The 576,716-nt window shown below is 44.5% G+C and overlaps 5 protein-coding genes across 25 annotated transcripts in view; 2 read left to right on the plus strand and 3 right to left on the minus strand.

Moving 5' to 3' along the window:
• Positions 1-116,460: 116,460 nt before the first annotated feature.
• On the minus strand, positions 116,461-136,799 carry SPP2 (secreted phosphoprotein 2). Its single transcript, XM_056536012.1, has 7 exons — positions 136,719-136,799; positions 136,418-136,474; positions 133,261-133,409; positions 130,979-131,107; positions 127,765-127,875; positions 120,940-120,991; positions 116,461-116,643 (listed from the first exon to the last, which is right to left on the minus strand). Exons 1-7 carry the CDS (start codon positions 136,762-136,764, stop codon positions 116,537-116,539), a joined length of 651 nt encoding a protein of 216 aa, XP_056391987.1. The 5' UTR covers positions 136,765-136,799; the 3' UTR covers positions 116,461-116,536.
• A 15,308-nt stretch (positions 136,800-152,107) lies between these two features.
• TRPM8 (transient receptor potential cation channel subfamily M member 8) lies at positions 152,108-425,545 on the minus strand. Of its 14 annotated transcripts, none has more exons than XM_056535991.1 (28): positions 425,434-425,545; positions 340,945-341,108; positions 340,303-340,449; positions 303,387-303,507; positions 303,233-303,306; positions 297,087-297,243; positions 278,957-279,134; positions 276,677-276,849; positions 276,407-276,581; positions 275,549-275,616; positions 271,981-272,181; positions 269,068-269,170; positions 265,267-265,385; positions 253,229-253,510; positions 241,200-241,295; positions 239,533-239,662; positions 235,214-235,359; positions 221,031-221,143; positions 220,721-220,937; positions 197,998-198,089; positions 196,335-196,476; positions 195,903-196,074; positions 195,634-195,811; positions 191,826-192,016; positions 173,933-174,029; positions 168,097-168,130; positions 167,915-167,991; positions 152,108-152,419 (listed from the first exon to the last, which is right to left on the minus strand). In XM_056535991.1, the coding sequence occupies exons 3-27, from the start codon at positions 340,416-340,418 to the stop codon at positions 167,941-167,943; spliced, it is 3,426 nt and encodes a 1,141-aa protein (XP_056391966.1). In that variant the 5' UTR covers positions 340,419-340,449; positions 340,945-341,108; positions 425,434-425,545; the 3' UTR covers positions 152,108-152,419; positions 167,915-167,940. The 14 variants fall into 14 exon arrangements, with proteins under 14 accessions (XP_056391966.1, XP_056391965.1, XP_056391967.1 ...); XM_056535990.1 differs by having other exon boundaries at positions 340,838-341,108; XM_056535992.1 differs by lacking the exon at positions 241,200-241,295 and having other exon boundaries at positions 340,838-341,108.
• Positions 422,602-425,285, minus strand: LOC130284981 (SRSF protein kinase 1-like). Its single transcript, XM_056536006.1, has one exon. The coding sequence runs from the start codon at positions 425,143-425,145 to the stop codon at positions 423,376-423,378; it is 1,770 nt and encodes a 589-aa protein (XP_056391981.1). The 5' UTR covers positions 425,146-425,285; the 3' UTR covers positions 422,602-423,375.
• On the plus strand, positions 425,479-449,975 carry TRUB2 (TruB pseudouridine synthase family member 2). 4 transcript variants are annotated; one of them, XM_056536009.1, is made up of 9 exons: positions 425,479-425,615; positions 432,772-432,905; positions 433,700-433,831; positions 433,919-433,993; positions 440,904-440,965; positions 441,085-441,166; positions 445,188-445,260; positions 445,922-446,058; positions 449,221-449,975. In XM_056536009.1, exons 2-9 carry the CDS (start codon positions 432,788-432,790, stop codon positions 449,508-449,510), a joined length of 969 nt encoding a protein of 322 aa, XP_056391984.1. In that variant the 5' UTR covers positions 425,479-425,615; positions 432,772-432,787; the 3' UTR covers positions 449,511-449,975. The 4 variants fall into 4 exon arrangements, with proteins under 4 accessions (XP_056391984.1, XP_056391983.1, XP_056391982.1 ...); XM_056536008.1 differs by having other exon boundaries at positions 425,552-425,689; XM_056536007.1 differs by having other exon boundaries at positions 425,583-425,722.
• Positions 449,976-487,738: 37,763 nt separating this feature from the next.
• AGAP1 (ArfGAP with GTPase domain, ankyrin repeat and PH domain 1) overlaps positions 487,739-576,716 on the plus strand; it is a 476,005-nt gene continuing 387,027 nt past the window's right edge. For 2 of the 5 annotated variants that reach the window (XM_056536384.1, XM_056536387.1), the window contains exons 1-2: positions 487,861-489,630; positions 490,059-490,256. In XM_056536384.1, coding sequence (XP_056392359.1) covers positions 490,094-490,256 — 163 coding nt within the window. In that variant the 5' untranslated portion in view covers positions 487,861-489,630; positions 490,059-490,093. The other 3 variants (XM_056536385.1, XM_056536386.1, XM_056536388.1) reach the window with 3 other exon arrangements.

A 576,716-nucleotide genomic window follows, 5' to 3' on the forward strand; every position in this document is an offset into this window, starting at 1 on the left:
GAGCACCCCCACCGTCAGAGACAGGCATGAGTGACGACCAGCTTAGCTTATCACCAGCTGAGGAGGGAGTCTCGTCTCAGACTAAAACATTTCACACAGATTATTGATTACAAAGAACTAAAACTATGCTAAACTATAATAAACAGTATATAGTCTGATAGGTTTACATGAAAGGGGTTAAATGTTTAAAGTCTGTGTCTGTGCTGCTTTTAAGAGCCTGTTTTATAGCACTGCTAAACTACTGACCCAAATCCTGACAAAAAAAAACTATGTGTGAACCCAGCCTTAACCCCTTGGGGACCGAGCCCATTTTGACCTTAAGGACCAGAGCATTTTTTGCAATTCTGACCACTGTCAGAACTCTGGGATACTTGTACTTATGAATTTGATTCCGAGATTGTTTTTTCGTGACATATTCTACTTTATGGTAGTGGTAAATTTTGGTCAATACTTGCATAATTTCTTGGTGAAAAAATAAAAAATTTCATGAAAGATTAGAAAATTTTGCATTTTTATAACTTTGAAGCTCTCTGCTTGTAGGAAAAATAGACATTCCAAATAAATTATATATTAATTCCCATATACAATATGTCTACTTTATGTTGACAAGTTTTTACTTTTTGAAGACATCAGAGGGCTTCAAAGTTCAGCAGCAATTTTCCAATTTTTCAAGTAAATTTCAAAATCAGAATTTTTCAGGGACCAGTTCAATTTTGAAGTGAATTTGAGGGTCTTTATGTTAGAAATACCCCATGATGGACCCCATTATTAAAACTGCACCCTTTAACATATTCAAAATGATACTCTGAAAGTTTGTGAACCCTTTAGGTGTTTCACAGGAATAGCAGCAAAGTGGAGGTGAAAATTCAAAATCTTCATTTTTTTACACTAACAAGTTGTAGACTTGTAGACCCATATTTTTTATTTTTACAAGGGGTAAAAGAAGAAAAAGCCCCCAAAATTTGTAACCCAATTTCTCTTGAGTAAGGAAATACCTCATATGTAGATGTAAAGTGCTCTGTGGGTGCACTAGAGGGATCAGAATAGAAGGAGCGACAATGGGATTTTGGAGAGCGAACTTTGCTGAAATGGTTTTTGCGGGGCATTTTGCATTTAGGAAACCCCCATGGTGCCAGAAAAGCAAAAAACACCTCACATGGCACACTATTTGGGAAACTACACCCCTCAAGGAACGTAACAAGGGGTCCAGTGAGCCTTAACACACCACAGGTATTTGACGACTTTGCTTTAAAGTTGGAAGTGAAAATGAAAAATTTTATTTTTTTTACTAAAATGCTGATGTTACCCCAAATTTTTCATTTTTACAAGGGGTAATAGGTGAAAATGTCCCCCAAAATTTGTAACCCCATTTCTCTCGAGTATGGAAATATCTCATATGGGGATGTAAAGTGTTCTGTAGGTGCACTACAATGCTCAGAAGGGAAGGAGCGACAATAGAATTTTGGAGAGAGTATTTGGTTGGAATAGAAGTCTGGGGCCATGTGTGTCTACAAAGCCCCCTGTGGTGCCAGAATAATGACCCCCCCCCCACCCACATGTGACCCCATTTCAGAAACTACACCCCTCACAGAATGTGATAAGCGGTGCAGTGAGCACTTACACCCCACTGGCGTTTGACTGATCTTTGTAACAGTGGGCTGTGCAAATGAAAAATACATACATACAAAAAATACATACAATCTGTTTGACACCTGTGCGGTGTAAATGCTCACAGTACCCCTTGTTATGTTCCGTGAGGGGTGTAGTTTCCGAAATGGGGTCACATGTGGGTATTTTTTTTTTGCGTTTATGTCAGAACCGCTGTAACCAGCAGCCATCCCTGTGCAAATCCCCAGTATAGGCCTCAAATGTACATAGTGCGCTCTCACTCCTGAGCCTTGTTGTGTGCCCGCAGAGCATTTTACGTCCACATACAGGGCTGCCATCAGAAATTTTGGGGCCCCTTATAGAGCTCAAGGCCTGCCCCCCACTCATCAATAAAAAAAAAAAATGTAAACCACTGGACAAGTAAAACAAGAGCCCTTTAGTTCAATGGGGAAGAAAGGAGGAATATTATCATCATACATACTGTATTGCTATCATGCTGTTACTAACCAAATCCTGTATACTGATACCAATACTACCAATATTACCAGTATACAAGGAGGAATATTATCACTATACATATTACCATCATACGGTTACTGACCAAATCCTGTATACTGAGACCAATATTCTCAGTATACAAGGAGGAAATATTCCCCCCATACAGTGACCATATTGTGATACATATCAGATCTACACAGGCTCTCCAGACCAGATAAGGGATTACGTAGTTACATCAATTACCATCTTCTCTGATCGGAGTCGTTCACTTTCCTTTTTCTCCTCCTTCTGGCCCAGATGACTTCTTCCTTTCACAACTCGTCTCCACAGAACCTGCCAGACAAATATTTTAGGTTCCGCACTTCTCCTGCACCTATAATGTTCCATACAGTAATAATAGAGTGGCTAGAAAAGTGGGTTGGGGAAGAGTAGGTAGGTCCATTCGCCACACATTAGGTAGTGAGCCTCCTCCAGAAAGTAGACAGGTCCCTTCACAGTTTCCCTAATTACACAGGTGCCCAGAGTAGGGAGGTACCACCTGTAGGTAGGTCCCTGTGTAGATAGCTGCCCCTTGTAGATAGTTACTCTCTGTATGCAGTAGCAGCCCCCTATAAGTAGGGTTTACTCCCTGGAGGTAGGTCCCCCTGTATATAGTTGCATCCCCCCATATACAGTAGTAATATGTAGCAGCCCCCATATACAGTAGTAATATGTAGCAGCCCCCATATGCAGTAGTAATATGTAGCAGCCCCCATAGGGAGGAATATGTAACAGCCCCCATAGGTAGTAATATGTAGAAGCCCCCATATACAGTAGTAATATGTAGCAGCCCCCGATAGGTAGGAATATGTAGCAGCCCCCCTTATGGTGTAATATCTAGCAGCCACCCATAGGTAGGAATACGTAGCAGCCCCCTTAGGTAGTAATATATAGCAGCCCTCATTAGGTAGGAATATGTAGCAGCCCCCCTTAGGTAGGAATATGTAGCCCCCTTAGGTAGGAATATGTAGCAGCCCCCCTTAGGTAGGAATATGTAGCCCCCCTTAGGTAGGAATATGTAGCAGCCCCCCTTAGGTAGTAATATGTAGCAGCCCCCTTTAGGTAGGAATATGTAGCCCCCTTAGGTAGGAATATGTAGCAACCCCCCTTAGGTAGTAATGTGTAGCAGCCCTCATTAGGTAGGAATATGTAACAGCCCCCATAGGTAGTAATATGTAGCAGCCCCCATATACAGTAGTAATATGTAGCAGCCCCTCATAGGTAGTAATATGTAGCAGCCCCCCTTAGGTAGTAATATGTAGCAGCCCCCCATAGGTAGGAATACGTAGCAGCCCCCTTAGGTAGGAATATGTAGCCCCCTTAGGTAGGAATATGTAACAACCCCCCATAGGTAGGAATACGTAGCAGCCCCCCTTAGGTAGCAATATGTAGCAGCCCCCCTTAGGTAGTAATATGTAGCCCCCTTAGGTAGGAATATGTAACAACCCCCTTAGGTAGTAATATGTAGCAGCCCTCATTAGGTAGGAATATGTAGCAGCCCCCTTAGGTAGTAATATGTAGCCCCCTTAGGTAGGAATATGTAACAACCCCCCTTAGGTAGTAATATGTAGCAGCCCTCATTAGGTAGGAATATGTAGCCCCCTTAGGTAGGAATATGTAGCAGCGCCCCTTAGGTAGGAATATGTAGCCCCCTTAGGTAACAATAGGAAAAAAAAACACAGCCTCTTCTCTTCCTTCTTCTTCTCTGGTCTGTGCTCCGGAGCATGATGATTAATTCATGTGCCGGAGCGCAGAGGACGGAAGCCCGGGCCTCTTGTCGGCGCCTGGATAATGTGGGTGGACCACGACAGTGATTGACAGGACGAGGAGCCAATGGCTCTTCGCTCTGTCAATCAGCCGAGCCCGAGCGCCACATTGAACTATAGGTGCGTCTGTAAGACTTGCTTATAGTTTAATGCATCCTGGACCGGCCATGGAAGCAGGAGACCGCTGTGTAGACAGCGGTCCCCTGCTTCTGTGCTGCGGCAGCTGCAGGGGGGTGCAGCGGGGGCCCAGGCCCCCCAGGAGCTTAGGCTCCTTACTGGAGAACTGGCTGTACCCCCCTGACGGCGGCCCTGTCCACATATGGGGTATTTCCGTACTTGGGAGAAAATTGTGTTACAAATTTTGGGGGTCTTAATTTCCTTTTACCTCTTATGCAAATTAGGGAAAATTAGGGAAAATGAAGTATGGGGCAACACCAGCATGTTAGTGTAAAAAATAAAAAAAATGTACGCTAACACGCTGGTGTAGACCCCAACTTTACCTTTTCATAAGGGGTAAAAGGAGGAAAAAGCCACCAAAAATATGTAGCGCAATTTCTCCCGAGTACAGAGATTCCCCATATGTGGCCCTAAACTGTTGCCTTGAAATACGACAGGAGCTCCGAAGTGAGAGAGCGCCATGCACATTTTTTGCCTAAATTAGGGATTTTCATAGGAATGTAAACGGATGCAAGCGTTACACTTGCCTCCTCCACCAAAAATACTGTACGTCAGTTTTCCCCAAACAGGGTGCCTCCAGGTGTTGCAAAACTCCCAACATGCTTGGTCAGTCAATGGCTGTCCGGCAATACTGGGAGTTGTTATTTTGCAACAGCTGGAGGCTCCATTTTGGAAAAACTGACGTACAAGATGTATTTTTATTGGGGGGGGGGGCGACAGTGTAAGGGTTTAGTGTATATGTAGTGTTCTACTCTTTATTTAGGGTTAGTTTAGTGTAGTGTTTTTAGGGTACATTCACACGGGCGGGGGGGTATAGTGAATTTCTTGCTGCAGCGAAAGATTTACAGAATCTCAAACTTGAAGCGGGAAACTTGCTGTAAACCCCCGCCTATGTGAATGTACCCAGTACATTCACATAGGGGCCGGTGCAAAACTACAACTCCCAGCATGCACTGACAGACCATGCATGCTGGGAGTTGAAGTTATGCAACAGCTAGAGGCACACTGGTTGGGATTGGGAAACACTGAGTTAGCTAACAGACTACCGCAGTGTATCCGCACTACTGTCTGTTTCCTAACTCAGTTTTTCCCAACCCATGTGCCTCCAGCTGTTGCAAAACTTCAACTCCCAGCATGCACGGTCTGTCAGTGCATGCTGGGAGTTGTAGGTTTGCAACAGCAGGAGACACACGGGTTGGGAAACACTGAGTTAGGAAACAGACAATGTTTCCCAACCAGTGTGCCTCCAGTTGTTGCAAAACTACAACTCCCAGCATGCACAGGCAGCAAAGAGCATGTTGGGAGTTGTAGTTATGCAACAACTGGAGGAGAACAGTTTGGAGACCACTGTGTAGTGGTCTCCAAACTGTAGCCCTCCAGATGTTGCAGAACTTTAACTCCAAGCATGCCCAGACTGCCCAGACATGCTGAGAGTTGTAGTTCGGCAACATCTGAAGGGCCAGATGTTGCTGAACTACAACTCCCAGCATGCCTGGACAGTCTTGGCATGCTTTGAATTGACATCCGGAGCGCTGCAGTTTGTATAGTGGTCTCCAAACAGTGCCCTTCCAGATGTTGCAAAACTGCAACTCCCAGCATGCTGAGACTGTCCAGGCATGCTGGGAGTAGTAATTCTGTCATCTGGAATGACACAGTTTGGAGACCACTGCACAGTTGTAGTTTTGAAACTCCTAGAAGCAGCAGTGAAGATCACTTTACAGTTATCTTCCCTGCTGCCCCTGACGCTGCCTCCACTTGCCTGCCGATCCTCTCCTGCTCCACTCGCCGTTCCGGGGTCCTCAGTCCCCACGTAACGAAGGTACCTGCCACCATCTTCCCCCGCTCTGTCCGCGGGGGATCTCAACTGTCACCCCCCGCCCCTGCCCTGCAATTCGCTGGTCAGTCGCACCCCTGCCACCTCGCTCCTATCCTTAAGGATGGTCAGAGCTGTCTCTGACAGCTCCGATTATTCCTATTTTCTGGGCTATCAGGTCACCAGAGACCCGATCAACCCGGAATCACCGCAAATCGCCAATCTGAAATGATCGGCGATTTGTGGCGGTCGCTGACATGGGGGGGACCCCAGGCATTGTCACGGGATGCCTGCTTAATGATTTCAGATGCATCCTGCTCCGGTCCCCGCCCAGCACGCGGCGGGAACCAAAATTCCCACGAGCGTACCTTGGTCCTTAAGTACCAGGGAGCAAGGGCGTACCTGTATGCCCTTGGTCCCCAACAGGTTAAAGGGTTACTCCGGTGAAAACTTTTTTTTCTTTTAAATCAATTGGTGCCAGAAAGTTAAACAGATTTGTAAATTACTTCTATTTAAAAATCTTAAGCCTTCCAGTACTTATCAGCTGCTGTATGATCTACAGGAAGTTCTTTTCTTTTTCAATTTCTTTTCTGTCTGACAACAGTGCTCAATGCTGACACCTCTGTCCATATCAGGAACTGTCCAGAGCTGGATAGGTTTACAATGGGGATTTGCTCCTACTCTGAACAGTTCTGACATGGACAGAGGTGTCAGCAGAGAGCACTGTGGTCAGACAGAAAATACATTTAAAAAGAAAAGAACTTCCTGTAGAGCATACAGCAACTGATAAGTACTGGAAGGATTAAGATTTTTAAACAGAAGTAATTTACAAATCTGTTTAACTTTTTTTTGCACCAGTTGATTTTAAAAAGAAGTACACCTTTAATGTAAGGCTAGGTTCATTGCTAGCAGTGTGACCTGTACTGTCATCCACCATTGTTGAAGAGGGTGCCATTGATGGTCTGGTACTCAAGACTTTCTACTACAAATTTTAACCCCTTAATAAATGTGCCAGTTTTTTAATTTTTTAATTTCTGGTTTTTCCTCTTTGGATTCTAATAGCCATCAGTATTTACATTTTCCATCTACAGGACATCACTCATTTTACCACAAAATCTATGGCAAAACCCTAAAAACTTATTTGTGGAATGAAATAGAAAGTATGTACACAGTGAACTTCACAACAAAAATGAAGTGTTTTCTTTGTTCAGTAGGTAAAATTTCAAAAATAAAATAAAAATTTTAAGCTTTGGACAATTCTGCACATGGCAATACCAAATATATTGCATCGGTTAGTAGTCCTGACTTCACAATCAGCTTCACACCCTCCTCTCAAAATGTACCTCCACCTACTCTACAGGCAAGGAAATACAGGACTCATGTTAATTAAGTGTGTCTGTAGGTCAGCATGGTGGTTCAGCGATTTGCACTGTCCACTTGAGGTTCTTGGTTTAAATTCAGCAGTAAAGTGGCTTAGGGTTAGCATTGTTTTTTAACCCCTTAAGGACCCAGCCCAAATATACCTTAAGGACCCGGCCATTTTTTGAACATCTGACCACTGTCACTTCAAGCATTAATAACTCCGGGATGCTTTTACCTTTCATTCTGATTCCGAGATTGTTTTTTCGTGACATATTCTACTTTATGTTAGTGGTAAAATTTTGTCGATACTTGCATCATTTCCTGGTGAAAAATTCCAAAATTTGATGAAAAAATTGAAAATTTTTTTACTTTGAAGCTCTCTGCTTTGGATATTCCAAATAAATTATACAATTATTCATATATACAATATGTCTACTTTATGTTTGCATCATAAAGTTTACATGTTTTTACTTTTGGAAGACATCAGAGGGCTTCAAAGTTCAGCAGCAACTTTCAAATTTTTCACAACATTTTCAAAATTGGAATTTTTCAGGGACCAGTTCAGTTTTGAAGTGGATTTGAAGGGCCTTCATATTAGAAATACCCCACAAATGACCCCATTATAAAAACTGCACCCCTCAAAGTATTCAAAATGATATTCAGTAAGTGTGTTAACCCTTTAGGTGTTTCACAGGAATAGCAGCAAAGTGAAGGAGAAAATTCAAAATCTTCATTTTTTACACTCGCATGTTCTTGTAGACCCAGTTTTTGAATTTTTACAAGTGGTAATAGGAGAAAAGCCCCCCAAATTTGTAACCCAATTTCTCTCGAGTAAGGAAATACCTCATATGTGTATGTCAAGTGTTCGGCGGGCGCAGTAGAGGGCACAGAAGGGAAGGAGCGACAATGGGATTTTGGAGAGTGAATTTTTCTGAAATGGTTTTTGGGGGGCATGTCACATTTAGAAAGCCCCTTTTGTGCCAGAACAGCAGAAAACACCACATGGCATACCATTTTGGAAACTAAACCCCTCAAGGCACGTAACAAGGGGTGCAGTTAGCCTTAACACCCCACAGGTGTTTGACAATTTTTCTTTAAAATCGGATGTGTAAATGGAAAAAAAAAATGTCACACTAAAGTGCAGTTTTTCCCCCAATTTTACCATTTTTACAAAGGGTAATGGGAGAAAATGCCCCTCCAAATTTGTAACCCCATCTCTTCTGAGTATGGAAATACCCCATGTTAGGATGTAAAATGCTTTGCAGGCGAACTACAATGCTCAGAAGAGAAGGAGTCACATTTGGCTTTTTGAAAGCAACTTTTGCTGAAATGTTTTTTTGGGGGCATGTCGCATTTAGGAAGCCCCTGTGGTGCCAGAACAGCAAAAAATACCCACATAGCATACTATTTTAGAAACTACACCCCTCAAGGAACGTAACAAGGGGTCCGCTGAGCCTTAACACCCCACAGGTGTTTGACGACTTTTCGTTAAATTTGGATGTGTAAATGAAAAAATTTTTTTTTTTTACTAAAATGCAGTTTTCCCCAAAATTTTACATTTTTACAAGGGGTAATAGGAGAAAATGACACCCAAAATTTGTAACCCCATTTCTTCTGAGTATGGAAATACCCCATGTTAGGACGTAAAATGCTCTGCTGGCGAACTACAATGCTTAGAAGAGGAGGAGCGCCATTGAGCTTTTGGAAAGAGAATTCATTTGGAATGGTAGTCAGGGGCCATGTGCGTTTACAAAGCCCCCTGTGGTGCCAGAACAGTGGACCCCCCACATGTGACCCCATTTTGGAAACTACACCCCTCACAGAATTTAATAAGGGGTGCAGTGAGTATTTACACCCCAAAGATCTTTGGAACAGTGGGCTGTGCAAATTAAAAATTAAATTTTTCATTTTTACGGACCACTGTTCCAAAAATCTGTCAGACACCTGTGGGGCGTAAATTCTCTTATTACATTACGTGAGGGGTGTAGTTTCCAAAATGGGGTCAGATGTGTCGGGGGTCCATTGTTCTGGCACTATGGGGGCTTTGTAAACACATGTGGCCTTTAATTCCGGACAAATTTTCTCTCTACAAAATCCCAATGGCACTCCTTCTCTTCTGAGCATTGTAGTTCGCCTGCAGAGCACTTTAAATTTACATATGGGGTATGTTCTTACTCAGAAGAGATGGGGTTACAAATTTGGGGGGGCTTTTTTCCTATTTTCCCTTGTGAAAATGAAAAATTTAGGGTTACACCAGCATTTTAGTGAAAAAATATAATTTTTTTCATTTTCCCATCCAACTTTAATGAAAATTCGTCAAACACCTGTGGGGTGTTCAGGCTCACTATACCCCTTGTCACGTTCCGTGAGGGGTGTAGTTTCCAAAATGGGGTCACATGTGGGTATTTATTTTTTTTGCGTTTGTCAGAACCACTGTAAAATCCGCCACCCCTGTGCAAATCACCAATTTAGGCCTCAAATGTACATGGTGCGCTCTCATTCCTGAGCCTTGTTGTGCGTCCGCAGAGCATTTTACGCCCACATCTGGGGTATTTCCGTACTCAGGAGAAATTGCGTTACAAATTTTGGGGGTCTTTTTTTCCTTTTACCGCTTGTGGAAATAAAAAGTATGGGGCAACACCAGCATGTTAGTGTAAACATTTTCATTTTTTTACACTAACAGGCTGGTGTAGCCCCCAACCTTTCCTTTTCACAAGCGGTAAAAGGAAAAAAAGACCCGCAAAATTTGTAGTGCAATTTCTCCCGAGTACGACGATACCCCATATATGGCCCTAAACTGTTTCCTTGAAATACGACAGGCCTCCTGAAGTGAGTGAGCGCCATGCGCATTTGAGGACTAATTTAGGGATTGCATAGGGGTGGACATAGGGGTATTCTACACCAGTGATTCACAAACAGGGTGCCTCCAGCTTTTGCTAAATTCCCAGCATGCCTGGACAGTCAGTGGCTGTCCAGAAATGCTGGGAGTTGTTGTTTTGCAACAGCTGGAGGCTCCGTTTTGGAAACCCTGCCGTACAAGACGTTTTTAATTTTTATTGGTGGTGAGTGTAAGGGGGTGTATATGTAGTGTTTTACCCTTTATTATGTGTTAGTGTAGTGTTTTTAGGGTACATTCGCACTGGCGGGTTACGGAGAATTTCCCGCTAGGAGTTTGCGCTGTGGCGAAAAATTTGCCGCAGCCCAAACTTGAAGCAGGAAATTTACTGTAAACCTGTCCGTGTGAATGTACCCTGTACATTCACATGGGGGGGCAAACCTCCAGCTGTTTCAAAACTACAACTCCCAGCATGTACTGACAGACCGTGCATGCTGGGAGTTGAACTTTTGCAACAGCTGGAGGCACATTGGTTGGAAAACCTTCAGTTAGGTTCTGTTACCTAACTCAGTATTTTCCAACCAGTGTGCCTCCAGCTGTTGCAAAACTACAACTCCCAGCATGTACTAATCACCGAAGGGCATGCTTGGAGATGTAGTTATGCAACAGCTGGAGGTACCCAACTACAACTCCCAGCATGCCGAGACAGCTGTTTGCTTTCTGGGCATGCTGGGATTTGCAGTTTTGCAACATCTGGAGAGCTACAGTTTTTAGACCAGTGCACAGTGATCTCCAAACTGTGGACCTCCAGATGTTGCAAAACTACAACTCCCAGCATGCCCAGACAACAAACAGCTATGTGGGCATGCTAGGAGTTGTAGTTTTTCAAGATCTGGAGGGATATAGTTTAGAGACCACTGTATGGTGGTCTCAAACTGCAGCCCTCCAGCTGTTGCAAAACTACATATTCCAGCATGCCCAAACAGCTCTCTGGGCATGCTGGGAGTTGTAGTTTTGCAACATCTGGAGGGCTACAGTTTAGAGACCACAGTCTCAGATTGTAGCCCTCCAGATCAACTTACCGGCTTCCGTAGGAACCCAGGAGCCGTCCTCTTATGACGCAGGTCACGCCGCCCGCCGATCACCGTCGCCGCAGCCTCCGGATTAGTAAGTGGATGTCGGCGCCCAGTCCCCTTCAGTTCCCCGTTCTGCCCCGCCTATTGTGGGTGGGCAGGACGGGGAAAACGAAAGTTAACCCCCCCGCCCCCGGTCTGCTATTGGTCGTCGCCTCTGATTGATATCAGCAGTCACCCCGGCCCGGTCCCCGCCCGGCGCGGCGGGGAACGAAATTCCCACGGGCATATGGATACGCCCTGGGTCCTTAAGTACCAGGACGTCAAGGCGTATCCATACGCCCTAGGTCCTTAAGTGGTTAAACTGTATTGTTGTCTTTTTATCAAAAATATAATGTAAAGTCAGGGAACCGTCTGCATGTAGATACTCAAAAGCACTGAAGTAGCCTCCCTCCTCTCCATATTACAGACAGAGGCAGCACAGTCCTGTAGATCTTTACAATACAGTAATAATTCCTTTATTTATATAGCACAAACCTACCTGCAGTGCTGTACAGAGATTATCACCACTCACATTGATCCCTGTCTCGAATGGGGCTCATAATCTAAACTCCAAATGGACCTATCAGTGGAATAAAACCCAAACAAACACTGGGAGAACATACAAACTCCTTGCAAGTGTTGGTATGTGATCCCAGGACTGCAGCACTGCACGTGCAACAGCGCTAACCACTGAGCCACCCACAAGGTAGTTATCAGCAGCTGGTCTTCTCCACATCATGCTGCGCTTACTGCTACAGTTTCCACTGGGCTCTCACGTTAGCGCTACCTTTAGGTGTCCTGCTAAAACCTATGTGGAATTCCAGCAGGGATACCTGCCCTACCCACCTGATGACTCAACTGGTGACATCACATTCACTAGAAGGAACATAAAGTCAGAGTGAAAATGACATCACAGTAAATAAAAAAAAGAACATACAACACCCACAAAAGTCATTGCAATGCTAGTTTATTGAAAAATCCCAGACAACCGATTTAACTTAAACAATGTAGGAAGCTCCCTGTGTAGATGTAGGACGTATTTATAGGATCCTTGTCAACCAACGAGAACAAAAAAAATGACCTAGAGGACAGCTGTAAAAAGCAGATATTCTTACACTAAGATCCTTTGGGTGACGGATGGCATTGTATATCACATCCATAATAGGCTTCCAATGGCAGCCGGTTAGCTCAATGCTTATCAAGCCTAATAGAGTGGTGTTTGTAAGGCCTACGGGTACATATCTCCAATTCACCTTTGACTATGCATAAAAATTCAACCATTATCATTATGATACAGAAAAACACTTTGAAGTGAAAGGCAACAGGATCCTGCTCAATAGAGCTGAAAATGAAACATACCAAAACCTTGACACATATGGTTGTTAATATTAGCCAGACTCTATGTGATGGCTGCTGTATGATCTCATCTTATCCTGCTGTGAATAAGTCAAGGTTTAGGGTTGAGTAATTTCTGATTACATTTGAAATGTTAATAACTAAATTAATTTCCTGGACATCTCTTTATACCACAGTGATAGTGGCAAAAAATTGGAAAAGGCTTGTTTACAGGAAAATGTACCCATACTGCTATGGTTGTGATCATTCAGCTTCACTGCAGTGTCACACATAGGTTTGCTTAACGTATGTGAATTGCCTTCACTGCCCCGCTCATGATAAACCACCCTCTGCCTTTATTTTTATTTTTTATTTTTCTACCTTGATATTGCTCTGTATTTTCTGCTCAGTCAGATTCACAGACTGGGAAGTGGCGTTCCCCAGCAGGTGTGACATCATCTGAAGTCATACAGGGGAGAACTTCCTCCCTCACTCTGATACACACAGCCCAGGGCAGTTCAGTGTGTGAGATGAGCTATGATTGGCTAAGGCTGCATACACCCCCTCAGCACTCCAGACTGCATTTCCTGATTTTAGACTTCTGCCAGGCCAGCAGGAGTCCAAAGTCTGTGCAAGAGATACGGGGAAATGTGCCCTGGACAAGTAGGAAGACACCTAGTGGCAGCTTTTTTTTAAACACAATTAAAACATAGAAAACGTAATAATAATAAAAAAAATAAAAAAAAGTACATAAGAAAGATTTTTCTATTTACCATAAGGAATGCAATAGCAAAAACTAGTTTTAATGAGAATGCCCATTTAATTCTCTATTTCAAAGTGACAAAGAGGTGTTCCCAAGCCCCTAAAGCGCTGTGGGCTAGAATTTCTCCTCTCTTCCTGCCCAGTGACTGCTTGATTGAGAGTCAGGGCTCAGCTTCTAGCATCTAGCCTTGTTTCCAAAATCTCGTTCCTGCATTGTACATGCAAATTGTGTGCAGGTGTAAGATTTTGAACCAGGGCTCGCTTCCAGCTGATTGTTAATCAAGCAGTGACACTAAGGGGGAGTAAGGAGGTGTTCCAGCCCTTTAGGGGCTTGGGAACGCCTTTTGACACATGGCACCAGAGAATAAATGCATTTTTTTTGTTATGGAGTCACAGACAGATATATGAAAAGTACGATGTGTCTCACTGCCTTAACAGCTATCTGACAGCATCAACAGTTTGAAATGAATTGCAGCTTGTAGATTCCCTTTAACATTGCCACTATGACTTTATAAAAGTTCCAGCTGGAATTTGCATTAAATTTTGCCTGCCGGAATACCCCTATGGCAGTGCCACAGTGCACCCCTGAATATTGCATAAGTGCCTCAAAATCAGAACCAAGGCTGAAATCAACAGAACCAATGGTAATCTGGGGGCCCCAAAGATGTCTGGGTAAACAAATGGTCCATTTGTCAAGCCAAGGGTGGGCTAATCAGGTACTCTATTGTGCCTGTGTAGTCTACCGGTCCACATGCATCTAGAGACACCGCTAAGGTGGCTGCACTGACAGCTATTCCTCCTCACCCATATGAATATAGATTTTTGACTTTCTTATTGAAGTTTACTGAAAAAATCTGCAACGTATCTACTCCAAAAGTACGTTCACACATACGATTTTGGCGTCAGATTTCACTGATTTACCTTGGCTTAAAGGGGTATTCAAGGACAAAACTTTTTTTTATATATCAACTGGCTCCGGAAAGTTAAACAGATTTGTAAATTACTTCTATTAAAAAATCTTAATCCTTCCAATAGTTATTAACTTCTGAAGTTGAGTTGTTGTTTTCTGTTTAACTGCTCTCTGATGACTCACGTCCCGGGAGCTGTGCAGTTCCTATGGGGATATTCTCCCATCATGCACAGCTCCCGGGATGTGACATCATCATTAAGCAGTTAGACAGAAAACTTCAGAAGCTAATAACTATTGGAAGGATTAAGATTTTTTAATAGAAGTAATTTACAAATCTGTTTAACTCTCTGGAGCCAGTTGATATATATATATATATATATAAAAAGGTTTTGCCTGGAATACCCCTTTAAAAGCAGCAGAAATCTGTAGCACAAAATCTGCTACAGGAAAACGGTGTAAACAGTGAATAGCTTGTCTGAGAGCCCCACAGTCCCCCACAGCCCCTTTAAGCAGCTGGTAAGTGTGGGTGCCAAAAATCAGCCCTACGCCAATTTCATTTTTATGTATTGGCCAGGGTAAAGGTTGGATCTCAAAAATGTGATCCTGAAAAAAAACTTTATTTCATTCATATACAGTTGGATTATTTGTAGTTTTTCTGCAATTTTCTGTAACATGTTAGCATAGCCTTAAGGTGCCCTTATACCTTACACCCAATACCCAACCCAAAAGTCGGCCAACTGTCTAAGGTGTATGGTGGCCTCTCAATCTGTACTGTGGGTAAAGATTATTGTAATGTGGTGATCACAATGGGGAAGATTTACTATAATAATTTTGGCGCATGTCAGGATACAAAACTGGCGTATTTGAACATGAGCCACTCTACATCAGATTACTTTCAAACTTCTTTTGTAAAGAAAACTACTTTAGTGTCCCTGTCATATCAAAACAGTTTTGATCAATCGGGATCTCAGTGCTAAGAACCCCACCAATCAGGAATACCCGAGCAGGTAGAAGTGTGGTGAGGTGTACTTCACTCCCCGGCTGGCATAGATCTACGTCCTAAAGCCCCATACACTTATGAGCATTCCTGTTGGACAATATGCAAAAACTGCACAAGCGTAATTTTCTCATTCAGATTTGGAATTTCTATTATTTGTATTTTATATATCAACTATAAGTATAACCATCCTTTTTTAATTTGTGAGGAGAGAGTACAAGTACATATGAGTCAGCACTCTTCATCATTTGGCTTTGTTGGGGGACACACCTCTGCCCTGTGGAATTGTGGGAGTGGTGCTTAGTAGGTATATTGTCCTCATAATTTGTAAGCATTTTCAGCTTAGCCAGTAAATAAAGGCGATCATTAGAATCACTGGATATCAGCCAACTAAATGCCTTAATGAGAACAAGCATTTCGTTTTTTTTCATGATTATTCTGTATGCAGGGCCGGCATTAGGGCGGGGCAACCCGGGCAATTGCCCAGGGCCCCCAACCCCCAGGGGGCCCCTGCGGGCTGCTCAGTCGTGGATCCAGGGGGGGGATCCGCCACTGAGCAGCCCGCAGGGGGCCCCGTCACATTTGGGACATCCCTGTGTCCGGAAAGATCTTTCTGCAGCCCCGCGTTAACTTTAAAAAATGCAGGGGCTGCCGGGAGGTAGCGCACACAGGGACGTCACTGATGTCCTGTGCGCTCATAGGAACGGAGGAGCGGAGCATCGCAGCATCGAGGAGGATGCGCGCTGGCCGGCATTGTAAGTTACCAGCACGTTAGCTTCGGTGCTCCGACCACCGCTTCTCCGGTCCTGGGACCCCGTACCGGAGGAGCGGAGGACGGAGCACTGAAGTGGGGCAATACACAGGCAAACAGCCTCCAGCAATACACTGTATATGGCTGAAGGCTGTATGTCTGTGGGGGAGCTATACTGCACCTAATGTGGGGGGAACTATACTGCACCTAATGTGGGGGAACTATACTGTACCTAATGTGGGGAACTATACTGCACCTAATGTGGGGGAGCTATAGTGCACCTAATGTGGGGGAGCTATACTGCACCTACTGTGGGGGAACTATACTGCACCTAATGTGGGGGAACTACACTGCACCTAATGTGGGGGAACTATACTGCACCTAATGTGGGGAACTAAACTGCACCTAATGTGGGGGAAACTATACTGCACCTAATGTTGGGGAACCATACTGCGCCTTATGTGGGGGAAACTATACTGCACCTAATGTGGGGCAACTATACTGCACCTAATGTGGGGGAACCATACTGCGCCTTATGTGGGGGGAACTATACTGCACCTAATGTGGGGCAACTATACTGCACCTAATGTGAGGGAACTATACTGCACCTAATGTGGGGGAACTATACTGTACCTAATGTGGGGGAACTACACTGCACCTAATGTGGGGAAACTAAACTGCACCTAATGTGGGGGGGAACTAAACTGCACCTAATGTGGGGGGAACTATACTGCACCTAATGTGGGGGGAACTATACTACACCTAATGTGGGGGGAACTATACTGCACCTAATGTGGGGAACTATACTGCACCTAATGTGGGGAACTATACTGCACCTAATGTGGGGGAACTATACTGCCAACCTAATGTGGGGGAACTGTGCTGCCAATCTAATGCGGGAGAACTACAACCTAATGTGGGGGAACTATATAAAAATATAAAATTGTACTATTCTGATCCCTATAACTCTATTATCTTTCTGTATATGGGGATGTATGAGGGTCATTTTTGCGATGTGATTTGTAGTTTTTATCGGTACCATTTTTGTTTTGATGGGACTTTTCAATTGCTTTTTAGATATTTTTTTTTATGGTATTTGAAGTGACCAAAAATGCGCAAATCTGGTCAGTGCACTATTATGACTTTTGGGGCCCCACTTTTGATTTTGCCCAGGGCCACATTAAGCCTAAAACCGGCCCTGTCTGTACGGCCAGTTCTGTTTTTTTTTTTTTAAGGTTAACGAGTAAAAACAGGTATTCACCTAAATTATTGTGTAATGATGATGGAAATGACAGGGAGAAGATGGCATCTGTCAGCAGGTCAGGCTCAGCATGGTCCAATGTTTACAATCCTGGGGAGTTTAAAAGCCCTTGTGTAAGTACTACAGTAGGTTATGTTTGTGTGTCTATAGTAGGTTGTATATGTGTGGAATTGTATAAGACTGATAGTTTATAAGCTGTGCCATGCTGGGAGTTGTATTATCCAAAGTACTTGAGAGCCACAGGTTGCAGATGTTGTAGACAGTTTTTATTGTTTTCTAATTGCTTACTGTAGTCACATATGTATATATTTTACAGTAGGGATCAAAAGTTTGGGCACCCCAAGTAAAAATTAGTATTAATGTGCATAAAGAAGCCAAGGAAAGATGGAAAAATCTCCAAAAGGCATCAAATTACAGATTAGACATTCTTATAATATGTCAACAAAAGTTAGATTTTATTTCCATTATTTACACTTTCAAAATAACAGAAAACGAAAAAATGGCGTCTGCAAAAGTTTGGGCACCCTGCAGAATTTATAGCATGCACTGCCCCCTTTGCAAAGCTGAGACCTGCCAGTGTCATGGATTGTTCTCAATCATCATCTGGGAAGGCCAGGTGATGTCAATCTCAAAGGTTTTAAATGCCCAGACTCATCTGACCTTGCCCCAACAATCAGCAACATGGGTTCTTCTAAGCAGTGGTCTAGAAATCTAAAACTGAAAATAGTTGACGCTCACAAAGTTGGAGAAGGCTATAAGAAGATAGCAAAACATTTTCAGATGTCAATATCCTCTGTTCAGAATGTAATTAAGAAATGGCAGTCATCAGGAACAGTGGAAGTTAAAGCACGATCTGGAAGACAAAGGAAAATATCGGACAGAACAGCTCGCAGGATTGTGAGAAAAACTATTCAAAACCCACGTTTGACTGCACAATCCCTCCAGAAAGATCTGGCAGACAGTGGAGTTGTGGTACACTATTCCACTATAAAGAGATACTTACATACAAATATGGTCTTCATGGAAGAGTCATCAGAAGAAAACCTCTTCTATGTCCTCACCACAAAAATCAGCGTTTGAACTTTGCAAATGAACATATAGACAAGCCTGATGCATTTTGGAAACAAGTTCTGTGGACCGATAAGGTTAAAATGGAACTTTTTGGCCGGAATGAGCAAAGGTACGTTTGGAGAAGAAGGGGAACAGAATTTAATGAAAAGAACCTCTGTCCAACTGTTAAGCATGGGGGTGGATCAATCATGCTTTGGGGTTGTATTGCAGCCAGTGGCACAGGGAACATCTCACTAGTAGAAGGAAAAATGATTCAATAAAAGATTCAATAAAATTTCAGCAAATTTTGGATGCTAACTTGATGCAATCTGTGAAAAAGCTGAAGTTAAAGAGAGGATGGCTTCTACAAATGGATAATGATCCTAAACACACCTCGAAATCCACAGGGGATTACATCAAGAGACGTAAACGGAAGGTTTTGCCATGGTCTTCACAATCTCCTGACCTCAACATAATTGAAAATCTATGGATAGACCTTAAAAGAGCAGTGCATGACAGACAGCCCAGAAATCTCAAAGAACTGGAAGACTTTTGTAAGGAAGAATGGGCAAAGATACCTCAAACAAGAATTGAAAGACTCTTGGCTGGCTACAAAAAGCGTTTACAAGCTGTGATACTTGGCAAAGGGGGCAGTACAAGATATTAACTCTGTAGGGTGCCCAAACTTTTGCAGATAAAATTTTTTTTGTTTTCTGCTATTCTGAAAGTGTAAATGATGGAAATAAAATCTAACTTTTGTTGACATATTATAAGAATGTCTAATCTGTAATTTGATGACTTTTGGAGATTTTTCCATCTTTCCTTGGCTTCTTTATGCACATTAATAGTGTTGCTCGCGAATATTCGCAATGCGAATTTTATTCGTGAATATGCACGAATGAATATTCACGAATATAGCACTATATATTTGTAATTACAAATATTCGTTTTTTTTTTTTTTTCTTCACAGTACACATCACAGTGATCACCCCTCTCTGCTTCCAGCTTGTGTGGTGTAAAGAAGGCTCTAATATTACTGTGTGAGACTGGCGTGCGAATTTCCGCATATGCTAATTTTTGCATATGCTAATTTTCGCATATACAAATTTTTGCATATGCAAATTTTCGCATATGCTAATTTTCGCATTCGCGAATTTTCGCATATGCAAAAACAAACCGCAAATATTACGAACATGCCATTTAGCGAATATGACGAATATTCGTCCATATATTCGCTCAACACTACACATTTGTCACGATCCCGGCTGGTAGGAGGTGGATCCTCTGTGCCAGAGAGGGATTGGCGAGGACCGTGCTAGTGGACCGGTTCTAAGTCACTACAGGTTTTCACCAGAGCCCGCCGCAAAGCGGGATGGTCTTGCTGCGGCGGTAGTGACCAGGTCGTATCCACTAGCAACGGCTCAACCTCTCTGACTGCTGAAGATAGGCGCGGTACAAGGGAGTAGGCAAAGGCAAGGTCGGACGTAGCAGAAGGTCGGGGCAGGCAGCAAGGATCGTAGTCAGGGGCAACGGCAGGAGGTCTGGAACACGGGCTAGGAACAAACAAGGGAACGCTTTCACTAGGCACAAGGGCAACAAGATCCGGCAAGGGAGTGCAAGGGAGGAGACTAGATATAAGCAGGGAACAGGTGGGAACCAATTAAGCTAATTGGGAAGATTGGGCCAGGCACCATCATTGGTGCACTGGCCCTTTAAATCGCAGAGACCCGGCGCGCGCGCGCCCTAGGGAGCGGGGCCGCGCGCGCCGGGACAGGACCGAGGGAGAGCGAGTCAGGTACGGGGGCCGGGGTGCGCATCGCGAGCGGGCGCTATCCGCATCGCGAATCGCATCCCGGCTGAAGGCGGACCCGCAGCGCACCCGGTCAGTGGATCTGACCGGGGCGCTGCAACAACGAAGATGAGGCGAGCGCTCCGGGGAGGAACGGGGACCCGGAGCGCTCGGCGTAACAGTACCCCCCCCCTTGGGTCTCCCCCTCTTCTTGGGGCCAAAGAACCTGAGGAAAAAAAAACTCAATTTTTCCGTGATGAGGTCCGATGCAAATTAGGAGGGGTTCTGTGTGGAAACGTACGAGACAGTCCAATCTTTTATTGTAAAAACAATAGATGTAGAGGGGTCTGGCGAGACTGGTCACAGGAACGTAGAACCTGTTGATGAGAGAGGCCAAAAAAAATTTTCCTGCAGATCCGGAATCCAAGAAGAGCATAGTAGAGAAGGAGAAGGTAGAGGCAGATATCCGCACAGGCACAGTAAGGCGTGGAGAAGCAGAGTTGACATCAAGAACTGTGTCACCTTTGTGCGGAGTCAGCGTACGTCTTTCCAGGCGGGGAGGACGGATAGGACAATCCTTCAGGAAGTGTTCGGTACCGGCATAGTACAGGCAAAGATTCTCCATGCGGCGTCGTGTCCTCTCTTGAGGTGTCAAGCGAGACCGGTCAACTTGCATAGCCTCCACGGCGGGAGGCACAGGAACGGTTTGCAGAGGACCAGAGGAGAGAGGAGCCGGGGAGAAAAAACGCCTCGTGCGAACAAAGTCCATATCCAGGCGGAGCTCCAGACGCCATCCGGAAAAACGCATGTCAATGCGAGTGGCAAGATGAATGAGTTCATGTAGGTTAGCAGGAGTCTCTCGTGCGGCCAGAACATCTATAATGTTGCTGGATAGGCCTTTTTTAAAGGTCGCGCAGAGAGCCTCACTATTCCAGGACAACTCGGAAGCAAGAGCACGGAACTGAATGGCGTACTCGCCAACGGAAGAAACACCCTGGGCCAGGTTCAGCAGGGCAGTCTCGGCAGAAGAAGCTCGGGCAGGCTCCTCGAAGACACCACGGACCTCAGCGAAGAAGGACTGGACTGTGGCTGTGGCAGGATCATTGCGGTCCCAGAGTGGTGTGGCCCCAGACAAGGCCTTTCCAGAAAGGAGACCACGGCAGAGTCTAGAGTCCTCATCAAATTTGTCCGGCAGAGACAAGCAGGGGTTAGGAGCGGCCGGTTGCTGCGGAGGAGTTGCAGGAGCCGGCGGAGGAGATGGTTGTTGCAGTTGCAGCTGCTGTAACTGTGACTCCAGTTGCTGTGTCACGGTGGACAAGTATGCCAGCTGGTGATTTTGTTGGGTGATCATCGTGGAAATGTCGGCAAGACTTGACAGCGGCACCTCAGCGGAATCCATGGCCGGACGCTGCGGAGGAGTTGCAGGAGACGGCGGAGGAGATGGTTGTTGCAGTTGCAGCTGCAGTGTCAGTGGCAGCAGCTGCTGTAACTGTGAGTTCAGTTGCTGTTCCACGGAGGACAAGTATGCCAGCTGGTGATTTTGTTGGGTGATCATCGTGAAAATGTCGGCAAGACTTGACAGCGGCACCTCAGCGGAATCCATGGCCGGATCTACTGTCACGATCCCGGCTGGTAGGAGGTGGATCCTCTGTGCCAGAGAGGGATTGGCGAGGACCGTGCTAGTGGACCGGTTCTAAGTCACTACAGGTTTTCACCAGAGCCCGCCGCAAAGCGGGATGGTCTTGCTGCGGCGGTAGTGACCAGGTCGTATCCACTAGCAACGGCTCAACCTCTCTGACTGCTGAAGATAGGCGCGGTACAAGGGAGTAGGCAAAGGCAAGGTCGGACGTAGCAGAAGGTCGGGGCAGGCAGCAAGGATCGTAGTCAGGGGCAACGGCAGGAGGTCTGGAACACGGGCTAGGAACAAACAAGGGAACGCTTTCACTAGGCACAAGGGCAACAAGATCCGGCAAGGGAGTGCAAGGGAGGAGACTAGATATAAGCAGGGAACAGGTGGGAACCAATTAAGCTAATTGGGAAGATTGGGCCAGGCACCATCATTGGTGCACTGGCCCTTTAAATCGCAGAGACCCGGCGCGCGCGCGCCCTAGGGAGCGGGGCCGCGCGCGCCGGGACAGGACCGAGGGAGAGCGAGTCAGGTACGGGGGCCGGGGTGCGCATCGCGAGCGGGCGCTATCCGCATCGCGAATCGCATCCCGGCTGAAGGCGGACCCGCAGCGCACCCGGTCAGTGGATCTGACCGGGGCGCTGCAACAACGAAGATGAGGCGAGCGCTCCGGGGAGGAACGGGGACCCGGAGCGCTCGGCGTAACAACATTATTACAAATTTTTACTTGGGGTGCACAAACTTTTGATCCCCACTGTAGTAGTGGCCACTTTAAGGGGTTCTCTGTCTTAATTGAAAACCACATTACACGTTTCTAGGGCTGTATAATAAGAAACTCTACTATACTCACCGCGCCTGGCCTAGTACCAGCACTTTGGTGCTTGTTTACTTACCCTGATGATACGTAATTCTTGCTCTCCTGATAATGTTCCAAAGCCATTGCAGTCTTGGTGATCATCTGGAGTGTGTTTAGAACATCATCAGCAAATGCGGGAGGGCACATCATAAGGGGATTTAACAAACAACAAGGTGCCGCCACTGGGCCAGTCGAGGTGAGTATTTATTTTGCAGCCCTAGAAAGCTGTAGTGTGGTTTCAAATAAATCAGAATGAAAACCCCTTTAAAGAGTACCTGTCATCAAACCATATTCTAAACTAACTCAGATTATATTCCCTAACTACTCATAACACCCCTTCTGCCCTCAAAATTTCTCGCTGAGCTTTAAAAAGCTCTGTATCATACCTTTTTCCCCTCACATTGTGTGAGCTCCCGGCAGGAGAAAGTGGGCGTTCCCCAGCAGATGCAACATCACTAAAACCTGCGAGAGCTGTGCGTCGCCATACCCTGCATGCACTTCCTGAATTTGGTCTCCTGCCAGGTCGGGAGAAGACGAAATTAACTGTTTGACTTGTGCAGGGAATAGAACAGAGCCATCTAGTTGCCGTTTTTTGAACCACATTAAAACATAAAGGTTGAGAATTTGAACAGCAAGTAAATAGCAAAGTGTCTTATAATTACATATATTAAAAGTTTAGTTTGGTGATAGGCACTGTTTAAATGGCCACTGTCACTTGCAAAAACTCATGGCATGAGACATGTCAAAAGTTTTGCTTGCTAAAGGTCTGAGTGTTCAGTCTGCGCTCAGCACGTTCTCTCCCATCTCTGTGTCAGGTGATCGAGTCACACTCTTAATGTAAGTCTATGAAGTGTGCCTCGATCACATGACACGCAGTAGGGAGAGGAGTGCTCGGTGACACAGACTTTTCCTGACTCATTCTTCTGATTGGTGGAGGTCTGAACTTTTCATGTGTCTCTAGGACAGTCATTCCCAATTGGCAACTCGACGTTTCTTTGTCGGAGCCACCGCGCACATAGAGGATGCCGACCAAGAAGTGTCAACATCACGGCAAGTACCACCCAAAACATTGGATGCTTCCCAGCCAGAGAGGACCCTTCGGGCTGCTGTAACCAGGCATTGGATGTCGGGAGAAAATAGATGCATGTGCGGAGTGGAGGATGGAAGCATTGAGAGAGTTTGAGAGTAAATTGTCTGCCTACACATGGGATATCCCAATCTCAGACATTCATGACATATCCACAGTACCTGCACCTATCTTAAGAAATAGGCCGTGCTGACACTACGGAATTTCAGAGCGGAATTCCGTTTTGACATTTCGCTTGGAAATTCCTGTGCAGCAGAGTCTCGTTGCTGCCACAGAATTCTGCTGTGTTTTCAAGGTGGAATTTCTGCATGGAAAATCCACTAGAAAAATTCTGCCAGAACATTAAACTGGTTCAATGCTCTGGCGGATCTCCGCTCCGCAGACATTGCCGTCTGATTCAGTCCACGCTAGTCGCTATTGTCTGCCCTCTGAATCCGGGCGGAGATTCCATAGTGTGAAGCCGGCTCAAGGTTGCTAAGATTCCGAAAACCAAGTGCACAGTTCTATGCAGTTTACATAGGCATAGAGGTTGATAGGAATTGCGCAAACAGCACAACATTATGATCTCAGAGGTGGGATCCACATCTAGTAGACATTTATGGCATATCCTGTTGACATGACATAAATGTTTAAGATAGGAATGTCCCTTTGAGGTATGTAGGCAGACAATTCATAACTGGAATATGGACAAGAACATCCTTAAAATACACTGCCTGATATTATCAATATTGTTAATAATAATAATATAATTACTGTGTGAGGTGAGATCTTGATAGATATTTATTATCCTAACCATGCAATATAATATAAAACTTCCTTGTTTACCTGTAAATGAATCATCTCCTTTTATCACGACAATGAAAACATTATTATAGAACTCTACTTACTAATTATCTATTTATACAATACACTTCTCCTTTTACACAGTGTACTACATAGGGAATGGCTGCATCATAGGTGGAGATGAAGGTCCATGGGGGAATTTATCATTGTAGGTGTAGGTGAAGCATTTTGGAACACTTTTTATGTGCTGCTAATGTAAATGTATTAAATGGCCGCAGGGCATTTGAGGAATTTTGTGCAGGTACACATTTACTGAAATGTTACTGTACATACACGCACACACAAAAAAAGCTAAAAGGCGCAGTTAATAAATTCATTACCACTGCAATAGACTAACCTTAACAGCTGGTCTGTACAGACTTTTTTTTTTTTAAGTGAACTGAAAAAGCACAAAAAAAGGAGCCCAAAACACTTGCAGCACCAACTGTGCAACAAATATGCACACAAGAGCAGCTCTAAAGACAATTATAAATTCCCCCCAATGTCCCTAACAATCATTATATGCCTTGTTCTGTATGGCTGGGTTCACACAGTGTTAGTATAGCATCAAAAAAGGTACTTTTTTTTTGTGTTTTGAGCGGTGCACTGCAGTGGACCCATTTAGTTTAGTGGACTTAACATAGTCATCAAGGGGTAAATTTATCAAAACCTGTACAGAGGAAGAGTTTCCTAGTTGCCCATTGTAAACAATCAGATTGCTTCCTTCATTTTACAGAGGCCTTGTTAAAATGAAAGAAGTGATCTGACTGATTGCTGTCACGATCACGACCCTATCGGTCCAGCCAAGACGCTAGAGAGAGTGTGATGGTGCAAGGGTTAAAGCCGCCAGACCTCTGGGTATCCAGTACTAGTCCCAGCAAGTCACCAAATTAACCCTTAGATACGTGTTTCCACCAGAGCTGCCTTCAGAAAGTTGAGCTCATATATTTAGAGATCAAAGACCAGAGCTGATTAATTAAACATTTAATCTGATAAAAGGTATCACAGTGATATGCATAAAAATAAACAAATGACATACAGTTATAAAAAATATATATAAGAGTTTAGCAAGACAAGTTCAGAAAGAAAAAATGAAGTTCTTACAGCACGATGATAATAGCAGTCTATGAGAGATAGTGAGGTTCCAGCTGTTCTTAGGATGGTCTTTTCAGCTTGTTCCACAGCATTGAACTCACAGAGTCTAGCATTGTTAAATATTATATATCTGCCTTTTTTGGAGGGAGACTCCATTCCCCCCTCCCCTCTGATCCCACCAGGGGGTCTTCTCTCTTCCTGGCCCTCTTTTCTGGTTGATTATATGATGGGACCAGAGTGCATGACTTCAAAGGAGATGTAAACACACAGCCAGACCCCCCCCCCCCCCCAATAAAACGCAATACACAAAAGGACACACTGTCTGAATGACCTCTCACCCATGTCCTGGACAATCCATCACACACAGTTATAATTATAATACACATATAGGATGTTAATAATCAGGCCTTGGGCCTGACAATTGCTATCAGGGCCAGCCCAAGAGATTGTGCTGCCTGGGTTCAAGAGTGAAATGCACATTAGATAGGTAGCATAGTTTCCCCACATTAGGTAGCATAGTTTCCCCGCATTAGATAGGTAGCATAGTTTACCCACATTAGATAGGTAGCATAGTTTCCCCCACATTAGGTAGCATAGTCACTTTAGCGATGTCCCTCATCAGTCCCAGGCTGGCCAACCGCAGACTCGCAGTCTAAAGTAGCCGCTGTGCACAAAAAAAAGAGGTCAACAAAGTGCTGACCCTGAAAAGTGCCGCCTGGGACCAATGGTCACACCCGGTCCCATGGTAGGGCCAACCCTGGTTGCTCTGGGCAGCTGGGCAACTTTTCCTCTGCACAGGTTTTGAGAAATCTCCCCCGATTTTATTTGGGCCACTCTCCATGTGTATATGTTTATTTATCTCAGTGTTTTCTAACCAGGGCGCCTCCAGCTGTAGCAAAACTACAACAGGCTGTCCGGGAATGCTGGGAGTTGTAGTTTTGCAATAGCTGGGGGCACACTGATTGGGAAACACTAATTTAGCTGGACTAAATAGCGCAGCAAGTGGCCCAAACATAGTCACTTGCTGACTACATTCAAGCCATTAACCCCTTCCCGACCCATGACATACATGTACGTCATGGGTCGGCTCCCATTCTATAATGTAGGGCCATGGCGTGGCCCCGCGTCATAGCGGGTCGGGCCCGGCACCTAGCAACGGATGGGATCCGTGGCTAATAGCGCGCGGCAGTGATCGCGGTGCCGCGCGCCATTATCCCTTTAGACGCGCCGTTGAAAGTTGAATGCCGTGTCTAAAGTGAAAGTAAACTAATGCCGGTTAGCCCAGAGAGCTGTTCGGGATCGCTGCGGCAAAATCGCGGCATCCCGAACAGCTTACATGCCGGAGGGTCCCTACCTGCCTCCATGCTGTCCGATCGCCGAATGACTGCTCAGTGCCAAGATCCAGGCATGAGCAGTCAAGCAACAGAATCATCGATCACTGGTTTCCTATGAGAAACCAGTGATCAATGTAAAAGATCAGTGTGTGCAGTGTTATAGCCCCCTATGGGATAACAATGATCAATGTAAAAGATCAGTGTGCAGTGTTATAGTCTCCTATGGGATAATAATGATCAATGTAAAAGATCAGTGTGTGCAATGTTATAGCCCCCTATGGGATAACAATGATCAATATAAAATATCAGTGTGTGCAGTGTTAAAGTCTCCTATGGGATAACAATGATCAGTATACGAGATAAGTGTGTGCAGTGTTATAGTCCCCTATGGGATAATAATGATCAGTATAAGAGATCAGTGTGTGCAGTGTTATAGTCTCCTATGGGATAACAATGATCAGTATAAGAGATCTGTGTGTGCAGTGTTATAGTCTCCTATGGGATAACAATGATCAGTATAAGAGATCAGTGTGTGCAGTGTTATAGTCTCCTATATATAACATTGCAAAAAAAAAGTTAAAAAAAGTGAATCACCCCCTTTTCCCATTAAAAAAAAACTATGTAAATAAAAATAAACATATGTGGTATCGTTGCGTGTGAAAATGTCCGAATTATAAAAATATATCATTAATTAAACCGCACAGTCAATGGCGTACATGCAAAAAAATTCCAAAGTCCAAAAAAGCGTATTTTGGTCACTTTCTATATCATGAAAAAATTTATATAAAGCGATCAAAAAGTCCAATCAATACAAAAATGGTACTGATAAAAACTTCAGATCACGACGCAAAAAATGAGCCCTCACACCGCCCCATACATAGAAAAATTTTATACGGGTCAGAAGATGACAATTTTAAACGTATAAATTTTCCTGCATGTAGTTATGATTTTTTCCAGAAGTACGACAAAATCAAACCTATATAAGTAGGGTATCATTTTAACCGTATGGACCTACAGAATAAAGAGAAGGTGTCATTTTTACCGAAAAATGTACTGCGTAGAAACAGAAGCCCCAAACAGTTACAAAATTTTGTTTTTTTCTTCAATTTTGTCGCACAATGATTTTATTTTCATTTCTTTGTAGATTTTTGGGTAAAATGATTGATGTCATTACAAAGTAGAATTGGTGGCGCAAAAAATAAGCCATCATATGAATTTTTAGGTGCAAAATTGAAAGAGTTATGGTTTTTTAAAGGTAAGGAGGAAAAAACGAAAGTGCAAAAACGGAAAAACCCTGGGTCATGAAAGGGTTAAAGTGAATGGGCCTGCTACAGTGTGTCACTGTATATGTTGGCATCCTTTTTTTGACAGGATGTTGAAATACAGCTTTAATTAACACAGTTTGAACTCAGTCTTACATTTTTTTTTTTTTTGTACAATGCTCAATGGTGCCCAAATGATAACAATATGCCAACAACTATTACTGATAACAACTAAATTAAACACAAAGCAGATTGATTTTTCCACATGTATCCACCCTTATAGTATATGCACCTTAGCTAGAAGCGGTCAGATAAAGGGAGGTAGGGAGTTACCTAGATTTGTAAATTAGTTCTATAAAAAAAAATCTTAATCCTTCCAGTACTTATTAGCTGCTGAATACTACAGAGGAAATAATTTTCTTTTTGGAATACAGTGCTCCCTGCTGACATCACGAGCCCAGTGCTCTCTGCTGACATCTCTGTCCATTTTAGGAACTGTCCAGAGCAGCTTATGCTTGCTATGGGGATTTTATCCTACTATGGACTGTTCTTAAAATGGACAGAGATGTCAGCAGAGAGCACTGTGCTCGTGATGTCAGGACTGTGTTCCAAAAAGATAATAATAAGTACTGGTCTGGAATGATTAAGATTTTTTTTAATAGAAGTAATTTACAAATCTGTTTAACTTTCTGGCACCAGTTGATTAAAAAATAAAAAATAAAAAATTCCACCGGAGTACCCCTTTAATAACAGCAATTAGTAAATTTACTAGATTTTTGTTTTAGCTTAGATGCATTGAATAAATATTTTTAAAAAATGTTTAAAAGTTTTATAATATCCTTGAGGTTTTCAGTACATCCACAGCGGTCATGACTTTTTTCATATTACAATAAAGAACATAAAACTTTCCTAACAGGTCAGCAATAAAATCCTCTAGCCCTGTAGATGAATATTGGTAAAAGCCTCCCCTTTACCTCCTCCTCTCCTATGAATCATCATCATCCCTCTGCATCCTGTCTGACTCAACGCCTGCTCCCTTTGCTTTCTGAAATTTAAGAAGGGGAGATTGTTTCTTGCGAAATCAGTGAGTAAAGATTCGAAACAAGAGGAAATTGTGGAAGAACAAAATTAAAGTGGCACTCCGGAGGAAAAAAATGTTTGCAAATCAACTCGTGACAGAAAGTTATACAGATTGTTTATTACTTCTATTTAGTAATCTTAAAGGGTACCTCTCATCAAAAAAACTTTTGATATATTATAGATTAATGTATGCAGAATAACTTTACAATTGCATGTTATTAAAAAATATGCTTCTTTCTATTTAATTTTCCACTTTGAAGAAATGACCACTAGGGGTCTCCCTACCAGTCCTGGCAGCAAGCATTTCAGACTCATGCTGGAGTCCTAAACACTACGAGCTGCCAGTCTGCTTTGTTCACAAAGGAGAACACTCAGAGCTGCCAGCCTGCTTTGTTCACAGCCTGTTTGGCTGTGAACAAAGCAGGCTGGCAGCTCTGAGTGTTTAGGACTCCAGCATGAGTCAGAAATGCTTGCTGACAGGACTGATCGGGAAAAATACAATAGAAAGAAGCATATTTTTCATTAACATGCTATTGGAAAGTTATTCAACATTCATTAATCTAAAATATATCAAAAGTTTATTTGATGAGAGGTACCCTTTAAGTTGCTGTATACTACAGAGAAAGTTGTGTAGTTCTTTCCAGTCTGACCACAGTGCTCTCTGCTGACACCTCTGTCCATGTCAGGAACTGTCTAGAACAGGAGTAAATAACTATAAAGAACCTCTCTTGTTCTGGACAGTTCCTGACTCAACCAGAGGTGTCAGCAGAGAGCACTGTGGTCAGACTGCAAAGAACTACACAACTTCCTCTGTAGTATAAAGCAGATGATCAGTACTGGAAGGATTAGGATTTTTAAATAGAAGTAATTTACAAATCTAAAAGGAGATTGGGGGGCTCACACTAATAGATGTGGAAAAAATATGTACTGAGGTTTCTGCGTTACACATAACCCACGTGTCAATTAGTGGAAGCAGTAAAAGAAATGGATGCAGACCTCAAGGTATATATTTGTATGTGAAATGTGGTGTGTAATTGTAAGAGTAGGAAATAGTTGGGATAGGACTGGTTGTATATATAACAGTATTTTATTAAATTACACAGAATAGTCCAAGCAGGGCCCTTGCTATGGACTAGACAACATACAAATTAATGCAATGATAATATACCATGATATTAGATAAAAAGTAGAAAAAAAAGTAGATTTTTTTTTAAATTAATAAATAAATAAATACATTAAAATAAAATAAAAAAATTATAGAAAATAATTAATAGTAAAAATAATTAGTCCATATAGCAGCCACCTATTGGATAGGAGTTATTAGTCTGTTGCTGACCGAATATCAGTAGACTTTGGCCATAGTTTTTGGCAGATTAGTATAGCGAGTGTTCTGATCGCAATGATTGTAACAGATGGTGTTAGAGTTAGTATCGTAAGTTGCAACAAAAGTTAATAGTTGTAGGCAGATAGATAGTTGTTGGTGCTTCTGCACCACTCACCGCTCTGTATCCCTGAGATGGTAGTCCCTGATGTGCTGGGCTCCGTGGCACGGACTGGCTCTGCTCGGCGGCTGGCCCGGTGCGTCTGTGCGGTAAAGTCTCAGGGTTCCTCCGATGGTGTGGAGAGTTTTGCAGCAAGCAGCTGTGGTGTTACGCAGGCAGTGATGATCCAAATACCGTGTATGGACGGCGTTCACTTGGTGGAGTGAGCACTTCTTGGTTCGTCTCAAACAGTGGTCCCTATTGCAGGGGGTTCCAGCTGTTGCAAGTCTGGATAACTTGAATTGGATCCTATAGGTGGTCAATATGGTAGGGTAGAGTGCTAGACACGTTTCGGGGAGATCCCTTTTTCAATAGCTATTCACATACAAATATATACCTTGAGGTCTGCATCCATTTCTTTTACTAATTTACAAATCTGTATAATTTTCTGACATCAGGTGATTTGAAAACATTTGTTTACTTCTGGAGTACACCTTTAAGAAAAAAAACTAAGAATTTGCCAATGTCTAGCTCTCAGTGTCGATCGTAGTTTTTCATCTTCTAATGTTTATTTTCTTGAAAACAGTTTTCTTTCATACTTAGACCTTTTACAATATAACAAAATTTTAATTTCCTTTTAAAAAATGTTTACAAAAGCTTGTTAACCTCTTGGGGACACAGGGCATACAGGTACGCCCTGCACCCCCGGTCCTCTAGGCGAGCGGCAGGGACATGACCGGGATCCCTGCTGAAATCATTCAGCAGCCATGCTGGCACATCGCCGAGAGGGGTCCTGAGACCCCCTATATCAATTCAGACCGGTGATCTGCGGCGATTCCAGGTCATTCGGGTCACATGTGAGCCGATGAAACAGAAAAGGAGAATGACCGCTCTTCTCACCACCATTTTGTGTCTGGTGGTGTGCAGGATGGAGCCCTGTGCTGCTTCTCCCCCCCCCCCCCCCCTCATTGTGAGAAAGTGTCCCCTGGCACCCTTTCTGTGGCCCTTGGCACATTAGATTGCAGGGACAGCTTCAGTTAGGCAGGGACAGTTGTTTAGCAGTAAAAAAAAGATTTTTTTTTTATTTCAGCATACCATCTGTAGGTGTCCGCGGGTCCGTAGCAACTTTAGCTGCGTGTCCCAGGCCCTACCTTTTTTGGGGCGCAGATCTTTTTTTTTTTGCTAACTGTGTGGCCGACCCTCTTTCATATAAAAGAGCAGCTGGCCACCGTTAGCCAATCGCCCACCCACCGCTGATCAGTCCCTTAGTACTGATCAGCATTTTCTTGTGGTGCATGCGCTTTTTAGCGGATTATAAGCTGCTTTTTTTTTTTTTTTGCACCTATAGTCTGTCCGTGCCACCAGCAGCAGGCCAGTGCTGTGTGGACAGACTGTATCTCTGTCTGCGGCATGCCCCACTGCTGTCAGTGATTTAGCACTGATTAGCTTTTTTTGGGTTCAGGCGGGTGCTTTTTTTTCGGGTTTTAGCATTTTTTTTTTCGGGTTTTTGTGTCGGGATCTGTGTACGTGCCACCAGCCACTGTTGTGGGCTAAGTGGCAGGACCCCCCCCCCACTGACTTCTGTGCCCCCTGTTGTCATCAAGCGCTAATCAGTGCACACACCCCTGATTAGATAAATGCTAATTAGATAAGGGCTTTTTTGCGCTAGAAGTCCTTTTTTTTTTTTCAAGAAAAAAAAATCTCTTTTTAGTTTAGTTTTATTTTATATTTTTGTTCTTAGGGTAGGTTAGGTAGTAGGTCAGAGCAGGTTAGAGCCGGTTAGGGTAGGAAGTATCGCAACACAGCACACACCAATAAAGTTTTCCCCCCACACATACATACACTACCCCCCATCCATTAGAGTAGGGAAATGGCCCGCAGGGCGTTTTGAGCGGAGGAGGCTTATGCCACACTTGCCTCCAACACTGAAAGCGCCACTGGGGATGAGGAAGACCCCACCTTCCTTATTTCTTCCTCGTCCTCTTCATCATCTAATTCTGATGGTGAGCCTCCATGTAAGGCCGCAAACCTCCTCTGCTCCTTACCCTGTGCCCCATGCTAGTATGAATCCTCCTGGCGCTCATACTAGTCAAACCCCCTAGCCAAGTTTACTGGTGCCTGGTACCGGTGAACTTGACCATGAGCTCGTGATTCCTGAGTTTGTTGGCCCTCATCTAATAAAAAAAAAAAAGGGCACGATCTGCCAATTCACAACATAGGAAAAGAAGAATGTCGTCAGAAGCCTTGAGACCTGCTATTGGTCTCTTTTGAATTACCAGCACAAACAAAAACCTGAAACCAAGTTCATATTTTTTTATTAACACCAAACCAATAACACAAATAATCAGGTTATTTTAAACATTGATTTTTATTACACACAATTCTCTTATACAAACCATCATAAAAGACCTATTGAAACCTTTTATGTCATGCCCCCTGGGTGGTCCCTGACCCTTTCCTTTGGCGTCTTTTTTCCCCCATTTTTTTCAGTATTTAACTGTAACCTGTATACCTATATGTAGACAGCTTTTTAACCTGCAATTGAGAAAGGGGTAACATAACCCCGAAAGGCGTCTTGCTTGTCGGTTCCTAAATGTATGCACAAATAAATGTGAATACTTTTACCATACCGGACTCTATCTGAAATTTGATCTTAGAAGAGCAGTGCCGCTGCAGAACATCTTTTTCCTTCTCCAGCAACGTTATCTCCTGCCAATCGCCACCTGAGGTGTTCGGCCAAGTTCCTACAGGCTGCAGCCCGAGATCTCCCGTCTGACCCAACCCGGAGGGGTGATACCCCTTTTCCAAAAGTCCCCTGGTGAGCACATATCACATGGGGGTAAAAGTGGGAATTATCCCCACGGAATCACACAAGGCGCTGTCCTCTCCTTGTCTTCTCTCTCCTTTATTTTACCTAGGAATCAAGATTGACATCATCGGGTTCACTGAAATTGACTTTTTTTTTTTTCAGTGACGACTTTGTCAATCTTATGGTTGAGCAGACAAATCTATACGCCAAACAGTTTGTCACCACAAACCCAGGCTCCTTTTTAGCTAGGCCCAGTGGCTGGGTCCCAGTCGATGCAGCTGAAATGAGGACCTTTTGGGGCCTCGTGCTGCATGTGGTTAAAAAACTAAAGGTCAGGCAGTACTGGAGTGGGGACGTGCTCTACCAGACCCTGCTCTACAGTATGACCATGACCCGTCCCCAATCAGAAATGTTTGCATTATGCTGATAATGCGGCATGAACCCCTCCCTTCCTGAAATTATCCCACATATGACCACCTGTATAAAATCAGGCCGGTCATCAATCACTTTGGGGCCAAATTTTGGGACGCCTATGTCCCTGGAAAGGAGGTCGCTATTGATGAGTCTCTCATCAGCTTTAAGGGAAGACTCAGCTTCCAGCAATACATCCCATCCAAGCACGTGAGGTATGGCGAGAAGATGTATAAACTTTGCGAGAGTACCTCAGGGTGTATGAGGGACAAGATTCCAATATTGAACCCCCAGAATGTCCCCCCACTCTTGGAGTTAGCGGGAAAATGATTTGGGGCCTTTCCCACCCATTTCTAAATAAGGGTTAATACCTTTACATGGATACATTTTATACTAGTATCCCTCTCTTCACATCCCTCACCACCAGATCCACGCTCGCTTGTGGGACAGTCCGGAAGAATCAAAGAGGCCTTCCGCCCCATCCCCTACATGCTCCTATCCCCCGGGGTGAGTGTGGTGCCCTTACCCATGAAACCCTGTTGCTGGTCAGGTATATGGACAAGTAGGATGTCCTTATGCTCACCAATATTCATGGGAACGGCAGCACCCATGTCCCTGTGCGAGATACCGTGGGACTGGTTATAAAGCCTAATTGTATTCTGGACTAGACATGTGCAATTCGGTTCGGCACGAATGTCTAATTTTCCGAATTTTACTGTTTTCAGGCATTAGGACTGATCCGAATGCACGAAAACATATTTTGAACATTCCCAAATAGCCACGATAATACGAATAGCAAAGTAACGAATGCATTCGTTATTTCCCGAACACATGAATACATTCGTTATCCGTAAACGAACGTAAAGAATTCATTCTTATAACAAAGATAATAAAAAGGATACAGATACAGTTTTTCGGATACATTCGGTATTCGGGTACATTCGGTAGATCTTTTTATTCTTTTTTGGACTTTAGCGATCCTAAAGAATTATGGAGATACCTTTTTTATTAAAATTTCGTAGGGTACCATAAAAAAATAATAATAAAAAAGAAACAGTGGTGATGGAAAAAATTGTATCTAACGAAATGTATCATTTTTATTATGAAATGTTTATTCATTTTTAAACAGGGATCAATTTATGTGAGCGGGTAAAGCACTAAAAATGTAGCCGACAATAATAAAAATGTAGTGTGTGCGTGATTTTCACTTTTTTTAAAAACATTTTTTAGGTAGTACTACTACTCCCAGCATGGAACACACTCTTCCATGATGGGAGTAGTAGTTACCTGTACTAATTGACAGATCGCAGGGGTCCCTTGCGATCCTCTTGTATAATGTACAGATGCGGCGGCCGCTCTTCTATGGTCCCCTGCACTCACGTATATATACACATATTCATATTTCCCACAGAGCTGTGATTGGCCAGATGGTTGCAGCCAATCACAGCTCTCTGTGTGAAATAGGAATATGTGTATATATACGGCCGTGCAGGGGACCATAGGAGAACGGCCGCCGCATCCATACATTATACAGGAGCATCACAGCGGGTGTCAGGAGGCATACCCGCAGCGATCTTTCCTTTACTACAAGTACTACTACTCCCAACATGGAGTACACTCTGCTCCATGCTGGGAGCTGTAGTACCTGCATTAATAGACAGATCTCAGTGGGTGTCAGAAGTTACACTCGCTGCGATATGTCTATTAATGCAGGTACTACAGCTCCCAGCATGGAGCAGAGTGTGCTCCATGTTGGGAGTATTAGTACCTGCAGTAAGGGACAGATCCCAGCAGATGTCACTCCTCCTGACACCCGCTGCGATCCTCCTGATGTGAATGTCGGTATCAGCTGTTCTCAGGGCTACAGAGCGGGAGAACAGCTGACGCTGAGCCGTAGGTATACATGGTATATCTACTGCCCAGCAAGAACTTACAGTGAGCCTGCAGTGTGTATACAGTATACACATTGCTGGCTCACTTAACCCCTTGCTGAGCTGTGCGCTATGAGCAAGCCCAGCAAGGGAACAGTTAACTTACACTGCTGGACAGTGTAGGTTAACCCTTTGGGCGGTATACACTATATACAGCTATCTATAGATAGCTGTATACAGTGTATACAGAAGACGAAGTCCAGCTTACTTCCCTCGAGTCCCGGGCAGGTCCGTGTAACTCCGCCCCCTAGTGATGATGTCATTAGGGGGCGGAGCTACAGAAGGGAACAAGGCTAGTTAATCTGAAGCTCTGTTCACATTGTCCGTTTTGTATAATGTGAACAGACCCTTCTGGCAGTGTCTACCCAGACAGGGAGACTCCAGCTGTTGCTAAACTATAACACCCAGCATGCCCAGACAGCCAAAGGCTGTCTGGGCATGCTGGGAGTTGTAGTTTTGCACCAATTGGTGGCTCCCTGTTTGGGTAGACATTGCATCATGGGTGCTCTCCCCAGCGGACAGCGCCAGAAATGTCATAACCAATTTTTTGTGTTTTTTTTCTTCTCGTTTCAGATCCGTGTATGCAGAGGATTACTGCGGATTCGATGGATTTTTTTCTTTTAATAAAATGGTTAACGAGGGCTGTGGGGGAGTGTTTTTTTTAAATAAAATAATTTTTCCAATGTGTTGTGTTTTTTTTAATTGAATTTTCAGGGTTAGTAGTGGAAACTGTCTTATTGACTGAATCCATTACTAAGCCAGGGCTTAGCGCTAGCCCCAAAAACAGCTAGCACTAACCCCCAATTATTACCCCGGTACCCACCGCCACAGGGGTGTCGGGAAGAGCCGGTACCAACAGGCCTGGAGAGTAAAAAATGGCGCTCCTGGACCTAGGCGGTAACAGGCTGGCGTTATTTAGGCTGGGGAGGGCCAGTAACAATGGTCCTTGCCCACCCTGGTAACGTCAGGCTGTTGCTGTTTGGTTGGTATTGTGCTGAGAATGCAAATACGGGGAACCCTATGCGTTTATTTTTTTATTTAAATAAAAAAAAAATGCATAGGGTTCCCCCACAGCCCTCGTTAACCATTTTATTAAAAGAAAAAAAAAATTAATCCGCTGTAGCCCTGAGAACAGCTGATCCCGACATTCACATCAGGAGGGTGTCAGGAGGAGTGACATCCCTGGGATCTGTCCCTTACTGCAGGTACTAATACTCCCAACATGGAGCACACTCTGCTCCATGCTGGGAGCTGTAGTACCTGCATTAATAGACATATCACAGCGAGTGTAACTTCTGACACCCACTGAGATCTGTCTATTAATGCAGGTACTACAGCTCCCAGCATGGAGCAGAGTGTACTCCATGTTGGGAGTAGTAGTACTTGTAGTAAAGGAAAGATCACTGCGGGTATCACTCCTGACACCCGCGGTGATGCTCCTGTATAATGTATGGATGCGGCGGCCGCTCTCCTATGGTCCCCTGCACGGCCGTATATATACACATATTCCTATTTCTCACAGAGAGCTGTGATTGGCTGGAACCATCTGGCCAATCACAGCTCTGCGGGAAATATGAATATGTGTATATATACGTGAGTGCAGGGGACCATAGAAGAGCGGCCGCCGCATCTATACATTATACAAGAGGATCACAAGGGACCCCGGTGATCTGTCAATTAGTACAGGTAACTACTACTCCCATCATGGAAGAGTGTGTTCCATGCTGGGAGTAGTAGTACTACCTAAAAAATGTTTTTAAAAAAAGTGAAAAACACGCACACACTACATTTTTATTATTGTCGGCTACATTTTTAGTGCTTTACCCGCTCACATAAATTGATCCCTGTTTAAAAATGAATAAACATTTCATAATAAAAAAGATACTTTTCGTTAGATACAATTTTTTCCATCACTACTGTATCTTTTTTATTATGATTTTTTTTATGGTACCCTACGAAATTTTAATAAAAAAGGTATCTCCATAATCCTTTAGGATTGCTAAAGTCCAAACAAAATAAAAAAATTTACCAAATGTACCCGAATACCGAATGTATCCGAAAAAAATCAACCCGAACACCCGAATACCGAATGTATCCAAAAAATCTAAACCGAAAATATTGCCGAACCGAAATTTTTTTCCAAAATGAAAAAACGAAACAAAATGAAACGAAAATTTTTCTAGTGCACAAGTCTATTCTGGACTACAATCGGTATATGGGGGGAGTTGATCTCTCTGATCAAGTCCTCAAGCCATATAATGCCATGTGGAAAACACGGTCATGGTACAAAAAAGTTGCGGTGTACATGGTACAGATTGCCATGTACAACTCTTTTGTACTATCCCAGTACGTTGGCAACACAGAGACATTCCTGCAGAGCACCTCTGCAACTGTGGTGTGTCACAGGAGGGGGATTTGGAAGCACACCACCACTCAATGCGACACTTGGCCTGCTTATCCGGGCCTCTACATTAAGGATTGCTTCAGGGAGCATCACACTTCAATGGAGCACAACATTTTTAATCCTTTTCCCTAATTCTAATTCCCCAGAATTCAACTCCAATGTACCAGTCCAGAGTACATTGTCTTTTTTATACCCCCACCTCCCAAAAAAAAAAAAAAATAACTCTTCCCCAATACCCCTGATAATATCTTTTTTTCCTCAAAAAAATGGGTCATGGGACACAGAGTCAACAGCATTGGGGGTTTTCAAGTTGCCTCAAATATACACCCCGCTCAGGTGGGGAGAGAGCGCTGCGCATTTGAGGCAACTTGAAAACCCCCAATGCTGGTGTCTCTGTGTCCCATAACCCATTTTTTTGGGGAAAAAAAGAACAGATAACAGAATAGGGACGGCCACACACATATCACATTCCCAGAATGATGATTCAGAGCATAGAGTTTGGGGCGGGCATCATTTTTAGTTCTGGCTATGCTCTGGGTCATCATTCTGGGAAAATAATTGTCATATCAGTAGTAAAATTGCAATTTTCATTTTTCCCAAACTACACTTCATCCATTCCTGGAAAATAAATTTAGGGAACACCCTTCTGTTCCAAATCTCCACTTCACCCTATAAACCTTTCCTAGGGGGTGTACTGTTTGTAATAGGTTCACATGTGGGTGTTCCTTTCTTGTATTTTCCTCTGAATGTATGTAACGGTCAGTTAGGTCCGTAAGAAACATCGGTCTCAAATGCGAAGAGTTCTCACTGAGCTCTGTCGTATTTCCAGGCGACAATTCGGAGTCACATGTTAGTTATTCCCAGAAAGATGAAGCAGAGTATAGGTTGAAAATTGCAATTTTCAAAAGCTACCCTTCATCCATTCCTGGAAAATAAATTTAGGAAACACCTGTGCGTTCAAAATGTCCTCTTTACCCCTATACCCATTCCTAAGGCGAGGTACTTTTTGTAATGGTGTCACATGTGGGTGTTTCATTTTTGTATTTTTCTCGGAATGTATGTAACCGTCAGCTACTGATATGCCATAGGCCTCAAATGCAAACTGATCTCTATGACTTCTGAGCCTTGTTGTGCTCCCGCCCAGCATGTTACCCCATATGTGGATGTGTTTCCATAGTCAGGGGAAAAATTCATCCAAAATTTGTAACCCAATTTCTCCCATTTCCCCCTGTGAAAATGTAAAATATTGGGTAACCCCAGCATTTTAGTGTAAAAAAAGAAACATTTGAAATTTACAGCCCACTGTTCAAAAACATGTGAGGTGTAAGTACTCACTGTACCCCTTGTTCTCTTCCTAGAAGGGTGTAGTTTCAAAATTGTGGTCACTTGCGGTTTTTTCTTTTTTTTAGATTTAATGTCAGAACCTCAACCATTGGAGTGCAAAGCACCACTTTAGGCCTCAAATCTCATCGGTGCTGTCTCACTCCTAAACCCTGTTTTGCACCTGCATAGTGCTTTACCGCCATATATATGGGGTATTTTCTTATTCTGGAGAAATTGGACTACAAATTTTCTGGAGCTTTTTTTCTCTTACTACTTGTGATACAAAAAAAATTCAGTGTTAAAATCTAATTTTTAACTTTTACCATCCACTGTTCAAAAAAAAAAAGTGAGGTGTAAGCACTCACTATAACCCTTGTTACGTTCCTTGCGTGGTTTCGTTTCCAAAATGCTGTCAGATGTGTGGGGTTTCTGCTGTTCTCGCACAATTGGGGCTTTGTAAATGCGCATGGCCCCCGACTTCAATTCCTAGAAACTTTTCAGTCCAAAAGCCCAATGGCGCTCCTTCTATTCTGAGCATTGCAGTGCGCCCACATTTCCACTACACATTTTGGGGGCTTTTCCCCCTATGACCCCATGTGAAAATGAAACATTTGGGGTAACACTATCAATATAGTGCGAAAAATCTAATTTTTCACTTTTACGACCCACTGTTCAAAAAACCTGTGAGGTGTAAGTACTCACAGTAACCCTTGTTTCCTTCCTGAAGGGGTGTAGTTTCCAAAATTGTGTCACATGTGGGGAATCTGTCATTCTGGCACCCTGGGAGATTTGTAAATGCACATGGCCCCGACTTCAATTCCAGCAAAATTCTCTCTCCAAAAGTCCAATGGTGCTCATTCTGTTCTGAGACCTGTAGTGCGCCAGCAAAGCACTTTATGTCCACATATGGGGTATTTCCATATGTGAAGAAATGGGGTTTTACATTTTAGGGGGCATTTTCTCCTATTACCCCTTGTGAAAAAGAAAAATTTGGAGTAACACCAGCATTTTAGTGTTAAAAATCTAATTTTCCATTTTCATGTCTTCAACGCAAAGTCGTCCAACACCTGTGAGGTGTTAAGGCTCACTATACCCCTTGTTACGTTCCTTGAGGGATGTTATTTCCCAAATTTGCCATGTGGAGTTTTTTTTTTTACTGTTCTGGCACCATGGGGGCTTCCTAAATGCAACATGGCCCCCAAAAACCATGACAGCAAAATTCGCTCTCCAAAATCCCACAGTTGCTCTCTCCCTCTTGAGCCATGATGTGAGCCAGAAGAGCACTTTATGTCAACATATGAGGTATTTCCATACTCAAGAGAAAATGGGCTACAAATTTTGGGGGGCATTTTCTAATTATACCACTTTTAAAAATGAAAAAAAAAATGGGGCTACAATAACGTTAGTGTAAAAAAAATGCAGATTTAGATTTTTCTCCTCCACTTTGCTGCTATTCTTGTGAAACACCTAAAGGATTAACAAACTTTCTGAATGTCATTTTGAATACTTTTAGGGGTGCAGTTTCTATAATGGGGTAATTTATGGGGTATTTCTCACAGAAAAGCCCCTCAAATTCACTTCAAACTTAACTGGTCCCTGAAAAATTCAGATTTTGACATTTTCGTGAACATTTTGAAAATTGCTACTATAATTTGAAGCCCTCTAATGTCTTCAAAAAGTGAAAACATGCCAACTTTATGATTTTAACATAAAGTAGACATATTGTATTTGTGAATCAATTTATAATTTATTTGAAATTTTGGGATTTTACACCAAGAAAGGATGCAAGCAATGACAAAAATTTACCACTATGTTAAAAAAGAATATGTCACGAAAAAACTATCTCGGAATCAGAATAATTGGTAAAAGCATTCCAGAGTTTTTAATGCATAAAGTGACAGTGGTCAGAATTGCAAAAAAGGGCTGAGTCCTTAAGGTGAAAATTAGCTGAGTCCCTAAGGGGTTAAAGAAAGCCTGCTTTATTTAAAAAAAAAAAAATACATAACACATTTGTGATAATATATTCCCCTAACAGTAGTTAACAAGGCATCTGCTCATATGTTTTCGCCAAAAGAAGGGACGGCTGTCACATTGTCACCAAACAGAAGAGCAATAATGAGCCTAACAGGGTAGAACGTACACATAGCAAAAGTAAAATAGTCTGTGACAATGCGTCTGTTTGTGTCATTAATACAGATACACATCTATTGATGAAAAGTGCATTGTGTACGTAACATACATACAGTTATAGGGGCATAAACACATGTTCTGCATACAGCATAATACAGCACAACTTCTTCATAAATAGTAGTCATCAGTAATGGTAATCAGAAATAATATTTAAAGGGATTGCCTACCATAAATATTGATGGTATATTGATTAAACTGTATATCCTATTATTACCTGATTTATATGGGACCATGATTTGGGCCATGATTCATTGAGTTTATTTCCCCAAACACCATGATTCGGGCCATGATTTATTGAGATTTTTCCCCAAACAGCAAGACACACAGCCTACCTCTGTGCTAGGAGTATGCACATTACTGGAAGCCTATTTCTTTCCCAGATTTCTGCATTGGGTGCAAAAAATACTTGAAGGGGTACTCCACTGGAAAACATATATATATATATATATATATATATATATATATATATATATATATATATATTTTTTATTTTTTATTTTTTTTTATTATTTTTTTTTTCCCCTAAATTAACTGGTGCCAGAAAGTTAAACAGATTTGTAAATTACTTCTTTTAAAAAATCTTAATCCTTCCAGTACTTATCAGCTGCTGTACACTACAGAGGAAGTTCTTTTCTTTTTGAAATTCCTTTCTGTCTGACCACAGTGCTCTCTGCTGACACCTCTGTCCGTATCAGAAACTGTCCAGAGATTGCTTTGGCGATTTGCTCCTGCTCTAGACAGTTTCTGATATGGACAGAGGTGTCAGCAGAGAGCACTGTGGTCAGGGTACCTGGACCAGGAGCGGATCCTGAGTCTAGTCTCAGGAGGGGCACAATCAGAGTATATTGTGGTGGTCAACATGCCCCCTCCCATAGACTTGCATTGAGGGGGTGTGGCATGATGTCACGTTCACACCCCTCTTGACATAACACCACACCCCCTCAATGCAATTCTATGGGAGGGGGCATGTCAACCTCACAGTCCGCACCCAGTGTTAGGAACAACATTTTCCAAATGCTGGGGCAGTGGAATACCCCTTCAAGTACACAGCATAGTTCCCCCCACATTAGGTTGGCAGCATAGTTCCCCCCACATTAGGTTGGCAGTATAGTTCGCCCACATTAGGTTGGCAGTATAGTTCCGCCACATTAGGTTGGCAGTATAGTTCCGCCAAATTAGGTTGGCAGTATAGTTCCGCCACATTAGTTTGGCAGTATAGTTCCACCATATTAGGTTGGCAGTATAGTTCCACCCACAATAGGTTGGCAGTATAGTCCCCCCACATTAGGTTGGCAGCATAGTTCTGCCACATTAGGTTGGCAGTATAGTTCCGCCACATTAGGTTGGCAGTATAGTTCCGCCACATTAGTTTGGCAGTATAGTTCCACCATATTAGGTTGGCAGTATAGTTCCCCCACATTAGGTTGGCAGTATAGTTCCCCCACATTAGGTTGGCAGTATAGTTCCCCCACAGGTGCGCAGTTTAGTTCCCCCACATTAGGTGCACAGTATAGTTTCCCCACATTAGGTAGGCAGTATAGTTCCCCCACATTAGGTAGGCTGTGTAGTTCCCCCACATTGAGTAGGCAGTGGCCCCCACAGACATACAGCCTCCAACCATATACAGTGTATGGCTGGAGGCTGGATGTCCTGTGTGTACTGCCCCATCACAGTGCTCCGACCATTGCTCCTCCTGTCCGGGGTCACGATCTACTGCTAAGGTCTATAGGCCATAGCAGCAGGTCCCGGGACATGAGGAGCGGTGGTCGGAGCACCGAAGCTGACGTGCCGCTGGTAACTTACCATGCTGGCCACTTTGATGCTCCGCTCCTATGGAGGCAATTAACGTCCCTGCCTGCACTTACTCCCAGTGGTCCCTGTGTTTTTAAAGTTAACACAGGGCTGCAGAGAGTTAACTGGGGCATCCTTGTGTCCAGAAAAGTTATTTCGGGACACAGGGATATCCTCAGTTCTAATGGAGGAAATGAATTGTGATTTACAAAGTACCGGCCTATAGGTAGCATGTTTGGGGAAGATGGGAGAATGGGGTTAGTGATGTACTGGATTTGCAAGATGTTATGTCAACAAAAGTAAAACAGCAACAGCATCACAGCAAAGCAGGTGTTATATCATATAAGCAGCTCTTGTCTAATCTGTGAACTGCTGCTGACGACAAGCTACACAAAGGACAGCTATCTAAGACTTTATGGGTGGTCATACATAAGAAGGAAGCCTTGATTTTGCCTTTCAGGCACAGCATGGACCCTCTGGAGGAGGCAGATGGGCTGAGGATGCCTTTACACCATCCAGGCTCAGATGAGCACAATTCGTGGGAAAGGTTAGTGTCCTTTAAACTGTCTTTTCTTTTCTCATATTATAGTCAGGTATGGTGTCCCAGTACAACTGTTCCAGCTACTATCCTAAAGACATTTTCGTGTGGCTGAGAGGTTTTTGTAAATGTATTTAGGTGCATTGCACCCCATTTATTGCAGATATAATGCTTTGGCCACATGATACTCCCAACCAATGGTTGCAGAAGTTCCCTGCCGCATCCTTTCAGGTATCGTGTTGTAGAACTTGAGTTGTGTAAATAAAGTCTACATATTGCACTACAATAATCCAACCTGTGAAGATCCTCATCAGTAGTTTCAGTAACTTTGGACTGGGAACATATTCAACTGTGAACATACCCATCTGCATTAGTCGTTAAAGGGGTACTTAGCCCCTAGACATCTTATCCCCTATCCAAAACATAGGGGATTAGATGCTTGACGGGGACGGAGTATCGTGACGTCATGGCTCTGCCCCCCTCGTGACATTATGCCTGCGCCCCCTCAATGCAAGTCTATGGGAGGGGCGTGGTGGCCGTCACGCCCCCTCCCATAGACTTGCATTGAGGGGGCGTGGCGTGACATCATGAGGGGCGGAGCCTCTACATTATGATACTTCGTCCCCTGCATCACCCGTCATCAGCCACAGAGCGATCCTTGCTCTGTGCAGCTGAAAAACGGGGGTGCTGCAGTAGAGAATTCGGGGGTCCCCAGCTTTGGATAGGGGATAAGATGTCTAGGGGCGGAGAAGCACCTCAATGTTGCTTAATTCAGTAAAGCTGCTAAAAAGTTATATTTAAAGGAACAGTGACTAAATATTTATTCATCTGGCTCAAAAGCTGTAGTATTCCAAGCAGGGCCAGCCCTACAGTGGGTTCCACTGGGTCCATTGGACCCAGGCGGCACCATCACAGGAGCAGCAAATTATCACCCCAAGAAAATTTTTTAACCCCTTTCCAACCCATGATGTACCAGAATATTAAGTAGGCCCACTGGTCGGGTCCGCGTCATAACCGGCAGATCCCCGCAGATCAGCCGCTGACATCTGCCGGTAATGACGGACATCGGAGCTGGCTCCTATGTCCGTAATTTAAATGGTTAAATGCTGTGATCAATAGCGATCACGGCATTTAAGCATTAAATGCAGGTAATCCCTGGGGTCTAGGGGACCCATCTGCAGCTCCGCGATGTAATCGGCGATGAGTTGCTGGAGAAGAACGGGGACTTACCTGTCCTTTCTGATGCTCCGAGGATCTTTAAAAAAGTTTTAAATAAAACACTGTAAAAAAAAAAACATGAAAAAATCATGTCCTAGAAAAAACTTTAAAAAAAAAAGTGATCAAAAAGTCATAACTAAGTGGTATTGTTATCACGTTAACGACCATGGACGTGTATACATGTCCAGGCAGGATAAACGTTCCCGTACCAGGACAAGTATACACGTTCATGGTTCTCATGGGTGCTGCCCAGTGCACCCACGAGATCGTGGCAGGGACTCGGCTGTAACACACAGCCAGGACACTGTCGGGACCAAAGTAAACTTCGGTCCCGGCAGTTTAACCCTTACAGCCGTGGTCGGAAATGACCGCGGGCTGTAAGTGTTTAGAAAGAGGGAGGAAGCTCCCTCTGTCTTCCCTGCAGCACCCCGCAGCATGATCGCGAGGTGCTGTGTTTGATCCCAGGCAGGCGGGGTGCTGTGTTTGAACTTCGGTCCTGGCAGATTAACCCTTACAGCGACCGCGAGCTGTAAGGAGTTTTGACAGAGGGAGGGAAGGGAGGAAAAGAAGAAAAAATGTCTGGCGCTCTCTGGTGTAGTAGGTTCTGTACCTCTTGATAGGAAATAGAGAGATAAAAAGGACCCCACCACCACACCTGTGCAGTGGTACTGACCTCTAAGAGCAGTGCGGCGTATATGGCGCGGCTCTGGAGTAGTGTGGGGTGGATCGTTACAGCTTGCTGCTTGGTACCCCCTTGTCCGTTGTGCCCAGGGCAGGGCAACGGAAATGGCTATATATGAAGGAAGTACAGAAAATATGGGGGTTCTGTATCCCAAGCGCTACTGTTGGATAGAATCGATAGGCCAATAGGTACACAGGATGCTTTTTATTTCATTCGTACATAAAAAGTACAACTGGACAACGCGTTTTGGCGTGCTCTCATGCCTTTCTCAGGTCCACAATATAAATGTTGTGGTGTCCTGTGAGTTGGTTCCTGTGTCCTGGCAGCAACCATTGGTTGCCGCCTGGACACAGGAACCCACTCACAGGACGTTGCCAGAATTACCGTTATTGGCAAAACGTTACAAGAGTTATTCTCTAATAAAGTCAGACATCCCCAATTTGAAAAAAAACAGGCCTGGTCTTTAAAGGGTAACTTTCATCAAAAAAACTGTTGATATATTATAGATTAATGTATGCAGAATAACTTTCCAATAGCATGTTATGAAAAAATATGCTTCTTTCTATTTAATTTTCCACTTTGAAAAAATGACCACTAGGGGTCTCCCTACCAGTAATTTTTTATAGATTTCAGACTCATGCTGGAGTCCTAAATCTCAGACTGCAGCAGGAACACAGACAAACGCCCTGGAGCAGTGCTGAGTTTGTCTGTGTCCCGGCAGCAGTCTGAGATTTAGGACTCCAGCATGAGTCTGAAATCTATAAAAAAGGACTGGTAGGGAGACCCCTAGTGGTCATTTTTTCAAAGTGGAAAATGTAATAGAAAGAAGCATATTTTTTAATAACATGCTATTGGAAAGTTATTCTGCATACATTAATCTATAATATATCAAAAGTTTTTTTTGATGAAAGGTACCCTTTAAGGGGCGTACAGACTTAATTGTCTTGGTCCTTAAGGGGTTAAAAACTACAGCTCATGGTGCAAAAAATTAAACCCTAACATAACTTCGTAGGTGAAAAAAAAAGAAAGGTTACAGGGGTCATAATATTGCATTGAAGAAACGTTTTTGTTTTCTCCAAGCTTTCTATTCTTTTTTTTTTTTTTTTACCTTAGAGCAAAACACAAATTATCCATGTTTGGTATCATTGGAATTGTACCGACCCATAGATTAAAGATAGCATGTCAGATTTACCGTATTTTACTCTTGGATCCAGGCAGCACAATGTCTTGGGCCAGCCCTGATTCCAAGCTTTACAAAAGCAAATGTATTGTCTTGGATTTGTACATAAAGTTCAGTAAAGTTTTTAAAGTTTTTTTTTTTCCAGAATCCTTGTGTCCAGAGGTCTTATTCCTGCACTTTCGACTTTGCACAGGAACAACTACCTTCACTAAGATAATAGTTGGGTCACAGGATATATTGGTATAGCTACACCACCCTGCCACATGACATATTAGTCGAAGGATAACTACACCCAACTGGCCTGCATTGCAGTTTTCCCTGTGTGTCTATACTTCACAGGCATCCCAAAAAAAAAGACTTTTTGATGACACTTGTGGTCGATGAGACATCTCAGACATCTGCTGTGCCACTATGTCATATGAGTCTGAGCGGAAACACATTACCAATATTATACAAGTCAGCTTGAAATAAAATGTTATATTACAGTGTACTCGCAGTGACATCTCAGAGGAATTTATCAGTGCAGGTGTAGGAGCTTGCCCCCTACTGGTCGCTTGGGGCACAATTACCTTTTTACTTTAGATATCTCCTCATTTCAAAAGATCAACAAGCTAATGTTGACAGTCCACCCTCCGTATTGTGCACTGAGCAGCAGGATTCCGCACGAGTGCAAAATCCTTAGGCCGTGTTCACACGATGGAATGTCCACACGGAAAATCTCTACATTCTGTACAGTGCAGGGAATCTACCGGCGCTAGGACCGCACGGAATGTGCCGTCTCATAGAGGGCTATGCATTGCGTGCGCAATGCGCACAAAGAATGTACACATTCATTTTTTGTGCAGACACAGAAAAAGTAATTTCCCTGCCGGAAACATCTGGCACGGAAATTCTGCCGTGCGCACAGAGCAGCATGAATTCAACGGGACTCTGCTGCAGCGGAAATTCCATGAGGACATTCCAAGTGGAATTTCTCACAGAATTGCCACTGTGTGAACGCGGCCTTAGTGTGCATGGGTCCTTATAATATTCTCTTTGTTGCCCAAAATGACAAATCAGAGCTCAGATTTCATTTCTCATATTTCTCTTATTGGTTGCAATTGGCAACAAGAATCTTGCTATAAGGGTGTGTTCACATGTGGCAGATTTATTGCAGAAATTTCTACAACTGTCCTATTGATCAGAAAGTCATATTTAGATGAATAGAACCATTTTTGAGATGAAGATATTTCTGCAGCAAAAAATCTTGATAAATCTCACGCTATTTTTTTTTTTATAAGAATTTTCAGATCATGACCACATTTACGATTGTTAAAGGTTTTTCTCTTTTTTCACCAAATTTACTAATTTGACACAAAATTGTGACACACCAAAAAAAAAAAAAAAAAAGGCACATTGCGCTCCAATCCAGTTAAAAGAAAACCATTAACCAAGAAATGATAATACAAACCACTGTCATTTTTCCACCTACACATTTCTGTTGGAATTTTCTGATCATTTTAGGATTTGTAAAAAAAACTAAAAACTCATTTTAGAAAGTTTCATTAACAAGTAGGGTTCGAGAAAAACCCATGGACAAAACCACTTTATTAGACTAAAAATGCAGTCTGCATGGTGTTCCAGGTTTCTTCTTGTAAAGTGTTGCAATTTGCTAAAATTGTGCCAAAATTGTGTCTCAAAAGCCAACACGTTTAGTATTGAGGCGGGAATCATAAATCTGGCCCTTTGAACCCAAGATCTTTGCGGAAAATTTTGGAGCAAAGTCAGCCATCCAAAAGGTGGCATAAAGTTAGACAAAAAGTGTCTTAAGATGGCGGATTTATTATACTGTGATAAATTAGGTACGTCTTCCGACTGCCGAGGCAAAGTTTATGCTAAGTATTTGACAGCTTTAATAATTGTGTCCCATTGTGTTTTTAAATTGTATTTTTATTGTTTGGGAGAAGTTGTTCAGGTGTTATTTTTCTTTTGACCTCAGGCAGATGGTTTGGATTGAACTTGACAGTGTGTTTTCATTTTTTGGGACAAATTAGTTTGACTTCTCTCCTACTTTAGCTGTGCAGTCTTGTTCCTTCCTCTCTCCCCAGGGCAGACGCTTCTCTGGGATCTTATCCCAGGTGGATTTTTGTCTTTTACCATAATCTGCCTATTCATATAGCAGCCTTCAGGAATTTTACAAGTTTACTTGCTAAAACACATGTACAATAAAAGGGCACTGTCATATGTAAAAACTTCCATTACGAGGACCAAAATTGTTCATATTTTTTATATGATTTATTAATCAAATATGTTTACAAATAATAAATTATGTACCGTATAATAGCAACCACTAGGGGTCCTCGTATATGGAAGACCCTAACATGCACCTGTATGACAGCAGTCTGTGTCTCGGCAATATGGCGAGCTGGGAAATAGTTCACAAAGTTCACATAGAGTAATGTGCACAGAATCTCTACTAGAGAAGATTTCCTGAAACTTTACTGAAAACACCTAGCCACTACGAGCATGGTTTATTATAGTTTAAGTATGCTACCTGTCCTGTTAGAGGAGAGAGTGAGGGCAAACGCACATTCCGCCTGCTCTCTAGTGGATAAAGGCATAAAAACTGCCAGAGATGATAACACCCCAGACATTCACTGTAAAGCAATGTGGAATATGATGGTGCTATGGAAATAAATGAAAATACATTTAAAAAAAAAAATCGAACTTATGCCAAGGCTGTTTTTTCATGAACTAAAGGGGTTTGTCCACAAATAAAATATATGGCTGTTCGGCCATCTTTAGCCTGTCTGAAGTGAAGGAGATGGTCGAGCAGGAAAAACAGGTGAGACAGTTTTGTTACGCATTTTGCATAACTCCAATTTACATTAATAGAAGGGGCTCAAATGGGGATAGCGATGCGAGCTATGCTATGTACCGTATTTCTGTTTGCGCATATTGCGTAACACCGCCATCTCGGCTGTTTTCGGCACCCGGCCATCTCTGTCAGCAGCAAACCGACTGGAGATCCGCGGAGAGCCATCTATTTCACTTGTGGGAAATCCCTTTAAAGATAGATAATTGTGAACATTTTAGTGGTAGTGCATTTTTGTGATATTTTGTTACTTTTATTTAGTTTCATTTTATGTTCATTTTTTTTTCAAGCCTCAGAGCATGCAACATTTTGGCTTCTAAATATTGTAGTGGGATTTTTTATATTTTGTATATCCATCAAGCTTTCTTTATTAGCGCGTGTAATATGTATCTAGGTGGGAATTTTGCCATCGCAATTTGCTTATGGGTGGTTGCCTAGTGTTTGTGACACTGCCGGGTTGCCAGAATATTAACGTTTTTTTTTGTTTTTTTTTAAGCAATTGTTTATTTTTGCTTTTTATATTTCAACATATGTTACAAACATGAAATGGAGAGATGGAAAATAAAATAAAATAAGGGTTACAATATAAATTCCGTACAGGAACGGTATCATAATTCCACATAGTTCAGAAGGAGCTTTTGTTCCAAAATTTTTGCTTGTGCCAGAACTTCTCCCTTTTCTATTCCACAGTGAAATACCTATGATTTGAGGTAGGTTTTATTTGATCAGAAGCCATTCCCTATACATGCTAGCACAAGTGTATATACATATTAAAGAGGAACTCCGGTGGAAAAAAAAATGTTTTTCAAATCAACTGGCTCCAGAAAGTTAAACAGATTTGTAAATTACTTCTATTTAAAAATATCAACCCTTCCAGTACTTATCAGCTGCTGTATACTACAGAGAAATTTGTGAAGTTCTTTCCAGTGTGCTCTCTGCTGACACCTCTGTCCGTGTAAGGAACTGTCCAGAGCAGGAGAGGTTTTCAATGGGGATTTGCTTTTAGGGTACATTCACACGGGCGGATTTATTTGCGGGTTTCCCACTGCATATTTGAAAGGGGGCGGGCTCTTCTCGGTTGTCCTCAGCAGATTTTCCGTAGCGGAATTTCCACTGCGGAACATCCGCCACAGACCCTACTGACTTCAATGGGGCTTGCTGCGGAAAATCTGCTGCAGACAGCCGAGAAGAGCCTGCCCCCTTTCAAATATGCAGCGGGAAACAGACGAATAAATCCGCCCGTGTGAACGTACCCATAGTCTGGACAGTTCCTGACATGGACAGAGGTGTCAGCAGAGAGCACTGTTGTCAGACTGGAAAGAACTTCACACATTTCTCTGTAGTATACAACAGCTGATAAGTACTGCAAGGCTTTAGATTTTTTTTAATGGAAGTATTTTACAAATCTGTTTACATTTCTGGCACCAGTTGATTTGAAAACATTTGTTTTCCACTTGTTTCCCCCAGAGTTCCCCTTTAATATACACTCCTCACTGAAATTAAAACACCAATAAAGAAAAGACAAATTTTCATCACCTAGGTCTGATCTAGATATGTGCAGAATCAAAAATTAGTTTTTTTTCGTTTTGTTCGTTTTCGTTTTTTACAAATTTTCGGTTCTGTACATATTCGGAATGCTGTGCATTCGTCATATTCGGTTTTCGGATGCATCCGTGAATTTTTTTTTCGTTTTCGGATGCATTCGTTTAAAAAACGGATGCATTCGTTAATTCTGATTTTTGGTTCTGCACGTCTAGTGGTAATTCGTATGTTGGTAAATCGTTATTGGTATGTTGAGGGATTCGTGCAATGTAAAAAAGTAAAGTCCTACTCACCTGTCCCCGCTGCTCCCGATGGTGTCCCCGGGCCTCCGCTGGGCTCTCCTAGTCCTCTTCGGTACTCCACTGGGCTCTCCTGGTCTTCTACGGTCCTCCGTTGTCTGCCGCAAGGCCTTACTGGGCCTCCGTAGCGACGTCATCACGTCGCTGTGCACGCCGTTCTTATTGGATGACAGGACGGCATGCGCGACGGCGTCATGACGACGTCAGAGGGAGACCCGTATGAAGTCCCCGGACCAGCCCAGGACCCACCGGAGGAAGGCCCGGAGCAGCACGGAAAGGTGAGTGAACCTGCCCGGGCTGCTTCAACTGCTATCCGGCAGCAGCTTAAGCATTATGCGCTACCGGATAGCAGTTGATGCATGGCCCCGACATTCGGTATACTGATAACGATACTGATATAACGGTATACTGAGAAAACGATATTCGTTGTTCATTAACATGCATATTCGTTATGCGTTAGTTAACGAATGCGTTCGTTAACTGTATATTGGTATGCTTTTTTGGGATTTTGTAATTTTTTTTGTGTGCATTCTTTTACTAACGAACATCCGAAAACGGGAAAATTTGTTTCGTTCCGTGTTCGTTATGAAACGAATTGCACATGTCTAGTCTGATCTGTTGCATGTAGAAGGGGTATAAAAGCCAGACCAAAAGCAAATATTTTCAGCCATATGAAACCTCAGAAATCAGATGACAGCACAGTGTCATGCCGCCTGTTCATGGATGTGCCTGTTATCATCACCCCTCACAAACTGAGAGGAACAGAATCCTTAAACTGAGAGACTTTGGTTTATCACTCCAGTAGATGTGTGTCCCTATGTGTGTAGGCCGAGATATCAGCACTGTTCCAAGTTGCATGTCCAAGTGGTTAGGAGACCACCAATGAACTAGAATGACAGTAACAGGAGCACAGGGGTTAACTTCTGCACAGATTGATCATCATCTTAGTAGAATGCTGTGTACTGCAAAAGAAATTCAACATCACATACCAAGCCTAAGGCGTCTAATAGTGTCTACACAATCAATCAGATGATGCTTGCACTGAACTATTAGATAGAACTCCAGCTACATGTGTTCCACGCGCCTTACACCACTGCTCTCAAAGGATATCATTCAGTCATGGAACCAGTGCTATGGACATTTCTCTGAAGTTTCCCAAGAGCTGTTTTTTAGCACAACACTAGACAACATTTAGCTCTTGCTATAGTGAACAGCCTGTGCAGCCTAAACTTCCATGTAGCGTCTCCCAATGAGCACACGGGGGAAAGTCATTGGTCAGCAATAGCAAAGGGAACTGCCAGCAGCAGATCTTAAAGGGGTTATTCATGAAAAAAACTTTTTTTATATATATATATATATATATATATATATCAACTGGCTCCAGAAAGTTAAACAGATTTGTAAATTACTTCTATTAAAAAATCTTAATTCTTTCAGTACTTATGAGCTTCTGAAGTTAAGGTTGTTCTTTTCTGTCTAAATCCTCTCTGATGACACTTGTCTCGGGAACCACCCAGTTTAGAAGCAAATCCCCATAGCAAATCTCTTCTAAACTGGGCGGTTCCCGAGACACGTGTCATCAGAGAGCACTTAGACAGAAAAGGACAACCTTAACTTCAGAAGCTATTGGTGATCTATTGGTCTAGGATCTGGTGACTGTGGAGACCAATAGAGTACAGTGAACTTATTGTCATCTTTTAGCAAGCAGTTTGAGATGATGTGAGCTATGTGACGTAATGCATTAGCCTGCTGAAAGTAGCCATCATGGGTTAACTGTGGTCATAAATGGATGGACCACAATACTCAGGTAGGCTGTTATGTATAAACAATACTCAATTCGTACTAAGGAGCCTAAAGTGTAAGAGGCCTAAAGTACGGCAAGAAAATGCCCCCTACACCATTACACCACCACCAGCAGCCTTATCCGTTGATGAAAAAATAGGATGCAACTGTTGCTTATGCCAAATTCTGACTCTGCCTTCTTAGTTTCCTGATCTTACCTAACAGAAATGACACTTGGTGCTGTCTTCATTTGAATTATTGTTGCCTCTCTGCCATCTTGAACCAGTCTGCCTATTCTCCTCCGACATCAAAAAGGCTTTTTTGTTTGCACAACTGCTGCTCACTGGATATTTTCTGCAAACCCTAGAGATAGTTGTGACTAAAAATCCCAGTCGATCATCAATTTCTCAACTACTCAGACCAGCTTATCTGCTACCAACAACCATGACATGATGAAAGTCACAGAAATCCTCATTCTGATGCTAAGTTTAAAGAGTAGCTCCCACCATGTAACAAAATAATGTTTCTGTCCCTGCCTATTGCCCATCTATCCCTAACCTCATCCCTGCCTGTAAATTTTTTTTAACCCCTTATAAATATATTTTTGTCTGACTGGTAGTGTGCTCACTTACCAGGCAGACTTCCCCAGCAGGCGCAGTGTCGCTGATGCCTGCTGGGGCGGCCAACTTCCGCCCTTAACTTATCTATGCTGCACGTCGGGAGCGCGCATAGATGAGCGACCAATAGCACGGCAGGCTGTTCCGGGGTCTCCTCCTCCCTGTTTAGCAGTGTAGTTGCATCAAGGGAGGAGGAGTATTGGAGCATCGCCCACCTGCCGTGCTGACCGCCGAGATCCGGGACCGAAACGAAGTACGGGTAAATGAAATAAGACATCACTTACTCATACAGGGCATGTACAGTCCTGGTGCATCAGCTCAGCACTGAGATTCAGTGCCGCGCTGCCTCCAGACTGTACATGCCATGGGCGGGCAGCCAATGAGGCAGCTGCGAGGCCAGGCAGCCAATGAGCTCAGCCCAGGCGTTAACAACGCTCGCTCCCGCCTGTCTGATTGACAGGCAGGGAGCGAGCACTGGCTGACTGAATTAGGACCGATTGTCCTGCCGGCATTGGCCCAAATTCAGTTGTGACGTCACGGCAGGGTGCTGCCGGCCACTAGGAGGGAGACCCCTAGTGGCCGGTTTTCAAATGTAAAATAAAATATTTTAAACCAAAAATAAATAACGGAAGTATATTAGTGATATGTTGTAGTACATAAGTACTACAACATATCAGGAAAAAAAGTTGATGACAGTGCCCATTTAAACTTATGCAAGTTGTCTTGACCACTTCTACATGCCTAAATGCATTGAGTTTCCACCATGTGATTGGCTGATGAGCTATTTGTGTTTACAAGCAATTATACAGGAGTATCTAATAAAGTGGCCAGTGAGTGTAAGCAAGCATGAATGAAACTAGAAATAATAACTCTAACCTTTCTAGGATAGTGTGTGCAGTCAGCTTTCTGGCATATTTATGGGCCCCTTTCATCCTTTAGGTGATACAGCAGTTTAGCCTGGGGGCCCTTATTGTTTTATAATATGGTGAAAAGTGACAAGTGATTGAAAGTCAGGAAATGTATTATTCACAAAGTATATGTACCGTAGTTCTGCATACAAATGATACACCATTAAGATGATGGGTTTGATGTATGAAAGACTTACTGAGCATATAAAGCCATAAGTAAACATTCTTTCAAGCCCTGTTGGTGTGAAGCAATAAAGCAGTGAATGATCCTATCATTAGTCACATTAGTAAGAGTCACAAGAACCAAGAAATGTGTTAATCTGTCAAAATAATTCTGTGCATAAGTTTTGTGACTCATCATTGTGGACACATAAAGGTTCAAAGAGAATCTGTCACATCAGAAAGACCTATCTCAATAAGCCTGAAACAGGCAGGATCTGCAATGTGAACAGATCGTGACCTAACAATCCCTTCTGCTCATTACTTTGCAGGATACATGGCATTTTGCTGCGGTTGGTTATTTTGTGACTCCCCATTGTCATACCAGATGTTCTTAACATGGAATATGTTCTGCCTAAAAGACTTCTGGGAATATGAACAATCATAGACATGTACGGTCACTAATTCATTTGGATTGAAGATGTGAAGTGTGAGGAATATACATCATCAATGTGTCTTATAGATTTAGGAACTAGCCAGAGAGGTAAAGATATCATCCGGGACAATTTGCTTTTCAATGGTCTACACACTTTTTGGTAATAGGCATATACAGATTGATATGACCTATGATCTAATATTCTTAGAGCAAAATGACCTGACCATTTTTCCTGCTTCCAACACATCAACTGCAAGAACTCCTGGTACCTAATATATCCCACCCTTGACAGGCATCATTGTCACAAGTTAAAAATAAGGTTATTTACTTTACCGATCAGTGGGTTTAACCTTTTCTGGCATGTGGAGGTAACTGTATGTTCATTTTTGCTGTACGTTCCATTACAGTTACATCCATTGCTGATACCAGTGTCAGTGATATCAGAGGCCGCAGTCAGCTGCCACGTGTGGCCAGACTCCCGCCACAACTGCCAGGAGTGAAACTGCACTCCAATCCTGTCAGCCTGACCATGGCACCTAACAGGTTGACAGAGTGAAGAAGCTTCCTCTGTTCTCCATTGGGTGTTAATGGTAGCCATGGCAACTTAGAATGGCCTCCGGTCTTCCTGCTACGTTCCAGTGTAACACTGACAGGCATAATGACAGGCAAAATACACAGATCTGCACTGCAGTGTATTATGCAAGATAACTCCTTTGTCAAGTGGGACAATAGAAAAAGGAATAAAAAAGTTTAAAAAAAACACGCAACCCCAACTTTATTATATATATATATATATATATAGATAGATAGATGGATACAAACAAGGATAAGTTAGCCAGCACTACTGACACCAAACTACTATATGGACCTGGTGTACAGGTAGGGTCCATCCCAATGAGGTCACCTTACCGTGATGGGATGGTCCAAGCAATTTGGCCACCAAATTGTGAGCTAAGTAACTCACTTTTTCATTTTTTTCATTTTTTGCACTATAGCTGTATAGCAGTTATGTTTTATCTGTATCTTTGTGCTAGCAGTGTGCTGCTGTATTCTTCTATTGCTGTATATTTAGCCTAGCAGCGTGCACCTGTACGCCAGGTCCATATAGTAGCTTGGTGTCAGTAGTGCTGGCTAACTTATCCTTGTTTGTGTTATACATACGGGGAAGTGGCTACCTCCATGTTGGCTCCTGCACCCCACCCACCTCTAGTAGGTGTATATAAGGTGCTTGGACATCTCAGACCTTGCAATGCCTGTTGAACTGATTACACAGAGGCATATTCCCAGTGAAGAGTCCGTCCCAATGAGGTCACCTTACCGTGGTCGGATGGTCCAAGCTATTTGGCCGCCAAATTGTGAGCTAAGTACCTCACTTTTTCATTTTTTGCACTATAGCTGTATAGCAGTTATGTTTTATCTGTATCTTTGTGCTAGCAGTGTGCTGCTGTATTCTTCTGTTGCTAGATAGATAGATATAGATATTTGGCTTTGCTGCATCCATAACAACCTAGGCTATAAAACCACAGTGAATGCCATAAAAATTTGCCAAAAATAATGCATTTTGCTAATAATTATTTTATGGTGTAAATGTTATAAACTATTTTAAAAAAAGTATACATTAGCTGTTGCTTAGATATCACCATAATCATGCCAATCAATAGTTAGCATTTACACTGCATGGACAATAATGCTGAAAAATAAAGACATATAAAACAACAGAAGAATAGATTTTTTCTTCATACCCTCTCATAATAAGCGATCAAAGTGTCACATGGTACCAATGAAGGAAACAACTTGTCTTGCGAAATGTTTTGGCACCCCAAGGCCTCTTCTACTTTATCCACAAAATATCCTAAATAAAAGGAACCCCCAAATTCCCTAGGTTCCCCTGTATGTCTATAGCCTGTGGTTGGGTCAAACAGTACATAGTAAATATTGAGTTGAGTGCCTCTAGCAATACCAGCGGTGTTACGTAAAAACAATTATTAAAATGTATTATTAAAATAAAAGAATGATTAAATTTTTTTACTAAATTTGAAAAAAAAATTATAAATTATTTCACCACCTTCCTTTAAAGACTAGGGTTTTTTTTTGCTTTTTTTAAAACTGCCACTTCAATTATTAAGCCAAAGTCAAAAGTGGATCCAGTAGGAAGGAGAAGATGAAGTCCTTCCTTTATATTTCTCATTCCTTTTGAATACACTTCTGGCTTTGGCTCAAAAACTGCATTGGCAGTATTTAAAAAAAAAAAAAAGTCAAAAAACAAAACTGTGTGAAAACCTAGCCTAAAGGGGAGAGGAAACATAATGTTTAGATATCCATTGGTACTAGAAAGTTATACAGATTCGTAAATAACTTCTATGTAAAAATCTTCATCCTTCCAGTACTTATCAGCTGCTGCATACTACAGAGGAAGTTGTGTAGTTCTTTCCAGTCTGACCATAGTGCTCTCTGCTGCCACCTCTATCTGCGTCAGGAACTGTCCAGAGCAGAAGAGGTTTGCTATGGGGATTTGCATGTTCTCTGGACAGTTCCTGACTAGTGTTGAGCGGGAATATTCTAAATGCAAATTTTTACTGCGAATATCAGCACTTCGCAATTTTGTGAATATTTAGAATATAGCGATATATATTCTTAATGATGAATATTGTTTTTTGTTTTTTTCGTCTTCACAGTACACATCACAACAAAGAATATTTCGTATATACGAATATGCAAATATTTGCAAATATTGGCACTTCCAGAGGACACTGATCTGTCCCTTCTTTTAAGTGAAAGATATAATCGTGCATGCGCACTATGCGAATTTCATTATGTATTTTCGCAAGGGAAAAAAAAGGGAACAAACATAGCAAATATGGGAATTTCGAGAACATAGAACGAATATTCATCCATATATTCGCTAAATATCGCAAATTCGAATATGGCCCCTGCCGCTCATCACTTTTCCTGACATGAACAGAGGTGCCAGCAGAGAGCACTGTGGTCAGACTGGAAAGAACTACACAACTTTCTCTGCAGTATACAGCAGCTGATAAGTACTGGAAGGAGTAAGATTTTATATAGAAGTTATTTTCTGGCATCAGTTGATTTGAAAATATTTTTTCTCTGGAGTACCCCTTTAATTTCTTTGAAATACCTAAAGGGTTAATAAATGTTCAAAATGTAATTTTCAGTACTTTGAGGGGGAGGAGTTAAAAAGGGGGATATATGGGGGTTTCTAGCATCCAGGCCCCTTAAATCTAATTCATAACTGAACTGGTTCCTTTGATTTTTAAATTATCTTAAAAATTCAGGGAATTGCTGCTAAACTTCTGAGCCTGTCCTAAAAAAGTAAAAGGACATTTACCAAATGTTGCCATTATAAAGACATACTGTTAATGTGAATGAGCATATCCCCATAGAATCCTCTCCTGCTCTGTACATTTTCTGACACGGACAGAGGTGTCAGTAGAGAGCACCGTGGTCAGACTGGAAAGAACTACACAACTTCCTCTGGAGCATACAGCAGCTGATAAGTACTGGAAGGATTAGGATGAAGAAATAGAAGTCATTTACAAAACATTTTTATTCCTTCGGAGTACTCCTTTAAGACCAAAACTTGCCCAATCCTGAATGGGTTTATGTTATGGCTGATTGGTGTAAACTTTGAGAACGCAACCCCTTTATCAAGACCAGATCTTTAGTCTTCCATATGTTGCATGCATAGTGGACCACTCGCATAGTAATTCACATTTCAACATTGTGTGGCCTTCTTAAAAAGGTATTACTGTGTATATGGATCGCAGGCAGCAGATGATTCCTGTACAAGGGCAGAATATCGGACTCGCAAACCTTTTTTTTGTTCAATTCAATAGATTGCTATAAAATAAGTATATTTCAAAATACATTCAATTATTTTTTTCATTAATTTAACTTAGAAATTGCTTGTATAAAAGTGGCCACTAGGGGTCCTCACAAAAGAGGCCCACAGAATATATATATATTCTCTGTTATATTATCCTCTTCTCCTCTTTCATGTTGCATAAGATATTGTGTGTAGGGGACTATAAATCCCAGCCAATCGTGCAATATGTAAGAGGATCAGAGGATGAGGAGATCCAGAGAGGAAAGGGTTACAGAGCAGCCTGTAGTGATTGGCTGGCTGCCTGCCAGGCTCGCTCCCTAGGCTCAGTGACACACAGTGAGGGAGGAAGTTCAGTCATGTAGAGTGAGGGCAGGAGAGGGACCCGCCCCCTGCCTGAGAGAAGATGAGAATCCAGACTGTAACTGATGTAAGCTGTTGTTATTAGAAATATAGTGGCTAAACACATAAAACATAGATGTACATGATCAGGGTGAGGCACTGAGTAATACATAACAGTTTTTTTTATTATTTGGGGGAGATGATAGGTATGCTTTAAGCTACATTTGGTCAGCAAAAAAAGGCAACAGTGCCTCCCCCTTATCTTTTGGGGGCCCATGTGCAACTTCACAGTTTGTACACATGGTTTGTCCATCGCTGATAGATATAACTATGTGTAGTTAGGTGAAAATAGCGCACATACAATAAAGTACTAAAAGAAGAGCAATAAGCAATAAACAGAAGGAAGTAACTATGTTAAATACAGTATGTAGGGTTTGTTGAGCAAACCAGTTTCCAAATTGCTGTATACATATTTTCTTCTGTGGCTCTGGAATGATCCCGGAGGCAGAGAAGAGGATTGTGGGAGGGAGATAGGTATTACGAGCTGGATTTGTTTGAACAAGCGAGATTTCTGAGCAATTATGTACTTAGTGCTACAGGAAGTCACAAAATGCTATTAAAACGCAGCCACCTCTTCTGCTAAATCATTTCTGCTTTATAAATACTGTTCTAGATACAGATGTTATTTGGAATGCTCTTGATGAGCAGAACCTTATTTCACAATCTCAAAGAAAAGTGGCATAAAACTGGCAAGAGAGTGGAGATAACCACCCTTGGGTAGACAGGAAGGAGACTAAGGCATGTTCACATTCCCGAACAGATAAAAGAACTGAATGGTGTTGTTTGCACAAGTTACAACACAGGACCTTTATATACTGTGTAGGAATGGTAAAGCTGGTCATACACATTCAGAAGTAAGCTGAGGGTTAAACACCTCTGGAACGCATGATTATCTGGCAAATTATTGTTTTGCAGATTTTAGTCCATTTTGGCAGTTACAATTGTTTAACCCCTAATGGACACAGCAGGTTTCGCACTAACAGACAATTTTTTTTCCTCCTCTCCTTCTGACATTTGAAACTCTTTTCTTTTTCTATCCACAGAGACGTATACAATATGTTAAATAACTCAGGTCCGTTGTGTGTTACTGTAGATAACTTATACTTAGAGAATGTTGAGTAAGATTTACTATTTATGTGGATAAATGTACTTGTGCATTTTCCGGTTATTTCTGTTGCGTTTCTTGAGCGTGTAATGATTGCGTCACTGGTGATGGATCCAGGAGGGAGCTGAATATCAAGAATATTGTGAGTTAAGGCGGGAGAATGCCCTGGCCAGTGGCGTCTCAACCGTACAGTTAACTCTCACTTTGCGGTAAACCCGGTGGTGTGGAATGTAAGTGGTGACGTCACTACTGATGCTGCGGAAAGTATTGTGGACTTCCGCAGCATCAGTAGTGACGTCACCACTTACATCCCACACCACCGGGAGCGATTGCTGTGAGGGGGGTGCGAAACCCACCTAGGTCCCGACCACCGGGAGTGATTGCTGTGAGGGGGTCCCGACCACCGGGTGCGGCGGGATGCCGCGAGTAGTGGCCAGTATCTGCATGACGTACATGTACGTCATAGGTCGGGAAAACCTTCCCGGTCATGACGTACATGTATGTCATAGGTCGGGAAGGGGTTAAATATATGTACATTACAGTAACAAAACCTGTTAATATAGCTAATCGCATATTGGAGTATGTATAATGAACATGTATCCACAAAAGTGCACATCTTCATACACACTCACTAATATAAATTATCTAGTGCCAACATACTGTATATATGCCGAGCTAGCAGACAACACCTTCCAATGTATCACAAGGATACAAAAAACATGTACCTATAGATATATATACATATATATGTGCGTCGTAGTGTCCACACCTACATATGTGTCCCTCTCAGTGTCCAGTACGTCCACCATATAACACAAAGGTAACCCTGCCACTGTGCTAATTTAAGAAATGAAGAGAGAAAAAAACGAAACCTTGTCTAGGCGCTGTCCGCAGATCCAGGTTAATGAAACACTAATATGTATGGAAAATGAAGTGCCCGGAGGCACTGTGTTTATTAATATTGGCAGATGCCAATCTGAGGAAGGAGGAAATACCCTCCGAAACGCGTCATTGGAAGCTCTATTAATAAACGCAGTGCCTCTGGGCACTTTACTTTCCATACATATTCGTGTTTCATTAACCTGGATTTGCGAACAGCGCCTAGACAAGGTTCCGTTTTTTTCTCTCTTCATTTATTCTTGATCATACGGGAGAAGATTTCATCCTCTCCTGTTGGACCCTGGGCCGTGCAGTTCGCTTCCACATGCTGAGTAACCCTAAGGGGTGATATGCCAATTTCTACATACTTCTGGTGAGCAGCCATTTTATAGATTCGCGGCTCCCCTAGTCCCTGATTGGGACACAGACACAGATGGGTAATACACAGGCGCAGCTCCTTTTTTCTTTTTCCACAGGACTGTGCTAATTTAGTCAGGTGAGTGTTGTCCATCCTCATAATCAATAGACCAAACATCTGTGCGACCGTGTCACTCCGCCGTAAACCCAATATCCACCATGTAACACCCTATGCCCTTTACTAAAGGTAGGTATTTTCTATACCACACACCCGCGTGACCGTGTCACGCCGCCGTATCTTAATAGAATAAAAGAAAATACAGCCTATAATAAAACACCAGTTCAAAAAAGTAGTTCAATTAAAACTCATGTGGGAAACAATTTTTATGGTATCCTAAAAAGCTTTCCATCTGCACGGTTGTCAATCGTACATCATTTATTTATACAAGATGTGCATTAAAGAAATATATTTATCTTGTTGTCACATAATAATATAAAGAAAACATCAAAGATACATCTAAGCAGAAGTACAACAACGAGGGGGAGCAATTAAATACCCACGCATAATAATAGAGTCCTGGTTGGCCATATCTAAAAGAACCCAGGGGAGAGAATTTTATATATGGTCTACAATAAAAATACAGTTAAAAAAATATACGATGGAGAGGTTATTTATGGATTCTCCTCCAAGCTTCCAACTTCAGGGTCAACACATCTCAATCAAGGCTTCTCATGAATAGTCCATCATTTAGGTAATGGGAAGAGCCCTCAAGCCACGTATAGGTCCAATAAAGTTTATTGTATAAGTTGTCTCCTTTTCTTTTCCATATAATATCCACCATAGTCATCATCTCAAGGTAGTATCACCAAAAGAAAAGGAGGAAATCAAACGGAGGAGGTCCAACTCAAGAAGAGTTTACATATCTTATAAGGCGTCATCCTCTATATACAGTATATGCCAGAAGAGAGAGGAAACTGGGAGATCAGACGATCAAAGAAGGGGAGCCCAGGCCAATGGTCCATCAAGAGGAGTTCACATGTCCTAGTGAGCATCATCATATATATGTGTGCCTATACAAGAGGAAAAATATAGGTTTTCAATATCATTGGCTCTCATAGATAAGTAAATATCTAAATGGTCCCCGAGATGACCAGGCCTGCATCATCACCAACACAACCAAACACTGCAAATAACACTGCAAATATACACCCCATACCCCTGTATATAGTGATAGTATAACATGTGATATTAATATATGTAGAATGTGACAACTATAAATAAAACTATATGTGTATACAATATAAAATGTGTGTTGAGTATATAAGGTGCAGTGTCATCCCCCTATGTGTAGATCAAAACTAAAGGTGTAATAAAACTAAAGAGTATAATGACTCTACGTCACACATGACAAGTAAGATGTCTTCCGGTAGTGTCAATTCCTGTGTCGTTTGTATTAAATGCATTGAGTCCTAAATGTGTGACGGCAAAGCCACTAAGCTTCCATCTGCAAGGTATGTTGGGTAGATTATGGAGTGTATATAAATTCTGGAGGGTAATTTATGAGCACAACACCCCTGAGGAAGTTGTCAGGTGGCGACAGAACACGTGGGGTTCTCTGTTTGTTAACAACTATCACGGACTCCTCCAGTCTGGGATGCTTTCCTCTTGCAGGGTTTAGTATTTGCCAGAACCATGTGGATTGAGTGATTACTTTTCTGACACTGCACTTTATATCGGGGGACTGTAATTCTTTTGTTTATATCCAATATATTATTCATATTATTATTATTTAGGGATATGTGCAATTATTGTGTTATTACTTGCACTGGTCACTTACCCCATTAGTGTATTATCTGCTCACTTATATCTGCTTGCCTACATGTATTTCTTTGTTTGGTCTATATACTGGCTGAAGTGTCTATATTTAAATGTATAGATCTTCTAAGGGTGGGTGCTCATCTTTAGGGCAGGGGGTTCATTGCCTCACTCCTGAGTTGTGCTTTGGCTCTCATGGGCCAGTTTTAACTGTTTTTTAATGCCCTCTGTGTTTGTGTTTATTGTGTGTGTATAAGAATTTTGTGCAATAAAGATCACTTGAATTATATATTATTACTGGTGTGCTATTATACTTCAATGTTGCTTTCTGTCCAAAGTTATGCACACTTCATACTTCTGTGACCTGATCTCCCAATACCACTGTCCGCACCTCACATTTACATCCCCAAGACTTCTACCGCTACCCCCCCCCCCCAATCCACTTGAAGTCGCTATCACAACATATGCGGCATTCACCCACCATCAAAACCTACAACCTGATAACCTCTCTCTTCGGGATAGCCTACAACCTGCAAGAACCACTGCCACTGTATTGCCTTATGAATGGCTGCTTCCTTACTTGCTCACAGATGACCAGCTGTCTTTCTCACATACTGTTTCCCTCCTCTCTTCTCCCCTTGTTGTTGTTAGCTCTTGTGGGAAGGGCACTTTTTTGTTATATCAGTGTGTCATTTACTGTTTTATGCTTATTGTACTTGCGTTTGTTGTGACAATATGTATTTTAACCCCTTACAATGTGTTCAGCTCCTTGGAACTAAGGGCGCTATAAAATAATAATATTAAGCTATAAATAGGCGTGTCACTGTTTCTGGAAGAAAGTAACCATAAGTTTTTGAATCTTGAACAATCCGATTAAGAAATTGACAGTAACCACTAAACTTTTCTCAAGTTCATAACTTTATCATTTATAAAGTTCCTGATAATGCGTTCCTATTAAGTTTATCCTCTAATTGTGTCTTTAGGGCCTTTGGGGTCCCATGAGATGTGTCCTCTTTAATGTAATGATTCTTCTCCTGCAGCTTTCTGAGATGAAAGAAATGGAAATTAATAACCCCCCTCCCTTCACCTCTTTCATAATCAGGCGAAAACTGAGTGTGAGGTAGAGATTGTGTTACTTTTATTTAGGGAATCATGACAATTCGTTTTCGTATCTTACATTTTGTTTACAGTTTATGTTAGGATCTTCTTGTTGCTGTAGAACAAAAAGATCCTATTTGATCGCTCAAATCCAGTATCCAATGCAGTTATAATACATTCAATATTGTGCAATGATTCACACAGTTCTCAAATGGTATATATAATTCCTCACTCATGAACGTTTGTTGCCACCTTGACAAAGTATCAGATCACCGGTCTGGTTTTAAAGGATGCCCTCTAATAACATTATGTCATGTGGAAAAAGTAAGCGTCATTACCTTTTGATGTTCCCTACTTGACAAATTGCTGAATTTATAACCAATTTAAAGGGATATTCCAGATAGATTATATTACAGCTAAATAAATAAACCAATGACATAAATTATTTAACCTCTTAATTACAGTGGCCATTAAAGAGAAGTAATCATCAAAAAATAACCCAATGTTTAACCTTTAATAGACCTATGATGTAAATGTATGCCCGGAGCCCCGGTACTTAGCACACCAGGACGTCATGAACATGGACGTAATTCATGCACCTCAGATCCTGGTTTCTATCAGCAGCCGAGACCTTGCCACCAATGGCGGACAACAAGAAGAAAAAACATGGTTTCAAAAAGCAGGAGGTGCTCAACCCCAAATGCAGTTGTGCATTTATGCTGGGGGAGCAGATCCTGTGCTTGTGGCCCGTTTCTAAGGGCAATCCCTTCATAAAATGCTTACAATGGGGGATCCCTGCAGCAGACTACAAGTGCCACAATGGCATCCTACACCAGATGAAAGGTGTGGATGTGTAACATATAGAATAATACATAAATTCAGGTGCACTACTGTGGTAGATGTAGACAGTAACATATGACTAACCCTCAAAATTATATTAAAATTGAGACATTATCCAGTATATCCTTATATGAAGGACATACCTGAGCCCCCACACCAACGCCAAGGTTTCTCAAGTGGCACAGGACCTAATACTAAACCTACCTGTGCTCAATGGGCAATACCAGGGGCCAGTGGGCAATTACAGCAGCATTAGGTCCGACTCACAGCCTGCTCCCAGTTACCTCCAGTCACTGTTACATCTACCACAGTAGTGCACCTAAATGTATGTATTACACTAATGGCGGACAGCCAATCGCACTGATGTCTGCCATTAACTCTTTAAATGCCACGATCAATACTGATCATGGCTCCTAAAGCAGTTGCAGACTTTGTGACGGGGAGAATTCAGGAAATATCTCAATAACTTTTTACAGCTATTCACCCACACTTTAACCCAGTATACTATTGAAATAAATCAGCATGACAGTCAGGCTCACGCTTTGACTACTAAGTGCAGAAAAGAAGCCGCTCCTGGTAGATTGACGCCTTACATGCTGCAGTGAAATTGTGACGAATGCATGTAAGGGGCTTGTGTGCACCACTTATTCCCTCTGCTTTCCAGAAACACAATCACCAGTGCCAATGGTTTTCTATTGCAGCAGAGGACACTGTGAAGGCCCCCCAGGCCTGCTATGGGTGTCTTAGTACCCAAATGTGTCTGCAGCACTGTTGAGTACATTCCTATATTGGTATTGGCACATCTGCAACAATCCAAACAATAAAATGATTTGTTTATTTCTTAGGCTCATAAAACATGTGTTTTATTAAGAGGCGTATGTGAATGATCTGAGCAGTCATTCTATTTTCTCCAGAAGCAATGTTTGGGGGGCTCTACATTGCATCCACATACCAGCTGATTTGGAATGCTGATCTACTGTGAAATTATGCTTACTAAAATATTGCCAGAACAATACTCCCACATAGACATCTAATGAATTGTTGTCTCAAGCGCTGCTGCTTATGATGGTTTATTGGTGTAAAAATATTGTTGCAGTAAATAGTATTAGAACATTTTTGTGTTGCAAGTCGAGAATCCAGTCATAGCACTGTTGGTAATTTAAAGGTAATAACAGACTTGTTTGTGAAAACATTGCTGTCAAGTATACACTGAATTGCATATTATGATCATTACTTAGTCTCTGTGGAAAACATATAAGCCTGCTGTGTGCGCCATTCTATACAGGCTGCACTGAAATGTATATGTAGTGAAATAAATAAATAAATAGTACATAGACAACTACATGATGATGCCTGATGCAGTTGTATATAGGTAATGGGTGAACAACTTTTAAATCAGAGGCATACCTCATAGTACTTGATATATCACAAATCATTGTAGCCATAATCTACCGTATTTTTCCCCGTATAAGACGCACCTTTTCTTCCCCAAAGGGGGGGGGGGGGGGGGGAGTTGGTGCATCTTATACGGTGAATACATACCTATCGCGGCAGTTCCTGCGGCCATCAACGGCCGGGACCCGCGGCTAATACAGGACATCACCGATCGCGGTGATGCCCTGTATTAACCCTTCAGACGCTGCGATCAAAGCTGACCGCCGCGTCTGAATCAAAAGTGACACTAACCCGGCTGCTCAGTCGGGCTGTTCGGGACCGCCACTGTGAAATCGTGGCGTCCTGAACAGCTTACAGGACACCGGAGCGACCTTACCTGCCTCCTCGGTGTCTGCTCCGTGCCGGGATCCCCTGCATGGCCGGCGCTCTCCTTCGCCGTCATCACGTCGTCGCGCACGCCATCCCGTCATCCAATAGGAGCGGAGTGCGTAGCGACGTGGTGACGGAGAGCGGGGATCCCGGGGAAGAAGACGTCCGGAGCGTCAGGGACACCACGGGGACGCGGCGACAGCGATGGAGCAACATTCAGGGCAGCGGTGACAAGCAATGACGGGTCCGGAGCGGCGGGGACACGTGAGTATTACCTCCTATACCAGTGGTCTTCAACCTGCAGACCTCCAGATTTTGCAAAACTACAACTCCCAGCATGCCCGGACAGCCGTTGGCTGTCCGGGCATTCTGGGAGTTGTAGTTTTGCAACATCTGGAGGTCCGCAGGTTGAAGATAACTGTTGGGTTCAGAATCTTTTTTTTCTAGATTTTGCACCTTTAAAATTTGGTGCGTCTTATATGCCGGTGCGTCCTATAGGGCGAAAAATACGGTAAATACTACAGGCTGTGCTTGGTATAAGCACACTATTCAGTATACAGTTACAGTGTACAGTGCAGCATGCGTTGCATTTCCTGATGGTGGCTGCACAGAAATCCTTTATTGGCCACTCTGCAACTGCACCTTAGGCAGAGAAGAAGAAATGTTTCCCCTATTAATTAATAAAACAAACTGTGATAACAAACTTCGTAATCTTTCGATAAAAATACTTCTCCACTCACTTCAGCCACTTGTCTTCCAGAACTGATCGCCGACTCACTGGTAAAGTTCATCTTCAAAGAGGCAGATATCACAGCTGCAGTCCATAGACATCTATAGAAGGGCAGAAGAGGAAGAGACACCCAAACACTGTTCTGCTCCTGGTATGGGTACGTCCACATGTCCGATTTTCTTGGTAAATTCACTTGGGTGATCTCAGCAACACAGCAACTTTTCTTCTGGGCAAGGTTTGATAAATCTCCCCAACTATCTTTACTGCAGGAATTAGCAAATCTTTTAGTGCACAGGGATGTGCAGAGAGTAACCAGGGGAGCCTGTCGCCTTGCTGACACTTGTAGTAGGTGAAATTGCAGATTAGTGATTATGGCAGCCCATGCTGGATTGAGGGACTTTGGGGGGTATTTATCAAAGGATTTATGTGTTTTTTTTCACGTAACTTTGGCGCAATACTTTGGCGCAGTATCTTTTTGTGCCAAAGTTTGGCGCATTTTCTCCACTGTCATTTTTACAACTTTCTCAAAATCACACGGTCCTGTGTGTGATTTTAACTTTAGTCAGTAATTCATCATTTGCACCAACCGATCTTTGGCTCAATTTTGCACCTTTAGGGTTTGTTTTTTTGGCGCAATTCACCGCCAAGAAATTTTGCACATGGAAAACACACTTAGCAATGTCAGAAAATGTAAAGGCGTCAAAATACATAAAAACATTTTTTTAGTGACAGCAGCGAGGCCTCCGGGGCTGCGCAATACTATCCTGCCACATAGTTGTCTCTGAGGAATCTTCACCCTCGGTTGAGCCAGCATTGGACATGGCCACACAGGTTCAGGAAAGGTAAGCACTAAAGTAACAAAAAAAAAACAAAAAAACTCAAAATCCATTTCACATGAATAAACCCCACAAAAGAAAATAACTCATGTCGCTTGCTGATAGACTGCAGGAGGGACTCCGAAATGGCTCCTCTACAGGGTAAAAGACGCGTCCTCTGTGGCGGTGAGTTCTGTGTAAAAGGCACTGTGAACAGCTGATTTCAACAGTTGAGCCAAAATTACTAACAACTTGCACCAAATGATAAATTTGGTGCATGTCCACGAAAACCAAAGTGAAAAAAAAGGGTAAAAAGAAACTGTCAACAGGCAAAATTGATAAATACCCGCCTTTGTGCTTACTGACTGTAGATTATTTTTCTCCCCAAGGACTCTGTGCTTACCGCCAGGCTTTGAATTTCATCTGTGCGCTGGGGTTTTCCAGTGATTGGCGTGGCTGAAGACTTTAGGCTTTTCTTCAGGTCTCCTCACTCTGTTCCTCAGCTATTCAACACCAAGATTCCTTTCGCTCTCCCCTCTCACCTTTAACTAGACTCTGAATAAGCCTCTGACTGAACAGCTCCCCCTCCCCGTACACTACAATAAAGGCCAATGTTGGGGGGCTCTTATTGGGGCGCCAGGGTCACCTGGTCACTTGGCAGCATTCCCTTAAGGGTACAGTACACAATTCAAGGATAATATAACACAGAAATACAACACAGAATAATAAATGAGACAACGGAGCAGTGGGCCCAACATAGAGAAAGCAGGGATGCCGAGGCAATCTTTAGCCCACAGGACAGCATTTGGTGCTGGGACACCACAAACTCCCCCTCTTAAGAACAGCCATCCTCGGCACCCAGTTCTCAAGGCTGGAGACTGACGAGGATAGAGAAATATAATAACACATTTTTTTCTTTAGTGCAAATACAAATTCCTGAGTTTAGGAATAGGTTGAAAGTTCCTCCACAAGGATAATGACTGGAAAGTTGGTGCCTTTGTTGAAAACCACAATTGTTATGGAAGAAGGGCCATTTTAAACTCCCTAAACTAAGCATTGTATAAAGTACTGCTCACAGTTTATACCACCAAAAATAATTTGAATAAGAGGGATGTACAAACACAAAAGAGAAACAAACAATAGGCGAAAAAACACATGAAACAAATCTTGAAGCTCTTCCTTCGGCTGTGTGCATTTTTACAAACAAATCAACTCGGAGATTCGGGCTCGAGCTGTCTGAGGCTTTCTTCTATCAGAGGCTTTCTACTACCGGTCATGTGCTATGGGGACCATTGGCATTCAGCATCTTTTCCCCGCAACTGAAGAGAGTTGAGATCAACTGTATGCAAAATTTATCTCCAGGGTATTCCCTTGAATGCATCCTGACTAAGACATTATATATTGGTCACATTCCTAACATAGAAGGCTTTATATATGGATGTTTTATCACATCCCTAACATAGATAGTATATAGACTAAAGACATTATTACATATTAAACAATACATTTTCTGAGAATACAGTTTCTGACTGGAAACACACTATTGACTGTCTGGCATAAAGCATTTTCACTAAGACAGTTCTGACTGAATTGTGACATTAAGGACTAAAAAACAAGACTGGCTAGGTTAAACATTTTCCTTGCACTAGACAATCCTGACTACTGACATTTATTTCTGACTAAACATTTTTAAGGCACTGTTTGAGAATTGACAGGAGGTCTTAAAGGGGTACTCCAGTGGCCAGTGTTCCGGCTGTGTTCGGAACATTTAGTACCGAATGCTGTGCGCGCGCTGTGAGGGTCGGCCATGCCCCCTCAATGCAAGTCTATGGGAGGGGGCGTGGCGGCCATCACGCCCCCTTCCATAGAATTTCGTCGAGGGGGCCTGGCCTGACATCATGAGGGGGTGCGGCCGACCCCTGCAGCGAGCACACAGCGTTCGGAACTAATTGTTCTGAATGCAGCCAGAACACTGGCCAGTGGAGTACCCCTTAATGAGAGTTCACAGTTTAAGTTGGGTTGACACTACGTTTTAAACAATATGGGACCGTATACGGCTGGGGGGGGCACAAAAACCGGGCGCTCCCGTATCCCAGCCCTATCTGGCCCGTATGTAATACATTTCAATGAGCTCACCAGAGTCAAATGCTGACTTCGGTCGGCTCATTTTTGTCCCGTATATGGTTTTCCTAACGGACCTAAAACTGTGGCACACCACAGTTTTAGGTCCGGCTAGAGAACCGTATATTGGGCAAAGTTGAGCCGACCGGAGTCAGCATTTGACTCTGGTCGGCTTATTGAAATGCATTACAGTACATACGGGCTGGATATGGGAGCACCCTGTTTTCACTCCCCCCAGACGTATACGGTTCTGTATTGCTTAAAACGTAGTGTGAACCCGGCCTTACACTGGCCAATATACACTTAGTGGTTACTTCTTGGCAAGAGGCCAGGCACATATCTTGAATGTTGCTAGTAAACTTATAACTGATGTTACGCCGAGCGCTCCGGGTCCCCGCTCCTCCCCGGAGCGCTCACAGCGTTCTCCTGTTCGCAGCGCCCCGGTCAGACCCGCTGACCGGGTGCGCTGCGATAATGTCCCTAGCCAGGATGCGATTCGCGATGCGGGACGCGCCCGCTCGCGGTGCGCATCCCGACCCGCTTACCAGACTCGCTCCCCGTCTGTGCTGCCCCGGCGTGCGCGGCCCCGCTCCCTAGGGCGCGTGCGCTCCGGTTCTTTGCGATTTAAAGGGCCGGTGCGCCACTGATTGGCGCATGGGTTTTAATTAGTGTCTTCACCTGTGCACTTCCCTATATTACCTCACTTCCCCTGCACTTCCTTGCCGGATCTTGTTGCCATTGTGCCAGTGAAAACGTTCCTTGTGTGTTCCTAGCCTGTGTTCCAGACCTCTTGCCGTTGCCCCTGACTACGATCCTTGCTGCCTGCCCTGACCTTCTGCTACGTCCGACCCTGCTCTTGTCTAATCCCTTGTACCGCGCCTATCTCAGCAGTCAGAGAGGTTGAGCCGTTGCCGGTGGATACGACCTGGTTGCTACCGCCGCTGCAAGTCCATCCCGCTTTGCAGCGGGCTCTGGTGAAAACCAGTAGCAACTTAGAACCGGTCCACCGACACGGTCCACGCCAATCCCTCTCTGACACAGAGGATCCACCTCCAGCCTGCCGAATCCTAACAACTGAAGAGTATTAACTGGAACTTGCTGGGCACTGGCTGTAATCTTAAGACTCTCTTGACCTTCCAAAGGTTTCACGGTTCTCCTCGCTGCTTGCACATGTTGAAAATATCAGATAAAACTTGGGAAACATCTTTTGAAGAGCTCAGCATTTCAGTAGTCCTGGCCATGCATGGAGCCAGAGAGGTCTTTTGAGCAGGACTGGAGGGTCCAGGCATCGCCACAGCAGGAGTCAGGGAGAGCCAAAACAGAAGATCCCACATCCGGAGTCAGCAGGGGCAGCTGAGGAAGTTCCGGACCAGCTGCAGTGGACTACCCAGAAGCAAAAGAGGTTGGTGTGGCCGCCGTGCTACCTGGCGGTAAAGATCCACTCTGGCACGTCTGCAACAGGGTGAAGTAGGCATTCAGGTTCCACTGTGGAGATGGAGGGCTAATGGTAGCCTTTCCTCTTGTTATTTTGGCGGTCTCCTGATTAACAGCACTAAGATGCAAGCATATGAGGATATGCAAGCCAGGAGCACATGTCCTCAAAACACTGTGTCAAGCCACACCCCCTTAAAAACCTTTTGACAGACACGTGTCAAAAGTTTAATCGGTTGATCAATGCTGTGACCCCCACCGAACATGCTATGCGATCTCCATTCAGTTGCACTAGATGGGCTGCATAGACTTAGCTTGATTGGTGCTACTGGAATGCAGAGAGCGAAGAAGTAAACACACAGATCCCAACCAATGAAAACATTTGATGTCTCGGTGACAAGTCACATCATACTGTTACTGTATCTTTGATAAAGATGTGCTTTGTTGTTTCTTTTATTAATATCATTGAGCTTGGTCTGAATAAAGTTTAAGGTTCCATGACATCTCAGATGTGATATAGACAGTGAATATACTAAGTATAAGTTTTACAGGCTTTGGGACTATCTGTAAAATGATAACTTTGAAGGGAAGCATGGTGGCTCTATATTAAACACTTCTACCACACTATGAAATATAACGATGTTTTAGAGATTAATGCAAAATAAAGTAAAAAAAAATTGCAAAGCTTTACAGAATTCTTGACCGCACGGCAGTGTCTAGCTGTCATCATGGCATAAAATAGGATACATTTTTAGACTACATGTATAAAAAGCTTTTGCTGAAATCAGCCGGTTTGGGTTTTTCGCTGTTAGTGCCGCCACTGTTTTGTATTTCAATCCTTGTCGCTCAGGGAAACAGATCCCAATGCTATTCATGTGCCTCTTTCCCAATGCGTGGTCAACGTCAGGCCTCACTACCCCTTTCTCAGCATTGCCATTTCTCTTCTCCTCACCGTCACCAAGGAAACAGCGGTGATTAGCATGCACCGGGAGCACCCAGACAACCAAGGCAAAGGGAGGGGGGCTGCTAACCTTATTCCTGCACCCATCCCCTAGTAAGTGCCACATGGATTTCAGCAAACACTGGTGTTAGATGTAATCTCTGGGTGATAAATCTTAGCTGTTTACAGTGATTTTACTAGTATTTCAATGCTGCATATATTCTGATTGTGTTGTCTTTTATTAGAAGACAAAGAAAACTATTTCACACTGTCTCTGGGAAGGCTCATTTAGAAACACGTTCGCATCTCTCGTAATATTGCCTGTCGGGTCCAAAAAATAAATTCTCACGTTGTCACGTTTCCGAGTGTGAACTCTGATGTGCGAATAGACACATAATATCATGAGGAAAATCTGCTCTCACATCATACTGAACAATCATCCATGTTGCTGCATCCATGACCCTTATTTCATGGAGATGGTAACATCTATTACATTCTCAGTGTCCTCCTTCTACATTATCTACCTGTCACTCATGAAGGGAAACTGATTTTTACACTGAAAAAGAATTGGAGTCATAGAATGCAGTCACAGAAAAAGCGAATCTAAAAAAGAAAGCTCATACCATATAAAAAAAGAGCAATTGTTGTATAATAATCTAAATACAGTTTAGAAAACTCAATGGGGGAGATTTATTATTTCCTTGCTGACATTTTATTGGCTGAAATTTGGCACAAAATTTTTGTGCAGTTAGTTTTTGCGAGGAAAACTTTGGAAAAAGTGACTGTAAAATGCAGTGCTTCATTCTTGACTATGCAGTGGATGAGGTTTATTAACTACGTCTTTTTTAAAAAGGCATAAAAGTAAAAAAAAAAAAGAAAGTACAAAAAAAAAAAAAAGAAAATTCATACCACCTCTGTCTTGCCTGAGAAAAATTACATCCTATAGCAAGTTCTGAGGTGATTTTTCATTTATGCAAAATTTATTAAAGTCTGTACGTCATTTTGATAAATTTGGCGCTAGTAAGCCAAAAACACAGCAAAAAAAAAAAAAGGCAGTGAAGTGGCTGCACACACATGGGGAGAGATTCATCAAAACCTGTGCAGAGGAAAAGTTGACCACTTGCCCATAGCAACCAATGAGATTGTGTCTTTCATTTTTATGAGGCCTTTTTAAAAATCAAAGAAGTGATCTTATTGGTTGCTATGGGCAACTGGTCAACTTTTCCTCTACACAGGTATTGATGAATCTCCCCCCAATGTGTGTATGTATGTGTATGTATATCTGTGTGTGTGTGTGTGTGTGTGTATGTTCCAGCATCACTTCCAAACAACTGGAGATAAAATTTGCTATGTATGTTACTTATATGTCAAATAAAAATAAAGAAAAGTTAAATTAACCCCATTTGCGAGGGTCAGGGTTTTTGTCTAAAGTCCCATGCAAGTCTATGGGACTTCTGGTACTTTACTCCACGAGCTCCGCTCTGCATCTCCTAGTGAGTGTGTTCATCCAGCTTGCAAGCCATGGCCCTTCTACTTCTGGCCCTTTCTTTGTTTCAGCTTAAGGCTGAAAATACAATTTTTGCCCGATATGCACCCACAATACAGGTCCTTCCAACCACAATCTCTTCATCACAGCTTAGCTCCACCTTACTCCACAAGCTCCAGGTGAATGTTTTCGTCTGACTTGCAGGCCATGCCCCCTCGTACAAGCCATGCCTCCTCAAAGCCATGCCCCTTCCATTTTCAGCCTACCACCTCTTTATAACTACTTAGCCTCACCTAAGTATGGGATATGAGGACAGGATATGAGGATGAGATATGATGACGGCATACGAGGTCAGAATTTGAGATCAGGATATGAGGATGGAATTAAGGACAGTATATAAGGACGGGATATAAGGGTCGAGATATGAGGTCGGGATATGAGGACAAGAGCGTCATTGTTACTTTTCCTCTCCCACAAGGTGTAAGTAGGAAGACCGGGCAACCCCATGTACTCTGCTAATAAAACATAAAAGTGACAGGCCCCAATCTCTGACAACTTCTCTAAATCATCGTCCAATTGATCTAGGGCCACAATAAAAATTCCTTTATTCAAGTAATGTTGTTACCATTTATATTACCACTAATACAGCATGTACCTATTTAGATTAAAATATAGTTTATCATATGTTAATTGTTATGATAATTTATCTTTACAATGGTTAGTGCTCTGTTTTTCTGTTATAGAGCCCCATATCGTCTGCATAAAGACAAAAACAGTTCCTGCTGTGTGGCGCCTCCGGGCTTGGGGATGTGATGTCATGTAGCCAAAACGTCACATTCTGCTTAGACAACTCCTTTAAAAGATAACATAAAAACTGTCGAAAAGCAAAACTTTATTGCTCATAGCAACGAATCAGATCTCAAAATGTATTTCTTATGGTACTTCTTAACCTCTTCCCACTATAGGACGTATGCATACATCCCAGCACGTGACATGTTCGCGCACTGGGACGTATGCATATGTCCTGACGATCTACTGCTCTGCTGAGTGCGTCAATCACAGCCAGGGTCCCGCCGCAGCTGCCGGGGCCACAATCGCGTTGGTCCTGGAAGCATTAACCCCATAGATGCCGTGATCAATCCTGATCACGGCAACTATGGTGTTGACAGGGGGAGGGCACAATAAGATCGTGGGTCGCCATTGGTTGCTATGGCAGCAGGAGGCCAGATAATGGCCTCCTGTCCGCCTGCTATGGAAGCCTGTGAGATCCAGCCAGAGGCTGGATGGCACAGGCTGTAGTGTCTGCAGATCATCATGTCATACTGTGCTGCAGTACAAATGTGCAGTACAAAAGAGCACAAAATTCGCCAATCTTGGTACAAATAGCGGAATAAAAAAAAATCAAAAGGTAGCAGGTATCGCAAAAATTATACCAATAAAAAGTACAGCTTGTCCAGCAAAAAATAAGCCTTCACTCAATGGCGTCAGACTAAAAATAAAGTAAAAAAAATTATTTTGCTCAAAAAAGAAAAACTGTTATGTTGCTCAGTACCTCATCCTGATTATGTAAATGTAATTTTTTATGTCTCTATCACCAAAATTTCACAAAAAATTGCATATTACAGCTGCCCAAGTCTTTTCCATTTTGTAAAAAGGAAGGGCGTGTCCTTCTCTTGTGCACTGTGATGACTCCTCCCCCTCCCTCACTCTGCTGACTCACTGCTCTTGGAGGAGCCTGGAAGCCCTGCTCTGTAACTTTTTCCTCTCTGGTTTCATGCTATACACACACACACACACACACACACACACAATTACACAATGATCATTGGGAATTGCCTGTACTCTATCAGACAATATGGTGAGTGTGTAACTTACATATTGCTATGTCATTCATGTGTGTCATCCTTAGGCAGTCCTGTAATACTGGGACTTGTAGTTTTTGAATAGTTGTAGGTACAGCGTTTGCAGCTGTGTTGCCTTCAGCTATGTGTCTACAGTTTTTTCAAAACTAAAACTCCCAACATGCCCAGACATCCTTTGACTGTCCAGGTATGCTTGGAGTTGTAGTTTTGCAACAGCTGGAGGTACATGTTTGGTAAAACTCTGTGTTACAGGAGTGTTGCTGCAGGCTGTGTTCCTCCTGCAGCCTTGTCAATCAGCCATTACCCTTGGACACACTCATGCTGCTGTGGGACTCATCAGTGTCCCAGGAGGTATGGGGACCCCTAGTGGTTGGATTTTCAAAGACAGTTTTCTTTAGTAAAAGTACACTTTTGGGTGTAATACACAGCCACTCCACTGCTGCATTGGGGTGTACAGCAACTCTAAAGCTTAAAGGGGACAGTCAGGTAGAGCAGTAAAAGAGCAGTAAAAGCCATTGTCACCTGCTCTTAGTGCCAAATAGTACTGTACTGGGCTTTACTACACAGCGATTCCAGTTAGGGCCAGTTAGGGTGGGCACAAAAAGCCATAGTCACAGTGCCTAATACAGATTGCGTAGCGGAGCTTATTGTCCTCTCATAAGTGTAACCTGTGCATAAGTTTTTTTTTTTTCATGAAAAACTAATTTTGGCCTAGTTACTGTGAACGGCCAGCCAAAGCTACACCCTTGTTTCTGTAGCCTTATACAGTTATAAGCTGAGAATATTGTCCAGCTCTCATAAGTGTAAACTGTAGGGACACCTATGTGTTTTTTTTCTCCTAAAAAACTAATTTGGGCCTAGTCTATGTGAAAGGCCAGCCAAAGCTACACCCTTGTTTTTGAAGCCTTATACAGTTTGTAATGGAGCATATTGTCCAGCTCTCATAAGTGTAAACTGTAGGTACACCTACGTGGTGTACATTTCTTTTCCTGAAAAACTGATTTGGGCCTAGTTACTGTGAAAGGCCAGGCAAAGCTACACACTTGTTTTTGTAGCCTTATACAGTTTGTAGTGGAGCGTATTGTCCACCTCTCATAAGTGTAAACTGTACATGTACCTACGTGATGTCCTTTATATATTTTCCTGTTAAACTAATTTGGGCCTAGTTACTGTGAAAGGCCAGCAAAAACTACACACTTGTTTCTGTAGTCTAGTACAGTTTTAAGGGTAGTTGAGTGTATTGTCCTCCTCTCATAAGTGTAGCACATACGCACTCAGCTGGTGTATAAGTATGCCAGGCAGAGAAGTGCCTGGACGTGCACAGAGGAGTGGCAGAGGCCTAAATTCATCAGGCAGAGGTCGCAGCAGACTAGGGGGCGAGTGGTAGCAGGATTCGCAGCGAGAGGCCTGAGCTCCCGGTATCAGCTAGCAGTCATGTCTCGACCAGCAACCCATCTGCCGTCATCGATTGGTTCACTCGGTCATCCACTTAATCACAAGTGACATCTGATACCACCAGTCAACATTCGGTGGGTTCCTGAGACACAACCCTCAGTTGGCATGCACCGTGAGCAGTCCTTGTCCTTCCATTGCCTCTGTCCTATGCTGTTCCCTCCCCCACAGAAGTATTGTATTCTGTGGGTTCAGCTCCACTATTTAGTGAGGACGATCTACTAGAGGACAGTCAGCAGCTACTGCCCAGTCAAGAAGTGGAGGAGACATCAATTGCTTCCTCCGCTAGGCGGGCAAGTAGTGATGATGAGAGTGACGTGGGAGGTGATGTTGCAAGCATTCAGGCTCCTGAAGCAGACACTGTTGAGGAACCTGAGGATGACATCAGTGACGTGCAGACACAACTCGATGATGATGAAGCCGATCACATTCATCATCATCAGGAGAAGAGTATTGCAGGTTGCCCATGGGGCAGCAGTTGAGCCAGCAAGGTGGTAGCATGGTTGGCAGTCAGCAGAGTGGCAGAAGTGGGAAGTCTGAAGCCAAACATGTGCCCAGGGTAGACAGCCTGCTTTGTGGCAGCCTACTTTCCCGGGAAGTAATGGAACAGGGATTCCTGGTGTCAGCGGCAGTAGCAGTCAATCAGTGTGGACTTTTGGGGGGAAAATCAGCTACTAGGCGGTGTGGCAGCTTTTCATCAAGCATCCGGAGGATATTAACCTGGCCACATACAAGATATGTCGGCAGAAGGTGAAGCCTGGCCAAAGTCCCAATGTTGGCACCACAGCCCTGCATCAACATATGCAGCGTCACCATAAAGTGGCCTGGGAGAACCGTGGCTCTGATGAGGTGATCCAGCCTGCTGCATCACCTAGTGTCACATCGCTCCCTGTTTCAGCCAGCCAAGGCTTCACTACCTCAGCTGAAGGGAGCTGTCTGTCATACCCATCTTTTGTCGCTCCAGATGCTCCTGCTCCTCCTATTTCAAGTCAGTCATTCCGCCAGCAATCCATGTCCAAAAGACATCAGCATGCGCCCACTCATCCAATGACCCAGAAGCTGAATGTGCTCCTGTCCAGGTTGCTGGTGCTACAGTCCCTCCCTTTTCAAGTGGGGGACTCTGCACCTTTCAGAGAACTGATGGCTTGTGCGAGCTGAGGTTAAGAGTCCCAAGCCGTCATTTCTTTGCGAAAAAGGCAGCACCAGCCCTGCACAATTTTGTGTAGCAGAAGGTGGGCCACTCCTTGAGCCTGTCTGTGTGCACCAAAGTGCCCGGTAGTGCCGTCATGTGGAGCTGTAATTACGGTCAGGGACAATTCATGTCCTTTATGGCCCACTGGGTAAATATGGTTCCTGCACAGCCACAACAGAAACTTGGACAGGTCACCCCTCTTCCGCCTCCACACACTCAGGCAATTGGTCCTGTGACAGTGTGCGATTTTGCCTCCTCATCCTCCACCTTGTCCTCAGCCTCCACTACAAGTCTCAGTGCCCCTCCAGCATACCATGTGTGAAGGGCACGGCGGTGTCACGCTGTTTTTCACATGGTTTGCCTTCGTGAATGGAGTCACACAGGGAAGGAACTGCTAAAAGTCATTCATCAAGAAATCGAATCATGGCTTACTCCACAAAAACTGGAAACGGGAAACATGGTGATCGACAACAGGAAGAACATCTTGTCTGTGCTGCGACAAGGAAGTCTGATGGCCCACATGTTCAATCTGGTTGTCAAGGGGTTCCTGAAGTGTTCTCCCCATCTGTAAGACATCCTAACAATGGTAAGGAAACTTTGCATGCACTTCAGCCACTCAGCTTCAGCATCAGAACGGTATCCCCCTGTCACGATTCGGCTGGCTGGAGGTGGATCCTCTGTGCCAGAGAGGGATTGGCGTGGACCGTGTTGGTGGACCGGTTCTAAGTTGCTACTGGTATTCACCAGAGCCCGCCGCAAAGCGGGATGGTCTTGCAGCGGCGGTAGCAACCAGGTCGTATCCACCAGCAACGGCTCAACCTCTCTGACTGCTGAAGATAGGCGCGGTACAAGGGAGTAGACAAGAGCAAGGTCGGACGTAGCAGAAGGTCAGGGCAGGCAGCAAGGATCGTAGTCAGGGGCAACGGCAGGAGGTCTGGAACACAGGCTAGGAACACACAAGGAAACGCTTTCACTGGCACAATGGCAACAAGATCCGGCGAGGGAGTGCAGGGGAAGTGAGGTATAAGTAGGGAGTGCACAGGTGAACATACTGATTAAGCCTGCTGCGCCCTTTAAATTGCAGAGACCCGGCGCGCGCGCCCTAAGGAGCGGGGCCGCGCGCGCCGGGACAAGACAGACGGGGAACGGGTCAGGTACGGGAGCCGGGATGCGCATCGCGAGCGGGCGCCTACCGCATCGCGAATCGCATCCCGGCTGAGAGTGATATTGCAGCGCACCCGGTCAGCAGGTCTGACTGGGGCGCTGCGAATGAGAGGATGCTGCGAGCGCTCCGGGGAGGAGCGGGGACCCGGAGCGCTCGGCGTAAGAGTACCCCCCTTGGGTCTCTTCTTGGAGCCTGAGAACCTGAGGATAAGACTTTTGTCTAGGATGTTGTCCTCAGGTTCCCAGGATCTCTCCTCTGGGCCACAGCCTTCCCAATCCACCCAAAAAAAATTTTTTCCCTCTGACAGTCTTGGAGGCCAGAATCTCCTTCACGGAGAAGACGTCAGAAGAACCGGAAACAGGAGTGGGAGAAACAAGTTTGGGAGAGAAGCGGTTAATGATGAGAGGTTTAAGGAGAGAGACATGGAAGGCATTGGGAATACGAAGAGAAGGAGGAAGAAGGAGTTTGTAAGAGACAGGGTTAATCTGGCACAAGACTTTGAAAGGGCCAAGATAGCGTGGTCCCAGTTTGTAACTGGGGACACGAAAGCGGACATATTTAGCGGAGAGCCATACCTTGTCTCCAGGGGCAAAAATGGGGGGAGTTCTTCTTTTCTTATCGGCAAATCTTTTCATCCGGGATGAAGCCTGTAAAAGAGAATTTTGGGTCTCTTTCCATATGGTGGAAAGATCACGAGTCATTTCATCCACAGCGGGCAAACCAGAGGGCAAGGGAGTAGGGAGGGGGGGAAGAGGGTGACGGCCGTACACCACGAAAAATGGGGATTTAGCAGAAGATTCGGAGACTCTGAAGTTGTATGAGAATTCGGCCCATGGTAGAAGATCAGCCCAGTCATCCTGGCGGGAGGAAACAAAATGCCGTAAATAGTCACCCAGGACCTGATTAATTCTTTCTACTTGCTCATTGGATTGGGGATGATAAGAAGAAGAGAAGTTTAATTTGATCTTGAGCTGTTTACAGAGGGCCCTCCAGAATTTAGACACGAATTGGACGCCTCTATCCGAGACGATATGCGTGGGCAAACGGTTAAGGCGAAAAATGTGTACAAAAAATTGTTTTGCCAACTGAGGCGCTGAAGGAAGACCGGGGAGAGGAATAAAATGTGCCATTTTGGAAAATCGATCAACGACCACCCAAACAACTGTGTTGCCACGGGATGAGGGCAAGTCCGTAATAAAGTCCATACCAATCTGTGACCAAGGCTGTTCAGGAACAGGCAGAGGATGAAGGAGACCAGCAGGCTTCTGGCGAGGAGTCTTATCCCGGGCACAGACAGTACAGGCCCGCACGAAATCAACAACATCAGTCTCCAGAGTCGGCCACCAATAAAAATGAGAGATGAGTTGCAAGGATTTTTTGATGCCCGCATGGCCTGCAAGGTGGGAGGAGTGTCCCCATTTGAGAATCCCGAGACGCTGGCGTGGAGAAACGAAGGTCTTCCATGGAGGAGTTTGCCTGATGGAGGCTGGAGAAGTGGAGATCAGACAGTCAGGAGGAATGATGTGTTGCGGAGAGACCTCTACTTCAGAGACATCAGAAGAACGAGATAGGGCATCGGCCCTAATGTTCTTGTCAGCAGGGCGAAAATGGATTTCAAAGTTAAAACGGGCAAAGAACAACGACCACTTAGCCTGGCGAGGGTTCAGCCGTTGGGCAGACTGGAGATAGGAGAGATTCTTGTGATCAGTGTATATGATAACTGGAAATTTTGATCCCTCCAGCAGGTGCCTCCATTCTTCAAGCGCCAATTTAATGGCCAGTAGTTCTCGATCACCAATGGAGTAGTTTCTCTCCGCCGGAGAGAAGGTCCTAGAAAAAAAACCACAAGTAACAGCATGCCCGGAAGAATTTTTTTGTAGAAGGACAGCTCCAGCTCCCACAGAAGAGGCATCTACCTCCAATAGAAAGGGTTTAGATGGGTCATGTCTGGAGAGCACGGGGGCAGAAGAAAAGGCAGACTTGAGATGTTTGAATGCGTCTTCCGCTTGGGGAGACCAGGACTTAGGATTGGCATTTTTCTTGGTTAAAGCCACGATAGGGGCCACCATAGTGGAAAAGTGTGGAATAAATTGTCTGTAATAATTGGCGAACCCCAAAAACCGTTGGATAGCACGGAGTCCAGAGGGGCGTGGCCAATCTAAGACGGCAGAAAGTTTATCCGGGTCCATTTGTAGTCCCTGGCCAGAGACCAGGTATCCTAGGAAAGGAAGAGATTGACATTCAAAGAGACATTTCTCCATTTTGGCATAAAGTTGATTGTCCCGAAGTCTCTGAAGAACCATGCGGATATGCCGGCGGTGTTCTTCTAAGTTGGCAGAAAAAATCAGAATATCGTCCAGATAAACCACAACACAGGAATATAGGAGATCACGAAAAATTTCATTAACAAAGTCTTGGAAGACCGCAGGGGCGTTGCACAGGCCAAAGAGCATGACCAGATACTCAAAGTGTCCATCTCTGGTGTTAAATGCAGTCTTCCATTCGTCCCCCTCCCTGATGCGGATGAGATTATAAGCACCTCTTAAGTCCAGTTTGGTAAAGATGTGGGCACCTTGTAGGCGATCAAAGAGTTCCGAGATAAGAGGTAAGGGGTAGCGGTTTTTTACCGTGATTTTATTAAGTCCGCGGTAATCAATGCAAGGGCGTAGGGAGCCATCTTTTTTGGACACAAAAAAAAATCCAGCTCCGGCAGGAGAGGAGGACTTGCGGATAAACCCCTTTTTTAAATTCTCCTGGATGTACTCCGACATGGCTAGAGTCTCTGGAGCGGACAGAGGATAGATTCTGCCCCGGGGTGGAGTAGTACCCGGGAGGAGGTCAATAGGACATAAGGCCTGTGAGGAGGTAAAGTCTCTGCTTGCTTTTTGCAAAAAACATCAGCATAGTCCATATAAGCCTTAGGAAGACCGGATACAGGGGAAACCACAGGGTCACGACAGGGAGTACTGGGAACCGGTTTAAGACAGTCTTTGTGACAAGAGGTACCCCAGTTCTTGATTTCTCCTGTGGACCAATCAAGGGTTGGGGAATGGCGTTGAAGCCACGGTAATCCAAGAAGAATCTCAGAAGTGCAGTTGGAGAGGACCAAAAATTAAATTTTTTCGTGATGAGGTCCGATGCACATTAGGAGAGGTTCTGGCGAGAGGTTCTTTCATTGTTAACAGAATTGATGTAGAGGGGTCTGGCGAGACTGGTCACCGGGATGTTGAACCTGTTGATGAGAGAGGCCAAAATAAAATTTCCTGCAGATCCGGAATCCAGGAAGGCCATAGCAGAGAAGGAGAAGGTAGAAGAAGATATCCGCACAGGCACAGTAAGGCGTGGAGAAGCAGAATTCACATCAAGAACTGTCTCACCTTTGTGCGGAGTCAGCGTACGTCTTTCCAGGCGAGGAGGACGGATAGGACAGTCCTTCAAGAAGTGTTCGGTACCGGCACAGTACAGGCAAAGGTTCTCCATGCGGCGTCGTGTCCTCTCTTGAGGTGTCACGCGAGACCGGTCAACTTGCATAGCCTCCACGGCGGAAGGCACAGGAACGGATTGCAGATGACCAGAGGAGAGAGGAGCCGGGGAGAGAAACCGCCTCGTGCGAACAAAGTCCATATCCTGGCGGAGCTCTTGACGCCTTTCGGAAAAACGCATGTCAATGCGGGTGGCAAGATGAATAAGTTCATGCAGGTTAGCAGGAATTTCTCGTGCGGCCAGCACATCTTTAATGTTGCTGGATAGGCCTTTTTTAAAGGTCGCGCAGAGGGCCTCATTATTCCAGGATAATTCGGAGGCAAGAGTACGGAATTGGATGGCGTACTCGCCAACGGAAGAATTACCCTGGACCAGGTTCAGCAGGGCAGTCTCAGCAGAAGAGGCTCGGGCAGGTTCCTCAAAGACACTTCGAATCTCCGTGAAGAAGGAGTGTACAGAGGCAGTGACAGGATCATTGCGGTCCCAGAGCGGTGTGGCCCATGACAGGGCTTTCCCAGACAGAAGGCTGACTACGAAAGCCACCTTAGACCTTAAATTTATCCGGCAAGGATAATCGTAGGCCGGAAGCGGCCACTCGCTGCGGAGGAGGTGCAGGAGCTGGCGGAGGAGATTGTTGCTGGAGCTGTGGTAATAGCTGCTGTAGCATCACGGTCAGTTGAGACAGCTGGTGGCCTTGTTGCGCTATCTGTTGCGACTGCTGGGCGACCACCTTGGTGAGGTCGGCGACAACTGGCAGTGGGACTTCAGCGGGATCCATGGCCGGATCTACTGTCACGATTCGGCTGGCTGGAGGTGGATCCTCTGTGCCAGAGAGGGATTGGCGTGGACCGTGTTGGTGGACCGGTTCTAAGTTGCTACTGGTATTCACCAGAGCCCGCCGCAAACCGGGATGGTCTTGCAGCGGCGGTAGCAACCAGGTCGTATCCACCAGCAACGGCTCAACCTCTCTGACTGCTGAAGATAGGCGCGGTACAAGGGAGTAGACAAGAGCAAGGTCGGACGTAGCAGAAGGTCAGGGCAGGCAGCAAGGGTCGTAGTCAGGGGCAACGGCAGGAGGTCTGGAACACAGGCTAGGAACACACAAGGAAACGCTTTCACTGGCACAATGACAACAAGATCCGGCGAGGGAGTGCAGGGGAAGTGAGGTATAAGTAAGGAGTGCACAGGTGAACATACTGATTAAGCCTGCTGCGCCAATCAGTGGCGCAGCGGCCCTTTAAATTGCAGAGACCCGGCGCGCGCGCGCCCTAAGGAGCCGCGCGTGCCGGGACAAGACAGACTGGGAACGGGTCAGGTACGGGAGCCGGGATGCGCATCGCGAGCGGGCGCCTACCGCATCGCGAATGGCATCCCGGCTGAGAGTGATATTGCAGCGCACCCGGTCAGCAGGTCTGACCGGGGCGCTGCGAATGAGAGGATGCTGCGAGCGCTCCGGGGAGGAGCGGGGACCCGGAGCGCTCGGCGTAACACCCCCAACATAGTCTGATTTGTGACCCTCCATATGTTGGATCGACTATATAAACAGAGAAAAGCCATCACTGATTTCTTGATGATCCAAGTGGATAGGGGTACTCCACTGTGTAAATTCAATGTCAACCAGTGGCAGCTCATACGTGACACCTGCCGTTTGCCCAGGCCCTTTGAGGAAGCCACATTATTAGTCAGTTGTCAGAATTACGGGATGAACAACGCCATTCCAATGTTTCATATCCTACAACACGTGTATGAAACGATGGCTGGTCAGGGCACTGGAGACATGGCGCTTACATCTCACGGCTACATGAGCCCTTTGGGGGCTGAACTGGAAGAGGAGGAGGGGGACAGTGGAGCACAGTTGAGATTTGGGCATTTTTTTATAGTCATCTGACAGGAGAGGAGGAGCAGGAGCATCCAGAGTAGCTAGAGGGTTATGAGAAAGACAGGGGACCCAGACACACCGTGGCAGTATGCAGTGGAGATGGAGGCAGGGAGTCCCTCCGAGTCATTTGCACAAATGGCACGATGTATGCTCACTTGCTTGCGTAGTGACTGCAGAATTGTCACCATTCGGCAGCGGTATGACTTCTGGCTGTAGTTGTAGTTTTGCTAATGCTAGGGGAGATGTGAGCAGACAGCATACTGAGGGAGGGGGCGGAGACCTGCACAGTGAGGCCACGCCTCCTCCCTTTGAGACTAGTGAGCTAAATTAAAAGTGTAATAAAAAAATAAATAAAGGTGCTAGACACATAAAAATTTGATCTACATGGTCAGGATTAGGTATTGAGTGATATATTTAAAAAACGTATTTGTTGGATCTGACGGGTACGCTTTAAGGTGCTGCTCCCCAGTTACAGACATTCCTCTGCTTTAGACCACAAGTAAGTATTGAGGATATGCATTTGCTAAAACTTAACTTTTCTTAAGATAAAATATATGGACCCCAATTTTTTTTTCATATCTAAGAAAAGGAAAGGTGTGCAAAAAACACTATGTGCCACCTACACCACCAAGTATTGATATGATGCAAAGACCTCTAAAAGGTCTGAAAGGCTGGTATAGAAGCATCTAATAAATCATATATATATTACAGTCCTTTTCCATTCAGAAATTTTCAGATCCGGTAGAAAATATTGCATAATGGTTAAGGGAGTATGTGGCAGCAATGCAGAATTAGCATTGTATGAGTGAATATGCAATAAAGACTAACATTTTAATTCAGCTTCTGTGAGTGGAGGGCATCTGGGTGGAAGATTAATACCCCATATTGAGAAGTATAATAGTAATTTAGAATCCTTTACTGCTGCCAAGCAACATTCAATCTGTACCCATGGTAATACCTAAGTTGTGTTCCAAAACCCTTTAAGATGGGAGATCAATATAGCAACATTTACTTCTTAAAAAAATAAAGGGAACACTAAGATAACACATCCCAGAACTGAATGAATGAACTAATCGTATAAAATACTTTCCTCTTTACATAGTTGAATGTGATGACAACAAAATCACACAAAAATGATCAATGGAAAATCAAATTTATCAACCCATGGAGTTCTGGATATGGAGTCACACTTAAAATCTAAGTGGAAAACCACACAAGAGGCTGATCCAACTTTGATATAATGTGCTTAAAACAATTCAAAATGAGGTTTAGTTGTGTGTGGCCTCCTCGTTCCCGTATGACCTCCCTACAATGCCTGGGCATGCTCCTGATGAGGTGGCGGATGGTCTCCTGAGGGATGTCCTCCCAGACCTGGACTAAAGCATCCGCCAACTCCTGGATAGTCTGTGGTGCAATGTGGCGTTGGTGGATGGAGCAAGACATGATGTCCCAGATGTGCTCAATCAGATTCAGGTCTGGGGAACGGGCGGGCCTTCCTCTTGCAGGCCTTCCTCGTGCAGGAACACATTCCAGCCACATGAGGTCTAGCATTGTCTTGCATTTGGAGGAACTCAGGGCCAACCGCACCAGCATATGCTCTCACAAGGGGTCTGAGGATCTCATCACGGTACGTAATGGCAGTCAGACTACCTCTGGCAAGTACATGGAGGGCTGTGCAGCCCCCCAAAGAAATGCCACCCCACACCATTACTGACCCACCGCCAAACTGGTCATGCTGGAGAATGTTGCAGGCAGAAGAATGTTCTCCACTGCGTCTCCAAACTCTGTCACGTCTGTCACACATGCTCAGGGGGAAACCTGCTTTCATCTGTGAAGAGCACAGAGCGCCAGTGGCAAATTTGCCAATCTTGGTGTTCTCTGGCAAATGCCAAACGTCCTGCAAGGTGTTGGGCTCTAAGCACAACCCCTACCTGTCGATGTCAGGCCCTCATGCCACCCTCACGGAGTCTGTTTCCGACCGTTTGAGTGGACACATGGACATTTGTGGCCTGCTGGAGGTCATTTTGCAGGGCTCTGGCAGTGCTCCTCCTGCTCTTCCTTGCACAAAAGCAGAGGTAGCGATCCTGCTACTGGGTTGTTGCCCTCCTATGGCCTCCTCCACGTCTCCTGGTAGCGCCTCCATGCTCTGGAGACTGCGGTGACAGACACAGCAAACCTTCTTGCCACAGCTTGCATTGATGTGCCATCCTGGATGAGCTGCTCTACCTGAGCCACTTGTGTGGGTTGTAGCATTCAAAAGTGACCAAAACATCAGCCAGGAAGCATAGAAAATGAGAAGTGGTCTGTGGTCACCCCCTGGAGAACCACTCCTTTATTGGGGGTGCCTTGCTAATTGCCTATAATTTCTACCTTTCTAGCATGTGAAATTGATTGTCAATCAGTGTTGCTTCCTGAGTGGACAGTGTGATTTCACAGAAGTGTGATTGACTTGGAGTTACAATGTGTTGTTTAAGTGTTCCCTTAATTTTTTTGAGCAGTGTACTATCTATAGATATGTGGGAGGCCCATTCCCCCTTTCAATTTATCTCTATAAAGTAAATCAATTGAGATCCTTGGTTTGTTACGCCCCCATACAAATTTAAGCAGCATTGTTTTAACCTGATTGAAAAATAATTTGGGGACCTGTATAGGTAGACAACGAAATAAGTACAATAATTTTGGTAAATGTGACATCTTGAAGGAGGAAATACGTCCCATCCAAGAAATGTCACACTTATTCAACTTCAATTCTCCTCTTAATTCCTGTAGTTTAGGCAGGTAGTTTTATTTGTTTAAATGAGATTGGAATCTTTAACCCTAGGTAGGTTAATGCATCTTCCCTCCAATCTAAGTGATAGCGGGGCTTCAAAAGATCACAGGTTGTTGGGGCAGGCAAACAGGCAATATCTGAGACTTCTGAAGATTTAACTTATAATATGAAATCCTCCTGAAATCCATCAATAAAGATAAAAATTAGGGCAAGGAGTGTTCCAGTTTTGTCAGGGTTAATATTATATTGTCTGCATAGAGTGAAATTAAGTGGCTCCTACCTTCTATTGTTGCACCCAAAATGTCTGCGTCCACACGTACTGCCTGTGCTAGGGGCTGTATGCAGAGCGTGAAGTTCAAGGGTGATAAAGGACACCCTTGTCGGGTCCCATTGCTAATTAAAAACTTCTGCGATAGGGTACCATTCGTGTAGACTAGTGTATATTGCTTTAATAGCATCCAAAAAACTCCCCTCTATACCCACTTGTCGGAGTGCCAAGAAGGCAAACGACCAGTTAATGCGGTCGAATGCCTTGTCGACATCCAGCGAAAAAACAGCGTAGATTTTTTTTACTGTTAGCGATGCTTCTGGCTTCATTCGTAACTGTACCGCAGTTCCCTGGACAACACATACTCAGGAGCACCACAGTACAGGAAAATAAGCTAAAGGGACTTTGGTACCTTCAATGTCATGGGTGATAGGGGTTCACATGAGTCCATACAAAGATTAGCTGCAGAGTTATACAACTCCCTTGACTCACACTGTATTGTCTCTTCTGCAGATTCTCCAGTGTGTTCTATGAAATGCAGACTGACACTGTACAAACTCAGGTTTTTTTTTTAGTTAAATCCTGCAGCCAATGGATTTTAAGAGTTTTTCTCCTTTTGCTGGCATAAGCTATAGTAAATCCACTAAGGCACGGAGGTCCCACTTCCTTTCACACAAAGCTCCACCCACATTTTAAGTGTCAAGCGAGACATAGGTAACTCAGAAAGTCAAATAACCATTTTGCCATTTTTAAATGCCAAAAGCATAAATTGTTTAAGAAATCCTGCCCTATGTGTTTACTAGATCCTGATTATAAAAATAGCTCTACTATGCTATTTCATACTTTATTATTATTATTTTTTTTCAGAGTAAACCCAGCTTTAGACACATTTCTGGATGCACCAAATTCAATATGCATCTACAGCTTCCTAGCTTCCTGCCATGTAGAGCAAAATGTGTTATTTGTCTTATCTGCCTAGGGCACCAAAATACCTTATCCAAGCCCTGAGAGTGTTGACTACAAAAATACAGGCTCTGTATGTACTATAAGTTTGCAACACTATATTGGACCCCACAGAACCTGGATTTTTTTTTTTAACAAGCACATTTCTATTGCTGCAAATTCCAAGAAGAGAAACATTAAGGGTCTATTCACACGGCGGAATTTCCGCCGGTGGAATTCTGCCTGAAATTAAAGCCCAATACACTTCTATGGGATTCCGCACTCCCATTGACACTTCGGAAATCCCGTTATTCCGCAAGCGCTATTCCGGGAGTGCGGAATCCCACTGAAGTGTATTGGGCCTTCATTTTAGGTGGAATTTTGATGGCAGAAATTCTGCAGGTGAATAGACACGAACACTGAATTCACCAAACTTGGGGTGCATTCACACCACATTTTTGCAATACACTTCCCGTATCAGGTATTTGATGAAAAACGGATTCCTCAAAATTGTACTAAACTGTAACAAAACGTGTGTACAAATTTTAACCCATATACGGTTTGAAAAATGATGCCCGATTTAATCCGTTTTTAAGAAAAAGAGGTATACGGTTTTTAACTTTTCACTCCATTATGAATAATGTTTGTTTGATTGAAATTCCAAGAAAAAAACTGTGGAAAACCGTATGGTGCAAACCGGATGGAACCGTACGCACATACTCTATGGTTCCCATTGACTCCCAAGAAGAAAAAAAAACTATATGTTTCAATACGGTTTTTCACCCGGACCAAAAACCGTGGTAGGCTACGGTTGTGGATATGGGCAAAAAATTGACAAAACCGTACAAGAGACAAAACGGATGCAACAGGATGCATCGTTTGCCATATGGTTTTCAATGGAGAGTCAATGCATACGGTTTTCAATATGGTTTCATATGGTTTTCAAATTGAAAACGTTTACGGGAACTGTATTGCAAAAACATGGTGTGAAGGCAGCCTCACTAATGTTATTAATGTGCCAAAAAATGCAATTTTTCTAGGAATTTTACATTTATAATGGTCCATGGCCATAAGAGAAAACAACTACTGGTGCACGATTTAAAGGCAGCAGCAGCAATTGTTAAAAACTCTACACCCTTGGTCAGTGCTCTGTAGCTTATGGCTATAGCTATAGATCCCATTATCATTATTGTATGCATTTCTGTTTTACATAATGTTATGTAGTTTGATGTTTTCTCTAACCAGCTTCATTCAGCAGGAGAAAACCAACGCAAGAGAAGACAAGCTTCGTAACATTATAAAGCCCTGCTGACCATAAATTCTCATAAATTGAAAACTTGACAACAAATGTCTATCGCTACATTAGTAGGAATAAGGTGCATAAGCCACATTTATGGAGCTTCTGGGATCCCTACCCCAATAATAAAATTTGGTACATATAATGCATTTTAAATGTCTTTACATCATTTGACTTGTTTTCACATTTTGCTATATTATTGTGGTCTTGTGCTAAAATAAAGAACAATTCAATCCCCCCCCCCCCTCCAATCATTCTGCACTCTATACCCTGTTATGAGAAAGTTAAAACAGATTGTTACAAATCTTTGCTAAAGGAAAAGCAAAAATATTGCATGGACATAAGTATTTACATTTTTTTATTTAAAGGTAAACTGTGATATGTTTCCCGCACTATCCACGGATCCGCTCCGCTGTTCGCCCGTTATAGCTGGTTTTCGGTATATTCAAATTAGCTGCTAACTGGCATGGGCAGGGTTACTGCCTTCAGCTAGCACTGTGATGTAACCGCCGCCCGGCCCGCAGCACCGCTGGCAAATGAATATTCATACGTTGTCTTACAGTCTCTGTCTCATCTCGGCCGAGTCCTGGACAATACTGCGCATGCACCCTTACTCCAGCGCTGCTCCGGACAAATGAAGCAATGCTGAAGACCGCTTCCGGGTATAGTAGGAAATCTCGCGCATGCACAGTATCGTCCAGGACTCGGCCGAGATGAGACAGAGCGTGTAAGACAACGTATGAATATTCATTAGCCAGCTGTGCTGCGGGCCGGGCGGCGGTTACGTCACAGTGCCAGTTGAAGGCAGTAACCCCGCCCGTGCCAGTTAGCAGCTAATTTGAATATACCAAAAACCAGCTATAACGGGCGAACGGCGCAGCGGATCCGGGCAAGGTAGGACTCAAAATGTTCAGCGTCTCCCGCACTATCCACAGGTACCCGTGGATAGTGCGGGACAAAACATATGACAGTTTCCTTTAAGCACCTTTACCAACAGTTCCAGCCTCCAGTCTTCTTGAGGTTGATATCACAAGGGTTTTACACTCCCTCTGTGAGGTTGAATGTGGACCATCGGTGGAAGCCCTTTTTAGGTCTCCCCACTGTTCATTGGATTCCAGTTAGGGTTCTCAAGCAGATTTACAAAATTCTTCCTAAGCCACCCCTGTGTTGTCTTGGTTGTGTCCTCATGGTCTTGTTAGAAGATGAATCTTAGGCCCAGTCTGTGGTCCAGAGCTCTCTGAATCAGGTTTTTATTTAGAATATCTCTGCACTTTGCTCCATTCAGCTTTTACTTAACCCTGAGCAGTCTCCCAACTGGTGGAAAAAACACAGCATGATACTGCCCCCACCATGCTTCACTGTAGGGGTGGTATAGGGCAGGTGATGAGCAGTGCCTGGTTTACTCCCGACATAACACTCCTCTTACCTAGATGAATACATACAGAAACAAACTGTATATGCACTTATATACATGACATTAAGGGTATGTTCACACTAAATAATTAGCACACTGAATTGTGGGTCGGAAATCCATGGTGTGAACTCCTAACATTAGTGTGAATCAGTCTTCCGCAGACCCGTTCACACTGCAGAATTTCAGTGGCGGACAATTCCGATGCTGAAATTGATCCGCGCAAAGAAAGAACATGTCCGCCAGCACTGCATAGCTGTCAATGAGTGTGAATGAGATTCCATTCACACCTAACATGACATTATATACATTAAAGGGGTATTTTGGGCAAAAACATCTAATGGATAGGGGATAAGATTTCTGATCGCGGAGGGCCTGCCGTGATCTCCCTGCAGCACCCGCATTCTATATGGGGCTGCGTCTCCAGTTTCAGGAACCTCCGGGACTGGAGACATGATGTAACGCCACGCCCCCTCGTGACGTTATGTCATGCCCCCTCCATTCATGTCTATGGGAGGGGGAATGATGGCGGTTACGCCCCCTCCATAGACATGAATGGAAGGAGCGTGGCGTGACGTCACAAGGGGGCGTGGCGTTACATCATGTCTCCAGTCCCGGAGGTTCCTGAAACTGGAGACGCAACCCCACATAGAATGTGGGTGCTGCATGGAGATCTCGGGGGGTCCCAGCGGCGTGCCCCCCATGATCACACATCTTATCACCTATCCTTTGAATAGGGGATAAGATGTTTTTGCCCAGAATACCCCTTTAACCCCTTCCCGACCCATGACATACACGTACTGATGAGCTATCCTTTAGAATTTCTGTCTCATATTGCAGGTATATTTCTTTCATCGAAAAATTACAGTATATCATCATGGATGGTAGAAAGAATTTACCAGGTGGCATCAGCAGCAACTCAAGTGGATTATCATGGAGAAAAACATCTTTCATTATTGATCAACAATATAAAATAGTTTTTTGAGTTTTGAGATTCATATAGATTTTTTATATAATAATAGTAACCAAACCCAGCGATGTAGTTTTGCTGTGAACAGTTATATTTATTTCTCATTACTGGTAGAAGTAGGATTATTGTTGATGTGTATTCCCAAGTTTAGTCATGTTGTATCATAACTAAAAGAACAATATTAAAATAAGACGTTATTACAGTTTTTACAATAAGGTGCTATAGTTTGACACAATGTCAAATCTCTGTCTGCAAAGAAAAAAAAACTGTTATGCAGCCTGGTAAATAACTGCGATTCCACAGAACATCAAAAGAAATGAATCTTCAGCAGTTTCTAAGCACTTGGTCTCGGGTCATAAATTATGTAAAATTGATTGTACAAAGATGAGGTTCATACAGAGTTCTCCTGCTGAAAATATTTATTGTGTTATTCTGCCACCTGCTGCTCACATAGGGTAACGCAGTGTTCAGACTGGTAAATACAGTTCAGCTCTAGGCCTGGATCATTTGTGAAATCTAATACTTCATTCACACGTTTGCTCATGTTGTCTTTATTCATTAAAATAACACAATGGCAGCTGTTCTCACATATCTGTGCATTTTGTTTACAAATACAGGAGCTAAATGTAATTAAAAAAGGCACTAAAGGCTCCTTTGTGTTTCCTCTTTTTATATGGGAATTTCTAGCCTGACCTATAGGAGAAAAATCTGTATTTGACAATCTGGTATTCTGTAATTTTACAATGTAGCTCAACTTTTTTGTAAGTCATTTAATACAATAAAAGGAAACGGTTTCCTATTGTTAAAGGGTACCTCTCATCAAATAAACTTTTGATATATTTTAGATTAATGAATGTTGAATAACTTTCCAATACCATGTTAATGAAAAATATGCTTCTTTCTATTGTATTTTTCCCGATCAGTCCTGTCAGCAAGCATTTCTGACTCATGCTGGAGTCCTAAACACTCAGAGCTGCCAGCCTGCTTTGTTCACAGCCAAACAGGCTGTGAACAAAGCAGGCTGGCAGCTCTGAGTGTTCTCCTTTGTGAACAAAGCAGACTGGCAGCTCGTAGTGTTTAGGACTCCAGCATGAGTCTGAAATGCTTGCTGCCAGGACTGGTAGGGAGACCCCTAGTGGTCATTTCTTCAAAGTGGAAAATTAAATAGAAAGAAGCATATTTTTTAATAACATGCAATTGTAAAGTTATTCTGCATACATTAATCTATAATATATCAAAAGTTTTTTTGATGAGAGGTACCCTTTAAGTGTTTCTATTTTATATTTTGCAAATGTAATTTTTTTCCAAACAGAGTTTTCTGGGTTCTTGGGAACTTGTTAGGGATTCACCCATAAAATTGCAGTAGAATGATGTCATCCTGCTCAGACATGGCGTACAGGGACAGGTAAAGGAGTCAACAAATTTCAGCCAGAATATAAAATTATAGAATATCTGACCTACTCCTAAGTAGTAGAAACATTTTTGGAAGTATCGCTATAGTAAAAAAAAAAAAATTGGTAATAATTGTAATAGATGAAAAGAACCTTTCATAAACATTATTATTATTATAATTTTTTTTTCATAATTACTGCTAATATTATTGCCATGATTATTTATAGGGGTCATCCAACCTTCCAAAATGTATGGTCTATATTGATCTTTCGCCTGGTGATTTTGTCTATACACGAGTTTATACTTCTAGTTTTGTCAATTGGATTATGGACCCATTAACCCATTGTCTGCTGATTCAGTATGCACATGTCCTTCTGGCTTCTGATCTCGGAACTGATACTGTTTATTCCTCCGCATTTCTGAATTTGTTCTGACAAGCTCTTCTGAGACTGACCCAGTTAGACAACCATTCTATAGCTACAAGAAACAAAAAAAGGGAAAGACTAGTAAATATGAGAACCTACATATCTTCAATATATAACAAATGTGGTCTTTATTTAATACACTTAAAACTAATCATGAAACAAAGTGAAGGAATATATATATATATATATATATATATATATATATATATATATTCAGCCTATTACACACTCTCCCCTATGGAATACCTGGATAATAAGCAAGTGGACCTCCAATAAATAATACATTATATAGTAACATAGTTCATAAGGTTGAAAAAAGACCAGAGTCCATCGAGTTCAACCTATATCTCTAATGAGTTCCTACTGAGTTGATCCAGAGAAAGGCAAAAAACTCTCATACTAGAGGTAAAAATTCCTTCCCGACTCCAAATATGGCAGTCAGAATAAATCCCTGGATCAACGTTCTGTCCATATAAATCTAGTATACATAACCAGCGATGTTATTATTCTCAAAAAATGCATCCAGACCCTTTTTGAACTCATATATAGAGTTCACCATGACCACCTCCTCCGGGAGAGAATTCCACAGTCTCACTTCTCTTACAGTAAAGAACCCCCGTCTGTGCTGGTGTAGAAACCTTCTTTCCTCTAGACGTAGAGGATGCCCCCTTGTTATAGATACAGTCCTGGGTATAAATAGATCATGGGAGAGATCTCTGTACTGCCCCCTGATATATTTATACATAGTTATTAGGTCTCCCCTAAGCCTAAACTAAATAACCCTAATTCTGATAATCTTTCTGGGTACTGTAGTCCTCCCATTCCCCGTATTACTCTGGTTGCCCGTCTTTGAACCCTCTCCATCTCCACTATATCTTTCTTGTACACTGGTGCCCAGTACTGTACACAGTATTCTATGTGTGGTCTGACTAGTCATTTGTACAGCGGTAGAATTATTTCCTTGTCATGGGCATCTATGCCCCTATTGATGCACCCCATGATTTTATCTGCGTTGGCTGCAGTTGCACGACACTGGTCACTACAGCTAAATTTACTGTTAACTCAGACTCCCAAGTCCTTTTCCATGTCAGTCGTCCCAATTGTTCTCCCATTTAATACATAATCCCAGCCCGGATTTTTCTTCCCCATGTGCATTACCTTACATTTATCAGTGCTGAACCTCATCTGCCACTTCTCAGCCCAAACCTCCAACCTATCCAGATCCATTTGTAACAGTGCACTGTCCTCTATTGTGTTTACCACTTTACAGAGTTTAGTATCATCTGCAAAGATTGCTACTTTACTATTCAACCCCTCTACAAGGTCATTAATGAATATATTAAATAGAACAGAACCCAAGACTGACCTCTGTGGAACCCCACTAGACACAGTCACCCAATCAGAATAAGTACCCAATAACCACCTTCTGCTTCTTATCACTGAGCCAGTTACTTACCCACTTACACACATTCTCCCCCAGCCCAATCCTTCTCATTTTATGCACCAACCTTTTATGTGGAACCATATCAAATGCATTGGGAAAAATCCAGATTGGGAAAAATCAAGATTCCCCCTTGGTCCAGTCTGGAGCTCACCTCCTCATAAAAGCTGATCAGGTTAGTTTGACAGGACCGATTCCTCATAAAGCCATACTGATATGGAGACATACATTTATTTTTATCAAGATACTGCAAAATAGCATCACTTAGCAAACCCTCAAATAATTTACATACAACGAGGGGTTAAACTAACAGGCCTATAATTCCCGGGGTCACCTTTTGACCCCTTTTTAAATACTGGCACCACATTTGTCATGCGCCAACCCTGGGGAACAGTCCCTGTCACCATAGAGTCCCTGAATATTAATACTACAGTCTATTACATTACGTAATTCCTTTAGAGCACGGGGGTGAATGCCATCTGGGCCTGGTAATTTGTCTATTTGGATTTTTTGTAGGCGGCACTGTACTTCTTCCTGGGTTAGACAGGTGACCTGTACACGGGAGTTTACCTTATCTCGCTGTATTTCACCTGGCATTTCATTTTCCTCAGTGAATACAGTGGAGAAGAATGTTATCCCCGTTTATAATTTCTTCCTCATCATTTTTTAAAGGGCCTACTCTTTCATTTTTGACCTTTTTGCTATGTATATAGAACATTTTGGGCTTAGTTTCACTCCCTTTGGCAATGAGTCTTTCTGTCTCTCTTTTGTGTAACAGCAGCTTTGGAGGATAAGAAATTATATTGCAGCAGAATAGTGGCTGCAGTTCTGGAGGTGACTGAAGCATAGGGGATGGTGTAACAGCAGAATAGTGAGTGCAACTCTAGAGTTGACAGGAGGATAAGACATGATGTAACAGCATAATATTAAGTGCAGCTCAAGAGGTGACAGGAGGATAAGACATGATGTAACAGCAGAATAGTAAGTGCAGCTCTGGAGGTGACAGGAGAATAAGAAATTATGTTACCACAGAATAGTAAGTGCAGTACTAGAGGTGACAGGAGGATAAGACATGATGTGACAGCAGGATAGTGGCTGCAGCTCTGGAGTTGACTGGAGGATAAGGCACAGTGTAACAGCAGAATAGTGGCTGCAGCTCTGTAGGTAACTGGAGGATAAGGCATGATGTAAAACAAAACAGGGTGTGCAGCTCTGGAGGTGACAGAAGGATAAGATATGGTGTAACTGCAGAATAGAAGGTACAGCTTTGGAGATGACTGGGGCATAAGACAGGGTGTAACAGCAGTGAATAGTAAATGCAGGCACAAACCTTACTTTTTCTCTCTGTATTCTTCCTTTGTGCAGTGAGGCTTAAGGACCCACAAACCATGTGACTCAGGTCCTTAACCCCTTAAGGACTCAGGGTTTTTCCGTTTTTGCACTTTCGTTTTTTCCTCCTTACCTTTTAAAAATCATAACCCTTTCAATTTTCCACCTAAAAATCCATATTATGGCGTATTTTTTGCGTCACCAATTCTACTTTGCAGTGACATCAGTCATTTTACCCAAAAATCCACGACGAAACGGTAAAAAAAAATAATTGTGCGACAAAATCGAAGAAAAAACGCCATTTTGTAACTTTTGGGGGCTTCCGTTTCTACGCAGTGCATATTTCGGTAAAAATGACACCTTATCATTATTCTGTAGGTCCATACGGTTAAAATGATACCCTACTTATATAAGTTTGATTTTGTCGTACTTCTGGAAAAAATCATAACTACATGCAGGAAAATTTATACGTTTAAAAATGTCCTCTTCTGACCCCTATAACTTTTTTATTTTTCCACGTACAGGGCGTTATGAGGGCCGTGATCTGAAGTTTTTATCGGTATGATTTTTGTTTTGATCGGACTTTTTGATCACTTTTTATTCATTTTTTAAAGGTACAAAAAGTGACCAAAATACGCTTTTTTTGAGTTTGGAATTTTTTTGCGCGTACGCCATTGACCGTGCGGTTTAATTAACAATATATTTTTATAGTTCGGACATTTACGCACGCGGCGATACCACATATGTTTATTTTTATTTACACAGTTTTATTTTTTTTATAGGAAAAGGGGGGTGATTCAAACTCTTATTAGGGAAGGGGTTAAATGACCTTTATTAACACTTTTTTTAAAACTTTTTTTTGCAGTGTTATAGGTCCCATAGGGACCTATAACACTGCACACACTGATCTCCTATGCTGATCACTGGCGTGGATTAACACGCCTGTGATCAGTTTTATCGGCGCTTGACTGCTCCTGCCTGGATCTCAGGCACGGAGCAGTCATTCGTCGATCGGACACCGAGGAGGCAGGTAAGGGCCCTCCCGGTGTCCTGTAAGCTGTTTGGGATGCCGCGATTTCACCGCGGTGGTCCCGAACAGCCCGACTGACTAGCTGGGATACTTTCACTTTCGCTTCTAAAGGGTTAATACCGCACATCGCCGCGATCGGCGATGTGTGGTATTAGCCGCGGGTCCCGGCCGTTGATGAGCGCCGGGACCGACGCGATGTGATGCGGGGTCGCAGCGCGACCCAGCTTCATATCGCGGGAGCCGGCGCAAGACGTAAATATACGTCCTGCGTCGTTAAAGGGTTAAAGGAAAACTGTCAGAATAGTCACCCGCACAAACCAGTGGTACTGCCTGGTAGTGCGGGTGACGCTGAGAAAAACTATGCTTACAATGCCTGGATCCGTTGCTCTGTTCGTCTGATATCTCCTTTATTCTGAATATGCAAATTAGCAGTAAGTGACATAGGCGGGTTTACGATTCAGCCTTCGGCACTGTGACGTCAGCGCTGTTTCTTCGGCTCTCGGCCCAGATAATCATTATTCTCTGCCTCCCTCCACCTCTCCCTCTCCTCCCCGCTCTGTAATCACGTTTACTGCGCATGTGCAGCCTCCTGACTACACCCAGAAGCGGCCTCAGAGCGGCTTCATAACCGGCTTCATAACCGTGCTGAGGTAAAAGCGATATATATATATATATATATATATATATATATATATATATATACACACACACACACAAAGAAAAAAGAGTGGAGGATGGCACTAAAGACTTCTGAACAATCAGGCTCCCCGGAGGTGCAGGTGCGATTCCCAGCAAGATCCACTCTCAGCGGTTCTCTAATCCAGATAGGTACCAGCAATACACAATAGTTCCAATAAGGAAGAAAGATGGATGGCATTCGCAGGTGGGATGCAAAAAACTTGAGTTTTATTCACTCACATAAGTCAGGTGGGTACAGTGGTATGGGAAGGAGCAGATAGAATGGAACATTCTAAACTCCATTTTACAGCGTTCCAGGCTGCAGGACACCTAAAATGGCGGATCCACATGTCAGTACACGGGACAGGGGTTGCTGGGAAGGCGGGAAGGGAGGTAGGCGGGATGACCCTGAATCACATGCAGGATGCAGCCTATCAGCATTCATTGACACCTGTGATGTCACCAGGGCTGCTATTAGAGATTTCAGGGCCCCTTACACAGGTTAAAGCCTGGGCCCCCTTCCCCCTAGTGGCCTGTCCCTGAGTCTACCCCCAAGGACACCTCCTCCCCCCCTCCCCCCATTTATTTTTTCTAATTATACATTTTTTATTAGATTACAGCAGAGGGCAGTGCAGTAAAACACTGTGCTGAAAAGTATGTAACTGTACCGCACTATGCTATAATCAAATATACCCCATTCTGGCTACTGTAAAACTGCCCTAAAAATTTGTGAATATTCCCACATACTGGGGGAGATTTATGAAAACCTGTGAGAGGAAAAGTGGAGAAGTTGTCCATAGCAACCAATCAGGTGGCTTCTTTAATTTTTAAGAAAGCCTTTGAAAAATAAATAGGAGCAATCTGATTGTTGCTATAGGCAACTGCATCACTTTTCCTCTCTACAGGTTGTGATAAATCTCCCCCACTGACCATACAGAGGTAGAATCCAGAAAGTGTCTGCTGACAGTATAGGTGATTACAATGACAGGACTCACAGGCGACGTCTTCTCTGATTGGAGTCGTTCAAGTTTCCTTTTCTTCTCCATCTGGCCTGGACCTCCATGAAGAGTTCTCCCAGCTCTGACTTGTCTCTGCAGAACCTGATGGACAAACAATTAAGGCTCTTTTCTAAAGCACCATCCCCACCTCTATACAAACTCTACATCAATATTGCCTCATAGTAATCGAGGGAGATTTATCAAATCCTGTGCAAAGGAAAAGTTACCCATAGCAACCAATCAGATCACTTCTTTCATTTTGCAGAGGTCTTGTTAAAAATGAAAGAAGCAAGCTGATTGGTTGCTATGGTCAACCGGGCAACTTTTCCTCTGGACAGGTTTTGATAAATCTCCCCCATAGTGTCCATTTTGTGCCCCCCATACACAGATACAGCCCCCACATGTGCGCACAGCCCCTACACACATCCCCTCCCACACACAGCCCCCATATGCACATACACAGCCCCCATATGCACATACACAGCCCCCATATACACATACACAGCCTACAATTCACGCATACACTGCCATTATGCACACATAGGGTTGCCACCTTTTTTCCCAAAAAAACCCATGGTAATTTGCATAATTAATTATATGTACGTGACATCACAGGAAGCTACGCACATGCCCATACATGTTGCGTCACGTTATGGCACAGAGGAATCAGAAGGGGATTAAAATGGCACCGGAGGGGGGATCAGAGGGGGCAATTGAAATGGCACAGGGTGGATCAGATGGGTGGACTGAAATGACACAGGGGGATCAGAGGGGGGGGGGGAATAAAAATATAGCACAGGAGGATCAGAGGGGGATAATTTCTGTCCCCTCCTGATCCTCCTGTGCCATCTTAATTGACACATTCCTGATTCAGGTCAATTAAAATGGCACAGAGGGATCAGGGGCTGCCTGTTCAGCATCTGGGGCTGCAGCCACTTAGTACAATGAGCAGCGGCGGCTGCTACTGCATCCGGGTCAGGGCTAATTTTATTCTGGCGGCAAATTAAAAATACCGTTTGGGTGGCAACCCTACATACACCGACCCCCCCCATACACACATACAAAGCCCCCACAAACACACACACAGCCCCTATATACATACACAGCCCCCCACACACAGTCCCCCCACACACAGCTCCCATACACAGTCCCATAACACATACACTGTGCCCATACACATACACAGCCCCCCCACACACACAGCCCCCCCCACACACACACAGCCCCGTCACACACACACACAGCCCCCCTGCACACACACAGCCCCCCGCACACGCACAGCCGCATACCATATACACAGCCCCACACACTGCCCCCATACACATACACAGCCCCATAACACATATACACATAAACAGCCCCCCCACACACAGCCCTTCCACAAACACACACAGCCCCCCCACACACAGCCCCCCCCCCCCCGCACACACACACAGCCCCATACCATATACACAGCCCATACACTGCCCCCATACACATATACAGCCCCATAACACATATACACATACACAGCCCCCCAGCGCCCCCCCCCCCCACACACAGCCCCATACCATATACACAGCCCCATACACATACACTTCCCCCATATACATACACTTCCCCATACACATACACTGCCCCTATATACACACACACGCAGAGCCATCAAACACACATACACTGCCCCCATATACACACATACACTGCCCCCATATACACACATACACTGCCCCCACATACAGCCCCCATATACACACATACACTGCCCCCATATACACACATACACTGCCCCCATATACAGCCCTCATATGCACACATACACTGCCCCCATATACACACATAAACTGCCCCCATATACACACATACACTGTCCCCATATACACACATACACTGCCCCCATATACACACATACACTGCCCCCATATACAGCCCCCATATACACACATACACTGTCCCCATATACACACATACACTGCCCCCATATACACACATACACTGCCCCCATATACACACATACACTGCCCCATATACACACATACACTGCCCCCATATACAGCCCCCATATACACACATACACTGTCACTATATACACACATACACTGCCCCCATATACACTGTCCCTATATACACGCATACACTGCCCCCATATACACACATACACTGCCCTCATATACAGCCTCCATATACACACATACATTGCCCCATAACACATACACTACCCCCATACACATGCACTTGCCCCTACCTGTGTGCAGTGTAGCAGGCTGCTCCGTTCCTCTATTGCGGGCGCAGTGTGGGGAGAGGAGGACACGTGGGCTGACGTCACTGGCCTGCTGGTAACTGACGGCCGCGCACAGGCACATCTCATACCAGCTGCAGTGTCAGTGTGCTGCCCTCCGGATGGCGCTCCCTCTCGCTCCAGCCCCCGATCCGGACCACCGCAGACAGTGCAGGGCTGGTCGGGCCTCAGCAATTAAAAAAAAATAACTTGATGATAGCCCCCACTCTGGTGTGACTGACTGACTGCCTGTACAGAGTACAGTCAGTCAGTCAGTGTATAGTGAGGCCCCCCAGCTCGCTGATTCGCAAAAAAAAAAAAAAAATGCATTGAGCCCGGTGGGCCCCCCTGGGATCCGGGCCCCTTACTGGAGTACTGGTTGTACCCCCCTGATGGTGGCCCTGGATGTCACAGCCCTATATAATCGGCAGCCATTTTGTGGCTGCTCATTTCATGCCATACACAGACATGTTGAATTGATCATACCGCAGCGTTCCACTTCCAACTGCTAGTCACTTCAGTGTTGTGGACAGGAAGCAGTGCAGTGCTTTGCTTGTTCTCACTGAAAAGGATTTTTACGCCAGTCATTAACCTCCCAGTCACTTTATTCAGCATTTTATCAGAGAGGGGCAGATAGCTTTTCGTTGCCTTATACATATCAACAAGCTGCCTCAACTTCATCAACCTTATCACAGGAGGCAGGAATGATTTTTCAGCGCAATTCTGTGTATTTCTTCCACAGGAAATCATCTGCTGCTTATACTAGTCTGTAGACGGTAAAATAACAGCAGTTCACACCATTCTTAATACTCTGTGACAGAGTGGAATTTTTTTTTTTTTGTGGACTGTTGTGTCCTGCTGCTGTGCAAAAATAAGTTTTTTCAGCGGACTGTAGTGCATTTTTCTGCCCTCATACGTGCATACCACATACCTACATCAAAGCAGTCTGCTATTTTGTATCTGTAACAAGTCTAGATACTGGGAAAGTCCAGGCAAAAGTAATCACCGGCTGGTGTTTTACGAAAATACGTTTTTCAAGTGTACTGTAGCGCATTTTTTTGTTTGCCCTCATACGTGCATACCACATACCTACATCTAAGTAGTGCACTTTTTTGTACCCGTTAATCTGTAACAAGCCTACATACAGTGAAAGGCCAGAGAAAACTAATCACTGGCTGTTGTTTCATGAAAATAATGAAAATACATTTTCCAAGTGTACTGTAGCGCATTTTTTTGCCCTCATACGTGCATACCACATTCCTACATCTAAGTAGTGTACCATATTGTACCTGTTAATCTGTCAAGGGCCTAAATACTGTGAAAGTTCAAGCAATAGTACTCACCAGCTACTGTTTTACAAAAATACAGACTTTTTAATACGTATTGTCGTGCATTTTTCTGCCCTCATCAGTGAATACCGCATATGTACATCTAAGTAGTGTACCATTTTCTACCTGTTAATCTGTCAAGGGCCATCATACTGTGAAAGTCCAATCAATAGTACTTACCACCTGTTGTTTTACAAAAATACAGAGTTTTTAATGCGTATTGTAGTGGATTTTTCTGCCCTCATCAGTGTATACCGCATATGTTCCTCTAAGTAGTGTACTATTTTGTACCTGTTAATCTGTCAAGGGCCTACATAATGTGAAAGGACAGCAAAAAGTAATCACCTGCTGCTGTTCTAGACAAATACTGTTTTAAGAGTAGTAAAGCGTATTGTACTACTCTCATATACACACTAAGTATGTCAGGCAGAGAAGTGCCAGGACGTGCACAGAGGAGTGGCAGAAGCCTAAATCCTTCAGGCAGAGGTCGCAGCAGCCTAGGGGTGAGTGGCAGCAGGAGTCGCAGCGAGAGGCCTGAGCTCCCGTTATCAGCTAGTGGTCGTGTCTCGACCAGCAACCCATCTGCCGTCGTCGATTGGTTAACACGGTCATCCACTTCATCACAAGTGACATCTGACACCCCCAGTCAACAGTTGTTGGGTTCCTCAGACACAACCCTCAGTTGGCATGGCCCGGGAGCAGTCCCTGTCCTCCCATTGCCTCTGTCCTATACTGTTCCCTCTCCTACTGAAGTATCTTATGCTGTGGGTTCAACTCCACTATTCACTGAGGACGATCTAATAGAGGACAGTCAGCAGCTACTGGCCAGCCCAGAAGGGGAGGAGACATGGGCCACTTCCTCCACTAGGCGGGCAAGTAGTGATGAGGAGAGTGACGTGGGAGGCGGTGTTGCCAGGGTTCAGGGTCCTGAAGCAGACACTGTTGAGGAACTTGAGGAGGACATCAGTGACGTGCAGACACCACTCGATGATGATGATGAAGCCGATCGCAATTGGGAGCCGGGTGCAGAAGGGGCTTCATCATCATCAGGAGAAGAGAGTTGCAGGTTGCCTGTGAGGCAGCAGCTGAGCCAGCAAGGCGGTAGCATGGTTGGCAGTAAGCCTGGTGGCAGAAGTGGAAATTCTGGAGCCAAACGTGCCCGGGGGAGACCACCTGCTTCGTGGCAGCCTTCCTTTACAGGAGGTAGTGGAACAGGGGTTCCTGGAGATGGCGGCAGTAGCAGTCAATTAGTGCGGACTGTTGGTGGGAAAATCAGCTACTCGGCGGTGTGGCAGTTTTTCATCAAGCATCCGGAGGAGGTTCACGTAGCCACATGCAAGATATGTCGGCAGAAGGTGAAGCGTGGCCAGGGTCCCAATGTTGGCACCACTGCCTTTCGTCAACACATGCTTCACCACAATAAAATGGCCTTGTAGAACCGTAGCTCCGATGTAGTGGTCCAGCCTGCTGCATCGCCCAGTGGCCAGCTGCTCCCTCTTTCAGCCAGCCAAGGCTCCACCACCTCAGCCGAAGGAAGCTGTGTGTCATACCCTTCTTCTGTTGCTCCAGATGCTCCTGCTTCTCCCACTTTTAGTCAGCCATTCTGCCAACAATTCATCCACAAAGCCATGTCCAAGAGACAACAGTATGCGCCCACTCATCTAACAGCGCAGAAGCTGAATGTGCTCCTGTCTATGTTGCTGGTGCTGCAGTCCCTCCCTTTTCAAGTGGTGGACTCTGCACTATTCAGAGAACTGATGGCTTGTGCCGAGCCGAGGTGGAGTGTACTAAGCCGTGTAGCAGCCCTGCACAATTTTGTGGAAGAGAAGGTGGGCTAGTCCTTGAGTCTGTTGGTGTGTACCAAAGTGCACGGCAGTACTGACGTCTGGAGTTGGAACTACGGTCAGGGACAATACATGTCCTTTACGGCTCACTGGGTGAATGTGGTTCCTGCACAGCCACAACCCCAACTTGGACAGGTCACGCCGCTTCCTCCTCCCCGCTGTCAGCCCATTGGTCCTGTGACAGTGTACAACTCGGCCTCCTCATCCTCCACTGTGTCCTCAGCCTCCACTGCCTGGACAAGTCTCAGTGGCCCTTCAGCATACCATGTGTGCAGGGCACAGCAGTGTCAGGCTGTTCTTTACATGGTTTGCATTGGTGAAAAGAGTCACACAGGGGATGAACTGCTAAAAGTCAAAATCGGAGCAAGGCTTACTCCATGAAAACTGGAAATGGGAACCATGGTGACCGACAACGGGAAGAACATTGTGGCCGCGCTGTGACATGCGCCTTGCATGGCACACGTGTTAAATCTGATTGTCAAGCAGTTCCTGAAGTGTTCCCCCCATTTGCAAAACATCCTAAGAATAGGAAGGAAACTGTGCATGCACTTCAGCCACTCGTACACCGCAAAGCACACCCTCCTTGAGCTGCAGCGTCATAATGGTATCCCCCAACATAGTCTGATTTGTGACGTTGCCACACGTTGGAATTCCACCCTGCATATGTTGGACCGACAGTATGAACAGAGAGAAGCCATCACCGATTTCTTGATGATCCAAGCGGATAGGGGTAATCTCGTCTGTAACTTGAATGTGAACCAGTGGCAGCTCATACGTGACAACTGCCATTTGCTGAGGCACTTTGAGGAAGCCACATTATACGTAAGTCGCCAGGATTACGGGATGAACAACGTCATTCCACTGCTTCATATCCTACAACAAGTGTTGAAAACGATGGCTGGTCAGGGCAATGGAGACATTGCACCTACATCTCACGGCCACATGATCCCTGTGGGGGCTGAACTGGAGGAGGAGGAGGAGGGGCACAGTGGAGCACAGTTTAGGTTTGATGATATGGGCGGTGTTTCTAGTCATCTGACAGGAGAGGAGGAACACGATGAACTAGAGGAGCTGGAGGGTTATGAGGAAAGCGAGACAGAGGACCCAGACACACCGTGGCAGTATGCAGTGGAGATGGAGGCAGGGAGTCCCTCAGAGTCACTTGCACAAATGGCACGATGCATGCTCACTTGCTTGCGTAGTGACAGCCGAATTGTCACCATTCGGCAGCAGGATAAATCTAAGTGTCCACCTTATTGGACCCTCGTTACCGGCACAAAATGGGTGCCTTTTTTACACCTACTACAGAGAGATCCTACATAGTCAGTTGGCTGATGCCTATTGGCGCCATCGTCCATCCACTAGAAGGTCTTCCTTGGGCGGCCCTCTGCGCTCACCTTCCACCATGGCTGCTGGGGAGGGGTGGGGTAGCAGGAGAAGTACCAGCTCCAGCAGCAACAGCCTGAGTCTACAGTCGCTGATGAGTACCTTTCTTCACCTGCATAGTGAAGCAACTCATCAGCAACAGGTAGATATGGAGCAGGTAGACATGTCCGCTGGACTTCTGGGCAGCCAAGCTTGATTTGTGGCCGCAACTTGCAGAGTTTGCCCTGGAAAAGCTGTCCTGCCCGGCCAGTAGTGTGGCATCAGAGCGGGTGTTTAGTGAGGCGGGGGCCATAGTCACCCCAAGGAGAATTTGTCTGTCCACGAAAAATGTGGAGAGACTGACCTTTGTGAAGATGAATCAGGTATGGATCAGCCAGGATTTTCACCCACCAATGCCAGATGCATCAGAATAGATTGGCCATGGTGCTACACCAACACTGCACAAATATGGATAGTGCCAAACAAATTTAAGCCACTGCTCCCCAGTTACAAACATTCCAGCCACCTTCATCACCGGGTACTGGTATTGCCACCCACCACACCACTCTGTCACGGGTCACTTTCAGGACTCCTGATGCTGCTGCTGCCACCTCCAGGCTGTTTCATTCAGCCACTCTTTTGTCTCCTTATGCTTCTGCCAACTCCAGGCTGTGTCATTAAGGCAATATATACTCTCCCAGCATTATTGCCATGTTGATACCAGACCAGTAATAAAAGGAATATTGCCAAGGACTAGCGGAAACAGGGAACTGTGGATACTGACCACTGGCTGTTGGAATTGACTGACTATCCCAGGTGGTAGATTTACCATTTTGAAGTTCCTCAGTTCCAGTAGGCTTTAAGTCATTCATTCTTTGTTGTGGTTCTTCAGTTGCAGAATTAAGTTGTAACATCTTTTCCTGTTCCTCCGATGAGCTAATGTCACTGGAACACACAATACTCATTTTGTCATCTAATGAAGGATCCTTTTCTTCAGAGAACGTATCTATCATTTTATTATTTTGAATGTCAGGTGGTATTCTGACAATGTTTGTGAAGCCCTGGGGTCTCCTCATGCTTCAGCCAACTCCAGGCTGTGCCATTCAGACACTACATGGTCTCCTCCTACTGATGCCACCTCCAGGCTCTGTCATTGTGCTGACATGTGACTTCTTGTTATATTAGGTCCTTTGTACCCACACGCCAGGGCCCGGGCCACTAAAACTTGGGAGTGTTAAAAGTTCCATTTCAAAATCCTCAATTTCAATTTCAAAATCTTAGATTTCTATTTAAAATTCTTGTATTTCAATGGTCTCCTCATGCTTCAGCCACCTTCAGGCTGTGCCGTTCAGACACTACACGGGCTCCTTATGCATTCCCCACCTCCAGGCTGTGTCATTCAGCCAATATATTGTTTTCTGATGCTACTGGGACTGGGATATTAACTCCAAATATGTTCTGGTAGCACTAGCTAACATAAATGCTCAATTGAGATTTCAAGATTGATCTTTCAATGTAAGGGGTTATGAAACCCTTTGGTGTATTGCTGATGCCTGCTCCTGACTGCTCCTGTGTCTTTCAGGAATTACTTGGCTTACTGATGCTTCTGGGCTTGGGCCTTACATTTTTGAATGTTTAGCACGAGCTAAATACATGCTTAATAGAAATTTCAACATTGATATTTCAATATAAGGGGTTATGAAACCCTCTGGTGTATTGCTGATGCCTGCTCCTGACTGTGTGTTTCAGGAACTATTTGGCTGATTGATGCTTCTAGGCTTGGGCCTTACATTTTTGGATGTTTTGCACTAGCTTACATACATGCTTAATTGAGATTTCAACATTGATCTTTCAATCTTAGGGGTTATGAAATCCTCTTGTGTACTGATGACTTTTCCTGACTGTGTCTTTCAGGAACTACATGGCTTACCGATGCTTCTGGGCTTGGGCCTTAAATTTTTGGATGCTAGCACTACCTAACATGCATCTTCAATAGAGATTTCAACATTCACCTTTTCATTTTAGGGGTTGTGAACCCCTCTTGCTTCCTGCTCCACTCTGTCAGCCCGTTGGTTCTGTGACAGTGTGCAACTCCGCCTCCTCATTCTCCACCATGTCCTCAGCCTCCACTGCCCAGACAAGTCTCAGTAGCCCTTCAGCATACCATGTGAGTAGGGCACGGCGGTGTCACGCTGTTCTTCACATGGTTTGCCTTGGTGAAAAGTGTTGGAAACAATAGCTGGTCAGGGCAATGGAGACATTGCGCCTACATCTCACGGCCACATGAGCCCTGTGGGGGCTTGTTAAATTTGGCCCTTTGTACCCACACACCGGGGTCCGGGACACTAAAACTTGGGAGTTAAAAGTTCAATTTCAAAATCATTAATTTAAATAAAAAAATCTTAAATTTAAATCATACATTTCAATGGTCTCCTCATGCTTCAGCCAGCTCCAGGCTGTGTCATTCAGGCAATATATGGTTTACTGATGCTGCTGCTGGGCCTGGGTCTGGGATTAAAAATTTTGTTATGGTAGGTAGCACTAGCTATCCAAAATCTTAATTTTACATTTAAAAAATTCTTGTGTTTTTTTTGGGGGGGATTGTGAAGCCCTGATGTGTACTCATGCTTCAGCCAACTCCAGGCTGTGTCATTCAGGCAATATATGGTTTACTGATACTGATGCTGGGACTGGGAATAAAAATGTTGTAATGGTAGGTAGCACAAGCTATCCAAAATCTTAATTTTACATTTCAAAAATTCTTGTGTTTTTTGAGGGGGATTGTGAAGCCCTGGTGTGTACTCATGCTTCAGACAACTCAAGGCTGTGTCATTGAGCCAATATATGGTTTACTGATACTGCTGCTGGGCCTGGGACAAAAAAATTTGTTATGGTAGGTAGCACTAGCTATCCAAAATCTTAATTTTAAATTTCAAAAATTCTTGTATTTTTTCTTGGGGATTGTGAAGCCCTGGGGTCTCCTCATGCTTCATCCAACTCCAGGCTGTGTCATTCAGGCAATATATGGTTTACTGATACTGCTGCAAGGCCTGAGTTTAAAAATGTTGTTATGGTAGGTAGCAGTGGCGTTGCGACCCGGGTGCGGGGGGTGCGGCCCGCACCGGGTGACACCAACCTAATGGGGTGACACCAAGACGCTCCGTAGCCGCACCCCCCCAGCTACACAGACACTACCTCCCCCATCGGTGCCCGACCGGCCTCCCATCCGTCAGCACAACCCCCCCCCCCCCGCGCTGTGTGTGCCCGTCCATCAGCAACCCCCCTCTTTCTCCTGCACTGTGCGCCCGTCCATCATCACACCCCCCTCACCTTCACCAGTACTGTGCCCGGCCTCCGCTCCCACGTCTGCGCCGGCCTGACGTCACACCGTATGGCCGCGCAGGAGGACGTCAGTTACGTCACTCGCACGGCGCCCGGTGAGAAGGAGCGCTGCGCTGGATGGGTGAGTGTGTGTGTCTGTCTCTATCTATGTTTGTGTGTGTGAGACTCTGTGTGTGTATGAGACTGTGTGTGTGTGTGTGTGTGTGTGTGTGACTGTGTGACTGTGAGTGTGTGTCTCTCTGACTGTGTGTGTGTATTTGTGTGTGAGTCTCTCTGTGTTGTATGTGTTTTTTTTTGTGTGTGTGTGTGTGTGTGTGTGTGTGTGTGTGTGTGGGGGGGGGGGGGGGGTGGTATAACCAGCAATCTATTGTGGGGAACCTGCGGCCTAATGTGGGGAAACTACTACCAAGTGTGGGGAGTGTATGCTACCTTATGTGGGGAGTCTGTGCTACCTAATGTGGGGAATCTGTGCTACCTAATGTGGGGAATCTGTGCTACCCAATGTGGGGAAATTGCTACCTAATGTAGGGTAACTGGTACCTACCTAATGTGGGGGAACTGGTACCAAATGTGGGGAATCTATGCTGCCTAATGTGGGGAATAGATGCTACCTAATGTGGGGAAACTGCGACCTACCTAATGTGGGGGAACTGCTGCCTACCTAATGCTCCCCCCCCCTGGCAGTAGCACCCTCATCATCCACCAGCAACACCCCCCCCCCCAGCAGCACCTCCATCAGCAGATCCTGATGGTGGATGATGGCGGTGCTCCTGCCAGGAGGATGATCCTGCCGATGGATGATGGGGATGATACTGCCAGGGGGGATGGCTAGTAGCACCCTCATCATCCTCCAGCAACACCCCCTGAGTAGTAGCACCCCCATCATCCACTAGCAACACCACCAATACCCCCCTCCCGTGGTAATAGCATCAGCTAACGGATGTTGAGGGGTGTTACTGCGGTTGTGGTATTATATTCAGAGGGTGCAGTTTGTGGTAGTATTATTAGAGATGAGCGAACTTGCAGTAAATTCGATTCGTCACAAACTTCTCGGCTCGGCAGTTGATGACTTATCCTGCGTAAATTAGTTCAGCCTTCAGGTGCTCCGGTGGGCTCGGAAAGGTGGATACATTCCTAGGAAAGAGTCTCCTAGGACTGTATCCACCTTTTCCAGCCCACGGGAGCACCTGAAAGCTGAACTAATTTATGCAGGAAAAGTTATCAACTGCCGAGCAGAGAAGTTTGTGACGAGTTGAATTTACTGTAGTTTGCTCATCTCTAATTATTATATTCAGAGGGCGCAGTGGGTGGTAGTATTATATTCAGAGGGTACAGGATGTGGCGGTATTATATTCAGGGGTACAATATGTGGCAAATTTATATTCAGGGGTACAGTATGTGACAGATTTATATTCAGGGGTACAGTATGTGGCAGATTTATATTCAGGGGTACAGTATGTGGCAGATTTATATTCAGAGGGTACAGTATGTGGCAGATTTATATTCAGAGGGCACAGTATGTGGCAGATTTATATTCAGAGGGTACAGTATGTGGTAGTATTATATTCAGTGGGTACAGTGTGTGGCGGTATTATATTCAGGGGTACAGTATGTGGCAGATTTATATTCAGAGGGTACAGTATGTGTTGGTATTCAGAATGTACAGTGTGTGGTAGTATTATATTCAGAGGGTACAGTGTATGGAAGGTTTATAATCAAAGAGTATAGTGTATAGTAGTATTATATTTAGAGGATACAGTGTCTCTCAGGTTTATAATAATAATTGTTTTCATATAGAGGATGAGAATGCGCTGACATAGTGAGGAGACGTGTGGGCATCACATTCTGCAGAGAGAAGTTTTAGCTGGAACAAGTCCTGGCGGTATGTACCATCCGAATTAGATAAGGAAAGACTATAGAGAAGACGTCACCTGTAGTCACTGATATCATTGTACATTCTCCTCACTATAGAGAAGACGTCACCTGTAGTCATTGATATCATTGTGTATTCGCCTCACTATAGAGAAGACGTCACCTGTAATCACTGATATTGTGTATTCTCCTCACTATAGAGAAGACGTCACCTGTAGTCACTGATATCATTGTACATTCTCTTCACTATAAAGAAGACGTCACCTGTAATCACTGATATCATTGTGTATTCTCCACACTATAGAGAAGACGTCACCTGTAGTCACTGATATCATTGTGTATTCTCCTCACTATAGAGAAGACGTCACCTGTAGTCACTGATATCATTGTGTATTCTCCTCACTATAGAGAAGACGTCACCTGTAGTCAGATATTGTGTATTCTCCTCACTATAGAGAAGATGTCACCTGTAGTCACTGATATCATTGTGTATTCTCCTCTCTACATCAGAGCTGTAGTCACTTGTCAGTTCTACAGTTAGGTCAGTGAAACTACAACTCCCAGCATAACCTCACCACTGCTCAAAGGGGTACTCTACTGGAAAACATTTTTTTTTTAATCAGCTGGTGCTACAAAGTTAAACAGATTTGTAAATTACTTCTATTTAAAAATCTTAATCCTTCCAGTACTTATTAGCTGCTGTATAAGCGATTCACAGGAAGTTATTTTCCTTTTTAATTTATTTTCTGTCTGACCACAGTGCTCTGTGCTGACACCTCTGTCCATGTCAAGAACTGTCCATAGTAGGAGCAAATCCCCATATCAAACCTATCCTGCTCTGGACAGTTCCTGACATGGACAGAGGTGTCAGCAAATAGCACTGTGGTCAGACTGGAAAGAACTACACAACTTCCTGTGGAGCATACACCAGCTTATAAGTACTGTAAGTATTAAGATTTTAAATAGAAGTAATTTAAAAATCTGTTTAACTTTCTGGCACCAGTTGATATAAAAGTAAATGTTTTCCAGTGGAGTACCCCTTTAAGTAATTCTGGGAGCTGTATATTTCAATGGTGAAAACTTCTTTAACACTTTCCCATTCTGTGGCAACTGGTATATCTGATTATTATACTGGAATTTCTCACAATGCGCTACACCAGTGGTGTCTGTCACAACAGGCTAAAAACTTACTGAGGGGGGGGGAGGTATGGGGGTGACACCATTTTCTACCGCACCGGGTGACACCAACCCTAGCAACGCCACTGGGTAGGTAGCACTAGCTATCTAAAATCTTCGGTTTAAATTTCTGAATTCATCTTTCAATCTTAGGGATTGTGAAGGCCTAGTGTCTACTCATGCTGCTGCCAACTCCTGGCTATGCCATTCAGCCACTATATGGTCTTCTTATGCTGCCAACACCTCCACGCTGTGTTATTCAGCGACTATATGGTCTCCTCATGCTGCAAACACCTCCACACTGTGTCATTCAGCCACTATAGGGTCTCCTCATACTGATGCCGCCTGCAGGCTCCGTGGCAGTGATTCTAAAGCCGATGCAGGTAATCTGCATGTTATTCTGAATAACAGTATTATTTGACTACCCCAGCACACTCCATATGCGTGTTAGAATACATCAAAGTGTTCTATACCCCTATTGAGGCTCTCTGTAGGCCAGAAATAGCCGTTTTTAAAATAGATTCTCCATGAATAAATTCGGATCAAAACAATTTTTTCGGAAAATTTGGCGATTCGGTCAAATCGAATTTATGAAAAGTTCACTCATCTCTAGTAGAGAAATGACTGAACTTAGTTCTCTAAGAACTCTTGGGTGTAATTCATCTGGTCTTGGAGATTTTTTTACATTTACTCTATTTAATTTACCTTGTACCATATCTACATTAAGCCAGTTCAGTACATTACATTATGTGCTACTAGCACTGGCCTGGCCCGCGTCAGCTGCTCCCTCTTCCTTCGTATATACAGAACTAAACCCATTCAGTAACTCTGCCTTCTCTTGATCGCCAGTGACCACCTCCCCATTATCATTATTAAGGGGCCTACATGCTCTGTCATAGTTTTTTTTTTGCATTTCTTTATCTAAAAAAATATTTAGGATTTGTTTTGCATTCTTTGGCCACCTGTCTCTCTTTTTGAATCTTTTCTGTTTTTATTACATTTTATTAAGCTCTATGTAATGTTTAAGTGCTATAGCATTTAATGTTAAGGGAATGCTGTATGGCACAAAATACAGAGATATTCATACTAAAAACCTGATCCAGAGTGACCATAAGCACACACCCAAAACAACACAGGAGTGGCTTAGGGAGAACAATAATGTCCTTAAGTGGCCCAGCCTGAGCCCTGACTTGAACCCAATGGAACATCTCTGGCGGTCCCTGAAAGTGGCTTCCATTAATGTCTAAGTCTACACTGTGGGAATACATATTACAATATTACATTCTCCATAAGAGAGAACTTCTTCTCGCAAGAGAGGAAAAGTTAAACACTAGTTTACACTAATCTTTTGTGGGCCTATGGTCAAGTCACAGTGCTGCCTGTCTGCCATGTCAGGAAGACTTGACAGACAGGCAGTACTGTCTACCAAGTTTACCCTGGATGTGTCTTTTCAAGTGTCATGTTAAAGACTGACGGATACAGTGCACCTTGCACCATGGAGAACCAGCCAGTGAAGATTTGCACCAATTCAGTAATTTCAAATTGAGTACCTGAGAACCAAATGGAATATGCCATATGGTATATGCCTGCACATACATCTGTGGTAGACATTACAGGCCTCATGTACTATGATTCCTTACCCCCCCCCCCCCCCTTTTAAAGTGACTCCTGTGAACTGTTATCACTCTCCTGTGCTTTATCTCAATTGCTGATCCAAAACCTGTGTCTCCTGTCCCAACTTTCTTGCCTGTATCTGTGAAGAAGGAATGATTCAGCAAAACTTAAGTCAGGGTTTTTCTTTACATTTTTTCATATTTTTGACTGTAGACTCTCACCCACTTTAAGAAAAGTAATGTGTCCAGAAACCAATGCTGACATATCTGTGCTTTATTATCCATTTATGAACAAACCTCACTTATGATCTGACAGCATTTGAATATATACTGGATGCATCTATTCCATTAATGAATAATCTTGGATCCTTTCATCTTCCTCTTCCCAGCGAGGGTTCACATTTTGATTTCTCATTCCATACGGATCCCACTGAGACGGGAACCTTTCTGGTGGGCAATGAAAAAGTGTAAATGCAAACACACATGGAGATGGTACATATATTAAATAAAGGGGTTTCATAAAATTCTATTGATTTTCAATTTTTTTTACTTTAGTCCATTAAAGGAGTACTCCAGCGCAAAATAACTTATCCCCTATCCAAAGGATAAGGGATAAGTTATAGATCGCGGGGGTCCGAGCGCTGGGGCCCCCCCGGGATCTCCTGGACGGGGCCGCGGCAGTCTGCAGGAAGGGAAGTTTCGTCCCCAGCAGAAAGCCGCGGCAGACACACCCCCTCCATGTATCTCTATGGGGTACATGGAGGGGGCTTTTCGGCAGCCGCTTCATGCGGGGACAGAACGCCCCCCTTTCCTGTACATTGCCTATACTTTGGATAGGGGATAAGTTATTTTGCACTATAGATGTCCTTTAATAATCAGATGTAAGAGACAACTCCTAACATCCTGACACATCAAGTGAATAAAACAGCCATGGTACTCCAGCAAACACTGCACCATGTGAAGGATAAGATCCACTTCTTTTTTTTTCTTGCATGTTTTTACCTAAAGAAAACGCCACATAAAAACTGCCCTGTTATTATGCAATCCCAAGATGAAGATTTTGAGGAGTTTATTTATTTATTTGTTTGTTTTCATTAGTGTTCTTTCTTTGGCATTTTTTTCATGTGTTTTTCTCATGACAAGTCATCTGATTCTTTTATGAGTTGACTCATTGTTTAAGAAATGGGAAAACAACGCCAGAAAAAAACCAATGCTATGGGAGAGAAAGGCCTAGATTTTGACTAAAAAATGCCATGGTCTCAACATGTTACGAATTTGGAAAACTGCCACTGAGATCAGAATTGCAGAAAGGTGAATACACTGCTCAAAAATAAATAACAGGAACACTAAGATAACACATCCTAGATCTGAATGAATGAACTAATTGTATGAAATACTTTCGTCTTTACATAGTTGAATGTGCTGACAACAAAATCACACACAAACTATCAATGGAAATGAAATGTATCAACCCATGGAGGTCTGGATATGGAGTCGCACTCAAAATCAAAGTGGAAAACCACACTACAGGCTGATCCAACTTTGATGTAATGTCCTTAAAACAAGTCAAAATGAGGCTCAGTAGTGTGTGTGGCCTTCACGTGCCCGTATGACCTCCCTATAATGCCTGGGCATGCTCCTGATGAGGTGGCAGCTGGTCTCCTGAGGAATGTCCTCCCAGACCTGGATTAAAGCATCCGCCAACTTCTGGACAGTCTGTGGTGCATCGTGGTGGATGGAGCGAGACATGATGTCCCAGATGTGCTCAAACGGATTAAGGTCTAGGGATCGGGCGGGCCAGTCCATAGCATCAGTGCTTCCTCTTGCAGGAACTGCTGACACACTCCAGCCACATGAGGTCTAGCATTGTCTTGCATTAGGAGGAACCCAGGCCCAACGGCACCAGCATATGGTCTCACAAGGGGTCTGAGGATCTAATGGCTACCGCTGGCAAGCACATGGAGGGCTATGTGGCCCCCCAAAGAAATGCCACCACACACCATTACTGACCCACTGCCAAACCAGTCATGCTGGAGGATGTTGCAGGCAGCAGAACATTCTCCACAGCATCTCCAGACTCTGTCACGTCTGTCACATGTGCTCAGTGTGAACCTGCTTTCATCTGTGAAGAGCACAGGGTGCCAGTGGCGAATTTGCCAATCTTGGTGTTCTCTGGCAGATGCCAAATGTCCTGAATGGTGTTGGGCTGTAAGCACAACCTCCACCTGTGGATGTCGGGCCCTCATACCACCCTCATGGAGTCTGTTTCTGACCATTTGAGTGGACACATGCACATTTGTGGCCTGCTGGAGGTAATTTTGCAGGGCTCTGGCAGTGCTCCTCCTTGTAAAAAAGGCGGAGGTAGCGGTTCTGCTGCTGGGTTGTTGCCCTCCTACGGCCTCCTCCACATCTCCTGATGTACTAGCCTGTCTCCTGGTAGCGCCTCCATGCTCTGGAGACTACACTGACAGACACAGCAAACCTTCTTGCCACAGCTCGCATTGATGTGCCATCCTGGATGAGCTGCACTACCTGAGCCACTTGTGTGGGTTGTAGACTCCGTCTCATGCTACCACTAGAGTGAAAGCACTTCCAGCATTCAAAAGTGACCAAAACCTCAGCTAGGAAGCATAGGAACTGCGAAGTGGTCTGTGGTCACCACCTGCAGAACCACTCCTTTATTGGGGTATCTTGTTAATTGCCTATAATTTCCACCTGTTGTCTGTTCCATTTGCACAACAGCATGTGAAATTGATTGTCAATCAGTGTTGCTTCCTGAGTGGACAGTGTGATTTCACAGAAGTGTCATTGACTTGGAGTTACATTGTGTTGTTTTATTTTTTTTAGAAGTGCATGCAAAGGCCATAGGAAAAACGCCAAGTGGATTTGGCATTTCATGAATCCCTATTGACTTGAATGGTGTTGGGCTGTAAGCACAACCTCCACCTGTGGATGTCGGGCCCTCATACCACCCTCATGGAGTCTGTTTCTGACCATTTGAGTGGACACATGCACATTTGTGGCCTGCTGGAGGTAATTTTGCAGGGTTCTGGCAGTGCTCCTCCTTGTAAAAAAGGAGGAGGTAGCGGTTCTGCTGCTGGGTTGTTGCCCTCCTACGGCCTCCTCCACATCTCCTGATGTACTAGCCTGTCTCCTGGTAGTGCCTCCATGCTCTGGAGACTACACTGACAGACACAGCAAACCTTCTTGCCACAGCTCGCATTGATGTGCCATCCTGGATGAGCTGCACTACCTGAGCCACTTGTGTGGGTTGTAGACTCCGTCTCATGCTACCACTAGAGTGAAAGCACTTCCAGCATTCAAAAGTGACCAAAACCTCAGCTAGGAAGCATAGGAACTGCGAAGTGGTCTGTGGTCACCACCTGCAGAACCACTCCTTTATTGGGGTATCTTGTTAATTGCCTATAATTTCCACCTGTTGTCTGTTCCATTTGCACAACAGCATGTGAAATTGATTGTCAATCAGTGTTCTTCCTGAGTGGACAGTCTGATTTCACAGAAGTGTCATTGACTTGGAGTTACATTGTGTTGTTTAAGTGTTCCCTTTATTTTTTTTTAGAAGTGCATGCAAAGGCCATAGGAAAAACGCCAAGTGGATTTGGCATTTCATGAATCCCTATTGACTTTTAGCTAATATCGGGCTGCAGCGTTTTTTCACCAAAAAATTGTGTGCAGCATTAGTGTCGACTTATCCGTATTGTAAAAACTTAGCCTTATTGTTTATGCAAATATAGGGTGAATGATGCTGTGCCTTGTCCTATAACTCAGACATGTTCACTAAATTTGACTAAACCTGCAGTGAGATGCAGTACCGGGTACAGCCACAACCAGATAAACAGCATTGTGCTTGTGTTAAGGGGGTTATGCAGGAATCGTAAAACAGAGATAATTTCTTTCAAAGATCGCTCCCTGTCTGTCTCCAGGTTGGGTGTGGTTTTGTAGCTCAGTTCCATTGAAGTGAATGGAGCCATGTTGTAATTCCACACCCAACGTGGAGACAGACAGGGAGCGGTCTTTGAAAGAAATGAAGTCTGTCTTTTTATTCCTGGATAACCCTCTCAATATTAGACAACAGCCATAATGATTCATTCAACTGACTGCAGAGGATGTCGGAAGTTAGACCCTCAACATACAACTATTGATGGCCTGCCCTAGGTACACACCATCAATAATAAAGTCCTGGAAAATAAGTAGAGGTCATCAATAGTCTAAATATGGCAAGTTCCCAATAACTATATTTTATGAAAAATAATAATATTTAAGATATGCAATGGTTGATGTGCCATGGAAAAAATATTCTTAATTGTTATAGAAGTGTAATAAAACATGGCTTTTCAGAGAAAAGTAGGATCACAAGGGGCATATTTGCTGGGAATGTTCCACAAGGAATTTCCACATGAAATATCCACAGCAGATACAGTGGCGGTGAAATTGACCAGTTTTGTGGATTTCAAATCTGCAATATAAAAATGTAGGCATATTTTTTCTAAATCTGCAAATTTGCTAAATCTACACAGAAATACTCTGGAAATGAATGCCCATAGACTTCTATGGGATTCTGCACTCCCAGTCTGCAAGCGGAAATTCAGAAGTGTGAATGGGAGTGCAGAATCCCATAGAAGTCTATGGGCTTTAATTTGAAGCGGAATTCTGCAAGTAAAAATTCTGCCGTGTGAATAGACCCTAAGGCAATGAGTTTTTTTTTTGCAATTTACTACTTACCTGATTTGGCCCTTACATTTCCTCGAGCAGAGTTGATAGTCCTCAGGAACATCTTGTGGGATAATAATATAAAAAAAAACATTAGCTATCAAACCTGGAAGTTGTATTATATGAAAGTGAAAAGTCATCAGACACCAGAATATGCAGAATAACAAACCACTTCAATGCCTCTAACTCTTTAAATGTCACTTAGTTCCTTTTACTTGGTTTACATATTAGAGCGTATCAATGCACAGCAGTCAGCGTGCCCTCTCCGTAGCTTACCAACAGATGTCCATCACCCATGGGCGTAGGAACTTGGTGGTGGTGGTGGGGGGGAATAGGGGGGGGGATAAATCCCCACCAGTAATGGTAGTGTGCAGTCACAGTGCTGCTGGGTGCCTGCCTGCAGATGCAATCTGCTGCCACTTGAAAATACTAGCACTGTGCGTGCAGTGCTGATGTTTGATGCCAGCAGACACGATCACCCGCCAGTGTAATGAAGAAAACACATTCGGCTACTGTTTTCTTCATTACACTCGGCCTCCGCCACTTTAAGGGAAAAGTGCATGCTGGGAGGGGATAGACGTGCCGGCCAGTGATGTCAGCCTTCTCTGCATAACTTACTGCATACCTCTATCTCTCTGCCCGCCAAAGAGGGACACAGGAGCGTGCGTGGAGATAATTAATTTGGTTGAGAAGCACCCCCGCCATTCCAAGTCACAGAAATTATCACCCAAATACCAGTGGTAATTAAATCTTTGTTATGTATGGAAGTGGGGGATGTATTATTACATGATGGGTCAAATTTGCTTTTCAGGAGTCGGAGAAAGCTGAGTCAAAACCAGTATGGATGACAGTGTATTTCTCACAGGAATCATCACCCAGCTTTCCTAGATACCAGACTCTGGCTTGTTGGCGGATGGAGACCACAAATGAACTAGTATGCTGTTAATAAAGACTGGAGCTGTGATCACATGATTAGCAGCCATTTCGTGAGAGATAATGCTGATTGGTGGAGACTTCTGTCACATGATTGTGACATCGCACAGGTCCTGTGCCCTGAGGATTTGCTCAGACGACTACAAGCCTAACTAGAGAAAAGAAGTGCTTCTAGCTGTGAGAGACTGCACCACAGAGACAGCACCTAGCTGAGAGAACTTGCTTCCCACAGGACCACACTAGCTGAGAGAGAGACCTGCTGGCAGAGACAGACGTCTGGTGAATTCAGTGAGAGGAGACCGCTGCTGGACTGACCTGGTTAATGGTGTTGTGAGGGTAAGCCTAAAGCCTCTTCCCTGTTCCACTACAGGGCATCTGTCTCCTTACTCACAGTAAAGACTTTCAGTTCAGTGGCGGATATTACACGGCGCAGGCTGCTTCAGTGACTCTGCGGAGCCGGACTTATAAGGGCCCCAACACTTCTTTGTGCACCAACGGCCATTAGGGCGAAGATAAGGGGGTGGGCCGCAGGTGTACTAGTGGGTGGGTGAGGAAAATCCCCATTGCATTCCTATTCTGTGTTACACTATTTTATTATCCTATGTATGTTAATCATTTGCCACTTACTATATAAAGTTAGTTCACATTAGGCTGTGTCAGTCTCATTGTACCAAGTATGTTCCCAGTGGTACCCCACATTCCTACCCTGGATGCTCTACTGGGTGGAGGCACTGCCGCAGACGTGTACCCCAGCTCCTTGATAACGGAGGCTCAGGATCTGCCTATCAGGCGTAGTGAGGTAGCTAGGGTAAGGGACCCCAGAAACACTAGGGGGCGTTCCCAAAAACCCGCTACACTATAGTAAACATAATATACTTCTCTGTCACATGATCGGCCAAATTTGCTTTTCAGGAGTCTGCAAAAGCTGGGTGACAACCAATATGGCTGTCATATTATTTCTAACAGGAATCATCACCCAGCTTTCCTAGAAACATCAGGCATCATGATATGTAAAAAAAATAATAAAAAATACCAAGCTCCAGAATTGCATATTTTTGGTCACTTCATATATCAACAAAAAATTACTAAAAAGTCCCATCAAAACAAAAATGGTACCGATAAAAATTTCAGATGACAGCTCTAAAAAATGACCCTCATACATCCCCGTATACAGAAAAATAAAAGTGTTATATGGTGTCAGAATTTCAACCTCTTAAAGATGAAATCTCATGGGGATTTTTTGTATCATGCCTGGGTTGCCTGAAAATAGAACAAAAAAAGGGTCTAATCTGCCCCGGTGTCCCAGTAACCCAGTATCCCGAGTTCCTCTGCTGCCGTCTTTTTCTGGTCTGGCGTGGTCAGCATGTCACAGTACCGTTCAGGTAATCGATGGCCACAGCGGCCTAGGCGATCAATGGATCACACTGCTGCTCAGCCTATTGCCGGACAGTCCGGGCGTGATGGAAACATTTTTTCCACATGAGATATCTCCCTTAAGGATGCTACCTGTTTTTATGTAAACAAATGGACCCAATTTTACAAATCTGGTATGTTCCTCTTTAAGTTGTAATAACTTTGAATAGCTTTTGGTGAAGTGATTCTGTGAATGTTTGTTCGTGACATATTGTACTTTATATTAGTTGTAAATTTTTGTTGATAAATGCAGCATTTTTTTTGCGAAAAGCTCCAAAATTTTGTAAAAAAAAAAAATGGAAAATTTCTGTATTTTTATATTTTTTTTCATAATTTTTTATGGCGTTCACTGTGCGGTGAGAAGGATGTTAACTTTATTCTGTGGGTCAGTAGGACAATGCCAGTACCCAATTTATATCGTTTTTTTTTCTTTCTTTTCACAACAAAATCATTATTTTCCACTTTTTAGTGTTGTCATGTTCTGACAGTCATAACTTTTTTATTTTTCGTTCAACGCAATTGTGTGACGGCTTATTTTTTGGCAGGATAAGCTGTACTTTTTATTGGTACCATTTTTACGATATGATCAGTACTGACCACGACACCTATGGGGTTAATGCTGCCAAGAGCATAAAAAAGCATTGTATGTCGATGCTGACATCGACATGCGATGGCCTCTGAGAGGCCATCGTATGTCGATTTGATCATATGTCGGTGCCATCGTATGTCGGGGGGTCACTGTATATGAAACATGCCATTTTTGGGGATGTTTGTACACCATTTTGTGGCATTTTTAGACTCAAGGGCAGTTTTCCAAAATCAGAGCATCCTGAGAGTATGACATTTTTTTCATGACATTTTGGCTTTTCTTCTCCCATAGACTTCTATTGGAGAAAAAATGGCATACAAAATGCAATGTGTATAATAGAAGTCTAGACTCCAGTGACTATAGACCACATATAACAAATCCCTTATGCATGGTGACAGGCCGTCACCTCATCTTCTCTTCATCCTCCGCAGCAATGCCAATATCTGATGACAGTCATCCAAGACCAAAACGTTAAACATTACTGTTATTTGGATTGCAAATAATATTTTAAGTACACTTCTATCTGAGTGCCAAGCATTCGTTATAGCTGCTACCCATTGCACACTGTCAGTGTACACACACACATATATATATATATATATATATATATATATATATATATATATATATTCTTTTTATTTAACCCTTTAAGGACCGGGGGTTTTTCCGTTTTTGCACTTTCGTTTTTTGCTCCTTGCCTTTAAAAAATCATAACTCTTTCAATTTTGCCCCTAAAAATCCATATGATTGCTTATTTTTTGCGCCACCAATTCTACTTTGTAACAACGTCAGTCATTTTGCCCAAAAATCTACAGTGAAACGGAAAATAAAATCATTGTGAGACAAAATTGAAAAACAAAACGCCGTTTTGTAACTTTTGGGGGCTTCCGTTTCTACGTAGTACATTTTTCGGTAAAAATGACACCTTATCTTTATTCTGTAGGTTCATACAATTAAAATGATACCCTACTTATATAGGTTTGATTTTGTCGTACTTCTGGAAAAAATCATAACTTCATGCAGGAAAATTAATACGTTTAAAATTGTCATCTTCTGACCCCTATAACTTTTTTATTTTTCCGTGTATGGGGCGGTATGAGGGCTCATTTTTTGCGCCGTGATCTGAAGTTTTTAACGGTACCATTTTTGCATTGATAGGACTTATTGATTTGACTTTTTATTCATTTTTTCATGATATAAAAAGTGACCAAAAATGCACTATTTTGGACTTTGGAATTTTTTTGCGCGCACGCCATTGACCGTGCAGTTTAATTAATGATATATTTTTATAATTCGGACATTTCTGCACTCGGCAATACCATATATGTTTATTTTTATTTTTATTTACACTGTGGTTTTTTTTATGGGAAAAGGGGGGTGATTCAAACTTTTAATAGGGGAGGGGTTAAATGATCTTTATTCACTTTTCTTTCACTTTTTTTAGCAGTGTTATAGCTCCCATAGGGACCTATAACACTGCACACACTGATCTTTATCATTGATCACTGGTTTCTCATAGGAAACCAGTGATCGATGATTCTGCCGCTTGACTGCTCATGCCTGGATCTCAGGCACTGAGCAGTCATTCAGCGATCGGACAGCGAGGAGGCAGGTAGGGACCCTCTGGCTGTCCTGTCAGCTGTTCAGGATGCTGTGATTTCGCCGCGGCTATCCCAAACAGCCCACTGAGCTAACCGGCACTTTTTACTTTCACTTTTAGCCGCGTGGCTCAGCTTTGAGCGAGCGGCTAAAGGGTTAATAGAGCGCGGCACCGCGATCAGTGCCGCGTGCTATTAGCAGCGAGTCCCGGCTTCACTGAGACCCCGCCGTGATATGATGCGGGGTCACCGTGGGACCCCACGTTATATCACGGGAGCGGGACCAAGGACGTACTCATACGTCCTTGGTCCTTAACCCCTTAAGGACTCAGCCCATTTTGGCCTTAAGGACTCAGACAATTTAATTTTTACGTTTTCATTTTTTCCTCCTCGCCTTCTAAAAATCATAACTTTTTAATATTTTCATCCACAGACTAGTATGAGGGCTTGTTTTTTGCGCGACCAGTTGTCCTTTGTAATGACATCACTCATTATATCATAAAATGTATGGCGCAACCAAAAAACACTATTTTTGTGGGGAAATTAAAACGAAAAACGCAATTTTGCTAATTTTGGAATGTTTCGTTTTCACGCCGTACAATTTATGGTAAAAATGACGTGTGTTCTTTATTCTGAGGGTCAATACGATTAAAATGATACCCATTATTATATACTTTTATATAAAAATCACAAACTTTTTAACCAAATTAGTACGTTTATAATCCCTTTATTTTGATGACCTCTAACTTTTTTATTTTTCCGCATAAGCGGCGGTATGGGGGCTCATTTTTTGCGCCATTTTAATACATTTTTTATAAAAAAATTTTTAATAAAATGTATTAAAAAAGTAGGAATTTTGGACTTTTTTTTTTTTTCGTTCACGCCGTTCACCGTACGGGATTATTAACATTTTATTTTATTAGTTCGGACATATACGCATGCGGGGATACCAAATATGTCTATAAAAAATGTTTTTTACGCTTTTTGGGGGTAGAATAGGAAAAAACGGACGTTTTACTTTTTTATTGGGGGAGGGGATTTTTCACTTTTTTTTTACTTTTACTTTTACATTTTTTTACATTTTTTTTTTACACTTGAATAGTCCCCATAGGGGACTATTCATAGCAATACCATGATTGCTAATACTGATCTGTTCTATGTATAGGACATAGAACAGATCAGTATTATCGGTCATCTTCTGCTCTGGTCTGCTCGATCACAGACCAGAGCAGGAGACGCCGGGAGCCGCACGGAGGAAGGAGAGGGGACCTCCGTGCGGCGTTATGAATGATCGGATCCCCGCAGCAGTGCTGCGGGCGATCCGATCGTTCATTTAAATCGCGCACTGCCGCAGATGCCGGGATCTGTATTGATCTCGGCACCTGAGGGGTTAATGGCGGACGCCCGCGAGATCGCGGGCGTCGGCCATTGCCGGCGGGTCTCTGGCTGCGATCAGCAGCCGGGATCAGCCGCGCATGACACGGGCATCGCTCCGATGCCCGCGGTTATGCACAGGACGTAAATGTACGTCCTGGTGCGTTAAGTACCACCTCACCAGGAGTTACCAAGTGTAACCGTCATCAACCAAAACTTTTTATATAATGTAGATAATACCTTTATATGTATATTTGTAATATACATTGGTTAAAAATTGTGTATATTTTTTGGGTGAAAAAATGCTGTCCCTGCAGCTATTGCCTGTGTGTCCCTATGAGGAGTCGAAACACAGGAAGTGAGGGCGGGACAGCAGGGGTCTTTGCAGGCTCCTGGCTGGTCAATCATCCTGATGTGTGAGCCGAGGGCCTGTCACAGAGCCTCAGTGTACAGGGCCTTGTTTGTCCTCAGTGTACAGAGCCCTGCTTGTCCTCAGTGTACAGAGCCCTGCTTGTCCTCAGTGCACAGAGCCCTGCTTGTCCTCAGTGCACAGAGCCCTGCTTGTCCTCAGTGCACAGAGCCCTGCTTGTCCTCAGTGCACAGAGCCCTGCTTGTCCTCAGTGCACAGAGCCCTGCTTGTCCATAGTGTACATAGCCCCGCTTGTCCTCAGTGTACAGAGCCCCGCTTGTCCTCAGTGTACAGTGCCCTGCTTGTCCTCAGTGTACAGAGCCCTGCTTGTCCTCAGTGCACAGAGCCCTGCTTGTCCTCAGTGGAATACTTTTGCAAGGCACTGTATATTACAAATATACATATAATGGTATTATCTACATTATATAAAAAGTATTTGTTGAACGACAGGTACACTTTAACTTATGTCTTATTGCTAAAAATAATAATGTTCCACTGAAACACACAACATTGTTTCTTACCTCTTCACTGCTATGAGATTCAGATGAGCTGGACATACGTAGGTTGCAGTGGGCTTTTAAGACTATAGCTTTTCCTTGTGACATAAATACTCGGCTTTCACATGGTGTTTCCTGTTACAAAAAATACCATTAGAGGACATTTTGGATCCAAACTATCTTAGATTAACCCTTCAGGGTGATGACAAAGTGATTTTAGTCCTCTCACTGCTGCTATTAAGCCCCCTTCATGGTGCACAGCTATTTATCATTCTCAACATTTCAGAGGGCTGGAAAAGAGCTGGGCTCTCTCCCAGCAGTACTCACACAGTCACTTCCTTTCCCTGATTTGTCCTGTCTGCTATATAATGGCATAGTGCTGGTGAAAATGAACAGTACTGAACAATCCGGTTCTGTGCTGTGGAGGCTTTAAAGGGAAACTCCGGTGGAAATTTTTTTTTTCAAATCAACTGGTGCCAGAAATTTTAACAGCTATGTATGTGGTAGCCCTTGGGGGGTGTATGGTAGTTGGGGAGTTGTTTCTGTAGATGAGGGGTTAAGGTTAACCCTATAGTTCGTGACGCCAGGCTGAGGGCTAGTATGCTGAGGCCCTTCCCAGTAACGATAGGTGCATGCATAAAATGACTGAAGGTCCACAAGGTACTTGAACTTGAACTTGCATAACTTTACTTAAATGCTTGTGGTACATCCAAATGAACAGTAACAGTCTCAGGAATACAGTCTCTATCTATTGCAATGACTGACAGTTGTTGCGGACCTTGACTTCTCATAAAGTCTCTGAATTAGGGAATATTGCGAAGATCCGTCCGGATTTAGGGGATAGATAAGGTCCCGTGATCTTGCAGAGTGTTTAGGGATTGACACACTCACAATTTAGCAGATATAAGCCGTCGCCGCAAGACTCAGGCCTAAACTCACTGATGACAACAGCGCAGATCCTTCTCCATCAACAGCCCATGAGGAAAGAAGAGTGAGCAATGGCCGCCGCTCCCTTATATGGGCAGGGCCGCTTTTACTGGTCCAATCAACTGTCACTCACCGTTACAAGGAGTGATGGGAGATAAACGTCACAGGGGCCTCCAAAGGTCCTTAAGCACAAAACCATAGAGTTCACCCGGTCACGTGACCCGCAGGTCCTGTTCCGCTATGCATAGGTAATTAACCATTTATATACACTTGTAGAATCCTATGTATATACAAATCCTGAAGAATTATTAGATAATAAATACCTAAATGAGAGGTGACTAGGGGCGGGCTAGTTAAGAAGAACCCCGACGTCCTAGGGACTCTGGCTATGGGGACTTATATACAAAGGTACCGGATAGGATGCGGTACTTGGATACCACATGTAAATGACTTCTATTTAAAAATCTTAATCCTTCCAGCTGCTGCATGCTCTACAGGAAGTTGTATTTCTTTCTGGAGTTATTTTCAGTCTGACCACAGTGCTCTCTGTTGACACCTCTGATCAGGAGCTTTCCGGAGCAGGATAGGTTTGCTATGGGGGTTTGCTTGTACTCCGGATAGTTCCTGACATGGACAAAGGTGTCAGCAGAGAGCACTGTGGTCAGACTGGAAAGAACTCCAGAAAGAAATACAACTTCCTGTTGAGCATACAGCAGCAGATTAGTTCTGGAAGGGTTAAGATTTTTAAATGGAAATCATTTACAAATCTGTTTACCTTTTTGCCACCAGTCTATTTAAAAAAAATTGTTTTCCACCGGAGTACCCCTTTTAAAGTACAGTACTTTAGCTGGTATGTGGAGGGAGAAAGGGTTACTGATACACTGGGTTTGCAATGTGCTATGTGAACAGAAAGTAAAGAGACAGCAGCAGCATGGCAAGGAAAGGGTTACACTTAGCAATGAACTGCTGCTGAGATGAGAAAAGCCTTGATTACAATTTCAAAGACAGTGGCCCTGATTTACTAAAGTCCAACCAACTTTTTTTCTCGGTTTATGCGTCAAAATTTTTGTCACACCATCCGTGCGACTATTTCTGAGCCCAAATTTTACACCGCACAACCTACACTTTTGAAAACACTCGGAGTGTTGTTTTTTTCCCATGAAAATGGGCGTGGTTAACAAAAAAGAGGCGTGTTCCTGACAAAAAGCAGAAGTTACTCAGAGTACTTCCAAAATCACTCCAGAAAAAGTATGACTTTGGCTCACAGAATAAATAGACAGAGCTGTGTATCTTAGCTCATTTAAAGGGGTACTGCAGCAAAAATTTACTTATGCTATCCACAAGATTATGCATAGACACACAACTAAGAGCTCTGTATTCATACTCCCATGCATATTATGCTTAGCTACACAGTTGAGAGCCTTCAGTATTACACATACTGGGTCAAGTCTGCATGCAGTATAACACATAGTATGCTTAGATACACCACTGAGAGCTGTGTTTGTATGCCCTCACACATATTATGCTTAGATACACAGCTGAGAGCTGTGCATTCAAGCTTCCTTAGCTGATCTATTCTTCCTTTCCCCTTTCTGAGCTGCATGGAGGATCTGCCCTCAGACAGTTGTGGGGAGCAGATCACATGGTTAGGAAAGCAGTGAATAGAGATGAGGGAGGTATGTGTGGCCTCAACCAATCTCTGAAAGAGTGTCTCTCACTATTTCAGAGATGTTCTGAGAGTTGAGGAGCAGGTAGTAAGACGTGCTTGGTAAATCCTGGCGTTAAACGCTCACTCCCATGAATATTCAATTGCTGGGCGGGCCAGAATCAGGCAAAGAAGGGGCAGATAACAGACGGGGATGTTACAAAGTGATGTGTCAGGCCCAAAATGGCTACCGAACCCAGCATAGTGGTGCCTGAGAGTCATTATGTGTGCTAAGAACTACTAGACTTCCTGCCTGGAGAAAAAGCTGAGAGAAACAGGGTATGTGCTTAGCAAAGATTACAATTGTACATTGCAATGTTATATAACTTTAGCATGTGCAGCTATATCATGGACTACTGAGCACAGTGATTTTAACAAAAGTGTGACACCTATAAAGAAATATAACTGGTGGATTAGGGTTCTTGTCACCAGATTAATGTTGTCCTTTAAGAGAAACAATTATTTTTTATCAAGTTAAGGTTTTAAATGGTTGTCTGAACAATTTCTAATTTCTTACTCAAACAAATTGCTACCCACATGCTAAAACTAGACATATTTCATGGATATTCCTTTAATACCATCAGACAGATCTCTTTTTGTACTCACCATGTGTAATCCTGCTTTAAACTCACATTCTGAGGGATCGATGGCTGTATTCTTGTTGCATGTTGTTTCTCTTACTGTGAACTGCAATAATACTTCAAATACATCTCCATCTTCTTTTCTGTCTCTCACCTACAGCAAAAGCAAAAAGGGGTGAACTGCTGTTAGACATCTGTTATTTACTGGTGTACTTATAGGGGGCAGGGGGAGGTGGTCCGTCTGGGTGCCACTTACCAGGGGGGTTCCAAATCTCCCCGCTCCAGTGGAGATTGACCTCTGCTCTCTGTTGATGATGCCACACCAGGGTGGATTGCCTGCCTGGTTGGGAGGGGGGGGGGGTTAGGCTATCTGCTTGCTGTGCTTGCTGTGGGGGATTGCCTGCCTACTGGAGAGAGCTACCTAGCTGATTAGAGGGATTGCCTGCTTACTGGAGGCTACCTAACTAATGGGTGTATCACTTGCCTAGTGGTAGTACTGTTTCCCTATTGGGGGAGCTACCTGACTGATTGGAGAAATTGCCTGCTTAGGCTTCTTTCACACTGCCATTAAGACACGGCAGTGTGACGGCCGTCGGGGGACCCGGGGAGAATAGGAGGAGAAAAAAATACTGCTTGCACCGTCTTCTTCTCCCGCTATAAAATAACGGCGCCTGACTGACCCATTATAGCAAATGGGATCCATCGGGACCCATTGTTCCCAGCTGTTGGCAATGTGTAAGTAGCCGTACTGGGGGGGGGGGGGGGGTACCTAATGATTGAGGGTATCACCTGCTTACTGGGGGAACTGTTTGCTTACTGGGGATGTTACCTAACTGAGGTGGAGGGGGGGGGGGTACCTGCCTACATGGGTGCGGTGGCTATATGCTTACAAGATGGGGCTTACCTGCCTACTGTTATGGGCAAAATATTGGATCTGCCCTGGTTGTCAAATACTCTAGGTACACCCTCGGCTCTTGGTAGAGTCTGTAATAAAATCATACAGCTAGCCATAGACCCAAGACAGTGTTTTCCAAACAGTGTGTCTCTAGCTGTTGCAAAACTAAAACTCCTAGAATGCCCGGACAGCCTTTGGTTGTCCAGGCATGCTGGGAGTTGTACTTTTGCAACAGCTAGAAAACACTGCCCTAAGATATTGAAGGGGTACTCCGGTGAAAAACAATTTTTTTTTAATATCAACTGGTGCAAGAAAGTTAAACAGATTTGTAAGTTACTTCTATTTTGTATGCTCCACGGGAAGTTCTTTATTTTCTGTCTGACCACAGTGCTCTCTGCTGACATCTCTGTCTGTCTCAGGTACTGTCAATAGCAGGAGAGGTTTGCTATGGGGATATGCTCCTGCTCTTGACAGTTCCTGAGACAGACAGGGGTGTCAGCAGAGAGCGCTGTGGTCAGACAGAAAAGAACAACTCAACTTCAGCAACTGATAAGTACTGGAAGGATTAAGATTTTTAAATATAAATAATTTACAGATCTTTTTAACTTTCTGGCACCAGTTCATAAAAAAAAAAAAAAATGCACCCTTGTCTTATCTCAACCTACATGTTCATTTCAATGAGATGGGGATAAGCAGCTGCCCAACCCTAGAATATCTAAGATATGTCCTTACTAATTTGTTAGGTAAGAATGATGAAACCCCCACAATCCCAAACATGTATGTGTTTTATTAGCGGGACTCACAAACATAGTCTACTATTCTCTTAAAGAGGTACTCCGGCGCTAAGACATCTTATCTCCTATCTTAAGGGACCCCCGTGATCTTCCACGCTGTACCCCGTTAGAATCAGCCCCCGAAGCGTGCTCGCTCAGGGTCTGATTACTGGCGATCATGGAGACGAAGCATAGTGACGTCACGGCTCCGCCCCCATGTGATGTCACGCTACGCCCCCTCAATGCAAGCCTATGGAGGGGGCTTGACACTATGCTCCGTCCCCGTGATTGCCAGTAATCAGACCAGGAGTGAGCACGCTCCAGGGGCTGATTCTAACGGGGTGCAGCGTGGAAGATCACGAGGGTCCCCAGCGGCAGGACCCCCACGATCAGGCATCTTATCCCCTATCCTTTGGATAGGGGATAAGATGTCTTAGTGCCGAAGTACCCCTTTAAGTCCTGCAAACAAAATGTATAGGTTTGCGGAACATCACTAGTGGATTATGTTTGGTCTATTTTTTTATATAGGGCATTCCAACGTATACTGGCAATTTAGCACCAAAATGTTATGAGGATGGGATTCTAAACCTCATATCGCTGAGCACAAACAGATGGAAAAAAAAATTATGATAATCTTACCTGAAGCAATGGTTTCACCTTTATTTCTCCAGTCCTTGACAATCTTAGTAGGTTTTTTCCCCAAGACTGACTGTTCAGCTCCTCAATGGAAGCATCTAATGCACTGGTGATAGTTTCTTGCCTGGGTCTGGGATTATACGTTGGAAGTCCTGGGAGAGTTAAAAGAATGATGCCCCACAATTACTGTTGATTTGGGGAAAATATTTTTGTTTGTAAACATATTTGTTTCCAACTATAATATCTGTATGCCATGCATATAAAATTAGGATGTAGGAGAGATACAGGTTTGAGTGGCAGCGCTGTGAATGAGATTTGCCTAACGAGTTTTAGAAGCTACTTAGTTACGTTTTTTGTTCCCCATAAATATTTTTGCTCTCTCCCATGAATCCTCTAGGCATATATTCCATGGGGACACTTTTTCAGAAAAGTTTTCAGACCCTTACAATTTTTCACATTTTGTTATGTTGTGACCTTGAGCTAAAATTAATTTAAAAAAATCAATATTCTCCCATCTTTCTGCACTCAATACCCTATGATGACAAAGTTGAAAGGGAATGGCATTGGAAAATGACCTAATGTTTAAAGAGAAAGTGACAGCTAATTCACCTGCACTAAACCCAATACACAGGGTTATAGTGCGGGTGAACCTGAGTAAAACGATGCATAGCAGTTGTCTGGTTGCAGAGTTATAGCCCCTGTTCCTTGTAAGCTACCGTATTTTTCACCATATAAGACGCACCCAATTTTAAAGGAGGAAAATCTAGAAAAAAAAGATTCTGAACCAAATACAATGTAAAGTATGGGACAGTGATCTTCAACCTGCCGACCTCCAGATGTTGCAAAACTACAACTCCCAGCATGCCACTGGCTGTCCGGGTATGCCAGGTGTTGTAGTTTTGCAACATCTGAAGGTCCGCAGGTTGAAGACCACCGGTATAGGAGGTTATGCTCACATGTCCCCGCCGCTCCGAACCCGTCACCGCTCATCACCGCTGCCCTGGATGTCGCCCTCCATCGCTGCCACCGCATCCCCGGGGTGTCCCCGTCGCTCCGGAATGTCTCTGCTGCCTGATATCCTTGCTCTCCGTCGCCACCATCACGCCGCTACGCACGCCGCTCCTATTGGATGACGGGACGGCGTGCGCAACGATGTGATGACGACGAAGGAGAGCGCCGGCCATGCAGGGGATCCCGGCACAGAGCAGTCATTCGCCGATCGGACACTGAGGAGACAGGTAAGGTCCCGCCCAGTGTCCTGTAAGCTGTTCGGGACGCCGCGATTTCACCGCGGCGGTCCCGAACAGCTCGACTGAGCAGCCGGGTTAGTGTCACTTTCGCTTCAGGCGCGGCGGTCAACTTTGATCGCCGCATCTGAAGGGTTAATACAGGGCATCACCGCAATCAGTGATGTCCTGTATTAGCCGCGGGTCCAGGCCGTTGATGGCCCCAGGGACCGCCACGAGGACAGGGTTTTAATGTGTATTCGCCGTATAAGACGCACCAACTTCCCCCCCCCCCCCCCCAGTTTTGGGGAAGAAAAGGTGCGTCTTATACGGTGAAAAATACGGTAATCTGTTTTTTTGTGCAATGGAAACGGGAGCCGGTTTTCTAAGCTTTGCTGCCTTCTTTCCATGTGCTCCTATATGTCCACCCATTTGTTCAATATGCATAAATCTTCACTCTTACGTCCTAATGACATCAGAGCCTATGCCCACGTAAGAGTTCTGCTGGAATAGGGCATAGGCATAGTGGGCATAAGCTCCAAGCCATTGAAACTTGAGACAGAAGAGGAGCGCTCACGTGGGCATAGGCTCTCATATCAATAGGATGTGAGAGTGAAGACTTATGCATATTTAACAGATGGGCGGGCATATAGAAGCACACTGAAAGGAGGCAGGAAAGCTGACTCTTGCACTTCCTTCATATGCGGACGGAAACGCGAAGTACCAGCGCATCAGGATATACATTTTTGCCCAATGTCCTTAAGGGATTAACAAAGAAAGAACACATATCAGTATCTGCCCCTATCAAGAAAAACAAATCTATGTGATAAAGTCCCTTTAAAGAGAATATTAGAAATGTCTACTTTATGGAAAAGTAGAAAATATTGCATTGACATAAGTATTCAGACCCTTTAGGGTATGTTCACACATTCAAGTTTTAAATTATTAATTGTTCTTATTTTAGCTCAAGGCCTTAACATAACAAAATGTGAAAAAAGTGAAAGAGTTTGAAGACTTTCCAAATGCATTGTATGATGCGGAATTCCCTTTTATGATAAGTTGCATGTACAGAAACCACCAGGGTCACAACATATACCGGCTAAAAATCACTGTGAAACTTTGCAGCATTTAGGAGAAATCTTACTATAGTTATAAACTGTCCAGGAACTGAAAAGAGTCACTTGCTGGGCTTGATTGACAGGTCTCGCTCCTATCCAGCCCTGGTATTATTATTGATTGGGGGGGCACAAATTTATTGTCTTGTGGTACAAAAAGAGGGCACTATTACTATCTGGGGGTACAAAGGATGGTATTATTACTGTCTAAGGATACACTAGGGCATGTGATCCTTTAGCCACACCCCTATGCACAGAGGATTTCGAGTTTTGTATCTTTGGTCTTGTCATTTTGAAGTCCATCAGAGTATGCTAAAAGCATATCATGGGAAATACAGCTGAAAGGCGTTCCTTATATCTAGGAGAATATCTAGGAGTTTAATGAATGTAACTACCATGAGAAGTGGTCTGAGCAAAACACGTACTTAAAGGGGGTCGTAACTTTAGTCAATTTCTACTTGTTCAAAGGATTCCCCTCAGAATTCCTTTCCATATGGGCATATGGAAAGTAGTTTTCTGACCTAAACAACACCATTAAGTTTAAAAACAGCCAAGATAAAGACATCGAGGAAGATTTATCAAAACCTGTGCAGAGGAAAAGTTGCTGAGTTGCCCATAGCAACCAATCATATAGCTTCTTTCATTTCACAGAGGCCTAGTTAAAAATGAAAGAAGCGATCTGATTGTTTGCTATGGGCAACTGGTCTACTTTTCCTCTGGACAGGTTTTGATAAATCTCCCCCATCATTGTTGTATTAAAAAACAAATGTTAAGTAGAAATACTATTTATCAAATAGTTCCAGCCCCTTAACACTTTACCTGAGCAACAGGAAAGAGTCACCAATAGAACTATGCTGAGTAGCATCTTCTTCATCCCTGCAGGAGGCAACAAGTGAGAACGTTGTACTGTACAAATGCCCTTATGTCTATACCACTGTCTGATCTCACCGCAAGTTAATTATTAACATGTTTGGGAAATTTGCCCCTTTGACCATAAGATTTCTGTGAAAATGTAGAAATAGATGTGGCTAGATGTTGCAAAAGTTTGCTGATGTCTTTTAACAGAACGGGCATGGTGGTGTTAAAAAATATATGAAGGTCTCTTTCCTGGTCTTCCTACCTAAACGTTTTGGAAGAGGAAAAGCAACAATAACGCTCGTCCTCATATCCCGTTCTCAGTTCCCGTCCTCATATCGCTCCTCATTTCCCAACCCCATTGTTACGCCGAGCGCTCCGGGTCCCCGTTCCTCCCCGGAGCGCTCGCCTCATCCTCGCTGCTACAGCGCCCCGGTCATATCCACTGACCGGGTGCGCTGCGGTACCGCCTCCAGCCGGGATGCGATTCGCGATGCGGGTGGCGCCCGCTCGCGATGCGCACCCCGGCTTCCGTACCTGACTCGCTCTCCGTCGGTCCTGTCCCGGCACGCGCGGCCCCGCTCCCTAGGGCGCGCGCGCGCCGGGTCTCTGCGATTTAAAGGGCCACTGCGCCGCTGATTGGCGCAGTTGGTCTAATTAGTGTGTTCACCTGTGCACTCCCTATGTATACCTCACTTCCCCTGCACTCCCTCGCCAGTTCTTGTTGCCCTTGTGCCTTGTGAAAGCGTTCCCTTGTGTGTTCCTAGCCTGTGTTCCAGACCTCCTGCCGTTGCCCCTGACTACGATCCTTGCTGCCTGCCCCGACCTTCTGCTACGTCCGACCTTGCTTTTGTCTACTCCCTTGTACCGCGCCTATCTTCAGCAGTCAGAGAGGTTGAGCCGTTGCTAGTGGATACGACCTGGTTACTACCGCCGCAGCAAGACCATCCCGCTTTGCGGCGGGCTCTGGTGAACACCAGTAGTAACTTAGAACCGGTCCACTAGCACGGTCCACACCAATCCCTCTCTGGCACAGAGGATCCACCTCCTGCCAGCCGGCATCGTGACAGTAGATCCGGCCATGGATTCCGCTGAGGTGCCGCTGTCAAGTCTTGCCGACATTTCCACGGTGATTGCCCAGCAGTCCCTAATGATCACCCAACGAAATCACCAGCTGGCATACTTGACCACCGTGACACAGCAACTGCAGTCACAGACACAGCAGCTGCAACTGCAACAACCATCTCCTCCGCCGGCTCCTGCAACTCCTCCGCAGCGTCCGGCCGCTCCTAACCCCTGCTTGTCCCTGCCGGACAAATTTGATGGGGACTCTAGACTCTGCCGTGGTCTCCTTTCTGGAAAGGCCTTGTCTTGGGCCACACCGCTCTGGGACCGCAATGATCCTGCCACAGCCACAGTCCAGTCCTTCTTCGCTGAGGTCCGTGGTGTCTTCGAGGAGCCTGCCCGAGCTTCTTCTGCCGAGACTGCCCTGCTGAACCTGGCCCAGGGTATTTCTTCCGTTGGCGAGTACGCCATTCTATTCCGTACTCTTGCTTCCGAATTATCCTGGAATAATGAGGCCCTCTGCGCGACCTTTAAAAAAGGCCTATCCAGCAACATTAAAGATGTTCTGGCCGCACGAGAAACTCCTGCTAACCTACATGAACTCATTCATCTTGCCACTCGCATTGACATGCGTTTTTCCGAATGGCGTCTGGAGCTCCGCCTGGATATGGACTTTGTTCGCACGAGGCGTTTTTTCTCCCCGGCTCCTCTCTCCTCTGGTCCTCTGCAATCCGTTCCTGTGCCTCCCGCCGTGGAGGCTACGCAAGTTGACCGGTCTCGCTTGACACCTCAAGAGAGGACACGACGCCGCATGGAGAATCTTTGCCTGTACTATGCCAGTACCGAACACTTCCTGAAGGATTGTCCTATCCGTCCTCCCCGCCTGGAAAGACGTACGCTGACTCCGCACAAAGGTGACACAGTTCTTGATGTCAACTCTGCTTCTCCATGCCTTACTGTGCCTGTGCGGATATCTGCCTCTACCTTCTCCTTCTCTACTATGGCCTTCTTGGATTCCGGATCTGCAGGAAATTTTATTTTGGCCTCTCTTATCAACAGGTTCAACATCCCTGTGACCAGTCTCGCCAGACCCCTCTACATCAATTGTGTTAACAATGAAAGATTGGACTGTGCCGTGCGTTACCGCACGGAACCCCTCCTAATGTGCATCGGACCTCATCACAAAAAAATTGAGTTTTTGGTCCTCAGGTTCTTTGGCCCCAAGAAGAGGGGGAGACCCAAGGGGGGGGTACTGTTACGCCGAGCGCTCCGGGTCCCCGTTCCTCCCCGGAGCGCTCGCCTCATCCTCGCTGCTACAGCGCCCCGGTCAGATCCACTGACCGGGTGCGCTGCGGTACCGCCTCCAGCCGGGATGCGCTTCGTGATGCGGGTGGCGCCCGCTCGCGATGCGCACCCCGGCTTCCGTACCTGACTCGCTCTCCGTCGGTCCTGTCCCGGCCCGCGCGGCCCCGCTCCCTAGGGCGCGCGCGCCGGGTCTCTGCGATTTAAAGGGCCACTGCGCTGCTGATTGGCGCAGTTGGTCTAATTAGTGTGTTCACCTGTGCACTCCCTATGTATACCTCACTTCCCCTGCACTCCCTCGCCGGTTCTTGTTGCCCTTGTGCCTTGTGAAAGCGTTCCCTTGTGTGTTCCTAGCCTGTGTTCCAGACCTCCTGCCGTTGCCCCTGACTACGATCCTTGCTGCCTGCCCCGACCTTCTGCTACGTCCGACCTTGCTTTTGTCTACTCCCTTGTACCGCGCCTATCTTCAGCAGTCAGACAGGTTGAGCCGTTGCTAGTGGATACGACCTGGTTACTACCGCCGCAGCAAGACCATCCCGCTTTGCGGCGGGCTCTGGTGAACACCAGTAGTAACTTAGAACCGGTCCACTAGCACGGTCCACGCCAATCCCTCTCTGGCACAGAGGATCCACCTCCTGCCAGCCGGCATCGTGACACCCATATCCCGATCTCATATCCCGTCCTCATATCATGTCCTCATATCCCAATCTAATATCTCCCCTCATATCCCATCATCATATCCTGTCCTCGCATCCCATGCCAACATTAATTATTTTCTGCACATGCCTGCTGGACAGTTGGTAGGATGTTTAAAAGTCCCGGGAGATGTACCTGAAGTCCCATAGACTTGCATGAGACTTTAGAGGAGAACTCCCACTCCCAAATGGGGGTAGGTTAAGGTTAATATAACGCTACTATATTTTTAGTTGACATATAATTGTCAGGGACATGCCCCTTTTTCAGAGACATGCCCTTTTTCCACAGCAGCCATGCCCCTTTTTGGGTTTTCTCAGTAAAGTGGAGAGTTAGTAGGTTTTTTATTTATTTTTGGTTGCTAATTCTGGCGCACAACACAAGTGACACAAAAACCCTACAAAAACGATTTGGAAAAGCCTTAGTAAATCAGGCCCACTGTGTGTGCAATAAATTGGAACTATAGCCATGTTATTTTTAGGGGTTATCCTAGAATGCATAATTAAAAGTACAATATGCAGGTTAAAAAAAATCAATCTCAAAGTTTTGTAGGGGACTACTGAAATTTCTCACCTGTCTATTAAGGTTTGCACTGTTCAATATAAGCAATCAGATATGAGTAGACTATGTGTGAGAAACACTCCAAAATGTTCATATTTGTCAGCAATGAGATGTGAAACTACAGTTTCCAGTATGATATTGTTTCACCCATCATTGCTGCAGATTTTCCAAGTGAACACAGCACTGATGGGACAACAGGTGATGTCTTCTATGTAGGTGTTCCAGCCACATCTTATCTCTGTAGAGTTTGTTGCCCAGACATTATGGGTTGCTTACTTTAGAAGCAGATCCTCATCCTCTAAACTATGACAAGCTCCTCATAGAGCAAAACATCTGCCTTCTGAGCTGGTCCCGCATCCCATGCCCCCAGTACATGATAACAGATGTCCATGAACCATGAAACTATGACAAGCTCCTCATAGTGCAACACATCTGCCTTCTGAATATGGTCCTGCAACAAATGGTTACCTCTAAATATAATACTGCCACACACTGAGCAACCTAAATATAATACCGCCACACACTGTGCCCCCTGAATATGGTATAGCCACACACTGGGCCCTCTGAAAACAATATTGCCACACACTGTGCCCCTAGATATGGAACTACCACACAGTGTGCCCTATGAATATAATTCTGCCGCACATTGTACCCTCTTAATTTAATACAGCCACACACCGTGCTCCCTAAAAACTACAATGTCACACACTGTGCCCCCTGAATAGAGCCACACACTGTAACCTCTGAAAACAACTGTGCAGTGTTCCCTGCAATTAATTATAATACATACTGTATCCCCTTCAATGAATTATAATACATACTGTATCCCCTTCAATGAATAATACACACGGTATCCCCTGAAATAAATTAACACACCATGTATTTTACACATCATGCCTATTAAAATTGATTATAAAACACACAGTGGCACCAGATATTTTAATTTACAGTTTATTTTATTTTTCAATTTAATACACCTAATACATTTTAATACACTTTTTTTTACCTAAATTAATAGGAATATACTGTGCCACTTAAATTATAACACACTGTTCCCCCTCAATTAATGAAGATACACCATGCCCCACAATAATTAAACATACTGTGCCCCCTGACTATAGCTGTTATCTTTAATCCATGCACCTGGTCCATGCTTCTCTCCAGTTGCCTTGCACTAGTTCCTCTTACTGCTCTGACATGCACTCTCTCTCTCTTTCTGATTTTTAAAAGGCAGTGTGTATTAATATCCTTCCCCTTCCAATCACCTGCCACCACCCGTTATATCAGGCAGCCACACCCTCCATCTTGCCTGAACAAAGGTGCCATAGTGTTCCAATAAAGGTCTATGTCTGAATGTGGATATGATTCAGTATATTACTTCTGTCTGTTTCCTGACTATGTTCCTGCTTGATCCTCTGTGCTATATTGCATCTCCTGTGTATGACCTAATCTGTTTACTGACCGGTTAGGCTGTTCCTGACCATAGTTCTTGGGCTATAACTGGACGTCTCTGTCTAACTCCTTGGTGCTTTGCATTGGGTCTCTTGGTCCTCTGGGCCAGCCTCCAGGACCACTCTCCGGGGTAGCAACCTGGCGGCAATTTACAGTAATGGTCAGATCCTCATATGGGGTATGATGAGTGAAAATCAGGTGGGCTACTTAGACATCGCCATTAAGAGTGGGCGTGGCCCAGAGCAAGACAGTTGGATGGCGCAGAAGGTCCACACCCATTGCCCATTACAACAGCAGTTTAGCAGTTTATGATACTCATCTGTCCCCGTGACTGCCCGATCATGATCTGCTTTGTACCTTCTAAATGCTGGGGGGGGGGGGGGGGTTGCTTTGAGGACCTGTGATATCTTTTTTTTTATATATTGTGTTTGTTTCTTTCTTCATTAAAACATCTGCAATCTGTTGGTGTGAAGTCACTGTATACAACAGTGTTTCCTAACCAGGGTGCCTCCAGCTGTTGCAAAACTACAACTCCCAGCATGCCAGAAGCTCCATGGTTGGAAGAAACTAATATACAGTATACACATGTGAGCTCCAAAGCTGCACTCACAATTCTGCTGGTGGGGTCACTGTGTACATCAATATTTCCTAACCAGGGTGCCTCCAAGTGTTTCACAACTACAACTCCCAGCATGCCTGGATAGCCAAAGCCTGTCAAAGCTGGGAGTTGTAGTTTTGCAGCATCTGGAGGCTGGGGAGATCACTGTTTACATACATTACTTACCATGTACTGTTCCTGAGTTAGGGTACGTTCACACGCGCAGATTTTTTAGCAGGTTTTCCACTGCGTATTTGAAAGTGGGCGGGCTCTTCTCGGCTGTCCGCAGCAGATTTTCAGCGGCGGAATTTACGCTGCATAAAATCCGACACAGTCCCTACTGACTTCAATGGGGCTTGCGGCGGATTTTCCGCAGTGTACATTCCGCCGCGGAAAATCGGCTGCGGACAGCCAAGAAGAGCCCGCCCACTTTCAAATACGCAGCAGAAAACCTGCAAAAAAATCTGCGCGTGAGAACGTACCCTAATATCCTGTATTATACTCCAGAACTGCACTCAGTATTCTGCTGGTGGGGTCACTGTGTACATACATTACATTACGTATCCTGTACTGATCTTGAGTTATATCCTGTGTTATACTTCAGAGCTGTACTCACTATTCTGCTGGTGAGGTCACTGTATACATACATTACATTACTTATCCTGTACTGATCCTGAGTTATATTCTGTATTATACTCCAGAGCTGTACTCACTATTCTGCTGGTGAGGTCACTGTGTACATACATTACTTATCCTGTACTGATCCTGAGTTATATCCTGTATTATACTCCAGAGCTGTACTCACTATTCTGCTGGTGAGGTCACTGTATACATACATTACATTACTTATCCTGTACTGATCCTAAGTTATATTCTGTATTATACTCCAGATCTGTACTCACTATTCTGCTGGTGGGGTCACTGTGTACATACATTACATTACTTATTGTTACGCCTAGCGCTCCGGGTCCCCGCTCCTCCCCGGAGCGCTCACGGCGTCTTTCTCCCTGCAGCTCCCCGGTCAGTCCCGCTGACCGGGAGCGCTGCTCTGTCATGGCCGTTGGGGATGCGATTCGCACAGCGGGACGCGCCCGCTCGCGAATCGCATCCCAGGTCACTTACCCGTTCCCGTCCCCTGCTGTCATGTGCTGGCGCGCGCGGCTCCGCTCTCTAGGGCGCGCGCGCGCCAGCTCCCTGAGACTTAAAGGGCCAGTGCACCAATGATTGGTGCCTGGCCCAATTAGCTTAATTGGCTTCCACCTGGTCCCTGACTATATCTATCCTCCTCCCTTGCACTTCCTTGCCGGATCTTGTTGCACTTGTGCCTAGTGAAAGCGTTTTGTGTGTTTAAAGCCTGTGTACCAGAACTTCTGCTATCTCCCCTGACTACGAACCTTGCCGCCTGCCCCCGACCTTCTGCTACGTCCGACTCTGCTTCTGCCTACTCCCTTGTACCTCGCCTATCTTCAGCAGCCAGAGAGGTGAGCCGTTGCTAGTGGATACGACCTGGTCACTACCGCCGCAGCAAGACCATCCCGCTTTGCGGCGGGCTCTGGTGAAAACCAGTAGTGTCTTAGAACCGGTCCACTAGCACGGTCCTCGCTATCCCTCTCTGGCACAGAGGATCCACCTCCTGCCAGCCGGCATCGTGACAGTAGATCCGGCCATGGATCCCGCTGAAGTTCCTCTGCCAGTTGTCGCTGACCTCCCTACGCTGGTCGCCCAGCAAGCTCGTCAGATCGCCCAACAAGATCACCAGCTGTCGTACTTGACCACCATGACACAGCAACTCCAGTCACAACTACAGCAGATTCAGTCTCAGCTACAGCAGCAACAACCATCTCCTCCGCCAGCTCCTGCACCCCTTCCGCAGCGAGTGGCCACTCCTAGCCTCCGTCTGTCCTTGCCGGACAAATTTAATGGGGACTCTAAGTTTTGCCGTGGCTTTCTTTCGCAATGTTCCCTGCACATGGAGATGATGTCGGACCAGTTTCCTACTGAAAGGTCTAAGGTGGCTTTCGTAGTCAGCCTTCTGTCTGGAAAAGCTCTGTCATGGGCCACACCGCTCTGGGACCGCAATGACCCCGTCACTGCCTCTGTACACTCCTTCTTCTCGGAAATTCGAAGTGTCTTTGAGGAACCTGCCCGAGCCTCTTCTGCTGAGACTGCCCTGCTGAACCTGGTCCAGGGTAATTCCTCCGTTGGCGAGTACGCCATACAATTCCGTACTCTTGCCTCTGAACTATCCTGGAATAATGAGGCTCTCTGCGCGACCTTTAAAAAAGGCCTATCCAGCAACATTAAAGATGTTCTGGCCGCACGAGAGACTCCTGCTAACCTGCATGAACTCATTCATCTAGCCACTCGCATTGACATGCGTTTTTCTGAGAGGCATCAAGAGCTCCGCCAGGAAAAAGACTTAGATCTCTGGACACCTCTCCCACAGTCTCCACTGCAATCTGCGCCTAGGCCTCCCGCCGAGGAGGCCATGCAAGTGGATCGGTCTCGCCTGACCCTGGAAGAGAGGAATCGCCGTAAGGAAGAGAATCTTTGCCTGTACTGTGCCAGTACTGAACATTTTTTGGTGGATTGCCCAATCCGTCCTCCACGTCTGGGAAACGCACGCTCGCACCCAGCTCTCGTGGGTGTGGCGTCTCTTGATGCTAAGTCGGCTTCTCCACGTCTCACGGTGCCTGTTCGGATTTCTACTTCAGCCAGCTCTTCTCTCTCAGCCGTGGCCTGCCTGGACTCTGGAGCTTCTGGGAATTTTATTCGGGAGTCCTTAGTGAATAAATTCCGCATTCCGGTGACCCGTCTTGTCAAGCCACTCCACGTTTCCGCGGTCAACGGAGCCAAGTTGGATTGCACCGTGCGTTTCCGCACGGAGCCCCTCCTAATGTGCATCGGACCTCATCACGAGGAAATTGTATTCTTGGTCCTTCCTAATTGCACTTCTGAAGTTCTCCTTGGACTACCCTGGCTTCAACACCATTCCCCAACCCTGGATTGGTCCACTGGGGAGATCAAGAGTTGGGGCCCCTCTTGTTCCAAGGACTGCCTTCAACCGGTTCCCAGTACTCCCTGCCGTGACCCTGTGGTTCCTCCTGTGTCCGGTCCCCCTAAGGTCATTAAGGACTCTGCCTGCCACAGGAAATGCCTCTCCCCCCCTCCCAGTCCCATCAGGCAAGCCCCTGTGTCCCCGCATGGCCCTCGTCCTGGTGTCACACTGCCCCGTGCCAGGTCTCGCCCTCTGCCCTCTCTCCCCATTCCTACTTCTGCTGTTCTGCCTTCCGTTGAGGAATCCCTCCATCCTTTCCCGTGTCCTCATCCCAGGGGAGGCAGTTACCGGATAAAGAGAGGGGGAGACCTAAGGGGGGGGGTACTGTTACGCCTAGCGCTCCGGGTCCCCGCTCCTCCCCGGAGCGCTCACGGCGTCTTTCTCCCTGCAGCTCCCCGGTCAGTCCCGCTGACCGGGAGCGCTGCTCTGTCATGGCCGTTGGGGATGCGATTCGCACAGCGGGACGCGCCCGCTCGCGAATCGCATCCCAGGTCACTTACCCGTTCCCGTCCCCTGCTGTCATGTGCTGGCGCGCGCGGCTCCGCTCTCTAGGGCGCGCGCGCGCCAGCTCCCTGAGACTTAAAGGGCCAGTGCACCAATGATTGGTGCCTGGCCCAATTAGCTTAATTGGCTTCCACCTGGTCCCTGACTATATCTATCCTCCTCCCTTGCACTTCCTTGCCGGATCTTGTTGCACTTGTGCCTAGTGAAAGCGTTTTGTGTGTTTAAAGCCTGTGTACCAGAACTTCTGCTATCTCCCCTGACTACGAACCTTGCCGCCTGCCCCCGACCTTCTGCTACGTCCGACTCTGCTTCTGCCTACTCCCTTGTACCTCGCCTATCTTCAGCAGCCAGAGAGGTGAGCCGTTGCTAGTGGATACGACCTGGTCACTACCGCCGCAGCAAGACCATCCCGCTTTGCGGCGGGCTCTGGTGAAAACCAGTAGTGTCTTAGAACCGGTCCACTAGCACGGTCCTCGCTATCCCTCTCTGGCACAGAGGATCCACCTCCTGCCAGCCGGCATCGTGACACTTATCCTGTACTGATCCTGAGTTATATTCTGTATTATACTCCAGAGCTGTACTCACTATTCTGCTGGTGGGGTCACTGTGTACATACATTACATTACTTATCCTGTACTGATCCTGAGTTATATCCTGTATTATACCCCAGAGCTGTACTCACTATTCTGCTGGTGAGATCACTTTGTACATATATTACATTACTCCTCCTGTACTGATCCTGAGTTATATCCTGTATAATACCCCAGAGCTGTACTCACTATTCTGCTGGTGAGGTCACTGTGTACATACATTAAATTACTTATCCTGTACTGATCCAGAGTTATATCCTGCATTATACTCCAGAGCTGTACTCACTATTCTGCTGGTGAGGTCACTGTGTACATACATTACATTACTTATCCTGTACTGATCCGGAGTTATATCCTGCATTATACTCCAGAGCTGTACTCACTATTCTGCTGGTGAGGTCACTGTGTACATACATTACATTACTTATCCTGTACTGATCCGGAGTTATATCCTGCATTATACTCCAGAGCTGTACTCACTATTCTGCTGGTGAGGTCACTGTGTACATACATTACATTACTTATCCTGTACTGATCCCAAGTTATATCCTGTATTATACTCCAGAGCTGTACTCACTATTCTGCTGGTGGGGTCACTGTGTACATACATTACATTACTTGTTGGGGGTTGATGTCAGTGAACACTTAGTGGTGATATTAGGGGTGATTTTACCAGTGAAGTCAGGGGGTGATATCTGAGCACTCAGTGGTGATGTCAGGGGGTGATGTCAGTCAGCTCTCAGTGGTGAGATTAGGAGAGGACAGTGAATGGCGTAAATGAAAAAACAATATCAAAGTCTAGAATTGCTGCTTTTTTGGTCACATTATACCTTAAAAAATTTATAAAAAGCGATAAAAAATTCCCATCAAACAAAAATTATACTGCTAAAAACTATAGATCATTGCACAAACAATGGTCCCTCATATTTCCTTGGATACAGAAAAATAAGTGTTATAGGGTTCAGAATGGGAACATTTTATACTTTTATTTATGTGAGCAGGGCATCTATATGGGTGTGGGTGCATGCGGGCCCTATGAGTGGTCAGTCCACCCCTGCTAGCCGGCAACAAGTCTCAGTGGGATGGGAGGAGGGACTGTCTTGGGGGTGTTGTTTGGGGGCCCCATCATACTGAGGTGCTCGGTCTTCCAGGCAGCCTTAATCTGACCCTGGTCTCAGCTAACCATGCCTAGCACCCAGAAAAGATGCAGGTGGTGTGATAATGTAATCTCACAGGGATCCATGAATGGCATTACAGGGAGTCACAAGCCCCTTTTATACTACTTACTGCTTATTTTCCAATTGTATTCACATCCCAAGGATCCAGTTACAGCTATATACTGGGGAACTGTGTGACGCTATTTTGCTGATCTCACTGTTACTTAAAATAACATTTTAAAAAACTGTTTGGAAGATTGGGAGAGAACGGTCAAATCCAACCCCTTGATTTATAGAATATCCTGTGAACATGGGGGGCACAAATATCTGCAATAATGGGAAATACCCCTATAAAGGGCTCTGCATTGGGGTAGGTATGCAGCTTTCAGTATATGAGTTGTTTTGGTAGTCCTTACATTTGTTCCTTGAACCTGACATAGGAGGTGTCTTTAGTAAGAGGAGATTGGATTTGTAAAACAATTTTTTTCCCCCTTTGGTAAAGACAATGGCCCTGATTTACTATAGTAAACCCGACCTGTTTTGTCGGGTTGTGCACCAGAATTCCTATCTGCGACCGAATTTGTGCCAGAATTTCTATCTGCGCCAGAATTTGCGCAAAAAAAAAAAAAAAAAATCAAAAACCCGTCCAACTGGGGACCCCCGCAATATAGCATGCGGCACCCACCTGTTTCTTGTCCGAAAGTGCACGGGAACGTGTCCGTGACGTCAGGACTCCGCCCCCATGTGACGTCACATCCCCGTCCCCTCAATGTAAGTCTATGGGAGGGGGCGTGACGGCAACTTTTAGAAACCAACTGTTAGTGCAGTCGCTTCTGGTCACAGTCCATTCAGGGACTACGCTGATATATAATTGTTCTTATTGGGCATAGCCTGACTTCTTTGAAGTTTATACCGATTCTAATGATGTATATGTTTTAATTTCTGCTATTCAAATAAAGAGCAGAAATGTGTGCATCAAATCTGTGACGTGATATAACTATACAGTTTGCACCAGTCTAGTAAGTCAACTACGTTATCTGATATTTAGCAATCAACGTGAATATGCTGCCTTTGTCCCATGATGCTGTACATAAAGACTGAATACGGTATCTTCTTACACAGCACTGTTTTGCAGGTAGGAGACAGACAAGATGTGGATTAGTGCAATGACCCTAGGACATAAGCTGTACATTAACTGGACTAATAGGAACGGCAGCTTTCAAGGCCATTTTGTGGGTTCAGTGAAATGTCATAGTCTGTGATGAAGCCAAAGGTATGAAAGTTATGTAAAGATAAGAAGAAACCACAATTGTATAATTTCATTTGATGCTCTTGCTTATATAAATACTTTTATTTCCAGGTCTAGAAATAAACAGTCAGAACACGATGTACTGTAATCAGATGTTTTATTGAAGAAAGAAACAAACACAATATAAAAAATAAAAAAAACTGAATATGTAATGGCTCTTGTAAAAAAAAAATTATAATAATAATAAAGCACTCCTGTAATGTACTGTATGTGTTTATCAATTTACATGTAGCAGACATAACAATGGATACTACCTTCAGTGGCGACAATGGACAATATTTCTCATCTTGACAATTTGTGGATCGGTATAAAATAAATAAATAAATACTGTAAATACAAATAAAGTGCCAAAATGAACAGGAAAGGTTTTCACCATAGAAAAACCAAAAGATGTATAAATAGAGGAAAGTATAACCATGCTATTCAGTATTTTTTATTATTAAGATCATAGTAACAGTATCTCTAGAGACAATTATGAATAAAGCCAGATACATATCCCACAAATATACAACATAGTGCAAATTTGCAAAAATGCATCCCCAGTTTAAAAAATTAAGCAAATTTGCAAACAGTTTTAATTAAAAATCTTCTAATGGTTTGTGTTTAAAGCCCCTTTTGATATCTATGTATTTCTATGGTTACAGACTACAAACAAACCTTGTGTAGTCTGATCTTACATATTCCATCTACCACCCAGTGTACGCTAACGTACAAAGCAGGGCTGTTTTCACACAATGGTGCAATAATCTCTTTAGTGGGCCCCCACCTTGGCCTGGGTACAAACAGTGTTTTTTCAGGCGTATATTAAATAAGTTAAGATGCAGTAAAAAATAATGGCCAAATCACATCCGTATTTTTAACATTAAAGGGGTACTCCGGTGGAAAACTTATTTTATTTTAAATCAACTGGTGCCAGAAAGTTAAACAGATTTGTAAATTTCTTCTATTAAAAAATCTTAATCCTTCCAGTACCTATTAACTGCTGAATACTACAGTGGAAATTCTTTTCTTTTTGGAACACAGTGCTCTCTGCTGACATCACGAGCACAGTGCTCTCTGACGACATCTCTGTTCATTTTAGGAACTGTCCAGAGCAGCAAATGTTTGTTATGGGGATTTTCTCTGTGTTCCAAAAAGAAAAACATTTCCTCTGTAGTTTTCAGCATCTAATAAGTACTGGAAGGATTAAGATTTTTTAATAGAAGTAATTTAAAAATCTGTTTAACTTTCTGGCACCATTTGATTTAAAAAAAAAAAAAAAGTTTTCCACCGGAGTACCCCTTTAATGTTTGGAAGTCTATTGGAAAGTGGCTGTCTGTGCACACAACATGTAAAAATAAGGACACATTATTTACAGCCATGTACAGCCGTTGGCTGTCCGGGCATGCTGGGTGTTGTAGTTTTGCAACATATTGAGTTCCGCAGGTTGTAGACCACTGTCCTATACTTTACATTGCACGGATCCCTCAACATGCGATGGTTTCAACAAACGATGGTCCGTTTGGAACGGATTACCATCGTATGTTGAGGGACCACTGTACTTCTTTATTTTTTAAAGGCCTTTTTAAAAATGAAAGAAGCGATCTGATTGGTTGCTATGTGCAACTGCTCCACTTTTCCTCTGCACAAGTTTTGATAAATCCCCCTGTGTCTGGAGACCAGATGTAGCTCACGACCATCCCTGCACATCCAATGTAAAGATAGTAAGGCTGGTTTTGAACATTCCTTATTAGAATAAGGGAACATGTTGGGGGTTGCTCCAAGTGAGGGTGGTTATTTGTTAAAGGGGTAGTCCAGTGGTGAAAAACTTATCCCCTAAGGATAGGGGGATAAGTTTGAGATCGCGGGGGGTCCGACCCCTGGGGCCCCCTGCGATCTCTCTGTACAGGCTCTCCGGCCAGATAGCGGGTGTCGACCTCCGCACGAAGCCGCGACCGACACGCCCCCTCAATACATCTCAATGGCAGAGCCGGAGATTGCCGGAGGCAGCGCTTTGGCTCTGCCATAGAGTTGTATTGAGGGGGCGTGTCGGCCGCCGCTTCGTGCGGAGGTCGACACGCCCCCTTCCCGCGGGCTGTCGGGGCTCCGTACAGGAGATAGCAGGGGGCCCCAGCGGTCGGACCCCCCGCGATCTCAAGCTTATCCCCTATCCTTAGGATAGTGGATAAGTTGTTCACCACAGGGTTCACCACTGGACTACTCCTTTAAGTGTTGTTTGAGCGCTATGACTTCCTTTATAATGGAATTTCTAAAGAAAACCTCAAAATTCGATAATAATAAGTATAAAGAGGGACCAAATTATATTGAGAGTGCATGGTGGGGTCCTGGGAGAATGAGCATGCATAAATGTGGACTGCAACAAGCCCCCTCGAGGCATATTCCAGCAGCACACACTTTTATATGGTCATCATCATGTACTGTTCACAGTTAAGATGCTCCATAGAGCCAGTTTGCTTTGGCCTGGGCACATTTTGACCTATGTTCATTGCAGCCCTGCTCCTAAATCTATGTCAGCAAAGATTAGAGGACAGATGGAAGCATGACTAGAGGATCTAAATGTACAAAGTTTCTTGTCTGTTATTGCAGTGACAACAGACAAGGAACTTTAGGGGGCATTGTTAACACCAAGGATTGTTTGGTGAAGACTATGATTTTATTGGCTCAATTTAAACCCCATTTGGCTCTTTTTAAACCTTGCACAAATGACACATTTATCTGTGACATAGATGTCAAAACTCACAAAACAAAAAAAATTGTGCTGCATGACTGACATGGTGTGTTGGTGCATTGTTAGATATCAGCGCTGATATTTTTGGATATTGTGAAGTTTAAAGGGGTTATCCAGGGAAAAAAAACGTTTTTTTTTATATATCAACTGGCTACAGAAAGTTAAACAGATTTGTAAATTACTTCTATTAAAAAATCTTAATCATTTCAGTACTTATGAGCTTCTGAAGTTGAGTTGTTCTTTTCTGTCTAAGTCCTCTCTAATGACACGTGTTTCGGGAACCGCCCAGTTTAGAAGAGGTTTGCTATGGGGATTTTCTTCTAAACTGGGCGGTTCCCGAGACACGTGTCATCAGAGAGCACTTAGACAGAAAAGAACAACTCAACTTCAGAAGCTCATAAGTACTGAAAGGATTAAGATTTTTTTAATAGAAGTAATTTACAAATCTGTTTAACTTTCTGGAGCCAGTTCATATATAAAAAAAAGTGTTTTCCTGGATAACTCCTTTAATATTTATGATATATATATATATATATATATATATATATATATATATATATCCATATATGTAATTGTGAGGACATTTCTACTTTGATCATTATGTTTGGAATAATAAAGCAGCATATTAAGATTTTCCTTCAAGTCCTACATTATTATAAGAGCCAAAAAATCTTGTATTTCTGTTATATACATTACATCTTGTCTAATAGAGAGCAATTCAATTGTTGAAGAACTTGGGGGGGACGGACATTTGAAAGTATTTGATAATTTAAAAAGATAAGTTTGCACTTTGGATTTATACCATTTTATTACTGGACATAGAAGTATTAAGGCTGTGTCTTAGTATGGTGTTAAGGATTTTGGTAATTCAGAAAAGGCAGCACGGTCAGTCAGAGATGGTGCCACACTGTCAGAATGCACTGCTCATGTTTCCTAAAGAAGCTGTAACCTGTGCAAAAAAGGAAAAGAAAAAAAATCAAGAAGAGACCAAACAATTCTTCATTACTTCATACTTGATTTCTACATACTAAATACATTTGTCATTTTGATTTTGATCCTGGTCCCACTAATAAATCCATCCAGCTATCATTTGTACAAGAGGAACAATGGACTCTAGCTACAGGTCCTTTTCTGCTCCAGGTACCACCCCAGACTATATTCTGATACTGAGCAGTGTCAGGTTCCTGTGAACAACGGCACCAGGTGTGTAGAAGATGTGTAAGGAGAGGGGGGGAATATAGAGTGGGGCAAAAAAGTATTTACTCAGCCAACAATTGTGCACGTTCTCCCACTTAAAAAGATGAGAGAGGCCTGTAATTTTCATCATAGGTACACTTCAACTATGAGAGATAGAATGGGGGGGGGGGGGGGGGGGGGGGAAGAAAACAGGAAATCACATAGTAGGAATTCTAATGAATTCATTGCTAAATTCCTCGGTAAAATAATTATTTGGTCACTTAAAACAAGCAAGATTTCTGGCTCTCACAGACCTGTAACTTCTTCTTTAAGAGTCTCCTCTTTCCTCCACTTGTTACCTGTATTGATGGCACCTGTTTGAACTTGTTATCAGTATAAAAGACACCTGTCCACAACCTCAAACAGTCACACTCCAAACTCCACTATGGCCAAGACCAAAGAGCTGTCGAAGGACACCAGAAACAAAATTGTAGACCTGCACCAGGCTGGGAAGACTGAATCTGCAATAGGCAAGCAGCTTGGTGTGAAGAAATCAACTGTGGGAGCAATTATTAGAAAATGGAAGACATACAAGACCACTAATAATCTCCCTCAATCTGGGGCCCCACGCAAGATCTCACCCCGTGGTGTCAAAATGATCACAAGAACAATGAGCAAAAATCCCAGAACCACACAGGGGGACCTAGTGAATGACCTGCAGAGAGCTGGGACCAAAGTAGTAACAAAGACTACCATCAGTAACACACTACGCCACCATGGACTCAAATCATGCAGTGCCAGATGTGTCCCCCTGCTTAAGCCAGTACATGTCTGGGCCCATCTGAAGTTTGCTAGAGAGCATTTGGCTGATCAAGAAGAGGATTGGGAGAATATCATATGGTCAGATGAAACCAAAGTAGAACTTTTTGGTAAAAACTCAACTCGTCGTGTTTGGAGGAGAAAGAATGCTGAGTTGCATCCAAAGAACACCATACCTACTGTGAAGCATGGGGGCGGAAACATCATGCTTTGCGGCTGTTTTTCAAGGGACCGGGACGACTGATCCGTGTAAAGAAAAGAATGAATGGGATCAAGTATCGTGAGATTTTGAGTGAAAACCTCCTTCCATCAGCAAGGGCATTGAAGATGAAACGTTGCTGGGTCTTCCAGCATGACAATGATCCCAAACACACCGCCCGGGCAATGAAGGAGTGACTTCGTAAGAAGCATTTCAAGGTCCTGGAGTGGCCTAGCCAGTTTCCAGATCTCAACCCCATAGAAAACCATTGGAGGGAGTTGAAAGTCTGTGTTGCCCAGCGACAGCCCCAAAACATCACTGCACTAGCACTCCAGCAACACTGTGTCAAAACCTTGTGAAGACTTACAGAAAACATATGACCTCTGTCATTGCCAACAAAGGGTATATAACAAAATATTGAGATCAACTTTTGTTATTGCCCAAATACTTATTTTCTACCATAATTTATAAATAAATTCTTAAAAAATCAGACAATGTGATTCTCATAGTTGAAGTGTACCCATGATGAAAATTACAGGCCTCTCTCATCTTTTTAAATGGGAGAACTTGCACAATTGGTGGCTGACTAAATTCTTTTTTGCTCCACTGTATACTGTAGCTGTTCAGTCTTAGGAAAGAAGTGCTTATTTATGCAAAAGGACCAGTGAAAGGTGGAAACAGCTGCTAACTTAAAGGGGTACTCTGCCCCTAGACATCTTATTCCCTGACCAAAGGATAGGGGATAGGATGTCTGATCATTGGGATCTGGTCGCTGGGACCCCCGCGATCTCTGTGCAGTCACCCGACAATCTGAACATTATGTTCAGAATGCTGGGTTCGGGAGGCTGTGGTCGTGACCTCACGCCATGTCCCTTGGATTCCCAGCGGCTGGACCCCTGTGATCATACTCCATTTCCTCTATCCTTTGGATAGGTGATAAGATGTCTAAGGGCAGAGTACCCCTTTAACATACTCTTTTAGTCACGGCCCTTATTCCTTGGTCTTCTTCTACTCCTGTGTGTTGGCTCCTGAACCAGAGAAATGAGCGATGAGGAGTATATCTATGTCAATGTAGTCATCTGATGTGGGGTCTGAGTCTGTTTTTTTATTTGATTCTGGGGTTTGAGTTTAAATTTGAAGGTTTGGAGTCTGGATTAATTTAAGAGTTTTATAAGGGGTCTGACTGAATGGATTTAGGGTGCTGATCTATTGTCTAATTTATAATTCCAACATTTAAGCTTTATTATAAACCAAAAAGATAAACAAAGCAAACATGAATACACAGATACCCTAAACATGGGTATGATAAACAAGGTTAATCAAATAACAGGGAACAGTACAAGAAAAATAAAACCCCACTGTAATATTAAGGCACAATCCCAAGGAGTCCCCAAGAAATGAATTACAGAGACATAGAGTGGTGGATATTTAGACAGTATGTAGAAGACATCCAAGGATACCATACTGGGTCAAAGTGCTCATATAGCACTGAGTTTTTCATAAAGCATGATGGAGTTGATCTGGTCAAGGACAGCAGAAAAAGATAGGGCAGGCTTTCTTTACTGAGAAGCAAAGTGAATGCAAGCTGCACACATTTTTTGGGGGGCAAGCTTATAGGTCCAGGAAAGCATTCTGGATGGCTTCCATCCTAATAGACAAAAAGGGTCACAGGGAAATGTATATTGTCTAATCACCACGATCAACAAGACCACCTTCCAAAAAAAAGACACCGAGACAAACAACTCCACCATGTGTGATACAAAGAACCAGATAACAAACAGCCCCTTAAACATAAAAGAGACACTGAATAGCATTTGGCATGCATGGAGTTGAGCTGAAACAAAGTAGGTTCCAGGAAGAACTTTCAAGGATGTCACCACTAAAGAGACTTGCCAACTACCCTTGCTAATAACTGTACAACAATCCTGGTTTAACAGTGATCCAAAGAGGCGCTAAAGCACTCACAAGTAGAAGTTAGGCAATACGTGCTACAAATAATTACTTAAAGGGTACCTGTCACCAAATAAAACTTTTAATATAGTGTTCCTTATGTAAATAGCAGACACTTAACCATTCACTTGCTTTTAAAATTATCAACATAAATATGTTTAAACTGTAAGGAAACAGGCAGGAGACCAAACTCAGAAAGTGTTTCTCTGCACTGAGCTTGATTGAAAGCTGCACAAAGCCTCACTGAAAGCTGCACAGAGCCTCACTGAAAGATGCACAGAGCTTGAGGTCTTATATTCATCACAGTACTGCAACCATGTGAGGGCGGAAGTGATCCCCAGCAGACTTCAGCGATGTCATGCCTGCTGGGAAACACCCACTTTCTCCTGCTGGGGGATTCCACTATGTCAGCAAGAAGAATGGTAAGATACAGAGTTTTTTTTTAAAGCTCGGAAACTTTTTGAGGAGTGTAAGGAGTAGTTAGGGAACATAGCCTGAGTTAGTTTAGAAAAGTTTATTTTGGTGACAGGTACTTTTTAATAAATTGAGGTACAGAAAGTCCCCCTAGATGGTTGTGATAATGCATAATGGATTTAGTAATACGAGGACACTTACCATGCCAAGTAAACCACAAGTAATAGTACACAAAGATATCTTTCTCCAAAGAATGGTGGTTTCTCATAATGAGAGGGATTTGTAGGGAATAAATATAGCAACCGCAGTAAGACTACTATTTTAATTACATTAATTCTACCAACCCAAGATATATGTGGCCAACCCCTACTGGCTGACTTCAACAATCCAAGGTCGGCAGAGTAATCATCACAGGCAGGTGGCCAGCTGAAGTACAAGTGAGCGTCGCCATGCTGGAAGAAGCCCCGCTCCAGGAATAGACTGAGACAGCGGTTAAGTAAGTTGTAAATTCTTCTTTTTTCTTTAGAACATTTAAATTGCTACAGAGACAGTTTTTAGCTAATAAAAAAAAATGGCACAGAGCTAAAGTGAAGGACATCCGTTTAAATGAGAAGTGCGCATGCGCCCCCTAGCCTAGATACAACATCCCATTGTAGCTGTGTCACAGAGAGCTAACTTGTGATGAGCAGAACATAAAGGGGTAAACTCATTGTGCATGAGTAGTTAACACTTCTTATGTAGAGTTGCTTCCCAGCTTCTGGTTCTGTGCAGTAAGTAAGTAAATGCAGGCAGGATCCTCAGTACTTCTTCTTTGGTTGGCTGAGTCTGGCAGGCTTCCTCTGTGTAGCTATGTAGCAGGGCCTCTGTTTGCATTTCCCTATCTCTTGTAAATGAGCCCTCTTGGGGCTAAATCCATTCAGTAGAAGTTGCAATACTGACATTTAAAGGGGTATTCCGCTGCCCTGCTGCCCAGCGTCTGGAAGTTTATTGTTCGGAATGCTGTGTGCAGGCTTCCATGTTCAGGGCCGCCCCCGCGACGGCCGTCGCGCCCCTTTCGTTTAAGGGGCAGGCGTGACGTCACGAGGGGTGTCCCTGAACACGGAAGCCCGCACACAGCGTTCCGAACAATAAACTTCCGGACGCTGGGGAGCGGAGCTCCAGAAGCAGGGCAGCGGAGTACCCCTTTAAAGACCTGGTCTGTGCTGGGGCTCTTATACCATGCTGTTGGTACTTCCTGCTCCCATCTAGGGTCTTATTTAAGAGGCACTGTCATTGTGAAAAACTTTTTATACTTTGTAGTACTGCTGATAAGATGACTTTTTTAATTATACATTTATTTAAAATAATGTCAATTTTACTAAAAAGTCAAAGATGAAAATACCCACCACTAGGGGTCATCTATCTTTATGCAGACAGACTACTCTGGATACCAGCATACTGGGTATTGGCCGTAAAGCATATTGGTATCCAGTATAGGAGATCACCATTGCACCATTACAGCCTTCCGCTGTTCCAAAACTACAACTCCCATGTTGGAGGTTGTAGTTTTACATCCAAAAGCTGGGGGTGTACAATCTTTGTAAAACTCTGTTTTAGAGCTGTGTATTCTCCAGCTGTGTGCCTCCAGCTCTAGCAAAACAATAGACAAAGGATGTGTGGGCATGCTTTGCAGACTGCCAGACTCGAACTGTGTAGGTTAACGCTGCCCTGGCATCACGTAGTGATATATCTGACCACCCCAAGTCACGTACCATACCACAGTCTGTCTAACTTCCCGTGGCTGTTACAAATCTTGGCGTGCACGAACAAGATTCGGGTGTGTGCCTTACTCACAGTAAAAAAAAAACTAGTTTGAACTGTGTCTATACTGCAAAGAGCGCACAAGCTTGTGCAACAATATATGTGCCATTTCTGCTGTACAGGACTTTGTCTTTACAAGTGTTTATTTCAAGAGGCGCTATTGAAAAAGAGGGGGAGAAGGAAAGTGTCTTGTCGGCCATATTGTCTGGGAAAGCCGTAACCAGAGACTGTGTTATCTGTTGTTATCAGAATGTGTAAGCAGTGAGGGGAATTCATGCCACGCCACAAAATCTGATCCATTTCAGCAGGGGGTTAACAAAGACCGCACAAAGCACGTGAAGGAAGCCCACAAAAGAAAAAGCCCCACCCTCGGTGTGGGAACCAAGATGCCGTGCCAAGTCCAGAGTAGAACCCAAAGGGCCATCCCCTGTTGCACAGGGGACGGTTAAAGAGGCTGCACAGATGCTGTTCTTCCTGTCGGTGGCCATTTTGTCAGAGCTCACTATAAAAGAGACTGCAGAACACCCGCCTCCTGAGTACATCAGGCTGTGATTGATGCCACCAAGCTGGCGCAACTCCTGGCGGAGCTATTGTTTCTCTTGTCTGGCTGAACATACCGTTACCGGAGGATGATACCTGGCTGGACACCCCACTACCTGGAAGCCCACCGAGACAAAGCAGGAGCAGGAAGCGCTGGTGGCCCCACAGCTACCCATGTGGGGTTCTCTTATGAACTTAGCTGCCGTAACGCCAGAGGGTGGGGATGGCCCTCCCCCCCATTGTGGTGTATGCTGCCAGGGGCCCCAATGGAGAAATCAGCGACTGCCTCCTGCAAGAAACCCCAGTCAAACCTCACTGCCGCAGTGGGAGTATGGCGACGAGACAGCCATTATCTATGCCATGCACCAGTTCCTGATGCCCCTGCCAGAAAAGGAACATTCAACAATCCCTTCCGGCCTGACTCCAGAAGAGGAGCAAGAGGCCCACATCGTGGCCATCCTAGAGGAGATCTGGGAGGTGAAATTAACTGAAGCCTGTCAGCGACAACTCCCATTTGAGATATGTCAGAAACTGCAGTCAGACATCAAGTTTCTGTTGAACCCCCCTTAGAAGGGCAACAAGCCACTGTTGTTAAATGGGCACTTCAGATATAAAAACTTTTGATATGTTGTAAAGTATGCAAAACCAATCAGTTTTGCAATTGCATTCATTTACAAAATTTCAGTATTTCATGCTGAAAAAGCAAGTAAAAAAACTGCCTCCCTGCCTCCTGGGATATATACCAGCCTGGCTGTGTTCACTCATCATCACCTACATCATGGACCCACTTCATGATTGACAGGTCTGCAGATCTAAAGCTACTGTGATCGGTTCCCTCAGTGTCTGTGTTTACTTCACAGTCTCCTCGTGTGAGGAGAAGGGGGGAGGGGCGGGAGTACACTGCTGCCTGTGAGCAGATGATGAAAGAAGCTGGTGACTGAAGATGGGGTATGAATGGAGGATTTTTTGTTTAAAAAGTAAGTGTCCCTGCATCATGTATATATGTGTGTGTGGATATATATGTATGTGTGTAAATCTGTGTTGTCTAGGTAATGTGCATGTGTATGAATAAATGAAGTCAGTGTGCGTGTGTGTGTGTGTGTGTGTGTATCTAATACAGGGGGACTACAAGCATATGCCTCCAGCTTTTGCAAAACTACAACTCCCAGCATGTCTGCACAGCCAAATGATGTGTGGACATGCTGGGAGATGTAGGAGGAACACTGCCACAGAGTTTTATCAATCATATGCCTCCAGCTGTTGCAAGGAGGGGGAGTGGTTATCACCTGAGGAGAAGAAAGGGACCCGCCCCCCTGCTTCTAGTCAACAACATTAAGGTAATTCAGAAATAAAGCTAATTCTGAGAGAAATATAGGTCATAGACACATAAAAATGATAATGACATGATTTTTTGGGTTGATCTGACAGGCAACAGAGGGTGTCTGTCTGTCTCTTATTATGACCCTTCGGTGTGGCCCCAAGGTGTGCTCAACTTTCTTCAGTAGCAGGGAGAAGAGCCCCCATCGCACAGGACCGGTAGTGAAGGAACCCTACGGCAGCTCCGGCCCGAATCTCAGAGTCACCTTGTTCGTGAAAATGCACACAACCAAAAGAAGAGCTTCAAGAATTGTTACACATGTGTCTGTCTCATGTTGGAATGTCTTGAGTGTTTGTATGGCCATTATCTATGCCCTTTCAAAGCCAATGAAAAAATGCTAGAATTGTAGAGTAAAGTAGAAGTGTAGTAGTGAATGATAATCTCAGGTAAAAATCTGAATCTTTGGCACTTAACACTGTGTGGTTGGTGCCTTTAATGTTGACCACTCTCTTGTTGTTCATCTCTCAGGAAGGAACTCTTTGCACTTTCTACAAACCTGCACTACTTCAAAGAACTTTGTTTTGCCCCTGTGAAGGACTGCATCTACATAATGTTCCAGGGACTGTTTGAACTAATGTTTATTTCTATATCTTTGCACCTTCAGCAATATTCCTCCTCCAGGGCTGGGCATCGAGAGTGGCTGTGTTAAAGAGGTGGATTTGGTGGTGTCCCACTACTGGAGTGGGTCCCGTCGGGTAAACATTGCTTCAGGTGCCTGAGCTTGGCCCTGCTGCTCAGGTGATGCCTTAATAATCATTATAGTCTTTGCCTGTTGATTTATAATGTTTTGCCTGATTGCCCAATGGGAGGCCCCCTAGCTAGGCCATATAGTCTAGGGGAAGGAGTTATCCAGTCTAAGCCTAGCTGTAGGCCAGTGTGTAGTGCAGAACTCAGTGTGAGCTGCAGTGTGTAGAGGAGTCAGCAGGAGTGTGAGATGATTCAAGGGAAGCCGAAAGAAAATCTTCATGCAAGCAAACACACCATTCCTAGCAGTGGGCATAGGAGCCAGTGAGTCGATGGGCCACACAGTGTAAGTCGGGGATAAATACATAAGAAAGCCTCCGGCAGCTGGATCCCAAGGGCTAGTTCATAACCTGGCTGTGTAGCTTTAATTGGACACTATCAGAACCCTAGTCAGTGTGGGAGGCCTCAGAATTACGTCTAAAGTCCAAAGTAATGTCAAGTGGGTGTAAAACACTAAAAGTCACAGCAAGTCGCTATGGGGACTGTAAAAACTTCTCCTGCCCCAGTAAAGACAGTTATTCAAAACCTGGCATCAGTGTATTTATTGTCCCGTGCCTGGCCCAGGAGAAGCTGTCCTATCCTCGGACCGTGCAGGTTAACGGTGCCCTGGCATAATAATAATATATAATAATAAGAACACATAATAACACATACATCACAATACATCTGACCACTCCGAGTCAGGAACCCCAGTCTGTCTAACTCCACATGGCTGCCACAGGTATATACATTGGTTTAGGGATCTGGTCTCGGGTCTGAATGTTTTTTGCTTTGAATAGCTTCCAGCGATTTCCCATACCTTGATCTGTAGCTATTAATTCAAAAGTACAGTAGTTGGGAGCTTTAGGCACTTTTTTTAATTGGAGCCAATGGGGCAGTAACAGTCACAGTATTGGTATAAATAGAACAATAGGATGGCCACTATTAAAATATGGTGGTGGGGGGTGTGTGCAAATAGCAATGGTCATATGTATGTATAGATAACTTGTAGGGTACAGTATTCACACAGGCAGCAGGTTTCAAACATCCAAGAGGATGTTTATTTAAATGATTTTAGGCACACAGCACAGTGCAGACAAAACAACAAAACCTAAGTCTATCCGGCTGTTACGCCGAGCGCTCCGGGTCCCCGCTCCTCCCCGGAGCGCTCGCTTCACTCTCGCTACCGCAGCGCTCCGGGCAGCTCCACTGACCCGGTGCGCTGCGATACCGTCTCCAGCCGGGATGCGATTCGCGATGCGGGTGGCGCCCGCTCGCGATGCGCATCCCGGCTCCCGTACCTGACTCGCTCTCCGTCTGTCCTGTCCCGGCGCGCGCGGCCCCGCTCCCTAGGGTGCGCGCGCGCCGGGTCTCGGCGATTTAAAGGGCCACTGGGCCGCTGATTGGCGCAGTGGTTCCAATTAGTGTGTTCACCTGTGCACTCCCTATTTATACCTCACTTCCCCTTCACTCCCTCGCCGGATCTTGTTGCCATTGTGCCAGTGAAAGCGTTCCCTTGTGTGTTCCTAGCCTGTGTTCCAGACCTTCTGCCGTTGCCCCTGACTACGATCCTTGCTGCCTGCCCCGACCTTCTGCTACGTCCGACCTTGCTTCTGTCTACTCCCTTGTACCGCGCCTATCTTCAGCAGCCAGAGAGGTTGAGCCGTTGCTAGTGGATACGACCTGGTCACTACCGCCGCAGCAAGACCATCCCGCTTTGCGGCGGGCTCTGGTGAAAACCAGTAGTGACTTAGAACCGGTCCACTAGCACGGTCCACGCCAATCCCTCTCTGGCACAGAGGATCCAGCCAGCCGGCATCGTGACAGTAGATCCGGCCATGGATCCCGCTGAAGTACCTCTGCCAGATGTCGCTGACCTCACTACGGTGGTCGCCCAGCACTCACAACAGATAGCGCAACAAGGCCACGAGCTGTCTCAACTGACCGTGATGCTACAGCAGCTACTACCACAGCTTCAGCAATCATCTCCTCCGCCAGCTCCTGCACCTCCTCTGCAGCGAGTGGCCGCCTCAGGCCTACGACTATCCTTGCCGGATAAATTTGATGGGGACTCTAAGTTTTGCCGTGGCTTTCTTTCACAATGTTCCCTGCACTTGGAGATGATGTCGGACCAGTTTCCTACTGAAAGGTCTAAGGTGGCTTTCGTAGTCAGCCTTCTGTCTGGAAAAGCTCTGTCATGGGCCACACCGCTCTGGGACCGCAATGACCCTGTCACTGCCTCTGTACACTCCTTCTCGGAATTTCGTAGTGTCTTTGAGGAACCTGCCCGAGCCTCTTCTGCTGAGACTGCCCTGTTGAACCTGGTCCAGGGTAATTCTTCCGTTGGCGAGTACGCCGTACAATTCCGTACTCTTGCTTCAGAACTATCCTGGAATAATGAGGCCCTCTGCGCGACCCCAGCAACATTAAAGATGTTCTGGCCGCACGAGAAATCCCTGCTAATCTACATGAACTCATTCATCTTGCCACTCGCATTGACATGCGTTTTTCCGAAAGGCGTCAGGAGCTCCGCCAGGATATGGACTTTGTTCGCACGAGGCGTTTTTTCTCCCCGGCTCCTCTCTCCTCTGGTCCTCTGCAATCCGTTCCTGGGCCTCCCGCCGTGGAGGCTATGCAAGTTGACCGGTCCCGCCTGACACCTCAAGAGAGGACACGACGCCGCATGGAGAATCTCTGCCTGTACTGTGCCAGTACCGAACACTTCCTGAAGGATTGTCCTATCCGTCCTCCCCGCCTGGAAAGACGTACGCTGACTCCGCACAAAGGTGAAACAGTCCTTGAAGTCAACTCCGCTTCTCCACGTCTTACTGTGCCTGTGCGGATATCTGCCTCTACCTTCTCCTTCTCCACTAAGGCCTTCTTGGACTCCGGATCTGCAGGAAACTTTATTTTGGCCTCTCTCATCAACAGGTTCAACATCCCAGTGACCAGTCTCGCCAGACCTCTCTACATCAATTGCGTTAACAATGAAAGATTGGACTGTGCCGTGCGTTACCGCACGGAACCCCTCCTAATGTGCATTGGACCTCACCACGAAAAAATTGAGTTTTTGGTCCTCCCCAATTGCACTTCCGAAATTCTCCTTGGACTACCCTGGCTTCAACACCACTCCCCAACCCTGGATTGGTCCACTGGGGAGATCAAGAGTTGGGGTTCCTCTTGTTCCAAGGACTGCCTTAAACCGGTACCCAGTACTCCTAGCCGTGTCCCTGTGGCCCCTCCTGTAACCGGTCTCCCCAAGGCCTATATGGACTTTGCGGATGTTTTTTGCAAAAAACAAGCTGAGACTTTACCTCCTCACAGGCCTTATGACTGTCCTATTGACCTCCTCCCGGGCACTACTCCACCCCGGGGCAGAATTTATCCTCTCTCTGTCCCAGAGACTCTTGCTATGTCTGAGTATATCCAGGAAAATTTAAAGAAGGGCTTTATCCGCAAATCCTCCTCTCCTGCCGGAGCCGGATTTTTCTTTGTGTCCAAAAAAGATGGCTCCCTACGTCCTTGCATTGACTACCGCGGTCTTAATAAAATCACTGTAAAAAACCGCTACCCCCTACCTCTCATCTCTGAACTCTTTGATCGCCTCCAAGGTGCCCACATCTTTACCAAACTGGACTTAAGAGGTGCCTATAATCTCATCCGCATCAGAGAGGGGGATGAATGGAAAACGGCATTTAACACTAGAGATGGACACTTTGAGTATCTGGTCATGCCCTTTGGCCTGTGCAACGCCCCTGCCGTCTTCCAAGACTTTGTTAATGAAATTTTTCGTGATCTCTTATATTCCTGTGTTGTTGTATATCTGGACGATATCCTGATTTTTTCTGCCAACTTAGAAGAACACCGCCAGCATGTCCGCATGGTTCTTCAGAGACTTCGTGACAATCAACTTTATGCCAAAATGGAGAAATGTCTGTTTGAATGTCAATCTCTTCCTTTCCTAGGATACTTGGTCTCTGGCCAGGGACTACAAATGGATCCAGATAAACTCTCTGCCGTCTTAGATTGGCCACGCCCCTCCGGACTCCGTGCTATCCAACGTTTTTTGGGGTTCGCCAATTATTACAGACAATTTATTCCACGTTTTTCCACCATTGTGGCTCCTATTGTGGCTTTAACCAAAAAGAATGCCAATCCTAAGTCATGGCCTCCTCAAGCGGAAGACGCCTTTAAACAGCTCAAGTCTGCCTTTTCTTCGGCTCCCGTGCTCTCCAGACCTGACCCATCTAAACCCTTCCTATTGGAGGTTGATGCCTCCTCTGTAGGAGCTGGAGCGGTCCTTCTACAAAAAAATTCTTCCGGGCATGCTGTTACTTGTGGGTTTTTTTCTAGGACCTTCTCTCCGGCTGAGAGGAACTACTCCATCGGGGACCGAGAGCTTCTAGCCATTAAATTAGCACTTGAGGAATGGAGGCATCTGTTGGAGGGATCAAGATTTCCCGTTATTATTTACACCGATCACAAGAACCTCTCCTATCTCCAGTCTGCCCAACGGCTGAATCCTCGCCAGGCCAGGTGGTCTCTGTTCTTTGCCCGATTTAATTTTGAAATTCACTTTCGGTCTGCCGATAAGAACATTAGGGCCGATGCTCTCTCTCGTTCCTCGGATGCCTCGGAAGTAGAGCTCTCTCCGCAACACATCATTCCCCCTGACTGCCTGATCTCCACTTCTCCAGCCTCCATCAGGCAAACTCCTCCAGGGAAGACCTTCGTTTCTCCACGCCAACGCCTCGGAATCCTCAAATGGGGTCACTCCTCCCATCTCGCAGGTCATGCGGGTATCAAGAAATCCGTGCATCTCATCTCTCGTTTCTATTGGTGGCCGACTCTGGAGACGGATGTTGTGGATTTTGTGCGAGCCTGCACTGTCTGTGCCCGGGATAAGACTCCTCGCCAGAAGCCCGCTGGCCTTCTTCATCCTCTGCCTGTCCCCGAACAGCCTTGGTCTCTGATTGGTATGGACTTTATTACAGACTTACCTCCATCCCGTGGCAACACTGTTGTTTGGGTGGTCGTTGATCGATTCTCCAAGATGGCACATTTCATTCCTCTTCCTGGTCTTCCTTCAGCGCCTCAGTTGGCAAAACAATTTTTTGTACACATTTTTCGTCTTCACGGCTTGCCCACGCAGATCGTCTCGGATAGAGGCGTCCAATTCGTGTCTAAATTCTGGAGGGCTCTCTGTAAACAACTCAAGATTAAATTAAACTTTTCCTCTGCATATCACCCTCAATCCAATGGGCAAGTGGAAAGAATTAACCAGGTCCTGGGTGATTATTTACGCCATTTTGTTTCCTCCCGCCAGGATGACTGGGCAGATCTTCTACCATGGGCCGAATTCTCGTATAACTTCAGAGTCTCTGAATCTTCCTCCAAATCCCCATTTTTCGTGGTGTACGGCCGTCACCCTCTTCCCCCCCTCCCTACTCCCTTGCCCTCTGGTTTGCCCGCTGTAGATGAAGTGACTCGTGATCTTTCCACCATATGGAAAGAGACCCAAAATTCTCTTTTACAGGCTTCATCTCGCATGAAAAGGTTTGCCGATAAGAAAAGAAGAGCTCCCCCCATTTTTGCTCCCGGAGACAAGGTATGGCTCTCCGCTAAATATGTCCGCTTTCGTGTCCCCAGTTACAAACTGGGACCACGCTATCTTGGTCCTTTCAAAGTCTTGTGCCAAATTAATCCTGTCTCTTACAAACTTCTTCTTCCTCCTTCTCTTCGTATTCCTAATGCCTTTCATGTTTCTCTTCTTAAACCACTCATCATCAACCGTTTCTCTCCCAAATTAGTTTCTCCCACTCCTGTCTCCGGTTCTTCTGACGTCTTCTCAGTGAAAGAGATACTGGCCTCCAAGACGGTCAGAGGAAAAAGGTTCTTTCTGGTCGATTGGGAGGGTTGTGGTCCTGAAGAGAGATCCTGGGAACCTGAGGACAATATCCTAGACAAAAGTCTGCTCCTCAGGTTCTCAGGCTCAAAGAAGAGGGGGAGACCCAAGGGGGGGGGTACTGTTACGCCGAGCGCTCCGGGTCCCCGCTCCTCCCCGGAGCGCTCGCTTCACTCTCGCTACCGCAGCGCTCCGGGCAGCTCCACTGACCCGGTGCGCTGCGATACCGTCTCCAGCCGGGATGCGATTCGCGATGCGGGTGGCGCCCGCTCGCGATGCGCATCCCGGCTCCCGTACCTGACTCGCTCTCCGTCTGTCCTGTCCCGGCGCGCGCGGCCCCGCTCCCTAGGGCGCGCGCGCGCCGGGTCTCGGCGATTTAAAGGGCCACTGCGCCGCTGATTGGCGCAGTGGTTCCAATTAGTGTGTTCACCTGTGCACTCCCTATTTATACCTCACTTCCCCTTCACTCCCTCGCCGGATCTTGTTGCCATTGTGCCAGTGAAAGCGTTCCCTTGTGTGTTCCTAGCCTGTGTTCCAGACCTTCTGCCGTTGCCCCTGACTACGATCCTTGCTGCCTGCCCCGACCTTCTGCTACGTCCGACCTTGCTTCTGTCTACTCCCTTGTACCGCGCCTATCTTCAGCAGCCAGAGAGGTTGAGCCGTTGCTAGTGGATACGACCTGGTCACTACCGCCGCAGCAAGACCATCCCGCTTTGCGGCGGGCTCTGGTGAAAACCAGTAGTGACTTAGAACCGGTCCACTAGCACGGTCCACGCCAATCCCTCTCTGGCACAGAGGATCCACCTCCTGCCAGCCGGCATCGTGACACCGGCTCTAACTAAACATCTGGATACGTCATTATCCTACTGTTGGGCCTAATGTCTGTCCCCAAGCAAACTCACAAAATGTCCACAGAGGAAGGTTCAGACCTGGTAGGTTTGAGCTGCTGCAGTTCTGGCTGTTACTGCTTCTCATCTCAGTTTCTAGCACTCAAACCCGAACAGCCCTTTGCTATATGGCTTCCTCCCTAGCAATCAGCACAGGAAGCCTCACCTGAGAACACCTTGGAGTAGGGAAACCCTTAGTGGACTAGGGGGTGTGGACTGGAGCACTCCCACTTCCAACCTTTCCTCCAGTCCAGGAAATCCAACCCAAATAACTTAAACAAAAGAACCTAGCAGACTATGCTCTCCTAAAGCAGCATATAACCTTCTGGATTTCCTTTATTGTGCCTGGCTGAGGAAACCAGGTTAGATATACACCCCATCCACCATTTTCCCGTACACTTTACCACAATATGTGTATATATTTTACAGTTATGGTGGTCACAAGTCTTGGTTGTCAGGAAATCTGTGGTACACCCATTAGAGTGAGAGCTGTTCGGTATGACTGGGCAAGTTGTACACCTCTAAAGCCAACCCTCATTGTGGTTATAGCGTTTCTTCCATAAGACTTAACACATACAACAGTCTGTAGTTTATTAGTTCGATGAACTGTATAACGCACTCATCATCATCATTCATAATATTGAGTGACTTACCATATTCTGCTCCCAAGTAAACAATTTCACTTTATCTTGTTTCTAATTTCCTTCAATAATGTTTTCAAGTCATTTAGCTGCAGAAATACAATGGCAGATTGAGTTAGGGGGAATGCATAGAAAGCTATCTTACACTTAATGACTCGGTGTGATTAGTAGCATGAAAAATACATTAGAGTTACCTTCATTTCCAACTGTTTAAATCTGTTCTCCATTCTGCCAGGAAAGAAATTGCAAAAAAGTTTATTTATATATACTCCCAGCTTGATGATTTTTTTATACCAAATTATCATATTAAAAATACATTTTGCTTGCAAACAGAATATATACGTTGCAGTGCACAATAGACAGGACCCATGGCTGCACACACATTTATATCAATTAAAACCTCAATTAGTCTTCTAAACTCCCTAATTAATTTTCTTTAGTTGAACTGCTTGTTAACCAGCTCAAAAATGTTCAGGGGTGGTTTAGTAACAAAGAACTTGTGGAGATCTAGTGCTGTCTGATGTTTTGCAGACATAGGTCTACTGCATCCCATACATCTCCACCATTATCTACTGATACGTCCTATCAATCATTCTCTGTTCTCCTTTTGTCTCCTCATGAAATCCCCATCTCCAAAACTTCTCCATATTCTAGAGTGTATAATCCTAACACTTTAGACTCTCTCTCACCATCCAAACTTTTAACAGAAACCTGAAAACCCCAGAGGTTGTCCAGGAATCGAAAAACAGACCTATGTTCTTTCAAAGACCACTCCCTGTCTGTCTCCACTTTGGGTGTGGTATTACAACTTGGCTCCATTCACTTAAATGGAACTGAGGAGCAGAACCACACCAAACCTGGAGACAGACAGGAAGCAGAAATTATCTCTGTTTTTCGATTCCTGGATAACTCCTTTAAGGCTACGTTCACACTGTCGGTTGTCTCCCGCAGTGTAAAGCCCATTGTTTTGGGTCGAGAAATGCCGGCGAAAAAATAGTGCTTACATCATCTTTTTCTCTCCAAAAATAACAGCGGTTATTGAATATAATGGGGTCCATCGGGACCCGTTATTTGCCGGTATGCAAAATTATGGCCGCAAACTGCAGAAAAAAAAAAAGAAAGTTTGACAGATGAATTTGCCAGAGCATACCGGCAGTGTGAAAGGGGCTTAAGGCTGGGTTCACACTACATTTTAAGCAATATGGGACCGTATACGGCTGGGGGGAGCAAAAACCGGGCGCTCCCGTATCCCAACCTCATCTGGCCAGTTTGTAATGCATTTCAATGAGCCGACCAGAGTCAAACACTGACTCCGGTTGGCTCATTTTTGCCGGAGCATACCAGCAAATAACGGGTCCTGATGGACCCAATTGTATTCAATAGCCACCATTCTTTTCGGAGAGAAAAGCCGGAGAAAAAGACGGTGCAAGCACTATTTTTTCTCCGGTGTTTCTCGATCCTAAAATAAGCGTTTTACTCCGGTCGACTCATTGAAATGCATTACATATGGGCCGGATGTGGCTGGGATACGGGAGCGCCCGGTTTTCGCTCCTCCCAGCCGTATACAGTCCCGTATTGCTAAAAACGTGATGAGAACAGGCCCGGAGTCTGTCTCTACTATACAGCTGAAGAAGCATATTTCGCATTTGTCTTCAGTCTTTTTTCCTTTCCTTCCTAGATAGTAAGTCTTCTCAGGTAGGTCTCTCCCTCCTTCTGTGACACTTAATTTCTCTGTTCATGCTGTCTAATGAATTTGCATAACTTTTTCCTTATGCAATTCATATGTACAGTGCCATGAAAGTTAATGATGCTATAGAGTAAATAATAGTCAATGTATATCTGCTATTTGTCCTTGATCTCTTAATAACCGCCCCCATTGTCTTTCGAAGGTAGGCATTGCGAGTCCTCAGTCTGCAACAATGTCTTTGGTGTTGCTGCAGTTGAGGGGATTTGTAGCTTGTACTGTAAAATCTGAAAATGTCACTTACAGCTCTGGTTTTTAGGCAACCTCAAGAACACTAGCCTGCCTCTCTAACCCTTTGATTTCAAGGGTCCATGACCTTCACGTGATCAACTGGCTCCAGAAAGTTAAACAGATTTGTATATTACTTCTATTAAAAAATCTTAATCCTTTCAGTACTTATGAGCTGCTGAAGTTGAGTTGTTCTGTCTAAGTGCTCTCTGATGACACCTGTCTCGGGAACTGTCCAGAGTAGAAGCAAATCCCGATAGCAAACCTCTTCTACTCTGTGTAGTTCCTGAGACAAGCAGAGATGTCAGCAGAGAGCACTGTTGCCAGACAGAAAAGAACAACTCAACTTCAGCAGCTCATAATTATTGGAAGGATTAAGATTTTTTAATAGATGTAATTTACAAATCTGTATAACTTTCTGGAGCCAGTTGATATAAAAAAAAACAACAAAGTTTTTTTCCTGGAATACCCCTTTAATGACAATGGACGTAAATGTACGTCATGGTGACGTGGTACTTAGCGCACCATGACGTACATTTACGTGCCGCCATGATCATGCCCAGCAGGTCCCAGCTGCTATCAGCAGCCAGGGACCCGCCGGTAATGGCGGACATCCGCGATCGCGCGGATGTCCGCCATTAACCCCTCAGATGCCGTGATCAATACAGATCACGGCCTCTGTGGCAGTGCGGTACTTTGACTGGATGATCAGATTGCCCGCAGCGCTGCAGCAGCGATCCGATCATCCAGCACGGTGGCCGAAGGTCCCCTCACCTGGCTCCAGCCGTCTCCCGGGGTCTTCTGCTCTGGTCTGAGATCGAGCAGACCAGAGCAGAAGATCACCGATAATACTGAGCAGTGCTGTGTCCTATACATAGCACTGCACAGTATTAGCAATCAACTGATTGCTATGAATAGTCCCCTATGGGGACATAAAAAGTGTAAAAAAAATAAAAATAAAAAAGTAAAAAAATGTCAAATTAAAAAGTAAAAAAAATTGAAAAAAATCCCCTCCCCTAATAAAAAAATATAACGTCCGTTTTCCCATTTTAGCCCCAAAAAAGCGTAAAAAAAATACACATATTTGGTATCGCCGCGTGCGTAAAAGTCTGAACTATTAAAATATATTGTTAATCATCCTGTACGGTGAACGGCATAAACGTAAAAAAAATTTAAAAGTCCAAAATTGCTGCTTTTTTGTCACATTTTATTTAAAAAAATTTATAAAAAATTCATAAAAATTAAAACCTAAGCAAAAGTGGTACTGATAATTACTACAGATCATGGCGCAAAACATGACACCTCATATCGCCCCATATACGGAAAAATTAGAAAGTTATAGGTGGTCATAATAGGGCAATTTCAAACATACTAATTTTGTTCAAATGGTTTGAGATTTTTTTTTAAGCAGTACAATTATAGAAAAGCATATAATCATGGGTATCATTTTAATCGTATTGACCCACAGAATAAAGAAAATATGTCATTTTTAACGGAAAGTGTATCGCATGAAAACAAAACCTTCCAAAATAAGCTAAATTGTGGTTTTCTTTTCAATTTTCCCACATAAATAATATTTGTTTGGTTGCGCCGTACTTTTTATGGTAAAATAAGTGATGTAATTACAAAGAACAATTGGTGACGCAAAAAACAAGCCCTTATATGGGTCTGTGGATGGAAATATAAGAGAGCTATGATTTTTAGAAGGCGAGGTGGAAAAAACGAAAATGCAAAAATAAAATTGGTCTGGTCCTTAACCCCTTAAGGACGCAGGACGTAAATGTGCGTCCTGGTGCGGTGGTACTTAACACACCAGGACGTACATTTACGTCCTGTGCATAACCGCGGGCATCGGAGCGATGCCCGTGTCATGCGCGGCTGATCCCGGCTGCTGATCGCGGGCGTCCGCCATTAACCCCTCAGGTGCCGGGATCAATACAGATCCCGGCATCTGCGGCAGTGCCCGATTTCAATGAATGATCGGATCGCCCGCAGTGCTGCTGCGGGGATACGATCATTCAGAACGCCGCACGGAGGTCCCCTCACCTTCCTCCTTCCGGCTCCCGGCGTCTTCTGCTCTGGTCTGAGATCGAGCAGACCAGAGCAGAAGATCACCGAAAACACTGATCTGTTCTATGTCCTATACATAGAACAGATCAGTATTATGGGGACTATTCAAGTGTAAAAAAAAATGTAAAAGTAAAAAAAAACGTCAGTTTTTTTCCTATTTTACCCCCAAAAAGCGTAAAAAATAAATTTAATAGACATATTTGGTATCGCCGCGTGCATAAATGTCCGAACTATTAAAATAAAATGTTAATGATCCCTTACGGTGAACGGCGTGAACGTAAAAAAAAAAAAAAAGGTCCAAAATTGCTACTTTTTTAATACATTTTATAAAAAAATTATAAAAAATGTATTCAAAGTTTTTTATATGCAAATGTGGTATCAAAAAAAAGTACAGATCATGGCGCAAAAAATGAGCCCTCATACCGCCGCTTATACGGAAAAATAAAAAAGTTAGAGGTCATCAAAATAAAGGGACTATAAACGTACTAATTTGGTTAAAAAGTTTGTGATTTTTTTTAAGCACAACAATAATATAAAAGTATGTAACCATGGGTATCATTTAAATTATTCAGAATAAAGAACACATGTCATTTTTACCGTAAATTGTACGGCGTGAAAATGAAACCTTCCAAAATTAGCAAAATTGCGTTTTTCTTTTTAATTTCCCCACAAAAATAGTGTTTTTTGGTTGCGCTATACATTTTATGATATAATGAGTGATGTCATTACAAATGTCGTGCAAAAAAACAAGCCCTCATACTAGTCTGTGGATGAAAATATAAAAGAGTTATGATTTTTAGAAGGCGAGGAGGAAAAAATGAAAACGTAAAAATTTAATTGTCTGAGTCCTTAAGGCCAAAATGGGCTGAGTCCTTAAGGGGTTAAAGGGTACCTCTCATCAAAAAAAACTTTTGCTATATTATAGATTAATGTATGCAGAATAACTTTACAATTGCATGTTATTAAAAAATATGCTTCTTTCTATTTAATTTTCCACTTTGAAGAAATGACCACTAGGGGTCTCCCTACCAGTCCTGGCAGCAAGCATTTCAGACTCATGCTGGAGTCCTAAACACTACGAGCTGCCAGTCTGCTTTGTTCACAAAGGAGAACACTCAGAGCTGCCAGCCTGCTTTGTTCACAGCCTGTTTGGCTGTGAACAAAGCAGGCTGGCAGCTCTGAGTGTTTAGGACTCCAGCGTGAGTCAGAAATGCTTGCTGACAGGACTGATCGGGAAAAATACAATAGAAAGAAGCATATTTTTCATTAACATGGTATTGGAAAGTTATTCAACATTCATTAATCTAAAATATATCAAAAGTTTATTTGATGAGAGGTACCCTTTAAAGGGGTTATCCAGGAAAAAAACTTTTTATATATATCAACTGGCTCCAGAAAGTTAAACAGATTTGTAAATTACTTCTATTAAAAAATCTTAATCCTTTTAGTACTTATGAGCTTCTGAAGTTGAGTTGTTCTTTTCTGTCTAAGTGCTCTCTGATGACACGTGTCTCGGGAACCGCCCAGTTTAGAAGAGGTTTGCTATGGGGATTTTCTTCTAAACTGGGCGGTTCCCGAGACACGTGTCATCAGAGAGCACTTAGACAGAAAAGAACAACTCAACTTCAGAAGCTCATAAGTACTGAAAGGATTACGATTTTTTAATAGAAGTAATTTACAAATCTGTTTAACTTTCTGGAGCCAGTTGAGATATATATATATATATATATATATATATATATATATATATAAAAGTTTTTTCCTGGATAACCCCTTTAAGGCCAAAATGGGCCTGGTCCTTAAGGGGTTAAAGATTTGGGCTTTTCCAGGTCTGGTCATTAAGGGGTTAATAATGTCTAGCAAGTCTAAAATTATGTCAATATAAAAAAAACTGTTGAAAATTCTGTATATAATTAATAATGCAGTGAGATGACCATACTGTTAAGTTCAGTGAATCCTACTCAGACCTTCATATAGAGGGCACTTACTCCATGTTGTTGTGTGTCTGGCTGATCAGTTTCACCAAATAATTCTCCTTCATCACAGCTTCCCAAGCCAGCGTCTCAATATCATCCTTCTTATGGCCTAAGGGCACAAGAAATACATTACACACAGGGACATGCATCTGAAAACATTATTGGACCCTGATATACATACAATATTCTTGTTATATTTAATATTACATACAATATTATCTTATGTGACCAACATTCAACAAAATAACCAATATTCAAAGTACTTTTTTTTCTGTACCTAGACGGGTGCTAAATAGGTGTAACATATACATACCTTCCTTTCTGCCAATCTCAAGGTGTTCCCAATTCTGAAGCACAGCACTTCCAGGATTGAGGTTTGCACATCCAATTGCCTGCTTGGCCAATCAGTGGCTGAGGCGGGACATCACTACGGCCACTGATTGGCTGAGCGGGCAAATTAATGTGCCAGCCCCTATCCCAGAAGTGCAGAACAGAGGGATGGGGGGCAGCAAGGAAGGTATGGCGGTGATCAATAGTGATCATGCAATGAGCATGCAGAAGGTGTATATGTAACTTTTTACTATGGAATACTATGTGTCAGATCTGTCATATCTAGAGGTCTACATGGCACAAGAATAGTGTTGCATGCTGCACTACTGTTGCTGTCAAAAGTGATACAAAAACATGCATCACAAGCTAAGCCCACTCTATATGTGGTGGGTAACAGCTGTATGTTATCCTGATCCTGTTGGTTCTGGCAGTTTAACCCTCTGCAGGCTGTAATCAACAGTGGCCGTTCAGCAAGCATGTCATTTTTACTGTACTGTTAATTAGGAAAAAATTATTGAACTGAGCTGCAATATCAAACTCAAACTGAGGACAGGTGTGATGCTGCGTCTTTAAAAAAAATTAGCTCTGTTTTTCTGAACCAGAATAACCCTATTAAGATGTATAGAAGTGGTGACAAAAACCACTAATAGCGCAGCACCTCCTTTTTAAAAGTGCTGCAAAGAAGTTGGCAAAGAATGAGCAACATAGGCAGCAATTAAAGGAGAAGGCCAGACAAAGCAGGAGATGCCGTGAAACAGACTGTTGCCATCCTGTCCTCAGTCTCGGCTGAGGTCATTAACATTTTTCTCTGGCCAGCTGTCGAATAAAAGTCACGTTTTAAAGTGCTCATGATAATTTTTTTCTCTTTTTGATCCTTTGGTTTTTGTAGCTTGACTTAGCTTTGTTTCATAATGCACCTAGAGGCGGACTGACCGGCCGGTTGGTTTGGATGTGGTCCCAGGGCCCGGACACTCGTCCCGGATCCCCAGCAGGCAGCGCTCCTTTCTGCTGTATGTGCAGCTCACACACCATACAACAGAAAGCATCCTCTCTGTGTGAGCCGCATCTGCGGCCTACACAGAGAGGAGACAAAATCTCCACTCCCACGCAGTGCAGGCGCTGATGATGTCACTCATCGGCGCCTGCACTGTGGAGGAGGGAAGACGGGGGCCCCTGCTGCGGAGGAGATCGCTGCGTGGGACACATACAGGTGAGCAGGAAAAAAAAATGTTTTCCATCCTGGGGCTGGGGCTGGGAGAACAATGCTGCCAGTACCTATTGTGGGGGACAATCCTGTCTGTACCTATTGTAGGGGACAATGCTGCCTGTACCTATTGTGGGGGACAATGCTGCCTGTACCTATTGTAGGGTACAATGCTGCCTGTACCTATTGTGGGGGATAATTCTGCCTGTACCTATTGTGGGGGACAATGCTGCCTGTACCCAGGATCGCCATCAGGGGGGGGTACAGCCAGTACCCCAGTAAGGGGCCTGAGCTCCCAGGAGGTCCGGGCCCCAGCTGCACCCCCCTGCAGGCAGGGCAAGCACAGAAGCAGGAGACCACTGTTTAAAGCGATCTCCTGCTTACACGGGCGGACAGAGGGGGCCTGCCGCTGACAGAGACATTACCTGTGGCATGTACGCCCTGTAATATCAGCGAAGGTGCTGCAGCCACATTAACAGTCTGTGAGAAGAGCAGAGGAGGAGAGCAGATGCCCCTCCCCCTCCTCTCCCCTCACACTACTGGTGGAGCAGGCACTTGTTTTGTGCTTCCTGCTCACCACCAAAGACCCTGACACCCATAGCCACTGGGAAGAGGACAACTTCCCATGCACACAGCTGGGTCCTGCCCATCAAAGTAAGTAACTTTCTGGGGGGGGGGGGGAGTGCAATTTGGGGATTAGTGGAGGGTAAATAGGCATTATCTCATGCAACAGCTGGAGGCACACTGGTTGAGAAACAGTGAGATAGTGTTTATTTACCTTGATCTCATTGTTTCTGATCCAGGGTACCTCCAACTGTGGCAAAACTACAACTTCCAGCATGCCTTTCACTGGGCATGCTGGGAGTTGCAGTTCTGCAACAGCTAGAGGCACCCTGGATCAGAAACAATGAGATAGTACCTATCTACCTCCATCTCATTGTTTCTCAACCAGGGTGCCTTCAGCTGTTGCAAAACTACAACTCCCAGCATGCCTTTAACTGTGTGGGCATGCTGGGAGTTGTAGTTTTGCAACAGCTGGAGACACCCTATTTGGGAAACACTTTTATATCTATCTATTTATAGGGCCTATACTCACTAGACGCCAGGACTGGCTGTGGGCCGTATCTATCTATCTCATATCGATCTCTCATATCTATCTGTCTCATAACGATCTATTTATCTATCTCATATCTATCTATCTATCTACAGTATCTATCTATCTGATATCTATCTATCTATCTATCTATCTAATATCTACCTATCTCATAGCTATCTGTCTCATATCTATCTATCTATCTAACTATCTAATATCTATCTATCTCATATCTAACTATATATATCATATCTATCTATCTATCTTATATCTATCTATCTATCTCATATCAATCTATCTCATATCTTTCTATCTATCTCATATCTACCTATCTAAATATCTATTTAACTAACATCTATCTATCTCATATCTATCTATCTATCTATCTATCTCCTATCTATCTATCTACAGTGGGGATCAAAAGTTTGGGCACCCCAGGTAAAAATTTGTATTAAGATGCATAAAGAAGCCAAGGAAAGATGGAAAAATCTCCAAAAGGCATCAGGTTACAGATTAGACATTATTATAATATGTCAACAAAAGTTAGATTTTATTTCCATCATTTACACTTTCAAAATAACAGAAAACAAAAAATGGCGTCTGCAAAAGTTTGGGCACTTTCAAGAGTCTTTCAATTCTTGTTTGAGGTATCTTTACATTCTTCCTTACAAAAGTCTTCCAGTTCTTTGAGATTTCTGGGCTGTCTGTCACGCACTGCTTTTTTAAGGTCTATCCATAGATTTTCAATTATGTTGAAGTCAGGAGATTGTGAAGTCCATGGCAAAACTTTCAGTTTACGCCTCTTGATATAATACCCGGTGGATTTCGAGGTGTGTTTAGGATCATTATCCATTTGTAGAAGCCATCCTCTCTTTAACTTCAGCTTTTTTACAGATGGCATCAAGTCAGCATCCAAAATTTGCTGAAATTTTATTGAATCCATTTTTCCTTCTACTCGTGAGATGTTCCCTGTGCCACTGGCTGCAATACAACCCCAAAGCATGATTGATCCAGACCCATGCTTAACAGTTGGACAGAGGTTCTTTTTATTAAATTCTGTTCCCCTTCTTCTCCAAACGTACTTTTGCTCATTCCGGCCAAAAAGTAAAATTTTAACCTCATCGGTCCACAGAACTTTTTTCCTTGTCTATATGTTCATTTTCAAATGCTGATTTTTGTGGTGAGGATGTAGAAGAGGTTTTCTTCTGATGACTCTTCCATCAAGACCATATTTGTACAAGTATCTCTTTATAGTGGAATAGTGTACCACAACTCCAGTGTCTGCCAGATCTTTCTGGAGGGATTGTGCAGTCAAACGTGGGTTTTGAATTGTTTTTCTCACAATCCTGCGAGCTGTTCTGTCTGATATTTTCTTGGTCTTCCAGATCTTGCTTTAACTTCCACTGTTCCTGATGACTGCCATTTCTTCATTACATTCCGAACAGAGGATATTGACATCAGAAAACATTTTGCTATCTTCTTATAGCCTTCTCCATCTTTGTGAGCGTCAACTATTTTCAGTTTCAGATTTCTAGACAACTGCTTAGAAGAACCCATGGTGCTGATTGTTGGGGCAAGGTCAGATGAGTCTGGGCATTTAAAACCTTTGAGATTGACATCACCTGGTCTTCCCAGATGATGATTGAAAACAATCCATGACACTGGCAGGTCTCAGCTTTGCAAAGGGGGCAGTGCATGCTATAAATTCTGCAGGGTGCCCAAACTTTTGCACACGCCATTTTTTTGTTTTCTGTTATTTTGAAAGTGTAAATGATGGAAATAAAATCTAACTTTTGTTGACATATTATAATAATGTCTGATCTGTAATTTGATGTCTTTTGGAGATTTTTCCATCTTTCCTTGGCTTCTTTATGCACATTAATACAAATTTTTACCTGGGGTGCCCAAACTTTTGATCCCCACTGTATATATATATGTGTTAGGCTAATTGTTAGCCGTGTTTGTGGGAGGGGCAGATATTATCATACAAATAGTGCCTGTCTAGCTGATGTTTCTCAGTGTTTCTTGCTATGTCATCACTTTGTGACAAGTGTGCGTTCTGCTGGCTGCCGTCTCGTCTCGTGTTCTCAGTGCTTCAAGTGCATCTGCTTCTCAGCGCTCTTCCTCTGATTCAAGTAAGACCGTGGCTTTCTGGGGGTAGGGGGAATCCGGGTGACAGTTGTAGGTGGCATGCAGGCTAGACTCTGTAGCTGTCTAAATGCAGCGGGTTCCGGGGTCGGTGCAGCAGCTGCGGGCTTCCCTCTCCACGCCGGCAATCGCTGTTTCCCCACGGTGGTGCATGCATGCGGGCGGGGGGTCCGGCTGGCTTAACGGTTCCTGCAACAGATCTGGGTAGCGTGCGCACTGTATGTACTCTCATGTATGCGGAGCATTTGTTACATAGCATTAATTATGTATCTACCCGTTGGTTGTCCTAGGTGTATTACATGCCCTGTACATAGGCTCATACGATAGCCACCACCATATCAGCATACTTGTTCATTCTGGCATACGCATACAGGACTGACACAGGTTCGGTTACTACTAGTTAAGTCTTACAAGTTCTAGTTTTATATGTGTTTAGTGGTTGCATACTCTACATGCTTACAAGTTATTATACAGTTTGTTACAGAGGCACGTCTACAATTTTCCTTGTTATACGAGGCATATTGTCCGCAATTTCGTTAGAATAGGGTGCATGTCCAGCGTCTTATATCCATTAGGTTTTTTCCCTGGCAGGATAATGTTTTCTGGGTGCGTGAATTTCGCATATTTTATATTCTGTTTTCTGTGTTATTTAGTAGGTGTTTATGTTGTTATGTCAATTTTCAGGTGGTTTCTGCTATATTTGTCTTAAAGTGTCTTTGACTCCATCAGCTGTTCAGGGTACATAATTTTGGTTTTACGGGCACTTTTCTTTTAGCAGTTATACTACGTCTTGAGGAAAGAAGGTTTCTACACAAGCACAGACGGGGGTTCTTTACTGTAAGAGCAGTAAGACTGTGGAATTCTCTGCCTGAGGAGGTGGTCCTGGTGAACTCTGTAAAATAATTCAGAAGGGGTCTGGATGCATTTTTGGAGAGTACTAACATTGTTGGTTCTGTATACTAGATTTATAGGGACAGAACGTTGATCCAGGGAATTATTCTGATGCCATATTTGGAGCCAGGAAGGAATTTTTACCTCAAGTATGAGGGTTTTTTGCCTTCCTCTGGATCAACTCAGTAGGGACTCATTAGGGATATAGGTTGAACTTGATGGACTCTGGTATTTTTTCAACCTTATTAACTATGTTACTATGTTACACGTTTTTTGCAAGTCATATCGTTCAAACCCTTTACGAGGGTATATCCGTCAAGTTGTCTGCTTCTGCAATTTCTAAAGAGCTTCTTAATACTTAGGGTGCATGGTTATCTGTATAGCGAGTGGGGGGCAGATGTTAGTCAGCACATATTCACATGCTGTTTCGTCCATTTGCAGGTTTTTCATTACTATTTTGTCCAGTTCCATCCGTTTCTGCATTACTGTCCATAGCAGTCCAAGTCCTGCTGCTAATCTGGGTGCGTAAATCATTTGCTGTTTGGGAGGGTTCTCTTGTGAAGTCAAAATGTGTTATATATATATATATATATTTATATATATATATATATATATATGTTCATTATGTTTATACAGGTTCTGGACTTCATGCTGCTTTGTTTCAGTCAAGTATATCTCTGTATACTCTCAGAACCGGGTAGGTTATGGTGTTTAGTTATCTAGTTAACTACTGCTTTTCGCATTTGTCCTCACGGGCTTGTTGGTGATTTTGATGGGTGAAGTGCACATGGCGTGTGCAGCATGTATCATGGTTATTCCTTCCGTCGGTGATGGGTTATAGTCGTCACGACTCAGGCTTATGGTTAATTGGGATACGTCTGTAAGTTGTTGGTTAGTATCATAGGTTAGCCATTGCAGGCAGTCACTGTTAGTTGGGATGTTTTGCATGCCTCGTTACTCGATTGTAAGTCAGCATATCTGGTATAGGCATAATGGCAGGTATTAGCATGTTCACATCAGATCAGGTCATTTTTTTTGATCTGTCACAACTACAGGCATGGTAGTTACGCTAAACCGGTCACAACTACAGGCCTGTTGGTTATGCCTAACCTATCACGACTACAGGCTCGTTGCTCACGCTAAAACCTGTCACGACTACAGGCACGTTGCTCACGCTAAAACCTGTCACGACAACAGGCACGATGGTTACGCTAGACTTGTCACATCTCACGTCTACAAGCACAATGGTTACGTTAGACTTGTCACGACTACAAGCACAATGGTTAAGTTAGACCTATCACATCCACAGCATTCTGGCTCACAGCATGTTTCCACACTGGCTTAGGGTGTTAGATGAGGAAGGTTGTTTAGTAGTCCCACTGGTGACATACAGCACTTAGGGGTTTCCTTGGCTCAGTCTGTTATAATCATGATGGGTTCCTTTTTTTCTCTTGTTTGTCCACAGTCAGCATGTCCCACGTATCTGTCACGATCCCGGCTGGTAGGAGGTGGATCCTCTGTGCCAGAGAGGGATTGGCGTGGACCGTGCTAGTGGACCGGTTCTAAGTCACTACTGGTGTTCACCAGAGCCCGCCGCAAAGCGGGATGGTCTTGCTGCAGCGGTAGTGACCAGGTCGTATCCACTAGCAACGGCTCAACCTCTCTGACTGCTGAAGATAGGCGCGGTACAAGGGAGTAGACAAAGCAAGGTCGGACGTAGCAGAAGGTCGGGGCAGGCAGCAAGAATCGTAGTCAATAAGGCAAGCAGGAGGTCAAGTACACGGTATGGATAAACACAGTAACGCTTTCACTAGGCTCTAGGGCAACAAGATCCGGCAAGGGAGTGCATGGGAGGAGATCAGATATAGTCTGGGAGCAGGTGGAAGCCAATTAAGCTAATTGGGCCAGGCACCAATCATTGGTGCACTGGCCCTTTAAGTTTCAGGGAGCTGGCGCGCGCGCGCCCTAGAGAGCGGAGCCGCGCGCGCCAGCACATGACAGCAGGGGACGGGAACGGGTAAGTGACCTGGGATGCGATTCGCGAGCGGGCGCGTCCCGCTGTGCGAATCGCATCCCCGACGGCCATGACAGTGCAGCGCTCCCGGTCAGCGGGACCGACCGGGGCGCTGCGGAGAGAGAGACGCCGTAAGCGCTCCGGGGAGCCTAGCGCTCCGGGGAGCGCTAGGCGTAACAGTATCAGACAGAGTAAACTGCTTCTCTGCCAGATAATGTAGATCAGCAATCCGAGCACGACAGTATTCCATCACTTATTCCATCCTGCTCTGACTGAGTCTAGCTGAAGCTGGGTCTGTATTCTTAAGTGTTGTATTATTAAGTGTTACATTTGAGAAGTTTTATAAGCAGAAGTTTAAAAAGCAGGAGTTGTAACCAGGACCCACTGTAACTGTAAGTATTACACTCCCTTGATAAAAGTAGTTTTTCTTAATAGTTAATAACAGCTGTTTGTCACCAAGGATATGGACAGCAGGATTGGAGGTTTTCTTCAGTGCACATTGTGCCACATGTATACATCTCTGGAGCAGCAGCTTCAGGGTGAATACCGCTGTGACAAATGTGAGCATGTTGCCCACCTGGAAGCTCGTATTAGAGATCTAGAGGAGCAAAATGCAACATTGAGGGCGATTGACAATCTTACAGAGCAAGCAGTTAGTGGGGTAGAAATGGAGGTTGGAGAAACTAGCCAGGAGGCCCAAGTAGGGAGCTGGGTTAATGTAGTTAGAGGGACTGGAAAGGGGGCAAGGAAAAGGAAGGTCACTTCTGCTTCTGATCTCCCAAGTAAAATTGCCAAGTTGGGCGATGATGCGAGGGCCTCAGTATCAGAGATGGCAACCCTAGTGGATACTGGTCTCCCTAACAGCCGGGGGAACAGCTCAACTAGTAGTGTGGGGGATGGTAACGCAGGTAGGCCAAGACAGTTAGTTGTGGTAGGGGACTCTATAATCAGGAAGACGGATAGAATAATTTGTCGCCAAGACCACCTCAACCGAATGGTTTGCTGTCTCCCTGGTGCCAGGGTTCGGCATGTGGTGGAAAGGGTGGACAAATTACTAGGGGGGGCTGGGGATGACCCAGCTGTCGTGGTCCATGTGGGAACCAACGACAGAATACATGGTAGGTGGAGGTCCTTGAAGAATAATTACAAGGAACTAGGTGCCAAGCTGAAGGGAAGGACCTCTAAGGTTGTGTTCTCTGGAATACTTCCTGTGCCATGCGCATCGCAGGAAAGACAGCGGGAGCTTAGGGAGTTAAATGCATGGCTTAAGTCGTGGTGTGAGGGGGAAGGGTTTGGGTTTTTAGAGCACTGGGCTGACTTTTCATTGGGGTACAAACTCTATTCTACGGATAATTTGCACCTGAATGGAAGGGGGTCTGCTGTGCTGGGGGAGAGAATCCTGGAAGGGGTGGCTGAGTATTTAAACTAGGTGAGTGGGGGGAGGATAATAAAGCAATGAAAGCAGACAGTGGGATGGATAGGTTAGAGAGGGGTCAGGACATAATGTCGGGTGGAGAGGAGTCCTGTGGGGGGAGGTTAAGAACAGTGGATAAGGAGATTCATGCGTTACAAACCAGCTGTAAAAATAAATGTAGCCCGAAAAATTGTAATCCCAATAATTCAAAAAATTCCATTAGCCCCAATAACTCAATAACTACAATAAGCCCCATTAACTCAAAAAATACCGTTAGCCCCAATAACTTAAATAACAACGTTAGACGCAATAACGCAAAAAATCCCATTAGCCCCAATAACTTAAATAATAACGTTAGACCCAATAACTCAAAAAATCCCATTAGCCCCAATAACTTAAATAGTACAATTAGCCCTTATAACTCAAAAAATTACATTAACCCCAATAACTCTGAAAATCCCATTAGTGAGACTATATGTGTAAAACTTAATGGAAATGTAAAGTGTATGTTCACAAATGCCAGAAGCCTAGCAAATAAAATGGGGGAGCTTGAGGCCTTGATACTGGAGGAACATATTGATATAGTTGGGGTCACTGAGACATGGCTGGACTCCTCGCATGACTGGGCTGTCAATCTGCAGGGGTTTACATTGTTTCGCAAGGATAGAATGAACAGAAAAGGTGGTGGAGTCTGTCTGTCTGTATGTAAGAAGTGGTATGAAAGTCAATGTGAACGATGCCATAGTGTGTGATGATTCTGAGGAGGTGGAATCACTGTGGGTAGAATTACAAAAGGAGGGAAATACTGAAAAAATAATATTTGGTGTAATCTACAGACCCCCTAATATCACTGAAGAGATAGAAGGTCGGCTGTATAAACAAATAGAGATGGCCGCCCGGGCAGGTACAGTGGTAATAATGGGAGATTTTAACTATCCAGATATAGATTGGGGCCGGGGGTTGGCTAAAACTACAAAGGGGAGAAAATTCCTAAATTTATTGCAGGATAATTTTATGGGCCAGTTTGTGGAGGACCCAACAAGAAGTGATGCCTTGTTGGATCTGATCATTGAGGGCTGCACTACAGGACATAGACTGGGGGGAGGTGTTCTCAAATGCTGATGCAGAAGGTAAATGGGACATCTTTAAATCAACTCTAAATAACTATACAGCTAAATATATACCAAAGGGGAACAAATATAAACGATTAAAACTAAATCCTACATGGCTGACAAATGAGGTTAAAAGAGCAATAAACAACAAAAAATAGCCTTCAAAAAATACAAATCTGATTGGTCAGCTATAACATTTAAACAGTACAAGGAGCTTAATAAAATCTGTAAAAATGTAATAAAAACAGCAAAAATTCAAAATGAGAGACAGGTGGCCGAAGAAAGCAAAACTAATCCTAAATATTTTTTTAGATATATAAATACAAAAAAACCAAGGACAGAGCATGTAGGACCCCTTAATAATGATAATGGGGAGGTTGTCACGGGCGATCAAGAGAAGGCGGAGCTACTGAATGGGTTCTTTAGTTCTGTATATACTATGGAAGAAGGAGCTGACATTGGTCAGGTCAGTGCTGGTAACACATCATGTAATGTACTGAACTGGCTTAATGTAGAGATGGTACAAGGTAAGTTAAGTAAAGTAAATGTAAGCAAATCTCCAGGGCCGGATGGACTACACCCAAGAGTTCTTAGAGAGGTAAGTTCAGTAATATCTGTACCCTTGTTCATGATATTTAGAGATTCTCTGGTGTCTGGTATTGTGCCAAGGGACTGGCGCAAGGCTAATGTGGTACCAATCTTCAAGAAGGGCTCTAGGTCTTCGCCAGGCAATTATAGACCGGTAAGTCTAACGTGCATTGTGGGTAAATTGTTTGAAGGACTTATAAGGGATTACATACAGGAATACATAGGGGATAATTGTATTATAAGTGATAGCCAGCATGGGTTTACTAAGGATAGAAGTTGTCAAACCAATCTAATTTGCTTTTATGAAGAGGTGAGTAGAAGCCTTGACAGAGGAATGGCTGTGGATATAGTGTTTCTGGATTTTGCCAAAGCGTTTGATACTGTCCCTCACAGACATCTGACAGGTAAGTTAAGGTCCTTGGGCTTGGAAACTTTAGTTTGTAACTGGATTGAACACTGGCTCATGGATCGTACCCAGAGACTGGTGGTAAATGATTCGTACTCTGATTGGTCCCCGGTTATTATTGGTGTACCCCAAGGTTCAGTACTGGGCCCGCTGCTGTTTAATTTATTTATCAATGATATAGAGGATGGTATTAACAGCTCTGTTTCTATCTTTGCAGATGACACCAAGCTTTGTAGCACGGTACAGTCTATAGAGGATGTGCATAAGTTACAAGATGACTTGGATAGACTAAGTGTCTGGGCATCCACTTGGCAAATGAGGTTCAATGTGGATAAATGTAAAGTTATGCATCTGGGTACTAATAACCTGCATGCGTCGTATGTCTTAGGGGGGATTAAACTGGCAGAGTCACTGGTAGAGAAGGATCTGGGTGTACTTGTAGATCACAGACTACAGAATAGAATGCAATGTCAGGCTGCTGCTTCCAAAGCCGGCAGTATATTGTCATGTATAAAAAGAGGCATGGACTCGAGGGGCAGGGACATAATACTCCCCTTTTATAAAGCATTGGTACGGCCTCACCTGGAATATGCTGTTCAGTTTTGGTCGCCTGTTCATAAAAGGGACACTGCGGAGTTGGAAAGGGTGCAGAGACGCGCGACTAAACTAATATGGGGCATGGAACATCTTAGCTATGAGGAGCGATTAAAGGAGTTACAATTGTTTAGTCTTGAGAAGAGACGTTTAAGGGGGGATATGATAAACGTATATAAGTATATAAATGGCCCATACAAAAAATATGGAGAAAAACTGTTCCAGGTTAAACCCCCCCAAAGGACAAGGGGGCACTCCCTCCGTCTGGAGAAGAAAAGGTTTAGTCTAAAGGGGCGGCACGCCTTCTTTACCGTGAGGACTGTGAATTTATGGAACGGTCTACCTCAGGAACTGGTCACAGCAGGAACAATTAACAGCTTTAAAGCAGGGTTAGATACATTCCTGGAACAAAATAACATTAATGCTTATGCAGAATTATAAAACTACATCCCTTTCCTTTATCCCCTTACATCCTTCCCTTCAATCCCCTGGTTGGACTTGATGGACGTATGTCTTTTTTCAACCGTACTAACTATGTAAGAGCATGGACCATCCCCAAATTGATGGCAGCGTTGCACAGGAGACACATTCCATACCCTGCTGCTGCTAGAAAAGCTGAACTCTTTCTTCTCCTGTCTGCAGACGTGGCAGGTCCCAGTCAGGAAACAGCACTTCCGGACACTATCCAAACCTCTTTGTCACAATTGCATGTCATGACCAGCTTCGAAGGTCAATCCAACTCCTATTACTTTTCGGACTAGCATGCCAGGTGGTTGGGTGGTTTTCTAAACATTGCCCCATCACACTTAATTCCCAGTAACATCAAGAAAGATATACTTGAAGGCAGACTGGTTCACCTAGCATCCTTGTTAGTCCTAACAGAAGGGAGGAGTTAGACCTGTACATGTATAAAGTAGTGGATTTGGGTTACAAGTACGGAGGCTCTGCCTTCTATGAATACAACAGGTCATATGCAGCCAAAGCAGCGGCAGCCTTGGTCCCGTTTGACTATGTCACCAACTGGGCCAAGGTAGACACCAAGCTCTTCTGCCATCACTTTACTGGTTTCAGAGCCCCTGCTTGTAACCAATGCCATTCCATGACCCACACTACTGATTGTTGCAATGAACTAAGCTTAGCCTCACAGCTAGTTGAGCCCAGACATGCTAATGCTCTATCTGCTTCTGTCGTCCCTAAGCCGGCAGCAGCCCTGGATAAATTAGGTTGCCCCATCAAGTACCTTGGCAGGTCACAGATCTGCAACAATTTTAATTATTCCTCCTGCCATTACAATCAGTGCAGGCTTCTTCATCTGTGTTCAGTCTGCTTTCGTGCTCACCCCAAAGTGTCATTTCCTCGAAAGGGTTCGGCTGCATGACTAAGCGCGGTGCATACAGGGCTATTCAGTGACTATTTGCCCGGTCATCCTGATACTGCTTGGGTCCAGTTTCTAATCAGTGGGTTGATGGAGGGATTTTACACCGGAATAATGTCACTTCCCCAATCATCTTTTGAATGTAAAAATTTGTTGTCAGCCGCTAGGGACCCAGTTTCATTCACTATCCTGCTGGAAGTAGAGTTACTGAAGGGCTTTCTCATTGGTCCTCTGTCTTTCCCGCTGTTTGATATCTGGAGAGTGAATCCAGTGGGAGTGGTGTGTGGAAAGTTCTCAAATAAAAGAAGGTTACTTTACAACCTTTCTGCACCTCATTCTTGTCACATCCCCAGTATGTATTCATTGATACCATCAGAGGAGTTCTCCATGAAGTACTCCTCCATAGACGAGGCCATACAAGTTATTCTTCATTTAGGGAAAGGGTCCTTTTTATCCAAGGCAGACATTACAGATACCTTTAAGTTACTCCCCATCAAACCCAGTTTATGGCAGTGGCATTGCATCAAGTGGTATGGCCAGTACTATTTCACCAGCAAACTGACATTTGGCTCCAAAAGCAGCTCATGGATTTTTGACCAGTTTGTTCAGGCCCTCCACTGGGTGTTACTCAACAGAGGTCCTTGTAATTGCGTAATACATTATCTATGACTTTCTGTTGATCGAGCATCCTGCCACGGTCCCTCGGGACCTTGATACCTTACGGACCATTTTTTCTAACCTGCATGTTCCGGTAGCACCAAAAAAGGTCGAGGGCCCTAGTACTTAGATCACTTTTCTGGGGTTACGGTTAGATACAGTAAAGATAAGATAAGCTGTCAAGGATCGGAGCTGCCATCCACAATGTAGTGGTATCACAGTTGTCTACCAAGGTGGAGCTACAATCGCTCTTCAGCATGCTCAATTATGCCATAAGAATAATTGCCCAAGGAAGATCCTTTGTCTCCAGACTATTCCAATTGCTACCCACAGCCCCTGATCAAGACAGCACTGTTCGACAAGGCAGAGAAGCGCTAGCTGACCTAGCCATGTGGGACAGATTCTTGTCCCAGTGGAAGGGCATATCATTGTTTATACCCAAGGCCTCACACCAGTCCCCATGTTTCCATACCAATGTGGCTTCCACTACTGGCTTTGCGGCTACCTATCGGTCTCATTGGATGGTCAGTGCTTGGCCTGATGAAGTAGTTAGCCTGCCTGGGTTCAAGCAAGTGTCCTCTTTGTTTGAGATCTACCCTGTGGTGGCAGCTGCGCAGGTCTGGAGCAGGGAATGGACCAATACTACTGTCATATTCCTGACTGATAATGCTGCTGTATCAGACATCTTGAATAGTGGTCGGTCTAGTTCCAAAGAGATCATGTCTTTTGTCAGGAGGTTTATTTGGCTGTCTTTGATTTATAAGTTTAATTTCTTTGGTGAACATATTAGTGGGCAGAGAAATATTGCTGCAGATGCCTTGTCTCGGCTTAATTTTGATATTTTTTTCCAGGTGTGCCCAGAGGCCGATGCCGTTCCCACTCCTCACCTCAGATAGTTGATGATGGATTGACACAACACCCGAGCAGTGCAAAGACGCTTATTTCACAATTGCTTTCATTCAATGTGCTCAAATCATATAACACAGCATGGAGGTTGTTTGGCAAGTTCCAACGTACACACCCCAGCAGCATCTCGGTAATATCAAATACCTACTGGCTTTCTTGTTGCTTTCTGCCATTCAAACCTCAAACTCTCCCACAATACAATAAATCTGTACATCTCGGGTATCCAGCACTTTCAGTCCATAGAGTAACCAGACAATCCTTCATTGTTTTCCACCCATCCTGTCTGAGCAATCCTTAAAGGGATTAGTAAGGTTAACATTGCACCAGGCACCGCACGTGAACCGGTGTCTGGGCAGATATTCAGGTCTTTGTCACAAGCCTTGTCTGGCATACCCTTTGGTCATACTCTTAGTCTACTGTTAAAAAATGCCTTGTATCTAGCACATTATGGCTTCCTCAGGCCGGGGGAATTTTCTCGGACTCATGCCTCTTCCACTACGGAAGTCACAAATAGTATGGTGTGACTCCTTCTATGTCTTGACACTACACTCTTCCAAAACACTTACGCCCGGGAAGGTTGATGAGATCAAGTATTTCCTTACTGGTAACGCATGGTGTGCTGTTATAGTCATCCGAGAGTGGTTACATATAATTAATGGGATGGCACCTGATTCTCCATTGTTCCCTGTGTCGAGGGTACCTCTAACGACTCCTGTGTTCATAAAATATATCCGTGTGTTACTGAGAAATATGGGGGTCAACCCGATGTCCATTTCTTGCCATTCATTTAGAATAGGAACGGCCCGGCAGCTTCTTAAAACAATATGCCAGTACACGTCATAAAGAAACTGGGCAGGTGGAGATCTTCATGTTACTCCAGATACATTCCAGATCCACATTGTGAAATGTTATTGGCATTTAAGCTTTTGGTCATGTGATTGTACTCCATTCACACAATAAATATTTCCTGCTTCATAACCTAATGATGTCTTTGCCCTCTTTTAGGTATATCTGTCGCAGCAGTTATGGCACAACTCAAGCTGCTTAGCTTAGGTTAGGTAGGCTCAAGGCTCAGCTCTGATACTTGTCCCGACCACAAATATATACACACACGCACACATATATATATATATATACAGCAATTTCAACAAATCAGCGCACAAGTAGGTCTTGGATCAAAATAAGCTGGTGGTTTTATTCCCAAATAGAATGCAACGTTTCGGCAATAGCCTTTATCAAGTGATGCTTGATAAAGGCTATTGCCGAAAAGTTGCATTCAATTCGGGAATAAAACCACCAGCTTATTTTGATCCAAGACCTACTTGTGCGGTGATTTGTTGAAATTGCTGTCCATTTTTCCTGGGCTGGCAGCCTGGGCAACCACTTGCACGTAGGGTGGTCCCCGGTGTGGTCTTACCTGCCATAATTTTTTTTTTTTTTTAGTTTATTTTGTGTGTATGGGTGATGGAGGGTTTTGGGTGGTATAGGGGCATGGCAGAAGTGTGACCAGTGGCAGAGCCTCGCAGAGGGCCCTGGCTTTTTTTGGTTCGGAGGCCCTGAGTGTTGTCAGTCTGCCCCTGGATGCACCCCTGTGCGTTACTCTATTAGTTCTGAGCGGGTTGAGTTATTGTTGCACAATTTTTTGTATGATCGAAGTGGTGCTGACCCTTATTCTTCAGTGCTTTTAGACACTTTAACCCCTTAACGACGCAGGACGTAAATGTACGTCCTGGTGAGCTGGTACTTAACACACTAGGACGTACATTTACGTCCTAAACATAACCGCAAGCATCGGAGCGATGCTCGCATCACGCGCGGCAGGTCCCGGCTGCTGACAGCAGCCAGGGACCCGCCGGTAATGACGGACATCCGCGATCGCGTGGATGTCCGCCATTAACCCCTCAGATGCCGTGATCAATACAGATCACGGCATCTGCAGCATCGCGGTCACTAAAATGGATGATCGGATCGCCCACAGCACTGAACAGTGCATAGCATAGCATATGCATAGTACTGAACAGTATTAGCAATCGAATGATTGCTATAAATAGTCCCTTATGGGGACTATTAAAGTGTAAAAATAAAAGTAAAAAAAGTTTTTAATAAAATGTGAAAAAAACCCTCACGCAATAAAAACGTAAATTGTCCCATTTTCCCAATTTCCCCACCAAAAAGTGTAAAAAAAATATTTTATATACATATTTGGTATCGCCGCATGCGTAAATATCCCAACTATTAAAATAAAATGTTAATGATACTGTACGGTGAACGGCATGAGCGTAAATAAATAAAAAAGTCCAAAATAGCTGCTTTTTTATAATTTATTTAAAAAAATGTATAAAAAATGTATTAAAAGCTTTATATAAGCAAATATGGTATCAATAAAAAGTACAGATCACGGCGCAAAAAATGAGCCCTCATACAGCCGCTTATGCGGAAAAATGAAAAATTTATAGGTCTTCAAAATAGGGGGATTTTAAACGTACTAATTTGGTTAAACAGTTTGCAATTTTTTTTTAAGCGCAACAGTAATAGAAAAGTATGTTATCATGGGTATCATTGGTCCTTGAGTCCCAAATGGTCTGAGTCCTTAAGGGGTTAAGGGGTACTCCACCCCCAGACATCTTATTCCCTATTCAAAGGATAGGGGATAAGATGTCTGATCACAGGGGTCCCGCCGCTGGGAACCCCTGCGATCTCTGCTGTGGTACCACAGTCATCCGGTGCGCGGAGCGAACTTCGCTCCGTGCCTGATGACTAGCGATGTGGCGCTGACGTCATGGTCAGGCCCCCCCTTGTGACGTCATGCCCTCCCCCTATATGAAAGTCTATGGGAGGGAACGTGATGGCGCCACGCCCCCTCCCATTGAGATGGCCGTAACGTCAAAAGGGGCGTGACCGTGACCTCCCGAGCCTCCAGTGCCGCAGCCAGTGTTCTAAACTAACGCCGGGTGCTACAGGGAAATCACGGGGTGTTCCAGCAGCAGGACCCCTGCAATCAGACATCTTATTCCCTTTCCTTTAGATAGGGGATAAGATGTCTAGGGGCAGAGTACCCCTTTAAGAGAAAGGCAATAAAATACTATAGCTTTTTTACCTAGATGCCTAAAGGCAAATGATAATTCCAACTTGTAAAATTGTACATGATGCTATAAAAGGTTATACTGACTTACAGCAGGGTATAGGCTCTGGTTCTTGTTTCTTGCAACAACACCCGAACATCTTCCTTAGTACCATGAAGAAATAAGCAAAAATGACAAAAGGAAATGGAATTGTCAATCTATTACAATATTCCTGGACCAGGAAATATCGCTGAAACTTCCAAACTTGGTCATTATTTTCTTGAACTGATCCCACAGTGTACCTGTTATGGGTGGAAAAAAAAATTACTACTAATACTTGTAGCCACAAAAATAAATACCATAAGTATTTATATACAAGTAGCACATCCACAGCGTATTTAACACTATGGGTAATACGCTGCAGATTCTGCTACAAGCAGACAACCAGGGCTACTCTGTGTGAAGTAAGGTTTGCAGGCGAGGCCACAAGTCATAATAATGTCGCCTCCAAACAGACACACAGGGCTGCGGTGGGTTAACCCTGGGTTTTTGCTCGTAGTAGAATCCATGGCCTTTTTTCCCGCGCAGCACTCCGGATTTCCTGCAGTGTGACATACGCTGCGGATATGCTATGTGTGACCATACCTTTAAGGGAATTTCCATCCACAGCATAAACTTTCCCATTTACTGAAGTTACAGTTTGGAAATTAGATTTTATTTACTTATTGAGATATTGGCATTTTTGTTATGATGTCCATTTTGCAGAAGCAAATACAGGAGGTGCAATCATAATGGTTGTCACCTTTTAGTTTAAGGTACGTGCAACAGTTTTCTAGGGCATTTGATAAGATGCCACACAAAAAGTAAGTACATAAAATGAGGATGCTGGGACTGGGGGGAGGACATACTGTATGTAAATGGATTAGCAATTGGCTTCATAGGAAGCAGAGGGTGGGGATCAATGGAACTGACTCTGGTTAGGTCGCGCAGGAGTCAGTACTGGGTCCAATTCTTTTAATATGTTTATTAATGACCTTGTAGAGGGATTACAGAATAGAATTTCAATATTTGCAGATGACACTAAACTAAGTAAGGTGATCGCCACAGAGGAGAGTTACATAATATTACAGAGGGATCTGGGGAAGCTGGAGGCTTGGGAACAGGAATGGCAAATTAAGTTTAATGTGGTTAAATGTAAGGTTATGCACTTGGGCCGTAATAACAACATGTACAATTATGTGCTAAACAATAAGACATTAGGTAAAACTACAACTTAAAAGGCCTTGGGGGTACTTGTGGACAATAAACTCAACTTAGTGACCAGTGCCAGGCAGCTGCTGTGAAGGCTAACAAAGTGATGGGATATATCAAGAGAGGCATAGAGGCTTGTGAGTATTGTGTCCAATTTTGGGTCCCTGTATGTAAGAAGGACACAGGGCTGGTTCTGCCTATAGGCAAAATAGGCAGCCACCTAGAGTGCCCTCATGATGGGAGCACCACTCTGCCCGCTGTAAGAAAGTTAGCGCCCAGCCAGCACCACTGTCGCACCCCCCCCTTCCCCCGGCACCATAATAATCTGCATTCTTTTGCCTCTAAAAGGAGCGCAGTGCCACCTCCGAGGCAGACAGGAAGGTCAGGTCTGTCCAGCATCCTGACATAGCACGTCCCTTTATACATCCACCCCCAACTCCCGCCCCGAACCAACCGATGAGCGATCACGTCTGTCCGCCTTGGAGGAGTACTGATTTCAGCAGCGACATGCTCCTCAGAGGCAGACAGGCATGATCGCTGATGTCCTCTGCCTCATGACATCACAACTCCATCTCTGCCCCTCCGCCCAGGCTATAGAGGACAATGATGGCACTACTGACAGCCTATGGGGGCTTGTGGGCGGATTCTTACAGCATGTGTAAGTGCACGATTACGTATGTTTGTTACAGCGTGTCACTCCAGTAGTATGGTAATTACATGAGGAGGAGGTTTGTTACAGTGTGTCACCCCAGTAGTATGGTAATTACATGAGGAGGAGGTTTGTTACAGTGTGTCACCCCAGTAGTAAGGGGATTACATGAGAAGGAGGTTTGTTACAGTGTGTCATCCCAGTAGTAAGGAGATTGCATGAGGAGTGGGTTTGTAACAGTGTGTCACCCCAGTAGTAAGGAGATTACATGAGGAGGAGGCTTGTTACAGTGTGTCACCCCAGTAGTAAGGGGATTAGATGAGAAGGAGGTTTGTTACAGTGTGTCATCCCAGTAGTAAGGAGATTGCATGAGGAGTGGGTTTGTTACAGTGTGTCACCCCAGTAGTAAGGAGATAACATGGGGGGGGGGTGTTAAAATGGCGGATATATATCAAAGGATTTAGACTGGTTTTTCCTGTCTAAATTTGTCGCACAGAAAGTCGCAGTCTAAATATGTGCGATTTTTCCGCCACTTTTGCTTTAGAACATGATGCATTCTAGTCTATTTTAGACAGAAAAATGCATTGGTGCTGAATTTATCAAAAGCGACTTTTCAGCGACAAGTCGCATCAGCTGAAAGTACACCGAAATGTCCATGTTGGAGCATGTTGGAGCAGGTTTAAATACAGTCTAAAGCATAGATCCCGAAGTCTGTGCGCAGAATTTATCAAGAGCCTTGCGCCTTTTGATAAATTAGGCGCACAATAGATCGGCCTAACACTCTGTAGTTTGGTCTATATTGATGCGGGACATAGACAGCTTTGATAAATATCCCCCAGTGTGTCACCCCAGTAGTAAGGTGGAGCATGTCATAGGGCAGGGGCGGCAAATTCCTTGCACCAGCCCTGGAACATACACCTCTGCACATACACCCCTTTTTTCTTTTTAATTTACAAATCTGTTTAACTTTCTGGCACCAGTTGATTTAAAAAAAAAAAAAAAAAGTTTTCCACGGGAGTACTCCCAGGGTAACTCATTAAAAAATGTTTGCTATTGCACTTCTTGTGGTAAATAAAAAATATTTCTAATATACTTTGTTTAAAAAAATTTAGTTTTCTATGAAGTTTTCTATGTTTTATTTGTACTTAAAAAAGCTCAAGAGCACATTTTCCCCATCTCATACACAGACTTTGGACCGAAGTCCAGACACAGGAAGTGCAGCCTGGAGTGCTGAGGGGGGGGGGGGGTCCAGCCTCATCCAATCATAGCTCCTCTCACACTTAACTGCCATATGCTGTTGGTTGGACCCCCCCCCCCCCCCCTCAGAACTCCAGACTGCACTTCCTGTGTTTGGAGAAAATGTGCTCTTGAGCTTTTTTAAGTACAAATAAAACATAGAAAACTTCATAGAAAACAGTGTTTAAAAAAATGAAGTATATTAGAAATATTTTTTATTTACCATAAGGAGTGCAATAGAAAAAATTTGTTTTAATGAGAGTGCCCATTTAATAAACAAGGGGGCCTGGATGTTTTTCTGGAAAAGTATAATATTACAAGTTATGGATTCTAGATTCATGGGGATGGAACATTGATCCAGGTATTCATTCTGATTGCCATATTGTAGTCTTTTCTCTAGTATCTGCATAGGGATAAGTATCTTCGACCCCATTCTTATGATTGTGGGGGTCACAGAGGTCGAACATCATGTAGTAAGACACTTATCCCCTACCCTGTGGATAGGGCATACACTTTTAAATGCTGGAGTACCCCTTTAATGCACATGGCTGAGAAGGGAATTGTTTGTGTACTGTATGTTACAGGAGGAGACTAACCAATGTCTCCAAAATAGTTAAAAATAGTTGCACCTTCCTTTCTACAGACAATGTAGAAGAACAATTTCTGGAGCATGATACATGATAAAGCTATTTTTTATAACTGCAGAACAATTCACTTTCAGGGGTAGTAAGGTAAGTCAAGGTGCATGTATGGAAGTTTGAATGGATTTTTTTCCTTACTCACCCAAACATGGCAATTAGTAGGTTAACAAGTAATATGTTGGTAGACAGCATGTAGATACAGACTAGAGGGATTGTGATCCACTCTGGGAATCTGGGTTGGTTGTCACTATCCAACTCTACACACAATGGTTTAGATTCATTCCCATTAATAGTGCAGAGGTCAAAATCAATAGTGGTGCCTAGAAGCAGAAAGAACAATATTTATTCACTATTGTATTTATAGACTGTATATATAGAAATGTAGGAAATTGAGCTAATTATAGTAGTTACCATCTACATCCGCAATGTACTGTCCAAACACAGCCAGGTATGGTTCATAAACAACAGAACGGAAAATCCATTCCCAGCGATGTTCATTCCATCTGAGGATTCCCTGCCGAGCAACTCCGAATGCAGTCACCCAAACAGCAAAGAGGAAGAGGAAAAAAAATACATCGATAAGCTAAAATAAAGAGAGGAGAAAACGTAAGATATAGAAATAAATATAAAATACATTTATTATTCACAAAATAAATTTGTATATATTATTTGAATGTATCCCAGCCAATTTATCCAGCCAGATATGTGTACACGGCAAGTGTCATCTTCCTTTCCATTACTTATCTTGGTAGGTTGCACCATGTTTATTAACTAGGGGGGACAATTATGGGGCATATGGACAGGAGTTGTCTATAACATCTATTTCTCCCATTTTTTGCTCACCATTCTTTGTAGCATAATAATCTTTGGTCCAAGATTTCGGCTGACAGTGAATATGTGGATGAGACGGACAGTAAAAATTATATAATCCAGGCAAAAAATGACTCTTCCAGTATATAGTGAGCTGGAGTTAGTACTGCGCATTCTGGGAAGAGAAAATATAACATCACAAAGAAGAACAGCTATGTCTCTACAGCAAAAGACATGTTTAGGTCCCCCTCTGGTTTCATGAGGTCAGCATTCTTTCCAGTAATGGAGGATAGGGAATAAGTCAACCTAGAAAGGGCCCCAGGGTTGTATTTACACACAACCTATTAGAGTACATTTACGTAACATTAGGTATAGGCAAATCACTCCATGGTTCTGATTTACTACTGAAAATGTGACAGAATTCTGGTACTATTTGCTAAAATTTACAGGGAATTAAATACATCCTGAACATCATTTTTCTCACTAAATTTATTTCCAAATGTGCCCTTGACATGAAATATATCAGTGATTAAAAAGCAATCCAGCCCCTTGTCAGTACAAATTAATATCAGCTTGTTCAGTTCTAACTGACAAGCAGGTCTTTTTTGCCACATTGCCAATTTGTCACACAAGACACATCTCATGATAGGTAAAAGCAAAAAGCTGTCTCAAGACCTTCACAACTTAATTGTTGTAAAACATAACGATAGCATTGGTTACAGGCACAATTCTAAGCTTCTGAATGTTCCAGTGAGCTCTGTTGGAGCAATAATACAGAAGTGGGAAGACCACTTCTATTGCAGTAGGAGAAGTATTTTTGGTGGGAGGTGCAGTGCACCAACTATAAACATTGATGTATGCTACACACTATCTAGCAAAGGCTACATTCTTGCTGTATGCTATCTAATAAAGGATACAATATAATCACTACTACTATTATAGAAAGTATCATTATTACAACAATTCTAACAACTAACAATTAACAACTACCACCATCATACCTATTACTACTCGTATTTTGTGTGAAAATAAACAAAAGTTACCATTATTTTTACTTTGTGGGGAATTACACAGACTGAGACATGGTGTATATATATATATATGGATTATTTGGTTCATCTATACTAATGAACTTTCCTACTGACTGCAACAAAGGATTTTTTGAACAGAATCTTTTTTTTTTATATTTTTTATTGCTATTTACATTTATTGGTTTATTTGTGGGTAGACTATTTTTATGAATACTTTTTAATAATGTTTTAATATTACCGTAGACCACATGTGATTTTATGTGATTATTTTTGAGCTTTGAAAGTATACTGCAAAGGGCCCGGCAGTTAAAGGTTTTCATGCTAAACTATATTAATACATTTATTTAGTATTTATGGTACACTGTTTACATTTCCTCCTTACTATTCACCCGTTCTATATATGAACACCTTGAGGACGGACATTTGTGTTTTTTTAAAATATTACATTCTCCGATTAGCTTTCAGTATAAGCCTTTGCCAGATTCCTTGGTGTTTGCATCATTGGGTAAACTGTACCAATCTTCTGTTTAGGTTGCATTTTGGTTTAGGTTTCCTTTTGATACTACATGATGATAGAGCTAAGTGGGTATGTGTCCCTTTTCAATCTTTACAGTTATATAAGATGAGGACAAAATAAGAACCTTAGATACAAGAAAAATACTTACCTGAACACAATGCCAGAAATAAAATACAAGATGGCCAGGATATCCATAATGTTCCAAAGGTCAGTAAAATACTTCACTCCACTCATGTACATCTGTAGATAGAAAAGTGTTGAGATGCCTTGTCCACATACAATGCATTCCCAAAGTCTTTAAACCATTATTACCGTACTTTTTCACATTTTGTTAAGTTGTGGCCTGTGCTAAAATAAAAAATCAGGTTTCCCCCATCTTTCTGCAATCAGTACCCTATGATGACAAAGTGAAAATAGAATTTAAAAAATCTTTGCTAATTTATTAAAAAGGTATAAATCACATTGGGCCAGGAACAGTGCACCCAGAAACACTTTCCCTTCTTACCTGAGCATCCACCCTAGACAGAGGATGCACAAGTAGACAGCTGGACTATATAAGGTGCAGGGGCATCACAAGTCAAAATAATAAACAGAACTGCATGGAGGGAAGGGAAACAGGTAAGCATACAAAGGGTAAACAGGCAAAAACAAACAATTAGGGAACCAGGATTATAAAAACCGTAAGTATGCAAAGTGGTACAAAACACGTATCAGGAAGATACGGAGTGCTGACTAACAGGTTCAAGACCAAAGTAATACCAGCGATATCAGAGTAATGACAAACAGGCAACCAGGAATGGCGGTTTTACCAAGAATGAAGGTGAGTGAAAAGGTTACTGAAGTCAGGATACTATATAGATCAGAATACACTTGTATGGAATCACACAAGACTAACCACAGAAATACAGTGCACCAGGCTAGGGACAAAGCAAAAAGCAATGGATCAGAACTTATTCAGCTGTGTAGTACAAAACACAAACAGGTTAGTGCAAAACACAAAAAGTCAGGATACAGGTTCAGTTATCAGGCACAAACTAGACAGGATAAAACCAACTAGGAGTACAGACAGATCAAAAGACAGACAGGACAAGGCTAAACTAGACAAACAAGTCAGAACTAAAAAGACATGGCAAACCTTAATTAACAAGTCAGAACTTAAAGGAGTACTCCACTGGAAAACGTATTTTTTTTTTTTATCAACTGGTGCCAGAAAGTTAAACAGATTTGTAAATTACTTCTATTAAAAAATCTTAATCCTTCTAGTACATATTAGCTGCTGAATACTACAGAGGAAATTATTTTCTTTTTGGAACACAGAGCTCTCTGTTGACATCACAAGCACAGTGCTCTATGCTGACATCTCTGTCCATTTTAAGAACTGTCCAGAGTAGGAGAAAAATCCCCATAGCAAACATATGCTGCTCTGGACAGTTCCTAAAATGGACAGAGATGTCAGCAGAGAGCACTGTGCTTGTGATGTCAGCAGAGAGCACTGTGTTCAAAAAAGTAAAGCATTTCCTCTGTAGTATTCAGCAGCTAATAAGTACTGGAAGGATTAAGATTTTTTATTAGAAGTAATTTGCAAATCTGTTTAACTTTCTGGCACCAGTTGATTTAAAAAAAAAGTTTTCCTCCCGAGTACCCCTTTAAACAGATAAGACTAAAATCCGGACAAAAGCTAAAATTAGGAGTAAAAGCCAGAATAACCTGGTAATGATGGATGTTTGGACTCATCTAGAAAAAAATAAATTATCAATAGATACTTATGTATTTGAGAAAGATTACCAGGGTACTCATATACCAAATACACATCTGATTCAAACATATAAAAAATTTGAGAACATCTTATCCAAGAGACTTAGGAATCAATGGGAAGTAAAAAGCCTTTCCCATCTCTTGGACATAGATGTGATACCGAAAGGTCTAATCATAACGAAACCCCAGCAGGAGATTTAGATTTAGTGCAGAATTTAATCAAAAGTGGGAAACAACATTTATGGACATTTATCAACGGGTTTAGTCAGATTTTCTTTACTATAATTGTCGCAAAATTGTCGCAACTGCGACTACACGACTTTTCGTGCCACATTTTGACTGGAAAGCGAGAAAAGCATGTTTTCCAAAAATTAACTACGTAGTAATAATTTTAAAATGGACTACGGATAGTCAGGTATTTATTAACTGCGACAGTCGCAACAGGGTTAAAAATTGACTAAATTTACTCCAGCTCAAACATGGAGCAGAAAAAGCTACTACCAAAGTAAAAAAGGAAAAATACCTTACGTGAAAGAAAATTATCAACAGGCTGAAACCAGTTGATAAATAAGTCACAAATAAGCAAAAAAAAAAGTTAGGAAAAAATGACAAAAAAAAAGAATACGTAAGCAAACATTGATAAATGTCCCTCATTGAGAGAACAATCTAAAGAATTAGTTAAGCTTATGTTGAAAGGAAACAGGAGCTCATTCGAGAGCTAGATATGGAAATGGAGGAAATTAAAAAAGATCTAGATAAATTTGAGAAGGATAATTAATTCCAAAAACAACAAGAGACTATCTGACAAACTAGAATCCGAAATTATCAATAGAAAAACAAAAAAACTAACATTGCAGGCAGTCAAGAACTAAATCAAACAACCCACAAATACAGAAAACCATGACGCAATCTCACTACTAAATTGGTTTACTCCCTTGATGGAGGATTTTTTGGGGGGATGGCCAAAGGCACAGAGCCCCACCACAAACAAATCGTTATCACAATCAACACGAAAAGAAAGGGGAGTCACTGCACTACACACAAAGGAGAACATATAAAAATGACAGATATTATCAAAATTATCACCAAAACTACAAGCATCATTGAAATTCATATCACCACCACAATCGGCACAATCCTCCGCAGGACACTTTACCACAAGAACAGGTTTACACTCATCACAGTCAGGTTTCACAATAACAAGTGCCATTACAAACACATAACCAAGCTTCACATCTGATTTTGACACAGCCAAGAGTTCACATGGATTTACAACATCCAAAACCTATATCTATCACAACCCCCCAAAAAAGAGGATTCGTAGGAGAACAGGACGAAAGAAACAACAGAACACAACCTCCACAGAAAATGGGGAAGACACATTAACATCCACTAAAAATACTATAATAAATTTGAGTGATCACAAACTCACCGTAGAACAGGAATCCATTTTGAATAAGTAACAGCAAATATGGAGAGGCTCTTGTCTAGCTATCTAGCTATTCACCATTAAAGACCCGAACTGACACCTATACCCACAGTGTCTGAAAAATAGGGAATTATAATACAAAAAATATGGGGCTCAGGGTCACGGATATTTAACCAATAAACAGTTTATTAAAAGTAAATTATACACAATTACATAATATGACCTGCGACTCGCAGGGCCCTTGTGAGTCGTCTGGGTCACCTCTTAATCAATAAAATACTATTCAGATCATTGGAAATTTAAAAAATATATAAAAGATAATAGACTGATATAAAATGTGACCATACACCTAATAGAACTAGTCCAAGTATTCCAAATAGCAAGTTCTGTTACTGTCTCTGGTATGGTAAACAAGCAGACTTGAGGATAGTACTCCGTTAGTATCCTCAGAGGTTATATGCAATGCATGCAGTACGTTCAATTGCAATGTTGCTTATTAATTCTAGGATGTTGGATATAGGTGAAAATGTACGTTCCTTAATCCTCTGTGCCGCCTCTCCTTGCAGGAGCGAGCGCTGCTGGAGACTCAGCCATCTCACAGGATCGCAGTGCTGTGTACAGTGGTCCCCGGCTCAGTGGACTACAGCACTTCAGTAGTAAAGGAAGCTGGTACGCTCGGCGGCATCCTCGTGTATGTTACGTGCGCCTACTGGTGCTTTGATTGACAGGCAAATATCCCTTAGGTAACAAAGTCAATAAGCGCCAAAGAGGGCACTATGGGGTACTGGTGGTGGTTACATATAAGTATATATATATATATATATATATATATATATAAGGGATTGACCGATATCGCTTTTTTTAGGGCCGATACAGATAATCTGCAACCTTTCAGGCCGATAGCCAATAACTTATACCAATATTCTGGTATAAGTTATTGGCTATACCCCCCCCCCCCCCCCCCGCCCCCGCAGATCAATTATTTAAAGCGGGCGCTTTAAATCAATGAACTGCAGCAGCTTTTGTGGGGCCAGAGACCACCGTCACCACCCGCTTCTCTCCCCTGCCTGTCCTGGGGTCCTCCCTAGTCCAACCACCAACGCTGCCCCATTGCTTCCCCCATCCCGGGTTTTATAATTACCTGTTCCAGGGGCCCGGGGTCCGCGCTACTTCTGGCTCCGGCGGTGTCCTGAGCTGCCACTGTGCGCACTGGTGGTGATGTCGCGTTGACGACGTCACTCATCATTGCGCAGTGCGCAGGACGCCGCAGGATGTCGCAGGAGCCAGAAGTAGCGCAGACACCGGGCCCCAGGAACAAGTAATTATAAAACCGGGGATGGGGGAGGCAATGGGGCAGCGGCGGGGGTGGTCTCTGGTCGGGGAGGCGGGGCAGGGAATTATCGGTATATCGGCAAGGTAATTGCCGATACCGACAATGTCCAAAAACGTGAATATTGCCCGATAATATCGGCCAAACTGATAATCGGTCGATCCCTAATATTTATATATATATATATATATATATATATATATATATATCTATATATATATATATAGTATTGTGTATAAGGTTTAAAAAAAATTTTTTATATAATTTTAAATAAGGGCCTAAAATTTACGCCATAGCACTCTTTAAAAAAGTTTGACACTATATTGTGGTAGAAAAGTATGTCCGCAATTTGTGTTTCAAAAAGTATTTTTTAAGACATCTTTTGGAACAAATTAAACCTACTTCAAAATATATACATATAAATTGTAAACCTAAATTTTGGTTTTACCCAAAAACAGAAATGGGTCCAGACTTGATATCTTTCAAAAAATCAGTTGAAAGTAATCTAAGATCACTCAAACATTCAAACACAAAAAAATTACAATATTAGTTTGAAAGAAAAAAGGCCTATACAGGAATTGCCGATAAAGGCGGGGCAGTTGTGGTATTGAATACCAAAGATTACAATGAAGAGTGTCTGAGACAGTTGCGGGACCCAGTTACCTATAAAAATAAATTTGAAACAGACCCTACCTTAAATTATAGTACGGAATTACATAATTTATGTAAAAATGCATTGGAGGATGTGATTATTAATGAAAAATGAATCCAAGTTCATACTGAGCACCCCTGAGCGTTTATCTGTATTTTACTGTTTGGCTTAAACTCATAAAAATTAGTTTCTTCCTCCTGGTAGACCTATCGTCTCCGGAATTGGCACCATAACGTCAAATTTATCGCAATATGTTGATCATTTTCTTGAAACATTTGTAGAACTAATGGATTATTATTTATAAGATAAAACACATATCATCAGTTTACTAGAACAATTCACTTGGACACCAGAACACATTCTAGCTACGTTAGATGTAAACTCTCTATATACCATTATAGATCATAAACTAGGCATTTCAGCAGTTGTGAGATTTTTGGAGAAGGGCAATATCAAATTGGATCAAGATAACTATATCACAGAAGCAATAGAATTTATACTTACACATCATTTTTATTTTGAGGGTCATTATTATTTACAGCAAACTGAAACGGCAATGGGCCCCAGGTTATGCCAATTTATTCATGGTGGCATGGGAGGTAGATAACATCACCCCCATACTTGGCACGAACTTGGTGCTTTGGAGACGTTATATTGATGATATTATTTTAATTTGGCGGGGTGTTCAGTGTGATTTAGGAAAATTTCATCTGTCGTTTGAATTCCAATTCCCATAATCTTAAAGGGGTACTCCGGTGGAAAACATTATTTTTTTTTTTTATCAACTGGTGTCAGAAAGTTAAACAGATTTGTAAATGAAATGTCACCATAGAAGAAAAAGAAAAGCGGAGCGCTTGTTACGCCTAGCGCTCCGGGTCCTCGCTCCTCCCCGGAGCGCTTACGGCGTCTCTCTCTCCGCAGCGCCCCGGTCGGTCCCGCTGACCGGGAGCGCTGCACTGTCATGGCCGTCGGGGATGCGATTCGCACAGCGGGACGCGCCCGCTCGCGAATCGCATCCCAGGTCACTTACCCGTCCTGGTCCCCTGCTGTCATGTGCTGGCGCGCGCGGCTCCGCTCTCTAGGGCGCGCGCGCGCCAGCTCCCTGAGACTTAAAGGGCCAGTGCACCAATGATTGGTGCCTGGCCCAATTAGCTTAATTGGCTTCCACCTGCTCCCAGACTATATCTGTTCTCTGTCCCTGCACTCCCCTGCCGGATCTTGTTGCCTTAGAGCCTAGTGAAAGCGTTACTGTGTTTGTCCATACTGTGTATTTGACCTCCTGCTATTCCTTATTGACTACGATTCTTGCTGCCTGCCCCGACCTTCTGCTACGCCCGACCTTGCTTTGTCTACTCCCTTGTACCGCGCCTATCTTCAGCAGTCAGAGAGGTTGAGCCGTTGCTAGTGGATACGACCTGGTCACTACCGCCGCAGCAAGACCATCCCGCTTTGCGGCGGGCTCTGGTGAACACCAGTAGTGACTTAGAACCGGTCCACTAGCACGGTCCACGCCAATCCCTCTCTGGCACAGAGGATCCACCTCCTGCCAGCCGGCATCGTGACAGTAGATCCGGCCATGGATCCCGCTGAAGTTCCTCTGCCAGTTGTCGCCGACCTCACTACACTGGTCGCCCAGCAAGCCCGACAGATCGCCCAACAAGATCACCAGCTGTCGTACTTGACCACCATGACACAGCAACTCCAGTCGCAGCTACAGCAGCTTCAGTCACAGCTACAGCAATTTCAGTCTCAGCTACAGCAGCAACAACCATCTCCTCCGCCAGCTCCTGCACCTCTTCCGCAGCGAGTGGCCACTCCTAGCCTCCGCTTGTCCCTGCCGGACAAATTTGATGGGGACTCTAAGTTTTGCCGTGGCTTTCTTTCACAATGTTCCCTGCACTTGGAGATGATGTCGGACCAGTTTCCTACTGAAAGGTCTAAGGTGGCTTTCGTAGTCAGCCTTCTGTCTAGAAAAGCTCTGTCATGGGCCACACCGCTCTGGGACTGCAATGACCCCGTCACTGCCTCTGTACACTCCTTCTTCTCGGAAATTCGTAGTGTCTTTGAGGTACCTGCCCGAGCCTCTTCTGCTGAGACTGCCCTGCTGAACCTGGTCCAGGGTAATTCTTCCGTTGGCGAGTACGCCATACAATTCCGTACTCTTGCTTCTGAACTATCCTGGAATAATGAGGCCCTCTGCGCGACCTTTAAAAAAGGCCTATCCAGCAACATTAAAGATGTTCTGGCCGCACGAGAAATTCCTGCTAATCTACATGAACTCATTCATCTTGCCACTCGCATTGACATGCGTTTTTCCGAGAGACATCAAGAGCTCCGCCAGGAAAAAGACTTAGATCTCTGGGCACCTCTCCCACAGTCTCCGTTGCAATCTACGCTTAGGCCTCCCGCCGAGGAGGCCATGCAAGTGGATCGGTCTCGCCTGACCCAGGAAGAGAGGAATCGCCGTAGGGAAGAAAATCTTTGTCTGTACTGTGCCAGTACCGAACATTTCTTGGTGGACTGCCCTATCCGTCCTCCACGTCTGGGAAACGCACGCTCGCACCCAGCTCTCGTGGGTGTGGCGTCTCTTGATGCTAAGTCGGCTCCTCCACGTCTCACGGTGCCCGTACGGATTTCTCCTGCAGCCAACTCCTCCCTCTCAGCCGTGGCCTGCTTGGACTCCGGTGCCTCTGGGAATTTCATTCTGGATTCCTTGGTGAATAAATTCCGCATCCCGGTGACCCGTCTCGTCAAGCCACTCTACATTTCCGCGGTCAACGGAGTCAGGTTGGATTGCACCGTGCGTTACCGCACGGAGCCCCTCCTAATGTGCATCGGACCTCATCACGAAAAAATTGAGTTTTTGGTCCTCTCCAATTGCACTTCCGAAATTCTCCTTGGACTACCCTGGCTTCAACACCATTCCCCAACCCTGGATTGGTCCACAGGGGAGATCAAGAGCTGGGGTTCCTCTTGTTTCAAGGACTGCCTTAAACCGGTTCCCAGTACTCCCTGCCGTGACCCTGTGATTCCCCCTGTAACCGGTCTCCCTAAGGTCTTTATGGACTCTGCCTGCCATAAGAAGTGCCTCTCCCCCCCTCCCAGTCCAGTCAGGCAAGCCTCGGTGCCTCCCCATGGCCCCCGTCCTGGTGTCACACTGCCCCGTGCCAGGCCTCGCCCTCTGCCCTCCCTCCCCATTCACACTCCTGCTGTACTGCCTGCCGCTGAGGAAACCCTCCATTCTTTCCCGGTGTCCTCATCCCAGGGGAGGCAGTTACCGGACAAAGAGAAGGGGAGACCTAAGGGGGGGGGGTACTGTTACGCCTAGCGCTCCGGGTCCCCGCTCCTCCCCGGAGCGCTTACGGCGTCTCTCTCTCCGCAGCGCCCCGGTCGGTCCCGCTGACCGGGAGCGCTGCACTGTCATGGCCGTCGGGGATGCGATTCGCACAGCGGGACGCGCCCGCTCGCGAATCGCATCCCAGGTCACTTACCCGTCCTGGTCCCCTGCTGTCATGTGCTGGCGCGCGCGGCTCCGCTCTCTAGGGCGCGCGCGCGCCAGCTCCCTGAGACTTAAAGGGCCAGTGCACCAATGATTGGTGCCTGGCCCAATTAGCTTAATTGGCTTCCACCTGCTCCCAGACTATATCTGTTCTCTGTCCCTGCACTCCCCTGCCGGATCTTGTTGCCTTAGAGCCTAGTGAAAGCGTTACTGTGTTTGTCCATACTGTGTATTTGACCTCCTGCTATTCCTTATTGACTACGATTCTTGCTGCCTGCCCCGACCTTCTGCTACGTCCGACCTTGCTTTGTCTACTCCCTTGTACCGCGCCTATCTTCAGCAGTCAGAGAGGTTGAGCCGTTGCTAGTGGATACGACCTGGTCACTACCGCCGCAGCAAGACCATCCCGCTTTGCGGCGGGCTCTGGTGAACACCAGTAGTGACTTAGAACCGGTCCACTAGCACGGTCCACGCCAATCCCTCTCTGGCACAGAGGATCCACCTCCTGCCAGCCGGCATCGTGACAGCGCTCACCATTCTGTGGCAGACAGGTCACTTTAGTAAGGTGATGGCTGGACCGGGCATGGATCCATGCGAGGAGGTGGCAGCTGGAAACCGGGGGGAGCTCAGGAGTCAGGCCACAGACAATTACACGCCCCTAGGCACTTTGTCAGGCCTATGAATTAGTTTCAGCGGCCTGACGAAGCGCCTAGGGGCGTGTAACAGTCTGTGGCCCGACGCCTGAGCTCGCCCCGGTTTCCAGCTGCCGCCTCCCCGCATGGATCCATGCCCGATCCAGCCATCACCTTACTGAAGTGACCTGTCCGCCACGGAACGGTAAGCGCTCCGCTTTTCTTTTTCTTCTATGGTGACATTACATGCTTTGCTGAGTTTTCTAGCGTGTAGCGCTCACCTGGTTTCCATTATATGCACCTGAGTGAGACATCCATGAGCTATATGCACGGCAAGTATACAACACGGTGGTGCTGGCGTTTATTGTGTTCTTTGCGATAAGAGATTTGTAAATGACTTCCATTAAAAAATCTTTACCCTTCCAGTACTTTTTAGCAGCTGTATATTACAGAGGAAATTCTTTTCTTTTTGAATTTCTTTTTTGTCTTGTCCACAGTGCTCTCTGCTGACACCTGATGCCCGTATCATGAACTGTTCAGAGCAGGAGAAAATCCCCATTGCAGACCTAGGCTACTCTGAACAGTTCCTGACATGGACAGAGGTGTTAGCAGAGAGCACTGTGGACAAGACAAAAAAGAAATTCAAAAAGAAAAGAATTTCCTCTGTACAGTTGCTAAAAAGTACTGGAAGGGTAAAGATTTTTTAATAGAAGTAATTTACAAATCTGTTTAACTTTCTGGTACCAGTTGATTTAAAAAAAAATGTTTTCCATCAGAGTACCCCTTTAAATTTACTTCTACCATCAATAAAAAAAAATGTAAGAAAATTAATTTTTAGATTTAGAGTTATTTTCCACTTTTACTCAACTCTATTGCAAAACTTATACGAAACCAACTGCTAAAAGCAGTTTAATAAAATTTGACAGTTGCCACCTACCACTAAATGTACCTAAGGGTCAGTTTAGGAGGTTGAAACGCAACTGTACCTCAGACACGCATTTTCAAGAAGAAGCTAAAAGTTGAACTACTCAATTCCTAGAAAAACAGTATCCTTTATAGATCTTAGAAAAGTCATTGGATCAGGTGAACAAATTAGACAGAGCTACTTTTTTTGAAGAGATCGGAGACAATAGAACAACAACCAAAAATCATTCTTCCATTCAATAAAGAATATAAAAAAAGTAGCACAAATCATCTATAAGCACTAGCATTTAGTCCAGAGAGATAAAATTATTGGGGGCACATTACCAGCAAAACCCCAAATCATAAACACAAAGGCCCCCAACTTAGGGGTTACCAAATCTCCTTCAATAAAACAACCGGTTACACATAATACAACACAGACCTGGTTAACAAGCAAATGCTTTTTCCAATGTGGGGCCTGTTCTAATTGTCGCATATCAAGTGGACAGAGAAAGATATTGTAGGTACATTCAACAGTAAATACATTTAAATGGGAAAATTTCTGATTTAATAACATGCAATACAAAGGGAGTCATCTACCTTCTACAGTGTGACTGCAACAAGCAGTACATAGGTAGAACTAAAAGACCCTTAAAGGTTAGAATCTCTGAGCACATACATAACAAAGGTTGCCCGAAACATCCTCTGTCCAATCATTTTTCTAAGTTTCACAACAGGGACCCCTCTGGATTGTCATTTGTAGGTAAGATTGGCGTGGAGGTAGTTTTATAAGAATGTCAAAGGCTGAAAGTCAGAAAATCTTTGAATTTTAAAATCTGGAACCAAGGTGCCTGAAATTTGAACTCTTTGGATTCCTGTAGGGGGATGGATCCCGTTCTGGGGCTCGTCAGGGCTACCCCCAGAATAGTCTCCATCCCACAACATGTTCTACTATGCATTGATTGCTGTGTTATACAATTTTAGTTTTTTATTTTATTTTTATTTCTATTTTTATTTATTTATTTTTTATTTATTTACATAATTATTAAAAAAAAAATTCTACAAAAATGGGGTGTTTATTGGATTTTTGGTTAGGACATATATTTATTTTCCGCAGGCCTTAACCCCTTAAGGACACATGACGTACTGGAACGTCATGTGTCCGCTCTCGATCTATAACGCGGGGCCACGGCGTGGCCCGCGTCATAGCGGGTCAGGCCTGGCCTCTAACAATGGCCGGGACCCGTGGCTAATAGCGCGCGGCATTGATCGTGGTGCCGCGCGCTATTAACCCTTTAGACGCGTCGTTCAAAGTTGAACGCCGCGTCTAAAGTGAAAGCATGCCGGTTAGCTCAGTGGGCTGTTCGGGATGTCCGCGGTGAAATCGCAGCATCCCGAACAGCTTATAGGACAGCAGGAGGGTCCCTACCTGCCTCCTCGCTGTCCGATCGCCGAATGACTGCTCAGAGATCCAGGCATGAGCAGTCAAGCGGCAGAATCATCGATCACTGGTTTCCTATGAGAAATTAAAATAAACATATATGAGATCGCCGCGTGTGGAAATGTCCGAATTATAAAAATATATCGTTAATTAAACTGCACGGTCAATGGCGTACGCGCAAAAAAAATCAAAAGTCCAAAATAGTGCATTTTTGGTCACTTTTTATATCATGAAAAAATGAATAAAAAGCAATCGATAAGTCCTATCAATGCAAAAATGGTACCGCTAAAAACTTCAGATCACGGCGCAAAAAATGAGCCCTCATACCGCCCCATACGCGCAAAAATTAAAAAGTTATAGGGGTCAGAAGATGACAATTTTAAACGTATTAATTTTCCTACATGTAGTTATGATTTTTTCCAGAAGTACGACAAAATCAAACCTATATAAGTAGGGTATCATTTTAACCGTATGGACCTACAGAATAAAGATTAGGTGTCGTTTTTGTTTTCAATTTTGTCTCAAAATGATTTTTTTTCCCGTTTCGCCGTAGATTTTTGGGCAAAATGACTGACGTCATTACAAAGTAGAATTGGTGGCGCAATAAATAAGCCATCATATGGATTTTTAGGTGCAAAATTATTAAATTATGATTTTTTAAAGGCAAGGAGGAAAAAACGAAAATGCAAAAACGGAAAAACCCTCGGTCCTTAAGGGGTTAATTGATCTTTAAGTAGATTACACAGGCAAGACTGATTTATATTGTGAGAAAAGAAGATATAACATTAGTTGAGACCTCCAGACCACAGTTTGTTTGGCTTTATCATATAATATACCACTGAAGAAGGGGTACTGAATGGTTCCTGTTCACATTTGGTTATGAGGGTTATGTTAGCTATGATCAGCACTCTTCACTTGGACGCAATTCACATTGAGAAAAACCCCCAGAGAGCCTAATATTAGCCTGCAAAAGTTGACAACAGGGAAGTAATTGCCGAGTCTGAGAACTATAAGGAATAACATCTTGAAAATATACAGCAGAGGACTCAATCAGCTGATCTGCAGTCAGCTAACCGTTCACATCACACGCCACCGGGAGCTCGCTGGAGAGAGCGGCCGCACACAGTGTGTCTCCACCACCTCCAGCTAGAGCAGAACACTATCGTCAGGAATAATCTGTCGATACTTGTCAGAAATATACTGCTATATCTAGCTGTACTCCGCTGCACTTTTACTTTGCAGGACTTCGTGATACTTTTACTTTGCAGGACTTGTGCTCCCAGCTGGACTCCGCTGCACTTTTATTTTGCAGGACTCTGCAATACTTTTATCTTGCAGGACTTGCGGAGCACAAGTTCACTGCTCAAAAAAATAAAGGGAACACTTAAATAACACAATGTAAGTCAACTTCACTTCACTCCACTTCTGTGAAATCACACTGTCCACTCAGGAAGCAACACTGATTGACAATCAATTTCACATGCTGTTGTGCAAATGGAAAAGACAACAGGTGGAAATTATAGGCAATTAGCAAGACACCCCAATAAAGGAGTGGTTCTGCAGGTGGTGACCACAGACCACTTCTCAGTTCCTATGCTTCCTGGCTGATGTTTTGGTCACTTTTGAATGCTGGTGGTGCTTTCACTCTAGTGGTAGTATGAGACAGAGTCTCCAACCCACACAAGTGGCTCAAGTAGTGCAGCTCATCCAGGATGGCACATCAATGCGAGATGTGGCAAGAAGGTTTGCTGTGTCTGTCAGCGTAGTGTCCAGAGCATGGAGGTGCTACCAGGAGACAGGCCAGTACATCAGGAGATGTGAAGGAGGTCATAGGAGGACAACAACCCAGCAGCAGGACCGCTACCTCTGCCTTTGTGCAAGGAGGAGCACTGCCAGAGCCCTGCAAAATGACCTCCAGACGGCCACAAATGTGCATGTGTCCGCTCAAACGGTCAGAAACAGACTCCATGAAGGTGGTATGAGGGCACGACATCCACAGGTGGGGATTGAGCTTACATCCCAATACCGTGCAGGACATTTGGCATTTTCCAGAGAACACCAAGTTTGCAAATTCGCCACTGGCGCCCTATGCTCTTCACAGATGAAAGCAGGTTCACACTGAGCACATGTGACACAGTCTGGAGACGCCGTGGAGAACGTTCTGCTGCCTGCAACATCCTCCAGCATGATCGGTTTGGCGGTGGGTCAGTAATGGAGTGGGGTGGCATTTCTTTGGGGGACGGCACAGCCCTCCATGTGCCTGCCAGAGGTGGCCTGACTGTAATTAGGTACCGAGATGAGATCCTCAGACCCCTTGTGAGACCATATGCTGGTGCCGTTGACCCTGGGTTCCTCCTAATGCAAGACAATGCTAGACCTCATGTGGCTGGAGTGTGTGTCAGCAGTTCCTGCAAGAGGAAGGCATTGATGCTATGGGCTGGCCCGCCCGTTCCCCGGACCTGAATCCGATTGAACATATGTGGGACATCATGTCTCGCTCCATCCACCAACGCCACGTTGCACCACAGACTGTCCAGGAGTTGGCGGATGCTTTAGTCCAGGTCTGGGAGGACATCCCGCAGGAGACCATCCGCCACCTCATCAGGAGCATGCCCAGGTGTTGTAGGGTGTGGTTATATGGGCAAGTGGTGGCCACACACACTATTGCATTACATCAAAGTTGGATCAGCCTGTAGTGTGGTTTACCACTTTGATTTTGAGTGTGACTCCATATCCAGACCTCCATTGGTTGATAAATTTGATTTCCATTGATATTTTTTGGTGATTTTGTTGTCAGCACATTCAACTATGTAAAGAAAAAAGAATTTCATATGATTAGCTCATTCATTCAGATCTAGGATGTGTTAATTTTTTTGACCAGTATATATATGCCGCATTAGACTGCGATAACATAGTTATTTATGTATACAACATCTCTGCAGGATTGTTGATACAATTACTGTTTCAGGCTATAGGGAGTACGACCAGTCACCGCATGAGATTGCGGCAACTTGAATTGTGCATTTATACATTGAACTTTCTTCTCCCATAAGGATGTATACAGTTGCTGCTATTTTCTCCTCCCTATAGGATTTATAGTTGGATATCTAATGCCAATTTCTTCATTACATATCATCTGCATGTTATATATTGAACAAGGACAGCGTCCTTTGTCCCCCGGTAGCGTTTGTGTATATATGCATCTCCCCCGGCAGCGCATGTGTATATATACATTCCCCCACAGCGTATATATATATATATATATATATATATATATTCCCCCCACAGCGCTATCATATGCCCCCCGCAGCATATGTATGTATATATATATATATTCCCCCACAGCGCTATCATATGCCCCCCCGCAGCGCATGTATATATCTATATGCCACCATCAGCGCTATGATTGACAAGCATTCTATTAGCAGTGCTTCTGGCCGGGAAGCTGGCTGCCCGTTGCGCTGCTTAAAGAATACTTGTCATTCATAGCACTGTGGCGGCATATGTGTATAGATGCGCTGTGGGGGCCAGATAACGCTATATGTCTGGCCCCCACATCGCTTCTATAATCATATGCCTCTGCAGCGCTATGAATGACAAGTATTCGTTTAGCAGCACATCGGGCAGTCTGCTTCCCAGCCAGATGTGCTGCCAATAGAATGCTTTTCATTCATAGCGCTGCAGAGGCATATGATTATAGAAGCGATGTGGGGGCCAGACATATAGCACTATCTGGCCCCCACAGCGCATCTATACACATATGCCGCCACAGTGTTATGAATGACAAGTATTCTTTAAGCAGTGCATCGTGCAGCCGGCTTCCTGGCCAGATGCGCCGCTAATAGAATGCTTGTCATTCATAGCGCTGCCGGGAGCTTATGATTGTGCTGCGGGGGTCATTTTTATATATATATATATATACATGCACTGCGTAGGGCATATGATAGCACAGGGGGAATATATATATATATATATATATATACATGTGCTGCAGTGGGTATATAATAGTGCTGCGGTTGACAAGACATATAGCGCAGCAGGGGACAAGATATAGAAGCTGTGTGGGGCCCCCCCCCCCAGCGAATTTATATATCTTTCCCCATCGCAGCTCTTCTATTTGAGAACCCCGCCGGTAGCCCTAAATGGCTCCTCCCGCTGCGGCCATTCAGGGCTCCTGGCGGGGAATTAAAAAATGAAAGTAAAATACATCGTACATCGCTGGGGAACGGAGCATGCCACCCGCTCAACTGCTTAATAACTTCTGATCAGATCGGGTCTCAGAAGTTAGACCCGATGTGATCAATCCCTCAGCCCCTGTACTACTACCCCCAACATGGAAAAGACTCTTTTCCATGTTGGGGGTAGGATTCACTTGGTTTTGAGTAATTTCCCAACAGCTCAGAGCTGTCGGGTTTTGGTGAAGCAAAATTCACAGGTTTTCCTGTGAGTTTTTCATCATACTCCAAGTGTTTTTTTGTTGTTGTTTTTTTTTGGGGGGAACACGCTCGTTTTGACGGGTTTAAAAAACACTCTTGAGTGATAATATTTTTTGTCGGGAAATTGTGTCGCACAAAGTGTCGCATGGGCTATGCGACACAAATTTGGTCGCACAACCCAAGAAAAAGAGTTGGGTTGACAATAGTAAATCAGGGTAGAGATGAGCGAACTTACAGTAAATTCGATTCGTCACGAACTTCTCGGCTAGGCAGTTGACGACTTATCCTGCATAAATTAGTTCAGCTTTCAGGTGCTCCGGTGGGCTGGAAAAGGTGGATACAGTCCTAGAAGACTCTTTCCTAGGACTGTATCCACCTTTTCCAGCCCACCGAAGCACCTGAAAGCTGAACTAATTTATGCAGGATAAGTTATCAACTGCCGAGCCGAGAAGTTCGTGACGAATCGAATTTACTGTAAGTTTGCTCATCTCTAAATCATGTTATATAAGTGACCAGAGACAGCACTGCCAACTCTCGTGCAAGTTTTTCTGCTCATAAAGGGAGAGATTTATCAAAACCTGTCCAAAGGAAAAGTTGCCCGGTTGCCCATAGCAACCATCAGCTCGCTTCTTTCATTTTTAACAAGGCCTCTGTAAAATGAAAGAAGTGATCTGATTGGTTGCTATGGGCAACCTTTGCACAGGTTTTGATAAATCTCCCCCAAAGTTTTACCAAGTGGAGGCATACCCCTGTGAATGTACTTGATGATGTGACACTGGGTGAGACCAGAGACAGCACTGCCAGTTCATGTGTGAGATGCGCATAGAGAAGCAACAAAAATAATAATAAAAATGTTAACAAGCATTGTTTCCCCTTCCCCCTTTCTTTACAGGATTATGGAGGCAGTCATCTTGCTTGAGCTGCTTTTAACAACATTTATAGATATAAATTAAAGCAGCCATATGGACAACTGGACACAATGGTCTGGAGTTGACTTGTTGACCTCAACAGAAGAGACTTGTAGGCATGCTCATAGTGCAGGGAGGGGGAAGAGGGGTAGCATGAAACAGATAACAGCAGCAGGATGAGACACTATGATTTACTCTAACATGCTTAAATGTTTTAGAGAAATTACATTTAAAAAAAAAAAAGCTGTCGGAAATCACCCCAAAGACTACTTACATGGGTTCTTACTAGAGTTTTTTTTTTTTTTTAAAGCTATGGTTTCTCTGAAACATTTGGGCATTTTGAGGGAGATTTATCAAAACCTGTACAGCAGAAATGTTGCTGAGTTGTCCATAGCAACCAATCAGATCGCTTCTTTCATCTTTCAGAGACCTTTTCAAAAATGAAACAAGAAATCTGATTGGTTGCTATGGGCAACTCAGCAACTTTTCCTCTGGACAGATTTTGATAAATCTCCTCATAAGCCGGTATGTGTTTCATGCTGTCCAAACCATCTTGCTTGTGGGGATAGTGAAAAGAAGGCTGAAAAGTGGTTTCCACAGAATAGCCTATCGTCAGGCTCAGTGGCCAGAGGAAAAACTGCAACATATTAACCCCTTAAGGACCCAGCCCATTTATACCTTAAGGACCCGGCCATTTTTTTGCACATCTGACCACTGTCACTTTAAGCATTAATAACTCTGGGATGCTTTTACCTTTCATTCTGATTCCGAGATTGTTTTTTCATGACATATTCTACTTTGTGTTAGTGGTAAATTTTCGCCGATACTTGAATGATTTCTTCGTGAAAAATCCCAAAATGTTATGAAAATTTTTTAATTTAGCATTTTTCAAACTTTGAAGCTCTCTGCTTGTAAGGAAAACAGACATTCCAAAAAAATTATATTTTGATTCACATATACAATATGTCTACTTTATATTTTCATCATAAAGTTGACATGTTTTTACTTTTGGAAGACACCAGAGGGCTTCAAAGTTCAGCAGCAATTTTCCAATTTTTCACAAAATTTTCAAAATCGGAATTTTTCAGGGACCACTTCAGTTTTGAAGTGGATTTGAAGGGCCTTCTTATTAAAAATACCCCATAAATGACCCCATTATAAAAACTACACCCCTCAAAGTATTCAAAATGAGATTCAAAAAGTTTCTAAATCTTCATTTTTTACACTCGCATGTTCTTGTAGACCCAGTTTTTGAATTTTTACAAGGGGTCATAGATGAAAAATCCACCCAAAATTTGTAACCCAATTTCTCTCGAGTAAGGAAATACCTCATATGGGGATGCAAAGTGTTCGGCGGGTGCAGTAGAGGGCTCAGAAGGGAAGGAGCGATGGGATTTTGGAGAGTGAATTTTGCTGAAATGGTTTTTGGGGGGCATGTCACATTTAGGAAGCCCCTATGGTGCAAGAACAGCAGAGAACCCCCACATGGCATACCATTTTGGAAACTACACCCCTCAAGGCACGTAACAAGGGGTCCAGTGAGCCTTAACACCCACAATTGTTTGACGACTTTTCGTCAAAGTCGGATGTGTAAATGAAAAAATGTTTTATTTCACTAAAGTGCAGATTTATCCCAAAATGTATCATTTTTACAAAGGGTAATGGGAGGAATTGCCCCCCAAAATTTGTAACCCCATCTCTTCTGAGTATATAAATACCTCATGTGAGGACGTAAAATGCTCTGCGAGCGAACTACAATGCTCAGAAGAGAAGGAGTCACATTTAGCTTTTGGAAAGCAAATTTTGCTGAAATGACGTTTGGGGGGCATGTCACATTTAGGAAGCCCCTAGGGTGCCAGAACAGCAAAAAAAGAAAATAAACACATGTCATACTATTTTGGAAACTACACCCCTCAAGGAACGTAACATGGGGTACAGGAAGCCATAACACCTCACAGGTATTTCACAACTTTTTGTGAAAGTTGGATGTGTAAATGAAAAAATTTTTTTTTCACTAAAATGCATTTTTTTCCCCCCTAATTTTACATTTTTACAAGGGGTAATAGGAGAATATGACCACCAAAATTTGTAACCCCATCTCTTCTGAGTATGGAAATACCCCATGTGTGGACATCATGGGCTCTGCTGGCAAACTACAATGCTCAGAAGAGGAGGAGCACCATTGAGCTTTTTGAAAGAGAATTTGTTTGGAATGGAAGTCGGGGGCCATGTGCGTTTACAAAGCGCCCCGTGGTGCCAGAACAGTGGACCCCCCCCCCCACATGTGACCCCATTTTGGAAACTACACCCCTCACAGAATTTAATAAGTGGTGCAGTGAGTATTTACAACCCACTGGCGTTTGACAGATCTTTGGAACAGTGGGCTGTGCAAATGAAAAATAAAATTTTTCATTTTCACGGACCACTGTTCCAAAAATCTGTCAGACACCTGTTGTACATAAATGCTTATTACATTACATGAGGGGTGTAGTTTCCAAAATGGGGTCACATGTTGGGGGGTGTCCATTGTTCTGGCGCTATGGGGGCTTTGTAAACACACGTGGCCTTCAATTCCGGACAAATTTTCTCTTTAAAATCCCAATGGCGCTCCTTCTCTTCGCCCGCAGAGCACTTTACATCCACAACTGGGGTATTTATATACTCAGAAGAATTGGAGTTACAAATTTTGGGGGGCTTTTTTCCTATTTTCCCTTGTGAAAATGAAAAATTTTGGGTAACACCAGCATTTTAGTGAAAACATTTTTTTTTCTCATTTTCCCATCCAACTTTAATGAAAATTTGTCAAACACCTGTGAGGAGTTAAGGCTCACTATACCCCTTGTTACATTCCGTGAGGGGTGTAGTTTCCAAAATATGGTCACATGTGGGTATTTATTTTTTTGCGTTTATGTCAGAACCACTATAAAATCTCTGTGCCACCTCTGTGCAAATCACCAATTTAGACCTCAAATGTACATAGTGCGCTCTCACTCCTGAGCCTTGTTGTGCGTCTGCAGAACATTTACGCCCACATATGGGGTATTTCTGTACTCAGGAGAAATTGTGTTACAAATTTGGAGGTCTCTTTTCGCTTTTACCACTTGTGAAAATAAAAAGTATGTTAGTGTAAAAAAGAAAAAAAAATTACACTAACAGGCTGGTGTAGACCACAATTTTTCCTTTTCATAAGGGGTAAAAGGAGAAAAAGCCCCCCAAATTTGTAGTGCAATTTCTCCCGAGTACGGAAATACCCCATATGTGACCCTAAACTGTTTCCTTGAAATACGACAGGGCTCCGAAGTGAGAGAGCGCCATGCGTATTTGAGGGCTTCATAGGGATTGCATAGGGGTGGACATAGGGGTATTCTACGCCAGTGATTCCCCAACAGGGTGCCTCCAGCTGTTGCTAAACTCCCAGCATGCCTGGACAGTCAATGGCTGTCCGGAAATGCTGAGAGTTGTTGTATTGCAACAGCTGGAGGCTCCGTTTTGGAAACACTGCCATACGATACGTTTTTCATTTTTATTGGGGGGACAGTGTAAGGGGGTGTATATGTAGTGTTTTACTCTTTATTATGTGTTAGTGTAGTGTAGTGTTTTTAGGGTACATTAGCACTGGCGGGTTACGGTGAGTTTACCGCTAGGAGTTTGTGCTGTAACAAAAAATTTGCCGTAGCCCAAACTTGAAGCAGAAAACTAACTGTAAACCTGCCTGTGTGAATGTACCCTGTACATTCACATGGGGGGAGGGGAGCAAACCTCCAGCTGTTTCAAAACTACAACTCCCAGCATGTACCGTGCATGCTGGGGGTTGTACTTTTGCAACAGCTGGAGGCACACTGGTTGGAGAACCTTCAGTTATCTAACTCAGTATTTTCCAACCAGTGTGCCTCCAGCTGTTGCATAACTTCAACTCCCAGCATGTACTGATCGCCAAAGGGCATGCTGGGAGATGTAGTTATGCAACAGCTGGAGGTACGCAACTACAACTCCCAGCATGCCGAGACAGCTGTTTGCTGTTTGGGCATGCTGGGATTTGCAATTTTGCAACATCTGGAGAGCTATAGTTTAGAGACGACTGCACAGTGATCTCCAAACTGTGGACCTCCAGATGTTGCAAAACTACAAATCCCAGCATGCCCAGGCCGCAAACTGCTGTGTGGGCATGCTAGGAGTTGTAGTTTTGCAAGATCTGGAGTTCTACAGTATAGAGATCACTGTGCAGTGGTCTAAAACTTCAGCCCTCCAGCTGATGCAAAACTACAAATCCCAGCATGCCTAAAAAGCTTTATGGGCACGCTGGGAGTTGTAGTTTTGCAACATCTGGAGGGCTACAGTTTAGCGACCACTATAGTGGTCTCAGACTGTAGCCCTCCAGATGTTGCAAAGCAACTCACCAGCTTCCGTTGGATCCAGGGAGCTGCGTCGCCGATGACTTCACCCCCCCGGTCCTCCGTCGTTTCCCCGTCCTGCCCCACCTATTGTGGGTGGGCAGAACGAGGAAAGCGAAAGTAAAGCCCCCCGCCCCCGATCTGCTATTGGTGGTCGCGTCTAGACCACCAATAGCAGGGATAGGAGGGGTGGCACCCCTGTCACCTCACTCCTATCCCTTCAGGGGGATTGTGGGTGTCATGGACAACCGCGATCCCCCTTCTATTCCGGGTCGGCGGGTCACCATAGACCCGTTTGACCCGGAATTGGCGCAAATCGAAAGTGTAAATTCACTTGCGATTTGCGCCGATCACCGACGTGGGGGGGTCTGATGACCCCCCTGGGCATTTGCGCGGGGTGCCTGCTGATCGATATCAGCAGTCACCCCGGTCCGGTCCCCGCCGCGGCCTGGGTCCTTAACTACTAGGGACCGAAGGCGTACCTGTACACCCTGGGTCCCTATGTGGTTAAAAAAACTGCAATATTTCTAAAATAGTTAGTGAAATGGAATATAAAAAATATTGGAAATGTAAAAATATATGTTTAACATAAAAACATGATTTAAGAATAGGTCATTTTCTGATGACACATTTAATTTAACGTAAAACCTGGCCATACAATAGCTGTTGGCCAAATGCTCCTTCAGCTAATGGCTATCTCTCCCATTCCCTTGGAGATGAAAATTCATGTGTTCTGAAGAGAGAGAGGGTGGGTAAGGCATCGCTACAAAACATGACCCTTCCTTCTCTCCCCTAAAAACATTTGTTGGAAAAAATTAAAGGGGTAGTCCAGTGGTGAAAAACTTATACCCTATCCTAAGGATAGGGCATAAGTTTGAGATCGCGGGGGGTCCGACCGCTGGGGCCCCCTGCCATCTCTCTGTACGGGGGCCAGGCTCTCCGGCCAGATAGCGGGTGTTGACCACTGCACGGAGCGGCGGCCGACACGCCCACTCAATACAACGCTATGGCAGAGCCGGAGATTGCCGAAGGCAGTGCTCCGGCTCTGCCATAGAGTTGTATTGAGGGGGCGTGTCGGCTGCCGCTCCGTACGGAGGTCGACATGCCCCCTTCCCGGCGGGGCCCCCTACAGGAGATCGCGGGGGCCCCCAGCAGTCGGACCCCCCACGATCTGCAACTTATCCCCTATCCTTAGGATAGGGGATAAGTTGTTCACCACTGGACTACTCCTTTAAGGCTAGGATTCCACTTGTTTTTTATTTTTTTCTGGCAGAAATGGATCCATTTGGAAGGAGAAATATAAGTCCTTCCTTTATATGTCCTATTCCTTTTGGCTCAAAAACTGCAGTGGCAGTTTTCCAAAAACTGCCAGAAAAAAACCCAAGTGGAAACTTAGCCTTAGGAGGCTCTCATACAGCTGGTCTCACTGAAATTGGCAGGTTTTGTGTCCACATTTCATGGGGAGCCTTTAGAACAACACAACAGGGAATCGTACCTGTCTTATCTCATCACAAAATAAGACAAAAACCAGAAAATAGACCGCGATCTCAAGACCGGTAGGGGATCTTTGGAAATCCATCAGTATGACATATGCAAACAGCAGCAGGAATCCAATATAGAAGATGACTGTCCAAGAGAAGACCACAAAAGGAGAAGTGAAAAAGTCAAACAAATTGAACAGAACTGTTCTTTCTCCATCTGTTGTTTTTTTCCTGTGTTGAAAAGTAAGAGCACATGTAAGTAACCAATCTACTACACCTTATACAGTGTATATCATAATAAAACATAAGATCTAAGACAGATACCTGAATGAAATGAATCCACAGCAGATGAGAGGAAAGAAGAAAAGGGACATGATGATCTTCCAGTTCTTAGTATCCCTAGAAATTTCTCCATACCATTGCTTGGAGAGAAAGTTCTGAGTCATGATAAAAGGAAGAAGAGATAAGATAGGGGCAGGTTGTAAATTAGATGATGACAATTATATAAGTTTTCGCAGGAAAAACCATGTTGGCTTGCATTAAAGGGTAAAACTAAAATGCATTTGCAAGGTTGGAAGCTTATGTTTGCTGCATATTAATACTGTGTAAATCAATGTAACTAAATGATCGTATACAGCATCAAATCTGCAGCAAACATGGTACATGTGAATGTAGTAAACAACATTTTGAATAGAATACAAATAAAAGCATTTATGTTTCTTTAGAGTAGAACCACACAGGTTGTGTTGCAGTTGCATTGCATTTTGCAACTGAACCATCTCTAGTTTCCATACTCTCCAATGGGAAGTGCATCTGTATCCGAAAGGTCCTCAGGTTTTCTGTCATATTACAACTTGGCTCCATGAACTTTAATGGAACTGAGCGATGAAACACACAATCTTAAAACAGGAGCAGTGTTGTTTTCTTTTTCTTATTTTTTTTTAAGAAACCAGCTTTTTTTTTTAAATCCTAGATAATCCCTTTAACCTTTTTAGGACGAAGAGTGTACAGGTACACCCTTGCGTCCTGGTACTTGAAGAGCGAGGGTGTACCTGTACAACCTGGTCCCGTTACCAGCGTTTGAAGCGTGCTCACAAGCTGAGCACACTTCATACCCGGTGGGTCCCAATTGCTATTGTTATGAAAACTAAATAGTTAATAGTAACTGGATGATTAAATACCAGAAAAATAAGGGTTCTATGAGCAAGAATGATAGATGGTTGTATGTGGAAGGAGGAGAAAGCCAACCTTGAGAGAGGAGACAATTAGTTTCTTTTGAATCTGGGACGGTCTCCAATGATTATGAGGGCTGAGGGATGTTCTCTTATTTTTTTTGTGAGAAAATGCTGTGTATGTATCCAAAACAATATAATCTATGACATACATCTAGTGTATGAAAGGTAGGTAGCCATTTTTAATAAACAGATCAGCACATTATTGAAATTGTACCAGCTTGTCTGCGTATTCATTAATGTAGCTTCTCATTTGGCCAAATTATACCTCTAAGACTAATTTGTACCCACACATATCAGCAGCCAGGACCCACCGTTAATGCTGGGCATCTCAAATGGGGCCGATGCCCGGCATTAACCCTTTAGATTGCAGGGTTAATAATGCAGGTTAGCTTAGGGCAGCTGATCTGTACATCCGTAGCAAAATCGTGAGTCCCGATCAGCTGAGTGGATGGCGGGAGGGCCCTTAACTGCCTCTGATGGGTGCTCTGAGGCTCTGGCCAGCTATGGCAGGCTAGAGCACCAGAGCACCGATAACACTGATCAATGCTATGCTATAGCATAGCATTGAACAGTGTATGCAATCGTAAGATTGCATGTTAAAGCCCCCTATAGGAACTAAAAAAAAAGAGTAAAAAAAATAAAAATAAAGTGAATTAAAGGGGTACTCCGCCCCTAGACATCTTATCCCCAATCCAAAGGATAGGAATAAGATGTCTTATCGCGGGAGTCCCCTGCGATCTCAACTGCGGAACCCCAGACATCCGGTGCACGGAGCAAAGGCCGGTGATGTGGGGCGGCGGCTCGTGGCATCATGGCCACAAACCACTCCTGATGTCACGGCCACGCCCCATCAATGCAAGTCTATGGGAGGGGACGTGATGTCTGATCGCGGGGTGGTTCCCAAATAGTTTGAATTTCCCCCTTTTCAATTTGAATTCCCCCCCCCTTTTCAATTTTTTAAAATAAAATAATGTAATGAAAAAGAAACATAATCATATGTTGTACCGTTGCGTTTGTAAATGTCCGAACTATTAAAATATAAGGTTAGTTAAACCGCACAGTCGATGGTGCACATGTAAAAAAAACACCAGTCCAAAACTGTAAAAAAAATTTAAAAAAGTCCAAAACTGCGCATTTTTTATCACTTCATTTACCATAAAAATTTATAAAAAGGGATCAAAATGTCCTATCAGAATAAAAACTACAGATCAAGGCGCAAAAAATTAGCCCTCATAGAGCCCTGTATGTGGAAAAATTTAAAACATACTAATTTTGGTGAATGTAATTATAATTTTTTTTAAAGTAGTAAAATAAAATAAAACCTACATAAATTGGGTATCCTTGTAACGTATGGATCTACAGAATTAATTATTTTTGGTTTTGCCATAGATTTTGTTATGAAATCATTTATATAATTACAAAGTACAATTAGTGACGCAAAAAAACAAGCCCTTATATGGGTCTGTACGTGCAAAATTTAGTGTTGTGATTTTAAGAAGGGGAGGAGGAAAAAAAGAATTGGCCTGGTCCTTAAGGGAGTACTCCAGTGGAAAAAATGTTTTTTCCAAATCAACTGGCTCTTGAAAATTACTTCTATTAAAAAATCTTAATCCTTGCAGTACTTATCAGCTGCTGCATACTACAGAGAAAGTTGAGTTGTTCTTTTCTGTCTGACCACTCTGCTCTCTGCTGAAACCTCTGTCCATGTCAGGAACTGTCCAGAGTAGGAGCAAATCCCCATAGCAAACCTCTCCTGCTCCGTACAGTACCTGACATGGACAGAGGTGTCAGCAAAGAGCAGAGTTCATAGCCAGCACTCTGCTCCACCCATTCGGCCCAGGCATTTTTTTAATTAGCAGGAGACTGCATAAGGGTTTCCTCTTAGCATTCTCCCAGCTCTCTGGCAGGGAGCACTTGGTAGGTATTCACATTGGTGTGGTTGCACTGCGGCGGTCATTGTTACTGTGATGCTTTTTCTGTGGGGTGGTGTGGCCCGGAGCCAAGGGCTTGGTCGGGCAGCAGTGGGACTGCCTGGCCACTGGGTTGCTCCGCCTGTGGGCATGGTGTTGTGGTGGTGGTGGCCGCTGCCCGGCGCTACACCAATGTTGGGTTTGGGACCCACTCTAAATAGGTGACCATGACGTGCCAAGTGGGCTTTTACTTTTTGATCCAAATGTATACTAACAACCTGTTAGTGTTTGAATTTATGCTGAGAAGCAAGTAGATCAAAATACAAATTGTGGATGTGCGGCCGTGTTTCTTTCCTCTTTTTGGTTTACAGTTGTAGTCTCTCCTCCTCTTTCATAGCCAGCACTCTGCTCCACCCATTTGGCCCAGGCATTTTTAACTAGCAGGAGACTGCATAAGGGTTTCCTCCTAGCATTCTCCCAGCCCCCTGGCAGGGAGCACTTGGTAGGTATTCACATTGGTGTGGTTGCACTGCGGCTGTCATTGTTATTGTGATGCTTTGTCTGTGGGGTGGTGTGGCCAGGAGCCAGGGGCTTGGTATGGCAGCAGTGGGGCTGCCTGGCCACTCGGTCGCTCCCCCTGTAGACATGGTTTTACGGTGGTGGTGGCCGCCCCCCGGCACTATGCCAATGTTAGGTTAGGGACCCACTCTAAATAGGTGGCCTTGACGTGGCGAGTGGGCTTGTTCTTTTTGATCAAAATGTATACTAATGACCTGTTAGTATTTGAATTTATGCTGGGAAGCAAGTAGATCAAAATACAGATTGTGGATGTGCGACTGTGTTTCTTTTCTCTTTGTGTTTTACAAAGAGCTGAGTGGTCAGACAGAAAAGAACAACTCAACTTTCTCTGCAGTATATGTGATATCCCAGTACGGGATATGCTCCTACAGTCCTGTCTGGTTGAGTCCCTGTATGTCCTCAGACACAATTAATCCCCTGGGTCAGGAACCACAGTTATGAAAAGCTACTAAAACCCAGGGCCAAAGCCCGGGGCACAAGATTCCTTTATTAGCTAACCCCCCCCCCCTCTTCTTTTTATTAAAACATAACTTTTATTTCTTATTAATTTCTTATTAAAAAGTTTTGCCAATTTTTCCTCCTGAGGACGGTGCTGATGCACTGAAACTAGTTGAGGGCGGCAATTTCTGTGCTTTTAATATTGTAATCCAGTTTTTTCAGTTACAATAGGGTGTCTGCAGACCCTTATACCATCAGACAGAGGGCTTGTCCCTCCTTTGACTTATATTTCTGGAGCTGGTTACTTGATTTTAAATCACTTGTCACTGTTATCTTAACAATAAGAAATAAAAGTTATGTTTTAATAAAAAGAAGAGGGGGGTTAGCTAATAAAGGAATTGTGTATAAGCTATATATTAAGAGTAAAGGACCTTTGATATGGTCACATGATTGTTAGTCACATGATAAAGGTTGTCACATGTTTTGTTACCCAGAGAGCGCCAGGTGACCCGCAGTTGGCCTATGGGCTCCTTGATCAGTCCCCCTTTATAAGAGGGGGAGGTACTACCATCTCTCTCTTGTGTTTCACTTTCTGCTGAGGTCAAGTCCAGTCCAGATGTCTCAGAGCCAGTGTCCAGTACATCTGAAGGCCTGAAGCCTAAATTGCAGGAACAGATCTGTGGATCACCATAATCTTTGGCGTCATGAACACCATACAGCTGTGTGCAATAGTGTTGCTCACGAATATTCGCAATTCGAATATTATTCGCGAATATCGCATATTCGCGAATTCGCGAATTTCGCGAATATAGCGCTATATATTCGTAATTACGAATATTCGTTTTTTTTTTTTTTTTTTTTTTTTTTTTTTTCACAGTACACATCACAGTGATCATCTCTCTCTGCTTCCAGCTTGTGTGGTGTAAAGAAGGCTCTAATACTACTGTGTGAGACTGGCGCGCGAAAATTCGCATATACGAAAATTAGCACATGCGAATTTTCACATATGCGAATTTTCGCGTATGTTAATTTTGTATATGCTAATATGCACATATGATAGTTTTCGCATACGCGAATGTTCGCATATGCGAAAATAAAACGGGAATATAACGAATATGCGAATATTCGCGAATATATGACGAATATTCGTCCATATATTCGCGAATATTCGCGAATTCGAATATGGCCTATGCCGCTCAACACTAGTGTGCAATATGCCACAAAGCAGCAAGTCCTTCCCCCTAGTCTGAACTGTGTCTGAGAAAAATCAAATGCAGATGCCAAAATGTTTGCGCCACAAAAGTGTACGGGACTGTTGTTACTGCAAAGTGTTACTGGCAGGCACTGGTAAAATAGTGGGGTAGTTGAAGGAAAGACTGTTAATTGCCATGGCGGAATGTGCAAAGTCAGTACCTGAAAGGGTTAAACGTAGTCTGGTGTTTCCCGTGTGTGGGAGCGGTTGAAGCTCTGCCCCATTAGTACCCAGCAGTGAGGGAGGAACTAAATGTCCGCCCTGTGTTGCACAGGGGAAGACTTTACCGACCGGACCTAGAGAAACCCTTGCCTAGAGAAACCCCCTCTGCTCCTGCCCCATGTAATCTCAGTTACTATGCTCCTTCACCCGCTAGATATTCTGGGAGTAATAGACCCTTCTGTACCCACTGTAACAAGTCTAGACACTATACAATGCACTGCTGGGGTTTAAACGGAATTCCCTCTGGGGTCAAGGACCAGCCCCCAGGAAAACAGCCAGCAGTCACAACTCCTGAACGCCCTAAGTCAGGACTATCACATTATGTCGCCTCTTGCCCCTATGTAAGGATTATTGTGGAAGGTGTACCGTTAGTTGGAGGCGTTGATAGATAAAGGGTCACAAGTGTCTACTTTATCTAAAAATGTTTTCTATTAGTATTGGGATGCTCGTGTATTGTGTGAGCCTGATGATGTTGATCTGAGAGTAGTAGCAGGTAATGGGCAACCAATACCCAGGCATGGATATTGGGAGCTAATCATTCAGTTGGGAGAGCACGTACTTGGAGGGCAGGAATTGATTGTAACTAATGTGTCAGATAAGGGGTCTGCTGAGTTTATATTGGGGATGACATCATGAAATACTGTTTTGCTGAGATAGTAGATTCCTTGCATGCCTCTCTCCCCTACATGTCCCCCTCAGGCCAGCGGGCTGCGCAGCACCACTTGAAAGTCCTACAAGCGGAACAAAAGTTTGCCAACAAGCAAGGCAAGATCTGCAGAGTATGAGCTCAAGACATCAGGTCGGTGACCTTACAACCCAATACAGAGACCATCATCTGGTGCCATGCACGTCCTGGAGTAAGGAACAAGGACAATCAAGCTCTGCTGGACCCTATGCGGCTGGAAGATCACCCCCTTGTATGAGCTGTGAGAAGCCTTGTCACGGTTACCAACGGGAGAGTCCCAGTCCGGTTAGCCAATCTGTTGGATGTTGCTGCTATATTGCCTAAATACACCCCAGTCACCAAGCTTTATCTTCTAGAGTCAAGGGACATCTTAACAGAAAGCAAGGTGGCCCAACAGCAGGTGTCCCAAGTAACTCCGGGATTTGCTGCAAGTTCCCCTGAGCCCTGGTGGGCACAATTCCAAGTGGGAGACGAGACCACTACCGAGAGATCAAGTCAGTGGGGTCATCAATGTCGCCAAGAGGTACCACAAGGCTTTCAGTAAACACCGCAGAGACTTTGGACGCACGTCCATGATCCAGCACAGGATCCTGACAGGCGACAGTCCACCTATCAAAGAAAGACACCGTCCGGTCGCACCAGGCATGTATCAAACCGTTAAGAAGATGCTGGTTGACATGAAGGACACTGACGTCATTCAAGAGAGTCAAAGTCCCTGGTCAAGAAGAAAGATGGGACCATCCGGTTTTGTGTCGACTACAGGAAACTGAAGAATATCACACATAAGGATGCTTATCCCCTTCCAAGAATCGAAGAGTCACTTGCAGCTCTTGGGTCAGTTGCTTACTTCTCCACCTTGGACATTACCAGTGGGTATTGGCAAGTGCCTATGGCCGAGGAAGACCGAGAGAAGACAGCCTTCGTGACACCCATTGTTAGATAAATAGAGAAAAAACAAAGGTGCGCTCCTAGTGCAGGCGGTTTAAAATTGAGCTAAGGTGCACATATGAAATTGGAGGCTTACCAGGTAGTGTTGTGCTTAGGGCCAAGGTCAGCTGGATAATGCAAGAGAAATCGTGGATAAATCCAAAAAAGAGAGGACTTCCCGACTGGCGCTTCTCTTCCCAGGAAAATTGTGGAACCAGCAGCCCACAGTGTAGAAAATGGTCATTTATTGATGCTATCAATAAATGACCATTTTCTACACTGTGGGTTGCTGGTTCCACAATTTTACTGGGAGGAGAAGCACCAGTCGGGAAGTCCTCTCTTTTTTTGGATTTATCCACGATTTCACATTTGTGACATCCATGGGACTGTTCAAATTCAAGAGTATGCCGTTTGGGCTGTGCAACGCCTCTGCTACTTTCCAGCGTCTGATAGAGCGGTGCCTGGACCATCTAAACTTTCAGAGTGCCCTGTTGTACCTAGATGATGTCATTGTGTACTTGAAGTCTTACAGGGAGCACCTTAGTAATCTGTCAGACTGTCTTCCAAGTCTTGATCAAACATGGGCTGAAGATTAAGCCGTCCAAGTGTCATCTGCTTAAACCTCAGGTGCATTACCTAGGTCATGTTGTCAGTGCCGAGGGAGTCCAGCCTAGCCCTGAGAAGATAGAGATTGTCAAGGTCTGGCCTACCCTGCGCAAGGCGAAAGATGCAAGGAGCTTTCTGGGATTTGCCTGCTACTACTGCCGCTTCATTCCCCACTTCGCCCAGATTGCAGAACCCCTCACAGCTCTCTTATGGGGTATGGCGAAGGAGAACTACAGTGGAAGACTACCTGTTAAATGAGCAAGAAACAGCGTTCCAAGCTCTTAAACACCTGTTGACAGAACAGAAAGGTGATTTTAGTAGGTACCTGGCAGACAGTAATGGACATGCTTAGGAAAGATCTGTGCTTGTCTTGGGGCTCTTTGGGATGTTGTGAGATTACAATAACACTGTAGCTAGCTTTTTGTAAACTGGTATTTCCTGTTTGATTTTTTGCCTACAAATCCCATAATTCCATTTTCCTCCCTTCCACACATCAGCCACCCCACCCATTAAAACATAAATGAGCTGCATCCATTCAAAAGACCTGTGGTTTTCAATCAGTGTGCCTACAGCTGTTGCATTAGTTGCAGATTGATCTCTCTCCCATAAAGCAATCTCTCCACCCATTGAAGCAGACAGGCTCCCTGTCATCAGCTGACTAGTGAGTCAGGTCTCGGCCGCATTGCAACCTGGGAAAAATCTGAGACAACAGTCATTTTGTATGCTGTTAAAAATAAATAGTGGGGTGAAAATCACATAAGAATTGTGAGAAAACCGTCACACACAGGTACATACACTATATTATGAACTACACTAACTTTACAGCTCCTGTAGCATAGTCAAATAAAAAAAAACTGGAATACCCCTTTAAAGACTACTTGGCTGCCACGCCATTCACTGTCTACATGGATAATAACCCGTTGGCCCATCTGAATACTGCTAAATTGGGTGCCATCGAGCAGCGTTGGGCCTTAAGATTGGCCAACTACAACTTCACCATCAAGTACAGAAGTGGCAAGTCAAATGTTAACGCGATGTACTGTCTCGAATGACCCCTGGCATAGAACCACCAGTTGAGGACAAGTGGAAAGACGTGGAGATGCCTTGAATAGGGTGAACCCAGGTCCGAGAAGGTCCAGGAAGACCTATACACCTGGAAGACTCTACAAGACGAAAGTCGTGTCATGGTGGATCTGTTGGACTACCTTCTGATGAAAAAGGTACCAACCAGTCTATGCTGGGCCCAGTGTGACTACGAGTTGAAACGTCTGTGGTGACAGAGAAAGTGACTGTTCATGCACAAGGGACTGTTGTACCAAAACTCTTTGGATCCATTTTCTGGTGATCGACTTCATCAGATTCTGGGTTCCCGAAGAGACGCGGCGATGGTCCTCAACGCATACCATGATCAGGACACTTTGGAGTCCACAAAACCAAAACTACTGTCAGAAGAAGGTTCTACTGGATTGGGATGCGGAGTGACATCGAGAAATGGTGCAGTGAATGTGCCGTCTGAAAACGAGCGCAAGGACGCCAGAGCACCCCTTCATTCCATCCAGAGTGAAAGACCTAACCAGTTGTTCGCACTAGACCATGTCAAGTTGTCTCCTACCCTGTCCGTGCACACTTATGCTCTCACTATGGTGGATCACTACTCTAAGTCGGTTGTCGTAGTGCCCATTAAGGACCTCACAGCCAAAACCACGGCCCAGATGTTCTACACTTATTGGGTGCAAATCCTTGGGTGTCCAGAGTCTGTCCTAACGTGCCGAGGAATAGCCTTCAAGGACCAACTCTTCCAGGAGCTATGTCAGTTCCACGCCTGCAAGAAACACCGGACTACTGCTTACCACCCTCAAGGGAACGGTCTCTGTGAGCCCATCAATCAAGTTTTTATCCTCATACTGTGAGCAGGGTCTGTGTCAAAGGATGAAGAGTGGCCCCGGTTGTTGCCGGAATTGCTGGAAATTTATAAGAACACAGTCCATTGTTCTACCGGATACACTCTGTTCTACTTGATGATGGGTCGACACGGGCAGCTGCCAAAAGATCGGACGTTCGGACTTCAAGCTCCCTTCAACAATTCTCTGCAAGCTTCTAAGGAGTGGGTCTCTGACCACCAAAGAAGGATCCAGGAAACAAAAGAGATTGTCAATAAAAAGATTGGTGAGGCTCAGCAAAGAAAGCAGCAAGACTACAACCGTCATGCCTCTACCAAACCTTTCCAGTTGGGCAACAAGGTCTGGCTGCGGAAGTTCCCAAGGACCCACAAACTGGACTCCCTCTGGGAAACGGAGCCCTACACGGTGACGGTCGTACCCTACCCAGACTCAGATGTGTTCGCAATCTAGAAATCAGGGTACGAGCCGCAAGTTGTCCACCCTAACCGGATAAAGTTATGCTGTAAGGAAGACCTGCCTGAACCTCCTGTACCTCCTCCAACAGCTGTCAGACCTATACGGGAGTATGTACCTGGAGAAGGGATCCACCCATCCATGGATGTACCCATGTTTTCTCCCAGCCAAACTGCAATCTTCGGTATCATGCCATCTCCGGGGCCGGTGCAACCAACTCTAGTCATCTCACCAGCTCGAGTCCTGTCACCATTGGCACCAGTCTACATTCTAGTTTCCAGGTCTCCAGTATCCCTGCCAGCCAGCCCGAGTCCAGATAGTCCAGAACCAGTTCCAACTCTAGAAATGGATCTTCAAGATACCTCTATCCTCCAGTTGTAACAAGAGCTCCCGAAGAGGGAAGTGTTCCTGAGTCGCAAGAGGTGGCGCTGCGTAGATCCCAACAGTCAGTTACCCGCAAGCTACAAGGATTAACATCATGTACAGAGTAAAGTCATGTACTACACATAGTCCACAAGTACACATAAAGTCATGTACACATATCCACTGTACATTAGGACTGTAACACTCACAACTACACAGTCCATACAAATGTCTTATATGTCTAAAATGTCTAATGTCATTTCTTGTGTCCACGTGCTCAGAATACTTTGCTGGCCAGAAGGTATTCCTGTTCCCACAAAAGCACGTAATTCAAAAGTCAGAGGAAACAAATATCAAATGTTATCTAAGAAATGTCTAAATATATCTAGTGTTCTGGGGAGAAGTGTGAAATGCCAATGGGGAGAAGTGTGTAATGCAGAAGGCATTGGGCAGAGAGCCTCCGGCAACCCAATCCGCCAGTGTCATATCTAGTCATGTATAGAGTGTTATATGTATAGTAAAATGTAAAATGTATAGTCAGCTGTCATAATATGCATAGTTGAATGTCATAAAATGCATAGTCATAGTCCATAAGTCATGTTTATACCATAGTCATAGGTATATCGTCATTATTATACATAGCCAAGTTAGGAGAAACATAAGGAGGCACTCACGTTTAAGGTGAAAGCAGGGTTTTCTTTCTTTATTTCAGGTGCGGTAAAACACGACGGCGTGGGACGCCATGGCGGTACGAGCAGGTCGTGACAATTGTTTCACGCCTCTAGGGCGTTTCTTCAGACTTTTTCTGGAGTCTGAAGAAACGCCCAAGAGGCGTGAAACAATTGTCACGACCTGCTCGTACCACCATGGCATCCCACGCCGTTGTGTTTTACCGTACCTGAAATAAATAAAGAAAACCCTGCTTTCACCTTATAAGTGAGTGCCTCCTTATGTCATTTCTACTGCTATAGAAGATTGAGCACCGCTGTTAGTGAATGCACGGGACTGTGACGGCTTGCTGCACTGATAAACGCATGATTACACTGGCTCATGTGGTAATCTCCATAGAATAGTGCTGTGCCGGCTCTGTATCTTTCTCTACAATTATTATAAATTGTCCTTATTCTCTAGCAATTCCATGGTTATTTTCAGTTACACAAATCTAACAGAGCATGTATGGACATTGACACAGAGACTTTATTGCATTATCAGTTCTTGTCAACAAACAGGCTGGATATGGACGTTAATTCCAACACCCCAGGACTGCATGTGGCTCCGTGGCCGTTTTGCTCCTCAAAGCCTTCCAGGATGAATGTTGAGGGCGACTTTGCTTAAGTAGGGGGGTTTGTGATGTCCCAGTATGTGATATGCTCCTACAGTCCTGTCTGGTTGAGTCCCTGTATGTCCTCACAGTGTTCCTCCATAATGTGTATAAGTTATATATTAAGGGTAAAGATCTTTTGATATGGTCACTTGATTGTTAGTCACATGATAAAGGTTGTCAAATGTTCAAGTCATATGTTTTGTTACCCAGAGAGCACCAGGTGACCCGCAGTTGGCCTATGGGCTCCTTGCTCAGCCCCCCTTTATAAGAGGGGGGAGGTACTACCATCTGTCTCTTGTGTTTTACTTTCTGCTGAGGTCAAGTCCAGTCCAGACATCTGAGCCAGTGTCCAGTACATCTGGAGGCCTCAAGCCTAAATTGCAGCCACAGATCTGTAAGTCCAGTCATCTTTGTCTGCTGTTACTATCTTCAGTCAACTCAAGTCATTTATAGTCAGCGTGGTTGTGCTAGAGTCTGTCAAGTCACTGCAACTCCCAGCAAGCTGTAAGGTCCCTCGTGTTACTGGTCACCTTTCTGGGAACCTTACTACCCTGTATTGACTGTTAGACCTGTTCAACTTCAGCAAAGCTACCATTAACCATAAACTGGCCTTGGACTATTATTTACCCCTGCCTAACCTAGGAGTAACAGGATTACCTTCGGGTGGCTACATAGGCAAACCACGCCCTGGCATCACAAACACTAAGGGGTTAACACATCTATCCCTGGGCAACACCATCTGCCCCTGCACCTCACATCGCACCCCTGTGGCTCACCACATATACAGCAGCTGATAAGTGCTGTAAGGATTAAGATTTTTTTTAATAGAAGTAATTTACAAATCATTTTAACTTTCTGGCACCAGTTAATCACACAAGTGTTAAATGAAGGTGTCAACTTTTGTTTAGTTTTTTTTATATTAAGACAAAAGTAAACACTAGGCTGGCAGCTACCTTCCCTCCCTGCACCCCGGATGAATATGTTTCTTGTTCTATAAGACTTTTCTGCAATAAAGCCTGAACTTTTAGCTGCATCAGATGGTGAGTGCGGACATACCTTTTTCTCTTATTTTTTGTATAAACACTAGGTAGTATAAGGTAATAGCAGCATTTGCTATTACTGCATGATACAACCGCAATGCATCGTAACTGCAATGCAACATGATCGTGTGGTTCCTTCCTTAAAAAGTTGACTGATGGTCAATATAAAGTGCAGAGGGCTAATAAGGTACAAGTGTTGTACTATGGGAGAGATTTATCCAAACCTATGTAAAGGAAATGTTTTGTACTGCTTCGTTAACCCCTTAAGGGCCAAGTCCATTTTGGCCTTAAGGAGCAGACCAATTTTATTTTTGTATTTTTGTTTTTTCCTCCTCATCTTCTAGAAATCATAACTCTTTAATATTTTCATCTACAGATGAGTATGAGGGCTTGTCTTTTGTGTTACCAGTTGTCCTTTGTAATGACATCACTAATTTTACCATAAATTGTATGGCACAACCAAAAAATATACTATTTGTGCGGCGAAATTGAAAAGAAAACCAGAATTTAGCAAATTTTGGAAGGTTTCATTTTCACATGTTTTCTTTATTCTCTGGGTCAATACGATTAAATTGATACCCATGATTACAGGTTACATCCTTTTCTATTATTGTACTGCTTAAAAAAATCTCAAACTTTTTAACCAAAATAGTATAAGTTTAAAATCCCTCTATTTTGACGACCTATAAGCGGCGGTATGAGGGCTAATTTTTTTTGCACCGTGATCTTTACTTTTTATTGATACCACATTTGCGTATATAAAAATTAAAATACATTTTTTATAATTTTTTTTTTTGGAATATGATGTGACAAAAAAGCAGCAATTTTTTTTTTAAAGTTTACGCCTTTCACCATATGGGATAATTAACATTATATTTTAATAGTTTGGACATTTATGCATGCGGCGATGCGAAATATGTTTATATTTTTTGGATAAAATGGGAAAAACTGACGTTTTACCTTTTTATTGATGGAGGGGATTTTTCCCATAGGGGACTATTTACAGTAATCACTTGATTTTTAATACTATTCAGTGCTATGTATAGGGTATAGCACTGATCAGTATTATCGGTGATCTTCTGCTATGGTCTGCTCGATCTCTGACCAGAGCAGAAGACCCCAGGAGTGGGACACAGGCAGGTGAGGGGACCTCCAGCGCTGCGGGTGAACCGATCCTCCATATTAAGTGCCGCACTGCCTTTGAAACAAAATCAGATTGGTTGCTATGTACAACTACTCCATTTTTCCTCTACACTGGTTCTGATAAATCTCCCCCCCCATCCATGTGTTGTGCTATGCAACCACACTACAACCTACAACTACATGTAGTTCCCAACCAGTACCATACAATATGATTCCAATAAAATGTAAATTCTAAAACAATTGATGAAGTAGTATGTTAAAGAAATCAATGTTAAAAAAATCAAGATTGTCTTCAGAAGAAAAAAGGGAAACCATTGCAGTCATCTAATTTATCATATGCACAATATAACATAAATCTGACTAGCTGACATATAACTTGATATGCTAAGCTTTTATGCCAACAAGTCTGTGACATCCTATGTCTCTTACCTGTACCCCCGGCTGTGCTATAAATTTCTGGTCTTTTGCTTCGACTGCCATCTCAAGACAGTTACTCTTACCCCAGGCTTCACAGGAATAGACGAGCAGCATCTCTGCCAAGTCCTCATCATTGCTGTAACACTCTGTGAACAGTTCTAAGCCAATGATATAATTATAGTCAGTAGAATATATAGAAGAGGCTTTAGTCTTTATTAAATACTTAAAGGGGTAATCCACTGGAAAATTTATATTATTATTATTATTTTATTTTTTTTATCAACTGGTGCCTGAAAGTTTAACAGATTTGTAAATTACTTCTAGTTAAAAATCTTAATCCTTCCAGTACTTATCAGCTGCTGTAGACTACAGAGGACATTCTTTTCTTTTTGAATTTCTTTCCAGTCTGACAACAGTGACACCTCTATTCATGTCCAGGAACAGTCCGGAGCAGGATAAGTTTGCTATAGGATTATTCTCCTGCTCTGGACAGTTCCTGACATGGATAGAGGTGTCAGCAGAGAGCACTGTGGTCAGACAGAAAAGAAATGAAAAGAGAAAAGAACTTCCTCTGGAGCATACAGCAGCTGGTAAGTATTAAAAGGATTAAGATTTTTAATAGAAGTAATTTACAAATCTGTTTAACTTTCTGGCACCAATTGATAAAAAAAAAAATATATATATGTTTTCCGCCAAAGTACCCCTTTAATTGTATTCATATTGTTCTTCAGGAAGAAAAATGTCAAATTGCTTTACATAAAATCGCAGAAAATATGTGTCCATTTTGCTTCATGTAAGTCTAAAGTAGTTATCTGTGAACAGAGTATATAAAACAAAGTCTTTTTTTTTTCCCATCAGCATAAATAAGTATATAAAAAAAGTCAGATTTTTTCCATCTTAGGAAAAAGAGAAATGCCTCTATTTACACGGATGGACAAAATACAACTTTTTTTTTTATATACTGTGTACACGGACAACCACTTTTCCATAGACTTACATAGCTCACATTAATTTTGCAAATACGAACACATATTTTCAGCAATTTTATGGACAATTTAAAAAATATATACCGTATTTATCGGGGTATACCACGCACCGGCCTATAACACGCACCCTCATTTTACCAAGGATATTTGGGTAAAAAAAGTTTTTTACCCAAATATCCATGGTAAAATGAGGGTGCGTGTGTGCGCGTGTATACCCCGATACAACCCCAGGAAAGGCAGGGGGAGAGAGGCCGTCGCTGCCCGCTTCTCTCCCCCTGCCTTTCCTGGGGTCTAGAGCCCTGCTGCCGCCGCTTCTCTCCCCCTGGCTATCAGCGCCGCTGCCCGTTCTGTCCCCCTGACTATCGGTGCCGGCGCCGATAGCCAGGGGGAGAGAAGCGGCGCCGACAGCCAGGGGGAGAGAAGGGGCAGCGGCACCCATTGCCGGCGCCGCTGCCCCGTTGCCTCCCCCCATCCCCGGTGGCATAATTACCTGGGTCGGGTCCGCGCTGCTGCAGGCCTCTGGCGCGCGTCCCCTGCGTCGTTGCTATGCACGGCGCGGCGCACTGATGTCATGCGCCGCGTCGTGCAGCGCTTAGCAACGACGCCGGGGACGCACGCCGGAGGACTGCAGCAGCGCGGACCCGACCCAGGTAATTATGCCACCGGGGATGGGGGGAGGCAACGGGGCAGCGGTGCCGACAATGGGTGCCGCTGCCTTTTCTCTCCCCCTGGCTGTCGGCGCCGCTTCTCTCCCCCTGGCTATCGGCGCCGGCAATGGGGCGCCGGCACCGATAGTCAGGGGGACAGAACGGGCAGCCGCGCCGATAGCCAGCGGGAGAGAAGGGCCGGCAGCAGTGCTCTAGACCCCAGGAAAGGCAGGGGGAGAGAAGCGGGCAGCGACGGCCTCTCTCCCCCTGCCTTTCCTGGGGGTGTATCGGCGTATAACACGCACATAGACTTTAGGCTAAAAATTTGAGCCTAAAAAGTGCGTGTTATATGCCGATAAAGACGGTATATGTATGCATAAAAATACACTGTGTAGACATAGCCTTAGGCCGCATTTTTACCGTATTACAGCTGTAACACCCAGTGTGACTGTGGTTTTGATGACACAAACTAACAACTGCCAGTTTAGGGTCATCAGAAGCACAGTCAGGCTGGGACTTGCAGTGGAAATATGGGTGCTCAAATGTGTCCATATCACACCTATGTAAATCCAGCCTAACAGCTTTTTGGTGTGCTCCTAGTACAGTAATAATAATGTGCTTCTTATGGCCTGCTAACAAGGGCTGGATGAAGGTCCATGGAGGATGCTTAGCAAAATATATCATTCTCTCCATTAGTGATTTTACAGTAGTAAAAACAAATTGAGCATAGCTCAAAAACTAAAACTACAGGTGGAGCATAATCTGCAAAGCTAGGCTGTATTAAAGGATAAAAAAAAAGTAGCAAGTTCACAAACTCGTGTATACAAATGCAAGTTATTCAGGTCATCATATTATATAGACCTGCATACAGGAATTTAAAAAAAAAACCTTGCGAAAAAGCATTCTCAGTCTGTATACATTGATTTCCCAACTGTACCTTTTACCATTTTCTTGGGCTATCATTATATAAAGATGATGTGATGCATTTTATGCCAGGTTTACACAGCACAGTTTTACTGCAGATTTTAGTATGTACCTGGCAGACAGTAATGGACATGCTTAGGAAGGATCTGTGCTTGTCTTGGGAACGGCTATATTGTGAAATTACTATAACACTGTGGCTAGCTTTTTGTGAATTGGTATTTCCTGTTTGACTTTCCTTTTTTTTACTACAAATCCCACAATTCCATTTTCCTCCCTCCCACACATCAGCCACCCCACCCATTGAAACATAAATGAGCTGCATCCATTCAAAGACCTGTGGTTTTCAATCAGGGTGCCTACAGCTGTTGCATTAGTTGCAGATTTATCTCTCTCCCACCAAGCGATCACTCCACCCATTGAAGCAGACAGGCTCCCTGTCATCAGCTGACTAGTGAGTCAGGTCTCGGCCGCATTGCAAGCTGGGAAAAATCTGAGACAACAGTAATTTTGTATGCTGGTAATAATAAATATTGGGGTCAAAATCACAGAAGAATTGTGAGAAAACCATCCCAAACAGGTACAGACACTATATTATGAACTACACTAACTTTACAGCCCCTGTAGCATAGTCAAATAAAAAAAATTCCTGGAATACCCCTTTAATTTAAGTCAAATAGAAAGACTTCTATTCTATTCACATTCTTAACATGACTGCTATGCCTAATTTAAATTTTGAATTTATTTCTAACAATTCTCATAATGGGATCTGTCAGGTTTCTTTAGGGTTCTGGTATTGTTTTTACACTAAGAAAAGTACTTAAATTTAAATTTGTGCAAAACGGCATCAGGGTTTCCCACTTGCTATTTAGAGTATGTTCACACGGCAGAATGTCCGCAAATCAATTCTGCACGGACATTCCCGCTGCAACATTGTCTCATTGATTTCAATGGGATTTTGCTGCACTGTGCACACGCCAGAATTTCCACAGCAGATGTTTCTGATGTTTCCATCATCTACAGAAAGAATGTCTATTCTTTATGCCGATTCCGCTTGGAAATTCATTGCCATCTATTGAGTGGTCCTAGTGTCCGACAGAACTTTCAAATGTGTGCAATGTCCCTCTGTGTTTTCCAGGTGGACATTCCGCACATTTTCCTACCATGTGTACATACATTTATAATACAGGTGTCTTCTTATGTAGACGTTTTCCTGTATGCAGTTTTTACATTTTAGGAAGGACACTTTTGGAGTCCACGATTTTGTATAGAAAACTATTGTAATATAGCTCTAATGAATGCAAATATGTTTTTTTACATTGATATTTGTAGATGTTCTTCAGTTTATTAGCAAATTATAGACTAAATATATTAAATTGAATTTGCATTTTAAAATGATTTCATGTATCAACATAGCTGCATAGTAATTTTATAGTATAAGTGCTGTGTTTACCTAAGGGAAGACTTTGCTGTACCACATAAAAAAAGAAGTCATAAAATATTTATACTTTGTTACTCTCCCGGCTCATTTCATGAGATATTACTGTACATCAATACTCAGGCTAGCCAACTGATAACTGTACAACGTCTATACAGTCCTGGCAAAAAAGTGGTCCCTTGGGCACAGGTATGTTCCCACTGATTAAATGAATACTTCTAATGAGATTGTTTATACAAGACAATGCATTAACTACACAATGAATATACATTTGCTCTTAATCAATCATAAACAGAAGCTCATTCATTCTTATTTTATGACTTGTCATTCAAACTTTACCCACGGCTCTGGCTTCAAACTCATTTGCAATCTCTTCTGATTCCCCGGCAGCATTGATATCATTCTTTACTTTAGCCAAGCTTTTTAGTAGTTTGCTTGCTCCCAATGCAGCCAGAGTGCACCCCCTTGTCTGGAATTAAACAATAATAACATATTCTAGTAATAGTTCTTGAAGAACCTTTCAGTACATAAATATAAATGATAATGGCCTTTTAAGAAGTTATTGGGAATTAATTTTATTATGCAATAAATTAATTAGAAAGATTTAACTCTACCTGTTTTATAAACATTCTTAAATATTCAAATGTCTTAAAGGGGTACTCCGCCCCTAGACATCTTATCCCCTATCCAAAGGATAGGGGATAAGATGTCAGATTGCCACGGTCCCGCTGCTGGGGACCCCGGGGATCGCTGCTGCAGCACCCTGCTATCATTACTGCGCAGAGCGAGATCGCTCTGCACGTAATGACGGGCAATACAGGGGCCGGAGCATCGTTACGTCATGGCTCCGCCCCTCGTGACGTCACGACCCGCCCCCATCAATACAAGTCTATGGGAGGGGGCGTGGCAGTCGTCACGCCCCCTGCCATAGACTTGCATTAAGGGGACAGGCCGTGATGTCATGAGGGGCGGAGCCATGACGTCACGCTGCTCCGGCCCCTGTATCGCCCGTCATTACTCACAGAGCAAACTCGCTCTGTGCAGTAATGATGGCGGGGTGCCGCAGCGGCAATCCCCGGTGTCCCCAGCAGCGGGACTGCGGCGATCTAACATCTTATCCCCTATCCTTTGGATAGGGGATAAGATGCCAGGGGCGGAGTACCCCTTTAAAGCGTTCCTGTCAGATCCCACAAAAAAAATAATCAAATGTTACTCAGTAGCTAATCCTGACAATGTACATATAATTTTTATGCTTCTATCACCTATATTTATTATAAAAAATACCTCTTTTCATTAGCTCACAGTGTTAGTAATCATCTCAGGGGAAGGGGGCGTGTCCCTCCCTGTGGTGGTGGGAGGTGATTGGTGTGTCTGCTCATGCAGCCTTGTCCATGACTCATAGACAAGCCTAATGCTGCTGCAGGACTGGTTAGTGTTCCAGTGTAGGTATGGGGATTTCTAGTGGTGGGATTTTTAGGAGGCATTTTCTTTATTAAATATTTCTAAAACCATATTACAAAAGATCTTTAATTTTCGTCCGTAAAAACATATAAACGTTTTGGGATCTGACAGTGCCCATTTAATTAAAGACTATAGAAAATCATGCAATGAAGTACCACATTTGTCAATGAGCTGTGTTTGGTATTGTAATGAAGCCCAATTCAAGTGAATGCACGAGATGGGTTAGAAGACCCTCTTTTTGTAAATAGGTGCCAGTCTTATTGGTGGATCAGACTTTTGTAGCATATCCAGCATATCCTGCACAATAACGCTTTTACCGGAAGAATTATGTATAGCTTGCTTGCTAGATACATAGAAGATTAGATAGATAGATAGATAGATAGATAGCTAATTACAGTAATTTGAAAATATTATATTTGGAGCCTTTGCCATCTATATTACAAACATAACAAAAATGGCAAATTCATTAGGGAACAAGGAAGTTAAAAAAAAAAAGTATCCAAATAAATGTAAAGACATGTATGTGTATGTTACCGCAATCTTACCTGCTCCCATATTACTTTAGATAGTTCTCTTTTATTCTGTAGTATGGCCCATATAAATAGAACTTGAACAGGATGTTTTATGATTGGAGTCAGATCCTGATCAATGGGAAACAGCAAATATAGATTACAACCTTTTTTTTTCTTTTTTTGCACTTATCTGTAAAAGAAACCTTTCCTGCTCTATCTGTCAGCATTGTGTTAGAGAGCAGGGGAAGGTGGAAAGATTGATATATAGTTTTGTGGGTAAACACACTGATTTTTATTCATTTAAATATCTGCTAATTTGGGCTTAGGAGTTCAGTGGGTGGTGCTAATGATTGATTAACAGCTATGTTTTATGTGCACTTATATAATGAAGGCTTTCAATCATTGAGTGAGACCGCCCACTGGACTCCTGAAAATAAAACAAGCAGAGATTTCAATCAGTAACTCACATGTTATACAAATTTTTCACCATAACAATATATATATATATATATATATATATATATATATATGAATTTCTTTTTTGTCTTGTTCACAGTGCTCTCTGCTGACACCTGATGCCTGTATCAGGAACTGTCCAGAGCAGCATAGGTTTTCTATGGGGATTTTCTCCTGCTCTGGACAGTTCCTGATACGGGCATTAGGTGTCAGCAGAGAGCACTATGGACAAGACAAAAAATAAATTCAAAAAGAAAATTATTTTCTCTGTGGCATACAGCTGCTAAAAAGTACTGGAAGGGTTAAGATTTTTTAATAGAAGTAATTTACAAATCTGTTTAACTTTCTGGCACCAGTTGATTAAAAAAAAAAAACATTATTTTTCCACCAGAGTACCCCTTTAAGTCAATGAAATCAACACTTTACAATCTTCAGATATTCATAAACATCCTTCTCACAGTGGCATATGCATTTTATATGTACGGATAGAAAGCAATAGCATCACTGCAGCATGCTGCATTCAGTGTAAATTAGTAGAAAATGTATTTATCCAAAAAGGGTTTCCATAGGCAACGTTTCAGCTGCTTTATACAGCCATTTTGAAGCGGAAGGCAGCTAAATGATGCTATGAAAACACTTTCTGCTTGAATAAACTTCTCTACTGATTGGCTATATGCAGTGTACTGTGGTGATTTTTTTGGCTACATTGCTGGTGAACCGGTGACAGAAGAGTCCATACCTGCCCGCACCTGTTCTTTTGTCTTTTGAAAAGCTTATTGGAAATCCTGCTTGCTTTGATCTTTTTTAGATAGATAGATAGACAAGAAGGTAGCAGCACACTGTCAGATAAGAGAGGGTGCTACTCAGTGGGGATGCCAGGTCACAGGACTCCAAAGTTCACATAAATGGAATAGAACACTGCAGCACTTCAAAAGTTGTGGAAAATGTGGGTAGCGTTTATTCCATCATGGTAAACAAGGCAACGTTTCAGCTGCTAGCAAGCAGCCTTTCTCAAGCAATTACCCAATGCAAGTGAGGATGTACAAATGTAGTAGAGGAAATTACATCATCAATTACATCACTCATTTGCATTGGAGTAATAACAAATGTAAACAAGTGCAAACAGTAGTGATCAGTGCAATAACCATATGAAATTACAATACAGTTGAATAAATACATATATACAAAAAGTATACAGAAGCTAGTGTATATAACACAGTGCAAGTAAAGTGAAATAACAATACATAAACTCTCGGAGGCGGAGGCTCTGGGCAGGGACTGTATGACGGAGGCAAAGGCCCCAGCGGCACAGTCACAATGTGACAGGCGCATGCTGGGTGCAAAACGGAAGTAAACAGGGCAATAGGGTCAGCCGGAAGTGTGTGTATATGCGCATGCGCACTGTGCAGTGGAAAGCCGCACAGACATGCTGAGTACTGGTGCATACTGTTGGAACGTGCGCACAGGCTCACTGGGGCAACAGGCTCAACTAAGGGCAATGGAGTATTGGCAAACATTAAGGGTGCCTCAGTGCATAGTAAACAATCATGCATTAAAGTAACAACAGGTAGAAAAGATGAATATCTGTCATAACTAGGCAGCAGAAGATGGCATAAGTAATTAGAGATAATTGAATGGCAGGTAAGGTAGAGCAACAAGTAAATGATGGGGGTCATAGTACCGCATGCATAACACGCACAGTGGACACAGCTCTCTGGACCCATCTCAGGGTATGAGCCCCCAACCCTCGGGCACAGAAATGTCCTAGGTGGAGACAAGTGGATGGCACAGAGGTCCCAACCAAAGGAAGGGGACCCCATGTACTAACAAGTACCCATTTACTGAGGGTGACATAAAAAAAAATGCCCTAGCCAGAAGTGTCCCACTCACCAATTCATGCATCCACGACCCCTGCTCTTGATGACCTGCTGGTACCTGAAAAAGTAATAACAGAAGAGCCATGCCCAACACAAAGAATTAATAGTTATAATGATCACAGGATTCCAGCTGATCATTGGCCCTTTCTTGAAGAGGAAGAAGTGTAACTTGATGTTCATGCAGAATCCGTCTCGCCGTCTCTGGAGGAAAATTAAAACAGAGGAGATTAAAATCTCAAAAAAACTGCACAGTGCAAAACCAGCATAACTGACAATGGACAATTTACAAGAATTCAAGTGTAGAAGGGGAACAAAACTATGCAATATTCACAATAGAAAAATCTACGTTAAGGCCATGAGGTTGAAGTGACTGGAAGGGCTGTGGTGCGGTCTAGTGGTGGAATATGGTCTATGAGAACAAATCTCAAATCGCGCTCAGTGTGGCCGCTTTCCACAAAATGTTTAGGTACTGGGAGGTCGAGTCCACCTTTGCGTATCATGTAGCGGTGTTGATTAAACAGTACACAAAATTCTCCAGTAGTCTCGACAATATATAAACAATTGCATGGGCACAATAAGATATACACAACAAAACTGGAGGTACATGTTAAACAGTGTCTGATGCTATAGACTTTACCAGTGGTGGGGTGGTGGTGATACATAGATGATGTGTTCCTCATTTAGTGTGGTTTCAGCAATTCACTTTTTGAGTTTCAAGCTTTTCAGATTAGTATTTGCACCAATATTCAGTTCACCCTTAATTTATCACATACTTCTGTTCAGTTTTTAGACACATTGGTTTCAGTCAATGATGGCAAATTAACAACCAGTCTATTTACCAAATCAACTGACTAACTCCATCCTCCATTATACTAGCAGACACCCATGCCCTATGGTGAAGTCATTGCCATGAAGTCAGATCCTTTGTGCTAGACGAATCGTTAGTGATGAGTCTCAAATTTCTGCCACCCTCGAGACTATGGCTGCCAATTTTGTAAAGAGAGGGTATCACCAAAAGACTGGTATCACATTGTAAGACAGATATACTTACAGTAGATCGCAAGACATTGATCTATGACACTTCAGTTAAATCATCTGATAATCATATCGCATTTGTGTCTCAATTTAATGACCAATCTACCGCTATTTCTCGTACTATCAAACAACACTGGCAGTACAGCGTGCCTTCCCTTACATTCCAGAATTTCAAACATTCCCACTAATGTCATTCAAACGACCGCCAAATTTACGAGACAAGTTAGTGAAAGCAGATATCTCTGCCAAAACTACCTCAGGGTAACGATATTCGACAGTGAAGAGCCGGGGATGCTTCCCCCGCTGCCATTGCATTAATTGCCCAAAAATGCTGAAAGGGCCCTCCTTCACACATCAAAGTACTGGTAAAGTCTATTTAACATGTACCTCCAGTTTGGTTGTGTATATCTTATTGTGTCCATGCAAATCTTTTATATGTTGGCGAGACTACCGGAGAATTTTGTGTACGGTTTAATCAACACCGCTACACGATACGCAAAGGTAGACTTGACCTCCCAGTACCTAAACATTTTGTGGAAAGCAGCCACACTGAGCGCGATTTGAGATTCGTTCTCATAGACCATATTCCACCACCAGGAGACCACACCACAGCCCTTCTATGCTGGGAACTGCGGTGGATTTTTTACCTCCAGTCACTTCAACCTCATGGCCTCTACGTAGATTCTCCTATTGTTAATATTGCATAGTTTTGTTCCCCTTCTACACTTGAATTCTTGTAAATTGTCCACCTCAGTTATGCTGGTTTTGCACTGTGCTGTTTATTTGATATTTTAATCTCCTCTGTTTTAATTTTCCCCCAGAGATGGCGAGATTCTGCATGAACATCAAGTTACACTTTTTCCTCTTCAAGAAAGGGCCAATGATCAGCCGGAATCCTGTATTCATTATAACTTTTAATTCTTTGTTGTTACGCCTAGCGCTCCGGGTCCCCGCTCCTCCCCGGAGCGCTCACGGCGTCTTTCTCCCTGCAGCTTCCCGGTCAGCGCTGACCGGGAGCGCTGCTCTGCCATGGCCGTTGGGGATGCGATTCGCACAGCGGGACGCGCCCGCTCGCGAATCGCATCCCAGGTCACTTACCCGTTCCCGTCTCCTGCGGTCATGTGCTGGCGCGCGCGGCTCCGCTCTCTAGGGCGCGCGCGCGCCAGCTCCCTGAGACTTAAAGGGCCAGTGCACCAATGATTGGTGCCTGGCCCAATTAGCTTAATTGGTTCCCACCTGTTCCCTGGCTATATCTAGTCTCCTCCCTTGCACTCCCTTGCCGGATCTTGTTGCCTTAGTGCCAGTGAAAGCGTTCTTTGTGTGTTTATACCCTGTGTACCAGAACTTCTGCTATCTCCCCTGACTACGAACCTTGCCGCCTGCCCCCGACCTTCTGCTACGTCCGACTTTGCTTCTGCCTACTCCCTTGTACCGCGCCTATCTTCAGCAGCCAGAGAGGTGAGCCGTTGCTAGTGGATACGACCTGGTCACTACCGCCGCAGCAAGACCATCCCGCTTTGCGGCGGGCTCTGGTGAAAACCAGTAGTGGCTTAGAACCGGTCCACTAGCACGGTCCACGCCAATCCCTCTCTGGCACAGAGGATCCACTACCTGCCAGCCGGCATCGTGACAGTAGATCCGGCCATGGATCCCGCTGAGGTTCCCCTGCCAGTTGCCTCTGATATCACCACGGTGGTCGCCCAGCAAGCCCGACAGATCGCCCATCTAACCCACCAGATGTCGGAAATGTCCACCATTGTGCACCAACTTCAGTCGCAACTTCATCAGCAATCATCTCCTCCGCCAGCTCCTGCACCTCCTCCGCAGCGAGTGGCCACTCCTAGCCTCCGCCTGTCCTTGCCGGACAAATTTAATGGGGACTCTAAGTTTTGCCGTGGCTTTCTTTCGCAATGTTCCCTGCACTTGGAGATGATGTCGGACCAGTTTCCTACTGAAAGGTCTAAGGTGGCTTTCGTAGTCAGCCTTCTGTCTGGAAAAGCCCTGTCATGGGCCACACCGCTCTGGGACCGCAATGACCCCGTCACTGCCTCTGTACACTCCTTCTTCTCGGAAATTCGAAGTGTCTTTGAGGAACCTGCCCGCGCCTCTTCTGCTGAGACTGCCCTGCTGAACCTGGTCCAGGGTAATTCCTCCGTTGGCGAGTACGCCATACAATTCCGTACTCTTGCTTCTGAACTATCCTGGAATAATGAGGCTCTCTGCGCGACCTTTAAAAAAGGCCTATCCAGCAACATTAAAGATGTTCTGGCCGCACGAGAGACTCCTGCTAACCTGCATGAACTCATTCATCTAGCCACTCGCATTGACATGCGTTTTTCTGAGAGGCATCAAGAGCTCCGCCAGGAAAAAGACTTAGATCTCTGGACACCTCTCCCACAGTCTCCACTGCAATCTGCGCCTAGGCCTCCCGCCGAGGAGGCCATGCAAGTGGATCGGTCTCGCCTGACCCTGGAAGAGAGGAATCGCCGTAAGGAAGAGAATCTTTGTCTGTACTGTGCCAGTACTGAACATTTTTTGGTGGATTGCCCAATCCGTCCTCCACGTCTGGGAAACGCACGCTCGCACTCAGCTCTCGTGGGTGTGGCGTCTCTTGATGCCAAGTCGGCTTCTCCACGTCTCACGGTACCTGTTCGGATTTCCACTTCTGCCAGCTCTCCCCTCTCAGCCGTGGCCTGCCTGGACTCTGGAGCTTCTGGGAATTTTATTCGGGAGTCCTTTGTGAATAAATTCCGCATTCCGGTGACCCGTCTTGTCAAGCCTCTCCACATTTCCGCGGTCAACGGAGCCAGGTTGGATTGCACCGTGCGTTACCGCACGGAGCCCCTCCTAATGTGCATCGGACCTCATCACGAGGAGATTATATTTTTTGTCCTTCCTAATTGCTCTTCTGAAGTTCTCCTTGGACTACCCTGGCTTCAACACCATTCCCCAACCCTGGATTGGTCCACTGGGGAGATCAAGAGTTGGGGCCCCTCTTGTTCCAAGGACTGCCTTCAACCGGTTCCCAGTACTCCCTGCCGTGACCCTGTGGTTCCTCCTGTATCCGGTCCCCCTAAGGTCATTAAGGACTCTGCCTGCCACAGGAAATGCCCCTCCCCCCCTCCCAGTTCCATCAGGCAAGCTTCTGTGTCCCCTCATGGCCCTCGTCCTGGTGTCACACTGCCCCGTGCCAGGTCTCGCCCTCTGCCCTCTCTCCCCATTCCTACTCCTGCGGTTCTGCCTGCCGTTGAGGAATCCCTCCATCCTTTCCCGGTGTCCTCATCCCAGGGGAGGCAGTTACCCGATAAAGAGAAGGGGAGACCTAAGGGGGGGGGGTACTGTTACGCCTAGCGCTCCGGGTCCCCGCTCCTCCCCGGAGCGCTCACGGCGTCTTTCTCCCTGCAGCTTCCCGGTCAGCGCTGACCGGGAGCGCTGCTCTGCCATGGCCGTTGGGGATGCGATTCGCACAGCGGGACGCGCCCGCTCGCGAATCGCATCCCAGGTCACTTACCCGTTCCCGTCTCCTGCGGTCATGTGCTGGCGCGCGCGGCTCCGCTCTCTAGGGCGCGCGCGCGCCAGCTCCCTGAGACTTAAAGGGCCAGTGCACCAATGATTGGTGCCTGGCCCAATTAGCTTAATTGGTTCCCACCTGTTCCCTGGCTATATCTAGTCTCCTCCCTTGCACTCCCTTGCCGGATCTTGTTGCCTTAGTGCCAGTGAAAGCGTTCTTTGTGTGTTTATACCCTGTGTACCAGAACTTCTGCTATCTCCCCTGACTACGAACCTTGCCGCCTGCCCCCGACCTTCTGCTACGTCCGACTTTGCTTCTGCCTACTCCCTTGTACCGCGCCTATCTTCAGCAGCCAGAGAGGTGAGCCGTTGCTAGTGGATACGACCTGGTCACTACCGCCGCAGCAAGACCATCCCGCTTTGCGGCGGGCTCTGGTGAAAACCAGTAGTGGCTTAGAACCGGTCCACTAGCACGGTCCACGCCAATCCCTCTCTGGCACAGAGGATCCACTACCTGCCAGCCGGCATCGTGACATTTGTGTTGGGCATGGCTCTTCTGTTATAACTTTTTCAGGTACCAGCAGGTCATCAAGAGCAGGGGTCATGAATGAATGCATTGGTGAGTGGGACTGTGACATCTGCGCTCCAGACAGACACGCTGGCCGTGAGCGCTCTCTTGTCATGTCCCCGGAGCCGGTGGGGCTGGGATTCGCATCACGGGACACGCCCGAATGCGAATCCCAGCCCGTCACTCACCTCCCTGGTCTTCCTGTTCTCGCAGCCCTGGCGCGTGTGCCCCCGCCTCCTAGGGCGCGCGCGCCGAGCTCTTACATTTAAAGGGCCAGTACTCATTTAATTGTCTACACCTGCATCCTGTCTTTAAGTACTTGCTCCTCCCTTGTATCCCTGCCTGATCTTTGTTGCTTTGTGCACTAGTGAAAGCATTCTGTGTTCCTGTGTTCCTGATATCCGTGTTCCTGATCCTTATTCCGTTACCTGACCCTGCACCTGTGCCACCTGCCTTGACCTACTGCTACCTTGTCCTTGTCTTGACAGTTTTCTTTTGTGCCACGCCACATCCCAGTGACCTAGGTGCCGCCTGCCGCAGCAAGACCATCCCGATTTGCGGCGGGCTCTGGTGAAAACCAGCGGCACCTTAAACCCGCTCCCTGGCACAGGGATCCACACAGGCCCAGAGGATCCACCACCTGCCTTGACCCTAACAGTAAGATCCGCCCATGGATCCCGCTGGGGTGCCTTTGCCAGATGTCTCGGATCTTTATACCATCGTGGCTCAACAGTCGCAGCAGTTAGCCCATAAGGCGCAACAACTGAATCAACTCTCAGCCATGGTTGAACAGCATCTTGCCGCTCAGGAGCAGCAACAGCAGCAGCCACCTGTTCCTGAGCCTCCTCCTGTTTCTGCAGCTTCTCCTGGGACCAAGCTTCGTTTGTCCTTGCCTTCTAAGTATGACGGAGATCCCAAGCTGTGTAGAGGCTTTGTGAAACAGTGTTCTATCCATCTAGAACACATGGCGCATCTGTCCCCGACGGAGCGTGCTAAAGTGGCGTTTATGGTCAGTCTATAATCTGGAAAAGCTTTAGCCTGGGCTACTCCTCCTTGGGATCGTAGAGATCTGGTCTCCTTGAAACTGTCGGCCTTCCTTTCAGAATTCCGCAATGCATTTGAAGAACCCTCGCGAGCCTCCTCTGCCGAGACGGCTCTTCTGAACCTCTGCTAAGGGAACTACTCTGTTGGCGACTACGCGGTTCCGTTCCGCACACACTTGCCTCTGAACTTGCTTTAAACAACAAGGCCTTGTGTGCTACCTTTAAAAAAGGGCTTTCCTCTAGAATCAAGGATGCTCTCGCTGCATGAAATTCTCCGACTAACCTGAACCAACTTATCCACTTAGCCACTCAAATTGATGTGCGTTTTGGCGAGAGGCAGGAAGAACTTCCTTTGGAAAAAGAACCTGCTTGAACACGGCATTTACCTCATATGGAACTCGTGTTCCAACATCCACCTCTACTGTCTTCTTTGCCTCCTGCCGAAGAGGCTATGGAGGTGGACCGTTTTCGCTTAACGCAGCAGGAAAGATCGCGTTGATGCAATGAGAACTTGTGCCTATAGTGTGCCAGTCCAGAGCACTTTCTCAAAGACTGTTCTGTACGGCTTCCGCGTCTGAGAGAACGCTCTCATCTTGGACAAGTAGGAGTGGCATCCCTTCATGTGAATATTACCTCTCCTCGCTTGACCATCCCGGTTCAAGTGTTTACCTCTGCCAAGACTTCTTTCATCGCTTCAGCTTTTTTGGACTCTGGTTCCGCTGGCAATTTCATTGGTGCCTCCCAGGTCCATAAACACTGTCTTCCAGTGACCTGTCTTGTCAAGCCCTTCTACATTTCTTGTTAATGGACGAAATCTGAACTGTAAGGTGCAATTCCGCACGGAACCCCTCGTCATGCAAGTGGGGATTTGCATAAGGAAAAAATTGAGTTTTATGTGCTACCACATTGCACTTCGGAGCTTCTCCTTGGTCTTCATTGGCTTCAGCGTCATTCTCCACAACTTGGCTGGAAATCTTGTGAAATCATTTGTTGGGGACAATTTTGTAAAAGATCACTGTGATAACATTTGAGAAACCCCTTGGTCTCATGTAGTGGGGAGCTTTTTGATTTCCAAAGAAGAGGGGGAGACCAAAGGGGGGGTACTGTAACATCTGTGATCCGGCCAGACACGCTGGCCGTGAGCACTCTCTTGTCGCGCCCGCATGCGAATCCCAGCCCGTCACTCACCTCCCTGGTCTTCCTGTTCTCGCAGCCCCGGCGCACGCGCCACAGCTCTTACATTTAAAGGACCAGTACTCATTTAATTAAGTGTCTACACCTGCACCCTGTCTTTAAGTACTTGCTCCTCCCTTGTATCCCTGCCGGATCTTTGTTGCCTTGTGCCCTAGTGAAAGCATTCTGTGTTCCTGATATCCGTGTTCCTGATCCTTGTTCCTTTACCTGACCCTGCACCTGTGCCACCTGCCTTGACCTACTGCTTCCTTGTCCTCGTCTTGCCAGTTTCCTTTTGTGCAATGCCACATCCCAGCAACCTGTGTGGACAAGTCATTCCAGGGGTAGTGACTTGGGTTCCGCCTGCCGCAGCAAGACCATCCTGCTTTGCGGCGGGCTCTGGTGAAAACCAGCGGCACCTTAGACCCCTCTCCTTGGCACGGCTCACGTCATCATCCACACAGCCCCAGAGGATCCACTACCTGCCGTGACCCTAACAGGGACACTTCTGGCTAGGGTATTTTATATGCCACCCTCAGTGAATGGACACTTGGTAGTACATAGGGTTCCCTTCCTTTGGTCGGAACCCCTGTGCCATCCACTTGCCTCCACCTAGGACATTTCTATGCCCTGTGGATGGGTCCAGAGAGCTGTGTCCACGGGGTGTGTTATGCATGTGGTACTATGACCCCCATCATTTACTTGTTGCTCTACCTTACCTGCCATTCAATTATCTCTACCTACTTATGCCATCTTCTGCTGCCTAGTTGTGACAGATATTAATATTTTGTACCAGCTGTTAATTTAATGCATGATTGTTTACTATGCACTGAGACACCCTTAATGGTTGCCAATACTCCATTGCCCTTAGTCGAGCCTGTTGCCCCAGTGCGCTTGCACGCACATTCCCACAGAATGCGCCAGTACTCAGCATGTCTGTGTGGCTTTCCACTGCACAGTGTGCATACGCGTATACATGGACTTCCGGCAGACCCTCCTGCCCTGTTTACTTCCGTTTTGCACCCAGCGTGCGCCTGTCACATTGACGGCACTGCCGGCGCCTTTGCCTCAACCATGCAGTACCCGCCCAGAGCCTCCGCCTCCATGAGTTTATATATTGTTATTTCACTTTACTTGCAGTGTTATATACACTAGCTTCTGTATACTTTTTGTATATATGTATGTATTCAACTGTATTGTAATTTCATATGATTATTGCACTGATCACTACTGTTTGCACTTGTTTACATTTGTTATTACTCCAATGCAAATGAGTGATATAATTGATGATGTCACTTCCTCTATTACATTTATACATCTTCACTTGCTAGCAGCTGAAACGTTGCCTTGTTTACCATGATGGAATAAACGCTACCCACATTTTTCCACAACTTTTGGAGTGCTGCAGTGTTCTATTCCATTTAGATAGATAGATAGAATAATAGAAAAAGACTGCAGCACAAAACATGATCCAGTGATTTATTCACCCATGTATCACAGATATAAGCCTTGACAAACACTCAGGAGAGGGCTGAAAAATTGGCCGCTATACATGGGTGGATAAATCACTGGATCATATTTTAGAGTGCTGAAATATTTTTGCTAGTTTTGTTTTTTTTGAATCTGTTTACAAAGAACAGTATTGCTTAAAGGAGAAGTCTAATGTTCAATGTTACTAAAGAAAACATTCTGCTTATGGGGGAAAATTTTAGATCGCAGGGGATCCGACCGCTGGGGCCTCCCACAATTGTCTGTTCGGAGCATCAGCTCTCCCCCATAGTGGCGCGTCACGAGATCTGCCATAGGCTTTGCAATAGAGATATATGGAGAAGACTTGATGGCCCCTGCTTCGGCCAGGGGTCATGGTGTGCCACTCTGAAGGAGGGCCGGGTCTCCGAACAGACAAACGCGGGGGTCCCATCGGTCGGACCCCTCGCTATCTAAAACTAATCCCCTATCCTGAGAATAGGGGATAAGTTTTTTTTTAGTAACATTGAGAATGAGAGACTTTTCCTTTATACCATGAGACTGTTCTGGACAGAGTGTTGTCCTTTCTGGAGATAGATAGGACAAAAGAGATCAGATAGATAGATAGATAGATAGATAGATAGATAGATCAGATACATAAGACAGATCGATGAGATAGATAGCACAGAAAACAGCACTGGATCAGAGGATGACTTCACAAAACAAAAATGACCCAAAGCGCTTCAAAAGATTGTTGTTAAAAAAAAGTAAAGTGAATTGCGTATGATGAAATAAATACGTCACCTTTTACCACAGTCTTTTGGAGTCCTGCAGGTTATTTTAATTATAGATAGATAGACCTAATCAGATTTATAGAAAATGTCATCTGTGCATCTAGTTACAACTTGTGAGAGATATTCCATGATCATTCACCTGAATCTCTGAGTCATCACAGCTATTCCTTTCCTCTTTGCGATTCCTTTGATAGCTCAAAACCATTTTCCAGATAAAGGTTAGTAAAGTGTCATTGTAAGAATTTTTGGCAATTTGCAAGTTACGAAAAACTAAAGTACTAAAGTGTAGAGAAAAAAGTTCAGTAAGGATTTCACTGGTAAGAAACTTGCGTAGATTCAAACCATTCTCAAGGAGAAGACGCACAAATTTTGGCCTATCTTTTACAAGTGCTGCAAACATGGCATCTTCCAAGTCAGCTGACTGTGAAAAACAAGAAAAGAAGAACACATGATGAAGGAAAGATAACTAATGAACAAAAGTCTAAAAACAATAGGGCAAGATATTATGGTAGAAGACAAAGGGATGGCAGTTTCTTTTACTCAATGGCTCCACTGAAGAACCTTGGCTCCCAACCCAAAACCCTGCTGTGTGCACTGCATTGTGTTACGCCGAGCGCTCCGGGTCCCCGCTCCTCCCCGGAGCGCTCGCAACATCCTCGCTACTGCAGCGCCCCGGTCAGATCTACTGACCGGGTGCGCTGCGATACTGCCCCCAGCCGGGATGCGATTCGCGATGCGGGTGGCGCCCGCTCGCGATGCGCACCCCGGCTCCCGTACCTGACTCGCTCTCCGTCGGTCCTGTCCCGGCGCGCGCGGCCCCGCTCCCTAGGGCGCGCGCGCGCCGGGTCTCTGCGATTTAAAGGGCCACTGCGCCACTGATTGGCGCAGTTGGTCTAATTAGTGTGTTCACCTGTGCACTCCCTATGTATACCTCACTTCCCCTGCACTCCCTCGGCGGATCTTGTTGCCATTGTGCCAGTGAAAGCGTTTCCTTATATGTTCCTAGCCTGTGTTCCAGACCTCCTGCCGTTGCCCCTGACTACGATCCTTGCTGCCTGCCCCGACCTTCTGCTACGTCCGACCTTGCTCTTGTCTACTCCCTTGTACCGCGCCTATCTTCAGCAGTCAGAGAGGTTGAGCCGTTGCTAGTGGATACGACCTGGTTACTACCGCCGCTGCAAGACCATCCCGCTTTGCGGCGGGCTCTGGTGAATACCAGTAGTGACTTAGAACCGGTCCACTAGCACGGTCCACGCCAATCCCTCTCTGGCACAGAGGATCCACCTCCTGCCAGCCGAACCGTGACATATTGTATATATACATATATACATATATATATATATATATATATATGTGGTGAGGGTGTGATGAGGGAAGATGGAATTACCCTAGGGGCAGATGGCATTAACCCCTTGTGTTCGTGACACCAGGGTATGGTTCAACCTCTTCACCACCCGAAGGTATACCACTTGGTTCCAGGGCTAGGCACGGGGGCAAATAATTACTCTGACGCCAAGTTACGGAACAACGGCAGCTTTACTGAGTTAGACAGGTGTAACAGTCTTAACAGCTTAGCCAGGCTCAAGGAGGTGACCAGTGACTTCATAGGGCTGGGACTTAGGGCTGGGACTTGTAGTGGACTTGGACAATTTAATGCAGGGCCACGCTGACTTGACACAGATTAATCTTGACTGGGACTGACTATACAGACTTCACCCCATTTTTAGTTTACCAGGTTTCGACGTTCACCTGTGGAGCAGTGGACTTGTGGCTGCGTGGTAGGCTTTGGAGTCCTCAGGACACCAGACACTCTCTCTGGACTTGACCTCACTCTACTCAGCACTCAAGAGACTAAGAGAAGAGAATAAACTAGCTCTACCCAGGGTTTATATGGGGGGGGACTCAGGAGGGGTCCCATAGGTCACCCTGTAGATCACATGGTCACTGGTACCTTACTTGGTTTCAACACTTCAACAGGTACATAACATTATATACACTTTACATTGAACAACATAGGCCTTTAACACTATTAACGGAACATAGGTACAGGGGGGGCAGGGGTCACTAAATGGAGTCTGCCTGACAGGGCAGCAAGGGTACAGGGGTGCAACTCCTGTACTGGGCCACCACAAACTCCCCCTCTTAACAACAGCCGTCCTCGGTGCCCAGTCCTGGAGGGCAGATGAACATGAAGTGGCCACTGAGGCCTGGTGATAGCAACAAACAGTTCCTGGGTCATGTCACAAATGTCCTTCACAGGGCTGGTGAACAAATAAACTGGGGAAGAGTCCATGTGGCATTGCTCTTAATGTCCTTACATGCTCCATTGTGAGGGTATTGAAGACTGGGATAAAGAAAATTAAAACATATGGAACTTTTTTGGACTTATAACTGCTTGCTGGAGAATAAGGATGAAATCGGAGCGGGCTGCCAGAGGCTTTCTACCCGAATGCCTTTGCTAAAGGGGCCCTTCGGCTTTAGCTACTTCTCCCCATAACATTTGACAAGTAAATACACAGTTTTTTTTTCATTGTGACAACACATTAGAATGTTACCTATATACACAGTAGCTCTGTCACTGTATGTATTACTTACACCTCCAGGAGAACTCTCTGACCGCAAGAGTACCCTGTACACGATGGACAGGAAAATAATTAGACATTAAATGACTATTATGGACTGAATACTTAGACTTGTTAGTTACAGTCCTAACTAGTTATATGACATTTGACTATTTAGATACATAAGTGCTATGTACATCACTATCTATCTGTACATGAAATGACATTAGAAGTAATTATGCTATACTAACTAGACATTAGTATACTATGGACAAATAACTTCTATACAAGGATATTGTTACTCCCTATATCTTGCAGGTAACTGTCCCTGTGTGGACCTTTGGGATCTGCCCAACACCCCCTCTGGGGAGCTAGGAACTGAAGGAACTTCTGGAACTCCAGCAGGCTCTTTTTCGGCAAATACTGGAGCTGGAATTTGCTCAGGAGTTGTTGGAATTGGAACCGCTGGCACTTGTATTGAGAGGTTGGGGCCATTGCTGGCACTCTGGAGACAGGTGTGTAAGCTGGAGCCAATGGTGATAGAGCAGGGACTGGCGTATTGACTAACGTTGGTTCGATTAGTGCCGGAGTTGGAGGCAAACAGAAGAATGCTTGCTGACTTGGAGAGAACATTAGGAAATCCATGGATGGGTGGATCCTTTCGCCAGGAACATACTCCTTTGCAGGTCCGACATCTGGAAGAGGCAGGTGTGGGAGTACGGGTAAATCTTCTTTAAGACAGATCTTGATATGATTTTGGTGTGCGACTTGTAGCTCATACCCCAGCTTCTGGACTTCGTACACATTAGACTCGGGATAGGGTATAGCCGCCACCGTGTAGGGTTCTGTCTCCCAGATGGAATCCAATTTATTTGTTCTTGGGAACTTCCGTAGCCAAAATTTGTGGCCCACCTGGAGTGGTTTGGCTGAGGCATGGCAGTTGTAATCATCTTGTTGCCTTTGTCGGGCCTCGCCAATTTTCTTACTGACAATCTCTTTGGCCTCTTGAATCCTCCTCTGATGGTCAGAGACCCACTCGAGGGACGCTTGTGGAGAATTGTTGATTGGAGCCTGTAACCCGAATGTTCAGTCTTTAGGCAGTTGCCCGTGTTGTCCCATTATCAAATAGAAGGGGATGTACCCAGTGGAGAAGTGTACTGTATTATTGTAAATCTCCAGTAATTCGGGCAATAGCCTCGGGCATTCTTCTTGTCTTGACACAGAGGCTGCTCGCAGCATATGGATAAAGACTTGGTTGATGCGCTCACAGAGCCCATTCCCCTGAGGGTGATAGGCGGTGGTTCGGAGTTTCTTGCAATCGTGGAATTGACATAGTTCTTGCAAGAGTTGTGCCTCAAAGGCCGTTCTACGGTCAGTTAGGACAGACTCAGGACATCCAAGGGTTTGCACCCATTTAGAGTAGAACATCTGGGCCTTTGTTTTGGCTGTGGGATCTTTGACAGGTACCACGAAAGCCCACTTGGAGTAATGATCCACCATGGTGAGAGCATAGGTATACCTGGACCGGGTAGGAGACAACTTCACATGGTCTATCGTGACCAACTGATTGGGTCTGTCACTCTGGATGGAGAGGAGGGGTACTCTGGCATTCTTGCGCACATTCTTGGTGACGTTACAGACAGAACATTCACTGCACCATTTCTCAATGTCGCTCCGCATTCCAATCCAATTGAATCTTCGCCTGACAGTGGCTTCGGTCTTGTGGACTCCAAAGTGTCCCGACTGGTCATGATATGCGTTGAGGACCATCACCGCATCTCTTTGGGGAACCAGAATCGGATGAAGTTGATCCCCAGAGACTGGATCCAAAGAATTTTGGTCCTTTGTGCACAAACAGTCTCTTCCTCTGTCACCACAGATGTTTTAACTCATAGTCACACTGGGCCTGTCATAGACAGGTTGGTACCTTTTTCGCCAGAAGGTAGTCCAACTTTCATCTTGTAGAATCTTCCAGGTGTACAGGTCTTCTTGAACCTTTTCGGACCTGGGTTCACCATCCATGAGGGCGGTTCACAAACCGTTGATAAAATGGAGGCATCTCCCCATCTTCCCACACGTCTTTGACAGGTGGTCCTTCACCGGGGGTCATCCAAGACAGTACATCGGCATTGACGTTTGACTTGCCACTTCTGTACTTGATGGTGAAGCTGTAATTAGCTAATCTTGAAGCCCATCGCTGTTCAATGGCACCCAACCTGGCAGTGTTCAGGTGAGCCAGTGGGTTATTATCCGTGTAGACAGTAAATGGCGTGGCAGCCAAATAATCTTTGAACTGTCATGACCCATACCAGGGCAAGAAGTTCTAATTTGAATGAGCTGTAATTGCCATCATTCTTCTCTGCTTCTTGCAGGTTACGACTGGTGTAGGCAATCACTTTCTCTTGTCCATCCTGAACTTGGGACAGGACAGCTACCAAATCTTCAAAACTGGCATCAGTATATAGCCGGAATAGCTGACTGTAGTCTGGATAAGCCAGAATGGGTGGTTCTGTCAGCAGACGTTTAAGAGCTCGGAACGCTGTCTCTTGCTCTTCGGCCTATTCAATAGGTAATCTTCTATTGTACTTCTCCTTCGCCATACCCCATAGGAGAGCTGCGAGAAGTTATGCAATTTGGGCGAAGTGTGGGATGAAGCAGCTGTAGTAGCCGGCAAATCCCAAGAAGCTCCAGACCTCCTTCACCGTGCGCGGGGTAGGCCAGTTCTTGAAAGCATCCACCTTTTCCGGATTTGGCTTAACTCCCTCTGCACTGACAACATGGCCCAGATAATGGACTCTGAGTCCCCGAATATCTATTGGGTGGATGATTACGGTAATTGGGATTGTGGCGAGCAGAAGCAGGGGCAGGTTTCCTAGGCAAGGGTGGTTCACGGTAAGATGGAGCAGGCCGGGTGGCAGCTCCTTAACAGCCTTGGTCAATTGCTCAATGTCCTGCCTAACACTCTGTAGATCTAAAGCTGCGGTGGCTGGCAAAGTAGGTTGCACTGGAGTGGGTACAGGGGACTTGTCACGATCCCGGCTGGTAGGAGGTGGATCCTCTGTGTCAGCGAGGGATTGGCGTGGACCGTGCTAGTGGACCGGTTCTAAGAGGCTACTGGTTTTCACCAGAGCCCGCCGCAAAGCGGGATGGTCTTGCTGCGGCAGTAGCAACCAGGTCGTATCCACTAGCAACGGCTCTACCTCGCTGACTGCTGAGAAGGCGTGGGACAGAAGGACTAGGCAGAGGCAAGGTCAGACGTAGCAGAAGGTCGGGGGCAGGCGGCAAGGTTCGTAGTCAGGATGGGTAGCAGAAGTTCAGGTACACAGGCTTTGGACACACAAAACGCTTTCACTGGCACAAGGCAACAAGATCCGGCAAGGGAGTGCAAGGGAGGAGACTAGATAAAGGCAGGGAGCAGGTGGGAGCCAATTAAGCTAATTGGGCCAGGCACCAATCATTGGTGCACTGGCCCTTTAAGTCTCAGAGAGCTGGCGCGCCCTAGAGAGCGGAGCCGCGCGCGCCAGCACATGACAGCAGGGGACCGGGACGGGTAAGTGACCTGGGATGCGATTCGCGAGCGGGCGCGTCCCGCTGTGCGAATCGCATCCCCAACGGCCAAAACAGTGCAGCGCTCCCGGTCAGCGGGACTGACCGGGGCGCTGCAGGGAGAAAGACGCCGTGAGCGCTCCGGGGAGGAGCGGGGACCCGGAGCGCTAGGCGTAACAGTACCCCCCCCCTTAGGTCTCCCCTTCTCTTTGTCCGGTAACTGCCTCCCCTGGGATGAGGACACCGGGAAAGAATGGAGGGTTTCCTCAACGGCAGGCAGTACAGCAGGAGTGGGAATGGGGAGGGAGGGCAGAGGGCGAGGCCTGGCACGGGGCAGTGTGACACCAGGACGGGGGCCATGGGGAGGCACAGAGGCTTGCCTGATGGGACTGGGAGGGGGGGAGAGGCACTTCCTGTGGCAGGCAGAGTCCCAGTTCCTGATCTCCCCGGTGGTCCAATCAATGGTGGGGGAATGAAGCCGGAGCCAAGGCAGACCGAGGAGGACCTCAGAGGTACAGTTGGGGAGAATGAAGAACTCAATCCTTTCGTGGTGGGGTCCGATAGACATCAGGAGGGGTTCTGTGCGGTAACGCACGGTGCAGTCCAATCTGGCTCCGTTGACCGCGGAAATGTAGAGCGGTTTGACGAGACGGGTCACCGGGATGCTGAATCTATTAACAAAGGACTCCAACATAAAATTCCCGGAGGCACCAGAGTCCAAGCAGGCCACGGCTGAGAGGGAGGAGTTGGTTGTAGGAGAAATCCGCACGGGCACCGTGAGACGTGGAGAAGAAGACTTAGAACCAAAAGATGCAACACCCACGTGAGCTGGGTGCGTGCGTGCGTTTCCCAGGCGTGGAGGACGGATAGGGCAATCCACCAAGAAATGTTCAGTACTGGCACAGTACAGACAGAGATTTTCTTCTCTACGGCGATTCCTCTCTTCCTGGGTCAGGCGAGACCGATCCACTTGCATGGCCTCCTCGGCGGGAGGCCCAGGCGAAGACTGCAAAGGATGCTGTGGGAGAGGTGCCCAGAGATCTAAGTCTTTTTCCTGGCGGAGCTCTTGGTGTCGTTCAGAAAAACGCATGTCAATGCGGGTAGCCAAATGGATGAGTTCTTGGAGGTTGGCAGGAATCTCTCGTGCGGCCAGCACATCCTTGATGCGACTGGATAGGCCTTTTTTAAAGGTCGCGCAGAGAGCCTCATTATTCCAGGATAGTTCAGAAGCAAAAGTACGGAATTGTATGGCGTACTCGCCAACGGAAGAATTACCCTGGACCAGGTTCAACAGGGCAGTCTCGGCAGAAGAAGCTCGGGCTGGCTCCTCGAAGACACTCCGGAGTTCAGCAAAGAAGGCCTGGACTGTGGCTGTGGCAGGATCATTGCGGTCCCAGAGCGGTGTGGCCCAAGACAAGGCCTTTCCTGAAAGAAGGCTCACTACGAACGCCACCTTAGACCGTTCTGAAGGAAACAAGTCCGACAACATCTCCATATGCAGGGAACACTGAGACAAAAATCCACGGCAGAGTTTAGAGTCCCCATCAAATTTGTCCGGCAGGGACAAGCGGAGGTTAGGAGCGGCCACTCGCTGCGGAGGAGGTGCAGGAGCTGGCGGAGGCGATGGTTGCTGCTGTAGCAGAGGCAGAAGTTGCTGTAACATGGCGGTCAACTGCGACAGCTGCTGTCCTTGTTGGGCAATCTGCTGCGATTGCTGAGCGACCACCGTGGGAAGATCAGCGAGACTTGGCAGCGGCACCTCAGCGGGATCCATGGCCGGATCTACTGTCACGATCCCGGCTGGTAGGAGGTGGATCCTCTGTGTCAGCGAGGGATTGGCGTGGACCGTGCTAGTGGACCGGTTCTAAGAGGCTACTGGTTTTCACCAGAGCCCGCCGCAAAGCGGGATGGTCTTGCTGCGGCAGTAGCAACCAGGTCGTATCCACTAGCAACGGCTCTACCTCGCTGACTGCTGAGAAGGCGTGGGACAGAAGGACTAGGCAGAGGCAAGGTCAGACGTAGCAGAAGGTCGGGGGCAGGCGGCAAGGTTCGTAGTCAGGATGGGTAGCAGAAGTTCAGGTACACAGGCTTTGGACACACTAAACGCTTTCACTGGCACAAGGCAACAAGATCCGGCAAGGGAGTGCAAGGGAGGAGACTAGATAAAGGCAGGGAGCAGGTGGGAGCCAATTAAGCTAATTGGGCCAGGCACCAATCATTGGTGCACTGGCCCTTTAAGTCTCAGAGAGCTGGCGCGTGCGCGCCCTAGAGAGCGGAGCCGCGCGCGCCAGCACATGACAGCAGGGGACCGGGACGGGTAAGTGACCTGGGATGCGATTCGCGAGCGGGCGCGTCCCGCTGTGCGAATCGCATCCCCAACGGCCAAAACAGTGCAGCGCTCCCGGTCAGCGGGACTGACCGGGGCGCTGCAGGGAGAAAGACGCCGTGAGCGCTCCGGGGAGGAGCGGGGACCCGGAGCGCTAGGCATAACAGGACTGTGATGATATAGGCCTGGCTACCACCCCTAGTGGCTCTTGAACAGGTGTAACGGGAGTACAAACTTCCTCTAACTCAGTCCCGGACTCAATCACTTGGATAGCCAATCTTTTGAAAGCAGGAAATGACATGTTAGGGTTTTGGACTGCTAACATTCTCAATTGGGCCTTGTCCCACTTGTTGTGGGCCCCATCAATAAATCTGTTCATTAACACTTTATTGCCCTGCTCTGGAGTTATACCATATAGCTTCTGGGCAGTCTCTAGGGCATTCTGTAGGGCTACAGCATACGCTCTCAAGGTCTCACCTGGCTTTTGTTGCCTTTCATACAGCCGGAGACATACCTCTGATAGAGAATGTTACTCAAATACCTGGTACATTCTCTCAGAGATCTGCTCCACCGTCGCCTTCTTAGACGCTGGTCAGGTTCGGATTTCCTCTATTGCCGGTCCCTGTAGTTGTCCTGTTAGCAGTTCTTTTATTGCCAAAACGAGTCCAGGACGGGTTATGCGTTTTAGATTTTAAAGTTCTGCCATAGTTCTCAGCAAGAATTTATAAATGAGCCACAGGTGGATTACACTAATGAGCGTACTGGCCCTTTAAATCTTAAAGCTCTGGCATGCGCACGCCCTAGGGGACGGGGACACACGCACCAGAGCCGAGAGGCAGAGAAACACCCGGAGAGTGATGGACTGGGGCTCACATGCGGGCGTGTCCCGCGCTGCGAATCCCAGCCCCGTTGGAAGCAGAAGGTAAGGGGATCATGAGATCACGGCCGGCGTGTGTGGCCGGAGCGCATAACGTAACAGGAGGCAGGCCCCCGGCTGCTGGGGCAGGTGATGACCTTGCCGCCGGAGACGAAGGGGAGCTGGCGCCCGATTGATCTGCAGTGCTGGGTTCCGAAGTATTGTTGCTTTTTGAGTGTGCTGTCACTTTAAGAAGAATGGGGTGTGTTCCCTTTTAAGAGAGCTGATGAGGTGCTGCAGCGGATCCAGTTTGAATGATGGGGATACTGCAGCAGACACTTCCCCTCTATTTTGCAGGCACCCGGTGATAAACAGCCTTGGGACCAGACTTGCAGACAATAACGGGACAACAATGACAGATTCAGGTAGCAGAGACTTAGCTTTGATGATCGGTGGTGTAGTCAGAGCTTGTACTGCAGCGCTGACTTTGCAGGTGACAGCCGGAGCTGAGCGCAGTTACCGGAACCTCCAAGATGGCTCCAGGTAACTTCCTGTTAAGGTCCGGTCAGAAAAATGTTCCCCTGTGCAACACAGTGGCTCTTTGGTTCCTCCTCGCTGGATTGAAGAGGCATCACAGCTGGGGACTGATGGGGCAGAGCCGGGCCAGATTAACTCTTTCAGGTACAGAGTTTCAGCAGTTGACAATGGCAAATAACAGACTTTTCTACACCTCTTCCTCTATTTCACAAGTGCCTCAGAATAAACACTTTTCACTGCTAAGGTCCCGTACACTTTGTGGCGCAATTTGTGTCGCACACTCGTGCATTTTACTCTGCAATGCTGGACACAGTTCAGATTGGGGGGGTACTTTTTGCATAAGGCACACACCCGTATCCTGTTCGTAGGACACCAAAAGTTGTGGTGAGGGTGTGATGAGGGCAGATGTTATTACCCTAGAGGCAGAAGGCATTAACCCCTTGTGTTCGTGATGCCAGGGCATGGTTTAAACTTCTTCACCACCCGAAGGTATACCGCTTGATCCTGGGCAAGGCACAGGGGCAAATAATGACTCGGACGCCAAGTTACAGAACAACGGCAGCTTTACTGAGTTAGACAGGTGTAACAGCCTTAACAACTTAGCCAGGCTCAAGGAGGTGACCAGTGACTTCAGAGACCTCAGGGCTGGGACTTGTAGTGGACTTGGACAATTTGATGCAGGGCCACGCTGACTTGACATAGATTAATCTTGATTGACTTGACTGGGACTGACTAGACAGACTTCACCCAGTTTGCAGCTTACCAGGTTTTGAAGTTCACCTGTGGGGCAGTGGACTTGTGGCTGCATGGTTGGCTTTGGCCTCCTCAGGACACTAGACACTCTCTCTGGACTTGACCTCACTGTACTCAGCACTCAAGAGACTAAGAGAAGACACTGAACTAGCTCTACCCAGGGTTTATATGGGGGAGACTCAGGAGTCCAATAGGTCACCCTGTAGGTCACATTGTCACTGGTACCTTCCTTGGTTACAACACTTAGCAACATTACTTAAAGGTACATAACACTACATACACTTTACATTGAATAACATAGGCATTTAACACTATTCACGGAACATAGGTATGGGGGAGGGGGGGTTGTCAGGGGTCACCGAATGGAGTCTGCCTAACAGGGTAGCAAGGGTACAGGGGTGCAACTCCTGTACTGGGCTACCACATATGAAATTAAGATACACAATGCAAAAATACTGTACCTGTCTAAAAAGAGTTTTCCCACGCAGGACACTCAGCACCAATCTGCAGGTGATGGGTGTCTAACCAGTGGGGATCTAACCTCTGTGACCCCACCAATTATTAGAAAGTGGGGTCCCCTGGTTAACTAAAGCCATTTTCGGATATGCATGCTGTCTCTCCTTTCAACTCAAAAGTGGGCCTGGTGAACCCTGTGCCATTTTCATCAGGCCAAAAGAACTAAATGGGAGGCATAATGCATGTCTAATCATTTAAAACTGGGGATATATATATATATATATATATATTATATTTTTTTTATTTTTTATTATTATTATTATTATTATTATTTATTATTTACAAAAATGTTATGTACTGTGCATAAGCAATATTTATTCCAGACATATGATAAAGAAAATCAGTATGTTTACTGTATATATATATATATATATATATATATATATATATATATATATACATATATATATATATATATATATATATATATATATATATATATATATATACGGAAAATAAGGAATTAAACATGATGTTTTGGGCAACTTCAGACCTTTTGCAAGCAATGTCTTCCAGAGCTAGAGAGGGAATGTGGTGTATGTGATCAGGTTGTCTCCGGGCGTTTCGGATACCAATATGAGGCAATAAGCTACTCCACAAGATCTCATGATTGTGACTTCTAAATATACTACAATGTTTTCCCAAGCTTTTCAGTTCTTAAACTATATGGCAAAATAAATATATCTTACATCTAATAATTAGATCATAATAATTTCATTATTTAAATAATGCCAAAATATTCTGTAGCACTGAACAGAAATTCTCATTTGAACTTATATTGCCACTGGAAAGCCCTGGTAAGCATACTTTATCAGTGCATGTACAAAGTGAAAGATTGACTTAATGTTTATTGGCACCATTCAACCATACAACATTAGAGGAAACTGATCAAGCAGATGCCAATAACTAAAGCCAGCAACTAATATCTTTCAACCAATGCTAGAAAGTTAATGCTTGTTTTTTGTTTTCATGCATATATGATTACATTTTTCATACCTGTTCTTACATATGCCTTGTCATGGACATTTATTAATGTTTTACAACTGAAAAGTCGGTAGTATTGATATTGTGATGTTACGCACCTCCCACCTCCGGTCATTAGTGAAGATCTCCTCGCTGGCCAACTCCAGCTGGTTCCATTCCAGAAGTAGTTTCAGCTGAGCATTCCAGTTATCCTTATCCTGCTCATTGGTACTAAAAGCTAAGATAATGGACTGACATTAGGAAAATGTAGGAACTGGTCCAGTTTAAAGAAACAAAAAAAAGTTTATTCTTTTATGTTGTATTTATTTTACCGTATATACTCGAGTATAAGCCGGCCCAAATATAAGCCGAAGCCTCTAATTTCACCCCAAAAACCTGGAAAAAAAAATGTATTGACTCAAGTATAAGCCTAGGGGGGAAAATACATCATCCCCCCTTCCCCTTTCATCCATCATCCCCCCCCCTGTCATCATCCCGACCCCTCTGTCATCATCCCGACCCCCTGTTATCATCCAGACCCCCTGTTATCATCAAGACCCCCATTATCCCCCTCTGTCATCATCCAGACCCCCCTCATCCCCCCTGTCATCATCTAGACCTTCGTCATCATACATACCCCCTCTCTTGTTCTCTACTCACTTCCCCAGTTGTAGCTCTGTTGGTCTTTCCCTAGCAGCCATCCATCGTCACCCATCTAAGCTGCGGGGACCGTCCGAATTCCAAGGGGAGAGTTGAGCCGGTCCGGGCTCTCCATCCTGACCGGGAGGCCCTCTTCTCCGCTCCGGGCCTGCCCCGTACTAGTGACGCTATATATCCGTGCGCAGGGACATCCCTGACGTCATGGACGTCTGCTGCGCACGGACGTCACCTGTGCGGCTGCGTCAATGCAGCGTCACTAGTTCGGGGATGGCCCGGAGCGGTGAAGAGGGCCTCCCGGTCAAGATGGATGGCCCAGACTGGCTCACCCTCCCCACTGGAATTCGGAGGGTCCCTGCAGCGTAGTTGGGTGCAATGGACGGCCTGGCCCATCCCCCTCGCCACCCCCACCAGTATGCCTGCGATTTTTTTTCTTCTTCATTTGAGTATAAGCCAAGGGGCACGTTTTCAGCACGAAAAATCGTGCTGAAAAACTCGGCTTATACTCGAGTATGTATGGTATTTATTAAATAGTGCTATTAGGAAAAATACTTAATTAAGGCAAAATACTAATTACTTATTGTTAATAACAATTGTATTCAGTTTTTGTTTATTGGTGGGGGATGTTTTAAGCAGAGTGCAAATTATTATGATTTTTTTTTGGGGGGGGTGTACCTATTACATTTGTTTAACTGATAGTACTAAAAATGATGTCCTTCTTATATTACTGTGTTTCTAAAATTATGATGGATGGTAAAATTGTATATGAAATATCTTTATGGTAAGCTATCAGGGATATGTACATGTGATGATGTCTAATGAGCACTGGCAATCCCTATATGGGGAGTGGCTCATGGGTGTTGTCCTCACAAAGGTTTTCAGCCCTAAAAATGAAACACCAGAACATGTGGCTGTCAGACTGTCATTGCTATACCCAAGATGATGATGGGCTGCAAGGCATAAAATCGCAGGGGCTATCACAGCTGATGATATCAGGAAGATGTAACATCATGAAAGATGAACAGTGAAAAAGTTTAAGCATGCATGGGATAGGCATAAGGCTATCCTTTATATAAGATAGGGCCAGGGCCTATTCATGGTATTCAGGATATTGGGAAGACTAGATGGGCCAAATGGTTCTTGTCTGCCAACACATTGTATGTTTTTTGGTAGTTCCCCTTTATGTTAGCATTTTAAGGAATTATATCATAGGTATGAGGAAGTCAATAGGGTTGATGATGTCACAGCTGGGGTTGGTGATTACATCTTAAAAATAGAGGTGGGTGCTGGCCCTATAAATTGAGTAATATTTTTTTTTTATTACATGGTATGAGCTAATGTATTGTTCTATGAAATATAAAATATATAAACTAGAGGTTTTAGAGTGTGGTTATTGAGTCAGCAGAGAAATATTCTACATTGAACTGTTATACCTATATCTGGGCTCTTAACCCCTTAACGACCACGGACGTAAATGTACGTCCTGGTATGGCGGGACTTCGAACACCAGGACATACATTTACGTCCTGTGTATGACGGCGAGCATCGGAACGGTGCTAGCAGCAGCTGGGGACCCACCAGTAATGGCCGACATCCGCGATCGCGAGGATGTCCGCCATTAACCCCTCAGATGCCATGATCAACACAGATCATGGCATCTGCGGCAGTGCGGTACTTTGAATGGATGATCGGATCACCCGCAGCGCCGCCGCGGTGATCTGATCATCCAGCATGGCAGCTGGAGGTCCCCTCACCTGGCTCCGGCTGGCTCCCGGGATCTTCTGCTCTGGTCTGAGATCGAGCAGACCAGAGCAGAAGATCACCGATAATACTGATCGGTGCTATGTCCTATGCATAGCACTGAACAGTATTAGCAATCAAATGATTGCTATAGATAGTCCCCTATGGGGACATAAAAAGTGTAAAAAAGAAGTTGAAAAATGTAAAAATAAAAAGTAAAAATGTAAAAAAAAGTGAAAAATCCCATCCCCCAATAAAAATTTAAATTGTCAGTTTTTCCCATTTTACCCCCAAAAAGCGTTAATTTAAAAAAAAAAAAACATATTTGGTATTGCCGCATGCGCAAATGTCCGAACTATCAAAATATAATATTAATGACCCCGTACAGTGAATGGCGTAAACGTAAAAAATTTAAAAAGTCCAAAAATGCTGCTTTTTTGTCAAATTTTATTTAAAAAAAATATAAAAAATTATCTAAGAGTTTTATATATGCAAATGTGGTATCAATTAAAAGTACAGATGAGGGCGCAAAAAATTTGCCCTCATAACGCCCTATATACAGAAAAATGAAAAAATTATAGGTGGTCAAAATAGGGCGATTTTAGATTACTGATTTTGTACAAAAAGTTTTAGATTTTTTTAAGCGGTACAAAAATATAACAGTATCTAGCCATGGGTATAATTTTAATCGTATTGACCCACAGAATAAAGAACACATGTAATTTCTACTGTAAAGTGTACAGCGTGAAAACAAAACCTTCCAAAATTTGCAAAATTGGGGTTTTCATTTAAATTTCCTCCCTAAAATTTTTTTTGGGGGGTTCGCCGTATATTTTATGGTAAAATGAAAGATTTCATTACAAAGTACAATTGGTCATGCAAAAAACAAGCCCTTATATGGGTCTGTAGTTGGAAATATAAAAGAGTTATGGATTTTAGAAGGCGAGGAGGAAAAAATGAAAACGCAAAAATAAAATTGGCCTGGTCCTTAAGGTAAAAATGGGCTTGGTCCTTAAGGGGTTAAGGGAAAGGGGGGGCAAAATGCTAAAGGTAGCCATACACCTTCAACATTCGGTGACCAAAAGTTTGTTCACAAACTCCCCATACATAGGAGGGGTAAGCTGCTGCCAGAAAGCTCTGGTAGGAACTTCTGGTTCGAAAGAGTATGGGGACCTTCAATCTAGCTGTGATTACTATGGAAATATGTAGCTGATTTACATATCTGGCCATGAACTGCACAACCTATGGTAATTTCTTTTTACACCCGCAACAATACAACCTTATGACAACCTAGTTAAAAAATATTGTATTTACAGTCCTTGCTGACAGTGTACCATATGCTTTTGTAATTAGTATTTTTTTCTGTACAGTATCTAGAATTTCTGCTATTTATATTCAACATAAGTAATGCATATAATCAAGTTAGATATCATAAATCTACATTAATTCTATGCAAGATGCTTCTACAGGTAATTTTTTAATCATATTCATAAAGTAATAAGGTTGTTGCACCCAGGATGTACCTTTATAAAGAGCAAAAGAGATGGCATTTGTCACAAACTCATCTCCAGCTTGCTCCATCTTTATCACAGTCAAAAGATGCAAGTTGTCCATTATTTCTTTAATCTGCAAAAAAGCATCATTCAAATCATTCTGGGAATTTGAATTGGTTATGACAATGTCTGACCAATTACGTATGATAATAGAAACAATATCGTACGCCAAAATTTTATCTGAACCTGACAATAAATATGCAAATCTCTGTACTATATATATATATATATATATATATATATATATATATATATATATACTGCACATATTTATGAAATATTAGTTTGGGTATCATAATGTTGTCAGCCAAGTCATACAGACATGTTTTCAATCTCAGTTAATTGATGGAGGTTAATCGCCCCCTTGTTTCTAAAGATAGTTGAGAAATAATGTCTGCAAATAAATATATTACCCTTAATGGCTGTTCATTTTTCCCAACATCATGGGAATGGTTCGAACATACTGTATGACTAATGTAGATATTAGGTAATGTTGCAGAGTACCGTGGAAGTGAAATCCAATTTGATACACATATTAGTAGCACAAAATGTTACATTTGCCCTGTAATAGCATCATACACCCATCTAATGAAAGAACACTATGTCCCATCACAAGAACAGAAGCAGATTCTGTCTAGATGCTAAAACCTTCATTATAAATTCATCAGTTTAAAAAATTATTATTAGAAGCTACATGGAAGTTATTGGGATCTGCAATCATGCTCCAAAGTAGCACAGCAGTCAGACCAGAGCAAATCTACACTTGGCCTGCTATATATTTCTTTAAAAACTTTTTCCATAATGTAATTTCCAATAATGATCATATGTGTAGACGGCTAATGTGAAAAGGCTAGACTTTAGGAAAGATGCAAAACAAGATTATCTGGGACATTGCAATTTCCATTCAACAAAGAGAAGTGTAATAGGAATTTTTCACCACGTTGATGTGTTGAACGTACGCCTGGTTTTGGCAAAAAAAAAATATATATATTAATGCAAAATACTGACGAAAACATGTTAATGTGAAATTGGTCTAAATGTTTTCAATCCTTTAAACCAATGACCATTCTTTGAAGCAGAAAATCAGTACCTGAGATTTGGACCTTCTAAGCAGTAAGCTGTTTGGTGCTGACTAGACTGAGGTGAGGAGTATAAGGGTATGTTCACACGGCAGAATGTCTGTGCGGAATTCTGCCGGAATATTCCGCATGGACATGTCCCATTGATTTCAATGGAATTCTGCTGCACTGTTCACATGGCTTAAATCCCGATTACGGCCTCTGCAGAAAGAATAGACTTGTGTGGATTCTACCCTTCTGTGGATTCCGCAATTGAAAAAGCATTGCCGTCTATGAAACTATGTATTTGTGAACCGTCCTAGCGCCACCAGATTGCGCAAATGTGCAGAATGTTTGCTTGTGTTTTCCAGGCAAACATTTTGCACATTTTCGGCCATATGAACCCAGCCTCAGGGATCCCCTGGTCTTCACCCTTAAAGGGGTACTCTGGTGGAGAACTGGTGCCAGAAAGTTAAACAGATTTTTAAATTACTTTTATTAAAAAAAATCTTAATCCTTTCAGTACTTATTAGCTGCTGTATGATACAGAGGAAATTCTTTTCTTTTTGAATTTCTTCAAAAGATTTAAAAAAACATGTCCAGACTGCAAATAAAAACCCTAAAATTATATACTCACAATCATTTGCTCCCTGTGGCCTCCGATATCCCTGCACCAAGGTTCCGCCATGCTCCACTTTCTGAGGCTGTGGCCCACTGAAGAGCACCGCCACAGCAAGCAATTAGCTGAGCAGCAATGTAACATATTGGGCCCCAGCACCAGGAAGTGAAGTTCACGGGAGACAGAGTGCTGGGGTCTGCATGACACAGCCAATCATTGGCCGCAGCGATGTTCTGTCTTGGCCAGAGCAGCACTCTAGCGTTTTGAGCCCCAACACCCAGAAATGGAGAATGGAGCAGTGATATTGGAGGCATGGTGACCAAGTTTGAGCATATTTTTGTTTGTATTTTTTTAACAGACAATCTGAGGGACAAAGGGGAAGCTTAGTCAGGAACTAAGCTGATATCTGGATCAGGATTAATTTCAGGAGTGAACTGCTAATGCAGAAACAGAAACAGGAGCCATAGCCATTAGCAAGAACTGTGGCTGCAAGGGCCAGAATTAGGTGCTGAGACCAGGTGAGGTGAGTAAGGCTATGTCCAGGAGGATCTGGATTCAATAGGGACTGCAATTAGGTTCCCAGTTTACAGAATTATAGGGGTTGTCCAGGGGTATAAAAAAAAAAAAAAAAAAAAAAAAAAAAAAAAAAGTTTTCCACATGCCTGACGATGGGGATGGTGTAAAAATAATAAGCAAAATAATAATAAATAAATAATAATAAAGTCTATACTCACCTATCCCGATCCATAGCAAGTGCTGTGACATTCCAACCCCACAGAAGCTGCCTTCCTATTCCAATCAACAGCCACAGAGGTGCAGGCCAGTTCCTGTGGAGGTTGGCACGTCACAGGAACTCGGAATAAGTAATGGCCAGCAAGGGACCTCGAGGGGATTGAGGTGGGCAAAAATACAGTAACTTATACATTTTTACACAATCCCCAGCAATGTAGAAGATCTCTTTTATCCCTGGACAACCCTCAAAAATAATACTAAGTTTCATTAATTTACATTTTCAAACCACTGCAGGACTTTTTATGCCATTGGACAACCTCTTTAATACATTAAACTCTAAAGAAATATGCAATAAGCTGTCTTCATAAATAAAAACTGGAGAAAAACCTAATACTATAATAGGTACACTGTGGAACATTATGTAATCACAAATAAAATAAAAAAAAATGTTTCAGAAAGTTATGAATATTATACCCATCGTATCCAGGTCTCCATCTCATCTTCTGCCAACCGAGATATAGTGCGGGGCATGTATCGAACCAGCTTTTCTTTAATGGCTGAAGAAGCAAGTGAAGTACCCTCAGCATCCACAAGGCTGGCGATCACATCGGCTGTCTGGCCAGATCCCTCCACTACAACACATGGGATCTTACTCTTAATGGCAGTGTTAATAGCCTGCAGAAGAAAGACATATTGATTAAGGAATTATCGCCTATATTAATGCTGCAGAATGGACCCAGGGTTAGTTAGGGGCCAAACCTACAATAATATCCAAACCCTGGGGCAAAAAACAAAACTATATGGACACCCCTAAAATATAACTTTTAATGTGCTGTCAACCGTGATTGCAGAGAACACCTCTCTAGATTTAGATAATGTGGCGGCGCTGCAGTCTGCCGCCATTGTCACCTGTCTATGTGTCTTTAAAATATACACAACATGCCGACCTCTACATGTTTCGCTATTACAACGGCGTTCTTAAGAGTGATATTGTGGCAATACCAGGCACAAAATGGCGGAGGGGGGTATTTATAATCATTTCCACTGACATCATCATCAGTGGACCCTGTTGTTCAACCACTCAAAGAACTCCTCTCATAATCCTGGATTCACTGACCATTCACAGAACTCACCTGGCTATTACTTCCAGGTGAGGATCACTCCTGGACCTATCATAGAGACTGTGAATTCTGAAGTGTTGCGTGACAGCGGCGCATTGTTCTCTAGTCATTAAGATGCGCAATCGCAGTTTTCCAAATCACCTCTCTGCAACATGCACACTCCGTGGGTCCCGTGCGGCACTTAGAAGAATCTCGATCTTCTTTGTTCATTTGCACATGTGTTGGCACTTAGATAATGTTGCCGTGCTAGATGGGGATACACATGTCATCACACTTAGACAGATTTGCTGTACTAGGTGGAGATGCGCATATCATTACTCTTGGACAGAAAGCTGAACCAAACGGAGGTGCAATTATCATTAAACTTGGTATCAGAATAGGCAGTTGCAGATGAGGAATTGCTGCATACATCATATCTTTATTTATAATAATGACAATATTGACATTGTTAGCTTAGGGAATGGTATAGTATAGTATAGTGTTGATAACAATTGTTAATTAACATATTGGACAATATCTATAATCCACGTATACAGTCAATTACACATGTCATCTAATGAGATCTGATCTATGTTTATAGTCCATATACAGTTGAAGGAGATCAGTAGACCTAATAGTTGAATGTGGACCCCAATCACAAATGGGCAGTGGGAGGAAAAACCTCCATCACAGTCCATCAGTTAGTGTCAACCTGACCTCTAACAAATAATCATAATGAAACTTCCAAACTGGTCTGACACACTAGATAATGGGGACTCGAATATGTCAAAATACACAAAGGGATAGTCAAAGAAACGCAGCAAATGAAAAACCTTCATTAAGGCCCTCTGGGGCCTGACTCCTTCTCTTAGTAGAGAGGCATCCAGGTCCCCCTTTCTAGGTCCAAGCTTCAGTTGGCAAAAGCCATGAATATGTCTGGCCACTGGTGTGTCCACACCTCACCTAATTGTGCTCATCTGTTGCATCGGAATTCTTTTATGGTTTTCCCCATGTATATTTTGAAACATGTACATATCAATACATAGATAATATTCCGAGAGACACAATTAATGAACTGTCGAATTTTATATTTATGGTTGTCCACAGGGTTGATATGATGACCATCATAGTGCCAATAGACCTCACCTGTTTAGGAGTAATTGGTTTATTGGTTCCCATGAGCAGAGTACTCCTCTCAGAATGACGAGCTCTGTGAAATGCATGTTTAAGATGTTGTTGGGGATAACCCCTCTGTCTAAATCTCTGGTAGAGATTAGCACTCTCCTGCAAAAAATTCACGTCCTCTGAACAATTCCTCCTTGCCCTGAGGTACTGGCCAACCGGGATACTCCTCTTGAGCGAGCCAGGGTGCCAGCTACCCCAGTGCATGAGTGAATTGGTAGAGGTATGCTTGCGATAAATGTCAGTTTGAATACGGTTATTGCCATCTATGTAGAATGTCAGGTTTTGAAAGTTAATAGACCGGCCTCCTATTTCTGACGTAAAGATCATACCGATCTCATTTTTGTTAAGAACCTCCATGAATTGTTGGAGCAATGTAGGTGTCCCGTCCCACAAAATAAGAACATCGTCTATGCAACGTCCAAAAAATAAAATGTGCTCAGTGCACAAACTCAACTTGTCAGAAAAAACAAACGTGCTCTCCCGCCACCCTAAAAAAAGATTTGCATAATTTGGTGCACAAGAAGCCCCCATAGCAGTGCCCTGTGTCTGGTAATAGAAGGTGCCATTAAACAAAAAATAATTGTGCATCAGAATGAATTCTAATAGTGCCAAAATAAAATTGTTGTGATCGTGAAGAGTGTGCTTTTGGTGCTTAAGAACCTGGAGACAGCTTGGATACCTAACTCATGCCGAATATTTGATTATAGACTTTAAACATCTGAACTTGTAAGAATTGTGTCATTAGTGACAGTAATATCAGATAGTTTCAATATGGTATCCTTGGTGTCTCGCAGGTAAGAAGCTAGTGTCGTGACAAAAGAAGATAACATGTGATCAAGATAAATACTACCAGCCTGTGTAAGACAGTTATTACCCGAAAATATAGGTCTACCTCTAACAGGATCAGTGTTTTTGTGTGTTTTAGGAAGTGCATAAAAAGTTGCACTGATGGGACAGGAATTAAACAGGACTTTATACTCGTCCTCTGTAATGAGACCCTTATCCTTAGCTGGTCCTAACAACTTCCTGTAGTCGCTCAAATAGTTATTCGTGGGGTCAGATGTCAATTTCTCGTATTTAGTAGTGTCTGATAGGAGTGCCATCACCATATCCACATATGCCTCTTTATCCATGATAACCACATTTCCGCCCTTATCACTGGGCTTGATCACTATAGTGCCATTATTCTTAAGTGAGACCAACGCAGCCTGTTCACCTTTATTCAAATTAGAGTTCACCATACCCCTTCTAGGATGGATGTCCCTTAGTTCTTGTGTTACAATATCAACAAAAATCTCAATATTGGGGTACTGAGAAAAGGATGGAACTACTTTGGACTTAGGTTTCATGTCAGTATATGGAGCCTCAAATTTAGCCTCTAAACCTTCACTCTCTGAGAGTAACTCATACAGTGTATCAACAGTTCTTTCATCTCTCAGTAATTGAGCTCATGAGTCACTATCTTTCTTACTATGCCATTTATGCAACGCTAGCTTGCGCGCATATTGATACATTGTAGAGCCAGCAGAGAAAAACATTTATGAATGAGGTTTTTATCATGTGTCTTTTCTAACCGAAAGTACTTCTATGGTCGCCATACAGTGACATCTGGCAGCAGCTTTATTGAAGACACATGCACACTCTGATCTAATCATTTTCTGTCACTCATAGGTGATCATTCTAAATATTTGCCCAATTTAATTAAAAAAGTTAATATTTTTATATCATGTTATCTTAAATATTCTGTTGGAACTCACCCTTAATGTCTCCTTCCCACCTCCCTGAGCAAAACATACAATTGGAATTTTTCCACCATAATTGGAATCTGCAGGAAAGGATGGATTAAAAATATCAGGTATGCAACATTACATTGTAATATTAATTGTAATTGTATAAATAACACTGTTAGTTTCAATCCATTGTGAGTTAAAGCATCGCTTTCATATATTTCCCAGACATTAGTAGAGATTCTAGCAACAAACACCATTTTCTTTTCCATTTGAAGGTCATACCAAGGTTTTTTTGGTAGTACATGGGCTATGGTGCTGGGCACTAGGAGTGAGGGGACAACAAGCCACTCTGCCTTGGCATGTTTATATCAAGGGCTATGGCAACAAACTCAATTCTTTTCCCAGGTAAACAAAGACCTAGCTATGAGTGATGTACAGTTTGGTAACAATTTATGCAAAGAAATTGCACATACTATATATATATTTAATTGTTTTTGACCACGGAAGGGGGGGGGGGGGGCAATTATTATAGTATACAGTATATGTCTTTTTTTTTAGTAGAGACAGTGCTAATTTTTGTGCAAATTATTGCCATTTTTACACAGCACACAACACTTTTATAAAAAATGAAGGGGTTTAGCAGGATGGGTGGGTACTACTGTTTATGCCAGAAATTGTCATAAATCATAACAGGAATCTACAACAACTCATAGCTAATGTAGACTTCTGCGTGAGGTGCATTGACAGACAAAGATGTGCCTAAATTATTAAGAGGCATTTAACAATTTAAACAAGCAATATTAATAAAATAAGTTTAAAAAAAAAAGTTTCTAAGACTAGAGGCTACAGGGAGAGAGAGCTTGCATGTATCTATGTAGTCCATACCAGGGACATTGAGTTCTGAGATATATTTCTCCAATGATGCTCGGAGATCAGCTTCTGTAGTTGGATGTCCATTAGTTCCATTGTCCACCAGGATCAAATGGGTGTGGTTGTTGTCCAGACAGTAGAGAGGGTCACGCTTTTGCTCGTCCATGATGTAATGAGCCACATAATTTCCCTATCACAGAGAATCGTATGTAAAAGGTAAGATAAAAAATAATACAAACAATATTTCTGCATTCATTATCTAATAATAAATATTTATGTCCAAACCTCAGTTGTTGAAGACCGGATAAGTGTATCACGATTAGAGATCATTCCCCAGGCTGCAATGCCAATGGCTACCACTTTCTCTTCTGAGCTTCGACTAATGGAATTATCTCTGACCACCTCTCCAATGTACTTCATAAGACCATAGTGAGTGCCTCCTGTGAAGATCCAGGCACCTGGAAGTAGGTTGAAAACACTTTAACGGGTTGTACAGTTCTATAAAATATAGGAATAGTGATAGTATACATAAAGGCCTTCATGATTTAAAAACTCAATGTTTGTTGTTTGAACCTATATAGATCTCCCACGAAGATCAAGAGAATTAGGTTTGCCATCACTGTAGAGACTGGACAGAAAACACAGCAGAGCAGGTCACAGTCACAATCACCATTTACTGAATTGCTCTTCATCTTGCACACCATAATAAAGATCATGAATATGGACTCCAACACTGCCAAAGCTGTGATTATTATGCCAACCCTGCAGGAAATGCCTGCTCAGCTCACATCACCCACCACTGGCGGGTCATCATTGTGGCAATTGATTGGCTAAATGTGCAGTACCTGCAGGGTTAGCACCTTATTGGAGGCTGGAAATAGTAGAAACCTCCAGGGAGAGAGTCCTTTGGATAGGGGATAAGATGTCTGATTGCGGGGGTTCTGCCAATGGGGACCCCCCAAGATCTCCCTGCTGCACCTGGCGTTCGTTTAGAGCGTCAGGTGCAGCGCTGGTGGCTCGTGATGTCATGGCTGCGCCCCCTTAATGCAAGTCTATGGGAGGGGGCGTGACGGCTGTCACGCCCCTCCCCTAGACTTAACATAGTAACATAGTTCATAAGATTGAAAAAAGACCAGAGTTCATCAAGTTCAACCTATAACCCTAATGAGTACCTACTCAGTTGATCCAGAGGAAGGCAAAAATCCCTCATACTAGAGGTTAAAATTCCTTCCCGACTCCAAATATGGCAGTCAGAATAAATCCCTGGATCAATGTTCTGTCCATATAAATCTAGTATACATAACCAGTGATGTTATTGCTCTCCAAAAATGCATCCAGCTCTGTTTGAATTATTTTACAGAGTTCACCAAGACCACCTCCTCAGGCAGAGAATTCCACAGTCTCACTGCTCTTACAGTAAAGAACCCCTGTCTGTGTTGGTGTAGAAACCTTCTTTCCTCTAATTGTAGAGGATGCCCCCCTGTTATAGATACAGTCCTGGGTATAAATAGATCATGGGAGAGATCTCTATACGGTCCCCTGATATATTTATACATAGTTATTAGGTCTCCCCTAAGCCTTCATTTTTCTAAACTAAATAACCATAATACTGATAATCTTTCTGTGTACTGTAGTCCTCCCATTTCCCGTATTACCCTGGTTGCCCGTCTTTGAACCCTCTCCAGCTCCCCTTTATCTTTCTTGTACACTGGTGCCCAGTACTGTACACAGAATTCTATGTGTGGTCTGACTAGTGATTTGTACAGTGGTACAATTATTTCCTTGTTGTGGGCATCTATGCCCCTATTGATGCACCCCATGATTTTATTTGACTTGGCAGCAGCTGCTCGACACTGGTCACTACAGCTGAATTTACTACTATTTACATTTATCAATGTTGAACCTCATCTGCCACTTCCTAGCCCAAACCTCCAACCTATCCAGATCCATTTGTAACAGTGCATTGTCCTCTATAGTGTTTACCGCTTTACAGGGTTTAGTATCATCTGCAAAGATTGCTACTTTACTATTCAACCCCTCTTCAAGGTCATTAATGAATATATTAAACAGAACAGGACCCAAGACTGACCCCTGTGATACCCCACTAGTAACAGTCACCCAATCAGAATAAGCACCATTAATAACCACCCTCTGTTTCCTATCACTGAGCCAGTTACTTAACCACTTACACACATTCTCCCCCAGCCCAATCCTTCTCATTTTATGCACCAACCTTTGATGTGGAACCGTATCAAATGCTTTGGAAAAATGCAGATATACGACATCCAGCGATTCCCCCTGGTCCAGTCTGGAGCTCACCTCCAATTGCATTAAGGGGACATGGCCGTGACGTCACAAGCCTCCGCCCATGCCCCGAATGTCTGGGGTGCCGCAGCCGAGATCGCGGGGATCCCCAGCGGCGGGACCCCCACGATCAGACATTTTATCCCCTATCCTTTGGATAGGGGATAAGATGTCCAGTGCAGAGTACCCCTTTAAGAAAAAAAATTCCCTAGACAAACCTTTCAAACTTATACATTTTTCATTTACACTCTTTCATGTTACCTTTGGTTTGTGCAATGTAAATAAGACGACTGAAGATCTTGCGCATTCGTGGCTTTAGGGAAAAGTTTTTAGAACCACCAGTCACAGAGATGATGAGGTTTGGTGTTTTAAGCTGCCAGTATTTGGTCATGAGCTCATACAGTGTCTCTGGGGCTGTGTCTCGGGACAAGCGAATGTACTAAAAAAGAAAAGAATATTGAGTATGATACCAGACTTTGAGCTGTCAGATGTTTCTTATACATTAATATCCAGGTGAGAACAATTTGCTCTTGCTTTGTCAATCTGATGCTGTTTTGCCAAATTGTGTATCCAGTTTTAGAGAATGTCCACACGTGGCATATTTACAATATTAACAAAGTGGATGAGATTTAAAAAAACAATCTATCCACAGTCTGCTGATCAAATCTGCAAAAAATCCATGTGGAAACTAACTTGAGAGAAATTTATGTAGTGAATATGCTGCATAAAAATGATGGATTTTCCATATTGATTTTAATAGAGAACTTGCACCAGAATCTGCTGCTTAGTGGATACTACATTAGTTCATACTGGTAGAACATCCATTGCAGATGCACATTCTGCTGAAAGAATGAATATGTTCATGTAGAATCTGCCTGATAAGTATATTAGTCAATGGGACATTAAATTAGAGGGGTAAATTTTGGGCGCATAATTAACCCAGATTTCAGGTAGTGCAGATTTACTGATGGAATTCAGTGAGAAAACTCTGGTTTCTGAGCCAGATTTATCATAGCGGCTCAGTATGGTTGATAAATCTGCTGTGCTTTAAGGCAGGGTTCAGACTGAGGAGATTCTGTGTGTAATTCCGCTAAGAAATCACAGAAATTTCAAGGCAGCAGAGTCCCACTGTTGTCTATGGGATTCTGCTGCACAGTCCACACTATGGAATGTCAGTGGAAAAGTTTCCGCCACCGAAAGAATTATCTCTCTCATTCTTTCAGCTGAATCCATGCAGAATACATTTCCCTCTATGGGGACGGCAATGTCCATGCAGCCTTGGTGCTGTCTAATTCAATCAGTGCAGGGTGCGCTTGGATTCTGCTGAGCTGCAGTGTTACGTGTTGGGCCTCAGAAGCAGAGAGAATACCACTCCGGAGGATGGAAGCAGGGCCGGACTGGACATTGGACACATGGGAAGGAGCAGGCACAGTGGCTGCTGGAAGCAGACTTGCCCCGTGCAGGCATGCACATTTGCTTCTAGCCCCTTTTGGGGCCCTGTTTACAAATCCTGGCGCCAAGGTGGCTATACCTCGCTGGAGGCTGAGGGTCACAGAAAAAGTTGAGGCGGGCTAAGTATACTGCAGCACAAAAGATGGGAGTCGGTGTGCCCCCTCTGTGAGTGCTGTCTCTGAACCCAATATCCCTTGCTTCGGATGAGCAATTTTCATGATGGCCGCAGGTAAGGAAGTTGGGTGAACTGAGGTTGAGGAGATCAAGGATGGGGCGGTGGCAGAGGTGGCGGCGGGGGGATGGCAGAGGTTGGGGGGATGTATGCATGATGTGTGTATGTATGTAAGTGTTTTGTATGGATGGATGTGTGTATTTGTATAATAGATGAGTGTATGTATGATGGATGTGTGTGTATGTATAATAGATGAGTGTATGTATGATAGATGTGCGTGTATGAATAATAGATGAGTGTATGTATGATGTATGTGTGTATATGTATAAATAAAAATATTTAGTCAGTGGCCAATTGAGTAAGTTATCCGACTTAAAAAGATGAGAGAGACCTGTAATTTTCATCATAGGTATACCTCAACTATGAGAGACATAATGAGAAAAAAAATCCATAAAATCACATTGATTTTTTAAAGAATTTATTTGCAAATTATGGGGGAAAATAAGTATTTGGTCACCAACAAACAACCAAGATTTCTCGCTCTCACAGACCTGTAACTTCTTCCTGTATTAATGGCACCTGTTTCAACTTGTTATCAGTATAAAAGACACCTATCTACAACCTCAAACAGTCACACCCCAAACTCCACTATGGCCAAGACAACAGAGCTGTCGAACAGAGCTGACACCAGAAACAAAATTGTAGACCTGCACCAGGCCGGGAAGACTGAATCCACAACAGGCAAACAGCTTGGTGTAAAGAAATCAACTGTGGGAGAAATTATTAGAAAATGGAAGACATACAAGACCACTGATAATCTTTCTTGCACTAGGGCTACACGCAAGATCTCACCCTGAGGTGTCAAAATGATCACAAGAACGGTAAGCAAAAATCCCAGAACCACAAGGGGGGGACCTAGGGAATGACCTGCAGAGAACTGGGACCAAAGTAACAAAGGATACCATCAGTAACCCACTATGCCGCCAGGGACTCAAATCAAGCAGTGCCAGACGTGTCATCCTGCTTAAGCCAGTACATGTTCGGGCCCATCTGAAGTTTGCTAGAGAGCATTTGGATGATCCAGAAGAGTCTTGGGAGAATGTCATATGGGCAGATGAAACCAGCGTAGAACTTTTTGGTAAAAACTCAAATTGTCTTGTTTGGAGGAGAAAGAATGCTGAGTTGCATCCAAAGAACATCATACCTACTGTCAGGATCCGGATGGGAATACTGTGAGGATACTGGTGGTGGATCCTCTGTGTCAGTGGGGTGATGACGTGGGCCGTACCAGGGGGACGGAGTCTAAGGGGTTACTGGTTTTCACCAGAGCCCGCCGCAAAGCGGGATGGACTTGCAGCGGCAGGTAACCCCCAGGTCGTTCCACCCGATAGCGACTCAACCCCAACTGACGGCTGAGACAGGCGCGGTACAAGGGATTAGGCAAGAGCAAGGTCGGATGTAGCAGAAGGTCAGGGCAGGCAGCAAGGTTCGTAGTCAGGGGCAACGGCAGAGGGTCTGGAACACTGGCTTGGGACATACACGGGAACGCTTTCACTGGCACTGAGGCAACAAGATCCGGCAATGCTGGGAAGGGGAAGTGAGGTTTTATAGAGAGGGCACAGGTGTGAGCACTGATTGAGCCAGGCGCCAATCAGTGGCGCACTGGCCCTTTAAAACACAGAGAGCCGGTGCGCGCACGCCCTAGGGAGCGGGGCCGCGCGCGCCGGGACTGAGCCATCGGGGAACAGGACGGGTGAGGTGACTGGGATGCGAGCCGCGAGCAGGCGCATCCCGCTACGCGGATCGCATCCCCGCCAGTAACATTGATGCAGCGCTCCCGGTCAGCGGGTCTGACTGGGGCGCAGCGAGAAGGTGAATGCCGCAAGCGCTCCGTGGAGGAGCAGGGACACGGAGTGCTCGGCGTAACAGTACCCCCCCCCTTGGGTCTCCCCCTCTTTTTGGAACCCAAAAACTTGCGAATGAGCTCCTTGTCGAGGATATTATCCTCGGGTTCCCAAGACCTCTCTTCGGGGCCACAATTCTCCCAATGTACGAGAATTTTTTTTTTACCTCTGACCATTTTGGACGCGAGGATTTCCTTAACAGCGAAAACATCAGAGGAGCCAGAGACAGGAGCTGGAGCGACAACCTTGGGAGATAAGCGGTTAAGAACAAGAGGTTTGAGAAGTGAAACATGAAAGGAGTTAGGAATACGGAGAGAAGGGGGAAGAAGAAGTTTGTAGGAGACAGGATTGATTTGATACTTGATTTTAAAAGGTCCAAGATAACGTGGTCCCAGCTTATAGCTGGGAACACGGAAGCGGATATACTTGGCAGAGAGCCACAATTTGTCCCCAGGAGCGAAGACAGGAGGAGTTCTTCTCTTCTTTCGGCATGTCTCTTCATACAAGACGAGGCCAGTAGGAGCGACTTTTCAGTCCCGGGTAACTTCATCAACAGCAGGCAATCCAGAAGAAGTGGGAATGGGGAGGGGGGGCAGAGGGTGACGGCCGTACACCACAAAGAACGGGGATTTGGCGGAGGATTCAGAGTTTTTGAAATTGTACGAAAATTCAGCCCAGGGTAGAAGGTCGACCCAATCGTCTTGGCGGGAGGAAACAAAATGTTGCAAATAGTCACCAAGGATCTGGTTAACTCTCTCTACTTGCCCATTGGATTGGGGATGATAGGAGGACGAGAAATTTAATTAGATTTTTAATTGATTACAGAGAGCTCTCCAAAATTTCGATACAAATTGGATGCCTCTATCCGAGACGATATGCATGGGTAGCCCGTGAAGGCGAAAAATATGCATAAAAAATTGCTTCGCCAACTGTGGCGCAGAAGGAAGACCTGGGAGCGGAATGAAATGTGCCATTTTGGAGAAACGATCAACGACCACCCAGATGACGGAGTTGCCATGGGATACAGGAAGATCCGTAATAAAATCCATGGCAATTTGACACCATGGCCACTCAGGAACAGGTAAAGGATGGAGGAGTCCAGCAGGCTTCTGGCGAGGGGTCTTGTCCCGGGCACAAACTGTACAGGTCCGAATGAAATCAGCGACATCACCCTCCAGCGTAGGCCACCAATATAAACGAGAAATAAGTTGGATGGATTTCTTGATGCCAGCGTGGCCAGCGAGGTGAGAGGAATGTCCCTACTTGAGGATCTTGAGGCGCTGGCGTGGAGGGACAAAGGTCTTTCCAGGAGGAGTTTGTCTAATAGAAGCTGGAGCAGAGGAGACCAGGCACTCAGGAGGTACTATGTGTTGTAGAGGGGCTTCAGATTCGGTAACATCAGAGGAATGTGAAAGGGCGTCAGCCCTGACATTTTTGTCAGCAGGACGAAAGTGAAACTCGAAGTTAAAGAGGGCAAAAAACAACGACCACCTAGCCTGGCGAGGGTTCAGACGTTGGGCAGACTGGAGATACGAGAGATTCTTGTGGTCAGTGTAAATGACAATGGGGTGTTTGGAACCCTCCAGTAGATGCCTCCATCCTTTGAGAGCTAACTTGATGGCCAGAAGTTCACGATCACCAATGGAGTAATTTTTTTCCGCCGGAGAGAAGGTTTTAGAAAAGAAACCACAAGTAATATTATGTCCGGTAGAGTTTTTTTGGAGGAGTACGGCTCCGGCTCCGACTGAGGAGGAGTCCACTTCCAGCAAGAAGGGTTTTGATGGATCAGGTCTGGACAGCACTGGAGCAGAAGCGAAGGCAGTTTTGGGGCGATTGAAGGCCTCATCCACTTGAGGAGGCCAGGATTTAGGGTTGGCATTCTTCCTGGTTAGGGCCACAATAGGAGCCACAATGGTGGAAAAATGGGGAATAAACTGTCGGTAGTAGTTGGCAAATCCCAAGAAGCGTTGGATAGCACGGAGTCCAGAAGGGCGTGGCCAATCTAAAACCGCTGACAGTTTGTCTGGGTCCATTTGAAGTCCCTGGCCAGAGACTAGGTAACCTAGGAAGGGAAGAGATTGGTATTCAAAGAGACATTTCTCCATTTTGGCATACAGTTGATTTTCGCGGAGTCTCTGGAGCACTAGGCGGACATGACGACGGTGTTCCTCTAGACTAGAGGAGAAAATCAAGATTTCGTCCAGGTAAACCACAACACAGGTATATAACAAGTCCCGAAATATTTCATTAACGAAGTCCTGGAAGACTGCAGGGGCGTTGCAGAGCCCAAAGGGCATAACAAGATATTCAAAATGTCCGTCTCTGGTATTGAATGCGGTTTTCCACTCATCCCTTTTCCTGATGCAAATGAGATTATATGCGCCTCTTAAGTCCAATTTAGTGAAGATGTTGGCGCCACAAAGGCGGTCAAAGAGTTCAGAGATTAGAGGCAGGGGATAGCGGTTTTTGATGGTGATTTTATTTAAACCGCGGTAGTCAATACATGTTCGTAGGGTACCGTCTTTTTTTGAAACAAAGAAGAACCCCGCTCCGGCAGGGGATGAGGACTTATGAATGAATCCCCTCTTTAAATTTTCCTGGATGTAGTCAGACATGGCTTGAGTCTCAGGGGCGGACAGAGGGTAGATCCTTCCCCGGGGTGGAGTAGTACCAGGAAGGAGGTCAATAGGGCAGTCATAAGGCCTATGAGGTGGCAAAGTCTCTGCTTGTTTTTTACAGAAAACATCGGCAAAGTCCTGGTAGGCCTTGGGAAGACCTGGTATAGGTGGAGCCACAGGGGTTTGACTAACGGGAGCAGACGTGAGGCATTGTTTGAGACAAGAAGAACCTCAACTCTTGATCTCCCCGGTGGTCCAGTCAAGGGTAGGAGAATGACGTTGGAGCCATGGCAAGCCGATGAGAATTTCAGAGGTGCAGTTGGGTAAGACAAGAAATTCAATCTTTTCGTGATGCAGTCCAATGCACATTAGCAGGGGTTCTGTGCGGTAACGCACAGTGCAGTCCAATTTTTCTCCATTGACTGAAGAGATGTAGAGTGGTCTGACGAGACTGGTCACTGGGATGTTGAACCTATTAACGAAAGAGGCCAAAATAAAATTTCCTGCAGAACCGGAGTCCAAGAAGGCCACAGCTGAGAAGGAGGAGTTAGCAGAAGAAGAAATCCGCACAGGCACAGTGAGACGTGGAGAAGCAGAATTCACACCTTTGTGAGGAATCGGAGTGCGTTTTTCCTGACGCGGAGGGCGGACAGGACAGTCTTTTAGGAAGTGTTCGGTACTAGCACAGTACATGCATAGATTCTCGTTACGGCGGCGAGTCCTCTCTTGTAGGGTCAGGCGGGACCGGTCCACTTGCATAGCCTCCTTGGCAGAAGGCACAGGAATAGATTGCAGTGGACTTGAGAAGAGTGGAGCCGGGGAGAGAAATCGCCTGGTGTGAACAAGGTCCATCTCCTGTCGGAGCTCCTGGCGTCTTTCAGAGTACCGCATGTCAATGCGGGTGGCCAAATGGATAAGTTCAGACAGGTTAGCAGGAATTTCTCGTGCGGCCAGTACATCCTTGATGTTGCTGGATAGGCCTTTCTTGAAGGTCGCGCAGAGGGCCTCATTGTTCCAGGATAATTCAGAGGCGAGAGTACGAAATTGGATGGTGTATTCGCCCACAGAAGAACTTCCTTGGACTAGGTTCAGCAAAGCAGTCTCAGCTGAGGAGGCCTGGGCTGGTTCCTCGAAGACACTACGAACCTCAGCGAAGAAGGACTGGACAGTGGCAGTGACAGGATCATTGCGGTCCCAGAGCGGTGTGGCCCATGACAAGGCCAGACAGGAGACTAACCATGAAAGCCACCTTAGACCGTTCTGTGGGAAATTGGTCCGACATCATCTCCAAGTGTAGGGAACATTGAGACAGGAAACCACAGCATAGTTTAGAGTCCCCATCAAATTTGTCCGGCAGGGACAGGCGGAGGCTGGGAGCGGCCACTCGCTGTGGAGGAGGTGCAGGAGCTGGCGGAGGAGATGGTTGCTGAAGCTGTGGCAGGAGTTGTTGCAGCATGACAGTCAGTTGGGTCAGCTGTTGTCCTTGTTGCGCTATCTGTTCAGATTGCTGGGCGACCACCGTGGTAAGGTCAGCGACAACTGACAGCGGGACCTCAGCGGGATCCATGGCCGGATCTACTGTCAGGATCCGGATAGGAATACTGTGAGGATACTGGTGGTGGATCCTCTGTGTCAGTGGGGTGATGACGTGGGCCGTACCAGGGGAATGGAGTCTAAGGGGTAACTGGTTTTCACCAGAGCCCGCCGCAAAGCGGGATGGACTTGCAGCGGCAGGTAACCCCCAGGTCGTTCCACCCGATAGCGACTCAACCCCAACTGACGGCTGAGACAGGCGCGGTACAAGGGATTAGGCAAGAGCAAGGTCGGATGTAGCAGAAGGCAGAAGGCAGCAAGGATCGCAGTCAGGGGCAACGGCAGAGGGTCTGGAACACTGGCTTGGGACATACACAGGAACGCTTTCACTGGCACTGAGGCAACAAGATCCGGCAATGCTGGGAAGGGGAAGTGAGGTTTTATAGAGAGGGCACAGGTGTGAGCACTGATTGAGCCAGGCGCCAATCAGTGGCGCACTGGCCCTTTAAGTCGCAGAGAGCCGGCGCGCGTGCGCCCTAGGGAGGGGGGCCGCGCACGCCGGGACTGAGCCGTCGGGGAACAGGACGGGTGAGGTGACTGGGATGCGAGCCGCTAGCGGGCGCGTCCCGCTACTGGATCACATCCCCGCCGGTAACATTGATGCAGTGCTCCCGGTCAGCGGGTCTGACCAGGGCGCTGCGAGAAGGTGAACGCCGTGAGCGCTCCGGGGAGGAGCAGGGACCCGAAGCGCTCGGCGTAACACCTACTGTGAAGCATGGGTGTGGAAACATTATGCTTTGGGACAGTTTTCTGCTAAGGGACCAGGATGACTGATCCGTGTAAAGGAAAGAATGAATGGGGCCATATATCGTGAGATTTTGAGTGAAAACCTCCTTCCGTCAGCAACGGCATTGAATCTTGGATCTTTCAGTATGACATGATACCAAATGATAATGATACCAAATACACCACCCGGGCAACAAAGGAGTGGCTTCGTAAGAAGCATTTCAAGGTCCTGGAGTGGCCTAGCCATTCTCCAGATCTCATCCCCATAGAAAACCTTTGGAAGGAGTTGAAAGTCTGTGTTGCCCAGCGACAGCCCCAAAATATCACTGCTCTAGAGGAGATCTGCATGGAGGAATGAGCGAAAATACCAGCAACAGTGTGTGAAAACCCTGTGAAGACTTACAGAAAACTTTTGACCTCTGTCCTTGCCAACAAAGGGTATATAACAAAGTATTGAGATGAACTTTTGTTATTGACCAAATACTTATTTTCCACCAGAATGTACAAATAAATTCTTTAAAATCAGACAATGTGATTTTATGGATTTTTTTTTTTCATAATGTCTTATGTCTCCCATAGTTGAGGTATATTTATGATGAAAATTACAGGCCTCTCTCATCTTTTTAAGTGGGAGAACTTGCACAATTGGTGGCTGACTAAATACTTTTTTGCCCCACTGTATCTATCATGCATACACTCATCTATCATGCATACACACATCTATCGTATACACATCCATCATGCATACTGTCACGATGCCGGCTGGCAGGTAGTGGATCCTCTGTGCCAGAGAGGGATTGGCGTGGACCGTGCTAGTGGACCGGTTCTAAGCCACTACTGGTTTTCACCAGAGCCCGCCGCAAAGCGGGATGGTCTTGCTGCGGCGGTAGTGACCAGGTCGTATCCACTAGCAACGGCTCACCTCTCTGGCTGCTGAAGATAGGCGCGGTACAAGGGAGTAGGCAGAAGCAAGGTCGGACGTAGCAGAAGGTCGGGGCAGGCAGCAAGGATCGTAGTCAGGGGCAACGGCAGAAGGTCTGGAACACAGGCTAGGAACACACAAGGAACGCTTTCACTGGCACTAAGGCAACAAGATCCGGCAAGGGAGTGCAAGGGAAGTGAGGTAATATAGGGAAGTGCACAGGTGATTACCCTAATTGGAACCACTGCGCCAATCAGCGGCGCAGTGGCCCTTTAAATCGCAGAGACCCGGCGCGCGCGCGCCCTAGGGAGCGGGGCCGCGCGCGCCGGGACAGAACAGACGGGGAGCGAGTCAGGTAGGGGAGCCGGGGTGCGCATCGCGAGCGGGCGCTACCCGCATCGCGAATCGCATCCCGGCTGGCAGCGGGATCGCAGCGCCCCGGGTCAGAGGACGTGACCGGAGCGCTGCAACGGAGAGAGAGAAGCGAGCGCTCCGGGGAGGAGCGGGGACCCGGAGCGCTCGGCGTAACAGTACCCCCCCCCTTGGGTCTCCCCCTCTTCTTAGAGCCTGAGAACCTGAGGAGCAGACTTTTGTCTAGGATGTTGTCCTCAGGTTCCCAGGATCTCTCTTCAGGACCACAACCCTCCCAGTCCACTAAAAAAAAATTTTTTCCTCTGACCTTTTTGGCAGCTAAGATTTCCTTGACCGAGAAGATGTCCGAGGAGCCGGAAACAGGAGTGGGAGGAACAGATTTGGGAGAAAAACGGTTGAGGATGAGTGGTTTGAGAAGAGAGACGTGAAAGGCATTAGGGATACGAAGAGAAGGAGGAAGAAGAAGTTTATAAGAGACAGGATTAATTTGACGCAAAATTTTGAAAGGACCAAGATAGCGTGGTCCCAACTTGTAGCTAGGGACACGGAAGCGGACATATTTAGCGGAGAGCCATACCTTGTCTCCAGGGGAAAAAACGGGAGGAGCTCTTCTTTTCTTATCCGCGAATCTCTTCATGCGTGAAGAAGCCTGTAAGAGAGAATTTTGGGTCTCTCTCCATATGATGGAAAGGTCACGAGAAATTTCATCCACAGCGGGCAGACCAGAGGGCAAGGGAGTAGGGAGGGGGGGAAGAGGGTGACGGCCGTACACCACGAAAAATGGGGATTTGGAGGAAGATTCAGAGACCCTGAAGTTATACGAGAATTCGGCCCATGGGAGAAGATCTGCCCAGTCATCCTGGCGGGAGGAAACAAAATGTCGCAAATAATCACCCAAGATCTGGTTAATTCTTTCTACTTGTCCATTGGACTGGGGATGATATGCAGAAGAAAAATTTAATTTAATCTTGAGTTGTTTACAGAGAGCCCTCCAGAATTTAGACACAAATTGGACGCCTCTATCCGAGACAATCTGCGTAGGCAACCCGTGAAGACGAAAAATGTGTACAAAAAATTGTTTAGCCAACTGAGGCGCAGAAGGAAGACCAGGAAGAGAGATGAAATGTGCCATTTTGGAGAATCGATCAACGACCACCCAAATAACAGTGTTGCCACGGGAAGGGGGTAAATCAGTAATAAAATCCATACCAATCAGAGACCAAGGCTGTTCGGGGACAGGCAGAGGATGAAGAAAACCAGCGGGCTTCTGGCGAGGAGTCTTATCCCGGGCACAGATAGTGCAGGCTCGCACAAAGTCCACAACATCCGTCTCCAGAGTCGGCCACCAATAGAAGCGGGAGATGAGTTGCACAGATTTCTTGATACCCGGATGACCTGCGAGATGGGAGGAGTGACCCCATTTGAGGATTCCGAGGCGTTGGCGAGGAGAAACAAAGGTCTTTCCTGGAGGAGTTTGCCTGATGGAGGCAGGAGAAGTGGAGATCAGGCAGTCAGGTGAAATGATGTGTTGCGGAGAGAGTTCAACTTCTGAGGCATCCGAGGAACGAGAGAGAGCATCGGCCCTAATGTTCTTATCGGCAGGACGAAAGTGAATCTCAAAATTAAATCGGGCAAAGAACAGAGACCACCGGGCCTGGCGAGGATTCAGCCGTTGGGCAGACTGGAGGTAGGAGAGGTTCTTGTGGTCGGTGTAGATAATAACAGGAGAACTTGATCCCTCCAGCAGATGCCTCCATTCCTCAAGTGCTAATTTAATGGCTAGAAGCTCTCGATCCCCGATGGAGTAGTTCCTCTCCGCTGGAGAGAAGGTCCTAGAGAAAAAACCACAAGTGACAGCATGCCCGGAAGAATTTTTTTGTAGGAGAACAGCTCCAGCTCCCACTGAGGAGGCATCAACCTCCAATAGGAAGGGTTTGGAAGGGTCAGGTCTGGAGAGGACGGGAGCCGAAGAAAAGGCAGACTTGAGTCGTTTAAAGGCGTCTTCTGCTTGAGGAGGCCAGGACTTGGGATCAGCATTTTTTTTGGTTAAAGCCACGATAGGAGCCACAATGGTAGAAAAATGTGGAATAAATTGCCTGTAATAATTGGCGAACCCCAAAAAGCGTTGGATAGCACGGAGTCCGGAGGGGCGTGGCCAATCTAAGACGGCAGAGAGTTTGTCTGGATCCATCTGTAGTCCCCGGCCAGAGACCAAATATCCTAGAAAAGGAAGAGATTGGCATTCAAACAGACATTTCTCGATTTTGGCATAGAGTTGGTTGTCACGAAGTCTCTGAAGAACCATACGGACATGCTGGCGGTGTTCTTCTAGATTGGCAGAAAAAATTAGGATATCGTCCAGATATACAACAACACAGGAGTATAACAGATCACGAAAAATTTCATTGACAAAGTCTTGGAAGACGGCAGGGGCGTTGCACAGGCCAAAGGGCATGACCAGATACTCAAAGTGTCCATCTCTGGTGTTAAATGCCGTTTTCCACTCGTCCCCCTCTCTGATGCGGATGAGGTTATAGGCGCCTCTTAAGTCCAATTTAGTAAAGATGTGGGCACCTTGGAGGCGATCAAAGAGTTCAGAGATGAGGGGTAAGGGGTAGCGGTTCTTAACCGTGATTTTATTAAGACCGCGGTAGTCAATGCAAGGACGTAGGGAGCCATCTTTTTTGGACACAAAGAAAAATCCGGCTCCGGCAGGGGAGGAGGATTTACGGATAAAGCCCTTTTTTAGATTCTCCTGGACGTATTCGGACATGGCAAGAGTCTCTGGGGCAGAGAGAGGATAAATTCTGCCCCGGGGTGGGGTAGTACCCGGGAGGAGGTCGATAGGGCAATCATAAGGCCTGTGAGGAGGTAGAGTCTCAGCTTGTTTTTTGCAGAAAACATCCGCGAAGTCCATATAGGCCTTAGGGAGACCGGTTACTGGAGGAACCACAGAGTTACGGCAAGGGTTACTGGGAACCGGTTTTAGACAGTTCTTGGAACAAGAGGACCCCCAACTCTTGATCTCCCCAGTGGACCAATCCAGGGTTGGGGAATGAAGTTGAAGCCAGGGAAGTCCAAGGAGAATCTCCGAGGTGCAATTGGGGAGGACCAAAAGTTCAATCCTCTCGTGATGAGATCCGATGCTCATAAGAAGGGGCTCCGTGCGGAAACGTATGGTACAGTCCAATCTTTCATTATTTACACAATTGATGTAGAGGGGTCTGGCGAGACTGGTCACCGGGATGTTGAACCTGTTGACGAGAGAGGCCAAAATAAAATTTCCTGCAGATCCAGAGTCCAAGAAGGCCACTGTAGAGAAGGAGAAGGCAGAGGCAGACATCCGCACAGGCACAGTAAGACGTGGAGAAGCAGAGTAGACATCAAGGACTGTCTCACCTTTGTGCGGAGTCAGCGTACGTCTTTCCAGGCGGGGAGGACGGATAGGACAATCCCTCAGGAAGTGTTCGGTACTAGCACAGTACAGGCAGAGGTTCTCCATACGGCGTCGTGTCCTCTCTTGAGGTGTCAGGCGAGACCGGTCGACCTGCATAGCCTCCACGGCGGGAGGCACAGGAACAGATTGCAGGGGACCAGAGGAGAGAGGAGCCGAGGAGACGAAACGCCTCGTGCGAACAGAGTCCATATCTTGGCGGAGTTCCTGACGCCTTTCAGAAAAACGCATGTCAATGCGAGTGGCTAGGTGAATAAGTTCATGTAGATTAGCAGGAATTTCTCGTGCGGCCAGAACATCTTTAATGTTGCTGGATAGGCCTTTTTTGAAGGTCGCGCAGAGGGCCTCATTATTCCAGGACAATTCTGAAGCAAGTGTACGGAATTGTACGGCATACTCGCCAACGGAAGAATTACCCTGGACCAGGTTCAACAGGGCAGTCTCAGCAGAAGAGGCTCGGGCAGGTTCCTCAAAGACACTTCGGATTTCCGAGAAGAAGGAGTGTACAGAGGCAGTGACGGGGTCATTGCGGTCCCAGAGCGGTGTGGCCCATGACAGGGCTTTTCCGGACAGAAGACTGACTACGAAAGCCACCTTAGACCTTTCAGTGGGAAACAGGTCCGACATCATCTCCAGATGCAGGGAACATTGGGAAAGAAAGCCACGGCAAAACTTAGAGTCCCCATCAAATTTATCCGGCAAGGATAAGCGTATCCCAGGAGCGGCCACTCGCTGCGGAGGAGGTGCAGGAGCTGGCGGAGGAGATGACTGCTGAAGCTGTGGTAGTAACTGTTGTAGCATAACGGTCAGTTGAGACAGCTGTTGGCCTTGTTGCGCTATCTGTTGTGACTGCTGGGCGACCACCGTGGTGAGGTCAGCGACAACTGGCAGAGGAACTTCAGCGGGATCCATGGCCGGATCTACTGTCACGATGCCGGCTGGCAGGTAGTGGATCCTCTGTGCCAGAGAGGGATTGGCGTGGACCGTGCTAGTGGACCGGTTCTAAGCCACTACTGGTTTTCACCAGAGCCCGCCGCAAAGCGGGATGGTCTTGCTGCGGCGGTAGTGACCAGGTCGTATCCACTAGCAACGGCTCACCTCTCTGGCTGCTGAAGATAGGCGCGGTACAAGGGAGTAGGCAGAAGCAAGGTCGGACGTAGCAGAAGGTCGGGGCAGGCAGCAAGGATCGTAGTCAGGGGCAACGGCAGAAGGTCTGGAACACAGGCTAGGAACACACAAGGAACGCTTTCACTGGCACTAAGGCAACAAGATCCGGCAAGGGAGTGCAAGGGAAGTGAGGTAATATAGGGAAGTGCACAGGTGATTACCCTAATTGGAACCACTGCGCCAATCAGCGGCGCAGTGGCCCTTTAAATCGCAGAGACCCGGCGCGCGCGCGCCCTAGGGAGCGGGGCCGCGCGCGCCGGGACAGAACAGACGGGGAGCGAGTCAGGTAGGGGAGCCGGGGTGCGCATCGCGAGCGGGCGCTACCCGCATCGCGAATCGCATCCCGGCTGGCAGCGGGATCGCAGCGCCCCGGGTCAGAGGACGTGACCGGAGCGCTGCAACGGAGAGAGAGAAGCGAGCGCTCCGGGGAGGAGCGGGGACCCGGAGCGCTCGGCGTAACACATACACACATCATTCATACTAGAGAGGACTTAGTTAGGGGTGTGAAGGGGGGTTCAGATGAGTCTGATGGACATTTGGGATGGAGGGTGTAACAGTGGAGCTGGTAGGAAAACTTGGGGGGAAAGCCGAGTGCTCTTGAGGAGGATGCAGAAGGACAGAGGAATCTGGAGGAGGAGGACAGGGGGTCTGGTGGAGGACAGAGGGGTCTAGAGGAGGAGGGAGGAAGACAGAGGGGTCTGGAGGAGGAGGACAGAGGAGAAAAGAGGAGTCTAGAGGAGAAGGATGACAGAGCGGTCTAGAGGAGGAGGACAAAAGATGACAGAAGGGTCTGGAGGGGGAGGACAGAGAAGCACAGAGGGGACTAAAGGAGGAGGAGTGAGGAGGACAGTGGGGTCTGATGAAGCAGGATGGAAGAGGACAGAGGGTCTGGTGGAGGAGGACAACAGAGGAGTTTGGAGGAGGAGGATGGAGGAGGACAGAGGGGTCTGGAGGAGGAGGTGGAGGACAGTAGAGGAAAGAGGGGTCTTGAGGGAAAGGACAGAGAAGGACAGAGAGGTCTGAAAGAGGAGGATGGAGGAGGACAGTGGGGTCTGGAGGAGGACAGTGGGGTCTGGAGGATGCAGGAGGACAGAGGGGTCTAGAGGATGGAGGAGGGCAAAGGGGTCTGGAGAAGGAGGACAGAGGGATCTTGAGGAGGAGGATGGAGGAGGACAGAGGGGACTGGAGGAGGAGGACAGAAGAGAACAGAGCGGTCTGAAGGAGGAGGATGGAGGAGGACAGAGTCATCTTGAAGAGAAGGATGGAAGAGGTCAGATGATTCTGAAGGAGCAGGATGGAGGAGGACAGAGGGCCCTGAAGAAGGACGGAGGAGAACAGAGGGGTCTTGTGGAGGAGGATGGAGGAGGACAGAGGCGTATCTGGATAAGGCAGATTGAGGAGGACAGAGGGGTCTGGAGGATGGAGGGGGATAGAGGGGTCTGGAAGATGGAACAAGACAGAGGGGTCTGGCGAATAAGGGAAAAGAGAGGTCTGGAAGAGGCGGAAGGAGGAGAAAAGAGGAGCCTGGAGAAGAAAGAAGAGACTGGAGGAGGAGGACAGAGGGGTCTGACGGAGAAGGGGAAAGAGGGGTCTGGAAGAGTACAAGGGCATCTGGAGAAGGAGGATGGAGGAGGAAAGAAGGGTCTGGAGGAGGAGAACGGAGGACAACAGAGGTCTGACAGAGAAGGGGGAAGAGGGGTCTGGAGGAGGAAAGAGGGATCTGCAGGAGGAGGACATAGGAGAACAGAGGGGTCTGGAGAAGGAGGATGGAGGAGGACAAAGAGGCTAATGATGTCTGGGCATCACACTCTGCAGAGAACATGTAGCTGGAAGAAGTACTGGCATCTAGACCAGATGAAGAAGAAAACGAAAGACAACAGAGAAGACGTCTTTCAGGTCTCTGATATCAGTGTGTATTCTCCTGACTGTCCCATCAACTCTGTAGTCACTTGTAAATTGAGCGGGGATGATGGATGAAACTGTACCTCAATCTGTTGTTCTACAACTGCTGCAAAGCTACAGCTCCCATAATGCTTGAGGCTTTTTCAGACATGATAAGAGTTGTAGACTTGCAACAGCTGTAAAGCCACTTGAAATGAGGTGATCGGTCAGGGTCCCAGTAGTCAGACTCCGACCAAAAAAGTGGTCAACTTAGTCTAAAATGCTCCGGCCTATTTTTGGTCCCAGTCCCGCCCTGGATGAAGGCAACAAGGGAGCCACAGGGAGGTAAGCCAAAGTTTATGTTTTAAGTTGTGGCAGCCTAGACATATGGAAAGAAAAAAATTCGGGCACAATTACACAATTATGTTGAAAAAAACAGAAACATTTCCCCAACGAGTGGTTGTACCCTAAATATTAATGGAAATATACTTCATATAAGATAGGGCCAGGGACTATTCATAGGATTCAGATTATTGGGCCGACTAGATGGGCCAAATGGTTCTTATCTGCCGACACATTCTGTTTCTTGCTATCAGGATCTTTTAACAATAAACTGATCACAAAGTGTCTCAATACTGAGACCCCCAAAAGTCAGTGTATAGTGCAGCGCCACCACAGGGGGAATTAAGCATTACACAATGCCAATTCAAATAAATGGGCTGTTAAAGAGTACCTTTCATCACAAAAAGTTTTGATATGTTATAGATTAATGTATACTGATTAACTTTCAAACAGCATGTTATGAAAAAATATCTTTCTTTCTATTACTTTTTTTAACTTTGAAAAAATTACCACTAGGGGTTTCCTTACCAGTCCTGGCTGATAGATTTCGGACTCATGCCAGCAGGGCATGCTCTTGAGTGGCCAGCCAGCCGCATCTTCAGGCCCTGCCCCCTTACAAGGAGAGCTTGTGCATGCTGGCCCTGAGTCAGTGTAGCGCTGCCCTGCACTTTGAAAACATCGGGTGCCTTCCTAACCCTGATAGAGGTCTTTATACGTCTGATCGAGGTCTTCCTTTGTAATTCAATACAAAAGCTGCTTTTTCTCAGGTTAATCATATATCTCTATATATACATATATATATATATATATATATATATATATATATATATATATATATGGGCGGAAGTTAGCCCAGGCAGGCTTAAAGGGGTACTCCGGCGCTTAGACATCTTATCCCCTATCCAAAGGATAGGGGATAAGATGCCTGATCGCGGGGGTCCCGCCGCTGGGGACCCCCGTGATCTTGCGCGCCACACCCCGTTAAAATCAGTCCCTGGTGTTACGTCACGCTTCGCCCCCTCAATGCAAGCCTATGGGAGGGGGCGTGACAGCTCCGGGGACTGATTTTAACGGGATAAGATGTCTAAGTGCCGGAGTACCCCTTTAAGCAAACGTCACGCCTGCCAGGCCACTCCCCCTTCCTCTCTCACAGACAGCCACCAGAATGAGCAGAAGGGGTACCAGGAGGTAAGGTATTTATCTGCTGTTTTCAGCAAAAAAATATAGTGTCAGTGAGAGTCAGGGACAGCTGACTCCGAGTTTAGAAATGCTCTTTGTAATTGTTCTTCACCCTGACCAATAGATGAGGATCCTGAACAGAGGACGCCTCTCTGTAAACTCAGAATTCCTTAATAGAGTTTATGAAAATGTGTTTGATTTATAACTTGACTACTCCTTTGGGGTGTGTTCCCACTTTCTAGTTGTTGGTTATGTATTTAATTATTAATATGATACAAATAAAAGTGACAATTATTGATTAGAGAGAGAACAATAGGAGAGGTTGATGTGTCGCCCACTCCTGCTATCTTCATTTAAGCATATCAGAGTTATAAAAACAGCCAAGAAAGCTGTTCAGTGGTTTCCATAAAGGCCGTTCTAAGAGCTAAGGGCTCTGTGGATATGCTATAGGGACATTGGTACATTGGGAAAATAACCTAATAAAATATTGGAAGTGTGGTCGAATAGAGAGCAGTGTTCTTCTAAATAAAGCTCCTATGGAAAAAATATTTATTGTATACTGCTGTAGACACTCAACTATCATTTCAGAAGAATTTCAAATGGACCTACCTTCCCTTTTCTTCCAAAGGCATCGAACTGAATGTTTCCATATGCATCAGAGGGGAGCTCTTTTGTATGCTTCTTGTAAATCCATTTATCGCTTGTGTTGACCTGAGTTCCTTCAATATGCTGTATCTTGGTGTATCCACACTTACATACACTATCCCTGTAATAAGTGGACTGGGTTAGTCATTTCATATCCAAATCAACAGGTAGAGATAGGAACTGGCACTACTAATAGTGTGGTTCACTGCATGTCCCAATAGACGACAATCACGATGTGACAGGCAAAGCAATGAAGCACTGATGTGGAGGTGCAAAATGCCCAAAAAGCAGAACACATTTCCACATACGAGCCAGAGGATGCGCTATACATATGTTGCTCTCCTATTGAACGCTCCCGCTGTATGTACTCACATATCTGAACTGGATTAAAAGCACAGATGAAAAATTAAGTGGTGAGTGCACTCATTTCATATCCAACAGAAGGTGCCCTGGTATTGTAAACCTGTTGAATGGACATTTCCATCAGAAATAAGCAGTTTTATTATACTTTATATTCATGGAAAACTTTCTTTTTAGAAATGTAATGTATTAAACTCTCTGTAAGGCACAGGTTGGTAAAATGTCACAAAATTTACTTACTACCTCTGTGTTTGCTAAGTGGATGAGATACATGGAGGTGGCGTGGTTTTACAAAGAGTGATGCACACACCCATGTGCGCCAAATTTGTTAGCAAGCATAAACTGAAGTGTAAATGGACACCAGTTTATAGCTGGCATAGATTTCTGATGCTGTCGCTGAGACAGCCTTACATGTGCCTGGATTTATCAAGAGGAGAGAGCCTCAAGACACATCAGTGCAATCCTACATTGGCGGGGATTTTCTCTAGTCTTAGTTAAAGGGGTTATCCAGGAAAAAAACTTTTTTATATATCAACTGGCTTCAGAAAGTTAAACAGATTTGTAAATTACTTCTATTAAAAAATCTTAATCCTTTCAGTACTTATGAGCTTCTGAAGTTAAGGCTGTTCTTTTCTGTCTAAGTGCTCTCGGGAACCGCCCAGTTTAGAAGAGGTTTGCTATGGGCATTTGCTTCTAAAATGGGCGGTTCCCGAGACACGTGTCATCAGAGAGCACATAGACAGAAAAGAACAACTCAACTTCAGAAGCTCATAAGTACTGAAATGATTAAGATTTTTTAAGAGAAGATATTTACAAATCTGTTTAACTTTCTGGAGCCAGTTAATATATATAAAAAAAAAGTTTTTTCCTGGATAACCCCTTTAATCCCCCTACCCCCATGTCTTTTTTCTATTTCAGCAGTACTTTGCAATTAAAAATTAAATTCACTTATTGATGGGAAAAAATATATACACCCTGTTCCAAATTATTATGCAATGATATTTTTCTCATTTACCTAAATAATTGATGTAAATAACAGTCAGCATAATTCTCATGTTATTAACTATTAAGAGTACAATTCAAATTTTATTGAACAAACCTCCTAATGATAACAGTATTTTTTTAAACATTAAAAACTTACAATGCATTGTTCCAAATTATTACACACAGCAAGTTTCAAAACACTTTACAGGTTGTAAAGAACTGAAAATTGTCATTTGTTGTGTTTGCAGCAAATTTACTGAAATCAAAAGGTATTTCAATCAAACTTTTAACAACATTTTAACTTTTTAAACATTTTAACAGTTCACGTTACATTTTAACATAGGACCCCTTATTTGATAGCAGCTTCACATGTCTTGCATCCATTGAACTTGTAAGTTTTTGGAAAGTTTCTGCTTGAATTTGTTTGCAAGATGCCAGTATAGCCTCCCAGAGCTGCTGTTTGGATGTAAACTATCTCCCACCCTCATAGATCTTTTGCTTGAGGATGCTCCAAAGGTTCTCAATAGGATTGAGGTCAGGGGAGAATGGAGGCCACACCATGACTTACTCTCCTTTTATCCCCATAGCAGCCATTGATGCAGAGGTATTCTTTGCAGCATGAGATGGTGCATTGTCATGCATGAAGATGATTTTATTAAGAAAATCATAGTTCTTCTGTACAAGGGAAGAAAGTGGACAGTCAGAAAGTCATCATACTTTGCAGTGGTCATCTTTACACCTTTGGGGACCCTAAAGGGGCTTACCAGCTCTCTTTCCATGATTCTGGACCAAAACATGACTCCACCACCGCTTTGCTGACGTTGCAGCGTTGTTAGAACAGGGTGGCCATACACAAACCATCCACTATTTCATCCATCTGGACCATCCAGGGTTGCACAGCACTCATCAGTGAACAGGACTATTTGAAAATTAGTCTACATGTATTTTTCTGCCCAATGCAGCCGTTTCTGCTTGTGAGCATTGGTTAGTGGTGGCCGAATAGAAGGTTTTTGCACAGTTGCAAGACTCTGGAGGACTCTACACCTTGATGTCCGTGGGACTCCAGAGGCACCAGCAGCTTCAAATATTTGTTTGCTGCTATGTAATGGTATTTTAGCAGCTGCTCTCTTGATCCGATGCATGGATCTGGCAGAAATCTTCCTCAATGTGCCTTTATCTGCACGAACCCATCTGTGCTCTGAATCAGCCACAAATCTCTTAACCTGTTAAGGACCCAGGGCGTACCTGTACACCCTGAGTCCGCTCCCGATCTATAACGCGGGGCCACGGCGGTGCCCCGTATCATAGCGGGTTGGACCCGTGGCTAATAGCGCGTGGCGTTCAAAGTTGAATGCCGTGTCTAAAATGAAAATGAAACCATGCCGGTTAGCTCAGGGAGCTGTTCGGGATAGCTGCGGCATCCCGAACAGCTTACAAGACAGCTGGAGGGTCCCTACCTGCCTCCTCGCTGTCCGATCAGCGAATGACTGCTCAGTGCCTGAGATCCAGGCATGAGAAGTCAAGCGGCAGAATCATCGATCACTGGTTTCTTATGAGAAACCAGTGATCAATGTAAAAGATTAGTGTGTGCAGTGTTATAGGTCCCTATGGGAGCTATAACACTGCAAAAAAAAAGTGGGAAAAAAGTGAATAAAGATCATTTAACCCCTCCCCTAATAAAAGTTTGAATCACCCCCCTTTTCCCATTAAAAAAAAGGTGAAAAATTGAAAGAGTTATGTTTTTTTAAAGGTAAGGAGGAAAAAATGAAAATGCAAAAACGGAAAACCCCGGGTCCTTAAGGGGTTAATAGTGCGATGATCACACTTAAGTTTTCGTAAAATATCTAATGCTTTCATACCTTGTCCAAGGCATTGAACTATTTCACTCTTTTCAGCAGCAAAGAGATCCTTTTTCTTTCCCATATTGCTTGGAAATGGTGCTCTGCTTAATAATGTGGAACACCCACATTTAGTAGTTTTTCCTTAAATTAGGCTCACCTGGCAATCTAATTATCACAGGTGTCCGAGATTGTTTTCAGTGATCAAAGGAGCCCTGAGACACAATGCCATCCATGAGTTTAACTGAAAAACTAAATATTTAATCTTTGTGACACTTAAATAGAATTTGCATAATAATTTGGAACAGGGTGTATAAATATCAGACTGACTGTTATGATGATATATATAAGATAGTGATTACAATGATAAAGTGAAAGGATAAGTTTATTTTGGAAAACTGTACAACCGAAAGGAGGATCTAGCCTGGAACAAGATGTGATACGGTTGGGGATGAAGGCATGCAAGTTCCATAATGGCTTCCTGTGACACATTTTCCCACAGCTGTTGCAGCTGGTTTTGTAAATCGTGCACAATCATAGGTTGGTGAACATGGCATTCCAGCTGGTCCCATAAATGTTCAACTGGCGACAAATCTAGTGACCATGCTAATCTGGTGGAAACATTCCTGGGAAACGTTTGCTGTGTGTGGGTGAGAATTATCCTGTTCAAAATTACAAAATGGAGCCCCGCTATAAGAGGTAACAAATGTGGCCACAGGATGTGACAACATCCACCTGTGTCTGGGGGATGCACAAGGAAACTGTGGTAGCTGCTTATGCAGATTAAAAGATTCTCTCTACTGGTGATCTGTCTAGGCTATCTGGAGCCTTATGTCTTCCCATTACAACAGCTCCCAACACCACATAACAGTTTGGTCACAATTGCCTATATGGCAGGCAATTTGTCATAATGACCATTCTGATTCTCTCAGTCTAATGTGCCCCCCTCGCCAAGTCTGTCAACTGGGCAAAATGTCTTGAAGTGCATCATAGAGGCACGTCTAATGGTCAACGATCTCTCACCAAGAGGTACAATACACATAAATAGCCTCTGAAAGCTTTTTAATGGACAGTAGTGGAAAAACTTTTACACCCTACATGCTCTTGTGCCAAGACTCAGTGTCTAGTTAGATCACACCTGTAATTATTTACATTTCTGAAATATAACTGCATGTTGAGTCTTACATATACTTACCTTTCTTGTTCCATTACTGACACTTCCGAGTTTGAGGACATAATATCATTGTCAAACTCATGCCTCTCCCAGGTTCCAACAGTTCTGTTTTCTCCTATGTACACAGCAGGCATCTTTAGTAATCATGTCAATGCCCCTCAGTTATGATGCATCAAGGCCTATAAGATGCATCCAGATCTATTTATACTTCACTTACTCCTTGCCTGGAATATTGGATCCTTGTTACTGAATTTGTGTTTGTATCTCCTAATCTACCTGTATTTATTTTTGGCTAGTTCTCAGACTACTCTTTTCCTTACTGTTTCTATGCTGCGCCACTATCTATGTTACCAACCCAGGTAGCTTGAAATTGCTTATATGTTTAGTTTGTTATGGTTCTGTTAACTGTTCAGTTTTTCGTTAACACACTGTGTCGTGACCTGATGCCTGACTTTTGTACGTTAGCAGCCTTGCTTGTTTTAAATTCCCTTCTCTTCCTCAAGGTTGTGTACAGCTTGACAAATGACCTTGTGGCTGACAATGGTAAAAAACACATGAATCGTCAGCCGCAAGGGGCAAAAAACATGCATAACGGTCATGTGGTTTTGCAGGTAAGCAACAATTTTACCCATAAAGGTTTTATGGGTAAGCACATTTTCATGTGGATTTTGGGGAATATTTTGTGCATTGTATTTGCTTTGTGATCATTGCTGCTCATTCATTACCTAGAACTAAATAGTCTTTAGTTATGATTGGTATCACCCAGGTACCTAGCAGGAGTTGTCTATTTAGCCAATTCTAGTGTAACAGGTGTGTCTCTTTCTATCTCTGACAGCACTCCAGTTCAGCTGCGGCATTAGTTGCCATAACAATGCCCGATGAGGAGGACTTGATGACTAGCCAATTTTGTTCAGCCTTTGCCACCACACCCTCCTAAGCTGGTCTATTTGAGCTAATATAGGATTCTTTTTTGTCCCTGACTCAGATTTTTTTCTATATTCTGTATATGTATATATTTACTTGGCTCATTCTCTGACTCCCTTATTGCTTACTGTACTGCAACGCGCTCTCCATTACCGGCTTGGCTTGTTTGCCTCTGATTATACATTTGTATGTGCTTTCCCTGTCGGTCTTTTTGCTGTTCTGTTGTTATTTAACCTGTTCCCTGACTTCCATACTATGTTTGTTTGTTTTTTACCTTGCTACGCGTATAGACCCGGCACCATGGTTGGGGCCACCCTATTATGGAGGTAGGCTTTCCAAAAGGCATAGATGGAGGGTGTGACTAATTTTAGGGCTGTATATAGGAGGAAACAGCTAACCAGCACTGCTGTAGCTTGCAATATATAAATAGGATACCAAGTTCCAACTGAGAGATGGTGCTCAGTCCGATGAATGCAAGCATGAGAGTACGGAAGAATATACAGCTCAAAAATGAGTCACACCCTCCATCCCTTCCTTTTGGGGTGCCTACATAAACAGAACGGCAAAAAGACACAGGGATAGCTCAACTGAAGAATAAAGTACCCCACATATTGGTGAGGTACCAATGAAGAAGGTAGTGTGCAAATAGGAACGGCAATTTAAGTTGTCGCTCTTCATTATGCTAAAATGTCGTCATTCCTCAAGTTAATTAACTCAATATTTGATAGAAAACGGTAAATATGCAGTAGTGAAAAAAGGGCAAAATTCATTTTTATGTAGCCATCAAGAGTTTTAATATTATTGAACAAGTCTTGCACTGCCTTACTTACTGTGCTTTAGAATCCTTGGTATAGGTTACACACTCCCTCTTCTTGAAGTTCTCTTGAATAAATTTGACAGCATCCTGAAGAATGACCATATTAAAGTCAAACATAAAAATATTTTATTTTATGTAAAAAATTAAAATATAAGGAAGAAACTTACTAATTCATCTAGAGACAATTCAATACTGCGAGACATGCTGGAGTATAGTGTCCGGGAACTTCCCAGCATAGCACTCCTGTGACTTCTCATTCTGGCTAAGTCTGTTGAATTTTCCAAATATCTGAGGGGAGAAGAAATGTAACAAACTGAATCATTATGTATGATCTGATATTTTAGTAATGATCTAGGTGTTAAAAATATTTTAATATTGAGATGTTTGCTTCTCCATATGCTTCCTATGTAAGAATGTTAAAGAGAATCACAAACTACTAGACAGGCCATACAGTTCAATTGGTTTTCTGGGAAAAATTCACCAGAAAAACCATCAATAGTTGACCGGTGAGGTGTCTACACCCAGCACCCCTGCCAAATGGCTGTCTTGCACAGCAGCGGCACAGAAAGTAAACAGTATACAGAGCTGGAAGCCTTGGCTATGTACATTGTGTAGTAGTGGCTCTTTTTCTCACCTGATAAAATTCAATCACAAATTTTAAATGGGCGCTGTCAGTGTCAAAAATATTTTATACGTTGTACATCTTGGCAAAACATTAACCTTTCTAATATATTTAATTTTATTTATATAAGAAAATGTTATTTACACAGTTCTGCCTGGCTGTAGCACCATCTTTGTCCAAGTTGAAGCACAGGCATGGACAAAGTCCAGTAAGTGAGCACTAGCACTGCTCTGTGCTCACTCCTGCCCTATCAGTGTGGGACATGCCTCAAAGCACAGAAATAAAAGAACAAGAGCGCTCCCTGACACCTTCAGCACGAATATTAAAATTAAGTCAGCCAAGGACCAACTTGGTTGTGCAATTACCAGCACAACACGTAAATGCACTTAATCATTTGTGGCTGCTGCACACTCTTCCTCACGCTCCAGGTGTGAACAATAGACTCCAATACCACTTCAACCTCTACAGAGGATCATGAGGCGCTGCAAATGAGGTACTCCAAAGAAGTACAAAAGCTGAATTTATTAAAACATACTACGCATCGCAAAACCAGACCGGTTTCTTCTGCAGGTATGAAACAAATCATATAGTGCTCAAAATAAATACCCACAGATCCGATCACATGACTGGAAATGACATGCACATTAAGGAAGATATAAATAAAAACAAAAAGAATATGTTTTTATTTTTATCTTCCTTAATGTGCATGTCATTTCCAATCATGTGATTGGATCTGTGGGTATTTATTTCGAGCACTATGTGATTTGTTTCATACCTGAAGAAGAAACTGGTCCGGTTTCGTAATGTGTAGTATGCTTTAATAAATTCAGCTTTTATACTTCTTTGGACTACCTCATTGGTAGCGCCTTACGATCCTCTGTGGAGGTTGAAGTGGTATTGGAGTCAAAGGACAGAATGACAGGGCAAGTAAGCAAAAGATAAAGGGTATTTGTGAGAGAAATATAGGTGCTAGACACATAAAAATATTGTATGTACATATAACTGCCACTCCGCAGTTGAAAATGGGACAACACAGCAGAAGGACAATCTTGTATTCCTGTAGGACTACTACATGACTGTTTGGGGAACCAGCAGAAAATCCTACAAACAAACAGTAGGGGTAAGATTACGGTATCTCCTGTTTATTTGCATAACTTATTCTAGGATTATTGTTTCCTTAAAAATCTTTTTATCAATTTAGTCAAGATGGCTATAGATGGGAAAATACCTTGGTATTAACCCCCACAAACTTAAGTAAAACCTAATTCAAATGATGCTTAGTACAGACAAGACAAACAACTGTGTTGTGATATCTAATGAAGGGATTAAAATTCTGATAATAACAAAGATTGTAAATATTAATTTGTTTTATCACACAGCAGAAATATACAAAATATAGAACATCTGAGAATGAGCAGATCTCAGTTGTCATTAATTATTATTATCAATGCAATTTGTGCCTTAATTTACAATTCGTTTCTTATTCTTGCCTGCATCAACTTTTTGCTGCATGACATAGATAAACTTCCCATGAATAGTGACAGATCGGAATTAGCATATACATATACTGAGGTGACCACATAAGTGGGAAACAGCTCAATAATCCAATTTACATTTTTTACATAAAACTCTTTAACCTCTTAAGGACACCGCCTGTTTTACCTTAATGACCAAGCCCAATTTTTTAAATCTGGTATGTGTCTCTTTACATGGTAATACCTCTGACATGCTTTAACTTAGTGACGCGATTCTGATATTGTTTTTTCATTACATATTTTACTTTATATGAGTGGTAAATCTATGTTGACTTATGTAGAATTTTTTGTGCAAAAACTTCAAAGTATTGTGAAAACTGGAAAATGTCTGGCATTTTTTTAAATTATTTTTTATGGCATTCACTGTATGGTAAAAATTATATTTTTTTTTTCTGTGGGTCAGTACAATTATGGTGATTATATACAATTTATATATTTTTTTTTCCTTTTCTAAATAAAATCCTTATTTCCCCTTTTTTTGTGTTGCCATGTTTTGAAAGCCACAACTTTTTAAATTTTCGTCCAATGCCATTGTGAGATGGCTTATTTTTGGCTGGAATAAAGAGAAAGCAAGTATGTTGGTACTGCTATCCCTGCTTCCCGTGACTCCCTTGATGTGCAGCTGAAGCCTGTCTAATTGCGGTGCATAGGTGGTGGTGCTCTTGTGTGAAGGTAAAAAGACTTCATGTAACACAGTCCAAACAAAGAAAAGTACAGGCGACTCACCACTTCTTCAAAAAAATTTCTTTATTCTGGGATATGTGCAGGTAAAGCGTCTCCACGCCGCACCGGTGTACAAGTCATGTGAAGAGGAGAGCAGAACTGATCTGTTGAAGTTCCTATACGGAAAGAAACAGCTGTAATCACCAAACGCACTAGCGTCTTGTACACCGGTGCGGCGTGGAGCCGCTTTACCTGCACATATCCCAGAATAAAGAAAAAGCATTGAAGAAGTGGTGAGTCGCCTGTACTTTTCTTTGTTTGGATTGTGTTATTTTTGGCTCTTCATGCTAACTTTTGATCTTTTTTGTTCCACGTTTTGGACCAAAATTTGCATATTTTGCATTATTTTTTTACAGTGTTCACGATGCAGGATTAATACCCTATGGCTGGACCTCACAGGCTGCCGTACTAGGCAGACAGGAGGATATCAGCTGGCCTCCTGCTGCCCTGGCAACCAATGGGATCCCTCGATTGCATCGCAGGTTCACCGTTGGTGAACGGGGAAAGCCCCCTCCCCATGTCAACCACATAGATGTCGTGAACAGCCGGTCCCGCCGGCAACCTTCTGCAGCGCATCGTGCTGCGAAGGAGATCGCTAGGATGTATGCATACTGTTAGGATTCGGCAGGCTGGATGTGAATCCTCTGTGTCAGTGAGGGATTGGCGTGGACCGTGTCGGTGGACCGGTTCTAGGTTGCTACTGGTATTCACCAGAGCCCGCCGCAAAGCGGGAAGGTCTTGCTGCGGCGGTAGCAACCAGGTCGTATCCACCGGCAACGGCTCAACTGCTGAGAAGGCGTGGGACAGAAGGACTAGGCAGAGGCAAGGTCAGACGTAGCAGAAGGTCGGGGCAGGCGGCAAGGTTCGTAGTCAATAGCAATAGCAAGAGGTCAAGTACACTGGTAAGGCAAACACTGTAAACGCTTTCTCTGGCACAAAGGCAACAAGATCCGGCAAGGAAGTGAAGGGGAAGTGAGGTAAAATAGACAGGGAGCAGGTGGAGGCTAATTAGACAGATTGGGCCAGGCACCAATCATTGGTGCACTGGCCCTTTAAATCTTAGAGAGCTGGCGCGCGCGCGCCCTAAGGAGCGGAGCCGCGCACGCCAGGACGAGACAGCCGGGGACCGGGACAGGTGAGAGACTTGGGATGCGATTCGCGAGCGGGCGTGTCAGTGCAGCGCTCCCGGTCAGCGAGCGCTACGGGGAGGAGCAGGGACCCGGAGCGCTCGGCGTAACAGTACCCCCCCTTAGGTCTCCCCCTCTTTTTGTCCGGATGTCGCTCCACATGGGACGAGGACATTGGGAGCGATTGTAGAGTCTCCTTCTGGAGGACAGTGAAGTCCTGGGTATGCTCATCAACGGCAAGCAGTTCAGAAGGAATGGGAATGGGGAGGGGGGGCAGAGGGTGAAGCTTGGCACGGGGCAGAGTGTTACCAGGACGGGGGCTATGAGGAGGCACGGCATAGTCCTGATAGGCCTTGGGGAGACCAGGTATAGGGGGAGACACTGAGGTTTGACAGACGGGACTGGGGGCAGACGTGAGGCATCTTTTGTGGCAAGAAGCACCCCAGCTCTTGATCTCCCCGGTGGTCCAGTCAAGGGTAGGAGAGTGGCGTTGGAGTCATGGAAGACCGAGGAGGACTTCAGAGGTGCAGTTGGGCAAAACAAAAAGTTCAATTTTTTCGGGATGCAGTCCAATGCTCATGAGCAGGGGTTCTGTGCGGTAACGCACAGTGCAGTCCAATTTCACTCCGTTGACCGAGGAAATGTAGAGCGGCTTGGCGAGACGGGTCACAGGGATGTTGAACTTATTAACAAAAGAGGCCAAAATGAAATTTCCCGCAGAACCAGAGTCCAAGAAGGCCATAGCTGAGAAGGAAGAGTTGTCAGAAGGAGAAATCCATACGGGCACAGTGAGACGTGGAGAAGCAGACTTCAGACCAAGAGACGCCACTCCCACGTGAGCTGGGTGCGTGCGTGCGTTTTCCAGACGTGGAGGATGAATAAGGCAATCCACCAAGAAATGTTCGGTACTAGCGCAGTACAGACATAAATTTTTATCTCTGCGGCGAGTCCTCTCTTCATGGGTCAGGCGAGACCGATCCACTTGCATAGCCTCCTCGGCGGGAGGCACAGGGGTAGATTGCTAAGGATACTGTGAGAGAGGTGCCCAGAGATCAAGGTCTTTTTCCTGGCGGAGCTCCTGGTGTCTTTCAGAAAAACGCATGTCAATGCGGGTGGCCAAATGGATAAGTTCATGAAGGTTGGCAGGAATTTCTCGTGCGGCCAGCACATCCTTGATGTTACTGGATAGGCCTTTCTTAAAGGTCACGCAGATGGCCTCGTTGTTCCAAGATAGTTCTTAGGCGAGGGTACGAAATTGGATGGCGTATTCGCCTACAGAAGAATTTCCCTGGACCAGGTTCAGCAAGGTAGTTTCGGCAGAAGAGGCTCGGGCTGGTTCCTCGAAGACACTACGAACCTCAGCGAAGAAGGACTGTACAGTGGCAGTGACAGGATCATTGCGGTCCCAGAGCGGTGTGGCCCATGACAGGGCCTTCCCAGACAGGAGACTGACCAAGAAAGCCACCTTCGACCGTTCTGTAGGAAATTGGTCCGACAACATCTCCAAATGTAGGGAACATTGTGACAGGAAACCACGGCAAAGTCTAGAGTCCCCATCAAATTTGTCCGGCAGGGACAAGCGGAGGCCAGGAGCGGGCACTCGCTGCGGAGGAGGTGCAGGAGCTGGCGGAGGAGATGGTTGCTTCTGTAGCTTTGGCAGAAGTTGCTGTAGCATGGCGGTCAACTGTGACAGCTGCTGTCCTTGTTGGGCGAACTGTTGTCCAAGTTGCTCTATCTGTTGAGACTGCTGGGCGACCACCGTGGTAAGGTCAGCAACAACTGGCAGCGGGACCTCAGCGGGATCCATGGCCGGATCTACTGTTAGGATTCGGCAGGCTGGATGTGGATCCTCTGTGTCAGCGAGGGATTGGCGTGGACCGTGTCGGTGGACCGGTTCTAGGTTGCTACCGGTATTCACCAGAGCCCGCTGCAAAGCAGGATGGTCTTTCTGTGGCGGTAGCAACCAGGTCGTATCCACTGGCAACGGCTCAACCTCGCTGACTGCTGAGATGGCGTGGGACAGAAGGACTAGGCAGAGGTAAGGTCAGACGTAGCAGAAGGTCGGGGCAGGCGGCAAGGTTCGTAGTCAATAGCAATAGCAAGAGGTCAGGTACACTGGTAAGGCAAACACTGTAAACGCTTTCTCTGGCACAAAGGCAACAAGATCCGGCAAGGAAGTGAAGGGGAAGTGAGGTAAAATAGACAGGGAGCAGGTGGAGGCTAATTAGACAGATTGGGCCAGGCAGCAATCATTGGTGCACTGGCCCTTTAAATCTTAGAGAGCTGGCGGCGGACCGGGACACGTGAGAGACTTGGGATGCGATTCGCGAGCGGGCGCGTCCCGCTATGCGAATCGCATCCCCGCCGGCAGTGTCAGTGCAGCGCTCCCGGTCAGCGGGTCCGACCGGGGCGCTGCAGAGAGACGAACGCTGCGAGCGCTCCAGGAAGGAGCAGGGGACCGGACCGCTCGGCGTAACACATACGTCCAGTTGCACTAACAAGCTAGCAACTTGGATGTATGCATACGTCCTGGGGCGGAAAGGGGTTAATAACAGATTGCTTTTACATTTATAGGACCCATTTTTTACCTTAATGACCAGGCTCTTTTTTTTTTTTTTTTTATTTGACATGTGTCTCTTTAAATGGTAATAACTTTAGAACACTTTTTCTGAGTGGAGCAATTCTGATATGTTATTTGTGCATTTTTGCATTTTGCATTTGTGCATTTTTGTTGACACATGCAGCATTTTTTATGAAAAACTCCAAAATATTGTGAAAATCTGGAAAATTTCAGTTTTTTTTTATGGTGTACACTGTGCGGTAAAAGTGATGTTATATTTATTCTGTTGGTCAGTACAATTATGGCATTTTCCATTTTCATTTGTGAGGGCTTTTTTTTTGCAGGATGAGCTGTACATTTCATTGGTATCATTTTTGCGATACATGCTACCTTTTGATCTTTTTTGTTCTGCTATTTGTACCAAAATTGGCAAATTGTGCGCTTTTTTGTTGTTGTTTTTTTACGGTGTACTTATGTATATGAGTTGTGTTTTCGATCTTTTTTGGTGATAATATAGGGCTTTTATTGGGAAAGGGGCATTTAAAAAAAATTTTTTACACTTTCATACTTTTATTTAAGAACTTTTTATTACATTTTTTACACTTTTTACAGGTTATACTATGCTGCAATACATTTGTACTGCAGCACAGTATGACCTGATCAGCTGCACACAGTACAGCCTGTGCGTTCCAGCCTGTGGCTGGATCTCACAGGCTTTCTTAGAAGGAAGACAGGAGGTCATGATCTGACCTACTGCTGCCATAGCGACCGACGATGACCCACGATTGTATCACGGCACCGCCGTTGGTGAACAGGGGGAGCGCGTTCCCCCAGTCAACACCATAGATGCGTGATTAGGATTGATCACGGCATCTATGGGGTTAATGCTGACGGGACCGGTGCGATAGCGGCCCCGGCGTTTGCGGTGGGACTCCGGCTGTGATTGACAGCTGGGTCCCGCCGCCGATCTCCTGCGCTGCCCACGGCAGTGCAGGAGATCGCTAGGACGTATGCATACCTCCCTGCACGCGAACATGTCTGGTGCTGAGAAGTATGCATACATCCTATAGTGGGAAGGGGTTGAATTTACTCATTGGTCACTTTATTAGTTACACCTTGCTACTACTGGGTTGGACCCCATTTTGCCTTCAAAACTGCCTTCATTCTTGGGGGCATACTTTCTACAAGGTGCTATTTTGGTCCATGATGGTATCATGCAGTTGCTGCAGATTTGTTGGCTGCACATCCATTGTGGGAATCTCCCGTTCCACTATATGGATGGAGGTCTGGTGACTGAGGAGGCCAATGGAGTACAATGAACGTATTGTCATGTTAAAGAAACCAATTTGAAATAACATGAGCTTTGTGACATGGTGCATTATCCTGCTAGAAGTTGTCTCAGAAGATGGGTACACTGTGGTCATAAAGGGATGGACATGATCAGCAACAATATTCAGTTAGGCTGTCGAATAAACAATGCTCAATTGGTACTAAGGGGTCCAAAGTGTGGCAAGAAAATGTTCCCCACACCATTACACCACCAGCCTGAATTCTTGAAACAAGACAGGACGGATTCATACTTTCATGTTGTTTACACCAAATTCTGAACTTGCCATCTGAATGTTTCAGCTGGAATCGAGACTCATCAGACCAGGCAATGTTTTTCCAGTATTCAATTCTCCGGTAAGCACAGTTTCCAGTTCTTGGCACCCAGTGTGGTCTTATGCGGCTGTAGCCCATCTGCTTCCTGGTTCAATATGTTTTGCATTTATATACGGTATTCTACATATTTTGGTTGTAACAAGTGGTTATTTGAGTTACTGTTGCCTTTCTGTCATGTCGAATGAGTCTGCCTCTTTTTCTTTAACCTCGATAAGACATTTTTGTCCGCACAAGTGCCATTCACTAGATATTTTCTCTCTTTCGGATTACTCTCTGTAAACTCTAGAGAGGTTTGTGTGTGAAAATCCCAGTGGATCAGCAATTTCTGAAGTGTTCAGACCAACCTCTCTGGCATCAACCACCATGTTACTTTCAAAGCCACTTTAATCCCTTTTCTTTCCCATTATGATGTTTAGTTAGAAATTCAGCAAGTTTTCTTGACCATATCTACATGCCTAAATTGTTGCTCTCATGTGATTGGCTAATTAGCTTTTTGTGTAAATAAGCAATCGAACCTAATAAAGTGTCAAGAACAAGAACGTAAATATATTAATATTACTCATATTACTAGCAGATTTAATTAGGCTTAAGTAATTTATTTAACATCTATCATTTAGACAGTTTACACAAAACTTAAACCTATATCATTTTGGTTGCCAATTTCAGGCAACCTTCATTAATAAATATGTCCAACAGCTTGACACTTAACTAATCATGTCTTACTGAAGAAAAAAAAAAGTATTGAAAAAAATTAGGCTATAAATGTAATGAATAAGGCGCATAGTGTGGTGACATGTTTGGCAAAAATGAAGTGATAAATTTGATTTAATCAGTCCAAAAATGACAGAATCGGTACCATATATTGACAGATTATTGCCCTGGCTGCTGTTTGCCCTTATCATTGTCTTGTAACATATATAGTGCCAATACTGATAACAAAGTTATATACGTATATACTGTATAATGTTTTCCAATGTATACAGCTTACTATAGTAACACACAAAATTGTATTCAATTGTTGTTATTCCTATTTAATAAAGAGCAAAAAGCAATCCCAGTTGTTTCCCATTTTGGCAACCGATCTCCTGCTTAAATTGCCAAACCAAATAGACTTCCTTTTAAACTAATTTTAAAATAAACACAAAATATGTACTAAATTAAAGAAAACAACGTGCTGGTGCACGTCGTTTTCTTTAATTTAAAACATTTTGCATGTCAAAATATTGATGTAGTTAGTAGGGGTCTGCATCAGACTGGAATTCTCTGACCCCCTACAGATTGAGCACACCCAGCACTTTATATTTATAAAATATGTACTAATCCAAATGAGCTGATGAGGGTACAAACTCAAAGTGCCCTAAGACAAAATACACAGAAACTTGGTATATTGACAATATAAAATCAAGAAAAAAATAAGTGCAAAAATGGTAAATCTCCTACTATTATGCATTTAAGATGTCCATGGATCAAACACTAAGTTATAACCACCTGTAGACAGATTAGATGACATAAATACTATATACATATAAGTTACAACCAACTCTACAAAGATTAGATGATGTACACATTATATACATATAAGTTACAACCACATGTACAAAGATTAGATGATGTACACACTATATACATATAAGTTACAACCACATGTACAAAGATTAGATGACACATACCCAGTATATATATATATATATATATATATATATATATATATATAACATTTTCTATATCAAAGACAAAGAATTAACAATCATAGCAACACACATAATGACACTACCTGAGAAAAGTGTAGGGGCTCCCTGCTGTGAGGGCACCAGCACTGCACTGCTGGCACAGGTGAGATGTTATAGCTTGGCCAGAGTCTCCACCTCCAGTCCAGCCTTCGATGTTGTGGCTGCTAGATAGCTCTTAATGTAGTATTGTTCATCACATAGAGCTCGCAACCTTAGAGAATACATATCTGTTCTTGAGGAATGTACTTAACCCTTTTTTTCTGAAGTAAAGCATGTTTTACTGTAGATATCCAAGAAAATCTGCGATTACTGATACCTTAGTGTTATGTGATACAGTCACTATGAATTTTTCTTGTGATCATTCATATGCAATAAAAAGTATAATGATATTATGGAAAGACAATAGAGGATACATATAGGTTTTAAATGTGCACTAAATCAACACTGTGGCTGCTGGTGTCCTGCAGCTGGGACCTTATCCAAAATGATCCATTCGTAATCTTGGTGGTGCATATGCAGTTACGCTTCATTGAAGGAAATGGGAATATCCATTCATTTTAATAAACCATTATTGTGTATGCAAGGCCACCTGAACATTAACCCTTTCAATGCCAAGAAGGTATCATGACAAGCTTCCCTATCACAGTGAACTATAGGGGAAGACCCAGCGCTCACTCACAGATTTCTCCCTATACACAAAAAGTGAGAGATCTGTCAATCTGGGCTAGGGACAGCACTTCAAAAGCTTTTAGGCCCAGATTTATCAAAGAATGTCTATGGTAGAGCTATTTTCCCATGTTTATTTGGGTGGTGGGTTTGACTAGCGTGCATCTTATTTATCAAGAAGGTACAGCAGGATGATGAATTTTGCGCAGCTCTGATGTGGCTCGACCACATACACTTTTTCTAGATGCTTGTGAGGGAGGGAAGTAGACACTTTTCCGGGTCCTGAATTTGGCAGGTTAGGAGTTTTTATTTACTTTCACAGAGCTGCCTGGACATCTTTACTTGCATTTTAGACGCTACAATCAAATTTGATTGCGGAGTCTAAGGGGTTAAAGCCGGGCATCACCGTGATCAGTGATGTCTGGCATTAGAGTGGGGTCCTGGTGGCAGATAGCCACCAGGACCACCCAGCTATGAGTTGCGCTCAGCTCCTGAGCGCGTGTCATAGAAGGGGAGTGGGACGCTGTCATCCACAAGGGGTTAAAGGTTGAATTGTGGAAGGTAGAAATTATTGTGGTGTCCCAGTACCGTATTGCATACCGTACCTTGTATGGTGGTCCCCAAAGTCAGAGTCACTACGTTCAGGTAGGGTTCCCTCAGGTGGGACAGCCCCTAGTCGCCTCTTTTGTGATGTCTAGATCTATATATTTAACATAATGTAGATTAGTATGCTTACATTGGTAGCGTCGCAGGACCTTTGGTCATGTGACTATATTAATTCCTCTATGGTATGTTGGAGGACCTTTGGAGGTCCTTGGGTCACATGATTACCCATAACTCTATGTGCAGAAGATTGACAATTGTTATGGACCAGTGAGCTTAAGTCCAGCCCCTGCCCATATAAGGGAGCTGTAGCCAATGATCGCTCTCTTGGGTTTCTGCTCTCGTGGATGCCGGACTAGCAGGACGGGTCTGCACAACTTTCAAAGACAAGCTAGGCCAGAAACCTGCCGGCCTCAGCCTAAACTAAACGGTGAGTTAAAATCTCAATCTCCGCTAAAGCTAGCGTGATTACTGGACTGAATCTAAACCCCTAAATTCAGTGGATCACCACAACAATTACCTCCCTAAGCTCAATAGACTCACAAGGTCCCAACCACTTGTCAAGCTCTAATAGACTCTGTTGTATGGACTGCTCCTGTTCATTATTGCCTAAAGTCTTCAGTAAAAGTTCCCAACAAGTTTCTGCAAATCTCTGGTTGTGGACAATCAATTATTTACTATCTCCCTATCGTTCTTGGGAAGGGTGGCGGTAGGACAAGCATGCAGAGAATAGCCCTCACCCTGGCGTCACGAATAGAAAGGATTAAGCAAGCACCCTTAGTAACCGCACAGCTACACCCCCATATACCCTATACCCCCAGGCTATCACATTATTCTCACGCCTATAGGTAGGTGGAGTAGCTTTGCGCCTAAAAAAGTAACTTTGCGTACAAAATTAAATAAATACGTGATAAATACGTGACCACTGCATGGTCAAAAAGAAAAAGTTCTATGGGTAGGCAAAAGAGTAAAATTGTCTATATCAAAAGGCGCATAAAAGTCTCAAAATATGTTGCTTGCACCTGAACTGCGCCTAAACATGGACAAAAAAAATGCTCTAAAAGCAATGATAAATCTCCCCCATAAATGTTTTGTCTTGCAGGTTTTTCATGAATTGTGGCTGGAGGAAGTTGTCATGATGGCCTGGCCAGATGGAGAAGAGGAAAGTTAAAGACTATGATCAAGAAAGATGTCACCAGTGAGTCACTGGTTGTAACCGCACTGCAATCACTGTATTTGATTTACAGCGGTTATGGTGTGGCAGAGTTATTTAGACATTATGTAGTGGTATAATTATCAATATTTTTCTGTGTATAGTGTGTATTGTTATTAGTAGAATGGAGGTCATATATGCATCTGGCATATCAAATAACTAATAATTACGTAACAGGATAGGGTTTTACGTAATCCGATAAATAAACCTTACGGAACGAAACTAGTGAAAAAGCAAAAGGAAGGTGCCATAAAATGTAACCTTTATTCTAGATCATTAAAACTACACCAAATATGTATGATGGGTGTGTGTCAAAAAGTGGTACTATCACCAACCAAGGAAAAGAAAAGGGGACGCTGTAAATGCAGCCCCCCAGTCAATCACACTCAATGAACACTTATTCTGTACACCATCTATGGGTATATTGCCCCTTTGCTATTCACCCAACATGTTTCTGTTCATTCAGAAATATACAATAGATCGAACGTCATCAGGGGTATTTTTTCAAAAAGAAAAGGATAGACAAGTGTGTAAGTATCTTCACAAAATACAGGGTGTCAGAAAATTGCAGCAATAGGCCAACAATACAATATAATATCACATGATAATAGTATTCATGGATATGCTTCTCCCCAGCAGGATTAATAACCTGCTAAAACGGACAATACCAGGGGGAGTATTATTAATTTCTTCTCCTCTTATCCTATACACATTCCCTTGGGGAGACAAGATATATTGTCCGCCCTAAAGGAAAGAGAAAACAAAAAGCAGCACTCAGTAAAGTAGTATAAAATGGGTGCTTACCCTTTCTGTAGCACGGTACAAAGGATAGTCATACTCACATTAGGAGATGGAAGGCCGTATGAATGCTGCCTGTATAAAGGACCGAGGTGCTAATTAATATCACATAGGTCAGGTGACCACAACCAAAAATAAAAAAAAACTGCCAGGATATAGTAAAGGAAGACAGTACTTACTAAGTGTAGATTAAGATGCCAATCATAATCCTGCAGTGGCAGGAAAGCCCGTCCGATCCCGGGATGCGCACGCCACGTGATGATAACCGTGGGAACGGCTCATCACCGGAGCCGAAACGGCTCATCACCGGAGCTGAAAGGCTCTGGAATAAGCCGAGTAGTGGAGGGGAGCGCTGTCTATAGGTTTGCTCAATGGGAGCGAAATAAACTGGTTTATCAGCTGGAAAAAAGCCAAGGGACATACAATTCACAATCAAGGATACCACAAAAAAGAAATAATTAATATAAAAAGTATGATAATGATAGAAAAAATTATTAACACATTATAATAACATAAGAACGACCAGCAAAAAAAGGATAGAAAAATAATAGAAAAATTACATAATAGTGAATAGAAAAAATCTATCCCAAATGATCTACAAATTATAAAAATAAATAGGAAAACCAGATGTGAAGATATTTGAAAGACAGACCTAAAATATTAAATACTCATAAATATCATCTCAATACATGAACATGATTAGGATAAACTGTGGCGGGAGGGCCGAAATAGATAGATACATAAAAAAGGTTAAAAATTAAACTGCGGATCTGCGGAGAGTCTCCCCCCCCCCTATAAGTTAAAGGGGAAGGTGGGGAGAATAAAGCCGGGGCCTAAAAACCTACATAGACCCTAAATGGCCCTACATAGATGACCCTAAGCCTAGACGGCATTGACACCCTAAAAAGGGCGGTACCGTGTTACAGAAACCTCCTATTCCATCCTAGATGACCCTATATTTGGGTGGGACTAGAAGAAGCGGTCTACTAAGACCATCCCTAACTGCCTGAACATAACCACCCTAATAGGGAAATGGAGGCTCTTCTCGCAGATGCGCAGCAAAATGGACTGAGACTTAAAGAAACGGGGCAAAGGTGAGTTGTTTGTTAAGCCCGCCTAGGGACATAGTTTGAAGTTTAAAAATCCATCGAGTCTCCCTATGCAAAAAGGATCTATAGATCAAGAGATCCTTGTTGCAGAGGCGGACGATATATCTTGTCTCCCCAAGGGAATGTGTATAGGATAGGAGGTGAAGAAATGAATAATACTCCCCCTGGTATTTGATATTGTCCGTTATAGCAGGTTATTAATCCTGCTGGGGAAAAGCATATCCATGAATACTATTATCATGTGATATTATATTGTATTGTTGGCCTATTGCTGCAATTTTCTGACACCCTGTATTTTGTGAAGATACCACACACTTGTTAACCCATTGCTTTTTGAAAAAATACCCTTGATGATGTTCGATCTATTGTATATTTCTTTCTGATTGAACAGAAACGTGTTGGGTGAATAGCAAAGGGGTAATATACCCATAGATGGTGTACAGAATAAGTGTTCATTGAGTGTGATTGCCATGGGGGCTGCATTTACAGTCATATCCCCTTTTCTTTTCCTTGGTTAGTGATAGTACCACTTTTTGACACACACCCATCATAAATAGTTGGTGTAGTTTTAATAATCTAGAATAAAGGTTACATTTTATGGCCCCTTTCTTTTGCTTTTTCATCTGGCATATCATCAACAATGTTATATAATAAATATATATGTACAGTACTTTTGTCCCTGATCTTTTAAGATCCTACATTAATAAGTTATATACAGAGAGGATATGCCAAGCAGGTCTCATATCATTAGTCTTTTTCCCTTAAAGTGAGTGTTTCACTCCAACTAAAAGTCTTGCTCTGATTTAAATTTAATTTTCTGATATCGGAATACCACTTTATGGGCTTCGAGCCAAAGTTAAAGGCAGGGCCGGCGTTAGTGGGGGGCAACCCGGGCAGTTGCCCAGAGCCCCCATCCAAAAGGGGGGCCCTGAATAGCTCTAAGGCATTAATAACACTACTGCATTTTGCGCAAAATCGCTGTGAAATCGCAGCATTTTTGCAACGATTTGCTCAAAATCGCTGCAAAAACACCACAATTTTACGCAAAATGTAGTAGTGTTAGTATAGTCCTAAAGCTGTCCAGGCTGCAGAGAGCCCATAGACATCCCTTTCAGACTTACTATGGGCCTTCTAGGAGCTACGATGACTACTATAGGCTAGGACTCCTGATGACGTCATCCCAGGTCTTGGAAGATACATGATAAGTCTGTGCTGTGTATAAGGGGCGCTATTACAGCCAGCCAGTACTGAGAAGATCACTATTATAGTATATGTGGGCGCCATTACTGACAGGCAGCACTGAGAAGATGACTGTTATAGTATATGTGGCCCACTGAATTCAACAGGATTCTTCTGCATTGTGCATACAGTAGAATTTCTGTGCCAGATGTTTCCGGCACGGAAATTCCATTTTCTGTGTCCACACAAAGAATGAACATGTTCTTTCTTTGTGCGGAGTCCGCACAGAATGCATAGCTGTCTGTTACACTATGCGCTCCGGCCTCACACGCTGGCCGTGAGCGCATGGTCCCCTTACCTTCTGCTGCCGACGGGTCTTGGACTCACATCACGGGATGCGCCCGCATGCGAGCCCCAGTCCGTCATTCTCAGGGTGTTTCTCCTGCCTCTGCCTCCACCTCTCTGCTAAGGCACGCGTGTCCCCATCCCTTAGGGCGTGCGCGCACCGGAGCTTTAAGATTTAAAGGGCTAGTACGCTCATTAGTGTAACCACCTGTGGCTTGTTTATAAATTCCTCCACCCTCCTCAGTTCTCTGCCGGATCATTGTTGCCTTGTGCCTTTGAGAAAGCGTTCCTCTGTGTTGCCTTGCTGTGTACCAGATCTCCTGCTCTTGTGACTTGACCTTGCTCCTCTGCTGCCTGCCTACCGAACTCCTGCTACGTCCTGACTACGCTACTGTGCCGCCTGCCCTGAGCTACTGCTATCCAGATTACAAGTTGCCTCATCCCTCCTGTGCCTCGCATCTCCTCAGCCATCTGTGTGGTCGAGCCGTGCCAGGGGTAGCGACCTGTGTGTCGCCTGCAGCTGCAAGCCCATCCTGCTTTGCAGCGGGGTCTGGTGAAGACCAGTGGCATCTTAGACTCCGCTCCCTGGTACGGTCCGAGTACTCTGTCACACAGGTCCAGCGGATCCACATACACCAAAGTCCTGTCTTCAGAAATGTGAGTGCTACACTGTCTATGAGACGGCACATTCCTGTGCTGTCTTAGCGCTGGCATATTATGGCGATGCCCCGCAGTTTTCGGAATATACACACGTAAAACATACAGTGGGGATCAAAAGTTTGGGCACCCCAGGTAAAAATTTGTATTAATGTGCATAAAGAAGTCAAGGAAAGATGGAAAAATCTCCAAAAGGCATCAAATTACAGATTAGACATTCTTATAATATGTCAACAAAAGTTAGATTTTATTTCCATCATTTACACTTTCAAAATAACAGAAAACAAAAAAATGGCGTCTGCAAAAGTTTGGGCACCCTGCAGAATTTATACAATGCACTGTCCCCTTTGCAAAGCTGAGACCTGCCAGTGTCATGGATTGTTCTCAATCATCATCTGGGAAGACCAGATGATGTCAATCTCAAAGGTTTTAAATGCCCAGACTCATCTGACCTTGCCCCAACAATCAGCACCATGGGTTCTTCTAAGCTGTTGTCTAGAAATCTGAAACTGAAAAAAGTTGACACTCACAAAGCTGGAGAAGGCTATAAGAAGATAGCAAAACGATTTCAGATGTCAATATCCTCTGTTCGGAATGTAATTAAGAAATGGCAGTCATCAGGAACAGTGAAAGTTAAAGCAAGATCTGGAAGACCAAGAAAAGTATCAGACAGAACAGCCTGCAGGATTGTGAGAAAAAACATTAAAAACCCATGTTTGACTGCACAATCCCTCCAGAAAGATCTGTCAGACACTGGAGTTGTGGTACACTATTCCACTATAAAGAGATACTTGTACAAATATGGTCTTTATGGAAGAGTCATCAGCATTTTGAAAACAAGTTCTGTGTACCGATGAGGTTAAAATTTAACTTTTTGGCCGGAATGAGCAAAGGTACGTTTGGAGAAGAAGGGGAAGAGAATTTAATGAAAAGAACCTCTGTCCAACTGTTAAGCATGGGGGTGGATCAATCATGCTTTGGGGTTGTATTGCAGCCAGTGGCACAGGGAACATCTCACGAGTAGAAGGAAAAATAGATTAAATAAAATTTCAGCAAATTTTGGATGCTAACTATGGATTGCCATCTGTGAAAAAGCTGAAGTTAAAGAGAGGATGGCTTCTACAAATGGATAATGATCCTAAACACACCTCAAAATCCATGGGGGATTACATCAAGAGGCGTAAACTGAAGGTTTCGCCATGGCCTTCACAATCTCCTGACCTCAACATAATTGAAAATCTATGGATAGACCTTAAAAGAGCAGTGCGTGACAGACAGCCCAGAAATCTCAAAGAACTGGAAGACTTTTGTAAGGAAGAATGGGCAAAGATACCTCAAACAAGAATTGAAAGACTCTTGGCTGGCTACAAAAAGCATTTACAAGCTGTGATACTTGCCAAAGGGGGCAGTAAAAGATATTAACTCTGCAGGGTGCCTAAACTTTTGCAGATGCCATTTTTTGTTTTCTGTTATTTTGAAAGTGTAAATGATGGATATAAAATCTAACTTTTGTTGACATATTATAAGAATGTCTAATCTGTAATTTGATGCCTTTTGGAGATTTTTCCATCTTTCCTTGGCTTCTTTATGCACATTAATACAAAATTTTACCTGGGGTGCCCAAACGTTTGATCCCCACTGTAGCCTTGTAGCATATGTGAGCACTATTCCTGATATGTAGCATTGAGAAGATCACTGTTCATCTGTGTGTAGTGACTATTACTGTGTAAAGAACAAGGTGACAGTATTAGGTTAGGGCTACATGGCAACATGATTTGCACAGCCAAAGAACGCCATGTTGTTCTCCTTGAATCATGCTGAAACTCAGCTAATGTAAGTAAATTGGGTCACACGTAGAGAAATCCAGCGCAAATCAGTTCTAGCTCTTTAGGTGGTTTATTAAACCCTTAAAACGGCATCATAAAATGTATGGCTTTCTGTGACCCTGTGGTTTCCTGTGACCCTGTAATTTCCTGTGACCTTACATCTTATGATGCCGTTTTGCGCTGGATCTCTCTACGTGTGTCCTTACAAGTTGCTGTTGCTCCACAGCTGTTCATGCACTTTGTTCTTGCAAAGGGGGGGAGCTGACCTGATTTGCACTAAATGGGGTCACATTGTGACCCCAAATTACCACAGCCACAAATTCATCCTGGATGGAATTAATAAGTTTCTCATGTTGTAGTCACAGCCATTTGAGATTTGCAGCATAATCTCATTTACTTACATTAGCAGAGAAGCAGCACAATTCAGGGAGCGCAACATAATTATATTTGGTCACGCAATCTGGGGGCCCCATTTTTCATTTTTGCCCAGGGCCACACTTAGTCTAAAACCGGCCCTTGTTAAAGGGGTTATCTGGGCAAAGGGATATGATCCCCCATACTTTCCCCATAACACAACCCCCCCCCACGATCTACGTGCAGCACCCGCATTATATGCAGGGCTGCGTCTCCAGTCTCGGAAAGCTCTTTCTTTCCAGGACTGGAGACGTGACGTAATGCCACAACCCCTCGTGACGTCATGCCATGCACCCTCACATAGACAAGGATGGAGGGGGTGTGGCGTGATGTCGCGAGGGGGTGTGGCGTTACGTCACATCTCCAGTCCCGGAAAGAAAGAGCTTTCTGAGACTGGAGATGCAGCCCCACATAGAATGCAGGTGCTGCACAGAGATTGTGGAGGGTCCCAGCTAAGATGGGGGATAAGATGTCTTTGCCTGGATAACCACTTTAATGCTGTGTGGCTACCTTGTCAAGACCAACTTTAGCATACACCCTACGATAGGGAAATGTGCTACACTTAACCGAGAGTAGTCTGTTTAAATATCTACAGCACAGTTAGCCACCCTGTGTTAGCTCTCTACAGTAGAGAATCACCTAATTGGACTGTACATATATCTCTTATAGCAACAACAAAAAGTGCTAAATGCATTTTAGTCAGTACAACTGTTAACTAAGCAACTCCAAGGGAACTGTGAACAATTTCCACACATCCATGTTTGTTTTCAAATCGTTTTTATTAAAAAAAATTTTAAAGTTATAACAAAGACAAGTATAACAAAGTATTAAATATAAATATGAATCTGCACGTATCTATGTAATGTCCACATATGTTAAAGGGGTTATCCAGGAATAAACATTTTTTTATATATCAACCTGCTTACAGATTTGTAAGTTACTTCTATTAAAAAATCTTAACTTCAGCAGCTTACAAGTACTGAAAGGATTGAGTTGTTCTTTTCTGTCTAAGTGCTCTCTGATTACACCTGTCTCGGGAACTGTTCAGAGTAGAAGCAAATCCCCATAGCAAACCTCTTCTACTCTGTGCAGTTCCCGAAACAAGCAGAGATGTCAGCAATTAGCACTGTTGCCAGACAGAAAAGAACAACTCAACCTCAGCAGCTGATAATTATTGGAAGGATTAAGATTTTTTTAATAGTTGTAATTTACAAATCTTTTTAACTTTCTGGAGCCAGTTTATATAAAAAAAAAAAAATTTTTTTTTTTCCTGGAATACCCCTTTAACTTATTAAGCAAAGAAGTCGTTCTCAAACTGTAGTCCAGTGGCTATAAGGATGATGTCTTGATAATGAAGTACTATAATTTTCTAGCCTGTGCTGAAGAGTATATTGGTTGGGTTTAGCACAGATTACTTCAGTAATATTACTTTAATGAAGGCGCACACGATATATAAACAGGAGGTTGGACCTTATTAAGACATGCCCATAAAGCGGCCAGTATTTGTAAGCATTATGTAGAATATAGAGGATAACACTCATTATTCTGTCATTTTATTATCTTTATTTTTATGAAGCATATAAAAACAATGGTCTGAGTATTAATATATGCACATGGAGTGAAGTTGGTAAATTGTACTTTATATTTTATATAATTTAGTAGCCAAATATAAGAGTGCCGAATTAATAGCATTATATACCTTCTTTTGTTCCACCTACTTCATGCTTGTTCCGGACTGATCTTACTAGTCCGACCAGGAGAGCACACACTAAGGCAATTTACAGGGATACACAGATGATAACAGAATATATATGATACAAAGTATCTATCGTTAAAGTACCCATGAAACGGCGCTCTTATCATAACACATGTGTATGTATGCTGTAATTCAGACCAGAGATTTAAACAGACCCCATGTTCTTGGTTTTTTGTACGCTATATCCACATATCCATGTCTGGTTTTTCCTTCGATCCTACAAAGTTTTAAGCTATGATGTAACAGGTCATGTGACTATTTACCTGGATATTTTAATTGCACGTTGTATACAGGAATTTAGTCTAAGATTAAAGGGGTACTCCCATGTTAAAAATTATTATTATTATTTTTTTATTTTTTAAAATCAACTGGTGCCAGAAAGTTAAACAGATTTGTAAATCACTCTATTAAAAAATCTTAATCCTTCCAGTACTTTTTAGGGGCTGTATACTAAAGAGAAATCCAAAAAAGAAATACATTTCCTCTAATGTCATGACCACAGCGCTCTCTGCTGACCTCTCCTGTCCATTTCAGGAACTGTCCAGAGCATAAAATGGACAGCAGAGGTCAGCAGAGAGCACTGTGGTCATGACATCAGAGGAAATGCATTTCTTTTTTGGATTTCTCTTTAGTATACAGCCCCTAAAAACTACTGGAAGGATTAAGATTGTTTTATAGAAGTGATTACAAATCTGTTTAACTTTCTGGCACCAGTTTATTTTTCCACGGGAGTACCCCTTTAAGCACCTGCCGGTGCAAAATGCGTCAGACGTTCCTGCTCTGTGATGTGACTCCTTGCCAAGGCATTAATAAAGCAAGCGTTTTATATACACCAAGTGCCAGACATATTCGTCTTGAGTATTCTTGTTGCACACACCATCACTGGTACACCCGTTGCAAGGGCTAAGGGGGGAACCAACAGGGTTTGCAATACCACAAAACCATCCTTGACAATACAACAGACCAGAGCAAAATAATAAGTGGCCCGCGCTTTGCTCAAGACCCAGAGCCAAGAACTTCACTTTCAATCTACGGTGGTAGAACAAGAACGTCGCTGTAGAACGGTTGTACCCTGTTACTTACTGATATATTTCATTACGGCCCCGTTCTGTTGCTGTTCTGCTCCCCTATCCATAACATATCTTCTTATGAGGAGCATGTAACATTCAGGGCACTCTGCTTCTTCCATAGTGAAAGAGCACGGGTGCTGTGGAAGAGGCGGAGTGATGTGCATGTCACATGCATCTTTGTAGAAAGATGTGTTACGAACAGGGCTGCTACTATCTACAGGGGGGCTGTTCTTACCTATAGAGTAGAGGAGCCTAATAATATATACAGAGGGCTGATACTATCTATGGGGGCTGATACTATCTACAGGGGGCTGATACTATCTACAGGGTGCTGATACTACCTATATGGGGCTGTTACTGCATACAGATGGGCTGTTACTACCTACAGGAGACCCTGCTACTACAACCTATCGGGAGGCTACTACTGCTACTATCAATGGGGGGGGGGGGCTGCTACTACAAACAGTAGGTTGCTGCTATTACCTACAAGGGGGCTACATTTTCCAGACTTTTGGTAAAAATTTTCTCTGGCTGGATCTCTTTAAATTTTAATTGAAAACCCCTGCAATAGACTTTGCCCGAGGGACTACTACCCTTAATTCCCCTGGACCACTCCACCAATTCTCCTGGGGGCAATATATAATAGTATGCTTACATATTAAATTATTATAAGCATTGCCAACATTAAGCCATATTGCATGGACGTAAGCTGCCTGGGACAGATATTACTTATGACATAAGCAATTCCCTATTTGACACATTACTATACTTTCTGTTGAGTTGCCTGTGGTGCCAAATATGACCATTAGATGCCATTCAGTCACTCAACAGAAAAAGCACCTTATATTTCCGTAACCCACAATATTCTTCCAAACTCCATATTCTCAGAGGTCCAGAAATTAGGATATGAAGCCCCTATATTGTAGAGCTATTTTTGCAGCCCTTCCAGTATATGGAATCTGTCTCTGCATTCGCTTGTGGTTGTAAAATTAAAACAACAAAACAACAACCATATGGCAAAATACTGTTAGAGGGGTTTCTGCCTATCCATGAATTATAATCCCCTATTACAAGTCCGAGATCACATTGAATTATTCACAAGTACCTAGTGTACCAAGGTCCATAACACATAAGAGGTCATCAGTGGATTAGATGTTATTAGGGGTTGGTAGGCTCCTGAAGAGCCTACCAACCAAAAAACATTGGTAACAAAGTACCTAGGCCCTGTCAGGTTGAGTCCCTCTATGTCCTAGGGGCCCTCCTGCAGTGTCTCCCCCATAGTAATATATATTATGTATAGTGTTATGTGTGTTATGTATTAAGGACCTTTAAGGACCTTTGAGTTAGTCACTATAATGTGTTCACATGATGTGTTTGGGAGCAACAGCTAACCAGGTGACCTGCAGCTTGACCTATGGGCTTCTGGCTCAGCCCCCCTTTATAAGAGGGGCAGCCATTACAATCTCTCTCTTATCACTCCTGCTGAGATACAGTAAAGACCAGATGTCTCAGAGTTAGTGTCCAGCACATCTGTAGGTCTCAAGCCTACCTACAGCCACATGCCAGTAAGTCAAGTCTCCTATGTCTGCTGTCTCTACCTACAGTCAAGTCTATTATAGTCAGTGTGGCTGTCCTAAAGTCTGTCAAAGTCACTACAAGTCCTAGCAAGCTGCAAGGTCCTTCTGTGTTACTGGCCACCTCTCTGGGATCCTGGCCTAGCTGTAAAGACTATTTCCATCTGTCTACCTCAGTAAAGCTACCATTAACCCTAACCTGGTCTTTGACTATTATTGCCCTGCCTAACCTTGGGATAGTGGTACTACCGTTCGGGTGGTTACCAGGAAAACCACGCCCTTGCATCACAAACATTTAGGGGTTAATAACACCTTGCCCCTGGGCTACAACATCTGCCCCATACACCTCACCATTGCACCCGAGACACCTCACCTGTTTATCCTGTTTATTTACACTACTCTCCACATTGTTACGCCGAGCGCTCCGGGTCCCTGCTCCTCCCCAGAGCGCTCGCGGCGTTCACCTTCTTGCAGCACCCCGGTCAGACCCGCTGACCGGGAGCGCTGCATTAATGTTACCGGCGGGGATGCGACCCGTGTAGATGCGCATCCTGGTCTCCTCACCCGTCCTGTTCCCCGACGGCTCAGTCCCGGCGCGCGCGGCCCCGCTCCCTAGGGCGCGCGCGCGGGCTCTCTGCGATTTAAAGGACCAGTGCGCCACTGATTGGCGCCTGGCCCAATTAGTGCTCACACCTGTGCCCTCTCTATATAACCTCACTTCCCCTTCTCAGTATTGCCGGATCTTGCTGCCTTGTGCCAGTGAAAGCGTTTCCTTGTATGTCCCAAGCCAGTGTTCCAGACCCTCTGCCGTTGCCCCTGACTATGATCCTTGCTGCCTGCCCAGACCTTCTGCTACGTCCGACCTTGCTCTTGCCTAATCCCTTGTACCGCGCCTGTCTCAGCCGTCAGTTGGGGTTGAGTCACTATCAGGTGTAACGACCTGGGGGTTACCTGCCGCTGCAAGTCCATCCCGCTTTGCGGTGGGCTCTGGTGAATACCAGTAACCCCTTAGACTCCGTTCCCCTGGTACGGCCCACGTCATCACCCCACTGACACAGAGGATCCACCACCAGTATCCTCACAGTATCCGGATCCTGACACACATTTTTACTGCCCCCATTGAAGTTTCTACCATTACCATTATCTCTTGGTTTATACTATGTTGATTTTGGTCCTCCAGGAATTGAAATCTGGTATCTTCAGAAGCCTACTAACCCATACTAACATCTAATCCATCAACATGACATCTTATGTGTTATGTGCTCCTAGATTTGTAATGTGGAATAATAAAAATACATGTATAAGCAGAAACCTCCCAAACAATATTGTGCTCTGTGTGCTTTGGATTTTCCCCCCCGAAAGCCACAGATTAAATCCAACAAAATTCTGAATGAGAAAATTAACCTCTAATGTAATTATAAGAGTATTAATATTAATTGAGGAGTTCTGTAACCATATAATAGCCTTCTCTTTCAAAGGGCACAAAAGCAGCATGATCTGTCTCTATGAAAAGAGATGTGTAGAAGCAAAGCATCTAAAGTAGAATTCCCCTATTATACACGCAAGGGGCGGACATAAGATTGAAATCTAACAGGGAGGGAAACAGGGACTTTCACTTTATTTGGTCATAGCCCTCACCACCCTCTTCATTATGGTAACTACTCCATCCATACAAGAAGGAAAGCAAAAATGTAACAGAAATACTAAATGACACATCCTAATCACAGACAAGTGACTACTACACAAACCACTACTACACAGTCAAACTATTATCACACAGCAGACTATACAGGAGAAGACAGTACTGATCAGACACAGTCTAAGGGTAGTATTACATGGGCAGATTACTGCTAACCGACTTGATCGACACTTGTTTAAACAGGTTATTAAATGGCTTGATAATCGTGCTGGCAGGGCTGCATAAACGATCGCTGGATCATACGTGCAGCCATATATATTGTTCACTGGCTGCATGTCCAGGGAGGATAGAGCCTTGCTGCTCCAGTGCTACAGCCTGGCATGCCTCCTTAGTTCCCCTCACATCCCAGCCCCTCCTTGGTTCACATATTAAGCCTCATATGTCAGTCAAGGTGGGTGCTGGGTGGTAAGGGTGAGTGATTGCCTGTCTGTGGCGCTTGAGCAGCTGGGTGCCATCTAGAAATGGTATAGAAATGGTACAGCTTGTTCCTGTACCCTAAAAGCTATCCAACAGTGTCTGCAGGCAATATCAGCAAATAGAGCTAACATACTGTATTCCTTAGTGGAAGGAAAGGTATCCAGCTCCCCATAACCTTTTGAAAAATTAAAAGTCCAAGGTTTATTAATTAATTTATTAATTGATTTATTTAAAAAAAAAAAACGCTGAAGGAAAACACCCAGTGAGAGTAAAAGCCCCAACACCGACGCAACAATTTGGTCCTTAGTCATGGCAAAGGAGAAAAGTATTTGCAGACCTTATATACTCTATATTCAACAACACATGTTATCCAGGAATTCTCTATTCCCCACCTGGAAGTTGGCATCTGTCATCACTTCCTGGGAGGGATTACAGCAACGAGGTAAATTAACCCATTCTTGTCCAAAAATTTAGTGATTTGAATTACCATATAATATTGTACAAAAAACTATATAATCCATACAAATTTCAACCAAAGAAGAAAAAGATATTTTTTTTTAAGTAATAAAGTAATCAAAAAGCAATCAAAAAATAAATAAATAGAAAATTAAAAAAATCGCTAAAAATAGGACAAATCATCGCAGGAATTTAAACCTTGCGGGAAACGTGAATCCAACCTTAATATCCAGAATGCCTCTCTCTTAAAGACTGCATGAGGTCAATTTCCTCCCCTTTGGGGCGAGGGACACGTTCTATTCCTGTGACCTGAATAAATTGCGGGTCCCCTGCGTGCACTTCCAATATATGCCTGCTTAGACCAGAAAGTGCACGACAACCACTATTTTCCCCTTGTTGTACATGAAAATCCTCATAAAACCGCTTTTTTAATGGAAATCAAAAATCATCATCAAAAACAGCCATTTTCAAACACAATACCAGGCTCCCAAAAGGAACAAAAAGAAAAAAACGAGAGAAACAAACACAAGTCTAAGAGACAACGCCCAGGACATAGAGCAGACGCAAACATAGAGGAGTCACAAAAAAGATATACGAGGCAGAACAAAGGTAACTAGAGGTGATAACGAGTAATCGAAAAACAATTGAAAAAACAACAACAAAGGACGTTAATGAAAATGTATCAGTTATTAACCAATCTGCTACTGTTCTGTCTTCCCAACAAATCAGTGTTCTTTCAAAGGGATAACATTTTGTACCCACCCAATTGTTTGATCTTTATTTGATCATCCCTATTTTATAGCTGATCGGGTCACCAGAGACCCGATCAGCCCGGAATAGCAGAAAATCGCATGTCTGAATTGACATGCTATTTTCTGCGATCGCAGATAACGTCTCAGGCGATGTGCCAGGTTGCCTGCTGAATTGTTACGCCGAGCGCTCCGGGTCCCCGCTCCTCCCCGGAGCGCTCGCTACACTCTCGCTACTGCAGCGCTCCGGTCAGATCCACTGACCCGGTGCGCTGCGATACCGCCTCCAGCCGGGATGCGATTCGCGATGCGGGTGGCGCCCGCTCGCGATGCGCACCCCGGCTCCCGTACCTGACTCGCTCTCCGTCGGTCCTGTCCCGGCGCGCGTGGCCCCGCTCCCTAGGGCGCGCGCGCCGGGTCTCTGCGATTTAAAGGGCCGCTGATTGGCGCAAGTGGTTCTAATCAGTGTGTTCACCTGTGCACTCCCTATGTATACCTCACTTCCCCTGCACTCCCTCGCCGGATCTTGTTGCCATTGTGCCAGTGAAAGCGTTTCCTTCTGTGTTCCTAGCCTGTGTTCCAGACCTCCTGCCGTTGCCCCTGACTACGATCCTTGCTGCCTGCCCCGACCTTCTGCTACGTCCGACCTTGCTTCTGCCTACTCCCTTGTACCGCGCCTATCTTCAGCAGTCAGAGAGGTTGAGCCGTTGCTAGTGGATACGACCTGGTCACTACCGCCGCAGCAAGACCATCCCGCTTTGCGGCGGGCTCTGGTGAAAACCAGTAGTGACTTAGAACCGGTCCACTAGCACGGTCCACGCCAATCCCTCTCTGGCACAGAGGATCCACCTCCTGCCAGCCGGCATCGTGACAGTAGATCCGGCCATGGATCCCGCTGAAGTCCCTCTGCCAGTTGTCGCCGACCTCACCACGGTGGTCGCCCAGCAGTCACAACAGATAGCGCAACAAGGCCACCAGCTGTCTCAACTGACCGTGATGCTACAGCAGCTACTACCACAGCTTCAGCAATCATCTCCTCCGCCAGCTCCTGCACCTCCTCCGCAGCGAGTGGCCGCTTCAGGCCTACGACTATCCTTGCCGGATAAATTTGATGGGGACTCTAAATTTTGCCGTGGCTTTCTTTCTCAATGTTCCCTGCACTTGGAGATGATGTCGGACCAGTTTCCTACTGAAAGGTCTAAGGTGGCTTTCGTAGTCAGCCTTCTATCTGGAAAAGCTCTGTCATGGGCCACAGCGCTCTGGGACCGCAATGACCCCGTCACTGCCTCTGTACACTCCTTCTTCTCGGAAATTCGAAGTGTCTTTGAGGAACCTGCCCGAGCCTCTTCTGCTGAGACTGCCCTGTTGAACCTGGTCCAGGGTAATTCTTCCGTTGGCGAGTACGCCGTACAATTCCGTACTCTTGCTTCTGAACTATCCTGGAATAATGAGGCCCTCTGCGCGACCTTTAAAAAAGGCCTATCCAGCAACATTAAAGATGTTCTGGCCGCACGAGAAATCCCTGCTAACCTACATGAACTCATTCATCTAGCCACTCGCATTGACATGCGTTTTTCCGAAAGGCGTCAGGAGCTCCGCCAGGATATGGACTTTGTTCGCACGAGGCGTTTTTTCTCCCCGGCTCCTCTCTCCTCTGGTCCCCTGCAATCCGTTCCTGTGCCTCCCGCCGTGGAGGCTATGCAGGTCGACCGGTCTCGCCTGACACCTCAAGAGAGGACACGACGCCGCATGGAGAATCTCTGCCTGTACTGTGCCGGTACCGAACACTTCCTGAAGGATTGTCCTATCCGTCCTCCCCGCCTGGAAAGACGTATGCTGACTCCGCACAAAGGTGAGACAGTCCTTGATGTCAACTCTGCTTCTCCACGTCTTACTGTGCCTGTGCGGATATCTGCCTCTACCTTCTCCTTCGCTACTATGGCCTTCTTGGATTCCGGATCTGCAGGAAATTTTATTTTAGCCTCTCTCATCAACAGGTTCAACATCCCAGTGACCAGTCTCGCCAAACCCCTCTACATCAATTGTGTTAACAATGAAAGATTGGACTGTACCATACGTTTCCGCACGGAGCCCCTCCTAATGTGCATCGGACCTCATCACGAGAAAATTGAGTTTTTGGTCCTCCCCAATTGCACTTCCGAAATTCTCCTCGGACTACCCTGGCTTCAACACCATTCCCCAACCCTGGATTGGTCCACTGGGGAGATCAAGAGTTGGGGTTCCTCTTGTTTCAAAGACTGCCTTAAACCGGTTCCCAGTTCTCCTTGCCGTGACCCTGTGGTTCCCCCTGTAACCGGTCTCCCTAAGGCCTATATGGACTTTGCGGATGTTTTTTGCAAAAAACAAGCTGAGACTCTACCTCCTCACAGGCCTTATGACTGTCCTATTGACCTCCTCCCGGGCACTACTCCATCCCGGGGCAGAATTTATCCTCTCTCTGCCCCAGAGACTCTTGCTATGTCTGAGTACATCCAGGAGAATTTAAAAAAGGGCTTTATCCGCAAATCCTCCTCTCCTGCCGGAGCCGGATTTTTCTTTGTGTCCAAAAAAGATGGCTCCCTACGTCCTTGCATTGACTACCGCGGTCTTAATAAAATCACGGTAAAGAACCGCTACCCCCTACCTCTCATCTCTGAACTCTTTGATCGCCTCCAAGGTGCCCACATCTTTACCAAACTGGACTTAAGAGGTGCTTATAATCTCATCCGCATCAGAGAGGGGGATGAATGGAAAACGGCATTTAACACTAGAGATGGACACTTTGAGTATCTGGTCATGCCCTTTGGCCTGTGCAACGCCCCTGCCGTCTTCCAAGACTTTGTTAATGAAATTTTTCGTGATCTCTTATATTCCTGTGTTGTTGTGTATCTGGACGATATCCTGATTTTTTCTGCCAACCTAGAAGAACACCGCCAGCATGTCCGCATGGTTCTTCAGAGACTTCGTGACAATCAACTTTATGCCAAAATGGAGAAATGTCTGTTTGAATGTCAATCTCTTCCTTTCCTAGGATACTTGGTCTCTGGCCAGGGACTACAAATGGATCCAGACAAACTCTCTGCCGTCTTAGATTGGCCACGCCCCTCCGGACTCCGTGCTATCCAACGTTTTTTGGGGTTCGCCAATTATTACAGACAATTTATTCCACATTTTTCTACCATTGTGGCTCCTATCGTGGCTTTAACCAAAAAGAATGCCAATCCTAAGTCATGGCCTCCTCAAGCGGAAGACGCCTTTAAACAGCTCAAGTCTGCCTTTTCTTCGGCTCCCGTGCTCTCCAGACCTGACCCATCTAAACCCTTCCTATTGGAGGTTGATGCCTCCTCAGTAGGAGCTGGAGCGGTCCTTCTACAAAAAAATTCTTCCGGGCATGCTGTTACTTGTGGGTTTTTTTCTAGGACCTTCTCTCCGGCGGAGAGGAACTACTCCATCGGGGATCGAGAGCTACTAGCCATTAAATTAGCACTTGAGGAATGGAGGCATCTGCTGGAGGGATCAAGATTTCCAGTTATTATTTACACCGATCACAAGAACCTTTCCTATCTCCAGTCTGCCCAACGGCTGAATCCTCGCCAGGCCAGGTGGTCTCTGTTCTTTGCCCGATATAATTTTGAAATTCACTTTCGGCCTGCCGATAAGAACATTAGGGCCGATGCTCTCTCTCGTTCCTCGGATGCCTCGGAAGTAGAGCTCTCTCCGCAACACATCATTCCTCCTGACTGCCTGATCTCCACTTCTCCAGCCTCCATCAGGCAAACTCCTCCAGGGAAGACCTTCGTCTCTCCACGCCAACGCCTCGGAATCCTCAAATGGGGTCACTCCTCCCATCTCGCAGGTCATGCGGGCATCAAGAAATCCGTGCAACTCATCTCTCGTTTCTATTGGTGGCCGACTCTGGAGACGGATGTTGTGGATTTTGTGCGAGCCTGCTCTGTCTGTGCCCGGGATAAGACTCCTCGCCAGAAGCCCGCTGATCTTCTTCATCCTCTGCCTGTCCCCGAACAGCCTTGGTCTCTGATTGGTATGGACTTTATTACAGACTTACCCCCATCCCGTGGCAACACTGTTGTTTGGGTGGTCGTTGATCGATTCTCCAAGATGGCACATTTCATCCCTCTTCCTGGTCTTCCTTCAGCGCCTCAGTTGGCAAAACAATTTTTTGTACACATTTTTCGTCTTCACGGGTTGCCCACGCAGATCGTCTCGGACAGAGGCGTCCAATTCGTGTCAAAATTCTGGAGGGCTCTCTGTAAACAACTCAAGATTAAATTAAACTTTTCTTCTGCCTATCATCCTCAATCCAATGGGCAAGTAGAAAGAATTAACCAGGTCCTGGGTGATTATTTACGGCATTTTGTTTCCTCCCGCCAGGATGACTGGGCAGATCTTCTACCATGGGCCGAATTCTCGTATAACTTCAGAGTCTCTGAATCTTCCTCCAAATCCCCATTTTTCGTGGTGTACGGCCGTCACCCTCTTCCCCCCCTCCCTACTCCCTTGCCCTCTGGTTTGCCCGCTGTGGATGAAATATCTCGTGATCTTTCCACCATATGGAAAGAGACCCAAAATTCTCTCTTACAGGCTTCATCACGCATGAAGAAGTTTGCTGATAAGAAAAGAAGAGCTCCCCCCATTTTTTCTCCTGGAGACAAGGTATGGCTCTCCGCTAAATATGTCCGCTTCCGTGTCCCTAGCTACAAATTGGGACCACGCTATCTTGGTCCTTTCAAAATTTTGTGCCAGATTAATCCTGTCTCTTACAAACTTCTTCTTCCTCCTTCTCTTCGTATTCCTAATGCCTTTCACGTTTCTCTTCTTAAACCACTCATCATCAACCGTTTCTCTCCCAAACTTGTTTCTCCCACTCCTGTTTCTGGCTCCTCGGACATCTTCTCCGTAAAGGAGATACTGGCCTCCAAGAAGGTCAGAGGGAAAACTTTTTTTTTTGGTCGATTGGGAGGGTTGTGGTCCTGAAGAGAGATCCTGGGAACCTGAGGACAATATCCTAGACAAAAGTCTGCTCCTCAGGTTCTCAGGCTCTAAGAAGAGGGGGAGACCCAAGGGGGGGGGTACTGTTACGCCGAGCGCTCCGGGTCCCCGCTTCTCCCCGGAGCGCTCGCTACACTCTCGCTACTGCAGCGCTCCGGTCAGATCCACTGACCCGGTGCGCTGCGATACCGCCTCCAGCCGGGATGCGATTCGCGATGCGGGTGGCGCCCGCTCGCGATGCGCACCCCGGCTCCCGTACCTGACTCGCTCTCCGTCGGTCCTGTCCCGGCGCGCGCGGCCCCGCTCCCTAGGGCGCGCGCGCGCCTGGTCTCTGCGATTTAAAGGGCCACTGCGCCGCTGATTGGCGCAAGTGGTTCTAATCAGTGTGTTCACCTGTGCACTCCCAATGTATACCTCACTTCCCCTGCACTCCCTCGCCGGATCTTGTTGCCATTGTGCCAGTGAAAGCGTTTCCTTGTGTGTTCCTAGCCTGTGTTCCAGACCTCCTGCCGTTGCCCCTGACTACGATCCTTGCTGCCTGCCCCGACCTTCTGCTACGTCCGACCTTGCTTCTGCCTACTCCCTTGTACCGCGCCTATCTTCAGCAGTCAGAGAGGTTGAGCCGTTGCTAGTGGATACGACCTGGTCACTACCGCCGCAGCAAGACCATCCCGCTTTGCGGCGGGCTCTGGTGAAAACCAGTAGTGACTTAGAACCGGTCCACTAGCACGGTCCACGCCAATCCCTCTCTGGCACAGAGGATCCACCTCCTGCCAGCCGGCATCGTGACATGAATGATTCCAGCAGGCATCCCGGTCCGGTCCCCAACCGGCTAGCGGCAGGGACCGGAATTCCCACGGGCGTATGCATACGCCCTACGTCCTTAAGGACTCGGTATGCAGGGCGTATGCATGCGCCCCACCTCCTGAAGTGGTTAAACACAATTATTTTAGTTTTGATAATGATTTTTATATCCAGGTATCGGTTTGCCCTATGGGCGCAAAGTTCTCGCCCACGTTAGCTAATTTGTTTATGGCATACTGGGAGGAGGGCCACCTATATTCTGCCACTAATCCATTTCCATCCGATATGGGATGGTATGGCAGATATATGGATGACCTCCTCCTGGTTTGGTCTAGTGGCAGACAGAGAGCTGAGAATTTTCTTTCTTATATTAATAACAATACAATGAAACTGAAGTTCACCCTGGAATGGAGTGGAGAGCGCATCAATTTCTTGGATGTTACATTACATGGAGATTACAATGAAGGTTGCATTCATTCTAAATTATATAGAAAGCCAACATCAGGCAATAGCATCCTGTCTGCCACAAGCTGCCATCCTAAGCATGTTATACGTAATCTCCCAATAAGAGAATTTGTTAGGGCTAAGAGGGCTTTGTCAAAAAATGCTGCATATGAGGAATCGTGTCATGATATAATAATGAGGTTGCGACAGAGGGGCTATAGTATTAAAACAATAAATAGAGCAAAAAGTATAGTGGATAATAAAAATCGTAATCTTTACCTCAATTCGGATACCAATCGGACATGTAAAAGGGTTAAACTAATCATAGTAAGTGAGGACTTAATCCCCCTGTGACCTTTTCTATCCCTTATAGCACTCACTTCATTCAGATCAAAAGTGTTATACAGAAACACCGTATTGTATGATAATGATGAGATCTGTAGAATCTTAGGCAATGGTGTCAGAATTGTGGCCAAAAAAGGCAAATCCCTACAAGGGAGGCTGTCAAACAGTGATTTCAAAAATAATCAGAATGAATGTTGGCTAACAACAGTAGGAAATGATAAATGTTCACGTATGAGATGCAACCTCTGCAAATATATGACACATACTAAACAGTTTTTTTCACCTGCGAATGGAAAAATGTATAATATAAAATCCTTTATAAATTGTGAAACCACACATGTGGTTTATTCAGCAGTGTGTACAAGGTGTAATGTACAGTATATTGGTTGCACCTCGAGAAAATGAAAAAAGGTTTTATGAGCATTTTCATGTTCAACAAGGGGAAAATAATGGTTCTCGTGCACTTTCTGGTCTAAACAGGCATATATTGGAAGTGCATGCAGGGGACCCGCAATTTATTCAGGTCACAGGAATAGAACGTGTCCCTCGCCCCCAAAGGGGTGGAGATTGGCCTCATGCAGTCTTTAAGAGAGAGGTATTCTGGATATTAAGGTTGGATTTACGTTACCCACAAGGTTTAAATTCCCCCAATGATTTGTCCTATTTTTACAGATTTTTAGAATTTTCTCTTTATTTATTTTTTGATTGCTTTTTGATTACTTTATTACTTAAATTATTTTTTTCTTCTTTGGTTGAAATTTGTATGGATTATATAGTTTTTTGTACAGTATTATATTGTAATTCAAATCACTTTATTTTTTGACAAGAATGGGTTAATTTACCTGGTTGCTGTAATCCCTCCCAGGAAGTGATGACAGATGCCAACTTCCAGGTGGTGAATAAGGAGTTCCTGGATAACATGTGTTGTTGGATATAGAGTATATAAGGTCTGCAAATACTTTTCTCCTTTGCTATGGCTAAGGACTAAATGGTCCAAAACGCGTTGTGTAGGGGCTTCTACTCACTGGGTGTTTTTCTTCAGCATTTTTTTTAAATGGATTAAGAAACCTTGGACTTTTAATTTTTCAAAAATTTTTTGGGGGAGCTGAATACCTTTCCTTCCTTTAAAGTCTACTATACACTGAGGAGACGGCTTGGCTTTATCCTGGCATCCAAGCGCAACAACGAGTGCCCAGAGACTGAACTGTGATAAGCGGTGAGCTGGCTAAACTTTTTTCTTTGACTCTATTCATACTGTAATCCTATTAGTTATAATGGCATTCTTATTTGTAGCTATAATATCACTCTTATTTGTAGTTATAATGTGATTCTGATTTAGAAATTCTTTTCTTTTCGGATTTCTTTTCTGTCTGTCCACAGTGCTCTCTGCTGACACCTCTGTCCATTTTAGGAACTGTCCAGAGCAGCATATGTTTGCTATGGGGATTTTCTCCTGCTCTGGACAGTTCCTTACAGGGACAGAGGTATCAGCAGAGAGCACTGTGGACAGACAAAAAAGAAATCCGAAAAGAAAAGAATTTCCTCTGTAGTATACAGCAGCTGATAAGTACTGGAAGGATTAAGATTTTTTAATAGAAGTAATTTACAATTCTGTTTAACTTTCTGGCACCAGATGATTTAAAAATAAAATAAAATAAAAAATAAAAAGGTTTTCCACCAGAGTACAGCTTTAAGAAGCATGTTTGGTTAGTAAAATCAGGAAAAGATTCACCTAGACTAATTGATCATGTCAGGAGTAGTCACAGTGGTGATACATCAGTCCTAAAAATGTTAGGTTTAGAAAGAATGTGCACAGACAATGGTCAAGATAGATATCATGTATTGCTAAAACACAAGGCATGTCTAATCTTAAAAACAAGAGCTCAAGAAAGAGTTGGATTGAATGAGGAGATAGATATGAGCATCCTTGTCTAACTATTACATTGTTTTTAATATTTTGTCATTGTTTGTTATTCTAGCTCCCCTGTACTGTTGACAGCACTTGAGGCCAATACTACGGCACTGAGGCACAGGAGGTGAGCAGGTCGGTAGAAGCGCAATCAAGACACGAAACAGCTGTATTTAATCACTGCCTGCCTAACAGTAAAGTATATGAATGACAAATTGTAAGTTGCTGTATTCTTCTCTACAAATTGGATACTTATTTGTAGGACATTTACAAAAAAGTTTTAAATCCATAGATCAGACAGATGTGGTTTGTGCATTTTTCCTATACGGAATGTGAAGTGCTTTTTAACATTATGGGCTCATTTACTAAGCTAAAACCGACCAGTTTTTGTCTGGTTATTTTGTCTGAGACATGTCTGTGCCAGTGTGCGCCAGTGTGCGACAGTGTGCGCCTGAAAAATCTGACAAACCCGAAAAGGGGCGTGGTCTGTTGCGTGGCCGCCCAAAAGGGGCGTGGTTTCACAACCCGGCTGATTTACTATGGAATTCACAGAAAATCCTGTGGGTAAATGGCTGGAAATATCGACCTAGAAAAAGCTGGTCAGAAAATGTTCCCAACTTTCCCCAAGAGTAAATAGAGAAGAATCCTGCATGTCTGAAACAACTTTTCCCACTAGTAAAAACCCGAAACTCTTAGTAAATGAGGCCCTATATGTAAAGAGCTGGAGAACACTCCCAGTAAAGAGCCATAAGTTGGTACCTCTCACGACAAGAAGCTGGAATGTAAGGCTAGAGTTAGAGAACATAGTGTGATAGTTATGGAAAAACATTCTGGTGACATGGTAAGTAGCGTTTGAGGGTGTAGTGGAGTTTCTAAAGGACCAAAGAAGCAGCTCCTTTAGCTGTTAGATATATACAGAGCTGATTACTAATTATTTATATAGAGATATATATACCGTATATATATATATATATATATATATATATATATATGTGTAGATAAGTTCAAAGTAATTTTATCTTTTGTGAATTTTTGTCAAAGGTTTTTTAATTTACAAATTCCATATATTGTGTGTGTGTATATATTTTGTTAAATCTCTTTTAGCCATTCACCCAAATTTGTGTAAAAATATTATTTTGTCGAGGTTGTCCTTTCAAAGAAAAAAGTATACAGAATGTTGGTTCAAGTGTCTAATGAACTTAGCCTGCATGGTACATACTTACATTCCTTGTCCCTAGCATCGTTGATTCAAGGTCCCACAGCAAGGCTATCTCTCAGTCCTGGTTCCCAGCCTAGCTCATAATCTCATTCCTAATCCCCAGGACAGCTCCCCATCTCATTTCTGGTCCCCAGCATGATTTCTCATCTTATTCCTAGTCCCCAGCATGGTTCCCCTTCTCATTCCTAGTCCACAGCATTGTTTACATCTTGTTTAATTAATGGTTGCCCGAAATGCTCCTGATCAAAAGCATGGCTCCCTATCTCATTCCTGGCCATTAAACTGGCTTTCCATCTCATTCCAGATGTCTAGCATGGCTCCTTATCTTAGTATTGGCCCCCAGCATAGCTCTCCATCTCAGTCCTGGTCCCATGCATGGCACCTCATCTCTATTCTGGTCCCCAGCAAGGCAACTTATGTAATTCCTGGTCCCCAACATGGCTCCTGTCCCCAGTGCAGCAAGACATGGGTGGGTTGCACTATTCTTGTTTCTGACAGCCTCCCTCATCATTCCTCCTATCCAATTATCTTATCAAAGGGGTTTCGCCTCAAAAAGTGGTCACTGGTCAGGTAAGAAAGTGGTCTTCTTATAGAAGGGCAGCTTCTGTAGACTATAATGGAAAACTGGTTACCAAACAAAGTGGTTTGGATGGGGGGGTAATTTTAAAGGGGTAGTCTTCTGTAGAGGCTTCCCTGTATAAATATGTATATATTAATTATATTGTTATTATATAATTAACCCACAAACATGAATGAAGTGTACAATCAAAATAATTCCAATAGACATATCACAAAGCGAGCATCTTAAAACACTAAGACACATTAAAAAATGATGAAGCGCAGAAAAAAAAAAAAGACTTGCCGTTGTCGGGGTCTTTCCCTGGACTGAGACCTCTCCCGGGAGCTGGAAGCAGATCTTATTTCTGTGTGAGGTATAAACTCCCGACTCCATCTTCTGGTGTTTTGTCTGACAGTCATTACACAGTTGTAAGCACAAATATAAAATAACCTAAGAACGAAGAAAGTGTAAGATTTTATGCAAAGAAAAAAATTAAAGAGAAAAATTTTCTTCTAAGCTAAATAATCACAGAGCTGATATCTACATCCTTCCTTAACCTGACAATGACAACCTCTCCTTCCTAACTAGTAGCTATTGACATGTCTACATTTGATTACGAAATTGCAGGGTCATAAGGATCACTGTTTAGCACATAGCCTAGACTACGGCTTAATATGTATTTTGATGCTAAGTAGATTCTTAAACTTGTGTATGAATATTATTTTTGGATTTTATGTTAACAATATTAGGGACTTTCATAACTCTAGAACCAGCTATAATACTTTTACTATTTGGAATATAGAAGTAAGAACTTAAAAGACAAGTGCAAGAAACTCACCTAATTTTCTCCGGCAGTCCTACACACCCATAATAGCCAGTGTCACTGAATCATACTAAAAAGCCTTTAATCCAAGTCAGTCCTGTGTTCCTGTGAACTGAATGTACCTGTCTTCTCATCAAAGACTTTCTGCTGTGATCTGATCAGCTTTCCTCTATTTCTCTGCACTTCTTTCTTCCTTCCTTCCTTCCTTCCTGGCTGCCTATGCTCCCTATGGTCCCATCTCCCGCTGGCAGATACATTGTGTTGGCACTGCCTCAGTCAAAGCACCCTGGTATGAGTACAAGAGAAAGATTATAGAGGCAAAGTAGAGAATACAGCACATAAATGCAAACCAATTAAATTATGATGATTATTTTCAAGGTCTTAAAATGTTTTACAACAACGCAGTCTAAGTTATATGGAACATAAAATGTGATATTTATGACAAGACAGTTATTGATTTTTTGAAGTTAAAATGCACAAACCAGATCAGAAAACTATAAAAAAAAGAAACAGTGTTTGACTATAAAAAATAAAAAAAATTTACTAGGAACACTGCTTTGCTGTATGTACGAATACGGGTAATGCACTATATCCTGGGGGTCATGACAAGGTAGAATGGCTTAACCCATCGGAATTAGACATACTGGTTATGAATTTCAGGAGGATTTTTGCTGCCCAGTAGTCTGTATAGTGTGCAATGAGTGTACAACAAGAAACCCAAAATCAAAGAATATAGCATGATTCCGGTTTGATATATAACTCATAGCTAATGTCGGTGAAGACTAGGAGGACTTCTAAATCTAGAAGAACATTTCATTTAAATAAATATGAAAATTGCAGATTTTAGTATTTGGCCAAAACCAGACTATGCAGTAGCAGCAGTGACATGGTCGCTGACCCTGGTTTGCTGAAAGCTGTATAGACATCAACCAGTTTGATGGGTCCCAGTTGGCAGGGTCAGGATGGGATGTACTTGGATGTATGATAACTGAATGGCATGACATCCTGGACCTGGAGGACAACATCCACAGACTAACATCACCTACAGAAATTAGGCAGTTCTGAAGGTAAAAGCTGATCACACTTTCCATTAGCTAGTAGATATTATAAGGACACCAGAAAAAACTGAGTCTAGTGTCTAATGTCTATTCCAGGAAGTGAATGGTGCATTTGATGATTGTACTCAACCAAGTGTATAGGACAAGTGGTTTTGGGTGATCGTGACCTGACAACTGGGTGCTCTATATTCCCAGTAATGTAGCGATCCTCAGAAAAGTACATGTATACAATTTCTTGTGCAAATAATCTTCACTTTTATATATGATTCATTACAAAACAGGAATCGATTCAGTGTATTCACCCAAGTGAGTCAGTCTGCACAGTGTCGTTCAGAGACAAAATAGGCTCTTTAGGAATAGGTGTGCTCCTGCACAAATCTTTCTTTTCCAGCCATCTCCATTCCTTTACTGCCGATCTGATCAAACAATGTGAGCATGTATGCAACGTTTCAAGGGCAGCCGTCCTCTTTCTCAAGCATAGTGAAGGTATCCCATCACCACAATTCATAGACATACAAATCTCGTGAGATCTCAATTTTAAATTAAAACAATACAAATACGTTACAAAATATAAAAAGCTGTCTAAGCATAAATGGAATTGGATAGTAGCAGTATATAATATGTTTACTCATAGAAAAACATTAAAATTACAGATCTCATCGTTCCCGTGGGGCTGTAGCGTGCTAAGCTTCTGTATCCAGCATACCTAGCTTCTCGGCAATCTCTAATCTGATCCTTATTTTCATCTACAATATTCTCCAATACCTGCCATCTAAGTTTATTCACATTATGTCCATGCTCATTAAAATGTCTTGCTACACTGGTTTCAAATCTTTCTTCTTCTTTTTTATCTTAACATATTTGTATTGTTTTAATTTAGAGTTGAGATCTCGCGAGATTTGTATGTCTATGTAATGTGGTGGTGGGATACGTTCACTATGCTTGAGAAAGAGGACGGCTGTCCTTGAAACGTTGCATACATGCTCACGTTCTTTGATCAGACCGGCAGTAAAGGAATGGAAACAGCTGGAAAAGAAAGATTTGTGCAGGAGCACACCTATTCCTAAAGAGCCTATTTTGTCTCTAAATGACACTGTGCGGACTGACTAACTTGGGTGAATACACTGAATCAATTCCTGTTTTGTAATGAATCATATATAAAAGTGAAGATTATTTGCATAAGAAATTGTGTACGTGTACTTTTCTGAGGATTGCTGCATTTGATGATTGTTCAGGTATCAGAAAAAACAAATTTTTATTAATACTGAAGTTTCAACAAACTTTTCATGAATCAATAGTATAAGCAAAAGTAATAAACTTTGTAATATATCTTATCAGGCTCCTTTCCTGCCCCTCTCCTCAATTTCCATTCATTTCAATTCTATCTTGTGTTACAAGACATACTAGCAGCTCACTAAGAGATTAGGTTATATGCTTTCAATACAAGTCTATATAGGGGCAAGGAGTGAGATTGAAAGGAAATGATTGAAAAAACAGAGACGGCAACTAGAGTAAACAAGAGCTTACCATTAGTAAATCACGAGATGAAGTGAGATGATATAGATTAAAGTGCAACTGTCACCTCTGTATGAGGTATCGGCATTGAGCAGTTGGGGCATTAAGAGATGGGAAAGACTGTATCATTGATTAGTGTGGCCACAGCTTGTACAGACATCAGCATAGGCGCAGGAAGTGTGGCGCTCGGAGGCTACGCCGGCAGTTTTGCACGTAAGTGCGTGCTTCTTCTGGCCTCAAGAAGGCCGGAAGAAGCACGCACTTACGTACGAAACTTCAGGTGTAGCCTCCGAGCGCCACACTTCCTGCGCTTATGCTGATATCCAGCTCCCCGTGAACCGGACCCCGACATGCAGTTGTCTCCGCCGAGCGGTGAGTGCACCTACATTTTTCTTTACTGAGTCATTTACAAATCTGTTTAACTTTCTAGCACCAGTTGATTTCAAAAAAAAATTTTCCACTGGAGTACCCCTTTAACTGCTGGTTTCTGTGGCAATTTAAGCATTACATAGCATATACTCCTTTCCTACAGTGAAATGTAATTACAAATGTTTGCTGACAACGAATCCACAGAGATATAAATAAAATTAATTTCCGCTATTGGAGAGTAACTACATTTTTGCACCTCAAACCCTCAAACTTTTCAATACACACTTTATGAAAATACTGCATCTAAGAGCGGGCACAAGGCTGAGGAAATTGGCTCTGCATCTTCTTTTGCACGGCTCCTCAGACAGATGATGTGCACATTGATTTCTAAATACAGAGCTTCTGTATTGAGAACACATTAAGTGCATATTGAAAGTTGTAAGCACTTGGATATGCTAATATAGTAAGTTAGTCAGGTTGAAAAAAATACCAATGTCCATCTAGTTTAACCTACTATTCTAACATGCTAATCATCAGAAAGGCTTCATCAGGTAAAAGGTACTGTTTGTATTTCAAGATTTGGGAGAAGTACCTTTAAAACAAGATGCTATCCTGTTGCATCTGTGGTGTCCCCCTACAGGTACATAGTCCTGTACTACCTGTAGGCCCTGTCAGGTAGAGTCCCTCAGTGACCTTGGGGCTCCCCTGCAGGGACTTCCTGTGTTATCTTGCTTATTTAACTTATTAAATGTGGTGTATGTTACCTTAAGAATATAGACAGGATCCTTATGTCTAGATAGTATACAGGCCCTTTGGAGGACTCAAGGACCTGTGTGAGTAAGCCCATCACATGTTCTGTTATGCAGTTAAACGATTTGTTGTAACACGTACTCCCAGAGAGCACCAGCTTTAACCTATGACCAACAGCTTGATTGGGGGGCTTTAGTCCAGCCCCCCAATATATAAAGGGGTGGCCATATTTAATTAGGTCTTTTCCTCAGACTCTTCTGAGAGTAACATCAAAGTCTTTGCTGAAGCAACTACCAGAGAACCTCAGGACAAGTGTTCAGAATCTGGAGTTCTACAACGCTACAACTCTCCAGTAAGTCTACAAGTCTATGTCTGCTGTCACTGAAGTTAGTCAAGTCCTGCACATAGTCAAGTCCAGTCTAATAACAGTCAAGTCTAAATTACAAGTCCAAGTCAAGTTAATTACAAGTATTGGTCCAGCAAGCTGCAAGGTCCTCTGGGTGCTGGTCACGTCTCTGGGACAATCTGGCAATAGCTGCGAAGATAATTACACCTGTCTTCTATTCAGTAAAGCCTCCATTTACCCTCAACTGGTTGTGGACTCTTTAATCACTACTAGCCTGTGGGATAGTTGAGAGAATCCGAACGTGTGGTGTTCCGGAACCCGAAAACCACACTGGCATCACGAACACATAGGGGTTAATACCATCCGACCCCCGGGGTTAATAACATCTGATCCCACCACTCACTGCAACACCCGTGGCCCTGCCACTACTCTATACTACTACTATAGTGGCACACCATACATCCTATTGCCATTCACTTCTGTGGTACAATAAACAGGACCAATCTGATTATGTTCTAAGATAGGATAGAAAAAAAACACCCTTCATCGTTTATGTGTCCTACTGTATCCTGTTTTAGTGGTAAATAAAAAAAAAATTGGCACTGTTCAACAGGATGCCAAAACGGTGTGATACTAGAATTGCTTGTAATATTACATCTCTCCAAAAGGATATTTAGACCCCTATAACCCCCTCCTAATCCTTGACCTACACTTATGGAAGTAATGACTGACATTGGGGATCACTCTGATGACAGTAATTTAACTGTTTATATGCTGTGATCAATAGTGATTGTGGTTTTTAAAGGGTTTTTGGAGTGCATCCCTTGTGTCTATAGGTCCAATATAATCGCCAGGTGCCAATCGGTTGTCATGGCAGCTTGAGGCCTGTTGCCTGCCGTGAACCAGCTACTAATACAGTCTGCCTGTGGCAGACTATACCAGTAGACCACTAACCTAATAGACCAATGGACTCCATATACACATGAAATGATTGCTCATTATAGGCTTCTGGGGGAGGGTAAAGTGTTAAGTAAAATATGTTTGTTTTTTAAAATATATTTACAGCTCAAAAAATTAGCCGTAAACCAGTTTCATAGGTGAAAAAATAAAAAAGTTATAGGGGTCAGAACATGACATTTTCTTCAAGTGCAAACTCCTAACATCATTCCCTGAAACACATCTGTTGGCCAGGGTAATACAATTTCTCAGGCTCCATGTGTCTGTGCAACTCAAAAGGAATCAGGCATTGGATAAGAAAGCCTCAGTAGGACTTTGGGTCACTATCGTAGCATAGAAGTAATGGCAACTGGATGCCTGAAATCCATTAGAAATTGGCCCTCATTTACTAAGAAAATCGGGTTGTAAGTCTATGTTGCTTTCTTACCCGATTGTTTTTTTCCCCTGGTATTTATTATTATGTCGCATCCTGTTTGTCGCACGTGGGTTTTGTTGGTTTTGGTTTCCAACTCCTCTGAGCTGTCGGGAAAGAATCCACAACAATTCAACAAATTCGGGTGTGAAACCTTTATAAATACGTGGGAAAGCTCAGAAATGTCGGGTTACGCCCCTTTTTCGGGTTTGGGAGAATCCACATCGGGTCCGTCGGGAAAAAATGACGCATCGTGTCGCAGACTGGCGCACGATGTCTGCGACATGGCGCAGACAAAGATTCGACAAAAAACCCTGACAAAACAAGTCGGGTTTAGAATAGTAAATGAGGGCCATTGTGTGCATAAATGTGAGCAGATTGTATGCATATTGCATTAGGACTTCCTGATCAATTCTGCACAGCACACTTTGGTTTGCCAGATTTTCCTTATTTTGGGTTGACGTTTCAGGACCAATTGCTAGTTTTCCATAGAGACCTGTCACCAAGTTACAATATTGTAACTTGAAATAGCACTGTAACACATATTTTGTATGAACATTATCAGACAGTATAAATTGGATTTTTACTTTATTAGTATAGCATACAGAGAGAACAGTTTTCATTAGCAAGGTATCTGCTTTGTGGACTCCAGTTGTTATATTAATAAAGAGAAGTAAATAATGTGACGCATTATGATAATTAAATGTTGCAGTAGACTATAAAATATTCCTGAAGTAACGCTGGAGCCTTCTTAGTTGGATGCAAACCTTGTGCTTGCTAAGTGAGTACTTTTAATCATCTAGCTGAAAGAATATAGCATTCCCTTTATATATTAGCCTTACCCATTATAATGGGACAAGAAGTATGTTTTCAAATGAATTGCTTTATTGATATTCTGAAATCAATTTGACTTAAAGGGGAACTCCGGTCTGGAAAGTAAAGTTTTTAAATCAACTGATGCCAGAAAGTTAAACAGATTTGTATATTACTTCTATTTAAAAATATTAAGCCTTCCAGTACTATTAGATGCTGTATACTACAGAGAAAGTTTTGTAGTTCTTTCCAGTCTGACCACAGTGCTCTCTGCTGCCACCTTTGTCTGTGTCAGGAACTGTCCAGAACAGGAGAGGTTTGCTATGGGGATGTGCTTGTTCTCTGGACAGTTCCTGACATGGGCAGAGGTGTCAACAGAGAGCAGTGTGGTCAGACTGGAAAGAACTACACAACTTCCTTTGGGCATACAGCAGCTGAGAGGTAATTTACAAATCTGTATAACTTTCTGGCACCAGTTTATTTGAAAACATTTGTTTTCCATTTGTTCTTCACTGGAATACCTGTTTAAAGGGGTTTTTCCCCACTGGCAAAATTATCACCTATCCACAGGATAGTGTATACTTATCTGAGTCCAATCGCTGTGGCCCCCTGTGATCTTGAGAATGGGGACCTGAGGAAGCACAGGCAGGCCACCACTCCATTTATTCTATATGAGTGCTGCCAGAGATAGCCAAGTACAGTGTTCAGTTGTCTCTTGAATAGTGATATTTAGAAAATGGCACAACATTGATGTTTTAGTGTATTTATGATATATTTTGTGACACCTGTAGATGGTATACAATATAAACTTGTTTGTATATATGTGAATGCTCCCCACCTGTTCTTTTTCGGGGATTGATGTTTTTAATGAGTGGGTTATTTTAGAATGGGAGGGCTTTCAGTTGTGTTATGTATATTTTGGACCTTTAAATATAGTGGTTTTGTATTGATACTGAGTGTTATTATTTTGTAGGTTTTATATGTGAGCAGCTTAGTGATTTATGGAGACAACAAAGATGACTTCTGGAGTTTTTGTAGGTTTGTATTAAAACATAATCTTATTGATCCTGCACGGATCCTGAACCACTTAAAGGGGTACTCTGCTGCTCAGCATTTGGAACAAACTGTACCAAACGCTGGAGCCCGCGCCGGGAGCTCGTGACGTCATAGCCTCGCCCCCTCATTACATCACGCCTCGCCCCCTCAATGCAAGTCTATGGGAAGGAAAGTGACATCTGTCACGCCGCCTCCCATAGACTTGCATTGAGGGGGCAGGGCGTGACATCATGAGGGACGGGGCTATGACGTCACGAGCTCCCGACTCCAGTGTTCGGAACAGTTTGTTCCAAATGCTGGGAAGCGGAGTACCCCTTTAATTGGGCCTAGCATGCCAATGTAACTGTAATGCGCGAGCTGCTTCCAAACCTCACTGCACACACAGGGCTGCCGCCTGGTAGTGCATTGTGTCTGCTGATAGCAGGATACGCAGCATATTTCCCGCTGTGCAAAGAAGCTGTGTATACACTTCCTGCGACCCTACCCTAAAGCAGAAATTTATAGAATTTTCTTAAGTGAACTTTCTTTGATACGTTTTCCCACAACTGTACAGAGCTGCTATTATGTATGTAGAGCAGTAGCCACAAGTTGTCCTGTGTGAAGACCCTGACAAAAAAAAATCTAACTATATTTCAACTTGGTCCAAATACGACAATAGGATACCAGGGTTTACTGTTGTCACACCTAAATTTTCAGGTCTTCCGTGAAATTGTACATTGATTGCTTTAAAGTACAGATTTTTAGTCATCGATTTTTAATTAATAGTAAAGTATAGTTTGTATCTAATGTAGAATAAGTAATAAAATATATTTTGCTGTTCAGAATTTCCTTAAACTTTTAAAACATGGGGTACTCACGCAACTAGAATTGTATATGTCCACCTGCTGGTAGAAAATTTAGGTCCAACTAATGCCAGCCTGAGATAGAATCCTAAATAATGTGTTGGTCCAGTACAGAAGTGGCCCTCCTGTACAATCTATGGTCCTTTTCAGGTGGGTTCAGTCTTAGCCCCTGGCCCCACACTCCTCAGGACTCTGGTTATGTGATTGTACATACAAATGGTTAATGTATTTAATTAAGATGTATATGCCTTTAAGACCTGTTGTTAAGATATGTAACCAAGGAAGGTGCCAGTGATCAGGTGACTTGGAGGTGACCTATAGGACCCCTCCAAAAGTCCTCTTATATAAACTAAGGGAGGAGTTAGCTAGCTCTCTTGAGTTCCAGTCTTTGCTGAGTACAGAATAATCAAGTCCTGAAGAGACCCAAAGCCTAACCACGCAGCCACGCTTCCACCAACCAAGGGCCCCACAGGTGAAAGTCCAAGCCTTGTAAGCTACCACAGGGGTAAAGTCTAGTCAGTCATAGTCAAGTCTGCTAAATTCAGCGTGGGCCTGCCTAATTCAGTCCAAGTCCCCTACAAGTCCCAGGGAGCCCACAAGTCTCCTAAGTCACTCGTCATCTCCTTGGGCCTAACTGAGCTGTAAAGACTATTCCATCTGTCTATCCCAGTAAAGCTGCCATTGTTTCGTAACTTGGCATTGGAGCCATTATTTGCCCCTCGCCTAGCCCAGGATCCAGCGGCCATACCTCGGGTGGTGCAGAGGTTAACCACGCCATGGCATCACAAATACAAGGGGTTAATGCCATCTGCCCCTAGGGTAATAACATCTGCCCTCATCGCACCCTCACCACAAATATAATGAAAGTGTTCCCTAGTGTAGATATGCCACTGCAATGCAACAGAAGAGGGTTAGAATCGCTTATATGATCATGTACAACACTGAATATCACATTAATAGAGCCTAAGTATATGCCTGACAAAGAGGTCGGACCAACCTAGATATGGGTTCAAAGATAGAAAATAATGCACTGAGTTCTTATTGTTACCTCAAGTTTCCAATCCAGTTTGTGCTGTGATTATCCTGTTGGTGGAGGAGTATTTGTAGCCTAGAAAACATAGAACCCATTTACCCTTGCCTAACCTTTTAATTTCCAGAATGCAGAAGATATAGGTCACCAGCACTGAGCTACAACACTGTTAAAGTGGGAAATTTAAACCACAGTATCGGTGGCTATTGATGCTGTAAGGAGCTATGTGCAGTATACTTACCGGTATATAGAATACAACAAAAGTGGAAATTTAATCTTGGCAAATGGAAGAAATTAACAGTAATACATGTTATTATCACTAATGAAATCTGTGACATGACTAAATATATACCAGAATACAGGGTAGATAAGTCAATAACAGAGAGGAGAAAGAACAAGCAGCGCCTGTCTGCTTTAGGATGGCACTGTGCCTAAAACCGCTGGCAGTATTCATGCTATAAAAATGGCACAGCGGGAGGAGAAGCACAGGCACATGAAATATAGATGATACTTCCCGTAAATACTCCTGGCTGAGGAGATGTCTCCTTTATTGCTCATTAATTTAGATCAATTATTTATTGATGCTCTCACAGTTTTCTGCCTATCCCACCTTTCCCTGTCCTGAAATGTAAAAATATCCAATACTGCTTTTTGATGCCTGTTCTGAAGCACCACAAAAAAAAAAAAAAAAAACACATTTTGGCCACAGTAAAAGGGCTTAAAGGGGTACTCTGCCCTTAGACATCTTATCCCCTATTATATTACCCACAAAAAGGCTTGGCCATATAGGAATAGCCACCACTGGTTTGCTCTAAATACACACACACCAACCAAGAAAACCAGTAATGTAAAAAGGGTAACACTTTATTTAACATATATGCAGTTTTGGACTTACATTTAAAATTGTAAAGAAAATATAAAACTAACTACCACCTACCACCTCCAACCCCAGAAGCACAAGCGAAACGTACGTTGGGGTTGGAGGTGGTAGGTAGACAGTGCATGGCAGGATGGTCTGATTTTGTCTCTGTACAATTCATGTGTTTGTATGATCTGTATTATTCTCTTTTTATGTCATGTTTCGGTCCACTGTTCGCTTATATCAGCTTTGTGGATGCCCTCCTCTCTCCGGTATTGTGATATTCCTTTGGTAAATACTTATAATATTTGTATTCCCCTGTATTCCATGCGGCTGTATCTACCATACCCCCTCCACTTTTTCTGTAGCTGTTAATGTGGTGCCTTGTTTTTATATTTTCTTTACAATTTTAAATGTATGTCCAAAACTGCATATATGTTAAATAAAGTGTTACCCTTTTTATATTGCTGCTTTTCTTGGTTGGTGTGTATGTCTTATTCCCTATCCAAAGGATAGCGAATAAGATGTCTGATCGTGGGGGTCCCGTCGCTGGGGACCCAAGCGATCACCCTGCTGCTCCCGGCGTCGGGTGCAGTGTCGGAGACTTGTGACGTCACAGCTGCACCCCGCTCGTAACGTCACGGCCACACACCCCTCAATGCAAGTCCCATAGACTTGCATTGAGGGGGCATGGACATGACGTCAAGAGCGAGGCGTGGCCAAAACGTCACGAGCCTTCGCCCCACATCTCCTTTGGATAGGGGATAAGATGTCTAGGGGCAGAGTACTCCTTTTACTAGAACTCAAATGGCTCTACAGCAATCCTTAGTATGCTACTGCCAAGGACTAGATCTAAATTTATGATGTTCCTGCTTTAAGAAACACTCCGGTTTGTTAATTTTTGCCCATATCATGCACACTTGTCATCACTAGTCATACAGCCCCAGCTGTTTTATTTCAGAACAGCTACATCCATGTGTTTTATAACTATAATTGGGTCATGTGATCACCATGCACATCTCACAAAGGTACTTGGCTTAGTGGTGAGCCACGGGGGTGCGATGTGAGGTGTAGGGGCAGATGGTGTTGCCCAGGGGTAGATGGTGTTAACCCCTTAGTGTTCATGATGCCAGGGCGTTGTTTTAACCGAGAACCACCCGAACGGTAGCAATGCTAGTCCTAGTTTAGGCAGGGCAAATAATAGTCCAAGGCCAGGTTAGGTTAACGGTAGCTTTACTGAGGTAGACAGATGGTACAGTCTTTACAGCTAGGCCAGGATCCCAGAAAGGTGACCAGTAACATAAGAGACCTTGCAGCTTGCTGGGACTTGCAGCGACTTTCACAGACTTTAGCGCAGCCACAATGACTATAATAGACTTGACTTGACTGAGGATAGTGACAGCAGACAGAGATGACTTGACTTACTGACTTGTGGCTGTAATTTAGGCTTGAGGCCTCCAGATGTGCTGGACACTGGCTCTGAGACGTCTGGACTGGACTACACCGAAAGTGAAACTCAAGAGAGTGATTGAAGTACCTCCCCCTCTTATAAAGGGGGGCTGTGCAAGGAGCCCATAGGCTAGCTGCGGGTCACCTGGTCACCTGGTGCTCTCTGGGTAACAAAACCAGTGACTTAACATATGACAACGATTATCATGTGACTAATAACTATGTGACCATATTAAAGGTCCTTTACATTTAATGTACAACTAATTACATTATGGGGGAACACTGCAGGTGAGCCCTGAGGACGTACAGGGACTCAAGCTGATAGGACTGTAGGATGATATCCTGTACTGGGACATCACAGCTTAATTGGTGTAAGAGGATGTCAGCAGCAGGGGAGGGGTCTGGGAGCTAGCAGGAGGGCATCTGGTTGGTGATGATGTCACTCTGTAGTTCACAGGAAGTCAGCTGACTCAGGACTTCCTGTGAACTACAGAGTGACATCATCACCAACCAGATGCCCTCCTGCTAGCTCCCAGACCCCTCCTCTGCTGCTGCTATTTCTTTTTTATTTTTATTTTTCAAATAAATGTTTATTGGTTTTCCAACACAAACATCTAGGGGGACCAGGTAGCTAGGGGGACAGCCAGGGGGACCAGGTAGCTAGGAAAAGCTCATGTGTCCGGTCGACCCTGCTCGTCATCTCCTCAAATCGGCAGATCTGGTGGACCTTTGACTCCCACTCAGGGATCGTAGGCGGTGTGGGAGTAAGCCAATTTAAGGGTATTAATGATTTAGCAGCGGATATGAGGTGTGAGAGAAGTTTGGTTTTGTGGGGCTGAAAAGAGGGTGAAGGTTTGCCAATCAGCACCATCTCCGGCTGAAGTTTAAGATTAGTGGAAAGTATCTCGTTTATCTTTGATTCGATCTCCGTCCAGAAAGGGGTCAGGGCTGGGCAGGTCCACCAGATGTGCGTGTGATTGCCAGTATGCGTGCTGCATCTCCAGCACAATTTACAAGGGGACAGACCATGCGCATGTAGGTATTCCGGAGTCCTGTACCATCTGGACAAAAGTTTAAAATGCATTTCCCTCAATCTTATGCATCTAGAAAACCCCTGTGAGTGCCTTAGGATGTATTCTACATCATTATCTGAGAGAACTATATTCAACTCCTTCGCCCAAGAAGAAAGGTAGCCAGGGGTTGGGGATGAGCCATATGAGGAACACCACTTCCTTGAGTACGAGAGTTTAAACCATCTTCTCGGCGGTGACAATAATTCGGTCTCGAAATCAGTCAATGCTCTCAGCTGAGCCACTCCTCTCCAGAACACCTCAAAACAGGATCTGAGATGGGACACCTGGAGAAAAGACAACCTCACCGTTGGCAGCAGCGAGGTGATTTCCTCCGTATCCGGAACCCTCCCGTTGTCGAAAATCTGGCTTATTGTGAAACCATCCAATTTAGACCAGAGAGAGCTGTATGTGGGGGTCATGCGATCCAGAATCACCGGTATGAGAGAGGCAGGTAGAAGAGGGGAGATCGGAGGAGACAGGACAGAAGCTAGAGAAGCCCAGACCGTGAAGAGACCCAGGAAGAGAAGATGGGGGTGGGAATGTGAGAACACTCGTCGTTTAGGAACCCAGAGATGATGTACGAAATCCGGGCCATACGCCCATTGAGACCACAGTGCCTCCCTAAATTGCTGCGTAGTGGGAGAGGAGTGAGATGACCTATGACAGGAGATCCATCTTCTCAGTTGTATGGCTCTATAGTGATCATGGATCTCTGGCATTCCCAAACCTCCTCTGTCAGTGGGCCTAGCTAGCAGGGATCTCGCCAGGCGGGGTCTTTTGTTCTTCCATAAATAGCGTGAAAACACTCTGCGTAGGGAGAGGAAGAAAGATGTAGGAAGTGCTATGGGCAGCATGTTTAGCTTGTATGTTATTTTCGGAACCACGTATGTCTGTAAAACATTGCGTCTACCTATCCATGAGATTAAGGGATTGTCGTATTCAGCCAAAAGCTGCTGGATCTCTGTGAGGAGTGGTTTGAAATTAGCTTTATAAAGTTGATGAATAGATGGTGTTATATGAACTCCCAAATACTTTAAGGAGGAGTGGGCCCATGGGAAAAGGGTATTACTTTGCAAAGTGGCAACACTTCGTGGGGGCAGCGTAACATTTAGAAGTTCTGACTTGTGTACATTAACTTTAAAATTTGAAACAATGCTGAATTCTGAGAATAGTGACACCAGGCAGGGAAGCCCGCTTAAGGGGTCCGGCAGAAGGAAGAGCAAGTAGTCAGCGAATGCTAGTGTCTTGAGCTCCCCCCCTCCGGAGTTTCAAACCCCCTGATCTCTGGTGTCTGCCTGATTTTTTGGAGGAGGGTCTCCATCACCAGGATGAACAAGGAGGGGGATAAGGGACATCCCTGCCGGGTGCCATTTGCTTTCGAGAACGGAGGGGACAATGAATCATTTATGCGTAGGGAGGCATAAGGGTCCGAGTACAGGGAAAATATTGCGTCCATGAAAGCAGGAGGGAGACCGAACTTGAGGAGGACTGCTTTCATGTAAGACCAGCTAACTCTATCGAAGGCCTTCTCGGCGTCTACACCGAGAAGGCCTAAGGGCCGGTTACGAGAGTGTGCGTAGTGTACACAGGAAAGTAGCTTGATCGTATTGGTCTTACCCTCCCTGCCCGGAACATACCTTAAGATCAAAATTCAGTAAGGAGATGGGCCTATAACTCCCACACTCCGTCGGGTCTTTCCCCTCCTTGGCAATGAGGGTCACATAGGCCTCCAAGGCCTGTCGAGGTAGAGTACCTCCCTTCAGTAGATGATTAAAAGAGGTAGTGAGATGAGGGACCAGTAGGTCCAGGAATTTAGTATAGTGACGAAGTGGTAGACCGTCAGGTCCCGGGCTTTTCCCGGGGGGGAAGGATTGTCTGACTTTAGTGACCTCCAGTTCCGTAATCGGGGAGAGTAGGGCAGAGGCCATGGACGAGTCTAGTTGGGGAAGCTGTAGGTCATCAAGAAAAGCCTCCTGGGCCGAGGGCAGGGTTGGGTGAGAGGTGCAAATCTGGGGTGAAGGTAGATTGTAGAGGTCTGTGTAGAACTGATGGAAAGCTGTAGCTATGTGGGGGGTGTCCGTAAGTGCCCTACCAGTCCCATCCTTATTCTGATGTATTCTCTGTTTGGCCCTCCTTTTTTTCAAGAGAGAAGACATTAGCCTCCCTCCCTTGTCTCCATGTGCATATATTTTTTGCTGGTGATGCAGGTAAGCTTTGGAGGATCTATCGTGCAAGTGGGAAAGCAGTTGCTCCCTCAGTGCCTTAAGTTCCACTAAAGTAGCCTCTACCAGAGACCTCATGTGTGACCTTTCCAGATCCGAGATAGCGGCTAGCAGGCGGTCAGTTTTTTCTCTGTAAACTTTCTTTAACCTAGTGCCCCAGGAAATGAAGATGCCTCTAATGTAAGCTTTATGGGCTTCCCAGATTAGAGGGGGGGAGGGGGGGGGGGGAGTCAGGTGTGCAATTAGTGTCAAAGTACAGCTTGAGGTGGGACGTTAGGTCCGCTAGAGCAGAGGGATTTTCTGCTTTTGGCAGAGCTAATTAGAAAACCAGTAGAGGGGGGAGGGGAAGGAAAGAAAAGGGAGATAGGGTGCGGAAAGAAAATTCGGTGAGAGGGTTAAAGCAGGGATAGGGAGTGTACCGAGGGGGGGGGGGTAAGGATAGGCGGGAGGATGGTTAGTGAGCAGCTCGATAAAGGGTAACTCTCACAGTGTACCAATTCGGGCGGGGGGGGGGGGGTGTACAAAGTACAAAACCTAGTCTGAGTGCACCAGGGTACAGCACCCTACTAGTATATACGTATACGGATCAACCTAGATAATAACATAGCAAGTATTACATACCAACAAGCATAGCAATAAGCAACCAGGCCTAGTCCGGCAGAGAAGCCAGAACGATGAGACAAACCCAGGCCTGCAACCAGGATAATAGCGGTCGGTCGAGGAAGGAAGGCAAAGCGGGAAAGAGTGAATAATGTTTAGCAAAAACGGAAGTGGGAGAAGAGAAAGGAAAGGGAAGTTGAGGGAAGGATAGAGGAAATGCGGGGAAAGCAGGGGATGGGAAGGGGGATGGGAGGAAGGGAAGAGGGGGCAGGGGAATAGGGCAGAAAAGGGAGGAGGAGAAAGGGAGAATCAGGGGTGGGGATGGGGAGGGTAAGAAGGATAGAGGGGGCATGATGAGGGAGGGGGGGGAGAGAAGAAAAGGGGAGAGGAGGGGAAGAATAGGGGATTGGAATAGAGGGGGGGGGAAGGGGGGGAGGAGGGGACGGTGAGACAGTAAGCTGTGTGAAGAGAGGTAAGTGAAGAAAGGGAAGGAGTGGAGGTAGAGGGAGTGCAGGGGAAAAGGGGGGGGGAAGATGCTTCAGGTATATAAAAGAGGCGAGTACATGGAAGTGCACCGCAGGCAATGATAGAAAACTCAGGCGCGTTACAGCACCCACAAGGGACCCCAGAGGTGGTCCCCCTTAGACCCTTCAAGTAATAGCACCATATTATAGTTGTTTCAAGGCTGAGTCTTATGAGTTCAGTGCTAAATTGCCTGTCTGTGGACCGGGGGCCAGCAACTAACAGTCCTGAGCAGCAATCCTCCTACTGGATAGGGGGGGGGGGGGGGAGGGGGAGGTGAGTGAAGCCTGTATCTTCCAGGGGTCCAGGAGTGAATAGGTTCTAATACAAAACAAGGTGTCAACTGTCGGTTGCTGAGGCTGGAAGATATGGGAGAGAGGCCCTAGGGCCATGAAAGTTAAGGGAAAATCAATGGGGTAAGCCCAGGCTCCGAGTGTCCATCCTGTTGCGAGCAGGGGATTGCAGTTCCTGCAGGGAGGAGGTGAGGGCTTGGGAAAGTTCGTGGGTATGCTGCGAGGTCAAGAAGATGGGAAGAAAACGGGCCATGACTAAGGCCAGGGAGGAGAGGGAGGATGGGGATAGGGACTTCGTACAGTACCTTCCTTCCAGGAGAGTCCGCCTGGGTAGCCAGTAATACCTAGGCTCTCAGGAGCGCCTGGTCGCATCAGGTGAGGGTAGAAAACAGCCGTCAGCTTGTTGAGTCTCCGTTTCCAGCAGAGTGAAAAACTTCAGCACCCCTTACTTCAGCGCTGTGGGGGATTTTCTTTACCAGCGGCCTTCTTGGTCTTGCCAGGCTTCGTGCGGGAGGCTATCCTCCAATCGTCCAGCTTTCGGCAGCGGAGGGAGGGGGGCCAGGTCTGAGATCGGGAGCCAGGATGGGACCTCCATCGGGGGAAGATCCAGAGCTGACCAGGCCTTGTCGAGATCTGCAGGGGTTCTGATGGTAATTCTGCGCCCGTTACAGAAGACCGATAGGCCGAAAGGGTACAGCCAGGCATACATTAGGCCTTTTTCGCTTAGTTTTTCCAGAAAGGGTTTCAGGAGATGCCTTTTCGCCAAGGTAGAGGGAGCTATATCTTGGTAGAGTGCAATTTGAGCATCTCCATAGCAGATGGGTCTTTGCTCTCTTGCCGCTCGAAGGATCTCCGCTGTGTCAACAAAAGATAGCAGCCCACAAATAACGTCCCTCGGTGGTTCGGTGGGCTTAGGCTTCGGCCTAAGGGCCCTGTGGATCCTTTCAATGACTACTTTAGAAGCTCGGTCAGTGCTGGGTGAGCTGCGCCGGAGCCCCTTCTTCAGTTTCGCTCTCCCGCTCACCTTCATCTCCAGAGTCTCTTAGTGGGAGCCTGTCCTGCGCCATCTTGGGCAGGCGAGCGGGAGAGAGGCCTCCCTTCTTCTTGAAGAATTTCGCCATGTCAGCCTGGCTCTTCCCGGGTCTTGGTGAATCCCCAGGATCTCCTTGAGCCGACTTGCCGTATTTGACCATATTTCGTGTAAGACAAGAGAGTTTAGGGTGCTGATTCCCTGGTCAGACGGGAGAGCCGAGAGCTCACGCGTCCATCTCTCTCCGTGGCTAGGCTCCGCCCCTGCTGCTGCTATTTCTATTGGAACAGGATACATTGTTATATACATTGCATTGTTTCACTATTCACTGACAACAACAGGCCGCACCTGGACACCTGGACTTGCCATTGTTTGAATCAGCAAGTCCAGGTGCAGCCTGAAGTTCACAATGACACCAGCACAGCATGCAAGAGCATGGAAGAGCATGTTCTTCCTGGCACACCTACACCTGTGGCAGAAAAGAGGAGTTGCGTAGTGAGTTTTGGCTATGTTGGGATGCACATACAAGATCTACCTAGAGGACAACCAAGGTCTCTTGCCAAAGCAACCGTGCAGTGCAGCCGGTCCTGGGCTAATTCTGGAGACAATGTGCAATTTGTCATGATCACTGAGCACAACATAGTACGTCCTGTGATGGCTATCTTTTATTAAGGACAAAATACAACTCTGTTGCTAAAATGAGGCATATTCAAACTCTGTGCTTAGAACTGCCACAGCTGTAAATACAGCCCTGACTGCTATCATGGGGTATTCGGTGAATATATCTATATATAATATATTCTACAGCAAATCACAAGCTATTTACTTTGCTGTGAGGTGGCCATTCTGTTACTGTGCTATTTTTGCATGACTTTCCCCTTGTATTTGTGGGAATGACACTGCGATTGTCCTCTCTGTTCTAGACACAAACCCACAGAGTCAGACACAGGAAACAGGAATCTCCACAATTTGAGCTCAGTCCAAGTGCTGCTGTACCAAGGGAAAATGCCTTAGTGTAGCTCTCCGCTGGGTAGAGATAAAAGCTGAAAGGAACACAAGCCAGAGTTCAGCGCCAGCTTTCTAATTGTCTAATCCATTAATGACAGAGCTGCACACTTTCTCCACATACTTTGTGGGCATCCGGCACCCATCATGTATATTGCCTTAAAATGCACCTTGCAGGAAAACCACACACTCACTCGGTTAATATGGGTAGCGGATACAGAATTTAGTATGCGCATGTGTAAAAAAAAAAATAAAAAAAAATAATAGTTATCTAGCGGTTACATAATGTGGGGAACATATATACAACCCCTATATGTTGGTACTGTAGTTATTGCAAAATAGGTTGATCATGTTCACAAAATAAGATGATAAGATGTCAAGTAAGTCTTGGAGTATTTTCACTACAGGATGGGATGACTTATGCTAGCATCAGTGGGGCTTTGACTGCATATATCCTAACAGTCCTCAGAAGGATGCAAGAAGGATATAAACTAGCATGGCAACTCCTTTACAAATGTTTCTACCTCCCTGTTGTGAAGAGAACTATAACATTGTGGTGACCCATTACAGAGCATACTACTCTGCCTGCCCTGTCAGGTAAATGTTGTCTCAAGTGTTTGTTTTGGTCCAAAGCTCGAGGGAACTTATTTAATTTTACATTTATTGTCCCATATTTTATGCCAATGTATGTTATTCATTTTGTACCCCAAGTCTGTGTTAGTTGTCTCCCAAGTCAATTTAAAGTCCAGCTAAGTTAAGTCATCACAGCTGCTCCATAACTACAAGTACCAGAGTGCCCAGTGATTTAAAGTGACTACTTCTGCAACTTTACCCCATTTATTGCACTACCAAAGTTTGCTGTTAAATAGCATGGAATGTAACATCTGGCTGCAGGAATGTTCAGTAAAAGTAGTTTCTGTAACCCTGCATCTGTAGTCTTTATTGCCCCAGCTCTTGGCCCAGGAAGCAGTTTCTCCTTAGAGTGTGGAGGTTATCACTACCTTGGCATCACAAACTCTATTCCAGTAACAACACCCTGTCAATACACTACACACGCCACCCCGATAGCCACCACAATGTGGTGTCCTGGAGTGGAACACAACTGTCTATCTGTCCCGTCAAGTGGATGTCACATAGTCTGTTTACTCCGGGCCCACTACTCAGGTGTAAATGTGTTATTTAATGTACTGTATTATATTTTCTATGCACTTTCATGCTGCTGTACCCTAAGGGGTTAACCTGTTGTACAGGAGGATTCTAGGGGGATCACATGTTTCCTTTGAGCCAACCAGGGTTTCTGCCCTGCCTCCCCAAGTCTGCTAGGCAGGGCGGATTTAGTCAGTTGAGCGTGAGGAGGGGAAGAGAGTGAAGGTCACCATTAGACCCCTGCAGTGGACATGTACCTTACCACATGGGTAGAGGCCTAAAGGAGATACAGTTGCAGCTATAAAATATTCCAGACCAACAGCAACCTTCCAGCCAACCAGACCTTGTATTGTCCAATTAAAGTTCAGGCAAGTCAAGTTCCAAATAGGTCCAGTCTGGCAGTTGGTTAGCCTTACTTCAGGATTGCCAGGTGAAGAGTAAAGCTAGTGTCTGTTAGCTTCCAAGTCTCATAGAAGTTAAATCATCCAAGCTAGTCCAGTCTAAACAATATTAAGCAAGGAAGAAGCTAGTTTATCAGCAAGGACTACAAGTCACATAGTGCCCTGAAGCAACTGTGCTCCCTGCAGCAAACTCCTGTGAACTTTGTACTACTGTTTGAACTGTTCCTGTATCGTTGCAAGTTCTGGAGTAAAAGAAAGTTTTCGTAACTCTGCATTGTGGTCATTGTCCCCAGCGCTTGGCTCATGTGCTAGTGACCAGCACCTGGAAGGCTGCAAAGCTACAGTCATTCCAGTAAGTCAAAAGTCTATGTCTGCTGTCACTACTCATAGTCTAGTCCAGTCTAAAGTCAAGCCTCAAGATAATTATCTAAAGTCAATTACAAGTCTAATTGGTCCCAGCAAGCTGCGAGGTCCTTCTGTGTTCCTGGCCACCTCTCTTGGAATCTGGCCTAGCTGTGAAGATAATACATCTATCTGAACTCAGTAAAGCCTCTGTTAAACCATAACTGGTTGTGGACTCTCCTTTCACTACCTAGCCATTGGAATAATGGAGATACCGTTCGCGTGGTTCTGATACCTAAAAACCACTCTGGAGTCATGAACACAAGGGGTTAACAACACCTTGCCCTGGGGGTTAATACCATCTTGCCCCTCCACCTACAATCCGTGGTCCCACCATACAACGTGGGTCACCACACATTTGTTCAGGCCCAGGAATTACAGAAAGTAAGTAATCAGATGACTAGATGAGGACTGCTCTCTTAAAATCCAGAGACTGACCTTTAATTTGCTCTTCTCCCACTGGATTCTCAAAGAAGCTGTCACACCCTATGGATGTGGACCCACTGTGCCACAAGTGGCTGCTGACCTAACTTGCAGAGTGGGGCAGACAGATGCAATAGAAGGCATCAGATAAAGCAGAGCTGAATTAGGTGACTTAGCAGGCAGGTGAAGGCTCAGGTGAAAGCTTAGGTGACTTAGCAGGCAGGAAAGCTCAGGTGCAGCAAACTGGAACACAGCAGACAGGAACACTGGAACACAGCAGACAGAGACCTTCGCTGTAGAAAACTACAATGTTGCACCACACCACCACAGGAAGGGAGGAGTGCTCTTTTATAGGTGGTGCCTGGCAGGAATTGGCTGGGAATCTAATAGGGAGTGCACACTGGCCTATAAGTCTCAGCCAGTGCTTGTGCGCAGCCCCTAGAGGACAGAGGAGAAACTGCAGCCATGGCAGAAGCAGGACATGGTACAGAGCAGGCTGCCTGATGTAAATAAGAAATAGGACACACAGTACGCCAGTGGTTTTCAACCAGCGTCGTTACAGTACTCCCTTCCTAACGCCCCCTCCTCTTGCGCCCCTTCTTCTTGGAGACAGCAGGAGAGCAGAATTTCTTCTGCAGGGCAGAAGCATGGGTACTGTACTCTAGGTTCCATAGCTTCTCCTCTGGCAGTAACGCCACAGGGGTCAGGACAGGTGTCTGAAAAACAGGTGCCAGTTTAGGATTCCACTTCCCTTGAGCGGCCTCTGGATCAGGCTTTGCGCCTACATGAACTGATTTTGTAGAGGATGCTGGACGAACCTCAGACTGGCATGAGATATAGCACTGAGGTCCCCAGCTGAGAATATTCCCCGTACGCCAATCTAGGACAGGAGAGTGTTGTTGCAACCAGGGCAGTCCCAGAAGTACAGGATCAGAAGAGTCTGGCAGGACATAGAAGCTTAACTCCTCAGAATGTTGAGTGCCTACTTGTAGCCGCAGAGGAGTGGTAATGTAGAGGATTGGCACAGGAAGCGGATGACCATCAACAGATGTCTCTACAAGTGGCTTCATCAGACACGTAGAAGGTAATTGGTACAGGTTCACAAGAGCTTGGCTTACAAAGTTTCCAGCAGTGCCAGAATCCAGGAATGCAGGTACAGGTATGCAGGTTTTTCCTTTAGACAATAGTCTTCTTTCCAATAGACCCCAGGGACTGAGGATTTTAACCTTTGGAGGGACAATTGCACACAATTTGACCTTTTCTCCCATAGTAGAGACAAAAGTTCTCAGTCAGACGATGCTGACGCTCCAGATCAGAGAGCTTCAGGCATTCAATCTGAATGGGTTCTTCAGGAGGGAAAAGTAGCAGAAGTCTGAACAGGGCTCTGAAAGACAGGAGTGAATTCAGAAGTCCACTTAGGTTGAGCACTCTGGGAGAAATGTTCCTGGAAACGCACATCAATGCATGTGGCAAAAGTGACTAGAACATCCAAGGAGACAGTGAGATCCCTACCAGTCAGCTAATTTTTTATATGGTCACAAAGGCCCTCCCAGAAGACAGCTCGCTGGGCTTCATAATTCCAGGACAGTTCTGTAGTTCAGACTGTAGTAAACTACAATGTTGCTCAGGCACCACAGGAAGGGAGGAGTGTTCTTTTATTGGTGGTGCCTGGCAGGAATTGGCTGGGAATCTAATAGGGAGTGCACACTGGCCGTATAAGTCCCAGCCAGTGCTTGCGTGCAGTCCCTAGAGGGCAGAGGAGAAACTGCAGCCATGGCAGAAGCAGGACATGGTACAGAGCAGGCTGCCTGATGTAAGTAAGAAATAGGACACACAGTACACCGGTGGTTTTAAACCAGCGGTGTTACAGAAGCTAGACAAGAATACTTCTTGATTGATGTTCTGTTCGGAAGCTATTTTTGGCAGAATGTCCTTTCTTGTTCACAATAAGATGTAATCCTGGGCCACACAAAGAAAAGCCTAGATTTTTCCAGCCCTCTTAGCAGAAGTGATGGGCAACTGTAAGACCACTTTTCCATGTCAACAGTTGATACGTGATTACTTGAGAGAACCAAACAATGTCTGAGAAAGCACATTTTCCCAGATTAGGAATAGGGATTCTGACTTGCAGTCAGATTCTTTGTTGCATGGAAGAATCTTCTCACCATTGAATGGCTAAAGAATCTGCCTTGTAGGAAGGAAGTGATGACTGAAAAATTGACCTACAGCATATTAAGCTAGATACCTTTACGGAATCCCTCCTGCAGAATCTCAAGAATAGCACCTAGTGATGAAGACTCTGCAGATTTGAACATGACAATCTAGCAAGACTTCAACAAGTCCTTTGCACCCAGTGAGGACCCAGATGGACACCTCCAAAGTTATGAAGAGTTATGGTAGCCTGGACATCTTTTCCTGAATACAGGGTTTTTTTGGACACAACCACCAGCGGATATCTGATAGGGGCCTCATAAGCACTCTGGCCCATAGCACTGCATCCAAAGAGGAAGTCATGAGGCCCAGAACTAACATTGTCATTCTTATTGACAATGTCCCACCTGAGAGTAGACTCCTGATTTCTCTCTTGATCTTGTCTTCACTCTTGAGAGAGATAGTAACAGCCTCATTCAATCTGAATCCACGATAAACCTTATAAATCACCTCTACTTGTTCAGGGATAGATAAGACTTCTGGTGGTGGATGTAAATCTGCGGTCGTCTAGTGCTTTGACGCAGATCTTGATATGTTGCCGCAGGAGTTGTCTCAATACTGCTTTGATTAGGAAGTTGTCCAGATATGAAAGGAAGAACATGCCTTGTGTCCTGAGAAAAGCTGCAAGGGCTACTAACGCCTTCATGAAAAAATGAGGCGTAGAGGAAAGCCCAAAGAGTAGGCAGGTGAATTGGACGTGTTTTTGAAATTTCTGATGGCTAGATATAGGAACCTGCGTTAAGATGGTAGCACTAGGAGGTGCAGTTATGCATCCTTTAAGATGATTGTAGCCATGAAGTCTCTTTCTTGCAGAATGGTGGTGACTGACTGTATTGTCTCCATCTTAAATTTATTCCTCTGAATATAACAGTTCAAATATATGATGTTCATGACTAACCTCCATTGACCTTCCTTTTTGGGTACCACAAAGATCCGCAAGTACACCTCTTTCCTCATTTGATGATAAAGAATTGTTTCCATTGCCCTCTTAGTGACAAATTCTTCTATGAGAACTTGGAGACAAGCATTCTCTGGATTCAGGAAGAACACATCTGAGGGCATTTCAATTAACTCCAATGAATATCCCCTTCCATACCGAGGAATCTGAACATATTTCCAGCCAGGCCAATAATAAGAGGCACAGTCTTGCGCCCACCCTGGGTGCTATGATTCTGGCATCATTGCACTGGCCCTTTTCTTCCCTGGAGGTCTTATTCTTGAAGGGAGATGAAAAAGTTCCACCCTGACCCTTGAACTGCTTCTGTCTGTTTTGTTGTTTGAGGATCCTGCCGCATGGTGAGTATCTCTGCTGTCTCATGAAGGGACAAAAACAAGGTTTCTTGGGAGCTTGTGAAAAAGTGACCTCTTTCGTGCTGCCGAGGGACTCAAGAGTCGACGACAAGAGTCTGTCTGGCAGGAACAAGAGATTGAAAATTTTTTTTCGCTTGCATGTCATTTTCTGCCTTTGTACTCTTTCCTGCAAGTTGTGTGCTAATTGGCTAAACCAGATTATTAAGAATCTGGCTATTAGCACCACCGCAATGGCTGCTTTAAAAGCTGCAGCTGAAATATGATATCTTAAGCCACAATTCCACCCTACCGCCCATTGCAGTCATGCTTGTTACGCTGAGCGCTCCGGGTCCCCGCTCCTCCCCGGAGCGCTCGCAGCATCCTCGCATTCGCAGCGCCCCGGTCAGACCTGCTGACCGGGTGCGCTGCAATATCTCTCTCAGCCGGGAGGCGATTCGCGATGCGGGAGGCGCCCGCTCGCGATGCGCATCCCGGCTCCCGTACCTCACTCGTTCCCCGTCTGTCTTGTCCCGGCGCGCGCGGCCCCGCTCCTTAGGGCGCGCGCGCGCCGGATCTCTGCAATTTAAAGGGCCACTGCGCCACTGATTGGCGCAGCAGGCTTAATCAGTGTGTTCACCTGTGCACTCCCTACTTATACCTCACTTCCCCTGCACTCCCTCACCGGATCTTGTTGCCATTGTGCCAGTGAAAGCGTTTCCTAGTGTGTTCCTAGCCTGTGTTCCTGACCTCCTGCCGTTGCCCCTGACTACGATCCTTGCTGCCTGCCCTGACCTTCTGCTACGTCCGACCTTGCTCTTGTCTACTCCCTTGTACCGCGCCTATCTTCAGCAGTCAGAGAGGTTGAGCCGTTGCTGGTGGATACGACCTGGTTGCTACCGCCGCTGCAAGACCATCCCGCTTTGCAGCGGGCTCTGGTGAATACCAGTAGCAACTTAGAACCGGTCCACCAACACGGTCCACGCCAATCCCTCTCTGGCACAGAGGATCCACCTCCAGCCAGCCGAATCGTGACAATGCTGATGTCTGCCATTAACCTATAGATGTCCTGATCAATGCCAATCACAGCATCTATAGTGAAAATGAATGAAAAAAATATATATAAAAGACCACTAACCTAATAAAAATATAAATCACCCTATTTTTCCAATAAAAAATTATTTTTTTTAAAAAAAACACTACATATTTTGTTTCGCCCGTATGTAAATGTCCAAACTATTAAAATATAATGTTTATTATCCCACATGGTGTAAATGTAAAAAACAAACACCGGAATGGCAGATTTTTGGTCACATTGACAAGTTGATTAAAATGATTCTGACTGCCGATCAATATATATTAATACATATATATTTATATGCCATTTCTAATGCTGAAATGCTGAAATTTGTTACCTACTCCTAACCTATATATCCAGCTTGCTATTTGCTTGCAACTAAGATGAAGACTTTGGAATGACGCCAGGGGGGCCAAGATGAGACATCAGAGGGCAAAGATCTGGGATTTTCCAGTTTCAGAGTGAAAGAGCCACATAAGTGAACTTTGGCCAAGAAAGAAATAGATGCTTAAATATGCTAATATATACAGACACAAAACTCAAATGACCAATCAAAAATATAACATGATGATTTGACGTGATAACTAACCTCCCCTTTTTTGTAAAATGTAATAACAATATACTTCCATGTAATAAACAGAACTCCTTGGGGCAGCTCCTTAGCCAGTATGCTGAGAAGGAGATATGATACCAACATTCTGTCTGGTGTGTATTCCTTGTGCCTATATATCACACAAACCCGGGGCCTAAGCCCAGGGCACAAATCCCTTTAAGGTGAACCCCCCAATAGAATAAAATATAACTTTTATTATATTATCATATAAAATGATGGCAAGTGATTAAAACCACAAATTTCACAGTTCCAGATAAGTAATGAATTCTGGGATCAACCCAGTGGTCTCCTGTCTTATGGGTCTGCAGTACCCAAACAAATGGAATCTGTTATATTTTATTCTATTGGGGGGTTCACCTTAAAGGGATTTGTGCCCTGGGCTTAGGCCCCGGGTTTGTGTGATATATATTAGTGGGATCCCTAACCCACCTAGGGGGTCTTTTTGTGGTTTATTCCTTGTGTCGGCACTCAGGAGTATACAGTGGTCCCTCAACATACGATGGTAATCCGTTCTAAATGAACCATCATTTGTTGAAACCATCGTGTGTTGAGTGATCCGTGCAATGTAAAGTATAGGACAGTGGTCTCCAACCTGCGGACCTCCAGATGTTGCAAAACTACAACTCCCAGCATGCTGGAAGTTGTAGTTTTGCAACATCTGGAGGTGCGCAGGTTGAAGACCACTGGTATTGGAGGTTATACTTACGTGTCCCCGCCGCTCCGGACCATCACTGCTCGTCACCGCTGCCCTGGATGTCGCCCTCCATCTCGGTCGCCGCGTCCCCGGGTGTTCCCGATGCTCCGGGAAGGTCTCTGCTGCCTGGCAACGTCGCTCTCTGTCGCCGCCATCACGTTGCTGCGCACGCCGCTCCCATTGGATGACGGGACAGTGAGCTCGGCGACGTGATGACGACGAAGGAGAGCGACAGCGATGCAGGGGATCCCGAGGAGTACGCTACGGAGCCCCGAGGACAGGTGAGTGATCGTCAGCGGACCACACGGGGCACCGTAAACGGCTATCCGGTGGCAGCTGGAGCAGTCTGCGCTGCAGGATAGCTGTTTATGCGATGGCCCCGACATAACAAAGCATTGTATGTTGATGCTGCCTTCAACATGCGATGGCCTCTGAGAGGCCATCGTATGTTGAAATGATCGTATGTCTGGGCCATCGTAGGTCGGGGGGGTCACTGTACAGCAGCAGTCACTCACATTTTAAGGCCTCATCCGCACTAATCCTTGACAACATCATATGCCAAAAAATAATTACTAGGCTATCAAAAAGTTGCATCAAAACAAAAATGGTACTGGTAAAAACTACAGATCATGACGCAAAAAATTTTACTGTTAAAAGCAACTGTAACTGTTCTGTTACTGTTAAAAGTAAGGTAAAGATGGCTATAATTTTTTTTTGCTTCATTGTACTTTTTATGGTTAAATAAAAGAGGTTATCACAAAGTACAAATGGTCTCACAAAAAATAAGCCCTCCCATGGCTCCATGAATGGAAAATAAGATAGTTGTCTTTTAAAAGCAAGGAGGAAAAACTAAAATGCAAAAATTAAACCTGGCTGTATCCTCCATGCCAAAATGGGCTGTATCCTTAACCCCTTAAGGACCAGGGGTTTTTCCATTTTTGCACTTTCATTTTTTCCTCCTTACCTTTAAAAAAATCACAACCCTTTCAATTTTGCACCTAAAAATCCATATGATGGCTTATTTTTTGAGCCACCAATTCTACTTTTTAATGACATCAGTCATTTTACCCAAAAATCGACGACATAACAGAAAATGTTTTGATAAAAATGAAACCTTATCTTTATTCTATAGGTCCACAAGATTAAAATGATACCCTATTATATAGGTTTGATTTTGTATTACTTCTGGAAAAAATCATAACTACATGCAGGAAAATTTATACTTTAAAAATTGTCATCTTCTGACCCCTTTTTTATTTTTCCACGTACAGGGCGGTATGAGGGCTAATTTTTTGCGCCATGATCTGAAGCAGTACCATTGTTGTATTGGTCAGACTTTTTGATAATTTTTTTATTCAATTTTTAATTATATAAAAAGTGACCAAAAATACACTATTTTGGACATTGACCGTGTGGTTTAATTAACCCCTTAAGGACCAAAGACGTACCGGTACGTCCTTGGTCCTGCTCTCCTGATATAACGCAGGGTTACACAGTAACCCCGCGTCATATCACTGCGGGCCCTGCGTCATAGTGAAGCCGGGACCCGCCTCTAATAGCGCGCAGCGCCGATCGCGGTGCTGCGTGCTATTAACCCTTTAGCCGCACGCTCAGAGCTGAGCCGTGCGGCTAAAAGCAAAACCGAAAGTGGCCGGCTAGCTCAGTCGGGCTGTTCGGGATAGCCGCGGCTAATCGCGGCATCCCGAACAGCTGACAGGACAGCGGGAGGGCCCCTACCTGCCTCCTCGCTGTCCGATCGCCGAATGACTGCTCAGTGCCTGAGATCCAGGCATGAGCAGTCATGCGGCAGAATCGTTGATCACTGGTTTCTTATGACAAACCAGTGATCAATGATGAAGATCAGTGTGTGCAGTGTTATAGGTCCCTATGGGACCTATAACACTGCAAAAAAAAAAAGTGAAAAAAAAGTGAATAAAGATCATTTAACTCCTCCCCTATTAAAAGTTTGAATCACCCCCCTTTTTCAATAAAAAAAAAAAACACAGTGTAAATAAAAATAAAAATAAACATATGGTATCACCGCGTGCGGAAATGTTCGAATTATAAAAATATATCATTAATTAAACCGCTCGGTCAATGGCGTGCGCGCAAAAAAATATCATTTAAAAATGAATAAAAAGTACGATCAATAAGTCATATCAATGCAAAAATGGTACCGTTAAAAACTTCAGATCACGGCGCAAAAAATGAGCCCTCATACTGCCCCATACACGGAAAAATAAAAAAGTTATAGGGGTCAGAAGATGACAATTTTAAACGTATTCATTTTCCTGCATGTAGTTATGATTTTTTCCAGAAGTGCGACAAAATCAAACCTATATAAGTAGGGTATCATTTTAATTGTATGGACCTACAAAATAAAGATAAGGTGTCATTTTTACCGAAAAATGTACTACATAGAAACGGAAGCTCCCAAAAGTTACAAAAAGGCGTTTTTTTTTCAATTTTGTCGCACAATGATTTTTTTTCCGTTTCACTGTAGATTTTTGTGCAAAATGACTGACGTCATTACAAAGTAGAATTGGTGGCGCAAAAAATAACCCATCATATGGATTTTTAGGTGCAAAATTGATTTTTTAAAGGCAAGGAGCAAAAAACGAAAATGCAAAAACGGAAAAAACCCCGGTCCTTAAGGGGTTAATGATATATTTTTATAATTTGGACATTTCCACACGCGGCAATACCACATATGTTTATTTACACTAAAAAAAATTTACCCCTTAAGGACCCAGCCAATTTTCACTGTAGGACCCGGCCATTTTTTGCACATCTGACCACTTTAAGCATTAATAACTCTGGTAGAAAGAAGGAAGCTGGCAGACGGCACTCACGGTAAAAAACTTGCTTCTTCTTTATTGGGACAAGCTGGGTGCATACAACGTCTAGTTAAGCGGCCAGTTTCGCGCTTAACTAGACGTTGTATGCTCTGGAATGCTTTTACCTTTCATTCTGATTCCGAGAGGGTTTTTTCGTGACATATTCTACTTTATGTTAGTGGTAACATTTTGTTGATACTTGCATCATTTCTTGGTGAAAAATTCCAAAATTTGATGAAAAAATTTAAAATTTTGCATTTTTTTTACTTTGAAGCTCTCTGCTTATAAAGGAAAATGAATATTCCAAATAAATAATACATTGATTCACATATACAATATGTCTACTTTATGTTTGCATCATAAAGTTGAAATGTTTTTACTTTTGGAAGACATCAGAGGGCTTCAAAGTATAGCAGCAAATTTCCTATTTTTCAAAACATTTTCAAAATCTAACATTTTCAGGGACCAGTTCAGTTTTGAAGTGGATTTGAAGGGCCTTTATATTAGAAATACCCCATAAATGACCCCATTATAAAAACTGCACCCCTCAAAGTATCATTCAAAAAGTTTGTTAACCCTTTAGGTGTTTCACAGGAATAGCAGCAAATTGAAGGAGAAAATTCCCAAAAAGGGTGCCTCCTGCTTTTGCTAAACTCCCAGCATGCCTGGACAGTCAGTGGCTGTCCGGAAATGCTGGGAGTTGTTGTTTTGCAACAGCTGGAGGCTCCATTTTGGAAACACTGCCATACAATACGTTATTCATTTTTATTGGGGGGGACAGTGTAAGGGGGTGTATATGTAGTGTTTTACCCTTTATTATGTGTTAGTGTAGTGTTCTTAGGGTACATTCGTGTCACGATGCCGGCTGGCAGGTAGTGGACCCTCTGTGCCAGAGAGGGATTGGCGTGGACCGTGCTAGTGGACCGGTTCTAAGCCACTACTGGTTTTCACCAGAGCCCGCCGCAAAGCGGGATGGTCTTGCTGCGGCGGTAGTGACCAGGTCGTATCCACTAGCAACGGCTCACCTCTCTGGCTGCTGAAGATAGGCGCGGTACAAGGGAGTAGGCAGAAGCAAGGTCGGACGTAGCAGAAGGTCGGGGCAGGCAGCAAGGATCGTAGTCAGGGGCAACGGCAGAAGGTCTGGAAACACAGGCAAGGAACACACAAGGAACGCTTTCACTGGCACTAAGGCAACAAGATCCGGCAAGGGAGTGCAAGGGAAGTGAGGTAATATAGGGAAGTGCACAGGTGAAAACCCTAATTGGAACCACTGCGCCAATCAGCGGCGCAGTGGCCCTTTAAATCGCAGAGACCCGGCGCGCGCGCGCCCTAGGGAGCGGGGCCGCACGCGCCGGGACAGAACAGACGGGGAGCGAGTCAGGTAGGGGAGCCGGGGTGCGCATCGCGAGCGGGCGCTACCCGCATCGCGAATCGCATCCCGGCTGGTAGCAGGATCGCAGCGCCCCGGGTCAGAGGACGTGACCGGAGCGCTGCAGCGGAGGGAGTGAAGCGAGCGCTCCGGGGAGGAGCGGGGACCCGGAGCGCTCGGCGTAACAGTACCCCCCCCCTTGGGTCTCCCCCTCTTCTTGGAGCCTGAGAACCTGAGGAGCAGACTTTTGTCAAGGATGTTGTCCTCAGGTTCCCAGGATCTCTCTTCAGGACCACAACCCTCCCAGTCCACTAAAAAAAAAATTTTCCCTCTGACCTTTTTGGCAGCCAAAATTTCCTTGACCGAGAAGACGTCCGAGGAGCCGGAAACAGGAGTGGGAGGAACAGATTTGGGAGAAAAACGGTTGAGGATGAGTGGTTTGAGAAGAGAGACGTGAAAGGCATTAGGGATACGAAGAGAAGGAGGAAGAAGAAGTTTATAAGAGACAGGATTAATTTGACACAAAATTTTGAAAGGACCAAGATAGCGTGGTCCCAACTTGTAGCTAGGGACACGGAAGCGGACATATTTAGCGGAGAGCCATACCTTGTCTCCAGGGGAAAAAACGGGGGGAGCTCTTCTTTTCTTATCCGCGAACCTCTTCATGCGTGAAGAAGCCTGTAAGAGAGAATTTTGGGTCTCTCTCCATATAATGGAAAGGTCACGAGAAATTTCATCCACAGCGGGCAGACCAGAGGGCAAGGGGGTAGGGAGGGGGGGAAGAGGGTGACGGCCGTACACCACGAAAAATGGGGATTTGGAGGAAGATTCAGAGACCCTGAAGTTATACGAGAATTCGGCCCATGGAAGGAGATCTGCCCAGTCATCCTGGCGGGAGGAAACAAAATGTCGCAAATAATCACCCAGGATCTGGTTAATTCTTTCTACTTGTCCATTGGACTGGGGATGATATGCAGAGGAAAAATTTAATTTAATCTTGAGTTGTTTACAGAGAGCTCTCCAGAATTTAGACACGAATTGGACCCCTCTATCCGAGACAATCTGCGTAGGCAACCCGTGAAGACGAAAAATGTGTACAAAAAATTGTTTAGCCAACTGAGGCGCAGAAGGAAGACCAGGAAGAGGGATGAAATGTGCCATTTTGGAGAATCGATCAACGACCACCCAAATAACGGTGTTGCCACGGGAAGGGGGTAAATCAGTAATAAAATCCATACCAATCAGAGACCAAGGCTGTTCGGGGACAGGCAGAGGGTGAAGAAAACCAGCGGGCTTCTGGCGAGGAGTCTTATCCCGGGCACAGATAGTGCAGGCTCGCACAAAGTCCCCAACATCCGTCTCCAGAGTCGGCCACCAATAGAAGCGGGAGATGAGTTGCACAGATTTCTTGATGCCCGCATGACCTGCGAGATGGGAGGAATGACCCCATTTGAGGATTCCGAGGCGTTGGCGTGGAGAAACAAAGGTCTTTCCTGGAGGAGTCTGCCTGATGGAGGCAGGAGAAGTGGAGATCAGGCAGTCAGGTGGAATGATGTGTTGCGGAGGGAGATCAACTTCTGAGGCATCCGAGGAACGAGAGAGAGCATCGGCCCTAATGTTCTTATCGGCAGGACGAAAGTGAATCTCAAAATTAAATCGGGCAAAGAACAGAGACCACCGGGCCTGGCGAGGATTCAGCCGTTGGGCCGACTGGAGGTAGGAGAGGTTCTTGTGGTCGGTGTAGATAATAACAGGAAATCTTGATCCCTCCAGCAGATGCCTCCATTCCTCAAGTGCTAATTTAATGGCTAGAAGCTCTCGATCCCCGATGGAGTAGTTCCTCTCCGCTGGAGAGAAGGTCCTAGAGAAAAAACCACAAGTGACAGCATGCCCGGAAGAATTTTTTTGTAGAAGAACAGCTCCAGCTCCTACTGAGGAGGCATCAACCTCCAATAGGAAGGGTTTGGAAGGGTCAGGTCTGGAGAGCACGGGAGCCGAAGAAAAGGCAGACTTGAGTCGTTTAAAGGAGTCTTCTGCTTGAGGAGGCCAGGACTTGGGATCAGCATTTTTTTTGGTTAAAGCCACGATAGGAGCCACAATGGTAGAAAAATGTGGAATAAATTGCCTGTAATAATTGGCGAACCCCAAAAAGCGTTGGATAGCACGGAGTCCGGAGGGGCGTGGCCAATTTAAGACGGCAGAGAGTTTGTCTGGATCCATCTGTAGTCCCTGGCCAGAGACCAAATATCCTAGAAAAGGAAGAGATTGGCATTCAAACAGACATTTCTCAATTTTGGCATAGAGTTGGTTGTCACGAAGTCTCTGAAGAACCATACGGACATGCTGGCGGTGTTCTTCTAGATTGGCAGAAAAAATTAGGATATCGTCCAGATATACCACAACACAGGAGTATAACAGATCACGAAAAATTTCATTGACAAAGTCTTGGAAGACGGCAGGGGCATTGCACAGTCCAAAGGGCATGACCAGATACTCAAAGTGTCCATCTCTGGTGTTAAATGCCGTTTTCCACTCGTCCCCCTCTCTGATGCGGATGAGGTTATAGGCGCCTCTTAAGTCTAATTTAGTGAAGATGTGGGCACCTTGGAGGCGATCAAAGAGTTCAGAGATGAGGGGTAAGGGGTAGCGATTCTTAACCGTGATTTTATTAAGACCGCGGTAGTCAATGCAAGGACGTAGGGAGCCATCTTTTTTGGACACAAAGAAAAATCCGGCTCCGGCAGGAGAGGAGGATTTACGGATAAAGCCCTTTTTTAGATTCTCCTGGACGTATTCGGACATGGCAAGAGTCTCTGGGGCAGAGAGAGGATAAATTCTGCCCCGGGGTGGAGTAGTACCCGGGAGGAGGTCGATAGGGCAATCATAAGGCCTGTGAGGAGGTAGAGTCTCAGCTTGTTTTTTGCAGAAAACATCCGCGAAGTCCATATAGGCCTTAGGGAGACCGGTTACTGGAGGAACCACAGAGTTACGGCAAGGGTTACTGGGAACCGGTTTTAGACAGTTCTTGGAACAAGAGGACCCCCAACTCTTGATCTCCCCAGTGGACCAATCCAGGGTTGGGGAATGAAGTTGAAGCCAGGGAAGTCCAAGGAGAATCTCCGAGGTGCAATTGGGGAGGACCAAAAGTTCAATCCTCTCATGATGAGATCCGATGCTCATAAGAAGGGGCTCCGTGCGGAAACGTATGGTACAGTCCAATCTTTCATTATTTACACAATTGATGTAGAGGGGTCTGGCGAGACTGGTCACTGGGATGTTGAACCTGTTGACGAGAGAGGCCAAAATAAAATTTCCTGCAGATCCAGAGTCCAAGAAGGCCACTGTAGAGAAGGAGAAGGCAGAGGCAGACATCCGCACAGGCACAGTAAGACGTGGAGAAGCAGAGTAGACATCAAGGACTGTCTCACCTTTGTGCGGAGTCAGCGTACGTCTTTCCAGGCGGGGAGGACGGATAGGACAATCCCTCAGGAAGTGTTCGGTACTAGCACAGTACAGGCAGAGGTTCTCCATACGGCGTCGTGTCCTCTCTTGAGGTGTCAGGCGAGACCGGTCGACCTGCATAGCCTCCACGGCGGGAGGCACAGGAACAGATTGCAGGGGACCAGAGGAGAGAGGAGCCGAGGAGACGAAACGCCTCGTGCGAACAGAGTCCATATCTTGGCGGAGTTCCTGACGCCTTTCAGAAAAACGCATGTCAATGCGAGTGGCTAGGTGAATAAGTTCATGTAGATTAGCAGGAATTTCTCGTGCGGCCAGAACATCTTTAATGTTGCTGGATAGGCCTTTTTTGAAGGTCGCGCAGAGGGCCTCATTATTCCAGGACAATTCTGAAGCAAGTGTACGGAATTGTACGGCATACTCGCCAACGGAAGAATTACCCTGGACCAGGTTCAACAGGGCAGTCTCAGCAGAAGAGGCTCGGGCAGGTTCCTCAAAGACACTTCGGATTTCCGAGAAGAAGGAGTGTACAGAGGCAGTGACGGGGTCATTGCGGTCCCAGAGCGGTGTGGCCCATGACAGGGCTTTTCCGGACAGAAGACTGACTACGAAAGCCACCTTAGACCTTTCAGTGGGAAACAGGTCCGACATCATCTCCAGATGCAGGGAACATTGGGAAAGAAAGCCACGGCAAAACTTAGAGTCCCCATCAAATTTATCCGGCAAGGATAAGCGTATCCCAGGAGCGGCCACTCGCTGCGGAGGAGGTGCAGGAGCTGGCGGAGGAGATGACTGCTGAAGCTGTGGTAGCAACTGTTGTAGCATAACGGTCAGTTGAGACAGCTGTTGGCCTTGTTGCGCTATCTGTTGTGACTGCTGGGCGACCACCGTGGTGAGGTCAGCGACAACTGGCAGAGGAACTTCAGCGGGATCCATGGCCGGATCTACTGTCACGATGCCGGCTGGCAGGTAGTGGACCCTCTGTGCCAGAGAGGGATTGGCGTGGACCGTGCTAGTGGACCGGTTCTAAGCCACTACTGGTTTTCACCAGAGCCCGCCGCAAAGCGGGATGGTCTTGCTGCGGCGGTAGTGACCAGGTCGTATCCACTAGCAACGGCTCACCTCTCTGGCTGCTGAAGATAGGCGCGGTACAAGGGAGTAGGCAGAAGCAAGGTCGGACGTAGCAGAAGGTCGGGGCAGGCAGCAAGGATCGTAGTCAGGGGCAACGGCAGAAGGTCTGGAAACACAGGCAAGGAACACACAAGGAACGCTTTCACTGGCACTAAGGCAACAAGATCCGGCAAGGGAGTGCAAGGGAAGTGAGGTAATATAGGGAAGTGCACAGGTGAAAACCCTAATTGGAACCACTGCGCCAATCAGCGGCGCAGTGGCCCTTTAAATCGCAGAGACCCGGCGCGCGCGCGCCCTAGGGAGCGGGGCCGCGCGCGCCGGGACAGAACAGACGGGGAGCGAGTCAGGTAGGGGAGCCGGGGTGCGCATCGCGAGCGGGCGCTACCCGCATCGCGAATCGCATCCCGGCTGGTAGCAGGATCGCAGCGCCCCGGGTCAGAGGACGTGACCGGAGCGCTGCAGCGGAGGGAGTGAAGCGAGCGCTCCGGGGAGGAGCGGGGACCCGGAGCGCTCGGCGTAACAATTCGCACTGGCGGGTTACTGTGAGTTTCCCGCTAGGAGTTTGCGCTGCAGCGAAAAATTTGCCGCAGCACAAACTTCAAGCAGGAAACTTACTGTAAACTCGCCAGTGTGAATGTACCCTATACATTCATATGGGGGGGGGCAAACCTCCAGCTGTTTTAAAACTACAACTCCCAGCATGTACTGACAGACCGTGCATGCTGGTAGCTATACTTTTGCAACAGCTGGAGGCACACTGGTTGGAAAACCTTCAGTTAGGTTCTGTTACCTAACTCAGTATTTTCCAACCAGTGTGCCTCCAGCTGTCACAAAACTACAACTCCCAGAATGTACTGATCGCCGAAGGGCATGCTGGAAGATGTAGTTATGCAACAGCTGGAGGTACGCAACTAAAACTCCAAGCATGCCGAGACAGCTGTTTGCTGTTTGGGCATGCTGGGATTTGCAGTTTTGCAACATCTGGAGGGCTACAGTTTAGAGACCACTGCACAGTGATCTCCAAACTTTGGCCCTCCAGATGTCGCAAAACTACAAATCCCAGCATGCCCAGACAGCAAACTGCTGTGTGGGCATGCTGGGAGTTGTAGTTTTGCAAGATTTAGAGGGCCACAGTTTAGATCTCACTGTGCAGTGGTCTCTAAACTGTTGACCTCCAGCTGTTGCAAAACTACAAATCCCAGCATGCCCAAACAGCTGTCTGGGCATGCTGGGAGTTGTAGATTTGCAACATCTGGAGGGCTACAGTTTAGAAGCCACTGTATAGTGGTCTCAAACTGTAGCCCTCCAGATGTTGCTAGGCAACTCACCAGCTTCCGTAGGTTCCAGGAAGCCAGCCGCACGACATCGCCGCCCGCCGATCTCCGACACCGATCGTCGCCCGCAGCCTCCGCGGATGGGTAAGTGGACTTTGGAGCTGGTTCCTGTCGGTTTCCCCGTTCTGCCCCGCCTATTGTGGGTGGGCAGAACGGGGAAACCGAAAGTTAACCCCCCCCGCCCCCGATCTGCTATTGGTCGTCGTGTCTATACGATTAATAGCAGGGATAGGAGGGGTGGCACCCCTGCCACCTCACTCCTATCCCTTCAGGGGGATCGTGGGTGTCTTTGACAACCCCGATTCCCCTAATTTTCTGGCTCACTGGGTCACCATAGACCCGTATGACCCGGAATCAGCGCAAATTGCTGGCTTGAATTCACCGGTGATTTGCGCCTATCGCCGACATGGGAGGGGGGTCTAATGACCCCCCTGGACATTTGTGCGGGCTGCCTGCTGATCGATATTAACAGTTACCCCGGGCCGGTCCCGAGCAGGCGAGCGGCAGGGACCGAAATTCCCACGGGCGTACAGGTACATCCTGGGTCCTTAACAGGTTAAATGGGAAAAGGGGGGTGATTCAAACTTTTATTAGGGAAGGGGTTAAATGATCTTTATTCACTTTTTATTTTCACTTTTTTTTTTTTGCAATGTTATAGCTCCCATAGGGGGGTATAATATTGCACACACTGATCTTTTACATTGATCAATAGTTTCTCATAGGAAACCATTGATCAATGATTCTGCCGCTTGACTGCTCATGCCTGGATCTCAGGCACTGAGCAGTCATTCGGCAATCGGACAACAGGAGGCTGGTAAGATGACCCTCCTGCTGTCCTACAGCTGTTTCGGGATGACACGATTTGACAGCGATCCTGAACAGCTCCTGAGCTAACCGGCATTGGTTTACTTTCACTTTAAATGAAGTTCTTTTCTTATTGAATTTCCATTCTGTCTGACCACAGTGCTCTCTGCTGACACCTCTGTCTATTTTAGGAACTGCCCAGAGCTGGATAGGTTTTCTATGGGGATTTGCTCCTACTCTTGACAGTTCCTAAAGTGGACAGAGGTGTCAGCAGAGAGCACTGTGGTCAGGCAGAAAGGAAATTCAAAAAGAAAAGAACTTCCTGTGGATCATAACAGCAGCTGATAAGTGCTGGAAGGATTAAGATTTTTTATTTTTAATTTACAAATCTGTTTAACTTTCTGGCACCAGTTGATTTAAAGAATTTTTTTTTCCAATGGAGTACCCCTTTAACCTGTTGGGGACGGAGGGCATACCTGCACACCCTTTTCCCCACTCCCTTTCTATAACACGGGGCCACGCCATGCGTTATTTTGCCTTTAGAAGCGGCGTTCAGAGTTGAATGCCGCATCTAAAGTGAAAGTAAATGAATGCCGATTAGCTCAGGGGGCTGTACAGGATCGCTGCGGCGAAATCGCGGCATCCCGAACAGCTGTAGGACAGCAGGAGGGTCCCTACCTTCCTCCTCGCTGTCCGATCGCCGAATGACTGCTCACTGCCTGAGATCCAGGCATGAGCAGTCATGTGGCAGCATCATCGATCAATGGTTTCCTATGAGAAACCATTGATCAATGTAAAAGATCAGTGTGTGCAGTGTTATATCCCCCTATGAGAGCTATAACATTGCAAAAAAAAAGTGAAAAAGAAAAGTGATTTTTTTTTAAATAAAGATCATTTAACCCCTTCCCTAATAAAAGTTTTAATCACCCCCCTTTTCCCATTTAAAAAAACAATGTAAATAAAATTAAACATATGTGATAATGCCGCATGCAGAAATGTCTGAATTATAAAAATATATAATTAATTAAACCGCACGGTCAATGGCGTACGTGCAAAAAAATTCCAAATTCCTAAACAGCGTATTTTTTGTCACTTTTTATATGATGAAAAAATGAATAAAAAGCAATCAAAAAGTCTGATCAATACAAAAATGGTACCGCTAAAAACCTCAGATCACGGCGCAAAAAATACCGCCCCGTACACGGAAAAAAAAAGTTATAGGGGTCAGAAGATGACAATTTTAAACATATAAATTTTCCTGCATGTAGTTATGATTTTTTTCAGAAGTACGACAAAATCAAACCTATATAAGTAGGGTATCATTTTAATCGTATATGGACCTACAGAATAAAGATAAGGTGTCATTTTTACTGAAAAATTTACTGAGTAGAAACAGAAGCCCCCAAAAGTTACAAAATGGCTTTTTTCTTCTATTTTGTCGCACAATGATTTTTTTTTCCGTTTCGCCATAGATTTTTTGGTAAAATGACTGATGTCATTACAAAGTAGAATTGGTGGCGCAAAAAATAAGCCATCATATGGATTTTTAGGTGCAAAATTGAAAGGGTTTTGATTTTTTAAAGGTAAGGAGGAAAAAACGAAAGTGCAAAAACAGAAAAAAGCTCCGTCCCCAAGGGGTTAAAGGAAAACTGTCAGTCTTTTCAACCACACTAAACCCTATACACTTGGTTATAGTGTGTGTGTGAACAGGAGTCATTTACTTAAATATGTCCAGCAAGTCCTGAGATATGTTCCCCAGAAGATCCTCTGCTAAATTCAGTAAATCGGATGCAGGGGGCGGGATTCCACACACTCAATTTGCATATTCATTGTCTGTGACTCCACTTCACTAGGATGAATATGTAAATTTAGCTGACGGAGACCCATCTCCTGCACAAGATTAACTAAATTTAGCAGAGGATCTTCTGGGGGACATATCTCAGGACCTACTGGACATATTTAAGTAAGTGACCCCTCGTTGGACTCCTGTATACCCACACTGTAACCCAGTATATTGGGTTTAGTGTTGGTGAACAGGCAGACAGTTTTCCTTTAAGGGGTTAATTAACACTGATTAACCATCAGGCATTTTTTGTTTTTGTTTTGTTTTTGTAAAACTCTTTCATGTGCTGCTGAGGGGCAAAATGAAAATGGTGGATTTTCTGTTTTGGAAGCTCCACAGCATATCTAATACATAAAGTAACATAGTTTGTAAGGTTGAAAAAAGACAAAAATCCATTGAGTTCAACCTAAAACCCTACTGTGTTGATCCAGAGGAAGGCAATAAAAAAAAAAAAAATCATGAGGCTGATGCCAATTTCCCCATGACAGAGGAAAAATTCCTTCCCAACCCCAATATGGCATCAGAATAGATCCCTGGATCAACGTTCTATCCCCATAATTCTAGTATCCATAACTTCTAATGTTATTTCTCTAGAAAACATCCAGGCCCCCATTAAATTTATTTATTGAGTCAGACATCACAACATCATGTGGCAGAGTTTCATAGTCACACTGCTCTTACAGTAAAGAATCTCTGTCTGTGATGATTGTGAAACCTTCGTTCCTATAGACGTAGAGGATGCCCCTTTGTCATGGTTACTGGCCTAGGTATAAAAAGATCACTAGAAAGATCTCTGTACTGTCCCTTTATATATTTGTGATCAGATCGACCCTAAGACATCTTTTCTCTAAACTCAATAACCCCAAGCTTGACAACCTGTCTTGGTCCTGTAATCCTCCCATACCATCAATTATCTTTGTCGCCCTCCTCTGCACCCTCTACAGTTCAGCCATTTCCTTTTTATATACAGGTGCCCAGAATTGGACACAATACTCGATATGTGGTCTGACTAGTGATTTATACAGAGACAAAACTATGTCCTTGTGACATGCCTTTATGCCTCTCTTGATACATCCCATGACTTTGTTAGCCTTGGCAGCCGCTTCCTGGCACTGATCACTAAAGTCGAGTTTGCTGTCTACCAGTACCCCCAAGTCCTTTTCGGTAGAAGTTTGACCTAATATCTTTTTAGCAAGCATATACAGTGGGGATCAAAAGTTTGGGCACCCCAGGTAAAAATTTGTATTAATGTGCATAAAGAAGCCAAGGAAAGATGGAAAAATCTCCAAAAGGAATCAAATTACAGATTAGACATTCTTATAATATGTCAACAAAAGTTAGATTTTATTTCCATCATTTACACTTTCAAAATCACAGAAAACAAAAAAATTGCATTTGCAAAAGTTTGGGCACCCTGCAGAATTTATAGCATGCACTGCCCCCTTTGGAAAGCTCAGACCTGCCAGTGTCATGGATTGTTCTCAATAATCATCTGGGAAGATCAGGTGATGTCAATCTCAAAGGTTTTAAATGCCCAGACTCACCTGACCTTGCCCCAACAATCATAAGTCTGAGGACTTTTCATGAAGATCATATTTGTACAAGTATGTCTTTATAGTGGAATAGTGTACCACAACTCCAGTGTCTGCCAGATTTTTCTGGAGGTATTGTGCAGTCAAACATGGGTTTTGAATTGTTTTTCTCACAATCCTGCGAGCTTTTCTCTCTTATATTTGTCTTGGTCTTCCAGATCTTGCTTTAACTTCCCCTGTTCCTGATGACGGCCATTTCTTAATTACTTTTGGAACAGAGGATATTGACATCTGAAAACGTTTTGCTATCTTCTTATAGCCTTCTCCAGCTTTGTGAGCATCAACTATTTTCAGTTTCAGATTTCTAGACAACTGCTTAGAAGAACCCACTTCTAAGCAGTTGTCTAGAAATCTGAAACTGAATATAGTTGACGCTCAGAAAGCTGGAGAAGGCTATGAGAAGATAGCAAAACGTTTTCAGATGTCAATATCCTCTGTTCCAAAAGTAATTAAGAAATGGCCGTCATCAGGAACAGGGGAAGTTAAAGCAAGATCTGGAAGACCAAGACAAATATAAGACAGAAAAGCTCGCAGGATTGTAAGAAAAACAATGCAAAACCCACGTTTGACTGCACAATACCTCCAGAAACATCTGGCAGACACTGAAGTTGTGGTTCACTATTCCACTATAAAGAGATACTTGTACAAATATGGTCTTCATGGAAAAGTCATCAGAAGAAAACCTCTTCTACGTCCTCACCCAAAAATCAGCATTTGAACTTTGCAAATGAACATATAGACAAGGCTGATGCATTTTGGAAACAAGTTATGTGAACCGATGAGTAGAGATGAGCGAACTTTTCAAATATTCGATTTGGCCAATTCGCAGAATTTTCCGAAAAAGTTTGTTTCGATACAAATTTTTTCGCGGCTAATCTATATTAAAAAAAAAGGCTATTTCTAGCCTACATACAGCCTCTATAGGGGTAGAGAACACTTTGCTGTGTTCTAAAACGCATATGGAGTGTGCTGGGGTAGTGAAATAATATTGCTATTCAGAATGACATGCAGATTACCGGCATCGCTTTTAGAATCACTGCCGCACAGCAGCACAATGACAGAGCCTGGTGGTGGCATCAGTTTCAGGAGACCATATAGTGACTGAATGACACAGCGTGGAGGTGTTGGCAGCATGAGGAGACCATATAGTGGCTTAATGGCACAGCGTGGAGGTGTTGGCAGCATGAGGACACCATATAGATGCTGAATGACACAGTGTGGACATGTTGGCAGCATGAGGAGACCATATAGTGGCTGAATGACACAGTGTGGACATGTTGGCAGCATGAGGAGACCATATAGTGGCTGAATGACACAGCGTGGAGGTGTTGGCAGCATGAGGAGACCATATAGTGGATAAATGTCACAGCCCGAAGTTGCCAGCAGCATGAGTAGGCACTAGGCTTTCACAATCCCTAAGATTAAAAAATGAATTAAGAAATTTAAACCGAAGATTTTGGATAGTGGGTGCTACCTATGAGAAAAATTAAAATTCCCAGACCCAGGCCCAGCAGCGGCATCAGTAAACCATATATTGCCTGAATGACACAGCCTGGAGTTCGCTGATGCACGAGTACACAGCAGGGCTTCACAATCCCCCCCAAAAAACACCACAATTTTAGAAATTTTTGAAAAAGATTTTGGATAGCGGGTGCTACCTATGAGAAAATGTGAAATTCCCAGACCCAGGACCAGCAGCGCCATCATTTTTTTATTTGAAATTTAAAACAAAACTTTGAGTGTCTCGGACCCCAGTGTGTGGGTACGAAGGACCAAATCCAACAAGCCCCCACTGGGCTCATATGGCCCGTGAGATGTAGGCGTAATGTCTCCATTGCCCGGACCGGCCATTGTTTCCAAGACTTTTCCCCAAGGCAAACCATGTGAAGAACAGCGTGACACCGCCGTGCCCTGCACACATGGTATACTGAAGGGCCACTGAGACTTGTCCGGGCATTGGAGGCTTAAGACACAGTGGAGGATGTGGAGGCGGAGTAGCACACTGTCATAGGACCAATGGGCTGACAGAAAGTAGCAGGAAGCAGCATTGAGTACACACCAGGGCTTCACAATCCCAAAGAAAAAAACAACCATTTTTTTTATTTTTGAAGAAGACTTAGGACAGCGGGTGCTACCTATATATTGCCTGAATGACACAGCCTGGAGTTGGCTGATACATGAGTACACACCAGGGCTTAACAATCCCACCAAAAAAACACAACAATTGTAGAAATTTATGAAGAAGACTTTTGGATAGCGGGTGCTACCTATGAGAAAATTTGAAATTCCCAGACCCAGGCCCAGCAATGGCATCAGTAAACCATATATTGCCTGAATAACACAGCCTGGAGTTGGCTGATGCATGAGTACACAACAGGGCTTCACAATCCCCCCCCCCCCCCCCCCCCCAAAAAAAAAACACAAAAATTGTAGAAATTTATGAAGAAGACTTTTGGATAGCGGGTGCTACCTATGAGAAAATTTGAAATTCCCAGACCCAGGCCCAGCAGCGCATCAGTAAACCATATATTGCCTGAATGACACAGCCTGGAGTTGGCTGATGCATGAGTATGCACCAAAGCTTCACAATCCCTAATAAAAAAGACAAACATTTTTTACGAAAAATGTTGACGAAAATTTTGGACAGCGGGTGCTACCTATATATTACCTGAATGACCCAGCCTGGAGTTGGCTGCAGCATGAGGAGACCATTGAAATGTCTGGGTTTTTTTATTTGAAATTTAAATCAAAATTTGTGTCCCGGACCCCGCCGTGTGGGTACAAAGGACCTTATCTCACAAGCACCCACAGGGCTCATGTGGCTGTGAGATGTAGGCGCAACGTCTCCATAGCCCTGACCGGCCATTTTTTATTTTTGTACCTTTGTTTAAGAACAAGCGCATATCCAAGAGTCCAGAAGACTCTATAATGGACCACCAAAAGAAATTTTTCTCTATGATAATTTTTTATGAAATAAAGAAGCAGAGTTCATCCCTCTCCGTATTATTTTTGAAAATTTGAATTAAAAAAATCACACGCAACAAGCATTCAATGGTGTAATGGTTATTATTCTGGAAAATTCTAGTTTATTACTGTGAAAATTATCAGAAAATTTGAAAAAAACACTATCCAAGAGTGTTTAATAACCCCATACATTGCAACAGAAAAGTTGAAATTTTAATTAAGCATGTATGTATGTATTTCAAAAATCCTAAAATTAAAGGCGCAAGCCCAGAAGCATCATGAAATCAAGTAGTTCCTGAAAGACACAGGAGCAGTCAGAAGTAAGCATCAGCAGTACCCAAGAGGCTTTAATAACCCCTTACATTGCACGATCAATCGTGAGATCGAGCAATAACAGGTGTGTGATGCCCTCAGATGTCCGGGGCTGCACGCGTGCTACACTGAATGGACCAGCGTGTGTCTATCCTTCACCGACAGGTGCGAGTAACCCGCTGAACCCCGTTCGTGATAGGGATCAGGGATTGCATAAGCTCAGGTTCATTAAGTCCCTGCCCTTTGTACACACCGCATGTCTCTACTACCGATTGGATGGTTTAGTGAGGTCCTTGGATCGGCCCCGGTGGGGTAGGAGAAGGCCCTGGCAGAGCGCCGAGAATTTAAAGATCATTGTTGAAATTTGCATTAAGCATGTATTAGCTACTGCTAAACTTCCAAAAATTAAAGGCCCAAGGCCAGAAGCATCAATGAGGCAAGAAGTTCCTGAAAGACAAAGGATGAGTCAGGAGCAGGCATTCGCTGTACCCAAGAGGGTTTCATAACCCCTTACATTTAAAGATCAATGTTGAAATTTGCATTAAGCATATATTTAGCAACCGCTAAACATCCAAAAATTAAAGGCCCAAGGCCTGAGGCATCAGGGAGGCAATTCGTTCCTGAAAGACACAGAATGAGTCAGGAGCAGTCAGGAGCAGTACCCAAGAGGGTTTCATAACCCCTTACATTTAAAGATCAATGTCGAAATTTGCATTAAGCATGTATTTAGCTACTGCTAAACATCCAAAAATTAAAGGCCCAAGGCCAGAAGCATCAGTGAGGCAAGAAGTTCCTGAAAGACAAAGGATGAGTCAGGAGCAGGCATTCGCTGTACCCAAGAGGGTTTCATAACCCCTTACATTTAAAGATCAATGTTGAAATTTGCATTAAGCATATATTTAGCAACCGCTAAACATCCAAAAATTAAAGGCCTGAGGCATCAGGGAGGCAAGTAGTTCCTGAAAGACGCAGAATGAGTCAGGAGCAGGCATTCGCAGTACCCAAGAGGGTTTCATAACCCCTTACATTTAAAGATCAATGTTGAAATTTGCATTAAGCATGTATTTAGCTACTGCTAAACTTACAAAAATTAAAGGCCCAAGGCCAGAAGCATCAGTGAGGCAAGTAGTTCCTGAAAGACACAGGATGAGCCAGGAGCAGGAAATCGCAGTACCAAAGAGGGTTTCATAACCCTAATTGATAACCCAAGAGGGTTTAATAACCAACCATAATTGGGAAGTGTTGGTGTAGCAGCATGGTCAATCTACTCTGAGGCATCTGGCATTGGTGGCTGGAAATCCTCGCTGATCCATCCCTGATTCATCTTGACAAACATCAGTCTCTCCACATTTTTAGTGGACAGACGAGTTTGCCTTGGGGTGACTATGGCCCCGGCCACACTAAACACCCGCTCTGATGGCACACTACTGGCCGGGCAGGACAGCTTTTCCAGGGCAAACTCTGCTAGTTGCGGCCATAAATCCAGTTTGGCTGCCCAGAAGTCCAGCAGATCTTCAATGGTTGTTGGCATGGTCATGTCAAGGTATGCCACCACCTGCTGGTTCAGGTCCTGCTCCATGTCTACCTGCTGCTGATGAGTTGCTTCACTATGCGGGTGAAGAAAGCTACTCATCAGTGACTGTAGACTCAGGCTGCTGCTGATTGAGCTGGTACTGCTCCTGCCACCCCTCCCCTCCCCAGCAGCCATGGCAATGGAAGGTGAGCGCAGAGGGCCTCCCGAGTCAGACATGCGAGTGGATGGACCATGTGGCCGATAGGCATCGGCCAGCTGACTACGTAGAATCTCTCTGTAGTAGGTCAGTTTGTCCTCCCTCTCAGTGGGTGTAAAAAAGGCCCCCATTCTGGGACGGTAGCGAGGGTCTAATAAGGTGGAGATCCAGAAGTCATCCCGCTGACGAATTTTGACAATTCAGTGGTCACTACGCAAGCAACTGAGCATGGATCGTGCCATTTGCACCAGTGACTACCTGCCTCCATCTCCACTGCATACTGCCACGGTGTGTCTGGGTCCTCTGTCTCGCCTTCCTCATAACCCTCCAGCTCCTCTGGCTGCTCCTGCTCCTCCTTTCCTGTCCGATAACTAGAAACACCGGCCATCTCATCCAACCTAAACTGTGCTCCGCTCTGCCCCTCATCATCCTCCTCCTCCAGTTCTGCCCCCACAGGGTTCATGTAGCTTTGAGATGTAGGCGCAACATCTCCATTGCCATGACCAGCCATGGTTTCCATCATTTGTTGTAGGAAATGTAGGAGTGGAATTACGTAGTTCATGGCATAATCCAAGCGACTTACAAAAAATGTGGCTTCCTCAAAGGGCCTCAGCAAACGGCAGGTGTCACGTATGAGCTGCAACAGTTCACATTGAAGTTACACAGGGGAGTACTCCTATCTGCTTGGATCATCAAGAAATCAGTGATGGCATTTCTTTGTTCTTATAGTCTGTCCAACATATGGAGGGTGGAATTCCCACATGTGGCAACGTCACAAATAAGATTATGTTGTGGGATACTGTTCTGACGCTGCAGCTCAAGGTGTAGGAGTGGCTGAAGTGCATGCACAGTTTCCTTGCCATTTTCAGGATTTTTTGCAAATGGGGTGAAGACTTGAGGAAGTGCTTGACAACCAGATTCAACATGTGTGCCATGCAGGGCGCATGTTTCACACTTGCTTGTCGCAGCGCGGCCACAATGTTCTTCCCATTGTCGGTCACCATGGTTCCCATTTCCAGATTATGTGGAGTAAGCCATACTCGGATTTCTTTACGAATTAACTTTAGCAGTTCCTCCCCTGTGTGACTCCGTTCACCAAGGCAAACCATGTGAAGAACAGCTTGACACCGCCATGCCCTACACACATGGTATGATGAAGGGCCACCGAGATTTGGACGTGCAGTGGAGGGCGAGGACACTATGGAGGATGAGGAGCCGGCGTCGCACACTGTAACAGGACCAACTGCCTGAGAGCGAGAGCGTGGAGGAGGAAGCGGTGTGACCTGTCCAAGTTGCTGTTGTGGCTGTGCAGGAACCACATTTACCCAGTGGGCTGTAAAAGACAAGTATTGTCCCTGCCCGTACTTACAGTTCCACACGTCTGCGCTGCCGTGCTCTTTTGAACACATCGACAGGCTCAAGGACTGGCCCACCTTCTCTTGTACAAACTTATGCAGGGCTGGTACTGCCTTCTTCGCAAAGAATTGACGGCTTGGGACTCTCCACCTCGGCTCGGCACAAGCCATCAATTCTCTGAAAGGTGCAGAGTCCACCACTTGAAAAGGGAGGGACTGCAACACCAGCAAATTGGACAGGAGCACATTCAACTTCTGTGCTGTTGGATGAGTGGGTACATACTGTTGTCTCTTGGACATGGCTTCACCGATGGATTGTTGGCGGAATGGCTGGCTAAAAGCGGGAGAAGCAGGAGCGACAGAAGGAGGGTTTGACACGCAGCTCACTTCGGCTGAGGTGGTGGAGCCTTGGCTGGATGAAGGAGGGAGCGGATGGCCACTGGGTGATGCAGCAGGCTGGACCACTACATCGGAGCAACGGTTCTCCCAGGCCGCTTTATGGTGGCGAAGCATGTGTTGACGCAGGGCCGTGGTGCCGACATTGGGACCCTGGCCACGCTTCAACTTCTGCCGACAGATCTTGCATATGGCTACGTGAACCTCCTCCGGTTGCCTGATGAAAAACTTCCACACCGCCGAGTAGCTGATTTTCCCACCTGCAGTCCGCACTAATTGACTGCTACTGGCGCCGTCTCCAGGAACCCCTGTTCCACTACCTCCCGGAAAGGTAGGCTGCCGCGAAGCAGGTGGTCTCCCCCGGGCACGTTTGGCACCTGAATTTCCACTCCTGCCACCATGCCGACTGCCAACCGTGCTACCACCTTGCTGACTCAAGGGCAACCTGCAACTCTCTTCTCCTGATGATGATGATGAAGCCCCTTCTGCACCTGGCTCCCAATTGCGATCGGCTTCATCATCATCAATAGTTGTGTGCACGTTACTGATGTCCTCCTCAGGTTCCCCAACAGTGTCTGCTTCAGGACCCTTGCATCACCGCCTCCCACGTCACTCTCCGCATCACTACTTGGCTCCCTAGCGCAGCAAGCGGCGCATGTCTCCTCCCCTTCTTGGCTGGGCAGTAGCTGCTGACTGTCCTCTATTAGATCGTCCTCAGTAAATAGTGGAGCTGAACCAGTGGCGGATCCAGGGGGGGGGACAACGGGGCAATTGCCCCCCTCCCCTGAGATTGCTGCCCCCCCCCCCCGCTCCCTAGCATGGTGGAGCCGAAGCTGTAAGCTCCGGCTCCACCATTCCCTAACCTTACACACACTCTGTGCACAGTGTGTGAGCTGCGGGGACGAGGTCCACTTAAAGGCCGGCGCAATGACGTCACATCATCGCGCCGGCGCCTGGAGGACCCGTCCCCGCGGCCTGCATACTGTAAGTAAGGGTATGCTCAGGGTCCAGGGGATTAGGGAAAGAGGATATGCGCCACTGTTAGGAGGAGGGGGGAGGAGGGAGGAGGGGGGAGGGGGGGTCAGAGAAAAGGGAATATTTAATGAGGGTCTGCAGGGAAAAGCACAGGGGGCATTATATGTGAAGAGCACATGACAGGGGGCCCCCTGTCCTGTGCCCTTCACATATAATGTCCCCTGTGCTGTGCCCCTCACATAATGCCCACTGTGCTGTGCCACACATATAAATTATATGTGTGGGGCACAGCACAGGGGGCATTATATGTGTGAGGCACAGAACAGGGGGCATTATATCATATAATGCCCCCCTGTCCTGTGCCCCTCACATATAATGCCCCCTGTGCTGTGCCCCTCACATATAATGCCCCCTGTGCTGTGCCACACATATAAATTATATGTGTGGGGCACAGCACAGGGGGCATTATATGATATAATGCCCCCCCCCTGTTCTGTGCCCCACACTTATAATGCCCCCTGTGCTGTGCCCCTCACATATAATGCCCCCTGTGCTGTGCCACACATATAAATTATATGTGTGGGGCACAGCACAGGGGGCATTATATGTGTGGGGCACAGCACAGGGGGGCATTATATGATATAATGCCCCCCCCTGTTCTGTGCCCCACACTTATATTCCCCCTGTGCTGTGCCCCTCCCATATATTGCCCCTTGTGTGCTGTTCCCCTCACATATAATGCCCCCTGTACTGTGCCCCTCATATATAATGCCCCCATAATGCGCCCCTCACATATAATGCTCCTGTCATGTGCCCCTCACATATAATGCCCCCATTCTTTGCCCCTCACATATAATGCCCCCATTCTTTGCCCCTCACATATAATGACCCCATCATGCGCCCCTCATATATAATGCCCCCTGTGCTGTGCCCTTCACATATAATGCCCCCATCATGTGCCCCTCACATATAATGCCCCCTGTGCTGTGCCCCTCACATATAATGCACCCATCATGCGCCCCTCACATATAATGCCCCCTGTGCTGTGCCCCTCACATATAATGTTCCTGTCATGTGCTCCAAACATATAATGCCCCCTGTGCTGTGCCCCTCACATATAATGCCCCCTGAGGGGACAGGACATGGGGCTTTATATGTGAAGGGCACAGCACAGGGGGCATTATATGTGAGGGGCGCATGATGGGGGCATTATATGTGATGGGCACAGCACAGGGGGCATTATATGTGCGGGATGCATGATGGGGGCATTATATGTGCGGGACGCATGATGGTGGCTTTATATATGAGGGGCGCATGATGGAGGCATTATATGTGAGGGGCAAAGAATGGGGGCAGTATATGTGAAAGGCACAGCACAGGGGGCGTTAAATGTGTGGGGCACATGACAGGAGCATTATATGTGAGGGGCACAGCACAGAGGGCATTATTATGTGGGGGGAACAGGACGGGTCATAATTATTATATGTAGGGGCACAAGATGGGGCATTATTACTATATGTGAAGGCACAGAGTGTTTTACCTTTCAGAAGTATATTGTAGATTATGAGGAATTTCTGGGGTGGTAAGTTTTTTAGGGGCCACAATACATTACGGTATTTTACTCAGAGGGTGCACTGCACAGCAAGCTATATTCAGAGAATGCACTGTGTGATAGTATTAGATTTAGAGGGCACAGTGTGTGGTAGTATTATATTCAGTGGGTACAGTGTGTGATAGTATTATATTTAGAGGGTGCAGTGTGTGATAGTATTATATTTAGAGGGTGCAGTGTGTGAGTATTATATTCAGAGGGTGCAGTGTTTGGTAGTATTAAATTTAGAGGACACAGTGTGTGGTAGTATTATATTCAGTGGGTACAGTGTGTGATAGTATTATATTTAGAGGGTGCAGTGTGTGATAGTATTATATTCAGAGGGTGCAGTGTTTGGTAGTATTAAATTTAGAGGGCACAGTGTGTGGTAGTATTATATTCAGTGGGTACAGTGTGTGATAGTATTATATTTAGAGGGTGCAGTGTGTGATAGTATTATATTTAGAGGGTGCAGTGTGTGATAGTATTATATTCAGAGGGTGCAGTGTTTGGTAGTATTAAATTTAGAGGGCACAGTGTGTGGTAGTATTATATTCAGAGGGTTCAGTGTGTGGTAGTATTATATTTAGAGGGCACAGTGTGTGATAGTATTATATTCAGAGGGTGCAGTGTGTGATAGTATTATATTCAGAGGGTACAGTGTATGGCGGTATTATATTCAGAGGGTACAGTGTGTTGTATATTCAGGGGGTACAGTGTGTCAGAATTATATTCAGAGGGCGTGTGCCAGTATTATATTCAAAGAATACAGTGTTTGGCAGTATTATAATAATTATTGTTTTCATATAGAGGATCAGAATGCGCTGACATAGTGAGGAGACATCTGGGCATCAAGTTCTGCAGAGAGAAGATTTAGCTGGAACAAATCCTGGCGGTATGTACCAGCTGAATTAGATAAGGAAAGACTATAGAGAAGACGTCACCTGTAATCACTGATATCATTATGTATTCTCCTCACTATAGAGAAGACGTCACCTGTAATCACTGATATCATTGTGTATTCTCCTCACTATAGAGAAGACGTCACCTGTAATCACTGATATCATTGTGTATTCTCCTCACTATAGAGAAGACGTCACCTGTAATCACTGATATCATTGTGTATTCTCCTCACTATTGAGAAGACGTCACCTGTAATCACTGATATCATTGTGTATTCTCCTCACTATAGAGAAGACGTCACCTGTAATCACTGATCTCTATAGTGAGGAGAATACACAATGATATCAGTGATTACAGGTGACGTCTTCTCTATAGTGAGGAGAATACACAATGATAAGACGTCACCTGTAGTCACTGATATCACTGTGTATTCTCCTCACTATAGAGGAGACGTCACTTGTAATCACTGATATCATTGTGTATTCTCCTCACTATAGAGAAGATGTCACCTGTAATCACTGATCTCTATAGTGAGGAGAATACACAATGATATCAGTGACTACAGGTGACGTCTTCTCTATAGTGAGGAGAATACACAATGATATCAGTGATTACAGGTGACGTCTTCTCTATAGTGAGAATACACAATGATATCAGTGATTACAGGTGACGTCTTCTCTATAGTGAGGAGAATACACAATGATAAGACGTCACCTGTAGTCACTGATATCAATGTGTATTCTCCTCACTATAGAGAAGACGTCACCTGTAGTCACTGATATCATTGTGTATTCTCCTCACTATAGAGGAGACGTCACCTGTAATCACTGATATCATTGTGTATTCTCCTCACTATAGAGAAGAGGTCATCTGTAATCACTGATATCATTCTGTATTGGAGTTACTTGAAAGTTCTGCAGTTATGATGGGTGAAACAACAACTCCCAGCATCCCCTTACCACTGCTTAGGTCATACTGGGAGCCGTAGTTTTAAATGGTAAAAATTTCTTTAGCACTTTCCCATTCTGTGGCAATTGGTATATTTGATTATTATTCTGACATATGAGCACGGCCTAAGAGTCTTAAACAAGGTTAGGACTGTATGATACATTTAATAATATTGTAAGTTCCGTAATCTTATTTTCTGTCCGCCAACACAAAATACTCTAATAGTGCCCCTCCCGAGACTCGACTCTGGATCCGCCCCTGAGCTGAACCCACAGCATAAGATACTTCTCTAGGAGAGGGAACAGCATAGGACAAAAGCAATGGGAGGACAGGGACTGCTCCCGGCCATGCCAACTGAGGGTTGTGTCTGAGGAACCCACCGACTGTTGACTGGGTGTGTCAGATGTCACTTGTGATGATGTGGATGAGCGTGTTAACCAATCGACGACGGCAGATGGGTTGCTGGTCGAGACACGACCGCTGGCTGATAACGGGAGCTCAGGCCTCTCGCTCTGACTCCTGCTGCCACTCGCCCCAAGTCTGCTGCCAACTCTGCCTGACGTATTTAGGCCTCTGACACTCCTCTTTGCACATCCTGGCACTTCTCTGCCTGACATACTTAGTGCGTATATGAGGGTATTACAATACGCTACTGTTACGCCGAGCGCTCCGGGTCCCCGCTCCTCCCCGGAGCGCTCGCAACATCCTCGCATTTGCAGCGCCCCGGTCAGACCTGCTGACCGGGTGCGCTGCAATACCTCTCTCAGCCGGGATGCGATTCGCGATGCGGGAGGCGCCCGCTCGCGATGCGCATCCCGGCTCCCGTACCTGACTCGCTCTCCGTCTGTCTTGTCCCGGCGCGCGCGGCCCCGCTCCTTAGGGCGCGCGCGCGCCGGGTCTCTGCAATTTAAAGGGCCACTGCGCCACTGATTGGCGCAGCTGGCTTAATTAGTGTGTTCACCTGTGCACTCCCTATTTATACTTCACTTCCCCTGCACTCCCTCGCCGGATCTTGTTGCCATTGTGCCAGTGAAAGCGTTTCCTTGTGTGTTCCTAGCCTGTGTTCCAGACCTCCTGCCGTTGCCCCTGACTACGATCCTTGCTGCCTGCCCTGACCTTCTGCTACGTCCGACCTTGCTCTTGTCTACTCCCTTGTACCGCGCCTATCTTCAGCAGTCAGAGAGGTTGAGCCGTTGCTGGTGGATACGACCTGGTTGCTACCGCCGCTGCAAGACCATCCCGCTTTGCGGCGGGCTCTGGTGAATACCAGTAGCAACTTAGAACCGGTCCACCAGCACGGTCCACGCCAATCCCTCTCTGGCACAGAGGATCCACCTCAAGCCAGCCGAATCGTGACAGTAGATCCGGCCATGGATCCCGCTGAAGTTCCTCTGCCAGTTGTCGCCGACCTCACCACGGTGGTCGCCCAGCAGTCGCAACAGATAGCGCAACAAGGCCACCAGCTGTCTCAACTGACCGTGATGCTACAGCAGCTACTACCACAGCTTCAGCAATCATCTCCTCCGCCAGCTCCTGCACCTCCTCCGCAGCGAGTGGCCGCTTCCGGCCTACGATTATCCTTGCCGGATAAATTTGATGGGGACTCTAAGTTTTGCCGTGGCTTTCTTTCGCAATGTTCCCTGCACTTGGAGATGATGTCAGACCAGTTTCCTACTGAAAGGTCTAAGGTGGCTTTCGTAGTCAGCCTTCTGTCTGGGAAAGCTTTGTCATGGGCCACACCGCTCTGGGACCGCAATGACCCCGTCACTGCCTCTGTACACTCCTTCTTCACGGAGATTCGAAGTGTCTTTGAGGAACCTGCCCGAGCCTCTTCTGCTGAGACTGCCCTGCTGAACCTGGTCCAGGGTAATTCTTCTGTTGGCGAGTACGCCATCCAATTCCGTACTCTTGCCTCCGAATTATCCTGGAATAATGAGGCCCTCTGCGCGACCTTTAAAAAAGGCCTATCCAGCAACATTAAAGATGTGCTGGCCGCACAAGAAATTCCTGCTAACCTGCATGAACTTATTCATCTGGCCACCCGCATTGACATGCGTTTTTCCGAAAGGCGTCAGGAGCTCCGCCAGGATATGGACTTTGTTCGCACGAGGCGTTTTTTCTCCCCGGCTCCTCTCTCCTCTGGTCCTCTGCAATCCGTTCCTGTGCCTCCCGCCGTGGAGGCTATGCAAGTTGACCAGTCTCGCTTGACACCTCAAGAGAGGACACGACGCCGCATGGAGAATCTGTGCCTGTACTGTGCCGGTACAGAACACTTCTTGAAGGATTGTCCTATCCGTCCTCCCCGCCTGGAAAGACGTACGCTGACTCCGCACAAAGGTGAGACAGTTCTTGATGTCAACTCTGCTTCTCCACGCCTTACTGTGCCTGTGTGGATATCTTCCTCTACCTTCTCCTTCTCTACTATGGCCTTCTTGGATTCCGGATCTGCAGGAAATTTTATTTTGGCCTCTCTCATCAACAGGTTCAACATCCCGGTGACCAGTCTCGCCAGACCCCTCTACATCAATTCTGTTAACAATGAAAGATTGGACTGTACCGTGCGTTACCGCACGGAACCTCTCCTAATGTGCATCGGACCTCATCACGAAAAAATTGAATTTTTGGTCCTCTCCAACTGCACTTCCGAAATTCTTCTTGGATTACCGTGGCTTCAACGCCATTCCCCAACCCTTGATTGGTCCACAGGAGAAATCAAGAACTGGGGTACTTCTTGTTTCAAGGACTGTCTTAAACCGGTTCCCAGTACTCCCTGCCGTGACCCTGTGGTTCCCCCTGTAACCGGTCTTCCTAAGGCTTATATGGACTATGCTGACGTGTTTTGCAAAAAGCAAGCTGAGACTTTACCTCCTCACAGGCCTTATGACTGTCCTATTGACCTCCTCCCGGGTACTACTCCACCCCGGGGCAGAATTTATCCTCTGTCTGCTCCAGAGACTCTTGCCATGTCAGAGTACATCCAGGAAAATTTAAAAAAGGGGTTTATCCGCAAATCCTCCTCTCCTGCCGGAGCTGGATTTTTTTTTTGTGTCCAAAAAAGATGGCTCCCTACGTCCTTGCATTGATTACCGCGGACTTAATAAAATCACGGTAAAGAACCGCTACCCCCTACCTCTTATCTCGGAACTCTTTGATCGCCTACAAGGTGCCCACATCTTTACCAAACTGGACTTAAGAGGTGCTTATAATCTCATCCGCATCAGGGAGGGGGACGAATGGAAGACTGCATTTAACACCAGAGATGGACACTTTGAGTATCTGGTCATGCCCTTTGGCCTGTGCAACGCCCCTGCCGTCTTCCAAGACTTTGTTAATGAAATTTTTCTTGATCTCTTATATTCCTGTGTTGTGGTTTATCTGGACGATATTCTGATTTTTTCTGCCAACTTAGAAGAACACCGCCAGCATGTCCGCATGGTTCTTCAGAGACTTCGAGACAATCAACTTTATGCCAAAATGGAGAAATGTCTGTTTGAATGTCAATCTCTTCCTTTCCTAGGATACTTGGTCTCTGGCCAGGGACTACAAATGGACCCAGATAAACTCTCTGCCGTCTTAGATTGGTCACGCCCCTCCGGACTCCGTGCTATCCAACGTTTTTTGGGGTTCGCCAATTATTACAGACAATTTATTCCACACTTTTCCACTATTGTGGCTCCTATCGTGGCTTTAACCAAGAAAAATGCCAATCCCAAGTCCTGGTCTCCCCAAGCGGAAGACGCATTTAAACATCTCAAGTCTGCCTTTTCTTCTGCTCCCGTGCTCTCCAGACCTGACCCATCTAAACCCTTCCTATTGGAGGTAGATGCCTCCTCAGTGGGAGCTGGAGCTGTCCTTCTACAAAAAAATTCTTCCGGGCATGCTGTTACTTGTGGTTTTTTTTCTAGGACCTTCTCTCCGGCGGAGAGAAACTACTCCATCGGGGATCGAGAACTACTGGCCATTAAATTGGCGCTTGAGGAATGGAGGCATCTGCTGGAGGGATCAAAATTTCCAGTTATCATATACACTGATCACAAGAATCTCTCCTATCTCCAGTCTGCCCAACGGCTGAACCCTCGCCAGGCCAGGTGGTCGTTGTTCTTTGCCCGTTTTAACTTTGAAATTCATTTTCGCCCTGCCGACAAGAACATTAGGGCCGATGCCCTCTCTCGTTCCTCGGATGCCTCGGAAGTAGAGCTCTCTCCGCAACACATCATTCCTCCTGACTGTCTGATCTCCACTTCTCCAGCCTCCATCAGGCAAACTCCTCCAGGGAAGACCTTCGTTTCTCCACGCCAGCGTCTCGGGATTCTCAAATGGGGACACTCCTCCCACCTCGCAGGCCATGCGGGCATCAAAAAATCCTTGCAACTCATCTCTCGTTTCTATTGGTGGCCTACTGACTGTGCCCGGGATAAGACTCCTCGCCAGAAGCCTGCTGGTCTCCTTCATCCTCTGCCTGTCCCCGAACAGCCTTGGTCACTGATTGGTATGGACTTTATTACAGACTTACCCCCATCCCGTGGCAACACTGTTGTTTGGGTGGTCGTTGATCGATTTTCCAAGATGGCACATTTTATTCCTCTTCCTGGTCTTCCTTCAGCGCCTCAGTTGGCAAAACAATTTTTTGTACACATTTTTCGTCTTCACGGTTTGCCCACGCAGATCGTCTCGGATAGAGGCGTCCAATTCGTGTCTAAATTCTGGAGGGCCCTCTGTAAACAGCTCAAGATTAAATTAAACTTCTCTTCTTCTTATCATCCCCAATCCAATGGGCAAGTAGAAAGAATTAACCAGGTCCTGGGTGACTATTTACGGCATTTTGTTTCCTCCCGCCAGGATGACTGGGCAGATCTTCTACCATGGGCCGAATTCTCATACAACTTCAGAGTCTCCGAATCTTCTGCTAAGTCCCCATTTTTCGTGGTGTACGGCCGTCACCCTCTTCCCCCCCTCCCTACTCCCTTGCCCTCTGGTTTGCCCGCTGTGGATGAAGTGACTCGTGATCTTTCCACCATATGGAAAGAGACCCAAAATTCTCTTTTACAGGCTTCATCCCGCATGAAAAGGTTTGCCGATAAGAAAAGAAGAACTCCCCCCATTTTTGCTCCCGGAGACAAGGTATGGCTCTCCGCTAAATATGTCCGCTTTCGTGTCCCCAGTTACAAACTGGGACCACGCTATCTTGGTCCTTTCAAAGTCTTGTGCCAGATTAACCCTGTCTCTTACAAACTCCTTCTTCCTCCTTCTCTTCGTATTCCCAATGCCTTCCATGTCTCTCTCCTTAAACCACTCATTAACCGCTTCTCTCCCAAACTTGTTTCTCCCACTCCTGTTTCCGGTTCTTCTGACGTCTTCTCCGTGAAGGAGATTCTGGCCTCCAAGACGGTCAGAGGGAAAAAAAATTTCTTGGTGGATTGGGAAGGCTGTGGTCCAGAAGAGAGATCCTGGGAACCTGAGGACAACATCCTAGACAAAAGTCTTGTCCTCAGGTTCTCAGGCTCCAAGAAGAGGGGGAGACCCAAGGGGGGGGGTACTGTTACGCCGAGCGCTCCGGGTCCCCGCTCCTCCCCGGAGCGCTCGCAACATCCTTGCATTTGCAGCGCCCCGGTCAGACCTGCTGACCGGGTGCGCTGCAATACCTCTCTCAGCCGGGATGCGATTCGCGATGCGGGAGGCGCCCGCTCACGATGCGCATCCCGGCTCCCGTACCTGACTCGCTCTCCGTCGGTCTTGTCCCGGCGCACGCGGCCCCGCTCCTTAGGGCGCGCGCGCGCCGGGTCTCTGCAATTTAAAGGGCCACTGCGCCACTGATTGGCGCAGCTGGCTTAATTAGTGTGTTCACCTGTGCACTCCCTATTTATACTTCACTTCCCCTGCACTCCCTCGCCGGATCTTGTTGCCATTGTGCCAGTGAAAGCGTTTCCTTGTGTGTTCCTAGCCTGTGTTCCAGACCTCCTGCCGTTGCCCCTGACTACGATCCTTGCTGCCTGCCCTGACCTTCTGCTACGTCCGACCTTGCTCTTGTCTACTCCCTTGTACCGCGCCTATCTTCAGCAGTCAGAGAGGTTGAGCCGTTGCTGGTGGATACGACCTGGTTGCTACCGCCGCTGCAAGACCATCCCGCTTTGCGGCGGGCTCTGGTGAATACCAGTAGCAACTTAGAACCGGTCCACCAGCACGGTCCACGCCAATCCCTCTCTGGCACAGAGGATCCACCTCCAGCCAGCCGAAGAAGAAGGGGAACAGAATTTAATGAAAATAACCTCTGTCCAACTGTTAAGCAAGGGGGTGGATCAATCATGCTTTGGGGTTGTATTGCAGCCAGTGGCACAGGGAACATCTCACTAATAGAAATAAAAACTGATTCAATAAAATTTCAGCAAATTTTGGATGCTAACTTGATGCCATCTGTGAAAAAGCTGAAGTTAAAGAGAGGATGGCTTCTACAAATGGATAATGATCCTTAACACACCTCGAATTCCACGGGGGATTACATCAAGAGGCGTAAACTGAAGGTTTTGCCATGGCCTTCACAATCTCCTGACCTCAACATAATTGAAAATCTATGGATAAACCTTAAAAGAGCAGTGCGTGACAGACAGCCCAGAAATTTCAAAGAACTGGAAGACTTTTGTACGGAAGAATGGGCTAAGATACCTCAAACAAGAATTGAAAGACTCTTGGCTGGCTACAAAAAGCGTTTACAAGCTGTGATACTTGCCAAAGGGGGCAGTGCAAGATATTAAATCTGCAGGGTGCCCAAACTTTTGCAGATGCCATTTTTGGGTTTTCTGTTATTCTGAAAGTGTAAACGATGGAAATAAAATCAAATTTTTGTTGACATATTATAAGAATGTCTAATCTGTAATTTGATGCCTTTTGGAAATTTTTCCATCTTTCCTTGGCTTCTTTATGCACATTAATACAAATTTTTACCTGGGGTGCTGTTACGCCTAGCGCTCCGGGTCCCCGCTCCTCCCCGGAGCGCTCACGGCGTCTCTTTCCCTGCAGCTCCCCGGTCAGTCCCGCTGACCGGGAGCGCTGCTCTCTCATGGCCGTTGGGGATGCGATTCGCACAGCGGGACGCGCCCGCTCGCGAATCGCATCCCAGGTCACTTACCCGTTCCCGTCTCCTGCGGTCATGTGCTGGCGCGCGCGGCTCCGCTCTCTAGGGCGCGCGCGCGCCAGCTCCCTGAGACTTAAAGGGCCAGTGCACCAATGATTGGTGCCTGGCCCAATTAGCTTAATTGGTTCCCACCTGTTCCCTGCTTATATCTAGTCTTCTCCCTTGCACTCCCTTGCCGGATCTTGTTGCCTTAGTGCCAGTGAAAGCGTTCTTTGTGTGTTTATACCCTGTGTACCAGAACTACTGCTATCTCCCCTGACTACGAACCTTGCCGCCTGCCCCCGACCTTCTGCTACGTCCGACTTTGCTTCTGCCTACTCCCTTGTACCTCGCCTATCTTCAGCAGCCAGAGAGGTGCCGTTGCTAGTGGATACGACCTGGTCACTACCGCCGCAGCAAGACCATCCCGCTTTGCGGCGGGCTCTGGTGAAAACCAGTAGTGTCTTAGAACCGGTCCACTAGCACGGTCCTCGCCATCCCTCTCTGGCACAGAGGATCCACCTCCTGCCAGCCGGCATCATGACAGTAGATCCGGCCATGGATCCCGCTGAGGTTCCCCAGCAGTCCATCTCTGATCTCACCACGGTGGTCGCCCAGCAATCCCGACAGATCGCCCATCTATCCCACCGGCTGTCGGAAATGTCCACCATTGTGCACCAACTTCAGTCGCAACTGCAGCAGCAATCATCTCCTCCGCCACCTCCTGCACCCCTTCCGCAGCGAGTGGCCGCTCCTAGCCTCCGCCTGTCCTTGCCGGACAAATTTAATGGGGACTCTAAGTTTTGCCGTGGCTTTCTTTCGCAATGTTCCTTGCACTTGGAGATGATGTCGGATCAGTTTCCTACTGAAAGGTCTAGGGTGGCTTTCGTGGTCAGCCTTCTGTCTGGAAAGGCCCTGTCATGGGCCACACCGCTCTGGGACCGCGATGACCCCGTCACTGCCTCTGTACACTCCTTCTTCTCGGAAATTCGAAGCGTCTTTGAGGAACCTGCCCGAGCCTCTTCTGCTGAGACTGCCCTGCTGAACCTGGTCCAGGGTAATTCCTCCGTTGGCGAGTACGCCATACAATTCCGTACTCTTGCTTCTGAACTATCCTGGAATAATGAGGCTCTCTGCGCGACCTTTAAAAAAGGCCTATCCAGCAACATTAAAGATGTTCTGGCCGCACGAGAGACTCCTGCTAACCTGCATGAACTCATTCATCTAGCCACTCGCATTGACATGCGTTTTTCTGAGAGGCATCAAGAGCTCCGCCAGGAAAAAGACTTAGATCTCTGGACACCTCTCCCACAGTCTCCACTGCAATCTGCGCCTAGGCCTCCCGCCGAGGAGGCCATGCAAGTGGATCGGTCTCGCCTGACCCTGGAAGAGAGGAATCGCCGTAAGGAAGAGAATCTTTGTTTGTACTGTGCCAGTACTGAACATTTTCTGGTGGATTGCCCAATCCGTCCTCCACGTCTGGGAAACGCACGCTCGCACTCAGCTCTCGTGGGTGTGGCGTCTCTTGATGCCAAGTCGGCTTCTCCACGTCTCACGGTACCTGTTCGGATTTCCACTTCAGCCAGCTCTCCCCTCTCAGCCGTGGCCTGCCTGGACTCTGGAGCTTCTGGGAATTTTATTCGGGACTCCTTTGTGAATAAATTCCGGATTCCGGTGACCCGTCTTGTCAAGCCACTCCACATTTCCGCGGTCAACGGAGCCAGGTTGGACTGTACCATACGTTTCCGCACGGAGCCCCTTCTTATGAGCTTCGGATCTCACCACGAGAGGATTGAACTTTTGGTCCTCCCCAATTGCACCTCGGAAATTCTCCTTGGACTTCCCTGGCTTCAACTTCATTCCCCAACCCTGGATTGGTCCACTGGGGAGATCAAGAGTTGGGGGTCCTCTTGTTCCAAGAACTGTCTAAAACCGGTTCCCAGTAACCCTTGCCGTAACTCTGTGGTTCCTCCTGTATCTGGTCCCCCTAAGGTCATTAAGGACTCTGCCTGCCACAGGAAATGCCCCTCCCCCCCTCCCAGTTCCATCAGGCAAGCTTCTGTGTCCCCTCATGGCCCTCGTCCTGGTGTCACACTGCCCCGTGCCAGGTCCCGCCCTCTGCCCTCTCTCCCCATTCCTACTCCTGCGGTTCTGCCTGCCGTTGAGGAATCCCTCCATCCTTTCCCGGTGTCCTCATCCCAGGGGAGGCAGTTACCCGATAAAGAGAAGGGGAGACCTAAGGGGGGGGGTACTGTTACGCCTAGCGCTCCGGGTCCCCGCTCCTCCCCGGAGCGCTCACGGCGTCTCTTTCCCTGCAGCTCCCCGGTCAGTCCCGCTGACCGGGAGCGCTGCTCTCTCATGGCCGTTGGGGATGCGATTCGCACAGCGGGACGCGCCCGCTCGCGAATCGCATCCCAGGTCACTTACCCGTTCCCGTCTCCTGCGGTCATGTGCTGGCGCGCGCGGCTCCGCTCTCTAGGGCGCGCGCGCGCCAGCTCCCTGAGACTTAAAGGGCCAGTGCACCAATGATTGGTGCCTGGCCCAATTAGCTTAATTGGTTCCCACCTGTTCCCTGCTTATATCTAGTCTCCTCCCTTGCACTCCCTTGCCGGATCTTGTTGCCTTAGTGCCAGTGAAAGCGTTCTTTGTGTGTTTATACCCTGTGTACCAGAACTACTGCTATCTCCCCTGACTACGAACCTTGCCGCCTGCCCCCGACCTTCTGCTACGTCCGACTTTGCTTCTGCCTACTCCCTTGTACCTCGCCTATCTTCAGCAGCCAGAGAGGTGCCGTTGCTAGTGGATACGACCTGGTCACTACCGCCGCAGCAAGACCATCCCGCTTTGCGGCGGGCTCTGGTGAAAACCAGTAGTGTCTTAGAACCGGTCCACTAGCACGGTCCTCGCCATCCCTCTCTGGCACAGAGGATCCACCTCCTGCCAGCCGGCATCGTGACAGGTGCCCAAACTTTTGGTCCCCACTGTAGTTCTACATTTTGTTTTTACGGCCCAAGTGCATAACTTTACATTTATCCACATTAAACTTAATTTGCCATGCCTGTGCCCAAGCCTCCAGATCGCTCTCTGTGGTACTCACCCTACCCAATTTGATGTTATCTGTATATATAGAAATTACACTCTCTAATCCCTCTACAAGATCATTAATAAACATATTGAAAAGAAGTGGACCCAGTACTGACCCCTGCGGTACCCCACTTGTAACTGTCACCCAACCAGAGTAATTTCCATTGATTCCCACCATTTACATATGTCCTCCCCCAGTCCCAGAATCCTCTTTTTATGTACTAACCTTTTATGTGGCACAGTACCAAATGCCTTAAAAAAGGCCAGATTTATAACATCCACAGCTTCAATCCGGTCCAATCTATAAATGACCATCTCATTGTCACGATGCCGGCTGGCAGGTAGTGGATCCTCTGTGCCAGAGAGGGATTGGCGTGGACCGTGCTAGTGGACCGGTTCTAAGCCACTACTGGTTTTCACCAGAGCCCGCCGCAAAGCGGGATGGTCTTGCTGCGGCGGTAGTGACCAGGTCGTATCCACTAGCAACGGCTCACCTCTCTGGCTGCTGAAGATAGGCGCGGTACAAGGGAGTAGGCAGAAGCAAGGTCGGACGTAGCAGAAGGTCGGGGCAGGCAGCAAGGATCGTAGTCAGGGGCAACGGCAGAAGGTCTGGAAACACAGGCTAGGAACACACAAGGAACGCTTTCACTGGCACAATGGCAACAAGATCCGGCAAGGGAGTGCAGGGGAAGTGAGGTGATATAGGGAAGTGCACAGGTGAACACACTAATTGGAACCACTGCGCCAATCAGCGGCGCAGTGGCCCTTTAAATCGCAGAGACCCGGCGCGCGCGCGCCCTAGGGAGCGGGGCCGCGCGCGCCGGGACAGGACAGACGGAGAGCGAGTCAGGTACGGGAGCCGGGGTGCGCATCGCGAGCGGGCGCTACCCGCATCGCGAATCGCATCCCGGCAGGCAGCGGAATCGCAGCGCCCCGGCTCAGAGGATGAGACCGGAGCGCTGCAGCGGGGAGAGTGAAGCGAGCGCTCCGGGGAGGAGCGGGGACCCGGAGCGCTCGGCGTAACAGTACCCCCCCCCTTGGGTCTCCCCCTCTTCTTAGAGCCTGAGAACCTGAGGAGCAGACTTTTGTCTAGGATGTTGTCCTCAGGTTCCCAGGATCTCTCTTCAGGACCACAACCCTCCCAGTCCACTAAAAAAAAAGTTTTCCCTCTGACCTTCTTGGAAGCTAAGATTTCTTTGACAGAGAAGATGTCCGAGGAGCCGGAAACAGGAGTGGGAGGAACAGATTTGGGAGAAAAACGGTTGAGGATGAGTGGTTTGAGAAGAGAGACGTGAAAGGCATTAGGGATACGAAGAGAAGGAGGAAGAAGAAGTTTATAAGAGACAGGATTAATTTGACACAAAATTTTGAAAGGACCAAGATAGCGTGGTCCCAACTTGTAGCTAGGAACACGGAAGCGGACATATTTAGCGGAGAGCCATACCTTGTCTCCAGGGGAAAAAACGGGAGGAGCTCTTCTTTTCTTATCCGCGAACTTCTTCATGCGTGATGAAGCCTGTAAGAGAGAATTTTGGGTCTCTCTCCATATGATGGAAAGGTCACGAGAAATTTCATCCACAGCGGGCAGACCAGAGGGCAAGGGAGTAGGGAGGGGGGGAAGAGGGTGACGGCCGTACACCACAAAAAATGGGGATTTGGAGGAAGATTCAGAGACCCTGAAGTTATACGAGAATTCGGCCCATGGGAGGAGATCTGCCCAGTCATCCTGGCGGGAGGAAACAAAATGTCGCAAATAATCACCCAAGATCTGGTTAATTCTTTCTACTTGTCCATTGGACTGGGGATGATATGCAGAAGAAAAATTTAATTTAATCTTGAGTTGTTTACAGAGAGCCCTCCAGAATTTAGACACGAATTGGACGCCTCTATCCGAGACAATCTGCGTAGGCAACCCGTGAAGACGAAAAATGTGTACAAAAAATTGTTTAGCCAACTGAGGCGCAGAAGGAAGACCAGGAAGAGGGATGAAATGTGCCATTTTGGAGAATCGATCAACGACCACCCAAATAACAGTGTTGCCACGGGAAGGGGGTAAATCAGTAATAAAATCCATACCAATCAGAGACCAAGGCTGTTCGGGGACAGGCAGAGGATGAAGAAAACCAGCGGGCTTCTGACGAGGAGTCTTATCCCGGGCACAGATAGTGCAGGCTCGCACAAAGTCCACAACATCCGTCTCCAGTGTCGGCCACCAATAGAAGCGGGAGATGAGTTGCACAGATTTCTTGATGCCCGCATGACCTGCGAGATGGGAGGAGTGACCCCATTTGAGGATTCCGAGGCGTTGGCGAGGAGAAACAAAAGTCTTTCCTGGAGGAGTCTGCCTGATGGAGGCAGGAGAAGTGGAGATCAGGCAGTCAGGTGGAATGATGTGTTGCGGAGAGAGTTCAACTTCTGAGGCATCCGAGGAACGAGAGAGAGCATCGGCCCTAATGTTCTTATCGGCAGGACGAAAGTGAATCTCAAAATTAAATCGGGCAAAGAACAGAGACCACCGGGCCTGGCGAGGATTCAGCCGTTGGGCAGACTGGAGGTAGGAGAGGTTCTTGTGGTCGGTGTAGATAATAACAGGAGAACTTGATCCCTCCAGCAGATGCCTCCATTCCTCAAGTGCTAATTTAATGGCTAGAAGCTCTCGATCCCCGATGGAGTAGTTCCTCTCCGCTGGAGAGAAGGTCCTAGAGAAAAAACCACAAGTGACAGCATGCCCGGAAGAATTTTTTTGTAGAAGAACAGCTCCAGCTCCCACGGAGGAGGCATCAACCTCCAATAGGAAGGGTTTGGAAGGGTCAGGTCTGGAGAGGACGGGAGCCGAAGAAAAGGCAGACTTGAGTCGTTTAAAGGCGTCTTCTGCTTGAGGAGGCCAGGACTTGGGATCAGCATTTTTTTTGGTTAAAGCCACGATAGGAGCCACAATGGTAGAAAAATGTGGAATAAATTGCCTGTAATAATTGGCGAACCCCAAAAAGCGTTGGATAGCACGGAGTCCGGAGGGGCGTGGCCAATCTAAGACGGCAGAGAGTTTGTCTGGATCCATCTGTAGTCCCTGGCCAGAGACCAAATATCCTAGAAAAGGAAGAGATTGGCATTCAAACAGACATTTCTCAATTTTGGCATAGAGTTGATTGTCACGAAGTCTCTGAAGAACCATACGGACATGCTGGCGGTGTTCTTCTAGATTGGCAGAAAAAATTAGGATATCGTCTAGATATACAACAACACAGGAGTATAACAGATCACGAAAAATTTCATTGACAAAGTCTTGGAAGACGGCAGGGGCGTTGCACAGGCCAAAGGGCATGACCAGATACTCAAAGTGTCCATCCCTGGTGTTAAATGCCGTTTTCCACTCATCCCCCTCTCTGATGCGGATGAGGTTATAGGCGCCTCTTAAGTCCAATTTAGTAAAGATGTGGGCACCTTGGAGGCGATCAAAGAGTTCAGAGATGAGGGGTAAGGGGTAGCGGTTCTTAACCGTGATTTTATTAAGACCGCGGTAGTCAATGCAAGGACGTAGGGAGCCATCTTTTTTGGACACAAAGAAAAATCCGGCTCCGGCAGGAGAGGAGGATTTACGGATAAAGCCCTTTTTTAGATTCTCCTGGACGTATTCAGACATGGCAAGAGTCTCTGGGGCAGAGAGAGGATAAATTCTGCCCCGGGGTGGAGTAGTACCCGGGAGGAGGTCGATAGGACAATCATAAGGCCTGTGAGGAGGTAGAGTCTCAGCTTGTTTTTTGCAGAAAACATCCGCGAAGTCCATATAGGCCTTAGGGAGACCGGTTACTGGAGGAACCACAGAGTTACGGCAAGGGTTACTGGGAACCGGTTTTAGACAGTTCTTGGAACAAGAGGACCCCCAACTCTTGATCTCCCCAGTGGACCAATCCAGGGTTGGGGAATGAAGTTGAAGCCAGGGAAGTCCAAGGAGAATTTCCGAGGTGCAATTGGGGAGGACCAAAAGTTCAATCCTCTCGTGATGAGATCCGATGCTCATAAGAAGGGGCTCCGTGCGGAAACGTATGGTACAGTCCAATCTTTCATTATTTACACAATTGATGTAGAGGGGTCTGGCGAGACTGGTCACCGGGATGTTGAACCTGTTGACGAGAGAGGCCAAAATAAAATTTCCTGCAGATCCAGAGTCCAAGAAGGCCACAGTAGAGAAGGAGAAGGCCGAGGCAGACATCCGCACAGGCACAGTAAGACGTGGAGAAGCAGAGTAGACATCAAGGACTGTCTCACCTTTGTGCGGAGTCAGCGTACGTCTTTCCAGGCGGGGAGGACGGATAGGACAATCCCTCAGGAAGTGTTCGGTACTAGCACAGTACAGGCAGAGGCTCTCCATACGGCGTCGTGTCCTCTCTTGAGGTGTCAGGCGAGACCGGTCGACCTGCATAGCCTCCACGGCGGGAGGCACAGGAACAGATTGCAGGGGACCAGAGGAGAGAGGAGCCGAGGAGAAGAAACGCCTCGTGCGAACAGAGTCCATATCTTGGCGGAGTTCCTGACGCCTTTCGGAAAAACGCATGTCAATGCGAGTGGCGAGGTGAATAAGTTCATGTAGATTAGCAGGAATTTCTCGTGCGGCCAGAACATCTTTAATGTTGCTGGATAGGCCTTTTTTGAAGGTCGCGCAGAGGGCCTCATTATTCCAGGACAATTCTGAAGCAAGAGTACGGAATTGTACGGCATACTCGCCAACGGAAGAATTACCCTGGACCAGGTTCAACAGGGCAGTCTCAGCAGAAGAGGCTCGGGCAGGTTCCTCAAAGACACTTCGGATTTCCGAGAAGAAGGAGTGTACAGAGGCAGTGACGGGGTCATTGCGGTCCCAGAGCGGTGTGGCCCAAGACAGGGCTTTTCCGGACAGAAGGCTGACTACGAAAGCCACCTTAGACCTTTCAGTGGGAAACAGGTCCGACATCATCTCCAGATGCAGGGAACATTGGGAAAGAAAGCCACGGCAAAACTTAGAGTCCCCATCAAATTTATCCGGCAAGGATAGGCGTAGCCCAGGAGCGGCCACTCGCTGCGGAGGAGGTGCAGGAGCTGGCGGAGGAGATGACTGCTGTAGCTGTGGTAGTAACTGTTGTAGCATAACGGTCAGTTGAGACAGCTGTTGGCCTTGTTGCGCTATCTGTTGTGACTGCTGGGCGACCACCGTGGTGAGGTCAGCGACAACTGGCAGAGGAACTTCAGCGGGATCCATGGCCGGATCTACTGTCACGATGCCGGCTGGCAGGTAGTGGATCCTCTGTGCCAGAGAGGGATTGGCGTGGACCGTGCTAGTGGACCGGTTCTAAGCCACTACTGGTTTTCACCAGAGCCCGCCGCAAAGCGGGATGGTCTTGCTGCGGCGGTAGTGACCAGGTCGTATCCACTAGCAACGGCTCACCTCTCTGGCTGCTGAAGATAGGCGCGGTACAAGGGAGTAGGCAGAAGCAAGGTCGGACGTAGCAGAAGGTCGGGGCAGGCAGCAAGGATCGTAGTCAGGGGCAACGGCAGAAGGTCTGGAAACACAGGCTAGGAACACACAAGGAACGCTTTCACTGGCACAATGGCAACAAGATCCGGCAAGGGAGTGCAGGGGAAGTGAGGTGATATAGGGAAGTGCACAGGTGAACACACTAATTGGAACCACTGCGCCAATCAGCGGCGCAGTGGCCCTTTAAATCGCAGAGACCCGGCGCGCGCGCGCCGGGACAGGACAGACGGAGAGCGAGTCAGGTACGGGAGCCGGGGTGCGCATCGCGAGCGGGCGCTACCCGCATCCCGAATCGCATCCCGGCAGGCAGCGGAATCGCAGCGCCCCGGCTCAGAGGATGAGACCGGAGCGCTGCAGCGGGGAGAGTGAAGCGAGCGCTCCGGGGAGGAGCGGGGACCCGGAGCGCTCGGCGTAACACTCATATGGCCATAACCAAAATCTTTCCCCATTCTGACATCACCAGATTTATTTTTGTTAGTTATCTTTTTCGCATATTTCAAGGAAAATGTTGCAATGGCTTTCATGAAAAAATTGCTAAAAAAACATACTTGCAAACAAGATATTTTTATGTGATTTTTACTGCATGACTATGAAAAAACATATAGGGCATTATGGGCCAAAAAAAAGTGAAATGTATTTTTTAAAGCCACTTATTTTTACTGTTAGCCACAAGGTGGCACTAAAAGCACAAATGAGTTTGCCTAAAAAGCCCACAAAAATAAGCCAGAGCATCATCTGGGATCACAGAGCAGCAGCTGGCGCCAGAGCGTTGTTTGGTCGCTGTCATGCAGCTTACTCAGACACATCTAGTACCAGTGCTGACTGCAGCCATCACATTATATAGGCATTTGTGCTACACTGCAGTCACATTACTGTAATTAAGGGAAATAGCTGCTGCTGTACAGCTAAGAGGATAACATTTTTAAGATACTGGATTGACCAATATGTTCTGTTCTGAACTAATCAAGACCTCTGTATAGTCTGAAAATAATGTTTTTTTTGCTGAGGATTTCAGGACAAATCTAATGCTCTAAGGATAAAAAAAAAAGCAATTGTATTTCATTTTGGCAGTTTATTTCTTTATTTGACACATTTGTAAGTTCAACTAGGGGACTTATATGAGCATACAGATCAATGCAGTTCATACAGATCAATGCAGTTCATACAGATCAATGCAGTATATAAGTGCTGCATTTATCCATGAATAACAGAACCCATTCTGCTACTTAGGGTCTATTCATATGGCAGAATTTCTGCTTGCGGAATTTAGCCTCAAATTAAAGCCCATAGACATCTATGCAGGGTTCAAGTCCTGGGAGAAAAAGTGTGGGGACTCACTGAAAGATTTCCACTCAAGGACTGGTCCTGTAAGTCTTGATAATGGGAACAGGGTTCCTGCTGTGGAAAAAGTGCAGGAACTCTGTTCCCATGCGTTCCTGCAGGACTTTAGCCCTGCTTCTATGGGATTCCACACTCCCATTCACACTTTAGAATTTCCGCTTGCGGGTGTGGGTCCCATGCATGGATATTAACAAATTGGTGCACGTAGTTCATGCATATTACACAGTATTATAACTTGCCATAATAGTCTTCAAGGGGTACCCTGCTGCCCCAGTGTTCGTAACATTTTGTTCCGAACGCTTGGAGCGGGCGGCGATAGTCGAGACGTCACCATCTAGCCCGTTGTGATGTCAAGCCACGCCCCCTCAATGCAAGTCTAAGGGAGGCGGTGAAGACTGTAGACTTGCATTGAGGGGGGATGGGTGCCGTCACAAGGGGCGTGGCCGTGACATCACGACCCCTGCCGTCCGCACCCAGCATTCTAAACGAACGTCAGGTGCTGCACAGAGATCGCGGTGGTTCCCAGCTGTGGATCCCCTTTGGATAGGGGATAAGATGGCAGAGTACCTCTTTAAAGCCTGAAGGAAAAAATCCTGGACTTCTCCTTTAAGCTTGGTAATAAACGGTATCAACGCTATGAGAGAGAACAGAAATTTACTTATACGTTCTTCTCGGTCTTTAAAGACAGCTCCTAGGATGGGTTCAACTAGTTAAAATACCTCCAGGCTAATGAAAGAATCAGCTTCAATCAAGGCTAATTAGAACTATTTAATTAAACACATTAAACTAATGGAGATTGAAGCAAAGTCATTTGTAATTCTGAATACTCGTGGTATGAATACAAAAATGTCTCCTGGATTAACATAGAACATAAATATTTGTATGCTCTGGATATACACACAGTTCCATGCAGTTTAGTAGTGGAATTAGTTCACCCTGCTATGTATTTCATAAACCATTTACAAGTGTTTCCTGAAAGGCACAAATATACTGAGGGAGCCACAGACCACAAAGTAGTAACTTGGTTTACCTAAAATTCAGGACTGGTCAATCACACATTTAACCCCTTAAGGACCAGGCCCATTTTTACCTTTAGGACGGGAGCATTTTTTGCACATCTGACCACTGTCACTTTAAGCATTAATAACTCTGGGATGCTTGTACTTATGAATTTGATTCCGAGAATGTTTTTTCGTGACATATTCTACTTTAACATAGTGGTACATTTTTGCCGATACTTGCATCATTTCTTGGTGAAAAATTCCCAAATTTCATGAAAAATGTGAAAATTTGGCATTTTTCTAACTTTGAAGCTCTCTGCTTGTAAGGGAAATAGATATTCCAAATAAATTATATATTGATCCACATATACAATATGTCTACTTTATGTTTGCATCATAAAGTTGACATGTTTTTACTTTTTGAAGACATCAGAGGGCTTCAAAGTTCAGCATCAATTTTTACACTTTTTCACAACATTTTCAAAATCTGAATTTTTCAGGGACCAGTTCAGTTTTGAATTGGATTTGAGGGGCCTTCTTTTTAGAAATACCCCATAAATGACACCATTATAAAACTACACCCCTTAAAGTGTTCAAAATGACATTTAGTAAGTGTGTTAACCCTTTAAGTGTTTCACAGGAATAGCAGCAAAGTTCTTGTAGACCCAATTTTTTAAATTTTATAAGGGATAAAAGGAAAGAAATCCCCCCAAAAGTAAAGTGTTTGGCGGGTGCAGTAGAAGGCTCAGAAGGGAAGGAGTGACAATGGGATTTTGGAAAGTGAGTTTTTCTGAAATGGTTTTGGGGGGGGCATGTCACATTTAGGAAGCCCCTATGGTGCCAGAACAGCAAAAAAAAAAAACAACATGGCATACTATTTTGGAAACTACACCCCTCAAGGAATGTAACAAGGGGTACAGTGAGCCTTAACACCACACAGGTGTTTGACGACTTTTCATTAAAGTTGGATGTGTAAATTAATATATATTTTTTTACACTAAAATGCTGGTTTTCCCCAAATTTTACATTTTTACAAGGGATAATAGGAGAAAATGCCCCCCAAAATTTGTGACCCCATCTCTTCTGAGTATGGAAATACCCTATGTGTGGACATCAAGTCCTGGAGTAGACCCCAACTTTACTTTTTCATAAGGGGTAAAAGCACACCAAAATGTGTTAGGCAATTTCTCCAGAGTACGGAGATACCCCATATGTGGCCCTTATACGAAAGGGCTCCGAAGTGAGAGAGCGACGTGAATGGGATTTGCATGGGGTGGACCTGGATGCAAGAATTACTCTTGCCTTGTGATTCCAAAATTACCCTACGGCAGTGCCCAGTATTTCTCAAACAGGGTGCCTCCAGCTGTTGCAAAACTCCCAGCATGCCTGGACAGTCAATGGCTGTCCGGCAATACTGGGAGTTGTTTTGCAAAAGCTGGAGGTTCTGTTTTGGAAACACTGCCGTATGAGACGTTTTTCATTTTTATTGGGGGGGAGGGGGGGAGGGGAAACTGTGTAGGGGTATATGTATATGTAGTGTTTTACAGTTTATTTTGTGTAAGTGTAGTGTAGTGCTTTTAGGGTACATTCACGTGGGCGGGGGTTTACAGTGAGTTTCCAGCTGGGAGTTTGAGCTGCAGCGGAAAGTTTGCTGCATCTCAAACTTGCAGCGAGAAACTCACTGTAAACTAGAGATGAGCGAAGCTACAGCAATTCGATTTGTCACGAACCTCACAGCTCGGTGGTTGCTGACTTTAGCCTGCATAAAATAGTTCAGCTTTCAGGCACTCCGGTGGGCTGGAAAAGGTGGATACAGACCTAGGTGAGAGTCTCCTAGGACTGTATCCACCTTTTCCAGCCCACCGGAGCACCTGAAAGCTGAACTAATTTATGCAGGTTGAAGTCAGCAACTGCCGAGAAGTTCCTGACGAATCAAATCACTGTAACTTCGCTCATCTCTACTTTTGTAGTTATGCAACAGCTGGAGGCACACTTGTTGCAAAACACAGAGTTTGTTACTTAACTCAGTGTTTCCCAACCTGTATGCCTCCAGCTGTTTCAAAACTACAACTCCCAGCATGCATGGTCTATCAGCGCATGCTGGGAGTTATAGTTTTGCAACAGCTGGAGGCACACGGGTTGGGAAACACTGAGTTAGGAAACAGACAATGTTTCCCAACCAGTGTGCCTTCAGATGTTGCAGAACTACAACTCCCAGCATGCCTGGACAGTCTCGGCATGTTTGGGGTTGAAGTTTTGCAGCATCTGGAGGTGGCCTCCAAACTATGTTGTTCCAGATGTTGCCAAACTATAACACCCAGCATGCAGAGACTGTCCAGGCATGCTGGGAGTTGCAGTTCTGCAACCTCCGAAGGGCCAGATGTTACAGAACTACAGCTCCCAGCATGCCTGGACAGTCTGGGTACGCTGAGAGTTGTAGTTTTGCAACATCTGGAAGGACACAATTTGGAGACCACTGCACAGTGGTCTCCAAACTTTGGCCCTCCAGATGTTGCAAAACTACAACTCCCAGCATGCCCAGACAGCCAAAGGCTGTCTGGGCATGCTGGGAGTTGTAGTTTTGAAACTCCTAGAAGCAGCAGTGAAGATCATTTTACAGCGATATTCACTGCTGCCTCTGATGCTTTCCGCCGCTGGATCCACTTACCCCCCGCATCAACGGCCTCCGAATCCGTCATCTTCCCCCGCTCTGCCCGGACTTCTAGGGGCGAGCAGTGCAGAGGAAATGACCGTGAACTCCGGTGGAAAACATTTTATTTATTTATTTTTTCCATATAAACTGGCTCCAGAAAGTTAAACAAATTTGTAAAATACTTCTATTAAGTAATCTTAATCCTTACAGTACTTATCAGCTGCTGTATACTACAGAGGAAGTTGAGTTGTTCTTTTCAGTTTGACCCCAGTGCTCTCTGCTGCCCCTCTGTCTGTGTCAGGAACTGTCCAGAGTAGAAGCAAATCCCCAAAGCAAAACTCTCCTGCTGTGGACAGTTCCTGACATGGACAGAGGTGTCAGCAGAGAGCACTGTGGTCAGACTAAGAAGAACTACACAACTTCCTCTGGAGCATACAGCAGCTGATAAGTACTGGATGGATTAAGATGTTTTCAAACAGAAGAAATTTACAAATGTGTTTAAAGGGTACCTCTCATCAAAAAAACTTTTGATATAATATAGATTACTGTATGCAGAATAACTTTACAATTGCATGTTATTAAAAAATATGCTTCTTTCTATTTAATTTTCCACTTTGAAGAAATGACCACTAGGGGTCTCCCTACCAGTCCTGGCAGCAAGCATTTCAGACTCATGCTGGAGTCCTAAACACTACGAGCTGCCAGTCTGCTTTGTTCACAAAGGAGAACACTCAGAGCTGCCAGTCTGCTTTGTTCACAGCCTGTTTGGCTGTGAACAAAGCAGGCTGGCAGCTCTGAGTGTTTAGGACTCCAGCATGAGTCAGAAATGCTTGCTGACAGGACTGATCAGGAAAAATACAATAGAAAGAAGCATATTTTTCATTAACACGCTATTGGAAAGTTATTCAACATTCATTAATCTAAAATATATCAAAAGTTTATTTGATGAGAGGTACCCTTTAACTTTCTTGTACCAGTTGATTTGAAAAAAAATTGCTTTCCATCGGAGTACCCCTTTAATACTGTTGTGTGAAATTGCCCATAAGGCCAGGTCCAAACTGTGTTTTGCATCATGTTAGACGCATCTGTTGGCATCCCGCCAAATACGGGGTGCCAATGCATACTGTAACGCAGGGGGGGTAAATGCCATTCATTGCTATGGCTGAACGGAGTCACCGTTCTAGTTGTATCCGCTACCTTTAGTGGACTCAAAAGTGCAGGTCGCGCTTTTGAGTCTGCTGAAAAAAGACCATTCAGACTAAGTGCGACTACATTTTGCCGCTGGCAGAATATGCCGGTGCTAGGACCTCTCAGAAATGCATCGTCTATAGACAGCAATGCATTTCCAAGCAATTCTTCCTGCAGAGGCCGGAATCTGAATTTCCGCTGATTAGGATTCCTCCATGGAAATTCCATGGAGTGCATGGTGCAGCAGAATCCCTTTGAAAACAATGAGACTCTGCAGCATTGGAATTTCCAAGAGGAATTTTTCTCTGCCAGATCCCTAGGTGTAAATAAAGCCTAAGGAGCTCAACCAGGGTCTTTTGTCCCTTCACTTTAGTGCTCAGTGGGGACTCGAAACTCTGCACCTTACAATGACATGTCAGAGGTTTTGAGGGGAAAAAAATGAAAAAGTGTCTTATAATGTGGAGCTTTGCCGGAAATTCACACGTGGCACGTATTCTGCTAACATACCTTTCTTACACCAGTACAGTAAGCTGGGATCATGGATAGTCCCAGCAGGTGTTAAATGGATCCACAGAGTCCGATTCTCCGGATGTCGTCCATGAGTGTCTCATTTTAGCTTCATTTCGGAACGTATACGTCATGAATGGCTGGATGGAATAGCGCAGACTACTGCACTATTCCATCTGGCTGGATTCCATAGACAATCCATTTCATGCAGTATGTCTTTTTAACATGGAACCCTATGTCTGTGATGTGATGACTATACATGGGATATCTACATGTCTGTGATGACTATACATGGGATATATATTTAGGGGACTCTATCCGACGTATTGCAGTGTGAACATAACCGAGCCAGTATCTCTGTACAGCAGAATGGTATAACCCATGTTTAGTCCTGTCTAATGCATTCATGGGTTAACCTGATTAGAATAAATATAGCATCAGTCATGTGACCCCTGGCATTTAGCCAGGTCACATGATATCCATGGCTGAAAAGAATACTGATGGAATAATTACTACTATTATGGTTACTCCAACAACATCTTCATAGTGTATGCCAGTGTTTCCCAACCAGAGTGCCTCCAGCTGTTGCAAAAATACATCTCCCAGCATGTCCAGACAGCCTTTGGCTGTCCAGGAATGCTGGAAGTTATAGTTTTGCAACAGCTGGAGGCACTCTGGTTAAGAAACACTGGTGTATGCCATTACTTTTAAAACTGTCTCTAGGTGAGGGTGTCATATTGTTAATAAAGTTAACTTTGAAAAAGAATCACAAGGGATATAAAAGAATGTAACTACTGTACAGACACTGACATGTGCAGAGATTTATGAAAACCTGTGCAGAGGAAAGTGGACCAATTGCCCATAGTAACCAGATTTTTTTTTTTTTTAAAGGCATCAAAATAAAAGTGCTCTGATAGGTTGCTATGGCCAACTGCACCACTTTTCTTCTACACAGGTTTTTGTAAATCTTTCCCCATGGTGCAGATTTTTCTGGGGGTAATAACACTATATGGGGGAGATTTATCAAAACCAGTGCAGAGGAAAAGTTGGCCAGCTGCCCATAGCAACCTATTGGATTGCTTTTTCTTTTTTCTCCTTCTAAACTTCTTAGGGTAGGTTCACACGTAGCTTTTATACTACCGTACATATTTCATGCTGCAGGAAATCTGCAGCATATTTTGCTATAGACAGGCTTCTCCGCGCAGCCCTGTATGCGCAGTGAGGTTTGGAGGTGGGGCCAGTGCGCCAAGGTGACAGACATTCGGCCCCTCCTCCAAACCTCACTGCACACACAGTGCAGCCCTATGGGAGAGATTTATGCAGAGGAAAAGTTGCCCAGTTGCTCATAGCAACCAGATTGCTTAATTTTTCACAGGCCTTCCTAAAAATGAAAGAAGCAAGCTGATTGGTTGCTATGAGCAACTTTTCCTCTGCACATCCAGCTGGCAATCCCGCCTCCAGGGCGCAATTCCCAGAAGAAAAGCTGGTAGACATGAGTCAGGGACCCTGCATGGGTCTCCTGTTCACCCTCACTATAACCCGATTTATTAAGTTTAGTGTGGGTGAATTGTACTATTGGGCAACTGCTCAACGAGGAAACAGAGTATGGTGATATTGGCCCAAAGGCGGTACATATCCAAGATGTTGAAGTACCCCATTTAACACTTTATACCTAGACATACAAAAAAGAAAAATTCAAGATCATGCCATGTGGGCTAAGCAAGCACAAGCCCTAAGCCCGGGCTGCAAAAGGTAAACAAAATAAACTAACGCATGTTCCTACGTCGGCCTTACGCTGGGGGCGGGTACGTTAGACAGCCATCAACCTATCACCGGCCGCAGCGACCTATCATCGGCCGGTGATAGGCTGAGACCACAGTCATGTAAGAAGCCGGCTCCTTACATGACAGTGGGCTCAGCCTATCACTGGCCGAAGCGGAACATCGCTGCGGCCGGTGATAGGCTGACGGCTGTTCGGCGTTCCCGTCCGCACGAAGCAGGTGCGGCCGGTACCGGACCAACGGGAGATGAGAAAGTTTATTTTGTTTATTATTTGCAGCCCAGGCATAGTGATACCGCACAGTATAGTGGTCTTCAACCTGCGGACCTCCAGATGTTGAGAGTGCTGAGAGTTGTAGTTTTGCAACATCTGGAGGTCCGCAGGTTGAAGACCACTGGTATAGAGTGTCAGCGCTGGCAGCCGCAACAAACAGGAGGAACAGGAGGGCAGCGCTTGCGGGTGACATGTATTTACCCCCATGGGGACAGCGCTGGGCACTCGCAGGTGACATGTGAGTAGTTCCCCGATGTGGGGACAGCACAGCACTGGGCTGATAATTCATTCATTCATTCATTCCCGAGGGGGAGGGGCCAAACCGGTATTGCGGTGTGAGTTAAAAAATTTCGGTATGATCCGGTATACCGTCCAGCCCTACAACTGCACCACTCTTCCTCTGCACAGGTCGTCTATGGGGAAGGTTAAGCTGCAGGCAGACAGTTATGACAGCTTCTTATCGCTCCCAGAATAAAGTGTCGGAGAGGAAGAAAAAAATCCAACACGCCCAACCCTACTCTCCACAGACTTCATCTGTCAGAGTCGGGAGGCCGCCACACACCATATATTAAAGTTGGACAAACCTGCAACCATCAGCTCAGCGGGTTTGGCTGATTTTAGTGGTACATACGAGTGGTACGTGCAAGTCGATCATGGCCTAATTATCCACATAGAATATTATACAGATTCTGCCTTGCAGCAGCCGCTCATTGATTTTAATGTGAACTTTGCTGCTCAGTTAAAATGTATGAACTTCCATAGTGGATATTTCAATGAGAAATTGGATTCAGGCAGTTTCCTCAGTGTGAACATACTGTACCTGTTGGGAAGATATCACCACCAGCCTACATAGAGAAGACTTGTAAGGAGCTGTAGTTTCACAACAGCGGGGGAATTACAGGATGGAGAGTTAGCCACTATTCCCATTACCATCACAGCTTCCATTATATTATCTACTTTGTTCCAGTGGACATCTTTGCTGCATATTACCAACTACCACTTGTGTATCAACACTGGGGGAGATTTATCTAAACCTGTGCAAAGGAAAAGTAGAGCAGTGGCCCGTAGCAACCAATTAGATTGCTTCATCATTTTTAAAAAGGCCTCTGAAAAATCAATGACACACTCTGGTTGCTATGGCCAACTGCACCACTAATCCTCTGAACAGGTTTGTGTATAATAAAACGCAAAAACCTATAACCAGCCGCTTTAAAGGGGTACTCCGGTGCGTAGACATCTTATCCCCTTTCCAAAGGATAGGGGATAAGATGCCTGATCGCTGGGGACCCCCGTGATCTTGCACACGGCACCCCGTTTGTAATCAGTCCCCGGAGCGTGTTCGCTCCGGGTCTGATTACTGTCGATCATGGGGCCGGCGGCGTGTGACGTCACGCCTCCGCCCCTCAATGCAAGTCTATGGGAGGGGACGTGACAGCTATCATGCCCCCTCCTGTAGGCTTGCATTGAGGGGCGGAGCATGATGTCACACGGGGGCGGAGGCGTGACGTCACACGCCATCGGCCCTGTGGTCGCCGCTAATCAGACCCGGAGCGAACACGCTCCCGGGACTGATTACAAATGGGGTGCCGTGTGCAAGATCACGGGGGTCTCCAGCGGCGGGACTCCTGCGATCAGGCATCTTATCCCCTATCCTTTGGATAGGGGATAAGATGTCTAAGCACCGGAGAACCCCTTTAAATGCACTTGGCAGACACATCATTTGTTTCTCTGAATACTCACTTGCTACACAAGAATGTTTTTAAAGTAAAATGTGGTATGGCTGGAGCTACACAAACAATGAACTGACCATACTGTTATTTGACTGCAAATTATGAAAATCCTATGCTCTGTTCCATTTTAGCTTAAGGTGGAAACACTAGAGTAACTCATTTACATGAGGGATGGAAACAATGCAAGGAGATGCCGCAGACAACAGGATTTCTGAAACCTTTTTTGTTTTAGCCATCGCCATCAGTTTTGTAATGTTGATTTGTAGAGAAGGATAGTGAATAAAAATAAGCTCACAGTGTGGCACAGGGAAATATTAAGGGTACGTTCACATTGGATAATTTGTGAGGAATCTACGCTTGCTGGAATTTCGCGAGCAGAGATTCCATCCGGCGTCCGCCGCAGAAATCCTTCACCAGTGTACAGCCCTGCGCCGTCACCATGGAGGGCAATGCAGTACAGTGACCCCTCGACCTACGATGGCACCGACATGCCATAATTTCAACATGCGATGGCCTCTCAGAGGCCATCGCATGTTGAAGTCAGCATCAACATCCGATGCTTTTGTATGTCGGGGCCATCGCATAAATGGCTATCCGGCAGCGCTGACTGCTTCAGCTGCCGCCGCATAGCCGTTTATGGTGCCCCGTGTGGTCCGCTGACGATCACTTACCTGTCCTCGGGGCTCCGGCGCATCCTCTTCGGAATCCCCTGCATCGTTGGCGCTCTCCATCGACATCATCACGTCGCTGCGCACGCCGTCCCGTCATCCAATAGGAGCGGCGTGCGTAGAGACGTGATGGCAGCGACGGAAAGCGCGGATGCCGGGGAAGCAGAGGCCTTGCCGGAGCGTCGGGGACGCGGCGACAGCGATGGATGGCGACATCCAGGGCAGCGGTGACGGTCCGGTGGGGACATGTGAATACAACTTCCTATACCAGTGGTCTTCAACCTTCGGACCACTGTCCTATACTTTACATTGCACGGATCCCTCAACATGCGATGGTTTCAACAAACGATGGTCCGTTTGGAACGGATTACCATCGTATGTTGAGGGATCACTCTCGCTGAATTCCGTGCAAAGAATGAACAGATTCCTTCCTTGTGCAGATAAAGTTCAGTGGTGGTATTCTCTGCCACTGAAATTCCAGTGTGAATGGGTCCACGGAAGACCCTTCACACCAATGGTAATGTTCACAGTGCAAATTTCTGACAAAAAATTACTGTGTGAACATACCCTAAGGGTATGTTTACATCAAGGAACTGACGAGGAATTTACTTACATAATTCCACACCAGTATTCAGCTCCAATTCCGCCTTAAAGGGGTACTCCACTGGAAAGTTAAACAGATTTATAAATTACTTCTATAAAAAAAATATAATCCTTTCAGTACTTAGCTGCTGTATGATCCACAGGAAGTTCTTTTCCTTTTGAATTTCCTTTCTGTCTGACCACAGTGCTCTCAACTGACACCTCTGTCCATGTCAGGAACTGTCCAGAGCAGGAGAGGTTTTCTATGGGGATTTGCTCTTACTCTGGACAGTTCTTAAAATGGACAGTTGTCAGCAGAGAGCACTGTGGTCAAGCAGAAAGGAAATTCAAGAAGAAAATAACTTTCTGTGGAGCATACAACAGCTGATAAGTATTGGAAGGATTAAGATTTTAGAAGTAAATAGAAGTAAATTACAAATCTGTTTAACTTTCTGGCACCAGTTGATTTAAAAAAAAAAAAAAAAAAAAAAAAGGTTTTCCAGTGGAGTACCCCTTTAAAGTTCCATTGACATATGGTTCCGCTGCTAGGTGAACACTGAAGAATTTCTGCTATATCTATTTATTCTCTTATTAGCTCAAAACAACAATGCAGTTTTTCCATGATACCATTTTTAAGGTTAATGAAGGGGCTAAAATGTTGCTCTAAACCAGTGTTTCCTAACCAGAGTGCCTCCAGCTCCTCAGGATAGGGGATAAGTTTAGATTGCAAGGGGTCCAACCACTGGGACCCCGGCTCTCTCCGGGAACAGAGCGTGTCGACCCCCGCACGAAGTGGCCGACAAGCCCCCTCCATATATCTATACGGAAGATAGCTGAACAGCTCTCCAATAGAGATGTATGAAGGGGGCAAGTCAGCTGGTGCTTTGTGCGGGGGTCAATATGCCCCGTTCCTGGAGAGAGCTGCAGCCCTGTACAGGAAATTGCAGGGGGGGGGGGGGGGGGGGGGGGGTCTACAGGTTGGAGACCACTGCGCTTCAGAGGCATATGTATATAGAAGCGAAGTGGGGACCAGACATATAGCGTTATCTGGTCCCCACTTCGCTACAATACATAATCCTCAGCAAACACCACAGCTGCCCCATCGCCTCCCCCATCCGCGGTGTTCTAATTACCTGTTGCCGGGGCCCGCGATCATGCTGCCTTCGGCGCTGTTGCTGTGCGCTGTCACTGTGTGCACTGACGGTGACATCACGACCCGCGTTGGGGACGTCACTCGTCAGTGCACACAGTGACAGCGCACAGCAACAGCGCCGAAGCCAGCATGATCGCGGGCCCCGGCAACAGGTAATTATAACACCGGGGATGGGGGAGGCGATGGGGCAGCTGTGGTGTTTGCTGAGGATTATGTATTGTAGCGAAGTGGGGAACAGATAACGCTATATGTCTGGTCCCCACTTTGCTTCTATATACATATGCCTCTGAAGCGCAGTGGTCTCCAACCTGCGGACCTCCAGATGTTGCAAAACTACAACTCCCAGAATGCCCGGACAGCCGTTGGCTGGGAGTTGCAGTTTTGAAAAATCTGGAGGTCCGCAAGTTGGAGACCACTGCATTAGTCATTAATAGTGCTTCAGAGGCATATGTATATAGATGCGCTGTGCGGGGCATATGTAATATATATCTACATGCGCTGCGGGGGGTATATAATAGCAATATGCGTGGGGATATATATGTACACACGCGCTGCGTATATAATAGCGCTATGCGGGGGGGGGGATATATATATATATATATATATATATATATATATATATAGATATATGTACACATGCGCTGCGGGGGGCATATACACAAATTACCCTGCGACACAATTTCCAACCTGTACGACACAATGTTTTTTCCCCGTGCGACACATTAGTAAATCAGGGAGAAAAATACACAGAGTAAAACAAGAAACACTCAGATGAACCCGACACTCTTAGTAAATGAGGGCCACTGAGCGCAAAATTCTCCCGCCTGGTTCTCCTGATGTGTGGAGGTGTGAACACTCAGACCCCTGCCGATCCAATCTTGACATGTTGCTAGTTTTTCTAAATGACAGCAGCCATTTAACAATATGACCATAGTAATCAGAAACAGGATCAATTCCTTGTAGCTGCCTATATGCATATATAGAGCAGTGTTTCCCAAACAGTGTGCCTCCAGCTGCTGCAAAACTACAACTCCCGCCATGCCCGGACATCCATGCTGGGAGTTGTCAGTTTTGCAACAGCTGGAGGCACATTGGTTAGGATTACAGCAGATAATCAAAACCTCTATCAATGCGGCACAGAAGGACAAATTGTAATACAAAATGCTTAGCTGTATGAACAGAACTCACAGCCTTACACAGCAGTCCATTTTCAATGGTAACAATATTTTATTCCATAACTTCTTACAAGAATACATCATATATTAAAATGTGGTCAAAAAGGAGGAGAATGTTTCATGAACTGTATATGGAACAAATGTGATGTATTACTGCTGAATTTTCTCACTGCACCCTCTACTTCAGTTACACAAAAATAAAACGTTTCAGGATAAGTAACATAGGAACCTTCAAAAAGGGCATAAACTCAAAACAGAAGAACCGAATAACATTAATCAAAGACTATATAAAAAGAATGTAACTATGGCGGATCTGACAGGAAAAAAAAAGGATGCAGCAAAGTCCTGAAAACAGTCCCGGATACTTCCTCTGAGCATTACGAGCGCTCATCTGCATAGTACTGTCATTGTAACTACATGTAGAGACTGACGTGTTTCAGAGTCCAAAATTCATCAGACTGTACTAGGGGCCTCATTTCTACAAATCTTGGCTGGAATTTAACATATAAACTTGCAATAAAGTTCAAAATTCTTATCAGATCTGTCACCGCTCTTCCTATGCTAACTACTTGAAGAGATGGGTAATTATAATGGGGATCACCTCCTCTGTTGATGAATATTTTAGACTCCATTGGCATTTTTAGGGCTTTGTTCCCACATTAAGAGAGGATTAACCACATCCCTTAAATTTTCACCATGAAGGTCAGCTCGAAACCAATTATAGAATGGAGGATAGCCCTTAAAAAAAAACTGAACAAGAACAATCCGAATGATGTTCATAACAGAGTCTGCCTCAATGCCTCTATGAGAGCAGCCAGGGGTGTCGGAGGCATTGAGCTGCTGTAGCCCGCTTCTCGGGTACTAATTCCAACATGGGCAAGAGAAAGTCTGCAAAGGAAGAGGCGTTCTCTTCAGACCACTCGTATTTCTCTTTCAGGACATCGGCCAGACCCCACGGCTTTAGCTTTGAAATATGTTTCAGGTCACCTTTTTTGGTGAAGAATTCCTTGGAGTGTTTTCCGGCTGCAATAATTTTGCGTGGTATCTGGCCTAAGAGCTCAATGATCAGCGCAATGTGGTCTTCGTCACGGGAGTAGTCCTCACCGGAGTGAGGCTCAAACAAGTAATCTCCTGTGGCCAACTCAAATGCCATGCAAGCTGTACTCCAGATGTCTGCTGGGGTACTGTATCCGGACCCAATGAGAACTTCCAGGGACCGGTACTGCCTGGTCTGAATGACCTCCGTGAAGTGTTTGTTCACCCAGCAAGCATTTCCCAGGTCAGCAACCTTCACTCTTATTTTGTCCGCGTTCTGGGGTTCGAGAGGATTTAGGAGGAATTCAGCTGCTGTCAGTTTTCCATCACCCGCTGCCTCCTCTTCATCTTTCACTTCTGGTTCTTTGGGCTCCTGACATGCTTCTTCTTGCTGGGGGCAGATCACCTCAATGTCGTTTTGCTCTGGTGGTTGGGTGTCTGATGGGGGGCACAAATCATTGTCGGGAGAAGCAGCTTTATGACTATTATCTATTGCATCAGGATGGGGAAAGCTTGGGGACAATGAGCTGGCATTAGTCAGGCTTTCAGAAGACGTCTCAGAGGGAAGTCCATTTAATGTCAGTTCTGATTCTTTGCTAGGTGATGGCGAATCCACCTGCTCTTGAGTGGGCGCACAGTCTTCTTCCACTTCCATCCCTACAATCTCTTGCACCCGTTTATCCAGCATCTCCGCCTGGCGCTTCTGTTTCTTCTTCAGCTTTTTCTTCTTGTTCTTTGTCAGTTTGGTGGAAGATTTTGGCGGCGGCGCCGTGCTCACCACAGAACCTGAGGGTGGCGGGGCACCAGAGCGCAGCCACTGTGTAGCGTCACAGGCCAACCTGCGGATGTAGGGCTCGTCCACACACAGCAGGACGTTCTCCGGCTTCAGGTCGGTATGGATGATCTTACACTTGGTGTGCATGTAGTCCAGGCCCTGGAGGACCTGCCTGATGATGCTCTTGACACATGCTTGGGGCACACCTTGGTAGTTAGACTTGATGATCCACTTCAGCAGGTGATGTCCCAGGACCTCAAACACCATGCACACATGGGTACCATTGGCGCCTGCGATTTTGAAGTCATCGAGGAGCTGGACCACCTTGTCGCGGCCACTGTCGTTAGGATCGGTCTCTCGGATGGATCTCAGCAGTCGGATCTCATCCTGGGCGGTCTCTGTGTAGTGCTCAGCACTTTTCATTACCTTCAGAGCCACAAACTGCTTGGCCTGGAGGTCCCAGCACAGCCACACGGTGGAGAAGTGGCCCCAGCCTAGCTTCCTGATCACGTGGTAACGGTTGTTGAACAGGTCCCCGATCTTCACCCGGTGATAGCCCCCTTTACAGTAATCGAAGGGATCTTCCTGCTCCTCGTCATCGCTGCCCAGGATCTCCTCCTCCTCTTCCTCTGGCGGATCTTCGGCAGGAGGATCTGGAGCAGAGTTGCGCCGCTGAGCCGCTTCTGGCGGCTTCTTAAGGATTTTCTTGGCTTTTCTCCGTTTCTTATGAGCAGCTTGCAACGCTAGCACTTTCCTCTCCATGTTCTCAGCCGGCCAGTCGAAGAGACATGCGCTACGACCCCTGACCTCTCTAACTTTTGCTCGTCCCGCCTAGCCGCCGCGCCGCTCGCAGGACACGCCCACTGTCATTTACGTCACTCTACCGCTCGGCCTGTCCCTGCTTAGGCCACTCCTCTCTAATAGTAATTACTGTATTCAAAAGCCGCCTACTCATCCCACCTTACCAGCAGTCGCTCACAGGACACGCCCATTGCCCTTACGTCATGTTACTTAAACGTTAAGGCCACACCCCTTACTATGTTGTCTTACCTCAAGCCACGCCCACTTTAAAATGAAATTGCTTCTAGAGACTCGGCCCGCTCCGCCTCCGCTAAGCATCGCGAGATTCTTCCTTCTTATGCGATTGGTGGAACTTTATAGGAAGTCACGTGTTTAACGAGAGTGGGCGGGATTTTTATGTGACACCGGAAGCTAAAAGAACCAATGTCATCGTATGTAATCAGACGCTGAGCGGAAGCTAATGGCGGCTGCCATGGGAGGCATGGTTACGAGTGTGACGTTTTTGGTAGGGACGTGGGGATAGCGATGAATGTTTGCTGTAAGTGAGAGGGTTGTTCGATATGTCATTGTTCCCCTAGTTATTTCTACTCAGCTATTCCAAAACTGCCGTCGTGATGGATGTCTCTATTGTACATAATCGAGTTGTTAAATAAAGTTGTTTTTGAAAAAAAAAATGCTGCTCCTGTCCTAGGACTGAGTTCCCCAAGCTGTGGCTTTACAGGTGATGCAGCTCCCAGCATGCCCTGACAGTCAAGGCTGTATGTCCTTATCATGTAAAGAGGGACCACCGGGCTGTATGTCCTTATCATGTATAGAGGAGGGTCCACTGGGCTGTATGTCCTTATCATGTATAGAGGGACCACCGGGCTGTATGTCCTTATCATGTATAGAGGGACCACCGGGCTGTATGTCCTTATCATGTATAGAGGAGGGTCCACTGGGCTGTATGTCCTTATCATGTATAGAGGGTCCACCGGGCTGTATGTCCTTATCATGTATAGAGGGACCACCGGGCTGTATGTCCTTATCATGTATAGAGGGACCACCGGGCTGTATGTCCTTATCATGTATAGAGGGTCCACTGGGCTGTATGTCCTTATCATGTATAGAGGGTCCACCGGGCTGTATGTCCTTATCATGTATAGAGGGTCCACCGGCTGTATGCCCTTATTATGTATAGAGGGACCACTGGGCTGTATGTCCTTATCATGTATAGAGGGACCACTGGGCTGTATGTCCTTATCATGTATAGAGGGACCACCGGGCTGTATGTCCTTATGTCCTTATCATGTATAGAGGGACCACCGGGCTGTATGTCCTTATCATGTATAGAGGAGGGTCCACTGGGCTGTATGTCCTTATCATGTATAGAGGGTCCACCGGGCTGTATGTCCTTATCATGTATAGAGGGACCACCGGGCTGTATGTCCTTATCATGTATAGAGGGACCACCGGGCTGTATGTCCTTATCATGTATAGAGGGTCCACTGGGCTGTATGTCCTTATCATGTATAGAGGGTCCACCGGGCTGTATGTCCTTATCATGTATAGAGGGTCCACCGGCTGTATGCCCTTATTATGTATAGAGGGACCACTGGGCTGTATGTCCTTATCATGTATAGAGGGACCACTGGGCTGTATGTCCTTATCATGTATAGAGGGACCACCGGGCTGTATGTCCTTATCATGTATAGAGGGTCCACCGGCTGTATGCCCTTATTATGTATAGAGGGACCACTGGGCTGTATGTCCTTATCATGTATAGAGGGACCACTGGGCTGTATGTCCTTATCATGTATAGAGGGACCACCGGGCTGTATGTCCTTATCATGTATAGAGGGACCACCGGGCTGTATGTCCTTATCATGTATAGAGGGTCCACCGGCTGTATGTCCTTATCATGTATAGAGGGTCCACCGGGCTGTATGTCCTTATCATGTATAGAGGGACCACCGGGCTGTATGTCCTTATCATGTATAGAGGGACCACCGGGCTGTATGCCCTTATCATGTATAGAGGAGGGTCCACTGGGCTGTATGCCCTTATCATGTATAGAGGGTCCACCGGGCTGTATGTCCTTATCATGTATAGAGGGACCACCGGGCTGTATGTCCTTATCATGTATAGAGGAGGGTCCACTGGGCTGTATGCCCTTATCATGTATAGAGGGTCCACCGGGCTGTATGTCCTTATCATGTATAGAGGGACCACCGGGCTGTATGTCCTTATCATGTATAGAGGGACCACCGGGCTGTATGTCCTTATCATGTATAGAGGGTCCACTGGGCTGTATGTCCTTATCATGTATAGAGGGTCCACCGGGCTGTATGTCCTTATCATGTATAGAGGGTCCACCGGCTGTATGCCCTTATTATGTATAGAGGGACCACTGGGCTGTATGTCCTTATCATGTATAGAGGGACCACCGGGCTGTATGTCCTTATCATGTATAGAGGGTCCACCGGGCTGTATGCCCTTATTATGTATAGAGGGACCACTGGGCTGTATGTCCTTATCATGTATAGAGGGACCACTGGGCTGTATGTCCTTATCATGTATAGAGGGACCACCGGGCTGTATGTCCTTATCATGTATAGAGGGACCACCGGGCTGTATGTCCTTATCATGTATAGAGGGTCCACCGGCTGTATGTCCTTATCATGTATAGAGGGTCCACCGGGCTGTATGTCCTTATCATGTATAGAGGGACCACCGGGCTGTATGTCCTTATCATGTATAGAGGGACCACCGGGCTGTATGCCCTTATCATGTATAGAGGAGGGTCCACTGGGCTGTATGCCCTTATCATGTATAGAGGGTCCACCGGGCTGTATGTCCTTATCATGTATAGAGGGACCACCGGGCTGTATGTCCTTATCATGTATAGAGGGTCCACCGGGCTGTATGTCCTTATCATGTATAGAGGGACCACCGGGCTGTATGTCCTTATCATGTATAGAGGGACCACCGGGCTGTATGTCATTATCATGTATAGAGGGACCACCGGGCTGTATGTCATTATCATGTATAGAGGGTCCACCGGGCTGTATGTCCTTATCATGTATAGAGGGACCACCGGGCTGTATGTCCTTATCATGTATAGAGGGACCACCGGGCTGTATGTCCTTATCATGTATAGAGGGACCACCGGGCTGTATGTCCTTATCATGTATAGAGGGTCCACTGGACTGTATATCCTTATCATGTATAGCGGGTCCACCGGACTGTATGTCCTTATCATGTAGGGCTGTATGTCCTTATCATGTATAGAGGAGGGTCCACTGGGCTGTATGTCCTTATCATGTACAGAGGGACCACCGGGCTGTATGTCCTTATCATGTATAGAGGAGGGTCCACTGGGCTGTATGTCATTATCATGTATAGAGGGACCACCGGGCTGTATGTCCTTATGTCCTTATCATGTATAGAGGGACCACCGGGCTGTATGTCCTTATCATGTATAGAGGAGGGTCCACTGGGCTGTATGCCCTTATCATGTATAGAGGGTCCACCGGGCTGTATGTCCTTATCATGTATAGAGGGACCACCGGGCTGTATGTCCTTATCATGTATAGAGGGTCCACCGGGCTGTATGTCCTTATCATGTATAGAGGGACCACCGGGCTGTATGTCCTTATATATAGAGGGTCCACTGGGCTGTATGTCCTTATCATGTACAGAGGGACCACCGGGCTGTATGTCCTTATCATGTATAGAGGGTCCACCGGGCTGTATGTCCTTATGTCCTTATCATGTATAGAGGGTCCACTGGGCTGTATGCCCTTATCATGTATAGAGGGTCCACCGGGCTGTATGTCCTTATCATGTATAAAGGGACCACCGGGCTGTATGTCCTTATCATGTATAGAGGGTCCACCGGGCTGTATGTCCTTATCATGTATAGAGGGACCACCGGGCTGTATGTCCTTATATATAGAGGGTCCACTGGGCTGTATGTCCTTATCATGTACAGAGGGACCACCGGGCTGTATGTCCTTATCATGTATAGAGGGACCACCGGGCTGTATGTCCTTATATATAGAGGGTCCACTGGGCTGTATGTCCTTATCATGTACAGAGGGACCACCGGGCTGTATGTCCTTATCATGTATAGAGGGACCACCGGGCTGTATGTCCTTATCATGTATAGAGGGTCCACCGGCTGTATGTCCTTATCATGTATAGAGGGTCCACCGGGCTGTATGTCCTTATCATGTATAGAGGGACCACCGGGCTGTATGTCCTTATGTATAGAGGGACCACCGGGCTGTATGTCATTATCATGTATAGAGGGACCACCGGGCTCTATGTCATTATCATGTATAGAGGGTCCACCGGGCTGTATGTCCTTATCATGTATAGAGGGACCACCGGGCTGTATGTCCTTATCATGTATAGAGGGACCACCGGGCTGTATGTCCTTATGTATAGAGGGACCACCGGGCTGTATGTCCTTATCATGTATAGAGGGTCCACTGGACTGTATATCCTTATCATGTATAGCGGGTCCACTGGACTGTATGTCCTTATCATGTATAGAGGGTCCACCGGGCTGTATGTCCTTATCATGAATAGAGGAGGGTCCACTGGGCTGTATGTCCTTATCATGTACAGAGGGACCACCGGGCTGTATGTCCTTATCATGTATAGAGGAGGGTCCACTGGGCTGTATGTCCTTATCATGTATAGAGTGTCCACTGGGCTGTATGTCCTTATCATGTATAGAGGGACCACCGGGCTGTATGTCCTTATCATGTATAGAGGAGGGTCCACTGGGCTGTATGCCCTTATCATGTATAGAGGGACCACCGGGCTGTATGTCCTTATCATGTATAGAGGGACCACCGGGCTGTATGTCCTTATCATGTATAGAGGAGGGTCCACTGGGCTGTATGTCCTTATCATATATAGAGGGTCCACTGGGCTGTATGTCCTTATCATGTACAGAGGGACCACCGGGCTGTATGTCCTTATCATGTATAGAGGGTCCACCGGGCTGTATGTCCTTATGTCCTTATCATGTATAGAGGGACCACCGGGCTGTATGTCCTTATCATGTATAGAGGGACCACCGGGCTGTATGTCCTTATCATTTATAGAGGGACCACCGGGCTGTATGTCATTATCATGTATAGAGGGTCCACCGGGCTGTATGTCCTTATCATGTATAGAGGGTCCACCAACTGTATTCCTTGTTATCATGTATAGAGGGTCCTCCGTGCTGTATATCCTTATTATTATTATGGATAGAGGGTCCACTGGGCTGTATGTCCTTATCATGGTCCACCGGGCTGTATGTCCTTATCATGTATAGAGGGTCCACCGGGCTGTATGTCCTTATCACGTATAGAGGGTCCACCGGGCTGTATGTCCTTATCATGTATAGAGGGTCCACCAGGCTGTATGTCCTTATCATGTATAGAGGGTCCACCGGGCTTTATGTCCTTATCATGTATAGAGGGTCCACCTGGCTGTATTCCTTGTTATTATGTATAGAGGGGCCACCTGGCTGGATGTCCTTATCATGTATAGAGGGTCCACCGGGCTGTATGTCCTTATCATGTATAGAGGGTCCACTGGGCTGTATTCCTTGTTATGTATAGAGGGTCCACCGAGCTGTATTCCTTGATATCATGTATAGAGGGTCCTCTGGGCTGTATATCCTTATTATTATTATGGATAGAGGGTCCACCGGGCTGTATTCCTTGTTATGTATAGAGGGTCCACCGAGCTGTATTCCTTGATATCATGTATAGAGGGTCCTCTGGGCTGTATATCCTTATTATTATTATGGATAGAGGGTCCACCGGGCTGTATGTCCTTATCATGTATAGAGGGTTCACTGGGCTGTATTCCTTGTTATCATGTATAGAGGGTCCACCGCGCTGTATTCCTTGTTATCATGTATAGAGGGTCCTCCGGGCTGTATATCCTTATTATTATTATGGATAGAAGGTCCACTGGGCTGTATGTCCTTATTATTATGTATAGAGGGTCCACCGGGCTGTATGTCCTTATCATGTATAGAGGGTCCACCCGGCTGGATGTCCTTATCATGTATAGAGGGTCCACCGGGCTGTATGTCCTTATCATGTATAGAGGGTCCACCGGGCTGTATGTCCTTATCATGTACAGAGAGACCACCGGGCTGTATGTCCTTATCATGTATAGAGGGTCCACCGGGCTGTATGTCCTTATCATGTATAGAAGGTCCACTGGGCTGTATGTCCTTATTGTTATGTCTAGAGGGACCACCGGGCTGTATATCCTTATCATGTATAGAGGGTCCACTGGGCTGTATTCCTTGTTATCATGTATAGAGGGTCCACCAACTGTATTCCTTGTTATCATGTATAGAGGGTCCTCCGTGCTGTATATGCTTATTATTATTATTATGGATAGAGGGTCCACTGGGCTGTATGTCCTTATCATGGTCCACCGGGCTGTATGTCCTTATCATGTATAGAGGGTCCACCGGGCTGTATTCCTTGTTATCATGTATAGAGGGTCCACCGGGCTGGATGTCCTTGTTATTATGTATAAAGGGTCAACTGGGTTGTATGTCCTTGTTATCATGTATAGAGGGTCCACCAGGCTGTATGTCCTTGTTATCATGTATAGAGGGTCCACCGGGCTGGATGTCCTTGTTATTATGTATAAAGGGTCAACTGGGTTGTATGTCCTTGTTATCATGTATAGAGGGTCCACCGGGCTGTATGTCCTTGTTATCATGTATAGAGGGTCCACCGGGCTGGATGTCCTTATTATTAAGTAAGGAGGGTCCACTGGGTTGTATGTCCTTGTTATCATGTATACAGGGTCCACTGGGCTTTGTATCCTTATCATCATGGATACAGGGTCTGCCGAGCTGTGTATCCTTGTTATCATGTATACAGGGACCGCCGGACTGTATGTCTTGGTTATCATGTATAGAGTGTCCGCCGGACTGTATGTCTTGGTTATCATGTATAGAGTGTCCGCCGGACTGTATGTCTTGGTTATCATGTATAGAGTGTCCGCCGGACTGTATGTCTTGGTTATCATGTATAGAGTGTCTGCCGGACTGTATGTCCTTGTTCTATTATGTATATAGGGTCCATGGGGCTGTGTGTCCTAGTTATCAGGTATTACAGGGTCAGCCGAGCTGTGTATCTAGATTATCATGTATACAGGGTGTACCTGGCTCTATGTCCTGGTTATATTGTATACTAAAATGTGTGAGTGAAGCAGAATGAAGATGCGGTTGCTTCGCTTTTCCTGTCTTCTGGGTGTTGCGAGGCAGCGCCCCCTGCGCTGTGTTTTGAGTGCTCACACACTGGCAGACTCTCACGTCCTAGTGATGTGAGAGTGAAGACATTGCCATATTTATTACAGGGGCGGGCAGAGCAGGGCATATTGAGAATAAGGAATTCATAATTAAAATGAACATGGAACCTAGGCTTTTTTTCACTTTTGGTTAAGATATTAGCCCTATGTCTAAATACTCTGGCCAAGTAAAATGGCACCCAGCACCTAGGGCATGTACCCAAGCAGATCTTCTCTGGACAATAGTTACAGATATAAATAATGTTCTTTTTTTCTTTTTAGTAATTGATGTACAACCATGACGCTCTCCAGTTCTTCAGCATTTCGTATGTTACATGGAATATTTGTAATATATAAACCCCCTGGAATTAAATGGAAATCTGTACGAGACACGGTAGAGATTAAACTATTACAAGGTATTTCTGCTTTGTTATTGTTCCAAATAGTTGATATAATTACATTTAGCTTTGTGAAATGTTCACGTCAGATAATAATCTGATCTGTGATCACATGGCTGACATTTAGCATTTAGGCTATGTTCACACATTGTTTTTTATTCTCATTTTGAGAGTGGCTGAAAAAATTGACCACGTGCGTCTTTACCATGTGTGAACATGGCCTTAACATTCAAATGGGCACTGTCATTAAATTTTTTGCTATTGCACTCCTTATGGTAAATACCAAGACTTTCTAATATATTTTGTTTAAAAAAAAAGGAAGTTTTCTATGTTTTATTTGTGTTTAAAAAAGCTGCCACTAGGTGTCTCCCTACTTTTCCAGAGCACATTTCTCCCATCTTTTGCACAGCCTTTGGACACCTGCTAGCCTGGCAGAAGTCCAAAATCAGGAAATGCTGAGGGTGGTGTGTGCAGCCTTATCCAATCAGAGCTCATCTCACACACTGAACTGCTCTGGGCTGTGTGTAGCAGAGTGAGGGAGGAAGTTCTCCCCTATATGGCTTCAGATAATGTCACTCCTTCTGGAAAAATGCTCCTTCCCAGTCTGTGAATCTGACTGAGCAGAAAATACAGAGCAATATCAAGATAGGAAACTAAGAAATAATAAAAATAAAGGCAGGGGGTGGTTTATCATGATGGGGGCAGTGAACTGGGAGGATTATAACATTTAACAAGATCATTATAGGTACTGTTTAAATCTTGTGTTTTATCCTAATTGATACAAATAAGTAATGTTTAGTTTATTCATGTAGAGCTAAACTCTCTCAAGCAACCACCAGCTCAGCAGAAGATCCTCTTCCTACCACAAAAAAATGGGAGCAGCTGTGGGGGGGAGCTAACCAAAGTTGTCACCTCCGTTCCTGCCCTGGCTGATCATAAATTGGGTTAGTACCAAATTCTTAAAATGTCTGTTGTTCTTTAGAGGTATTGCTATTTATCATAATCAATCTCATGTTTCTGTGGCTTAACAGTTAAAGGACCGTCTTATACTCACCTGAAGATTGGTGTGGGGCACAAGCTGGATACAAAATCATCAGGAGTCTTTGGTGAGTTTTTACTAAGGCTAGGTTCACACTTGTGAGTCTCTAGGTTCACACTGCAGAATCTCCAGGCAGAAAATTTCTGCCCGGAGATTCCGAGTGCGGCCAGCGCCGACTGAATCAGTCGGTGCTAGGACCTTGCGGACACTGCAGTCTCCAATAGTATTTACGCCTGAAGAATTTTCCGTTCACAAATTCCGCTTCACAAATTCCGAAGTGTAAATTTGTGAACGGAAACCCATTCACTACACTATACATTTTAGCAAGCGGAATTTCTGCCTGCAATTTCAAAGCGGAATTTCAGGCGGAAATTCTGTAGTGTGAACCTAGCCTAACTCCTACAACTGGGCCAATATATATGCAAATAAAGATTGTAGTGCACAAATATCAAACATAAACATCAAAAAAGTATGCATACAACAACAAAAATGTATGTAAAAATATACATATACACTTTATTGCATCATATAAATATACATAAAGAATCTAGGGTAAAAAATTTGGTAGTGAGGGTATATACACAGATTTTGATAAATGTTCCCCATAAAGTATATTTATTATTCTCAGATCTGCAGGGTAATGGCTTAGGATATCTAAATGAATTGCATAAATTAAACAAAAAATAGGTGTATGACATACTATAGTAAACATGAATTCACTAGGATAGCTACTAGGGATGTAAGAAAAAATCGATTCTCGCGATAATCGCGATTTTTTCATTTGCCGATACAGAATCGATTCAAAATATTTTTGAATCGATTCTTTTAGGGATGTGGAATTTTTATCTGCGGACGCCTGGAACAGCATGTCATGTCCTGGGCATCAGGAGATAAAAGTTCCACATTTGTGGAGCCGGGCAGGCCGGATCTGACACGGCGTTGCTCTGGGTGTATGGAGCGGGCTCCGACTCGTGCCCACTCCGTACTATGCGACCCCCGGCTGATTACAGTAGCCGGGGGCCGCCGCTTATAGCCAGCATGCGGCAATCGCCGCGGCTGGCTATTAAAGGAGTATCCGATGCGCACTTTTCTCATTTTATCCTATCCAGGCTGCAAAATAAAATAAAACGCACTTTATCTTACCTGCCAACGAGCCCCCGGAGCTCCGGTACAGGTGTTCGGTCCCCGGGCTGTATTCTTCTTACTTCCTGTTAGTCCGGCACGTCACATGGAGCTTCAGCCTATCACCAGCTGCAGCGATGTCCCGCCTCCGCTGGTGATAGGCTGAAGCTCCATGTGACGTGCCGGACTAACAGGAAGTAAGAAGAATACAGCCCGGGTACCGAACACTTGTACCGGAGCTCCGGGGGCTCGTTGGCAGGTAAGATAAAGTGCGTTTTATTTTATTTTGCAGCCCGGACGGGATAACATGAGAAAAGTGAGCACCGGAGTACTAGATCGCCGCTGTCAAAGCTGACAGCGGCATCTATTGGGATCTATGAATGCTCCCAGGTGGGCGATGTATCGGGATATATCGCGATGTATCGTCACCTAGACGGTATCGGGATATATCGAATCGCCACACTGGTATCGCGATTCGAATCGAATCGCCAAATTCTTGGCGATTCACACCCCTAATAGCTACTGCTAATGATTCCACCATACCATGCATAACATTGAACATTATTAACCCGTTAAGGACTAAAGGCATACAGGTATGCCCTTTTCCCCTGGTACTTAAAGGGGTACTCCGCCCCTAGACATCTTATCCCCTAGCCAAAGGATAGGGGATAAGATGTCAGATCGCCGCGGTGCCGCTGTGGGGGATCCCCGCTGCGGCACTGCGCTATCATTACAGCACAGAGCAAGTTCCCTCTGCACGTAATGACGCGCAATACAGGGGCCGGAGCATCGTTACATCACGGCCCCGCCCTCGTGACGTCACAGCCCGCCCCTTTCAATACAAGTCTATGGGAGGGGGAGCGGCGGTCGTCACACTCCCTGCTATAGACTTGCATTAAGGGGACGGGCTGTGATGTCACAAGGGGCGGAGCCAAGACATCACGCGGCTCCGTCCCCTGTATCGCCCGTCATTACGCACAGAGCGAACTCGCTCTGTGCTGTAATGATAGTGCAGTGCCGCAGCGGGGATCCCGGGGCTCCCCAGCAGCGGCACCGCGGCGATCTGACATCTTATCCCCTATCCTTTGGCTAGGGGATAAGATGTCTAGGGGCGGAGTACCCCTTTAAGGACGCAGGGTGTACCTGTACGCCCCAATGCCTTAAGTGGTTTTGAAGCGAGAGCAGGAGTTGCGCTCGCTTCAGAGCAGTGAGTGCCGGCTACCATTAGTAGCCACATAATCACTGCTTATGCCAGGCAGCGGCGATCCCGCTGCTGCCTGGTATTTAACCCTTTAAACGCTGTGATAAATGGCGATCACGGCGTCTAAAGTGGGAATGAAACTTGCCAATAGCTCAGTGGAGCTTACGGAACCCCCGCTACGTGATCGCGGGGGTTCCATTAGCTAAAATGGAGGAAGAGGGTGCCCTTACCTGGGCTTAGCCAGGCTAGATCAGTGGATAGCCCGGGGGTGTGGAAATTAAAAAAAAAATACTACTTGTCCAAGGGACTAAAGTGGAACATAATCTACTTGTCCTGGTAGATAAAATAATTTCAACCAAAATAGTACGATCCACCCCACTAGTCCACCAGGGACGGTTATAAGATCCTTTTTAGACAGTGGTGATCTAATGGTTTAATAGCCGGCCACGGCCATCGCAGCATGCCGGGCTATTAGCGGTGGGAGAGCTGTAGCTAGCTCCTTTTATGCCCGAGGCAAGCCCCCCCCCCCCCCAATCTGACCCCTATATCTCCAATTTTTCCATATACAGGGATGTATGATGGTAATCTTATGTGCCATGATCTGTAGTTTTTATCGGAACCATTTATGTTTAGAGGTGACTTTTTGATCAAAAAAAATTAATAATTTTCATGTGAAGTGACCAAAAATGATTAATTTGGGACAATTTTTTACATTTACACCATTCACCGTACGGTTTAATTAACATCATATTTTAATAGCCTGGACATTTCCACATGCAGCGATACCACTTATGTTTATTTTTGTACATTATTTTTATTTATTATAATTGGAAACTTTTATTAGGAAAGGGGCTTATTCACATATATACGCACATTTAAAAATATTTGAATCACTATTTTTAAGTCTTCATAGGGACTTATATATGGAGTCTTTTGATTGGAAAACACTGAACAATACTGTATTACTGGGGGGGTGTTCTGCTTCTCCAGTTTATGTGGTGCATTTTATTTACTCTAATTTATGTGTCAGAAAATGCTGGAAGTTGCATTTAGTTACTAAAGAACTACAACTCCAAGCATGCCCTGATACAGCCTATGGTTGTGTGGGTGTTGCAGCATGTTCCACTGTATAGTAGTACAGTTAAGGTTATTGTAGGACATGCTGGGAGTTGTAGTTTTGGTTCGGGTCAGCTGCAGAGCCATAGGCTGTGTCAAGGAATACTGGGAATTGCAGTTAGTAACTACAACACCCAGCATGCCCTGATGCAGCCTATGGCTTTGCAGCTGACCTGAACCAAAACTACAACTCCCAGCATGTTACACTTTATAGTTCTACAGTTTAGGTTACGGTGTAACATGCTGGAAGTTGTAGTTTTGGTTCGGGCATGTTTGCGTGCATCCATGGGGCTCTTGGTCGGTGGGTGAGTATGAAGGGGAGGATTCTGGGGGTGCAATTTAGTGCGGGTGGCCAGAAGCCAATAAAAATAAATTAAAGTATTAGATAGAACAACTGGCAGCAGCAGCGCCCCCCCCCCCCCTTGTGACACGGGCCCTTGGGCAAAACATACATACACATATCATACATACACTGGCCACTGCCCCCATATCATACATTACATCATACATACAGACACATCATACATACATACACACCCGCCGCTGCCCCCCCCCCCCCGCACATCATACATTACATACACACATCACACATACACACATCATATATACACATACACACATCACACCATACATATACACCATACATATGCACACATCATACATACACCCGCCACATCCCCCCCACATCATACATTACATGCACACATCACAAATGCATAGACATCATACACACATCACACCATACATATACACCATACATATGCACACATCATACATACACCCGCTGCTGCCCCCCACATCATACATCACTCATACAGACATCATACACACATCACACCATACATATGCACATATCATACACACACCCGCCGCTGCCCCCCCCCCCCCACATCATACATTACATACACACATCACACATCCACTCACACCATATATATACAACCACCCTTCCCGCCGCCACCATCCGCCGTCTGCATGCTCGGCCTCCTCACCTGAGCCGGCCATGAGTGGACATCAGAAATGTAGTCCCGGTGCAATAGCGCCGGGAGCGGCGCTCAGCCGCTTGCAGCTAGGCCGCATGAAGTCTTTTCACCCACAATAAGGACCCGCCGGCTGGTGATGTCGCTCCTCCCTGCTCGAGCGGTCCGAGTATCTCACAGGTTTGAAAATCTCACCCATCACCGGCACCTCAGGGGCTAAGAGCAGACTTGTGCGTGCCTCCACAGTGCACGTCTGCAAACCTACTCCCAGCAACAATTCAGTAGACAGGCCTGTACCACAGAAATACGGGGGGGGGGGATCGGGTTGGGGGACTCTGAGCAGCAGCCCCCAGCTACTGAAATACTGAAATCAGCCCCCTCCATATACCCTGAGTGCCGGTGTGAGGTGCAGACTTGCATCCCATGCAAGTCTGCATCCGCTCCTGCGCCTCACGCCAGCATTAAATAAAAATAAGGGGGAAGTCGGTCTTTCCCTGCTTGCCCGTTACAGGGCTAAATCTATGAAAAATTCACCTGCCCGGTGCCCCGGAACTACATGTCCCGGGCGTCGGGCCATAGGATTTCCACGTCCCTGGGATAGCTGATCATACTGTATGATGCTATGCATTATACAGTGAATGCAATCTAATGATTGTATATAAAAGTCCCCTATGGGGTCGTAAAAAGTGTAAAAAAAAAAAAAGACTCTAAAGTTATATAAAACCCCCTCCACTAATAAAAAAATATTACCCTTATTTTCCCATTAAACAAAGAAATGTATTTATTTTACATATTTGGAATCGCCGTGTGCGTAAATGTCCAAACTATTAAAATATAATTGTTTATGATCCCGTACGGTAAACTGCATAAATGTAAAAAATAAAAAAATATGCTTTTTATACATACCAATTTTTAAGAAAAACATTTTAACATAGTACAATAATAGAAAAACTATATAAATTGGGTATCAATTTAATCGCCTTGACCTACAGAATAAAGATAATGGCCCAGATTTATCAAAATGTGTGAGAGGTGGTGGAGTGATTTTCCCACAGCAACCAATCACAGCTCAGGAAACGAGCTCTGGTAAAGTGAAATCTGTGCTGTGATTGGTTGCTGTGGGAAAATCGCTCCACTTTGTCTCACACATTTTGATAAATCTGGGCCAATGTGTCATTTTAGCCATAAAGTGCACTGCGTAAAACCCCCTAAAAGTAGCAATTTGCAGTTTTCTTATAAATTTTCACCTACAAATAATTTTTTGGTTTCGTGGTACATTTAATGTTAAAATGTAAGGTTCCATTACAAAGTATAAATGGTTGCGCAAAAACAAGCCCTGATATGGGTCTGTAGGTGGAAAAAAAAGAAGTTATGGATTTTAAAAGGAAAGGAGAAAAAACAAAACCGCAAAAATTTGTCTTTTATTTATTTTATTTATTTGTGATCAACTGGTGTCAGAAAGTTGAACAGATTTGTAAATTGCTTATAATAAAAATTCTTAATCCTTCTAGTACTTATTAGCGGCTGTATACTACAAAGGAAATTCTTTTCTTTTGGGATTTCTTTTCTGTCACAACCACAATGCTCTCTGTCCATGTCAGGAACTGTCCAGAGCAGCATATGTTTGCTATTGGGATTTTCTACTGCTCTGGACCGTTCCGAACATGGACAGAGGTGTCAGCAGAGAGCACTGTGGTCATGACGGAAAAGAAATCCCAAAAGAAAAGAATTTCCTCTGTAGTATACAACTGCTAATAAGTACTGGAAGGACCAAGGGCGTACCTGTACACTCTGAGTCTGCTCCATTTCTATAACGGGTTCGTCCGTTAGAGGCCGGGAGTGGGGGCTAATAGCGTGTGTCGCGGTGCTGCGTGCTATTAACCCTTTAGATGCGACGTTCAAAGTGGATCGCCACGTCTAAAGTGAAAGTAAACTACCCCTGGCTAGCTCAGTCGGCTGTTTGGGACCGCCTCAGTGAAATCACGGCGTCCCGAACAGCTGGAGCACACAAGGAGTGCCCCTATCTGCCTCCTGCGTGTTGTGAGATTACCATAACACTGTGGCTAGCTTTTTGTCAACTGGTATTTCCTGTTTGATTTTATTTTATTTTTTTTTACTACAAATCCCATAATTCCATTTTTCTCCCTCGCACACATCAGCAACCCCACCAATTGAAACATAAATGAGCTGTATCCATTCAAAAGACCTGTGGTTTTCAATCAGGGTGCCTACAGCTGTTAGTTACAGATTGATCTCTCTGCCACCAAGCGATGCCTCCACTCATTGAAGCAGACAGGCTCCCTGTCATCAGCTGACTAGTGAGTCAGGTTTCGGCCGCATTGCATCGTGGGAAAAATCCGAGACCACAGTCATTTGGTATACTTGTAAAAATATATATTGGGGCGATAATCACATTTGTGAGAAAACCGTCACACACAGGTACAGGCACTATATTATGAACTACACTAACTTTACAGCCCCTGTAGCATAGTCAAATAAAAAAAAATCGTGGAATACCCTTTTAATGTTCTGATGTTGTATTTTTGTGTTTTGTTTAGTGCTTGGGATCAGAAATGGTAACAAACTTCTTACTGACATGTATGAAAAACATTATACCAAGGTATGATGAAGTATATTTTTTGTATGTAGTCATTTTCAGATTTTAGAAGTACATTTATTTTACCTTTTGCAGTATTGTGTTATAATGCATTTTATTATGAACACTGTTTTATTTTAAAGGACTATACGGTGTCTGGTATGTTTGGTAAAGCCACAGATGACTTTTCAGATGTTGGAAAAGTTATTGAGAAGACCACCTACAGTAAGTCTCAGTAAGACTAATTTAAGCTGCAGCAAACAGTTGTTTAGTTGTTCTAGGATCCACAAATCCTGGTGCCATCAGTAGAGTACATGTGTTATCAAGCATTACAACATAGCCTTGGTCCTGCACAGGTCACGTGAGGCCTGCCCAGCCCCCACAGGGGCTTTGATTTCCAAGCATTCTTTATTATCATTTTTCCTGTTTTATGAGGGGGTTAAGCTTGATTGACAAGTTGAATGCTATGAGGAATAATGTAGTAGACCATGTAGTAACCTTAGGTATTTTCTCTCCTTGTGCTGCCGTGCCATTTGCCTTGATGTGTAATGGTTATCTAGACCCACTTTTGCCTATAGTTTACCTACAAGCACAGTGTGCTCTGTAGAGATGAGCGAAATGACAGTGATTTGATTCGTCACGAACCTCACGGCTCGGCAGTTGATGACTTTAGCCTACATGAATTAGTTCAGCTTTCATGTGCTCCGGTGGCTGGAAAATGTGGATACAGTCCTAGGAAAGAGTCTCCAGCCCACCGGAACACCTGAAAGCTGAAATAATTTATGCAGGATAAAGTCAGCAACTGTCGAGCCGTGAGGTCTGTGACGAATCGAATCATGGTAACTTCGCTCATCTGTAGTGCTCTGTTTTTGGTTTATGTTCTACCCTACACTTTCCTTATATTTGTGCTGGGTTGCATCCCAGACTTACTGCTCTTTCTGAAGCTATGTCAATAAACCTGATCTGTTTGAAACTAAAATCTTGATTAACATGATATTTTTTGAGCTGGTCATATTAAAGGGAATCTGTCACATGAAAATGCTGCTTTAAAGAGGTTTTCCCATCTTTTAACTAGTTGATCACCGGGGGTTCAACTTCTGGGGCCCCTGTAATCTTGAGAACGGGGACCTCAATCTCCGGTTAGAATGGAGCGGTGGTTGGGACATGGCTGCAGCTTCATTCACTCTCTATGGAAGCTGCGGACACAGTTGTTTGCAGTGTTCCTCTGTTTCTGGCAGCTCCTATACAGAATGATTACAGTGGTGACACATGTGTGACCTACTGCTCTGGGTGTTCTTTTATCTTTGAAAGATGGAAAAACCCCTTTGACTATGCGATAAAGCTGGATAAGCTGAGTAGATGCATGTATAGTTTTGTAGGAAGATTTTTTTTCTGGGCTTAGTTCAGTAGGCGGTCTTACTCTGTCAATAACAGCTATCTTTATATGCTTACTAAACAAGGAAGGCTGTCAGTCACAAATAAGACTGGAATCTTAAAGAGTTTTTCTGGTGATAGAAATAACCTGTATACGGTGTCTACAGTCATGGCCGTAAATGTTGACACCCCTGAAATTTTTTAAGAGAATTAAGTATTTCTCACAGAAAAGGATTGCAGTAACACGTGTTTTGCAATACACATGTTTATTCCCTTTGTGTGTATTGGAACTAAACCAAAAAGGGGAGGAAACAAAGTAAATTGTACATAATGTCACACCAAACTCCAAAAATGGTCTGGACAAAATTATTGGCACCCTTAACTTAATATTTGGTTGCACACCCTTTGGAAAAAAATAACTGAAATCAGTCGCTTCTTATAACCATCAATAAGCTTCTTACACCTCTCAGACAGAATGTTGGACCACTCTTCCTTTGCAAACTGCTCCAGGTCTCTCTTATTGGAAGGCGCCTTTTCCCAGCAGCAATTTTGAGATCTCTCAACATGTGTTCAATGGGATTTAGATCTGGGACTTAGATTGCTGGCCACTTCAGAACTCTCTAGTGCTTTGTTGCCATCCATTTCTGGGTGTTTTTTGACGTATGTTTGGGGTCATTGTCCTGCTGGAAGACCCAACTTTCTGACAGTGGGCTGTATAGTATGACCAAAATCCATTGGTAATCCTCAGATTTCATGATGCCTTGCACACATTCAAGACACCTAGTTCCAGAGGCAGCAAAACAACCCCCAAACATCATTGAACCTCCACCATATTTCACTGTAGATACTATGTTCCTTTCTTTGTAGGCCTCATTCCGATTTCGGTAAACAGTAGAATGATGTGCTTTACCAAAAAGCTTTATCTTGGTCTTATCTGTCCACAAGACGTTTTCCCAGAAGGATTTTGGATTACTCAAGTTCATTTTGGCAAAATGAGATCTTGCTTTTATGTCTCAGCATTGGGGTCCTCTTGGGTCTCCTGCCATAGCGTTTCATTTAATTTAAATGTTGACTGATAGTTTGTGCTGAAACTGATGCTTGCTGAGCCTGCAGGACAGCTTCAATATCTTTGAAACTTGTTTGGGGCTGCTTATCCTCCATCCGTTTACACCTTTTATCAATTTTTCTCTCCCGTTCACGCACAGGGAGATTAGCCACAGTGTAATGGGTTGCAAACTTCTTGATAATGTTGCGCACTGTGCACAAAGGCAAATCTTGATCTCTGGAGATGGACTTGTAACCTTTAGATTTATGTTTCCATAATTTTGATTCTCAAGTCCTCAGACAGTTCTCTTCTCCTCTTTCTGTTGTCCATGCTTAGTGTGGCACACAAAGACACACAATGCAAAGACTAAGGGAACTTCTCTCCTTTTGTACCTGCTTTCAGGTGTGATTTTTATATGGCCCACACCTGTTACTGGCCCCAGGTGAGTTTAATGGAGCATCACATGCTTGAAACAATCTTATTAATCCACAATTTTGAAAGGGTGCCAATAATTTTGTCCAGCCCATTTTTGGAGATTGATGTGACATTATGTCCAATTAGCTTTTTTTCCTCCCTTTTTTGGTTTAGTTCCAATACACACAAAGGGAATAAACATGTGTATAGCAAAACATGTGTTACTGCAATCCTTTCCTGTGCCAACATTTACGGGGTGCCAACATTTGCAGCCATGACTGTAAATGTATAGTAAAGCAACTTACTAATATAGTGTTAGACTATGTTCACACTACAGAATGTCAGCACGAAGAATATTCGTGCGGAAATTCCGGAGAGTGCGGGCGCCGACACTAGGACCGCACAGTAATGCGCCGCCTCATAGATGGCTATGCATTCTGAGCAGTCTCCGCACAAAGCATGAACGTGTTCATTCTTTGTGCGGACACGGAAATCGGTATTTCCTTGCTGGAAACATCTGGCACGGAAATTCCTGTGTGCACAGAGCAGCAGAATCCCGTTGAATTCAACTGGGCTTTGCTGCAGCGGAATATCCGTGGCGGATTCCAATGCGGAATCTGTCATGGAAACTATGACGTGTGAACATGGGCTTATTATACAAAGTGAACAGATCACCCATTTCAGCTGTGTTTTTTTTTTTTTTTTTCTGTAAGCTGTGACATCATGTTACAGGTTAAATAGCCGCTCCGTCTCTCCTTCCCCTAATGTCAGCCCATTATCAGAAGTGTCTATAACTGTCATCGGGCAAGAGAGGCATAGCCCTAATGACAGCTGAGAACAGGCTCTCGGATGCCTTATCTAATCAGCCACAAAGCTAATGAAACACAGCCCTTGCCTTCACATAACTTTGGTCTATGTTGACAAGAGTGAAAAGGAGGTGGGAGAAGGGACAGAGCTCTAAGGCTGTGACGTGACACCACAGCTTACAGAAAGAAACCTCAGCTGAAACTTTGGATTATAACACTATATTAGTAAGTTGCTTTATTATACAATTTGACATCCTATACAGGTTGTTTGTCACTTTTAAATGTAACCTGTAACTGGCATTAACACGTTATATAGGGTAAAATACATTTTCTCCCCATATTCGCATGTCCTCCTGTCTGTCCACGATAAGGCAAATTTTTACCTGATTGGTTTATCTTTGGTCAAATAGTTTTACATCAAAACCCCTGTTTTGTTACCAGATGATTTTAACATGATATGATCTGAGCTGTACACATTAAAAATACATTTATTAGTGATGGATCTCTAGAAGGCATAGATCATACTCTGGCTGTCATATTTCTTTGACGTGTGAATTAATTGTAAATAGTGTTTTTAATATGTTTATTTTTCATTTTCCCCCAACAGAACACATTACAAGGGAAAGATTGGAACAGGTTTTGGCCATGATTCAAGGGGCTAACCAAAAGGCATTGCTAATGTATGTGACTTTGCAAACCATAAACTATATTTTCGTATTTTCATGTTGTTTCTTGCGTTGGAATATGTGTGTTCTTATGCACATGTACAACATTACCCCTTCTTGTCCTGTCCTGTGCTGTCATGGTGAATTGGTCTTTCCTGGAAACTGCCATACTAATGGCATGTGGTTGATGGGTGTATTACACAACCAAGATCCCACTCTAGTAGCCTGGGATCAGTTAGATGCCATGATTGACAACTTAGGCATTTACGTGGTAATGCTGAGCAAATAATCTTCCTCTGTAAGCATATTGGTGCCCTTGGGGGGGAAGGCGGGGGTTAGAGGAGGTGACCAGTGCAGAGAAGGGAGTGACTAACTGGTCAAGGGTCCCAAACAGCCTAGGGGAACACCCAATATGTTCTAGATATTTTGTTCTTTTAATTTGAAACAATTGTCCGCTCGTCTGAGCTTGTATTGCTACTTATTACGGAATGTAAAAAAAATCTACACTTTTGTGTGTTTTTTTGTTTTTTAAATCTTACACCTCACATTTGTTTCTGCAATCCACTACTGGTTCATTAAGACATGTTTGCAGAGTGGCAAAAAAAAAAAACACAGCCTTTATACATGTCATCAAAAGTGTGAAGAACCTTTTAATCACTTATCTGTTCTATTCCAGGCACAGTCATGTGGACCTAAAGAGTCAGGAGGCATATGAGATGGCGGTACAAGGCAGTCTCAAGCCCATGGTGAAATCCCCACCTCTTATACTTGGAGTAAGGTGTATTGATTTTTCCCTACCCAACTTTACATTAGGTAAGATTAGGGTTATTTTTTTGTGGTTGCCAACAATTATACTTCACACCATGTTTTTGCTATATGTTTGGCTATCATTTTTTGTTTTCAATTTTGCAAGGGTAACGTTAAAAAAAAAAAAAAAAAACTCATCTACCTTGGTCTCCCACACCAGCGCCTTCTAGCACCCTGCTGATTACCACTTGTTGCCCTCTGTATGTCTTCTCTATGTACAGTACCCAGCTTTCCTGCTATACGATTTACTGCCTACATACATGTATTGTACACAGGTCATATAGTCATTACAAAGACCAGTAAAGTAAAGCAGACAGAAGAGCAGCAGACTATAGACACACATCTGTATAATGTAACAAAAGTATAATGGTTGTAGTGCTCCCACAAAAACAAAATGCAGGGCTCCAGTGTCCTCTTTTTGCAACAGATAGTTGGCTACATATGTATTATCTTCCTTTATTATACCGTTGTAGAGAAAAGAACTTGTCATAGACTGTAATAAAGTGATCATGCATGAGCAGCCACCTACTCACTGCAAAAAAAAAAAACAAAAAAACACACATAACCAATACACTGGGTTATAGTGCAGGTTAACAGGATTAGAATGAGAGGTCACTTACATAAATTTGTCCAGTAGTTTAGAGGATATTATCCCCCCTTAAATGCAGAGCAGGATTGCTGCGCAATGGAGGCTGGTCATGCTTTTCAATGCCCGCCTATTTTTTTTATATTTAATAATAATCATTATTTTTTCATACTTATTGCAGCCCCAGCAACATATACAAATTTTCTAGTATTAGGATAACCCCCTTTTAAGACCCCCTGATCCCATGTGTTATATAGTACATGGCTGCAGTATATACTGTATCTTCCTTATATAGACAGCAGTACGCATACTTGTTTTGACACTTGTGAAATACCTTTAAAGTACTTTAATTGGGGAGATTTGTCATAACTAGAGATGAGCGAACTTACAGTAAATTCGATTCGTCACGAACTTCTCGGCTCGGCAGTTGATGACTTATCCTGCATAAATTAGTTCAGCTTTCAGGTTCTCCGGTGGGCTGGAAAAGGTGGATACAGTCCTAGGAGACTCTTTCCTAGGAATGTATTCACCCTTTCCAGCCCGCCGGAGCACCTGAAAGCTGAACTAATTTACGCAGGATAAGTCATCAACTGCCGAGCCGAGAAGTTCGTGACGAATTGAATTTACTGTAAGTTCGCTCATCTCTAATCATAACCAGTGTAGAGGAAGAGTGGTGCAGTTCCCCATGGCAACCAATCAGATTGCGTCTTATAATTTTTTTAAAAGACCTCTAAAAAATTAAAGCTGGAATCTGGTTGCTATAACTACTCAACTCTTCCGCTAAATCTACCCAATTGTTCTTAGTGTTGCCCCTGATTTTAGTTCATGTAAGAATAAAAGAAAGTTTTACTCTTAATTGTCAAAATATTTTTTTCTTCTCTAAAATAATGCTTAAAGGGGTACTCCGTTCCCTTGCTTTCAGAGCTTCGCTCCCCAGCGTCCGGAAGTTACTGTTTCGAACGATGTGTGTTGGCCGTCACGCCCCCTTCCCATAGAATTTCGTTGAGGGGGCGGGCGTGACGTCACGAGAGGGTGGGCGTGACTTCACCAGGGGCGGCTCCTAACACGGAAGCCCGCACACATCGTTCGGAACAATAACTTCCGGACGCTGGGGAGCGGAGCTCCGAAAGCAAGGGAACGGAGTACCCCTTTAATACAGTAATTTGTTCTTTATTATGATTGCATGTTTTTGGTATCATTACAATGATAGAATTTAGTGCGGAAGAACAGTATTTCTTACAATGCATTTGGAAAGTCTTCAAAGACCCTTTCACTTTTTCACATATTATGTTGCTGTCTTTTGCTAAAATAAGATTTGCGTGTCTCCATATCATGCTGCACTCAATACCCTATAATAAGAAAACTGAATTTTAAACATTTTTGAAAATGTATTAAAAAGGAAAAACTTAAATTTGCATGGATATAGTTATTCAGACCCTTAGCTTTGAAACTAGAATGAAATGTAGCTCTGCTGGCCTATTTTTCTTAATCATCTTTGTACATCTAAATTCAGTTGATTAGACAGGATTTGGAAAGACACATCTCTATATATAAGGTCTGACAGCTCAAGGCATATCAGAGCAAAAACCAAGCCATGAGGGAAAAATAATTGCCTGTAGATCGTGGAGGCACAGATATGGGGAATAGTCTGCTGCACAGAAAGTTCCCAAAAGCGCAGTGGCCACCATTATTCTTAAATGGAAGAAGTTTTGAACAACCAGGGCCAGAAACTGGCCACCCCACCAAACTTTGTTCTTGGAGGAGAAGCGCCTTCGTAAGAGAGATGACTGGATACTTACTCACTCTGGCTGATCTCCAAATCATGTGTTCAGATGGGAGAAATGTCCAGAAGGTCAACCATCACTGCAGTACTCCACACTCTGGAGTTTATCATAAAGAAGACTCTGCTCCGTAAAAGACTCATAAAAGCACCTAACTTTTTAGGCCTCAATTCTAAGTGCCATGCATGGTGGAGACCAGGCATTGCTCATCACTTGCCCAATACCATCCCTACTGTGAAGCATGTTGGTGGAAGCATCATGTTGTGGGGAGTTCAGCAGCTGGTATGGAGACTGTTCAGGGTTGAGGGAAAGCTGAATGAAACAAAGTACAGAGATATTCTTAAACCCTGATCCAGAGTGTTCTGGACCTCAGACTGGGCTGAAGGTTCACCTTCCAACAAAACAATGACTAAGCACACAGACAGTCCCCCTCCCTTGCAGAGCTTTAGAGGCTCTTCAGTGAAAATAGGGAGAAAATCCCAAAATCCAGGTGTGCAAACCTTGTGGCATCATCCCCAAGAAAACTGTATCTGTGATCTCTGCCAAAGGGTCTGAATACTTATGTCCATGCAATATTTTAGTTTTCCTTATTAATAAATTATCACAGATTTCTAGCATTCTGTTTTCACTTTGTCATTATAGGGTATTAAGTACAGAATGATTTTTTGGTTTTATCACAACAAGGCCGCAACCTAACAAAACAGGAAAAAAAGTGAAAGGGTCTGAAGTCTTTTTGACTGCACTATATATGGGTAATACCAATATAAATTAAACATATATATTCTTTTTTTCTTTATTCAGAGATCCAGTGTATGCATGAGACCCAGCAATATCTTCGCAAATTAATCCACGAGATTGGTTTAGAACTTAGATCATCTGCAGTCTGCACTAAGGTGCGCCGCACACGGGATGGTCCATTCACGTTGGACTGTGCCTTGACACATGGACACTGGGATCTGAACAGCATCACCAATGCCATTAAAGAGTGCAGACCTATAGCTACAGAATTATGCAAAGATAATGCAAGTTTGATTTGGGAGAACCAAGATAAAGAAGATGGACTGGGGATTGAAGAGAGAAGCATACAGTGATATGCATTGGGTATAACTCGTAATGCCCATAGGAGCTGTTCTGGTTAACAACCACATATTTTGCCAACTATTCATACCTAGAGTTCTTTGCTGTCTCCTTACTATGTGTAATATAATTCACATTAGAAGACTTTAAGTGTTCTATTTTGTAAAGAAGCAAACCTTTATAACCATTGCTTAACCCAAGCCTGATTTCCTGCAACTCTTCAGTTAAATATATTTAAATGTTCTTTGATTTTTATCATTAAATGGGCACTGTCACAATTTTTTTTGATATGTTATAGTACTTATGTACTACAATATATCTCTATAGTTTATTTTTTTTCTTTTTTCTTTATTAAAATGGTTTATTTTACATTTGAAAAACGTCCACTAGGGGTCTCCCGCCTAGTGGCCGGCTGCAGCCTGGCGTGACGTCACGCTTGAATTCAGACCCATGCCGGCCGGGCAATTGGTCCTAAATCATTCAGCCTGCGCTCGCTCCCTGCCTGTCAATCAGACCGGCGGGAGCGAGCGCTGTGAAAGCTGGTGCTTGCGCGCATTGGCTCCCTGGCCTCGCGCGCCGACCCCGCCTCCTGACATATATGATTGGCAGCTTAGATTGTTTTCAACACAGGGTGCCACCAGTTGTTTCACCACTCCAACTCCAAGCATGCCCTGACAGCCAATAGATGTCAGGGCAAGCTGGGAGTTGTGGTGGTGACACAGCTGTAGGTACACTGTTTAGGAAAACAATCATGTCCTGTATAGATGAGCTAAGGGCGGAAGTGTCGGCCCCAGCAGACATTAGTGAGGTTGTGCCTGCTGGGGAAGTCTGCCTGGTAAGTGAGCACACTACTAGGCAGACAAAAAGGCATTTTTAATATAGTAAAATAAAAATGTAAAGGCAGGGAGGTGGTTAGGGATAGATGGGCAATAGGCAGGGACAGAAAAAAAAATATAGGATGGTGGGAGCTACTCTTTAATAATTGTTATTGCCACCGTTTCTTAGATCTATGGGAGAGATTTATCAAAACCTGTCCAGAGGAAAAGTTGCTGAGTTGCCCATAGCAACCAATCAGATTGCTTCTTTCATTTTCCACAGGACTTTTCAAAAATGAAAGAAGTGATCTGATTGGTTGCTATGGGCAACTCCGCAACATTTCCTCTGGACAGGTTTTGATAAATCTCCCCCTATATGTTTACATGATGCAGAGGAAATATATAGAATTTACTGGTTATTATAGGCATGTCTGCACCAGACTGGCAGTATGGCCCAGGGTTTATATTTCTCTGCCATACCAAAGAGGTTATGATCGTACATAAAACATCTATTAATAAGTGAATAGTTTAAAGCACATCTGAGGTTATAAATGTCACAATGATTTATTTAACAGCTTAATATGGGTATTACCTGTAGTGCACACAGAATTGTTTTGTTTGACATCCATTTTCACAGAGGTGTATGGGCAGACCCTTCCAGAGGTGCACTGTGTATCCTTCCCAATCAGGTGTCACCTCTTACAGCTTGTGTCGCACAGGTAGAAAAATTTTAACCACCCCCCCCCCCCCCCCATCTAAATAATTAATGTAAATAAGTCATCATAATTCTCATGTTATTTAACTATTAAGAGTACAATTCAAATTTTATTGAATAAACCTTCTAATGTTAACAGTATTTTTTTTTTTACATAAACTTACAATGCATTGTTCCAAATTATTACGCACAGCAAGTTTCAAAACACTTTATAGGTTGTAAAGAACTGAAAATTGATATTTGTTGTGTTTGCAGCAAATTTACTGAAATCAAAAGCTATTTCAATCAAACTTTTAACAACGCTACCTTTTTAAATATTTTAACAGGTCACGTTACATTTTAACATCGGACCCCTTATTTGATAGCCGCATCACAAGTCTTGCATCTATTGAACTTGTGAGTTTTTGGACAGTTTTTTTCTTGAATTTGTTTGCAAGATGTCAGAATAGCCTCCCAGAGCTGCTGTTTGGATGTAAACTGCCTCCCACTCTCATAGATCTTTTGCTTGAGGATGCTCAAAAGGTTCGCAATAGGATTGGGAGGATGGAGGTCACACCATGACTTGCTCTTCTTTTAACCCCATAGCAGCCATTGATGCAGAGGTATTCTTTGCAGCATGAGATGGTGCATTGTCATGCATGAAGACGATTTTATTACGGAAAGCATAGTTCTTCCTTCTGTAACAGGGAAGAAAGTGGTCAGTCAGAAACTCCACATACTTCGCAGAGGTCATCTTTACACCTTTGGTGACCCTAAAAGGGCCGACCAGCTCTCTTCCCATGATTCCGGCCCAAAATATGACTCCATCACCACCTTGCTGACGTCGCAGCCTTGTTGGAACAGGGCGGCCGTCCACCAACCATCCAATACTCCATCCATCTGGACCATCCAGGGTTGCACGGCACTCACTAGTGAACAGGGCTGTTTGAAAATTAGTCTTCATGTATTTTTCTGCCCAGTGCATCCGTTTCTGCTTGTGAGCATTGGTTAGTGGTGGCCGAATAGAAGGTTTATGCACAGTTGCAAGACTCTATACCTTGATGTCCGTGGGACTCCAGAAGCACCAGCAGCTTCAAATATCTGTTTGCTGCCATGTAATTATATTTAACCCCTTAAGGACCCATGACGTACCAGTATGTCATGAGTCCGCTCCCGTTCTATAACGCTGGGCCACGGCGTGGCCCCGCGTCATAGCGGGTCGGGCCCGGCCTCTAACAACGGCCGGGTCCCATGGCTAATAGAGCGCAGCACTGATCGCGGTGCCGCGCGCTATTAACCCTTTAGACGCGGCGTTCAAAGTTGAACGCCTCATCTAAAGTGAGAGTAAGACCATGCCGGTTAGCTCAGGGAGCTGTTCGGGATCGCCGCGGCGAAATCGCGGCATCCCGAACAGCTTACAAGACAGCCGGAGGGTCCTTACCTGCCTCCGTGCTGTCCGATTGCCGAATGACTGCTCAGTGCCTGAGATCCAGGCATGAGCAGTCAAGCGGCAGAATCATCAATCAGTGATTTCTAATGAGAAACCTCTGATCAATGTAAAAGATCAGTGTGTGCAGTGTTATAGCCCCCTATGAAAAAAAAAGTGAATAAAAATTATTTAACCCCTCCCCTAATAAAAGTTTGAATCACCCCCCTTTTCCCGTAAAAAAGTGTAAATAAAAATAAACATATGTATCGCCGCGTGCAGAAATGTCCGAATTATAAAAATAAATCATTAATTAAACCGCACTGTCAATGGCGTACGCGCAAAAAAATTCCAAAGTCCAAAATAGTGTATTTTTGGTCACTTTTTATATCATGAAAAAATGAATAAAAAGTCCTATCAATGCAAACATGGTACCGCTAAAAACTTCAGATCATGGTGCAAAAAATTAGCCCTCATACCGCCCCATACGCAGAAAAATAAAAAAGTTATAGGGGTCAGAAGATGCATGTAGTTATGATTTTTTCCAGAAGTACGACAAAATCAAACCTATATAAGTAGGGTATCATTTTAATCGTATGGACCTACAGAATAAAGAGAAGGTGTCATTTTTACGGAAAAATGTACTGTGTAAAAACAGAAACCTCCAAAAGTTACAAAATGGGGTGTTTTAATTTTATTTTGTCTCGCAATTTTTTTTTTCAGTTTCGATGTAGATTTTTGGGTAAAATGACTAATGTCACTGCAAAGTAGTATTGGTGGCACAAAAAATAAGCCATCATATGGATTTTTAGGTGCAAAATTGAAAGTTATGATTTTTTTAAAGGTAAGGAGGAAAAAAATGCAAAAAAAGAAAAACCCCGGGTCCATAGGGCGTTAAGCAGCTGCTCTCTTGATCTGATGCATGAATCTGGCAGAAATCTTCCTCAATGTGCCTTTTATCTGCACGAACCCATCTGTGCTCCGAATCAGCAACAAATCTCTAAATAGTGCGATGATCACACTTAAGTGTTCATGAAATATCTAATGTTTTCATACCTTGTCCAATGTATTGAACTATTTCACGCTTTTCGGCCGCAGAGGGATCCTTTTTCTTCCAGATATTGCTTGAAAATGGTGCTCTGCTTAATTATGTGGAACACCCACCTTTTGGTAGTTTTTCCCTAAATTGGGCTCATCTAGCAATCTAATTATTACAGGTTTCAAAGATTGTTTTCAGTGATCAAAAGGGCCCTGAGACACAATGCCATCCATGAGTTAAACTGAAAAACAAAATATTTAACCCCTTAAGGACCCAAGAATTTTTTTTGCACATCTGACCACTGTCACTTTAAAGGGGTTCTCCGGTGCATAGACATCTTATCCCCTATGCAAAGGATAGGGGGATAAGATGCCTGATCGCAGGAGCCCCGCCGCTGGGGACCCCCGGGATCTTGCACGCGGCACCCCGTTTCTAATCAGTCCCCGGAGCGTGTTCGCTCTGGGTCTGATTACCGGCGACCACAGGGCCGACTGCGTGTGATGTCACACCTCCGCCCCTGTGTGGCGTCACGCTCCGCCCCTCAATGCAATCCTATGGGAGGGGGCGTGATAGCTGCCACGCCCCCTCCCATAGACTTGCATTGAGGGGCGGAGCGTGAGGTCACACGGGGGCGAAGGCGTGAAGTCACACGCCGCCGGCCCTGTTATCGACCGTAATCAGACCCGGAGCGAACATGCTCCGGGGACTGATTACAAACGGGGTGCATGCAAGATCATTGGGGTCCCCAGCGGCGGGACTCTCGCGATCAGGCATCTGATCCCCTATGCTTTGGATAGGGGATAAGATGTCTGAGCACTGGAACACCCCTTTAAGCATTAATAACTCTGGGATGCTTTTACTTTTTATTCTGATTCCGAGATTGTTTTTTTGTGATATTCTACTTTGTTAGTGGTACATTTTCGGCAATACTTGCATAATTTCATGGGGAAAAATTAAAAAATTTGAAACTGTTGCATTTAAAAAAAAATTTTTTTACTGCTTGTAAGGAAAATAGACATTCCAAATACATTTTATATATTGAGTCACATATACAAAGGGAGAGATTTATCAAAACCTGTCTAAAAAAAAGATGCCCAATTGCTCATAGCTACCAATCGGCTTACTTTTTTCATTTTTAACAAGGCCTCTGCAAAATAAAAGAAGCAATCTGATTGGTTGCTATGGGCAACTGGGCAACTTTTTGTCTGGACAGGTTTTGATAAATCTCCCCCAATATGTCTACTTTATGTTTGAATCCTAAAGTTGACATGTTTTTACTTTTGGAAGAAAGAGGGTTTCAACTTCAAGTTTTCAGTTTTTCACAAAATTTTCAAAACTTGAAGTGGATTTAAAGGGCCTTCATATTAGAAATACCCCATAAATGAACTCCCTTAAAAGAAAACTGCACCCCTCCAAAGTATTCAAAAATGACATTCAGTAAGTGCTGCAATTCCTGTGAAACACTTAAAGAATTAACACAAAGTGAAGGAGAAAATTAAAAATCTTCATTTTTTACACTGGCATGTTCATGTAGACAATGTTTTAGAATTTTTACTAGAGGTAAAAGGAGAGAAATCACCCTAAAATTTGTAACCCAACTTCTCATGAGTAAGGAAATACATAATGTGTATGTGAAGTCCACTTTGGGCGCACTAGAGTGCTCAGAAGGGAAGGAGCAACAATGGGATTTTGGACAGTGAGCTTTTCTGAAATGGTTTTTGGGGGGCATGTCACATTTAGGAAGCCCCTACGGTGCCAGAACAGCAATACTATTTTGGAAACTTCACCACTCAAGGAACGTAACAAGGGGTAAAGTGAGCTTTAACACCCCACAGGTGTTTGACGACTTTTCATTAAAGTTGGATGTGTAAATTTTTTATTTTTTCACTAAAATGCAGTTCTTTCCCTAAATGTTACATTTTTGCTAGGGGTAATAGGAGAAAATGCCCCCCCCCCCCCCCAATTTATAACCCCCTCTCTTCTGAGTATGGAAATACCCCATGTGTGGACGTCAAGTGCACTGCGGGCACACTACAATGCTCAGAAGAGAAGGAGTCACATTTGGCTTTTGGAAAGCAAATTTTGCTAAAATGGTTTTTGGGTGGGCATGTCACATTTAGGAAGCCCCTATGGTCTCAGAAAAGCAAAAAAAAAAAAAAAAAAAAACACACATGCACTTAACAAGGGTGCTGGTGTTACCCCAAGTTTTTTCATTTTTAAAAGGGGCAATAGAAGAAATGGTGTTACAAATTTTGGGAGGCTTGTTCTCCTGAGTAAGGAAATACCCCATATGTAAAGTGCTCTGCGGGCGAACTGCAATGCTTAGAGGAGAAGGAATGCCATTCAGCTTTTGGAGATCGAATTTGATTGGAATAGAAGTTGGGGGACGTGTGTTTACAAAGCCCCCGTGGTGCCAGAACAGTGGACCCCCCCCCCCCACACACACACGTGACCCCATTTTGGAAACTACACCCCTCAGAATTTAATAAGGGGTGCAGTGAGCATTTACACCCCCTTGGCATTTGACAGATCTTTGGAACAGTGGACTATGCAAATGAAAAATACATTTATTCATTATCACGGACCACTGTTCCCAAAATCTGTCAGACACCAGTGGGGTGTAAATGCTCACTGCACCCCTTATTAAATTCTGTGAGGGGTGTAGTTTTCAAAATGGGGTCACATGAGGGAGGGGGTTCCACTGTTCTGGCACCATGGGGGCTTTGTAAACACACATGGCCTTCAATTTCAGACACATTCTTTCTCCAAAAGCCCAATGGAGATTCTTCACTTCTGAACATTGTAGTTCGCCCTCAGAGCACTTTACATCCACATATGGAGTATTTTGGGTGGCATGTTCCCTTGTGAAAATGAAAAATGTAGGGTAACACCAGCATTTTAGTGGAAAAAAAAAAGTCAGAACCACTGTAAAATAAGCCACCCCTGTGAAAACTGTCCTCAACTGCCGCTACACTGCACCACTTCCGGGTAACATCATACCCGGAAGTGGTGCAGTGTAGCGGCAGTTGAGGACAGTAATGGCGCCGGAGTGCATACTGGCGTTTAGGTAATTATCTTTTCTTGTGTAACTATTGCGATTGGTCGGCTGTGCATATATAAGGTACCCCACCCCAGTTGCCCACCACTCCTGGATAAAGCCCCGTTGGGTGAAACTCGTTGGAGGTCTGGTGGGTAACTGGGGAGCGGAGGGAGTTTCACTGTTTTATGCCACTATTATATCTGGTTTTCTCTGTGATCCGTTTTGTGTGCGTTTTTAAGATATTGGTCCTATTTACTTATGGCACGTTGCTGGCATTTTAAATTGTTCAGCACACTTGGACACTATATATATTATTGTTATTTTCTTTTCATCTCCCCCTGCTCCCTGGTTCCCACTTTTTGTTTGTCCATGTTGTGTGTGTAATCATTATATGTCTTGATATTATTCTCAATAAAACTCATTTTAGTTTATACATGGTCCGTTCTCAAGTGGTTTCTTTTTCTTTTTGGTTGCATAAGCAATTAGCATCATTACCATTAAGGGTTAACTGTCAATAACTGGTCTTAAATTTGACGTGTGGAGCACTATATAATAAATTCAGGGATTATTTTTGACATGTATAAGTAATTAAAACCTGGATTCTCAGACAGAGTCACCAACTAGGCATTTTTAACACTATCAAATTTATGGGAAAGATAATAATAAAATGGATGATTCTTTAACACATATGTGAATGTCTAGAGAATGTAACTATCCCCCTTATCTGTCTTATCTAAACAGCCATAAATATCTAAAGAGACAACAAGTATTCTACTCCCAGACTGGCACTTGAATAGAAGAACTTTAAAATACACTGTTGTCTATTTAGAACATACAACAAAATGGCTGACATCATACGATTATGCTATGAAACATAGTGATTCATTTTTGGGGCCTTCAATAAGTATGACAGCCCTATATATTCGGCAGCCATTTTGCGGCTCGTCATTTCATTCATTACACTGCAGAGAGATAGGACAGACATCGCTGTGTGTGTGTGTTACACAGAAAAGCTTGTTGCAGCAACATTTCACCTCTTAGTCACCTCAGCCTTCTGTAGGACACAGAGCACAGCGTTTTTGCACAGAAATTAATTCTTACTGCAGCTATTAACCCCTCAGTCACTGTGAACAGCATTGTATTACAGAGAGGGGCAGAGAGCTGTGTGTTGCCTCAGCTGCAGAAACGTTTTCACAGGAGGGAGAAATAATTTTTTTAGGGCAAATCTGTGTCTTTGTTCCACAACAACTGGTCTGCTGGTTATACTAGTCTGTAGACTGTATAATCCATACCCAGCAGTCCATTCCCAATAGTATTTGATAGAGAGTATTTTTGCAATTTTGGGTTTAGTACACAGTGACTGTGTCTGCAGCACTGTTGTGTACTTTTTTTTAGCGTACTGTGGCGCATTTTTCTGTAGTGCATACCACATACCTACATCTAAGTAATGTACTATCTTGTACCTGTTAATCTGTCAAGGGCCTAGATACTGTGAAAATCCAGGCAAAAGTACTCACCGGCTGGTGTTGTACTCAGATACTTTTTTTTTTAAGTGTACTGTAGCGCATTTTTCTGCCCCCATAAGTGCATACCACATACCTACATCTAAGTAGTGTACTACTATAGAGGACATCAGTGACGTGCAGAAACTTGTTAATGATGATGAAGCCGATTGCAATTGTGAGCCAGGTGCAGAAGGGGCTTCATCATCATCATCATCAGAAGAGAGTTGCAGGTTGCCTGTGAGGCAGCAGCTGAACCAGCAAGGTGGTAGCATGGTTGTTAGTCAGCATGGTGGCAGAAGTGGAAATTCTGGAGCCAAATGTGCCCGGGGGAGACCACTTGCTTTGCGGCAGCCTACCTTTCCGGGAGGTAGTGGAACAGGGGTTCCTGGAGACGGCGGCAGTAGCAGTCATTTAGTGCGGAGTGTTGGTGGGAAAATCAGCTACTCGGTGGTGTGGCAGTTTATCATCAAGCATCTGGAGGAGGTTCACATAGCCACATGCAAGATATGTCGGCAGAAGGTGAAGCGTGGCGAGTGTCCCAATGTTGGCACCACAGCCCTGCATCAATATATGCTTCACCACCATAAAGTGGCCTGGGAGAACCGTGGCTCCAATGTAGTGGTCCAGCCTGCTGCATAACCCAGTGGCATGCCGCTCCCTCTTTCAGCCAGCCAAGGCTCCACCACCTCAGCCGAAGGGAGCTGTGTGTCATACCCTCCTTCTGTCATACCAGATGCTCCTGCTCCTCCTACTTTTAGTCAGCCATTCTGCCAACAATCCATCGGCGTAGCCATGTCCGAGATACAACAGCACCTTTCAGAGAACTGATGGCTTGTGCCGAGGCGAGGTGGAGAGTGCCAAGCCGTCATTTCTTTGCAAAGAAGGCAGTACCAGCCCTGCACAATTTTCTGGAAGAGAAGGTGGGCCAGTCCTCGAGCCTGTCTTTGTGTACCAAAGTGCACGGCAAAGCTGACGTCTGGAGCTGTAACTACGGTCAGGGACAATACATGTCCTTTACCGCTCACTGGGTGAATGTGGTTCCTGCACAGCCACAACCCCAACTTGGACAGGTCACGCCGCTTCCTCCTCCACGCTCTCAGGCCGTTGGTCCTGTGACAGTGTGCGACAGCCTCCTCATCCTCCGCCTCCATTGCCCAGACAAGTCTCAGTGGCCCTTCAGCATACTATGTATGCACGGCACGGGGGTGTCACGCAGTTCTTCACATGGTTTGCCTTGGCAAATGGAGTCACACAGGGAAGAAACTGCTAAAAGTCATTCATAAAGAAATCAGAGCATGGCTCACTCCACGAAAACTGGAAATGGGAACCATGGTGACTGACAACGGGAAGAACATCTTGCATGCGCTGTGACTGGGAATGCTGAGCCATGTGCTCTGCATGGCACACATGTTCAATCTGGTTGTGAAGCAGTTCCTGAAGTGTCCCCCCCCCCCCCCCCCCATTTGCAAGACATCCTAACAATGGGAAAGAATCTTTGCATGTACTTCAGCCACTCGTACACCGCAAAGCACACCCTCCTTGAGCTGCAACATCAGTCCAGATCCCCCAACATAATCTGATTTGTGACGTTACCACACATTGGAATTCCACCCTCCATATGTTGGACCGACTGTACGAACAGAGAAAAGCCATCACTGATTTCTTGATGATCCAAGCGGATAGAGGTACTCCCCTGTGCAACTTCAATGTGCAGTGGCAGCTCATACGTGACACCTGCCGTTTGCTCAGGCCCTTTGAGGAAGCCACATTATTAGTAAGTCGCCAGGATTACAGGATGAACTACGTCATTTCACTGCTTCATTTCTTACAATGTTGGTAACAATGTTACAATGTGTTGGAAACAATGGCTGGTCAGGGCACTGGAGATGTGGCGCCTACATCTCACGGCCACATGAGCCCTGTGGCAGCTGAACTGGAGGAGGGGGAGGAGCACAGTGGAGCACAGTTTAGGTTTCACCAAATGGGTGGTTTTTGCAGTAGTCTGACAGGAGAGAAGGAGCAGCCAGAGGAGCTAGAGGGTTATGAGGAAGGCAAGACGAGGACCCAGACACACCATGGCAGTATGCAGTGGAGATGGAGGCAGGGAGTCCCTCCGAGTCACTTGCACAAACGGCACGATGCATGCTCGCTTGCGTAGCGACAGCTGAATTGTCACCATTCAGCAGCGGGATGACTTCTGGATCTCCACCTTATTGGACCCTTGCTACCGCCACAAAATAGGGGCCAGAGCAGCATAGGTTTGCAATGGGGATTTTCTCCTGCTCTGAACAGTTCCTGATACAGGCAGCAGGTGTCAGCAGAGAGCACTGTGGACATGACAAAAAAGAAATTCAAAAAGTATACAATTTTCTCTGTAGCATACAGCTGCTAAAAAGTACTGGAAGGGTAAAAAATTTTTTTATAGACGTAATTTACAAATCTGAACCATCACCTCAAGACTAATACCAGATAGAGTGATACATGATGTACGGTATTTATACAAAGATGAGGAACCGTGCTTCAAATTGATGATAGCAAAATAAATGTATTAAAACATATAAAAAAGCCTCCTTACACAGGGCCCTTGTGGGGAGGCAAATAGATGTAAGATATAATAAAACAGTTATAACGCTCTATAGGAATATCAAGAAATCCACTAATCCGGCATCTATTAGTCTGAAAATAGTCACAGTCCACAATTATGATGCATATAAATGGATATATATTAAATGTTCCATATATAGACAGCCGTATCAGAAGAGTATATTTACCAGCTGATGATAGAGTTATCCAAGATCCATATATGTCCGAGACTTATGAGACTTAGTGCGCTGTATTAGGCACCGGCGTGTGCTCCCGCGGCTGGTCTGCCTGCCGCAGACCAAGTGGGAAGCCGCTATTTATGGGGATGGAAAACGCAGCTAACGGAGAGTTTGATGAGTTCTGGCATGCAGTCCTTCGGCTGGTCTGCCTGCCACAGACCGGATGGGAAACTGCTGTTCACGGAGAGGTAAAGCTGAAAGAGAAGTACAGCCACGTGGAAAGTCTCAGTGTCTGACGTCAGCCAGGTGATAGGGCTGGTAAAGATGGAAAAGCCAGTAGAAGTAGATATGGATGGAACAATGGTAGGACCATGCGGCTGGATTAGGGATCAGTGTCAGTCTTAAAATCCCAAATATAGATGCGGTAATGATGCGGTAATTCACTTCTAGATGCGTCTATCTGGTATTAGTCTTGAGGTGATGGTTCTTTTAATTTCACCCTTTTTCCAAATTTTTATTGTACCTCTTTTGGTGTAAGTACTATTTTGGGCATTATCGGTATCGGCAATTATCTTGCCGATAAGCCGATAATGCCCTGCCCCCCGCACCGCCCCCACCGCCACCCCCTCGACCCGCCGCACCGCACCCCCGACCCACCGCACCCCCCACCGTGATGCTAGGCGGTATACCGGTATGGACTTTTTCCCATACCGCTATACCAGTCGGGCCCCTCCCCCACCCTCCCAGTCAATAAAAAAAATTAACTTACCCGTAATGGGGGTGGTCCGGGCCATCCATCCATCGTTCCTGTAGCGTCCGGGGGCGTTCCGGGTGGAGGGTGGTCCGGTCCGGGCTGTCCTTCTTCTCCCACGGTCTTCTCCTCCACTACGGGCAGGCTCCGGCCTAGTACGCTGCATAGACGCCGCTACACCAGGTACGTCGCTGCGCACGGGCGTCACTGCGCAGCGGTGTCTATGCAGCGTACTAGGCCGGAGCCTTCCCGGAGTGGAAAAGATGACCGCCGGAGAAGAAGGACAGCCCGGACCGGACCACCCTTCACCCGGAACGCCCCCGGACGCTACAGGAACGATGGATGGATGGCCCGGACCACCCTGACAGGTAGGGGGAGAGAAGCGAGTGGTGGCGGCGGCGGTCTATGGCCCCGCAAAAGCCACTGCAGATCATTGATTTAAAGCGCCCGCTTTAAATCAATGATCTGCACAGGTATTGCAGGGGGTTAAATAGCCGATAACTTATACCGGAATATCGGTATAAGTTATCGGCTATCGGCCCTAACCTGCACCGATTATCGGTATCGGTATCGGCCCTAAAAAACCGATATTGGTCGATCCCTAATATATACACCTCAACTAATTTTTTGTGAGCTGCACATCCCTTTTTCCTTTTACAAATCTGTTTAACTTTCTGGAACCAGTTGATTTAAAAAAATACGTTTTCCATCTGAGTACCCCTTTAAGGACGAAGGGCGTACCTGTATGCCCTCGTCCCGTTCCCAGGGTTTGAAGCGAGCTCACAAGCAGAGTGCGCGTCAATCCCAGTGGTTCCCAACTGCTGTAAGCATCCAGGACACAGGGATAATGCCAGGCACAGCCGATCGGGCCGATGCACGGCATTAACTCTTTAGACGCAGAGATTAAAGTTTATTGTGGCGTCTAAAAACGAAAGTAGAGCTGATCGGGACCATCGCGTTGAAACCGCGATGTTCCAATCAGCTAACTGGACAGCAGGAGTGTCCTCACCTGCCTCCTTGCTGTCTGATCTGTGATCTGCTGCTCCATGCCTTGATCAGTATATGCAATCAAAAGACTGTATGGTAAAGCTAAAATATATATATATATATATATATATATATATATATATATATATGAAGTGTTAAAAAAAAGTTTATAAAAGTGTATTAACCCTTTCCTGATAAAAGTTTGAATCACCCCCGTTTCCCATTTTTTAAATAAAATAATAAAATTAAAATAATCATATGAGGTACCGCCACGTGCATAAATGTTGGAACCATTTTAAAATATAAGGGTAGTTAAACCGCACGGTCGATGGCGTACACGTAAAAAAATACCAAGTCCAAAATTGTGCCTTTCTTGTTATCAAAAACTATCAAAAAGTCCCAACAAAACAAAAATGGTACTGATTAAAACTACAGACCACTGCATAAAAATGAGCCCTCATATAGCCCCGTACGCGGAAAAATAAAAAGGTTATAGGGGTCAGAAGATGACAATTTTAAACATACTAATTTTGGTGCATGTAGTTATTTTAGTAGCAAGTAGTAAAATAAAATAAAGCCTACATAATTTGGGTATCCTTGTAACTAGAGATGAGCGAACTTACAGTAAATTCGATTCGTCACAAACTTCTCGGCTCGGCAGTTGATGACTTTTCCTGCATAAATTAGTTCAGCTTTCAGGTGCTCCCGTGGGCTGGAAAAGGTGGATACAGTCCTAGGAGACTCTTTCCTAGGAATGTATCCACCTTTTCCAGCCCACCGGAGCACCTGAAGGCTGAACTAATTTACGCAGGATAAGTCATCAACTGCCGAGCCGAGAAGTTCGTGATGAATCGAATTTACTGTAAGTTCGCTCATCTCTACTTGTAACCATATGGATCTACAGAATGTATCATTTTTAACAAAAAGTGCACTGCGTAGAAACGGAAGCCCCCAAAAGTTACAAAATGGTGTTTTTTATTTTTTATTTCACCCCACAAATACATTTTTGTTTTGCCACAGAATATGTTATAAAATAAGTGATGTCAGTACAAAGTACAATTGGGGACACAGAAAACAAGCCCTTATATGGGTCTTTGGGTGGGAAATTTAAAGCGTTACATTTTTTCCTCCTTCCCTTCTAAAAATCATAAGTGCAAAAACGAAAATTGTCCTTGTCCTTAACCCCTTAAAGGAATAGTCCAGTGGTGACTCAGTGGTGAGCAACTTATCCCCTATCCTAAGGATAGGGGATAAGTTGCAGATCGCGGGGGTCCGACCGCTGGGGCCCCCTGCGATCTCCTGTACGGAGCCCAGACAGCCTGCGGGAAGGGGGCGTGTCGACCTCCGCACGAGGCGGCGGCCGACACGCCCCCTCAATACAACTCTATGGCAGAGCCGAAGCGCTGCCTTCGGCAATCTCCGGCTCTGCCATAGAGATGTATTGAGGGGGCGTGTCGGACGCCGCTTCGTGCGGGGGTCGACACCCGCTATCTGGCCGGAGAGCCTGGCCCCCGTACAGAGAGATCGCAGGGGGCCCCAGCGGTCGAACCCCCGCGATCTCAAACTTATCCCCTATCCTTAGGATAGGGGATACGTTTTTCACCACTGGACTACCCCTTTAACCTCTTCAGGACATAGGGCGTATGGATACGCCCTGCATCCCGAGTCCTTAAGGACCGAGGGCGTATCCATACGCCCGTGGGAATTCCGGCCCCCACCGCTAGCCGGTTGGGGACCGGAGCCGGATGCCTGCTGAAATCGTTCAGCAGGCATCCCGGCATATCGCCCAGGGGGGTCATTATGCCCCCCCATGTCGGCGATCGCCGCAGATCGCTGGACAATTCAGTCCAGCGATCTGCGGCGATTCCGGGTCAATCGGGTCTCCAGTGACCCGATGACCCGGAATTACTGGCTGTTCGGGGCCGTCTCTGACGGCCCCGAACAGCCAGAGCCTGCAGGGGTGAGGTGGCACTGGTGCCACCTCACGATCGCCCTGATTCGTCGGCCGGATTACCGGCCGACCAATCAGGGCACCTGCTGCGGGTGTCACTCCCGCACCCGCTCCGCCCCTCTTCTGGGTGCTGGGGACCCCGATCCCCGGTGCCCCTGTTGGGATCGGGGCCCCAGGAGCAGCGGCGGTGGCGGAGACGACGAGGGACTGACCTGTGCGGCGAGGATCGTTGGAGGTGAGTGACAGCCTCCTGCTGTTGCTTAGCAACAGCTCCCAGCATGCAAAAAGGGCATGCTGGGAGCTGTAGTTATGCAACAGCAGGAGGCAGACCACCACAACTCCCAGCATTCCATTATGGGCATGCTGGGACTTATGGTTTTGCAACAGCTGGAGGCACATTCTTTCTATGGAAAAGTGTACCTTCAGCTGTTGTATAACTACAACTCCCAGCTTGCACAAACAGCTAAAGTGCATGCTGGGAGTTGTAGTGGTGCATCTGCTGGTTGCAAAACTACAACTCCCAGCATGCCCGTTGGCTGTCGGTGACTGCTGAGAGTTGTAGTTTTGCAACAGCTGAAGGCACACTGGTTGTGAAACTCAGAGTTTTTTTTTTACCTAACTCAGTGTTTCACGACCGGTGTGCCTCCAGCTGTTGCAAACTACAACTCTCAGCAGTCACCGTACACCATGCACCGTACATGCTGGGAGTTGTAGTTTTGCAACAGCTGGAGGCACACTGGTTGTGAAACACTGAGTTAGGTCACAAACTCAGTGATACATAACCAGTGTGCCTACAGTTGTTGCAAAACTGCAACTCTCAGCAGTCACCGACAGCCAACGGGCATGCTGGGAGTTGTAGTTATGCAACAGCTGGATGTCCCCCCCAATGTGAACGTACAGGGTACACTCACATGGGCGGAGGATTACAGTAAGTATCTGGCTGCAAATTTGAGCTGCCGCAAACTTTCTGCTGCAGCTCAAATTGCCAGCGAGAAACTACTGTGAACCCCCGCCCGTGCGACTGTACCCTAAAAACACTACACTACACTAACAAAAAATAAAATAAAAAGTAAAAAACACTACGTATACACATACCCCTACACAGCCCCCCTCCCCTCCCCAATAAAAATGAAAAACGTCTGGTACGCCACTGTTTCCAGAACGGAGCCTCCAGCTGTTGCAAAACAACTCCCAGTATTGTCGGACAGCCGTTGACTGTCCAGGCATGCTGGGAGTTTTGCAACAGCTGGAGGCACCCTGTTTGGGAATCACTGGCGTAGAATACCCCTATGTCCACCCCTATGCAATCCCTAATGTAGGCCTCAAATGCGCATGGCGCTCTCACTTTGGAGCCCTGTCGTATTTCAAGGCAACAGTTTAGGGTCACATATGGGGTATCGCCGTACTCGGGAGAAATTGTGTTACAAATTTTGGGGGGTATTTTCTGCTTTTACCCTTTTTAAAAATGTAAAATTTTTGGGAAAACAAGCATTTTAGGTAAAAAAAATTTTTTTTTTACATGTGCAAAAGTCGTGAAACACCTGTGGGGTATAAAGGTTCACTTAACCCCTTGTTACGTTCCCCGAGGGGTCTAGTTTCCAAAATGGTATGCCATGTGGGTTTTTTTTTTGCTGTCCTGGCACCATAGGGGCTTCCTAAATGCGGCATGCCCCCAGAGAAAAATTTGCCTTCAAAAAGCCAAATGTGACTCCTTCTCTTCCGAGACCTGTAGTGCGCCAGCAGAGCACTTTTCACCCCCATATGGGGTGTTTTCTGAATCGGGAGAAATTGGGCTTCAAATTTTTAGGGGTATTTTCTGCTATTACCCTTTTTAAAAATAAAAATTTTTTGGGAAAACAAGCATTTTAGGTAAAATTTATTTTATTTTTTTTACATTTGCAAAAGTCGTGAAACACCTGTGGGTTATTAAGGTTCACCTTATCCCATGTTACATTCCCCGAGGGGTCTAGTTTCCAAAATGGTATGCCATGTGTTTTTTTTTTGCTGTTCTGGCACCATAAGGGCTTCCTAAAGGTAACATGCCCCCCAAAAACCATTTCAGAAAAACGTACTCTCCAAAATCCCCTTGTCGCTCCTTCCCTTCTGAGCCCTCTACTGCGCCCGCCGAACACTTTACATAGACATATGAGGTATGTGCTTACTCGAGAGAAATTGGGCTATAAATAAAAGTAAAAATGTTGTCCTTTTACCCCTTGTAAAAATTAAAAAATTGGGTCTACAAGAACATGTGAGTGTAAAAAATGAAGATTGTGAATTTTCTCCTTCACTTTGCTGCTATTCGTGTGAAACACCTAAAGGGTTAAAACGCTGACTGAATGTCATTTTGAATACTTTGGGGGGTGTAGTTTTTATAATGGGGTCATTTATGGGGTATTTCTAATATGAAGACCCTTCAAATCCACTTCAAACCTGAACTGGTCCCTGAAAAATACTGAGTTTGAAAATTTTGTGAAAAATCGGAAAATTGCTGCTGACCGTTGAAGCCCTCTGGTGTCTTCCAAAAGTAAAAACACGTCAATTTTATGATAAAGTAATATCCATTTTCCTTACAAGCAGAGAGCTTCAAAGTTAGAAAAATGCAAAATTTTCAAATTTTTCATCAAATTTACGGATTTTTCACCAAGAAAGGATGCAAGTATCGACAAAAATTTACCACTATGTTAAAATAGAATATGTCACGAAAAAACAATCTCGGAATCAGAATGATAACTAAAAGCATTCCAGAGTTATTAATGTTTAAAGTGACAGTGGTCAGATGTGCAAAAAACGCTCCGGTCCTTAAGGCCAAAATGGGCTCCGTCCTGAAGGGGTTAAGGACCCAGCCAACTTTCACTGTAGGACACGGCCATTTTTTGCACATCTGACCACTGTCTCTTTAAACATTAATAACTCTGGAATGCTTTTACCTTTCATTCTGATTCCAAAATTGTTTTTTCGTGACATATTCTACTTTATGTTAGTGGTAAAATTTTGTCAATACTTGCATCATTTCTTGGTGAAAAATTCCAAAATGTTATGAAAAAATAGAAAATTTTGCATTTTTATTTACTTTGAAGCTCACTGCTTATAAGGAAAATGAATATTCCAAATAAATTAAATCTTGATTCACATATACAATATGTCTACTTTATGATTGCATTATAAAGTTGACATGTTTTCACTTTTGGAAGACATCAGAGGGATTCAAAGTATAGCAGCAAATTTCCAATTTTTCACAAAATTTTCAAAATTGAAATTTTTCAGGGACCAGTTCTGTTTTGAAGTGGATTTGAAGGGTCTTCATATTAGAAATACCCCACAAATTACCCCATTATAAAAACTACACCCCTCAAAGTATTCAAAATGATATTCAAAAGGTTTGTTAACCCTTTAGGTGTTTCACAGGAATAGCAGCAAAGTGAAGGAGAAAATTCAAAATCTTCATTTTTTTAAACTGGCATGTTCTTGTAGACCCAGTTTTTGAATTTTTACAAGGGGTAAAAGGAGAGAAATCTTCCTAAAATGTGTAACAATTACTTTAACGTGATCTAAGGTGATACAAGGTGCTCAACCCCAAGTGCAGTTGTGCACCTACGTTGGAGTGGAGGACCTGCACCTATGGATCACAATATGGTTTCACTACTGTGGATAATGTAAACAATGACATTAGCTAACCCTCAAAACTGATGTAAAACTGAGACATTAGCCAGTATATCCTTATATGAAGGACACACTTGAGCCCGCACACCACGCCAAGGTTTCTCAGATGGTGCGGGACCTATCAGGTAACCTACCTGGCCAGATAACTAAAACGAAGAACCAAAATACGGCAGCCATAGGTCCGACTTGCAGATTGCTCCTCAGTCACCTCCAGTGTGGACTAGGCACACATACAATGGGAGGGAGGAGACAAGCTACAAGCCCCACCCCTGTTTGGTTCATTTATAGCAGGCCTCACAGGTGAAACCCTAATGCTACCCAGCAAGATAAAAGGGCGCATTAGTATAAGCCTTAAGCAAAGACATAACGGCTTATAATTGCATGAACATGGTTATAACAGGAAACTCAACCCCAAGTGCAGTTGTGCACCTTTGCTGGGGTGGAGGTCCTGCATTGTAAACCGTTGCTAAGGGCGATATCCCCAGCAAAAATTGCATACAATGGAGGATGCCTGCAAACGGTCACAAGTACCACAGTGGCATCCTGACACCAGATAAATGTGTATGTGGATGCGTTAAACATGACTGACATTAAACAAACAATTACATTGACGTGATCTAAGGTGATACAAGGTGCTCAACCCCAAGTGCAGTTGTGCACCTACGTTGGAGTGGAGGACCTGCACCTATGGATCACAATATGGTTTCACTACTGTGGTTAATGTAAACAATGACATTAGCTAACCCTCAAAACTGATGGGTACACAAAACTGGGGTACCCCAATTTCTCTCGAGTAAGGAAATACCTCATATGTGTATTTTAAGTGTTCGGCGGGCGCAGTAGAGGGCTCAGAAGGCACGTAACAAGGGGACCAGTGAGTCTTAACACCCCACAGGTGTTTCACAACTTTTTGTTAAAGTTGGATGTGTAAATTATTATTATTATTTTCACTAAAATGCTAGTTTTCTCCCAAATTTTAAATTTTTACAAGGGTTAATAGGAAAGAATGCCCCCCAAAATTTGTTACCCCATCTCTTCTGAGTATGGAAATACCTCATATGTACACGTCAAGTGCTCTATTGGCGAACTACAATGCTCAGAAGAGAAGGAGTCACATTTGGCTTTTGCAAAGTAAATTTTGCTGAAATGGTTTTTTGGGGGGAGGTCCCATTTAGGAAGCCCCTATGGTGCCAGGACAGCAAAAAAAAAACACATGGCATACTATTTTGGAAATTACATCCCTCAAGGAACATAACAAGGGGTACAGTGAGCCTTAACACCCCACAGGTGTTTGACGACTTTTCGTTAAATTTGGATGTGTAAATTATCATAATTTTTTAACTAAAATGCTGGTTTTCCCCCAAAATTTACATTTTTACAAGGGGTAATAGGAGAAAATGCCCCCCAAAATTTGTAACCCCATCTCTTCTGAGTATGGAAATACCTCATATGTACACGTCAAGTGCTCTGTTGGCATACTACAATGCTCAAAAGAGAAGGAGTCACATTTGGCTTTTGCAAAGTAAATTTAGCTGAAATGTTTTTTTGGGGGCATGTCCCATTTAGAAAGTCCCTATGGTGCCAGGACAGCAAAAAAAAAAACCCACATGGCATGCTATTTTGGAAACTACACCCCTCAAGGAACGTAACAAGGGGTACAGTGAGCCTTAACACCCCACAGGTGTTTGACGACTTTTCGTTAAAGTTGGACGTGTAAATTATTTTTATTTATTTTTTTCACTAAAATGCTGGTTTTCCCCCAAAATTTTAATTTTTACAAGGGTTAATAGGAGAAAATGCCCCCCAAAATTTGTAACCCCATCTCTTCTGAGTATGGAAATACCTCATATGTACACGTCAAGGGCTCTGTTGGCATACTACAATGCTCAGAAGAGAAGGAGTCACATTTGGCTTTTGCAAAGTAAATTTTGCTGAAATGGTTTTTTGGGGGCATGTCCCATTTAGGAAGTCCCTATGGTGCCAGGACAGCAAAAAAAAAAAAAAAACAAACATGGCATACTATCTTGGAAACTACACCCCTCAAGGAACGTAACAAGGGGTACAGTGAGCCTTAACACCCCACAGGTGTTTGACGACTTTGGATGTGTAAATGTTTTTTTATTCTTATTTTCCACAAAAATGCTGTTTTTCCCCAAAATTTTACATTTTTACAAGGGTTAATAGGAGAAATGCTCCCCAAAATGTGTAACCCCATCTTTTCTGAGTATGGAAATACCCCATGTGTGGACGCCAAGTGCACTGCGGGCGCACTACAATGCTCAGAAGAGAAGGAGTCACATTTGCAAATTTTGCTGAAATGGGGGGGGGGGGGGGCATATCGCATTTCGGAAGCCCCTATGTTGCCAGGACAGCAAAAAAAAAAAAAAAACACATGGCATACTATTTTAGAAACTACACCCCTCAAGGAACGTAGCAAGGGGTACAATGAGCCTTAACACCCCACAGGTGTTTGATAAATATTCATGAAGTGGGATGTGAAAATAAAAATAAAAAATTTTTTACACTAAAATGCTGGGGTTACCCCAAATTTTTCATTTTCACAAGTGGTAAATGGAGAAAATTTCATTGTAAATGTGTAAATACATTTCTTAGGAGTAAGGACATACCTCATATCTTGGCGTAAACAACATGCACACTGGTCTCAGAGGTGCCGGAGATCAGTCAGGGTCCTTGAGCTTTGGCTTTATCCTATGGAGCCAGAACAGTAGGACCCCCCCTCAAGGGGCATTACATGGGGTAAATAACTGGGGTACACTAAATAACTAAAATGGGGTACAGTGGGACATAAAATTATAAATTATGTTCGCAGAATGATGACCCAGAGCATAGCCAAAACTAAAAAATATGCCCACCCCAAACCCTGTGCTCTGAATCATCATTCTGGGAATGTGATGTGTGTGGCCGTCCCTAACCTGTTGCCTCAAATGCGCACCCCGCTCAGGTGGAGAGAGAGCGCTGCGCATTTGAGGCAACATAAAAAGTCTCCGATGATAGTGACTCAGTGACCCATTTTTTGTAAAAAAAATACCCCCAGAGGTCTTATCCGTTTTTTTTTTTTTCAGATGAAACATTATTTTGGGCAATTTAGTGGTTTATGGGGTTAAAACTTGGAATGTACTCTGGACTTGGTACATTGGGGTCAAATTATGGATAATTAAAATGAGAAGGGAAAATTTAGTACTGCATGGAAGTGTGATACTCCCTGAAGCAATCCTTAATGCAGAGGCCCGGATGATCGGGGCAAGTGTCACATTGAGTGGTGGTGTCCTTCCGTATCCCCCTCCTGTTACGCACTCTGCATCTTTTCTGGGTTCGTCCCTTCTTTCCAGTGTGGGGGACTTCACCTGGAAAGTGTTGGCCTGGGACGATCCTGGCACCTATTACTCCAGTTCCTTGGGAAGTTCGGCCTGCTCTTTCCCGGTCGCCAAAGATCAGGACCTTTAGGACTTCTTCTTGGAACTGGAGGAATGTCCCTGTGTTGCCAGTGTGCTGGGACAGTACAAAAGTGTTGCACATGGCAACCTGTACCATGTAGACCGCAACTTTTTTGTACCATACCCGTGTTTTGCGCATGGCCATGTATGGCTTGAGGACTTGATCAGAAAGATCAACTCCCCCAATATACCGATTGTAGTCCAGAATACAATCGGGCTTGAGGACCGGTGTTGTGGTACTTCGCACAGGGACAGGTGAGCTGCCGTTGCCATGAATAGTGGTGAGCATAAGGACATCCCTCTTATACTTGACCAACAACAGGTTTTCATGGGAATAGGTGTCTGCAGAAAATTTAGAGGGAGGCCTCTCTGGTTTTTCCGCCTGGTCCCACAAGCGGACATCGATCTAGTGGCAAGGGATGTGAAAAGAGGGATGCTGGTATAAAAGTTGTCCATGTACACGTGGTAACCCTTATCCAGCAATGGGTGCACAAGCTCCCAAACGAGTTTCCCGCTAACACCCAGAGTGGGGGAACAATCTGGGGGTTCAATACGGGAATCTCGTCCCTCATACACTCTAAACTTGTAAGTGTACTCGGAGGTACACTCACAAAGTTTATAGAGCTTCACGCCATATATCGCGCCCGCTTCAAGGGAATATACTGGCGGAAGATGAGTCTCCCCTTAAAACTGATAAGAGAGTCATCAACCGAGAGGTCCCTGAGCGGTACGTAGGCCTCCAAAAATTTGGCCCCAAAGTGATCGATGACCGGCCTCACTTTGTAAAGCCGGTCATGGGCGGGATCACTTCGGGGTGGACATGCCTCATTATCTGCATAATGAAGGAATTTCCGAATGGCCTCAAACCGCTTCCGTTTCATGGCCATACTGTAAAGCAGGGTCTTGTATAGGACGTCCCCGCTCCAGTACTGCCTGACACTAGGCTTTTTGTCCAGGCCCATATGCAGCAAGAGGCCCCAAAATGTCCTCATCTCTGCTGCATCAATGGCGCGCCATTCATTGGGCCTGGCCAAAAAAGAATCTGGGTGGTGGGCGATGAACTGCCTGGCGTACAGATTTGTCTGCTCCACCATTAGATTGAACAGGCCGTCACTGAAAAAATAACTGAAATAGTCAATTTCAGTGAACCTGGCCGTGTCAATCCGGATTTCGGAGTCGCCAACAAACTCCGGAACCCATGGCTGATAACCCTCTTGGGGTCTCCAGACAGGTTCACCGGAAGGGGGCTCCGGTAAACTTGTCTGGTGGGTCGGACTGCTAGTACCAGCGGCATTGTCGCTTGTACTAGTGCCGGCCACTGGGCCACTATCATGGGGGGGTGCATGGCCTCGCCTGGCGGCGTCTCCGCCGCCATACAGGGGACTCATCATCACTACTAGATGATGAAGAGGACGATGAAGAACACAGGAATGTTGGATCTTCATCGTCCTCACTGGCAGATTCGGAATCGGAGGCAAGAAAAGCGTATGCCTCCGCTGCCGAAAATGCCTGGCAAGCCATCGCCTTTCTCTACGGTGGCGGGGGGGGGGGGGGGGGGTAGTGTTGCGAGTATGTACTGTGTGTGATTGGTGTAACTATAAACTGTATGGGGGGGGGGGGAAATGCGCTGTGGCCCAAAAAAAAATGGGGGGCCAAATGCAGCGCCCTGAACCCCTAATAGGGCCCGGGTCTCACTGAAAAATTGCGGTGGACCCTTGGGGACCTATTAGGGGATAACTTTTATTTTACTTTTTACCCTACCTTTCCCTGGGCTGTATTTTTTCCCTGATCTATGGGGGGCTTCTTTACTTCTGTGGGGGCTCCGATCTCAGCAGAGGGGGGGGGGGGGGGGGGTCCCGGTCTTCCTCCAGCAGCTCTGACCGCTGACTGAACCCAGCCAGCCGCGGGAGCTGCAGGAGGATGCGGTTAACCCCTCCCCTGCCGGCTGCTATTGTCCAGCCAATAGTAGTGATCCTGGGGGGGGGGTGAAGAAAACGCCACCTCCCCATAGATACAGGAGGTGATCGGGGGTGTATCCTACACCCCCGATCACCTTGTATCTCCGGGTCAGTGGGTCACCAGTGACCCGCATCACCGGAATCGCAGCGATTCACAAGTGTGAATTCGCTTGCGGTTTTTTTTCCGATCGCCGACATGGGGGGCGTTTGCACGGGATGCCTGCTGAATGATTTCAGCAGGCATCCCGGTCCGATCCCCGCCTGGCGGGGACTGGAATTGTCCATGACGTACGCGTACGTCAAGGGTCCTTAAGGGGTTAAAGGGGTACTCCTGTGGAAACCTTTTTTTTTTTTTTTAAATCAACTGGTGCCAGAAAGTTAAACAGATTTGTAAATTACTTCTATTAAAAAATCTTAATCCTTCCAGTATTTTTAAGGGGCTATATACTACAAAAGAAATGCTTTTCTTTTTGGATTTCTCTGCTGTCATGACCACAGTGCTCTCTGCTGACCTCTGCTTTCCATTTTTGGAACTGTCCAGAGCAGGAGAAAATCCCCATAGCAAACATATGCTGCTCTGGACAGTTCCTAAAATGGACAGCAGAGAGCACTGTGGTCGTGACATCAGAGAAATCCAAAATGAAAAGCATTTCCTCTGTAGTACACAGCCATAAAATGTATTGGAAGGATTAAGATTTTTAAGAAGTAATTTACAAATCTGTTTAACTTTCTCGCACCACTTGATTTAAAAAAAAGTTTTCCACAGGAGTACCCCTTTAAGGTCAAAATGGACTTCATCCCCTAGAGGTTAATGTAGGCTGCTAAGGCTGCCTGCACCATAAGGCCAAGTCACAAAGCAGAATGTCGCTGTGTGACTTTAGTGGGATTCTTCTGCATTGTGCACATGGCTGAATTTTCGAGGCATGTTTCTGGCATAGAAATCCCGATTCCGGAGTCCGCAGAAAAAGTAGTTGTGCCTATTCTTTCTGCAGTCTGCACGGAAATGCATTGCTGTCTATGAGAAACATACGTTCATTAGCCTGTGTGAACATAGCCTTAGAGTGCTGATCAGATGGGACAGAGATAGGTAGGGACCCTACACCCATCCTTTTGGCTGATTGGTACCCTGCAATTTTGCTGCTTCTGAGCGAGCTGGCAAATATTTCCAGCATTTAGATGCCAGATGTGACAGATGTCTGATATTAGCTGTGAGTCCCACCGGGTATAAAATGTGCTCAGCTCCTGAGCGTGCTTTAAAGGGGAACTCCGGTGGAAACAAGTGGAAAACGAATGTTTACAAATCAACTGGTGACAGAAAGTTAAACAGATTTGTAAATTACTTCTATTTCAAAATCTTAATCCTTCCAGTACTTATCAGCTGCTGTATACTACAGAGAAAATTGTGCAGTTCTTTCCAGTCTGACAACAGTGCTCTCTGCTGACACCTCTGTCCGTGTCAGGAACTGTCCAAATTAGAAGTATATCCCCATAGAAAACCTCTCTTGCTCTGGAAAGTTCCTGACACGGACAGAGGTGTCAGCAGAGAGCACTGTGGTCAGACTGGAAAGAACAAATTTCTGTGTAGTATATCTGGAGCATACAGCAGCTGATAATAAATACCGGAAGGGTGAAGATTTTCAAATAGAACTAATTTACAAATCTGTTTAACTTTCTGGAACCAGTTGATTTGAAAACATCATGAGTCCGCTCCCGGCCTCTAACAACGGCCAGGACGCATGCTATTAACCCTTTAGACGCGGCCTTCAAAGTTGAACGCCGCGTCTAAAGTGAAAGTAAATCATTGCCGGTTAACTCAGGGGGCTGTTCGGGATGTCCGCGGCGAAATCGCGCCATCCCGAACAGCTGTGACTCAGTAGGAGGGTCCCTTACCTTGCCTCCTGGTGTCCGATCGCCGAATGACTGCTTAGTGCCTGAGATCCAGGCATGACCAGTCAAGTGGCAGAATCATTGATCAATGGTTTCCTATGAGAAACCATTGATCAATGTAAAAGATCAGTGTGTGCAGTGTTATAGGTCCCTATGGGAGCTATAACACTGCAAAAAAAAAGTAAAAAAAACTAAACAAAAGTGAATAAAGATCACTTAACCCCTTACCTAATATAAGTTTGAATCACCCCCCTTTTCCCATTAAAAATAAATAAATTTAAAAAAATAAACATATGTGGTATGGCTGCATGCGTAAATGTCCGAATTATAAAAATATATTGCTAATTAAACTGCACGGTCAATGGCGTACGCGCAAAAAAATTCCAAAGGCCAAAATAGTGCATTTTTGGTCACTTTTTACATCATGAAAAAACGATCAATAAGTCCTATCAATGCAAAAATGGTACCGCTAAAAACTTCAGATCACGGCGCAAAAAAACCTCACACCGCCCCATACGTGGGAAAATAAAAAAGTTATTGGGGTCAGAAGATGACAATTTTAAACGTATAAATTTCCTGCATGTATTTCTGATGTTTTCCAGAAGTACGACAAAATCAAACCTATATAAGTAGGGTATCACTTTAATCATATGGACCTACAGAATTAAGAGGTGTCATTTTTACCGAAAATGTACTGCGTAGAAACAGAAGCTCCCAAAATATAAAAATTGTGGGGGTGTTTTCAATTTTGTTTCACAATGATTTTTTTTCCCGTTTTGCCGTAGATTTTTGGGTAAAATGTAATTACACATTAGAATTGGTGGTGTAAAAAATAAGCCATCATATGGATTTTTAGGTGCAAAATGAAAGAAGTTATGATTTTTTAAAGGTAAGGAGGAAAAAACAAAAATGCAAAAACGGAAAAACCCCGGGTCCTTAAGGGGTTAAAAAGGCCTCTGAAAAATAAAAGAATCAATCTGATTGATTGCTACGGATAACTGCCCGACTCTTCCTCTACACAGGCTTTGATAAATTAACCCCCTCTATTTGTTAGGCGAATCCCACAACAACCAATCACAGCTCCGCTTTCACTTTACCAGAGCTCGTTAGCTTAGCTGTGATTGGTTGTTGTGAAAAAATCCCTCCATTTTTTCTTTCACACAGTTTGATAAATTTGGGCCTTTGAAAATATCTATTGCAAGATCTGCCAATTCTGCTAATTAATTACTGGCTGAAGTTCTGGTAAAAAAAAAATTTTTTACAAAATATTATGAAATTCAGGAGAATTATAAATGCAGGGAAAAAAATTATTTGCATCAGTTGCTCCACATTCCGCCACCTGGTGGCGCTGGTGCCACCAATAATCAGTTGCACTTGCTGACGTAATCACCGGCCATAACCTGTTTCGGTTCCCGCTCTATGCAGTGGGGGTTAAAAGGTTGGATTTCAAACCCATGTCCGACCGCAATGGAGAAGCTGTTCATGTTTAGCGAAATGACTAACTCCATAGCTGTATAATGACAACTGTCCCTTCATAATCCAATATGCCATATGTTCCCAACCAGAGGCTATTTGGCAGTACAGCCATGGAAAGACGGGAATTGTAGTTGTTTTGTCAGTCAGGGACCAGGACTGCTAAACGTACAGAACTACAAATCCCATCAGACAGCGGGCGCTGTGTTACGTAATGCATGTTTAATCACGTGCTCTTTCTGAGGCAGCCAATGAGAGGAAAAGTGGGCGTGGTGTTCTCGTCAGTAAAGCATTGCTGCAGGGTAGTGCAGTGTCTGGGCTGGGTGAATGAATGGGGAGCTGCGGGGGATAGAATTCATGGTGAATGAATGGCGTGCGTGGGCCGGGCCGTACTGTATAGACGCGCTCACGTTTCCTTCCGCTGTCTGGAGGGAAGATGGGAGTTTATTTCATACATTGTGTGATTCATGACTGAGGTGCTGAGAGGAGTCTGTATACCAGTGTTGTGCCTCCAGCTGTTACAAAACTACAACTCCCAGCATGCCCGGACATCCAACGGCTGTCCGGGCATGCTGGGAGTTGTAGTTTTGCAACAGCTGGAGGCACCCTGGTTGGGAAACACTGCTGTATAGTCACCTGAGAAATAAAGGTTCCATTTATTCAATGGCGGAAACACTTCCTGGCCTGATATGATATCACCCAATCACAGCTCAGCTTTCATTTCTTGAGCTGCTTTGGTAAAATGAAAGCAGAGCTCTGATTGGTTGCTATGGGCAACACGGTTTTTCATTTAGACAGTTTTGATAAATCAGGCCACTGTCTGAAATAAAACTAACTGTTGCCCATAGCAACCAGAGATCAGCCTTTATTTCTAAAGGATCATTCACACGGGGATAATGTGCTGTTTTTCCATATACAAACCATGCGGTGTAACATCCCAAAACCCTGCCACCACTGACTTTAATGGGAATGGGGGAAACCTGGTAAAAAGAAGTGACAGCTCTTCTTTTTAAAGGGGTTATCCAGGAAAAAACTTTTTTTTTTTATGTAGCAACTGGCTACAGAAAGTTAAACAGATTTGTAAATTTGAAATACTTCTATTAAAAAGTCTTAATCCTTTCAGTACTTATGAGCTGCTGAAGTTGAGTTGTTATTTTCTGTCTAAGTGCTCTCTGATAACACGTGTCTTGGGAACCGCCCAGTTTAGAAGCAAATCCCCACAGCAAACCTCTTCTACTCTGTGCAGTTCCCGAGACAAGCAGAGATGTCAGCAGAGAGAACTGTTACCAGACAGAAAAGAACAACTCAACTTCACCAGTTGATAATTATTGAAAGGATTAAGATTTTTTTAATAGAAGTAATTTACAAATCTGTTTAACTTTCTGGAGCCAGTTGATATATATAATAAAAAAATAAAAATAAAAGTTTTCTCCTGGAATACCCCTTTAAGGCCAGACACAAGACAGAGCCACGCTCTTCATACAGACTCGATGTGCTGTGTGAGCATACTCCTACAGGAGTGTTTCCCAACCAGTGTACCTCCAGCTGTTATGAAAACTACAACATCCGGCAATGCCTGGAGTTGTAGTTTTGCAACAGCTGGAGGCACCCTGGTTGGGAAATACTGCCTAAGGCCATGTTCACGCGAGGGTATTTGCTGTCAATGGGGTTTTGCTGCACTGTGCACGGCAGAATTTACGCGGCGGAAATCCAGATTCCGGCCTCCACCGAAAGAATTAGGACATCAAATCTTTTGGCAGGATCTGCTCTTTGTCTATGATGACCGTGCATTTTCAAGTCGTCCTAGGGCCACTATGTTCCAGCCAGCACCTGCTATTTGCAGAATGGCTGCCCATGTTTTCCAGGCGGACATTCCGCAATATTTCTGCCGTGTAAACATAGTCTTAGGCCATGTTCTCACGGCAGAATATCTGCAATTTTGTGCAAATTCTGTTCAGCAAAGCTTGCTGAATGAAATTTTGGCATATGAAATTCAAAGCCCCATTGACTTCAAAGGGATTCTGCCACAGAATTTCCCATGTGTTAATGGGACAGCGGAATCCTATTAATGTCAATGGAGGAGATTTATCAAAACCTGTGTAGAGGAAGAGTGGTGCAGTTGCCTATAGCAACCCATCAGATTGCTTCTTTCATTTTCACAAGAGGCCCGGGAAAAAGGAAAGCAGCAATATGATTGGTTGCTATGGGCATCTGCGCCACTCTTCCTCTACACAGGTTTTGATAAATCTCCCCCACTGGGCAGTAAATTTTGGTGACATTTCTGGCGGAATTCAGGGTACGCTCTTACTAAGGAAACTTTCCTCACTAAATTGCTTATTGGATTTGCTGTGTTCAAAATTATCCGAAATCTGTGCTTTTGTCCGCAGAAATTTGCCCTAGACATAAGTACCGTCCCTTAGATCAGTTTTTTCCAAACAGTGTGTCTCCAGCTTTTGCAAAACTGCAACTCCCATCATGTTTAGACAGCTTCTGGCTGTTCCAAAACTACAACTCCCAGCTTCTAGTTGTTGCAAAACTACAACTCTTAGCATGCCCAGACAGCCAGGACCGACCGCTGCCCCCCCCTCCCGATCTCTTGAGCAGGGCCCAGCAGTCTGCTGGAAAGTGGCGTACCTACCGACAGCCGACACGCCCCCTCCATGTATCCTAAAGAGATACATGGAGGGGGCATGTCGGCCGCGGCTTCCTGCAAGGGTCGGAACGGCCACTTCCGGGGCAGGCTTCAGCGATCACTGTAGCTAATCTCTCTGGGCATGGACAGAACAGAAAAATTGATAAAAGGTGTCAACGCAGGATAGTCCGGATTGTGGATAAGCAGCCCCAAACAAGTTCCAAAAATATTCAAGCTGTCCTGCAGACTCAGGGAGCATCAGTGTCAGTGCAAACTATCCATCAACATTTAAATGAAATGCTGTGGCAGGAGACTCCCACTGCTGACAGAGAGACAAAATCCTTCTGGGAAAATGTCTTGTGGACAGATGAGCAAATGGATAAAAAAAAAGGGGAATTTTTCTTGCAGCGCTGGATCCAGACGGTTGTAAAGAGACAAGGCTCTGTTTGTTGGGCAGGAAGTTCTGTAGTTCAGAGGGTTTTCTTTTACTGTTGTCAGATGTGTGGACAGATGAGACCAAGATAGAGCTTTTTGGTAAATCACATCATTCTACTGTTTACCGAAAACGGAATGAGGCCTAAAAAGAAAAGAACACAGTAACTACAGTGAAATTTGTGGGGGTTGTTTTGCTGCCTGTGGCACTGGGTGCCTTGAATGTGTACAAGGCATGAAATCAGAGGATTACCAAAGGATTTTGGGTCGCACTGTACAGCCCAGTGTCAGAAAGCTAGGTTTGCGTCCGAGATCTTGGGTCTTCCAGCAGAACAATGACCCCAAACATACGTCAAAAAACACCCAGAAATGGGTGCCAATGAAGCGCTGGAGAGTTCTGAAGTGGCAGCAATGAGTCCAGATCTAAATCCCATTGAACACCTGTGGAGAGATCTTAAAATTGCTGTTGGGAAAAGGCGCCTTCCATTAAGAGACCTGGAGCAGTTTGCAAAGGAAGAGTCCCACATTCTGGCTGAGAGGTGTAAGAAGCTTATTGATGGTTATAGGAAGCGACCTGATTTCAGTAATTTTTTTTCCAAAGGGTGTGCAACTAAATAGTAACTAAAGGGTGCCAATCATTTTGTCCAGACCATTTTTGGAGTTTGGTGTGACATTATGTCCAATTTGCTTTTTTATCTCCCTTTTTTGGTTTAGTTCCAATACACACAAAGGGAATAAACATGTGTATAGCAAAACAAGTGTTACTGCAATCCTTTTCTGTGAGACATGCTGCTGTAGTTACAATAAATATCCATCCTATAAAGAATAATTGTGTATTCTAGGCCATTGGTATTGGATTAGAAAGGGTCCAATTCCTGGCACCCCCAATGATCACCTGTTAGGCCATGTTCACACGTCCGGAATTTCCGGGTGGAATTCCGCATTGGAGACCCCGGAGCTGGGAGTCAACAGGATTCTGTTGCTCTGTGCACGTCCGTAAATTCAGAATGCCGTGTCCACAGAAAGAATGAACATGTTTATTTTTTCTACGGACTCCGCACGGAAAGCATAGCTGTCAATGAGATGGTGCATTCCTGAGCAGTCTGCAGTCTCCGGAATGTCCGCACAGAGATTTTCCGTGCGGACATTCTGGACGGGTGAATGTATCCTTAAAGAGGCCATGGCACTCTCAAACACTGTGGTCCCTTTAAACAGCTGATTAATGAGAGTATCTGAAGTTAGACCCTAGAGAATAAGCCATCAGTTTTTACAGCCTGGATAACATGCTTCGATGTATCCCAAGGCCGCCCTATAATAGACCGAATGTAGTCTGCAAGTGACTACTATACATTTGGTCTGTTCACCAAGTACACATGGTGGCATTGCCCCTTGATCCGCTCATTGTGAACATCTGCCTTCGACCTAGTTGATAAAGACTTCATCCTTCTGTTGCTTTAGAGTGCGCTACTGTCCCACTACCCATGCTCAATCCTGAAGGCTAAGAAGGGCTTGTTGAGGCATTTTCTGAGTGCCGCCAGAACAGTTATCCCGGGGCATTGGAAATCTATGGTTACTCTTTCATGTGTGGAGTTTTTTTGAAACCCTAAACTCCATTGCAGAATGAAGGAGCTGGTGTCAAATGACGAGGATAGTTCAGAAAAAGTTACTAGCATATGGTTCCCCTGGGATGTTTATAGGGATACGCTGGGTTGCTTAAAGGGGTTCTCTGGGAAACTAAACCCATAACCCATCCTTTCTCTCTCATCAACCTATTAAAAGGGGTACTTCGGTGGAAAACAATTGTTTTCATATCAACTGGCTCCAGAAAGTGAAACAGTTTTTTAAATTACTTCTATTGAAAAATCTTAATCCTTCCAGTACTTATTAGCTGCTGTATACTACAGAGGAAGTTGAGTTGTTCTTTTCAGTCTGACCACAGTGCTCTCTGCTTACACCTCTGTCCATGTCAAGAACTGTCCAGAGTAGGACAAAATCCTTATAGCAATCCTCTCCTGCGGACAGTTCCTGACATATACAGAGGTGTCAGCAGTGAGCACTGTGGTCAGACTGAAAAGAACTTCACAACTTCCTCTGTAGTTTACAGCAACTGATAAGTACGGGAAGGATTAAGATTATTTTATAGAAGTAATTTACAAATCTGTTTAACTTTCTGGCATTAGTTGATTTGAAAAAAATAGTTTTCCACTGGAGTACCCGTTTAATTATCTAAATGTCATTCATTAGCTATAAAGAGCAGTTTCCCCTCTTTGGTTGTCACTTAAAGGGGTACTCCCGTGGAAAACTTTTTTTTTTTTTTTTTAAATGAACTGGTGCCAGAAAGTTAAACAGATTTGTAAATCACTTCTATTCAAAAATCTTAATCCTTCCAGTACTTTTTAGGGGCTGTATACTAAAGAGAAATCCAAAAAAGAAATGCATTTCCTCTGATGTCATGACCACAGTGCTCTCTGCTGACCATTTTAGAAACTGTCCAGAGCAGCATATGTTTGCTATGGGGATTTTTTCCTGTTCTGGACAGTTCCTAAAATGGACAGCAGAGGTCAGCAGAGAGCACTGTGGTCATGACATCAGAGGAAATGCATTTCTTTATACAGCCCCTAAAAAGTACTGGAAGGATTAAGATTTTTGAATAGAAGTGATTTACAAATCTGTTTAACTTTCTGGCACCAGTTCATTTAAAAAAAATAAATAAATAAATAAAAAAAAAGGGTTTTCCACAGGAGTACCCCTTTAAATGCTTAAGTAAGGGAATGGCATAACCCAGTTATCCACTCTGTTTCTGTCCAAATCCCTCTCTGAAAGCAGCTCCCACCCTCCTGAGAGACATAGACCATGCAGTTTCTGCCCTGCACTGATGAGTCATGCTTTCTTTAATGCTGAGAACTGGGAGGTGAGAACTGGCAGCCTTAGCCAATCAGATACTGAGCCTCTCTCTGCTGCTCAGAGCAGGATGGTGGGGGTTGACAGAACAGAGCTGCAATGATTGCTGGAACATTTAGGCAAGAAGAGGGAAGGATAGCAAAGTATATCAAGCAGCCAGAGAAGACAACAGGGGCCACAGGAGGCCATCCATATCAGGCAGAATGGTTTACAAGGAACAAATCCAGGTGATGACGTATATATACACTGCTCAAAAAAATAAAGGGAACACTAAGATAACACATCCTAGATCTGAATCATATGAAATACTTTTGTCTTTACATAGTTGAATGTGCTGACAACAAAATCACACAAAAATTATCAATGGAAATCAAATTTATCAACCCATGGAGGTCTGGATATGGAGTCACACTCAAAATCAAACCGGAAAACCACACTACAGGCTGATCCAACTTTGATGTAATGTCCTTAAAACAAGTCAAAATGAGGCTCAGTAGTGTGTGTGGCCTCCACGTGCCCGTATGACCTCCCTACAATGCCTGGGCATGCTCCTGATTAGGTGACTCCTGCACAGTCTGTGGTGCAACGTGGCGTTGGTGGATGGAGCGAGACATGATGTCCCAGATGTGCTCAATTGGATTCAGGTCTGGGGAACAGGCGGGCCAGTCCATAGCATCAATGCCTTCCCCTTGCAGGAACTGCTGACACACTCCAGCCACATGAGGTCTAGCATTGTCTTGCATTAGGAGGAATCCAGGGCCAACCGCACCAGCATATGATCTCACAAGGGGTCTGAGGATCTCATCTTGGTACCTAATGGCAGTCAGCTACCTCTGGCAAGCACATGGAGGGCTGTGCGGCCCCCCAAAGAAATGCCGCCACACACAATTACTGACCCACCACCAAACCGGTCATGCTGGAGGATGTTGAAGGAAGCAGAACGTTTTTCACGGTGTCTCCAGACTCTGTCACATGTGCTCAGTGTGAACCTGCTTTCATCTGCGAAGAGCACAGGGCGCCAGTGGCAAATTTGCCAATCTTGGTGTTTTCTGGCAAATGTCAAACGGCCTGCACAGTGTTGGGCTGTAAGCACAACCCCCACTTGTGGACATCTGGCCCTCATACCACCCTCATGGAGTCTGTTGCTGACCATTTGAGTGGACACATGTACATTTTTGGCCTGCTGGAGGTCATTTTGCAGGGCTCTGGCAGTGCTCCTCCTGCTCCTACTTGCATAAAGGCTAAGGTAGTGGTCCTGCTGCTGGGTTGTTGCCCTCCTCTATGTCTCCTGATGTACTGGCCTGTCTCCTGGTAGCGCCTCCATGCTCTGGACACAACGCTGACAGACACAGCAAACCTTCTTGCCACAGCTCGCAATGATGTGCCATCCTGGATGAACTGCACTACCTGAGCCACTTGTATGGGTTGTAGACTCCATCTCATGCTACCACTAGAGTGAAAGCACTGCCAGCATTCAAAAGTGACCAAAACATCAGCCAGGAAGCATAGGAACTGAGAAGTGGTCTGTGGTCACCACCTGCAGAACCACTCCTTTATTGGGGGGTGTCTTGCTAATTGCCTATAATTTCCACCTGTTGTCTGTTCCATTTGCACAACAGCATGTGAAATTGATTGTCAACCAGTGTTGCTTCCTGAGTGGACAGTGTGATTTCACAGAAGTGTGATTGACTTGGAGTTACATTGTGTTGTTTAAGTGTTCCCTTTATTTTTTTGAGCAGTATATATTTGTGCTTCCCTGGAGTACCCCTTTAACTCCCCTCCCTTATCCTCCCCATGTGCCCTTATATTTCTTCTTCCTGCTGGATCATCTTCTGGCTTTAGCTTAAAAAAAAAAAAAAAAAAAAATGAATGATGTGAGCATCACCTGTTTTCAAGATACACCTGTTTGCACTTTTTTTTATCCTATTTTTGTGACTTGCACGGTATACAATTTGTTTGCAATGCTGATTTTTGGTATCTTTTTCTCCTATTTGCCTTTATTTTACTATATGTCTTTGCACTGCCTTCCATAAATTTTTCTTTCAATTAGTAAACAAAAAAAATCTTAGTGTTTACCTCTAAGGCCCCTTTTACACTATAAAAACACTTCCGTTATGAATGCCCGTTAGGAAATCGGCAGTTATACGGCCGGTACAAAATCACTAACGGCCGTTAGAAAATCCCATTATAGTCTATGGGATTTTTCTAATAGCCGTTTTAACCCGTTATCACCCGTTATTAATAATGGCTGTTATTTCGTGACGGACGATCGTAACGGCATGCACTATTTCTCCCGTTCATTCGCCCATCACAAAATAACGGCAGTTATTAATAACGGGCGATAACTGGGTAAAACGGCTATTAGAAAAATCCCATAGACTATAATGGAATTTTCTAACGGCCGTTAGTGATTTTGTACCGGCCGTATAACTGCCGATTTCCTAACGGGCATTCATAACGGAAGTGTTTTTATATTGTGAAAGGGGCCTTTGAAGCATAAACAATAAGGCCATGTTCACACAATAAGGCCATGTTCCGTTTGCAGCAAAATCCCATTGCTTTCAATGGGATTCTGCTGTACCGTGCACACAGCAGAATTTCTGCAGTGGAAATCCCAATTCCAGCCTTCCCCAATTGACATTTAAATTCTTTTATTGAAATCTGCTTGGAAATGCATTTCCTGTCCAATTCAACATTTGCTCTCATCAAACCAGATTTTCTAAACTCACTCGGATTTTATTCCCTAACTACTTCTAACACCCCTCCTGCCCTTTCTGAGCTCTGTATCATACCTTTCACCTACATCACATTGTGTGAGCTCCTAGCAGGAGAAAGTGGGCGTTCCCCAGCAGGCACAATGAGGCCTGCGAGAGCTGTGCCTTGCCATGCCCAGCACACACTTCCTGAGTTTGGTCTCCTGCCAAGCTGGGAAGAGACCAAACTAACTGTTTTTCTTGCGGCAGGGAATAGAACAGAGCCATCTAGTGGCTGTTTTTTCAATCACATTAAAAACATATAAAGGTTGAGAATTTTAACAGCAAGTAAATAGCAAAGTGTCTCATAATTACATAAGGAACAATATATTAAAAGTTTAGTTTGGTGACAGGTACTCTTTAAAAGGGTTATCCAGTCTTTTAAAATTGATAGCCAGTCCTGAAGATAGACCACCAGTATTAGATTATCATGGGTCCCATTCCCTGATAACAGTAATTTGCAATGTAGCTGCTGATAGTACAGTGATGCAGATATGAGCAATGCTCGCACCAGCTCCACAGCCCCTTCGAACAGCTGATCAGTGGAAGTGCCAGGAGTCAGTCATTCTTTGCACGGAAGTCCGCGAGCACTGCATAGCCGTCAATGGTGCCGCGTGGTATTTTTGGCGGCCGCCAGATGGAATCTCCGCTCATGGAATTCTGCGAGTGGAGATTCCGCAGTGTTAACGCACCATTAAGGGGGATCAGCGGACCCCATTCAATTCTATGGCCAAATAGAGTCTCCTAGGCCATCACGCCCCCTCTCATAGACTTGCATAGCGAGGGCGGGGTGTGACATCATACGGGGGCGGAGTCGTAACGTCACGATACTCCGGCCCTGTGGTCGGCACCCGGCAGTTTGTGAGCTGGCAGCGCGGCATGCAGCTCAAAGAGGTGGGTGCTGAATGCAAGATTGCGGGGGTCCACAGTGGCGGGACCCTTGCAGTCGGACATCATATCCCCTATCCTTTGGATAGCGCCACACCTGTCCTGCTGTAATACCACTCTCTTTCCCTGCCGGCTTTACACCCTTAAAGGGGTATTCTGCTGCCTCAGCGTTTGGAACATTCCGCTACCCCCTCCCATAGACTTGCATTGAGGGGGTGTGGCGTCACGCCACGACCCCTGCAGCCTGCACCCAGCGTTCGGAACAAAATGTTCTGAACGTTGGGGCAGTGGAGTACCCCTTTAAATAGAGAGGTTCCCTTTTTCATTCATATGCTCCAATTAACAGTATACATTGACAACGGATACAATTTATAGGGGTAGGAGCATAGTGTGATTGAACCCTTAAAACAGCACCACACCTGTCCTCAGGTTGTATGTGGTATTACAACTTGGCTCCATTCACTTCAATGGAACTGAGCCGTAATACCACACACAACCTAAGGACAGGTGTTTTTTCAAATCCTGGCTAACCCCTTTACACATGGTAGGTAGATATAAGAACTTTGGGAGAAATGTATCAAAACCTGTCCAGAGGAAAAGTTGCTGAGTTGCCCATAGCAACCAATCGGATCGCTTCTTTCATTTTTCAGAAATGAAAGAAGCGATCTGATTGGTTGCTATGGGCAACTCAGCAACTTTTCCTCTGGACAGGATTTGATATATCTCCCCTTTGTCTCTGCTCCATACATCTGAATCATACTTTGTATGGAATGGATTTTCAGTTTCAGAACAAATCTGCCACATGTGATCGTGTGACTCCAAGGACAGTCTCTGGTATCGTCATCTTATGGGGGTCCCTGCGGTCATACCCCACCAATCACACGTGTAACCAATATATGATAAAAGAAATGACTGTATGGTAGTGTTTCCCAACCAGGGTGCCTGCAGCTGTTGCAGAACTACAACTCCCAACATGCCCGGATAGCCTTTGGCTGTCCAGGCATTCTGTGAGTTGTAGTTTAGCAACAGCTGGAGGCACCCTGGTTGGGAAACTGTTGCGTTTTGCTCTCATGTCCTGAGTGGGTCCTTTACCTGGTATTATACGGGTATAGAATAGAGATAGTGAACACTGTGTGCACTGAAGTGTCTGCTCCAGTGTCAGTGAGCTGCAGGAGACCCTCCGAGGGTGATGCAGGAGGTGGGGGAGGAGACAGGAAGGAGAGGCTGAGAGGAGGAGGAGGAGGAGAGGCCAAGGGAAGAGACTCACGGAGGAAGAGAGGAAAACACAGCAGGATCGGGACACCGTCTTGCAGGGAATAGAAAGAGACAGCCGGGAAAACGGTACTTGGGGCTCCAGCACTCACCGGAGACAGTCAGTGGGGCGGCGGACAGACCGTGCTTAGATACAGCATGGGGGAAAGCTAAAAGATCGGGACTGCGTCCTCCTGCCGGCTGCAGCCCTTACTTACCCTGTACACTCTGTTTTCATCGGATCACCCCCTATGCACCCAGCGTTCCATCAGATCACCCTATACATTCAGCTTTCTATCAGATCACCCTAAACATTCAGCTTTCTATCAGATCACCCTATACATTCAGCTTTCTATCAGATCACCCTATACATTCAGCTTTCCATCAGATCACCCTATACATTCAGCTTTCTATCAGATCACCCTATACATTCAGCTTTCTATCAGATCACCCTAAACATTCAGCTTTCTATCAGATCACCCTATACATTCAGCTTTCCATCAGATCACCCTATACATTCAGCGTTCCATCAGATCACCCTATACATTCAGCTTTCTATCAGATCACCCTAAACATTCAGCTTTCCATCAGATCACCCTATACATTCAGCTTTCCATCAGATCACCCTATACATTCAGCTTTCCATCAGATCACCCTAAACATTCAGCTTTCCATCAGATCACCCTATACATTCAGCTTTCCACCAGATCACCCTATACATTCAGATTTCCATTAGATCACTCCCCTATACATTAAACTTTCCATTAGATCACTCCCCTATACATTAAACATTCCATTAGATCACTCCCCTATACATTAAACGTTCCATTAGATCACTTCTACACATAAAACGTGCCATTAGAATATTTGTATACAATTAATGATGCGTTAAATCACAACTATACACCCAACCTTCTATCAGATCCCCCTATACACCCAACCTTCCATCAGATCCCCCTATACACCCAACCTTCCATCAGATCCCCCTATACACCCAACCGTCCATCAGATCCCCCTATACACCCAACCTTCCATCAGATCCCCTATACACCCAACCGTCCATCAGATCCCCCTATACACCCAACCTTCCTTCAGATCCCCTATACACCCAACCTTCCATCAGATCCCCTATACACCCAACCATCCATCAGATCCCCTATACACCCAACCTTCCATCAGATCCCCCTATACACCCAACCTTACATCAGATCCCCCTATACACCCAACCTTCCATCAGATCCCCCTATACACCCAACCTTCCATCAGATCCCCCTATACACCCAACCTTCCTTCAGATCCCCTATACACCCAACCTTCCATCAGATCCCCTATACACCCAACCATCCATCAGATCCCCTATACACCCAACCTTCCATCAGATCCCCCTATACACCCAACCTTACATCAGATCCCCCTATACACCCAACCTTCCATCAGATCCCCCTATACACCCAACCTTCCATCAGATCCCCCTATACACCCAACCTTCCATCAGATCCCCCTATACACCATCCTTCTATGAGCCTTTTCTGCCCTGCTCTTCTTTTCTAATCCCCCTAGTTACCCCTTTGCATCGCTGCTCCTTGTGTAGCCTGTTCTTCATCCATTCACCCCCTTCTTTGGTGCACGGTGCCCTCCAGCATATGACCCTTCTCCACTCAGCTTGCCCTCCCTATTGCCTTTCATCTGGTTACCTCCCCAATACATATTCATTCTCTTTCCCTGCAGGCTCTACACCCTTAAGAAGAAAGGTGCACTTTTTCATTCCTATTCTCTTCATTTTGTCTTTCTTGCCCCCCCGACCCCTCTATACTGTCATTTTGCAGTGCCAGTTCAGCCATCCTGAGCCTCCTCTTCACCACTGCCTCTATCAGGTAATTGTCCATGTGCATCACTTAGCAGAACTGCCCCTAATAGATGTAATCCCACATGTCAATAGCTTTAAGTATTGTATCATTACAAATAATGCCATGTCTACCGTATTACAGTCATGCCCCTCATATGACCTTATTCGCTGTCATTTAAATCTAGCATGTGCCCTGTATATGTACCGGTAGCTGTCACATCCATTGACAGGCTTTGACATTGTATTCCTAATGCGAACACATTCAATCGTTTCACATCTACATTTCCGGTTCTTTGCTATTCTGCCAGTATATCATATTAAGCATTATCCTTGGATGCTTGTGTAATTGTATTTACTGGTCTTTTCTAACCTCTGCCCCCCCCCCCCCATCACTACACCCCGGCGCTCTGCATCCCGTTTTCTATCTACCCTACATATATTACATTGCACCCCCAGGCTGGATATGTGAGGCCCTTCCCAGCCTTGGAAAGATGAACTACCAGCAGCAGCTGGCCAACTCGGCGGCCATTCGGTCCGAAATCCAGCGATTTGAATCTGTGCACCCCAATATCTACTCAATATATGAACTCTTGGAGCGACTGGATGAACCTGCACTGCAGAACCAAATCCGAGAGCATGTTATAGCCATAGAAGGTAAGTGTGCGTTGTGTACTCACCTGGGATACTGGAACTCTTCTCAATTCCTTACTCTAATGCAGTGTTTCCAAACCAGGGTGCCTCCTGCTGTTGCAAAACTACAACTCCTAGCATGCCCGGACAGCCGAAGGCTGTCCGGGCATGCTAGGAGTTGTAGTTTTGCAACAGCTGGAGGCACCCTGGTTTGGAAACACTGCTCTAATGTATTGTAAGAAAATAAAACATCTCCTCTGCTATTTTTGTCTATACAGGTTAATGTTTAACTGTTCTATACTTAATATAGTTCACTGTTTGGGTTTTCGATGCAGGAAGCGCTTACCGTGTTAACTCTTTCACTGGCGTCACTATGCTTTTACCATGCCATATATCTTCCAGTATAATGCATCATTTTTTTTTAATCATGATTCCTTCATATGGCGTGGATTGTTCTGGTGTATGTAGCAGAGGGGCCAGAATATGCTCGTGTCCCCTGGATTTTCTCAAGACATCCCCATTAGCTCATTGTTAAAAGAACAATTCCATAAAAAGTATGAACTGTGAACAATGCTTTGTATGCATCAATGAGAACAGCGGAATGCAGATTGCTGTAAATATTTGCTGTGAACTCCCATTATTCTGTGCATGGTCTTGAATATATTAAAGCTCTATCTGATGTTCTGTTTAGTATTCCTTCTACATTTTGCTTGGATTGCGGAAATATTCTTGGTTTGCCGCATTTGCTTTTGTATACAGTCCTCAGTTTGTCATATGTTAAGGAAAAAGCATATAATGTCAAGCAAAATGTGCGGTTTCTGGGGTTAAAGTGTGCCGCCGGATACACTCACCCACCAAATCTGACAGCGTGGGTGTGGAACGGCGCAGTTGCATGCTGGCCCATATAATTGGCGAACCAGTGGTATAAGCACTTTTCCTATAGTAATTAAATGGAAAATACTAAGTCGGTGTCGGGTATTTACCTCAACAACTGTACGACCCAGCATGCAGTCGCATCTCTCCGTGCCCAATGTTGGCTTTGGTGGCAGCATATGACTGGAGGTACCAGTGCTGTGGAGTCGGACGAAATTTTGGGTACCTGGAGTCAGAGTCGGCAAACAATGCACCGACTCTGACTAAATTTATATTGGAATGAAAAAAAAAAGCAAGTTTAAATGTCCTAATTCACAAAAAGTTATAATTAATGACTTCTCTACTGTAAGAATAAAGACCAATGCATTCAGTGCCTCACGTATCCGCAAAACAAACACGTTAAGTGACCGTGAAGAAGCATGCTTTTCATGTGCGTCACTATATGGCACGCAACGCACAATTAGGAGCGGCAATACTTATACTTTCCATAGTGTTGTGTTCTGCTGTTACAGGGAACCCATGGGTAACCTAGCCTCTCACTGATAAGGGATTAAGGAAATATGTTTTTTGCAGGACTAGAGACACTTGTATAAGTGAAGGGAATGGAGGGTCAATAGTTCAAGACTGAAGCTGTAAACCATTGGAAAAACTGCTGCCATTCAGCTAAGGCTATAAAAACTTGTAAACTCCAATTATTAGCTTAAACTTTAATACACTCGCATATTAATACAGAGGAGTCGGGGATTCGGAGTCGGAATATTTATCTACCAACTCCACAGCCCTGGGAGCACAGGTGGCAAACCTTTTCAGTGTGAAATCCACTGCAAAATCCAAATGGGTTACATGTGGATTTTACGACAAATTCATCTTGGATTTCGGCCTTGCTTCATTGATGATTGGGAAAATCTGCTACAGATCTGCAACAGAATGAGCGTGTCTCAGATCTGAAAATCTGCAGCATGCACATAGGGATGTCTGTTGCATAAGGATAAAATAATGGCGTAAGGCTACATTCACACTACCGTTATGACGCGATATGGGATAAGATGTCTTAGGGCTGGAGTACCCCTTTAATGCCCGTTCTCAACAGGGAGCAACGGCAGTGTGCAAGGGGCCTTAGATGTTGTTATATTTACTTCTAGCGGAAACAGTTCACACACTAATAGGATCTGTACAAGATTGGACATACTGCAGATGTGACTTTGTGGCATTCTGTATTGGATACCATGTTACAAAGCCAGTCCTGCATAGAAGTATTGTGTGTAAGGTTTAGGCAATGTTAACGTTGTTGTTGTGCTCTGGGTCCGTTCAACACTTTCTTTTTTTTTTTTTTTTTTGTGCTGAAGGGCCCCTTAAACAAGTCGAAACACAACTTACCCCTCTGGTAGTTTGCCAGAGACTTTTTTTTTTCTCTTTTTCCTTTAGCAGAGCCTGGCAGCAATGTGAACCTAGCCTAAGTTCACATCTGTGTCAGAGACCCAGACAAAGGAGCTGGACGGTACTTTGCGTAAACCAACAGGTCTCGACTAGTCCCATTGACTTTCTCTGTGGTCAGTCTGGTTCCCTTTTGGCGTCCATTGTTTTGCTGGAGTTATTCTGCTGTCTTTTTATTTCTTCCATAATCTGAATGGATTCAGCAAACAGAGCTCCCTTAACGGAGATGTAAATGAATAAGGATACGTAATAGGGTGCTGTATGGAATTACCATATGGCCGCACACTAAGCACCTATGGCTTTCCTGAAGGGTGAGTGCCACCTGCATGGCCGGCTTTATGTGCTTCTAGCAATACATTTTGTTTCCGGCAGAATAGCTCAAAAGAGACAAAACAGGAAAAGCGCTTTATAGGGCAGTATGTTTTACTATACTGAAGATAGTGTAGATATTCTACTTGCCTATAAGTTTTGCGCTTAGATCTCTCTTTATATTTGGAGCTGGTGCTGACTGTCTCCTCCAGACACTTGGCACGGTGACCGTCATAAAGGCATCAGTGTTTGGAAAAAGTAAGGGGGGGGGGTCTAGGAGACTCTGCTACAGAAAGTCTTTAGTGTGTCAAAGGTAAATACAGACTTTATTTTCCTGTATAGTTTCCTATTCCCCCCCCCCCCAGTTAATTCTATTGTAACGAAAATGGGAAACAACCCCCTGAAGAAAGTCTATACTTATTTTGACATATTGAAGTCTTTCAGCTCCTTGATAGCCCCTCGTTTTTTTTTTCAAATGTTGATGTTTTCTGTTTTAGATACGGTGACTTTTGCTTTAAGTGTAGGATCACACGTGCCATATTTTGCTGCGTATTTTCTGCAGCTGATTTTGCCACCAAGCAAAATACGTAGCAAAATATGGCACATGTGACCCTACCCTAAGAAAGCATTTCACTCAGTGTAAAAAAAGTCTTCATTTTAGGGTGTGTGAATGCACCCATAGGGTAGGGGCACACGATGTAGATACGCCTCAGATTTTCTGCAGGCAGAAAATGTGGCAAAGGCAGAAGTGGATCCAACTGGAAATTTCAAGGAAGTGTTATACTTTCCCTTTTCAGCTGGATACAACTTCTGTTTGGCTACAAAAAAAAAACAAAAAACTGCCTCCTCTTTTTCTCTCTCCTTATGATGCAGTTTTTGTGGCATTTTTTTTCTAAAAAATAGTGTGTATTAGTATAAGTATTTTTTATGTGGTGTTTAATCCCCTGCATTTTTCTCATAACAAGTCATGTGATTCTTCATGTGACTTAAAGGGGTTCTCCGGTGCTTACACATCTTATTCCCTATCCAAAGGATAGGGGATAAGATGCCTGATCGCGGGAGTTTAGCAGCTGGGGACCCCCGTGATCATGCACGCAGCAACCTGTTTGTAATCAGTCCCCGGAGCGTGTTCGCTCCAGGTCTGATTACGGTCGACCGCAGGGCCGGCGGCGTGTGACGTCACGCTCCGCCCCTCAATGCAAGCCTATGGGAGGGGGTGTGTCAGCTGATAACAATTGATAACAATATCCATGACAGTTACAGAAATTGTGCTTGCAGATTTGCTGTAGACCCACTAAAGTCAATAAGTAGGATCATAGGGGGAGATTTATCAAAACTTGTGCAAAGGAAAACTTGCTGAGTTGCCCATAGCAACCAATCAGATCGCTTCTTTCATTTTGCAGAGGTCTTGTTAAATATGAAAGAAGCGATCTGATTGGTCGCGATTGGCAGCTGATCAACTTTTCGCCTGGACAGGTTTTGATAAATCTCCCCCATATTCTGCAGCGGATTATGTACATGTGCACGTACCCTCAAACAGTATTTGTACCATATTTGCTGTATTTAATGAATATGTGCTTATGCTGTTTCAACATTTTTTTTCTTAAAGGGGTACTCTGGTGGAAAACTTTTTTTATTTTTTATTATTTTTTTTAAATCAACACAGAGCTCTCTGCTGACATCATGAGCACAGTGCTCTCTGCTGACATCTCTGTCCATTTTTAAGAACTGTCCAGAGTAGAAGAAAATCCCCATAGCAAACATATGCTGCTCTGGACAGTTCCTAAAATGGACAGAGGTGTCAGCAGAGAGCACTGTGCTCGTGATGTCAGCAGAGAGCTCTGTGTTCCAAAAAGAAAATAATTTCCTCTGTAGTATTCAGCAGCTAATAAGTACTAGAAGGATTAAGATTTTTTTAATAGAAGTAATTTATAAATCTGTTTGTTTAACTTTCTGGCACCAGTTGATTAAAAAAAAAAAAGTTTTCCACCAGAGTACCCCTTTAAATTTTCAATAGAGAGTGCCACCAGCTGTCACAGCCCCTGCTTATCTAGGTCCCATCTTGCTAGTAGTGCTGATGTGGCGGGTGCTCCAAGGTGAGGAAAGGTTTTTACAGACAGCGCTTTTATCTACTGGTAAATGAGTTCATGATTAGATCAAGTAGCTTCCACATGAGATTCCTTATCCTGATGTTTCAGCCTCAGTAAACAGTGTTGCTGGTTTAGTTACACATGCTGCCCGAGCGCCTGACAGGTATTCTGTGTACCTACTGCCTCATGTGACACTTAATTCATTATCACTGGTGAATACGTGGGCGCTGTCATGGTTTCCACACAGACATCAGAGGGAGAACACCTGGTATATGCACGGTAAATCTCAGCCTTGCTTGAGGCAGTGTTTCCGAACCACGGTGCCTCCAGCTGTTGCAAAACTACAACTCCCAGCATGCCTGGACAGCCGAAGGCTGTCCAGGCATGCTGGGAGTTGTAGTTTTGCAACATCTGGAGGCACCTTAGTTGGCAAACACTGGCTTGAGGTGTAAAGGGAGTCCTCTTTTTAGAGGGGAGGCCAGTCATCTGCTAGTCCAATGAAGTTAAGTAGTAGGTCGGCACTGCAGTGTTGCTCTCGGTGCCCGTGGATAGGTCAATAATAGAAAAATAAGAAAATCCCGGCAGTCTTGTGATGCTTTTTACTCGGCTTTTTTTTGTATATATACAGCAGTATATAGCAGCGCGCGTTCCGGCAAGACGCCTTTCTCAACTGCATGTGCTCAGGTGATACATAACAGGTATTTAAAGTGTTTGAGGCTCACAATTGTGACGTCATAAAGAGCTATTAACCCCTTAAGGACTCAGGGTTTTTCCGTTTTTGCACTTTCGTTTTTTTTACTCCTTACCTTTTAAAAATCATAACCCTTTCAATTTTCCTCTTAAAAATCCATATTATGGCTTATTTTTTGCGTCGCCAATTCTGCTTTGCAGTGACATCAGTCATTTTACCCAAAAATGCACGACGAAACGGAAAAAAAACTCATTGTGCGACAAAATCGAAGAAAAAACGCCATTTTGTAAATTTTGGGGGCTCCCGTTTCTACGCAGTGCATATTTCGGTAAAAATGACACCTTATCATTATTCTGTAGGTCCATACGGTTAAAATGATACCCTACTTGTATAGGTTTGATTTTGTCGTACTTCTGGAAAAAATCATAACTACATGCAGGAAAATGTATATGTTTAAAATTGTCCTCTTCTGACCCCTATAACTTTATTTTTCCATGTACAGGGCGGTATGAGGGCTCATTTTTTGCACCGTGATTTGAAGTTTTTATCGGTACAATTTTTGTTTTGATCAAACTTTTTGATCGCTTTTTATTCATTTTTTAATGGTATAAAAAGTGACCAAAATACGCTTTTTTGGACTTTGGAATTTTTTTGCGCGTACGCTATTGACCGTGCGGTTTAATTAATGATATATTTTTATAGTTCGGACATACATGCACGCGGCGATACCACATATGTTTATTTTTATTGACACTTTTATTTTTTTTATGGGAAAAGGGGGGTGATTCAAACTTTTATTAGGGAAGGGGTTAAATGATCTTTATTAACACTTTTTTTTTACTTTTTTTTGCAGTGTTATAGCTCACTTTCGCTTTAGATGCGCCGCTTCTAAAGGGTTAATACCGCACATTGCCGCGATTGGCGATGTGTGGTATTAGCCGCGGGTCCCGGCCGTTGATGAGCGCCGGGACCGACGCGATGTGATGCGGGGTCGCAGCGCGACCCCGCTTCATATCGCGGGAGCCGGCGCAGGACATAAATATACGTCCTGCGTCGTTAAGGGGTTAAAAGCATCACAAGAGTGGCGGGATTTTCTTATTTTTCTATCTGCTAGTCCAAGGCCTGTAAGAAACACTGCTCGTGTTTTACAAAAATATCACCATGAGTAATAACTTTTGATTGATTGATTCATTATTACTGTAAACTAATCTAGTTTGAAGTATTTTGGAGTCATAGTAGTTTATAGTATTCTGATATAGTATGTAAAGGCTTTGAATTGTGCTTGTAACAGCCATGTGATGTTTACTCAAAGAAGTTTATTCAAAATCATACTATACACCAGTGTTTCCCAACCAATGTGCCTCCAGCTGCTGCAGAACTACAACTCCCAGCGTGCCTGGCCGTAGTTGTGCAACAGCTGGAGGCACACTGGTTGGGAAATACTGCTATACACATATCAGGGAGACAACCCCTTCACATTTGTTCTTTTGAAGAAAAGAGGATGTGCAAGACCGGCTTTCTTCTCTGGTGGCCCCATTGTGTCCATGCAATGTCCGTGAATATATGACCATTCATTATAATGCTACATTTCCACAGTTGCCTAGATTTAGCTTCCCCTCCAGTAAGGCTGGGTTCACACCACGTTTTTGCAATACAGTTCCCGTATCAGGTTTTTGATGAAAAACTGATTCCTCAAAACCGGACTAAACTGTATCAAAACATGTGTACAAATTTCAACCCGTATACAGTTAAAAACCGTATATGGTTTGAAAAATGATGTCCGGTTGTATCCGTTTTGTAAGAAAAAAACATATACGTTATTAACTTTTCTCTCCATTATGAATAAAGTTTCACTTATTTGATTGAAATTCCAAGAAAAAAAACTGTGCAAAGTCAAAAACCGTACGGTAAAAACCGGATGGAACCGTACGCACATACAGTTCTGTACGGTTCCCATTGACTCCCATGTTAAAAAAAAAAAAAAAGTTACGGTTTAATACAGTTTTTCGCCCGGACCAAAAAACGTGGTAGACTACGGTTTTGGGTACGGGGAAAAAACCTGACAAAACCGTACAGGCCCGAAATTCTGTCTGTGCCAGAATTGAAAAAAACATGACTAACTCTCCATTTTACTAAGAAAACCTGGGAAAGGGGAGCTGTCATCCCTAAAAGGGGCGTGATCTCCGAAACGGGGCGTATTCCCATCATTTAAACAAAAAAACGAAATATTTACTAAGGTTTCCTCAGAAAATGTGGTGGATTTCAGCTAAGGAAAACCCGACAGATCAGATCATGTGTAAAATAAATAAATAAATAAAAAAGAAAATATAAAAAGAAAAGCAAAATGTAGGGAAACCTACAATATAGTGGAAAAAAATTGTAGGGTATTAAAACCCACAAAGAAACCTACACTCCACTCTTAGTAAATCAGGGCCTATGTGTTACGTTGCGTTTATCAGATCCTGTCGGAGTTAGAAGCTCAGGCTATATACATCTCCAATGCCTGTAAAGGATGTCCCACAGGGGCAACCTTCACTTATATGGTCCTTTTATGAACCAAATTGATTCTGTGTGGTATACATTTTCTAGTGGCTCTCTGTATAAGAAGGCTTATAAGTTTGCTGAGCTTTCCTATACAGTTGAGAAATAGTAGATTGACACTAAACCAAAGGACAGTTTTGGCCTCCTTGCAGGTGAATGGCGCCTAGGGGTACGTTTTCTGGTGTATCAGTTGTAACGCTCAAACGTTGTGCACACTTAGCCTTAGTGCCTCTCAGGTTGTGTATCCTTTTTCCCACACATAAGTTGGATATTATTGTTTTTGGCTTTTGGGCTGTCAGCGGAATGTATGAAATGAGATTAGGAGGCAGTTTTGTCATTTTGAGTCAGCAATTTTAGGACAGTGCATATCTCCAGATACACTAGAAGTCATACAAGTTTATCCAGTGGCACTCTCTTAGGGCACAGAGGTCTGTTTTCGCTGTTCCTATATTTACCTCGAGTGGATTTTGCTGTACAGAATTATTTGATCAGCTGTTCATTTTCAGAAACCACTGACTGTCGCCCGCACTTGTGTGCCCGTCTTGTCCCTCTCTGTGGCAGCACCTGCTTGACAAGATGGCTATTTCTTACTAAAGAATTTTAAGTCCCATTGTAGTGCAGCATCTGACAGGCCTGTTAGGGGCAATGACATATATGACATCTTCAGGAACTTTTTAACAGCTGTTGATGAAGTGCTGCTTTGTGTTGTACCACAAAAGTGTGAAGAGTATGTTGACCGGACTGCCCCTTGTCAAATAGATGGTCTGTATCTGATGGGTGGATTGGGTGTCCCTTCATGATGGCACTATGTAAGGAGGATGCTCCCACATCATTGTAGGGACAAACATTGGAGGGGTCAAAAAGAGGCCCTTACCCCGTCACACCTCAGTGTTTCTTGTCCATACAGTGATGGGTCAGAGAGAGTGTATGTGCACTGTGGTAAAGAGTACCTAGGTTCTAATGGGCAGTCAATTGGGGCTTTCTTTCTCTCTCAGTAATACTGTGCCAGCACCCCTCAGGGCTGGTGTCCCCTGGAGAAAGAAGGCCAACCTGTCTACCCGAGTGAGGTGTAGCACAGCGGATCTGCAGCAGGTAGTCCAAACAGAATCCATTCAGGAGAGATGTTTAGTGGCCTTGCTAGAGGAATGCTAATAGCTCATGTGATGCCAAAACCGATCCCGCTTGTTTCATTACGGCAACTTCATTTTAGCCAAGAACAGAACAATAACTTTTTTTTTTGTTTTGTTATTAATACAGTTCAATACAGTTCTACAACGACTAACAGGTCTCCTCTTCGAACCTCTACCTTCTATAGAAATCAAACTCATTACCTTGGAAGGCAGCCTTTTTAGTGGCCATATCCACTGCACGTAGGATGAAAAGGTTATTCTAAGACGTAGTTCAGAATTCAGTCAAAAGGTCTTATCAAATTCTCTGTTTTCTGCCAAAACCCTAAAGATGAGAAGACAATAACCTTCTTTTCCTGTTAAATGGCAAAAATAAAGGCAAGAAAGCCTCAAAAAGATACTATAGCTGGCTGGAGTAGGTCAGCGATAATTGAATGCTACCAGAGCCAAGGAAAGGCTTGTCCCCTGATGAGGAAAGCTCACTCTACTAGGGCTGTATCATCCTCATGGGCTGAGAAAGTTGACACTTCACCAAAACTAATTTGCAGGGGAGCCACGTGGTCTTCTCTATGAATGGGATGTGTCAGAAATTCGGGACTGCTCCTTTACACGTAATGCATCCAAGCCTTAGTCCCACCCTGAGCTATTAATCTGGTATATCTCCTTACGAGGTGCCATCGTGAAGGTGGATGCTGTGGAAAAAGGAATTATTTCTACTGTTAAAGGGGTACTCCACTGCTAGACATCTTATTCCCTATCCAAAGGATAGGGGATAAGATGTCTGATTGCGGGGGCCCCTGCGATCTCCCGCAGCACCCGGGTTGCTGCGGCAGTGGTCATGATGTCACGGCCACACCCCTCGTGATGTCATGCCACACCCCCTCCATTCATGTCTATGGGAGGGGGCATGATGTGACTTCATGAGGGACGTAGTTGTGACATCAAAATCACGGCCTTCGGCTCTGAGCATTCTGAACAAAATGTTCAGAATGCTGGAGCACCAGAATACCCCTTTAACTTCGTTTCTGACAATCCTTTGTGACAGCACCACAATATATTCCCTACCTATAAATTGGTGATGGACATATATTTCACTGTATATATTTCTGTAATAATTTGGTAAATACTGTAGTGTGATGGGGACAGGCCCCTTGGAACCTTTGTTTCCTGACCCTACAGTGATGTGGAAGCATTCTCCTTACGTGGTGCAGTCATGCCGAATTAGCAAAAAACAAATTAATTGGATAATAATTCCTTTTTTTTTTATTTTTTTTGCGAACCTTCTTGTTTTCCTACAGTCGTTCCATAGAATGGCAGGGCATAAATTGATATCCTTACTATTATGTTCAGTGGGCATCGTGCCAATCTGAGGAAGGAGGGTGCCACCTCCGAAACGCGTCATTGGTGTTCTGAATAAACATAGTACCTCATGGTACTTTAATGCTACATTTGGATCTGGAACTTATTTAGATTGGAAATTCGAACAGCGCCTGATGCATGGGTCAATTTTTTCCCGTGTCCATTAAAACATGTGACACCTAGTTTATTTTTAACTGTTGCTGTAATGCTGTAAGCCCTTGCAGCCATTGTTAGGCCTACAGTAAGGCCGGACACTGAAGCACTCATAAAATAGCTTTGTATGATCCGTGCAATGAACAGGTTATTAGAGGGAAGAGGTTTATTTGTTATAGAAGGCACATACTTCCTGTTTAATTCTCTGTATAGCCGGTATTGTGTTAGAAAGCATTGTATTTAGGCTACATGGTTTCAAAGAATCATGGGATCATTGACACTTGCCCCACCTGGTTTTTTCATTTATCCATAAATAATATAAGGGTAATGACCTTGTTGATATTTCCTCGATGTTATTCGGTCTGATCCTGCTGCTTTTGTTTGTATTGAGCTCTTCATAGAAGGCTTTTATTTATGTTGCCAGATTCTTTTCACTATATATATGTATACGTTGTAACGGGAGGTTACATTATTGTGCCTTGTATAGTTCATAGAACATGGAATTTAAACAATATTTAAAAATAATGGTGGATTAGAAATATAGTATTTTGTAAAAGCAGTATTATCACTTTTACAATGCACATACAGCGGCCCAGAATTCAGTCTGCATGGGATACAAATGTGTCTGCTTTGCTTGGGCTTTCATTGGGGAAAAGGGAATGAACCTCTTCCAGACACCTCTTTTGCAGGAACAAAAGATCGAGCATGTTGAAATTAGGGATCGATCGATTATCGGTTTGGTCGATATTATCAGCCGATAATCACGATTTTGGACATTATCGGTATCGGCAATTACCTTGCTGATAATGCCCTGGCCCGGCCAGAGACAACCATCGCCATTGCTTCCCCCCATCCTCTGCCCACATACCGCCGCGGCTGCCCCATTGCCTCCCCCATCCTCTGGCCACATGCCGCTGCCCCATCGCCCCCGCCCCCCATCCTCTGCCCGCATACAGCTGCCGCCCCATCGCCTCCCTCCATCCCCGGTGTTATAATTACCTGTTTCCGGGTTCTTCTGGCTCCTGTGCTGTCGCTGTGCAATGATGAGTGACGTCCCCAATGCAACGTCACCGTCATTGCACACAGTGACAGCGCAGGACGCCGACGGAGCCAGAAGGATCGCGGACCCCTGGGAACAGGTAATTATAACAACGGGGATGGGGCGGCGGCTGTATGAGGGTGGAGGGGGGAGCTGCGGTATGTGGGCAGAGGATGGGGGGGGGGAGGCGATGGGGCAACTGTGGTAGTTAGACTCAGGACCCCAGGACAGGCAGGGGGAGAGAAGCGGGTGGCGGTCTCTGGCCCCGCAAAAGCCGCTGCAGTTCATTGATATAAAGCCCCCGCTTTAAATCATTGATCTGCAACGGCTTCTACCCTGCCGGGGGGTTGAAATAGCCGATAACTTATACCGGAATATTGGTATAAGTTATCAGTTATCGGCCTGAAAGGTGACAGATTATCGGTATCGGCCCTAAAAAATCGATATTGGTCGATCCCTAGTTGAAATCCAGTATACCTGATTCACCAAACCCCTCCAACATCTGCATTTGGGAGAGAGTCTGGTGACCCCATAGAAGAGGTATATCAAATATATTACTAAATAATATGGCTCCTTACACTGGTGGTAATTCGCAGTTAAATGATTTTTGACCTTGGTGCCAGGTTTCAGTAATGCTATGATACCTTTTGGAATATTATCTGCTGCTGCCAGTAACTGGAAATCTACTTCCAGGGGACCAATGAGTTACATGTGGCCCCTGAGCCATTGGTTGATGGCAGATCATCTCCTTTTAAGCAAGGCCATGGTTTTCTGTAATATATTCATTGTACATTTGTTTAGTAGCAGGACTGTACAGACTGGTGGCTGAGGCCTTTTTAGTTTATGATACGCGTGTCACTCAGGTGCTAGAACTAGTCCCACTAGAAGTAGAACAGGTTCTGCTAAGTTCATTGGCCTGTGTCCACAAAAGTGGTATTTCATGCGCCATTAATGGTGTTGTCCGTACTCAGACAAGATCATGTAGTTAGGCCAATATCCTAGAAACTGAGAACAGATAGTTTGATGCATAGATGCCTGACTCACATTTCCCTTTAAGAAAATGAGTACCCTACATTTATAAACATATTATTGGGATGATCTAAAATATGCTGTATAGTTGCAGCCTGTGCGCCAGTATTAGTTTGGAGGTTTTTGTGTATATGACCGCTGTCCATAAAGTTACAGTTTACAGGATTATTATAGATGGTAAATAGCGCCCAGCAGCACATATACACGTCTAATGTGTCATTACAGAAGATCTATGAGTCTTGTTTTACTGTATTGTGGTGATTACAGGATATTAATGGATTAGTGGGGAGATGAGCAAGGCGTTCCCTATGTGATTGACAGCTGTTTATTGACTGGAAGGAAAAGCAATGTACCCCTTAGTGTTGGTAAAGTTTTTATAACTTTTTTTTTTTTTTTTTTATAACTCCCAGCACTTTAACACCAGCATAACCGGAGCTTTTATATACTATAAGGGAGGAGACGTTTACTTAATAAACATCATAGGGTTTAGTAACAGGATAAAGGTATTAAAGGGGTAGTCCAGGAAAAACCTTTTTTTATTTTTATTTATTTTTTATTTCAACTGGCTCCAGAAAGTTAAACAGATTTGTAAATTACTTTTATTAAAACAAATCTTAATCCTTCCAATAATTATCAGCTGCTGAAGTTGAGTTGTTCTTTTCTGTCTGGCAACAGTGCTCTCTGCTGACACCTCTGCTTGTCTCGGGAACTGCACAGAGTAGAAGAGGTTTGCTATGGGGATTTGCTTCTACTCTGGACAGTTCCCAAGACAGGTGTCATCAGAGAGCACTTAGACAGAAAAGAACAACTCCACTTCAGCAGCTCATAAGTACTGAAAGGATTATGTTTTTTTAATAGAAGTAATTTACAAATCTCTTTAACTTTCTGGAGCCGGTTGATATGTATAAAAAAAAAAGTTTTTTTTCTGAATAACCCCTTTAACTTCTTTGCCTTCTGTAAAAATATATGGACTCCTCACTGAACATTTTGAAAAATGTTATTAGAATTAAGAAATATTATAAAACTGGCTAGATGTAACGGCCGTGTGTGTGTGTGTGTGTGCATGTAAATGAGATTTTTTTTTTATTTTGCTGCTTTATTTCGTAGTAGATATTCTTAAACTTGATCACCCATACACAGGGTTTTCATTTACATTATGGGTGATTGATAATATTTAGTCTGAATCGGGGTTCAAGTCCTGGGGAAAAAAAGTATGGGAACTCTTCCATTCAAGGGCTGGTCCTCCAGGGCTCCTGCTAATGGGAATGGTGTTCCTGTCTTGGAAAAAAAAGTGCAGGAACTCAGTTCCCACGCATTCCTGTAGGACTTGAGCCCTGGTCTGAATCTCAAAATTTGTATCTGGTATGAATCACATTATTTTGTTGAGGTGTAATCTAAATGTATGTAAATGGATTCCTTAGGGTACAGGACTGTGATGCGGTACAGTCCTAGGAGACCACAGCGTGTCATATCTTTTAAGGCAAGTGGGGTACTTTGACTTGGGACCAAGATTTTTCAGACTGAGACGAATTGATGGTCAATCCGTTTGATTCGGAGTTGCCTGCATTTACTGATGATTCGATCACCTCTATAAATCTCCAAGGATTGATACTAGATGCAGCGTCCTTTGAATGGGAATTAAGGGAGGGGGGGGGGATAAATATTTTTATATATATTATTAGCTTTAGTTATTAGTGTGTAAGAGATTTTACCTATGCATGTATTATGACACTGTACAGCCCTCAAGCCGCAGTATGCCAGCCATAGACTTCATGTGACATGTCTTATTGGATAACCATATTATGCAGATATTTTACACTGGAATCATTCCTTCTAGCCCTGTAATATGGCAGTGAATAGAAACCTGTGTATATACAGACCTCGATGGGGATTTATGTGTCTGTGAATCAGTTGGTACATTTTGTTTTCTTGAGATGTTCTCTTTTGTACTAGTGCTTTATCTGAGCTAAATAACATAGGATTGGATTGTCATATATTTTGAGGGCGCTCGCCAGTGATCTGCTCAGGCTCCAGGCTTCTTATTGTGTGGTATTTGGAACAGGGTCATAGTTTCCCAGTGTCCATTGCAGTTTTCTGCTCTCAGCAGTGTAATACAGAGTGGTGGAGGAGTATGATATATAATATGTGACAGCTGAATTCTACATTGAAGACAGCCATGCTTTAAGGCCCTTGTAAACATGGCATTTGCTTGTGCAGTGAACGAGTTACTGCCACCGTGTGCCATGTTTGGATTGAACATACCATTAGGTTAGTCATGTAACTATTTTATATAGAAGTTCTATTACAAACCGTGGCCTTAAACCGGTTTCATGCTTCTGGTGTCACATTCCATATGCTGCTTGTGTTTTGTGATGCTTACCATTTAGTAGCTCAATATCACAGCTATAATGTCTCAAGGTGTCCCATATGCCCATTAATGAAATGATGTAGATTATAAATCTGAGGGCAAATGGTTTGTTTGATGTGGTAATATAGTTCAATAGAAAAACACAATCAAATTTCCTAGGGTAGGGCCACACACAGCGCATAGGCAGCATATTTCACACTGCGAGCAATCCGCTGGGCAGTGGAAAATACCCTGCATTTGCGCTATGAGCAAACACACAGGGCTTCCCTCCCGCAGCCCTGTGTGTACAGTAAGGTTTGGAGGCAGCTCAGCAGGTCACAGTAACATTGGTGCACTCGGCCCGCCTCCAAACCTTACTGCACACACAGGGCTGCGGTGGGGAAGCCCTGTGTGTCTGCTCATAGCACATACACAGCGCATTTTCATGCTGCACATGCGCTGTATGTGACCCTACCCTTAAAGAGAACCTGTCATCACTTTTATGCTGACCAAACCACGAGTCCTCAGGGACGCCCTGGTGCCCTCTCTCGGCCCCACCAGCCTTGATTTTATATATATATATATATATATATGTGTATATATATATATATATATATATATATATATATATATATACATACAGTATCCTTGTTTGGGGATAATTAGAGACCTATCAATCAGGTTGGGTGGGGAGAAGTCACAGGGGACTGTACTGTTGTATATTCATCTGCCGCTCTGCAATGATGTAATACAAGCCGGCTGTGAGGGGTGGATGTATATACAAAAGAAGCGGGTGGATCAGTGCACCTAGGGGTAAAGTAATGCCCTCAGTGCACCAAATGCTCTAATATGCATATTTCTAAAACTGCATTTTATAAATAAACAGCGCACAGGACGCACATATTAATGATAACATGTTAATCACAGTACCATGCCCTGTTAGCCTAAATCAGCAGGTTGGCATACTCTTACCTGCTGATAGCTTTGCTGTACCAGCTGTCAGTGTGTATAGAATTGTGGGCCATCTTATCAATTTTGTAGTTTAAGGATTGTTTGACGGTTAAGAAAATTTCGTGACTGTGTTTATGACACCTACGACAGATCCAAAGATTTGTTGTTTTATTTTACCACAAATCCTGGAAGATTCTAAGGAATAGCATTGACATATCCTGGGTAAGTCACACTTGTTTTCATATACTGTTTAGTATAGCAGTGTTTCCCAACCAGGGCACCTCCAGCTGTTGCAAAACTACAACTCCCAGCAAGCTCGGACAGCCGAAGGCAACAGTTAGAGGCACACTGGTTGGAAACGCTGCAGTATAGCATATTACTCTAGTAAGACCCTTGGGTAGGGTCACACATGCCATATTTTGCTGCATATTCTCTACCCGTTGACCTCAATGGATAGGAAAATATGCAACAGTAAATACGGAGCCAAATACTGCGCGTGTTTTAGGGCTTCTTCACAAGGGTGGATTTTACTGCGGAAAAATACGCTGTGGAAATTCTGCAGTAAAGTCTGCTGTGTGAATGAGCCCTTAGAGTATAGTCACATGTCATGTGCTGCAGATTTTCTGCTGGTAAGTCAATGATAAAACCTGCATAAGAAAGTCTGCAGCATATATAGTATGTGTGAATGTACCCTTAAAGAAAAGAAGTAAGGAAACAAAGCCTGGGGGGCTATGAAAACATCGCACTCATGTGCAATCCCTGGGACCCCCACTGATCACTAGAATGGGAGTCCTGAGCCCACTGTTCTTTCTTACTGCCCAACTTGAGTGAAAAAAATCTTGAATGGAGTGGTGGTCACGTGTGCTCCCCGTTGCTTTATTTACTGTCTATGGGAAAAACGAGACCGCTGAATGCAGTGCTCAGCTGTTTGTGACAGCCGCATAGACACTGAATGGCTGCGTACACGTGTAACCACCACCCCGTCCTTCACTTCAGTCACACATCAAGGATCGAGGGGATTCAGGACTCCAGATGTAGTGATCAGCAGGTTTCCCTGCAATCATACATTTATCACCTATTCCAGTCTTTCCCAACCAGTGTGCCTCCCGCTGTTGCAAAACTACAACTCCCAGCATGCCCGGACAGCCAAAGGCTGTCCGGGCATGCTGGGAATTGTAGTTTTGCAACAGCTGGAGGCACACTGGTTGGGAAAGACTGACCTATTCTGTGGGTAGCTGATTATTATTTTTTTTTTTTACGGAATAACCCTTTTACTGTTCCTGAAATGGCTACTTTTATTCCACATTTTATAAAACATATGACAAGTTAGAGCAGATGTCCAGCCCACCCTTTGTTGCCCAGAGCGTCTCGGACCGGAATGGGCCAATTCCATGCAATCTTGAAAGAACAAACGGAATGGTCCAGCGCAGGGTCTGTGAAATAGCGAGGATTTTATTAAACAGAAACAGGTACAATCACGGTGACGCGTTTAGGCTGCTAGTTCACAGCCTTAGTCATACAAAGTCATTAAAGGGGTACTCCACTGTTAGACATCTTATCCCCTATACAAAGGATAGGGGATAAGATATCTGATAGCATGGGCCCGCCGCTGGGGACCCCTGCAATTCCCCCCTGCAGCAGCCAGGTACCTCAGCAGCCCGGAGCTAAGTTTGCTCCAAGGATGATGACAGGCGGTGCAGGGAACGGGGCATTGTGACGTCACATCCGCCCCCCCTCAATGCAAGTCTATGTAAGTGGCGTCACGCACCCTCCCATAGACTTGTATTCAGGCGGCAGGGCATGACGTGACGAAGGGGCAAGCCGTGATTTCACAATGCCCCATCCCCTGCACCGCCTGTCATCAGCCTTGGAGAAAACTTAGCTCCGTGCTGCTGAGGTACCTGGCTGCTGCAGGGGGGAATCGCAGGGGTCCCCAGCAGCAGGCACCATGCGATCAGACATCTTATCCCCTATCTTTTGTATAGGGGATAAGATGTCTAACAGTGGAGTACCCCTTTAATGACTTTGTATGACTAAGGCTGTGAACTAACAGCCGAAACGCGTCACCGTGCGGCGGGCCCCCTGCGATCAGGCATCTTATCCCCTATCCTTTGGATAGGGGATAAGATGTCAAACAGCGGAGTACCCCTTTTAAGTCTGTCAACTAGCAGCCGAAACGCGTCACCATGATTGTACCTGTTTCTGTTTAATAAAATCCTCGCTATATCACCGGACCTGCTCTGAACCATTCCGTTTGTTCTTTCAAAACATATGACAGAAATAAAAGCCAACCTATTAGGTGACACTCAAGCGGGAGGGTAGTGGTTGACCACCCTGATTGCTGACCCCAGTGCAGGAACCTCACCCTGTTAAGCCTCTATGAATGCAAACACTACAGCCACATAAAACAGTAATTATTAAAATTATTTTTTGGTTACTGTCATACAATTTAAATCAGTGTTTCCCAAACAGGATGCCTCCAGGTGTTGCAGAACTACAACTCCCAGCATGCCCGGACAGCCGTCGGCTGTCCGGGCATGCTGGGTGTTGTAGTTTTGCAACAGCTGGAGGCACCCTGGTTGGGAAACACTGATTTGGATGATGCTTCAGCTTTAAGTGAAGGTAAAACTAGGACACTCGTATTGGCGAGAGCCTAGCAACAGCACTGTCAGGCTGGGGTGGGGGGGACTGGAAGGTGCGAAGCAGTATGCCGAGTACTCGCTGTGCTGCACATTCACACAATTCTCCACCTTACTTTCTTTTGTAGAATAAATAATGTAGTGGGTATTGTACAAATGTTCTGTCGCACAAACAACATAGTGGATAAGGTTATTGGACTTCAATTAGTTTCAGAAATGTTTTATCGTTAGGCCTGAAATAGCACCACATTATCTTTCTCTTATATTGTTTCATATAGTGTAATGATAGGGCCCTAGAGTGCAGACCTTGGGATTTGTTGCTGCAGAAAGAAATATTTACACGTACACCCATGTAAGAATATCATCTATAGGGACACTATACAATTACATAGATGTTGGGACACAACTTCCATATCTGATCTATAGAAACCACCCCTATAGATGTAAAGGATGAACATATTCCTTGTACTACTAGAAGCATAAAGCCGTATTGGTACACAGGGTAATTTTTTTGAATGGTCACCATTAGAGATGAGCGAACTTACAGTAAATTAGATTCGTCACAAACTTCTCGGCTCAGCAGTTGATTACTTTTCCTGCATAAATTAGTTCAGCTTTCAGGTGCTCCGGAGGGCTGGAAAAGGTGGATACAGTCCTAGGAGACTCTTTCTTAGGACTGTAACCACCTGTTCCAGCCCACCGTTGCACCTGAAGGCTGAACTAATTTACGCATGAAAAGTCATCAACTGCTGAGCCGAGAAGTTCGTGACGAATCGAATTTACTGTAAGTTCGCTCATCTCTAGTCACCATCTTGAAAAAGAAACAAACACAAAAAAACTTGCCCAAAATGTCAAAAGTTTTGATTGTACTGGGTCTCATCCACAAGACCCACTGCAATCGCTAGTTATAAGCGTGAGGTAAGGAAGAGTGAGGTAGTGCACTGGACTCCTCTGCTGGTTGTCAGATCCGACCTTTTTTCGGTACAATGCTGCATAGTGTTAGTCTGGGTTCACACCACGTTTTTGCAATACAGTTCCCATATATGTTTTCAATTTGAAAACCGTACGGAACCGTATTGAAAACCGTATGCATTGACTTTCCATTGAAAACTGTATGCCAAAAGATGCATCCAGTTGCATCCGTTTTGCATCTTGTACAGTTTTGTCAGTTTTTTTTCCCGTACCCAAAGCCGTAGCTTACCACGGTTTTCGGTCCGGGTGAAAAACCGTATTGAAACCTATAAGTTTTTTTTTTAACATGGGAGTCAATGGGAAACGTACAGAACCGTATGTGCGTAAGGTTCCATACGGTTTTCACCATACGTTTTTTTAACTTTGCTCAGTTTTTTCTTGGAATTTCAATCAAACATGTGAAACTTTATTCATAATGGAATGAAAAGTTAAAAACGTATAAGTTTTTTTCTTTCTTAAAAAACGCATGCAACCGGACATAATTTTTCAAACCGTATATGGTTTTCAACCGTATATGGATTAAAATTTGTACACGCGTTTGGATACAGGTTAGTCCCGTTTTGAGGAATCCGTTTTTCATTCAGTAACCTGATACAGGTACTGTATTGCTAAAACGTGGTGTGAATGCAGCCTACAGATAAAAGGTTGGATTTCACAGATACTCTGGGTGTGAGTGGCAATCGCAGCGGGTCTCAGGAGTTAAATCAAATATTTAGACATGTCTGGACAACATGTCAGAGGTTTCTTCTAATGACAGGGTATTCGAAGCTGGAAAATGTATTTTTAACCGACTTAGGCTGGGTTCACATCACGTTTTTGCCATACTGATTTCAATCCGTTTTTCTAAAGAAAACTGTATGGCAAAAAAACGGATGGAACAGTATGGGAAAAAGTAAACCATATGCGTTTGTAAACTGTATACGGTTTTTAAAAGTGCATACAGTTCCGTCCGTTTTTATAGAAAAAAAAAACATGCGTTTTTGAAAATTTAGTCAATTTTTTATGGGAGGGGTCTTGGGTGGGGACTTTAGGATGCAAATGCACATGTGCAAAGTAAAAAACGTATATGGTTTCCCGTATGGAACCGTATACATATGCTTTTCCCATCGACGTCCATGTTAAAAAAATAAATAAAAACGTATGCGGTTGCAGTACGGTTTTTAAACCACAATTAACCACAATTTTGTCTCCGGTTTAAAAACTGTACTGCAACCACATACGTTTTTATTTAACATGGACGTCAATGGGAAATGCACATGTATACGTTTCCATACGGGAAACGGTATACGCTTTTTACTTTGCACATGCGCAACTTGCAACCTAAAGTCCCCATCCAAGACCCCTCCCATTAAAAATGGACAAAATTTTCAAAAACTTATGTTTTTTTTTTTTTTTTACTATAAAAACGGACGGAACTGTATGCACTTTTAAAAACCGTATACGGTTTAAAAACGCACACGGTTTACTTTTTCCCATACTGTTCCATCCATTTTTTTTTGCCATACAGTTTTCTTTAGAAAAACGGATTGAAAAGAGTATGGCAAAAACGTGATGTGAACCCAGCCTGATTGGGGAGGGTCTGACCACTAGGACCCCCGCCGATCATGAGAATGAAAAATTTTCCTAGAATGAATCAAGTGCAGCGACCATACATGGCCAGAGCTCTATTCTTTTTGGGGCTTCCAAACTTGACTCCAAAAAAACTTAAAGAAGTATACAAATCAGTTAAATGGTTTTTGGGAAAACAAGGATAAAAAATGGCATGATCAATAAGGCCCAAAGGGTTAAATGTAATGTCTGGTGATCCCAGTTTGTGCTGTGAGGGGGTTGTTTTCTCTATGGCTGGCTTGCACTCGTGACCCGTGTCTGCTCAGCCCTCTTCATCACTATGTATATGTTTGTGAGACCTGTAGTATTCGGGAATTCAGAGCAGTCCTGGCAGGCACCAGTGTTATTTCAGGCCTTTAATCCATGTCCCTCACATAATGGAAAACAAGGTCAGCAGGTGACTCAATAGAAGTCTATGCCACCAGTTATCTGAATATATGGAAGCTGTCTCGGCCACTGCTGTGATTTATTAGCCTGCTGCATTGGGTCAGTCATATTGGTTACTGGAGATAAGTGTTGTCATGTGGCAGGAACATTTCCTGGTTAAAACATAGGTGTACCCTGCTTTTGCCAGGAAAAAGTTCAAATACTGGAACAAATTCCAGAACACAACTCAATTGCATTGGTTTAATATACAGTAGCTGCTCTACCCTCGGGCTACGTTCACATGGCGGAATTTCCGAGTGGACTTCCGCAAAACGTTTTCGATTGGAAAAGTATGCTGCAGCAGAGTCCCTTTGTTTTCTATGGGATTCTGCTGTACCCTGCCCAAGGCAGAATTTCCGCAGCAGAAACACCTGCCGCAGAAATCCTGATTCCGTCTTCCGCAAAAACATTGAATCCGTTTTATATTTCTGCTTGGAAATACATTGCCATCTATGGAGATGCTGCATTTTTGAAATGTGTGGAATGTCCGTCTGTGTTTTGCGGGCGGATATTTCGCACATTTTCGGACATGTGAATATAGCCTTACACAGCAGGAAACAGTGGTCCATAGCATTACAATGGCCTCAGGATACAATATTTTCACCTTACAGTGGTCTTTTTCGACCATTGCTACTTGAAACCAGACTCTACATACAATGTACAGACAGTCCACATCTGTGAGATGTGTCAATGGCTGGAAGAACCGACCAATCAGAATAGGCATTCACTGGTAAAACACCTGTATTACTGAAGTGCATGCACTGACTGGTGTCTGGTAGCGCCCCTTACAGTACAGGGAGGTATTACATGTTCTGAACTATTCTTTACCCATGCCAGGGTTAGCTGCTCCTTTGGATACCAGGTGAAAACGGAACCATTTGACTTTTTTTGGGACATTGTGGCCCAGATTTATCAAACTATGTGAGAGAAAAAATAGTGATTTTCCCACAACAGCCAATCACAGCTCAGGTTTCATTTTACCAGAGCTCGTTAGCAGAGCTGTGATTGGTTGCTGTGGAATAATCATTCTATTTTTTTTTTCTCACACAGTTTGATAAATCTAGGCCTGTGTGTACTGTACAGGACCCTGAAGAAGCTCCTGTCCTCTACATAGAAGGGGATTTACAGCTTTTGACAGCTTTCTTACTTTTATATGGAAGGACTGGCTTTATCAGTATTAGTTATCTTCTTTAATCCTGACATTTTCCTATTTTTGGATGATATTTTGGGTCTTCAGGACCAATTATTAGATTTCCATATAGTTATGGCCTCAAAATACAATGGTCCTCCTGGAACCATTTAATATTGAAATTTCAGGGACCAGTGTATGTCATGTGTAAGGGTACGTTTACACGAGCGGATTTTCGCAGCGGATTTCGCTGCGTATCTGCTGGTGAAGGCCCGCACTATGCTGTTTTTACATGTGTCTGCAATACGCCGCTACGAGCAGACACACTGCGATGTGGGAGTCGCAGTATACTCGCACATCGCGGGAGCTCTCTGCCTAGCTCAGAGCAGGGAGTGTGGCCGCGATGTGCGAGTACACCGTGCACATAGCTCCAGTGTGTCTGCTCGTTGCGGCGTATTGCCGCTACGAGCAGGCACATGTAAAGACAGCATAGAGCGGCCCTTCACCAGCGGATCCGCAGCGTAAAATCCGCTCGTGTGAACGTACCCTAAATCCTGGCTGTCAGTTCGTGTCATCCGGTCGGGAATTGCAGATACTGTATAGACCAGTGCTTCCCAACCAGCATGCCTCCAGCTGTTGCCAAACTACAACCCCCAGCCAAAGGCTTTCCGGGCATGCTTGGAGTTGTAGTTTTGCTTCAGCTGGAGGCACGCTAGTTGGAAAACACTGGTCTAGAGGAATAGTGTGTAGTTTTATTGTGACGTTTAGTGATCTACCCCCCCCCCCCCCCAAAATGCAATGCTTAATGTAACCTGTTATAGCCACTTCCATTGATCCCCTCTAAGGTCATCTAGCAGTGAACAGTTTGACGCTCCTGTCCTTACTACGCTCTATCTGCTGTTTTCCAGGGTGTGTAAGTCTGGGAGGGTCTGACTGACTCCCTGTTGTGGTCTGTTGTTTTCGGATAGTGCAAAAAGCAGCTGCGAGTGGAGATAAAATGATGACATCAATATGCTGGCTCTTTGTGAAATTGAGATACTAGTTAGTCAGTATGGCACGGACTGTGATATGAATTCTATAAAACAGCAGACCTGTCATCAGACTGCGCTCCTATGTAAGGTCAGTATAGAACAGGGATAAGTCCGACCCCCTGTTAGCCAAAGCGGCACAAAATATTGTGCTATCTGACTATTAAAGTTCGGAGAATACACAGGATATACAGTTTGATTCGGGTATATCCGTGATGGAAAGAATCCCCATTCTTCATCAATGATTGATGGCTGGCTGAGCGTTACCGCCCCCCAATACACCGCCCATCTGTCGATACTGTTGCTCTTTTCACCAATTTTTTTTTTTTTGCACCAAATAGACCCTAAATGGGTCGGAGCACATCTGACACAACCAGGTCCTGACGGATCCCATTGACTTGAATGGGGTCCACCTGGTATTTTAGGGGAGTTGAATGAAGAAAAAAACATAGGGCATGCAGTATTTTTTTTCTCCGCTCAACTCCCGTCCTTCCGACGGACTAAGCGACGGATTTCCCTTTATCGGAACTCAATGACCGTGTGAATGAGGCCTAAGGCTTATAGTCCTGCAGTTACAAAGAAATACAAAGTGCCCATACCCTCCTTTTCAGAACATCTGCAGCCTATTTCATTCCCTCTGGTTCACAAAGTATTATCTTAATCTGGCTTTAGGTATTAATTTTTCACTTGCCGACACAAAGATCTGACAGTCCTATACCCGTTTTCTGAGCAATATCTAGAAACCACTTAACCCACTTCCATATTCTACTAATTTATGCTTTCACCTGAGTCAAATGTGCATTATCATAGAGGAATGTGTTGGCTGTGCATTCACTTAGCAGCAGATGTTTATAGCCACTTTTAGGGCTCTTTCGCACAATATTGTTTTTCTCCCTGTCTAAGGCTAGGTTCACACTGGGTTATCCCCTCTTAGATGTTTCCGTTGGCATCCCATCTTTGGCAACACTGGGTAGCGGATGCCATTTATTCCAATGGGCAAACGGAGTCACCATTTGGACCATCTATGCTATTTTCAGCAGATTGGATAGCACAGCAGACTGCATTTTTGAGCTTGCTAAAAAATAAATAAATGCATATGGCCCAAATGGTGACTCAGTACGGCCATAGAAAGAAATGCCATCTACTGTCATTTGTTACTGTATACGGGATGCCAATGGATACATGTAACAAGAGCTGATAACAGTGTGCACCTAGCCTATCTTTTATACTTCCCTATAGACTTTAAAGTAACATCACCAACAAAAAAAGAAATAAAATAAATAAAAATGGTACAATTTAAAAAGCACAACAAAAATGCAATGTGTTACTCCAGCTTATGTGACTTAGCTGCAATAAAGTGTTCAAGAGAAAACGTTTCTGTTCAAAATCACGTGAGTTAAAGTTGTTTATAACTTTTTATCCTCAGATTGAAGTGAAAAAGTCAGGAGAGTCTGTCGCTTATATACAGTCATGGCCGTAAATGTTGGCACCCCTGAAATTTTTCTAGAAAATGAAGTATTTCTCACAGAAAAGGATTGCAGTGACACGTGTTTTGTTATACACATGTTTATTCCCTTTGTGTGTATTGGAACTAAACCAAAAAAGGGAGGAAAAAAAGCAAATTGGCCATAATGTCACACCAAACTCCAAAAATGGTCTGGCACGCTTTCAAAATTGTGGAAAAATAAGATTGTTTCAAGCATGTGATAATCCTTTAAACTCACCTGGGGCAAGTAACAGGTGTGAGCAATATAAAAATACCACCTGAAAGCAGATAAAAAGGAGAGAAGTTCACTTAGTCTTTGCATTGTGTGTCTGTATGTGCCACACTAAGCATGGACAACAGAAAGAGTAGAAGAGAACTGTCTGAGGACTTGAGAACCAAAATTGTGGAAAAATATCAAAAATCTCAAAGTTGCAAGTCCATCTCCAGAGATCTAGATTTGTCTTTGTCCACAGTGCGCAACATTATCAAGAAGTTTGCAACCCATGGCACTGTAGCTAATCTCCCAGGTAGTGGACGAAAGAGAAAAATTGATGAAAGGTGTCAATGCAGGATAGTCCAGATGGTGGATAAGCAGCCCCAAACAAGTTCCAAAGATATTCAAGCTGTCCTGCAGGCTCAGGGAGCACCAGTGTCAGCGCAAACTATCCGTCAACATTTAAATGAAATGCTATGGCTGGAGACCCAGGAGGACCCCATTGCTGACAGAGACATAAAAAAGCAAGACTACATTTTGCCAAAATGAACTTGAGTAAGCCAAAATCCTTCTGGGAAAACGTCTTGTGGACAGATGAGACCAAGATAGAGCTTTTTGGTAAAACACATCATTCTACTGTTTACCAAAAACAAAATGAGGCCTACAAAGAAAAGAACACAGTACCTACAGTGAAATATGGTGGAGGTTCAATGATGTTTTGGGGTTGTTTTGCTGCCTCTGGCACTGGGTGCATTGAATGTGTACAAGGCATCATGAAATCTGAGGATTACCAATGGATTTTGGGTCGCACTCTACAGCCCAGTGTCATAAAGCTGGGTTTGCGTCTGAGATCTTGGGTCTTTCAGCAGGACAATGACCCCAAACATATGTCAAAAAGCCCCCAGAAATGTATGGCAACAAAGTGCTGTAGAGTTCTGAAGTGGCAGCAATGAGTCCAGATCTAAATCCCATTATACACCTGTGGAGAGATCTTAAAATTGCTGTTGGGAAAAGGCGCCTTCCAATAAGAGAGACCTGGAGCAGTTTGCAAAGGAAGAGTGGTCCAACATTCCGGCAGAGAGGTGTAAGAAGCTTATTGATGGTTATAGGAAGCGACTGATTTCAGTAATTTTTTCCAAAGGTTGTGCAACCAAATATTAAGTTAAGGGTGCCAATAATTTTGTCCAGACCATTTTTGAAGTTTGGTGTGACATTATGTTCAATTTGCTTTTTTTCTTCCCTTTATTGGTTTTGTCTCAATACACACAAAGCGAAGAAACATGTGTATAGCAAAACATGTGTTACTGCAATCCTTTCTGAGAAATACTTAATTTTTTTCTGGGGTGCCAACATTTACGCCCATGACTGTGTAAAGCTCATGTACATTGTACCACTACTAAGTCTTCAGTGGAAGCTGAACACATCATCTTGTAGCAGCCCAAAAATGACCGTAATCTGTTGACCGATGCGGTATAAGGTTGTGTGGCTCTGGCTTTAATGGAAGACTGGGTCATAAAACAAAATATAAATGGTGAAATAAATACAGTCCTACAAAAAGCAATCTTCTTGTTTGCTTTCAAAATCAGAGTCAGGTTAGTTTTCAATCCTGAATAATGTATGTAACATTTCAGCCAGAGTCCAAATGTAGAAAGGGAATTTGATCCTGACATTTTGTCCCAAACTATCTCTTCCCTTGCAGCACACATTTAACCCTTTGTGGTTGTAGCTTTTTTATTCTAGTTTCATTGCTGTTGCATGTTAGATGAATAAGACATTTTATCCCCATTCGTTCTGTCACTTGAAAGATGTAGACATGTCACCTAAGAGGATTACCGGTGTACCCCTCTCTGCATGACCTTGACATTACATAACACATGTGCCTCTGATCTCCAGCTTTTGTCTCATTCTGCTGCAGTGATCTCTAGCATAAAACACCTGCCGTCTCCTCATAGCGTCTGCTCAGATTATATAGCAGCCAGAACTGAAGGTCTGCTTTTTTTTTTTTTTTTTGGCGAGGACTCCACATGTGTACAGGCTTGAAAATTAAGGAAATAAATATTTAGTTCCATTCATTCTCTACTTGGTTTAACCCTTTATGGACCCATTTTGGCCTTAAAGGGATATTCCAGGCAAAAACAGTTTTTTACATATCAACTGGCTCCGGAAAGTTAAACAGATTTGTAAATTACTTCTATTAAAAAATCTTAATCCTTCCAATAGTTATTAGCTTCTGAAGTTTTCTGTCTAACTGTTCAATGATGATGTCACGTCCCGGGAGCTGTGCATGATGGGAGAATATCCCCATAGGAACTGCACAGCTCCCGGGACGTGAGTCATCAGAGAGCAGTTAGACAGAAAACAGCAACTCAACTTCAGAAGCTAATAACTATTGGAAGGATTAAGATTTTTTAATAGAAGTAATTTACAAACCGAACCGGAAGATGCGTGAATAACGCGAAACGGTGCTGTTGTTCCTGACAGCCACTCCTAGTCTCCTTGCCCGGAGCTGCTCCCCCTCCCTGCACTCGGGTGTTTCTGTCTTATGCTTTTTTATTGAAATCTGAAGAATCCAATAAAGCGAATCATTTGATATGGCATGGTGAGTGGGGACATTTGTCTATCTTCATTCTACTATAATTTACAAATCTGTTTAACTTTCCGGAGCCAGTTGATATATAAAAAAAAAGTTTTTGCCTGGAATACCCCTTTAAGGACAATTTTATTTTTACATTTTAATTTTTTTCTCCTCGCCTTCAAAAAATCATAACTCTTTTTATATTTTCATCCACAGACTAGTATGAGGGCTTGTTTTTTGCGAGACCAGCTGTCCTTTGTAATGTATTTACTCACGTTACCATAAAATGTATGGCACAACTAAAAAAATACTATTTGTGTGGTTTTGTTTTCACGCTGTACATCACGCCGTGTTCTTTATTCTTTGGGTCAATACAATTAAAATGATACCCATGATTACGTACTTTTCTATTACTGTTGCGCTTAAAAAAAAAACACGCAAAATTTGTAACCAAATTAGTACGTTTAAAATCCCTCTATTTTGAAGACCTATAACTTTTTTATTTTTCCATATAAGCGGACATTTTATTGATACCATATTTGCATATATAAAACTTTTAATAATTTTTTTTGTAAATTTTTGGGGAAATAAAATGTTATAAAAAAGCAGCAAATGTGGCTTTTTTTTTTTTTTTACATTCACGCCGTTCACTGTACGGTATCATTAACATCCTATTTTAATAGTTCGGATATTTACACACATGGCGTTACAAAATATGTTTTATAAAAAAAAATTACGTACACTTTTTGGGGGTGAAATGGGGAAAATGGGTCATTTTACATTTTTATGAATGATCGGATCACCGCGGCAGCGCTGCGGGTGATCCGATCATCCATTTTAGTGACCGCAGCACTGCAGATGCTGTGATCTGTATTGACCACGGCATCTGAGGGGTTAATGGCGGACATCCGTCACGCCCCCTCCCATAGACTTGGGGGCGAGGGCGGGCTGTGACATCACAAGGGGCGGAGCGGTGATGTCACAATGATCCGGCCCTGTATCGCCCGTCATTACGCAGAGTGAGTTTGCTTTGTGCAGTAATGACAGTGGGGTGCTGCAGCAGAGATTCTGGTGGTCCCCAGTGGCGGGACCCTTGCGCTCAGACATCTTATCTCCTATCCCTTATTTAAAAGGACACTGTCAGATTAAAAAAAAATTATATGTTGTACATCTTGGCAAACATCAACCTTTCTAATATACTTCAGACAGGAGAGAGCACAGAGGAGTACTATCAGACAGGAGAGAGCACAGAGGAGTCCTATCAGACAGGAGAGAGCACAGAGGAGTCCTATCAGACAGGAGAGAGCACAGAGGAGTCCTATCAGACAGGAGAGAGCACAGAGGAGTCCTATCAGACAGGAGAGAGCACAGAGGAGTACTATCAGACAGGAGAGAGCACAGAGGAGTGCTATCAGACAGGAGAGAGCACAGAGGAGTCCTATCAGACAGGAGAGAGCACAGAGGAGTCCTATCAGACAGGAGAGAACACAGAGGAGTGCTATCAGACAGGAGAGAGCACAGAGGAGTGCTATCAGACAGGAGAGAGCACAGAGGAGTACTATCAGACAGGAGAGAGCACAGAGGAGTACTATCAGACAGGAGAGAGCACAGAGGAGTCCTATCAGACAGGAGAGAGCACAGAGGAGTTTTTGTATCTGACATTGCCCATTTAATCAATGGCTTTCCCTTTTTATTTTGTTAAAATGTTGCTAATTTTTGTGAAGTGACTTAATTTACACAAATGACTTAATTTACACACACAATTATAATTCCCCCTATATTTTTTATGCGTTTAAAGCACTATATACGTAACCATTCAAGAAGGTTATTTTAAAACAAAAACATTTATGTTAATAAAATTTTCATTGCCAGTGTTAAGTGATGGCTGCAAGGGGGTCTGGTTTCTCTTATTTGCCGTATTTATAATGAGGCCTCATGCACAAAAGAAACTAACCAAGGAGCTAGCTATAGGGTCTCCATGTGCCCTCCAAGAGGACGGTTGTGGATAAGATTTATAAAGTAATAAGTTGCTGTTCCTGTTAATTTCGTTGTTTGCCCGTAATAATAATTCAGCCCAGAATAATATGACCTCATTTGGAATAGTACTAGGAGCAGGCGACAAAGTACATGTTAGTAATTGTAAAGCAGACATCATTGTTTAGGGGACTCAAACATGTTGATCTTTTAAACCAGCTGCTGGTCTTCCTCACATGGCAAAGTGTCATAGAGAAAAATTCTGTCAGATCTGTCTGCAGGGGCAGAAAAAAAGACAACTGTGTTGAGCTTAATATAGCCAAATGTGATGGAATGCAAGAACATGCTGTGAGTAGAGCCCAGAGACGGAGTATTTTTAGGTTAGATTAATCAAAAGCCATTCAGGCGGTCAGATCCTCCCGCAAAGACTTTTCACTTCGGTACATTACTGGCTAATTAATGTTTTATAGATATTGTCTCCAGCTGTTGCAAAACTACAACTCTCAGCATGCCCGAACAGCCTTCGGCTGTTCGGGCATGCTGAAAGTTGTGGTTTTGCAACAGCTAGAGAGACACCGCTTGAAAAACATCGTTTGACAGTCCAGGCCCCCGCCACCCCCCCCCCCCCCCTCCTCCAAAACCCTGGATTTGACTGATTGGTTTAGAAAACCTTTATAAGGGTGCGTTCACACGCGCTGATTTTATAGCGGGTTTTCCGCTGCGTATTTGAAAGTGGGCGGGCTCTACTCGGCTGTCCGCAGCTGATTTTCCGCGGCGGAATTTACTCTGCAGAAAATCCGCCACAGTCCCTACTGACTTCAATGGAGCTTGCGGCGGATTTTCCGCAGTGTTCTTTCTGCCGCGGAAAATCTGCTGCAGACAGCCGAGAAGAGCCCGCCCAGTTTCAAATATGCAGTGGAAAACCCGCTAAAAAATCTGCGCGTGTGAATGTACCCTAATAATTTAGGGTGTGAAATGCAGCAATTTGCTAAGAAAAAAAAAAAGCTAATTTTGTCTCCGTTTTTTCTAAAGACATGGCGAAACCAAAATTGGACTGGTACAGGAGAATAACCCCTTTTTCTTAAGGAAGATTCCAAGTTAAGGAATACTCCTTGTTAGGCCACGTTCACATGTAAATAATCTGGCAGGCACCAAGTCCGCTCAGATATGCACCATCTCATTGACGGCAATGCATTTCCAAGCGAAATGCAGAAAAGAATAGAAAAGTCTATTTTTTTGCGGAGGCTGCAATCTGTATTTCAGCGGCCGAGGCGTCTGTGTGAACAGGGCGGTAGAATCCCATTGAAATCAGTGGGACTCTGCTGCAGCAGAATGTTCCAGCGGAATTCCGCCATATGAACATACCCATAGGCTTCATTTACATGTATGTTGAAGTTCTGTTTGAAGCACCATGCTGTGCTGCCTTGTCAAATACTGAAACCCAAGGACCTCCTTAAAGGGGTATTCTCAATTAGCACAGTTATCTTCAGGATAGGGGACAACAAGCGGTTTGTGGTGGAGCTGACCAATCGGACCCCCTCGATCTCAGGAATGCTGAACTGTTCAGAGTGCTTTAACGCATGATGCAGTTTTCATCTGTCTCAACCACTGGAACCTCCACTAATCTGCCTGTTGTTCACTATCCTGGGAAGAGGGGGCAATACCCCCTAGGTGGAACATTTCTTTTTTCTTTAGCAGTCTCTAGAGTAGCATGAGTATTTTCTGATTGAAAGCTGCATTTTCTGCTTTCTTTGGTTGCACAAGTCTCTGGTTTAGCAGCGTAGCTGATTTTAATGTTCTGCTTGGTTACAAGGCAAACAAACAAAAAAAAAAGTGGAAGTATTTTTTGTTAATATTGGCATGCACTAGGGCCATTGGTGAGGTCCAGGTATATTCTGGCTGGTGAGGTGCCCTTGGAAAAAAAAATAAGAAGCCCTTTTCTAGGGTATAATGATCTGAGTTTTCTCCAGTTCCATCTGCTTGGAAAAAGACGCAGGATAATGTTGCTCTGTAAGCAAAGGAAATAGGAGCCAATCTAATCTCATTCCCAGTCACTGCTGACTGCGCTGTATTAAAGGGATACTCCGGTGGAAATTTTTTTTTTTTTTTTAAATCAACTGGTGCCAGAAAGTTAAACAGATTTGTAAATGACTTCTATTAAAAAATCTTTACACTTCCAGTACTTTTTAGCAGCTGTATGCTCCAGAGGAAATTCTTTGCTTTTTTTTGTCTTGTCCACAGTGAGCTCTGCTGACACCTGTCCATGTCAGTAACTAGCAAATAATGTAGAAATGAACCTTTTGAGATGGCGCTGTTAGGAACTTCAGAAGAATCCAAGTGGACACCAACTTAGGAATAAAAGTGCAGGGAAGCACTACATTTATTAGATACCAGAAGACGCGTTTCGGAGGCAATCCTCCTTCCTCAGTAATGGCATGACAGCTATCACGCCCCCTCCCGTAGGCTTGCATTGAGGGGCGGGGGCTTGACGTCACACGCCGTCGACCCTATGGTCGCCGGTAATCAGACCCGGAGCGAACACGCTCCGGGGACTGATTATAAACGCGGTGCCGCGTGCAAGATTACGGGGGTCCCCAGCAGCGGGACTCCCGCCATCAGGCATCTTATCTCCTATCCTTTGGATAGGGGATAAGATGTCTAAGCACCGGAGTACCCCTTTAAAGGATCTCTGCAAACCCCTAAAGGGGTGATATGCGCTTTTTTCACTATAGTCTGGTAAGTGGCCACTCTATAGAACCTGCTTTTCCCTGCCACCAACAGGGTCCACGTTACCTGGGGTAATACATGAGGCGCTGTCCGCTTTCTTTTTTTCTTTTTGCTTTTCATGTCAGTAACTGTCCACAGCAGCGTAGGTTTGCTGTGGGGATTTTGTTCTGCTCTGGACAGTTCCTGATACGGGCGCTGTGGACAAGACAAAAAAGAAATTCAAAAAGAAAAGCATTTCCTCTGTAGCATACAGCTGCTAAAAAGTACTGGAAGGGTAAAGATTTTTTAATAGAAGTCATTTACAAATCTGTTTAACTTTCTGGCACCAGTTGATAAAAAATAATAATAATAATAAAAGAATATATATATATATATATATATATATATATATATATACAGTGTGTGTGTATATATATATATATATATGTGTTTTCCACCAAAGTACCCCTTTAACTTTTTACACTGTGGCTTGAAGTTAGCAGGGATCTTGTAATGTTACAGTCGCCGGTAAGGCAATACTTCATAGGCAATGCTAACACTTAAGAAGAAATGACTATTTAGAGCGTTTACGTGAATTCCGTCCAAGGGATAATCATTTTCTTTCTGTAGGAGATTTTCTGAAAGTGAATGGATGAATGTACAGAAAGATTCATATCACCGATTACAATGTTGCCCACAATTGACAAGTTGCAGGCACAGTCTTCCCCATACAGTCTGTGTACCCCCAGGGCAGGATATAAAAGCTATTATTAGAAAATGTAGAGATTAATGCTGTGGTGCAGGTAGACGCAGAGGACTGTGCTGAGAGAGGGTTCTAGGCTGAAGTACCCCTGATACCATCTAAGCCAGTGTTTCCCAACCAGGGTGCCTCCAGCTGTTGCAAAACTACAACTCCCAGCATGCCCGGACAGCCTTTGGCTGTCCGGGCATGCTGGGAGTTGTAGTTTTGCAACAGCTGGAGGCACCCTGGTTGGGAAACACTGATCTAAGCAAGAATGAGCGTCTGGCAGTGTCCTTGCAAGCTCTGCAAAACCTCACTGTGCACCGCGGAGAGAGATCCTTCTATTCATGACCTGGATAAGCAGAAGTGTGAGACTTTATATTTCTCCTCCTAACATGTTTTCTTTAATCTGTTAATTGTCTCTGCTTCCAGGATAACTGTGGTGGTTAATAAGATTGCCTGTGGACTCTCTCCAGTGCTGAAGTTTCTGTTAAGAGATATTCTGTTGGAGTAGTAAAAAACGTATTCAAGGGATGGTGTATAGTACGAGCCACTAACAGCTTAAAGGGGTACTACCTTGGAAAACTTTTTTTTTTCTAATCAACTGGTGCCAGAAAGTTAAATAGATTTGTAAATTACTTCTATTAAAAAATCTTAATCCTTCCAGTACTTTTTAGCAGCTGTATACTACAGAGGAAGTGTTTATCTTTCTGGATTTCTCTTATGTCACGACCATAGTGCTCTCTGCTGACCTCTGCTGTCCATTTTAGGAACTGTCCAGAGCAGCATATGTTTGCTATGGGGATTTTCTCCTGCTCTGGACAGTTCCTAAAATGAACAGCAGAGGTCAGCAGAGAGCACTGTGGTCGTGAAATCCAAAAAAGATTAACATTTCCTCCGTAGTATACAGCCCCTAAAAAGTACTGGAAGGATTAAGATTTTTTTTAATAGAAGTAATTTACAAATCTGTTTAACTTTCTGGCACCAGTTGATTAAAAAAAAAAAAAAAAAAAAGCTTGCCATGGTAGTACCCCTTTAAAGAGGGGGCCGCTGTTTGCCTGATTCACCACAGTTTTCCCTAAGGCTTTTTTCACACTGCAGTATGACGGCCGTCGAGGGAGCCAGGGAGAATAGCAGGAGAAAAAATACTGCTTGTGCTGTCTTTTTCTCCCGCTATATCCTGTCAAAAAAGAACGACACCCGACTGCCCCATAATAATAAATGGGAGCTATCGGGACCTGTTGTTGCCGTTGTGCCTCGTCACGAGAATGGCCGTTAAAGTCACCAAAAAAAAAGAGAGACTTTAAAGGCAGTTCTTGACAGGGAGCAACGGCAGTGTGAAAGGGACCTAAAACAGGCCATAGTTCAAAATCCTTTGTTTGGCTGATAGCTTTCTCTGCCGATTTCCCCACACACAAACTCACGAACATTAAAGAGTACCATACGAAACTTTTAAAGGGGTAGTCCAGTGGTGAAAAACTTATCCCCTATCCTAAGGATAGGGGATAAGTTTGAGATTGCGGGGGGTCCGACCGATGGGGCCCCCCGCGATCTCTCTGTACGGGGCCCCGGCTCTCCGGCCAGATAGCGGGTGTCGACCTCCGCACGAAGCGGCGGCCGACACGCCCCCTCAATACATCTCAATGGCAGAGCCGGAGATTGCCGAAGGCAGCGCTTCGGCTCTGCCATAGAGTTGTATTGAGGGGGCGTGTCGGCCGCCGCTTCGTGCGGAGGTCGACACGCCCCCTTCCCGCGGGCTGTCGGGGCTCCGTACAGGAGATCGCAGGGGGCCCCAGCGGTCGGACCCCCCGCGATCTGCAACTTATCCCCTATCCTTAGGATAGGGGATAAGTTGTTCACCACTGAGTCACCACTGGACTACTCCTTTAATATATTTCTCCTTATGTAATTATGAGACACTTTGCTATTTACTTGCTGTTAAAATTCTCAACCTTTATATGTTTTTAATGTGATTGAAAAAATGGACACTAGGTGTCTCTGTTCTGTCATAAGTCAAACAGTTAGTTTGGACTCCTCTCAGCCTAGCAAGAGACCAAACTCAGGAAGTGCAAATTCAGTGAGGTCGCACCTGCTGGGGAACGCCCACTTTCTCTTGACTGGAGCTCACACAATGTGAGCAAAGGAAAGGTATGATACAGAGCTTTTTAAAGCTTGGGAAAAAGTTTTTAAGGGCAGGAGGGGTGTTAGGAGTGGTTAGGGAATATAATCTGAGTTAGTTTAGAAAATATGGTTTGACGACAGATATTCCTTAAAGGGGTTCTTCACTGCCCTGCCTTCCGGAGCTCCGCTCGCAGCGTCCGGAAGTTTATTACTCCGAATGCTGTGTGCGGGTTTCCGTGTTCGAGGCCGTCCCCTCGTGACGTCACTCTCTCCCCCTCAAGGAAAGTCTATGGGAAGGTGGCGCCACGTCATGAGGGGGCGGCCTCGAACACGGAAGCCCACACACAGCGTTCGGAGTAATAAACTTCCGGACGCTGCGAGCGGAGCTCCGGAAGGCAGGGCAGTGGAGAACCCTTTTCCGTTGTGTGTGAGATGGGGGTCAATCACCTCCAGACTCCTCTGGCGGTAGCTTATCTCTGATAACAAAATGATCAGGCACTTGTAATCCAGCATGCCCGATTCTCTTCTCCCCTAACATCTGGTATCAAGGTAGACCTGTGAAGCCACTATACACATTAGATGGTTGGCAATACCCAATGAAATCGCCATGTTCGGCCAACACTCATATAATGTGCATGGCCAGCTGTAATGGTATAGGAGCCACATGTGTCCCTTCAGCCTCCTTGGATGCTGCTCCTTAGCTATTAGCAGCTGCAGATACGTTTGTGCACCAGCGATACTAGGAATGTCAGAACATTACTGGCACCAGGATCTAAAACATACTACCAAAACTTGATGCCAAGAAGCATCTCATTGGCATGACAGACGTTACACACTAAACTTTAAACTTTTGTTTTTCTCTTTTGTTACAATTGCTGCTGTTAGTAGTTGACTTTATAGTGGCCTGATGAAAATAACTTTTATATAGTGCAATGGAAAAAATAAAACTTAGTAGCCAGTAGGTATCAACCGATTATCGGTTTGGCCGATATTATCGGCCGATAATCACGATTTTGGGCGTCATCGGTATCGGCAATTACCTTGCCGATAATCCGATAATGCCCTGCCCCCACCGCCCCGCGACCGCACCCCCACCGACCCACCGCACCGCTCGCACACCGCACCGCTCCGGCCCCATTGCCTCCGCCATCCCTGGTTTTATAATTACCTGTTCCCAGGGGTCCACTTCTGGCTCCTGCTGCGTCCTGCATTACGCTGTGCGCAATGACAAGTGACGTGACGCAACGCGACATCACCATCAGTGCGCACAGTGACAGCTCAGGAGGACGCCACCGGAGCCAGATGTAGAGTAGACCCCGGGCTACGGGAACAGGTAATTATAAAACCGGGTATGGGGGAGGCAATGGAGCCGGGGCGGTGCGGTGGGGCGGTAGGGGGCGTGGAGCGGTGCGGCGGTAGGGGGGGGGGGGTCTGTTGTGGTGGCGGTGATTGGACTCAGGAGGACCCCCGGACAGGCAGGGGGAGAGAAGCGGGTGGCGGCGGTGGTCTCTGGCGCCCGCTTTAAATCAATAATCTGCAGCGGTGTCGCGGGGGGGGGGCATAAATAGCCGATAATTTATACCGGAATATTGGTATTAGTTATTGGCTATCGGCCCTAACCTCCACAGATTATCGGTATCGGCCCTAAAAAAACTATATCTGTCGATCCATAGTAGCCAGGAGCAATACCAAGCCCCTAGAGCAGTGGTCTTCAACCTGCGGACCTCCAGATGTTGCAAAACTACAACTCCCAGCATGCCCGGACAGCCGTTGGCTGTCCGTGCATGCTGGGAGTTGTAGTTTTGCAACATCTGGAGGTCCGCAGGTTGAAGACCACTGCCCTAGAGTAACGAAAGAGGATAACTGGATATTGTAGCACAGTTTGCATCCTCATCCAGCAGTTCTTTGTGTGAAATGGTCATGGAACATTGTTCATAAATAAAACATACAACATAACATTACCAAGACCTGCAGCTATGGGTCTATTGTGAGGTTGATTATTTTGGGTCCCAGCCATACTTATAATGTGGAAGTTATGAGTATGATGGAACTACCAGATCAGTCTGTAGATATCATCACGGGTGCTTGAGATCTTGGTGCAGGACTACAGATAATAATAACCTCATCTCTGTTGTTTCTTCGAATTGTATCCTGCTTATTTCTACCTGAGGCTTGCTGAGGTAAGTTTAATATCATAGTGAGGTGTAAAGAAGCTGTGGAGCTCAGCCAAGTGTGACAGATCTTATTGAAGATTGTTGATAGGTTAATATGTCCATTTAGCACGAAGGAGCGCCTGTAAGAGCCGTATACTAATATATGTACAAGAAAACATTTTGGGTCCGAAGAACAGCTTCCAGATCCTCACGCAGAGCCCATCACATAGTGAGGTGTTTTAGTCCATTGAAGCACACGTGCATTCAGCTTTTATAAGATTTTAAAGGGGTTATCCAGGAAAATCTTTTTTTTATATATATATCAACTGGCTCCAGAAAGTTAAACAGATTTGTAAATTACTTCTATTAAAAAATCTTAATCCTTTCAGTACTTATGAGCTTCTGAAGTTAAGGTTGTTCTTTTCTGTCTAAGTCCTCTCTGATGACACGTGTCTCGGGAACCGCCCAGTTTAGAAGAGGTTTGCTATGGGGATTTGCTTCTAAAATGGGCGGTTCCCGAGACACGTGTCATCAGAGAGCACTTAGACAGAAAAGAACAACTCAACTTCAGAAGCTCATAAGTACTGAAAGGATTAACATTTTTTAATAGAAGTAATTTACAAATCTGTTTAACTTCCTGGAGAGAGTTGATATATATATAGCCAAAGAATAAGTTGGCCAGCACTATTAATTCCAAATAGAGATGAGCGAACTTACAGTATATTCAATTCGTCACGAACTTCTCGGCTCGGCAGTTGATGACTTTTCCTGCATAAATTAGTTCAGCTTTCAGGTGCTCCGGTGGGCTGGAAAAGGTGGATACAGTCCAAGGAGACTCTTTCCTAGGAATGTATCCACCTTTTCCAGCCCACCGAAGCACCTGAAGGCTGAACTAATTTACGCAGGATAAGACATCAACTGCCGAGCCGAGAAGTTCGTGACAAATCGAATTTACTGTAAGTTCGCTTATCTCTAATTCCAAACTATTGTAAAAACCTGGCTTGCAGGTGCATGCTCTCCTGTTGCTGTGTGTATATATATATATATATATATAAGTTTTTTCCTGGATAACCCCTTTTAAGGTTGTTCTTTTCTGTTTAAGTCCTCTCTGATGACACGTGTCTTGGTAACCGCCCAGTTTAGAAGCAAATCCCCATAGCAAACCTCTTCTAAACTGGGCGGTTCCCGAGACAGGTGTCATCAGAGAGCACTTTGAAAAGAACAACCTTAACTTCAGAAGCTCATAAGTACTGAAAGGATTAAGATTTTTTTAATAGAAGTAATTTACAAATCTGTTTAACTTTCTGGAGCCAGTTGATATTTAAAAATAGTTTTTTCCTGGAATACCCCTTTAATGTTGTTTGCCACATATATATCAATAACAGAGACATGGGTAAAAGGCTGCTTGAATGTCTTTCATTATTTGCTATTTGAGTTGTCTTAAAATGAGTGGGATGACAGGAAGTCTGTGTATCCCCAGTCTGCACAAATTAGTAGGGGGTTTGTTGACATCATTATCTAAATATTGTCACCGTCTGTAGTGGATTCGGCTATGTTCACACCACTGTTCAGCTCCATCACTGGACCATTCAGCACCACATAACGGAACCAAACAGGTTATTTGCAGAACGGACACCAGCAGATCCCATTGACTTGACTGGTTTTCCATCTGGTGTCTATTGTTTTGGGGAGCTGAGCGGGAAAAAACCAGTCCTGCAGTGTTGTTTTTTTCCTGCTCAAGTCCTGTACTTTTAATGGAGTGAGCTGCGGGGTGGTGTGAACCTAGCCCTACATGTTCTGCTCATTTATGATGACTGAGGATTCATACGAAGTAGTGGAAATCTTCAGCTCCTTGGGGGAGATGTATCAAAACCTGTGCAGAGGAAGAGTGGTGCAGTTGCCCATAGCAACCAATCAGATTGCTTCTTTCATTTTCCACAGGCCTCTAAAGAGGCCTGTGGAAAATGAAAGAAGCAATCTGATTGGTTGCTATGGGCAACTGCACCACTCTTCCTCTGCACAGGTTTTGATACATCTCTCCACTTGTGTTTATATGTCTCTGTGTATATGGCCAGGAAAGTATTCTTTGTCTCTAAATATTATCTTGCCCGTTATATACGTGCGACTAAACTAATATGGGGCATGGAACATCTTAGCTATGAGGAGCGATTAAAGGAGTTACAATTGTTTAGTCTTGAGAAGAGATGTTTAAGGGGGGATATGATAAACGTATATAAGTATATTAATGGCCCATACAAAAAATATGGAGAAAAACTGTTCCAGGTTAAACCCCCCCCCCCCCCCCCCCAAAGGACGAGGGGGCACTCCCTCCGTCTGGAGAAGAAAAGGTTTAGTCTCAAGGGGCGACACGCCTTCTTTACCATGAGAACTGTGAATTTATGGAACAGTCTACCTCAGGAACTGGTCACAGCAGGAAAAATTAACAGCTTTAAAACAGGATTAGATACATTCCTGGAACAAAATAACATTAATGCTTATGAAGAAATATAAAATCCCATCCCTTCCCCAATATTGCGCCACACCCCTACCCTTCAATTCCCTGGTTGAACTTGATGGACATATGTCTTTTTTCGACCGTACTAACTATGTAACTATGTAACTGCTAGATCCCCGGTACATACTGTATGTGTGTCCTGTGATTCCCGCTCTTTGCAGATGACGGCGCGTGATGTTCCCAGGGTTAGTGTGACTTCCTAAGACAATCTCATTTGTTGAGCTCTGTTTTTGCATCCTTTATTATAATTGGGTCACTTTGACTTCCTGACCCCTCAGTCCTCAAATAAAAGCAGATGATTTGTTTATAGGGAGGGTCAGAGTTCACCAAGACAGCTGCAATAGACCACAGTGAGGGAGGCTTCTTGGATAGAAATTAGTTTCCTCAGCAGAATGAGCTTTTCGCTTGTCTCCGACTGTTTTGGAAATGTGACCTCATCCCTATTACCTGAAAAAGGAACTTGTTATGATTTTCCTTTTCAGCGTGTAACAGTTTACGTTATGTACACACTTCTTTATGATGTCTCTCTGTGAGACTGATATGATCAGGGGAACGCTCGGAGACCAAAAGGTTTTTATTGGAGAAAGGTTTTCCTGCTTCACCTGAGAGTAGAGATGAGCGAAGTTACAGTGATTTGATTCGTCACAAACTTCTCGGCTCGGCAGTTGCTGACTTTATCCTGCATAAATGAGTTCAGCTTTCAGGTGCTCCGGTGGGCTGGAAAAGGTGGTTACAGTCCTAGGAGAGAGTCTCCAGCCCATCGGAGCACCTGAAAGCAGAACTAATTTATGCAGGATAAAGTCAGCAACTGCCGAGCCGAGAAGTTTGTGACGAATCGAATCACTGTAATTTCGCTCATCTCTACCTGAGAGGATCTAATCCTGTTTGTAGGTTCTAGGCCAATTTTTAGGCCAGTAGTCTTACTTAGCCAAACTTAAAGAGTATTCACTTCTGAACACTTATGGCATAACCACAACATATTCCATAAATGTCTGATAGGGGATCTTAAGATCATTGGACCCCTCTGGCCTGCTTGTGCTGCTACCATGTCTGGCAGTCGTGAGCTATGCGCTCTTCATAACTTTGGAGTTATACAGCATAGTTCAGTTATGCAACTCCCATAAACCTGTGTGTAAAAATGCAGGCTTATATATTTTAAGCTTCTCTACCACCACCAACATCTGTAAGCAGTAAGATGGAGATTAAATATGACTATATTATGTCCATTTGAAATCTGAAGGTCTTGGGAAGCTGGATGACAAAATGCATTGTATGGTGCCCTGGGGAAGAATATAATCGGTTATTCTCCTCTAGAAGCAATACCTCTAGGGAAGAATCTCTCCATAATTTATGACTTTTAGTGGCACTTACCATGTTTTTGTTATGTAAGCGCAAATATATAGAGGTATAGTAATGACCTGGGCACTTCTCTGTACAGTGGTCCCTCAAGTTACAATATTAATTGGTTCTGGGATGACCATTGTATGTTGAAACCATTGTATGTTGAGACCATAACTCTATGGAAACCTGGTAATTGGTTCTAAAGGCACCAAAATGTCATCTAAAAATAGGAAAAAGTCAGAGTTAAAGAAAAAGAAATAGATAACTAATACAGATAAAGCAAATCCTTACATAAAAAAGTAATAAAGATCTGCTGGGAGCTGTAATCACGGTCTATGTCAGTGTTTCCAAAGCAGGGAGCCTCCAGCTGTTGCAAAACTAAAACTCCCAGCATGCTGGGAGTTGTAGTTTTGCAACAGCTGGGGGCACCCTGCTTGGGAAACACTGGTCTATTTAGAGGGCATGAGCTTCTTCAGGGTCCTGTACAGTACAGGCAATGTCCTAAAAAAGTAACATGGGGTCGCCCTCATCTAGTGTGCCAAGGGAGCAGGTAACCCTGAAACAGGTAAAGAGTAGTACAGAAAATGTAATGCCTCCCTGTACTGTAGGGGGTGCTGCCAGACACCAGTCAGTGCATACACTTCAGTAATACAGGTGAAGAGAACAGAACATGTAATACCTCCCTGTAGTGTAGGGGGCGCTACCAGACACCAGTCAGTGCATACGCTTCAGTAATACAGACGTTTTACCAGTAAATTGCCCATTCTGATTGGTCAGTTCTTCCGGCCATTGACACGTTTCACAGATCTGGACTGTCCATAGCATTGTATGTTGAGTCTGGTTTCAACTTACAATGGTCCAGAAAAGACCATTGTATGTTGAAACTATTGTATGTTGAGGCCATTGTAAGTTGAGGGATCACTGTATTATGTCTCTCTATAAGTCAGAGGATGTACATAGCTGTATTTTGGATATATCCGTCTAGCCTTAGTCGGGTTTATAGGAAGTCATTTTGATACCAGTTATAAAATGACTTTTACATTAGATGGGCAGTGGTCTAAGGTCACTAAAATGCAGATATTCTCATTCTCATCCTACCTAAATTCCTCTTCCCATAATAAGGTTTCCTTTCCAGTCACAGTTTACATATTACCATCATAGTGATCTTGTGATGACATTGGGAATATTTATAGGTTACATTGTGGCCGGCTGCCATGATTATATAATTGCCGTCATGCACTGATTATTAGTTGGGTCTCTCTTGCATCACAGAGAAGCTTGTTTTTGTACTAATCTTACAATAGTTATGTGAACTCAGTGCAGGATGTGAGCAGTATATAGGGATAGGGTATTTGTGGTGGTTTAGCTGCAGGAAAGCTTATTCTCCTATTTAATTCAGTGGCTGCTAGGGAAGCTGGCCAATAGCTACATCTCATCACATCACATCAGTCAGGGACGCTTGCAGTACAGTGGCTTGTTCAGTTACATAATACTTCCTTGTGACACTTTGTTCCCATGTTAAATAACTAGTTAGTTCTCTGCTGCTGCTGATATACAGTGATCCCTCAACTTACAATCGCCTCAACATACAATAGTTTCAACATACAATGGTATTTTCTGGACCATTGTAACTTGAAACCAGACTCAACATACAATGCTACGGACAGTCTAGATCTGTGATACCTGTCACAACTGGAGGAACTGACCAATCAGAATGGACATTTTATTGGTAAATCACCTGTATTACTGAAGTGCATGCACTGACTGGCTGTCTGGTAGCGCCCACTACAGTACAGGGAGGAATTACAAGTTCTGTACTACTCCTTACCTGTGCCAGGGTTAGCTGCTCCTTTGGACACCAAGTAAGGGCGGCTCCATTTGGGACACTGTGTGTACTGTATAGTACCCTGAAGAAGCTCCTGTCCTCTACATAAACCATTGTTTCCCAACCAGGGTGCCTCCAGCTGTTGCAAAACTACAACTACCAGCATGCCCGGACAGCCAACGGCTGTCCGGGCATGCTGGGAGTTGTAGTTTTGCAGCAGCTGGAGGCACCCTGGTTGGGACACACTGACATAGACAGTGATTACAGCTCCCAGCAGATCTTTATTACTTTTATATGTAAGGATTTGCTTTATCTCTATTAGTTATCTACTTATTTTTCTTTAATCCTCACTTTTTCTTTTTTTCGGATGACATTTTGGGGCTTCAGAACCAATTACCAGGTTTCCATAGAGTTCTGGTCTCAACATACAATGGTTTCAACATACAATGGTCTTCCTGGAACCAATTAATATTGTTACTTGAGGGACCATTGTATTCTCTTTATACAGCAAATACATCCTCTTGAGCTTTCAGTTTCACTTGTGCGGAATGTATGGCTTAAGAAGTTAACACGAGAAATGTTTGTCATGGAACACCTTAAAACTCAGTAGGTTACATAATAACCTCGGCATTTACTAGACAGATATCTGACTTCCAATAATATAGAAAATCTGATAATCCACCTCTTGTTGCCGGTAAACTGTTAACTGCGAGAGCCGAATTACGTATGTGCGTTGGATTAGCTGTTATTGCTATCTGCACGATTCAAATTTTATGCTATATCGTATAACGTTGTGATGTTGTATCACCGTATATAAAAGCAGACTGCGTGCATCTATACAGTCATGGCCATAAATGTTGGCACCCCTGAAATTTTTCAAGAAAATGAAGTGTTTCTCACAGAAAAGGATTGCAGTAACACGTGTTTTGCTATACACATGTTTATTCCCTTTGTGTGTATTGGAACTAAACCAAAAAAGGGAGGAAAAAAAGCAAATTGGACATAATGTCACACCAAACTCCAAAAATGGGCTGGACAAAATTATTGGCACCCTTAACTTAATATTTGGTTGTACACCCTTTGGAAAAAATAACTGAAATCAGTCACTTCCTATAACCATCAATAAACTTCTTACACCTCTCAGCCGGAATGTTGGACCACTCTTCCTTTGCAAACTGCTCCAGGTCTCTTATTGGAGGGCACGTTTTCCCCTACAGCAATTTTAAGACCTCTCCACAGGTGTTCAATTGGATTTAGATCTGCACTTCAGAACTCTCCAGTGCTTTGTTGCCATACATTTCTGAGTGCTTTTTGACGTATGTTTGGGGTCATTGTCCTGCTGGAAGACCCAAGATCTCGAATGCAAACCCAGCTTTCTGACACTGGGCTGTACAGTGCGACCCAAAATCTGTTGGTAATCCTCAGATTTCATGATGCCTTGTACACATTCAAGGCACCCAGTGCCAGAGGCAGCAAAACAACCCCAAAACATCATTGAGCCTCCACCATATTTCACTGTAGGCACTGTGTTCTTTTCTTTGTAGGCCTCATTCCGTTTTCAGTAAACAGTAGAATGATGTGCTTTACCAAAAAGCTCTATCTTGGTCTCATCTGTCCACAAGATGTTTTCCCAGAAGGATTTTGGCTTACTCAAGTTCATTTTGGCAAAATGTAGTCTTGCTTTTTTATGTCTCTGTGTCAGCAGTGGGGTCCTCCTGGGTCTCCTGCCATAGCATTTCATTTCATTTAAATGTCGTCAGATAGTTTGCGCTGACACTGATGCTCCCTGAGCCAACAGGACAGCTTGAATATATTTGGAACTTGTTTGGGGCTGCTTATCCACCATCCAGACTATCCTGCATTGACCCCTTTCATCAATTTTTCTCTTTCATCCACGCCCAGGGAGATAAGCTATAGTGTCATGGGTTGCAAACTTCTTGATATTGTTGCGCACTTTGGATAAAGGCAAATCTAGATCTCTGGAGATGGACTTGTAACCTTGAGATATTTTTCCTCAATTTTGGTTCTCAAGTCCTCATACAGTTCTCTTCTCCTGTTTCTGTTGTCCATGCTATCATACCAGCACAAAAAGACAAAACAATGTGCAAATTCACAATCCCACATTTACATTTTGGCTAGGGCTAAATGGAAACATAATGTTGCGGTCATCTAATGAAGAGTAATGCTGGGTGCTGAGCTGTTGTCAAATCTGACAGAACTACCGACAGAGTGTGAACACAGCCTAAGAAATATGTAAAGAAATAGAAGAAATGCTATTTCCTTATTACCTACTCTGAGATTTCCATCATAATTCGGCCTGCTCCCTTTTGCCTTTGTTGGTATATTTAGCTTTTTGTTATTTCATTCTAATTTTTAGATATCCTGCACGTTTAGAACTATAGTCTTGATATTTTTTTCCAAGATTTATGGAATAAATGAAAAATCCAGATATTTTTATTAGGAGCGAAAATTGGTGACTGTTCCAGAGAGGTGGGAGAAACTCCGGCTGGGCTGTGCGCCATGTCTGTTTGCTCGGTGATGTAACACAGGAGTCTTGGAAGAAGTCTAGAGAGCTGCCTGAATGATCTTAGATCAAGGTTTCCCAGCCAGAGTGCCTTCAGCTGTTGCAAAACTACAACTCAAAGCATGCCCGGACAGCCTTTGGCTGTCCGGGCATGCTTTGTGTTGTAGTTTTGCAACAGCTGGAAGCACACTGGTTGGTAAACACTGTCTTAGGGTGCGTTCACACGTGCGTATTTTCTGCTGCAGATCTCTTTCAGCAGATTTATCTACCCATTAAAGTCAATGGGCAGCAAAATCTGCAGCAGATCTGCAGCAAAAATATGCACGTGTGAACGCACCCGTAGACACCGCTAAAGACTCCCAAGACAGTTTTGGATGTGGCCTTCAGAATGGGAGTTGTGAGGCAGTGACTTGTGGGCCATATGGATATAGAATTTTGGTCTACCAAAGTAAAGCACATGAAGATCATGTCAGACTCATGCATTTACTTGTGCCTTTTATCACTGTTTTGTTGCATTTTCTTCTAAAGCAGCATTATTTCACATTGTTTAAAGCAGTGTTTCCCAACCTGAGGCTCTCCAGCTCAAAAAAATAATTTTTTTTTTTTTAAAAAGAGCCGTGAACAAGATTCATCCGCACACCTGCCAATATGTAACCACCTTACGGAAAAAACAAAAAAAAACGGGTAGTCCCTTTGGACTATGGTGCCATAAAGCTTAGCATTTAATATACTTCTTACAGATAAAATCCACCCAGTACAGTGATAGTGAATTCCCAAAATAAAAAAAAAGCTAGATAAATAAGGCTTATGCCCAAATGTAGGGCCTACAGTTAGTCATTAGTCTTATAAACCAGTGCTGTGGAGTCTGAGTCGAGGAGTCTGAGTCTGCAAACAATGCACCGACTCCGACTCCTACTAAATTTAGATTGGAATATAAAAAAAGTTTAAATGTCCCAATTCACAAAAAGTTATAATTAATGACTTCTCTACTGTAAGAATAATGACCAATGCATGCAGTGCCTCACGTAATCGCAAAACGAACACGTTAAGTGACCGTGAAGAAGCATGCTTTTCATGTGCTTCACTATATGGCACAAATCGCACAATTAGGAGCGGCAATACTTATACTTTCCATAGTGTTGTGTTCTGCTGTTACAGGGAACCCATGGGTAACCTAGCCTCTCACTGATAAGGGATTAAGTAATTATGTGTTTTGCAGGACTAGAGACACTTGTATAAGTGAAGGGAATGGAGGGTCAATAGTTCAAGACTGAAGCTGTAAACCATTGGAAAAACTGCTGCCATTCAGCTAAGGCTATAAAAACTTTAAACATGACTATGGGATTCTACTAGGGAAATCATGTTTTATAATAAATGCCCCTTCCTGGATCCTTCCACTGCCCTATCTTCAGCAGCAGATCAGCACACAAAAAGGAGAAGACAGAAGCTTCTGCCCAACTACCTCTCTCTGCTAGAAGAGCTTAGAAGAACTTGGTGGAACAGCTTCTTGGATTCAACTGTAAGTGCTTATAAATAGATTCGCATATTAATACAGAGGAGTCGGAAGTACAAAAAACTGCGGAGTTGGAGTCTGAGTCCATCAATTTCAAGTACAAATTGTCATACTGATCCCCATAACATCCAAAAACACATACAAAATAACCCTAAATCCAACGTGATTCTATCCATCCGAAAGTCACAAAGTACAGATGGGTGTCCCTTAAGGGGTTAGAGAGAGTGCACATGAAGCATATTTGAGACATGCTCCAGCCGGCTGTCTGGGCATGATGGGAATTGTAGTTTTGTAACAGCTGGGGAGCCACAGGTTTGAAATGGCTTGTATGAGGAAAGCATCCAGCTCGTATATTTACTGGAAAGCCTTTATGGGTGATATAGCTGGAGGTGTCTGAATTCCATTAGGAAGCTTTGGCGGTAAGAGTGCATGCAAACTAATGCAGAATTAGGTGTAAATGGAATAATTGATGTGTGGGCATTGTTATGGTGGGTGAATGTGCACTTAATATAGAGGCAGCATTATGAGTAGAGCAGATGCAAACCACAATTCCAGAAACCTTCCTAAATGTGTTCTGATCTGCACACGCACATAAATAACCTCTGCATCATATTCCTGGTTGTTCTCGCTCACATCACTTCCCGCGCAAGCTCTTGTTTTCTTTTCCTCTCAGCATCATTATTGCTTCTTCTTTCTGACTTCGCCTTTCCTCTTCACCCTCTGCATCCTTTAGTCCTCCTCCGGCTTTTGCTTATACCCTCCTTTTATTTTATAATCTGCTACCAGCTGTCAGTGATATGGTGCCAAACACACCCATTTGCAGCATACCTGTCACGCTGCCAACATTTATAGGACATTCTCTCTCTGTCAAAGGGATAGTTCCAAGTGTTTTCTCTCTTTTGTACTGTGAATCGTGTCTTGAGAAGTTGGAATGCCAAATTCTTGAGTTATTAACATGTGTCGGGTGCTCGTGGTTCAGCATTTATTTATTACAATCAAGTTCTGTTAATTAATATAATATAATACATTCATATTTATTTAATTTATTGAATAATAAATATTTTAGTCTTTTAAAGATTACCTGTCATTTCCCACAAAAAAAACATAATGTTATGTTACCCAGTACCTAATCTTGATCATGTACATATAATTATAATGTGTCTAGCACCTATATTTCTCTCACAAACACCTTCTATCTTCTCAACTGGTTTGTAATACCGTGCTCGGGAGGTGGCGTGTCCTTACCCTGCATGACTCCCTGAGTCTGCTGTTCTGTGCTGGGTCTCTTCATCCAGTCACTGCAGACTGCCCTGTAATCTCCTACTCTCTGTTTTCATGCTGCAGTCTGATTGGACAGCTGGAGGGGTGTGTCCTTACTCTGCATGACTCCCTGAGTCTGCTGTTCTGTGCTGGGTCTCTTCATCCAATCACTGCGGGCTGCCCTATAATCTCCTACTCTCTGTTTTCATGCTGCAGTATGATTGGACAGGAGTGAGCACAGATAAGTGCTAGCCCTAACCTCACTTACTAGACTTTGGCCATGTTTGTGCTTCAGCTGGGAAAAAATGATGCTGCAGCCGGACAGGATTATGTTTTTCCAAGATCTATAACATATAAAAAAAAATTAATCTGACAGTGCCCATTTAAATGTAAACATTGTATTACTTGCACCACTGAGGGCAATAAAGAAAAATTCTGTGGGCATGGACTGGCTAACACCATGTCAAATCCAAACAATAGAAGTGTATATATATATATATATATATATAGGAGAATATGAAGTTTACTGTATATCATGTAAAGATTCCTTAGATTTATCGTCATTACAGGCTTCCATCTATTGTTGGCTTGACTGCTACCACCAGCCTACAGCGTTCTAAGAATTCTTCATCCAAATAAACCCTGGAAGTCACAACAGTTTAATTGTTTCCCTGCGCTCACAATAAAATTCCAAAGCCCCGCTTAGTGATGTGAATTAGAGATGTTATCAAGTGAAAGAGTTCACCCCTAGGAATGTACGTCGGCATGAAGAGGCCTTAAAGGGAATCTGTCACCATAAAAAAGCTGTCCAGTCTAGCATGATGATGTTATAGAACAGGGGGAGCTGAGCGGATTGATATATAGTTTCATGGAAAAAGATTCAGTGTAACTTGTACCTTATTGATTCGAAATTCCTGACCGTTTTAAGCTTAAGAGTCCGGTAGGCGGTCCTTCTTAAATTAACAGTTAAATAAATGATGCTAAATCCTTTCCTTTAAAACTATATAGGAGTCCTTTCCTTTAAAACTATATAGGCGCTGACAGGTCCCTTTACTCTAGAACAGTGGTCTTCAAACTGTGGACCTCCAGCTGTTGCAAAACTGCAACTCTCAGCATGCCTGGACAGCCAACGGCTGTCTAGGCATGCTGGGAGTTGTAGTTTTGCAACACCTGGAGGTCCACAGTTTGGAGACCTTTGCTCTAGAAAGTTCTAAGTGCACATGTAGTGGATTCTCTGTATTTTGACCGAAAAGATCTGCATTGAAAAATGAAGTTTTATGTACAATTATGATCGATTTGGGGCAGATTTTTACTCAGGATTTTACATTTTCAGTATATAGTGTTCAAAATTTCCAAAATTCACATGGATTTGCTATAAACTCACTGAGGATTTGCCATTGACTTCTGAAATCTGCAGAGAGCTGAGGCTGCATTCACACCACGTTTTTGCAATACAGTTCCCATATCAGGTTTTCGATGTAAAACGGATTCCTCAAAACCTGACTAAACTGTATCAAAACGTGTGTACAAATTTTAACCCCTATACGGTTAAAAACCGTATAGGTTTTGAAAAATTATGTCCAGATGCATCCTTTTTTTAAGAGGAAAAAAAACGTATACGTTTTTAACTTTTTACTCCACTATGAATAAAGTTTCACTTGTTTGGTTGAATTTCCCAAAAAAAAAAATTGTGCAAAGTCAAAAACCGTATGGTGAAACCCGGATGGAACCGTACGCACACACAGTTCTGTACGGTTCCCATTGACTCCCATGTTTAAAAAAAAAAAAAAAAATGTATATGGTTTAATATGGTTTTCCACCCGGACCAAAAACCGTGATAGGCTACGGTTTTGGGTACTGGAAAAAAAACGGGCAAAACCGTACAAGATGCAAAACGGATGCAACCAGATGTCATACGGTTGTCAGTGGAGAGTCATTGCATACGGTTTTCTATACTGTTCCATACGGTTTTCTATACGGTTCCATACGGTTTTCTCATTGAAAACGTATACGGGAACTATATAGCAAAAACGTGGTGTGAATGCACCCTGGCAAGTATAGACCTGTTTCACACACACGTTATATGTAGTAACACAAGTGTTAACAAATGCAATGCAGTCCTGACTTTCCTTTTGACAAGTCTACATGTCTACCCTTGGGGGGGAATTTATCATTATCTGTGTAAATCAAGTACTTTTTACCCCGGTTTGAGCGGTAGTCATGTGTACTTTCTCCATATTTATCAAAGAGGCGAACGTTCTTCATAAATAACAAAGTAGCTTAGATATAGACAATTTTGCAACAATTTTAATTACGTCTCAGTTAATAAATTATTGACTACTGCAAAAATCTAACCATGCCTCATTATAGTCAAGTTGTTTTCTTCAATTAGTCTAAATGAGTTATGAAAAAATGTTGCTATTTTTTCACCCATTGTAACAAAACTACCCAAAAAATGAAAAACGCTGATAAATTCCCCCATTGGTCATTTTCCTGGTTAAAAGAGTTGTGTAGCATTAGAAAAACAGAGCTAATTTCTTTCAAAAGCAGCACCACACCTGTTGTCAGGTAGCATGTGGTATTGCAACTTGACTACTTTAATGGAACTGAGTTGCAATACCACATAAAACCATAGGACATGTGTCTTTTTAATCCTGGAAAACCCCTTAAAAATGAATGGAACACTAAACCTTGTATTGATTGATTGAACGTAAACTAGGGAGAATCACGCTCCACTGTTTGTCAGTCTGCATGATCTGGAAAGAAATATTCTTGTAGAAATCCCACCGAGAACACAGGGGAGATAATTTCTAATCAAGGGGAGGGGCTTGGCCAAGAGGAGGGTTTAACAACTTTTTTTGCTTATTGTAGACTGGGTAGAGGGGGGAGGCTCCTGCTGCAGTCAGTTGTTTTAATGCACCTATACACATTAGTCAAATGTTTCTCCAAACATCCTGTATTCAACAGGGCCAGCTGATCCTCTAAGGCTAGGTTCAGTCTACGGAATTTCCGCCTGCAATTCCTCTTTGAAATTGCAGGCGGAAATTCCGCTTGCTAAAATGTATAGTGTAGTGAATGGGTTTCCGTTCACAAATTCACACTTCGGAATTTGTGAACGGAAAATCCGCTTGGAAATTTCCGCCTGAAGAAAAGGGTTGCTCTTTCATCAGGCGGAAATCCGCGCGGAACACATTGCAGTCTATTGGAGACTGCAGTGTCCGCGCGGTCCTAGCGCCAACAGATTCAGTCAGCGCTGGCTGCACTCGGAATCTCCGGGCGGAAATTTTCTGCCCGGAGATTCCGTAGTCTAAACCTAGCCTAATGCGTATAGAGGCCTCCTTACTCTTCACCATCAGAGGATGTATGGGGAGACAAAGATAAGGTATTCTGGATTTCAATTGCCTGATCCTTTTGTTTCCAGCGAGTTAAAGGGGTTCTCCACCATAAGGTGATTTTAGTACGTACCCGGCAGACAGTAATGTACATACTTAGGAAGGATCTGCACTTGTCTTGGGACTAAATGGCTATGCTGTGAGATTACCATAACACTGTGGCTAGCTTTTTGTGAACTGGTATTTCCTTTTTGAGTTTTCTTCTTTACCTACTAATCCCACAATTCTATTTTCCTCCCTCCCACACATCAGCCACCCCACCCATTGAAACATAAATGAGCTGCATCCATTCAAAAGACCTGTGGTTTTCAATCAGGGTGCCCACAACTGTTGCATTAGTTGCAGATTAATCTCTCTCCCACCAAGCAATCCCTCCACCCATTGAAGCAGACAGGCTCCCTGTCATTAGCTGACTAGTGAATCAGGTCTCGGCCGCATTGCAACCTGGGAGAAATCTGAGACAACAGTCATTTTGTGTGCTGGTAAAAATAAATATTGGGGTGAAAATCACATAAGAATTGTGAGAAAACCGTCACACACAGGTACAGACACTATATTATGAACTACACTAACTATGCAACCACCGTAGCATAGTCAAATAAAAAAAAATCCTGGAATATTCCTTAAGCTGCTGGCAGCAGCTTACCTCACTCCCCATGCAGAACACATGAATGATTGGCCGTCAGTTATTGAAGTGTATGGACACCTTTACAGACGCAGACAAGACAATGAGGAGGAGGAGGAGGAGGAGGAGCAGCTTAATCTCCTGGAAGACATATGGGATGATTCCTTGTATAATTCACTGTTTGGGCTACTTTCACACTACCATTGTCACACTGTAGTGTGACGGCCACCGGGGAGAATAGCGGGAGAAAAAATACTGCTAGCCCCGTCTCTTTCTCCAGCTTCTCCCGCTGAAAAACAGCGGCGCCCAACAGACCCTATTGACTATAATGTAGTCCGTCGGGACCCGCTGTTGCCCGTTGCGCCCCATCAAAATGACGTCCGTAAAACTCGAAAGAAAGAGAGAGTAACGGCAGTGTGAAAGTAGCCTTAATAGTAATATGAGACATGTTTAGTGTTTCTATTATGCAAATATAAATGAATGACATGTAGCCAGCAAATAGAAATGTATTCTTAGGAATGATAAGTGCAGATGTGTGTCTGCACTGTGGCTGGAAACCAGTGGCACCCAGTTTTACTGTATATCTGTGCGGATTTGTAAAGCGTGGTTTTAGCTATATGTTTTATTTTTATTTTTTTACAGGTAAAACATACCAAGGCCAAAACCAGCAACCAGCATTGCAAAAGTTCTGCTTTGAGGTCTTCTTTTGCGTAAATCTAACCTTGGCACTAAAAGGCTAGGTTCACACTACGGAATTTCCGCCTGCAATTCTGCTTTGAAATTGCAGGCAGAAATCGCGCTTACTAAAACGTATAGTGTAGGGAATGGGTTTCCGTTCACAAATTCACACTTCGGAATTTGTGAACGGAAATTCCGATTTCAATTTTCCGCTTGAAGAATGGCGTTGCTTGTTCTTCAGGCAGAAATACTCGCGGAACACATTGCAGTCCATTGGAGACTGCAGCGTCTGCGCGGTCCTAGCGCCGACTGATTCAGTCAGCTCTGGACGCACTCGTAATCTCCGAGATTCCACAGTGTGAACCTAGCCTAAGTGCCTTCACCACATTACTTGGTAAAGCGGAAAACATGTTGTTTTATGCCAGTATTTCTCAACCAGAGTGCCTCCAGCTGTTGCAAAACTACAACTCCCAGCATGCCCGGAAAGCCTTTGGTTGTCCGGGCATGCTGGGAGTTGTAGTTTTGCAACAGTTGGAGGCACCCTGGTTGGGAAACACTGTTCTATGCTAAGAAGGAAACTGATTGATCCACACAAGGTTATTAAAGGGGTATTCCAGGAAAAAACTTTTTTATATATATCAACTGGCTCCAGAAAGTTAAACAGATTTGTAAATTACTTCTATTAAAAAATCTTAATCCTTTCGGTACTTATGAGCTTCTGAAGTTAAGGTTGTTCTTTTCTGTCTAAGTGCTCTCTGATGCACCTGTCTCGGGAAACGCCCAGTTTAGAAGAGGTTTGCTATGGGGATTTGCTTCTAAACTGGGCGTTTCCCGAGACAGGTGTCATCAGAGAGCACTTAGACAGAAAAGAACAACCTTAACTTCAGAAGCTCATAAGTACTGAAAGAATTAAGATTTTTTAATAGAAGTAATTTACAAATCTGTTTAACTTTCTGGAGCCAGTTGATATATATATATATATATATATATATATATATATAAGTTTTTTCCTGGATAACCCCTTTAATATGGTCTTTTACCTTAACATAGATTTTAGGAGGTACAGATAAGAGAACAGGTTCTTTAGGTCAGTGGTCTTCAAACTGTGGCCCTTCAGATGTTGCAAAACTACAATTCCCAGCATGCCCGGACAGCCAACGGCTGTCCGGGCATGCTGGGAGTTGTAGTTTTGCAACATCTGGAGGGCCACAGTTTGAAGACCACTGCTTTAGATCTTTTTTTTTAATTTTTTATGCCTTTTGAGTATCTGGGGGGAATTAACTGATTTGACTACATTTCAGTAAGCCTGAGCCTGGTGGCAGCATCTGATCAGCCATCCAGCAGACCCTGTTATGATACCACAAAAGCAGCAGGACGACCGGTATTCATTGTGCAGAGCAAACCGAGTGTAAAGAAATGATGTGTTTCTAGAGCAGTTTGCAGAGCCTGTGTATGTATTACAGCAGCTGCCTGTGCCGTACGCTGGAGCGGCTCTGCTTTGCTGCTCTGTCACCCATAAAATGATCAAATCAACAGGGCCCACTGCCTGGCTGGTGGATATGTCCAAAAATGACCAGATCCCTGTGGAAGCTTCACTTTCGATAGTCCTGTAACTCTTTAGAGAGCATTGTCAGCATTTTATACGTGCAGGAGATGTCACATTCTGTAATCTGGGACATATGGACAGAACTTTCCGTGGGATTAAAGGGGTACTGCACTGTAAAACTTTTTTTTTTTTTTTTATCAATCTTAATCCTTTCAGTACTTTTTAGGGGCTGTATACTATAGAAGACATTTTTTTCTTTTTGGATTTCTCTGATGTCATGACCACAGTGCTCTCTGCTGACCTCTGCTGTCCATTTTTGGAACTATCCAGAGCAGGAAAAAAATCCCCATAGCAAACATATGCTGCTCTGGACAGTTCCAAAAATGGACAACAGAGGTCAGCAGAGAGCACTGTGGTCATGACATCAGAGAAATACAAAAAGAAAGCAGTCCATAAAATGTATTGGAAGGATTAAAGGGGTACTCTGCCCCTAGACACCTTATCCCCTATCCAAAGGATAGGGGATAAGATGTCAGATCGCCGCGGTCCTGCTGCTGGGAACCCCTGGGATCCCCGCTGCGGCACCGCGCTATCATTGCTGCACAGAGCGAGTTCGCTCTGTGCGTAATGACGGGCGATACGGGGGACGGAGCAGCGTGACGTCATGGCTCCGCCCCTCATGACATCACGGCCCGTCCCCTTAATGCAAGTCTATGGGAGGGGGCGTGACGACCGCCATGCCCCCTCCCATAGACTTGTATTGAAAGGGGCGGGCCGTGACGTAACTATGCTCCGGCCCCTGTACCGCCCATCATTACGTGCAGAGCGAACTCGCTCTGCGCAGTAATGATAGCGGGGTGCTGCAGCGGGGAAAGAAAAAAAAAAGTTTTTTTCCTTGAATACCCTTTTAAGGTCAATCGACTTCTTACTGAATACAAATGAATACTTATGGATACGCAATTCACAGCACACAATTCACACAATTACCTAATATTGTACCCTGCAATAGATGCAAGATACAATACCCCTTAATGGTCCCAACTCTCAGTTTTGAAATCCAAAAACCTGAAGGCCAAATGTAGGACCATAGGACTGGAACAATTTCTCTGTTTATAATGATCTGTGAACCAGGTCTTGACACGTATCAATGGCGGTACTTTAAAGGGGTTATCCAGGAAAAAACTTTTTTATATATATCAACTGGCGCCAGAAAGTTAAACAGATTTGTAAATGACTTCTATTAAAAAAAATCTTAATTCTTTCAGTACTTATGAGCTTCTGAAGTTGAGTTGTTCTTTTCTGTCTAAGTGCTCTCTGATGACACCTGTCTCGGGAACCGCCCAGTTTAGAAGCAAATCCCCATAGCAAACCTCTTCTAAACTGGGCGGTTCCCGAGACAGGTGACATCAGAGAGGACTTAGACAGAAAAGAACAACCTTAACTTCAGAAGCTCATAAGTACTGAAAGGATTAAGATTTTTTAATTGAAGTAATTTACAAATCTGTTTAACTTTCTGGAGCCAGTTGATATATGTATAAAAAAGTTTTTTTTTCCTGGATAACCCCTTTAATGGTATCCATAATAAGGATTTAAAAAAAATGTATTGTAAGGGCAGTGAAGTATATTTTAGAAGAATGGTAGAACCCTGTGAACATGTAGCATTCTATCCGGATAAAGCCGTGCTCATGAAAGGACCGGATTGCTATTACTAGTCATCTGATATCCTGCACCCCCAGCTTCCTCCATTGTACGTATGGCACAGGTGCATGCTGCTCACTTGTGTTTTTGGGATTGTGTTTTTGAATAATAACAATAATAATATTCCGGCTTCGATCGGCTGCGCTGATGTTCCTGCTTGCGTTTCCGCGCTCCTGATTTATTAATGCGGTGGGATGTTTACATGATTGATGTGTAGGGAAAAAGTTAAACCCATATTGTGTCTGCTAGAGATGAGCGAACTTACAGTAAATTCGATTCGTCACGAACTTCTCGGCTCGGCAGTTGATGTCTTTTCCTGCGTAAATGAGTTCAGCTTTCAGGTGCTCCCGTGGGCTGGAAAAAGTGGATACAGTCCTAAGAGACTCTTTCCTAGGACTGTATCCACCTTTTCCAGCGCACCGGAGCACCTGAAAGCTGAACTCATTTATGCAGGAAAAGTCATCAACTGCCGAGCCGAGAAGTTTGTGACGAATCGAATTTACTGTAAGTTCGCTCATCTCTAGTGTCTGCCATTAGGAATGTCGGCTATTTGTGGCTGTGTGAAATGGCAGGCAGGCTTTTCATTTAGGAGCAAACTGTATCAGCCTGTGGCTGTTTGGCTATAGATCTATGCTTGACACCAATCCAAGAGACCCTTCATAAAGGCTCCAGTGTGCGAGATATTACTTAAGAGAAAGCAGATTTCTTTTGCCCGAAACTTCTCTTAGATGACACGACCTTTCATCTTTAATAAGGCAGTGTTCATTTTGTGCATTGATGGGGGGGGGGGGGGGGGGGGGTTTGTCGTGGGATGACCACCAGTGAAAAAGCAAAAGAAAAATAATAAAATAAATGTTAATATATTCATTGCATATGTATGAGCAATGCAGTAAGCAGTACTGTAAATAGTACATTGTCTATACCAGTGTTTTCCAAGCAGGGTGCCTCCAGCTGTTGCAAAACTACAACTCCCAGCATGCCCGGACAGCCTTTGGCTGTCCGGGCATGCTGGGAGTTGTAGTTTTGCAACAGCTGAAGGCACCCTGCTTGGGAAACGCTGGTCTATACAGTTTAGTGTTTTATTTTTCCTTATGGATGAAGTGACTAAGGCTGCATTCACACGACCGTCTAGACCCATCCCGTTCTTCTCCTATCAAAAATAAAAACAGACTTGAAAAAAAATTACAATAATGGATGCAAACGGATGTTGGATCCGTTATTGTTCAGTTAATAAACCAAAAAAAAATATTTTTTTTTCGTTCTGAGCATGCTCAGAAGTAAAAACGTTTCAAAAAACGTGTGCAAACGGTTGACAATAAAGGGGTATTCCAGGCAAAAACTTTTTTTTTATATATCAACTGGCTCCGGAAAGTTAAACAGATTCGTAAATTACTTCTATTAAAAAATCTTAATCCTTCCAATAGTTATTAGCTTCTGAAGTTTTCTGTCTAACTGCTCATTGATGATGTCACGTCCCGGGAGCTGTGCATGATGGGAGAATATCCCCATATGAACTGCACAGCTCCCGGGACGTGAGTCATCAGAAAGCAGTTAGACAGAAAACAGCAACTCAACTTCAGAAGCTTATAACTATTGGAAGGATTAAGATTTTTTAATAGAAGTAATAAAAGTTTTGGCCTGGAATACCCCTTTAACGACGCAGGACGTAAATGTACGTCAGGGTGAGGTGATACTTAATGCACCAGGACGTACATTTACATCCTATACATAACCGCGAGCATTGGCGCAATGCTGGGGTCATGCGCGGCAGGTCCCGGCTGCTTATTGCAGCCAGGGACCCGCCAGTAATGCCCGACATCCGCGATCGTGTGGATGTCCTCCATTAACCCCTCAGATGCCGTGATCAATACAGGCGATCCGATCATCCAGAACGGCAGACGGAGGTCCCGTCACCTGCCTCCGCTGCCTTCCACGGGTCTTCTGCTCTGATCTGAGATCGAGCAGACCAGAGCAGAAGATGACCGATAATACTGATCAGTGCTATGTGCTATGCATAGCACTGATCAGTATTAGAAACCGAATGATTGCTAGAAATAGTCCCATATGGGGACTATTAAAGTGTTAAAATTAAAGTTAAAAAAATTAGAAAAATCCCCTCCCCCAATAAAAATGTAAATTGTCCATTTTTCCCCATTTTACCCCCAAAGTGTAAAACATATTTTTTTTTATAAACATATTTGGTATCGCCGCGTGCATAATTAATTATCTGAGCTATTAAAATTTAATGTTAATTATCCCGTATGGTGAACGGCCTGAACGTAAAAAAAAAAAGCCAAAAATTGCTGCTTTTTTAATAACATTTTATTCCAAATAAAATTGATAAAAAATGAATTGAAAGTTTTGTATATGCAAATGTGGTCTAAAAAAAAAATTACAGATCACGGTGCAAAAAATGAGCCCTCATACCAACGCTTAAACGGAAAAATGTAAAAGTTATAGGTCAGCAAAATAGAGGGATTTTTAACGCACTAATTTGGTTAAAAAGTTCACGATTGTTTTTTTAAGCGCAACAGTAATAGAAAAGTGTATAATCATGGGTATCATTTTATTCGTATTGACCCACAGAATAAAGAAAACAGGTCTATTTTACCGTAAAATGTACAGTATGAAAACGAAACCTTCCAAAATTTGTACAATTGCGGTTCTCTTATCAATTTCCCCACACAAATAGTATTTTTTTGGTTGCGCCATACATTTTATGGTAAAGTGAGTGATGTCATTACAACGGACAACTGGTCGTGCAAAAAACAAGCCCCCATACTAGTCTGTGGATGAAAATATAAGAGTTATGATTTTTAGAAGGCGAGGAGGAAAAAACGAAAACGTAAAAATAAAGTCCTTAAGGCCCAAATGGGCTGAGTCCATAAGAAATTAAAGGCTCATCTGTTTTCCATAGACTTTAATTTTAAATTTACTGAAACCGTTTTTTCTTCCTTTTTTTTGACAGAAGAAAAAAATACTGCATGTGCTGTTTTTTCTGTTGTCAAAAAACGGAAATAAGTGCAGACTGTTACAAACTGATGTAAACGGATTGTAAAAAAAATCCCATTGACATGAATGGGATTTTTTTAAAACCGTTTTTAATCCGTTTACAGCTTGCAAGAACGGAACTGAAACTGGGATAAAAAAAAACGGGGACAGACGGCCGTGTGAACGCACCCTGAGACAGTAGCTGTTTGCCTATTTTTTGTTTGACATCTTCTGTTACTTTAGTTATTGTTCTTTCACTGTATCAAAATCTGTTGTCTCTGACAGTCACAGTTCTTTCTGCTTTAAGCCACCTGTCTTATCTCTCAGTGCAACATCGTTCTGATACTTGGGATCTTGGCTGAAAAGAAACAGAACAGTGGTCCCTCAAGTTACAATATTAACCCCTTAACGACAATGGAGGTAAATGTACGTCATGGTGACGTGGTACTTAGCGCACCATGACGTACATTTACACGCCGACATGATCGCGAGCACCGGATCGGTGCTCGCGTCATGCCCGGCAGGTCCCGGCTGGTATCAGCAGCCAGGGACCCGCCGGTAATGGCAGACATCCGCGATTGCGCGGATGTCCACCATTAACCCCTCCAATGCCGTGATCAATACAGATCACTGCATCTGCGGCAGTGCGGTAGATTGAATGGACGATCGGATCGCCCGCAGCGCTGCCGCGGGGATCCGATCATCCAGCATGGCGGCCGGAAGTCCCCTCACCTTGCTCCGGCCGTCTCCTGGGGTCTTCTGCTCTGGTCTGAGATCGAGCAGACCAGAGCAGAAGATCACTGATAATACTGAGCAATGCTGTGTCCTATACATAGCACTGCACAGTATTAGCAATCAACTGATTGCAATGAATAGTCCCCTTTGGGGACATAAAAAGTGTAAAAAAAATAAAAATAATAAGTTAAAAATGTAAAGTAAAAAAATTTGAAAAATCCCCTCCCCCATTAACAAGTAAAACATCAGTTTTTCCCCATTTTACCCCCAAAAAAGCGTAGAAAAAATTATTAATACACATATTTGGTATCGCCGCGTGCATAAAAGTATGAACTATTAAGATATATTGTTAATTATCCCATACGGTGAACTGCGTAAACGTAAAAAAATAAATAGTCCAAAATTGCTGCTTTTTTGTCACATTTTATTCAAAAAAAATTTAATAAAAATGAATAAAAAGTAAAACCTAAGCAAAAGTGGTACTGATAAAAACTACAGATCATGACGCAAAAAATGAGACCTCGTATCGCCCCATATACGCCCTCACCTGATGTCCAAAGGAGCAGCTAACCGTGGTACAGGTAAAGAGTGGTACAGAACATGTTGTACCTCCCTGTACTGTAGGGGGCACTGCCAGATATCAGTCAGTGCATGTGCTTCAGGAATACAGGGGTTTTACCAGTGAAATGCTCATTCTGATTGGTCAGATCTTCCAGCCATTGACACGTTTCACAGATCTGGACTGTCTGTACATTGTATGTGGAGTCTGGTTTCAAGTTACAATGGTCCAGAAAAGACCATTGTATGTTGAAACTATTGTATGTTGAGGCCATTGTAAGTTGAGGGATCACTGTACATGCCTGAATCTTCCACAATAAAAGAAGAGAAATCCCAGTGAAAGTGATACATTTCTATATAAATGTGGTTGTGCTAAAAAAATAAATAAATAAATAAAAAAGATATAAATAATACTCTCCTACCACAATCTCTACCCAGTGCTGTTTAATCCGTGTCTGATCCCCACTGCTCAGGACTTCCTGGTTTTTGGCTCAACACAAGGACGTGCGTACTTAACATTCACATAAGTCATTGGGCAGTGGTGAGCAGTGGGATTGGGCACCTTGGAAATGACTGCGGACAATAGGAGATCATGGCAGCCTGGCGGGTGTCCTGCTTCTTATTATTTGTTAGTTTAGCCCAGCTTGGGCACATTTAAAAGTAAAAGTATATCACTGGACACCTCTCTAAAAAAAAATTCTAATATGAGGAATATAAAGAAGTATTCTTGATATAAAACAGAAATGAAGTGCCCCTAATTAAAGCAAAATACTTTACTGACCCTTAAATCTACAGATGCTTTGGGGTTTCCCCTCAAATGTATGGGCAGCATATTACAGGGACAGGCCTGCTTTTTCTTTAGCCCAAATAGCGCAAAAAGTATTGTTTAGCATACAGAATATTTTAAGGGGTACTCCACTGGGAAAAAAAAAAAATGTCTACTGCTGCCAGAAAGTTAAACAGATTTGTAAATTACTTCTATTAAAAAAATCTTAATCCTTCCAGTACTTCTCAGCTGCTGTTATGATCCACAGGAAGTTCTTTTCTTTTTGATTTTCCTTTCTGCCTGACCACACTGCTCTCTGCTTGACACCTCTGTTCATTTTAGGAACTGTCCAGAGCAGGATAAGTTTTCTTTGGGGATTTGCTCCTACTCTAGACAGTTCCTAAAATGGACAGAGGTGTCAGCAGAGAGCAGTGTGATCAGGCAGAAAGGAAAATCAAAGCGATAAGAACTTCATGGGGATCATACAGCAGCTGATAAGTACTGGAAGGATTACGATTTTTTAATGGAAGTAATTTACAAATCTGTTTAACTTTCTGGCACCAGTTGATTAAAAAATAAATAATATTTTCCAGTGGAGTACCACTTTAAGTGATAAATGTTTTCTCACCAGTAACTTGTTAAAGTATACAGTACCTGTCAACTCAATATACCTGTCAACTCAAAAAGTGTTCAGACCCCCACCGGTCACAAGAATGGACACATATATTCGCGTACCCTATTCTTTCCCTTCTCTGTGCCTGTGTGACCAAGACAATCCAGTAGACTTACATTTTTTGACCTTTTTGGTGAAATGACACACAGTCTAAGCGGAAAATACACTTAGCGCACAATTCTTGGGGCTCTTTCTACTGACAAAACTTATTATAGGTCTCTATGGTATTTCACTTTTTTTTGTGTCCATTTAAGCCTAATTGTTGTGCCCATCTAATTTTGTGTTGTGAAGGCAGGAAAATGTGTGTAAAAAGAACATGGATATATAGGGCTAGTCAATAGGATTCTGAACATAGATATTTTATCTTCATAGTCCTTTCCAGTGCTGGGATATCTTTTTGTTAATATATGAATAAGGCTGAGATGATTGGGGGACATTTCTCATTGCGGCAGGAGCCCAGATAAGTCCAGTCCTTGTCCTCTTATTCACCCAATCTGTACCTACTTGCATATGCCTACCCTGTTTAGGTAACAGACACCAGATAAGAGGACAAAGGTTGGACTTACCTGGGCTCTTGCCGCTCTGGGGAACACTGCCTGGGCCTTTGAGCCTCATTTACATATTAACCAAAAGGCTTATATCTCGGCATTGAAAAGAACTATGAAAATAAAGGCACGCCTAGAACCCTGATGACTATCCCTACCTAGCCATGTGCTTACTTACACCCCCTGCTGACAGGCTGGCTTTAAATGTTATGCTAATCTTTGAACCCTTTTTTACAGGTAACATGTTCAATTATTTTTTATAAATGTTTACTACCGTATATACTCGAGTATAAGCCATCCCGAATATAAGCAGAGGCCCCTAATTTCACCCCAAAAACCCAGGAAAAGTTATTGACTCGACAATAAGCCTAGGGTGGGAAATACATCATCCCCCATGTCATCATCCAGACCCCCGTCATCATCCCCCCCTTCATCATCACCACCTGTCAAACCCTTCATCAGTGGTCTTCAACCTGCGGACCTCCAGAGGTTCCAAAACTACAACTCCCAGCATGCATGCTGGGAGTTGTAGTTTTGAAACCTCTGGAGGTCCGCAGGTTGAAGACCACGGCGGCCTTCGTCATCATCCAGACCCCCCCCCCCCCCTTTAGTTTTGTACTCACCTCCCCTCGGTGGGAAGGAAGTGTGAGTTGGTCCGGGCCATCTATGCTGCAGGGACCGTCCGGTGGGGAGGGTTAGTTGTTCCGGGCTGTACATTTTCACCGGGGGGGTGTGCCCTCTTCTCCACGCTCCGGGCCTGGCCCCCGACTAGTGACATTGCCTTGACGACGACGCACAGGGACGTTCATGCGCGTCCCTGTGCGTCGTCGTCAAGGCAACGTTGCTAGTCCGGGGCCGGGCGCGGAGAAGAGGGCCCCCTGGGGAAAATGGACAGCCCGGAACAACTAACCCTCCCCACCGGACGGTCCCTACAGCATAGATGGCCCGGACCAGCTCACCCTTCCTTCCCACCGAGGGGAGGTGACTAGAAAACTAAAGGGGGGGTCTGGATGATGACAAAGGCCACAGTGGTCTTCAACCTGCGGACCTCCAGAGGTTTCAAAACTACAACTCCCAGCATGCCCGGACAGCCGATGGCTGTCCGGGCATGCTGGGAGTTGTCGTTTTGCAACATCTGGAGGTCCGCAGGTTGAAGACCACTGAGAAGGGATTGACAGGCGGAGAGTTCACTCGAGTATAAGCCAAGGGGGGCGTTTTCAGCACGAAAAATTGGCTTATACTCGAGTATATACGGTACCTTTGTCGACATATTGCTTTCCTTGGTTTTAGTTACGGACTGTATTAGGATGAATTCACACATGGCCAATTTGCTGCAGATTACAGTACCAGCCATGTGGATTAGAGTTTACAAATCGTATCAACACGCCGGGGAATCTTTCAGCAAAGAAATTGACCTGCAGTGCACATTTTTAAATCCACAGCATGTCAATTTCTGTTGTGGATTTTCTCAGCAATTTTTACACCTTTTTAAAGGGGTGAAGTCCTTTGTAAATTAGTAGCATATATCACATGTAGATTTTACTGCAATTTTTTTTGTTAACACCTCGACTGCCCCATTGTTGTTCTCTGATAATAAAGAAATTACAGCCTGCTTTGGATATGAAATAATAAAACACGTGTTACTCACTTTGCTGAGTTTAGTACCACTGCTCCGCTCCATTCCAATCCCCCTGTTTACTTCCCTTAATGATATTCTGTCCCTGCAGTGCCAGTCACTGAGCCCAGCATCAGGGTGAGTAAATAGATGTATTGGGGTGGACATGACTGGCTGCTCTGGAATCGGCAAGGTGAGTATAGTGTATTTTGTTATTGTAGAGCAACATATTTTTTTCTTTATCTGCACAGTGTTTTTGTCCTGTGGTTCACACTGAATTGCTGCAGCATTTCATAAAAATCATAGTTTAGAGCTAGATATGAAAACTTTTTTTTTTATAGGGCTGCAGCTAACGATTATTTTATTAGTTTATCGATTAGTTGTTGTTTATTTTATCGATTAATCGGAAAAAAAAAATTTTAAATTCAAAATTCCAAAAAAAGGGGTTCAGCTGATTGTACTTGAAAAATGATGTACAATGGCCATATTAAAAGTTTCTAGCATGTGATGTGACTAGAGATGAGCGAATTTACAGTAAATTCGATTCGTCACGAACTTCTCGGCTCGGCAGTTGATGACTTTTCCTGCATAAATTAGTTCAGCTTTCAGGTGCTTCCTAGGACTGTATCCACCTTTTCCAGCCCACCGGAGCACCTGAGGCTGAACTAATTTGACGCAGGAAAAGTCATCAATTGCCGAGCCGAGAAGTTTGAAACAAATCGAATTTACTGTAAGTTCGCTCATCTCTAGATGTGACCAATCAGCAGCAATTGTTTTTTTTTTTTTTTTTTTTTTTTAAGTTTACGCCTGTTGCTGTACAGGATCATTTAATGAGGGTAACTGTCAAAACTATTAAAATAATATGTTAATGATTCACTAATATTTTAATAGTTCAGGCAGTTAGCCATGCGGCAGTATGGAAAAAAAAATATTTATTGTACTTTTTTTTTTATAGCAATAGGAAAAGGGGGAGCTAATTTTTATTGGGGGAGCAGTTAATTTACTTTTTTTTTTCCCTTTCTCTTTTTATATAGCACTCCTATACACATGGGGGTATGTGCAGACTGCAGAGCATTGCACCCGACCCATGTCTATAGTACTACAAATAATAGGCTGCAAATGCTCTGCACACCCCCCCATGTGTATAGCAGTGTATATGTACTACATACACACTGCTATACCTATGGGGGTATGTGCAGAGCAATGCACCCTGGTGTCTGTAGTACAGACACTAGGATGCAATGTTCTGCACATACCCCCATGAGTATAGCAGTGTGTATGTAGTACACACACACACTGCTATACACATGGGGGTATGTGCACAGCATTGCATCCTAGTGTCTGTACTACAGACACCAGAGTGCAATGCTCTGCACATACCCCCATGGGTAAAGTGGTGTGCACTTTACTCCAGACACAAGGGTGCAATGCTCTGCATATACTGCTATACACAGGGGTATATGCAGAGCATTGCACTCTTGTGTCTGTAGTACAGACTAGGGTGCAATGCTCTGCACATACCCCCACCTCTAGAGGAATGTACACCCACTGCTATACACATGGGGGATATGTGCAGGCTGCAGAGCATTTCCATTTGGTGGACGGCGGCAGAAAGTGGAGGCTCACTGATCCTCATGGGCTGAGTGGGGGAAAAACAGGTAAAATGGTGGTGAGGGAGGAGCAGCAGCCTCCTAACTGGTAACACTGATTGGAGGGTGGAGCTGAGAGTTTCATCCTGAGACTGTCACTGAGGCTGCTGAGGATTTTTGGGACTCGCGCCTGACTGCCCACCTGCCCGCAGCAGCCTCTTGACCGCGGACAACGAATTAGGAGATTTTTCGATAATGGGTTTCGTCGACAACAAATTGCGTTATCGAATTTAGTCGTTTTATCGATTAATCGTTGCAGCTCTATTATTTAATCTGTTTCTCTTTTCTGATTTGTAAGTTTGACATTTTTTGTGTATTATTATTGGGGCAGACATCTTGCCTGAGCTGTTTTTAACTGCATTTATAAAGATGTTTTACAAGAAGCTCCATGGACATTGGGAACAATAGACTGAAGCTGTCCCATTGATATGAATGAGAAAGGTGTCTGGGCGTGCTTGGTGACCTTTGTAGAGGTCATTCTGCAGGGAGGGGAAGGCTGATCTGTGATCAACAGCATTTTTGTGTACCTCTGTTATCCATACACCTGTGTCACCTTTTACTGTAATCCTATCTGTGTTGATAAGCAGAGTACAGAACAGGAAGTCTCAGCTCAGTATTAGGCCTAGTGGCCAGAATGGTAATGCAAGATTTCAGGATTATAAACTATAGATAGTAAAATGGAAAATGAGGTAAAAAAAAGACTAACTAGCAGAAATGGGGCAAAAAGTCATCTGGTCGGTCCCAGTCAGCTTTCCCTGATCTGCTGGGTTTGACCGACAAATTTTATATTAAAACTATAACTTAACATCTGTGTTGTGGCTTCTGGTTCTGATCCCAGACCATAGAAAAATGGTTCTGGTTTTTCCCTTGACAGATTCTGCCTCCAATGGCTTCTCAGTACACCGCTCAAAAAAATAAAGGGAACGCTAAGATAACACATCCTAGATCTGAATGAACTAATCGTATGAAATACTTTTTGTCTTTACATAGTTGAATGTGCTGACAACAAAATCACACAAAAATTATCAATGGGAATCAAATTTATCAACCCATGGAGGTCTGGATATGGAGTCACACTCAAAATCAAAGTGGAAAACCACACTACAGGCTGATCCAACTTTATGTAATGTCCTTAAAACAAGTCAAAATGAGGCTCAGTAGTGTGTGTGGCCTCCACGTGACCATATGACCTCCCTAGAACGCCTGGGCATGCTCCTGATGAGGTGGTGGATGGTCTCCTGAGGGATGTCCTCCCAGACCTGGACTAAAGCATCCGCCAACTCCTGGACAGTCTGTGGTGCAATGTGGCAATGTTACCACAGACTCATGGAGTCTGTTTCTGACCGTTTGAGTGGACACATGCACATTTGTGGCCTGCTGGAGGTCATTTTGCAGGGCTCTGGCAGTGCTCCTCCTACTCCTCCTTGCACAAAGGCGGAGGTAGCGGTCCTTCTGTTGGGTTATTCCCCTTCTACGGCCTCCTCCACATCTCCTGATGTACTGGCCTGTCTCCTTGTAGCGCCTCCATGCTCTGGACACTACGCTGACAGACACAGCAAACCTTCTTGCCACAGCTCGCATTGATGTGCCATCCTGGATGAGCTGCACTACCTGAGCCACTTGTGTGGGTTGTAGACTCCGTCTCATGCTACCACTAGAGAGAAAGCACCTCCAGCATTCAAAAGTGACCAAAACATCAGCCAGGAAGCATAGGAACTGAGAAGAGATCTGTGGTCACCACCTGCAGAACCCCTCCTTTATTGGGGTAGTCTTGCTAATTGCCTATAATTTCCACCTGTTGTCTGCTCCATTTCCACAACAGCATGTGACATTGATTGTCAATCAGTGTTTCTTCCTGAGTGGACAGTGTGATTTCACAGAAGTGTCATTGATTTGGAGTTACATTGTGTTGTTAAGTGTTCCCTTTATTTTTTGAGCAGTGTACAATGCTGTCTTCAGGTTTTGTTCTATAAACATAAGGGGGTTTTCCAGCTCTTATTAATACCATTATTTGCAGCGAGCATGTGAAGTGTCCACAGTTTAGATTATAGCTTCTAATTAATTTGTTCCCAGAAAGCGGATCTCGGGGACCATGACTACATGGACTGATGCCTGGATATGTCACCTCCAGGGCAATGTGTACATTTATACAACTGGACAAGCCCCTTACAATCCTTAAATTGCAGTTTGCATTGAACAAAATAAGGGGATGTATTTTAATCTTTTTTCCAAGTGTTAATGCCAAAGGAATGAAACCAGCTTTTTATGTGAAAAACAAGAAAATAATTTCAGAATAAATAATTGACAAATCTTTTTAGAAGCTTTGTCTCTTCAGTTGGCAGGTATAGGCGGCCCGTAGAATTCTTAATCCATTTAATTGTTTCAATCCTAATCCAATATTCGTAAATCTTTAACACATGACAGTTGGCGCTGTGTCTGATGTTTCGGTTGCAGGAACATATGTTGGATATTGAGGTTACCTAACAAAAAAGGTGAAGCTAATCTGTTAATGTGCAGTGGACTGAAACCATAAGAAATCGTAATCTGTAATTATCTGGCAATCCGTTTATTACTTTTTTGTTTGCGTTGTAGTAATGTATTTTTGCAATTGTCGCAGTTTGTTCATAGGGAATCATCACGGTTATCGTGCGTGTGATTTTTTTAAAATTTTTTTCCCCTTTCCTTTTATTATGTTTTAATAAACTTTAAAGGGGTACTCCACCCATAGAAATCTTATGTCCTATCCAAAGGATAGGGGATAAGATGTCTGATCGCGGGTGTCCCGCCGCTGGGGACCCCCGCAATATAGCATGCAGCACCCACCTGTATCTGCTTCCAGCAGCGCTGGACGGTCTGGCTCCCGACCACGGGAACGGAAGATCGTGACATCACGACTCCGACCCCGTGTGACGTCACGCCCCGTCCCCTCAATGCAAGTCTATGGGAGGGGGCGTGGCAGCTGCCACGCCCCCTCCCATAGGCTTGCATTGAGGGGGCGGAGTGTGACATCACATGGGGCGGAGCCGTGATGTCACAATGCTACGGCCCCGTGATCAACAGTAATCAGACCCGGAGTGAACACGCTCCGGGGACTGATTTTAAAGGGGTGAGGGGTGCAAGATCACAGGGGTCCTCAGCGGCAGGACCCCCGCGATCAGGCATCTTATCCCCTATCCTTTGGTTAGGGGATAAGATGTCTAAGCGCCAGAGTACCCCTTTAAATCCAAGAATAGCAATATATAATACCAAGGTTATATTACAATATTAGTGTTTACATTATATATATATATATTTTTTAATCCCATAAACATATTATCTTATTGGTCGGGGCTCAACCCTCCCCAGACAAGACTTCTTTTTCCGCTACTACACTACCTTGCTCACTTTTACCTACTATCCCTCAAACCTCTAAACAGAAGAAGATGCTGAAGGGTGCTTAGATGGAAAAGCCATAAATGATAAATTACTTTAAAAATAATATAAATGTTATAAAAAGGGGGGAGGGTAGAAAGGACAAAAAACTGTCAATCTGTTCTTAAAATGCATAATTAAATTTAGTTTTAATAAAAAGCGATATTTATTACTTTCATGATGTAAAAATGGGCAAAATGCTTCCATGCTTCATGTCTTTTCGTTTCCCCACTGTCGGCTCATTAGACTTGTAGTTAGTAGCCTTAAGCTACAATGTTTGCGCATGGACTTCTTGCTCATTTGGCTGTGTAATAGTAAGGTATGCAGCTGTTTGTTTAGAATGGTATTGGTGTATGTTATCCAGGGAGTTCGTGTTAAGACAGCACATCGAGTGCTTTGAAATAATGGAAGTAAAATTTCATAGCCGTATCGTATGACTCTTTTCTTCCTCTTTTCTTTTATTTCTGTTAAAGTTCCGAAACCGTGACGCACAGATGAAATATTACAAGTGTACGTTTCCTTGTCTGGGTGTGTTTTGTGTGTCTTGTGTATCTGCTCTGTATTAAAATGGTTACAGTAAGACACAGGCTGTATATCAACTTTTATCATAAGCCGTTTGAAGTGATGCAAACTTCTGGCCCACAGGAATCCACTGATCTGTACAATGGGCCGAGGCAATTTGATAAGTGACAAGTTGTTGTGCCAGCCATAATACAGCAGCTCCATATTATGAATAAGTGAACTCCAAACTATCATCCTCCAGGTGTTGCAAAACTACAACTCCCAGTGGGTTGGGGGGGTGGTAGGGGATGAGATGAGGGGGCAGTAATGACTGACACAGGGGGGACATGAGGGGACAGCAACGTGACATGGGGGAGATGAGGGAACAGTAATGATGGGGACAGTGATTACTGACACAGGTGTAGATGAGGGGATACTAAAAACTGTGACACGGGGAGGAATGAGGGGACACTAATAACTGTGACACTGGTGGAGATGAGAGGACACTAATAACTGACAGGTGGAGATGAGGGGACACTAATAACTGTGACACAGGTGGAGATGAACTGACACTAATAACTGTGACACAGGTGGAGATGAGGGGACACTGATAACTGTGACACAGGTGGAGATGAGAGGACACTAATAACTGACACAGGTGGAGATGAGGGGACACTAATAACTGTGACACAGGTGGAGATGAACTGACACTAATAACTGTGACACAGGTGGAGATGAGGGGACACTGATAACTGTGACACAGGTGTAGATGAGGGGATACTAAAAACTGTGACACAGGGAGGAATGAGGGGACACTAATAACTGTGACACTGGGAGAAATGAGAGGACACTAATAACTGTGACACAGGTGGAGATGAGAGGACACTAATAACTGTGACACAGGTGGAGATGAACTGACACTAATAACTGTGACACAGGTGGAGATGAGGGGACACTGATAACTGTGACACAGGTGGAGATGAGAGGACACTAATAACTGACACAAGTTGAGATGAGGGGACACTAATAACTGTGACACAGGTGGAGATGAACTGACACTAATAACTGTGACACAGGTGGAGATGAACTGACACTAATAACTGTGACACAGGTGGAGATGAGGGGACACTGATAACTGTGACACAGGTGGAGATGAGGGGACATTAATAACTGTGACACAGGTGGAGATGAACTGACACTAATAACTGTGACACAGGTGGAGATGAACTGACACTAATAACTGTGACACAGGTGGAGATGAGGGGACACTGATAACTGTGACACAGGTGGAGATGAGGGGACACTAATAACTGTGACACAGGTGGAGATGAGGGGACACTGATAACTGTGACACAGGTGGAGATGAGGGGACACTAATAACTGTGACACAGGTGAAGATGAGGGGACACTGATATTTGTGACACAGGTGGAGATGAGGGGACACTAATAACTGACCCAGGTGGAGATGAGGGGACACTAATAACTGTGACACAGGTGGAGATGAACTGACACTAATAACTGTGACACAGGTGGAGATGAGGGGACACTGATAACTGTGACACAGGTGGAGATGAGGGGACACTAATAACTGTGACACAGGTGGAGATGAGGGGACACTGATAACTGTGACACAGGTGGAGATGAGGGGACACTAATAACTGATCATATAACTTCACATAATATACAAAAAAGAAGGTTGCAGCAGCACACTTGGTCAAAAAAATGGAGGCTCTTAGCGCACTTTTAGATCAAAATATGTCCCCCATCCACCACGCGGAGGTGGCCTCATTTCACATGGGACCCTAACACTCATGGCCTCTGACTGGGTGACATGATGGATCCACTATCAATTTAAACACCTCCTTTGAAAAAGGGGAGGGGTGCATGGCTAGGGAGGGTTCCACTCTCCCTAAATTGCACAGCAAAAACAAAAAGAAACATAGCCAGCACAGCTACCTAATACACGGGTGCACGCTGCTGTGGCAAATACAGAGTATACAAAAAAGAAGGTTGCAGCAGTACTCTTGGTAAAAAAATGGAGGCTCTTAGTGCACTTTTTAATCAAAAGGTGTCCCCCATCCACCACGCAAATTTTTTGACCAAGTGTGCTGCTGCAGCCTCCTTTTTTGTATACTCTGTGTTTGCCACAGCAGCGTGCATCCGTGTATTAGGTAGCTGTGCTGGCTATGTTTCTTTTAGTTTTTTCTGTGCAACTTCACATAATGTCCCGTTGTGTGTGGTCACATTACATGCGGCATCCTGGCTCCTAACTTTATTTGCTGACTCCTAGATTCTTAACAAATTTTTCAAGCCCTTATTTGTAGGTGTATGGAAAAAAAACACAATTTATAGGGAAAAAAAAAAAAAACATGTTGCAATTGCAATAAAACTAAGGAACAGTCCTGTAATAAAGTAAGTTTGCAGCAGGCGTACGAGCTCTCTGGAGTGGTGTCTGTGTCCATGTCCTGTGCAGACATCACATCATTCTCTGGGCCTGTGTTATAACGCCCAGTATCTCACTCACTTCTACATTTTACCACTACACCTTCTTGGCAGACTTATTTGGAGCAGCTGCATGGTAGAAGAACATAGCGCGGCTCTATTTCATCCTGTATCTTGCATTGGAGGGGTTAATTCCCGTTCCACTCTGTGGTCCTAGGACATGAAGTTCATGTTTTTGTGTGTCACTTCCTGTTCAGGGTTTCCATGGTTTCCATGAGTTTTAAGAACATCTGAGACATCCTTGATTTATTTCTGAATGTTTCTTCAGAATTTTGCTGTATATAAAATCTGTCAGACTGAGGTTTTGTTGCATATTAGTTTTCCCTGCAATATATGGGTCATGATCAGCGTGACCAGAGGTTAATACAGTGACCCCCCGACCTACGATGGCCCCGACAAACGATAATTTCAACATACGATGGCCTCTCAGCATGTTGAAGGCAGCATCAACATACCATGCTTTTGTATGTCGGGGCCATCGCATAAACGGCTATCCGGCAGCGCAGACTGCTTCAGCTGCCACCGGATAGCCGTTTACGGTGCTCAGTGTGGTCCACTGACGATCACTTACCTGTCCTCGGGGCTCCGACTCGCGTCCTCTTCAGGATCCTCTCCATCGTCGTCGCTCTCCATTGTCCTCATCACGTCGCTGCGCACACCGTCCCGTCATCCAATAGTAGCGGCGTGCATAGCGACGTGATGGCAGCGACGAAGAGCGAGGATGCCGGGGAAGCAGAGGCCTTGCCGGAGCGTCGGGGACAGCGATGGAAGGCGACATCCTGGGCAGCGGTGACGAGCGGTGATGGTCCGGAGCGGCAGGGACACGTGAGTACAACTTCCTCTACCAGTGGTCTTCAACCTGCGGACCTCCAGATGTTGCAAAACTACAACTCCCAGCATGCCCGGACAGCCGATGACTGTCCGGGCATGCTGGGTGTTGTAGTTTTGCAACATCTGGAGGTCCGCAGGTTGTAGTCCACTGTCCTATACATTACATTGCATGGATCCCTCAACATACGATGGTTTCAACAGACGATGGTCCATTTGGAACGGATTACCATTGTATGCTGAAGGACCACTGTATATGTACTACATGATGTCTTTGTGGTCATCTTCAACCAGTTTTACCACCTTGTTAAAGGGGTACTCCGCCCCTAGACATCTTATCCCTTATCCAAAGGATAGGGGATAAGATGTCTGATCACAGGGGTCCCGCTGCTGGAGCCCCCCGCGATCTCGGCTGAGGCACCCAAGACATCCGATGCACGGATTGAACTTCGCTACTTGCCGGATGACTGGCGATGTGGGGCGGAGGCTTGTGAAGTCACGGCGTGCCCCGCTTGTGACGTCATGGCCATGCCCCCTCAATTCAAGTCTATGGGAGGCGGCGTGACTGTCATCACGCCCCCTCCCATAGACTTGCATTGAAGGGGCGTGGCCGTGATGTCATGAGCCTCCAGCGCTGCACCCGACGCTCTAAACGAATGCCCAGTGCAGCAGGGAGATCGCCGGGGTCCCCAACGGCAAGACCCCCTCGATCAGACATCTTATCCCCTATCCTTTGGATAGGGGATAAGATGTCTAGGGGTGGAGTACCCCTTTAAAGCTGATGAGGGGACTTCTTTTACTATCTTCTCGCCATGTATCCCTACATTTTCCACGAGATCCCATGCAACAGTTTCCGAATCACCCGATATTATGCGGCACAGTTTGTGTGTATAAGTAATAATCTACAGTTCATTCATATTGTCTTTAGGAGGGGGGGGGGGGGGGGGTATGATTGAATCATGAGTAATGGATAGACCAGAGCAGATATAATGGGAATATAACTTAGTTTTCAAGTGTCCAGAGCCCTTTTAGGAGCTTCTACAGCATCTGCCTCTCTATAATCTCATTCTGATGATGTCTACATCTTATGTGTTTCTCATATACGCTGTGGTAACATGCTGTAGTTATGGCAAAGTAATATAGCTGTAGTTTTATACTGTAACTCCTATGCAGACTGATGTTAAAAATCCCATTATTTTTATAATGGTACAACTTTCCTGTGTGTGGCTTTTATAGTCATACATTGATATACGGTATTTAAAACGATCAGTTAAAGGGGTATTATGGATAAAGGTATTCCTTTGGTTTTGCACTTGGAGTGCTTTCAAAATAAAGAACGCATGGTCCCCTGCCCTGATCCCCCAGGACTGCCGTTCCAATGGCCTCCAGTCCCTGCTGCTCAGCGCTTCCTATGACTTTAAGTTTCTGCAGGAAATTCCCCCTCAGCCAATCACTAGCCACGGTGTTAACCAACCTCAACCGATAACTGGCTGAGTGAGCATTTCCTGCAGGAATTAAATGTCAGAGGGACTTGTAAGCCCCTGTGGGCACTGCCTTCTATATCAGTCTGTCATTTGCTGTTTCACACTTATTGTACTTGTGCTTGTGTACCGTATATACTCGAGTATTATACTCGAGTGAACTGTATATACTCGGCTTATACTCGAGTGAACTCTCCGCCCTCAGTGGTCTTCAACCTGCGGACCTCCAGATGTTTCAAAACTACAACTCCCAGCATGCTGGGAGTTGTAGTTTTGAAACATCTGGAGGTCCACAGGTTACAGACCACTGTTCAGACATTGACAGGCGGTGATGGTGAAGGGGGGGATGATGACAGGCGGTGATGATGAAGGGGGGGGATGATGACAGGCGGTGATGATGAAGGGGGGGTGTGGGATGATGACAGGAGGTGATGATGAAGGGGGGTGTGGGATGATGACAGGGGGATGATGACAGGAGGTGATGATGAAGGGGGGTGTGGGATGATGACAGGGGGATGATGACAGGAGGTGATGATGAAGGGGGGGTGTGTGGGTTGATGACAGGCGGTGATGATGAAGGGGGGGTGTGGGGTGATGATGGGGGAGATGATGACAGGGTAATGATGAAGGGGGGGGGGATGATGGCAGAGTGATGATGATGAAGGGATGATGACGGGGATAATGACAAGCGGTGATGATGAAGGGGGGTTTGTGGGATGATGACAGGAGGTGATGATGAAGGGGGTATGATGATAGGCAATGATGATGGGGGAGATGATGACAGGGTATTGATGAAGGGGGGATGATGACAGGGTGATGATGATGAGGGTGTTAATGACGGGGGTCTGGATGATGACGGGGGTCTGGATGATGACAGGGGGCATGATGTATTTCCCACCCTAGGCTTATAGTTGAGTCAATAACTTTTCTTGGGTTTTTGGGGTGAAATTAGGGGCCTAGGCTTATATTTGAGTCGGCTTATACTCGAGTATATACGGTAAGAATTTTTAACCCTTACAATGTGCACAGTTCCCCTAGAAACCAAGGACACTATCAAAATAAGTAATAATTATAACTGGGCAATTGCGGGATTGGAAGCCATCGGAACGTCACCAGCTGGGGATCAGTACATTTACAGGTAACTATACATTTTGAAAGCCCCCTGAATCCACTGTAAAACCTTTATTATGGCCAGAATGACCTTTTAGGTAAGTTCTTCACTAGCAGTATAAACATGCTAAGTATAAATGTCTAACTAGGTTCAGTGCTCATCTGCATAGTCACAGCTTCTGCCGGCAGGGAAACTTTTGTGATGTCCTCAATGGTGTTCATGTTCTGTGGAGGCACAGTGTAAAATCTCAGCTGTAGTCAGCCTCTTATTTAGGACCTCTGGCCACCTAGCTGTGAATCGAAAAGACCTCTCCTGCTCCGTCATATAACCATATAGCCATTGGCAGAGAATATGACTGGACTTGTTTTATTCCAGGTAACAACTACTTTCTGCTGGACCATGAGAAAGTGTTGGGCGGCTCGGAGCAGCCCTTGGCCGGTGCGATGTTATTCACTTTTCTATTGCTGCTTTAAAATAAACGTGAAATGTATTACAGTGGTCCCTCAAGTTACAATATTAATTGGTTCCAGGACGACCATTGTATGTTGAAACCATTGTATGTTGAGACCATAACTCTATGGAAACCTGGTAATTGGTTGTAAAGGCACCAAAATGTCATCCAAAAATAGGAAAAAGTGAGAGTTAAAGAAAAATAAGTAGATAACTAATATAGATAAAGCAAATCCTTACATATAAAAGTGAGAAAGATCTGCTTGGAGCTGTAATCACTGGCTATGTCAGTGTTTCCCAGCTGTTGCAAAACTACAACTCCCAGCATGCCCGGACAGCCAAAGGCTGTCCGGGCATGCTGGGAGATGTAGTTTTGCAACAGCTGGGGGCACCCTGCTTGGGAAACACTGGTCTATGTAGAGGACAGGAGCTTCTTCAGGGTCCTGTACAGTACACACTAAAAAAGTAATGGAGTCGCCCTCACCTGGTGTCCAATGGAGCAGGTAACCCTGGTACAGGTAAAGTGTACAGAACATGCAATACATCCCTGTACTGTAGGGGGCGCTACAAGACACCAGTCAGTGCATACACTTCAGTAATACAGGGGTTTTAACAGCTAATGCCCATTCTGATTGCTCAGTTCTTCCGGCCATTGACATGTTTCACAGATCTGGACTGTCTGTACATTGTATGTTGAGTCTGGTTTCAACTTAAGATGGTCCAGAAAAGACCATTGTATGTTGAAACTATTGTATGTTGAGGCCATTGTAAGTTGAGTGATCACTGTGTTGCGGTTTCTGTTCTGATTTTTTTCCCCTTGCCCTATGGATCAGCTAGCCTATAATGTTACTGAAGGGCAGAGTGGCACCCCAAGGATTTAGAGGGGGTTAAGTGACACTACCCATTGCTGCCCAACATAATAATTGTGTTGACTAAAAATATAACCGTGCCATTGCACCTCATCCTGCCTCAATTCTGGAAGTCTGTTATATCAGATTTTTTGTCTTTTCACATTGAGGCACCAAACAGCTGGTACGTCGAAGCCATAAATATGTCACCTGCTGTTCTTGCTGATGTTCAGCTGCCTTGAGGATATTCAGCCAATAAAGAAAGTACCAGTGTACATCTGCATCTCGTGACCCCTTGTATAATGTATGCGCATATTCGTTGTGGCTGCTCTAGGGAATTGTGGAAGAAAGGCTTTTCTTATATGGAATGCAAGAACTGACTTGCTTTCCGAAAGTTCATGTGACCTCTGCTACCTCTGTTGATACTTTGGGGGAGATTTATGCCATCAAATTATAAAATGCATTTGGTCTAAGTGCCATATTTATGTCGGGGTTCCTCCCAGTTTAAACAACAACAAAAAACGTGGTCTCAAATGGCTGGAGGTGCTCAACCCCAAATGCGTTTGTGCATATATACTGGAGGAGCAGATCCTGCCCTTATAGTCCGTTGCTAGGGGCGATCCCCAGCATAAAAATGCATACAATGGAGGATGCCTGCAGCGGACTACAAGTGCCACAATAGAATCCTACACCAGATAAACGGTGTGGATATATAACAATTAGAATAATACAATACAGGAATATGGATGCACTACTGTGGTAGATGTAAACAATGACAGTGGCTATCCCTCAACACTGATGTTAAAATTGAGACATTCGCCAGTATATCCTTATATGAAGGACACACCAGAGCCCGCACACCAATGCCAAGGTTTCTCAAGTGGCGCGGGACCTAACGCTAATCCTACCTGTGCGTGATAAGCAAAACAGGGGGCAGTGGGCAATTACAGCAGCATTAGGCCGACTCACATCGTCCTCCCAGGTACCCTCCAGCGTGGCTGAACACACATACAATGGGAGGAGGGAGAAACCTTGGCGTTGGTGTGCGGTTCCTCCCAGTTTACCAAGCAGTTGTCATTTTACATTTACTTAACAATAATTAAAGAAAAAAAATCTTTATGTATTATGAAAGTTTTCCGCTTGTCTGTTAATAAAAAAAAAAAGTAACCAATAACTCCATGTACAATATAAAATGTAGAACGTAAAATAAATGAGTAGCATGATGCACATGTTGAGAAATATGGGGCCTCCTACTCTAAGGCCGAAGCTTTAGTATATATGCTGACTGTTGTGTTATTATCCATACAGCACATAATAAAAAATAGCCGTGTTGCTTCATAAAATTCCAATATAGTTGATCATTAAAGAAGTTGTTTTTTAAATAAATAACTCTTATTACCTATCTACATGTTAAAGAGGTCACGTGATATCCTCAGATAAATCCAGTTGTCAGCCTCCACTTCTAGTTGCCGCTGCACTGATTTATTCTCTTTCTTTTAGCCCCCCTGCCCCTGTTACCCAACTATCTGAGCTGTTCGTTTTCACACTTGATATGTTAGTTAGGGCTGTCAAATGGGCAGTCACTACTATCTATGATGTATATAAGTGAAGGAAAGGAAAACCGGCCACTCACCATGTTCATTTTCTTCTTTTATTGCATAAAATACTCACATACAGACACAAGGGAGAGGGAAGGAGCGGGGGTCCGAGCGGCAACAAGCTCCGTTTTGCCCTAAGTGAAGTGCTAAGCACTTCACTTAGTGCAAAACAGAGCTTGTTGCCGCTTGTACCCCCCCCCCCCCCCCCCCCGCTCCTTCCCTCTTCCATATGTCTGTATGTGAGTATTTTATGCAATAGAACAAGAAGATGAACATGGTGAGTGGCCGGTTTCACTTTCCTTCACTTATATGTATTTTGCGCTCTTTTTAAACCAGAGCACCAACGTCATTACACCAGCAAAGCACTTTCCTAAACCAGGGACCGGTGATCCTACCCATCCGTAGTGCCGTAGGAAAATCCTTTTCTATTTGGTTACGATCTATGATGACTGCCCCCTTGAGTCTATGGATATTGTTACAGTATATGGACGTCTAGGGGTGGCCACCTTCTCTCTCCCCATTAATAACAGCCCAGTTGACAATTTTTGGGCTCGATAAAGTAATGACTGCCCCTAGATTAACAGCATCAATAGTTGAGGAATGTCCGGTTGTCTCAATCCCTCTTTAGAGGGACCCCCGCAATATAGCATGCAGCACCCACCTGTTTCTGCTCGGGAAGCGCTGTAGGGTCACACGGGGGCGTAGTCGTGACATCATGAACTTCCATTCCCGAGGTCGGGACCCAGACCCTCCAGCACTTCCGGACAAGAAACAGGTGGGTGCCGCATGCTATACTGCGGGGGTCCCCAGCGGCGGGACCCCCGCGATCAGACATCTTATCCCCTATCCTTTGGATAGGGGATAAAATGTCTAGGGGTGGAGTACCCCTTTAACGTCCTGGTCTAAAGTGATATAAAGACAATGCTTTTAGGGAAGAATCAGTATGAAGCTATGATGGTTGTGTTGTCTTTGCATATTGTGAATGTTTTGGTGGGTTTGGTTTTTGGACATTTCTTTCCAGCCAGTGGGTGAGGGATTGTGGCCTTTAGTAAGCAGTATAATGCAGCATTGTGCAGCTCTATACTGGGTTGTGAGGATTCTTGGCCCAGTGTAGGGAGGTCAGTGGGTGTTGGTCCCCTCCATCTCATAACACATTCCTCCAACAACCTCTTCTCTGTGTATATAGTACACATTTCCATTTTATTATGCCTTCTAAGAGCTAAACAAATCACTGGGCAAAGAGGCTAGACTTTCACATGGCAACTCTACAGACATTTAGGTGTTTGGTTTCCTAGACTGCAGTGTTCCAGCCAGAATAATTGCTTTTCTGCTTTTTTTCAGGAATGACAATAAACAACTAATAAGGTATATGATTAGGAATAAAATATGAAAAAGGAGGATTTGGAACTTTCAGCATCCATTTCATATACCTTTTTTTCTTGTCATATAAGACGCTCCGGCATATAAGACGCACCCAATTTTAACCCCTTAAGGACCGAGGGTTTTTCCGTTTTTGCATTTTCGTTTTTTCCTCCTTGCCTTAAAAAAATCGTAACTCTTTCAATTTTGCACCTAAAAATCCATATGATGGCTTATTTTTTGCGCCACCAATTCTACTTTGTAATGACATCAGTCATTTTGCCCAAAACGGCGAAACGAAAAAAAAAATCATTGTGAGACAAAATTGAAATAAAAACGCAGTTTTGTAACTTTTGGGGGCTTCCGTTTCTACGTAGTACATTTTACGGTAAAAATGACACCTTATCTTTATTCTGTAGGTCCATACGGTTAAAATGATCCCCTACTTATATAGGTTTGACATTGTCGGACTTCTGGAAAAAATCATAACTACATGCAGGAAAATTAATACGTTTAAAATTGTCATCTTCTGAACCCTATAACTTTTTTATTTTTCCGCGTAAGGGGCGATATGTGGGATCATTTTTGCGCCGTGATCTGAAGTTTTTAGCGGTACCATTTTTGGATTGATAGGACTTATTGATATAAAAAGTGACCAAAAATGCACTATTTTGGACTTAGGAATTTTTTTGCGCGTACGCCATTGGCCTTGCGGTTTAATTAACGATATATTTTTATAATTCGGACATTTCTGCTGCGGCAATACCATATATGTTTATTTTTATTTACAATGTGTTTTTTTTTTTTATGGGAAAAGGGGGGTGATTCAAACTTTTAATAGGGAAGGGGTTAAATAATCTTTATTCACTTTTTTTTTTGCAGTGTTATAGCTCCCATAGGGACCTATAACACTGCACACACTGATCTATTACATCGATCACTGGTTTCGCATAGGAACCAATGATCGATGATTCTGCCGCTTGACTGCTCATGCCTGGATCTCAGGCACTGAGCAGTCATTCGGCGATCGGACAGCGAGGAGGCAGGTAGGGACCCTCCGGCTGTCCTGTAAGCTGTTCGGGATGCCCGAACAGCTCCCTGACCTAACCGGCATGCTTTCACTTTCGACGCGGCGTTCAACTTTGAATGCCGCGTCTAAAGGGTTAATAGCGTGCGGCAGCACAATCAGTGCTGCGCGCTATTAGCCACGGGTCCCGGCCATTGTTAGAGGCCGGGCCCGACCCCGCGTTATAGATCGGGAGCGGACTCATGACGTACCGGTACGTTATGGGTCCTTAAGGGGTTAAAGCATAAAAATCTAGAAAATAAAGATTCTGAACCAAATACAATGTAAAGTATAGGACAGTGATCTTCAACCTGCGAACCTTCAGATGTTGCAAAACTACAACTCCCAGCATGCCCGGACGTTGGCTGGCCGGGCATGCTGAGAGTTGTAGTTTTGCAACATCTGGAGGTCCGCAGGTTGAAGACCAATGGTATAGGAGGTAATACTCGCGTGTCCCCGCCGCTCCAGACCCGTCACCGCTGCCCTGGATGTCGCCCTCCATCGTTGTTGCCGCGTCCCTGGGGTGTCCCTGTCGCTCGGGAACGTCTCTGCTGCCCGGTATCCTCGCTCTCCATCACTGCCATCACGCCGCTCCGCACGCTGCTCCTATTGGATGACGGGACGGCGTGCGCGACGACGTGATGACGATGAAGGAGAGCGCCGGCCATGTAGGGGATCCCAGCACGGAGCAGACACCGAGGAGGCAGGTAAGGTCCCTCCCGGTGTCCTGCAAGCTGTTCGGGACGCCCCGATTTTACCGCGGCGGTCCCGAACAGCCCGACTGAGCAGCCGGGTTAGTGTCACTTTTGCTTCATACGCGGCGGTCAGCTTTGATCGCTGCTTCTGAAGGGTTAATACAGGGCATCACCGCGATCTGTGTTGTCCTGTATTAGCCGCGGGTCCCGGCCGTTGATGGCCGCAGGGACCGCCGGTTTTAATGTGTATTTGCCGTATAAGATGCACCAACTTTTCCCCTCCAGTTTTGGGGAAGAAAAAGTGCGTCTTATACGGCGAAAAATACGGTACATAATACAAATTCGTATATACATTCCTGAGGCCCACTGTTAGTACATCTATAGACTTCAATCTCGATGGCGGTGCGGGCCTCAGAATTATTTTGGAGTTGACAGCCTCTTTATAGCACACACATACTCTTTTATGTGGTGATTGTATTTTGTAAGACTAGATGGTCAGATAAGCTGTAAGGAGGAAATATCTTTTCCTACAGCTGTTGAGATATCCCACCTTTATATAATACTTGCTTTGGCTGATATATTAGGTAGTTGCTGTTTCCTAATATGTTATTGCCTTAATCGCTCCTGTTGAGAGAAGACATGATCCAAAGAGAGCAGGTTATCTGAAGAAAGTCTGATGTCCTTTATCTTCAGGCTGTGGACTGTTTTAGTACACTATGCAGTTGGTTGTTGACTATCTAAGGCAGTGTTTTCCAACCAATGTGTCTCCAGCTGTTGAAAACCGAAAACTCTCAGCATATCTGCGAGTTATAGTTTTGCAGCAGCTCGGATCTAAGGTAAGGGCAACTGTGGGAAACCAAAAAGAGAAGACCAGAGAGACAAGAGGAAACAGGAAGACCGAAGAAGAGGGGGGGGGGGGGGGAATAAAAAGGGGGGATGAAAGACTGAGGGGAGGGCAGGCAGGGAGCAAATGGGAAGGGGACGGCAGGGGAGGGAGTCTTCCAGCCCAGACGAGGGACCACATTGAGAGTATACTCTGAGGTGTGATCACAAAAGGCAAGCAGCAATGGAGGTCTTAGTCACACCATGCCATCCAAGCCAGCAAGGCAGTATATCTAGTGGTCATTCTGCCATTAAAGACTCCATTCTATGGCTCATTGTTTATACAAAAACAATGTCCTGGAAGCTGCGCTGTTACCCTCACTCCAAAGTACACTCCAACCGACCAAGGTTTAGATACTCCAATGCTTTTTGTTGTCTTAACACAACGTGTTTCGGGGAATGCTTTCCCCTTCTTCAGGTTTTAGATAAAAGAATCATTTTTTTCTGTAACCTGAACAAGTGGAATCCCAGCCTAATAGGGATGTTCAAGGCAAAAAATATATACAGCCTGCTACAGGGTAAAGATAATAAAATACACTACAGTCACCCTCAGTCCAGCAACACTGCTTCAGTCCTCCCAGCTCCTTCTGTTTAGTTCCCTGGATGACGTGCTCTTCTGATAATGTCCCAAACTCACAGCAGCCAATCACAGGCCTCAGTGCTCTTGTGCTGACTACTGCTGAGGCCAGTGATTGGCTGCAATGTGTTCAAGACGTCATTCAGGGAAGTAAACAGAGGCAGCAATGAGGACCAGAGCGGCATCGCTGGACTTGTTTTAAACCCTACCAAGCTGTAATTCCTTGGCTTAAAGCAGAGTGGCGTGGTTTTTTTGGGGGGCATCCTACATGATCTTAGTAAGCTGCCTTAGTTTATTTATTTATTCATTTATTTTTTGTATTCTAAGTAACTAAATGGTTATGTCTACTTTTTGGTTTTTTTCCGGCCCTCTTGCATTTGCAATCTTAGCTAATGGGTTTATTAACACCCTTACCCCGGACATATATCACTCATCACTTGCTCCGGTTTCTCTTTACTATTTCTGATGTCTGGTTTCCTATTTTTCTTATTATGTATTTGCACAGAATTTTTATTTCCTCCCTGATCTAATCCTTTTCTCCCGCCCCCTTTTCCTTATGGTGGGAGATATCTGCTTGGGATAAAGATGTCAGGGATTACATGCACACGCTGTGTATTAAATGTGAAGCCATATCTTAGATAAGCCGAGTTACATGTATTGATATAACCCCGGATAGAAGCTCTGAAGTCAAATCTTCGTAAGGATATCTCCGCATTATATCTATCCTGCCTATTACTTCCATTTTGTCTTCATATATGGTGCATTAAAGGGGTTTTCCAGGATTTCTCTTTCTTCAGCCTTTGAGCACGATGGCGAGTTATTATACTGTGTAATATACACTATTTTCATAATTCACTACTTTGTTCTGTTTTTATGCACAGGACCCATACCTGGAAGTGCTGTAGAGCAAGTCTTTTTATTTTACTGTGGTCTCTGACTCTTCCCAGCATTCCATGGTGCCAGTAACAAGATGTCATAAGTCACATAGGGGGAGATTTATCAAAACCTGTCCAGAGGAAAAGTTGCCCATAGCAACCAATCAGATCGCTTCTTTCATTTTTAACAAGGCCTCTGCAAAATGAAAGAAGTGATCTGATTGGTTGCTATGGGCAACTTTTCCTTTGCACAGGTTTTGATAACTCTCCCCCATAGTCTCCATGGGGAATGGCTATGCTGCAGTAAATAGGTAGATAGCATTATTTTAGTAAATCCCTTACACCCTGCTATCCATTTTAACCTGATATGTATGAGGGGCCTCCCAACCTGACAGATAATGTTGAAGGGAAGGAAGGATCGGGCATGTTAAACTCAACCTGATCCTTTTGTTTTCCTTAGAGAATGTCCTCTGGCAGCGGCTTCCTCTCCTATCCCCAATAAAAATAGTACATTGTTCACACTCCTCCTTTATCTGTTTGGATGTATGGGTCTGCCAGAGATGATGTTTTCATACCAATGGACTGGACTCATTCTCGTCTTCCCTGAGCCTAGATAAGGATGTATAGTGTTTTTTTTTTTACTTTCCTTTTAACTATTGTGCTTGTAGAGTGGTTGTCCTGAATTTCTGCTGGCCGGTGACGTAGCCCCCTCCACACTGGATACTTATGTATCAATGGAAATTCCAGACAGAATGGCTTTGCCTATATCTGCGCATCCCCAGGATAGATTTCTAGTATGAGGGTACATTCCCACACGGCATATTTGCTGCGTATTTGCTGCTGCGTATTTTATTTTCTCTGTTGAAGTCAATGGGTAGGAAAATACGCAGCACCAAATACGCAGCAAATACGCAGAAATGTGTAGTAGTATTTATTCTGGCATAATTACTTGACAAATCATTTCTTTAAGTTTTTTTTTTAATCTGTATTTTCAGACTTTATTGTTCACATTTTCTGTCTCTCTTCTCATCCGTGCAGCGTTCATGCAGTTCATGATTGACAGGGACCTAATGTGCGATTTGTAATAAGGTCCTTTTTATGTCTTGGTGAAAGGTTCTGTCTTTGCTCCATGTCATCTTTCTGTCTGCCACTTATCCAGTACACTTGTACCTTGTGCCTGTGACAATTGTCATTTGTTGAACCTTGCTGAACAGTCTGGTCGCTGTGGAGAAGACCAGCTGTGTGCCACTGAAACATAAACCAGGTTTCCTCATTTTGATTTTCGGTCTTCCCTTCCTTCCTTCCCTATGCTCCTGCCAACAGGCAGTGAATAACATGGTGGTCTCTGTGTGCTCAGATGTTTTTGAATGGAACAATGCCATTTGTGTTGCCCCTTTGAATAATTCTACTTGTTAGCTTAGAGATATTCTGGTACAGTTCTTGCAGGGGAAAGAAAGGGCCTCACTCCACACATAGTCATGAGTGTACACAGTAAATGAAGCGTGGAACATTACCTTTTGCCTTATGTTGTTATAGTTAATTTTAATTAAAACAAAAAATTTTTTTTCTTCTTAAAGGGGTTATCCAGGAAAAAACTTTTTTATATATATATCAACTGGCTCCAGAGAGTTAAACAGATTCATAAATTACTTCCATTAAAAAATCTTAATCCTTTCAGTACTTATGAGCTGCTGAAGTTGAGTTGTTCTTTTCTGTCTAAGTGCTCTCTGATGACACCTGTCTCGGGAACTGTCCAGAGTAGAAGCAAATCCCCATAGCAAACCTCTTCTACTCTGTGCAGTTCCCGAGACAAGCAGAGATGTCAGCAGAGAGCACTGTTGCCAGACAGAAAACAACAACTCTACTTCAGCAGCTGATAATTATTGGAAGGAGTAAGATTTTTTAATAGAAGTCATTTACAAATTTGTTTCACTTTCTGGAGCCAGTTAATATATTAAAAAAAGTTTTTTTTCCTGGAATACCCCTTTAACTTAATGAGAGAAGAAAAAATATTACTGACTTAAGTATTGAGATAAGAAAGAAAAAGCTTTGAGAGCTTCACTTTTACTGTTTTTGATCATTCTCTGATCTCGTCTTTTATCATTTTTTTTTTTTTAGTAAAATTCCATGGATGA

This window comes from Hyla sarda, chromosome 8 (assembly GCF_029499605.1).
Source record: "Hyla sarda isolate aHylSar1 chromosome 8, aHylSar1.hap1, whole genome shotgun sequence".
Classification (NCBI taxonomy): domain Eukaryota; kingdom Metazoa; phylum Chordata; class Amphibia; order Anura; family Hylidae; genus Hyla; species Hyla sarda.

Excerpts from the sequence above, each read along its gene's own strand:
- LOC130284981 (XM_056536006.1), bottom strand. The coding sequence starts at position 425,145 with ATGGAGAGGAAAGTGCTAGCGTTGCAAGCTGCTCATAAGAAACGGAGA.
- SPP2 (XM_056536012.1), bottom strand. The coding sequence starts at position 136,764 with ATGAGGACGAGCGTTATTGTTGCTTTTCCTCTTCCAAAACGTTTAG. Across the intron at positions 127,876-130,978 it reads TTAAAGCAGGATTACACATG|GAAACACCATGTGAAAGCCG; the intron begins GTGAGTACAAAA and ends TTTTTGTAACAG. Across the intron at positions 120,992-127,764 it reads AATCTCATAGCAGTGAAGAG|ATGTTCCTGAGGACTATCAA; the intron begins GTAAGAAACAAT and ends TTATCCCACAAG.
- TRPM8 (XM_056535991.1), bottom strand. The coding sequence starts at position 340,418 with ATGACTGTCAGACAAAACACCAGAAGATGGAGTCGGGAGTTTATACCT. Across the intron at positions 303,508-340,302 it reads AGGGAAAGACCCCGACAACG|ATATTTGGAAAATTCAACAG; the intron begins GCAAGTCTTTTT and ends TTCTCCCCTCAG. Across the intron at positions 195,812-195,902 it reads GTACATTGCGGATGTAGATG|GCACCACTATTGATTTTGAC; the intron begins GTAACTACTATA and ends TTCTGCTTCTAG.
- TRUB2 (XM_056536009.1), top strand. The coding sequence starts at position 432,788 with ATGACGCTCTCCAGTTCTTCAGCATTTCGTATGTTACATGGAATATTT. Across the intron at positions 433,832-433,918 it reads CCTGGCTGATCATAAATTGG|TTAAAGGACCGTCTTATACT; the intron begins GTTAGTACCAAA and ends GTGGCTTAACAG. Across the intron at positions 445,261-445,921 it reads AACCAAAAGGCATTGCTAAT|GCACAGTCATGTGGACCTAA; the intron begins GTATGTGACTTT and ends GTTCTATTCCAG.